The sequence below is a fragment of the Idiotropiscis lumnitzeri genome, chromosome 7 (genome assembly GCF_059441095.1).
Source record: "Idiotropiscis lumnitzeri isolate Australia: NSW breed Sydney's pygmy pipehorse chromosome 7, RoL_Ilum_1.0, whole genome shotgun sequence".
In the NCBI taxonomy this organism is placed as follows: domain Eukaryota; kingdom Metazoa; phylum Chordata; class Actinopteri; order Syngnathiformes; family Syngnathidae; genus Idiotropiscis; species Idiotropiscis lumnitzeri.
The window spans coordinates 15,130,289-15,607,873 of record NC_142397.1 but is presented as its reverse complement, the minus strand read 5'-3'; the positions used below and the strand labels follow the sequence as shown (position 1 = coordinate 15,607,873).

The 477,585-nt window shown below is 39.9% G+C and overlaps 16 protein-coding genes across 45 annotated transcripts in view; 8 read left to right on the top strand and 8 right to left on the bottom strand.

Annotated features, from left to right (window-relative positions):
• The first annotated feature begins 2,302 nt into the window (after positions 1–2,302).
• mecom (MDS1 and EVI1 complex locus) lies at positions 2,303–137,512 on the top strand. Of its 8 annotated transcripts, none has more exons than XM_088301155.1 (18): positions 2,303–2,427; positions 45,710–46,071; positions 111,891–112,025; positions 119,360–119,465; positions 119,573–119,686; positions 119,811–119,922; positions 120,351–120,498; positions 120,634–120,787; positions 123,721–125,116; positions 125,558–125,645; positions 126,578–126,604; positions 129,905–130,071; positions 130,217–130,294; positions 131,634–131,803; positions 132,981–133,125; positions 134,623–134,868; positions 134,950–135,136; positions 135,715–137,512. In XM_088301155.1, the coding sequence occupies exons 1-18, from the start codon at positions 2,391–2,393 to the stop codon at positions 135,847–135,849; spliced, it is 3,807 nt and encodes a 1,268-aa protein (XP_088157281.1). In that variant the 5' UTR covers positions 2,303–2,390; the 3' UTR covers positions 135,850–137,512. The 8 variants fall into 8 exon arrangements, with proteins under 8 accessions (XP_088157281.1, XP_088157280.1, XP_088157277.1 ...); XM_088301154.1 differs by having other exon boundaries at positions 125,555–125,645; XM_088301151.1 differs by having other exon boundaries at positions 120,634–120,811; positions 125,555–125,645.
• Positions 137,513–144,039: 6,527 nt separating this feature from the next.
• On the bottom strand, positions 144,040–187,704 carry egfem1 (EGF-like and EMI domain containing 1). Its single transcript, XM_088300302.1, has 28 exons — positions 187,451–187,704; positions 185,233–185,367; positions 185,022–185,131; positions 184,756–184,860; positions 178,067–178,189; positions 175,844–175,966; positions 175,072–175,197; positions 174,830–174,952; positions 173,506–173,628; positions 173,143–173,280; positions 172,943–173,065; positions 171,184–171,306; positions 170,604–170,855; positions 170,399–170,527; positions 168,612–168,740; positions 168,339–168,467; positions 161,749–161,883; positions 161,284–161,418; positions 160,326–160,457; positions 153,209–153,340; positions 152,913–153,041; positions 152,371–152,496; positions 150,833–150,961; positions 150,392–150,520; positions 150,149–150,277; positions 144,602–144,727; positions 144,343–144,471; positions 144,040–144,119 (listed from the first exon to the last, which is right to left on the bottom strand). Exons 1-28 carry the CDS (start codon positions 187,531–187,533, stop codon positions 144,040–144,042), a joined length of 3,585 nt encoding a protein of 1,194 aa, XP_088156428.1. The 5' UTR covers positions 187,534–187,704.
• On the top strand, positions 164,637–168,128 carry LOC148333728 (EH domain-containing protein 2-like). 2 transcript variants are annotated; one of them, XM_088300304.1, is made up of 6 exons: positions 164,637–164,972; positions 165,051–165,227; positions 165,695–165,792; positions 166,159–166,571; positions 166,665–166,829; positions 167,513–168,128. In XM_088300304.1, the coding sequence occupies exons 1-6, from the start codon at positions 164,752–164,754 to the stop codon at positions 168,068–168,070; spliced, it is 1,632 nt and encodes a 543-aa protein (XP_088156430.1). In that variant the 5' UTR covers positions 164,637–164,751; the 3' UTR covers positions 168,071–168,128. The 2 variants fall into 2 exon arrangements, with proteins under 2 accessions (XP_088156430.1, XP_088156429.1); XM_088300303.1 differs by having other exon boundaries at positions 166,159–166,829.
• A 1,028-nt stretch (positions 187,705–188,732) lies between the features above and the next one.
• Positions 188,733–194,064, top strand: mffa (mitochondrial fission factor a). Of its 4 annotated transcripts, none has more exons than XM_088301420.1 (8): positions 188,733–188,946; positions 189,623–189,766; positions 190,697–190,869; positions 190,992–191,083; positions 191,830–191,994; positions 193,075–193,131; positions 193,319–193,403; positions 193,530–194,064. In XM_088301420.1, the coding sequence occupies exons 2-8, from the start codon at positions 189,649–189,651 to the stop codon at positions 193,659–193,661; spliced, it is 822 nt and encodes a 273-aa protein (XP_088157546.1). In that variant the 5' UTR covers positions 188,733–188,946; positions 189,623–189,648; the 3' UTR covers positions 193,662–194,064. The 4 variants fall into 4 exon arrangements, with proteins under 4 accessions (XP_088157546.1, XP_088157544.1, XP_088157545.1 ...); XM_088301418.1 differs by having other exon boundaries at positions 189,549–189,766; XM_088301419.1 differs by having other exon boundaries at positions 188,733–188,957; positions 189,549–189,766.
• A 1,367-nt stretch (positions 194,065–195,431) lies between these two features.
• LOC148333725 (dynein axonemal assembly factor 1-like) lies at positions 195,432–198,354 on the bottom strand. The gene is made up of 2 exons (XM_088301497.1): positions 197,203–198,354; positions 195,432–196,157 (listed from the first exon to the last, which is right to left on the bottom strand). Exons 1-2 carry the CDS (start codon positions 198,122–198,124, stop codon positions 195,457–195,459), a joined length of 1,623 nt encoding a protein of 540 aa, XP_088157623.1. The 5' UTR covers positions 198,125–198,354; the 3' UTR covers positions 195,432–195,456.
• Positions 198,256–200,353, top strand: mrpl44 (mitochondrial ribosomal protein L44). Its single transcript, XM_088301498.1, has 4 exons — positions 198,256–198,505; positions 199,303–199,771; positions 199,898–200,076; positions 200,154–200,353. Exons 1-4 carry the CDS (start codon positions 198,330–198,332, stop codon positions 200,326–200,328), a joined length of 999 nt encoding a protein of 332 aa, XP_088157624.1. The 5' UTR covers positions 198,256–198,329; the 3' UTR covers positions 200,329–200,353.
• Positions 200,354–202,048: 1,695 nt separating this feature from the next.
• agfg1a (ArfGAP with FG repeats 1a) lies at positions 202,049–219,255 on the top strand. 9 transcript variants are annotated; one of them, XM_088301172.1, is made up of 14 exons: positions 202,049–202,376; positions 207,426–207,519; positions 210,099–210,214; positions 210,565–210,730; positions 211,025–211,181; positions 211,492–211,608; positions 212,492–212,551; positions 213,391–213,606; positions 213,960–214,131; positions 214,212–214,291; positions 215,417–215,569; positions 217,417–217,569; positions 217,693–217,787; positions 218,477–219,255. In XM_088301172.1, exons 1-14 carry the CDS (start codon positions 202,210–202,212, stop codon positions 218,534–218,536), a joined length of 1,806 nt encoding a protein of 601 aa, XP_088157298.1. In that variant the 5' UTR covers positions 202,049–202,209; the 3' UTR covers positions 218,537–219,255. The 9 variants fall into 9 exon arrangements, with proteins under 9 accessions (XP_088157298.1, XP_088157299.1, XP_088157296.1 ...); XM_088301173.1 differs by having other exon boundaries at positions 211,489–211,608; positions 215,417–215,561; positions 217,418–217,569; XM_088301170.1 differs by having other exon boundaries at positions 211,489–211,608.
• A 1,940-nt stretch (positions 219,256–221,195) lies between these two features.
• On the bottom strand, positions 221,196–224,634 carry slc19a3b (solute carrier family 19 member 3b). Its single transcript, XM_088301198.1, has 8 exons — positions 224,394–224,634; positions 224,137–224,316; positions 223,753–223,918; positions 223,246–223,561; positions 222,939–223,090; positions 221,855–222,047; positions 221,638–221,779; positions 221,196–221,432 (listed from the first exon to the last, which is right to left on the bottom strand). The coding sequence occupies exons 1-8, from the start codon at positions 224,619–224,621 to the stop codon at positions 221,274–221,276; spliced, it is 1,536 nt and encodes a 511-aa protein (XP_088157324.1). The 5' UTR covers positions 224,622–224,634; the 3' UTR covers positions 221,196–221,273.
• An 801-nt stretch (positions 224,635–225,435) lies between these two features.
• Positions 225,436–233,733, top strand: daw1 (dynein assembly factor with WDR repeat domains 1). Of its 2 annotated transcripts, none has more exons than XM_088300549.1 (13): positions 225,436–225,520; positions 225,655–225,727; positions 226,175–226,319; positions 226,994–227,052; positions 227,127–227,249; positions 227,359–227,458; positions 227,724–227,831; positions 228,166–228,272; positions 228,351–228,453; positions 229,543–229,657; positions 230,202–230,278; positions 232,254–232,416; positions 232,582–233,733. In XM_088300549.1, the coding sequence occupies exons 1-13, from the start codon at positions 225,481–225,483 to the stop codon at positions 232,614–232,616; spliced, it is 1,248 nt and encodes a 415-aa protein (XP_088156675.1). In that variant the 5' UTR covers positions 225,436–225,480; the 3' UTR covers positions 232,617–233,733. The 2 variants fall into 2 exon arrangements, with proteins under 2 accessions (XP_088156675.1, XP_088156674.1); XM_088300548.1 differs by having other exon boundaries at positions 226,172–226,319.
• Positions 233,241–322,528, bottom strand: sphkap (SPHK1 interactor, AKAP domain containing). Of its 5 annotated transcripts, none has more exons than XM_088300542.1 (13): positions 322,409–322,528; positions 283,686–283,751; positions 263,255–263,357; positions 261,241–261,351; positions 244,503–244,562; positions 244,075–244,215; positions 243,360–243,615; positions 239,179–242,512; positions 236,683–236,844; positions 235,922–236,005; positions 234,959–235,008; positions 234,293–234,480; positions 233,241–234,217 (listed from the first exon to the last, which is right to left on the bottom strand). In XM_088300542.1, exons 2-13 carry the CDS (start codon positions 283,727–283,729, stop codon positions 234,071–234,073), a joined length of 4,680 nt encoding a protein of 1,559 aa, XP_088156668.1. In that variant the 5' UTR covers positions 283,730–283,751; positions 322,409–322,528; the 3' UTR covers positions 233,241–234,070. The 5 variants fall into 5 exon arrangements, with proteins under 5 accessions (XP_088156668.1, XP_088156670.1, XP_088156671.1 ...); XM_088300544.1 differs by having other exon boundaries at positions 243,360–243,612; XM_088300545.1 differs by lacking the exons at positions 283,686–283,751; positions 322,409–322,528 and adding an exon at positions 265,449–265,750.
• A 20,853-nt stretch (positions 322,529–343,381) lies between these two features.
• Positions 343,382–363,907, bottom strand: pid1 (phosphotyrosine interaction domain containing 1). Its single transcript, XM_088301542.1, has 3 exons — positions 363,741–363,907; positions 355,206–355,352; positions 343,382–345,735 (listed from the first exon to the last, which is right to left on the bottom strand). The coding sequence occupies exons 1-3, from the start codon at positions 363,768–363,770 to the stop codon at positions 345,235–345,237; spliced, it is 678 nt and encodes a 225-aa protein (XP_088157668.1). The 5' UTR covers positions 363,771–363,907; the 3' UTR covers positions 343,382–345,234.
• Positions 363,908–365,903: 1,996 nt separating this feature from the next.
• On the bottom strand, positions 365,904–396,441 carry dner (delta/notch-like EGF repeat containing). The gene is made up of 13 exons (XM_088300915.1): positions 395,978–396,441; positions 378,986–379,324; positions 378,804–378,898; positions 377,245–377,408; positions 374,737–374,885; positions 374,222–374,375; positions 373,598–373,711; positions 370,249–370,482; positions 369,029–369,151; positions 368,841–368,954; positions 367,647–367,778; positions 367,307–367,553; positions 365,904–366,941 (listed from the first exon to the last, which is right to left on the bottom strand). The coding sequence occupies exons 1-13, from the start codon at positions 396,257–396,259 to the stop codon at positions 366,830–366,832; spliced, it is 2,259 nt and encodes a 752-aa protein (XP_088157041.1). The 5' UTR covers positions 396,260–396,441; the 3' UTR covers positions 365,904–366,829.
• Positions 396,442–397,674: 1,233 nt separating this feature from the next.
• On the bottom strand, positions 397,675–430,246 carry trip12 (thyroid hormone receptor interactor 12). Of its 2 annotated transcripts, XM_088301119.1 has the most exons (42): positions 430,093–430,246; positions 427,498–427,644; positions 424,555–424,680; positions 423,646–424,424; positions 418,076–418,181; positions 416,181–416,317; positions 415,955–416,038; positions 415,749–415,844; positions 415,509–415,660; positions 415,354–415,389; positions 415,185–415,280; positions 415,010–415,102; positions 414,767–414,928; positions 413,237–413,305; positions 412,967–413,132; positions 412,307–412,424; positions 411,811–411,967; positions 411,511–411,664; positions 411,104–411,332; positions 410,846–410,964; positions 409,336–409,543; positions 408,003–408,103; positions 407,635–407,809; positions 407,395–407,536; positions 407,124–407,315; positions 406,891–407,042; positions 406,655–406,812; positions 406,454–406,527; positions 406,152–406,351; positions 404,616–404,743; positions 404,315–404,466; positions 403,408–403,550; positions 403,170–403,326; positions 402,920–403,018; positions 402,391–402,505; positions 402,102–402,256; positions 400,344–400,508; positions 400,009–400,173; positions 399,625–399,738; positions 399,459–399,553; positions 399,254–399,357; positions 397,675–399,132 (listed from the first exon to the last, which is right to left on the bottom strand). In XM_088301119.1, the coding sequence occupies exons 2-42, from the start codon at positions 427,593–427,595 to the stop codon at positions 398,936–398,938; spliced, it is 6,168 nt and encodes a 2,055-aa protein (XP_088157245.1). In that variant the 5' UTR covers positions 427,596–427,644; positions 430,093–430,246; the 3' UTR covers positions 397,675–398,935. The 2 variants fall into 2 exon arrangements, with proteins under 2 accessions (XP_088157245.1, XP_088157246.1); XM_088301120.1 differs by lacking the exon at positions 424,555–424,680.
• A 625-nt stretch (positions 430,247–430,871) lies between these two features.
• zbtb38 (zinc finger and BTB domain containing 38) lies at positions 430,872–444,642 on the top strand. 5 transcript variants are annotated; one of them, XM_088301113.1, is made up of 3 exons: positions 430,872–431,027; positions 431,545–431,808; positions 440,441–444,642. In XM_088301113.1, the coding sequence occupies exon 3, from the start codon at positions 440,474–440,476 to the stop codon at positions 444,020–444,022; it is 3,549 nt and encodes a 1,182-aa protein (XP_088157239.1). In that variant the 5' UTR covers positions 430,872–431,027; positions 431,545–431,808; positions 440,441–440,473; the 3' UTR covers positions 444,023–444,642. The 5 variants fall into 5 exon arrangements, with proteins under 5 accessions (XP_088157239.1, XP_088157240.1, XP_088157241.1 ...); XM_088301114.1 differs by having other exon boundaries at positions 430,874–431,027; positions 431,447–431,808; XM_088301115.1 differs by lacking the exons at positions 430,872–431,027; positions 431,545–431,808 and adding an exon at positions 435,652–435,839.
• A 974-nt stretch (positions 444,643–445,616) lies between these two features.
• On the top strand, positions 445,617–470,886 carry rasa2 (RAS p21 protein activator 2). The gene is made up of 24 exons (XM_088301118.1): positions 445,617–445,893; positions 449,409–449,532; positions 452,067–452,170; positions 452,242–452,336; positions 453,706–453,782; positions 455,435–455,518; positions 457,287–457,359; positions 457,454–457,530; positions 458,277–458,378; positions 460,756–460,909; positions 461,813–461,961; positions 462,117–462,231; positions 462,377–462,451; positions 463,976–464,099; positions 464,383–464,489; positions 464,592–464,675; positions 464,942–465,019; positions 465,106–465,179; positions 465,423–465,529; positions 466,254–466,336; positions 466,480–466,688; positions 466,915–467,018; positions 468,613–468,793; positions 468,865–470,886. Exons 1-24 carry the CDS (start codon positions 445,836–445,838, stop codon positions 468,893–468,895), a joined length of 2,469 nt encoding a protein of 822 aa, XP_088157244.1. The 5' UTR covers positions 445,617–445,835; the 3' UTR covers positions 468,896–470,886.
• A 1,874-nt stretch (positions 470,887–472,760) lies between these two features.
• The window catches only part of LOC148333714 (transmembrane protein 255B), a 4,846-nt gene continuing 21 nt past the window's right edge, over positions 472,761–477,585 (bottom strand). The window contains exons 1-9 of the mRNA XM_088301123.1: positions 477,471–477,585; positions 477,113–477,252; positions 476,680–476,742; positions 476,153–476,242; positions 475,496–475,576; positions 474,474–474,559; positions 474,205–474,364; positions 473,532–473,636; positions 472,761–473,163 (exon numbers count right to left, since the gene is read on the bottom strand). The exon at positions 477,471–477,585 is cut by the window's right edge and continues 21 nt beyond it. Coding sequence (XP_088157249.1) covers positions 473,044–473,163; positions 473,532–473,636; positions 474,205–474,364; positions 474,474–474,559; positions 475,496–475,576; positions 476,153–476,242; positions 476,680–476,742; positions 477,113–477,250 — 843 coding nt within the window. The 5' untranslated portion in view covers positions 477,251–477,252; positions 477,471–477,585 and the 3' untranslated portion in view covers positions 472,761–473,043. The remainder of the gene's footprint in view (positions 473,164–473,531; positions 473,637–474,204; positions 474,365–474,473; positions 474,560–475,495; positions 475,577–476,152; positions 476,243–476,679; positions 476,743–477,112; positions 477,253–477,470) is intronic.

Genomic DNA, 477,585 nt, shown 5'->3' with positions numbered 1-477,585 from the left:
AGGACCCAGTGAAAAGTAAAATGTTTTTTGCCCTTTACTTGCTAACCTTCAGTATTAATGTCCTGAATTTAAAAATGTTGATCATAGATTTGTGACAGCAGAAAAACATGGTGACAACAGTGTAAAACCACTGCTTTAATGGATATTGAATTGTTGCAATATACAGTAGCTTGCATATTACATTCATCTCCAGGCAGTCAAGCTCAAACATTACACAAAACACACACTAGAGGGCAGTAGAATCTAAAGCATGTCGGCGACTGCCTTTTATACAGCTCAACGATCTACAAGATTAAATATGATTGCACATTTAAAAACTTCCATGCAGCCTCTGTAAGGGCAAGGGCCCCCTCTGTTGTTTTACACTGTAATTACAAATTATCTGCTGCATCATAATATGCCAATATGTAAACCAAAATGTTATCGAAACTGCACTTTCTCACTTAGTTTTTGCATGACGCAAACAACTGGACTTCCTTGATTGACAAGTTTTTTCTCAAATGGGTCGGTCGATATATGAATAAATACGTAGATTTTTTTTTAGTTTATTAAGCAGTCTAGACGCCTTAAGCATTATATTTTCACCATTGAATTGCTTCTCCGTAAAATTGTTCTTGGGAGACGTTATTGTCCAAATCTGCCAAACTAAAGTATGTTAATTTCTCCTCAGTATTATTACGCTTCGTGACTTCAGACACACGATTCTAATTAAATTAATACATTTTAAAAGGAGTGGGGATTTTCAGTTGGCCAAATGTATGTCTACACATTCCGTATGAAGCATTCTAAAAAAAATACGACGAGGACAGCCATGATGACGCTAATTCGTTTATTCGCGGAGACAAAATTCCTGTTTAGATCCTGTTTAAGAAAAAAAAGGCAACGCGTGGATGGTATTTCAATTATAGAAATCGTTTATTAAATGGTTACTAAAATGTGCCAATAACCAATTCCCCAACATAAATGGATATTATTATTATTATTATCGTTATTATTATTATTATTATCATTAATAATAATAATAATAATTATTATTACTATTGTTATTATTATTATTATTATTATTATTATTTTGCGGTCCACAATCCAATTAATTCAATACACTATTTAGGATCTTTGGAGTGGAAACAGTTTGCCCTTGAACTCAAATCTTGCGCGCGTACATGCACGCGCCCTGTCGGGGAACCGTGGCAGCCTACAGTGAGCTTTACAGTGTCAATAAATGACATTTAGAATTTGTTTTTGTTCGGACCAAGTGTCGTTAAAATATATATATATATATATATTATTTTGACAAAAGTGAGCTGGTAAAGGCCTTTAGGGTGTTTTGCTTTGTCAGTACTTGTGGTTTGTTGTGCTTGACTACACTTCGTCAACACCAAATGAATATACACGCGGGTCAGAAACAATTGCGTGATTATTTGGAGGGTCATTCAAATAAATTGTCACTTATCTTTTACTGTTCGGTATAGACAAAAAAATGGGCCATGATTTTGTTTTTAATACATCATACAAATCTTGTCATTATGTGATTTCCAGTCGTTCATTTTTATTTGATTGAGTCGTTCTCTTCTCGAGTGAACTCAAGTGAAACCATTCTTCATAAATTACCTAAAGATAAAGCGTTACACTAGTGCAAACAGACCGTCTCGAATTGGGATTAATGATGGCCACTTTACAATATAATTCCCAGCCCAAAAAGGCGCTCTTTGGGAGGCCAATTCTCCCGTTCGCTATTATTGTACAATTAAATGTGTGCAACCTTTAATAACCATACCATGCATTGTAATTTCAACGAAGAGTGATTAATGTGACTTTTGAAAGGGTCAGCCCCCCTCAGGAGAGAGATTTTATAATGAATGATCGGCGCTGTGCTGTAAAAAAAATCGTTGTCTTAATTTATAACTGCACAAATGAACAACTTTCATCACGCTGAATGCCATTGTATAGAGTTGTCCATTCTTTTCTGATATTGTATCCCATTTTGATGAAAAGTGATCAATTCAGAACAATTCAGAACTGCCCGTTGCGTTAAATAAACCTCAAAACAAGCATCACCGTGGCTTTTTCTAGTGTCTGCAAAGCGCCTGCTCCGCGTGGCAGGTTGGGAAAAAAGTGACACAATCCACTATGTGTATCTTGACCACGTCAGGTTCATCTCCAGAGCGATCAATCGCGCAAAACTTTGTCTGGCACGTGCAGCGGACAGACCTTGGAGGCTTGTGCGCATGTGCGAAGGTGTCCGGATTGACAATGCTGGAGAGATAGCGCGTCTGGGATTGAGAAACCTAGAGGAAAAAAAGCGTTGAAGAGAGGGGAAAAACGGGAAAAAGGGAGAAAAGGGGATCCGAGAAAAAATCCAAACAAACCCACGCCGAGAGACTGGCACCATGAGGTCCAAAGGCAGGGCACGGAAACTGGCCACAAGTAGGTGCAACATCCCTTTTTTCTACTTTTAAAACATATCATCAGATCTGATCACGTTTCGCTGTTATCAATACCTTGAGATTTAATTTCTTCCCGAGAGACATAGTTCGGACATAAAGTAAATCATCAGAAATTGAGGTATCGCGAAAAAAAATACAAAATCCAGTGGTCTCATATTGGAACGCTGTCACGCGGAAAGTCCGGAGTAAAAAAGTTGAGCGAGAAGCGATGGTGGAACTTTGCAAGTCCTGGACGTGCACGCTGCATGTAGTGGGCGCTCTCGTGTAACCCACTGGAGGTGGAAAAATCCCCCGTGCGTGGGCAGATTCATTGGACGCACACTGGTGCACATGCAGTGCTGCTTCGGGCTGCAGGGCACTTCGCAAGACTTGAGAGGTGCGTGGAGAGTAACAGGCAGAAATAAGCAAGAAAGAAGATTTTTTTTGCATTGTTATTTTTTTCTGGCGGAGTTTGTTTTTAGTACTGTAGAAATGGTAAATGGTCTTGTAACAACTCTGGGTCTTGTTGTGATCATGCATGTAAAAGTTTCGAGGTATTAGCCCTGAGTAGTGTTAAATTGCATGACGCGAATGGGTTGTTTAATGCCATTAGTTGCACGGATCCGGAGTCGTTTACTTTTGTCCTCGTCGAACCGGACTCGTGCAGAATGCGCGTTTTAAATACATTGTGTGGAATGACAATAATTCGATACACCCCAATTGTTGATTTGATTAAATAGAATTGGCCGGTGATTTGATATGTTGTGTTACGATTGAAAGTGATTTTTATGCATTGCGTTGCTTCAATAAATGATTATTGATCTTTTCGCCCAACTGTTAAAATATATTTATTATAATATACTTACGTTATTTGTTGTCAAACATGATAACTTTTTAAGTATACAATTTCAATTTACATTTGACTACATTCTCCGGTCTACAACATTTGTATATGTATAATTTGAAAATTTATATCGTGACATTCCGGAAAAGGGATTGGGTTCATATAATAAAAGTGTAAAGTATGTGTTTGTACTTGTGTATTTGTTTCTCCTAAAAGCATACAAAAAAAATACAAAATACATTTGCAAATAAAAATACAAAGTAAATTTGCATAATATGTGTCCAAAACGAATGTTGACATTGAAGATAAAGAAATGAGTAAAGCGAAATCATTTATAATGCAACGAAGAGAACAATAAATCTAAGAGTTATCTTTTAAAAGAAACACACAATAGTTTATTAATGCACCTCCAGAGAATCCTCAAAATAAGACACTAAATTCCTTTTGCAGCATCCCTCGATGATATGTTTAATATCAGACATTTTCCCAATATTGTGCAAGAATAATAGATAAACTCACAGAGAGTATACGTCAGAAATAAATTGCTCAATAGATTCACCCACGAACTCTGTTGGCAAACGCCTGCTTGGATTTAAGAGCGTCTAATTTATGACATTTACATTCTCTGGAATCACAATTGGAGAACGTTGTGCATCCCCAGAGGAGCGGGCCCGCAGTGGCCCCTAAAGCCAGGTCTGCGCAATGTCAACAGTGAATATTTAAATTCCCAGACCCCTCATAGGGGCGCTGCTGGTAAATGCGTTCAGTGTGCGTTAAAACGGCCATGTACGGTTGTGTGTTTAACGGAGGAGGTGGTAAACGTAAGAGAGATTGATGGAGGCTGACTGATGAGTGCGCGCGTCCAGATGGAATGCGGTGCGCCACAAAAACGCGCCTTTGGTTTCCAATTAAATATAGCCAAAATCTGCAGGCCGCACCCCGCAGTGCCTTGTGGGCTTGGGGAGATGGAGAATGTAGTTTGGTGGCGATGCTTTTTAAAGTCCACTTCCCATATAGTGCCAACAGATCCCGACAAATACACTGCATTTTAATTAACTCGTTTTTTGGATAATGGCGCATGTTTTGTCAACAGTGAATGGCAACAAGTCGCAGCTCCTATTTGATTCAATTACATGAAATCCGTTTGAACACGGGCACATCTTCAGGAATGTGGGCATTTGATCAGACGCGCACGTTAAACAGTGGTAATTTTTTGCAGTGTTTGATACTCAGAGAAAGGTCCGTCTGTCAATGCGTCTGAACTGCGCGTCCCACAAGCGCGCGCGTCGTCCCGCTCGTGTTGTGCAATGGGCCGTGCATCTCCCTCATTAAAATGGTTAATAGATAGGCCCATTTAAAAGGTGAGGGGGGAGCGGCTCTGCGCCACGGAAGTGAAATAGAGACCTCATTTAACAGGCCTCGCTGTCTAAAAGCGGCGCTGTGTGCACGTTGCGTGCGCGTGCGCGCAAGCTCTGTCTGGTGCCAAAGGTTCAAATGCTTTTTGTTCTCTGCTTCAGTATAGCGGGTCAACAATCATTGGCTACAATATGTTAGATTAGTGACTTTAAATTTGACATTAAGCAAGTTATTACTCATTCAGTGAATGACTTTCCTTCTTACCACATCCATGTTTCAAATACAATGGTACATTGAATTACAAGTAATTGTTCGGCGACCAAGCTTGAAACTCAATTTACTTTTATCTCAAATCAACTGTCTCCACTGGAATTAAATGAATTGCCATTGATCTTTTTTTAAGAAAATAATAATATGGAAACATAATTAAGCAATAAAAGGGAATGTTGAGAAATGCATAAGTGGAAAGGCAAACGCATCATTCTGAGTTCATGTGTTAATTTTAAGGGGCGTGGCGGCAGAATTTGGAGTCATTCGGGTTGGCCTTTTACTATGCATTATTTCGCTGTGAGCATCTGCTCCTTCCAAGTGCTTTCATTTTTTTTCTGTGTTTGACACTTTGCATAGTTAAATAAATGGCCGCATGTGCAACAGCGACTGTTGTTCTCCCCCCCCACATAACTCCAGCTGCAGTATATGCTACTGTAACACATATTAAGAACATCATGAAAAAACCCTCCCTGACAGTCATGTACTGTAACGTTATAAAGAAAGTATGTATTGCATTTATTGTATTTTATCTGCTTATGTGTCATTTGTCATCAATCCAGTCTGTCTGAGTCCGGGTTTCATTCTCCCCCTTTCAGAAACGGAATATCTGATGTTAATGAGTCATTTCAGTGTATCAACAGGGAAGGAAAGAGGTCAGGGATTTGTTTACAATGGTGTCCCGTTTGAATGGAAGTCCTTGTCCTAGTCAACTCTAAGGGTGCCTTTTGGCCCTCTTAAAGCCTTTCTCTCAGGCGAGAAGGCAAGTGCCCGAAGTTATGTCACTGTGCACTACATCTATCAGAAATATACATTAGTCTGTATGTTCAAGTGGTGTGTTTTTGTTGTTGATTGGGGTGGCGGGGGGGTGTTATGTTTCAACATCCCAGACAAGGCAGTGTGGGAACACCAAGGGATGGATGGTGGGAGGGGTGTTATGCAGCGACAGGTCAAGCCTGGGAACCACTCTGTGTTTATCATTGGGAAATTGTACCAGCATAGAACAATGAGTGAGAGTTACTCCTTCTAAATAAAAAAAAAAGTCGATTATGCTTTTGTGTGCCTCCTAAAGGTCGCAGAGTTAAAGATAGAGAGTCCATACAAAAGCTTGCAGTCTGTCTGCACTCCCAGTCTAGCCCAATACGGTGCCAAGGCTGAAGTCATTATCAGCAGTAAAGATAAGTTTACAGTGCAGTCATCAAACACTTGACGCACAACCATTTTCTCATCACAAATTGCTCTGAGACAACCGGCATTTTTGCTGATTTGAAATGTTCCCCTGACATCTGTTTGAGGAGTTATAATTTCAAAAGTCTGCTGATGTTGCAGTCTGCCGAGTTCATTGATGAGGTAGTGTGAAGTTAGCACTTCTTGACTTTTTGAAACATTTTATACATAAATCGATTGAGGAAGATGGTAAGGACAGCGTCCAACATGACAGGCGAAGGAAGTAGAAACATAAAGATGACTTTGACATTTTCCTGGGTTTATAAAGGCTCAAGATACATGTATAATTAACATTTGCTGATAATCGTCCCATAAATCTGCACTTTATCTCTTGACAATACGGTCCACATACTATGGAAATTGTGAATAAATGATAATGTTGACATAGTATAGGAATTGTAGGGATGGGATACATTTCTTGAATTCTCATTTCGAAACTTGTATTTAAAAAGTGATGGGATAATCGGTTTAAATGTTTTTACCTCCTGTGTCTATGTCAATGTTGCAGTACAATACAAAAGGCGTTACCAATTCATCATCGTGGAGGTCAGCATGAGTGACTCTCACTGTCTTTCTTTAAATTGTGAAGTTGGGACAGTCCAAGTACAAACCAATAACATAGCTGCTTCTTAATGAAAAATGATTAATAAAGTAATTAGTAATGCTCATCCTCTGAATGGCCTGTATGCGTAGAAAGTGGAACCTTAGCTTACAAATTTAATATATTCCGTTACTATGTTTACTCATTACTGAAATGAACTAAAATCCTATTAATCCATTTCATCCCTCATAAAAACACATTTACTGTTGTTGCATCTTTTAAAAAAAGAAAATGATAAAATAGCATTCTAAAATATGAATACAAAACGTAATGCAAGAGAATGTGAAGAAATAAATTGGTTTCATGAAGTCTAATTAAATCAAAAGTCACACACACGCTCTAGTATTCTTGTGTTGGTGTGTGTCTTTAAAGGGACAGACTTTGTGGGTGACATCAAATATTATGACTGACTTACAATGTGGTTAGTTCAGTATTTGCGTGACATGCTCCATGTGAGTGTTTTCATTTTATATTTTGAAAGTGCATCATTCAGTGTTTCTCTTCCTTTTTTTTTTTATTTCACTTGATGTAGCTGAAGCTCACTCAAAATTAATATTTTGGCACGCAAAACGAACAATTGCAAGTGACACCCCATAACTCGGAAAAATGTAGAAGTTGAGGCACTTCTAAATCAGTATAGCAATCTATATGGAATCAGATCTTTTTGGTCAATGACCTTATTGAAACTCTTGCAATTAAAAAAATATATAATTATAAAATGTCTCTGCACCCAGGAATGAACAGTTCTCGTCTGAACATATCGTTTTTCGGTCTTTCTCAGTGGTGGCACAAATGCACGCTCCATTAGTGTCTGTCAATCAGCTGCCCTCGTTTTCAATCCAACTATGTCGCATCACCTTGACAATATTAACTTGCTCATTTTAATTTCAGTGTTGTCTTGAGATATGTTGTGTGTGTGTTTTACTTTGCAGTTAGTTTGATCAAGCTGAGCGTGTTGGCCATGCCAGGCAAAAGAAAGTGCTGTAATTTGTGGAAAGTTAGACATTTGAAAAAAAAACTCGGCATTTGCTTAATGAAAATAATTGCAATAGTCTGCGCCAACTTCCTACCCACATTAGAAAATATGGCAAAATCTTTGTTTTTGTGGCAAGTTAGAACACTTTCTTTTTATGATGGTGGAGTGTTGTTTAAGAATGTGATTTGCTCAGAGCTTGCATGGCATACTGACAATTGCTGCATTTAACCTTTTTAGGATATCCAAGTTGCTCTTGAGATCAGTTTATATAATCTTTCCTGCATCGCAATTTATCTTAATCTACCTAACTCAAAGCGGTAAAAAGACATAGTTCATTATGACCCAGATCAAACTGGCATTCTCCAGAGAAGCGCAGCTATCTATTTATTTATTTATTTATTCATCCTCTCCCCTCGTGTATTAAACTCTTAAGTATTACCTCTAGACTGTACTCCGACCCCACCTTGTGTATTTCACATTTGCGTATACCGCCTTCGTTCGACGTACTGCTTTGTTTGTTGAATTAAGTAGCACGTGTTTGCCTGCAGACCTTGCCAAGCATTTCATTCCTTTCATTGAGAGTTGACAGAAAGAATGGGCCCTTTCCTCATTATTCACTGGAAAGGGAACATTCCCATAAACAGGAATTATCCAACAATTGCTTTACCAACATGGTGATAACAGCATGTTCCAGTGCTGCTTGGGGATCTCCCTGCGTAGATCTTCTTGGCCTGAAGCCTAAAATAAGTAAGCGAGTGAGTAAGTGACTGAAAAGTGGGAGTGGGAGATAGTTGGCTTCCATTAAGAGGGACCAAATTGGGCATCAAGATGTGCTGTCACATTAGTAGCTGACGGCAGTGAGTACATCCATGTGTGCGTGATTACTGTACACCTCTCAGTTGCGACATGTGCAATCTACTCACAAAACTCATTAAGAAGTGACCCCTCACCCCTACAAGACAGGAGCGATGAGGGGAGGAGATTTGATCAAAGCTTGAGCCTTCCTGTTGACATCTGGACTCTAGACTGCAGTCTATGCATGCACCTGATGGGATGTGATACTAATACAGTCATGGCGGGAGTGGGAAATGTTGTTTTCTGGGGTTGTTTATTTACTCAGTTGCAGATGGGTGAAGAAGTCTATCTCTGGGAGGCCTTTACTTGGACAAACACATTTTTGGAATAATATTAAACAATACTACCTGTAGATTACAGTATATAAACAATTTGACTATGGAGATATGAGGGACGGTGAATGTGTGTCAGTAAGGGCTGCTGTTTTTGATAGCAACAGAACTATGGGCTGAGCAGTGGTCAATTTTAAGGTGACATATTATGAAAAAAAGACTTTTAAAGTGTATGTTTACAAAGAAACGGTTGTCTGGAGTATCTGCCATCAAGTGTGAAGTTAAAAAATGTGTTTGGTATGCACCATAGATATGCGTCTGAATGGTGTAGGCTTAGATGTGCCCTGTTCCATGGTTTAGGCTCCAGCTCACTTGTGACCCTGAACAAAAAGTTCTTTAGGAAATGTGATGGATGACGCCATGAGTTTAAATGCTTTTAATTGTCTCTCTTTTTTTTTTTTTTTCAAATACACTTTGAGTTCCTCGTCCACAAGTAGAAGCCACTTACCTCGTTCAACCTCCTCTCTCTGTCCCCTGTCGTCATGGAAAAACAATCTGTTCTTGCCATAGGCCCACATGCACATGTTGTTGGTTGAACTGTCTCTCACTTGCATGAGACCCGGCTAATATCTAAAAGATAAGAAATCGGAAGTGCAACTGTTACTATATTTCATGATCCTTGGAGTATTTTGAAACAAGCACGTCCAAAATCAGCATGCACACTGTTTTACATGGCAAAAAAATGCGCTCTTTAATGGCCATGTGTGAAAAATAATATCTTTGAACTATTCCTGTTTTTCATGATGTGTCTATTTGAGGGAGGTGTTGATTTGTTCTGCTGACATTGGTGTATGGCACTATTTGTGGAAATATGGTAGCAGAAGTACAAAAAATTAATTTTCGGATTAAAGCCCCCCCCCCCCCCCCCCCCCCCCCCCAAAAAAGAAAACACACAAAAAAACGTTGTTTTGCAGGGCCACACTTACTTGCTCCATTGTCCAACAGCAGAAACAGAAAATATGTCCCTGGGCTAGTCAAGCTGGCTGTGGAGATGCCAAATTTGCTAGAATAGGCTTTGGCCTCTCTCAATCCAATTAGCAGCTCTTTAGCCAATCAGCTGCTTTCCATCGTCTTGATTTAGTTATAAAAGTAATTTAGATGTCAACATCCAAGTGAGATCTTATATTAGTCTATTAACAAAAGTAACAGGTGCTCATCGTCTCACAGTAAATTATTTTTAGGTGAGGACAAAATCAAAATGGTGATCTGACTTTCAAAGCTGTGGAGCACCGTTCTGATCACGTTCATGTCAAACTTGTATTTTGAAAATGGATTAGTAATTTGCTTTTTAAAAGCGGATTTTCAAAACTATTTTTTTTTCCATTTACTTTTCAGAGGACTGTTTTAAAAGAAAATGTCAAAAGTATTTTCAAATTAACGTAAGCGGTTCCCAAATTGAATGTTTCTGAAAAGAGAGTTTAAAAAAGGAACTTAACTTAACTTTAAGAACGTTTTAAAGTTTTAAAGTTGTTATTTGAAAAGCCTGGAAACCCTTGGAAAGTCCTGGAAAAGTCTTGAAAAATAATTTCAAGAAAAGAGTGAGAACTCTGTAAATATCTGACTGCTAAAGTATGCAGAGGCCTCATATTTTGCGACGGTTTGAACTCTTGAAGTGCTGTCTGACTTTCGAAGCATGTTGTTACTGAAATTTTTAAAACGACTTCAGCAGCAATCCACCTAAGTGGGTCCACTTCATGTCTCAGTTGGAATTTGAGAACACTCCACACAATCCAATATTGGGGGTTCAGTGACGGAAAAGATGCAGACTTTTGATACCATCGAGAGTTTGTTCTCAAAACATACAGCTCTACATCGGCCTACCACTCTTTGGCAGCTGTCTGTTGGGATTTCAATTGAAGTGGTATGGATAGCTGAAGAAGGGTAGAATTACTGCAATCCGTTGATTGTCAAAAGTAAACATCAGTCAATCACCATCTGTGAAAATATGTGTCTGCATTAGGCCAATTCCGAAACCGAGCTTGTATTCGGTGTTCATCAACAACCAACAAACAAATACCAAGAAGAAAGAAATCAGTTAAAAAGTAGAAGTCCCCTAATTTAGGCCTTGAGGTCACGATCCTCTTTGTTGATTATGCTTGTCAATCGGCAGTAACTGTTTACTGTTCATCCTGAAACAAAGCTTGTAATTGTCATTTTCCCACTGGGGGTTCATGCACTCGTTTTGTTCATCACACCGTGCCTCCCACAAATCCCTGGGTTTAAAAAAAGAAGACCCAAGTTCTTGTCCTCATGGGGTCCCCTTTGATGATGTACAGTAGGTGTAGGTCTGTGCTCATGCACAAGTGTTATTGGTCAACCAAGGTCACAGCAGAGGAAAGAATGTGGCTGAAGAAAGGAATGTAAGACTGATTAGCGCTTCTTACCTGTAAGTGAACTGGACGTGCCGGCATGTGATGAGACCGAGGAAACAAGGGAACAATAGGACAGTAGAGATTCCTTTCCACACTGCATTCCAGCGATCCTGCAGCCAGGGCCCCCCACTCAGAGCTTTGATGAACCCTTCTCACAGCTTCCTGGGATTGTCGCTCCTCCACAAACACAAAAACATAAAGCGGCTGGTGAGCAGGGCCCTCCTCAGGATGTCCTGTTTTGATTAGACTTAGCATCCTAAAAGCACCATAGAAATATTATTCTAACAAGGAGAGAAGCGTAGCGGTGACACATCCACTTCTTTCCACTCAGTGACCCGAGGGGTCAGATGCACTACATGAGCCAGAAATCAAAGAGGTGCTCCTCACCCAGTGATCTGAGCGAGGAAATTGCGAGGAAAACAAGGCGATAAAATGATAGCGAGAGCTTTCAGGTCCTGTCAACAGGTGGAAGTTTGTCGGGCCAAGAATTTCTAAATACAGTGCCTATTAACGACTGACTCATGTTGTCACAGTTGAGTCTCAAATATGTTCCCCATTAATATATTTTTAGCATAATTAGATATTTGAACTGTTACAAATTGTCAAATCTAACCCAAATTGGGTCATCAAGGGACCGACCTATAACTTGCGTTATTTTTGCCCCAACTGTTTTTAGAATGTGGCATCTCCTACAGGTTTCTGAAATGTGTTCCATCCATCTATCCATCCGTATTATTTTGTATTATCATTTTTCTCACCATCATAAGGGTTAATTTGTGTGGTTGGAGCAAATAACACATCCAATGGCGAGTATATTGCACGTTAGATCTAATGGTAATTCAATAGACCACTTGATTAGGTACACCTACACAAATTAGAGAAAATGATGTCTTTGATAAGAAAATTATGTCTTTGAAAAGATGCTCAGTTTTCTAATGGACAGGATTTGTAATTTATCATTATTATGGTGGATGTACTTAACTGCGCTCCATCCTAATCTGATGTGTTTCTATATGTTATTTACCTCATTCAGCTACACACGAGCAGCGGGTAAAATTTTTGAAACATGAATAAAGTATATGTTGAGACCAGTTCGGACTTGCTGTGTCCTCTTTCAGCAGTCAACTACATCTTTGCTGTCCCCTGTGGAATCAGGATGCAGTGAAGCATTGCAGCACAGTTTGTTGTTTTGGTGGAGCCTGAGGGTTTTAGTTTGACAGGAGGGCACCACTTTGTTCACCTCAGTATCCAGAAGGAACCCCTCGGGGCTGAGGCCGCGACGTCTTTGTCAGGGCTGTGGCAGGACCAGGGCAATGGTGGGGGCCCTCACTGCTCACTGGGTCAGTGGACAAGCTAATCGATTTTATCTCCGTTTCACACATGCCGCCAAACCCCTAGTGGTCTGATATTCACATGTTCAGAGGATTATGCTCCCTTCATCTCCTCTCTATCTCCTTTTCTCTTCTCTGCTGCTCTTTCTCTCCCACCACATTTCTTGTATTTTTCATCTATCATTCCTGCATGCTGCTTTGTCTGAATCTCTTTCACCAAACTCCCCCAAGCGCTTTTTCACCCCCTTCGGAGGGAAAACTTTAAATTTAGTCTCGACATTGGTCTCTACATTGGCACTCCCCATGAGGGAGCCGACGCGAGCAAGTGGAGCGACTGTTGTTTTCTTGACCATTGCTCAAGATGAGGCGTTGGAACAAGGGAATGAAAGCTTTGGGAAAGGTCTGGAAACTTCACATTCGTCAGTGTAAGGAGATACTGCGCTGACAGTTAGCAGACAGGCAGCCAAGTACAACACAGGATGGCCATGTCGTTCTACTGCACTCTGTCCAACAGACAGACACAGTGAGACCAGACCAAACAGCCCTCTCATCTCATTTTAGAACATGTTAGCGTTTAAGCCTGTCTTCCAAACAGAGCGTAAGTGACGGATTATGGTTTACGGTAAGAACTAATTCAGCTGTCAGTGTTGAGGACGGGGAAACACGTACTGAATAAAAAACTTGAATTACAGCCCATAGAGCCCAGATCTCCACCAAGGCCATCCAATCCTAAAATGTCTTGTTGCTGTTTGATGATGAAATCATTTGGTTTCTGTCAAAAAGATTCCCCTTCAATCTTGCAGCTGTACATAATACACATTACAAAACTCTGTCATATCCAGCAGGCTTGGCCACAAAGCATGTGGATTGTACCTGGAAAAATAGAAATGGAGGAATACAGGCAGGGGTGCATATAAGAGGTCCATAGGTGCATTTGTGCGGAAAAAAACTGAATCAAGCATGCCAGATCTAAAGAAGAATGACAAGTGCAATTTGGCAAATTAGACACACAGTTCCATCCATCCAATCACAGTTCATAGACAGTACTCAGAGTTATGTTCTGTAAATGTTTGCTGCAGAGCAATAATACACCCCTCACTGTCATCAGTACCAATCTCCAGAGGGCAGGCGTGAAGGGATCACAAATTAGCTACTGTTAGCAGAAGACTTGATGAACAAAATTGAAGCGGCACACCAGAAGATGCAAACCACTTACTAGCAAGAAGAAGAAAAAGGCTTGGCTAGAATTTGCTAATAAGAACAGAGATGATCCCCACTGATCCCCTTAAAATTGTGGACAAGTAAGACAACTATTACCCTTCACCAAAGTGATTGAAAGTCTTGATTGTAGAAACAAAAGATCACCTTTGAAACACATGGCTTCAGCTTGAATAACTTCTTCTGGGATAGTTTCACTAAGGTTCACTGATAATTTAACACATGATGGCAGTAGCAAAAGGAAGTCAGATATCAGCAGAAATGTCTGCCAAATAACAAAACTAGTTGCAAGAAAATATCTGAAAACAAACCTCCAAAACATTAAATTGATTCGTCAGGGGAAGAGGTGGAATGTTTTAGACTTGCAAAAAACAATCTCCAGACTTCAAATCTATAGAGCATGGTTGCACATGCAGTTTGAACCTGCTCAAGAGGAGACTGATGATCAGTGATCCCGCAAAACCGACTTTTTGAATCGATCAAATTTCCAACAAAATAACATATGTGTTCTTCATGTTAGTCTTTATTAATTCATTAATTGATTTTTAAGCTATTTGTGTTCATTTATGTTTTTAAATCTAACCGGAAGTAGTGCTTGTGCTCAGGTGTGGTGTTTTGTTAAAATTAATACCGAAATAATATCTTAATCATGCAAGAAATACCTTGGGGGAAAAAACTCAATTGTTGTTCTCATGTCTCATAGCTGTCTTTTGACCCCAACCATCTTCAAACCCAAATGTTTTTTTTCTGCAGCAATTATTACATTAATTTTGGAGGGAGTTTATTAATGTTTTCTGTTATTTGACTAATTCGATAAATTACAGATTATGGTGAGCCCTTGAAGCCCTTCTTCACCTTTACATTTATTCATTTTATTTCATGTAATATTTCACATTTTAACTGTACGTCTACTTTTTCCTCTTCTCTGTTCTTTCCCTTTTGCTCAGTGCACCCAATCCCTGACCAGAGCCCATCAATCAGTGACTCTGGCCAAAATGTATGCATACCTTCAGAGGTAGTAATACATATAGAAAAGATTTATCTACACCCATAAACACATGGCCAACACATGCAATATGTAGCCATATTTTAAAGGAATTTTGGATTTCACATTTGCAATATAATATAATCATATACAGTATATAATTTAGGCACTCTTATCTGAGTTGAGCATGAATGCGGCACATCATTTTACGTTGAGGAATACATTTGCCTATCACTAAGATGTCACCCGTAAAGTACTTCTTTGTACACTTGACTTTTACAGCTTGGTAAAAATAAAAATTTAAGATATAAATTGTTACATTGGAGTCCTATAATTAGCTCTATGAACTAGTTCTATTTGCGAAAGTGGGGAATTTGCCTTGGCACCATGAGGTGGGGCATTACAGGTATGGACTTTCTTTCTACCCAACCATTAATCGCTGACATGTGACAGTTCAATCTAAAAGGGGTCGGGCGGTGCAGCCAGCTGGTTAGCATGGCAGATCATTCTCTGGCTTGGAAGCAGCCAGTCGCAGCAAAAATCAGTGACAAAAGATGCATAGGGCCGAAGGCAAAGTATATAGGAGAATCCGAGGGTTGGCAAAGCTCGATGGTTAGAAAATCAGGGGAACTCAGGATGCAAAGTGAGCCGGGGAAAGGTATGGTATCATTGACAGGAAGGCCGTTCACAGACTTAATGTCAGTTATTAACCTGTGGCATAAGCGTATTTTTGTCTTCCATAAAGAAAAAATAAAATATATATTTAAAATATATATTAAATATATAGCAAGTGATTTGACAGTTACATAGGCAGAGTTTTTTGATGCACTTTATCGCTTTAGTGAATTAACAAGTCGTTGGACATTGTTTCTTTTATGTGACGGTGTCTTAATTTATCCTCATTGGTCCGTTTCCATGAGTCACAGCATTCCACACTATGTCCAAATATGTTCACTCAAAAATAATCAAACAGAGAATGTGACGTGCTCAAGGTCAAAAATTGATAAGCAATCCTTCTGTGTACACACACCTGATCCACTAATGAGAACGTTCTACCGAAATACACATTTGACCAAATACAGAGGTGACGTGCAACAACTTTGTGACATGCAGTCAAATACATGAAACGGCCCTTGAAAACGGTAAAGTTGCTTTTTCACAAATTCATACATACTTCACAAATAATGCCATGTATTTTGCTGTCTGCTATTGTCTGAATGCAAAATGGTTGCCACATTCTAGCACTCACAGATCCCTCTGTTGTATTGCAAAAAACATAATAGCAAAGACATAATGAGCTTCCCACCAGTGGCATTAATGGTAAAGACAACTTGAGAGACATAGAAGGACTATTTGTGAAAGAACCCCAAAAATAAACTCGATGCATTTGTGGTAGTTTCATGGAAATGGTATGGGAGAAATGTCCTCTTATATCAAAACGGTAACAGATTTTACAAAATTATAAGTATGAAAAATATCCCTCTACAACAACTTTTTTTATTGGACACAATTAGTAAATTTCAAATGATTATAACTGCCCAACGCTCAATTGTTGTACTCATATAATTGCTGTACTCATCATATCAGTAAACTCAAGTGATTTTCAAAATTCAGTCTGCTATGTCTTCAATATAGAAATGACACATAATTACTGACCCAATACAAAAAAAAAACCCTAAAAAGTCACTTAATGGATGAATAGGAGGACTATTGAATTCTTAGACACTTTTTGAATTTCATGTCGTAGGGATGGTAATACTTGTAAAAAAGAACAAACACAATCAAAGAATATATGAAAAACAGCAGAGATCTCCTGATACCTTCTGTGGTACTACTGGGATGGCTGCCCTTGTAGAAGTTGTCCAGTGGTATTTATCCAACCCCGAGAAGGAAAACAATCTTCCTTGAACGGCAATGATTCAATACGTTTTCAAACATTAATCATATTTCAGTGAATGTTATTTTCACCTTCCCACTGATGGTTTTCCTCTGAGCCTTTTTGCAAATGTTGATGAAAGAACAAATTGACATGGTGGGTGACAGTCTTTGGCCCGAGCCGTGGTAAAATAACAGAGAGGTCTCTCTTTTCTCCCGAGAGGCCAAGAATAGCAGAAATAGTCGTTTATCCTGTGCTATCTCTCACAGATTCAGATGAACACAAATACATACCTCCCAAAAAGACAGGCACACATACTTTTGCAGGCTAACTCATCTTGAAGGCCACTGAGTGATGATGAGTCATTATGGAAGGGATGCCCTTTGACACCATCTTGTCTGTACGCATCATTCTCTGGCAGAATAACAGTCCCCAAAGTCAAGTCTCTGTCTTTTTGCATGTCTGTCAGGCAGTCAGGTTGTTGGTTTATCTTTTTCTCAGCCCTCATCACATTCACACACCACTTCATCACAGTCACCCCAGTCTCTGTTTGTTTTAATAACAAGAAACAAGGGAAATATATCCTTTTCTCATTGCCAAATGTTTCACTCGAGTGTTTTTTTTTTTGTGCAATAGGGATTCTCTGGTGAACAAAAATTTCATTGGAACATTAACTTAGAGTTGTAGGTTTGTCGAAGAACATGACTAGTGAACATGGTAGTCATGAGCCTGAGTGAACAAAGATCACATGTGAGGTTTCACAAGGGTCCTTTCTTGGACCACTTTAATTTTATATCCACATGCTGACCCTTGCTCAGATTATGGAGCATCACAATATCTCTTACCATACTTATGCAGATTGGTGCGCAACTTTACATTTCAGCATCATCACATGACAATAGTCCCTAACTATCATTAAGTAAATGTCATCATCAAATCAATGAGTGGGTGAACCAGAAAACTGTCCACCTCAATACCGAAAAGACAGAAGTGATTGTTTTGGACCCCAAAAGGAAAAGTCCACGATCATCTTAACTCTATGTCATTAAAAAGTCCAACTCAAACCACTCTTAGTGTAATTATTCATTCAGACCAGAATTTTATCAACCATTTAAAAGCCATTATAAAATCTGCCCATTATCAGCTGAAAATCATACCTTGAATAAATGGTTTTCTGTCTCGACTAGACACAGAAAAACTTGTTCATGCACTTGTTTTTAGTAAACTAGATTACTAAAATTGTGTCTTTACATTTATTAATAATAATAATAATAAAAAAAAAAACAATCAGGCATCTACAGCTGATTCAAAAATCTGCCGCCAGAGTCCTTGTATAAAAAAACAAAAAAAACAAAACAAACAAACAACAAAAAACAAAAACTTTGGATGTATCCTCATCAAATCATACATTATCAATTCTACTTGTTTGATTGACATGAATGAATGTCCCCCACTCGGTCCTGGGGCAACAGCAACAGGAATTCGGAAAGATCTACACAGTATTTTAGTCAAAAAGACATAATTTCATTTTGATTATTTCATACCATTGCTCTGGAGAGAAAAGAAGTAAAAGATAGAAAAACAACACCATCTGCTGGATTTGGTGAAGCTTTGTCCTCTTGTCTCCAATTCAGTCACCACTGGCTGTATGTACTGTGTTGTGTGTATTCATTCACTCCAAGCACACCCTTCTGTGTTTGGTTTGGCATGTGGCACAACTTGAATTGCCTGTAATAAAATGTTGCATTCATGTGACCCCCTCCCTACTCACCTATTATTTTTATTTGTGAATGTGCAAAATTTTTACGATCCCCAAATGCACTGTGGATCAGAGCAGAAAACATAATCAGAGGAGTCACTTTAAATTTCTGCACACGGTCTTCGCTTCTTCAGAGCTGCTCTATTGAAGCACAACTGGCGGTAATATAATTGTTGTTTTTCTAGCGTTTGATCCTCGTCTTAACAAATGGAATTTGTTTGGCCTGATTTGATCATTTGATCCAGCATCGTTTTGTTCAGGCAGGGACATATACAATGAGGTAAAATGTTTTGTGTCAGAGCGAGAGGAAACTCTATTAGAGGTGTCTTGGACTGCAGGTCCTGCCGTCTCTGATGAAATGCTTCTTGGGAGTTAATGCAATTCTGATTTTGCTTTGCCTGGAGACTTGTTACCTCTGGGGTTTTAAAGCTGGCTCAGCAAAGCAGAAAAACTAAGTCTGGATCTAAACCATATAATTACAATAGTGAAAACTTTGAAGGGCATTTACTGATTTGACATCATAATCTCCCTAGGGATGCCATAGAAAGATGCTTTGTAATTTTGTTAATGTTCTTATGGAATAAATATTTCTGTTTGGACGATGTATCCAACTGTTAGACCACTGCTGCTGAACTTTCCTAATTTTAGTCACATACATTGTAGCCGCCGGCACGGTGGACGACTGGTTAGCACGTCCGCCACAGTTCAGACGTGAAGGGTTCGATTCTGGGCTGCTGCGTGGATTTGCATGTTCTCCCCGTGCCTGCATGGTTTTTTTTCCGGGTACTGCAGTTCCCTCCCAAATTCCAAAAACATGCATGGTAGATAGATATTTTGCAACTTTAGCAGTGACAATTGTAAAGACACATTAGCGCTCCCCAAACTCACTTCAAGGAAGGGAGACTTCATCCTCGCAGACTAGAGAAAATGCTTAGAAGGTGATAAATTTGAGTGCAATAAACTACATAAAACCAGGAATCAGGGATTTGAAAAAAAAATAAAATAAAAGCTTGTATACAAGCTGCAAAATGGCAAATGACATTTCCAATAGCCACTAAGACAGATTGCGTTGAAAATCCAGAAACTCCAAGTTTTATTATGCGTCAACCAAGGAACATTCTCGAACTCATCCAATCCACCGTAAAAGCCCGCTTGGACCGAGTGACCTCCGAGGAACTGGTTCCATGAACAACACGCGGGTCACCAAGTAAATTGAGTTCAACCTCCCTAATGTTCTGATGAAAGAATGGCTTCGGTATGCCGCAGAAAATTGCAGTATTTGAGCTCAAAACAGCTGCTTTGACAGTCTTCTCCATTTCCTCAAGAGCCAGGAAACTATCTATGAACAGTTGGACCAGCTGAGTGAAGTCCCACCCGAACCAAGGAAAGCCTGCACCAAAACATTAAAACCAAGGAAGCAGCTATAGTTTGTGGTATGTTGCCTCTGGAGACAGCAAACATGAAAGAAAACAATACTTTTGCAGAAAGTTCCACACACAAAGGCTCTCAGAAAAGAATGATGCTGTGGTTATGGCTAGGGGCATTCAAAAGATGCCTGAAGGTTCACTGTGGCGGCAGCCATTGAAAAACTGAGCTCCACTGCTCAGAGTCTGAGGTGCAAAGACCCACGGGCAGGAAATCAAATCTACCTATGACGAAAGAAGTGTAAAGTAAGCACAGTAGGAGGAGGCAAACGTAGGAGCCACGGCGAATCCAAAGAAGAATTTATCCTTACAATCGCGGTCCATGGTGTTGGATGTATGGAGGTCAATGTAACCACCAAAAGGTCCCTTCTGAACATCAGGGCACTCACTTCGAGAAGCACCTGTAAGTCACTCCTGTTGGTCTGCTGAGGCCTCGACAACATTGCAGCTTGTAACGAACATGTCACAGCTAAGCAACTCCAGACGTTCTTCCCCTCAATCAACTGCCAGGAAAAATACACCTCTTCATGAGCTAGTAGGAAGGTCAACTATCTAGCCAAAAGATGCCCACCGTGGGAGACCTCGTGCTGTGACACGGACCGCTCGGGAAGACCTTTACACAATTTCTGTCCACATGCTCCAAAAACATTTTGCAAGATGCTTGAAGATTGCGGCTGTAAAGTGCAAAAAGCTCACCTATGCCTTAAATGGAAGGACTTGACTCAGGAAGAAAGCCGTCAGACGTATGCTGGTGCTGTTCAAAGCAACAAGATCCCCCAATGGCATGCGGGTTATCCATGGCACGAAGATCATTCCACTTTGAGCCATTACAGATAGCTGCAATCAGAAAACGAGAAATAAAACAACATGAGATGCATCCAACATATGGAAAAATACTTTATAAATACAATTTATAATACCGGCAAAACTTTGATATGAATAATCATTGTGACATATTGCAACAGGATATTAAAGTTTGATGGTCAACCATTTTTCCAAACAATACTACACAATACAATACAAATTTATTAATATGGTGCATTTCACAACAGCTAGACCTGTAACAAATTGCTTTCCATATGGTGTAATATAAATTGTCAGAACACAAATTAAAACACATAAACACACTGGCATCTAACGATTACCCCTGCATCGGATTATATACTTTTCATTTGAGATCTCTTTTTTGATAAATATTACTGGGTTTGTTTAAAGAAAAAAAGCAAACACCACAATTGTGCTTGGATTTGTACCATAGGGAAAACAAATCTATCCCAGCCAAAGAAGTGACCCATTACAGCCTCTTGGGGGTTCTGAGACACAAGGTCATGCTAGCTGTCACATCGTCAGCTAGCCCAGAGCCCCGGCAGATCAAATACAGGTATGATTTATGTCCGCTGTCACAGCCAGATCACAGTTGGTCCTCCTACATTGAAACTGTTGGCAAAACCAATGGCAGTGGCAATTTGTCTCCTTACATGTGTAGGAGGTATGGGTCAAAGGGCACTGAAATGAAAATGACCAGACCTGACTTAATTGTTGTATCTATTGGTAGTTTGAGACAGAATGTCTGTCTGAAGGTCTATCTGTCTATTTGTCCATCTGTCTGACTTCTGGCCTGGCGCCGTGTTGTGTGTCATTGGGTCGAGACCCTCTGGCTGCACACAGCCATTATGGGCACTGATCTGATCCAGCAGGACCGCAGGGTTCACGGAGGGGATCTCTCAAGGCCAGATAGTATCATTATCACAACACACAGCCTGGGGCAACCTCGTCAGCTGCCCTTCGTTACATCCCATTGGCTAAAACTAATGTCAGTTCATTGTATTTCTGTATTTTATTTTTTGTATTTTTTTATGGAAATAAATGCTAAAACGCAATTGCATGACTTTGCGAGCAATTCCCTCGACAGACAGGCACATCTGACAAGGTTAAGCCAGTAAACGGTGTTGAGAAAAGCTTCCTGGGTGTGATTACATTTATCATGTATAATTAGGAAGTTCTGTTCTGTCTACACATGATGACCCTTGACCTTGAGTGTGACACTTTTAAGCTGGTATTGCCAGACACTCATATATGATGTCCAGGTCATGGTACCCCAAAAAGATTGGTTTCCGCTCTTTCATTGGAAGTTAGGTCAGATAGAAAAAAGTACACTATTTTGTGGATATGAGAGTTAAAAGTGCAACATTACAATAATACAAGACCGACTGGCGTAATTCCCAATACAATGGCGCTAAATTCATGTCCTTATTCATTCACATGCAATTATTCTAACATTTTGAAATTATTTCCCTTTCTGCCTCTAATCATTCTCTACTTCTCCATATTACTCTGTCATTTTTTTTCTTTCTCTTTCATTTTGCTCTTACGCGTTTTGTGTTATAATTCCCACCTATTATTTCTGTCCCGAGCCCTCATTAGTCATGTCGCTGCCAGCCGCCAGCTGCAGACACACAAGCTCATATACACAACCACACATCTTCCTGCACATGCACAGGTATGGAAGTCATCAAGACAAGGTCAGAGGTCTGTCTCATTACCCAACTCCAGCGAAAACTTTTGGTGTGTTTTATGCAGTGCGATCAGACATGGGGGGAGGGAAACAAGGAAAAGAAGGTAAAGCTAAAAGGGAGCGTCTGAAGAAGTAGCGAGTGGTATTGATACTGATGCTCATTGCACACTTTTCTTTCTCAAGCATGCTTTCTTTCTGTCTTTCTCTATGTGTCATTGAATCATAAAATAAACACACAAAGTCAAAAGACTCCACACACTTGATATGATGCTGATCTGTGACTAAATGCAAACCAGGAGTACATGAGTATGTTCAAGTTCAGCTTGGAGGGGTCAGTGGTGTGTATGTGTGTATACGTGTGTAGGCAAGAAGTCAGCTGGGAGCAGTCAGGGGGACACTGGTGATGTAGACTGACGGGGGACATAAACACTCAGTAGAATAGTGAAGGGCCCCATTGTCTCCGTAACTGCCACGTCACTCATTCTCTGTAATGAAATGATCTGTTTCTGTATGTTTGTCTAATTGGCCAATCAGTCTCCAGGCTGGGAGCAGCCTGTCATATGTCTGTCTTACTCCTTAAATGTATGCATTTCCCTCCACATGTATTTATCTTTTAACTTTTTTTGGGCACTCAGTATCCAAAACGCACACCAGGTGATTTTTAACTTTGCTTTTCACAGTCATTTTTATTTAAGTGTTTTGTTGTGTGTGCGGGGGTGTGTTTGTGTGTGTGTGAGAGATAATAAAAGAAGTAAAGCTAAACTATCATTAGCAGAACTGATATATGTTCTTTAATTGTCACTATAGAGTTGAGTTGATGATTTAACTTTTTATAAAATTGTGGGACTAATGCAGGAGTATTTGTTACACCTGAACAATACTGTATGATTATATTGTATTATGGTCTGTGTCACACGATCAATTTAAAATGGGATTAGTTTAACATGTTAATCATTATTGTTAGGTTATTGTATGGAGAGGCAGTTAATTTAATATAACCTTTTAATAGCTGTTTTTTTCAGCTTGCAGTTTGTATTTAAAATACTTGAAGTTTTTTTTAAATTATTTTTAAAGCTTGTCCTCTTCCTGTCAGCTATTTTAGAAACTAATTCATTTGATCTGAAGCAGAGAGCTTAGATTGAATTTTTTTCAACACCGAATATTGGAAACTCTTCTCCATGTGATATTCTGCAGTTCTACGCCATTGCAAATTCTCTGCCTAATAATAATCGCACAACTTAATGATAAACCCTCTGACAGTGTCAATGAAAATATATTATCAGTACATTTTTTTTAATGACACAGCTTGCTCATCGGCTCATAATGTGTAAGAAAGGAGACCAAAGTCAGATAGTAGCAGCCAATCATACAGTTAACAATTGTGGTGTTGCAGAACAAACAATGGATTTATTAGCTTGAGAGCTGTGACTGAGCTCCAGAAGGAGGTAAAGGTGTGTGGAGGATATGGGGGTGGAGGTGTCGGGGACAGTGATGAGGTGTGCGAGATGAAATGGAGGGAAGTTGGAGACGGAGGGAAGCATGAAAAGGGTGAGGTGCTGAGGACATGCTAGATGTGCTTTTCGGGATTTGTGTCTACTTTATGTTTGCGTTCAGGCTCAAATGTCTGCCCATTTATTTTTACACCTGTACTTGCATCTGCGTGTGTATCTGCTGTCTCATTGAGAATTGAATAGAAGTGTTTTTCTTCTTTTCTTTTTTTTTTCAAGAATATCAGATAAGATTTCAGATTAATATTTTCAAGAGATCAAATGAGAGACAATTTCCATTACAGAAACATTTTATGCAAAAAACACAGTCGCAGAGAGAGTTGCAGTTACTAACGCGTGTCCACAAATAGTGACAAATTACATAATGATGTTGTTTTTTATTTTTTTTTGTGATTGACAGTTCAATCAAACATTTAAGAAGCCTTAAGGCCATGCTACTTGAAGGACATGTTTCTTTAAATTGGCCTCCTTTTCACATACGCAATCACGCACGCGCACACACACACACACACAGGCACACGCATAGCTGAGGTTTGGATGTTTCTACAATAGTGAGGCAAACAAACCAGCCTTAAGTGTGAAACGATTCTAAAATAATATATCCACAGTTCTCTTGGCAAATTGGAACACTTTCGCCCCTGCTTTCATAATTTGTTAGTGCTGATAATGAAAATATACTTGCGTACTTGCTCCCTTCATTCATAAAAAAATGTCTACAATCTGATGTACTCATGAGTAAAAAGTGTAATAACAATAGAAATAATCATTCTTAGCCTAATTAAGTGTTATGAATATGCCGAGCTTATAGCAGTGCATTTTATATTGTTATATTGTTATTACAACGGTCACAGGGAGGCGCAAATGCAATTTTTGGAGCTGAAAAGCTTTGGAAAACCCTGCTCAAGACAAATAAATCTTTTTTTTTTCAAACATATATAAATCATTATGTCAACAAAACATCTTCAGCGTCACAGTGGCTGCGTTGTATCATAAAATCAAAACAAATCAAATTGTTTGGATATCTGCGCTGACTGCCTAACTTTTTCCTCCCGGTTGGCTAGGCCTTCGCGTTTGTATAAATACATCATAGAAAGCCACACAATACTCGAGGAGGGATAGATGTCAGTGGTCAGTGTAGATAAGAATGACAAAGCTCTGCACTAAGCCACATCACCAGCAGGCTTCTCACCTGCCTGTCCATCACACGGGTGCACTCAACCATCACTGAGCGATTGTATGTGCCCATGCATGTGTGTGGGTGTGTGTGTGTGTGTGTGCGCATGCGTGTGATTGATGCTTTTTGCCTTGCGCCAACTATACGCCCACATAACCCCCTTCTTGTCGCACCTCAGTCGGGACTGTCACGGAAACATGAGGCCTTTGGAGATAGCAGCCGCTGTCCTGGCCAGCCCTCGGCTTGCACTGTCTCTTTTTCTCCTGCTTGAGCCAGTCACTTACTGCTGTGGGAAAAGCAGAGGAGATGAGGCCTTAAAAACAGATCATTGTCCGCCTCCTAGATTAAAGCCAGAGAATGTGAGCATTGTCCAGTGAATGGCTAAACCTTCCTGCTGTCACTCAAATGCTGCTCTGAGCGCTACTTCATGTCTAAGAGGCTTATCTGCAGTGAAAGGCCCCTAGCTGCTCTGGGGAGAGAGGACGTAATGAAGCGTGTTTTTTTTCTCTCTCTCTGTAGGGAGAAACCTGCTGCTGAGTTGGGTCGTAAAACCGGGGAGGGCGGTGGGGGTCTCAAGGGGTGGATGCGGCCAGTGGGACAGCTGCTGTAGCCCTCCGCCACCACTCCCTTTTAGTCCAACTGCTCCTTCTAACTGCCCTTCTCGAAGGAATTGTCATTCGTCTATAGTCCCACATGAGAGCCAGCGCACCACACGGGCTTGAGCACGGTGCCATTCTGATGGGGGTGGTCGGGTGGGCGCCGGGGGCAACGGGACATTGAGTCGGGTATCCAGGGACATGCCTGTTGTACGTGAGGGGATGATCAGGAGGCCGCCGATGTGCTCCTTGCTTTGTGCTGCGTTGATTGAGAAGGGGAAAGTTTAAGTGGCGCTCTTATTGAGAGCTGAGCGATGGCCATGCTGGGAGTGTTTGCAGAGCTCCGAGGCCTCGCTGCCGTTTGGTGCTTATTGTAGACGCGTATGTAATTACCAACACCAAGAGCTGTTGTTTTGATTGATGTTTGATGGTCAGCAGGATTATGCAAACACTACTTTTGCATACGTGGGTATAAGAATAATGCCCATTCATTGTGATCCACTTCCTAATTTTTGTCAGAGCGCACACTGCCGATGAGAGATACCTCCACTCACCAGACACTAATAATGAACGATTTCTGGTTTGGAGAACCTACATCATGATTCCTATGATAGGCAAATTGCAAGCGTTCTGTCTCTCAATATGACCTTTGACCTGGGCATATTGTGCGCATGGGCCCATTTCTGTGAAGTGTGTCGAGAGGTTGAGCGGGCTGGAGAGCCTCCGACTCGACCTGATGAATTGTCTGCTGGAGGGTGATCGGGATGCTAAGTGATACAGCCCAGCTGTGACGGGTGTCTCAGTGGTCCATTTACAGTTCCAAGCGCATGCTGGGAGATGGTACATTCCAACAAGATGAAGGGATCCTTCCCTGGTGCCAGCATGTTCTTGGTTTTGTCAAAATATGAAGGTCAAATTGTAGGAACATTTCTTTTTTTGCAGATCCAAATGTTGAGTGTTGGAGTGTCCCGTAGAGTGTTGCCATTATTTATGGCCTCGTAGTACAGACACAGACAGATGCAAAGCCAGAGATGATTCCATTTGAAAGAACACGTATTATGCCTGTACTTGTATTTCTATTGAATATATTGAGTAACGCGTCTCACTTTTTGTCCACCTAGATGGGATGGATATCATGTTGAGAGTTAGGATGTTGAATAGAAAATGATTGATGGGCACAAGAACTACATTTGAGTGGTTCACATCAAACAATGTGTCTACAAACCAAGAATGATAGGTGTCACATTGTGCAAGAGTGGAGTGGAAGGTTCTTTTTCAGTAAACATTTAAAAGAGTGGAGAAGTGAACAAAAGCATTAAGAAGGAGCTGTTTTGTTGCCCCCTTTTTAACCTAAATAGGCGGTCTGTCCGACCAAGGCCTTGGCTTCAAAGTATTATCCCACACATGCAATTACCATTTCTATCAACTGGGCAGAAAGATTATGCTTTTGGGTGTTCTTCTGCATTTCTTCCAGTGGCTTCACTTGCTGAATGTGGCACGTTTTGTGTCTCCCACCCCCTATTGAATTTTAAAGTTCTCTATTCTCCGAGCGAGCTGAGGAAAGTCCTACACGAGGCCTGAATAGACACTAAATCTTTCAAGGTTAGGACTTAACCTTCTCCCACTCTAATTCGTCTTCAAACTTTAGTGCGAAACCAATCAATATCACATGATTGGTAAACAATGTGCAGTGTCTGATAGGCAGGTATCAAGGGTCCTCAATGGGATTGCAAATGCTTTATGTATCCCCACTCGCTTTTGCTTGAAAGCGCTGTCACAAAAAGTGAAATTACCATTCAGTTGGAATGATGCCATTCATCTTTGTCAGAGCGCCAAGCGCAGCACGCAAGTCGCTCCCCTCAAATTAATTCCTTGTTTTGCATCAGCTGAATTTGCCCAAATCCAGGAGGATGGCTCCCTCTGCAACCCGCCTTCATTCTTTAATGTAGCAATTCCAGCTGATTTCACAATGCGAGAGGCGCCCGAAGCTTGATTTGCCTAATTTACAAAGGAAATAAATATGAAAATGATTTGTGAAAATTAGATAAATACTGCTGCGAGATCAAAGCTGCTCTGCATGTTTTTTTTTTTTTTGTTTGTTTTTTCAAAACAGGGGGAATCACAATAAACCAATTCGCATGCAGATTCTTGACAGTCCAGAGAGATGTTGTTGATTTGTTGTTTTATGTTACAGATGCAATGCAAACATAGTCCCAGAGGTGGTTTCCTGTTTATTTGAAAGAAATGCAGAACAAATGTTTGAGCGTTTGATTTGTAAGGCAACATGACTAATAGCATACGAAGCAAAGTCACTTTCATTAAGATAGTAAACTTAACACTTTCACTGACTTTTAATCAACCTTTTTGACGTGCAAGCTCTGCACATCAAAGTCAGGATGGTTCCCAACTGAAGACATTTGACAATTAGGGAATGGAATTCTCATCTGCAAGAACGGAAACTGAAGCCGGCCGGAGTTGCAACGTAACCATTTGTTCTATCTTTGCCTTTCTTCCACTAAAACCACTGCTACCCACTGAGTATGCACAACTGAGGCCTGTTGGGGCAGTCAGATGCTTACTGGTGATTATTTGGTTGTTTTCTCTTTCTCTAACTCATAGAGATGTTGCCCCAGTGTTGTTTCTTAAAGCAGAGACAGCAATGATGAGATTTTAAAGAGCGGGTGGCCTCCTCCTTTGCTGTCCTCCCACTGTCAAACTAATTCTAAAAATGGTTGCATGGCTTTATGGTTAAGCTGACCGACCATTGATTTGTGATGTTTTTGTTTACGGAGCACGGCTTAGTTTCTTCATCTTATCTGTCAGGAGATGGACAGTGTGTTCGACAGAGTTTATTTAGCTCTTTGCTTTTTCTGTCACAGAATATAGTGGTGTGCATTTTGCAGAAAGGCCCTGAGATCAACGGCCTTCATTTTTTTCTTCACCACTGCCAATGTGTAGACAAGGCCTCTGTGCCCAGCTCTGTATTTGAGTTGGTCAAACGCAGTCGAAAAAGCTTTTGCTGAGGGAGGATAAGGATGGGAGCTCCTGGAGATAAGTGGGTCATTCCTGAGAGACATGTCTTCACCTCAGACACCTGCACCTCTCCACAGATCCCTCCTCAAGGATCACTTTGTCCCAGGGTTGCTCCATTGTCAACTGAAGGGCCCTCCAGACTTTGCTCTGAATACCTCTCTGTGCTGCGCCAAGAGGACAGCCCTAGAAAGAGACAAAACAGCAGATTCCTAACCACCGGCCCCTTGGCATTCCCCTTCCTTTAGGAGGTAAAGAGTGAAACTTCAGCCTGATTCACTCCTCCACTTTAGAGTTCCACAAAACAAGGGGATGAGGAGGAGACGCTGAGGGGTTCAGAGGGGTGGTCTTATAGAATCGTGATTAGCAGGGAGCAGAGAGGTGTGCCGTCTCTGCTCAATTCTTCCTCCACTGTGGTCTCTTTGGTATGGCCTGCATGAGTTTTACAGGAAAACGTGGTTTGGCTGCAGCCGTTATACTTGTGTTTCTTGCTCCCTCTTCTGACTTTCTTTGGAGGAGTAATGATGAAGACAATTGCACCTTGTAAAATCTGACTGATGAACGCAAAAGCAGATGAACTGTATGTTGTATATGTCAGATGCATCTCACAAAAAATATTAATGTAGTGTTGTATTTGTTTTACTAATATTTGCAAATCTATTTTTACGCGTGCATGTCAGTAAAATGTTCGTTAAAATTGCCTTTAAGTTTTAAATATTGACTGGTGACTGTTAATTGTCATTGTTCAAGGTGAAATGTACTTTTCAAAATCGGAGGTGCATGTTCATCTTTCAGCAGATTGTGTCTGACCTGAGAGGTCCCGGTGTATGTGTTGCAAATTCACGGTGCAAGTTCCCATTCCAAGTCCTGGTGTGGCGAGTCTGAAGTCGTACTGTTGTGGAGGACTTGGAAGCGATTAGGGAGAAATATCCGCGTCTCCCTGTAATGTCAGTAATAGGCAACAGCACATCAAAGTCCTAGCCTGTCAAAATGATCCGGATCAAACTAGCCCCCATCTGGAAGCCATAAGTGACTTTTCACTCATTTAAACACTCTTAAAACACACTGAACAGGCATGGAGCTCCTGTCTCTGCTCACCACTCCCTGCAACACACATCAGCACCCTCTGTTCGATGCTTGAGCGTTTTTGTGTTTATGTGTGCAAGACTCTTTTAGTCCAAACATAATCTGTTTCTGTGTCCGTTTTGTATCAAAATGTAATATATGTTTCACATCTTTGGCAGGGTGAAAACTTCTTTATTATTTATACCTTCAGGCAATTTTTTCAATCTTTTACCATAGTCCAAATTGACAAATCATTCTTTTCGAATGGTTGTTGTCTGCCACGGTTTTGATTGCCATACCCCTTGTGTCGCTTGAATAACCAATTTTGGTCAACTATGTAAAAGTGTGGAGGGCTAAATAATATTTCTATTTTGAAAAATTCCTCATTTGTGAAGATCTTGCATTATTCAGATGAGCAACACGGCCGTGTATGCCCATTGCGCGAAGTCGTCAAACGGCCTATTTAGCTGAGCTTCTGCTTGTCTCAGAATCTGCCTGATTGTAATGTTTTGTTCATGACAATGCCCACCACCTGAACTTGGGAGTCGAAACAATGGAGTGACCTGGTGAAAGTACTCGCCTCGACCGAAATTAAAATCTCTGGGATCATGTTGCTTGCGCTATTCATGCACAAGTGCCCAATGATTTGCGAAAACTACTTGCTGAGGAATTGCGTGCCATCCCCACTGCTGTGTGTTCCTGGTGACCATCAGAAGGAGGTGCCAATTGCGTGTGACTTACACCAAATCACACAGACAGCAATTGGAAATTAAGTCATTTTCGCACCAGTGTGTGTAGCTACCAAACTCTACTTGTTAACCTCTTGTTGGAAGCAAATTGCGTTTGTAAATGGACCAGTCGATTTATCTAGTACAGCATTTGAATTATAGAACAACTTCAAGATACGACATGCCATTATTTATGTCTTGTCAAATATCTAAATATTCATTTATATAAAATTCATTGTGAGTTCTGAGGCAATAATCTATTGTATTTCCCTCTTTCCTGTGAGATTACCAGGCATTGACTGCAGTCAATGCAAATATTTGGAAGTGTTTGGCAGTGCGATATGCTACATTACTGTTTGGTTACCTTTGTCCATTCTGCTATTTTATATGGCGTTGTGTTTGTGTGTTAGGAATGTGAATAGTCTTCTTACATTTCGCATGATAAAAGTTTGCTTGGTTGATGGCATTTTGTGGTAAAATGCCAGTGATTTAATAGTAATAATTATAGCAGGCATGTCAGTAGGCATGCCAGGCCCCTGCTGCGCCCGAACAGGGAGCCGCCCCTCTCGTCATATCTCCTCCAGACGGCGAGACAGAGGGGCTTCCTGCTCCACAACCATTATGGAGCTGATGCTGCAGATTTCTGACATTATAGCACATGACAGTATGTCAAACATTTCATTTATTTTGCCTGAACTATCAGTGTCAAAGCCTTTCAAAACTAAATCACTCTCAAAAGGATAGAAGTGGCACATTGTGAATACAATACTGTTTATTTTTGGATTGTTTTTTTTCGATTGATTAAATACATTCACAATAACTTGTATGTTAGCAGCAGACTTGTAAAACAGATAGCAATTAAATTAACTAAGTAATGTGCAGTAAATGTTTCAAACAATATTAAAAGGAAACCAAAGAATAAATAGTTGCTGTCTTGCAGCCCCAAAATATTGTTTGACCCTCTAAAAATATATTCTCTCCCCCATTATCATTCTCAAAAACATGACACACACCCGTCAAGATCGACCCCAAGTTGCTGTAACAGAACCAGCATCAGAGTATCAAAAATGAGCTTGCATTAAGCCTCCATAACTAGTTGTAAGGAACAAAATGTGTTTTTAAGGGTTGCGGTAGTGAGCGACCACTCAGTTGTGTGTTTCCCATGACTGCAGCTCGGGTGTCATGATGATGGATGGGCAAGTTTGGTGGGGGCTGCCTCTTGCTCTCCTCCTCTGGGATGTCCCAGCGACTGACAGGCACATTGATGATGCTCTGCCCGCTGGCACAAGTGCAGACAACCCCAGAAAGGGCCCACTTTGCTCTCTGCACCTCGGTGCAGTGAGTAGAGGTTCTGTGACCAAAAAGCAGCCCTGTTGCATAAGCTTGTGTGTGTCACACATAGGCTTTTTTCCCCTTCCCTGTCTTTCTGACTCACACAATCACAGTGCACCCCTGGAATTTGGAAGAGTGGGAAAAAAAGCCCTCTCAGACCTCTCAAGCTAAATCAATAGATCAGCTCAGGCTGGTGTTGTAAAACAACTCGACATAATATGTGTAACTATACTGAAAATGTGCCCTTGTGGTAATAGCACATTTCCCCTTTATGTGGTGATGCTGTAATCACAATTGTAGTGCATCGGTGCGTGCAAGCATTGTTATATAATAATAGAATAAAATAATGAAATAAGATAATGTAAGATATTGTACAGCACTGCAAATCACATTTTTGAAACTACTTAGTTAAAACCGCAGATTAACAATTGTTAATATTCATATTTATCAGTACATCTAATATAACAAAAGCCACAAATTAAAATGAAATATTACAGTTGTTAAAACAGACTTCACTTGCAGTCCGGCGGCGGGTGTAGGACAGACAGTGGCCCACCTCACACAGTGTGTGAGTGACCATGACCTGAGAGACACTGTCCAACGTGTTTGTAAACAGGATGTCTTTAACATTGGGAAAATGTCCATGTTAACAATGACTTTTGTCAGTGTGTGCAGTGGGTGGAGGGCAGAGAGGGAGCGAGAGTGAGAGAGGTGTTTTTTTTTGGAGGTGGGGTGATAACATTTCAAATAAAACACTTAGTCCCACTGATAAATCAGCAGCCTCACAGTTTTCTCAGAACTGCCCTTGTACTTTTGTGCCTAAATAACATCCAGGTTAACTTTGTCACATCAGATAAGCGCTGGCTAATGTGATGAAAATTATGGCTTGGCATGGCAACAGTCCTAATACAGCGGTGGATTGTGTGAAGCTGTTCTAAGTGCATTCAACTGTCAGCTCTTATTGTGGTGTCAGTTCTGCCTTCTAATTAGTGTCCTCAGCAGGCAGGAAGTGGGCCTGGGCTGGACTAATCTGTCAGTGAGGCCAGTCCATCCTTGCCCCAGCGACTGTTTCCTTAGATAAACCCAGCGCGCTTTATCTAAGAGAGTCGCGACGCACAGGGGGTCTGGGAAGCCCCTGGCAATTTTGTTATTACTTGTTGGATCTACGTTTTACACACCGAACGAAGCTGTTTTGAAAATATGTCCAAGAAGCATGAACGGGCGCTCGGCTCCCGGTTATCAGATCACCGTGGTGACAGGTGTTGATTGAGCATAAGAGGGAGGAAGCATTGCGAAGGACACTTCCTGGCAGACAGTTTTATCAGTAAGGGAGCGGAGGGGTCAGAGTGAGGTTGGATGAGGTTATCACACCCTGGTAGTCAAGTACTGTATGGTGCCCTGAGACATGACAACATTGACTTGCTGACCAAGGTAAATGTCTCTTTCATATAAACACACCGTATGAGTTATAGAGACGTGGCTGGACTTCTAAAATACTGAAGGATTTATTTTCCCCCTCTGATTAAAATTGATTGAGCAAGCACTCATAATTACTTTGTCCGGAAAAGACTTTCAGGACACCTTGCCATTATACCTATAAAAACTGAAATTTGAGTTACTTACTTTCCCCTTAGCAGTGTTGCTAATATTCACAGAAAAATCTGATCCAACCTCAAATAGTCTTGTTTCTTCCCACAGTCCAAAACATTTGTGGGTGTCATTGAAGACTCAAAATCGCAAAAAGTTGCAAATGTGAGTGTGTTTGTTGTCTAGACTGTAGCCCGCTGCTCTCAGCCCAAGTCAGATGCTAGAGGCTTACCTATGACCCCTGTGGCAATAGAAGCAGTACAGAATTACAGGTACTCATCTGGATAGTTCTACTGTTTAGTTTTCAAATTATTTTTGTTGGCTCATGGACACAATACAGGAAAGCGAAAAAAGTGAAACAGGAAGAAAGTGATGGGGACGTTTCAACTTCACTCATTTCTGTCCTTCCCTCGTTCCCTTCCTTTCTTCACCCCCAGCAGAGTCCAATTCCTCCACTTGAGCGCTCAGGGCTAACAGCGGGCTGATTAGTCGCACACCCCCAGCCGCGCTTCGCAGAGGACTCTGCAGCGGGACGACATCAAATGCACCTCGCTCCGTCCACCCCAAATAAAACCTGACTGGTCCTAATGGACACGTTTTAATCTCCCTGGGTTATTTGAAGATTTATCCAGTCTGCCTCTGGCCCCAGCAGAAACAAATTCCTCTCGCTTTGTTGATTAAACCGTTCCCTCTCCACCGTTGCTTATCATCCAACAACGAGCCTCTCTTTTTAATTAAAAGTGAGGAACCACAAGTGTGCAATTAACAGCTGGTAATTATAGAGTTTTTCAGAAGTGCAACACTCCACCTTCATTTCAATTATATAATGGACAAGTGGCGTTTTGATCTCCAAATGAGTGAACTCTTGTAGTATTTGTTTAGTGGCAGATTTGGAGGGTTAATTGTGGCCTATGTTGGCCCCCTTTGCCGATGATTGATGTAAGAGCAGAGCGAGGGATATGAAAAAGTGAAACACTCCATCAGAAAATGCAAATGACACCTTCATGTTAATGAGCAGGCGATGGCCCGACCTGGCTAGTTATAGTGTTTCATGTGCGGAAAAAAATAAGCATCCACTCTGCTGCAAACTGATTAGTGCATTTGAATATGAAAGTTTAATTAAGTGCGTCTAATACAGTTTGTTTTGGAGAATGACACAAAACAGCTAATTGTTTGATACTTAATTTGGATGGCTTTTGATCGCTAATGAAGCAAGAGTGAATTTACCACGCAAGTGTAGAGGCACCGAGCGCTATCCCAAAGGAGGCAGAAGCCGTGGACTTCATTTAAATCCTTTTACTGATAACTGATGAAAATGGATTCAATGAGCAATGCCGCCTTTGAGTGAATCAAGCGGAACACTTGTTCAGTTTTAATTACAATTGATTTGCATCTAAGTACATGGCATTTGCTTGAAAACTTGGAACTTTCTTTTCCTCAACCCAGTCCATCAATATGTGGAAAAGAGGAGCTCTATTGATTTTTGCTAGCATGAGTGCCAAATGGCGTTTATTAATTGCCTGCCATGCTTTAATGTCTGCGGGGGGTTCTATTGTTCCCTGTATTTTACTGATGGATAGTCAATGTATCAAATGGTTTGGAAGTACTTTAGTCGTGTGCCAGGCGACAACATTGTTTAGGCACTGTCAAAGAAAAAAAAAAGTTATAAATGATTTAATTTTCGACCGGATGTAGAGACTATACAATTGAAATATGTTATCTCTTCTACGTCAGTTCTGTCACTTCACGTTAATACTAATTTATTTCTTATGCAATATACGGACACCCATGCCAGTATTTATGGAGTGTTTTTTTTTGTGTTTTTTTAATGTATATATGAAAATATATAAAAACGAAATACATTAACAAAATGAAGGCACTAACACTTTGGGCAGATTTTGCCAAAATAAAGACAAAGTCAACCCTTGCAAGCAATTTATATATAAAAAAAGTTAATTATATTACACAATATATATTATGATTTATCAATTTTATTAAAGGAATAGTAAGATTTTATTCAATGACTAAAAAATGCTATGGTAATTTTCTTGTCGGAAAAAAACATTCAAGCATTTAAACGATCTACAATCTGAATCTTTACTATACTTAAAATAATAATCAGAGAAGGAGAAAAAATAGCTTTGTTTGGAATCCTCTTACACTACAATATTCACTTTGGAAATGTGAAGGATTCAAATCCCTTTCCCCTGCTGTCCGAAACACAGAACACACACTACAAGACCGTGCATCTCCTTGAATCCCCGCCTCCGTCGCACGGATGCTCAACGAGGGGCTTCAGATCTCACATGTGCTCTGCGTCTAATCTGGCTTGCTGTTACTGTCATGTTCCTCTTCTTCCATCATTGTCCCTTTGCATTCCCACCCCAATCTCACTCCCGTTTGGCAGCTGCCACTCTCAATATATTTTAACTCCCACCTCACACGCGCGCACTCACGCAAACACACACACGCATACACTCCTATCATCCTTTCGCTCTCTAGTTAGAGCGCATGCTAAAAACAGAACCCTGCCTTCCACTAGCTCAAAGTAAAAATTAGGTTTGTCTTATAAAGTTACTATACTGTCAGAAATTATTGAATTGAATGAAATTAGAGATAAAGTTTATAAACATGTTTACAGGGGTTAATCCAATGGCAGGTGCTTGTACAGTCAGTCAATGCTGAGTTCAGACACTCATGCTGAGCTAATACATTACACAGGCAGACAACAATTACCCTAAAAGGGCACAATTTTACAGTATTGTCTAGTTGAATCAATTCCTAAATAGAGGGAAATTAACTTCCATAACAAATAAAATAAACAGCTTCAGTGCTCTGAGGGGTTCTTTGTTGCACTCAGTGTACGAACCTTCAACAATCATTAAACTAACATCCTTTGCGGGACCCTTCTATGAATGCTCAGGTCCACATGTTGCTCTGTGGTTTGGAAAGTATCTGCCGCTTTGGGTATTATTGTAGGTAACAAGTTCTGTTACAAAGTTCAAGTGGAATTGGTCTGATGATGCGGTCACCTTAGACAAGAAGCAAGCAGACCCTCGAGTGGAAAAGCAAGTCTCAGACAAATTCTATTCACATCCACAAATATTAAATCAAGAATGTCGGGTTGGTACTCGGTGGACAGCTTGCCTTGAAAATAGCCCTCCTTTTCCACGTTTGTCTTTACCATACACAGATCCCATTTTTGATAGAATTCAGCGTTTTGGTTTGTTTTTTAAACAGCATCAGACCTGCTGCGTTGAATTGTATCACACATTTCATCTAAGTCTGCATAAACTCGAGCTTCGTGATGCAAGTTGGAGGTTTGTGGTTACTTGTGGTTTATTGTGCATGTTAAACAATACTGCCATCGCTAACCACTGACCTTCCATTGCACTGCGATGTCAGAAGTATGGCTAGAGTCATTTCTGTCTTTTAATGTATATATATATATATATTTTTTTTTTTTCAGGATGTGTGAACATGTAAAAATAAATGGACAATATATAATTGAAATAGCACCTCTGTGACGAGACAGACAAGTTGCCCAAAAAGATGCAAAATATAGTCTCGTATTTTAAAGATGGATAACCTTAGCACCCTGTCTTAAAATGTGCAATAAATATGCCATATTTGGTAACAGAATGTGTATGGCTTTGTTGTTCTTGACTCTTCGTATGTATAGCTGTATGCATGCGTGTCGGGGTGTGGGTGGGGGTGTGTGTGTGATGAGTCTGAGTTTGTCAGATGCCTCAGTTTGGACTTTAAGGCCATTTGTCATTGGTGGGATTCATTACATGTGTCCTTAACCTCCCACAGCTGGGCAGCGTGATCAGCACTGACCTCCTGTGACAGCCACAGCACCTTCATTATGTCTCAGCAGCCACCCTGTCACTACAGGGACTCTCTAACTGTCTGGGTGACACCCTTGGGTGGGACTCCAATCTCTCATCTGGAAGCCTGCCTGTCTCCACGCCTGTCACTGTATGCGTTTGTGTGGCTGTCTTATGTTTGTGTGTTTCCATTGGCATTACTCGTTTATTTTTTCCCGTTTTTATCTTAATCTTCAAACCATTTGCCGTTGAATCAAAACTTCAATTACAACACTTTCCCGCCTTACGCAATATGGTACGCAAGGATTTTTTTTTTTTTGTTAAACTGTGGCACCATTCCGTAGATTTTCCATTAACGATAAATGCAGGCAAAATATCTTTTTCTGAATTGATGGAATTATTTCTTGATCAGGAAATATTTCAGTATTCATTCATATTCCTTATAATTACATTTGCTTTCCCAATGGTATCATTTGAGATAACACACACTGTTATGTTATTACTACCCCTCCCCTTATTTTCTAATCAGCAATTATTCAATTATGTCCCATTAGTTGGTGGGGTGTTGCCAGCGTTGCCGCCCCGGGCATTTAGCCCCTGCTCTCAGTCAGGGGTGGACCCCGAGGGCCCCGTGCAACGCCTGTGATTAGTGTTGCTTCTGCAGAGAGGTGACAGAACCCCTCTTCAAATATTTTGTCTTCATTTTACAGCTTTGAGATGCAATTATGGAGCAGCAGTTCATTACGGCAGCACGCAGCACTTCATGTTTTATGCATGCTGCCTCATTTAGGCCTTTATTAACGAGCACGCTCTGACCAGGCTGCCTGCAACGACACCGCAGGCTGCACCTCGGCCGCGGCTGCTCGTGTGTTTGGAGGTGTGCCGCGCTGGTGAGATGAATGAATAAGAAGAATGAGTGGAAAATAGAGAAATGAGGTTGAGGTTAAATGGAAAATAAAATCTAAACAAAAAGTGTGATTTCGAGAATGAGGCAGCGTGTGGGTGGTCAGTGAAGTGGTCACTTCACCCACTCTGCCCTCTTCAACCAAGCAGCCAGCCCATAATGTGGCTCCATAGTGGAACAGTGTGGCTGGTTGTTAAAGGAGTAGATTGTCGGAGTAGGGCCAGGCGGGGTGACTAACTGCATCTCCCTCAGCAGAAGAAACTCCATCTGCATCCAACATTGAGACAGATGAGGCCAATTTGGCTCCTTAAATTTCTAGGTTGTGATGGATGTGGAGTGGCTGCACACAGAAAAAGGTTTGTGGAAGCGTGCATGAGGAAAGAGGGAGACAGGTGAGAACGATGGGGGCATTCGGCTCGAATAAGAGAACAATAAAAGAAGGGAAAACGGTGACGGGTTTCCACTTTAATTTGTGTTATTCTTAAAAATAAACTTTTGTAGCGGAAGCTTGTTGACATTTACGTACATTTCTGATGGTGGTGCAAATTAAGCGATATGCTTTCTGTTTGCAGATTACCACTGAGTCAAATCCAAATCAATTGTGCCATACAGCCAGAAATTTGTGTTGCCAACGATTGTCTTGGATGGAAAAGTTCTGGAGGGCACGCTGCCAAGGTTATAATTTGCTTTGCTGAGTGCCTACTCTCGCGTTCAATATGGGGACAAGACTTGTTGGGCACTTATAGAACATAAAGTGTGTTTGATCTGCTTCATTTGTCCATGTCAAAGACCGAAATATATACACAGCCTGGCTGTATCATTCATAGTGCCCTCCTGGCAAACCGAGATTCAAGTTTCATTTGTCTCATATTCATATGTTGTGTTTGTAACGGTATTTGATCTCAATGTGAATCACTCCTGATGCAGTTCCTCATAGATTCAATGTCATTCAAAGGAATGTAAAATGCTCATATGCATCAGCCCAAATATCGGAACCTAAATGCTTTAATTAACAACTTTTTTGTGTGCGAACAAAACAAACATTGTGGTTGAGCGTACATTCCGAGTTCATTTTGCATTTGCAGACATTTTCCCCAGCTCGAGCATAACCTACAGAACAGGCTTCCCATCTGTACCACACAGCCGCCTCCTCCCCTTTGATAAGATCTCCCATCCTCAGGCCTACATAAATATTTTATCAGGTATAATGGAAATTGTCAAATCAGTCTAATTGCGTAATGTATTATGAAGGCATCAAAGGTAAACAAAGCACATATGCTATCATTTCTTTTAACGACTGAGCCTGGCTGGGGAGGGCTGAGGCTGGTGGTTTGGTACCCAGGGGGGCCTTCTGAGGGGCGAAAGGGGGGGCTGTCAGTAACCACTCTAAATATATGTCCCTTTCTGCTCTGCCTGGACCTGCCTCACTCACATTTCATCGAAGGAATCAATTTCTCAAATGTGCACAACTGTGAGCCATAATTATATTAGGGCTTCATGGCACCCAGCCATGGCATGGAAGTGATAGAGGGTGGGAGTGAAGTAAGGAGGGGGTAAGTGTAGGGGATCAATGCTGTTTTGTATTTGTAACGTAACATTAGGATGGATGCAAACTTTACTGATTAATGTAAATTGTATTTCATTGTAAATGTGGTCACAGACCATTGTGAGAAAATATCTCATTTACTGCACATCCCAAAATATTCAGAATCAGAATCATTGTAATAGATATCTTGAACCAAACCGATACCCACCACTTGAACCCTTCTCCAGATGTGACATGTGAGAGAAGTTTAAGAATAAATGTGTCACTTCCTTGCGCTTCTGTTTTCAGCTCTCTCAATCTGTCATCATCCGTGTCCTGGTCCCTGTGTTTGATTTGAAAAGTCTTTTGTCCATACACCACTTAATGAATGTCATTCATTCAACAAATGAAACATAGTTGGCGCATTGTTTTTCTGTTTGCTTTCCACGGGACAGACTTGAGTTAGTGTCCAACTGGGCTCTTAATTCATTAAAACAACCAAAGAGATCGTTTGGGTAAATGCCTCACTTTGGAGGCTTCTATGCTTGAAGGAAGTAAATGAAGAACTCAGGGAGAGAGACATCCAGGGCTTCTGCTCTTTACATTGCGGTTATTGATTGTGGCTCAAGGGTGGAAACTGTGTACTGCATTTCCATCTGCGTTTTTATCAAGATCCCATTTGTTTGCATTTCATTAAAAATAAATGCACTTTGTTAGTCTTTCATATTGATTATCTCAGTGGCTTAGTCACTCTGTAGCACTGAAATTAAATTCACATCATTCTTTACTGCAAACACACATTCTGTCCCTCTCTCTCCTCTGATGCATCTTCTCCTCCACTGCTAGTCCAAACATACGTCTTTATCAAGTGACTGTTGTCAGACATTAGATAATTAATAGGCCATTTGTCAGGCCTGTGAGAAACATGTTAAAATCCCCCCGAACAGCTCCCCAGATAAATCCCGCCGTGGACACAGGCGCCTTTGTTGTGTCAGCTTGCCATCGGAGCAGCAGATTTACTATTAAAGGACGCTCATTATTAATCACAACTAATGCTAATTAATTAGGTGTCAATGCGTGCACAGAGGGACCCGCTCTGAGTTTCAGTCTGTTGTGAGACGTTAATTGCTTACTGGGCCCTTAATGAAGTGTTTTCCATTTGGAGTAGTAGTTGACCGTTTCCGAGGCTGAACACACAAACAGGCGATGCTCATCAATTGAGACTGTGGCATGCACTTGTTACTCTGACTGTGTGTGTGCATCTGTGCATGTATTTGATGGCTGTTGAAATGCACGCAGTGCTGGTGGTTGCACTGTTTCTTGAATTGTTTCAAGAACCAGCATCAGGAATGACATTTTCTCATTTAATTAATTTGGAAACAAATGTATGGAGGAAATGTTGCGAAGTAATGATTGCTAAATAAAGCTGTTCTCTTCAACCTGTGCATGTGGTTTCCTCTTGGTCACCCCAATGGACCTGCAAACCTAAACACTGTCCAACATGGCCCCATTAAGCACAAAGAGAGTGTTAATTAGGAAGCTTATTGCCTCTCCTGAGGGCAAGCAGGCTCAAAACATTGTCCCTCTACCCTGCTGAGGGAATGGGGGCACAAAGTGATCCACTGTAATTAACAGTGCTTCGTAAATGAACAGCAGCCCCTTTCTGATAGCGGCTCGCTGGAATTGTTGTTATTTTGTTTGGGATTTGGCCACCATGAGTTGTTTCTCGGAGAGGTGGACCCTGTTCCTGAGGTTATCCACATTATTCATATCTACAGCTCATTTAAATGATAGTATTTTCAATTTTGCCAAATCTTGACTTAGTTGGGCTCAAAATCGGTCTTGTTGTACTTTGGTGAACTTTTGTCACAAATTGGCTAACCTTAAATCTGTCTTGAAGAAATCATATGCATTTGTTTCACAGTTAAAAATAGGTCCTTGGCGTGTTAATAACATGACATTAACCAAGTATCAAGGCTTTTTTTTTTTTTTACACCCTGCCAGCCAGCTCTAGCCATAATCCTGGCTCACATAGTGCGTGGCCAATGACGAGTCCACCTTTCTTTAGAAGGATAACCAGTGGGCTGGATCACCAGTGCGTTCCAGACGGTGTTTAGCCGTCTCCCCTTCTGCCTCGCTTCTGCTTCCAGAGGAAAACAAGCTTGCGGCCAAGAGAATGATTGCGCTTTTGCGGCTCTGCCTGCCTACCTTTTGGCTTCGACCTAGTGTTCTAGCCACTGCTTAAAAGTAATTCCTTCACTCTGGAACTTTGTCCAGCCTTGCTGACAAGCCAATGGCTGAGAAAATATCTGCACGGTGGTTATTTTTATAATTTGCCCCCCAGTTTTGTAGAAGTGCAGAACGGTTCGCTCACAGAAACAATTTCAAAATAGATATTACTCATAATTTTTTTTAGATAAATCTCAGGCCCCAGCCAATCTCCAGTGCTTGCCTGATTTTAAGTCCACCTCTGCCCTAGATATAAATGAACAGTCAAAGAAATGATGAAGAGTGCTGGTTCAAAATTATTAGACGGATGGACGGAAAATTGTGTTTGATCACTTTTGCAAGAGGCACACCTTCCCTCTTCTTTTTATCTGTTTCACAGGTAACAAATGATATCTACAAATGAACATGAAGATCTATCCTCATAGGTCAAGGAGTTCATACCCATATTTCATGCTCTTAGACCCCATCAGTCAATGATCGGGCCTGCTTTCTCTCCTTAGATGGGATGTGTGAATTAGGTTCTTACTAAGCGGATGAGGAATGTTATATCTCCTGTCACAAGAGTAATAATGATTTTAAACTGTGCCCCCCAAAAAATCCATGGTAAAATAAATAAATATATAATTAATAAATAAATAAAAATATCTTAGATTTACCAGTGCTGAAAAATAAACTCTTTCAATGCATTACTGCTCATTACCAATTTGCTGTTAAAAAAAAAATATACAATATTTAAACAGATAGTTACAATTCCATGATGAAAGCAACTTACAGGTATGCAACATAAATGGCTATAAGAGAGAATGCAATAGGCTGGGCCAAAAGAACGGTGCCGAAGACAGTGTTTCACAGGTAGGTTGTTTTGCTCTGTAAACATGTGTATCCATTTGTCCCGTGGGTACGTCCCGTCGGCAGCGGCTGGGTCACACCTCCATTAGGGGCTTTGTCACAGTGATTAATAGCTCTTTCTATCATCTTTAATTCACTCCCTGATGATGGCGGTCCTGCTCGCGGCTCGGATAATCATGTGATCTATGAGCGTGCCTAACACCTTGTGGCAGAGGTAAAAATCATTTCACCCATGCAGATAGCAGGCCTGTAACTAACCGTATTCCTTCTTAATAAAAATGTTGGAATTTGGCATCACAATATTAGGTCAAAAATTACGATACGAAGGTAGCTTTTTTTTAATCCTTTGCTGGACAAATATTCAAATACTGGGACTTGCATCTTTTATCATAAGTACTGTAAATTAGTGAGATTCTATCATTGTGCATTCGTTGTACTTATTTTCAGTCTTAAAAGTCCATTAGCGTGAGGAGAAAAATGACATTTTGTAATAGTCCAGATTTAATTTTAATAATTTTTTTTGTTTTGTTTATTATCCTACAGTCAGTTTTTGGATGCAGTGAGTAGATGCTGGCTTGTATTGAGTGCTGGTTTGCAGCTTCTCTACTTAGAATTGTGGTTTTGATGAAAAGCTGTCAGTCAGTGCAGTCATCAACAAAAATGAGAGAGAGAGAGAGAGAGAGACACACACACACACCCACACCCACGCACACCCCCATATATACTGATGTGATCAGAGTATTCACCACCCTATGTGTCTAAGTTCTTGCCTCATCAATCACCTGCGCACGGAACCCCAACTTTTAAAACCGTCAGCCTGAAGTATTTGCTTGCAGCTAATGTTTACCTAACATATACACGCATAGATGTTTATGAGTCAAAATGCTCTTGTTGAGTCCAGTGGGCCGAGGAAATTTCTGGTCTAAATCAAATCTAAACTTTGAGACCAGGTTTGGAGGGGAAATGTCAAGGGAGGGATACAGTTACCTATAAAAGCTCTTTTCCCTCTACCATATGGTGAGCTTCACATCCAGGACTATAACCTTGTTACACACAGTGTGCTGAAAATCATTAGGCCGGCTTCTTGAGGCCCATCGGGTTTCATGCAGGAGCCAGCACCGCAATCTTTAACGGGCTTTCTTTTTCAAACAAGCTTGGCTCACATTAAATGCATTGAGCTCAATCGTTTGACAGATATTTTGGTTTAGTCTTGCTTCGCTTAACCATTTCCTAAACATGCTGTACACAAGTTTGCAGCGGAGATGTGTCTATGTCAGCGTATGATTTATTAAAAGTGAGAGATTTTGTTCAGGAATCCAGTTGGGCTTTGGCTGTTGAGGTCAAAACCACTTGTGGCAGATCACGGTGATCTTTGCAGTCATTCAGAAGAACAGTTGCTTCATGCTCGGTGAACAAGTAATGCATTTGTATCTGTGCGCGGATTAAAGGTTCCTTGGCTTACCACACAGTGAGGCAGTGTCACATCAGCAGTCATTCAGGAATGTTCCTGAGCCCAGAGATGGGTTGCTCAGCCTCATTAGCAGAGCCCCTTCACTCCGCAGCCTGTCAGCCCGCGTTAGCCACAGCTCACCACAGACGCACGCCAGGGAGTGACAGCTTCCTGTGGATCATTTCCGTATTTGAGTGTCTCCTCCTTCCACTACGAGATACATTGTTCAACAGAAATCATCAAATCTTATTTCCGGCGATTCTTGATTATTTAATATTTGTCTGTGTTTTATTTCTTTTTCATTTCTTCCCGAAAATTTCCAATTAAACTGGATTTCCAATTGTATGTATCAGCTATGTTTTGTCAGGATATATTGACAAAAATCTGTTCGTAATCTGTCAGGAAATGATCAATTTAAGTACTTAATTAGGGGTTGAAAAGACACCACAGGACCTCTGGTATTTATTTAATCTTTCCAAGACAATAATGTACTATATAAAAAAGGAACGATATTTTTCCGATTTCTGCCTTTGAGTCGACAAAGCAATTTCCATAGCTGTGCGCCTGAACAAGTTTTGTATGTTCGAATTTAACAGCCTGACCTCAACCATACAGCAAATTACATATGCTTCACAACAGATATAATGTGCCTTGCCCTGTTATCCATCCAATTTCTGATTTTGATTCTGTGAACTCTGCCTGGCAATAATTTACCAGTCAATGTATGAAGTGACTACAGAAAATTATCAAAACAATTCTACTGAGCTATTGTTTCTGTGCTTGTCACCAATGATTTTTTCTATTCTCCTTGAGACTTTGGTAAAATACCAGACCCAACTTGAATTAGTATTTCAAATTCACTTTATATGAAGGACAGAAAACCAACAACAGAATATACTTTTCAATACTGTATTATTAATACCTTCAAATGAAAGAAACAAGAGCACAATAAAAATGTAATGCAGACACATGTCATGCTGAAGAAGCCCCGTGTAAGTTCACAGGTAATTAACCCCTGTACGCTTCCTTCTGTTTTCACTGCATGACAAAGATCAAGTTCAGGAAAAGGAAATATAAAACAGTCAGAGCAGTACAATGCTGAGTTACTTCTGCTCACTCGCCCTGGTATCACCCCATCTCAATGCCATAAACACTTGATCCTGTTTCTTGCATTCCATGCGCAGTATTGGTTTTGAAATTGCCAACTTAAGCTATTTCACATCTCAGTATAATATTTAAGTCTTGGTTGATCTTTGGAACATATACGTACTAATGCAGTCTAGGTGAATTAGGAGAAAGAAAGAAAAAACATTTACATGAAGACATCGGTGCTTCCGTTATACTTCAGTTCATCAGTGAAACTCACTTTACATACAACAGCTTTGTTAAATTTCTTGTTCTCCTGCAGAGTCTTTTTAATGTGGCACTTTGTTGTATTGAATAAATTACTAATGTGACACTTTGATTTTTGCTGCTCACTGCCCTCACACCAATTATTTTATTATTTATTCATTTATTTTGTTCTTTCACTTGCGTAGATGACGGCGATGACACGTCTGCTTGTCAACCTTGTGACATCTTGGATGACACTTACGGATCCGATGGTGATCCTGCACGGTCCTCAGGTCTAGCGGAGGACCCGACGTCCCCGTCGCTGTCTGAAGATGAAGTGTCACCTCATAGACCGACATCCTTACAACAACAACAACAGCAAAATCAACAAATATTTTCACCCCAAGAAAACCTGGCCATTCCCGTGGACTTTGAATTACAACAGTCAGCTGTTCTAAATGGTGCTCTGGGCATCTGGAGTCGCAGGAGCCTTTACGTCGGGGAAAGCTTTGGACCATACCTTGGCGAGCGAACGCTTACTCTCAAAGACGCCACTCAAGGCTGGCAGGTAGGAAAGGAAGTCAATCTAAATGAAGAGAGAGTTGATATGTTGGCTGTGAAGTATCAGTCATCGAGCAAATTTTCTTGGAGTGACATTTCTCTCATGGTTCACAGATATTGTAGATTTCAGTGCACTTTGACAGCTAGGATTGCTTCATCTTTGTTTGATGCAGCCAAAGTAATATCGTTTTTCACAATAGATCCTGTGCAAATGCATTGACATCAGTTGTCTTCTTATTTCCCCAACATTTCATCCTGTTGACCACAAGATGGTTATTTCTGTTTCACACCCATTGAATATATTGCTCTTAACTCAATTCAAATGAAATGCCATAAATCCTTGTTAGGGACCCAGTGAGGCCATTGGCAAATCACGTATTGGTCAGACGGCAGAGAAAATCGAAGACAGGGTCACAGGACAAGGTCAAAGGTTAGATGTGGTGTGTCCATGTCAGACCGGTTTGGTTTTATGGAAATGGAGGAAGGGTATAAGCTTCACCTTCTCTTCCGGGATGCATCTTCTCATTTGGAAATTAGGCACACCACACACACACACACTCACGCTTGTGGGGCAACACGCTGACTTGTAAGGGCAATAGCCTCACTGTTCTGAGGTTGCGGGTTCAAAGCCAAATGAGGGCATGTGTTTATTTATATATACTGTATATATTTATAAGACGCATGTGGCCAAGGATGACACTGTCGCTGAGGCTTTTCACAGCGTTTTGTTCCCATGAGCGGGAACCGAATGCACATCCATTCAACAGCCGCTATAAGCCACAAATCACGGCAAGTCACTTGGCACACTAATGGTCAAGCTTAAATGGCCCTCTTGCCCTTTTATCGGAAATGAACATTTGTTAATTTTCTCTGTCATCTTTTATGAAGACATCACATCCACGCTCACCCAAACAAAATGACGACAGAGTCAATTGTAAGAAAGAGCAAAGCAAAGCACAAAGTAAAGAGCGGTACAGGCAGATGTCTCCGGCAACAGAAGTGCAATAAAGTCTAGCAGGTGCGGAGTGAATCGCTGCTGCTGGCGAGGCTGCTCGGCTGGCCTTCTGGCTGATCTAAGAGGAGATTTGAATCATTCAATTTTAAAAGTAATCAGTAGTTATTTTGATAATCGATGAATCATTTAAAGATGTTTAATTTAAAATAAAGTAAGTAAGTGAATCTCAGATTTTTGCCATCCTCCTTAAAAACATCCATCCATCCATCCATCTTCTGTACCGCTTCTCCTCACTAGGGTCGCGGGGGTGCTGGAGCCTATCCCAGCTATCTTCGGGCAGTAGGCGGGGGACACTCTGAACTGGTTGCCCTTCAGTTTTGCCAATTCCAAGCTTGAATAAAACAACACAGAAAAACAGCATGTCTCTTTCTCTCTACTAATATCGCTATTATCATTTCAACAATGCTGCCTCAATTTTTATTTTTCTCTGGGAAAGAGAAATAAATCTTGAATTCTTATCCAGCAGCAATTTATGAGGTACTTCAATAATAATAAGCATTAAAAAAGCAGAGACGCTGGGACCATATGTATGTGAAAGAGATGGGATTGTGGGGGGTGGGGTGGGCTGGCCGTTCGAGGGAAAGATGGGATCCCGGTGAGGCAGCACTGTATCACAATGTTTAATTACCATCTTGACAGCGAGCCATAAGTCTTTCCATTAAGTAAATAAGTTGTAAAGAATTTATGATGAAATGCACATTATTCAGAATGGATATTCAGTGATGACATCCCGGCATTAAATATGGTAAATGCTATTAAGGCCTCCTGAACCTCCACCCTCCCTTCTCATGCCCATCCCTTGCCCATTGCCAGGCCCCCTCCCGCCTGCAGACCGTCAATATGCCAATAAGCCCCTTTGGAAGGTCTGTGAAAACAAAATTGATTTGGCAAATGTGAGTTAAGACAGAGATGTTTGCTTTCATCATCAAATCCAGCATGGTGAGGTGATGTCACCGACCGGGGAACGATAAAGTGGCGCTCCCATCTGGAGCGCTTGATGAAGAGCCCCGAGCGGCTGTAGCTGGTCTTGACAGATCGAGGGAAGTTTGTCACCTGAGAGGCCAGAGCTCCTCAACACCATCACCATAAATTTATGAGATTTATTCATAAAGGGGAAGTGTGAGTTATGGGGTCCATGATGCTTTATGAATACAGGAATAGTGACTTATGGGAAAGATAGCCTCAGTAAATAAAATGCATAGAGGCAGCACTGAGGGGTCCATTAGGCTGAGGCGTTCACCACCACTGTGGTAGACATGGCTGGACTTTAGACGCAAGACCAATATGTGTGTGGGCATGATTGTGCAAGGGGTCCTCAGTTTACGGCAATGTAACCCAAATTTGTAGTCACACAGTAGTACAATTATAATTACTCAAACTTTTAGTGTGAAAAACACTTCCCGGCCATCAATATAAACTAATGAAAAGAACAATGTATTTATTTCTTTTTTTTATTGGGGGGGGTGTTCGCCCACTCGTCAAAATTTGATTTAGTGTTATAGTTTGATTTGTTGAATTTATGTCTTGTGGCTCAAAATAACACTGGCAAAAGACTTTGTGATAGACATATTAATGAAAATGTTTGCCATTTACGTTCTTTCAACATCATTCTAAGAGATCCTGGTTATCCGTTGCATAATCTAAAAGAGGATTTCACTAAATTACAAATACAGTACATCTCTTTTATTAAATATCTAATTTAGTATGAAATATAAATGAATATCTCATTTTGCAATGCATTAATCTTTTTCTATTTCCCATACAATTTCCAGTCAAAGGATACTTCACTGAATTGTCTTGACTTTAAGTGAATACAAACCCATTGGATTTGAAAGTTCTGCACTTATGCTTTTGTATGAATTTGGAGATGAACAAATATTGTTCTGCCATATTATGACGATGTGGTCTGCATGTCAATGTATTTATTTTCCATAGCTTTTTGGACACAATGCCAATGCCAGGATGCCCATGAGTCCATATTGTTGTCCCTCTCTGTCATCTGGCACATTGAAATTCAAACTCCCTTTGTGTCAGTTCGCATCAACAATAAGAAAGGGAGCTGGGGTCTGAGTGAGAGTTATCCTGCACTCAATGAGTCTTTGGCTTCAACCAAAAACCTGTTGCCCCAAGGGATTTCTGGGTCCTGGGCTTAAAAAGATGGGTGCCTCCTGCAGTTGGAGGCATGGGCGGAGCACGCTTGGGTTGCGGGAAGGGATGGGAAGGTAGGCATAGGCGGGACAGGCCTTCTTAAGGCTTTTGTGTTTCTCTTGAGTTAGAGGCGGAGGCGATAGTTTTGGTGGTGAGGAGGTGGTGAAGGAGATTAGCAGTGATAGAAAATGGGAATAGAGGATTAGGTGGCTGGGCCAGGCCTTTCTTGGCTCTGGCTGGTCTCCTGAACCTCCTGGTCCTGAGGGGATGGAGGCAGGAGAGGCAAATGCCTGCTCACACGTCCTTCAAACTGCTGTCAACTCAAGTACTTTACAGTTTGTTTGTTTGTTTTTAATAATGTGTTAATTGGATCGTTCCTGTACTTTGTTTTGCTTCCAATCCTTTTTTCTCACAAACAGCAGGTTAGTGACTGGTCAATGGTGCAGTCTCAAAATGAGTATCAAACTTTACAATACATTACTTATCTGTACTTGTTGATGAAGATGTAATCACTCTTAGAATATTGTTTTTTAGCTGTTCTGTTTGTTCACATTCTTTTTCAAGCTTCATATGTTAAAGTCACCAGTCTGCTCTTTGATTTGCGTGTGTCTCCCCGCAGGATCATATGTGTCTTAGACAGAGTGTGGGAGTGTGGACTTGAGGGTGTTTCAAGAGGGCATTTTTTTGTGCATGGATAAGCCGCTGTCCTGAATGAATGCAGATGTCTCTGGCCGTCTGTATGTCTGTCCCATGTGCACTGACAGCCTGTCACCTCACTCTGTCACAAGGAGAAAGAGCCACTCTCATGCCTTGCTAAAAGCCCCTTAATCCCCGAAGCCCTGGCCACATCCCATCCACTGTCAGAGAAGAAGTTCCTACCCACAGCAGCGTTTAGAAGGCGTAGGCGCTATAGGGATGAACCTCTCTGTCACTCATGCACCTCTCAGTAAAACCACATTTTCACGTTTTCTCATGAAATCAACTCACATGTATTTATTTATATTTTTTTTTAACTGAAGCAACATTGGCACATTTGGGATCCTGTTTGGGTTTTGCCAACGCAAAAGTTCAAATAGCGAGTAAAGTCGTGTCAAGCTGAATAGGAACCATGCAGGCACAAAAGACATGATTTTAACGTGAAGCACATTTCTCAAATCATGATTGTAAATATCGTAATTGAGATAGTAATACCGATCATTTTTATGATGTTTTTCTTCTCAGGATATGACAAAATACTGTATATATTTCATTCAAGTATTGTCCATCCAATTCCAACAGTAAGCATGATCATGATTGGTGGTTTAAGTGTATCAATGCAACATCTTAATCAGGCTACTTTTCCTTTTTCTTTTTTTTTTTTTTTTTATATAGGACTAGCCGTAATCTTGTTTGAGTTGAGCTATCCAAAGCCTGTAACTTGTTGATGCTGAGCGTTCAACCTCTCTTCAACCATGTGGGTCTTCTTTTGTCTCACTGGGTGTCTGTGAGCGATGAGCTACTCGTTCAGTGCAGCAAGAGCTTGATTGTCTTGGAGTGATGTCCATTGAAAACCCCAAAGACAAAACAAGCTGAGGGTTCATCGTCCTGCCTCTCAGTTAATTTAGTAATCCCTTTCTTTCTGTTAATCTGTTGTTTGTTGGTGCTGGTGGAGGCCAGTGTGTGTCTAGCAGTGGGGGTTACTGACGTTCTAATCTCATGTGAAAAGAGCAAAGACATTTTCTCAAAGAAAAAGCACAAGTGTTGACTGCTAGTGCGGGTAACTACCATTGCACATGTCTCAAAACTTGTCCAAAGTTGTCATTTAACAGTTTTAAGGACAAATAACTGTGATCATTTGCTGATTTCGCCGATATCCTAAACGGACTACCCGAGTCCTTCATCATCTCCCCCTCATGTCCTCCTCCTTCCTCTCTCTCAGTTTGAGTTCGCAGCAGGGAGGGGAAGCTAGGTTAACTAACTGAACAAAGTCAGAGAGAATTGCAGAAGGACAAAGGCGGGCGTGAGTGGGAGCCCTGGCATTCGGAATGTGTAGCCAGCCGCACAAAGCCAGGTGAAGGAGGCCCTCATCAGGCGTTCATCGGAGCAGGGCAAAGGTCATAGGACATAGCAGATTTTAAGTGAATGGAAGAGCATATTTGACTGGAGAGGGGCGTATGGAATGAAAGAGATGAAGAAGGAGCAGTGATTGAATAAATCAGAGGGGGGCATTGTTAGTCTCAGTTAATCTGACCTGCCTTGATGAAGACAAAGGTCCTGCTGATGCTTTCGAGTGGGAGTCACAACACATGCATACAACATTGTGAACTCAATGGGGGGGCCGATCAGGTTGGGGAGACATTCAAGAAAGGTTCAATAACATTATGTCAAGTGTCTAGACAGAAACAAATCACCCTGTCTCATATTTTCGACTCCCCAATTAGTTGCATGAGAGATACAAAAATAGTTGGAACCGCTGTCCGTATGATGCGTTATTCTACACTGAGAAATTATTGCTATCTTTTTAAAGCCACAATATTTGATTTCATCTCTGGAATTGGATATTATGGTGTGAAAATGGTGCTGATATTGTGGCTGGTGTGAAATGAAACTTTATTCAGGTTTATTCAATCAAGGTCACCAGCACTTTCCATTGATGTGAATCATAAATCTTTGTCATTGAAATATAATATGAAAGGAACTTTACGATTATTCACAAATGGGAACAAATACAGTTATTACGACAGATTAAATACACTATTTATAATTTTCATATCAACTCAACTTTTCACATCCGTGTGTTTCGATGTCGTCATTTACAAAATTGAAAATGTTCACATACATATGACTTTATTTTACATAAAAATACTTCATGTATTCACAAATTATGCAACATTGTTGCAACAGGTGCACTGCCACAAGTGTCCCAAGTGTCAAGCTGTTGCAAAGCCATTGCAACTTTCCTCATGTTGAGTGCAAATAGTCAAAATATTTTCTTAATTACATGTACTAACATGGTCATCGGTTGAAACAAAATAGAGGGGACCCCGAAAAAGCTTACAGAAAACTGAAGTGATGAATTCCGTGTGCTGGGCCGATAGATACCTTATCTATGGCGAGTGTGATCAAGTAAGAAACTCTGTCCTGGCTTTGGTGCCCTCACTTGATGCTAGTGCTTAACTACCACTCAGATCACATTACCAAGCAAGTAAATTGAAATACCAGTTAAGGCTAATAATCATGTATGCAAATACTGCTGTACCAAATCACTTTCTTTAATAACACTGAGTTTCATCAAATCTTTACAGAGCAAAACATAGATGAGATCCCGGTACACAAATAATTTATGTACTGAATTTTATCTATTGAGCAGTTTGGGGAATGAATGAATGAGTTTATTTACTTAACTGCAGAGAGTATCTGGTGTCCATTTCAGAGGAGGCATTGATTTGTACAAATGCTCTTGTATGGGATAACACTGATGTTTATTGGTTGATGGAGAATTGCTACTTCTCTTTTAGTGCATATTCATAACTTGGGGAATATGATTTAAAAATAGTCTTTTACAGTAATGGGAAGTTAGTCACTATTTGTCTTTCTTGATTAGATGAATCATTTACTCTACTGCTATGTATGAGAACAGGGTAATTCATAAAAGGTTTTGAGAGAGAGGCCAGACTTTTGGAGTAATATATTACAACTAGAAAGCCTCATCAATCATCCGAAAGAGTTCCTTCTAACATGTACTGTATGATACATATGCTGCATGTCAGATTTCATTTGTGTTCTGCTAGGGAACATTTTTTGTTTACACTCACATCGACTCCAGGAAAGTTTATTCTAACTATATTAGCCGCTTTTACAATGAATGCTTTCCATATCCACCACTATTGTAATGTAAATTTGAGCAAGAATAAAAGGGAATGTGTAACAAAAATTGGATTAGACATTCAGAATGCTGTTTTTTCCGTCGCTAGGGAATTGACCTTTACATATTTCACTCACAGATAAATGCAATTCACTCAACCCTAGATTTTGCTGAAAAGATGGGCTTCCTCCCATCGGGGATGGTGGGGGGGATGCTTGGGATGAGTTAAAACAAGCCCATGCATAGTGACTGAGGGTAGCCTGTGATGAGATAGGATTGGTTCGAGTTGGACAACCAGACAGGGAGGGAACCAGAGTGATAGATGATGTAGAATAGAAACAAAGATAGATTGATAGAGTAAAAGAAGAGAGAAAATCAAAGTGTGGCGGAATCTCCAAAGAAAGTGAGAAAAGTATCCAATGTCTGGTCTTGTGTGTGCTAAGGGAGACTCATTTCCCTCTGGAGTGTTGAACCTGAAGTCTGTAATAGGATTTTCCTGAATGTAGCAGGTAGACTGTGAGAGATCTTTGCTAATGGGTGCTCACAGATAAGGGTTAATGCAGACCAAAGGCTCCTCTTCTGCACAGGGCGCAATGGGAGTCTATCACTCCTTCCTCGTTTGCCCGCTATGTCAACACTGATCCGTCACAAAGGATTTCTCCCTGCAGAACTCAAATACCGCTTCTGACATCTCCAACAAACTAATTGTTATCTTCATTCCTGGTAAACCCTCCAATTATGTTATGACATACATTGTAACATATTTTGGACAGCCTCTGATCAGTTGTACTTTCCACCCAGTTTTCCTCTTTGGTCTTGAGTGATACTGGGCCCAGGTTCAACCCCCTACTAGGACACACAGCCATAAATCATTTTGCTGGCTCAAGTCTCCACTTCATGAGCAGCATCAGAGTCTTTTTTGATATTCAAAAGTCTTCTCTTTATTGTAGATTCTGACTAATATAACTGATTTTACGAAGAGTAAGGTAAAGAGTGTCAGGTCTTGTATTGTATCTTGTATTACCAAAACAATTTTGACTATCTGCCATGCATTAAAAAATAAATAAATAAAAGGATACTTGTTATGATCAGCAAGTTTCCACTTTCCACTGTAAATTAATTTGCCCCTTGAGGCAAGTGTTTTGTTAGTCTGTAATAAAATGCCTATAAGAAAACTAATGTTTTTATAGGTTCCGAGATGGGGTAGGTGGTGATTGTCTTGTGGCTAACAAAGTGGACTTACGTATCTGGCAGAAGGTTAAGTCCTGGTCAGTACCCCATTCAAAATGGCGGTGAAGATTTCATCTCGTCCAAACCAACTGGGATAAGATCCAGCTTTCCTTCACCCTTGAATGAAGAAAATGCAAGTATGGATGGATGGTTCCTGGATAGAATTTTTGGGGCCTTCCTCTCGGGGAGCCTTGCTAGTAGTACTCAATTAGAATTGACCTTGGTCCTACTGCTAATTTCAGTTTGTAGTTGCTCTTGAATTCTGATTCTCTACTCCAAAGGAGAGTCCTTCACGATATAAGATACTGCCCCTACAAAAGTCCTTTATTGCAAATGCTGAAGTGATGCTTCTCCGCTTTGCTCCCACATTCCAAAAACAGGCATGCTAGGTTGATTGAACGCTCTAAATTGTCCCTAGGTGTGATTGTGAACACGGAGGGTGGTTCGTCTTTGTGTGCCCTGCGATTGGCTGACGATCAGTTCAGAGTGCATCCCACCTACTGCTTGAAGACAGCTGGGATAGGCTCCAGCCCCCCCGCGACCCTTTTGAGGAGAAGCGGATCGAATAATGGATGGATAAAGTGATGCAACTGTCAACTAAGTATGAGGGTTAATTCATTGAATGTAGTGTCCAATCCTGTAGTTTGTATATGTAAAATGTTGTATAGTATCTGCAAATCCCTATGATATGCATCAGCTCTCTGTCAACACAATAGTGCAACTTGGTGATTTCACCACTGTTACCATGAAGACCCTCACCAAAGGCGGCCTCCCTTCACTGTTTCACATTCCACATTTCCACCAGTCTCCATCGTCCTTGTGTGTTTGGATGGCCCCGCCATTCTGTCAGAGTGTGAGGGAATGCTGTTTTTCTTACAGGCCAGATCAAGACAAGAGATGGGCCTCAGGAGGCTTGAGGATGTGAAGCTTTTGACATGTCTCGTAAATCTGGGGTGTCCCATCTCCAATGCCCGATCAGTGCACAGCAATGAGGCGTGAGGATGAACATTCCTCAGGATGTTCTCACAGACAAACCTCAGGATATTTTCTTGGACATTTTTTTGCAAATCTTTTCTGACTTGCGATCTGTTTACTTTCTACTTAAATCAACTTCGATCAGCTAAGCTCCCAAATTCCAATTGTCCTTTGAGATTTGTTTCTGAAAGGTGTCTAAACAACATTCACTGTTATCAGTTAATCACTGGACATGGACTAAGGCCCCAAGAGATGTCTACAGACTTACTGTAAATGTGAGGGATGAACAGTTGAACAAGCACCCAGAACGTTGGATGGTTTGAAGTAGAAACAATCTCTGTGACAATTATTCACACGTTTGCCAGCTCTACAATCCTGACCCTTAAAGTGTTCCCAAGCGTGTGGTTACTTTACTCAACATGCAGCCTACTATATGTGTACAGTTTATCCGATTCAGGATCACAAGGAAGCTGAAGGGTGTGCTAAATGACAAAAGACAAGAGGTGGGGTGTACCCTGAACTGATCAATGTTTGCATCTAACTGGTTTTGTATAATTATTTTAAAAAGTATTTTTCTGGTACAACTTAGTTTAGCTTGCCTCAGAAGAATGAGGAGTGCAATTCATTTTTCATGTATCTTTTTGAGCCAATACCCCTATTTAGGTTGGTAGATGCTCATGGGCTCTGCGTAAAAACAGGTGCGACGTAATTTTTATACAAGAGTAGTTTTTTACATGCGCCAATGTCATGCATTCACCCTCGCGAGTCTAGATCTGCTTCTGCAATGTCATGCTGCGTGGGCGAAGACCAACCTGATTTTAATACAAATGAGGGGCGTCTCTTCAATTGGCTACGAGTTGGCAACTTCCCTTACCAGAATGGTGTAAAAACCTCTTCATATCGATTTCTACTAGTGCAAAGTCAGCTCATACTTGCGCTGGGCACTAAAAATAAGAAATTAACTATAAATAGAATGGCAACAAGTAGCTGTTCATTAACTCAAATTTTGGTGAAGAACAAAAATATTCCAAGTGACAGATAAACCAGTGGCACAAACAAGAAAACATTGTGGTCCGATTGTGTCCTTCTTCCTTTCATCCAGTGAGCTGCGTAAGCAACGTTAGCTAGATTTTTCACTGAAATGGAAATGCAACCTGTCACTTTACGCAGCCTCCAACCGCTAGGTCTGCCCAATTCGTCATCACGCACAGACAGCCCTGCAAATAGGCCTGCCACTCTCACTGTCATCTGAGTAACGGATGTCCCGTTACCACTGGGTGGGGCCAGGCTCCACAAAGGTCCACTTTCACCCGACCTGCCCTAAACCATTTTTCCCCAGTGTCTTCTCAAGACTCCCTCCCTCTGATGATCTTCTGCACAGGTGCGTTCATAGATTTATTGGGACACTTATTCTGTTTGCATATGCCATGCATGCTACTTGTCCTCTAAACACAAACACACACATATATGCCCGCACCATGCATCAATCCCTAATCAAGACTCAAAAGCAGTTTTACAATAGGAGCAGTCCCAGTCCTGGGGTGAAATAAATTGTGTCCTGGATTGGTAACCTAACAGCCATCATAAATAATGTAGACCTATTTGAAGGCGAAGATGGGGTATTAGACGCTATTTACACTGCAGGAGCTGAGCTATCGATCAGGGGATGTCCCATAGATAAAAATGTGATGATGTCATGGTTATTTATAGGCTTTCTTGATGGTAAGGCCACGGAGGAGGTTTCAGGGTGACAGAACCATTTGAGGAGGGGCTGCATTTTGGCACCAATCAAAATTATCAGAGAAGCTCAGGATCTGGGCGAGATTCAACAGTTAAACAAGAACATTCAGTCTGAAACAGAAACTCTTGTGATCTTGACACAGAATAAAGACAGTGTGTACAACCAAGGCTATGATCTTTGCATCTGAACACACATTAAACATGCATACCAGTACACACCTAAGGATGCATAATACCTCTGGTGTGATTAGGGCCTATAAAGTGTTGTGAGACAGAATCGCTAAGAGGCGAAACAGTACATCTCTGTCTCTCTGCTCTATAAAACATTGGTGCTCCACTGGTACGCTATCAAGTGAGCCAAAGGCCATATTCAATAGGAGTCGGAGACAGAATTACCATTCAGGGAAGACTTGCCTGGCCAACATAAATACAAATGAGCTTCCAGTGTGTCAAAAGAGTAGTGAGAGCTATGAGGTTTAGAGTCTAGGATAATAACTATCTATAATATATAATAAGTTGGAATAAGTAATACAATTCAATTAAATTGAAATAACAACCGTGTTTCTCAGCATTAGGGACAGACAATTAGTGGAGTGATTTGATAAAGTGGTTTTGAAAAGCTAAAAACTGCACCATACTGGGTAGCGAACGACCGTAGTTATTTGCACATCCACCCCACAGTTTTAAGGGTGGGGATTTTGAATCCTAGTTTAGGTCGTCTTGTGGGAAGTTTGCATGTTCAACTCATGCTTGCATGGGTTTTCTATATTTACTCCACCTTTTTCACACATTCTCAAAATAGTTTTCTGTGTTTAATAGAAGTCTCTAAATTCTCTGCTGTGAGGTAGACTGCTGGGACCGGAAAAAATAACAAACCGAGCTCCAAAAGGGGGCGTGCCAATTTGTTGTAAATCTCATCACAGAAAAAAAACAACTGAATTCAATACTGAGATTGATGTCATTTTTACACAGCAAACCAATTATATGTGCCAATGTTAAGTTCATCCAAGTGTCGCTTTGACACGCAACAGCGTTTGAATGGCAAAGGCTTGAAAAAAACAAGTGGATTTTATTTCACTGTTATTGATTCCACACTAAATATTCAAGGATGTGCCCACATCATGGTTGCTACGTGGGCACTCAACTCAGGAAAAATGGCTGACAGTAACAATGTGCCAGCTTCCTGTGCAAAGCTAACACTTGACATAATCTGCTAACTTTACAGGAGTTGAGGAATAAACTGATTAATTTTGGAGGAACTTTAAGCATTTTGGTACTTGTGCTCCATTCATGGAGGATGGCATTGTCAATGTAAGCAATCACATGCGCTAAATTCTTTCATATTCATATTCAACATCCATATGATCGTGAGGTTGCTGATCATCAGAGGAAAAGAAAGGAAGAACATTTTTCTTCTCGCCTCACTGACGTGGCTGCTTCATCGTGCTGACCACACTCTCCCTCACCCTGAATTTCAAAGAAAGACGTCACAATGAAGAGACATGGCAGCGCCTCGGTTTATAATCGAGGAAAGCGGTTTTCCATATGAAATTAAGGAGAACCGTGACCCAATTGGAATATTAATGAGAAAACCGGCGCATTCAAAATTAGACATTTCTGACCAATGAAAAAAGCTTGTTCCCGTTGCACGCACACGGTGACGCTGGCACACACATTATATTTCTGCACTCATTCTTTCATTTCCAGCCCAGTTTAACAAATAGAACACCAAAGCATTCCCACTTCCTATATAGTTTCAGTCGAGCAACGCACTCAGTTTTTCTACCTTAATTTAAATCATATATTGACACACATGCACTAACACTCACCATTGACGAAACGCTTCAGACAACATGCCAACCGCTACATTCAAGAAGTCCAAAATTGTGCGTAGTGTAAGAGACCCTTAAATGAGACTCATTTGTGTGTTTCAGAGGTCAGGTGAGTATAAATGTTTGTGTTTCATCCATCCATCCATCTTCTGTACCGCTTCTCCTCGGTCGCGGGGGGTGCTGGAGCCTATCCCAGCTATCTTCGGGCAGTAGGCGGGGGACATCCTGAACTGGTTGCCAGCCAATTGCAGGGCACACAGAGACAAACGACCATCCGCACTCACACTCATACCTAGGGACAATTTAGAGTGTTAAATTGGCTTGCCATGCATGTTTTTGGAATGTGGGAGGAAACCCACGCAAGCACGGGGAGAACATGCAAACTCCACACAGGATGGCTGGAGCCGGGATCGAATAATTACGGTTAAAATAACCTAAAAGTAACAAACCAGGGCTGATTTTATTTATTTCACAAATCTCTATTCCATATGTTCTATTTTGATATAAAAGTAGTTTGAATGTTTTTTTTTTTTACATACATGATGTAATGTGTCACGATCACAAGTGTGATACTGCTTTGGCTGCTGTATGCATGTCTGATAAAGCTTACTGTGGTACAAGTTAGGTGGTCCAAGGCTCAGGAAGTTTGTATGAATGCACAGAAGCATGGAAAATTAGAGGGAACATTACTTGCAAACCCAATAAAACGACATCAAAGATTATGCAACAAAAATGAAACATGAGACCTTTACTAATTACACCACAAAATAACACATTAAAGAGGTACTAATAATAGCCAAAGGTGATAATTGTAATTAAAGCAAAGCATGCTGGGAAACACCTCCTTCTACCACTTCCCAATTTTTGTAATGGTGCAATATAAAGTAAAATCTACGCAAATCCCTTCATAACGCAATGCAACAGATGCCTTAATTAACAATAGACGATCTGCAGACTTTCTGTGGCTCAAGCTACAAGTGACTCAACTCTTTATCATCCTTTCGCAACTCTCGTGAGCTCACTTATCGACAAACAACAATACCCACAATTACCTCAACCTTCTTGGTATGCAGTTTCTAATCATTTACCAATACGAGCCATATCTATGTGAGCAGCTGTTCTCTGTGTTGAATATTTACAAGACATCACAAAAGAGTCTTAATAATGAACACCTGCGGTCCAGCCTGAGTATCCAAGAAAAGACTGAAGCATCCAGCTCTGACAAAATGTCACAAGAACAAAGAAATTTGGGATATTAATTACTTGAACTTTTCCTTTTTTTCTTTTTAGAGTTTGGGTTTTTTATATGCACAGCAAAAATATCATAATATTTTTTTATATTTTAGAGTAGGGTTGGGTGATATTTCGGTGATACAGTTTCCTGAAGACCTAATAAGTTGTTAAATATAATTTTTTGAAAGCACAACCAAATTTACAGTTGTATTTTCAACTCAATACTGTAACTAAACTTAAATAATAGTAGGCTATAATGTTTCTTGTGACAACACGGGGAATTACATTCTGTTAGTCATGTGACAGCCCATAACACCACAGAAGACAAGCGGCGTGTTTGGACTTTCACTCTGACTTCTGTGCACTACTCTGATGAGACTGGATGTGTTCGGAGCAGCGAAGTTTGCTCCGTTCCCGTTCAGTCATCCCTCGTCGAGCACCTCGCACGCTTACTGGCACTACCACTTTGAATAATCAAACGACAGGTTTGAGCAACGCTTTGAGTTTCCGAACGATCGCAGTGAACCAGCGAACGTGCCCAAGATGGCCGTCGCGCATCCCGTTGCATTGACCCCCCCCCCCCCTCAAAAAAATGCATCACGAAAAATATCACTCAGCTGAAAAGGCTGCGTACAAAATGAAATAAAGATTGAAGGAATATAATTGACACCAAACTTTCATTTTAAATTTACAATTTAATATTCTATTTACACTCCTTTGTGTCGTAAAGCGCTGCTGCATTATACCTTCCTACATTCTTGTTGTCATATGAGGCAAATTCACTGATGAGTTCGAACCGGGGTCGCATTGTGAGAGATGGCTGCATTTATTGAATGTTGAATATTGTTCAAATTAAACACAACTTAAAATGCTCTTAATTGCTTCTTCACACAGCCCCTCTCCTGCTCGCTCATTGGAGCGCCCATGCAAGAGAGAGAGAGAGAGATGAGAGAAAGAGAGAGGGAGAGAGAGTACACTAAAAGATTGCATTATGCTCCAATTGCAAATATTTAAGATCTATGAACGCGGTACTTAAGTGGTAAAACGAAAAACCTCTTACGGCCTTGCTTAATCTGTCCTTTTTACAAAACTTCTCGTCCTTCGTCCTCCTCCCCAAAATGTTCGTTCCGTCCCAGGGACGAAATGCCCAGCTCTGGAAATCAGTGTACATAGTTTAGAGATCTAAACTTATTTTTTTTTAGTTTTGCAGTCACGTGATACAGAGACCCAATTAAGCACTCATTTTAATTGCGTTTTTCACATAAAAGGCTTAAAAAGGACAGACAATACATAAAAACAATTATTTGCTTTAAAAATGGCTCCAGGGAGTTCGTGTTTCAACTACAGAAGGAGTGGCTCCCAAAGTGCGTTGAAGTGTAGAGGGAAACGGGAGTTAATGTTGGCCACACGCCACTGTGTTGTTTTGTCACTAGGCCCTGAGCAACAAACATTATTGTGAATATTAGTTCAGAAATGTTGGCAGCTATCCAGACACCCGCGTTCCTGCGCAGGGGGGAGGCTGGTTGAATACAAACAACACGTACCCACATACCAACACTGCCGCCATTAGCTTCCATCCCCCATCATCACGACTCACTTAAAGACTAAAAAGGTTCCAAAACAACGAGATGTGTGGAGCCCAAAAGTCCTGCCCAGCCCTGATAACAAGTCGCAGCTTTTATAAATAAGCGTGCACATATGGATGTTTGATGTTCTCCCCCGCTTATCTCTGGTAACTTCAAATTCTCAGAGTTTCTCCTGTGAGATCAAGTTCACTTGCTAATCTGCTTGCTTTTTTTTTTTTTAATGAATTATTATTATTGAGGGGGAAAAAAACGTTCTGCTCACTAAAAAGCTCACAGCTGTGTTCCTGCACCAGTGGTGTTTCCGGCGGCCTTCTTTTATGCTGCTAATGAGAAAGTGGATGTGAGGCCATGAAAAGTCAACTAAACTCTGCAGGACTTGTTTAGCTTTGAAACACTCAAATTGTTACCTTATTGTCAATAATTAGTTCGCAGGGTTATGCAATTAGTAGTTCTGAATAAACTTGAGTCTCATATTTAATTGCATTTTGCTCTTACAGTTGACTTTCACTGGAAATGGGGCGGCCAAGTAAAAACTGAAGGGTGTGGCAAATCACCTGTGATTGGCTGGCTGGCATTACACAATGTATTGCATTGAGGAAGTGACAATTTCCCATTCACATTTTGGTGCACATAACTGCCAGCTATGGGACAGGAGTGGGTCACTACCAGCAAACTGGACAGACTGTTGTAGGATCAGTTGTAGGACCAAATCATGCATGCTCATTTTCTCATTGTTATCCTCATGACCATTGAGTTGATACTGCCAAAATGTATGCAAGCATGCGTGTCACAGCTTTTAAAAGCTTGGAAACATATGTTTCCTTATTTGTTCTTGGACAAGTACAAACAGTAATCTAGGAGTCCAATATTTAGTTCGGTGGAGTATATTAGTGTTGTAATGACGAGTGTTTCTGGATGATACTACTCACCTGTGCTTCTGCAAATTGGCACAAGGTCAAACTAACTGTGATAGACACGGAAAACATGGATAGGGCACCTCTCTTCCAGGGAGGAGGAGGAAGAGGAGGAGGCGAGTGTAGTGCCTATTCAAGAGGAACGAGGAAACACAATGCAAACGGGTCATTGCTGGGTCAATAAAGTCCATGAACTCTCAGCTTTGAGATGCAAGTGTCTGTTTTGCAGAGCTTTTGCGCTTCTTGGCCTACTCAGGACAAAGATTGAGGTAAATCAAAAGGATGGAAGGAAACCAAAAATTTAGCTGGCTTCTTCCCATGCGTTCATTTAATTTTGTGAGGCTCACTGCTTGATATCTAGGGATTGTTTTGATATGCTGTGATACACAATCGTAAGAAGCCTTACTTAATTGAATAATTTAGTTGATATTTCAGCTCATGGACATCTGCCAGCATTTATGAAATGTCACAGTGTCAATGTCACACAAATTATTTGATTGCACTTTGTTGTGTCCATTGCAATTCTTAAATACCTATCGGCTGTAGAATTAATTGTATCAACAGAGATGCATTTGTGCTTACATTTGAGATATCCGTTTAAGTTGCATACACACAACTAATAAACATGTGTGCGCGTGCGTAACTGCGTCACGCGTCCATTCATGTGTGTACCTACAGAGAGTGTTTTTGGAGTGAAGATGTTCAAAGTTTTGCTAAGATCTCTATGACAAAGCCATCACAAAGGTCAAGTATCTATAAGTATGTCTTTGACCTTTCACCCATGACCCCTTGGCCAGCCAACACAACAAAGGGCTGGGTGAAAGGTTACTATGGTAACACAACTAGTGGGTCAGTGAACGGACAGATGGCATATAGATAGTGCAGTGATTGCGTGGCACATTTAAACGTGATCTAGTGTGAACGCCCACATCTCACGCCTACATACACCTGCTCTTCAGTCTGATTCACTTTAAAAGCTAGCATTTACTTCACAATATCGAAATAATACAACTCAATGATTAAATTCTGTGTGGCAGAAAATAATGGGGAAATAAATATATTGTTGAGCCAATCTAAAAGCATGTCAGCTTTTAATATGATGAATAAACACTAAAGTTTATTTTTGGTTGCACTTGATCATGTCTTTGCAGATGATATATGTTTCTATTCAACCTGCATTGTCCCCCCGCCCCCCCAAAAAAAAAAATAATTCCATGCTTAGTGGATACGCTTAATGTCATGTTTGTTTTTGTACGGTTTATTTACAATTACAATAGCAATTTGGTGGTAGGCTTCAGTCGCGAGAGTTCAAATGCAGAATTAATTAATGAGTTAAAAACATTTATTTAGGGGTTCATTTCAATCATATAATTTAACAATTTCAGTCCCGTATGTGTATAGTTGAACGTACATTTTCAATTTCATCAACAACACTTGACATTGTTAGGCGTTTGCTTCACAATAGTCCTCTAAAGCCAAAGCACAAGCCCAATGAGGATGAGTTGCTGCGCTCTCGGGACTCTGTCCCAGCTTGCCTTGCCGGACGAGGCGGGAAGCCTCGGGTTTTGTCTCTCATACCCCCCTCTTTGTTAGAAGCCCCCCTATAATAAATCTGGATCTAGTAAATAGCCCATGAATAAAAGGAGATTTTATCCTCTGTGGCACATGGAAGATTTAGCGGGAAGAGCCGGCGTCGCCTCTTTTTCTGAACAACTACAAAGTGGTCACTCAGCGAGCCTTAAGAGGCATAAAAAGCCAGCGGTAGTTCATTAAATATCCGGAATGAAGATGGGGCTGCTGTGGTGGTGATTTAGAGTAGTCAGGTGCATATATCGCGGCCGTGCTCGGCCCCACCTCTCATCCTCTGTTTGTCCCAGCAAGGAAATAACTGAGCATGCTGTGCTATTTATCGTCTGTATAGTTGGAGGAGAGGACACTGGGCGGGAAGAAAGGAGTTAAGGGTGAAGTATGGCTTTTTTTTTTTTTTTTGCAACTCATGTTTCTCTTAGTTGGACATAAATCAATAAAAGCTCAGTAGTAAGATCCTTGAGTGGATCTGGAAATAGCGTTACAAAAAGCCATACTTGTTTAACTATTTCACTTGTGACATTAGCTCTTGTCAGGTAGTTTCACCTCCCGCACATTTCTGTAAATCAGGAGAGCTGACGTCTCCGCATCAACGTCTGCAGTTCCATTTTCAACTTTAAAGGCATATTTCTTTCGTCGGGTGGATTTTCATTTGGATGACATCTGACTACACATGTTACACTTTACATTTTATGTGTCCTTGGTGAGTAGGATTGCCATCAGATGAATTCCCAAACCAAATGCAACTTGAACCGTCCCGCTATAAATTATCACCATTTTAATGTTATGTCACTCTACATGTTCACACGTGCACGCAAATCGTTTCCTCTAGTGCTTGGCTTTGCTTTGATCTTGCAGCATGTAATTTTTTACAAGTCTGAGTTTCTCACCTGTGTGACATTTACGGCTAAGCCACTAAAGAGAACATTCAATATTTGATTCCACATTCGGAAGTCATGGATTGTGCAACTGTTCAAACATTCGCAAAGTACAAGGGAAGGCAACCCAAAATACTCTTGTGGATCTTTGTGATCCTCGACACAAAGGAGTTTGATAATGCTGTCAAAAAATGAGTAATGTTTCCTTGTGTCTGCAAAAACTGAGAAGAACATATTTTCAATTTATTTTCTTTGTTTTCAAATTTACTTTACAAATTTATTTTTGTTTTTAAATTTTCTTTTCTTAGGTGATTATTTTTTTTAGGACACCAGTTCCCTTCAAATCAGAATTTTCTCTGTTTACCAGCAGTTTCTGGATACTGTGACAGTAAATTATTATGTACATTATTATATATTATATTGTTCATTATTTGCGCAGGGTGGAATTTGACAAACTCATGAAATTCTACTTCAATTATATCATGAAAATAGAATATACACACCTGTGTGTAATAACTTCCTGTTAAAGACATCCTTCGTTTTACAAAGAATAGCTTTACCTTTTAATATTTGATCAATGATCATTCCAAGATTTTTTTTTTTTTTTTTATTACACACAATTGGTTTCAAGCATTTCCATTCTCCATAGAAGGACGAGACTGTAGACGATGGCCAGAGGTGATGTAATCTAAGTGTTTGAAAGGAAGGCCATATTTTAGCCACGCAATGACGTTCTGTTGTCAGTTAATTGAGGTTTGAGCCTCCGTTTCCCAACCTTGTCAACAGGAAGACGAGGAAGTAAACACAAAAAAGATTTACGTTGGGCTACTAAATAGCGTCAGTGAACTATAGTTGAATCAATAGATCATTTCAGCACGAACCTCTGCCATGTGCAAACCAATCTGTTCACTGGTGGTGCAAATAATGTCAGCTGCATTTTTAAATAACACCGCAAATGTCGTCATTTCTTCTTCAACTCATGCCACATCCATCAACAACTTTCATATTGCTTTGAGTCTCGTTGTCTGGATCCATAACATTCTGTACTGTATTCAACAATTGCTGCACTATAAGAAATGGTTGGGATGTTGCTGATGTCCACAGTTAATATTTTCAGTGAAGGGCAGCATAAGGGTACGTAAATGCCACTTGACACTGAAGTACAATTGGAGGACTCCCCAAATGGAATCAGTTAGCATAGTATTAATCATATTCAGGAGTGTCAAGTTTCTTTCTGGTTTTGCAGCAACAGTAACTCTTCACATTTGGACATTCATTTCCCTCTCCTCTCTTTTCCCTTCAGCCACCTCTCATGTGTCAGAATGAGGATAGAGGGCCTGATCATTGGAAGCTGATGTCCTAATAGAGAAGTAATGAGAATAGATCTGCTGGCTGCCGGGCCGTCCTCGCGCCCCGCCAGCCCGCTGTGTTCAACCACTTATGAAAGACATGAGGGGCAGAGCGTACGATGTGCTCCAGCTCTTAGCGCAAAGATAATATTCACTCTTTAATCCACCTCTCCTTGACAAATGGCTGTCATTAATCAGAAGCCTCGTGCGTATGTGTGCACGGACAGAGGTGAATACTGAGCGTGAGCCTCATTCCGTATGTGGAGAGGGGGAAGAAAACGCACAAACCACTTACAATTTTTATAGATTAGAATCATCTTGAGAATGTGGCTGGAGAAGTGTTGGGAAAAAAATAAATGTGAAAAATAACAGAGACACGGGGACAGTTGCTAGCGCTCTCAGTGGATGTCTTGGCAGTTATTGAGAAGGCCGGAGGAGGGCTTTTGTGTGAATGAATGTATCTTAGCTACGTCCAACTTTATCATGTGGGTAAGTCATTAATCATTACGTTGACAGCATAGACAAAGACCAAAAAACAGACACTTGGCTACTAAGAATACATACACACACAAACACACGGTCATGTGCCGTAGTCTTCGACCTCCGTTGAATATGTTGTTTTAGCGATGCCGTAATGACTCCATACAACTAGAATGTCACTTGGAGGAGCGCAGACCTCCACCAAGTCTACACCTTCAACGTAAGAGAAAATAAATTAAAAAAAATTATTCTTACTCAGCAGGCTGATATTTTTGATGATTATTATAAAACATTCTGTAGCTGCCCCTTTATCCGGGGCATTACCGAACGCTCCTCTTATTAAATAAATAAATAAATAAAATAAAAAACAGGATTATTTCTGTGTGTGTATGAAATTCTTTTATCTGGTTGCTCCCTATTATGTAGAGTCAAAGTGACTGCAATACAAAATGACTATTAATTATTACGATTAAAAGAAGAAAAAAAAAAAATTAAAGTTTACATTAACCTGCAAGTGTCAAGGATATATATTTTTTTTATTTTTCAGTGTAGTAAGTTTTAATTTCGTTTGGACTATTTTTGTTTTTTAATTCAGTTAGGTTTAATTAATTAGTTTAGTGATTAATTTTAATTTTTTTATCAACTATTTGGAGTAGCTAGATGAAATGTTGATAAGAAAATTGCAATAAAGTATAGTACTTACATTTCTCAAACAACTGTTGAACCTTCCTTCTTCTCCACAGCGGTACAGCAATAACAAAATGAATACATTTCAAATGAACCCCGAAGGCTCATGTAAGATATGAAAACAAAGGACACTTTCACAAAAAATAAAGTTGGAGGTTACTGGATATAGGGGAAGTCAATTTTATAAATGTAAAAAGTTAGTATTCGTTTTTATAAAAGTATTTACACCTTTGTTTGGTTTTGTTCACAGAAATGTTTTTTCGATTTTAGTTCTAGTTATTTAGTTAGTTATGGCTAATTATAATAACTTTGTTCCATGTGTATCTGTTTCTCTGAAACTGCACTATTATGACTCATACCTAAATGGGCTCACAACAGCAATAGCCAGGACTAGCAGCAAAAGTTCATTGATATAGAGTTACAAGAACCATGTAGCCTGTTACTAAATCAACTTTTTGAAATAGAGGTCTCTGTTTTTTTTTTTTTTTTTTGATAAATGAATTAGAAGCCAGGGGATGATGACCGATAGAAAACGGGTATCCTACACGGAGGCTCCCCTTTGACTTGGGTCTTGGGCCGGCCCCTTCCCATTGGCTTCAGTTGGACTTCTGGTCTTAGCCTTCTTTTCCACTGGCCTGCCAAATCACCACCACATCACTGCATGTCTCAGCCGTGCCTTGCCAAGCAAGCACACACGCCAATTGGTCAACCAAATTCAGGCATAATCAGACAGACATGCAGCCTTGACAGTGAGCAGAGAACCCTCACTGGCTATTTCTAGACCTGTTAGTCATATGTTTGGCTTCTTCGTTATCGCCGTTCATTCACACGCATCTACAGCAACACACGTCACTGTTGTCATATTGAATTCTCTCCCTCTGAGCACACTTACAACACATATAATCTCTTGTTCTAAATTTGCCAAAGAACTCTATTTTTCTTTTATTTAAAACACAATCTAAAACAAACAAATGCAAAATATCCTTGAGTCTGACTTACAACATTTGTCCTAATTGTTGCCTTTTAAGGTTAAACATCCAAAGACTTTAAGATCATGACATCAGCTCGTACGTCACCAGGTAGTTTAACTGTGAGATCACCATCTGCCCCAAGAGATCAAACCCAAGCTGTGTTTTGCCCACCATTGAGCAGTCAGTTGCTACTGTCCGTCACAGGAAGAACTGTCAACCTGTTCTCTGTCAAGATGCACATAGAGGAAGCAATTCAGGAAAAAAATAAGTAAAAGAAGCTGTGTTTAATTACCATGCACAATCTCTTTCTTATTCTTAAATATATTATGTAGTCTTATTCATATTGGAGCGAAATCCGGTGGGAGACATTGGCCGACGTTGTGTTTGTTCATTTTATTTTCGATAAGAACTAAAGGAATTACAAATTCCATTTCATCATAATAGCCAGACATAATGTTTTAAGTGATATGAAGAATTTTAAAAATAAATCTATGTTCTGTTATTTTCTTTCATTTTTATGTTAACTTGATAACCATGACAACAATTTAGCCGTATTATGATGAGCCAGGAGATATTTATATTGCTTTCTGACATACATTTGTAGTTTATTACATGTTTGTCATTTCCATCACGGGTGCCCTTTTGCGGCAGCAACACTAAAACACAAATTGTCAACGGAAAATCATGAGACAAGATTACTTTACATCAGGTGTATCAAGAAAGCTCGCAGGAAGCAACGTCCAGGCAGTTTGTCCCTTTGAAATTATTCAACGTTATTTTAGTTATCATGTTAAAAATAATCAATAAAGCAAGTACATATTGGTGATCTAGTTATTTTGGAAAAACCGCATCAAACTATCCCAACATTTTCTATTAGAGTGATAAGGGCAAATAGTTGAGTATTTTTTTTTCAAGATTTTGGGGTGGTCTGTGGCCTTTTTTCCCTCTTCTGTCCATGCACTTGATGGCATTTTATTCACATCTCCACATTCTGAACCAAAACAACAGTAATTTGTTATAATCTACCACCCATTTTTTTTTAACAAGCATTGCGGGCTGCGTCTAATATCATTTCTCGTACATGCTGCCAGCCTCTAAAAAATGTACGCCCCTGCTATAGATGATCATTGAACTGAAGTGGTCTCATCCATCTATTGTGGTAAAACCTCCAACTTGGACGTTACTTTTTCCCCTGAGAAAACATTGGTATATATATATATATATATATATATTCTCTCTCTTACACCTCTATTGAGAGTACAACTAATAGCCACTGTCCTGAGAAGATTGTACCACCGCCACATATGAGAGCATTTAACAAGGCTACAACTGCAGTGTTTAATAGTTCTGGTGATGATAAATGTGGGCTGTGTGATGGTTTGCTCGTTAAAGTCCCTGCAATAAGGGCAGATTTCATGGCTGTGATCGCAGCTTCTTACGACCACGCCAATACGGAGCTTCAGCTTGCTTCTTCATCCAAAGACTCTGTTTCTTTGTTTATGTCGACCGGCTCACTGGTCCTGCAGCAAATGAACAGAAATAGCACACATGGACACATTTGTTTTGATTGCTTCCCACAATATGAGCCTTGCTCAAACAGTTTCCATGTTAAATAGTAGTTTTTATGTACCATGCATTCTCAATTTTCTTTATGACCCATGATTTATCCTACCAAAATAATAGATTTAATCTATTGCATACATTTGGATGAATAGATCATAAAAGCCTACTTAACTAACTACGACTTACTAATATTAACTTGGAAAATTTAGACAATATAAGTCGTCTATGTGGACTTTCCACGCTCAGGCCAACGAACCACATACCTCCTTTCAAGTTTGGCGTTGACCGACAGTTGGAGCGAGCCAATGACAATCATCTGATGGAGGAAATGAAACCAAAATCCAATTCTGGGTCATAAGTGAATGAGTCACAGTCACTTTGCCACCCAACTCTACAAATATAGCATATGTAGCATATATAAGGTTTATTGTGTTTTACAAATTTCCTATGAACAGTGTCAGTAGATGAAATCCAGAAGTTTGTGTTAAAATGTACAAGCCATGTTCACGTCATTGCTACATTCAAAAAGAACAAGCTTCACTTTTATATATCCTTTGTATGGCCTTACTTTACACATAATTATCACCCACATCCTATTTCTGTTGTAACGTCTGTGCCCCTTGACTGACTGTGATGCAATGCAAAATGGGGTGACTCAAAAACGATACAGGCTGGTGCAGTTCACATCGCTTGGAGGACATACATTATAACACCCAATGTGAGTGAATGGCCAACTGTTTTTACAACAGTCCGGTCCAAGTCAGGTTTGGAAGCATCCCGCCCATTGCAGCGGGGCGTTAGGACAATAGTTATTTAATGAGTCAAGCCACACATACATGGATAAATTGGTACGGAACAACACACAAGTTGATGTAGTTAATACCCAGATACACAAACACTTCTGTTTTTGTAAAAAAAAAAATTTTTCCTGACTTTGGTTGTGATGATGATTGTCAGTCAGTTCAAATGAAAAAAAAAAATCCACTTTCCACATTGTTTTGAATGGATATTTGGCTCTTCTATAAAAATAAATAAATACATTTAAAAAAAAGGATAATGTTGTACTGGACCTAATCGTTATAGAGATGGTAAGAAATATTGTCCTAAATATTAGTCCTCATAAGCTTTGTTTGTCTTTGAATCAAATTTCCATTTTAGGTGGCACTTCTTTGCTCTGTGATGTGTCACATTTTAGAGGAAGAACCAGGTTTAGCCATGCGGGCCTCTGAAGTGGCACCTCTAATGTGGACTTTTTCCTTGTGCGGGGGTGTACATTGCTGCACATGCCTTGTTTATAATTTAAGATTTCTCAGCAGCTAAATTGCTCTCTTGCTTAATAGTCGTCGATATGTCGCTTGTAAAATGTGTCTGGGACGAGTTGGAGGCTAGTTGGCTTGTTAGGTGCTTGGAATGTCTGAGACAGGTGGTAGAGGGCCAAGGTCCATCTGGATCTGATCACAGAACAGTAGTTTCAGCGTGTTGCTTTATTCTTGCATATGGAGTCGCACTAGCGCATGTCAAACTCCTGACCTGCGGCCCAGATGTGGCCGAGATGTGGCCATTTGACAAAGAGTGTGAAATCGCTCATTCAGTAAACTTGGGTGATTAAGGGTCAATTCTATGGTTTTCATTGTAATTCAGGTTGCCAGATTCATAGAGAGCCATTGCCACTAAAAGCAGCCGTAATTCAACTGTACTGTATATCAATGGTCCCCAGCAATCGGGCCGAGTGACCCAGCTTGACCCAGACCGCACAAAAGAAAAAAAAAAGCATAGTCTATTGCTGGTTGATTTATTAGCCAAGGCTGAAAAATATTTTAATTTGACAAATGATTCTCTCCGTTACCTGCATCTATGGCTGTCTCGTGACATGTCTCGGCCGCATGATGCTCATATAAAATCCACAAGCTACCGAAATGAATAAAATGAATGTAAAGGCATATTTGGAAAGTTTCTTTGCTATGGGGAAAACCATGCACTAGTGTTGGGTCATTTTTGAACATTTCGTTCAAAAAGTACAAATCTTTTCAGCGAACGTGAAATGGATCACTTCCTCAAGTGATTAGTTTTTTTTCTCAGTTCATTTCAACTCAGGACTGCGCATTTCGCCAATCATTGCGAATACGGCCAGAGTCAGATGGACGAGGGATTTTACTGAACATACGAATCAATGATGTCATTTCCCATTCGCGAACGATTCAGTGAGTTATGTGCTGCCACTTCCCGTTCACGAACAATTCGGTGAGGGAATGTGATGTCATTTCCCATTCATGAACGATTCGGTGAGAGAACGTCATTTAATTTCCCGTTCGCAAACGATTCAGTGATTAAAAAAAAAAAAAAATATATATATATATATATATATATATATAAATATATCTCATCAATTAGAATACAGCTAGCGCGTATGAAGTCAAACAATGGTGCCCCTTTAGATTTGTATTCCACACTGAATCTTGATTTCTTTTCAAAAGATGAGACTGGTTTGGGACTTTGGTGCCTTGCTTTGGAGCCCTTCTAATCATACTGGTCTCTTCACATCATACTGGACTCCTTACAATCAGCTTGTTCCGCAGCAGTGAAGACCCTCATTTACTTGTGAAGTCTTTGTGGGCTGTTACCTCTGCTGCCTTGGCTTGGATGATACCTGTTTGGTTTGATTGCTTTTGACCTAACCCTTACAATTATTATAGAATATTCCTTCATTCACTCTAAGATCAAATTCAATGTTGGCAGCAGATGAGAGAGAAGGCGGGTAGAGGATGGCACAGAGTCTAAGGCTCTAAGCCCTGCTCCACCCAGCCTGGTTGTTTAATTGGTCAATTGGCGTGGCAATTACCTTTTCAATTTTTGTATGCCAAGATGACACACATAGGCAGTCTTCATCACGGAAGTCGCTCTACAACCACACGGTAAGTCTTTGTTGCTCTTTTTCTACTTTTGCTTTTCTCATTTGCTTCCCATCCTCTGTTTTGTATTGCCTTGGTTGGGAGCTAGCTTAAGATTTACATAACATATCAGTCACAATTCCATGTACTGTACATTCACTATCGAACTGTGCACGCTAAAACCGGCAGACATTCAAACAGCGTTTCCCTCTTACCATCCACTCCCTAAACAGTTGACTCAAATGCCATTGTGACACTTTGCAAATGTTTGCCAATTATGCACATCCCTATGCAACATTGTTGCCGTACCAGTCATTGTAGATTCAGCTCTTGACATACTTGTACAACAGTTGTTGATCAATATTGTACAGTACTAGACACTTTATAGCGCTCAAAGACTTTCTGCATCTTTGGGCATCAAAGGTTGCATTTCAATTCCTGCTGTTACAACTGGTCACTTTAAACGGTGCAAAGATTATTTGCATCGTCTGCACACACGTCATTGGATTGTAATCACCACAACACTGGTCACTTTATCTTTGCTTGATGACTCTCTGCATTGCTGAACAGCTGGTGGAGTCTCATACTACCACACACAAATTCCTTGTTTATTTTACACCCTAAGATGATTCTGATTCAATGTTTGAAATCAATTTAACATTCATGAGATTAAATCATCAATTCTTGCAATTATTTTGGTAAACTGTCTTGCTTTGAACGAAATGTAAAAAATGTGACTGCCAGTAACATTGACTTTCTTCCACACATTCACTTCATCAAGAGAGAAGTAACAAACTAAAAGCCTGCATAGACTTTCAATCAAGCTCAGTGAGTGTTTATATTTAGAAGTTTTAATGAGTGTAGTGTCATTTCTCGTCACCTCTAAAACATTTTGGCAAGATTGGTACAGTTAATTACTTTGTGTCTGCCTGGACACGCAGGCTGACTTGTTTGCTCGATTAGGGAATGCAGTTTGAATAGGATTATGCATAATTAGTTGACTCTTGGTTACCATCCAATCTATTATTTTTTTATTTCTCGCATTGACAGATATTTCGACTTCAAAGAAGCAATTTGAGCGGTGGTCTTTAAAAGCAACTCCTAATGCAGACTTAAATAAGATGCCCATGACTCTTTTCACCTCATCGCTGGAGCAACGATATGCACACGCCTGTACATATTTTTGTAGTGACAACCACATGGGAAAATTCTTATAAGTGATCAAAAAAAAAAAGCACAACTGTTTTGAGTAGATGTTCTTTTTTGGAAACTAAACTCAGTTTTTATTTTGCACGCAATTGCATTGCTCCCAAATTCAAATGTGTTTTGGCAACATATTTAGATGCGATGATAAGGAATTTTGTGTTTAGGACTCAATTTTACACTTCAAAGTATCGCAATTTGGAAATGGGTCACGGCAACAACAAGAGAGAGGGGAAAAAAAACATGGAATCAGACAGCCACAGATCAGGCCTCCTCAAAATGTTTATGAAAATCAGATGTGAATCAGAAACTTGTCAATCCGATTGCATTAGAAATGGATAGATACACAACATTATCACATGAAGCCAATCAAATATGTAAACAAAGTACCCATGAGGAATTTAAAAAAACAAAAAAACAGTCAATGATAATTCCAGGAATAGAATTGACCATAGAGTGTCATACATTAGATCGTACATTAGAGGTACATATGACACATGCAAGTGTCGATGGCTGCCAGTGGTGTAATTCCGATCTTAGGCGAGCTTCTTCTTCTTCTTAGGCTACTTTCATGTTGTAGTTACCTGACGTGGTACTTGTATAGTTGTTTCCCTGAATATTGAGAGTACCTGTGCGTGTGAGGTTATTTAAAGGTGTCATCCCATACTCCTTTTAATTTATTTGATGTTTTTTTTTTTTTTTGCAAAACAATTTGGGTTGGAAGTGTCCAGGATTCCTTTTTACAAGCTATTCTAGATGGTCAAAAATACTTGTCAGAAAAGACGGCACGATGGCTCATCAATATTCAACATTTCAATAAGCTTTGCTCTAATTGGTATATTTCTGTTCCATCCTCTATCCATCTTTTTTCTATTTCCAGTGTTACAGTTTGATCCTTCAATGTCCACTCTTATTATCACTGTGAAGCAGAAGTAACCAAGTGTTGTATTGTTTGCCCATTAATAGGAAAAGTGAGCCGGGATTAGACCATTGTGAGACAAGTTTAAATCTGACCGGATAGAAATTGTTAGGTACTTCGAGCTCCGTCACTGATGGCGTAGTGGTACACTCGCCTGAGTTGTGTGCGGGCCGTGTGGGTTCAGGTCTCTCTCAGTGACAGTGTCTATGTCTGCCCTCTGAGTGGCTGGCGACCAGTTCAGGGTGCAGTGCGCCTTTCGCCCGTAGTCAGCTGGGATATGCTCCAGCACTCTCCCTCGACCTTGTTCAGGATAAGCGGGGTGGATAATGACATGACATGACACTTCTAGCTCCAATTGCTACATTGACTGTTCACGGTAACAAAGCTTGCTTGGTTAGTGTGACAGTTTGGCGTATACCAATAGCTGATAAAATATAAACCAAACTTCATGTCAGTTGTGAATATAAATGAGAAGACAGAAAAGTGATAGATTAGACATTATAAAGACTGGTAGACTAGTAATCCTACCATTAAGAAATTGATTGGGGTTTAAGCATAGAAATGTCTAGGTTGACCTCCAAGTAGAAATAGGTTGTTAGATGCGAAAGTGATGGAAGTGTGGGCAGTGCATGTAAAAATAAACAAAATGATGAATTTACGTGGTACTTGTTGACATAATTCCCCCATTGAAAAAAGAGTTCCAGGGTGCGCTCAGGGCGCAGTTGTTTTGTGTGCCGTGCTTCCGTTTTACTTCCTCTTCTTTGACGTGAGGTGCAGTAATGTTTTTTGTGACATGTGTCTCATTTCTTTGGCACCAAACCAGCTCTATTTTAGGAACATATTATTTGCACGCAGCATAAGAGCTGCATGGGGCATTATTTTATTATGTATTGAACATCATACGCAAAGCATAAATGTATTATAAATGGCCAGTATTTGTCATGGGAATTGCCGGTGTAAAAATAATTTCAGGCACTGAGCATGATTGTTTTTCTTAAACTACGTAATGGCTTGCTCGAAATTCGGTGTTGACTCGACTTATTTTTTTCACAGCAGCTTGAGACTTTAAGGTTATGATTTGAGACATGCTTGTGACTTGTGCATATGCAACTCACTCCTGCTGTAGCGGAAATGCTCACTTTTGCTTACTGTGTCAAACCAGCCTAAACTGACTAATTCAAGACAAGTTGAGTCAGGTACAGGACACTGTCGAAGAGGCTAATATGACAAGCCCCGTGCCACACTACAAAGTGACCAGTCAAGCGACCGGCACTGTGCCTGTGCCCTTGTTCGTTTTGTCAAGTGCATGTTAATGTATTAATGAAATGCAGAGGAGCGGGTGGGGGCATCCATATAAACGGCTAATTAAAATAATGAGGAAGGAAAAATCACGTAGCGTTGTGTCACTATTGATTAATTCATTCATAAAAAACGAGCAGGCACAGCAGGGGGCAGGCCCCTGACAGTCGCCCTGCTTCACAGTCTTCTTCCCAGAATTATTCAGAAGAAAAGGAGGCTGGCGGGAATCACAGGAGAACAGACGAGTACATGGGAGAGAATTAAACTGTCAGTAAAATGCTTTATTCACGTCCCCAGTGAGGTCAGGAAAACAATGTATTGTATGCATAAACTTTAGATTACAGGCTGCACCGATTAAATCGTTATGAAATGTAGGGGATAATTGTGTCGCAGTCGTGAATTTTGTTTTGTGCGGATAATGCGTGAGTGCTGAAAGACAATTTCAAATTTTCCCTTCTTATTATTATGACTACAAGCTCTCACAAAATGTGAAATGCTGGGTAAAGTTGAGCCCTCGACAAAATGCACAATGTCATTTTTTTGGTTTGAAAATGTACGATATTTTTTTTCATCTAATTTGCACATTTGCTTTGTACACAAATGCTGTGTGACGTGAAGTTATTTAACATTCAAGCTTTTCCACCACTGCCGTCTCCTAAGGTGACTTTCAGCGTTTGTGTCTCTGTGTTTTTGTCAGGTCATTTGTATTTGTCGTCGCTCTTCGAGACAGATTAGATTCCGATTGCTCTCTAAACCTTGTGCCCCCTGCGTCATTTTGGAAACAGACTTCTTTGTCCACTGCTCCAACATATGAATGGCCAAGCTGGTTCTCTGCCTTTGTTCATTCACCTGTCTGTGATTGAAGTATTTTTGTCTCTAATAATTACAGTTTGTCTGCAAGATGGTTCTGCCATGATAGCTACCTTCTTGTTTATAAAGTTGTCATACAAAATGCGAACCAATCTTTGGTTTGAACGCTCGAACTCAAATGGACACCGGTATAGCTTTTTGCACCATTCCTGCGCTACTTTTTCACATTCACTCTCTGCATGTCTCACTGAATCTTTTTCAATGTGTCGGTCTGTGCGCAGGCAGCAGCGGGGCAGCTTGACTGCAGACTGAAATTCTCTGCTCCCTGCAGAATCAAGGCCCATCAATCATGTTAACATGTTAATTACTGGGATTAATTTTATTCATCAGAAATAACAATAAGGATCCCATTACAGCGACTGGCCTGAGGCCGTGAGAGTGTGCGTGCGTCTGCGTGTGTGTGTGTGCTTTTGCATTTGTGTACTTTTGCATGTGTGTGTGTTTGTGTTCACGTGAGTGCGGATGAGTGTGTTTGCTTAGTGTATGTTCCCAAATAAACTGGGGAAGTTCTTTCTTTCAACTTGCCCACCAACCAACTCCATTTAATGGAGAAGTGTAAGAAAGAATACCAAATGTCCTGTTATAAATCTATAAATGTCACTCATTTCCTTAAGAGAAGTAAACAATATTACTAATACACACGCCCATAAAACAAAACAAAAAAAATCATAAGGAAATGCAAATACAGCACAGCCCCAATCATTTAATTGACCTCTTTGGTGCATTATCTGTCCACATACAACTAAATTTACACTCCACTGCTCACTTTCAGAGTGAGAAAACAATTATCAAATAATAAGTGGTGTTCAGGTTACTCCAACTGACGTCCAATGATAGGTTTCACATTGCATGAATAGCACAGTCACGGCCCATATTACTCCCCATTTGAAGATTTAGGTGTGTACTTCCAGTCACTTGTTCTACGTGTTTAGAAGGGATGGTGAAGTTATTGAATATTGAGATGAATTTACACGTAATACCAGACTGTTTGACCTCTGTGGGTGAGGGTGTGGTTGCGTGCGGTGGTGATGGTGGGCGGAAGGGCCTATCAAGTTAATCTACTGCACGTGGTTGCTAGTGTACCTCATTCAAACAAATTCTTGATCAAAGTTTCTAAATGCACTTAAATTGGATGAATTTTTGCGGGTTATTTAGGGTTTCATCACTGTGAGAGGGCAAGTGCCACTGACTCAAAAAAAAAAAAAAAACACAAAGCTTGGGAGGGAAACAGGAGCTGGGAATCTGATCTACTTGTCTTTATCTTGCCTAGTAAAACAACAGCACTCCATAGCAATTCATTCTACTGTGGACATGCACACGTGTTTCTTGCTGTGTGTGTGCTGTGTGTGCACCCATGTTTCATCCATTGAAGTAGACATATCCTCCAGGACTGGAAAGTGAAGCCGGCACATAGAAAACAGAGTATCCGTTCCGTTTAATATCCTTCAGGGGGACCGCATCAATGACCAATTACTTCTGCCAACATTTTTAGAGATGTAACAATGTTCCCTTGTAATCCACAAGCACGTACTATGCATATTTTCAGATAAAGTTTGCCTTTGTGTAACTGCAGTACATGACCATGTAAGATCCATTCAGCGGACCATTTCTTTATTATTATTATTATTATTATTGTTGTTGTTGTTGTTGTTATTATTATTATTTGTTTATTTTTTTACCGCTTATCTTTGTGAGGGTCACGGATGTGCTGGAGCAATACCAGCTGAGAGAAGCAGGGTACACCTTGTTGCCAGCCAAACCATAGGGCACACATGTATATAAACATAAACAAACAGCTATTCACACTCAAATTTACATGAAGATGCATGTTTTTTTTTTTAATGCGGAAAGAAAGTGGAGTGCCACAGAACATACTCAAAAGCACTGGGAGAACATAGACACAGAAAGGCCGGAGACTGGATTTGAATCCCCAAACTCAGAATTGAGAGCAAATCGGGCACCATCTGTGTCACAGAGAACATGAAAATTAAAAACAAAAAACCAACACACAAAAAAAAAAAACGAGCTGCTGTGTGTTTTGCAATGTGACCTTTTCATTTCATGTTCTCAGCTCATAAAGATGAAAAACGACCAAGCGACCTTTCTCCAGTGTTCAGTAATTTTAAACGACACTTTAATGATTTGCCTGTTCACTTTTATTGTCACTTTGTATTTCATACATTTTTTCCACAAGATCAAAGTAAGATCCTTATTGATGTCACTATGTGATCATTGCATGGCTTGAATTCATCGTGACATTCAGGAACCAGTCTAGAGTAATTAATACTAATCTTATAATGATATCTTACGTAAGAAAATGTGTTGAATGAATCAAAGGTCAACACTTGTGCTCTTCCGAAGCGCCACTGTCTGTTTCAAATGGTTGCTGTTCTTATTTTGATTTGAACAACTAAGTAGGCCATTTGGAAGTTTTGTTGAAATGTTTTCAATTAGAACACTGACAGGGACTTTCATTTGTTTTCTCCAATATGTTTATAGGCATGAAAGTACCGGATGTCAGCGGTTCCGGTTGTAACCCGTTTGACTTCCTTGCTTATGTATTTTGAGAGTACTATACTCACTTGTGTGCGACAAAGAGATATGTGCGAGGCCGTTTTGATTGTTTCACCACCTGTGCCCGCCATGTCCACAGATTAGTGCCTCACACACCGACACTCAAATCAAACGCGGCTCGGGTTCCTCAACTGTCTTTTGTGTCAAGCGTGTTAAGCGATTTTTAAAGTGGCCCTATCCAGTTTCTCCTACTGGGTGAGCAGGCAAACTTCCACTACCCTCTAACTTTCTCTCAGATTCCCATTGCTCATCAGAGGCCCCCCTCCTCTTATTGGATCTTGAAATAAACTGCACTGTACATTAATCTTGTTCTCATCTAGTGTCTGCCGATACCTCAGTATAATGCAAAGCTAATATCTCACTCGCCACTCCGCATTTAAGTGGCATCCTATTTGCATAGTGGAGATCAGGAATGGGCAAGGTTGGTGCCCGAGAGAGTGCATAGATGGATACTTGCCAGACAAACTCCCTCCTTGCGCCCATCCCTTACTCCCTCAGAATGTTGATGAGTGTACCCACTCTAAAAGCTCACAAATTCTGCTCCCTATGACAATGGTTAGGTCAGCCTAGATAAAGCATGTCCATTAGAGGCAATCGAGCTGGGGCGCAGTGACAGACTGGAGGGCAGTATGGGGCGAGTGGGAGGACTTAAACAAATAAAGGTGGCCATAACTCTGCCTGCCTCCCTTGCATGTATTTTCCCTTTGAGTCTGATAAGTGTCTTGGAATCAAATTGGTTTTAATTAGCAGCTCCTAACATTAAGAGACTAATTAGCATATCACACGTCCGATGTGTGGCTAAAGATGGCGCAGCTCCCATTCAGTCCATTTATTCAAAAGATAGATGCACCCGTGTGAAGTATGCTACATTTGGTTATCGCTGTGGCCTCATTAACGCACACCTCGGTAACAGTCCTGTTCGGATCCTTTCTCCCCATCGTTCGGTTCCTTGGATGCCCTCACCCTCTCTGCTCATGGTTAGCCTGTGGTTATGTGGTGTTGGAAGCTGATGACTGGCAGTTGGTGGCTGTTCTGCAGGGATTTTGGAGGAATTCATCTGTGACCATGTGGTTGTAATTTGGCCCACTGGCAAAGGCTGTCCTGCTGCGGTGGCATTACAGAATAATGCTCCTTTTAAGAGGACAAGTGGATTCTCACGAACATCGGCTCAAATCATTCTAAAACATATTAATGAGGAGTGCACCTATCAGTCACATGACTGACACATCAATGAGGGGCAACCATTTACTTAAATATTGTTTTGGGACTGTGGTAGGAATTGAGATTACCTGGAGAAAATTATCAGCTCAGTAAGAACTTTTAAACAGAAAGCTATCCACTCAGGCCTTGTGGTTGCTGCCTCATACACACATCTTAATCTAGTAATTAAGCAGTCTGGGGTTTGACAAGGCCTCTTCCACATTTATACTTTTTCTATAGAGCTTGTCCTTCTTAGGTTTGAAAACTGGAGCCTATCCCAACTGACTCGAGGTAATAGACATGACAGAGCACACCCTAGACTGGTCTCTAAATAATTACTATAACAACTCGTGCAATTTCAAGTCTTGGATGAACAATCAATTTAAGTAACTGGAAAAAACACATGTAAGCACAGGTAGAGCAAGCAAACGCCAGCTATAACGCCTAACTAGTACCACTTTGCATTGACTGAACGCCTGAAACATGCACACGGTCCCAAAAGGTCAGTCAGAAACTCCACAGAAGTTAACAAAAAATATTCTACTAATGTTTGAACTGTGAGACCCACAACTTGTGCCTCCTTGTTTATGGGGCTGTTGGCGTGTCGTGATAGAATTTCCCCTTTTCTTCCTGTGGTTGCGTTTTCATTGAACGAGCTGAGAGGTCGGCGACCTCGCCTTGACAAAAGCTTTGACCTCATCCTCAGACGGCAGACCAGGGGTATTGACACATGTATCAGGAGGTGTCAATACTTTAAAGAGAAAGAGTACAGTTTAGACATAAAAGTGCATGCACTTTTTTTAAGTAAATAGATTTGCACCAGTTTATCTTACACCACTGCGCACTTATACAAAAACAAGTACTGCTGCGAGACAAATACATTTATTGTGATTTAAATTGAGCATGTGAGTGCAGGGAGAGATCAATAGAGGTATATGGGATGGCGGGACATGTCAATGCTGTAAGGACTCGTTGTGAGTAATGAGTTGAATTGCAAAGAGAGAGGGTGAGGAGTGGGTTTTGCACTGTGTTTCTTGCAACCCGCTCTGTTTTTTTTTTTTTTTTACCCATCAACCATCAGCATTTAACCTTCCCAAACACTCCTTTTGCCACAAACACCATTTCCTTCTTTCTGTCTCTAATTTTCCTCGTTGTGTCATCTTCTTCTTCATCCTTTCCCCCTACTCACCATCCTCAGATCACTCCCATCATTGTGTGCTCATGTTTAATATTCTAAAGTTGGCTCAGTCAATGGCACACTGCAGCCAATACAGGCTGATGAGCCATAAATCCGACCGTGTTGACCGGTTACCTCATCGAGGTCAGCAAGAGACAGAGGAGGAAATTGTGTCTTTGTATTGTGTGTCCGTGAGGACTAAGCTCATAGTGAGAACAGTCCAACCCTTGATAATGTAGACAACGCTGATAACGCGCACGTTAAGTCTGTCAAGCGCTTAGTTTAAAAATTAAGCCATAACTAAAAACAAGGGCGGTGACCTGAGTTTTTTTATGGGTCAACGATTCAAGCCATGTTTGAATAGGAAACACTTGATGAAACGCGGTTAGTTTTTTACTAATCTCACAGGAACGTGTGTGTTGAGTTACTGACAATGGAATGATAATACAATCATGAAGAGAAATAAGTGTGAGAATTTTAACTTTGTACATTTTTGGGGTTATGTGCATATTTTTTAATTCAAAATGACAAACCTGTGATGGGATCTTGTCCACTCAAAACATGTTTTAGATGTTCTTTTTTTTAAGATGATGATGACGGGGTTATTTATAATAAACACCTGCAAAAATGAGTAGTGTCCAACTTCCATGAGGGCCGATGATCCAATAAAAACATTGATTGGGCCAATGTAGGAGTTTGAGCAACCAGTGTAAAAAAAAAAAAAAAAACATTGTTCCTTCCACAGTAAATCGTGCTTAGTTTCTGTTTATTATCAGGTTATACTCTGTTGATGAACTGTAAAATTTAGAATTATTTAGAAGGTGCTGGATTTGCTTTGGTGTGCCCAGAGAACATGTTGAAGCAGTTCCCAATGCATGACAGTCAAGCAATGTGACCTAATGTTCGGATAAATATTGATATCGATATGACTTTGCCAATCCTTTCGAAACTAGATTAAATCGAATACACGACAAGTCTTCAAACTAAAACTTTTTTTTAAATTTTTTTTTATTTGATGCCTGCAACATGTTCCAAATTCTGGGACAGGGGCAAGTTTACCACTTTGTTACAGCACCTTTTGTTTTAACAACACTCAATAAGTGTTTATAATATGAATAGTAATGCATTAGATTTATATAGCGCTTTTCTGAACACTCAAAGACGCTTTACAATGAATACATTATTCATGGGATCACACATTCACGCTTTTGGGAACTAAGGAGGCCAATTCTTGAAGCTTTGTAGGTAGAATTATTTCCCATGATGTACGTCAGTTGCTCAACAGTACAGCGTTGCCAATGTTGTATTTTGCACCTCTTAACGTGCCACGCATTTTAAATGGGAGACTGGTCTGGACTGCTGGCAGGCCAGTCTAGTATTCACTCTTTCACTACAAAGCCGCACTGTTGTAACACTTGTGTAGAATACCTACACGCAGAATGTGGCTTGGCATTGTCTTGCTGAAATCATCAGGGACGAGCTTGATGGCAACATATGTAGCTCCAAAACCTGTATGTACCTTTCAGCATAAATGGTACCTTCACAGTTAGGCAAGTAACAGCCCCCATCCCATCACAAGTTGGCTTCTGAATTTTGCACTGAGATCGATTCAAATTGTCCTTTTTCTCTTTGGGCCAGACGACACGATGGCCATGATTCCCAAAAAGTCATTTCAACTGTGGATTTATCAGACCACAGAACACTTTTCCACTTTGTGGCAGACCATCCCACATGGGCTCGGGCCCAAAAGAGAAGCCAGTGGCATGGCTGGTTGTAGTTGATACTGTATAGGGATTGCGCTTTGCATGGTAAGGTTTTTACTTGCAATATGCACAGTAGATGCGGCGACAAACTGTGTGAACTGACAATGGTTTTCTGAAGTGTTCCTGAATCCACGTTAATGTTCTTTTACACTATGTAGCCCTTTATTTGTGCCGTATCACCTCAGGGATTGACGGCAACTCAATGTTGGTTTCGGTTTACATTTTTCCAATTTACTAGAAATCTTTTGATGATATTGTGTGCCGATGATGATGAAACGCCTAAATTTTATACACACCCCATCCTTTCAAGCAGACAACTGAGCCTCTTGAGGATGCTATTTTTAGAATTTTTTTTTCACAATTTTCACTCACCTGTGGAATGTTCCAAACAGGTGTTGTTATTTTTTTTTCTTTCCCATCGTTATGTGGATGAAAGACAAAACAAATGTCTCGAGCATTTTTTGGTATCGATGACTCGTTTCAGCCCTATTTTAAACCCCAAACTGTCACAGGAGTATTTAGTCAGCCGTCTAGATCACGCACATGCCTAGTGAGGCACACATGAATTAAATTTGATTAAAAAGGAGGCCAAAATGCAATCAGAACTACCAGTAACTAGTTGGAACCTTGTGGTAACGCGACAAATTCTCGGTGATTACAGGGTTGCAACAGGCTCTCAGGTTGGAAGCATGTCAGCACTGTGAGCGCATGCTGTTCCACTCAGCACAGTTAAGTCCCACTTCACCCGTCGTGTCTCCACGTCTGTTTCTTTTTCAAATTGCATTAATATTAACACATGATAATGAAGGCACGGACACAGACAGAGGCCTTTTCTCTCACTCTCTCACACTGAGCCTTCCCCTCTGCACGTCTCTGTAACGCTCTTCCTGTGACAATCTAAACCAGATGCCACGGGTCACAGAGTTAAGGAAGAGGGTGATGGTGGTAGTGATGTGTGTGCGCCGGTGGACGTCAGTGTCCAGTTGTGTGTGTGTGTGGCTGTGCTTATGTGATTTGGACGGGATCAAAAGTCAGGACAGGAGGGGAAAGGAGGGAGGGGAGGAGCGGCGGGGAAGTGCCAAGCTAGAAGTCAATCGTTGGAGGCTGGGGGCGGAGGGGTTGTGGTGGATTGCAGGGGCACGGGTCATTAATTTGCTGTCCTTTGTTTTGTCAGTTTGTTTTCATGATGGTCGGCCTGAAAGTAAAAGCAGTCAGGCTGAAAATTGTCTGCCTGCTCTGCAGCGTGCATGCTCTCCCCTCCGGGCAGACGGAGCCACCCCTGGGATGAGGGGTGATGCTGAGACCAGAGAGGAGCTGAGCAGGGCTGGGGTGAAAAAGGGATGGTGAGAGTCGGGGGCAATCAGGGGTTGACCCCACTTTCCTTGCATACCATCCACTTCGGTCAAGATTGATCACAGATTACAGATAACAGAACCCTCTTTTTTGAACTGCATCCCACATCTCTCCGCTTCACTTCTCTCTTAGGAGTGATAAGACCTCACCTCGCCAATTAATATCAGGAAACGAGTGCATGTCGTAAAACTAATCAATGCACACTCATGAACAGGTCAAGGAAGGTGTTCACTCATTCACTCTAGGCTCAAGCTTTGAAATGCTCAACATCTGGGCCTCCAAAGTTTAGTCACAGGATAACGTCATTGAAAAAATCATTAAGAATTTTCCGTTAGAATGGAAAAAAAAAAGATTTTCCAAATACTTATAGCTGTATCTGATTCTTTTTGTCGAGTCCAGTCATGGGAACCAAGGTCTCCTTGCAGCATTTCTGTGCACCAGGAAATGTACATTTTAGAAGCTCTTTGTAAAATTCCGACCATATCAACACAAATTCAACAAACGTAATTCAGCAGACTTGAGTGTTGTCGCACAAGGTTTGTCAGAAAAACTGTCCAATGGGCTTGCGTCTTTTTGCTTTTCACTAGACAACGTTGTTTGAATGCTGCGTGGACCATAATTGTCAAATAAGTGAAACAGTACGTAAAGATAAATGGTGAAGTAAATTGAGCAGCATTATCTTAAAGATGGAATTGTAGACAGTTCTTGCATTGGCCATCATTTTTTTGTTGAAGGCAATGCGTGTGTTCGTGGATGGAGCTGTGAATATGTTTGTAAAGAATGTTGAAGATTTTTTTTGGAGTCTCTCGGCTACAGACAATGCGCTTGTGGGCCTGTTGAGGAGAGATGGATATTAATTGAGATGGATATGTTGCCGAGGAGATTTAACATTAACTCCATTTTGTACAGTTTTGACATCATCATAACTATTCAGAAGGGCGTCTAAAAAAAGACCTGCATGTTTTGCTACTCGCTCTCCAAAAAATACCATCAACCCCCTTTCTCCTCACATTCATGTGTGCATGCAATGGTGCTGTAATTTCATTCTGTCTGAGTTCTGAGAGGCTCATTGCATCCGAATGAATGTGAGTCGACTGAAGTTTCACAACATGTAATTAGGGACTAAGTAGCACGGTTAGCATTGGCCGGCCTTGCATGGGCCCCTCCTGCCCAGTCCCGCCGCAATTATCTATCTCCTGCCATTTCAAATCACTTTTTAATGACATTTCATTTTTTTTCTCCTCCTCCTTCTCCTTTTCTCATTTGCAGTGCTTCCCCTCCTTTCTTTCTCCCCTTCAATGAGGCACCCTGCTCCAGCCGCATCGTGTCATTGACATCACTCCCGCCATCGTCAAAAAAAGAATGAATGATCTGAAAGCCTCTTTATGGAGACATTTAGCTTAATTGTAGTTTTTGCTCTTATAAATGGTTAATTGAAATGCCAGAGGGTAGCCTGGTTCAAAAGTCAATAAAAAAGCTCCTCAGAATAGAAGTTTATAGGCGTTGTCTTGTACATAATTAAACCCTTCAGGCAGTTTAGAAAAGAAAATCTGTAAAATGAATGATTATGCAAAAGCTGCCCGCTGAGAGCAACGATCTACGGATAGTGAAACTGAGAGAGTGCAAGCCTGTAAGACAGCTTGGCTTCCCAATCTTATTGGTCCGCCCAGTGGCGCGTAGATGCTTTCACTTTGTCTGACAACCGCATAGCTTGACACGGATCCAGTGAGGAAGAAGAAAGAATGAAAAGGCTTATTGACTTCTCAAACCATTTTAGAAGTTGTTGGTTGTTTTGTTTTTAAAGTAAAGTTGAGGTTTTATTGATCAATGCCATCTTTTATCATTAAACGCACCCATATATTAAGAATGCTATCGTATTTGTCATACCTTACCTCAATATTGTCTGAAGTCCTCATCTTGGGCTTGCTATGAGAGTTGGCATGGAAGTCAAACCCAAAGTCTTCCCGCACAAAGAACAATGAATTTTAAATTAGGCCAGTTCCTGAAATGGTTACATGATGCAATTTTTCCCAACCAATCAACAAAAAAAGAAAAAGAAAAAAATGATTATTTAAGAAACATTTCTGATCAAATAATATTATAACACCAATAATGATTATAACGTAGTCATAAAATTGAATTACGAAACTAAAAGAACTAAAGTAGACTGCAACACTTCACGAACACCTTGCAAACGTTTTCAGTGAGTGCCCTATTAAGAGCTACTTAGTTGAAATTGTGAGCACTTACATAAGCAGTGGAGCGAGAATGGTTTCAGATTACCCCAACACACACATGCAAACCCACACACATGCACACACTCTTAACTTATATTTGTGTGGTTAGAGCCGATTTTAGGAAACAAGAGAACATGTTAAAGGTGCTGTTGGACTTACGCAGGGAAGGTCGTGATGATCACAATCACGAGGGTGCTGTTCAAGTGTGTGCCATTTCATTCAATATGGATCATAAGATCTTGTGAAATGTCTCTATTAATCACATGTGAGCACAATACATCCCCTCGTTTTGCGGCTTTAGTGTCTCGCCAGTTTTTCCAAAATATTCACAAATAAATAAGAAATAAAAAAAAAAAAACACGCTCTACATACCCACGGGCACTTATACAAGACGTGTGATTCGTTCCTGGTGAGATCGACCGATGAGAATATGAGTTGATTCATCCCGCGAGCTGATTGGCTGCGCATCATCACAGCCTAAGCCAGCATCTTCCCTTGTTGTATCTCGTCAGTCTCAGCCACGTTAATAAACGAACGGCACTTTTGAACTTTCTGTTCTTCAACTTGATATTTTGTCTTCATTTTGCAGTTTTAAATTCAAATTTAAAATAATTAAAAAAGGCAACCTCTACTTTTTATAGATTTTGCTACTGTTGCTCATGGCAATCATAATAATGTGCATTTTTTCACAGGTAATTTTTAGTAATTTAAATATCGGTGCGAGGGCGTCTGCGTGTGTGTTCCCTTAACACATCTGTTTGCGTGTGTGAAGTTATAGGTTCCGACTGCGCCGGCCCTACTTCTCCTGACTGATGATAAATGACAGCGCCAAGAGCAGATAACCCTCCAGGAGTTTTTTGCTCTGGAGAACAGCGGTGGTGAACATTCTAAAACTCCCTAGTGACTTGACACACACTGCAGCCTCTGTCCTGTTTGTTTTCTCTGCCTGGATCTCGCTCCTGCTCTCGTCCTCGCTTTCTTACATCCCTGCAATTGCTACCTCGCCCCCTCTCTCCTCTTACTCTTTTTCCTCTGGCCAGTGATAGAGGAAGGGCCCAGAGCAACCTCCTCGCTGTGGGCAGCACACCATTCCTGGCGCCAGGCTGTCGCGCGAGCCCCCCTCGAAAGAAATTTTGGGGAGTGTGATTTTACTGCTATGCTCTTCTGCCAATGGCTTATACAGAGGGGAAGAAAAGCAACACACAATTTAGGTTCACTTTGGAGATTTGGAGATAGGTGAAAGTAGTATAGGAGTGGGCGGGGCTATCACCAGCACAGAGTTGCAGCTGTAGACCAACAACAAGACCATGAATTCCTTCTTATACCAAACTGATTAAATACATCTTGTGCAAAATCTGTTGATGCTGATGTGTGTGTGTGTGTGAGTGTCTGACTATGAGTGTGTTTGGAGGGGTGGGGGTGGAGTGGAGCGTGGGGGGTCTTGAAGACCAGGTCATGAAGGAGCTGTGGAGATGATGGGGGAGAAGGTGGGGTGTGGTGCTTTTACAGTCGAGTAGCAGCAGGCTCTGTTTAATATGAAGTAAAGAACAGATCCAACTGCGTCATTAACTCTCAATTACAGCCGTGAGGCTAGCAGGATAGACTGAACTGTGAGCAATCAGTTTGTGTGTGATGGTGTGTGTGTCCTTTATGATGGGAAAGAAATAGCCATGCTCAGTGCTAAATTGATGCCAATAAGATGCAGTTATATATAAAGCATGTTGGCAGCATGTTGACTTGGGTTCGATTTGTGCACAAGGGTTGCCATTTTAGAAGGTGTGTACTGGGAGTGGCTTGTCTTACCAAACTAAAGGACTTTTGTTTTTCCTCCCACGCCTGTAACTGTGTGTCAACAGAGTGTTTGTGCATTGTTGTCATCCGTGACATCACAATATTTGGTTTCATTTCAGTCGCTAACTAGCTAGCTGATGAGAAAAAAGGAAGATGCGAGTTGGGAACTGGCGGGCATGAGGACCAAGCTTATAAAAATAATAAATATGATATGAAAGTATAGAATTAATTCAGTGCATTTCACACCTAGGCCTTCAGCGAAGCCCTATAGTCCAACTTCAATAAATATCCATCATAATACCAGAATTTATGACACCACGGCTGGAAAAATAGGATACAGACACACACACTTACGCACGACTGAGTGTTGGACCACCTCGGCTCACGAGAGACTTCTCTTGAAAGGTTCGTCTTGAAAATGGCCTTGTTAGTATAACTGCAATCAAATCCACACTTTTCCCTCATTTGGCCATTGTGGTTTAAAAAAAGCAAGAATATTTTTGATTTTCGAACAGTCATAGGTTAACTCATTTACTACCATTAACGGCAAAAAACGTCAAAGATCTTTTTTTTTTTTTTCAAAGATTTTTTTTTTTTTTACTGGTGGTAGTGAACAAGCCCTGCCCACTCACAAGTGTTTATCAAATCACAGGACATGTTCACACACTCAACGTGATGCCTGCAAGAAGGCTCACTGTAACCTACTTGTGATCTGATTGGCCGTCTATCAACTGTAAGAACCAGTTGACTCACACAGCACCGAAGAGAGATAAGAACGTGCCTCTGGTATTTTGAAAACTGCCTGACAACACAAGCAAGCTGACGCACTCTACTCCCAGGGTCATTCGCTCGTTCATTCGTAACATTTTTTTTTTGACTCAATTGTAGTCTATTGTTGTGACCTAGATCGGATCACATTTCATGCCAGATTTCTTTTTTTTTTTGCAGCAACCCACGTACAGTACAGTACTTGACTTGAAGTTGATAATTAAAAATACATTTACCTAACTGAAATAATCCATTCCATATCATGCCATTGCCAGTGCAGTGTCAGTCTGCTCCATGCCCACTGATGTTTTGTGTGTTATTCTGTTTGTACCATTGAAAAAAACTGCTGAATGTGCACCACTATTTTTTTTCAATTTATTTGAGCAGTGGAGTAAGCGCACTTTGAGGTCAAATTTTTGTCAAACAAAGCAAAAAAAATCAACTAAGTGACAGCAAAAGTAGAGTACAAAACTTGAAGTCAAGGTACCACTGTAATTCAAAATTATTCTTAAACTTGTGTTGGATTTTTTTCGATGAACTTTTGCTCCATGGGATGCCACAATGACAGTCTTGTTGGTTTGCTTTGAGGACGTGGACATTTATATTGGCTCACAGTCAGTATTTTGAGTTAGTTACTTGGTGTTCTTCCTGGCATCGGAAACAGAGGTTGGGCCTGAGCACCCTGCTGCATGCCAGGCGGAATGCTTTTGAATCTCTTGATGGTAGCTTAGCTTGGCATAACTCAATTTCCAGGAACAGTGACAGTAATATTAGCCATACTCATCAGGAGCAACAGTGACGATGATCTTAACAAATAAATGCATACTGTATTTGTTCATGGCTAGTCAAATTCATGAACATAATGTAATTTTTTTTTTCAAAGGAGATTAAATGTGTGCCACTCAAACCCAGCGACCTCATGTAGAGCAGCCCATTATAAGTTGGTGACAATGGACGCTGTCTCTGTACAACGACCAAAGTATTCAGTATCTCATGTTTTCTTATTTTCTCACTGTCCTTTAGAGCTTCCCTCTATTCTAGTGCTCGCCTGTGTCTCCCTCTCATCCTCCCACTGTGTTTGTGTGAAGAAGCTTGTTCCCCTGCTGCGATAGAGTGCATGGATGCCAACCTGAAAGACCCGAGAGACAGCGCTTTTTGAACCCCTCTTGTCCCCCTGGTTTGATGCAGTGCATCTCTCTGTTGTGGGTTGTCTTTGTCAGGCACAATGGGAGGTCCATTACTGCAAACCAATCCAATGACAATCTTTGCATACCGCCCTTTCACTGTCCTTAAAACTCATTCTTAGTTCTGCAAACTTTTTGTGTGAGAGGTGAACTAGGACATTGGAAATATACATATATTTATTATATATATATATTTAATCGTGTGAATATTTTTTTTTAAATTATCTTGTGTTAACGCTTTCATTTTGACAGCCCTAATATAAACTCCATGCTCCATGATTTACAGCCAGCCTGAGACTTCAATGAGTTACACCTCTTAGGTAGTTGCGCAAAAATGTGAAGGTTATGCATGGTAGGTGAATCAGAATTCTGGATGGGAAAATGCACATAGGCGAAAGGTGCACAAGCCAGGCATATATAAGAAAAACTTTGGCCCAAATGGGTGAATATGGCACTTAGTGCGCTGAATTGTTTTAATTGAGGACAAAGTGGCTACAAGTACAACTCATGATGGATATCATGGTTAATGAATAAATGTCTTTCAATAATAGTTCACTTAAAGATGAACTCTGGTGTAAGTGATAGCTCCATGTTTTACATTAACATGATTATTTTGACAGCTCTGTCTCTTTATTACTTACCATTTCATAGCATTTGTAGGTTTTCCCCTGGGTGACCACTGACAAGCTTTTACGGTAACAAGTTTGAGAAACTGAAAGGATGTGTATGTGTGAAAGAGACAGAGAGAACACCCAGATATCCATGCCCTCCTTGTGTGAATACATTAATTCATTTACCACTTCGTGGCTGCCAAACTCAAATATTTACTTCTGTAGATATTTAATATTTATGATGTCGAAAGCAAATATTGGCTTGAGGGTTGAGTGACACGGAGAGGTCAAACTCTGGGCTTGGCCAAAGGTGGCAAAAGAGAATGTTAGCGTGTGTATGTGTGTGCGCACTCCCTGAGAGAGCCAATCCACATCATAGAGGTGGCACACACTGTTCTATTGGCTCAGAAACACACATGCAAATATGACACAGTTTAGCAAATAATTTACATGAATTTGTCAATTATACGTTCATGAGCTTAAGTCTCAACTTTGTCTACTAGAAAGGACAGCTGTGTTGATGAAGGGGTGTTCAAGTGTGCGTTGGGATGAATGTAGATGGATTTGCCCTTTGCCTCCATGCGTGTGTGCGTCGATCCAGGATTGTATACACACTAATCTACATCATTGCGAGTAGGTACGTGCTTTGGAATAAACATTCAGAGAAGCTGATCCATTGAGAGGGGGGACAGTTTTACGGGCTGGATCAGCTCAGATAAGATCTTGTTTCCTTCGGACAGAGCTCCCTCACCACCGATTCCGGCTCAAGAGCTCCATGACTAAATGGGGCATACCTAATCTCTTGTGAACTGACACCCAATAGAAGCGTCGCTAAATTGTAATATCAAGTTTGCCTGACAAGATCTACTTTCAGATAAGGTTGCATGCAGCTTTTGTGAGAAATCTGCAGTTTGCACTGACAACTTTGGGAGTGTTGGATAAGATGCCAATAAGAATGACCTGAATTAACCGAGGTGTTTCATAAAAAACAGCGCACAAATGTATAAAGGATGGTGAATTGGCATCCACAAGTAGATCCACACATTCCATTCAAGTGACTACCTTGTCAACTTAGTCATTCCAAACACAAAGCAATCTGCTTTTTCTTATCGCTCCCCATTTCTCCCTTTTATCATTTCTACCTTATGATCCATCTTTCTTTTTGCCTTTCTTTCTTTGACCTTTGAAAAGTGATTGTGCAGGTGTGTGCAACGCATACAAGCCAAAGATCTATTTGCACCCTTTCGGATATGAGCGGAAGAAGAAAACACCTTTAGTCGCAGAGTGATAAAATGTCTTTCAGTGGATAACTTGCAAAGGATGAAAGAACATCCTGTGGCAATATTTGAAAGTTATCCACCTTCAGTTCACACCAATAAGAAGTGACAACGTACATTGACATTTGCATAGAAATTAAGATATTGAGTTAAAACTTTTTTTTTTATCTGAAGTGGTGAACAGATTTTGACTGCTTTTGGATAACACCGCTGACTGCATGTCATTTTCAAATGTCAATTTGGTCAATTAGATCTGCATTGATGGTGACACCACCCATTGGAGAAATATCAAAGTAATTGAGAACCAAACAAACGAGTCAAGCTGGGACTCCAATGACTCGTCATATTGAAGTCATCTTTAGCTTGTTGCAGGTGAGTTATTAAATAAAGAATGGAGTGACGGATCAATGGATGGGCAGACAGATGGATGGTTGGTGACGGCTGATAAGATAGAGACGCTATTCCTGTAGATTGAGCAAACATTTTCTAAATGTAATTTTTTAAATAAAAATGTATTAAAAAATGTAAACTTCACTTTAAATAATCTCAGATTGATCCATTGGACCAACTGTATTTTTTTCATTCATAGAGTTTATATATACTACGTTTTTCACGCCTTTTTTTCTTGTAGTCAACCATTGGTTGAGATTAGTTTTAACCAACCTTTAAGGACTACATGAGCATTTTCTGCTTCTAAAAACAAACAAACAAAAAGGGACTGACTTCCTTGCCTGTAAAACTTGAATGAGCACAATTTATACAATCCAGATATGTTTCCATGTATTACACTGTGTAATGAACTTGATATTAAACCGAGTATTCTTTAGTAATCTTTAGCTCAAAAAGTTGTGTGCCTCTGCTCATTTTGGATGAGAACATAGGATTTCCATACCCCGAAGCGCAATAAAGGCACGAGACTCCAAATGATGAAGACTGACAACATGCATTATCTGAACGTGTCAATTGCCTTTTGTAAAAGTAAACGTGGGCCCATTTTGTGATAATTAGTCAACAAAAATTTGTGTTGTCAAGGCAAAAAGGCCAAGGCCATGTTCATTGTAGTGGGGTGAAATTAAGTGCCTGTGTGGGTGAGTGAGTGAGTGGACTGGGGCAGCTGGTAACACTCCCTCTCTTCTTTTGTTGACTCAAATCATTTGATGCCATTGAAACAAAGCAAGAATGAATGAATGCGAGAGCAGAGGTGATTGCTAGTGTGAAGGTGCAGAGCAGCGTGATGCAATGTGAGATAGCAGCTGTGTAAGGGCTCTGTGTGGGTGTGTACTTGCGTGAGCCTGTGTGTGCAAAGAAATGACTAAATTCCCCTTAATCACATCAGCTCGCCAGCCTTTTATAAATCTCCTTCTTTCAAAAGCTCTCACTCATCCCGAACCCGCGTGCCCATCAACATCCGTCCGTCCGTCATTTTCTCTTTGCCAGAAAGTGCAGTAGTAGGAGGTGGTGATGCTTGAGACATGAGGAGGAGGAGTAGAAGATGTTTTGAAGTGGTTGACAGTTCCACACCTGTGATTGTAAGACTGTTTGTAACCTTATCTTTTCTGCTTTATGCGTAGCCCTTTTCTTTGTCACTGGATATGAACAGATTGAGTATTATGTTAAGGCAGAGGCCATGGGGATTGTGGGGAAGGAAGTTAGCAATCCCAAACTCTGCACAGCAGTAGCCTGAGACAGCAGATGAGGAGTGAGTCCATGAGCAAGAGTGCTTCCTTCTCACGGTCAGTGCTAATGAAGTGTGTGCACCTTTTGTTTGACAGGCCCCTCATACCAGGCCAAGTGCTCTTAGAGATACAATAGTATGCTCGTGCACCTCTTCTCACAATATGTGTATGGTTAAGAACACAAACTAACTCAGTATTTTACATACAATACCATTCTGGTACATCATCCAGCCATTCAGTTTCTATAGCGCTCTTCCTGTTCACGGTCGCCGAAGTCAATGGTATGCGAGGCTCTGGATTGGTTGCCAGTCAACATAAAGCACATGCTCTATAGAAACACAACCAGTCACACTGTAACTGAGTGTAAACTGAACCAAAGCGCTTCCTTGGAAGTCATGCCAGTGTACGACTACACTATCAGTCTCCGTGTGATGCATATGAAAAAAAAATCTAATTAGAATTTTAATTAGTTTCCCAGTGTCTTGTATGTTTTTGCCAGAATAGCCCAAAATATCAAAGATGATGTACGTATTTTTTCTGTTCTAATCTTGCCCTAATAGAGCTTTCTAGGGGCCTGCAATCTTATATAAATAAGCCAGCCGTTGTCCCACCACGTATACACCTTGACCAAAATTCCAGCTTCAGCTCGAATGTAAACAAGTGGACTGGGTCTCGTTGGACCAGTGTGATGCAAATTCCCACTTTTCCGCGTAATTTGCGCACTTGCACTGTATACGGCTCCTTATTCTACTTGTGTAGGCAGAGCACTGAGTGTGGAGAAAAGATCAGAACCCAAAGAAAATCAAAGCATTTTTGTGGCGCATGGATGCATAGACAAACACCTTCACACCTCCCATCCCAACCCTGCCAACACTTTCACAAAGCAATTAAGTGCCCTTCATCTGGTTATTTAAAACTAAAATGTGAACCCTGAAAACTCAATGCGGCTCTCAGCTTGCCTTGTATGAAGCTACTACTGCATAATTTAACCATATCCCACTTGCTTTTTGGACAATCAAAAAGTACACAACGGAAATTAACAAAAATCTTTTGGGGATGAGAAAAGATGGAGTGCTTAGCATTAGCTCACCTCCCAGTCCTCCTTGGAAGTGTTTTTGTGTTTTCTTTCATACTTACAAGTCATATGACATGACAGTTCTAAAAGTGAACTTATCAATAAACTAACACTAAATGAATCAATGAATTAATTGTATTTTTAAAAATGTTTGACTCCCATGACTGATATATTATAAAGCATCTCCTTAATTTAATAATGGAAACTATTTAAAATCCTTATACAATCAAAGATGAACAGCCTCTTGGAATGGATTCTATTCTACTTTTGAGATATTTTTTTGCCCTTGGACCTTGTAATTAAGATACCTATTTATATTTAAACCAATAATTGGCTGAAAATGTAGTAACCACAAATAAACTCCACTCATGAGCCTGACTGCAGTCGTTTATGCCTGTTTATTGTGGTTGGTCATTGGAACACCGCATTTGGTGCGGACACATCAGATGCACGCGAACTACAACTTTACATTCATGCATTCGATATAGCAATATGGAAAACAGTAATCTTCCCTTACACTCAGTACAATACTCTGCAAGCAGGCAGTCGACTGCAGCGTTGAAGAATTCAAATTACGCTCACACGTGTGCTGATTGGCTGACATAGTTCTCTGGGTTAAAAGTACATTTTACCCATTTCTAGTTGGGAACTCTTATTTACCGTTATCAAGTGTTGTAGTGTAGGTATAATCCATAAATAAAATGTCATAATTTATCTTCCATCTCAAAAAATCAGGTACATTTTACATGGTATTCATGGATTATATTTACTTCTCCCCAATTCGCTTTTTACCGCACATATATGAACATTTTCCACGAGGTGTGGAGTAACAAGTGGTAGCCCCTGCAAAAGATGTTCACAGTTTACTCAAATCAATGTTCTAGTGACTTTTGTGTACATAGGAGCATTTTGCTTGCACAAAGACAACTGGATCCATGTCCACTCTCTTGTCTCATCTGAAGTGAGACTGAGAGATGTGCGTGTGTGTTTTGTCGGAAAGGTGGGGGGAATGGATTAGTCAGTGTGGGAAGATGAGAAGAGACAGATACCCCTGTTTCCATGCATCCTATTAGGAAGACTCCTGTTTCCAATTATAACTGGCTGTAATGATAACACAATGTGACCGCAGCAAGACAATGGCATGACTACTAAATCCTAGTTTAGTGCCTGAGTGGTGGTTAGGCTGAGCGCTGAGGCTCAGAAATGAACTAGAGCAGCAAAGCAGTAAATGATGAGAGAACAAGAGGGAATAGACTTTGTGGCTTTGGATACTTTTTCCAAGGACTTTCACACACTGTCATGGATGAAGACAAACAGGGTGAAGCCAAGATAACAAATGTATGGGTCCAAATTAAGTTTGATAGACAAATAACAGTAATAAATCAAGTCACCTCACTGTTTTCTTATTGCAAAGATGCATTACTTTTATTAGCATGACTGCCAAAGTCCTCATTGTGTTTCTTCATGGGGTTGGAGATGCTACTGTGAAACGTCCTGGACCACAGCTCAGCACTGCAAACTTATTTTGCTTCCACTCCACTCTCTATCAGTCTTTCTCACCCCAGTGTGACCCAAACTCGCGGACAGTGAATTGACTATGTTTTCTGGACATTTGAGGAAGGTATGACGGCTCCAAACCAAACCTCAGCCTTGCCAGGCCTGAAAAGGAAGGAGGAGCCTCCTTTTTTGAGGAAATCTTCACAGAATCTAAATAACAGGGGCGTCCTGTCTGGGGCCCACTGACAGGCCAGTGATCGATGATGAAAGTCTCAGATGCCTGCACCAACAAAGAGGGGCAAGAGACACAGAGACACTTGCAGGGTCATCCATGCCACAGTTGGAATGACAGACTGCGAGACCAAGGGATGGAACAGGGAAGAGTGAATGAGGGAGGGTTGTAGAACAACCCCCAGATGTTGATTGTTCGTCTTTTAGATTTGAATAGCAGACATGTCTTGCTGTTTTATTTTGTCTGCAGCAAGTCCAAGAATTGCCTGCATTGAGACAGCACTACATTTTAGTGATTGCAGCTCCCGCAGCTGCGGCCACAGGAATTTAGCCATGGAAAGAGGTTCCACACGTCTCCATCGCCCAGGCTATCTCCAATTCAGGTCTTCTTGTCTCTCTCCCTCTTGCTCTTGACCTGCTGCTCCTCCACGTTGAGAGGAGCCAGATGAGTTGGTTCCGGCATCTAATTAGGATGCCTCCTGGATGACTCCCGGGTGAGGTGTTCTGGCCACGTGTCACCGGGAGGACTCGTACGATGGACAGACTTGGTCTCCCGGCTGGCCTGGGAACACCTCGGCACCCTCCCATAAGAACTGGATGCAGTGCCTGTGGATAGGGAAATCTGGGTTTCTTTGCTAAAGCTTTTGCCTCCGCGAACCGATGGATGGAATGTCTCCCTGAGTGCATCAGTCCCAACAATACAGACTAAAATACAACAATATTTACCGTTTTACCTTTCTGTATTTGCCATGGTGAGGAGACATGTTTTAATTCAGCCCCGTGGGTGCTAACAAGACGAAGTATACCGCAGGCTAGTGCAAATTCTTGACTGGTCTCGAACCTGGATTGATGCAGAAATTTGCTAACAGAATGTAATCTGGTATAAAACCTTATCAAACAATTACAAGTATCCATCCTAAGAAATTCATACCCAATCAGTCGGACCTGGGTTGGCAACATCCACCATCAACAGGATTCTTTCATTTACTCGCGCCGAATCGTACTTCAACGTCCCAGCTGTATTATAAGTGACAAAGTTAAGGGATCTGGAAAGTTTGTTCCTTTGCTTGAGATGTATCATCAAGCCAGAACTCATGGGATTAATACAGAACAATAACCTTTGATTTTATTATGCAATTCTAACCCAATTTTATGAGTACAACTTGCAGATGTTATGGCTTATACAATGGCCACATCCAACTTGGCATATGCGCTGTCTGCAACCCAAAAAAACCCACAAACAACTAAGACATTTGTTCATTCAAATGTCCTACCCCTGTCCTATATGTAATAATGCCAATGATTGGCATTATAAGACTGTTTGGCCCTCCTTGCCTTCCGTACTGTGCTTGTGTCAGTCTACCCAGCGCCCTCATTTGACACTCATTCTTTGTGTACATTATTTAATGTCATCCATTATACAATGACACACACGCAAACTTGCAGATTCACTTTGAAAAATTTACAGAACTCTTGTGCGTCAACATTGACGTAGTCGTCACATCAACCTACGCACTGACCATTACTTTTATTAACTCTTTTGAAAATAAGACTGGCCATCAATCAAATCACACAGTTGTGTTTTTGCATCTCTAATGTCTTTACGATAAGGAACGTAGCGCTTATCATAAAATAAAATACGCATTTAATTTTAAAAAGGTTATGTTTATTTTTAGAGGTCCATGCCTCAAGTGGGGGGGCACAAGCATGTTGGTGGGCGGGCATCGCCTCTGATGGCCCACCCATGCTGATGGGCCTGCCTTGTCGTACCTGGTTTTGCCATTACAAAATAATGAGTATGTCTGTGTTGAGCCAAGTAGATTATCTTAAACCGCTCTCCTTACCAAATATTTAAAAGTAACATTTTCAACCAGCGGGATGAACTCAGAATTTACGTTATCATAAAGTTTTGACAGTAAATGATTAATCATTATGTACCATGAATTTCAGTGACTGTCAACTGTCTTTTTTGTCCTACTTCAATTTCTCTGAAGTACCACTTTAGAGACTTGAGCTTTAATTGTTCTCTCGAGGGTTGACCTGGGCAGCCAATAAAGACAGCTGCTTTATTCACCGTGTTCCCTGGAAAGATTTCAATCAGGCGTGCGCTTGCCAATAATCACTCATAATGTATCCAGAGACCACGACCCTCCCAGGTCATCAAAAAGGGATGTTCTGTTGCGTCGAATCTGTCTTCTGTCTTGCATCTTTTAGAGTCGCTGTGGGATTTCAGTATAAACTTTGACGACAATATGAGATCCTCAAAGCATGACTGAGAAATGTAATGCTGTAAATGGGGAAAGTCATGATTGAAACCAGGAATGAAAAAAACTCCCAGTATATGATGGCAGTGGGGGGTTGCTGGAATCTGCTTTGTACAGATGTAGTGTATGTGGAGGTTACGTTTGTGTTTTACTGTCAAGTCATTTTTTTCAGAAGTCCAGACAGAGCCAATTAATAGGCAGGAAATGAGTCAGGTCCCCGCTGCAAGTGAGGTTGATGTCTAGAGGAAATGACCGCAAATGACCAACTGAGGAAGAGAAATGACTGATCTGGGAGTGTGTGCATGCATACATGATTCTCTCCCAATATGATCTATTCCCCTCTGTAATGTGATATAGGTTCATTTAATCCTGAATAATGAAGCAGTCCGACTCAGTTTAGGTCTGAAGTGAGTCAGAAAAATAAAGTTTTCCTGTAAGACCCATCAGCTATGAATAGAATCATTTGTCTTTTTCAGCCAGCATTCACAGACTACACATTTCTTTACATGGACTCAATTTGTAGATGCATGATTTGCATAGAAAGCTCTTAATTGCATCCCACAATGGGACACAATGAATGAATGTGGAATTGTCAGACTGCTGTAGAGAACACAACTTTATATCGACAATATTCAAATTAGTATTACATTTTTTACATTAGCCGAGCTAATTACTAGAACCTGTTCTTGAACATTTTTTATTGAACAACTTATAAGTATGATTAAAAAAATTGATGCCTTGTGAGATACTTTAGTCATTGTTTTTTATTTTTCCCATTTTCTAAAATTGTGTTCTCACGTTGACATCTTACGTGTCTGCCAACTGCAAATCAGCTGCTAGGAGCTGTGGGAGGAATGCTGATCAGATGAGATACTCTATGCTTGTACACATGTGTTTCCATTTCTTTGAGTATGTTTTATTCCTAATGGTGGCCACATCATTTGGTCTGCTGCAGAAGAACAAAAAGACCCCACTCCCATGGGCAGGCTACCTTTTGCCGGGGGGGCGTAGAAGGCGAAACAACGTAGCTTGTTGGGCTCTCTTACCATCACTCCTCCACAGCGCTTTATAGGAGGGTCAATGTAGTTAACTAGTGGCAGGCGTTCCGATGGGTTGTGCAGCAACTTCAAACAGACAACATTATGGCTCTGCACGCGCACAGGATATTGCACTGTAAGGCCAGTGGACGGGGCTGCATTGCTGAGAGGAGGCTTTGTATCAAGCCCATTAGAGCCCTAAACCAATCCTAATGAAGCTGTTTCCTTTACAAACTGAACGGCTCAAGGGAAACTGAGCCTAGATTTTAATAAACCCTCCTCCAATCCCTGCTAATAGGCTGGATTATTTTTTTTTTCTTGTATTCGAGGTAGTGAGATGGCGACTAGTGGTCCCACGCAGTACCTCCCTTGGAAAAGTTAATTACGCATGATTAATGGAGCGTTTTCCTTGCAATGATATCTGTGACAGCACAAAGCTGTCGTAAGGGTTGTCAGGCCCAATTCGAGCTGAATAAGTATTTATGTGATCGCATGTGATGGGGCTCCTCTCAGCAGCACCAGCCCTCATCAATCAAGCCCTGCTGCACGCAGTAGTGGGAAATTGGTCTATCAGCGTGGCTGCCTCCCCCCCCAACCCCAAAACCGCCACCACCACCTCAGCCACCTCCCTCCCTCCCCATTCAATCAGGCCTGGGGCTACAATGCTTCTTTAGCTCTTACTTCTGACCAACGCAGAGGTCACGGGGGGAAAGTGGGAGCCAGAGCCGAACCCATCCATTACAGCTCTTGTTTCTCTCAGTGGCAGCCGGACGGCGGGATTCTATTAAGAGCTTCGTCTATTCAGCACTGAGATTACACCAGGGCCCTCTCTCTGGACACACCACATCACCAGCCCCCGAGCCTTTGCCAAACCCTATACCTAGCCTGGGGCCATAGGAACTCACCCCCTTACTACTTTTTTTTTTTTTAACAGCAGTCGTAGTGTTGTGTTTCTACAGCCATAATGAGAAAGATCTACAGAGAGCATGAGACCGAAAGACAGGCCAAGGAGCCTGGAGAGGAATGAAAGCAGACAGTTTAACCTGAACCTGATCTTGTTCGGGATGTGCACACCCTCCTGGTCTGTTTGCCTGCACAGCATTTGGCATTGAGCCTCTGTCACTCAGACACACAGCGAAAGGGAATTAACAGTCACATGCACTAAAAAAAATCATCCTCTCTAAGTGAAGATGAAATGCTGGTACAAAGTGACGGAGCTCATCTCCACTTCTATAAACACACGTCCACAAGTAACATCACAGTCACGACTCCGCTGCAATTATGCAATAAACATGTCCCAACGACACATCAAACTGTCACTACGCTGAGGTTTAAGGAGCTAGTTTGTCTCTACCATGCCAGGAAGGACTCTTCAATTACTTCATATGCAACATCACATAGGGTGTGAAAGGAGGGGAGTGCTGCCAGGGTCATGGCCCCGCTTGGACAGATGGGGGGGTCTTCCCGTCAAGGAGGAGGAGAGAGACACAGCTTCTGTCAAACAAACTGAAATTTAAGACAATTCCTTCTATCAGGATGTCCGCTTTGTGTACACACTCTCTTGAATGGTTATGAACAACCCTTCTGTTGTATAAACAAGTGCAACTGAGACATTTATCAGGGATAGCGAGGTAAGGGCGTGAAGATGGGGAAATGTTCTCCTCATCCAAGTAGACACCGCTCTCAAATCATTTTATAAGAAATATATGTGGTAAGAATTGATGCATCTAAAAAGAAAAGGGATGGGCTGGTGAATTGATTGTGGTGGTTTATACACTTTCACTTTATGAATTAGAAATATAAGATCCATCTATGCTTATGTATAGTGACAGACAGAACAACTACATTTCCGTTCTTTAGATTTGGTGAGCAGAAGGCACAATAAACCTTTGTACCCACCTGTTGCTACTCATGGAGAATAAATCACAGCTTCCTCCATGTAAACATCTTTGTGTTCAATTAAATTGGCCAGTGTTACACACTAAGTCCATTTTTCAGTTGATAGATTGGCTAGATAGGTTAAAGACAATGCAGTTGGAGTCTCATCAGGTCAAAGCTACATTCAAGTAACCTGAATTGCTAAATATGGGACTCCAAATGAAACATTTTAGAGACAGTTGGACTGAGAAACTGTCTATGACACTTCAGAGTTTTTCTGTGTTTAGACTAATATGGTTTTAGTCAGTTTCAGATGATTCCAAAGGTGCTGGACGAGATTGCGGTGGGGGTTCTTGAGTGCTTCCACACCAAACTCATGCAACCATTTATTTCTTGACATTGCTTTGTGCACTGGGGCACATTCATGTTGGAATAGAAAACGGCGTTCTCCAAAGTGTTCCCACAAAGTTGGCGGCATTGAAAATATGGTGAGACAATGTTCATTATGTCAAGATTGGAGGTTCTAGTCCAACAGCCATGCAATTTAATTGAGTGTGAAACATTCCTTTCAAGACTTTTAAGCTCTGTAGGTCAAGTGCCAAAGGTTTCAGGTACCAATGACAACTTGTGAATTTAGATGCTCAGGGTGGGTCATCAAGTGAGGATCATTCTCACAGAGCTTTGTTGCTCCGTTTGGAATTTGCAGCCTGAACACGAGTTAACAGGATCGGAATGCTTCTTCAGGGGCACCGTAATCAGCACCAACTTCCTCCGATTCAGAAATATATAAGCTTTGCTCTCAGCCTCTTTTGTTTCAGCCGAGCAGTGCTGACAGCATAGAGGAAGCTGCCAGCTGATGGTCAGAGATGATGAACAAGTATAAACACCAAATCCAGGCAGGGAGAGAAAGACGTTTAACAAACTTGGATATGACTAATGTGTCTGTGTGTTGATGTGTGCTCATGCCATCTGTGCACACACATCTCTGGTGAAACACTCCTTAGTGAGCGTTGTGTGAGGGATACTCGGTAGTTGCTGCTCTGTCGGGTCAGTCATCTCCAGCTGCACGCCCAAGACTTTTGTCTTTGTTAAATGTTGTGTGACAATGAGATTTTCCAAAGTGCCATCTAGATAAAGAAGTGCACAGAGAGCGAGAGAGGATGGGGGTGTGAGGGGGATCCGGATAAGAGCTGAGATGGTCTGGTCATAGTCCAGCGGCTGTTCATCTGTGCCTCAGCAGTCGATATATCTGCTCTCTGGTTCCACAGAACTCACATTTCATCATTTTTGTCTTCGCACACACACAAACACACATGCAACGCCACCAACTCATCATACTATACACACGCACACACAAACACACACAGCTCCATTCCATCACCACGGTTCCAGATCCTCCATCGATCCTTTCGGCTCACCGGCCCCACAGCAGACACCTGCAGGTGATTGATCCCCAAATCAGTCTCACACAATGCCAGTGCAGTAAAAACCATAACAACCCATCATAAAAGCTGATTTATCTCCAGCGGGGCCTCAGCCGCACGGTTAGAATATTAACCCAAAAGTGGATAACACCTGAATGATTGGTCTGGAATTTAATAAACCCGACAAGCACTGACGCTCAAATCTGATGGGTCTACTACTGAAATGTGTCATCTGAGATTCCATTATGTGACAAAGCATGTAGGATAGCACTGCCGTTTGGTGGAATCCTCGTACCTCTAAAATCATCAATTTTCAGGAGAGCCCAAAAATGATATGCTTGTTCATTCATTAACATTTAATCATCAAACGGAGGAAGCCAGAACATTTTGAATGAGTCAATAATTTGTAAGAATAACCACATGAGTGGCTTGACCAATAGTCTAGGCTCTTGGGAGAAAACAATAAATGAACCAAATTGTGACATATAGTGATATGAGCAATATACAACTTTGGTGGATGTGCTTGAGTGCCTTTGCGTGTAATTTTTATCGAGTACAGTATCATAAATACGCAGAATTGTGGTATGCATTGCAGATTTTTAGCAGAATTTAGGCACTGCTCCGGATATTTTTTATCTCCTGGGGCGAAAGGGGAGCTGGGCAAATAAGTTATAAATATATTTTGGAATATCCCAAAAAATGTTGGAGGGACTTAACTGGAGCTACACATATTTTTGACGGGGCTATAGCACACCCCTAGCTCTAGTGTAGCGCCACGCCTGGCAAAATTGCATTTTGGCATTAAAGAACAAGTGTGAAGAACCATATTTTGAGTCAAAAATCTATTTTAAGAATACTCACGTAAGTTTTTTTTATTTTTATCTCAAACGTCCTAGATTCAAAGGTCGACCCAAACATTTTTTATTTTTAATTTCACCAGATTGTATGAATAAAGTGTATCTAACTTCCAAATTGCGGTATAATTTTTTTGCATTTTAGTGTAATTTAGTGTAATCTAGCTAAAATATAGTAGAGTTTTTTTCATTTAAAGTCATTTCTAAAATGTTAACATAAAGAAGACATTTGAAAGAAAAATACATAATCAGAGAAAGGTAAACACATCAAATCACTTTGATGTTTTGGTCACGTGTTCTTGTAGGAAAGATTTAAAGGGAAGTGCTGCTCTTAGTGTTCGAGTGTTAGTCACGGCACGCAGCAGCGCTTCGGGTTAAATATAATTCCAGCCTAACTCAGGGCTGCTTTGATGCTACTGAAAACCAGTGAAGCCTTTAATGGGAGTCGCTCCTTGTCGCTGTTACTGTTGCTGATTTGTTGTTTTCTCATGTAATTCTGACTTTAATCATCACACTTACACACTCAGCGGCTGACCTGAGCTGCCAAGCAGATCTAGTACACTGCGGTCTCGCATTCTCGTTTTTTTTTTTTTTTTTTTTTAATAATTACATTCTTTAACACTTTCTCTGGTTACATCTTTGACCACTTACAAATTTGGAATAAAAAATACTCACCCTTTTGTAAGTTTATGGCTTTCTCTTTAGTATGAAATACGATCCGCCTTTGATTAATTAAAAAGTGCAGATTACTAAAATAAATAAAGGCCACCATTCACCTCTGCTAAAAATGAGTTTTATTCGGCTGTAGGAAACATGGATAAAGTCACAGAACATGTTTTACAATTAAAGAAAAAAAAAAAGAGTGACTAATAAAAAGTGACAAAAGATTTATCTTCAAATTCCGTTATAGCTGCACCCAACACATAACTGACAAGGAAGTGTTGTCTTACTGCCGTCACCGTGCGCAAGTCCAACATCTCAACCTGATATCCGCCAACATTAAATATTAGCCTTCCAATTGGACACGCCGCAGGAAAAGCAAATTGTCTGAGTATTCCATCTGCAGCAGGACATTAAACGTTAGACTGGAGATAAACGTAATGAATGCGTGACACTTGCTCTCGCTTGATCTGAAGTGTCGTGTTCAATTCCATCACGTGTTACCTCCACAGCATAAAAAAGCTCTTTTAAAGATGATATCTATGAGCGTTTCAGAGCCAATTTGTTCACCCTGTGGCGAACGGCGACATGCTCTAATTACCTACCCCCATCCCAACCCCCCAACCCTCCTGTCTCAACGGGGCTGAGTTGGGCTGTTTAAGTTTCCAGTCCATTCTGTACACTTCGAAGCTGTGCTCTCGTCTAATTTATGTCTGAAAAAGCAGCCCTTTGCCCTTTGTGCAGTTTTATCACACCCCATAGCCAACATACAGAGCAGCTTTGTATGCTAAGGCTCCAAGTGTCAGTGATTACGATGTAGCTTGAAGTGGATTCTGTACATCCTTGGCATCCCACCATTGCCACGCGCCGCCAGAACATTTTCAAAGATATTTGCAACTTGCTCATTGATTTGCCCATTTGAGCAAATAACCGAAGCATGTTGTATCAGAAACATATCTCTTGATTTACTTCTTGACAGAGCTTCTGTGTCCCAAAGTTCACAAACTGTTCTGACTCTAAATCTGAATACTGCAATATCTTGGAAATCAAATAATCTGCTTTAAGACACAGGTCTTGCAAAACTTATCAACCCACCTATATTGTTAGGTCTTGAATCTAAACACATGGTATGTCGCCAATTAACAATCCCTGGCAGGTGTGAAGTATTCAGAAGAACAGGGGGGGGTTGACTGCGGACCCTCTCCTCTGGGCTGTTGGCCTTTCCTCTAGAAGCAACGTGTCAAAAAAGGTATAGGAGGCCTCCACTGCAGGATTGTAAATGGGGCTGTAGCTGCAAACGTGTACCTGGTGCATCTTCATCTTCACACAAATAACTCAACTTATTCAGTTTTCCAGACTAGATACTTTCTTCAAAATAGTAGAGCAATCTTTACAGATGCTGGCTGTTTCTGTACTTCTCCAATTTTCAATCCTGAAAAAATGGGAGGAAAAAGTAAGCTATAAGGCCAGGTATTTGGGCCCACGTGAAAAAAAAAAATTGGGGGGGCCCTCCATATGATTGCTTCATATTAAAAATGCTATTTTCTGGGGCTCCTCTCAGTCATCTTTTTTTCTCACTCATAGCACCCCTGTCTATTTTTCTGTATTTTGTTTTGTCTGTGAAAGCCATTTGCTTTGTGTCACGTATTGGGTCGATTGAATATGGATGTTGTCTTTATTTAATTGACAAAAACAAATAAGTCTGACCCTTTGCCCTGGTACTAAACTGATGTTTAAATGTAATGATAAGGAAATGGACATGTTGGCCTATAGACTCTCACGCACAGCTGTCAAAGGCAAAACAAACAGTGTGAACACAAAATATCCAGGTGCTAATTCAGCAAACATGTCAGTCCTGTTTCTCCTAGGCCACAGAATTTGTCAGAAAATCATCCCTACTCGCTCTTTCTGCCGGAATGCCTGACTGACCCCCGGCAAATGAAAATAATCCACAGTAATTAGAAGTGGGCTGGTCTGGTCCTGAGAGCCCCCGGGAGGCCGGGTAAACATGGCGGAGGGGCCAGTGGAAGGGGAAGGGGGTGAGCTGACCTTGTCCACATAAAGCAGTGATTTATGAAGTGCAGGGCACAGCAGCAGGGCTTCTGTCTTCTCCTGCAGAACCAAATTACTGAGGTGGAGATTAACACACTGCTCACGACAGGCCTACTTCCAGGCCCAGCGAATTTTTGCTATTTACATTTTCCCCTTTCATTTCCTCCACTCTGTTTAAATGGTAATTGTTATGGACCGTATAGACACAGGGTCTATCTAGAGCTGCAGGATTATTCCACTGCACACTAATCTTGGGTCAAGGATTTTTAGTTTAGAGATAAAGATGATGTGTCTGTTTTAAGATTTTTGCATCTGCATCTTTTAATCCCATCTCTGGGAGGTCTTCACAATGAATGGCGGATCATTTAATGTGGATGTGCCTGCAATGTGCACTTTCTGTCCTTTTGCTCATGGTACCCTCCTATGATGGAATGTGCCACACAGGCCTCCGCAGTGTCTCCACGTGGGCCCTCAGCTGCAGTGCGGAGCTGTCTGCATGGCTGGAGTCAGTTTGCAACCCACACGGGAATCCCCCCCCTCTTCAGTCCCATTACGACTTAGAAAGAGCCGCAGCCCAGCAGCAAAAGTCTAAAACCGCTGCATCAAAAACATAAAAGAAAAACATAACATATGATCTATGAAGCTGCACCGAAGATCAATTAAAACAAAGACATTTCACCATAATGCTTGTCTGCAGTCATGTATGAATATTTTTTTTCCATGTCTAAACTCTTAAAACATACAAGAACGCCGCAAGGAAATTTCACAGTGCTCGAAAGCTTCAGCCTAAATCATGATTTGAACACTTAAGCGTTTAAAATTGGTATGACAATACTGCGCTGTATTGTTGAAAGAAATATAGCCTGGAGCTTGCATGTGTTGTGTTTGTAATATGTTGATAAACAGCATTACACAAGGGCAAAATCTTTACAGCAAAGGTGTCAAATAATTCAGATAAAGCAGATCTTTTTCATCTAAGCATATCACAATATTTTTCATTGGCTCAAATACATGCAAATTAGAGCTATGCATCGCCAATCTCTCGCAGTTTGATCACCCATCTTTCAAAACAGATTCAAGTAGCTGCACATTCAGGTGATTATACATTCAGGTCCATCCACTTGAATTTCAAGGGCAAATTGAAACATCATGATTTTGTTCAATCATGTAGGACCAAATATTGAGTTTTATAGTTTTGGGGTTTTTTTCATCACTGATTTTATTTTGTTGTTTAATGTTATGTTGTCCAACGTTTCATTCGGAGCAAGTAGAAGTTCACTTCAGTGGAGCACGCCATCTCCTGGCAGGGGAAAGTAATGCAGTAGGTACTGATATAGCGGGCTTTTGGGGTCCTGCTACACTGTTACCCTGTTTACCCGACCACAAATCTGGATTGTGCGCCTTTCCTTTTCCATACAGAATCAGAATGCTGGATCAGACGCGAAAATGCCATGAAGCCTTCTCAGATTACTTGTATTTAATAAACAATGCATCATAAAACAAATCCCTCATCCTGACAGGAAGAAAATAGAACAGCTCATTCGGCTTGAGCTTTCCCAATTTATGGCTAAATTAAAAAGGCTTCCAACAATGGACAAGTCGAGGAGAGGCAGGAAATCAATGACCGGGCGGACCGGGGTCTCTGCTGGTTCTCAGGGAGCACAAAACGATGGGAATTGGTGGCGGGGTCCTGCCTTATTTACACATGATTTTTCCTGTCCTTCCTGCACATTTGCTCCGCGATTTGCCAAAACAATGGCTATTATCTGGGATGGAAGGTCAATGTCACAGAGTTGAGGTATTATCCATCATCATCTGCTCTCATTAGCCAAGACTGCAGCTCTCCTCAGCTTTATGAGCTGCCTAATAAACTCGGCTTTCTGACAACAGTCGCCTCTCTTTATTCTTGCGCATCCGACATTTAAACGGCATGCCCCAACGTGTCTTTTGCTTCTTGCGTGGACACTTGACTCTGTAGTTGTGCTTTACGAGTAGCGTCATTCAAAATTTAGAAATAAATAAATAAAGCAAACGAAAGAAAACAAAATAATTGTTAAGTCACTATTGTCATAAAACGTCTCATGAACCGACACTGAGTGTTGTGAACAAGTTTGGAGCAGATGTGAACAATGGCTTCCTTTGAAGCTTCTGTTGGTTCATTAAAGTGTGCCGGGCCAGTTCATCCCTTTTAGAAGCCCCATCTCGACCTCTCCGTGACCCTGCTAAACCTCTCCGACCCAGGGCCCCCGTCACTTTACAATTTACTGCGGAGAAGAGTCCCTTCCGCTGGGGGGACAGTCGCTCAGAATGGGGCCGTTGAGGATGGATGTCGTTTTATGGGATCGTGCGTAAAAAAAAAAATTAAAAAAAAGAGAGGTGCTCACACCGCAAGAGAAGAGCTCTTATAACGCCACCTTTATCATATAATTGATACATCACAATAAGAGGAGGAGGTGGGTGTGTGTCTGCGTGGGGGACACCTGGGTGCGTCAGGACAGGAGGAGTGACAAGCGAGGAGCGGACGAGTCGCACACAGTGAAAAGTTGAGAGCAAGTTGATGTACCGAAGGGAATTGCAGCCGGGACGGCTCCGGGACACTGCGAACAGAAAGGAGATGCGCCAGTCAGACGGGTCCGTGAAAGCAACGCGGTGATGAGAGTAGTGGAGTTGCGAAAGCACTCGGTGTGTGGCGGACAGTGAAGTGTGCGCGCACAGGAGAGGAGTCTGTGGTGCGCTCATCCCGCGGCTCGGAGAGCCTGAAAAAACTTTTGGTTTTTTTTGTTTTTTTGGTATGAGACTGGGTTTATTTTTTAAAAATCCCGACAAAGAGCGATCTTTTGAAGCGGAGTTCCATCACTTTTGCCCACTCTAAACGCGCACTTCTTACCCCCGGTGTTTTGAACCGTACATCGACTCAAACCACGTTCAACGGTAAGAAGAAACCGACTCAAATAAAAACGTATATTTTATATACTTTTGTTCAGAGAATGCGGTAGAAAGTTCGTTGTCGCTATCGGCGCAAATTTAGTCTGACTTTTAAATTCGTTCAAGACGCGAAAACAATGCTGTAAAGAAAGACAAAAGGACTCACTCAACCTTACTGATGTATTCTTGTTTTTTTTTTTGTGTGTGTGCTTTTTTTTTATGTTAACACGTTTTTCGTGCCCTGGACCATGTTATTTAGCATCCTGCTTAGATCTAAATATTTGTAAATTATTTCAAATGATTTGTGTTTAAAGAAAGCGAGAAACTAATATAAATCAAATAAATATTAGCTTTTGAAATACGACGCCACTATATGCGTGTTTAAACCCATAAAGACAGTGTCCACAATGTATTTTGTATTATTGTTTTTATTTTTTGTTGTTGTTCGACCTATTTTTCATTGTTAATTTTTGTAATGCATTTTCCTTTTCGTGTCATGAAATTCGTATGCGTCAAAAGGCCCTCTCCTAACTGTTGTTCCTTGAATATAAATTGCTACTGCCAATTGAATTGTCCTTCGTTAAAGATGTTGCATTAATTGTAAAAAAAAAAAAAAAAGGGCCCTTTTTTATATTCTCTTGTGTGTGTGTGTGTTTAAACCAATAAAAATGAATATGTTTAGAAATTCTTAGTGGCTATAATTTTACCCAGGCTACATTCTAATTATTATTATTATTATTATTATTATTATTATTATTATTTTATTATTATTATTATTTTATGATTTTATATCTATACTTGCATACGTCCATGTTTATATCTCTGCATGTATTTAGCTAGAATGGGTTCTGATAATGGATTTATAGTGTGACCGAAGCAATAGTTTGATGTCAACAAAACAACATATTTTATTTGCCAGCGGTGACATATGCACATGTTTTTCCTTCCCTAGTTTAGAAGTTAAAAATATTTTAGAATATGTCTTTGATGTGAATATCAATTTCCAGAGTGATTCCCAACATTTGAGGCTCATTTCTCAGTGGGAGGTATGGTTGGTACACAGTAACCTGGACTGATATTGATCTGTACTTGTCTCTGTCTCCCCAGATCTTGGACGGCTCAGGCCATGTGAAATATTGTGTTGATGCCAGTAAGCCAGATATCGGGAGCTGGCTGAAGTACATCCAGTTTGCCCCCACTGCCAAGCAACACAACCTGACAGCCTGCCAGATCGATGATCAGGTATGTGGAGACACATGTAGCTTGTACAGAAGAAATACACACTGGATTTTCGGACAAGATGAGAAAAAGGGACTGGGGGGGTGGGGCTTGGTCATTTTGAATTCCCAAATGATGATGTACCCATCTCTGAATACTGCTGGGTGTGAGTGGGTAAATCGGGCACAATCGTACTCACAATTCATTTATATCATCTTTTACGTCAGTTGGAAGTAAGTCTTGTTGTATTTTTAACTCTCAGTCCTGCTTACTGTTGTTGTTGTCTTAAAAGGTGTTATTGTGATTCAAGTCAGATAGTCCCATGTGCGACTGCATGGCCCACCCTGCTCTCACTCCTCTTACACACGCACACACACAATACAATGTACTGCCGACACTCTCCGTTATCAGCATGTGTTTTCATTCGGTAATTGTATGCTGGCTTCTGCCGTGCGAGGACCACAGGGCAGGATCAGAGGCGGCCTGTCGAGATGATATTTCCCCACACTTCCCTGTCACGCTGGCGATATAAACTCTTAGATATGCCAGGAATGTCACCGTCTTTTGCTGCTCACCTGGCTGTGGCCAGAGGTGCGTGCTGCCCACATGGGGGTCTGTTCACCTCACTAATCCCACTCAGTCATTCCTTCATAGAGGGTGGTGGACAAGAGACGAAACTTTTCCTGACACGCGTGCAGAGCATTCCATGGCATGACCCGTGAAAAAAAAAAAGAATTTAAGCTCCATGTTTGTCAATGGGGAGTCACTACATACAGGAAAAAAAAGTTGTGTCTGTAAACTAAAGATGAACAGTAAGAGTGTTTAAAAAAAAATGTCATAGGTCAGCTTTTGACAGCAGTGGTTTTCACATGGTCACGCTTAAAATACAAAATCCATTTTTACAAAACTGTGTAGTGTTGGTACCGGGGCCAAGATTAGACCCTGTTGAAGTTTAGTGGTCTGGATAAAGGTGTGAACACTGAAACCATGCACCCTTCAGAATTCTAATGATCCCACCCATCTTGTCCAAGAACCGCAAGTTACCTGCTAACTGACAAACAAACAAATCTTTCCACATTTTCTTTCTTCTTTATGGATTTGTTGGTCTGTTTTCTACTGACTAACATTACTTTCATATATGGACATTTGAGAAATGCTAATGGTGTACTAAAACTTGTGCACTGTAACGTAATTTCATTCAAAGGAAAAAATGACATGTCAGGTATCATTGATATCATCGAGCCTTTAGGTGACCAACTTGAAAAGATTTTCATGAACAAATCAGCAAGTCTTTTGTCACCCATCTTCTCACTTTGCCGAGGAGGATAAGTATCCCTCAGGGTCCACCCCGTGTTCTCTTGAAAGACACACGGTGTCTGGAATCACTTGGCCTCTGTGTTTTCAAAGTGACAGGCAGACAAACAAGCAGGGAGAACCGTGTGCGAGGTGTGACTTGCTGTCAACACGGCGGTTCTGCTCTGGTGCCTGTGTAAGGCTCCGACAGGTCTCGGACATGGCTGTGATGAGGTGATTGTTAACTATTACACACTGTCACAGCGCAGTACAATGTGGCGTCTTTAAGCCTTCCGGCCAACATTGATGTTTTTGAAAACACACTGTAGCCGCTCACAATGCCTGTCTGTATGCTCAAATTGAATAGACTAAATGTGGGGTGGTCTTGCAAAGCCCCTGTCACTTTTTGCTACTGTGTGCGCTTATGAGGGCTTTTTGATTGTGCCTTTTCAGTCCCGGTTCACACATTCTGGTTTGGAGTGTGTGTGCAAAGCGTGGCCTCAGTGTGCCCATGTGTGCTGGTGCAATTGAGCATCCACGTAAGAGTGGAAATGGTTCATTCTGGACTGCAAATGGTAACTTGCACAATACCTGAGTCCAACAGGTTTTAACAACCGCAGAGAAGTGCTGAGTCTGAACTCAGCTTGAAACCGCACCGCAAACATGCACGCACGCACGCGCACACACACGCACGCGTCGTGCCACCAGATTTGAACAGAAGAGACTGAGTGGGTTCCCTCGAGTTTACACTGCTGCTAAATCTCTTTAGAGAAGTGGATTTAAACCAATCCAGTGCAATACCTTTTAACTGAGATGATTTGCCACGTGATTTATATGACGACAATGTCATACAACCTCAGCAATTTCCAGGTGTGTTGGTCATTATGGCTTACTCGCAAGCTCCAATTCCAGTGTGAAAGTAAAACTGGCCTCCATCCTCTTATTTCTGACCCAGTTCTGTTTACCATAAAACTTTATGAGCAAATCTCAGGAGGGTGAGTGTGTGAGTGAGGAAGGAATGAGTAAGGAGAGAAGGGGAAACAGGCTGTTTTGTCTCGGAGAAAGTGTTTGGATTTTTTTCCCCTTTCACACTTTTTATGTTATTCTATCATGAATCAGTTTTGTAAAAAAAAAAAAATTCAGAGGTCCGAAACACAGTTTTTCATCAACATTAGGTACACCTGCAATCTCCAGTACAAGATGAGCTGAACAAATTTATGTGTACAATTTCTGAGAGGAATTTTTACTAAATGTCTGTGATGGAATGTGCAAAACAAAAAGAGAATACATTTTCAAGAATAGTCTTTTTTTTTGGTCTAACCAAAATTGTCTGACTGAATCCATAGCACCTGTTGGTTAAACCAAGTAATGCACTCAACTTTGCATATGTGAATTACATGGACAATCAAGACAGGAAAAACCTTGAAGGGATTGACGGAACTGTTAGTTCCATAATTTTATTTTGCCCATTCATGATGCAAAGGATTATTAAATCACTGCAATGGCTACTGAATTATTGTTGCTCAGATTTTTATTTTTGATCCCTTTTTGTTAGATTCTTTATTTGAAATAATAGAATGGAATTCAACAGGCTTGAATTTGCCACTGCATTCTGAAGTTAATTAATCATTGTAACGCTGCTTCAAAGACCACTGAAAACAATGAATGTTTCCACAAAATGCAAACATTAATTCACTTTAGCAGCAAAAACAACAATTAATCAGGTTTGGAGTTTCGATTTTTTCCGACAAAATAATTGAATTGTGTGAAAAAAAAACCAAAGCTAATTTACAGGAGACGGTATATGAACGCTATAACGCTAACAGTTAATTAATATGTTAATTAATCTTTATCATTACCTTTTAATGTACTGGGCACAGTTTTAGTAGACTGCTGCCGATGCGCTCACCGTTAAAACGGGCGTAACTTTATTTTAGTGACATCGCAAGTCTTGTCCAGCATGTTTCAGGCTGTGTTGCGGCTGTCTGGGCGTGTCGGCACACGAAACAGCCGTGCCACCCACGCTCCTGCTAATTTGTTGACAGAAAGTAGTCTGCGCTCCGTTTAAGAACGGGTAATTGTCTAGTTCAGCATATTGGGAATTTGGTACATGCGTTTTGCCTCACAATCAATCAATTAATTGAATAAATTGTAGTCATTACCATCGTAAAAATATGTTAATAGCAACCCCGTCACTATTGGGTGGGTCACACATGGACGCACGACAGGGAGGTCCAAGGCGGTCGGAAAAACACGACTTTCCATCCCACATTGGCGCACAAAGCTGCAAACGCCAAATTACAATAGTAAAATCCCCAAAGAAAGAAAATCTCCACCAATGAGTACAGTTAGAACACGTTTTGCGCCCGAAACAAAAAGAGGGCCCACTGTGTGCATTTAGTGACTGCTTTGGACATTCTAACCGGTAATGCTCGCACTCTCGTGATGAACCTTAGTTTTCTGACGTATTAAACAAGGCAGTCTGTTGAAACCTTCCCCCAGCGTGAGCTTTGTCATTAAGATAATATGAGTAATTAGTTCTTAAAAAGCCCGTGCCGCTCTCCTTAGTGATCTAATGATTAAACTTCGTGGCAAATAGATTATTAGTGTAATTATCGTCATCCACCTTGCTTAAGAACATTTCACAAGATACTACAAAGACATATAAATGTCAGTGTGTACTCTCACCCTAACATGGGTTCTTTGCTTCAGCCTCTACCACACCTAAAGCCTTATGCGTTTGGCATCAAAATCAGCACCGTCTTCTTTTTTTGCCAAGCTTAGAGAAGTTAGCCCAGTTTTCCAACTTGTGCGCATTGTAGACGTGTCATAAAGTTAGGGGAATGCGATCGCTCCTTGCCAATTATTTATGATGACTGGAGCATTGATGTCTTTCTATATGTTGCCTGTGATTGACTGGCAACCAGTCCATGATATAAACCACGGAAAGCCCAAAGTCAGCTGGGATTGGCTTGCCCGCATCACTCATGACATTAATTTTCGGAACGGCTTGAATGGCCTAGTCTGAAGACGCCCTTTACTTCATCCGGTCTATTGATTCTCACTTAGTATTGAGTGGGGACATTTATGCATTTCACAATGATTGTCAGTCACTCAGCACTCTAAAATCAGTTGAGTTAAAAAATAACACAAATGTGGGTAAAAAATGGACTGATACACTACTTGGGTCAATTTAACACACTTTTCTGGGTTGTTTTTCTTGAAAACAACAAAAAAAAAATTGTGGTGCAAAACAAACCATAAAATCCAATTCTTTTGTACAAACTAATGCCTAAGGAATTGTCTTAGGAGTGCACTCCCAGCATGCTTTGTGGCACAAAGGAGTGAAAATAGCATCTAAAATGCATGTTTTGTGTCAATTGTATTTCTTCAATTTTTATTGTATTTCATTATTTGCAAGTGAAATAAAATAAAGAATGGACGCGCTTTAAAAGGACATGAGAAAAGTTCACTCTTGTTTCTCTTCAGCTCGTGTAAATCTTTCGCCTTTAAATAAAACTAAATTTTACTAAGTCTATCCCCATTTTTTATGCTTTGTGAAAGCGAAGATTCCTTAAGAAAAAACAAAACAAAAGAACGAGAGAATAAGAGAATAATATACATTAAAATGTTTTAAAACATTTGATTGCATTCCTGCTGATGAAAATGTTTTTTTTCCAACCTCCATGTGACGCAAAAAAATTTGCATTTGATATAAAGTTTCGTAATGATGATTATGTTTGTCTGAGGTATTTAATTTCAATGGTTTTGTCAAAATAACCCGCAAAATTAGGCTGTTTTGTATAGATGGACCCAATTAGTGTATCTGTCCTTTTTTGACCGAAAATGTTATTATTTGAACCCAAATGTATTTAGAATGTTGGCTGACTCCAATGCTCTTCTTCCTGGAGTCCACATCCACCAATATTCTATTCACATTGCTGTATAAAAACAGCAGCAATCACAAAACATCTCACAATATCACAAACTATCACAATACACACAAAAACAGCTGAAATACCTCGCTATATAGTACTCGAGAAAATGTAGTCACTGATATTTTCCAAATAGAATATACTGTATTAATGAGGCTGTAAACATGTTCTCTACCTTCAACCAACCAAGAGAGTCATACACTGAATTAAGATTTTTTTGATCTGGACAAAAAGTAAACAGCAAGCTGCCTTATTCCGGGAAATCTAAACTTTATACATGGCATGAGAGCACGCGTATCCGAAAGTTTTAATTAATAGCTTCCAATAGAAGACTGCAATAGCATTTCTAATCCTCAAACCTGTTCATCTGCCAGGATGGGCCAAGCTACTGAAATAATATGGAGCTATCGTTTTCACTTTGCGGGTTTGTTTGAGGTGAGGATGTGAGATGTATGATACAAATTAAAGTGCTTGAAATTCTTGTGGATCCAAAATAGACCACAGCTAGTGTTTCTTGTTGTTTCGTATAATGACGTCTCTTTATTGCATCAACCCCACCCCCACGCCCCAAAATAAATACATTTAATAATACTAATAATAAGTAGGCATTTGCAGTGTTTCCAGTTTGTTGGCCTTACTGGTCTATAGGTAGTTCTAAACCTTAACGCTTAAATGAGGAAATTGCTTGTCATTTCCACTCGGTGCATCAAGAAAAGCATTCATGTGGATTGTGACCTTTTATAACATGAAAAGCTCTGCCAAATAGCGCACCAATCAATTGAGGGAGTGACCAAGGTGTGACCCGAGATAATGGGAGACAAAATAATTTGACTAATAACTACTGGTTTCAAGGTAACCAGTTGCATAATGTGCTTGTGGTTGTGGCCTTTGATGGGGAAAGAAGCGACACGGAAAGATCAGATAAATGGTTTGCCACTATACTAGTGCGTTTCACTCAAAGCTCCTAAGATTTGAAGAGAAATATTAACACATGAGAATCAAAGTGTGTGTTGTAAATGCTTTGGGGAGTCTTTGTCACTGTGAACTCCACCACCCCAGTTATCTGATCTCTATAATACCGTGCTAATTTAAACTACTGTTAGACAACTAGCAGTGAATGCCCGAGTGTGCGTGCGTGTGTTTGTGTGTGTGGTTGTGACGTACTAGTGATTACCCTCCAGATCAAACAGTGTGTCTTCTGTTCTGCAGTGGTACTTTGCCTGTTTGTTTGCCTGTGTGAGGTTTTCGCTGTTTGTCTGTGGTAGCCTACGGGGAAGAGGTGGAGCTGTTAGGGGAATTCCTAAAGTGTGCCTATGCTTGTGCCTCTGGTGATACTTTTACTGCCACACTACCTCAATATGCAAGAATGCAGAATTACCGAGTCAGTGCAGGTTGGACAGACTAGTTGGGGTTATTATTCAAAAATGACATTCAAAGGTTGACTAGTCTCTACTCACATGTTTTATGGTTGAGGAATGGGTGAGTTGCTTGCTGCGACACTGCACTTGAAATGTGTCTGTTACTTTTATTAATTTCTACTGTTGAGAGAGACAGGTTTCCTGGTTTTAGTTAGTTATCCCAGTGTTGAGCACACTGAGAAAGGTTTTATAAATAAAATGAATCGCATCCTGTACTGTTTGAACTGAATACATTCAATAACTATGTTTTTTTTTTTATTTTTTTATTTTTATTTATTTTTATAATTATGGCCTGGTACTGAAAAAATATCCGTGACATAATCAGTAACTAGTTGCCATGGACTCCACTTTCATCACATTAGCGTTGACTTAAAAAGGTTTGAAATTGCACAGCCCCCTATAAGCCACTAAAATAACACAAATGGTAAAAGGTCAAAGGCTCACAATCGTTGTTGCTCTTTGGACTGTGTCCTATCTTGTGTGGCTTGTTAAATATATTGTGGTACCTCTAAGCCGCGAATGTCAAATACACGCCATTGTAAGACGCTGGTCCACCTCGGTTTTGCTCATTTATAAGCATTACCCAATAGGTGTGTGTGTGTGTGTGTTTGTGTCTATATTTTGTGCTAAAAAGTTGACATACTGTGAAAGAACATGCATTGTTGTAGTATTTCTTTGATCTAATGCATAGTATATAATGTATGCGTTTCAGATCTTCTACAAAGTCACTCGAGATATTTTCCCCGGTGAGGAGCTTCTACTTTTCATGAAGGCAGAAGAGTATTCATGTGATACTTCCATGGCTCCTGATATTCACGGTCTGCATCACACATTTACAGATGCACTTACATGATGTTCAACTTGCACAAAATCTTTTTTTCAACAATTTGAGTTTTGCAACAAGTTCTCCCCTCCCACTTTGCAGAGGAGCGGCAGTACCGCTGCGAAGACTGTGACCAGCACTTTGAGTCCCGCAGCCAACTGCTGGACCACCAGATGCAGCAGTGTGGGATGCCCCCCTCCTCCTTCCTTGATACAGGTTTGGATTGTTTCTTTGTGCTCTTCCTTAGGCATCCATACTTCCTTCAAGTCTATAATGTATGTATGGATGACTACTGACTTGAATGTGTATTATTTAAGCTTGAACTTGTTTTTGTGTCTAGGAGAGGACAGTGACATCAATGCCCAGGAACCTCAAGACCTGCGACCCCTCCACATGTCTCATGACTGTCACGAGTGTAAAGAGTGTGATCAGGTCTTCCCAGATATCCAAAGGTGACCTCTTTATTCATTGTGCTTTGCCATAGTGTTGTTCTTCAGTGTGAATTTATGACCTGATTCTGATTGTGTGTGGACCAATCCAGTATGAGAAATGTTAAGCAAAAGATTTGAATCAAGTTGGCTTTTCCATTACTAACAATTTATTTGGACCAAGAAATAGAATATACAACTTAGTCACAACACGGATGCAATTATTTACTTCTGGTTTCATGTTTTTGACTACTTTTACACCAGTGATGTGATTACACGAGAAGATCATTGCACCTGCCAAGCATCCAATCAGGCAGACTCACAGTGACGTATTTAACTGACATTAATCGCAAATTTGATTACAGTGCAGGCACACAGTTTTGAAGAGAATCTGCTTCCCCCCAATCACTCTTTCTCAATATTCTATTTTTTCTTATCTGTGCTCCCTGTAGCCTGGAGACTCACACTCTGTCCCACTCTGAGGAGAGAGAATACAAGTGCGACCAATGTCCCAAGGCCTTCAACTGGAAATCAAACCTGATCCGGCATCAGATGTCACATGACAGTGGCAAGCACCATGAATGTGAAAACTGCTCAAAGGTAAAGTGACGACTTTTGCGGGGAAAGTGCGATGATTAAGCACTGTTTTGCTTCGTATTCTCGGTCTACTTCTTTGTGTGTCTTCGGTTAATAGTAACACCTCCTGTGTGTCCGTGTGGTTCCTTCCCCCAGCAGGTGTTCACAGACCCTAGTAACCTGCAGAGGCACATCCGCTCGCAGCACGTCGGGGCACGGGCCCACGCCTGCTCTGACTGTGGCAAGACGTTTGCAACGTCTTCGGGCCTAAAGCAGCATAAGCACATCCACAGCAGTGTCAAGCCCTTCATGTGTAAGTCACTAAGACCCTACCTATGTAAGTCTACTCAGTACATTATAATAATAACAAGAATAACATGCTTGTGTCACTATAAAACTTGCTCTTGGGAATGTTTTATCCCTTTTTTCAGCTTGCCGCCTCCTTCAAACTTGTAAAGTTCCAAAGTAAATAGAGAGGGGAAAATTAAGAGTTGTTACATCATTTATTAGAAGTGGAGAGTTCCTTATTCTGCACTCACAGTCACGCAAATACACTGATGATTATTTAACTCGCGTGTAATTGGAGCCACTTTCACCTGGTCTAATCCAAGTGACCTAGTCTGGCGTAGCACACACACTCAAGCATGCACACACACACACGCACGTGCACGCATAATCACCCTTTTCCCCTCTTGCATACCCAGCAAGATACATTTTGACCTTTCACACTCTCCTTTCCCTAAAGCATTATGACCTTCACCCTTTGCCTCTTCTATTTCCCTGACCCGCCACATGCAAGCATGTGAAAAGACGTCTACACACCAGATTTTACTCTCCTTCTCAATCCAGGATATTAACATAGGCCTACAAACAGGAGATTCAGGCTGGGATGGCTTGCTTTCGGAAAATGTCACCAGTAATAGTTCATCCCCGCTATTAATTTTGTAATTGTTAAAATCCTACATGTACTCCAGACTTCTATCCCAAAACACTTTTATATAATTTCAAACTCATTTAAAGTATTACCTTGGAAAATGAACAGCTTCCAGAGTATTTGGATTTTGACATTTGAAATGTACGAGAAGTACTACAATGGTGCTGTGTATGTCGCGTCACAACCTAATAAAACACCAATTGCTACTTTCCATCAATTAGCCATTTCATTATGTTTTTAACTCAGTGACCCATAGTGAATCGGTTTTTAATAGATATATGCCAAACAATTCTTTAGTTCAGCACCAGTGCACCTTATGTTGAGGAACGAGCCACCGCCAGATGATCAGCTGTTAATTTCCATCACTTCCAATAGCGATCCAGATCTATCTCTGCGTGATGCTGAGAAATGTACTCCTGATTTCTCTGCACCAACCTGTACCTCTATTGGAAGGTTCCAGTATGCTGCAGATTCCTGTCAAACTAACACGCTATCAGCTGGTGGCAAAAGTTAGCGACCATTCCACTAACATGGTCTTTAAAAATGAACCCATCATTTGGGCGATATTTTATGGAATTATAGAATAAGCACAATAATGTGCAGATAGTGCAAGTAGGTACATGGGATTGAGAGTGAGATTTGAAAAGGGTGATTTGCAGGGATTTACTGCACTGAATGAACAATGTAGGACTGTGCATCTCTCCACAAGACGATTATATAGAATTCCCGATGAGGGGTGTGATATGATTCAAGGATGTAAAAATAAAATGATTTGGTTCGGTTCAATTCAACGAGATTATGATTCAATTCAGTAGGTGCGGCGGTAGATTATGTCATGTTTATTAAGATGCAACATGTAAAATCTCTCCAAAGTCCAAACTGTCAAGGTTAAATTCAAAGAAACAACAGATCCCCAACAAATTAAAAAAAAAAACAACTGGTTCATGAAGCATCTTGAAGTTTCATTTTCCCATCACTTTGATTCAAAGGGGGTGATACGATTTTTTTGTGTGTGATACGATTTAAGGATGCAAAGATTTAAAAATGTAACGATTCAGTTTGGTTCGTCAAATCAAAACCAATTTTCTGATTCAAATCAGTTTTTGTTTGTTTTTGGTATGTAATTTGCTGTTAGATCTCAGTTTCAGGAGATAAAACTTACTCGGATTCCCTCAAGGTATATTCTGAACCAAAATGACAAATGGGGCTAATTGTTGGACACCAAGGAAGCCAAAAATGCAAAAGTAGTTTTCCAAGCAAGTGTCAAAAAGATAAAATCTGCACATTGATGCTATCATCCCAGTGACGTTGCAGTGAACCTCCCATGGTGCATCTTTCCCCAAACAGATTTGCTGGTCTTTATTTCTATATAATTAATGTGAAATAAAACGCAAACTACAATCTGATACCAATATATCGTGGGTCTGCAGGATACCTGATTTTGCCATAAAATGGTGGCAAATGCAGTCAACTTCTGTTCATCACGCAACATTTTCCAACACTACAACGCAGATGTGAATTCCAGTAAAGAGTAGGGTAGTAAATATTGTTGACAAAGAAACAACAAAATACCATAGTGGGTATTGTCACTGTCCCAGGGTCAGATGACACTTGCACTTGAGTTGACTGTGGGAAGGTTACTCCGTACAGGATGACAGGGACTCGGTTTGGGGACACGGTGAGGGAGTTGAAGGGGTGATGGGAGAGACTCAGGGTAGGCAAGAGGGGTGGGGGGCAGCATAGGACGTGGGACCTGTCCTGGGAACCAGACTGCAGGATAGGATTCATTCAACTCTGCTTCCTTCACAAACTTAAAATAGAGCCATTGTACTTCATACGCCTAAGAGTGTGTGTGTTAGCGTGTGTGTGTATGCTTGTGTGTTTGTGCTTGTCAGAACGTTTGCATTCCTTTGTGTGTCCTTCTCTGTGACTTAGTTTGTCTGTGTTGATTTGTTGTATGAGAGCATGAGACTTTGTGTGTTAGTGTGTGTGTGTGTTTGTATACGGAATTGTTTATGGAATCCCCGGGACACAATGAGACTTGGGATGCCTGGGAACATGGGTTGATGTGCAGGTGATGAGTGGCAACGACCGACTCACACTGTCATCCTATTACAATACCAGGATCTGGACACACCTCACCTTCTCGGTCTGATGGAAAACCATTGTCAAAATATTGATGGGAACACCAGCATTTCACATTGCATTTCCTCTGTGTCACATGTTAAGTACGTGTAACTGTGTGATGTTATTGTCAGTACTTTGTGTCACATTCTGAATCCCTTTTTGTTTACTTCTGTGTGTCCCTGCAGGTGAGGTATGCCATAAGTCCTACACCCAATTCTCAAACCTGTGCCGTCACAAACGCATGCATGCTGACTGCAGAACGCAGATAAAGTGCAAGGACTGTGGGCAGATGTTCAGCACCACCTCCTCCTTGAACAAGCACCGACGCTTCTGTGAGGGAAAGAACCATTTCACGACAGGAGGAATGTTTGCTCAAAGTATGTCACTCCCTGGTGCCCCTGGTTTGGACAAATCAACTTTGGTGATGGGCCACAGCAGTGCTGGATTGGCTGACTATTTTGGAGCTAGCCGCCATCATGGGGGGCTTACGTTCCCTGCAGCGCCAGCCTTCCCATTCAGCTTCCCTGGTCTATTCCCTTCTGGAATCTACCACCGTCCACCACTATTTCCGGCTACTTCTTCCCCGGTTAGGCAACAAGCTCACGCTGCAATTGCTGGGCCTGGTGCAGAGTTAAGTCGGAATCCACTGTTGCCTCCTAGCCCTGGAGCTCAGGAGTCAAGAGAGCTCTTAAAGGCACTTCGGAAGGACAATAGTGATCCTGAAAGTCTGATCACAGCTTCAGAGCAACACAAGCCGAGCTCACTGTCCACAACAAAGCAACGTAACAAGCAGAGTGACCAATCTGAAAGCAGCGATCTGGAGGATGTCAGCACACCCAGTGGAAGCGATCTAGAGAGTATGTCAAGCTCTGAGCTCGAAAGCGATATGGACAGTGAGCGTGATAGGGGGGCAATGCGGCAAAATGGCAAAAGCCTCAAAAGCAAGGCTGGTGATGGAAGCCCTCAAAGTCTGAGCCTGAAAAGCAGTGGTGCTGATAGAAACTTTGCCGGACCTTCCCTTATCCCTTCCTCACTGGACGAGCACACAGCTGTCACAGGGGCTGTAAATGACTCTATTAAGGCCATTGCCTCCATAGCTGAGAAGTATTTTGGCTCGACGGGCCTTGCTGGCCTGCAGGACAAAAAAGTCGGGTCACTGCCCTATCCCTCCATGTTCCCTTTACCCTTCTTCACAACCTACTCGCCACCAGTTTATCCTGTTCCGGACAGAGATGTCAGAGCTCAAGTACTGAAGAGTGAGTCGCAATTGCAGGCAGATGATTGCAAAAAGGCTCAGAGCAAATCGTCGTCAGAGTCTCCATTTGACCTCACCACCAAACGAAAGGAGGAGAAGTCTACTCCGTTTGAACCTTCCAAACTAGAAGCCTCCAAATTTACCGGCCAGGATCAGCCTTTGGACCTGAGCCTCGGGACCAGGGGGCGTGGATGCAGTGCAAGAGAAGTCGAGAAAAAAATGAACGAGGGTCATCAAGATGAGAAGGCAGCCATGGAAACAGCAAAGCCTGACTCCTCGTTACAACATGCCAGGCCAACTCCTTTCTTCATGGATCCCATCTACAGGTATTGTTTTTCCCAGTGGTTTTGTCTTCAGACATGTTCCCCCCAAGAACCATTGTTTGATTCAGCTTTGCATTTTCATTGCACAAAATAGTACTTGTACGCATACCAATTGCCGCCTCTAACATCAGCACAAAGCTTTGAATTGTGTGATGTTACTATTCTTCCATCATGGGCCCTGAAATGCAAGTCAGATCAAGATTTATTGTGGCAAACTGAACTGAACTTAAGTGCAAGAAACTGAAAGACACTACAATCTCTAGTTGCTTAGATTTTTACTCAATAAATGTGAATGAGATGTCAAAACAAAAATTCTCACACAGCTGCCAAATAAACAGCAGCAGGCTACAGCTGGCACATGTCGCTTCTTTGTCTTTGTATTGCAACCTTCGAATTCCGTATGTATCTGTGTGTTAAGAGCTGATAGAAATCTACTATTAGCAGGGTTGAGAAGAGGAGAATGAGTGATCCGTTTGAGACGCTGAAAGACAAGTACATGCGGCCAGCTCCAGGCTTCCTTTTCCATCCTCAGGTATGTTCCGACTGTGCTATCAACATGGAGAGGGAACTGGAACATATATATTTATCGAATGGAAATGTGTCTAAGTTCATTTGTGTGTATATTTGTGAATAAAAGCAATATGTGCGTAAAGCCATTATTTATGCTATAGCTTTCTGTGGAAGACTTTCCGATGTATGTGCAGGTGTGTTTGTGTTTTGAACTCTATTCATTTAATCAGTCTCTGTTGCGGGTGAGAATGGTCTCGGAAAGTGAAAACAGCCCTTTCTCAGGCTTATGATTCCGTTCCCTCTTTTTTTGGCCATTTCAGGTCTGTTTTTTACAGGCTGTTTCATTTGCCTGATTTATGTTCTCTGTCCAGACTGTGGCAAAGGCCCAGCCTGCAACGACCACATGGCCGTCCCACATGCCTTAATGAGGTGTCCTATCAGTAGAAACACTAACAGAGTGCTTAGGCCATCTTTATGACTTTATGATGTCTGGACACACAAATCATTCCCAGAAACCCCAGACTAGTATAGGTCCAAGTCACACCAGGCAAGGGGCCCTTCTGTATACTTATGAGTGGGTTTGCGTTTAGTCACCTGACTCTCGACTCGGCCATATATCAAGGCAAACTAAGAAAAGCTGGAAGTCTATATACTTTTTTTTTTTAAACCTTTTTGTGATTCAGCTTTATAATTCCTGGCAGGGTATTTTATTGCAAAGCAATATGGGCTCATATTACTTTCTGGTGGCTATTATAATGTCTTTATTGAGCACAAGGATGTGTTAGGAACCATGAGAGCCATCTACAATTCCGCCACCATGACTACAGAGTTAGGGAGCTCATTGCTGCGTTAAAGTTTAACACATCAAATCACTTTTCTTTGATCCATATACTGTAAAGCCAAAGACATTGATTTCTGCTACTTTCTGACTTTTTTTTTCTTTTCTCCCTTCAGTTTCGTTTGCCAGATCAGAGTACTTGGGTAAGTTTTCTTTTTTTTTTTAGATTTTTAATCACAGTGATGCATCAACAGTGTAAGAGTGTCAATGTACCATTTCAGCTATCACATTGTTTTGCACCATCTTGTTACAACACTTAATTTCTCAAGAGGTGCTAATGACTCACATTTCTCTACTCCCCCACACTACTTTGAGCGAATTTGGCTTTACAACGACAAGCCGACACATTTTATTCAGAGCTACTAGTTTACCTCACATTTAGAAGAAATGTTTCCCATTGGAAATCATAATAATAATAATAATAATAATAATAATAATAATAATAAATACTACTACTACTACTAATAATAATATTAATAGGGACACAAGCCACCGCACAAATAGAATTCATTCAGCTCACTTCGCACTGTATGTGTTTTTTCTTGAATCGTCAACATTAGAGCTAAGTTGTAAATGTAGGAAAAAAAAACATTTTGGTCCACGTTGTCATACTGCTGTGAGCAGCATAGATAGAGATGCAGCTTGACCAACAGACTTCATGGTTAATTTGCATAAGAGATCAAGGGGCAGGCGACAAGGGTCAGTCCAGTGTCGGGTGCATGGGGTCAAAAATGGGTGGCTGTTGGAACTCATATCTTTGTAGAAGTTTTACAAGAGTCTTGCATGACTATCTGACCTCCTTGAAGATCCTGCGTGACGTCTGAGGCCTATTTTCAAATTCCCAATTATATAACATTTGCTGTTTTGAATTTGGAAATTGGATTGTACTTTTTTATATGATGTGTTTTTGACAATGGACATCCCTGCTGGCTAGTTTTCAAATTTACAAATTACATCTAGCATTCATATGACTGATGCAGCAGTTTACTGCCCCCCCCATCCCCACACTCCCTTTTTAATTATTTTAATTAGTTTACATTTTTGGATCTTGATTAAGTCATGGTCTGATTTAAATTCAAGGCTGAAATGGGAATTTCCAGCAGTGCTACACCCAAAGCAACCACTTTTGAACACACAGTATGTTTGTTTATGAAGATAATGAAGCGCATCTATTGTAAATGTGCATGGAAATGGGGACAGTGGATGGTGTTGTGAAGGTAGTTGTTTAGTCGGGACTATTTACATGTGTCCAAGGGTAACAGTCTCTTTGGGACACTCCCGTGGAGTGGGGCGGGGGGTCGAGGGTTGAGCTTGTTCCTCTCGCCAAACATCTGGTTGCTGATAAAGATCAACAATTGAGAATGCATCTCACTAATTAGGCCCTCGCAGCATCACTGACTTCTGAAGATAGCCAATCAACCGCTGGTCCCACTGCGACACTACAGCAACAAGCAAGTTCACAAATGCTTAAACACTGCCTTGGGGAGAATGAAAAGGGGTTTTCATGAGGTGTGCGTCTGCGTGTTCAAATGTATGTGCAAAGGGGCCTGTTATACAAAAGAGTAGAGCGTATGACCTTGGGAAAATTACCTCAGAGCACAGTCTGGTCTTTTCTTGACATTAAGTAGCTTAAACATTTCACACACACAAGGCACTGTGACATAGTCAAATAGACTTAATCAACGTAATCCATAAAACGTACACATCAATCATTGAAGCGCAATCTGTGGTTAATGGTTTTTACTTTTCATATATCCTTAGACAACAAGATTTAGATATTCCTACTCTAGACTACATAGAGAAAATGGGCCTGTATACATATTATACTGTTAATTGTTATTAATGTTTTTTTATTGATAAATTCAATACTTATTGTTGTTGTTGGCAAGATTGTAGGACAGCAAAGTATCACTAAGTTTTCACTCATTTCCGTGTACATAAAAGAGGCGATCAACAAAATAACAACAACTTAACTTAACTTATATTATGATGAATAGCAGTTGCAAACTACAATCACAATAATGGTGGGGATCAAAGTCTAACAAACTTGATAATCCACATCGGCCCACAGTGAGAATGTCGACTGCGTCTGGAACTTTACTCTCCGCCGTCACTCCTAATCAGTTGCTCCCAACACATGGCTCCATGCACTGACATCCATTAGTTCCTTTCGAGGTCTTGTCTTTCTTTCTATCTTTCTTTCTATTGTTTTTTATTTTTTTACTTTCATCATTTTTTTTCTATCTTGCCTATCATCTTGCCCTTCATCTTGCTTCCTCTCAGAACCTCTTCAACCTTTCTGCTCGCCATTTACTCCATCTTGGCGCACAGCCTACGCGCGACAGGGTCTGAAAACAGGAGATGGAATGTCAGAGTCGAAGCGGTGCTCCCGTAGAGGACCCGAATCACCACTGATTTGTTGCCTTGATGAAATAAGAACAAGCTGAAAATTCAATACGCATACAATAATGCAAATTTTTTCTGCTCCCTTGGAAAAGAGAAAAAAAGTGTGTGTGCATACGTTTAATGTGTGCGTGTGTGCGCGGGGGTGCATGTGTGTGTGTGAGGCCGGTGTGCTTGTGCATGTGAGTGGGATGGCCTGTCAGGCCCGGTGCTCTACTGGGACCACCACCCCTCTGTCTCCCCCTTCACTCCCCTTGCATCTCTGTTCCTCCCCCACTCCGCCCCTTTCAGCACAGCGATATCATTATTACCCATGTCTGGCCCTTGATCAGCAATGTCAACATCTTTCATATTGACGAATGTGCTGTCTGCTCGCATTGTGCACAGAATGGTTTACTGCCCAGCAGTGGACATGAATCACTCCACGCACAAACACAAACACACACAGACATGGATCTGACAACACACAGATACACACTTGGCACGTACAATCACACTCGCGGACAATACTCATGCCTGTAAACACACACACGCACACGCAATGCTCCCTCACATGCATTACAAATACATTCTTCTCCCTCACACACATACATCTATTTTCATACACATAGGTGGCAATTAATCAACTATGACCACCATGAAATAGTTTCTTGTCCATATATCCACATAGAGTGTAGACAAGACTGCATAATTCTTCCGAGGATATCTGATGAAAGCAACTGGTCAAATTCATTAGCAGATTGGCTACAGTCGTTAATTCTTTTCTCATGTCTTTGTCTGTATGTTTAGGTGTTGCCTGTTTAAGAGAGAGAAAGAGAAACAACTAAAAACTTCCTCAGAACATGTCAGGAATACAAATGTAGGGTGCCTGTTCAGATTCAATGCTCGGTTAGAGTTAGGTTTAGGGTGGGAGTCAGAGTTCGGGTAAAGATTAGGCTTAGTACATACATGCGCATAAAATTGCAGCAGAATGGTGTTTCCTGAGGTTTTACAATCTTCCAGGCTTCTTCCAGGCTCATCTTCCTGTTGCTTCTTTTCAGATGTCAGCTATTGAGAACATGGCCGAGAAGCTGGAAACGTTTGGCTCCTTGAAGCCAGAGTCAAGTGACCTGCTGCGCTCTGTTCCCTCCATGTTTGACTTCAGAGCTCCACCTTCAACACTTCCAGAGACACTACTTCGCAAGGGCAAGGAGCGCTATACTTGCAGGTAATGGCAGCATCTACTCCAGCATTTATTGTATAAGCACATCGTTTCATATACGAATTCTGCAATAATCAAAAACATATACCGTGTTTTGATACACATTTGAGTTCCAGAGCCTTTCTTTATTATTTTCAATTTCCTTGAATAGATATTGTGGTAAAATCTTCCCACGTTCTGCCAACTTGACACGCCACCTTAGGACTCACACAGGGGAGCAACCTTATAGGTAAGACTCTTTGTGACTTCATTTACGATAATAATTTGTGTGTGTTGCCACTCAAGCACATGGTCTGGCTGTTCACTGCTATCCTTGGTCCCAGTGCAAGTAGACTGTAACTGCAGAAAGTTTAGTAATTGTACTGCTGTACCATAATTGTTCAGATTTTTCCCAAATTTTCCAAGTTCTTGTAGATGTGAGCCACGCCAGCCCAGAACTTCATGACAGTCATTTTTGGGGATAGTCCTACAAACAAAATGCCAGTCAGAACAATATCTCTCGCCATCGTGTGAATAATTTGCTAGAATTTGCTGTCAAAACCCTTTTCATAAATGCTCCATAACGTACCATGCTGCACTGAATGTTTCTTGACAGCAAATGGACATGATATTCTTCTCCTCTGTAAGAACAGAGAGTTCATGTTTTCGCACGCTTCATACGCCTGGACTAATTGCGATACTGCTAAATAATCTTCCTCTTGAAAAATGTTGTCCCATTTCCTGGACAAACACATTTTTCAAGAGGAAAAGGAAAAAGCAAATATTGCACACATGATTCTCTGAGACATCTATCAATCTTTTTGGTGAAATGCCTCACCTGGAGAGTCCGTCGTCACCAATGTGAAAGGGTGTCATAAGTCCATATTCTTGTTTTTGCGACATATCATTGTCAAAATATTTACATTCAACCTCTCTACTACTTCATCTACAGTTGCAATGAAGCAAATCGGCGGTTCATAAAAGTACCTTTACCTCATTAATATAATGAGTATTCCCCAGCCAGAACAGAGCTTTGTAGTTACTTAGATGGAGGAATGTTGGCCCAAAGCTTGTAGGAGGCCTTTTGACCACAGGGGAGCGAGAAAGACCAGCCCGGGTCTCTACTGCCCCAGCCTGATAGCCTCCACTCCACATACTGGCATGCCATTAAAGATCACCGCTGTTTGTTGTAATTTGTTATAGTGATAACCAGGGGGGTCCTGAGGGACAGCCAATCGTGCAAGCTAATTCCAGCAGAAGAAAAGATGTAATCTTCTCGTATAATTTTGCATGAAGAAACTTGGCAAGAGCGGCTAATTTTGCTGGAGTAGAACACAATCTGTTGCGTGCTTATTGAGTGAGAGAAGAATGCAGTTTTATTGAGCTGGCTGGAAATAAGAGGCAATTCTGTTTCATCTTAAACAAGCTCCTCCATCATGTCTGGATCTTTGGGATTGCTCGGACTGTGTGTGTGTGTGTGTGTGTCCTGCATCAGAGATGCAGTTATGATTCTTGCACAACAAACCAGAAGTTCCAAAGTCGGTTGCTCTTTGTTTTGTCCTTAAAATGCCTTTTTTTCCCCTCTGCAGGTGTAAATACTGCGACCGCTCCTTCAGCATCTCCTCCAACCTGCAACGACATATTCGCAACATCCACAACAAGGAGAAACCATTTAAGTGCCACTTGTGTGATCGATGCTTTGGTCAGCAAACCAACTTGGATCGTCACCTTAAGAAGCACGAGAATGGTAACCTGTCAGGTGAGGAGCAGAGAAGCCTCATTTCTAATTCCGAATGAGAGCTTGAATGCAACTGTCCCGAAAGAGTCCTTGCACAAATAGCTCATGCTGCGAAATAATTTTAAAGGCGGCATGATATAATAGTTTACAGTAAATCTGCTATCTCGCTCAACAAGAGCACAACATCTTTCATAAAAGAGTCTATGTAATCATTAACATATCTTATGGATGTGCATGCTCAATGTATTTGACTCAGAATCTCACACAGTCAATAGCTGACATACTGAAAGACCAGAAAAAAAATAATAGGCAACAAAATGTTGACGTACATATTTTAAAAAAAGTGATACTATAGGATTGAATTAATATCTTTGTACACATTTTGGTCATTCTTCTGTAGCTTTCCGATGTTCTGTTACAAACTCATATTAACAGTTCTCTATATACATGGATGGACCAGTGTTGAGTTCTACAGCAGTGGTCTCATACTCACGGCCCGGGGGTCATTTGTGGCCCGCTGGATGATATTTTGCGGTCTTCTCGTTAAGGTCAAAGTTTAATGTTCGTGTGCGTCCAATAGTTTCGCCGTGGCGTTAACATTGTCTTTTTAAATCACTTATGAGCTATCGTAGCTCAGACTTATGACCTCTTTCAGCAAATTGTATTTACAAAGTGACACCAAGAGGAAGAAAAATATATGCTGGCCCTCATTCGTAGTCTTTTTTGAGAGCCAGCCAATTTCTGGCAAAATAGAACCCAGATTAAGTTGGTTTTTTTTTTGTTGCGCGCAGGGATTCTCCGTCATGTCTTAAATGCAAAGAGAAAGTTGTGACGCTAAAGAAATCAAACATCATTAAACAACTAGACATGCTGAGGAGTATGCTAACTACCAGGGAGATGAGAGACACGACCGGATCACCAATCTTGTTCATGTTCTCAAGAACCGTTAGTGTTCTGAATTGTTATTAATAATAAGGATTGTGAGGACTGGATTAGGAGTACTTTTTGTTTTCATACTTGAACCCTTTTTTTGTGGAATACTTGATGCTGCTCGGACACACACAGATGAACATTTTGTCCCAAGAAATAATGTGCAAGACGCTACACGTTTTTAATTTTGATCAGGCATCAACTTCCATGCAATACCAGAAAATAATGACATTACAATGAAATGTTTCTCCCTTGTTTCTTTGCACAGGCACTGCGATGTCTTCACCACAGTCGGAACAAGATGGTAGCAGCGCCATATTGGACGACAAAGAAGACGCTTACTTCAATGAAATAAGAAATTTCATCGGCAACACAGGCCAAAGCCAAACATCACCGAACCCCTCTGAAGAAGGGTAGATAGACACTTATACATTTTCTACTTTTTGCGTCAGTTTTCTTATGGAAGAAAGGGGGAAGATACAAAAACTAGTCAATAGCATTCTGTTTGTATTAGACTTGCATTTTGCTATCAATCCGGCTCGTTTTATAATTGCGTACTGTTGAGAGAGCAATCATGCATGTCAACGTTTAAGGAGATCATGGCTCTTTTGTGCATTAAATCAGGTGATGTCTCTGTGCATGCAAGTTCGTCTGTGCATTATGCAAATACATTCTTGGAGCTGCGATCAGGTCAGATTGCAGTTGTGCAATCTGCTCGGCTCTCAGAGTTTGTTTTCACGCGCCTCACGTCGGTGTGATCGCAGGCCCGATTGTACGCTCAGATAGAGATCTCGTAGACTGCTCGATGATTGGGCCTCCAAGAGCAGGAGCAGGCACAGGAGCCTCGGGAGGATGGGAAGAGAAGCCTAAAGGGGGAGCGAAGCAGTTAGCCCGCCACATCTGGAACCAACATGTCTGCCGACAGGAAGAGGGTAGAGGGGGTGGGGTCACAAGGTCGGCCTGTGTTTCCTTTCAAAATGGTGCGCTTCTGACTGCTTCTGATAGATACTTTATCCCGAGCAAATTACCACTTTAGAAAGCATAATTAGCGAATCTGTTTTCTTAATCACAGAGCTCTAGCTGGCTCTTCAGGAGTCACTATTCTGAACCGTGTGAGCTCAACATGGCATAAATGCCACCCTGTCAGGCTCAAACTTACGCTTCCCCAGTTTAAGATGACTCTAAAACGCGATAAAGTGTCAAGAACAGCTGATAATGCAAAAACGATTATACACATCTTTTATGTCTGCACACACTTAACGGTATTCCCATAAATTCCGCTATCGTATACAGTAATTATGTGATGACGTGTTACTTTCCTATCTGCACTTCTCTTTCTCATAGAGTTCTTTGTGCAGGATTTTTAAGTATCTGGCGAAAGACATCTCTGAGTGTAATTAGTGAATCAGTCCGAATGTGGTTCCAGGTGATTTAGCAAATGGTGATTTCCTGTGGCACTGAGACAGAAGGAAAAATGAAGACTCTGGCAGTTTGGATAGCTGGTTCTCTTTCCCTCCACAAGGAGAGCACAATGGACTGCTTGGCAGTGCACTCATAATTCAACTTCCAAATGGGGCTGTCAGCTAAATATTTTGCCTATTAGATGATTACTAGATAGTAGTGAAGATAAACAAGAAGGGAGGCTGAGCACTCCAGTTAAGTGCTGCAATGATGAAGTTGGTGCTGCAGGGCCCCTTTGGGCCCTGCAGCCTCAATGACAAATGAGATCTTCTGTGGTCCGTCCCAGCTGCCATGTCTTGCTTCGCGGCTTTGTCCAATAGGCCACTAGCCATTGTGTTTTTCACTTACAGAAGCAGAAACATTTTGCAAGAACATATCAAACACAAAATAAATCATATGGCATGAAAATATTTCAGTTAATAATGGCTGGATATATTCTTGGTCTGCAGTGCCAATGGCAACCCATTTGAAGAAGAAAAGACTCTACTGATGTCCAGGCATGGGTCACATGACTTGGAAGACGAGGAAGCGGACGAGCTTGCTGCCGATGAAGATGGGGAAGAGCCCAGCAATGCCCTGAATAAACCCCAAGAGGAGATGCCCCCGAGCAACGTTAGTGACGACATCATACTAGATGGAATGGACTTCAGTCGGACAAATGACTTGAGCCAGAGCTGTAAAATCTCTCCAAGGAGGTAAATCTGATACCTGAATGTTAAAAGTGTCCAATTCTAATTGAAATTGCTGACATCAAGATATATATTTTGCATATTAAGGTATAGGGATGAGGAAGAGTCAAGAGGCTTTTCCGCCTTGGATCAGATCCGTCAATTTTCAGACATCCACAAGCTTGAGGAGAGTGAGTTGAGCGATGGGGAAGGTGATGAAGATGACCAATCATTTGCCCCTGCCTCGCTGAATGACGCAGTCAAGCAGCCTCTCTTTAGGAAATCAAAGTCGCAGGTAACAACATTTTGGAAGGAGCCTCGAAATCCATGCTTATTGTAATCTATTCTGTGAGGCTAGTCAACTTCTGATTTAATCTGATTAAATCTGAATAAATTTGTGATGAAGAAATGAAGCTTCATGAAGCACTTGTGATTATTTTTCTAGATGGCACTCGTGGTTTAAAGATGCAGTGGAAATGTAATACAAGTGCTTCATGAAGCTTCATTTTCCGATCACTCGTCTAAATCACCTCTTAAAAGACAAATACTCTGCCCGGGCAGAAGGTCATGAACATTTCACAATCTGATAATATTAAAGGCAATACTCCCTAAACTCTTCTGTCTTTATGAAGCTTTACACTGTCAGAAACATCAACAAAACAATACATAATTTGCAAGTAGGCGGACTGCACAACATCAAACCAATAGCTCTTTGTAATATTTTGGTGACCTCGTTTGGCAACTGGAGTTAAAACATTTGGCGCTGCTCTCATGACGCAGTTAGCCACTGCAATCAAAACTTATCATCTCTATCTTTCAGTTTTGTGTGTTGTATGGCAATTAAATGACATCCTCATCTCTGTCCTTCCCCAGGCTTACGCCATGATGCTGTCTCTTGCTGAAAAGGACTCTCTCCACCCGGCCACCCACACGCCAGCCTCCATGTGGCACAGTCTGGCTCGGGCTGCTGCTGAATCCAGTGCCCTCCAGTCCCTCAGCCACGTATGATGACACCCGCTTTTCAACTTTTACACCCACCCCCTATACCCTGACTCATGGAATTATGGGGGCACACTTCCTCTCAATGTCTTTGGAGTGACTGCTAAGCAGAATCATGGCCCTTCTGACTGCTGAGTGGAGCGCCTTGTACACAAAGCAGGGTCTTTGCAGACTCCAGCCCAGAAAACCTCAACTTTTACAGAGAAAAATATCCCTCTGAGACCTTAAAATGGATTTCCTAGTAGGCACCTACCAGGATGATGCGATTGTGGTGGAAATAATAAATCTAAAGTAATAATAGTCATATTTATTCTCATCATTTGCACACCAAAGGCAGCTGGTGGACATGGAAGATGTGCTGATGTATCTTTGATAGACTGCATTCACTGCCCAGTTCACAAAAAGCAGGGTGACAATATGGAGTTGCTTGTGTCTCAAAGGAAAGTATGTTTAACTGTAACAAGAACACTGTCTTGAATGACATAATGTATATTCAAACTGTAATGCAATTCAAACCCCGGGGGTCCACATGTGTTGCTTGTAAAAAAATAAATTAAAAAAATGCACTTGATGTAATGAACGGTGGTAACAACTTTGGTTGAAATAATTCCGTACCTAAAAAGTTCTCACAAGAACCGATGGTAAAACTAAATCATGCCAGTTCCCAATCTGTATTCACTGTGTGTCTGCACAATCATTGCGCTGTACACAATTGTCTACCGAGCATCCTGTACTGCGTTCCATCCTGCCGTCAACGCAATCTGGAAAGGTTATAAATAGATTGTCATTTTAGTGGATGAAAAGAAAACACACATTTTTACTGAGATAAGTAGCCAGTGCTGAAGTTAAATGTTGTTCTATAAAGGGCATTTGTCTTTTTCCACACCATTGAATCCATCCTAGTCAGCCAATAATACCACTAAATAGCCTGAATGCTAGTTGTTAACTATTCATTCTTGTCTTTCATTCATTTTAGACAATCATGATTTTGTTTTAATTTTAATTTTTGTTGATGTTGTTGGTGTTCTTGGTGTTGTTGTTTGTTGTTGTATGTTGATAATTGTATTTATTTCTTGGCAAACTGTAGTTTGTTTACTGAATAGCACTGCTTCAAGCCCGGCTTATGGCAGATTCCTCTCCAGGCCTATCCCAGACTTCATTGGGGTTAATAGTTTCCATTTGAGTGCCAGATAGTATTAAACATACAACTCACTCCTTATTCTTTTGATGAAACTGGTTGATGAATAGGTTAGGTTTTTTTTTATGACAATTTAATGATTAATTTGTAAAAAATGGAATAAGAAAAAAACTGTACAAAGAAGGAAATCATTAAAAGATAAAACAACCCAGGTATCATTTGTTCATAAGCGCATGGTTGGTCTGCTAAGATTTGTGTTGAAATTTTCTACGGTTGTCTGCAAGCTTGTGTGACCTTCAGTTCATGTTAAACCCTTGTGCCAAACTAAAAAAAAAATAATAAAACACACTGCTCTTATGTATTCTCCCATTTTGAGGGACCACGTTTTTGTTTGTGTCCTTGTTTATAATCAATTTTAAAAAGTAATCAGCAAGTTGAGGTACTTTTATTTTAATGCTTTTTACAATGTAACTGTTATGCATTTCAATTCAAATAATGTGGGAGGAACAACTAAATAAAGGACTACAATGTGGATTTACATGTCTTCCGCTCTTTATTCTTCCACAGACATTTTACTCACTCATTCATTTGTAACCTCCCTCACAGCACCCCATATAACCCCCTTCCCGTGCTCTTAATTACGCCACCAACATGCTTGTCTACAAATGGGTCAGAGAACCACCTGGCACTTTCTTCTGGCACTCCCATGGCCTCCAAATGCAAATGAAAGTGATAGCCTGAGCCCTGCTTCTTTTTATTTTTTTTATTCCTGGGCATTGGCTTCCACAGAGGGGACAGAAGGCCAGAGTGGGCTTGAATGTGGCAGTGGGAGCGGAGGCAGGAATGTGTCCTCTTCATTTGTGTCTGTTTGTGGGGCATGATGGATGAGGTGGGTAGATGTGATGACCTGGCTCATCGCTCAAACGCTCAATAAGAGTCCCATCCCGTGCAGCAGGCCTCCCTGTCTCGCACCCCCTTTTCTGTCACTGCTGCCAGCCGACGTGGGCGGACATTGTGGCCGGGAGCGTTTGGAGGTCTTAGCAGCCCCATTGTCTGTAGGGCAACTCGGGAAGGGGGCTTGCAGAGTTGGGTGAATTGGGCATGACGGTGTCGATGACTGCATGGCGTTGACGTGCTACGTTTACAGTGCTCTTGTTACTTTAATGGGTGGTGAGTTTTCTTATGGCCTGTGGTCACCCTTCAGGGTTTCACGGGGCGTCCACTTCTGATGAGGTCGTGGGGGGTCAGGCATTGTTGATGAGGTCGGTGTGGGTCGTACAGCTTTGATCAGGTCAGCTGCAGTGATGGTGCAAGCCAACTTCATAATGGAGTGGCCATGACAATGGTCCTGAGTGGGACTTTGGCCCCCTGTGCTAGGGCTGACCAAATAAAGACTGTTTGATTACGTGAAATCCTCCATCATGAAGCAATGTTGTTTATATTTTCATAATATGTCTTAGCTGATTATATAGCCATCATAAAGCAAGATATAACATTTAGAAATTTAAATTTAAATCAAAATGGCTGGCTGGGGCTTCAGTATAATTATAATTGCTAAATAAAAAATAATGTATTGGCTATATATATGGCGATATATATATATATATATATATATATATATATATATGTATGAACAACGTTTTGATTGGAAATAGCTGTTTGTGTTTGACACGCACATGTACATGACTGCACAAGTTAACATTTAATATGTCTACTGCCCCCAAGTGGCCTTAAGTGACTCTAACAAGTCTTTAGTTTTTTATGGTTTAGGTGCTGATTATTTCCTTTTCAACAAATACAACAAATATATTTCATGTATGTATGCCATCATTGCATGAAGAAACCAGGCATAAAACTTTAATTTAATGTCGGCACTTAACACTACCCCCCACTGGCCACATCCCTGGTGCATGTGAAATTTGCTATGTAATTATGTAACAATTTGTTATGGAAGAAAGTGACTTTAATTTACAAAGAAAAATGTACTTGTGATCTTGTTAGTATGATAAATACAACAAATAACAATGAATACTCAGTGACATGCCTTGTTGGCTTCATTAAGTAACAACTAATGCCAGACTGGCAGGGTCATATATACTATGTGTTTTAAGTCTAAGGAAACTCATTAGTCTTGATCCTCACCATGTTATGCCTATAGAATGTTTGTGGGCACGATGTGGGCAGCCCTGTTCGAGGCTCGAAGCCACTCAGCTAATAGGGCATCTGGCACATGACCATCTCCAAATCCATCACGCAGGCCTCAGCACAGCTCCTGAACAAGCCCCATCTTTTTTTTCTCCATCCTTTTCTTCCTTTTCTATGCCGTTGGTCCAGGCAATCATCCCTGCGTGGCATGTAACTGAAACATACATCATGCCCCCAGAGGGAGGGGCCACCATAGCTGGCAGCTCTCACATTGATTGACTTGGCAAACATGCTGACTCAAATGCCGGGGAAACCTTTTCAGAGCAGGCGGTACGGATGGGCGTAGCTTGAGAGAGGAGAAAGATAGTGGATGGCACTCGTTGGCACATAAGGCAAAAGAGTATTTGTGTGATGAATATAGTAAATCTTGCATAATGCAGTGTAAAGATACATTCCAATTCTCCATCTTCTCTGCTTTTCGTCTCCCTTCAACATCCCTGTCTTTTCCTGATGGAAAGTAAATTAGTTTAAGGTAGATGTTCAAAATAAACCTATCCATTCAATCCCAAGTGACGACAGTTATTATTGTTGATGGAACCTCAGAGTAAAAACAGCTGGACAAAATTGTATGTTAGTACAAGAACGGAGCAGTTTTGTTTACTGTACAACTATTTTGGTAAAAATGTGGTTATTTATCACCTGGTCTGTTTTCTTCAGTTTCACTGTCATTTGCATTAGCATCAACTGGTCCTTCCTGGTTAGGCCCACAATTGCAGCTATAGCAGTCCTATGAGAAGATCCACCAAAAAAAAAAAAAAAAAAATCACCTGCCTGTCCTGCCATCCCTTTTGCTGTCAGCCAATCAGCTGCTTGCCTTTGTTTTCCATTCTCATCAACCCCCTTCGTGTGATTAGTCACCAATGTGTCAAATCAGATCCTGCTTGCATGTGCATTCTGGTCCTGTGTTTGTTTTTTTATTTAATTAATTTCCTCCACACAATTGTGAAGAAAAACACTGAAACGCTAATGGGGTACATTTGACGACAACATAGATATGTTGATTGTATTCTTTAAATGTATTTTTATGCACTCACAGAAATCTCATTGACAAAAATTACAAACGCCCTACATTAAAAAAAAAAACAACACAAACACATACCTAAAACAAATACTTCATAAGTAATCTTGACCAATGGTCAAAAGTTCTGGTTCAGTTAGATTATTTTTTCCCCTGTAAAGATGTATACAAAAATCAATCAGAAATACAGTCTATACATTGTTAATGTGGTGAAAACAACAACAGCAAAACAAACCAGCTGCTTTTCTTTAAAATCCAACTTTTGATGACATTCTGGGTGATGCCAAAAATGTAGTTGAAACTGTATCTTTCAAAATTATGAACAAAGGGATTTTCTGAAAAAGGTAACTCATTGGCTCCATCACATAAATCATTACATCATCACTGAGTGTGGGAGACTGTTTGATACGCATCTTTTTTTTTTAAAATACTTTCTTTTCTAGGCAACAACCAAACAAACGGTCTAGGATCAGCCTCAATCTTTTATCTTCGCCGTCAGCTCTTTCAGCTGGAGTTTAAACACGATGGCCCTTTGGGATATGTGGTTCAACGCAGAGGTTAGAAATGATCTTTGGGACGTGAGGTGAATGCTGTAAAAAGTGTCGTATGCCTAATTACAACGAAAAAGTACCCATGATCCGATCTTCCCTTTTATGGGCTATTTCATCTGTTTCCTGCCTGTTTGTTTTCTGTCTCTCCCCCCCCAAATAGGCGGACAGCTTTTGACACTAAACTATTTACAAATGGTGTCTAGCACAATGACCTTACTTGGTAGTTCAACTATAAGAAAAGTTTTGGGATAAAGTCAAGTGAAACTTTGAAGTATGCATTTGTATGCATAGCATTGTCTGAGAGCATCTCTAGCTTTGTTGTTTGACCTTGGCACAGGAATCATCTTTGATATTGTAAAACACAGTTACAATTAGTAGCATTATGGAAAAAAATGACAAAACCACAAAACAAGGGCAAATACAGGAATTGGAACAATAAAGGTGTAGTGTAAACTAGGAGTTTTGAGAAATTTCAAAATATACATCGAGGAGATTGTACTGTAATTTTGTGCAGATTACCTCACAGACTAAAAATTTCTGAACAATTTACAGGTATTGATGTCCTATACGCTTGTGAACAGTTGACGACCTTGATCACGGAACAATATAGACTAACTACAGATAAAATCTTGAGATGCTTTTGTTGCCATATCATTTTCTTGGCATTTGGCTGTATGTGAGCAGAAAATAGCATAATAGTTGACAATTTATGTGAATTGAAAGTGTCAGAATTTGGTGATGTCTCTGTGCTCCTGACTGGAGCCAGTTGCTGATGCAAAGCGTTTACGTCCTTGTACAGGAGTGCCTTAACATTTGAATTTAATCTGTTCTGTAACCAACCTCGTATAAAAAAAAAAATAAAAATAAAGTAAAATTATTTAAAAGGGTAAGACTGGTAATAAGTATATATTGCAATATATCACATTTCTGCTGTCAAAAGACAATTTATAAGAAACATGACCGCGATCCACATGATTTGCCTTCACGGGCCACCTAAGATGATTTCATGGGCCAGATCTGGCCCAAGGGCCTTGAGTTTGACACTGGGGCTTTAGGCAGTTGTTTGGCTGTTTTAAGTAAGCAAAGTGTAATTCTGATGCTTTTTTTTATTTATTTATTCAAAACTCCAAGTCGCTTTTTTGGTGATTTGTTTATTATTTGACAATCTGCTGTTGTGTGTTGAGTTGAGTTTACTGCCACTTTACAGCGCTCATCTCTAATCTGTGCTCTCAAGTCAAAGCTCACATCTCGAAAAACATATATTACAATTCTATTTACATTAATGTCAACCAATATGGAACCCATAAAAATGGAGGTACGGCATTCTGAATATCTCAAATAAAAAAAAATTAAATGGCATATTTTTGTGAAAATTCTTAAATTATTGCTCATAATCTACTTTTCAATCACATCTTGACATGCTTATTAAATTTGTGGCCCTACGGTACGGTCCAAACCATAGTACAGTAAATGCTCTTTTTAAAGCTTACTTTGGATAGCTGTGCACTATGGAGGTGTGATATAGTGATACAGTGGCCACCCAGAGTTTAAAGGATGGATGGCCATTCTGGGCCTGCTTGACTGGAAACAGGTGTGTGTCATCTGAAGATGAAGGCCTCACCGATAAACATTATTGGAGTACATCTGCAGCCTGTCACAACACAGGCTGAGCTGGAGCAGCCCCCCGTCCATCCATCACTAACACCAGAGGGAGGATGTGTGGTGATTTCCATCCGCCACTGCTGGGTTGTTCCCCCATCAGTCACCCTGGGGATGCTAAGATTCGAGCACATTGGGCCCAGGCACCTGCCTGCCTCTGCCAGACCGCGACCACCTTTAGCCAATAGCAAAGGGAATGCTCCAGTGCACTTGAAAAATGTCGTATCTCTCCTTCCTCTCACAAATCCATTGCACACAACATTGCATTCCAGTGTAGACGATTGATAGATAATTCAAAAGAGGTGTTGACAATTTTCATTTTTTTTTTTATTATTACTTGCTTCACTGATCAACATATAGCCATCAATGAGACTTTCACTCAGGACATATAATAGAAAAGGAAGGCACAAAAATGGAGTGACTACATTCTAACACAATATAGCACCACCAACATGGGAGTCACCCATGACACACAAATGTATTTTTTTGTTAAAATACGTTTTCATTTTGTAAGACAATATCAATGCTTCAGTTGGTTCAGAAAAAAATATTTACACCAGTCAATGTTTATCATTTACAATAAGCAACAATCATTACCAGCTGATAACCCAATTTACACATGAGAGTTCAAAAGCCATGCGTGCATATTTTGCCTGCAGTATTTTGACCTAGCACACGTTTCCCACAACAAGGAAGCCTCTCACGTGTTCAAAATGCCCGCAGTTTAATTCAGAAATTCAAGACAATGAAACTAAATGTATGAAGATATCCTAAATATTTCAACTGATGAGGAAGTAGCCTTTTCTTAAGTGAGGAAAATACAGTGCAATAGTGTGGTATGAACAAATATTACACAGAACATGAGTCAGCTAAATAGAATAATAATATAGTATACACATTTCCCAATACAAATAATGTATTATGTATTACGTTGTAGGTAAATTAGGCAACAAAAATATGAAACACCTCATCATGAAAAACTTGTCTTTAAACGGGCAATCAATTTCTATTTCTTCTGTTTTGCCCAAATTTGCTCATCTCTACAACATATGTGACCTACATAGAAAAACATGGTGTGTTGAATTTACTGAATTTTATTTTGTCAAGTGGTTGCACAAAATAAAATCATCTAGATCCAGATAATTCTATTGTGTGCAGCCACTTGATAAAATAAAATTGAGTAAATTTGACTCACCATTTTTTGGAGCGAAACATACTGAGTCCATAAAAACCGCATGTGCTGGAATTAATAAAGCATGCACACAGTCGTGTGGAGCCAATCACAGCTGATTGGGTGAAAGGAGGGGTCCACTCTGGACAGATGGCCAATCAATCACAGGATTTCAAAATGTATTCATTCAATTAGTTGATACTTTGATTAAGCATACATTAATCTATTCCCCTTATAATGGCGTATCAAGAAAAACAGAGTCCTTTAATTGGAACAGTTCGTGGTAATCTGAGGCCTGCTCACGGTTCAAGTTGATTGGTTGATAGTCTTGAGCTCCAGGCTCAGTGATGGAACACGACTTTGTGACAGATGAGTCACATGATTCCAGGTCGGGTTGGAGGATGACCCGTGTGAAGCTTCCAAGAGCCAGCCAAGTCCTGTGTTGTAATGTTGGCATTTATACAGTTTTACCGCCCGCTCTTCTCGTTCTCTGGGACACAGAAAAGTTCAGCTGTCCTCGTGTTTGCAGAAGCAGCGCTGAAAGAGAAATAAGAAATCAGCACAAATCGAAAATCAAAAACAAATGTTCTTTGAGGATGTAAAATGAAGACAGACTCGAGTCTGACTCCATGCTGGGTGCACATTAAAATAACTGTCAGGAAAAACAAGAAGCTATTGAAAGAGACAGGGTGAGCCAGGGAGGGATGGTGTGCGCGTGGGTCTGTGTGTGCGTGTGTACACATGTGTATGCATGTGCTACCTTCACCACAGGTGGGGCCCAACCAGGTGAGTGGGCACTGACAGCGTCCAGTCACCCCGTCACAGCGGGCCCCGTGAGAACACCGGCAAGACAGAGAGCAATCTGGGCCAAATCGCTCCCCACCACAGTCTGAGACCAACAAGACAGAGACAGAGAAAACTCAACGGTGGATGTGAAAGATGGAGGAAAGGTTGTTCTTCATTCTAGACACAGAAGAAGAACGAAGATTTTCGGAACGTCTGCTATGCAGTCAATCTACCTTGTTCACACTTCTGTCCAGTCCTTCCTGGAGAACAGAGGCAACGTCCGGTGGATGGGTCACATGAGCCACCTGAACAGTCACATGACCTTTCACATTTGATGCCAAACTTGCCGGCTTCACACCCTGAGAGGAAAAAAGGAAAGAAAAAAAAAAGCACTTTTTTTTCTTCAGAGAGCATATCCTTACCCACACGCACGCGATAGTGATGGACAAATGAAGCTTCATAAAGCCTGTGTGATGATTTTTTTTTTATTATTCTTCCAGACGGCCATGTTATAATATTACTTTAATATACACTAGCCTTTATCTTTAAACCAAGAGCAACATCTAGAGGAGTAAAAATGATCACAAGTGCTTCATGAAGCTTCATTTTCCCATTACTAATATGCAGCCGCTATTAAACTTGCCCATTCAATATTCTAATATTTGATTTGCAAAAAATCAACTCAAAAACAAAATGAAACTTTAGAGCCACAATCATGTATACTGTCATGCAAGACATCATGTCCACAGCATACCTCTGCATGTCATCACTTAGACAAGTTATGTTAAATTAAAATGACAATTTGTTTTACTATTAACAAGATTGAGTGCTTTCTGTTTGGGTGTTTTGCTTTTCGAAAATCTGTTTTAAGTTCACAATTTATATTGTTAATAAAGCTTTTATAACGACAACAGCAAATTGGAGCTCAACAAGTGTCCAATGGAGGTTCCACTGTAAATGCACCTGACAGTGTAAATATAGTAGTCATAGTAGTGGTAATAACCACAAATATATCATCATGAGTAAGAAGTTTTTTTGTTTTTTTTACTGGTGTGAGGGAGTATAATTACACATTTTTTTTACTGCAACACAAACACACAGGTAGAGCCAGCAATGTTTGTATGCTGGTTGTCCCTCCTGCTGCGACTGAAGTGGCCATTTAAACGCTCACACCGGGTGTGAGATCCTAGCAAGCAGGCAGGAGGGCACAGTGATGGAAGAGGAATGCATTAAGCGCTGGAGAAACACATGTCTGTCATCAAATAACCAGTTCGTCTGGTCTCCCACCTTCCACCAGGCCTGCCTGTCTCCCCCAAAAGAACAAGCCCACAGCCATTTTGGAACTGTTCTCTTCATGCATGCTCACATCTGTCCATGCAGTGGGAATCCCTGTGGCCATGCACTGGTAATTGCACACGTAGGTGTTTCTTCAAAGCACGCAAAAAGATTATTCAGATGAATATCTAATATTATGTTCCTAGACCTTTTCACCACGCCAAAGAATGAAGAGTTGGAAGCTGGCTTTTTATATACCAAACAAAACAACAGAATTGGCGCATTTTAAAATAAGAAATTATTATTTTTGTTTTTCTTTTTGTTAATATTACCAGTGAATCTATTATTTATTGCTTAGTACTTTTGTCTTAAACTAAATCAGATCAGTACAATTGAATGTTTAAACATGTTGATGTGATCCATCCTCCAATGTGAATTATCTATATGGCTTTTTATTTTATTTTCGAAGATATAGATCGTGACAGCAATGATTGTTGTTTTGTACACTGTACTTTACAGAATACTGTATTTTTTATTTGAGAGTTAAATTTATCATAAATTGCCACAAACAGAACCTTAATTTCACTTAAGGTCCAATGCCACCAAAATTGAATTCCCTGCACTGTTTTATGAAGAACATAGGTCAAAATGAGTCTGTGAACAACTGGCAAATATTATGGAATCACCTATCTCAGATGTTCATTTAGTTGTTTAATTTTGTAGAAAAAAATCACAGGCATGACACAAAACATTTGAATGGGAATTTCCTCCCTTTAAGAAACCCTAAATGAAATCAAGAAAAACAAATGTGGTAGTCAACAACAACAGTTACTCGTGGAGACCAAGCAGAGGGAAGAAATGATGCTATTATTCAATAAGAAGGAAAACAATTCTGGAATATTCTGAAACAACAACACCAAAAGAATACTTCAACATACCACTGGTACTTTGTTTCACCACCTTTGGCTTTTATAAAACCTTTGCAGGTTGGAGCTTTGTCATGGACCATTCTCTTCATATATTTTAATTGGATTGAGATCCGTCCGTGTCTTCTGTCAAGGAATGTTTTCACAGTTTTTGCTCTATGGTTAATTGAATTATCATGTTGAAGAATCCCCACTCACCGTTTCAATTGATGAGAAATAGTCCAAAATGTAAATATAAACTTGTGGATTTGTTGAAGATGTAATGGCAGCCATCTCCCCAGTTGTAGATGGACAAATGAAGCTTCATGAAGCACTTGAGATAAGTTGTGACTCCTCTCGATGGCACTCTTGGTTTAAAGATGCAGTAGAAATGAAATACATTTCCATTGCATGAGCCTTTATCTTTAAACCAAGAGCACCATCTAGTGCTTCACGAAGCTTCATTTTCCCATCAGTACTACCAAGTGCCTTTACTTAACATGCAACTCCATACTATCAATGTTTTTAGAAATTACGGATGGCTCGAGAAAGCTTTTTCAGGCCCGATGCCGATATGAATACTGCAGCCTCAATGATCGGCCAATATTAATCCTATATCCGATCCGATTATTTTTGTCATTACAACAATTCCGGTCACCTAAAAAAAGAAGGAAAACATACTGAACACGCGCATCTTCTGTGGCTTTATTAAAACGTAAAGCTGACATCTGCAAAATACTAAGTATAATAAATTAATTCCAGTGTATAAACAAAAAAGTTGCATTATACATCAATGCCATTGCAGATCTACAATAAATAATTTTCTCAATTATCATAAAATACATTTTTGTATGATAATTCAGTTGGGGACATATCATATAGTTTGGATCTATGGGTCGTCTCGGACTGGCTCAAATCAAAACAATCCTGTGGTGTTGTGTTTTCGCTGTGTTTTTGGTGCTTCTGTTTTTCCATACAAGGCTTGGGCGGCTCCCTCTCACTTCCTGGTTAAACCCCTTGTAGCTTCAGGCTTCTGCTCCTGCACACCTGCAGCTCATCAGGATCATCAACACCACGATTTAAGCGCGGTGCAGCCAGGAGTCTGGCGACAAAATGTTCTCGATTCTGTCGTGGTGCAAATCTGTGCTCCAAGAAATTCTCCGGTTTTGTATCTAGCCTGGTCTGTGCTAACCTATCTCCCTGGTTTTTTTTTTTGCTCTTCTCATATTTGCCCGAAGATCTCTGCCAACCATCCCGAGCACTACCTCACCGCTGCCTTCTTTCTCTGGACTCAGGAATGCCCGCCCACAGACTCAACCCTCCAGTCAAGGAGATTCGGGACCAATTTCCTCACCTCCATTCACACCAAAATAAGTCCCTTATTATCGCCATCTCTGACTCCGCTTGCTCTTGGGTCCTCTTTCCAGCTCCTGGGTTATTCGAACCATAACCCAAACCAATACCGAGCCAGTCATTTTGGCCTGGATCAGGCTCGATACCAATCCAGTGGATCAGATTGGACCATCCGTAGTCAAATATTGCATGATTTCATGTCATCATGTCATCATAAATCTCATTGGAACGGCAGCAATCTAAAGTTCCAGCATGATCACCTTGCCCAATACACAATTGCTATTCATCACGGAATATGAATTTCATTAAGTCATCCACAGTCCAAGATTGCTTTTACATAGCCCATTGTGACCTTGTTTTCGTTTAGCTTTTGTGTATGTAAATCTATTGTCTTTTGGCGTTCTCTTAAAGTTCGCTCACAGACGCTGACTCCAGTTTCCTCCCATTTGTTCCTCATTTGTTTGTTGTGCATTTTCTGACATATTGCTTTAAGTTTTCTGTTCTGATGCTTTGACTTCTTAGTTGGTCTACCTGTATGCCTGCCTCTAACAACTTTTCAATGTTGTCTGTACTTGGTCCAGAATTTTTGACAAGCCAAAATCTTTTGCAACATTGCGTGACGATTTACCTTTGTTTCAATTGACATCACTTGTTTTGGAGTTATGATTCATGTCAGTTCACTTGGTGCAATAGCTCTCCGCGTGATCACTCCTGTTTTAACTGAAGACCAAAGAACAGATCTAATCTGATGTTGGTGTTAGTTTTGGGAATGGAAATTTACAGGATGATTCAATTTTTTTGTTTTCCCTGAGAATTGAGTGAGTCCAAATCATTTTCACTCTGCTTGGTCTTAACAAGTAACTGTTACTGACATGTTTTTTTCTTGATTTCATATAGTGTTTCTTAAAGCCAGAAAGTTGCCTGTTGAAATATGTCACGTCTGCTTTTTTTCTACCAAATTAAACAACTGAATGAAAATACTCAGCGATTGGTGATTCAATCAAATTTGCCAGCGGTTGTACATATTGAATATCAATGAGTATCAATTTCAACTCTCTTATACATGCCAGACATTTAAGACCAAGTAAAACAACTTGAAAAATGGGCATTCCCAAACCACATTATCTTGCAAACCCCAAAAAAGGACATTGATTAAAAAAAAAATAAATACTTATAATAATACAATTGTGGCATAAAATCATTAATCGTTTGTCTAAGTGCTGTACTCAATACCTCCGTATGGTGCCTCTAAGGAGATTACCAAACAACAAAAATTCAGTTTTACTTTTTATCCATCAACCTATTCATTCTTTATGGAAGGTGTCCTCTTCAGGGTTGCAGGTAGACTATTTTTGGAATGTGGGAGGAAACTGGAGTACCTGAAGAAAACCCAAGCAATCACGTAGTGGATGTGCGAACTCCATATTGGAAGACCAGCCCAAGATTCAAAGCCAGAGCCCCTCAACAGATAGGCAGAAGGGTTAACCACTCGAGATTTAAGAAAAAAACAATTTCTCTGAAACACTTTTTTTTTCAATTTGTCATTCCTTAGATAATATTCTCAAGCTGCTCAGTTAAATTCTTCCCGGAGGAAACAAAAATATTGTCATTTGCATCAATCATAATAACTTTGAACAAAAGCAGTCAGTCGTTTTCATCAGAGGGGAAATTATTCTCTGGGTCTTCAGATTTTATTTTCCCAGTCCAGTAAGCAATGGTTTGTTTTTTAAATCTTCTCAGTTCCATATTGTCACAGACATTGCTTTGCCCAAATAAAATTTATATATAGATGTTTTTTTTTCATTCTTTGTTATGGATACGAGTTGTGAACTGTCAGCTCTTCATACCATTTGACTGAATTCTCAAACTCAGGATCCTCAATGTTTTTGATTGAGTTCCCATGGAGGATTCTCGGAGCGCAAAAGCAAGACCAGATTTCTTTTAGATAATAATGTGTCAACCGGTGCACTTTCAACACTCTTTCTATTTATTTATTTATTATTATTTTTCATTTATTGCACTGGAGAGGGAAAGTGCTCCAATCTCGGTGTCCACTGAGTATAATGACAACAAAGGCCATTCTGATTCTGATTCTAATTGTGTCTGTAGAATTGTCGGATTATGATTGTTTGATTTTGATCTTGGACTCATTTGGAGTCTATTTAAAAGATAGAGCATCCATTTGAAATACTGCATATGAGTCACTGAATGTTGCAATGACCCTTTGACATTCAAATAAGTACTCACGGCTTTGGCACTGAGGCCCGTAGTAGCCTGGAGGACACAAACATTGTCCTGTCACGTGATCGCAAGTCTGCCCGGCCTTACAGTCACATGTAAGGGCGCACTTTATGCCAAAATATCCATGTGGGCATCCTAGAAATGCAAGATATTATTTATTAGTTTACCTAAAATAACTTTTGCAGGGCTTAGTTGAGGAAATCTCTTTTGCAACTATGCTAATAAACAAGTAAAAGTGTGATTGCATACTATGTTGACAGGAGTGGCCGTAGTACCCAGTTGTACAGTTGCAGGTGCCAATAAAGCGGTCACATGACCCACCATTGAGGCAAGGACAGTCTTGAGAACAATTATCACCGTATTTTCCCTGTGAACATGCTACACATGGAAATGGCATTCATTCAAATATTTGTTACTTGTGATACAGTATGTAGGTACATACAGTCAACATGAACAATGAACAATCAGGGAATAATGACATGCGTTATTTACTTGGAGTAAAATCAGGAGGGATGGTGTATATACAAAGAGCCCACTTATTTTGCCGAAATAAAAAGATGTATTTCTTTCATTAGATAAGAATAATGTAAATTCTTTAGGTACATGTTAAATATCACTAATGAAATATTCAATAACATCACATATCACAAGCTTGTCCAATATCGTGCCCCAGTGTCTTTTGTAACTAACCTGTATCACAGTCTGGTCCGGTCCAGCCGAGGCCACATTTGCATTGACCGTCTTTAGGATCACATTGACCAGCATTTTGACACGTGCATGTGTGTCGGCACTGCAAGCCATAACGCCCCCTGGGACAGACTGGAGAAATATTGAAAAATTGTCAGGACATTGCTACAGCAATCGTGCGTCTATGTGGACAAACCTCTCGGCCGCCCATCTTCTCACCCTCCCAATAGTGATGGTGGTGTTATTAATAGACTTATAAGATGATAATGATTATAATCCATTAATTCAAATGAATTCTACATTGATTTAGAGGGATTGTCCCATGCTAGGGTCATATTTATGAATGAAATCCAATGACATTAACCACGCACATCTGATGAGCGCCAAATTTGTCTCCCTGAGCCGCATCAAAATACATCAAAATTTTGTTACACCATCTGCACGTAGAGTTAGACCTTCAACGGGTGATAATGTTCTACGTTTGAGTAACTTGTGCAGAAGAAATCAGAAATCGACAAAACTATAATAAAAAAAACTCCAAGGCAACACATGTTGGATACAAAATGCTTAACTTTTGGAGGACGGTTTGGCATACAGATGTGTTTTTACAATTGATTACCTCGCATGACTTGGCACTTCGCAAGAGATAAGTATTTCAAGGACTTCAGGACAAGCAACCAAAATCAGAAGACATTAGAACAATGCACTAATAATCAGTGTATAACGTAAAGCCCTTTGTGCAAGCATTCAGAGACAAACCCTTTATGTTTATTTAATCAACAGGTCATTAAAGAGAGGCAAATAGTCAAATTTGGCACTGATATAAAGAATAATCATCCTTCTCTGGACAATTTAGTTTGAGAAAACAACAAGGAAGATGTCTTTGATTTCCATGTGTATTTATTTGCTTCTTTGCCAGATCCAGTGACATGGAACACAGAAAACGAGCTACTTATAGTCTCTGTAAACATTGAACAAGAGACATTTAGGAGTTGGTGAATTCACATGTGCAAGAGGATAAAGAAGTGAGTGCTGAGTGCATCCTGGGCTGGAAAACCCCGTTTAGAATTGCTCAAATGCTGATTCACCAGATTGCCTTCTGTTTCCCAGGAAAACAGTTAGTAACCATTAGAGGCCCAACGCTCGAATGTGTTACTTAAAGTGTTTGTTTACTGAAGAGACTGATAAAATATCCAAGTTCAAGGCCCGACAAAATTACAATTACCATAGACCAGCCAACCTATGAAAAAAAAGTGCGACTTGTAGTCTGGAAAATACGGTAGACTGAAATTTTTAGTAGGCAAACTCTCAGCCTTAACACATTTATACATTACTAAAAATATTCACTTTGAAAATATAACTAATTCAATATCCCCTGAAGTATTTTTACTGACTTGTCATAGATACCACTTTTAGATTGTAAATAGAAAACAATGTTCAATCTGGCCTTTGCAAAATCTAATTAGCTCAAAATGGCAACGTGAGGATTTATCATAAAAAAAAACAAAATCTCCTTGCTTATTAATGATGCTTTTCAGTACCTTGACAGGACCGCCCCATTCTCCCAGGTGCACAAATACATATTCCATTTGTTGGGTGGCACTGACCGGCTTCTCCACAAGAACACAGTTTAGCACAGTCTTTGCCATAGTACCCACTTGGGCAGCCTACAGAGGAGAAACGAGGAAAGAGTCATATGGTAAAGTGAAAAACAGACCGACTCCCCAACATCCCCAACTCCTTTTCGTTATTCTATATTTTGGAAGCCCAGAAGGAGGAGCAATGTTAGGTCCCACAGACATAGTTAGTCCTCCATCACTTGTCCTCTTTGTCTTAATTTGAGTCATTCTGTTTACTTAGATTAGTAAGTCTGCATTGTGACAAGTCAGTATTGCTTGTCCATGTGCATAATAAGCAAGCATGTAGTGCTCAAGCATTCCTCTTCCACTCATGTAAAGACCAGGAAATGACCATACCTGATAAACTTCCCCATAGAAGAGGATAAGTCAGTATAGAAAATGGATGACAGATGTAGACAGACAGATAAAGCGAAGAAAGTTGGGCGTTAAGCTAACAAGCGTACGTGAGCTGCAGTCCGCTCCGATGAAGCCTGGAGGACAGCGGCAAGTCCCCGTCCGAAAGTCACAGCGGCCACCATTTAGACAGCTGCATCGAGACTTGCAATTTGGTCCATAAGTGCCAGAGCGACATCCTGGAGAATACGTCGAAGGATAAATTTCAAGTCAGGCGTGATCTATGTGGTGACTGAAAGGCCATAGGTTAATTTTCCCAATGCAAGGCCATATAGAGCTAAGGAAACATTGAGCATTGCATTTCAATATTCAAGCAGAAATAAAGCGGTCTTAAAAGTGTACTCACGCAACTCACAACTTGTCCCATAGTAACCAGGTAAACAAGTACAAATCCCCGTAACGGGATGGCACTGCTCATGGTTTCCTGCGCACTGGCATAGTTGACTGCAGTTTCTCCCAAACATACCAGCTGGACAAGCTAACATAATATAAAAGAAATCTATCACCATTTCGCAAAAAGCCAAGACAAAATTTATTGCTATATAAGAATAAAATAAACAGTGGGCATAAAAAGAATATACATCCCTTTGCAAATTTTAATAGATCCAAAGGGGCTCATTTTTACTTCCTCATTCATAAGACTTTCTCCCCCCCTCCAAATCAGATGTACAGATTACAGATCACATTAATGATTTGAAGTTTTGGAATAACAGACATTGGTCTCATATTTTTAGACCACCAAATGTTGCATTTGAGCAGGGGTGTGTAGACTTTTGATCCATTATGCAATATGTATTCATTGTAGTGATGGGAAAATGAAGCACATGATATTTGTGTACTCCTCTAGTTCTTTTGGTTTAAAGACAAAGGCTAGTGCAATGGATATATATTACATTTCCACTGCACCTTTAAACCAAGAGTGTCATAAAGAGGAGTCAAACAGGAGCACAAATGCTTCATGAAGCGTCATTTGTCCATCACTAGTATTCAGTAGTCAAACAACGAGTTAAAAAGGAATAAATGGAATATTATTGAAAATAATCCACACGTTGTGTGCAGCTTTAAAGTCTTGCAGACTGAGCTGCAGCAAGAGTCACATCCTTGTTGTATCTTATAACATAAAAATTACATCCTGAGTGTATTCATGTAACATTGAGTCATTTAAAAAGTTCAAAAGCAAAAGAGGACTTTTGAATATTACATGGTGTGTGGTAACCAAGTATCTCCATCGCGCGTCACTGTACTGTGTGAACATAGAAGATTTTCAATATTCCAGTTAAAAAAACTCAATCAAGGTTCTCTGGCGGCCAAACCCAGATGGGGAACACTTGGTACCATTTTCTTCACACACCCTTTCTACACGCTTACATTTGTGCTTAGAACAAGAATGAATGCAATCCTCCGACCATCAGTCATAGTGCATGAATCTGTGAACCGAACATGTTTACGGGTGAGATCGCCGCACTCAGTCAAGCAGCAGCAGGCAGCGTGGGGAACAGATAAGAAAGGACTCCAGACTAAAGAGGCAATTACGGAGCTGTCATTATGCATGTCTGCCTTCCAAAAGCCCTTATCCGCTGCTGAGGAGACAAAAACAATGCCTTGTGTTTTACTTGGCAACTGGTGTGTAACATTTATCAGATGTCTGGGGAGTGTGTGAGGAGAGGAAAGGAGCTGAGGTGGTGTTGGGGGTGGGCTGGCACGTAAATGGTAGGGACCACATGATGAAATATTACATAAAATAGTGAAACTGTGAGCGTTTTCTGCTGATGTTGGCAAGGGATACATCAAATATTTCCCAGGATTATAATCTAAAAACATTTTCAATGGTATTACAATAATGATACTATGCATACTTGTGCATGCACAAAGGCGGTGTGGAGAGTATCGGGAACTATCGAGGAATCAAGTTGATTAGCCACACATACGCACCATTGAGGATGGAAGGTGTTCTCTTAGTGTCCATCCATAGGAGCCAACTTTAAATCATCGACAAGTGGAAATGTTCCTATCTGCTTGCAATTGCTTTTAAATGTACTTTGCGCCAATTTCCTGCATTGTCATGTGCACCGTGACGATGAATCTAAAGGGAATGAAGAGAGCCGCATCGATTGGCCGGGAGTCGGCTGCATTTCTACCACGGCACAAGTGCCTTCTTCTACCTGTCCTTGTCCAGCCGAATATCAAAAGGAAGCAAACGTCATCCGTGCACATAATTAGAGTGCGCTCTGAGCTCAACTTGTGCTGGGCACAAAAATAGGACTTTTTACAATTTGGGGAACTTTTGGGGCTGAGGAAAAGTCATGAATATTTAACTTGGAGTCTCGTAACGATCCCTACAGGTTAAATTAATGCAGATTGTACCTCAAGGAAACGACTTCTACTGTGACCTAATTTTAAAAAGTATGGTAGAAGCATTAGTTTTGCGGACCGCTCCTCATTTAAAGCTGACTAGAGCATTTTTCTTCAAATTATTTTTGGCATTAACTCATTCATTACCAGCCAAGATAAAAAAAATATATTTTTGACGGATTTATCCGTCAATGGCAGCCTATGAGTTAAGCTACCATCCATCCATTATCCAAGCCGCTTATCCTCACAAGGGTCGCGGGGGACATTCAGCTTATTTTGTTCAAATACATTTGCCTTGTCATTCTTACTTTTCTCACGGTCGAGCCGTGTGATCCCTATCTTATAACGACAAGACACACCTGTCTGGCACTGGCATCGATTGGCACAAGAAAAAGGCAAGGTGTTCATTTACACATCCAATTGCACGTCAGTTTACTAAAATGCAAATATCAATGTATCTATATTTATTTTGAATTTCCTCAGTGTTTTTCACAATTACGTTTGTCACTTCACAAACGCTCCTCTCCAGTCGCACTCACATAGTGGCAACTTCATCTATGGACACTGTCACATTTCTTCACACAGGCCTCACTAAATATTCCATTGGTATAAGCTTCAAGAAAAAGGCACACGCATTGGCAATTAAAATGCAAAAGCACTTTTTGCAATTTTCCCTTTATAATTACTTCTGTGCCTAACTTGCTCCGACAAAAACACGTTTACAAGGAAGCACAGACAGAATCGAGATGAGAGAGACAATTCTGACTGATGATGCTTAAGTAGTGAAGGGAAAATGAAAAACCATTAAAACAAAAAAGGACCAATAAAAACAATCATGACACATTTCACATGTTGTTCACTGTACTTTTTCAAAACAAACATTGATTAAATAATATTTGCTCCTGGGCGTGTTGGCTCATTTCAGTAAACCTATCATATCTCCAAAAGGTTATTGCTAATGTCTCATTCTAGGGATAATTGTATTTAAAGAGAGCATGTTCAGCAGTGAGGACCTCCCTTACACCCCATTTTAATGATGTGGCTTACATTACCCAGAATGCTATGAGGTCCTGCCCAGCCTGCGATGCATTGGTAGGCTGCTGTGATGTGGTGGCAGCGGGCACCATTCCTGCACTCACACACATCTGGCCACAGTCAGGACCGTAAAAGCTGTCCGGGCACACTGTGGGTCGATTTTAAACATCAAAACGCCTAGAAATGGCAGCTTAACCGAAAATAAAGGCCTTTTTTTTTTATTTGTCAATCCCCTTGTCTCATTAGGCTCTTCTGCTACTTGTATTCAATGTCTTAACACCAAATGAAAATGGCAAAATCAAATGGCAGTGTTAATTTATAGAGCATTTGCGTTCACTAAGTGAGTTCATGTCGCACACGTGTGGTGAATCTGGGGCACATCAAAGTCAGCAGCAGCTCGGAGGCCATTCCCTGTTTGGGGTAAGAGACACCATAATTTGAGCACCTGCTGAGTCCGCAGGCCCCACCAACGCACAACTAAACAGAACCAGGTTAGGGCGCCCACTCACACCTAGATAACAGTCTGATGCTTGGTGGAAGCGTCTGTTTCTCATTGGCAAACCAAGAGACAGCGATTGTTCAAGATTGTAGTTGGTTGACACAACAATAATGGGTAAAATGTGTGTGTGGAAGCATTACCATTTCCATTGAGATTTTATTATTGTACTTTGACGTGACAGTGTATATTCACAGCAGTACTATTACTATTATTTTTAATATTGTTATTATTATTATTATTATTTGTATTATTACTGTATTAGTATTTTAGTTATTATTGTTTTTCTACTTATGAATACTTTTGTTCACTTGGATGGCAAAAGGTACAACCATTGTATGTATCCATCTAATGCCATTAATACAACAGAATAAGTTCCCTGCAAATACATCAGCTTTGTTTTTTACTATAGAACCCTAAATTTCAGTTAGTGCATTTTGGACTGAACTGTTTTTTGGTGGGTTACCATGATTTTTTTTTTTTTTTTTTTTTTTTTTTACGCAAAATAAGGCTTTTATCATTTACATAGACGAAGATTGTCATAATTCATATAAATTATAGATAGAGGAATGATTATGTTGATAATAACTCTCTAATGATAATTAGACTTGGATTGAATCAAAATGGTTGAACCAATTTGTTTTGATGGTTTTCAAAACCCATCTGATAAAGATGAATAGATTGATGGATGGAGAGAGAGAGAGAGAGACAGAGATAGATAGATAGATAGATAGATAGATAGATAGATAGATAGATAGATAGATAGATAGATAGATAGATAGATAGATAGATATACAAGCACACACACACACACGCACGCACACGCCCACGCCCACACACAGGGTAAAATCAAGCCTGAGGAGGTTTTGTAAATAATCTCAACCAATTATCTCAGCAATGAGCAGTTCTTCAATGGACGACCTCTTCTATCCATAAGGGAAGCAGTGGACCATGTAACCAAAGGAAGCCACAAATTGGGGTGCACCAGAAATGTGGAGTTTTGGTGGTTTCATATATTCCGGGTGTTTCTCTTGGTTTTTACATCATTTCCTCCTTCCTCTGATGCTGTCCACTCCTACTTTAAACCCGCAGCCACAATGTGAGTGAAGTACACATCCTTTCAGGCATGCCCTTGACTGCGTTCCCACGCTGACACCATGATGTCTTGGCGTGCATCTGCAGTGGTTCAGCTGTGATGTCGTTAAAGCTGGCCCACTGAGGATGCTGTCACCATAAATGAGCTCTTCTGCAACGCTATTGCAAAAGTACTTGTTATTGTCTGGTGTTTACTGTTACTGAAGTTTATGGTACCATGGCTATGTGCCTGACTTTTTGTCAGATGCAGTCTTTTCCGAAGAGTCTGTTCTCACGAGAATTTGGTTCAAAAGGTAAAGTGATATTTAATTATATATAATAATAAGATCCAATTTTGTGCCGTGACTTAAAAATGCTTTGTTGTCATTACTGGTTTAGGTTAAAATAACGATTCCTAATCCAAATTGGCTCAAAATTATGGTCTAAAATATTTTTTTTTCCTTTCAATTGATGTAGTATTTGAAAAGGTTTTGCTCTATTGAGGCTTAAAAATAGAAATCTAAAATTGAGCCCTTAACTTAGTTGTAGAAGTTGCTACATAAGATATAAAAAAATTATGATACTTAAGTTCCCCTTCAACAAGGCACCACAATCCCCTTAACATGCTTAAACAAACATTTTCAAATGCAGGATACATTACCACCGGGAAAGACTCAAACCTATAGCATCCATTGATGTAAAGTATGGAACTTATGTGAATGTGGTCTGGTTTATGGTTTATTTCGACCAAGAGAGGGTGACTAGTTTTCATAATAACCACAGAAGCCCGTGCAGAGTCTGCTGTTACTTGTTAGTTTTGAACCATCCCACTTCCTCTCTCAAAGTTTATAGGTAGGTACAGAAGAACTGGTCCACAACGACTACCGCACACACTGTGTCATCACTGAAAGACTCCATCTCTGGGCTAAATGAGCTCTTTAAGACGGGAGGATTATTTCCAGATCCCTGCTTGTGTAAGAAAGAGTGCTGTCAGCCAATAAAGCAGGTCCACAGGACCACACAGTCGGAAAGAGGAGACCACAATAGAATGGATAAAGGGAGAACAGAATAGAACTTTCCGGTGTCTTTTAGAGACATTTTAAGACAACAATGTCAACGAGCCAACGTGACAGTTGAACAATAGTTCTATTTGCTGCAAACACAAACGACTTTGAATTGGGCATCAAAGTTGCAAAAGCAAGCAACAGTTCGGATCTCTGTCAGTGAAACAGTCTGTTTCCAATGAAAAAAATATGCCTGAAATGTTAAGCAGTCCCTGGATGCCATAAAGGCTCCGTGAAACAATGTTTCTGCCATAGTAACACACTTTCTAAGTCATATACTCTGCCATGAATCTCATTATTGAATCATGTGTGTGAACTAAAATATCCCACTGAAACGGAAAGCCATATCTTTCTATTTTGACTCCAGGAAAGAAAATACCCAATGAGATCTGGTCCGTCTAACAGTACACAGGCCTTTTTCGGATTTCTTCCAAAGGAAGAGGCCCGGCAGACTGAGAAACTGAACACCTCAGCTTGAGGGGGAAAGGGCCTACAGAAAACAGAACCTCGACAGACTGATGGGCCTATTCCCACAGTAAGGTCAAATCAGTAATGTGAATCATTAGAATGTTATGACTAGGGACAAGAGTTTCTGCTCTTGCAGCGCATGGACATGATTTCAAGAGCAATATCCATTGCTGCGGTGCAATGAAGCTTTGGCCCTCATGGCATAATTACAGTAAATCTTGGTCAGAAGGCCAATTGTTTGATTAATGATTAATCAACTTGCCTGATTTCCCTGTGGAATGGATGACTAGATAAAATAAAAGAAACAGGGTGAATAATAATGCACAGTTTAAGAAACAATACATGACAGAATTTGTGGCGTATTGAAATGGTTTTGCCACTGACATTAGTGGACGTTATGCTTGTTTTGTTTTTCTATTCCATTTGAGTCGTGAAGCCAGAAAACTAAGCCTGCAGCGACCTCTGCTGGAATAAAATAAATATTACTGTTCACGCTACTGCCTTTACCTCTAATAATAATAAAAAAAAGTATATCACTCTACTCTATGTACAGTATTTATTCGTGCATGTCGCCAGGGATTTAGGTCACCGGGTTGAAATGAACGCATAAATGTAATGCAATATTAGTATAATTACTCCCTGCCCAACACAAACACACGCACACACACAGTGTCCATGTATCCAGGGGTAACAGGTGCAAGCTGATATGGTTATAAAAGTTTTTTTACACTGATTGCACATCCTTGCACAAAGATTCACACATTCCTTAAATAGCTGAAAATGTACAGTATGCAAAGTACCCTAATACACACACATATATATGGTAATTAATGACAGAAAACTAGTGAATGAACCTTAAAGAAAAGCTGTTATGACACAAGACGAACACATGGTGGCAGCAGATGCCGCCTAAACCTCACACTATACTGTAGTGATCAGTACGTGTAACTTCTCTTACAATAAAAGGAACTTACTTTCTTCACATTGGTGTCCTGTATAGCCAGGCTCACATATACAAAGACCAGTGAGAGGGTCGCAGCCCAGAGAGCTGTTTTGGCACTGGCATTTATTGATGCATCCTTGACCCCACGAACCAGATTCACATGCTGCAGAAGTAAAAAAAAATAAAAAAAATAAAAACAATACTACGTTTAGGGGTTTTAGTATGTCGATAATGGGCCTATTCCAGCTGACAACGGGCGAAAGGCGGACTACACCCTGAACAGGTTGCCAACCAGTAACAGGGCAAGTTTGGATAATGGATAGTTTCAATTCTTGAAATTGTGCCGTTAAAGAAAAAATAATAAAATACAAGCGCTCATATTAGCTACAACAGCTAGTTTACAAGAATATGAATCCATAATTTTGGGTGACACAAAATTAGTTTGTGCAAATGATCCTACTGTTGTGCTGGTTAAAGAATAACTTTGCTCCGAAATCTTATTCAGCAGTACAGAGACAAGAGACATACATATGTTCATAGAGTGCAACATTTGAAAATAACACAGAGTGCTGACCTTTATAAAAAGATGTATTCTACTGGTCGAACACAATATGGAAATAACACAGGCCAGACTTGAATTCCCCAAAATAAATACAGTTAACACATCAAAAGACCCTTTATACTCTTTCCTATTCAATCACTTTTCAAAGCCACTCATTTTTAAAGGTACTTTGACATACTTAATGGAGCACATATTTATACAAGCATTTAGGTATGCAAACATTAGCTACACTTGTGGACGCATGCTTAAGCAAAATGCGCTTTCTTCCGGAGTTTAAGTACTGTCACAGTCATACAGTGCTCCTTGATAATGAATTAAAATGTGCTGTATCTGTAAGCCTGCATTAAGACAAAGATCATATTTTTATTTGACAACTGTGACATTTTATTTGCATTTACGAGAACCATGACTACGTTTGTTGTCTCACCAAGGTGGCATCTCTCCCCATGAAGGCCTGCAGGACATTGCTGGCTGCACTCCCCAGTCTTGGGGTCACACAACCCTCCACTTGGGCAGTCACAAGGCTGCTCACAACCTGCGCCAAAGAAGCCCGGCTCACATTCTACAGTGGGACACAAACAAATGAAGAGGAGAACGGTTGCAGTTACTTCAAATGCCATTTGGGAGCAGTATACCGTATATCTCAGTAATAAGCGTTATTTCGCTTTCAACTGCTCCAGCTACTGAAGCTCGACTGCTAAAAATAAAGTGGATCATTGTGACACTTCACAATTGAAAAAGTGATAAAGTAATGTGTCGGGATTCACGCTGTTGACCTGCCAAAGTTAACCATGTGGACCGAATGAAGCATGCCTCCAGCATAGACGATATTGCTGCTGTGGCCTAACAAAATAATTATATTGAGAAGGGTTTTCCTGTGAAGGGATTATACCTTTCTCACATTGCAAGCCGTGGTATGCAGGCTTACAGATACAGCTCCCCATTTTGGGGTCACAGCCAGTGGAATGCTCTCGAACACAGTCACATTCCTGTGAACAGCCAGGGCCGTGCGTCCATCTGGGACAAGCTGAGGAGCAGAAGACGAGGAAATGTCAAATGTTGGTTCGGAGGGTTTCATGCATCGCAGATCTTCTCATAGTGGTGTTTCCCAACACCATTGTAATTATTATTTTATTGCATAATTTTATTTTTGCTCTTGGGTTGTTTACATGGTTCTTCATGCTGACCTTGAATATGACAAGAAACGTAACTGATTCTAAGCATAGGTTGTACATTTTCTTACAAGTTTAGAACCATTTGAGGTCCAATATTTGCCTGCATCCAGTGAAAAATCTGCCAATGTATACATTCCATTCTGGACACGTGCTTGTGTATCCTTCTTTTTGAGTTCATTGTGATCTAAGGAATAAATTACCCCACCCTCACACAAAACTAACATCGTAGTGATCCCAACGCAGTTTGTAATGTAACAGACTACAAATACCTCCTTACTCTATTTTACAATTTTCACATATCCAGTCTTTACTTCGTTATTCATATTTATACTTTCAATATTCCATTTGCAAAACAAAATCATACTTTTACACTGATACATTTTCCAAAACAATTTTCTGTTATTCGTTACTACAATATAAAATCCAAAGAAATTGTTAGTTTTTACGTTAATGGTGGTTCAGGAGTGTTGGGGGGTCGGAGGGGAGTCTGTTTTGTTGTGGTTAATCTCAGGATAGATCTGAGGTGTTGGTCAGTTAACTTGGATCTGCAATGTTCTTGACGCTGAATGTCTGCTCACATACATTGGTCGATCCAAATAACGGCAGCATCTTCTGTGCCGTCCTCCGGAGGTTGGAAAAGGTGGCTTCGCTAAGTTAAGCATAAAAGTCATTCTGTTTGAGAGACTTTATCGTCTTCTTTGCGGCAGTCAGACTGAAAATCCATCAGTTCCAATTGGAGCTCCTGTCGTGCTGCTTCGCGGTCTTGTGACAGTGGGCAGTACACAAGCTGAAGTGAATCTAAATTTTTTTTCATAATCAGAAAACCCGGCAGAATTCTCTGTGCTGGTTGTCCAGTGATTTGCAGCATTTCTTTGTGTTGCCTCTTTCTGAATGACTAGTCTGGAAAATTGATCAAAAGATTCGTTTGACATTTTTAAATAGAATAAAATAAGCTTGGATTTGAAGGATTTCACGTTTGTGCACAAAATGATCTTTCCCCTCTAGGTTCACGTTCAGCTCGTTTATGTGTGAATATATGCCCATAGCAAACACAAAGTCGCACAGCCAGTTCGCATCACTCAGTTTTGGAAATTCTTCAGAGTTTCCTATTAACCCCAAAAACGAGCTGATCTCCTCTTTTGACCTTCCACACTTGTTGAAACATTTCCCCCAAACGTAACCAGAGGACACGAGAATGGTAAAGTAGGACCTGGTGATCCACATTGGTTTCGGCCAAGAACGTAATGAACTGACTATGATTTAAGTCCCCGTGCTCGTATAAAGTTGACAGGTTTTACAACTGGATCCACAACATGATTTAGTTGCAATAAAGACTTGTAGAGACTCCTGATAAATGCTGCAGTGAAGGAAAATAATATCCTGCTCATCTTATTGTTCTTTAACGTCACCCTGGATCTTTTTCAGGAGTCCGACGTATTCTCCAGTTAAAATTGACAACCCATCCGTGGTCTAGTTTCATTCTCTCGATGTGGACACCTGTTTATATAAGTCCTATCAACGCGTCTTGCCTTCAGCAACATCATGCTAAAAAATTCCTCAGTTATCTCATAACTGTCGTTTATCTCTCTGTAAAAAATTGGTCGCTGAGAAGAGTCTTTGATGTCATTACTTTCACCCAGTGGTAGAGAATAAAAGTCACTGTCCCACATGATAATTTTTTTTTTTTTCAAAGTTGCCTTTGCTCTTTGAAAACACGAGACCCGCTGTCTATATCACGTGTTCTTTCAAATATTTTCCCTCAAGGAAAGGCTTGCAAGCCTTTGCAAATTTAAACGCCAGAAAAATCATGCCTTGGTACTCGATCGACTCTTGCATTGCGTTTTGTAGGTGAAAACAATTCTGTAAAATAGACGGCAACCTCTGTGCAGTCACCGCCCATTCTTGCGATGGCTGCTTGCTAACAGAGTTTGCATGTACGGCAAAGATGATGCAAAGTATAATTTGAAAACGAAAACAGCCTGGCGTATCAGTCATACAGCCACTAATAAACGAAGAATACGTCACAGCAAATAAAGGAATTTGATTGATTTTAAGACAATACTTTTTTTCCAGAAAATTACTTTTTAGACTTTCGTACAGCAAAAGGCAAAGACTTTTACACCAGTAATATTGTAAAAGATGAATTTAATATTTACCAGTGATTTTTTTTTTCTGTTGAGAAATGTGTACTCGCACTCAAGTATTGCTTTCAAGACCGGGCCCAAAGTCAGATCTCGGCAATAAATTACAATAGCTCAGTCGCTGAGTTTTTCACTAAAAATCGTTGTATTACTCATTTCTACTAGGTTTTAATTGCACATTTGAATTAAGACAAGGGTGATTTTCTGTAGATATTGATTAAAATATGTAGCGATAAAAGAAAGATACAAGTTTAAAAGAATGTTAAATATGCATTGAAACATCCATAATCCTTCTTAGGATTGATAAATTTTCACGCAATCTGCCAAGACTGTCCCAATGCAGCAGCAAAAAGTCGACTCCACCCTTGTCCTGCTTGACAGAGGCTTTGTGTGAGGTGCAGCTGCAGGCTCTGGTTACACCCTCTCCACCCTCCAAATGTCGCGCTGCAGGATGGAGCAGGCAGCTGTGGGAATCTGACAAGATTTCTCAAGCACATTCTTCCATCATTCTGTTTCGAGCTTGTAGAGTGAGCCACTTTCACACTGAACAAAAAACTCTGGAGGAAGAAGTCTTTCAAAATGTCGAATCAGAGGCTTACCGGAGATCCTAAAACACTCGGGGGTGTCAACTTGGTGACAGAGGAGCTAAGGAATCTTTACTACAAAAGACTGCTGCCGATAGAGAAGCACTATTCCTTCCATCACTACCACTCTCCGAGCTACGAGGATGCGGACTTTGACAACAAACCGATGGTGCTGGTGATGGGTCAGTACTCAACAGGAAAGACAACTTTTATCAGGTAACACTCCTGATGCAGTTAAACAGTATCCAGCTGATTACACCGGAAAGCACATCACAGTGCGTTTTCTGTTTTCAGATATCTAATCGAACAAGATTTTCTGGGTGGCAGAGTGGGGCCGGAGCCAACCACAGATTGTTTCACAGCCCTGATGTACGGAGAGGTTGAGGGAATCATTCCGGGGAATGCCCTCACCATGGATCCTCAAAAACCATTTCGCAACCTTGACCCTTTTGGGAATACATTTCTAAACAGGTGATGGGAAGCAAGAGAGGAGGAGGGAGGGCGATAGGATTTGTGTTTATAAAATGGACATTTAACTGTGTAAACAATAAATACTGCCAAGGGCAGTAGTGTGGTTATGGTGTAAATGCTGAATGAGAGGCCAAGCACTCATATCAATGAGATTCTTCAGAAAAACCCTAAATATTTGAACAGCCAAATTGCACTGTTTCTTTATGGACCGCGCCAAAACATGTCACATCGATATGATTTTTTTTCCCTGCAAAGATCCAAGTCCATATCATTGTAAACAAAACAAATCGGAACAAACAATGATTCTGCATATTCGCTTGGTATCTGAGGATTGATGTAATACACAGTAATTGACTGTAATTAACTGTTTGGAATTTTCACTTTGCAGCAGAATCTCTGAGCTTTCATATGCACTTTGAAGAAAAGTGCATTTCAAGTGGTAAAAATGTGTAATCATTTATATGCAGATTTCAGTGTGTGCAGATGCCCAATCAGGTCCTTGAGAGTATCAGTATCATCGATACGCCGGGTATCTTAACTGCAGCGAGGAAAAAACTGAGCAGAGGTGAGTTAAGATATTGGTTTCTGTGCCAATGAATGCCTCTCACATTACATAGCCAGTTTATATCAAAAGTATAGTAAAAGCAGATGGGGCAAAACAGGAATTTGAATGATGCAATACTTAAAAAATAATTTGATTCATGACCACAGCAGATGAAAATAATTTGACAGAGTTGGGAGACGATTAGCAGAAAGTACCAAAGCAGCCCCTGCTCTACTTTCTTGACAGATTCATCTGTGGGTGTAACTGAAATAGCTTGCAAACAAGGGCCTCTGGGATATGTTACATACTTCTCATTGTTCCTTGAGGCACAAGGGCAGACCCCATTAACATTGACGTTAATCAAAACCCTATGTTCCTTCTCTTAAGGCTATGACTTCCCAGCAGTGCTGCGCTGGTTTGCTGAGCGTGTGGATCGGATCATCTTGCTGTTCGACGCACACAAACTAGAGTTTTCGGATGAGCTCACTCGAGCTTTTGGGGCTCTCTTTGGCTTCGAGGACAAGTTACGTGTGGTTCTGAACAAGGCTGATAGGGTAGACTCGCAGCAGCTCATGAGAGTATATGGCGCCCTCATGTGGTCACTGGGGAAAGTGTTTAGAACCCCTGAAATTTTGCGAGTTTACATTGGATCCTTTTGGTCAGAGCCGAGGCAGATGTGTGACCACTACCAGCTGATAGACTTGGAGGAGGAGGATCTACTGGCCGACATAAGAAACCTCCCACACAATGCTGCTGTGAGAAAACTCAATGACTTGGTGAAGAGAGCACGACTCGTGAGGGTAAAATATCTGACAGCGAATACATTTAATGATTGTCATTCGGATTTGCTATTGTTGTACAATTATTTGATATTTTCTTTGTCGCTCACTCAGGCTCATGCACACATCATTGGCTATCTACAGCAGGAGATGCCGAATATTTTTTGCAAAGAGAGCAAGAAGCACAATCTGATCTACCAGCTTCCAGTCATTTTCACCAAGATTCAGCAGCAACACAGAGTTCCAGCGGGAGATTTTCCCGACTGCACCAAGATGCAGGTCACACTGAAATGTTCCATAAGTAGAGCTTAACAGAGACCAATCACTTTTGGAATGGCTATGATCCCAAAGATAATGTCCCATTCATGACCTTGACATAAGCTTAAACCTAACCCAAAGCCGGTCAGCTATGCAATGCATTTGGAATATTTGCTGCTCAACAAAAAGTTTGCCAATTACAATTGAAAGTAGACTCAGCCTTAATATCAATCACCCTTACTTACTATGCAAGCAAAACAGGCACAATTACAAACTTGCTTACTCCGACAATTAATTTATTTTAAACTAAATGCTCTCACAATCAAATCTCGTATGCTTCCACTCTGTACTTATCATTCTATCTATACGGGTATTGTTAATAGCAGTATTTTGAGTATTTTTTTTGTAATACTGGATGCTTGGTGAAATCCCTACTCCATAAGTGCATGCAAGATATGATCCATTTATTATTATTATTATTATTATTATTATTATTATTATTATTATTATTATTATTATTATCATTATTATTATTGTTGTTGTTATTATTATTATTAATATTATAATAATAATAATAATTATTATTATTATTATTATTATTATTATTATTATTCAAGGACCATACAACACCATATCGGCTTCACCAATTGCTATTTATTCCCTAAATGTGATCTGACTCAACCTTTACAATTTTGCTTTTTCAGGAGCAACTTCTGAGTCAAAACTTCTCAAAATTCAAGAAACTGAAGCCGAGTCTGATGGCTTCCCTAGACAAACTCCTGAACACTGACATTGCTAAACTTGTTCCCTTACTTAAGCAACAACAATTTATAAATAAATCCCTTCCTGGAGTTCTGGACGGTGAGTTCCTGGGAACGTTCCGACGTGAGCATTACAAGAGGCATCCTTTCAAGGAAGTCAATGATGGCGACAACAGTGAGCGAGATTCCATTGAGTGGATAGTGGAGAGACACAAACCAAAGTACGATGAGATCTTCTACAACCTCAGCCCAAATGAAGGCAAACTTAGTGGAGCCAAAGTCAAAGAATGGATGACAACAACACTTCTACCAAATTCTGTGCTTGCTCATATCTGGAGACTTTCAGACGTCGATGCAGATGGGATGTTGGACAATGAGGAGTTTGCGCTGGCTGTCCATCTAATTGAAGGAAAACTGGAGGGCCATTGGCTCCCACGAGAATTGCCCTCTCACCTGCTACCTCCTTCAAAACGAATAAATATGACTGATGAAGGGACCTAAATAACGCAGGCAGTAAGGAGCTATATAGAAGTACATTATTTGTATGTATTGTAGAAAAAAAACCACAAACGGACGGTAATAGTTTTCTTCACTTTGGACAATACTCAGAATCCTGAATGCATTTTATGCGACAAAGTTGTATTATTTTTAATTTCACAATTAAAAGATGACTTCAATAGTATTGTAATATTTGATTGCTTCCTGTGAGCTTTAAAAAACCTTTAAAAAGGCAGCACTAAAAGTTGGCACTATAAAATTAAGTACTCACGCAGATGGCAGTGTCGACCATATAATCCTGGCGAACACAGGCAAGCTCCATATAAATGATGGCAGTGTCCATTGTTGGGACAGTTGCACTTTCTCATGCAATTATGGCCGAAGTAACCCCTTGGACAACCTGCAAATATGAATGATAGCAAAGAACTTTGGGATAACCAGGGGCTAACATTTTAATGAGGATACAGTAAAAGTGAATTTTATGTGAGGGGAAAAATGTTTTGGTTTAGTGCAGATGTGTGTGAATTTGTGTGCAAATACAAACCATCCTCGCAAAGTAGACCTTGTACCCCCAGGGGGCACAAGCAATTCCCAGACACAGGATCACATGTGCCTCCATTCTTACACTGGCACAGACTGTTACAAGTTGGCCCATAAGTGCCCTGTGGACAAGCTGGAAAATAAAGTGGATCTTGAGAAAAATACATTGACAATATTGAGTAACGTAAAGATACAGCTAAATGATAAACAACCTCATGTGTAAGGAGTAAAATACTGAATCATTTACAAATTCACAGAGGTGTTATTGTTTTACTCATTGTTGGCTTGTTTTAGTCAGTGATATCACGCAAAAACTACACAACTAATTTCCACAGAGGAAGTGGCACATGTGCAAAAAAAGAAACCAAAATAAAAGTGAGGATTGGATAGATATGCGAATGAGGATTTTATTTTATTTTTTTGGGACCAATTACTTCATGGCCGACTAAAATTGAAGAGCACTTTCAGCAAATTTACTTCTCAGGGCTTCCTTCAATAATAGAGAACTGCCACCATTCAGGCAACAGATCTGTCTGTGTCATTACGTGAACAGAGAAGTGGTGCAAGCGACAAGGAATACCACATTCAATATTGGTAAAAGTCAAGAATATAGATGCAAATTGATTTACATGTTCAGTCACCACATCTTTGTTGCTGCTATTCATGGTATCCAGAAACCAAAGTGGCACCACCCCTCCGTTGACTTTATGTTTGAGCCAGGAAGCACAAATAAGGCACCTTTGTTAACAGCTTGGCCTTTGACGAAGTCTATGCTCTCGTAAGTACCATCTTTGCTATCTTTTAGTGTATTCAGATCACATTTACTTATCTAGGTGCACTCCAGTGCGCATGAAGTGTTCAGTGGCGGTGCCTCCAAGCAGCACCAGGCACTTTCAGAGTGTGTATTCCGTACAAAATGTGACATTCTAATGGCCTAATCCCACATGAGAACCAGCATGACTTAAGTTCAGACCAGAGACAGCCATTAATCACAGGAGCGCATGGGAAGAGTCGACCCTAGCTTTTAAACCCGGCAATGAACATCTTTGGATTCCAGCCAGCCGTGGGCCACGGCCTTGGAAGGTAGCTCACAGATTGATTCCCCTGGTGCTTTTTTGTTCAGGAGTCCATAAACAACCATACAACCTACGCAAAAGAGCCAACAGGTTTTGATATATGACCCTGGATCGATGCGCGCAGTAGGCTATCTCACTCTAAAACTGGACCACACTTCTATAGGTAGCTCAAATAGAACTAACAGATGGATTATCCCAAGAGGTGGGAAGGATGACGATTTTGTGTGAGTGTGTGCGTGAGTGTGTGTGTGTGCATGTACGTGTACATATCCATGGCCAAAAATAACTAGTTAAAGAATAAACGATAGTTAGTCTGGCAACATACGGCATATTCTTTCCCTGCTGTTGCTCTGTGTGAACTCCCCAAACCTATCTCCTTCTCTTAATCACAAAAGTGCCACTGTCAGACTAATTTAATTAATAAAAAAGTAAACTTTTAACCATATTGACATTCCATAGAGGAAAACATGTACATGGTTGTGACTTTATGAATGTGAATTGGCATTCACAGTTTTATGTTATCTCGTAAGAAATTGTTTTAAAAAACATGTTTATGCTTCTGTAGCGCACTTAAAACCCTCCAAAGCAACAAATGAAAACCAATGTCTGTAAAGCGTTTTGGAAACTAAAGAGAGTGGTGCCAATGGTATGTGATGCAAAAAGCAGATGTGACAGGCACTCTCCATACCGAAATATAATAAACTGTTGAACTTACTCTCATTGCAGATAACGCCAGCCCATCCAGGTGAACATTCACAGCGCTCTTTATTTTCACCACAGTGTCCATTTACACAGTCTTCACATCGCCAACTGCAGTCTTCCCCAAAAGAGTTATCCAGACACACTGACAAAAAAGGAATTTTTTGTTTCTATTTTCAGAAAAGTGAAACACAATTGGTGGATAGTTGATTATGCCGTACCAATTTGGCTGTCCAATCTAAATTCTTCTTGACGTTTTATGAAGCTTTCAAACTCTTCATCAGAGTCACCAGCTTCATTATCGTCATCATCATCATCATCACTGCCATACCGGGAATGCAATGCGGCTGTGTAATGGAGAAGCTGGGGAACGTTCCGAAAGAACAGCTCTGGAAACCTCGAGACTTCCAGCTGCTCTTCATCTTCTTCTTCTTCCTCCTCCTCATCTTCCTCCAACTCTCGACCATACAAAGCTGACAAAGACGCCACAATGACCATGTTAGTAATGTAATATAAATTGTCATTAAATATTCTCTTCAAATGTTATTTTTGTATGACTCACTAGAATTCCATGTGGATTGAATTTCTGGGTATTTACTTTTATGGTCATAATCTCACATTGTTTGCTTTTGTTATTTTAAAGGGAATCTAATCAAGTAGGTCGAAACAATCTCACACCCTTCCTGAGTTAAAGCGGGAGATAGTTGGGCTACATATAGAAGTAGGAATCAAAGAATTCATGGAAAATTGTATTTTAAAATGTATTTTTTGGGGGGGGAGAATTAGGTCAAGGTTACTGACAGATGCAGGTGTGCTGATCTTGATCCAAGCGGAAACCCTTTCGGCAAAAACATTCATATGTTCCCAGGGTGTTGACACAGTCATGGTCGCAGCCTGAAGTCTCTGCCAGACACTCGTTGATGTCTTTTAGGATAAAGGAAAAATAAAATTAGAAAAACATCAAGAGAGAGATTGGACAAAACATTTCATCAACATAAAAATGTGATAACAAATAATGGATACGCCACAGCACATAATTCAACTAATTAATTAATCAATCAGGGGTTTGACTATAACCCTTACTTCTCCTTCAATCTGGAAAATTCAATTTAAGATTTTTTTATAGCAAGTCTGTGTCCATACAGCTGTGAATAGATGACCTTAGTGTGTGTGTGTCTGGGTGTGTAGGTGCGTGTGTGTTTGGATGGACTGGAATAAAAAAACTCTTGAATCTTCTGTACGAATGGATAAGATTTTCCAGACACGTTAAAATATCTCATTGAAATTATTCCCAAAACTGATATTATGGCTTTAAAGTACCAACTTCAGGTTTTCTCCAAGTTTCTGTATGAAATGATGAGGTAGCTTCATGAAGTTCATAAACAGGGATGCATATAAGTGGTGCACGGGTGCTCATGTGCGCTGAACATTTTAAATTCTGTACCAGATTCAAGTCTTTCACATCAAATTTGCATACCAAGTGCTTTTCTTATTTTGGAACAGAGAGGTGGATGGCGCTAGAGGTGCAAAATCTTGGCCTGAGTGGAAAAGGTGTGCTTGTTTTGCAACAAGCTGCTACCGTCCCACACACAAACACAAATGTTTCCAACGTCATCTTTTCTTCATGAGCTGCACCAAAGACAAGACATCATAGACTACAGTGTGTTAACGTGAATCTGTGTCATAGCTATATCCAGCAATTTGAAGCTGATGCTTTTAAAGGTGGAAATGTTTATGATTTCATAGCCTCAATTTTGCTGCATCTGCACAATCGCATGTGACAATAGCAGCTTTCTATTCTATTTTATTCACTATTGATCCCCATGAACAAAGTTGAGTTGAGCGTGTCAAAAGGAGTCATGCAAGTCTATGTTTACACAGATCTGCATGCACTGTGAAATAGCGAATGACTCACTAAAAACCATCGCGACCATGACGACAAAACTGTCTCAAATCTTAAGTAGCTTTTGACAGTAGCAAATATTTTATGATCCGTTTGCTACAAGTATGCCCCAACCAGAAATCTTTTGCAGATCACTTTTTATTTTGCTTGCTCTATTTAATTAGCTGCTGTATGTCAATATCTAAAGAACACTTCAGAAGGGTATGGCTATTGGCTACAAATATTAATAACACACTCATTTATAGCAATAGTAATAATAATCAATCCTAGACTTGCCATTGGCAGTGAGTTGGTCGGGAAAAAAATAGCACCACTCAACAACTGCTGATGCTCCTTTGAGAATCACAAAAAAACGACGACCATGTGTGTTTGTAAAATGTATTTTGGGCTGAGAGAGTGCTATTGTTTTTTTTTTAACAAATTCCAAGTAATATCATGGTTGGAATCGTGCCTTGTACACTTAATTACTTAAATGCACAAATGCCTTTATACAATAGTTTACTTCTTGGCAAACAGTATTTTCTGTCATTTGTCACGGGATCTGGAATAGCTTCTGTTACTTGATGTTTTGGGATTTGCGCGCAGACTCACAGGGCCACAACACAAAAAAAAACATCACAAAGACTAGATAACCCGCCAATAATCTAAAACTCTTACCGTCGCAGCCGCAGCCATCTGGGTTTTGTGTGTGGCCGGATGTGCAGCTGCATTCGTAGCCCCCTGGATAGTTTCTGCAGAAGTGGCTGCAGCACGATTCCCCATTGACACACTCATCACTGTCTGAGGTAGGTACGCAGCAGCACATCGTAAGAGTCCGCATAAAGCAGACGGTACATGAGGCTAAAAGACGTTCTTACCTACACAGGTCTTCCTGTCCTGGTCGAGCTGGTAGCCATGATGGCAGGAGCAAAGGGGCCCGTTGGTGGTGTGCTCACACTGATGGGAACAGCCTCCATTATTCTTCTCACAGCTGTTAACAATCTCCATCTCAATGCCTGCAGTGTACAAGCGAGTATGACCACAGAAAAGACACATCTTAGGCAAATGAGGACAAATGAGTTTGGTTTGGAATACAAGTAACGGAGTCATGCAGTGCATACGGAATGTCCTTCACCAATGAAAATTTGTGCTCAATGCAACGTCCACTGTCGAACTAATGTGTCAGTTCTGTTTCTGCTATAATACGTCTCTAGTGGAGAAAAGATATTATCTTCACTCACGGTAGCACCGTTTTCCATCTGCACCAAGCTCAAAGCCCGGAAGACACACACATTGAAAGGAGCCCAGCATGTTGACGCATCCATGGGAGCACTTATCATGACCTGAATTGCACTCATCGATGTCTGTTGAAGACAGGACATGCACGGAAGACCTTGCTGGGTTATTTTAAATACTTGGAATGTGACACAAATGACAGAAAACAAGACTCACAGAAGAATGGAAGATCCTTGACAAAGACATCTTGAATTATTTATCAGTGTCATGGACACAAGAATGCATTGGTAGGTCAGACTGTGATTCATGGTCATGTGCATTTCATTTTGCATGAAATAAAATGTATCTATCTTGGCAGGACTTGAATAAACTTTGTTGAATACATTTTATTAGAGATGTCCATTTATATACGCAGGCACATAGAACATGATTGCAAATTAAACAATAACGGCAAACACAGAAAATACTATTGCATTTTTTTAAGCCACTTTTTGTAGCTAAAAAGAGATTAAACCAAGCATATATACCCTAATTCTTCGTTCGCCAGCAACAACACCTGCACAAATTACTGAGCGAACTTAACATTCCAGTACGGTGGAACACAATCTCTTCTGAGACGTTGGTCGACTCGGAATTTGATCAAATATTGAAAAGAATTTTACAACGGGAAGTAAAGGTGAATTACTTCATCCATTTCAGGGCCAATACTTCTATTCACTGTATTTAAAAGTATTTACTTCTTAACTGTCATAGATGCTTGAAAATAAGTTAACTGCTGTAAAATGCAAACATTAAAACAAGAAACTGTGTAGCCTACTCACATTTATTGTCACAACCATAGCTAACGTCGGCTTGTTTGCAGCGCTTAAATTAGTTAAGTAATGCACATCTAAGATTGCTAGCACTGCTATATAGTTAAAATTGGAGAGCATTCGCAGTGAGTTATCACAACTATGCACTTTCATAATTGCATGCCATGTATAAGCTAAATTAAATAATAACACTTGTTGGCATATTTTTTTAGAACACCGTTCTAGTTGTTGCAACGGTGTTGCGAGCAAGAGGTGATTTTCAGACACTTTTTCGGACAAGTTATATCTATACTCTAGTTCCATTTTAGGATTACAGTTAGTGATGAATCTTTATTTATATGAATGTTCACCGTCAGATGTCCCAAGTATTCAAGTTCTGCTTTTACAAATATAACAATGATCAATGTTTGAGATCTTTGTAACAGACAGACTCCCAAGACCAAGTGAAACAGTTCACTGGATTTGCAGATGTTCTGTACCTTATGTGAAGGGCAGTGTACAGTATCTGATTCCTCACCTTCACAGCCCTTGCCATCTTCAGCCAAAGTAAAACCAGGTCGACAGCTGCAGTGAACACGGCCATCCACTGAGACACACAGCTGTGTGCAGCCTCCATTCCTCTCCTCGCAGGGGTCCCTCACTGCCACACAAAATCACGGCGGATGTGACTCACACATGCACATTCTATCATGGGTGGCTTGTTGATTTACTGACTGTTTTTTCAAGGGCTGCTGGGGGAAATTAAGAATGAAGACTTACATTCACAGTGTCTCCCATCTGTCTTGAGCTTGTAGTTCTTTCGGCAGTCACATTTGTAGTGATTGTTACCCATGTCTAGACATTTGTGCTCACAACCACCATTCAGCACCAAGCAAGAGTTTACAGCTTAAATGTAAAAGAGATACGAGCATATATTAGAACTAAGAAATTAATTTAAAAGAAAACATTTGATGACAAAAAAGAATTGCAACGCCCTTGAGCAAGGCACAGTCACAAGTCCCATTTAAAATGGTGCAGCACTGTTTATGTGCCTCTCTCACTCTAAATCTCTCCTTGCATGACTGCATGTGTGTGATCTGGCTTTTCATATGGTGTGTCACACGGAATATTCAGAAGAGTGTGAGGTAAATATTCCCTTCAATGATTATCATGAGAATAATAAATTTAATCGAAATAAAATAGCATTTTGTTTTAAGGCAGAAAGTACTGTAAGTCAGGTACTCCTGGCAGTCCTAGTGACATTACAATATTTCCAGCCAATGACTGAGAACCAAATAAGAAATATTCCCCCTGTGCCTGATAATTTATAGGAAGAAAATATTTTAACACTGATGGCTTTAGCAGGCACAGACCTCAAACTCTTGGGCAAACAGAACAGAAAAATGGAGAGAGAATCTGACTACATTGATAACTTGGTTCATGTTAGTATTGTTTTATTATTATTGTTTTATTTCATATTATGCTCTTTGTCTATGCCTGGACCTTGAGATAGCAATAACACAATTCATATGAAAAGTATGAAACTTCTTACCAATGCAGGTCCGGCCATCAGTATGCATGCGGAATCCTTCACTGCACTCACAATAATAGGAGCCTGGTGTGTTGATGCACGTCTGCTGGCATCCTCCATTGAGCTCCCCACATTCATTGACATCTGAACACATAAATATGTAGAATAATGATGCTAATAATAACAGTTGTAACTGTTTTGACTCCTGTATTCTGACAAAAACACCAAGAACTCTGTCAGCAAACAAGATTTCAACGCTTAGTTACACATTCAAATGTATCATGGTTTTAGAAGTGATGTCGTGTCATACACAGGAGACATTTCTGCAGGAGTGTGTGAGACTCATGGACCTTCATGATGGCTTTCAGATTTTGATAAATCGAATCATTACGTTGTTGTCGGGCTGCCCTATGTTTGTGTGATCTTTTTTTTTGTGCTTCTTTATGGAGCTGAAGCAAATAGCGTGTACATTTCCCATGTCTTTGGACAGGATTTGACATATATTATAAAGCAAAACAGATGTTGGAGAAAAGAGAAACTCTTACTTTCAGTTCAAACATCTTAAGATGGATATGACAAAGCACGGCTCAAAGTCCCCTTAGGACAAACACAAATTTTAGACAACGTTTTCTCTCGACCGGACACGGGTCGCCGGGACCCCTCTCTGGAGCTGGGGCTCGGCAGTGGTCGCCTGGTTGCCGGGTCAGTACCCGTGCGGCCCAGCCATACAAAAGGACAATGTGGGTCCAACCTTCTCTCACCATCTCTGGGACGGCACAGAGGGCTCGGGTTTACATGCACACTACGGCACAATTTTAACAGTCCCTGTGGAGGAAAGTTGACTCGGTTAATAGACATATGGATCTCCTCTTGTGAGAGCATGAATGAGAGACAAATGATTGTCTTATTTTCAGTAAGTAGTGAGGTAAGGTCTGTGTGGCAATGGCTCATGGGTCAGAAGTGTGAAAGGTTGAGGGACACAAGGCCCAAATGGAATCCTGGAGAGTAGTTTGGCTTTTAGTTGCTGAGCATGCATCAACTGTCACAAAAAAAGAGGAACAACAGTTTGTTATTTTGATTGAGGATGGAAGGGAAGGAACTAATAACATCAGCCAATAAATGATAATAGCAGCAGATGAACCATCTATTTTGTGTACAAATATTTGGCTTGAGTCATTTCTTAGGATCCAGCAAGCAATGATTTCTTCCAATCTCCAAAACAATGGTCCGAGAATGTATTCAGCCCTTCTTCTAAAATAAGCTCTCCATCTCTTCCAAATAAAGTTGACCACACATATACTATACGTAGATCACATAAATAGCAATAAAAAAGGAACTTCACATAAGGTGGGGCTACTTCTGTCTGTCTTCTCTAGTGGTCGGCTGTGATGATTTAAATTATTACTAACTGACAATATCCTGTCACAAAGGTTAAAAGGCCGAGGGTACTTGTTCACACCTGGAACGCTGAGAAACAAATGGGCCTCACTGGACATTTTTTTCCTGCCAGACTAAGAAAGTCAACTGTTTAGTTGACAGGTTTAGAGAGCATTCGCTGACTGTGTTTTTCATCCAGCATTTTACGGCCTGCAGTGTAGACAGATCATCTGCAGCAGGTCAATCAAAGCTAAAGTTATGCACAGTCATAAATAGAAACAATAATATCTCATGCAACAGAACAAAAACCACTGTAGTTAGTTGCTGTGGAGCATCCAATGGTGTACAAAGTTGGCCATTTCTCATATGATCAATACACATAAATTCACAGCTGCTCCCCCTGCCCTACTGGCTGTGTAAATTTGAACAAAAGACATCTGTATGCACATGTGTAGTTCAAGAATGGGGGTGATTGATTGTACAGATGATAAAGTGCAGGAATGCCCACTGACAGATTGTTGGCAGTGGTGAAATAATGGCACAATGTTCACGCAAATAAGAAACAAACAAAGGTGCAGCTATACTAGGTCATAAAATGCATAAATGCATTCACGTGAGTACAGTTGTATCTACTACGTCTTTCATGTGCCACGACAAAATGTTGATGTAGACTGCAAATACTAAATTATGCATGAATATTGATTTATCCTCCACATCATGAACAATTGGAAGAACTACTAACTAACCACTAGAACGAAAGCAATAAAGTAACAATGTGTTAATTATTCTGAATGAGCAGATAAGCAGATGTTAAATATGAAATGAGTTTTTTGAAAACTGGTTGTACCCTAATTTTGTTCTTCTTACCTTGACATAATTTGCCATCAGGCCCCAACTCACTGCCCTCAGCACACTTGCAGTAGAAGCTGCCAATAGTATTGCAACAGTGTCCTTCACAGCCACCATTGTCCACCTCACATTCATTTATATCTGAAACAAAAACAAAATAATTTGGTTCATTCCATAAGACAATGTGTAACTATCGGAAAAAAATATATGTTGCTTTTATAGTTAAATGAGAATTTGCAAACAACTCAATGTGAATCATGTTCAAAAGTGATAGGAAAAGTCTTAAAAACATGTTTTGTAGTACTTACTATTATAATTTCAGACATAATAAATTCAATGTTATCTTACAAGAAAAACATTTTTTTCATTCTATCATTCAATCATTCTAATATTTTCAGAAATTGGTGTGATCATAAATAAAGATTTCAACATACATTTTGGTGACTATGAATGGCAGTTTTTGCACATTAGGCATGTCTAGTTTCTTATATTGGGCCTTTAGCATGTCGTGTTGTGTCACTGTACTCAGGTGGAAATTAAGTATGGAAACTTTAAAAGGGCACAGGACAGACAGGCACACAGGACGATTATTTTAAAAATAAGGACAGAGAGATGATGACGGAAGGATGCCCAGGTCGCAGTCAGAGAACAGAGAATGCATTGGTAAAAAATGATAAAGTGTCCATCTACGCAAATTGCAGGATAAGATCAACTCAAATAATACCCTACTCCTAAAAGATTACGTTTATGAATGCAGCACATAATTAACAGAGTAGAGCACATTTGTTGATCATAAATAACCTATTTAATTGCATTTTTCCACCGCTAAAAAGACAATGCCTCAAAATCATTGCCTGGTAGGTCTGTTTCTGTGTATCACCAAATGCATGACAACAGAGCTCAGGTATTTATCACTGTATTAATGACATAAATCTGATCACATGTGGATTTGTAATGAACTTCTTCCTTCTTGTATGTCTTGTATATTTTTTTTTCCGTTTTATTGACTGAATCCATTACTTTCGTGAAGAAAATGCAGCCCGGGGCAGATGTATGCAATTTACACTATCTGCAGGTGTTCCGCTTTTCCGTGTATATTTTTTTTTCTGTAGGAATAATGCCACCCACACCAAATAATTTGGATACGGAAGGAAATGCATTTTGGGCAGATTGGGCCTATCGGTTCATAATAATATCATAGGAAACAGAAAACTACACCACACAGAACATATTAGTTGTTGTCCAAACCAAAGAGAGGAGACCGAGAGCAGCAACAAAGTGCTGCGCTACGCCTGACAGAAGACTACGGGCATTTATACTGCAGCGTTCAAAGACAATGCAACTGCGTAAACAGACGTTAGCATTCTAGTCATGTATCCCTGAAGATGGCAAAAGCCCTTATGACACCGGCCATCTTAATGAGGGTGTTTGCCGCTTTTTCACAGCTCACCATCCTGTGTGCAACGCCAATGCCAGTGCAGTGCAGGAGGGTTGAAATCGCCCCCTGATTTGCCAATTTCTGATGCGTATTTGAGGTAGTCCCAGATTTAACTTTCCACATTTGTGAAGCTGCAATGGCAGACATAGTCCCGTTGAATCCAGTTCTATCTGAAAAGTCAAGGTAAAAAAAATGTCCCAGGAAGGCAGTGTGAAAGGGACTAGAGACACACTAAAAGTGAGGGAACAGCAGCCTAGTTTGGGGGTTCCATCCTTTAGTTAAGGAGAAGTCAAGACGTAAATCAGAACCTAGGGATTCAAACCTGAGACCCTTCCCCAAAGCATGTCTTTAAAGCTCGAGCTCTAAGATCAGTTATCACTTTCTTTGTAAACAAATTAAGTGTGTTCCAGACTCAAGTTGTGGAGCTGCTTTATGAATAGGGATGATAACAGTTTCCCATCCGGTAACACGGACAACAGACAGCTGGTAAAATGCTCTTATGTTCTCTACAGACAAACTGATTCCAGATCCCTGTGTATATCATTACTTACTGGCATAATGTGTTCTCTGCACTCCACTTGAGAATTTCTCAAAGGATCTCCACTCTTCCTCCACCAAAAACAACCTCAAGTATTCAGGCAGCGGATAACTCTATATGCCATTAGCCAAGTGACATTTCTCAACATGTATATCAGCAGGTCTCTGTGGTGTCTTTTTTTCTCATCATTGCGAAGAAACATGGAAAGGATTGATCTCACAGCTCAGTAGAGGTGGGGAATTTTACTTAAAAAAGAAACTTATTTGAAACTAATATACAAACATACTCATCAGACTCAAGCAAATCAACGCTTTCTTCCAACATGTAAACGACTGTCGATGAGCCCATCGCATGCGACATTCAAACGGAATGGGAAGTCGGCTGAGTTCCCTCCCACAAAAGCACAAAACACCCTTTTAAAAATGTGCAACGCTGCACAGGCTTGCACGGGTCTGTGAAAATATCAAAACTTAGTCTAATTTGCCCCTGCATAGATTTACACCGTAGCTTGAGGCATACTTGCACTGGGCATGAAAATAGAACCCTGATTGTGTAACTTCATGTTGGGGACAGACTAAATTTGAGAACACAGCATGCTGATTAAGAAACAAAACTACTTGGGAAGTGTCATTTCTGTTAAAAAGGCAAATCGCCTTCTTGACTGGCTTCTTTTACTAGCAACATCATGCATACACAATATAAAACATTAGCATACATATTGCATATACAAAGGCATGGCTGAGGAAAATATAGGTGTAGCTGCAGCAAGGTTGGATTCTTTGCAGTCCTAAGCTTTCCAATCAATAAACCTTGTATCTATTACACCAAAGTCTGCAATGCATTCTCCTTGGAGGAGCTTTAAAGATGATTATTAGCAGATAATTGCGTGAATGTTTCTTTAAATACCAGAGAAGTAAACTTTCAATGAAAATTACTCCATTAACTTTGTTATTTAGCCTGCGACTAAGAAGTGTCAGACAATAAGTCAGTGAAAATCTTTATAAAAAGCCACGATGATTAAGATCATGCATCTCCACTTCAAAAAGTTTATTAAGCTGCCAAAGTTGTGGTTAGAAGTTTTGAAGACAGACAAAAGAGTCTTGCCCTGATCAAAACCATGTGCCCGCGGTCACTTTACATAGGAGAAGTGTCCAAAAGTCTGAATGACAATGAGAGGAGACAATAATCTATTCTGAAAGATAATTGGAACAGAAACATATATATATACATACATACATATATATATATATACATACATACATATATATATATATATATATATATATATATATATATATATATATATATATATATATATATATATATATATATGAGCTGCATAAATATATATTTTTCTTTTATTTGTGCAACATGGGACTTGGCGATATGGTTTGAAAAAGGGCATCCTTGGCATTTTCATCTCAAATTGTCTTGCAAACCAGATAAAAGGATTATCAAAGATTATGAAAAAAAATAAATAAATGTGGCATGGGAACATTAACAAAATAAATTTACATTGACTATTTATCTCCATCTATTCTGTTTGTATTATGGCTCAAAATGTACTTTTATCTCATCGCATAAGAAATCACATAAAAGATAAAATAATAATTATTCCGAAACTAGTAGACTTAGTAAGGTTCAGATCTGAAGCAGTCAGACTGAAAAAAGTACATCATACAATAGGGTAGAATTTATTTTACATCATGTTACCAACAAAACTGAATTCAGTTTTCAGCAAGTTATCAGTTTAAATTCTGTTGTGTATTGTTCTTGTTTTTACTTGCTCACATTGTTCACAGAAGACGAGAACAGGTTTGCATGTACTGTACATACACCCTGCATATAAATAGCAGGTGTGTTTGATTTAGCAGCATTGTGAATCAATCCTGTTCAAACATGAACTTTGCAATTGGGGTGAGAGGTGAGTCGATGGGCAACAGCCTAACTATTTCTTACTGTAACAAATTCTCTTCTCATCGTCACACATCCAAGATAAAAATCTAACTTTCAGTTGTGATTGTGTGCAATATTCTGTAACGACAACCAACCAAACCACCACCAGTGTGATGCCAGTCCAGACATGACAGACAAAAACTAAAGTGAGTAATTGGAAGCATCAGTATAGTCCAACCTTGAGCTATTGCAACTTTATCAACACTGCTCACCTAAACTGAGTTCTCAAAACATCCATCCATTCGATTTCGATGGCATCTGTCCTCACTCAGGTAGCGGATAAGGTGGAGCCGATGCTTGCTGACTTTTGGCAAGACCTGAAATTGCTGCCTGACAATTGCAGAATCTGGATGATAAAATCAATAGGCCTATAGTTCAGTGTTGCTACATTTAATAATCTGGATTGTGTCTTGGCTAATGTTGAGGTTCCCTTGAGCAAGGGTCTGTTCCCAGCCCCTATCTCCAGAGGAGCTACACTCTTTGAATGGCCCTTTAACTCTGACATTTCTTTTAGCATCCCTGCAGGTGAGAGATCTGTTTTTGTTTTGTTTTATTGTGTTTGCTGTTACATAATCTATCTATTTAAGTATATTTTGCAAAGGATAACACAAAATGACTTGCGTTTGAACATCTATCATGAATACCTCGAAGTATCTTACTTCGTCGAGGTATACTCTAGATTTTTGCTTGTGGTTTTAATTCAACAATTATGCCAAAAGTAGGCCCACATTCAACATGGAATGCTAACATGCACACACCGGAGATTTTCTTTGCTTTTTGTTTTTGCATAGTTAATTACTGATTATGTACAAGAAACAGTTTGTTTGAACCGGTAAAATGTACACTGCATAAATAAACAGTCATGCTCTGTTTTCTAACTCAAAGGGCGATATAACCCAAGGGGCGTGAATTTATGTCACATTGTTCCTCAGAGCCCCAATGAGTTTTTCATGTAAGCTGAATGTTATTTGTTAACATTGTGAAGGAAGCAAAAATTTCATTTCATTTCAAGCAGAGGTCTTCAATCCTGTTCCTTGAGGTCCGCTGTGCTGCCTCTTTTTCATCTCTCCCTGCTGCTAACACGTCTCATTTAAATGATCAGATAATCGGCAAGTTCTGCAGAAGTTGGACAGCAATTTAGATCAAAGTTTTTAGAATTTTTCTTTCAAATCGGAGGTTGACCATCGTTGATCTAAGGATTTCCAATATATCTGAGATTGTTCAAACTTGGGTTTAAGAGACTAGTAAAACAGAGGTAAAGGTCAATCCAGTTGAAACCCTGGGAGACTTATCGGACTAGCAATGGCTATGCTCCATGTAAACCCACAAAGAAGTCGAAAAAACATGACAAATATTTCACCCACTGACCCCTCATAGAGATTGTAACACTTTTCCGCCGAAGGCATCAAGGGGAAAATACATTTTCATTGTGAAAGTTTCTCCCTAAAAAAAACAAAAAAACAAAATATCTATTCAGTTTTTTTATAATCTCATATAATAATACACACATGCATATTAAGGATACAATGGACATAAAATCCCATGTTGACCATACACTAACTAATACACACCAAACTTTAAGTGGTATTAAAAAGTTTTGCCTATAACTCTATAGTATTTCTTTGCAACAAGGTGGGCATTGGATAAATTGCCCAGTGTAAATGAATTATGGAGAAGAGACCATAACTCTTTCCACAGAAGTGAATGAAACAGAAACATTTTATCGCTAAAGAAACCCAAAAAGGAGCTGAAACCTTAGAATGTGTGAAAGACACACTTATAGAACTCCTGATCTAATGTGTCACTCCAAAGTGCGAAAAGCAAATAGCTTGGGTCAAAACACTCACAGCAGACAGCTGCCTCTACAACACGTGCTTGTGACATGTCGTCAAGATTTCTTCCATTTGAAAACAGAGGTGAAAGTGAAAGGATGGCAAAGGCCTTGTGGTGTGTATATTTGTGTGTGTGTGTCGGGGTGTGCGTGTGAGTGTGTGGTGGCGAGCAATCCAATATCCTCTGGTCACTTTCAGTATTCCCAACAGTATCTGTGTTATGGGACAAAAGTATTGTACAGTATATTTTTGTTTCTCAGTGTGAGGGTGGGGGTGGAGTGCAATGCGTAACTATATGGCATTTGGTGGTCCCAAGCAAGCTAAGCACGGTTGTTTTTTTTTTTTATGACAACAAGACTCAGCAGAACTAGAACCTTCAAAGCCCACCAACCTCTCGAGAATTTGTACCACCTTTAACAACCAAGAGACCCCACAGAGCAACCCCCTAATCAAAAGTGCAGATTCAAAGGAAAAACACTGAACGTGGCAGTTTCGCATAACATTGTCCTGTTGAGAAGCTCGCAGACTGTCTAAGCCAGGGGTGGGCAACCTTTTTGATTGGTGGGCCACAATGGGTTCTAAAATTTGACAAAGGGGCTGGACCAGGAGCAGATGGATGGAGTGTTTTGGTGACCTCACCTCATTGGAGAAAAAAAAAATACATTTAATTTTAAATGAAAATGAACAAAAGCATTGCAACAAAATATCTATGTTTGACACACCACGGTATTTAGAAAATAAAATATTAATAAGGTTTATTCATTAATTTTTTTTCAAGTTTGGGGGGCCGGATTAAAACGTTTAACGGGCCCCGGGCCGTACTTTGCCCACACCTGGTCTAAGCTACGCTGCAAAAATGATGGAAAATTCCGATGATGAAGAGGTGTAATGTGATGTACACTCAGTAACACTGATATTTACAACAACACGAATCAAAACTTACCATACTGGCATCTTGTCCCTTTAAAGCCCTTTGGACAATGACATATATGATCACCGCTCTCTGCACATCGACCTCCATTAAAGCACATATTGGCTCGGCATACTCCTAAAGGTGTGACATGTAATATGTGACATTTTCATAATTTGTTTGTTGTTTATTTAGAGTACAGAATGTATCCTTAACTGGTGCAATTATATGCTGTATGATTCGTATTTAGGGGGCACTGCGAAAACTTTGTATACTGATATTAAAATGCTAATACCCACTATGTAGACAGCCTGGTTCATCATCTCTTTGAGTCCAACCAGGGCAGCACCTAAAAACTGGATGAAAATCTGTCTTGTATACTTGTCTGTACGTCGTGTAGTATGTTGTCCTGTGGAGAGCAAAAATAGTTGTGGTTACCGGATGAAAATGGCAACATTTCACCATGAAGATGATGACATATTCAGTGTTGGAGAAAGTAGTGACTCTCACCTCCTTTCATAACCGATACACCAACTGTGGCCTGTGCAGCCCTGCCTCCATACCTTCACCATGCGTGTAAAAGCCTGAACACAAGGCTGAGGGCCCCCCAAAAGAGACATCTCCTGGTCGGCGCAAACATTGGGCCTGAAATGCAGACAAAGCTGAACAGATATGTTGCTGTTGCCATTTGAATTTGTTTCACAAAAGAGAACAGATTAGCCATGACCTTCCACATGCTCAGTCTCATGAACATCTTAAACTAGGCACACGTACCGATTTTTAGCCTTGTGAGAGATCCCACAAATGATAATCGCAAGTTTCCTGACCCATGAGAAGCCACATGATGTCACAGAGCAAAGGAGAAGAATGAGTACCATACAGTTTGGGACTGTAAACACTCCGGAGTTGCACCAATCAAAAAATGCATATGAAGAAGAGAAAATACTGATAAAAGTCACAGTGGAGTATGAGACATAATTTTGGGTGGAAATGTATTTTCCGAAAACCAACACCAAGAACAGGAGAACTTGGGTTTGCACCCAAAATCTCAGAATCCTGTGTCGCATTGCGGTCAAAGAAAGAGTCTTGGTCAGTTAGGGCACGTTTTGGTGATGTAAATAGTAAATTCTTTTCCTGTCGGCAGCAGCATGCTAAAGACAGAGGTGGCAATGCGCCCAATGTACAAAGTATTTGCCAACGGCCAAAAGAAATTAAGAAGAAATGGTAGAAGAAGAAGTAGTCATGGCAACTAATGTGTGACGTATCGCTAGTTTCGCAAAATGCGACAAAAATGATTTACTATTTACAGGACCACTTTTCAGTAGTTAGAAGTAGATGTTTCACATCCAACTGGAACTCCTTTGCTACCATTCAACACAATTGGGGAACTGAGATTTAGGGTGCCAATCAGAGCTCTAAATTTTAATATTTACAAGTCGCAGGACCAGCCAAACTATGAAAAAAGAGTGATTAATAATCCGAAAATTCGGTAGTAATTACAATAAATTTTAGTTTATCTGGTCACTACATTGTGGTTGCAAACTTTTTTCTATGTGCGAATGACTTGGAGGACATGTTGTCGAAACACTGAACACAACCATTTGCGCCTCGATTTATGTTCAGTAAGTGTAAGCTTCGGGTCATTTCCTAAAGTGGCAGGCATTCTATTCCACATCACTATCACTGAATCTGTGCTTAAGCCAAATTTGTTGTTTACCCCACACCTAAAGATTTGCGATTGTAAACAGTGAACAGGTTTGGCATTTATGATTGTCTGCCTGTTTATTTTTCTAGCACAAAGTGTTCTGTCATTATACTACAATGCTGACTCATTTTGTATTGTGGCAAATTACTTTTGAGACATGTACATGAACACTCTAATCGATTACTTGCTCCTCTATTTGTTTCTGGCCACGGCCAGTGCTCTAGGAGGCTTGCTAAATTGACCAGCGTCTCACACACACACGCACACGTACACTCACGCACACGCAATAATCCCAGTTTAATCACAACATTCTGCAAAACTCAATGCACAAGTACATATCGATAAACTAGTAACTCTTAAAATACATTTAAATTGTGCAAACAATAAGTTTACATTGTTTATGACATACATACGCAATTGCAAATGTGCACATTCAGACTGTATAGCACAATGATTTGAATTGCCATTGGTAGGACACATCAGTCCAAGTGATTAGACGTTGTCAAGTATCCTTAACGAAGCAGGGTCCACCTCTACCAACCATCTGGCTCCAATTCAAAAGAGCCTGAAGGTAATTAGAGGAAGTGTTCAGCTTTTCTTGTCATTAAAAGTTTCGTTTAACCTTGCACAAAACACTATTTATTTTAATAGATGCCTGTTGGCGAGACATACTTTAAAAATCACTTATTTTGGAAGGCACAAAAAAAGACAGCAAAACATACCGTGCATTTGCAAGTGCGGACTCTAGTGGTCATCGGGCCAATTAAAACAGTTGAATTTTCGATCGGTCATCAAGAAGCTTCAGTCTATATACGATGCACGCACACGCGCACGCGCACACACACACGTATTTATATATCTATATATATATATATATATATATATATATATATATATATATATACTTCTGTGTGTGTGTTTTAAAATTTCTAATAAAATTACTCATTTATTTAACTATAGTTTTCATTTAACACGTAGATCAGCTAAGAGATATAGAACATTCACTTTTGAAACAATACTTACATTCCGAGCTGCAATTCCAAAGATGACCCGGCGCAAAAGGTGCTGAATGATAGCAGACACAAAGTGAAAATGTCTGTCGACATATCTAATTAATTGTGCCAAAGATCCCTAATCTAACAATACTTTTCGGCCCTTATAATCATTAGGTTGCCGCGAAGCCTCTGGGTCCATCAAATGAAGAACGCGTTGTCATCAAAATAATCCGTCTTGAGACAAGGTTCTAAAAGTTGGTCCTCCGTCATGTGGTCCCGACGTGAGCTCGCGTTTACTGTGAGAGAGGATGAAGGTCCGCGTCTCATGTCAACAGGTTTACGCGTTAGCGCACCACCCACAGTCTGAGTGGCTTTCGTACCATAAACCCATGCTATAGCACTGACCTGGAAATCTGGAGTTTAACACCAAGTGGGCGATTGCAGTCCTTGATTGCTTGCTAGATAGATAGCTAGATAGATAGATAGCTAGATAGATAGATAGATAGATAGATAGATAGATAGATAGATAGATAGATAGATAGATAGATAGATAGATAGATAGATAGATAGATAGATAGATAGATAGATAGATAGATAGATAGATAGATAGATAGATAGATAGATAGATAGATAGATAGATGGATCGATCTAAATATTATATATTAAATATTAATATTAGAATACCGCGGAAAAGGGATTCGACAATTTGTTAATTAACATCTCAATGCAGAAATTCCATGAATACATGAGAATGAGTCATAAAATACAGTGCATTGATATGTTTCTGTGCAATAATTGTTACAGCTGAATGTCCCAAATTCACCATATGAAAGAATACGAAACATTTTACATGACATCAATTACTTTTAATATATGTTGGAATTGGCCGGTTTTACTTTTTAAATTTACTGAAATAACTAAAGTTTTTCTACCATATTCAGATTTATTCCGATGCACCTCGAGATGTATAAATGTAAGCGCACAAATATACCAAATAATCCAATTTAGACATGTTTAGTTTGATGACATTATGTGACTATTCAAAACGTTTTGTTTCAACAGATATTATTACATCGTAGGCTAAAGCGTATTTTTCCACAAATGTTACAAACCTATTCAGTCAGTCACTTTGTTACTGTTTTAGTATTTGTCATTCTAATAAATGATGTAATACAATATTAATTGATATTGTTCAAAGTGATCTCGTAATATCGTGCAAGTGTTCCTAATGTTGTGGAAAATTAGGTTTACACGTTCAACTTTATTCGTAAAAACGTTTCTGCTTTCGATTTGAGCGGTCGTCTGCTTGACGTCACTTCCCGTGGTGACAAGGACTTTCCTGTCCTACTGAGCATGTAGGAGAATGAGAAAAGTTCCTCTTCGACATCTCCCGCGATTTAGATTTTTTAACAGTTTTATTTTACTCACACACGTTTGGGATAAATGTGAATGTTCTTTTGCGACTCCGGATATTTATTAGAAGACATTTTGAGAGAATAGCCCCCTGCACCAAATGAGCAAAGGGTGAGAAACAGGTTTGAACTCTCCGCTTCAATGTCGCTACTGCTAGCTGATTACTTAGCGTCATAAACGCATTTATATAAAGTTTTTTTTCCCCGAATGTCAAATATTAGAAACCATAGCTAAACGAGGGCACATCACTATAATCCAATTGTGTTTTATGTAAATATTTGGGAATGGCCGTGTCAACAGGTTTTAGGATGACCGCTATGTAGCAACAAATGCTAATGATAAGAAACATGACTTGTTCGAAATAGCCTTGTTTAGATACGCTGCGAATTAAATTGCCATTATTGTCATTGTTGTAATTGGCTTGATCTCATTAACGAACATTTTCCCTTGCCATTCATATGTAACTGTAATAGTTGAAACTAGTTTGTCCTTTGTGGCCCTGCACTGTTCTGAAATAATCAGCTGATACTCACACTCCGTTTATAGTCGGTTTTTAATCATGTGATTTGTTTTTACATTATAAATGTCTTCCAATGACATGAATTGACTTTCGGGGTGTGAATATTGTATTGTTGCAGTGAGTCAGTTACTATTTCAAATGAGAGTATTGACAAATGATGTGAGTCAAAAGTTTGCTTAATATTCCTGCACAGCCAAATGAACGGCGCAACGTTCCCCTCTCCCATTGCCGAGATGGCAGAAATCAACCGCATTCACTATGATCTAGAGTACACCGAGGGGATCAGCCAGAGGATGCGCATACCTGAAATGCTTAAAGTGGCTCCACAAGACCAGGACGACTCCGGTCTTGGCTCGCATCAGCTGCCTCACAGTGTTATAATGCAGGTCCCAGAAAGAATTGTTGTCTCAGGTCTGTATAGTTGTTTGTATCCTCGATATAACATCCTGGTATTCCTCTTAATTTGTGGCATTGTAGTTGTGGTATAGCTGTTGACATTTACCAGCTGCAACATAATGAAAAAATTCTTCATTTGAAGAGTTTGTGATGGAGCGTTGCCTTTGGAATGTATTTGATAGTTTAATTCACTGTTCATAAAATAATATAAGACTGCAATGAGCCGCCAAGTTTAAAATTCATTTGAGAGGTGCAACAATTAAACGACAAATAATCAATCAAATTAATCCGTAGTTACCAGCTGTGTTTCCTCCCACACTTTAGCACTGCATAGTTGAACCAGCATTAGCGGTACGCACAGTTTTACGCAGATGATCGTCACCAGAAAAGATTCACATGACAGTTGGAGGAGGCTTGTTGGAAAAACTTAATATTACTATTTTTAAAATAAACTTTTAATAAAGATAATGATGGGTACAGTGAATGACTATTTTGCACGTCAGCCTCATTCGATTGTGGGCTCCGGCCTTCCTGTGTGAAGTTGGCATGTTTTCTCCCACATTCCAAAAACATGCATGGTAGGTTGTTTGAACTCTCTAAATTGCCCCTAAGTGTGATAGTGAGCATGGATGGTTGTTTGTCTTTGTGTGCCCTGTAATTGGCTGGAAGCCAGTTCAGGCTGCACCCTGCCTACTGCCCAAAGACAGCTGGGATAGGCTCTAGCACCACTGCGACCCTTGCCAGGAGAAGCAGATCGGCTAATGGAATAATAAAAATAATTATTAAGTTTGTTAGCTGGAATGAAAGTACAAACTCTGGGAGTTGAAAAGTGCTTGTTGCAGTTCTGGTATTTTAAAAACACAGGTTTGAGTTTTAGAGATTACGATTTCGATATTTGTATTCTTACAGGCTTAAATGACGTATAATAATTTCTTTTTGCTTCAGGAGACAATGATGACAACCAGTTTTCAAGACCAAGAGACCTGGATTTAATCCAGTCAACCCCATTAGAAGCCTTGTCCCTGAAGACCCCACCGAGAGTGCTCACACTCAGTGAGCGACCTCTTGACTTCCTGGAGGAGGAGCAACATCGAGCAGCTCCAGAAAGTGAGGCCGTGGTAAGTGAAAGTGCAATCAATTCTGTTCCATTACAGAATGGGACAATCAATAAATAAAAAATACAACTCAGAATTACGGTAAGTCTTAATTACTCATTGTTATTTGGCATTATTTATTTTAGCTGCGGCCCCAAGGGCGATCAAGACGAGAGCGCTCAGCGAGTGAAAATGCAGCTCTCCGTCATAGCAGTCAACTGATGCACAACGATTCAGCGTGAGTATATATTCAGCCATTGGTACTACACCCTTCTTGCATGCTGCATCTTTTTCCTGCTTATTTCTACTTTCATCTCTCCCCCTTTTTTATTGCCGTAGACACATTGTCTTTATTGCCACATTACAATCATTTTTGAGGTGGGGTGGTCAATAAACTATGAAAACTCGTTTCATCTATTATTTAATTTGGGTTAATAGGGAAATAAACTCAATTTGTCAAATGATTTGAGCTCCTCAGCACCTAAAAAATAAAAATTAAATGAGTACACAGTTTTGCTACATAACTAATCCCTTTTTTCCTAGCTCATATGATTAAATGTTTCTAACATAGTTACATGTTTTTCTTGGCTTCTGCTTTGTATTTGCCATGTTAACACCTACTTGGCCATTTACTATAAACATTTCCATTTCTTTTACCATGGTCACAGCATTCCTAAAAAGTGTGTGTGCATGTGAGAGCTTGTAATTAAAATGCAATTAATTTGCCCGGTTGGTTCAGGTTTCCAAATTTGCATGCCATCCTCCTGGCTGTTTTTGTTTGGTGCTTTGGATGTCATACGATCTCTTCCCAAGATATTCACTAGTGTAGTTTTTCTTAACACTGCTACAGAACTAATACATTGGACGATAGTTCCTTTTCCTCATTTGTCTCCCCTCTCCTTCCCTGTTCCCCTTTCTCTTCCTGTTTCCTTTTCTATATTATTCTCCCTAAATTGGCTGCTCTAAATGCTTGCCTCCAAGCAGTGCAACAGCCTCCCCCCCAGCCACTCTTCACCCCCCTCTCCCTTCCTCCGTGGCTGAAGAAGAACACAGCCTGTACAGCGCTAGTGGCGTTTTATCTTTCCTCCAGTGCACTACACGTCGGGCCTACCAGCAGGTCCTTGAGGTCTTGGATGAAAACCCTCGCAGGTGACCTCCCAATTGCCACAATCTCTCATTTGGCCAGTCAGGAGAGCTTCACACAGCTAGATGGCGGTTTTTTCTCGCAGTCAAGCCCCCTCAATATCACAGTTTTCTGTCAGAGAGATTGGATAGCATTTCTTTGTGTATATAAATCTAGAAGTCATTTTAGCATTTCAGGTGGAAAAAAGTCATATGATGTAACAGTTTCCGCTGATGTTTTATAAGCTACTGGGACGCCATCTGACTGAAAAATAACCTCTACCATTAACGATATATTAACGTGCCATAATGTTCAGCATCACCTCGGTTTTGAGTTTTAACACAGTTATCAGTGTTTGCATGCCATCTTAACACAAATGGGGAAGTGGTGTGTCCATATTAGTACATTTTCAAAGAACACAATTCATATAAACTGTTGTACTCTGGTTTTGCAAACTATCAATCATCATAATTTTTTCCTAATCTTGGAGACAACAGTTAAGAATATAACTTACCTGGGTAATGTTGACCACCAATATTATGCACTGTACATTACAGTATATTAATAACCCAATCATAATTTAAGTGAACCTAGCAGGTACAAAACTGTTATCCCTTTTTTTCTGTATCCATTTTTTAACTTCATGATATCTTAATTTGTTAATTACACATGAACTGTGCCCCAGAATTCCCTTTATTTACTGTCTGGGCTTTTCGTCCACATATAAATGATATTTTAGGGAACAAAAAAAAAAATGTAAATTTTTTTTTCTAAATAAGATTCGTGAGTGTACATGCGAAAAATACTTTTATTCACAACAATAAAATGCGTCCAAATTATATAAATTACCTAGCTAATCTTTACTAGACTAGCTTAGCAAAAGCAAAGTCTTACCAAATGAGGTAAGTGGTTTGACAGAACGACAGACTTCATGAGGGACCAGTTTGAAAATCGTTTAAGAAATGTGTCATTTAATTCGATTGCTGAGCCTTTGGGTTAGGGAAGGGCGTCCTCATTTTTGCATGCTTTTGGAACAGTGCTTTGTGCAAGTACTAGCTCTTATTTATCCCTTTTTCCCCCAAACCTGTATTTCCTCACCCCTGTAGAAAACCATCACTGCGAGGGGGGTCAGCTTCAAGCTCCAACCCCCTGCATGATTCCAGGTAACATCACGTAGCACTCAGTTTTCATTTTGTTCCTCTCCTTTTAACCCATCCTTTCCTACCTATTCCTCTCATTTGATGCACGATTTGTCTTGGAAAAAAACACCAATTTAAATTACATGGACTCTTTTACGTGAAGTATATTAAACACGTTTTAATAGAAGCTATTGTGCAACTGTCGTTTAAGGCTTGCGTTATCAACATATGAAGGCTCTCTGGATGGGGGATCTGATGACATGACCGTTGTAGATGCAGCAACGCTTCGACGACAGGTTGATTTTTTTTTTTTTTTTTTTTTTTTCCAATATCATCTTAGTATTTAATGGTTAAGACAGCTGATCTAAAAAAAAAAACAAAAAACCTTGTTTTATTCTTTTTTTTTTTTTTTTAATTTGTAGCTTATCAAGTTAAATCGACGGCTCCAGCTTCTGGAAGAGGAGAATAAGGAGCGAGCAAAACGGGAGATGATCCTGTACTCTGTCACTGTTGCATTCTGGCTCGTCAACACATGGGTGTGGTTAAGACGTTAAAGTACATCGTTATTGCTGGCACCCCTGCAAAACAAGGCAACATAATATCTCTGTGCTGTGTGTGACATGTTAAACTTGCTGCCATTTGAGCAAGACCGTAGCCTATTGCACGACGCACTCATGTTATCTTTGCTTTATTTAATATACAGGATTGTACTTTTTTTTTTTTTTTTTTTTTTTTACTTTTCTGTTTTGTTAGCTTTCTGTTTGGACATATTTTGTTTTTAAATACAAATGTTGAGCAATGCTAAGCATGACTTGTAAATATGTGTCAATTTAGAAAGGAGTTATTCTATATTTTGTTTCTGAATATAAATGTTGTGCAATGCTAGGTGTGACTTGTAAATATGTAATGCTTTAGGACGGAGTATTTCAATAATAAAGTACAGCTCTGTTTACCAAAGGAAGAAAATAGAGTCGTGATACAAAGTTGGGGTGTGTGTGCGTGTGTATGTATATATGTACATATATGTATATATATATATATATATATATATCCATCCATTTCCCATACCGCGTCTCCTCATTAGGGGCGCGGGGGTTGCTGGAGCCTATCCCAGCTATCTTCGGGCAGTTGGCGGGGGACACCCTGAATTGGTTGCCAACCAATTGCAGGACACACGGAGACGAACAACCATCCGCACTCACACTTATACCTAGGGGCAATTTCAATCGACCTGCCATGCATGTTTTTGGAATGTGGGAGGAAACCCACACAGGCACGGGGAGAACATGCAAACTCCACACAGGATGGCCGGAGCCGGGCTTGAACCCACGACCGATGCTGTCTCTCACTGTGAGGCCATCATGCTAACCAGTCGGCCACCGTGCCGCGTATATATATATTTATATATATATATATTAAGGCTGTCAAAATTAAAGCATTAACTCAGGTGATTAATCCAAAAAAATATAACTTAAATATTTTAACTCAGTTTGATTTACTTAAAAAATAATTTGCATACTTTGCAAATAGTGTGCCATATTAGCTGTCTTTAGCACGTCTCAGAACAAAACACTGTTTAACTTACCACTTGGCCTTGCAAACCAACACTGCTGGAGTGTGGCGCTTATGGACGGTTTTGGGAATTGTTTTGAAAATAAATGTCTGTAAAGATGTCTCCATTTAGATCGTATTCAAGAATCCAAGAAAGCTATTAGAACAGTCTTTGAATTAAATATACTTTGTATTTGGTGATTTTGCATCAATTCCAAGATATTATACAAGTAACTATGTTATAACCTTCGCAAAAAATAGTAGTTGAAAAATGTGATTAATCATGGAATTTTTTGTGATTAATTAGTTTAAAAAAATTAATCACTTGACAGCACTAATATATATATATATATAAACATGTATATATACACACGTGTATGTATGTCTAGGAGTGGCACGGTGGACGACTGGTCAATCTTGCTTTTCTGTGTCATAATAGAATACAAAATACACTCACAAATGTGGGCCATTAATTTTGAATACGTTTGTCAATGCACCACGTTTTTTCTTCTCAAGTTAATGTAGCAAAAATGAGTCCAGGTCACAGCAATGACAGTGTAGCAAAGCGAAGGGAGCTTGAAACATGTCTCAGTTTAAAAGGATGCTTTCTCTAGTTGGCAACAAAGAGTTTGCTAATGAAGAGCAGGCCAAAATACCTGTTGAGAGGTGCAGAAGTATCCTTGAAAGTTCAGAAAATATTTCATGCACAATTGTTTCAAAATATGATTTATTGATTTATTAAAGTAATTATGTTGAACCACAATTAGAATCAAATTATGTCCTCAATCAGAGACCACCTTAATTTTGAAGCTCCTCAATCAGGCAGTGTGGTTTAAAGGATACTTGGCTTGTTTTGAATTTTGCGTCTAGTTCAGGAGCATCCCTATCTTCTGGATATATTAATGATGAATCGGGAGCTTTGTTTGCCTTGCACACATTTGAACACAATGGATCATTCGTTCTAAAAGAGATGACTTTCCTAACTGATTCATCCTCACTGAAATCCCCTGTAATTACTTCTATTCTTGGTCTCAACATCGTATTGGAAGTCAGTTCTGATATATTTTCTGGCTCCACATCTTCCAGGTCGGGCAGATCATCAATATGTAGTGGAGCAGTTAGTGGAATGGTTTCCAACTGCTTGTCATCCACCAGTTCGGTCACAAGTGGCCCAGGACTATGTGATGATGCACGGGAAGTCACTCTTACCAAAGGAAGGGGTTGATGTGTAATGTTCAATTCTCGCCTTGCATCATTGCTTAGATCCACACTCTCTGCTTCCTCCCTATTATCTTCCTCCGGTGTTTCCTTATGTAATTCCTCATCATATTCCTTTGCTTCAAAATATTGGTTTGGATGCTTTTCGTAGGTCAGCTGTTTTGATTTGTTTTGTACAAACTCCTCATGGGCATCCAAAGTGTCCTGAACAAATGTTTGCATTTTCTCTCCAGGTGGTCCCTCACAAGAAGCTTCTGGATTGATTAAAGTCTCGGTTTCACCTGGAATTGACAAGTTTATTAAAACGCAAGGAATTTTTCATCAGTCGTTGGCGTCATTCAAGTACGAGCATACAGTACATTTAAGATGCACACAAATGTACTCAATTACAAGGGGGTCACTGAACAACATAAATTGTGCAATAGGACAGCAACTCACATGCTAAGTCATCAGGAGTCACCTGACCCTAGTTTTAGTTAAGTGCTGTCACCTGGGAGGTAAGCAGGTGTCTTGATAAATGTGATGTCACTTACACATTCAGAAAGATGGCATATTGACAAAAAGATTACAGATTAGAATCAGAGTATACTTAAATAGTAATTGATAATTACTTATAAGAGTAATAATCATGTTTTTTTTTGTTGTTGATTTGTAAGCTTGAGCGGGACAGTGATGACAATTTCAAGCATTTTTTTTGTTTTTTAATCATCAATCTAAGTCACAGGTGTCAAACTCAAGGCCTCATTTTATGTGGCCCATGAAGGGCAAATCAAAGTGCGTCAACTTCCTATTTCTAGCACATTTTCTTCACTTTTAACTACGTTGAGTTATGAGGTGTTGCATTTATTTTTATTACCAATCCTCCCCTTTTACCATAAATTGAAGAATTGTTGAGCAAAAATTACTGACTGGCTTCTGATTTCAAAACTGGCTTTCCATCAATTTGTTGTGTGTGTGTGATAAGGTAAGGTGATCATCCATTTTTATTGGTTAAAAGTCATAACGGCCCTCTGAGGGAAACCAACCAATGTTGCCCGTCCACAAAAATGAGTTTGACACCCCTGATCTTCACAGTGACAAATAATAAAAAATCTAGAGAAAAGAGTTCTAATTTGACAAAGATGTATCTTGTAAACTTATATTTTCATACATAAACTATTCTGTACAGGTGAATTATGACATTAGTAGAAGGATTTTGCTCGAGATCTGATTTTTAGAAAAAGGTTGTCTAAGCGTTGGCATGTAAAAATATCTGAAGCCATACAAGCTTTTGTTGCACTAGATGAAAAATGTGCAAATCGACAGATGAGTATTAAAACTACCAACCTCTCTCAATGTCCACTTTCATGTGTTGTTTCTCCTGGGCTTTCTTTCGAATCATTGCCAAAGCATCCAAGCCATCCAGAATTTTTCTCCTTTCCCGTGTGTTCCATTGCTCTCTTTGCTTGCGTTCCTCTTCAATTCCACCAAGTGCCCAAGCCTCTGCACACGCCCTGTCTTTGGGGAAAACAGGCCTGTCGTCGAGGAAGGTAAGCTGCTTGAGGCGGACAATCAGTGTCTTTCTGTAGTTGGGGATCTTATTCACAACTTTATTTCCCATCAAGCTAAGGACTCGTAGTTCAGGCATGGCTTCAAGCACAGCAAGAATACCAGGATCAGTTAATAGGTTGTGAGACAGATCCAGCACACTGATGGATAAACACTGACTCAAGTGCTCTATGTCCCCAATTCCCACCAATTTGTTATGGGCAATCTGCAGAGTAGTCAGCTGAGGAAGGCAAGAAATGTTCTCAATGGTCTGTATGTAGTTATTGGAGACATTCAGGGTGCTCAGGCTTCTAAGATGCTCAAGATTTTCCAGCTTGCGGATAAGGTTCTGCTGCAGAAACAGACAGCGAAGGTCAACTTGTGCATTCAAGTTGTCAATCTGTTGTAGCCCATTGCTTTCTAGCCAAAGACATTTAAGTCCTGTGTACTCCTCCAAATTTTCAATGCTGGTGAAACCTTTAAAATGTAGATACAATGTATCATTAAGGCATGGTGTTGAGTAGAGCTTATACTTCTTACAATGGTCTTTTAAAAATGTCTTGGTCATCCGCGGCCCGGCCTGTTTTCCATGTTCTTTCTTTTCTCCACGACCATCCTGTATTGTGGCAACTTGAGCAGATGTTTCGCCGTCCTCAAGTTTCATTTGATCGGCTGTCGACGGTCCATCATGTTTTGTTTCACCAACCTCAGCAAGCAACATTGTGCAAAAGGTGTCTGCGCTTTGTATTCGATTGCAGGGGTCCAAAACAAATCCGTAGCCCACCGAAGTTCATTCAATCAGCAAACCACTCGCTGTGTTGGTTTGATGTTTTTGTTCCCATGGTAACGCGCTGACAACCCGCCATTGTCACTTGTTTCCAATCGGACAAGTTTAGCTGACGTACATCTCTGTCAAAGTAATAAGCATGGCGTCAAGGGTTATTCTTAATCGAGGAGCGTTGACGTTTGGTACATATTGCCAACATTTGAATTGGAATGTCACAGTCACGCAGGTTCGGGGGATGAAGCGATGGATGAGGTCCTACACACTCCTTATGGAAATAAAGCTCAAGCTTGAAGGTCCTCCACTTCCAAAACCAAGGTGAGGCTAACGTCGGCGAAAGCAAAATCGTTCCAAATCACCGCAAGGGCCATTAATGATTTTGATTAATGCGTTTTTGCGTATTTATTTAACGCGTAATGCTAGTAATGCGCAAACATTTCTATTGCAGTATACTCTAATTATCACGTGGTCTTGTGTGGACCGTTAGCATACAATCTGGTCTCCTTGTAGTCCAGGTAGTAAGTCAACAATCGTTATTCAGCAATGATGCCGATTCATAACAAAGTACAATTTCTGTACTGAAATTCTTGAAATGAGGTCCAATACATCCACGCGATATTTTGAGAGTCAATGCAAAAGCTATATGAATGAGCGAGTGTATTCGTATTTTTTGAGTAGCACATTTATTGTTGTGAATGTTGTTTGCACTTGGCAGCATTGTGCAGCTGCCCCGCTTCATACTAAAGAGATGTTGGCGAGAATACCCTCGAGATAAATGGAGTAAATTGTTATACATACCGCTTAGCATCATGTATTTTACAACTATGCCATTTAAATGTCTAACAATAACAGGAGCAATTAAAATTAACATTAAATTTACCCTACACGTTTGTATACAGCTGTTTGAGCTCATATTGGGTCACTTAATACTTGTGCTACAAGTGTACTTAATTTGGATGTTTAGTGTAAATGTGACCCATATTTTATGTTTATTTATTTGTTTATTTCATTTTCTTCATTTAAACTTCAATTCAATAACACCAAAAATGTTATTTCATAGTTTATATTTTTCAAAGTACAACACTCTAATCAGATACACATCTGATTTCTTTCAGATCTCAAAAGCTAAATTGGGATTACCATGCTGAGGTTCAGGCTTTTAGCACCCGCCTCCATGAGCACTTTTCCCTGGAACAACTGAAAACAGCATTCATAAATCCCTGTTACCTGCAGGCAGAGCTGGAAAAAAGACAAGAACTGGGCATGGATTCTGAAGCCACAGCTCTTGCGCTGAATGATAATATTGAGTTGAGTGCAAAGGGAGATGCCTTCACAAAGGTTTTCCTTACAGATTGGTGCAGGGCTAGCTTTCCGAGCCTGCCAACCCAAGGGGTGGAAAGTGTTGTGAGACACCTCACTAGTGTATCCCTAGTGAGTAATGTAGCTCGAAATCTTGGCGTTGAGGATCTAACCATGAGTTCACAATTCCCTGTCCCGGACAATGTGCTTTATTCTACATTCATGGCAGTAATTGGAGCACTACATGACAGTGGTGGAAAGGAGCGCACAGGATATTTCCTCAGGGTGAGAGTTGATCAATCAGTTTAAATAATGTAGTTTGAGATTTTTGTTCAGCTCTGTTGTCTGTTTAGAAACAATGTGTTGAATATAATTCTCTTGTCATGGGTTTCTGCATCTTCTCAACCTCAGGATTTCCTAGTTTCCCAGCTAATAGGAAAAGACCTGTTTGATATGTGGATAGTGATCAATCCTATGGGCCTTCTCGTGGAGGAACTAAGTAAGAGGAATGCTCCCCTACCTGAGCCGCGCCTCATCAGGTCTGCTGGGTCCAGCACTGTTCTGCCACTCTATTTTGTTGGTTTATACAGGTATGTCTATTTCTATTAACATATATTTTATCTGATTTGTGTTTTTATTTATTGTTTCCTCTGTTTTATGCATTCAGTGATAAGAAACTCTTGGCCCAGGGTCCAGGTGAGACACTTATTGCAGCGGAGGAGGAGGCAGCTTGTGTGGCCCTGCGGAAACTCTATGGCTACACTGAGGACCGGAGACCCTTCGACTTTAGCCCACAAACACAACATGAGCATCCTTTACTTCAAACAGTCAGCAGCAATTAATAAAACAAAAACTTTGTTTCCTGCATGTTGCTGGAGAACATTTTTCCTACGTCATCAGAATAATGTACTTATTTTTGTCATTGTTTTGTGGTCTTGAAATGTCTATCTAAACAAGAACATATGGAAAGTTCCAAGTTTTGTATTCACTTTAAGAATATCCATCCAGCCATCCATTATCTCTACCGCTTCTCCTCACAAGGGTCACGGGCGTGCTGGAGCCTTTCCCAGCTGTCTCCAGGCAGTAGGCGGGGTACACCTTTAAGTAATGTTCAGGGCACACAAAGACAAACAACCACTCCCACTCACAGTCATACCTCGGGACAATTCAGTGTCCAATTAACCTATCATACATGTCTTCCTGATGTGGAAGGAAACCCACTCAGCCCCGGGTAGAACAGGCAATACCGGTAGTACCGGTGACAGAATCGAACCCTGCACCTTTGTACTGAGAGGCCGTAATGCTAACCAGTTGTCACTGTGTTGCTGCATTAAGAATATGTGCATGAAAATCTGCTGCTTGCCCTGGGTGACTTGTAGAAAAATGCTACAAAACTGCGCTATCTTTCTATTGAATATCCAGTGTAAAAATATTGTACAATTGCAATTACAGTCAGTTATTTGTTCAGTTTAGAATAACAAAATTTAAAAAACAAAACTGGTGTGATCTGTGTATATTCTAAGTGATTGTTAACACTATGAAAACTTTGTGTTGATGATGCACAAAGTATGCAATCAGTACTTAAATTTTCTTGTGTGACATGATTTAATGCTCACGTTAACCATGCAACTTATTTGAGATGAACTTTTGGGCATGCAGGTGTTGGCTGGCACTAGAATTAACATACTTCAATCCCCATACATTGCATTAAATTGAATTTATTTTAGTTCCTCCTTATTAAACCAATCATGGCTATTCAGGTTGAAATGTTCAAAATGAATAAATAATCACCATGGTAATTATGCACGTGGCAGTTTTATTTAATGGGTGGACAGAAAATGGGTAAAAAGTATAAAAAGTACTATTTTAAAAAAGTAGCTTTCTCTAATGCTGCTTCTGTCCGCCAGATGGCACTATTTGTTCAAGATCGTGAAAAATCGGGAGACGAGTGCATGCCATTTAGGATTACATTTATTTTACATTCTCAATTTTACTTCAACAAGTCAACGTATTTAAGTACTGATTTGTTAACAATAGTAAATTAATCCCACTGTAACCCAAATAGTTGGGCATAATTCTTTTTTAAAATAGATGTCGTCAACGAATGCGGAAGTGTATGGAGTGTACTGTCTTGTCCAGACTATATACAGATTACTGATTTGGCTCCTCATGCTGCGTTCGCAGCCCTCTGACTTTTTAAAATACTCTGCGCTCTGTTCCATGAGACAACCCCAAAGAAGGGAATACATTGTTTTGTCATTTAAATTATATAAAACATCATGTGAAGGCTATGGATGAATAATTCAAATTATTCAAATTTGGGGTGAAATGCGCTATATAAATGAAGTTTTATTGTATTGTATTTCAATCTCAACATTTCAAAATGTATAGTGACCAACGTGTAAAAAAGAATGCAAATACTGTTGACGGCTCGAATCTTGATAACGAGTTTTGCGAGCAAATATGTAGTGGCTGTAAGCACCCCATCGGATACCTGCACTAAACCATTGCAGTAGCTTTCCAACTTCCCAGTATACATTAAATGCACCATCAAACCTCATAGAGGAGTCGCCAGGCCGCCTCTGTCAACGGAGCCACCCACCTTTACCCCCCTGTCTGCCTGCTACACGGGTTGGCAACCTTTATAAAGCACACTCACCTCTGTGTCCGCACATCAGGTTCACGCATCTTTTTTAATCGACTCGCCCTGTGTTGACAAAATCATGGCGGCGAGTGCGAAACGAAAGCAAGAGGAGAAACACCTGAAGATGCTGAGGGAAATGACGAGTTTGCCTGCTAACAGAAAGTGCTTTGACTGTGACCAGCGCGGCCCGACCTACGCCAACATGACGGTGGGCTCCTTCGTGTGTACCTCCTGCTCCGGCATCCTGTGAGTTACCAAGCCGCTTGACCACACAGTGGCATGGCCATGTCGTGCCCACCACGTCGCGCAATGTTCCATTTAACCCTACATATGGTTGTCACGAGCGGCTAGCCTACTAGCTACTAGCTATCGACGGCTCCCTGAGCATCGTTAGTGTTGCTGAGAGTTTAAAAATGCACTTGTTGACATTCCAGTGTCAATGTTGATCTGACTGACAGTCGTGCTGTTTGACTTTAGCTTCTCGTGGCAGAAGGGTGAATCAAGTGGCATTTATGTCTACACACTCGGCTCCTGCTGCCAGTTGCTTGTCAAATCTAGCAAGTGAACTTGCCAAATGTAGTGGTCATGTTCGTATGATACAGCGTTGATCTCACCGATCACCTCTTTTTGGATATGTATATATTCGAGCGTGTTTGAGTTAAAATCTTGACCGTGCAGTTATGTAATCACGCATCTGTAGTCTGGGATTTAGGATTAGTGAAGCGACGGACATTGATAGCGCTTGTCAAGATTTGTTGTTTGTGGCTCTTAACTATTGTGGTCACGCCTAACAGAAGTGTAGCAATTTGTCTTGGTGAAATGGGACTCGTCATCACGGTGCAATACTGTAAGGATTGTGTCACCTAGGGTTTGTTTTTACAGTGACAAAATGTTTTCCATTCATTCAGCTCATGGATGGGGGGGGGAGTATAATATGTAAAGGTTTATTTTAATCTAACATAATTCTCTTTCTCATTTTGTAGAATAAAAAATAGTTGAAGGCGTCGATCTCACACCGGAAATTCAGCTATGGCAATAAGAAAATTAAATAATAAACACAGCTATTCTTCTGTTTACCCCAAAAAAGAAAATGACAACCTAAAACAAGCCAGTGACATTGAAACACCCCTGCAGCAACTCCTGTCTGTTTACCACTACACAGGAACGTGCCAAATGGGACCCTTGGCATTCACCATGGGCATCTGCAGCATCACAACACCCATCTACCTCACCCCGACCTCAATGTCAGTAATTTTCAGCGGCATCAAAAACAGCCGTTGACCTCAGGCATCAATTACACTAAGCAAACAAATCAAATTTACTCATTTTAATCCAAACAACATCAACTAAATCAATGCAACAAAATTAGCATCTTTCTTGATCATGTCATTGCATCACAAATGTCATCTTTCAAGTGGGATAAAATTAAAGTAAAATGTAAACTCAGCTCAGTCATCTCCCTCCACATCACATTTTGAGTTTATAATGACGAAATAATGAAGCATATATATATATATATATGATTTTATATCAACATAAAAAAGGCCCAGGTTGGATTTGGGGAAAAAAATGGATTTGTACTGTTCATACTGCACGAAAAAATTAGATGTGTGTTGCATACGAGCAAAAAAAAATAATAATTTGAGATGCAGTGTGAATAGAGACTTTGTTTTGAATTAGGGCTGAATGAATACTGAAAATAATGTAATTGGTACTTGCAATTTTTTCCACCTTCACCCTCTCTTCCAATTGCAATTACATTCACCTGTATTTTTCCAACTTTATTACAGCAAGCAATACCAGACCTATTATGCGTTATAGGATAGTAAAATGAAGAATTAATTAATATGAACGACAGTTTATCTACAACAATTACAGGAAATATTTTGACGTACAGTTTGGTACGGGTTTCCCATGATAACGCAATTGTGTCTCGCAGGTTTGGCGTAAACGTTAAGTAGATAGTGTACTGTAAAACTATAATGCAGATTACCACAATAATGCAAACAGATCTGTGGCTTTACCGCTTCCTTCTTATCACATGAACCATGATATGCAAACATGGTCTCCTCTTCTTAATCACTCAACTTATCATATAGGTCGATAAATAAAACATGCACGTATAAAAATTAAAGCTCATCGATCTCCAGCCAGTAACATCACGCATGCTAATGTGCAGAAATGTACCTTTAGTGGTTACCTGTTCGAGACCTAACCAGTGTTAGGAAAGTTCATTTGAAAGGGTTAAAATAAAGGTTTCCTCATGGAAACCATTTGGAAAGAAATTAACATAAATTGGAGGAAAATAAATTAACCTATTATCATGCAACTCAATAAGTTGTACATCTGTCTGTCTTTCCTGTTCTGTTTATTCACACAGTCACTTGCTTGCACACATCCTTCCTGGTTCATGGAAATCACTTTGATTCCATCTGACAATTATGTGCATCTCTTAATTTCCCACCATATTTGTTCGTTCCTGGTAAAACATCACTTCTTTAATATTTATTTTTTGTAATGCATTTGTGTGTGGTTGCTAAAATACTTTCTACTCAAATCAGCTGGAGCTTAAAAAAATGCTTTGGCTCTCTGTTGATGAAAAATGCTAAAAACCCAAGATGGGTACTTAACCCTATTTTGTCGGGCCGTCCTCCGTCCGCGACCTGGGCACCCCTGTCATCTTCCCTCCATCCTAATTCATAAAATAATCGGCCTGCGTCTCCATCCATCCTCGTCCTTTTAAAGCGCTTCCTTCCTTACATTTTACCAGTCCACCCCCCCCCGAAAAAGAAAAAAGAAACTAACAAAACATCCGTGCATGATAAGAGGCTAATAGCAGAGGTTTCATAATTCCTATTCCCAACATTATTTAAAATTCATTAGCTGGCTAATTTCCCATTCACGTCCACACATACACACACGCACACCCCCACACACAGATAGATGGACTATTAAAGCTGAGTAACAATATATGTAAGGGAATTCAGTGATCATTTTGAATTGCAACATCTTAATTTGATTGTCAGAAGTCATGCACACACTGTCCATTGATTGTGTGAAGCCTGATCTGATTGTCACTCTCAGAGCCGAAATAGCTTTTTGTGTTGTAACCATCACGTGATGTGCATGTGCAACAGGAAGCGGTAGAGATATCTTGTTTTCGCGCTGAGACTTGCAAAGAAGTTGGCATTGTGCATGCTCCAACTTGATCTTTTGTCTGCCGTCTTAACATACACTGTAACTCGGAGTAGATAGAGAAGCATAACTCACTTCACTTCCTCTGCAACATAGTCATCAAATGCTGGTTTAATTGGTCTTGTATTGCTATTGATATTAAGAAGTTGAAACAAGTTCTGTTTTTGATCATTGTTTGCATGTTAAGCCTTATTACAAGGGCACCACTCCTTTCCTCATTTGTTCACCCCAATAATTTTTGTTTCTCAGTGGGTGGAGCTGGAAACCATTATGTAAACACATTCCTTATGAAGGTGGAGGCTTTTCCCCTTGAGGACTCGCCTTAGCTTTTTCGGGAGATTTGTACTTGGCAGGAAGTAACACCACTTGACATACCTATTACCATTGGATGGGCGTTAGAATTACATACACGTGTCATGTCATCTTGCAAATCTGTTTTGCCAATCGTCAAACTATCATTTTTCACATGTCAAAAATTGGGAACAAGCAAACATCTCATAATAATGTGCAGCTAATTTTGTGCTTGATAATCAATAGTTTAGAGAACAATATTGAACGGCTATGTAATTGAATGATTTGTCATGGTGCATTCAACAGGAATGTAAGCGATGATATAAATTCTCTTTTGTGTGAATTATCTAGGTTTTCTCACCCTGTAGTACTGACAATATGCAAATTAGCTGCAGTAGCAACAAAGTCATTTTATTGTGCCGTTTATGATTCTGCCGCGCAAAAGTAAATTTGACTTTTCAAACAACAATGCTATATAAATGTATACAAGATTAATAAAATGTTTCAGAATGTTGACATTTTTGCATTCAACTTGCTCAAATTGTTTTCACACAGCCAGTGAGCATAACATGTTATCGGTGATTGTAAGTTAAGCTGCATCCATGCAGACCTCTCTTATGGCATTACTTGGAGACTTCATTATTCTGATTAATAAGACTTATTATAGACACAAGGGTTCAGGACATTCTCCAAACTAATTCAAAATGATATCTAGAAAAATATTAATTGGGGGGGAAAAGTGTTCTTTATTTCATATTTACAAAGGGCATTTTGTCCAATGCCCATCCCATCTTTAGGCCAACAGTTAAATGGCTTCACTCTTATTTGTCATTTTGATAAATTAGGTTGTATGTTTAGTCTCAAAATGTTGTAAATATTTCTGATGTTAAATATTAGCAGACAAGCATAACTTGAATCCACCGATTAATCGTCCTGCTGAAAAAATCGGTCAATTATAGCGCTTTAATGCCGGTCAAAATCAAACGGCCGACGTTTTTACCTTTTATATACTGTAACCAATTGCAGCAGTTGTACACAAAGTAACACTGGTTTTATTATTTATTCCGCATAAATCAATACCATAACCTTGTTTATGTAACAGTATAATATAAATGTAATAAATATGGCACACATTCAACTTTTGGTAACACAAACACATGACAAGTACTAACATCATTATAACTTAATTCTATGCAAATATAATACAAATATATATATTTTTAAATTAATCTGTCGATTAATCGGTAACCTGTGTTTTTGTCTGCCAAAAGTCAGTATCAGCCTTAAAAAAAACATATTGATCGGTCCCGTTACGTAGTGGTGAAAGCAAACCGTGAATGATAACAATAGTAAATAATTGATCAGTCTCTTCTAGTATTTCACCAATTTACAATCTGACTCCGCTTTGTCCAAAGCATTGTCTGATATTTTGACAGCGTATTAGTGTGGTTTTCACTCCCCTGAGAATTGTCTGGCTTGCCACTGAAAAGTTAGAAGAGGCGCAGTTGGCATCTGCATTACTGCAAATATGCTGACCTGAAACGTCAGACTTGAGCAAGAATCTTCTGAACATGGCTTCACAGTATAGGTCTTGGTATTCAGTAAGATCAATATTTAAAGGTATGTATATAGGCACAGAACACTGCCTTCAAGCATTATTACAATTTCAAAACCATGTTGGTCTTCAATACTCATCTTCCTCCTAGTATTTTTTTTTGTTAGTGTGTAGAGCTACAGTATGAATCATCTTCAAGAACTTGTGCGCAGTATTTCACTAAAACTGATGCCGGTTATTTTTTTATTCCACAGACGAGGACTGAATCCACCCAACAGAGTCAAGTCTATCTCCATGACGACCTTCACAATACAGGAAATAGAATTTCTACAGAAAAACGGCAATGAGGTAGCTTTGGCTCTGGAAGTAAAAAAACAAAAAAGTTGTTATGCCTGCATTGTGAAAGTCAAATTAAGGGATGCCATGCACACTTGTTTTTTGCATACAGTTCAGAGTTCTGGGAGAGAACTCCTTTCTCTACATTATACATTGTATCATACTTTTTCCATCAAAAAAGAAATTTAGTAATTCATTTTTAATTTAATTTCCCTCACATCTTTCAAGAACGGCACATTATTGCAAATTGGCAGTGCACAAAATTGCTCAAACCGATTGTTGCATGAGGAGGTCTTAAGCCCTTTTCACACTGCACTTAGCAGCGTGCTGTCGACAAACTCATTCGTTGTGTATGTATTAACGTTCGGTGTTTCAGTGCCCTAAGCTTTGAGCCATGAGTGATGACACATAGTTATGTGATTAAGTAAACAATGCTCCCTGCTCAATCTGAAATGCACCTTGAAGCGAGCTTTGTGGAACTCTCGATAAAACGCTCCAAGTTCTCGCCATGCCATTAGTAAAGGACACTTCCATTCTGCTTTCTGCTTGCTTGTCCCCCCCTTCTTAAAATGATAAAAGCCACAGCATTCTTTTGCAGCAATGAAAGATGCATCGTTTGGCGGCATGAGCTACGTCTCTGTATTTACTTCCTGGCAAATTTCTACGTTAGCACTTATTTGGGTATGCTGGCATTGTGGCGTCATCGACCGTCCACGCTGCTGCATATTCCGTTCTCACTGAGAAGGTGCACTGTGAAATTGGCTTTAAAGTAATAAATTATGAATAAGGGAGAAAAAAACCCCCAAAAATGTCAAATATTGTCGTTTTAAAAAAAGCAATGGAGCAACACACAAAAATCACACAAACGTGCTATATAGTATCTGACAAATATAATTTATAAATTAAAATGTACAAGAAAAGTTGTTTTATTTAATATACAACTAAGCCACAAGTCTGAGCACAAGCCACACCGTGTAACATGAAACGAGTCTTTTACTCATTAACCTACAGCAAGCATTCATTCATTCGCGGCTACAAGGGGACTGAATAACAGGCTGTCAGTGCAATGCTGTGTCAGTGTGCCACTGGTGTACGTCAATCTTATGTATTTGTCATGGTGATGGTGTTTACTCATGTTGAAAATAAAAGTGCAAATTGGAAAGTGTGGTCACATTGGTAGCAGGGTAAAATGGGCCAACGCAGAATGAATGTCATTGTTACAAAGTTGAGACTGAGTCATATAATTCACACAAGTTTTCCCCTCAGCGTTAGGGACAGATTTAACCTCATAACCAGTGACCAGCTTCTTGTTCCTTTCTAATATGCAGCAGTTTTGGGGGTATTTGAATGTTAATTCCACAATTTGAAGCTTGGCATTCAACCCGTACACTGTTCCATGCCATTTTACGTTTTTGAACGACCATCCCTAACAAGCAACAATTTATTTTTATTTGTTTCACTCTTGCAATCCGATGGAGCGCATTTCTAAAAGTAACTTAACTGTGCGGTTTCATTTAATCTTTTGAATCTTTTATCCTCACTCATTTTCAGATTACCGATATACCGGACAGACCGAACTACGTCATTTATTCAGCCATTTCTGGAACAGGGACTATAAAATACAGCATTGCCACTTGGGAGGTGGCATCTATTTAAAGCGCTAGCGAAGCAGCAGACTCAAGGTTAAAGCAGAGTCATAAATCCTCCAGAGCTGTTTTATAAATACTACAGCATTCAAGTGGCCTTCTGTCTGTCCAGAGTGACGCTTGGCATAGATTGCAGTGGTGTGTCCATGTGCACTCATGTGAGCGCACCAAAATATGATACAGCAGAAGTGTTTGTTTGTGTGATATTGTATGTGAAGCATGATGTGAGTTGCAGTAAAACACAAATTTTGAAGGCTTCAACTTATAATATATGAATCTGGCTTTACAGGAATGGTAAATGATTCCAAGCTAAGGGCATGGTTAAATCCTACTCAACTAATTGGGCAAGTACGTATGTTTTTGTGCGTCAAGCCCAAAGCAAAACCGAGAGCTCTGCTATGCACTGCTGGTCCGATTGTGAGTGCAGATTTCCTCGCCATGCTACCTTGCTGGGCCGCTAGGGGGTAGCTGCACATTTAACCCCCAATCTAAAAACACAACTGCAAAGCACACACCGGCCCCCACAATGACATGCCGATCTGTGTTTGTGGCGCATGCAGCGGAGACACTGCAGAACATAAATTCTCTCTCCGAGCAACCACGTAGGTGACACTTACCATCTGTGCATACAATGAAACTCAATGCAGCTCTGCTTACCTTTTCGCCAATACTCCTGCTGTTGCTTCAAAGTTCCTTTGGATCTTTGCAGTTTGTTGTACAAGTCATATGCACAAAATCTGTGTGGGGGAAGTTACGTGACAGTGGGGGTGTAAATTTGGGGTGGATTCTCTCACAATTTATTTTAGAAATGGGCCGGAAATATTCACTTGATTGGTTCATTTCAATATTTATGGCTCTACGCGCCCCCATCAGACTCCGTCGATCTGTATACAAGCAATTATAAAGTAACTAGAATTAATTGGTTATCTGTTGTGTATGTTTCAGGTGTGTAGACAGATCTGGCTAGGCCTTCATGATGGGAAGAACTCATCAGCGCCAGATTTCAGAGAACCTCAGAAAGTCAAGGAGTTTCTTCAAGAAAAATATGAGAAGAAGAGATGGTAAGACACTTCTTGCGGGTTAAATACTTGCATAAGAAGAGATCCATGTGAGAGTTAGACCTGAATTAGGTTTAGGTGACTGGAAGATTAGTGGCAGAAGTTGCGGATTCTATTCCCAGCCAGTGCGCCAATACAGTCACAGTAGGTCCAAAGCGCAGTTTAAATAATGGGCGAGTGCGTCAGGAAGGGCAATCGCAGTAAAAACTGTGCCAAGCAAAACATGCAATTTGATTCACTGTGGTGACCTCTGATGACACAAGCTGAAAGTGGCAACAATCACGACTTTTTTGCATGAATATTTCTTTTGTGTTTATCTTACTAGTTGGTTTGTTGTGTGCTTTGTTTCACAGGTATGTCCCTCCTGAGCAGGCCAAGGTAGTGGCATCTGTCCATGCGTCTATCTCTGGCTCCTCAAACAGCAGCACAAGCAGCACTCCAGAAGTTAGACCTCTTAAATCCCTCCTCGGGGACTCTGCGCTGACCCTCCATCTCAGCAAGAATACCCCACCTAATCAGGTTTGATTCCTAAAGTACACAAGCTGAATTTGTAACTGTCAGAGGTATAAATTAACCTGGAGATCGTGCAATTAAAAAATAAAATAAATATATATATATATATATTATTTATTTATTTTTTGGGGGTGATCTTATCATTCCACCTGATAGAGTCAAACTCTTTGAAAACACTCTAAAAATGTTCTACACAACATAATTGGCACATTTTAAAATAATACCTAGTGTTGGATTTCATTGGATGCAGGTTTAGTGCAACAGACACCAATTTACAATTCCACCTCTTGTCTCCGCCAGTCTCCAGTGATCAGCCGTGGGCAAACCCATCAACAGCATGACAAGAAGTTTGACCTCCTCAGTGACCTGGGTGGCGACATCTTTGCTGCCCCACCAAAAATGAGCGCAGGCGCCAGCTCAAGTTTTGCAAACTTTGCACATTTCAACAGCCACACAAGTAAGGGATAGCATTTGTAACTTCAGTGAAACTGGATTGATGTAGCAGGAATGCCTTTCCAGGAACAATGGACATGAGTGAAATGCTATCATTCTATATATACATATTTAATTCTCGTCATTTAATGCTGCTCTGCATTAAAGATCACATGGCATCCAATCCCTGATTATGTCACATTTCTCCCCATTAATCCTAGGTTGTTTATTTTTTCATTCTCATCCATGTTCTGTATTATGTTAAATGTTATTCTCCTCTCATTGTCTTTGTTGGTCTGTCTGTGTGAACATCATCGTGACCCCTCCTTCAGCAGCACAGAATGCCAACACAAATGCGGACTTTGCTAATTTTGATGCATTTGCGAGCACTCCTGGACCTGTGTGCGGTTTCCCTTCAGCACCCCAAGCCCCATTCCCAGCCGCAAGCACAGGTAGAGCAAGTTGCCTTTACTGGACACATGCCCAACTGCATAATGCCTTTTGTAAATTAATTGAATATAATTCCGTTCATCGCACGACTAATGCAGTAAGTGTGTACAGTATTCAAAATATTTTATAGCCTTTCTGATGACTTTGAGATTAGAGTGCGCTCTAAGAATGCAGGTCTTAAAATATATGCTTAATCTAGTAAACAATTCTGCTTTGACATTCTGAGGATAACAGGGTTTGAATGGCGTTGGCGTGTTCTCCCCCTGCTTGCGTGGGCTTTCTCTTGGCACTATGGCTTTCTCCCACATTCAAAAACATAAATGTTAGGTTAATTGGAAACTCTAAATTTTGCATTAGTGTGAATGTCAGTAGAGTCGAACCCCATATTTTCTCGTGTTAGCATATTTGCAGATTTTCAATCAAAGCCCTCAAACACCCTCGACAAGTTTGAAAATAAATAAATAAATACAAAGATAATATTTGGGGGGAATATTTTTTTTTTTTTTAGGAATGTTTGCACCATCAAAACCCCAACCCGCTTAAAGTTAACTAGGATAGGCTCAAGCTCACTCAGACCCAAATGTGGACAAGTTTAAGAGTATGAATGGATAAAGGAGTTAAATATTAACATTCAGTGGTAAGGATAACAGTTGTAAGATTTCCAATATAGGACTGTGCAGATGTCCTCTGTTATTACTACATTCATCATCGCTTGCCCACCCATTATGTTTTAATCACCCCCCTCTCACTCTATTTGCTTTGACCTCTGAATTTTGTTTGTCTGTGCTTCTGTTTCACTGTTTCCCCACCTTGGTCATTGCCCCATTACTCAATTTCCTCATTCCCTTTTTGATTTCTGTCAATTGCTGCTTTTGGGGCCGCCAGCATTCACTGTCCTCTCATTCAACGAGCTCGCAACTGCTCTACCTCCCCGGGTTGCATTCAGTAAGTCTCGCACTGTGTTTGGTCTCTTTCATTTTTGCAGTGTATCGTCTACTGTTCTTGTGTGATTGCAAGAAAACGTATATGAACCCTTTGGAATTACCTGCATATCCGCATAAATTGGTCAGGAAATATGACCTCATCATAGAGATCACGTCAAAAGACAGTCTTTAAATTAATTCCACACACAAAAAAAAAAAAAATAAGCGACAGAAGCTGCACAAATAGTTAACTTTGTAAGATTGTAATCAATTTGCTGACAAGAAGGATGAAATCACTTCACCGTTGGTGTCTTTTGAATGATACCTTGCAACAACTTGATGCCATCGCCCAGTGTTGCCTAACTGAGCGCTTGGAACAACCTCGCATTAATATTTTATAATGTGTAAAAATTGATGATAAAAATTTGTTTTATCGTCATACCCGTGGTAAGATTGGTATTGAATAGCATTTACATTTCCTTAGAAAATTATGGAATTGGAGTGACTAGCTTCAATCTCTGTATGTAATTTTAAAGGACATCTCACAATTTCGCCGGTGGGAAAGTGGTAGTAAACTGGCACAGGAGGATAGATGAGATTACTTTTGCCAATTTTAGTCTTGTTCTTACCTCTTGATTGATTTGCAGTATGGCGCCCAACCCAGGTGTAATGCAAGTATTAGAAGAGGTGGTCTTCTGCACATCCGTAACTGAGTGCAGTGGATGCCATTTATAAAATACTGTCCAGTCGAGCCTGACTCCTCCCCAATGTAACCAGTCATCTTTTCGCTTTTTTATGTTGTCACTGAGCACCAAAAATCCACGTCCCCTTATGACTCTACAATCTCTCTCTTTCATACAGGTAGTGCTTCAGGGGGACTAGCAAATGCCACTTTTGCAAATTTTGACAACTTCCCCAAATCATGTAGTGCTGACTTTGGATCCTTCAGTTCGTCCTCCCAGAGTAATTCCACAGGAGCAGTCAGGGACACGGTACAGAGTACTAGTGTCCTCGCTGATAAATACGCAGCCTTCGCTGACCTGGATAACGTGTTTAGCTCTGGCAAAACAGAGCAAGGTAAACCTTTCCTGCCTAGCCTGTTTCATCGAGCTCAGTTGTTTGGATTAGCGATTGTTGTTTGTAGGAACAAGGTGCATATGTCACAACTAAAATAAATTTGGTGGCGAGTCAGGGTTGATAATAATTCCAAACCATAACAAACCTCGTGCATTGGTTTTATTAGCGCCTCTATTTCGTTCGGCAATTCCTAATGTTTGCTCTTTTATTCTGCTCTATTTTTACTAGATTAAAAGGGCAGGTATTTACAGACCTTTTTTTTTGCCTTGGGAATGGAAAGAAATTTCTTTGGTTGGTTGGAATTGGTCTGGCTAAACTGAGCCCTATTTTTGTGTTTGTGTGTTCCCTTCCAGGGAGCGCTTTTCCTTCTGGGGTGAGTTCAGTTTCTGCAGTGTCTCATAACCAACCGGCACCGGGAACAGGAGGGGACCGCTATGCTGCTTTAGTTGAACTTGATACAGTTTTTGGCCCCCCAGCGCCCTCCTCTGGTGTTTACCAAAACAACAACAGCAAAAGCACACAGGGGTGCGACACCACGATGCTTCTCAGTGAACATTTTGGCAATTTTTTTACAGCAATCATATTTGGTATGTTTTCTTGGCCAGGGTTTCATTTCGCTCCGAGACTGGAGTAGCCACAACCCAAGCACAGCAAGTCCTTCCTGGTATGCCTCAAACCTTTGGCGGTGAGTAAATCAATGGTCAATTTAATTTATTTTTTTCAGTTTGTTTGTACATCACAATTCAAACTTTTGAAACCTCAGTGACCTCATTGTTGAAATCCTTTGAACGGGATTCAGAAGAGTTAACAAAAGATATACAGACTGCAAGTCTGCATTAATGATCATATCTACTCCTTACCTTGGTTCTATATATAAAATGTTGTGTTGCACTTTATACACATCTTGATTTAGCTCCAAGAATTAGAGTTTGAAAATTGTGGCAGGGTTGCAAAGGCATAGCTTACCGTATTTTCCGGGCCATCGGGGGCACTTTAAAGTCCCAAATCTTCCCCAAAACAAACGAGGCGCCTTGTAAAGCGACGCGCCCATTATATGGACTGAGATTCACTCTCGACAACAACCCTTTTACTCATTGGGCTGTTCGGAGTGCATGTTAGCACACCCTGCTGGTCAAAGTCTGAGTCATCTATGCTTCTAATTGACCGTGACTTATACATTATGTGACTATGGTGTTTGGGTGATGGTGTAGGAGAAAGCTGGACAAAAGGGCAGCTGTCCACAATGTTGTAGTCTGTCTTATCATTTATGTTATTGCGAGCAAGAAACGTCCCAGGTTTAGACAACAGACTGCAAAAAGCCCAAAGCACAACAGCACATCTCTCTAAACAGCCATATGATTGGCTGAGTCTGAGTGGCTCCCAAGAAGCCATTGCAGTAATTGGCTTTTGGTTTTGATTTGAAACCGTGACTCTAAGGAGTGTGGTGACCAGTGAAGTCCCTCCCCTGACGTATTGCCATGACACCTCTTATTGGTTAGAGTCAGTGCTATTGGCAGTGATTCCTAATAGTCTCAGGACGTCTGTCGTTGATTTGGGGTTATACCTCTGATAGCGATCCTTTAAGGGATTGAGTCCGGGTGAGCTGGCATCAGCTAGCGCGAGCTAAGCTAGCTAGCGCCTTGTAGTGCGGCGCGCCTAGTATATGCATTAAATCCGGAAATAGCACCCTCAACTGGTGTTGCGCCCTTTGATGCAGTGCGTCTTATGGCCGTAAACATACGGTATGTATTTTCTGTTTATGTTTCTGTTGCAATATTGATGACCGTATCCTAACGATACTTCTCCTTAGCTGCCCAGCCAAATAATCCCTTTGCAGCTGGTGGTGTCGCAACCGTACCGACCAACCCGTTCCAGAACAACAGCAGAACAACCACTGTGGGAGCGTCAACAGCAGCAGCAGCGGCAGCGGCAGCAGCAGCAGCAGCAGCAGCAGCAGCAGCAGGTTAGTCACCTTGTCCAGCAGAAGTGAAAAATTTATTAAGTTAAATTATGTTCGCTCAGTTTCATGGTACGCAATTTCCAATAATGTAGGCTCTGAGTTTAGAGTGTACACACTTGCCCTACACATTAAGGTAAAAGATATTCACCTTTTCCTCATTGATCGTGCAATTAATGTAGATAATTGTTGATGAGGGCATTCATTTTCATTGCTTCCAGCCAATCATTTGAAGCACACGGAATTAAATTTGCATTCTGGTAAGTGACTGGAAGTCACTTAAGGTGGAACAATGGGTTGCAAAAGTATTCATACCCATGAACAACACTCACTTTCTCCGCACAGAACAAGTGTGTCTCACCTGTTTGCATGAAAGGAAATGGCACAAACACAACCATTCATCACAGTTTTTGTTCATAAGTTTTTGTTCATTTACTTATAATGGGTTGCATATATCTGTGTTTCATTGTTGCAAAAGTATTCACACCGTTGCACCAGTTATTTTGACTGAAAAAAATGATTGCACAACATGAAGTATTGCATCACAGTGTCATAAGCCTGCATTTAATCGCCTGTGACTCGTATAGGCTTGATTACTCACTATAAATTGTGCCGAATAATCAACTTTCCACAATCATCCCATGCTTCTTAGCAGAGAACAACCATGATGCCCAAATAGCAGTCAGAAGACCTCAGAAAGAAAGTTTGAGAGAAGCATAGAAATGGACAAAGTTATACAGCCAACACAGGTTCATCAATGTGCCAAAATGTACTGTTGCATCACTGGTCCAGAAGTGGAAGCACCAACGCTCGCTTGCAGTATGCTACCACACATCTGAAAGACACTCCTGCAATATGGGAAAGATTAATCTGGTCTGATAAAATGAAAACTGATTTGGCACAAAACCAACACGGCCCATACCATCCCTACCGTGAAACATGGAGGTGGGAAAATAATGATATGGGGGCTGTTGCTCTTCATCCTTTCCTGGTGAGCTTGTCCTTGTACAAGAGACTATGGCTAGTACGAAATACATTGACTTCCTGGAGAAAAACCTCTTAAAGCCTGAACCTTGGAAGCTGTTAGTGCTAACAAAGGAGCTGCAACCAAATACAATGACTTGTGTGAATAGATTTGCAACAATTAGATACTGACTTATGCAATTTATCGATAGCAAAGAACACTTATGAACAAAAGCAGTGATGGATTGTTGTTTGTACCGTTTCCTTTCATGCAAACAGGTTTCCTTTGGTCTGTGCCGAAAAATTGGGTGTTGGTCATGGCTATGAATATTTTTGCAACCCACTGTATCTCACTGAGCGGCAACGACTTGCAAGTGCCGCCAATGTTGTTGTTTTCTTGTCAGGGTTTGTTCAAGGTTGCAAAGAAGTTCGCCCAGACATTCGCAAAGTTATAACGGCCCGCAAGCAGTTTCTCATGTCGCCATTGAATTTTGTTCCTTGAATGTTTAAAATTTATTTGCGGCAAGAAAAACCTTTTGCAACCGTTAAAACTGTTTGCGAGTGTCTGAAGAATATTTTTGCAACCTTTAACGAATCCTAAAGAAAAACGAACATATGCTACTTGTGTAAACACTCCCAAATTTCCTGATTAAGAGTGATGGTCACAGTAAGGAGCAATGTTCCCTCTAATCGCACACGATGACACTGGCATGCACCACACACACATCACATTTCAACATTCATACCTTCATTTCCACCCCAGTTTAATCTACAAACAGGACTCCACACCATGCCCACTTCCCTCGCAGTTACAGTACCGCAACCGAGGGTGCACTCTCAGTTGTACTCCTGTACTTTACTTTGATGGTATTTAACCTGCTGTGTTTCAGCCTCATTTGGCACTGCTTCCATGAGTATGCCTGCTGGTTTTGGCAACACTGCAGCCTACAACCTCCCTACAAGCTTTAGCGGAACCTTTCAGCAGCCTTTTCCTGGCCAGTTGCCCTATTCGCAACCTACGGCGTATCCCCAACAACTCAATGGTGTGTGTGTGTAGATAATTATGCTTCAAGAGCCACTAAAGCTAAAGAATGATGATGCATGAAGGTTACATTTAGTTCTGAAGAAGAATGTGGATCCAACAACTGTAATATGTACTTATGCAGGTGGAGGCTTTCCAGTCTTTGGACAAGCTAAGCCAGTAGGGACTCCTTTTGGGCAGACCATGGCTGGACCAGTGGTCTCCAACAACCCTTTTCTGGTAAGTAAAACAAATCAGTGTTACAGAATTTTTGGTGTAAATACGAGTTACAATTATTCACATACACGTGTAATAATAGAACTTGAACATCATAAGACTCAGCATCATCTCAACGCATCAAGATAATTGTGATGTGACTTAGCATGAAAGAAAATGCAAATCAGCCAATCAATAGCTCATGCTCATATCTAATCCCAGGCCTCTCAATAGTGCTTGAAATTCTTGAAAATCCGTTGTCATTATAATATGATGTTCTCAATGATGAATGGTGTCGGTTTAAAGAGGGCTTGGAGCATGGTATTAAATATTCAACACGAATTACATCAACCCCGTGAAAGATTTGTTCGAATAACTTGAGTTTCCTATCACAAACGATATTTTCTGTTATACTGTACTACAAAATATTCTAGGCACTTGTGTTGCATTAGTACAAATTTTTTATTTAAATATTTGTAATTCACCTGACTTTAACCATGTCTAATTGTGCCAATTTTGCAAACTGCTCTTCAAAGTACTTCAAATGTTTTTATCTGACCTTTATAATATACAATACACCTTTATTTAGTGCATGAACGCTGTAATTCCTAATTTGGGGACACCACATACAGTCACTTTTTGGAGTGGTTGTTGTTGTTGTTGTTGTTGTCAACCTCCTAATCAATAGTTATTAATTTGTGTGTCTGTTCTAGGGTGTGGGTCCAACACCACATTATCCAACAGGAGGCTCTTCAACGAATCCCTTCTTATAGCATTCCATCATATCAGCTCCTCTTCTGGGTCGACTGATGGCACTTGCACTTATTTCACTGTTTTGTTTCACAGGTAACTTTAAAACGCAACGTATGTATAGATTTGTATTGCAGGTTGACAAAATGGACCATTCTGAGGTGTGACAGTCATGACACTGTGTATGGTGACAAAATAATGTGATGGTGAGTGCAGAGAGAGCCATTCAAACTGGCTGAAGAGTATGAGTTTGCAAGGGTCGTCAAACTTTACGCTAAAATTCTGTGACTATTGTTTCCTTCAGCAAATCCACTCTTTGCGCATATCAGTATTTGTACACAAGGTTTGTTATGACAGAACTATTTCTTGGAAAAGCCAATGGAGACTGCCATCGACAGTGTTCATTTGTTCAGAATACTTTTCGGTGAACCGGACAAATATCGCATGTACTCTTGGCAATAAGTGGAGAGAGATAATGCTGCAATGGGCTCTGTCAGGCCACGTCCACACGACAGGCCTGGCTCACAATGTCGGCCAGATCTATGGCGGAATGGCATATGAACAGACAACCCCTTACATCGGGTATAAAAACAATTTTAAGTTAATTTGTATATATAAAGTATAAATATATATTAAAATTAGTTTTAAGAATTGACCAAATCATTGATTTATATTGCTGTTTGAAAATATTTGTGCTGTTTATATGAATATATATATATATCTATAAAAAGTTCATTTCTAATGCTGTTTCAGTGAGTCATTTTTATTTATGTATTTTTTAGTTCACAATAACCTGATTTCATATCCATGGAAAGAATTTAATGTGCACCAATGGGCACCTTATTCTATTTTGCCGGTCCCTCCACGAGCTGCTGCACCCCCTCATCGTCATCGGCCCTCCTTAACCAGTCCATCCCCCGCCCCTCAAAAAAAAGAAAAAAAATTCTGTACATAACAAGAGGCTAACGGCAGAGGTTTTTATAATTAAAAAAAAAAAAACTCACTAGCTGGCTAATTTCCTCTTCATAGCCACTTACCTTAATTTCCGGTACTGGTTTCTAATCCTGTTAGAAACTAAAATTGTATTTTAATATGTTGACCACCAAATATTAAAAGCACCTCTCAGTGTAATGTGCTACTGTTCTACACCACAACAAACTATAACTACAGGAAAAATTGTTGCTAACAGTGTCAACCCAATCTAGGCATTTCCATATCCCCACTATAGTAAATCCTGACGTTCTCAGAAGCTTGCACGTTTCCCATATTTTATATGGTGAGCGTTAGTCAGTATCTATATTTAACCTGCACACACTGGAATACTTTTTCATACACAGTTGGTTAAAGGTCACCGTTTATCGGCAATGAAGGAGACATTAATTAGAAGTTAATAAATTATGTGTGGAATGAATGAGTGACTGTGCAGAAAATGGCGGCATCGGCTTTATTTTATTATTTTTAGTCTCAACAGCAGGCATTTTATTACTCCATAAAAGAATTAGGCTTCTTGAAGGACATGCAGTGCAAGATAAAAAAAGTGCAACTCAAATTACATGAAATTGATGGTCCAAAGACCCAGTTGGAACCCAGTAAATTTTCATCTGGATAAAGATAAAAAATAAAATAAAATAGTATTTCACTGTTTGAGTCACTGATTGTTTTGTGGTGCACTCACCTGACTTGGGCAGAGGTGGTGTTTCAGTTTCAGTTCCAGTTCTTGACACCACGAACATTTTATGAGCAATTGATCTTTAGCTATGCTAGAGCAAATGATCAGATTTAGGATTCAGAAACAGCAAACGCGGACCAATTACAAGTGTTTTTTATATTTTAGTGTGCAAACCAGTGAGCACAAATTCTTTGCGTAGAGATTGTTTTTGTTTTCCAACCTCGCAACAAATATCAATACAACTTTATTTATATAGCGCATTTCACAACAGCTGGAGCTGTAATATAGTGTATGAAAATGCTTGTAATTTTTTGTTGGAAAGAGCTGTGGATGATAAGAATATCAGGATCACACATACCCCTTAAAGTTAACATTGCTGCTCCATTTCTCATATTACACTGGTCAACGATTTTGTACTATACCAGTACGCTATAGGAAATGTGTTAAATAGGAATACTGTCCCTTCTTCATCGTGCTTGAGATGCATGGGGACATGGCGCATTTCCTGGCTGACTACACCCAAGACTGGTCGCCAGGCCACCGCCGATCATTGATAGGGTGATTGGGAGTTTGTGTGCGCTCACATTCACCTCATCAGTAAGTGGGAAGCGAATCCCTCAACCTGTACCGAAGTGAGGTGGGCTTGAAGCTTCAAATTTGCTTCATGAATCAGGTATTGTGCTGTTTTTTTTTCCCGCTAGATCACACTGTTGGTTTAAAGAAAGAGGTTTTCGAAAGTGAAAGTCTGTGTTTTCAGCCCCATGTTGAAAAAGGACAGTGCCATCTAGAGGGTTCAACTATTTCATGAAGCGTCTTGAAGCTTCACCGCCAAAATAAAAAAATGTCATTGTCATCCCCATTTCAAAGAAATACAAATAATTGAGGCCTTAACTGTCCTTGCAACTGCTATTGTGGTTTTCAATTCAAATTTTTCCTATTATTCAAAAAAAGCTTTTCGTGTTTAGCTGTTAAACGTATGTACTGTATGCAGAAAACACACCACTGTCAAAATATTCAAAACACATAACACTTTAATAATGATTTACTCATTCAAGTACTACTATTACAATATCACAACTCATTGACCTTGATCAGAAAGGTTCATCTTGGATCACCTCCACAGTGTTCGTCCGCTCCTTCTGCATGTCATCTGGTGGCTCTGGAGTACTTCGCTTTGTATAAGCAGTGTAGGTCCCTCGAACCAGAAACAGCACGGCGATGACAACATGGTAGATCCCATAAATGATGAACTAGAGAGAGAGAACTATTTTTCACAACACAAACTCCATTTTTGGCTCTGTAGGCAGTGGTAAATGATAGCCACTAGGTGACACTGTGTTTCCATCAGTTGCTTTCATTCTTGCACTTTACAATTCCATTTGAATACAGAACATACATGCCTTATTATTTGAAATGCATAAGTCTGCTTCTATTTCATTAGCTGCCCAAGCATACCTGTGTCACAATGTCCAGTCCTAATGTGGCTCCATCAACAACAATAAGTGTCAGAATGGTCTGCAAGGAGAGGGCCATAAATGTGTTGATCCCGAATGTCAGGGCGTAGCACTCCATGGACAGATTGGCGGCAATCTGAAATCTGAATTCCACTGTGGCTGTTATGTTTCATTAAAGCTTTTTCAAGAACTATGCTGCGTGTCTGCCGTGAACTTACGTTGTGATGGTGATGAGCAGCATGTAGCATGATTTAAATATGGCGTAGCCAACATAGCAAGCCCAGATATTGCTGGTGAGTACTATCAGGAACACAGCACCTGCCCCAATGGCTGAAAACAAACCTAATGCCAGCTCTCCCCACACTGACCAATTCACCTTGATGTAACCCACTGAGAACGCTGCTGCAGCACCTGCCCCCCAAGAAATGTTAACATGAATAGTGTGTCAGCACATGGTATACTGTATATGCACAGTAAGTACATATGTCTAACATGCTTACATATATATGTGTGTATATAACTATTTAATAATTAGCTATTAACAATAAAGTCATCACTCTAAGCCTGCATGAATGCTGAGGGTAATTAAAAAAAAAAAAAAAAAAAGCAGCACATGTTACTAACAGTGTACATGTGTCATCGCCAGAACATTGAAGGCCCTGGCCAGATTACATGCACTTGGTAACATGGAAGCTGAAAGCTGAATGGACAAAGAAAATCCATCAAACACATTACTGTAAGTGAATTATCTATGAAATGGGAATAGTCAATTGAAATGAAATGAATACTTTGTCATTTAAGTTGCAAAAGTAGGTTAGTGCTTGTGATCGTATTTAGTGCCAGCCAGGACACCTTGCCGGCCCTCACTGCATACTACCATGTATGACAAACAATTTTGGCGTTGGCGCTTATGTAAACAAAGTCGAACTGAAGTTAATTAGTAAAAGGCGTCATTGATTTTTTTTTTCCCCAGTTCCGTACGGCACTCTCCAACCTTTTCTGTGCTGCAGGCATTTTTCTTGTAGAGCTGTATTTTGATGAACCGGTATTGAAACAAACAAAACTGATTAAAAATACAATTCAACATTATATTAGAATGTAGTTGTAATCAGCCCTCCAGTTGTTCCTTGTCAAAGCGCTGGCAATACTGCTCCTGGTTTTGATTTATGATGCGTACATTCCTGAAATAAGCCTACCAACTGTCTATTTGCAATCTAATAATGACGTGGCTCAGGGCAGTATATTTGCAAGAAGTGTATACACGCACGCACACACGCACACGCATTATAAAAAAAGACTTACCAACAAGAGAGCATGTGGCTTCTACGCCACCATTGTAAACAGATGATGTGGCAGATGGCTCAATATGGTTCCACATTAGTTGGATGTAATTAAGTATTTGTGTATATCCAGCTGTGGCCAGAGCCCACCACAGGGACCAATAGATCAAATGCCTGCGCGTGGATCATTAGGACAAGAAATTATGATTATTGATAATAATTAGTACCAAGTCACTGTAAACATTGTTCAAACAATGTGGAATGTGTTAAATGGCACACATGGGTGTATGTAAAATACATATCAATGGATAAAGAACAGAAGAAAATGCCTTGACGAGTAGGACTCCCTGAAGCTTTGCCAAAGTAAATGACCTGCACTGAACACATTTTTCCTGCTGCACCAGCCAGCGTTGTCCTCACGCTTCATCTTCCCTTTCCCGGAGCTAGCGTCCTCCTCATCCGATGCCGTTTCATCAGGTCTGTCCGTTTTCCCGGGCACCTCCTGCTGGGACTGTCCGCCCAAAGCTGCTGTTTTTCTCCCTTTGAAGAACATGCTCCTCTGGGGCATTGGCAACCAGAAGGAGATGAGAAAAGCCAAGCTTACAATGCCCAGAGTGATGGCATGGATGTAAAAGTAGTTCAACCCTGTTGATTAGAATTCATACTTTCATATTAGCTACTCACATTGCCAAATAATTCAAGACTTTCTTTCATAATTCCCTTTGCAGTGAATTTCTCTTTTATATCCTGAAAATACACATCCAAGTTTTTTGAACTGCATTAAATGAATCTAAATCCTTTTTAGTAGTTCTCTATCACAAGATTTGAAACACCACCTGCCAATGAGACGAGAGTTTGGCCCAGGCCGGCACCAATTGTGTATCCAAAAAGCATGGCGCTGCGAAGGTAACCAGTGGCTCTCTGGTAATTCTCAAGGGGAATCACACTGTATATGTAGGAGAAGTAGGCCACCTCTGTAGCAGTCACGACAGCATAATGAATCTGGAAAGGAAAATGGCTGAAGTTTAACCGGTCATATCTGTAATCCATCGTCTTCAAAGTATTCGTGAACAGAAGTTGGATTCATGGACCGATGTTAGCCGTCCCTCCAGCCCCCTTCAGCCCTGGGCATTTATTCTCAGATGCCTGCCCGGTTGCACAATCTCTGATTATGGGACATCATTTTGCGTAAAATATATTTCATTATACTTTGTGCAAACCTCAAGGAAGACCATGGCAAGCAGTCCTGGGACAAAGCAGAGCAGAACATAGTTGGAAACCAAAAATAGCCCCTGGACCACAATGAGTGGCTTATATCTCAGAGAGTCTGTCAGAAGGAAAACAGGGAAAAGGAAGGCCAGATAGGAATATGTCCATATGGGAAATAGGTAGTTGGTCACCTAGGAGGAAACAATGTGCAAACATGATTGCCAATGTAGTGACACACACTGCTGGCTGGTGGATGAGATCAACTTACCACTTCTTCAGAGATGTTCTTATAAGGTCCAATTAAGTATGGCGTGAGGAAAGGCTCTGCAATTCTGCAGTTAGCAAAAAACCCATAGAGTGACAAGACTGCAGTAGGGAAAGCCCAGTTTGAGGACTTCAGCTTGACCCAGCAGCCCATCGTTTCCCCCCAATAGAATCTCTCTGTCATCTCGTTCCTGAGGTTCCTAATGTACCACTTTTTTCTTAAACATGTCATAAAATAATAATGTGTCCCCGGTTAGTCACCAACACGAGCTGGCGTAATCTAATGAGTGCACGTGTCACGCTTTATGAGTTTAGACTTTCACCTGTTAGGAAACAGAATGACATCTGTGTAGACTTTAATACCAGTTCTCCAATGAAGGCAAACAGCATAACGTTTCTTTTTTATTAGATTTTTAATCACCCGCATGATTTTATTTTTTAGCTTTATTGAACCTTTTAACAGCCAATATAACAATCACAAATTCAATACAAAAATTAAATCATCATTCATTGAAGTTTACATTCATCAGATTTCCTGATATTATAGATACATTGTGATAATGTTATTAAATAAAATAGTCTCAACAATATACAACTCAGTAAAACAGTGATTGGATATTTGTAACTCGGGCTTTAAAGGAAAAAGGCATTCAAATTTTTTAAATTAATTTAATAGAGTTAAAAACATGTTTCAATTCTAACAGGAAAGGCACAAATCTGTGAGGGGATTTGGAAAATTTGTGTTTGTGAAAGCAACATTTTGCATAAAGAATGACGAAATTAATTACATATGCAAAATTGTTATCACTTTGTTGACTATAATAGCAAACAACGTCCTTCAGATAAAGAATATATAGGGAGTATCACATGGTTTAGAAATGAAGCATTAAATCAGACCAAAATTACTTTGTGGTCACACAGTCAAAGAATAAATGAGACATTGTTTCAGTGTCGTGGCCACAGAAAGAGCAAATATTCACGCACGTGATTTTTAACTTCGTAGTCCCGACTGAGCATGCGCCATTGGCCACATGCAGGTTGTTACCATAGCAACGGTTTGTTGACCGTGGACGTGGGCTTGCTTATGCAAAATGAGACTCAAGAGGTTTCTTCTCAGATATTATCCACCAGGTAACACAAATTATTATTCTTCAAAGTGATTTGTGGCTCTCGTCCTGGTAACTGCGCCTGTAATGGAAGAAAAGAATATCTAAGTGTAGATAAGCTAGCATGCAGTCTAACGACTTATTTTTTTCTACCATCAGGCATAATCCTGGAGTATGACAAAGCAGGGCTTTTGAGGACCAAATCAATTGACCTTTTGGATTTGACATTAGAGTACGTGCTTTGTTCATTACATATACAGTAGCCCATGCTATAGCTATTTGTTATGTATTCGCTACGTGTGTAAAAAAATGGTAATGGTGGTACTGATAACTCATTCTATTAAAGGAAACGCGAAAAATATAGACTCTGGAATGTACAAAAGTAAAATTTGTACCTTGGATGCTACCTGTTCTGATAAATTGGCATGACCGGAAAAAAAACAGAACTTTTCAAACCAAATAGTTTTCATTTTTATCACCTTGCATATATAGTGCTCACACTGAATTAGAAGGAACAAAAAATCACAAATTATCAAAACAATGTTCTCTTAGCTTTGCTTAGTGAATAGATGGAGAGGTTTTGAATGTCAGAAGTTGGTCCTTTGATAATGGTGATGATTATGAATGAATTTTCCATTCTACTTGTCATCCAATTGTTATTCTTGTATTTTTTAAGCAGAACCAACCCAGATGAATTATTGAAAGAAATCATGCAATCAGAGCCTCTGATTACAGAATCTCGATCTGAACAAGTTAAAAACCTCATCGTTCGACTCCAACAGAAACAGAGCCAAGAGGACCACAATAGTTTCTCTTTTTCCAAGGTTAGTCCATCTACACGTTCGCCTGTCTTGTCTGTTGCCCTTCCCCACTTCCCTCCCGCTTTTCTGTCCGAACAAAAGACTTGCCTTCACAGGATAATTTATGTGCATACCTCTCCCATAACCCAGACCCAATTTTATTATTCAAGAGATTCACAGGTTTGGATTGATTACTAAATCAACTTGTGCTGTGCTTATATATTCTTGCTTAATTAAGACTGAGTGTCAACGTCAAATATTTTTATTCGGCTGTGCCCTCATGCAAGTCGTGTATTGTATGTATATATTGTTTTATATCCTCCCATCATAAAAAAAAGGTTCTTTCTCAATGAAATTGTACCAGTGACAGTTCACTTATTTCAATTCAACAGGTATGTGTTCACTTTCTGTCTATAGACGGGTCAAAGCATCATCTGCCTGTCTGATGAGTCTGAATAGTGACATTTAGCAAGTAACTGCTTCTTGTACACGCTAGGGAGCAGCAGGCTCACACCAAGGAGACTAACAGTAATTTGAAACTTGGATAAGGCAGTGAAACTGTTTGGTTGAAGTTATTAGAAATCCCTGTCCATGTCTAAGATTTGCATTCATATGATGTGCATATCCCACATATGACACAAGTGAAAGAAAAGTAATTTATAGTCATCATATGCACTTTTATGTGTTTTTTTTTCCAGGAGCTGAAGGCACATATACTGCCTCTGACTAATGTTGCATTTGACAAATCAGGGTCAAGGTGATGTGCAAAATTCTGCCGCCTCATGAAAATCTCCTGTTTTTGTTGCTATCATCATCTTGTTCACTCTGCAGGTTTCTAACTGGGAGCTACGACAGAACATGTCATATTTGGGACACTGCCTCAGGCACTGAGCTGCACGCACTGGAGGGTCACCGAAATGTGGTGTATGCCATCGCATTCAACAACCCCTTCGGGTGCTAAGCTTTTCTAGCAAAGTGATGCAGTATATGCGAGTCGTTATTATTGCCAGCTCTTCTAATAAGTTTCCACATTTGTGTGCAATTCTGTCTTGATGCAATTTAGAGACAAGATTGCCACTGGTTCTTTTGACAAGACCTGTAAACTGTGGTGCGCTGAGACGGGCAAATGCTTCCACACGTTTCGAGGCCATATGGCTGAAATAGTGAGTATTAGGTTCTGTTTTAAATCAAAATTGTTAGCTGTAATCGTTTGATATACTGAGGCTATATCGCAGAAACGGTATGTCTCACACTTACCTTGAACTTGCATTTAATGAGAGCAAAGACAAGTAACACACACTGTTGCACCTCAACTGATGCTGTCAGTTTGATCAGATCTAACTCATTGTCGCTGTGAAGACGAGCGGATCTGATTATTATTTCCGCTAGCATCCTACCGTATGTGTGAGAAAAATGTGTTTTGTGTAGGTGTGTCTGGCATTCAACCCTCAAAGTACACTCGTGGCCACTGGCAGCATGGATGCCACCGCCAAGCTGTGGGAAGTGGCGACTGGGTGGGAGGTGGCCACTCTCACTGTGAGTCATCTTTTCTTTTCCTCTCGCACACCTTGTGTGAGGCTTTCAAGTGCTGCGACACAATACTCCTGTGTCATTGTTAAATTGAACCCTGTTACCCCTGCAAGTAGACTCTCTCAACCTCATACTCCCACTTATGATCTGTTCGATGCAAAGCACAAAAACCTTCTTTAAGGACTGTTGAAACATGAATGTGCTGGCCTGACTCACCATGAGAATAATCAACCATAGGGACAGCAGTCAATTAAGATGTTACTATAGATGTATTTACTGCCAGCAACATAATCAACTTTTATTGGTTGTTAACGTGTATTGCAAATATCTGTGCTTGAAGGGTCATACCGCAGAGGTCCTGTCCTTGTGCTTTAACTCAGTCGGAAGTCAGCTTGTGACTGGCTCCTTTGACCACACCGTTATTATTTGGGACGTTGCTTCAGGAAGGTCAGATACCCACTGTAATGCACCATCGTGTGCAAGAGTGCACCGCTGACCCATGACTGTGTCCTCCTGTATTCTAAGGCGTGTCTACACATTGATCGGCCACCAGGCAGAGATCAGCAATGTGCAGTTTAACTGGGATTGCTCACTTATAGTCACAGGCTCCATGGATAAAACAGGCAAGGTGAGAACATGGATATTCTGTTATTTACTGATTATGTAACAATGTAAGAACATCAAGGGATCTTGCACCAGGGCTTAAAATGGCTTTTCGTTTCAGTTTGTGAGTCAAAATTCTCATTTTGTGTTTCATTAAAAGACACTGAATAGCAACCCTGGGAACCACAGAATTTTATGTAGAGACTGTCCCAAAAAGCTTGGCAGCGCTCTTAGGTCTCCTGTGCGTGTGCTACTTATGCCATAGTAGCTAGCTAGCAACATGCTTCGGCTAGTAATACGTGATGATAATACATTGCAGATTTTTTTCCTACCACTAATGAAAGTTAGACTTTTGACCGACAAAATTGTTAGCAAGATCAGACAACTTCCCCTTTCACATCCAAAAAATAAAAATCGCCTTAGAAGGCTGATTTTGGCGGTTTGTATAATACATGAGTATGCATTATATCCTACACTGTAAAAATGGGGAGTGATATTTACTTGTAAAACACTTTATAGTAATAGTAAATTTGAAAAAGAGAGCACTTTATTTCATACTCAAGGAAACTCACAACCTCCTTGGGTGACGGCCAGTCTACACCTCAGCCATGCCACTCCTCCTGTGTGTTAGTATATTGCTGGTATTTGTTGGAATCCTCATGCCTCTAAAGAAACATTTTTGGTCTCTTTTTGGAGACACCAGCAATATATAATCACATACAGTCATAGCAGCATCGCTCAGGTGTAGAGTGGCTGTCTCCCAAACTGGAGGTTGTGGGTTCAATCCTCAGCTGCTTTGAGTTGTCTTGTGTATAGAATGTGCTGTGTAAAAAAAAAAAAAAAAAGGTCAGGAAAAAAATGCCTTCCCTTGATTGCCTTTTTTAATTAATTAGTAATATGTACTGAAAACATCTTGTAAAATGTACCTTGCAATTCAGAATGAAAAAAACTTTCCGAGGTTTTTTCCAAGTAAATATTCCTCATTTTTTACAGTGTACATGAGAAATTACAGTAATGATATAGAGGCACTTTTACAATTACTATTTATGCCTTCATGTTACTGTTTAACAGTGATTTAAATGGGTATATTTTGTGTTGCAATTCTGTTTCTCAGATTTGGGATGCAGGCAATGGCAATTGTGTAGCCACCCTCGTTGGACACAAAGAGGAGGTGCTTGATGTTTGTTTTGATTTACGGGGACAACTCATTGCTACAGCCTCTGCTGATGGTGAGACCCTTCGGTGTGTGTTTTAGTAATTAGCATACATTAATGATATGTATTTAGAGTCATGAAAAAAATATTGCACTTCAATTCAATTCTTATGAGGTTGATTTTTGTTGTCATTTTCCAAGCACATACCTTAATTTTGTTGTACCTGACTTTTAAAATGTACAAGATACTGAAGAAACTAGAGTTTTAGTGGCTTCTGCTCTAATAAACGTAGTGTCCCAAATAATTGTTAGCTTTATCATTTACGTGAACAAATAAATGACGCACCTCAAATTGATTCTTATTTTTTTTCATTACAGGAAAAAAAAAAAGAAAGAATCTTAAAAAAATCGATTTCCATTTTATTCTTTTTTTTTCATTACAGGAAAAAAAAGAAAGAATCTTAAAAAATCGATTTCCATTTTATTACCTCTAATAGAGACTCACGTCATACTGGTTATAATTAAGTCTGTAAAGGCTTTTTTTGTGCAAACTTTTTTTTCATCTACTCACCAATCTCATTGCATGCACACTAGCAAATGTTGATCCTCCTTCTTTTCAGGCACAGCAAGAGTGTTCAGTGCAACCACACATCAGTGTCTGACAACATTGGAAGGCCATGAGGGAGAGATCTCCAAGGTATGAGTCGTGCTGTTGACTGGCACAGAAGAGTTTTTTTTCCCTTTCTGGTCTTGTATGCTTATAGTTCACTAAAAAAAAAAAAACACAGACAAGTGGGCCCATGGACTCAGAGCCCTTCGTTTTTTTTTTTTGCTCAAATCATAAAACTTGCCACAAGGAGGCGCTCAGTCAAAACTGAAAAGACAGGAGAGAAATCTCGGCCTGTTTTGTGGAACACAAAACTGCATTTTATGTATCCTTGTCTTGTTTCAGTGTGATATCAAAATTGATTTGATGAAATGAAACCTTTGTTGGTGATAAATATGCCCAAAAAAATTAAAAAAAATCTGGTAGGGGGCAATTACTTTTTCTCAGCACTGTATATAAGTGTGTAAAACGATTAAATTAAATTGCGTGAAACTCAATAATATCTCATGTCACATACGTGAACTCACACATTAGTGTTTGCTTTGTTTTAGTTTCTTTTTTTCAAATTTAAAACAAATTACAGTTTCTTGCGAAAACGGGAGGTGATATCGACAAAATGAATAATTCACTGCTGGTTCGAGCTAGAAACATTACGAGCCTCATAAAATATGGAAAAAAAAACGCACACTCAGTATTGAATTCTTGTGTTTGGGACTCAAAGAGTAATTCTTAACAGGATCACAGCTTTGAGCGCTTGCAATTGTGTAACATTATGCCTCAATCTCTAGCTGCACCGCTCCTGGAATGTTCTCTAAATAGACATTTATTTGTAAACACTGATGTTGAAGTGCGAGGACAAAGAGGCCTGGTTTCAGGCTGTTGTGTGCTCATTGTGTCCAGTCGAGGAGCTTAGCAAGTCTGTATAAATCAGCATATAGTTTTCTTATTTTCAATTGTCCCTTGTGATGCTTCTGCAGAAAATACTTGAGGTTAGACTCTTAACCTCGTCCTTACCCTCACATCATGCAGAGAAAAGGTCAAATGCCTTTCTAGTGGTTGCTGTTTTTAAACACAAGGGAATGAATGCACGGGAGTGGTTTTGTGAGAAGGTCCCTCTGTTTATCTCTCAGTTATAAATAGACTGGGGGGGGGGATCAATCCAGAGGATTATGACTCTTATCTCGCTTTAACAGGACACCTTTCCTACCTTCCACTGACTTTTCCCATTTTTATTTGACCTAGTCTGTTTTTCTTTTTTTTACGTGTCCTTTTGTTTTTTTTTAATATATAGCAATAATTGATGTCAATCACGTTGTAGAGTAAGATGTTCATATATATATATATATATATATATATATATATATATATATATATATATATATTCCTCCCACATTCCAAAAACATGCATGGCACGTTGATTGGACGCTCTAAATTGCCCCTAGGTATGAGTCTGAGTACGGATGGTTGTTCGTCTATGTATGCCCTCCGATTGGCTGGCAACTAGTTCAGGGTGTACCCCACCTACTGCCCGAGGATAGCTGGGATAGGCTACAGCACCCCCGCAACCCTTGTGAGGACAAGCGGTACAGATCATGGATGGATGGATATCTATAAAGTCTCCAATTACTTTTATTTTGCATTAATTCCCTTCTTCTCCCTCTGGCCTTTTTAGTCACAATGCATTTGTTTCCATTTCCTGTCTAGGTTTGCTCCTTGGTGCTTTGTTTATGTCTCTAATAAAACCAAACTTTATTTTCATGGGTATCTAGAGCAGCGCTATTTAATCATCCCTTTCGTCTTGTCCCCTCTGTGTACGAATAAAACCATTCCGAGAACGATACCCCAGTGTCTAACACAATAGTCTTCAAGCGTGATTTTCAAATTGCTCTCTTTCAAGAAATAGTGCCATTGCATTCTTTATCCGAGTAGTTAAAGGAAAATTCCTCCCATGGGCTAATGTAAGTGTTCATTACTGTTGACCTCCTTTTGTCATTTTAACTACATCTACTTGTATCTTTTATTTGGTATAGACTGAGTGACTGAATGACTTGGCCCTTCTTGTTAGATCTGCTTCAGTCCTCAGGGCAGCAGGCTTCTGACTGCCAGTTCAGACAAAACAGCTCGCTTGTGGGATGTCCAGTCCGGAGTCTGCCTTCAGGTCCTACAGGGCCACAGTGACGAGATCTTCTCCTGCGCCTTCAACTACGAAGGGGATACCATTATCACAGGTACAGCACACCCTCAAATGTCCTACATTCGCCAAGCATGCACATGTCTGATAACGACTGTTGCCTTGAGCGGCGAATCAAGCGTCCTTGCTAGCTCGTCACAAATTGTTAATTGCACATGTCCCAGCTGTGCAGCCACCTGCTCGTGTTTGTGTTCTACTGCAGGCAGCAAGGATAACACGTGCCGGATCTGGTGCTGACCCTTTTGCGGAAGCCAGTAGACGTCCACGTCACAACACTCCGATCGGTGTTGCGCATAAATGCTGCCGTAGACAGCGTTGAGGATAACATGCCTTGTCGACAATATCTGCGTGACATTGAAATGTTAAGGCAAATGATTGCCACTCCTTTTCAGTTTTGTGATCATGCCTAATAAGATGAAATTTAAAGACAGTGAGACTTTACCTCAGTGAGGAGAAAAAACTCCACCTTCCCAAGGTACTGGTGATGCATAAGAGGGAAAATATGATGAAGACATGAAAACTGGAAATTTTGCGAGCGGGGAGAGGGGTTTACTTATTATGGTCCAGGTTGCTAAGTGCAGCACTGTCTGACTAAAGCAACAATAAGTTGACATCATTAATTCAAAGAAAGCCGAACACACACGCCACAAAGTCTGTTGTGTTTAAAGAGTAACATGTTAACATGAAGAGACTTGCCTCACGGTCACATGCAGAAATTTCCCTCAGCATGTTCGTGAGCACAGGTCATCAAGGAAGTAGGTCATTTGCTGGTTAAGTTTTACTGTGCACGGGTTGGCTCATTTACACTTTTGACAGCTAAGTCTTGCGTTGTCATGTGTCTTTTGTCACGATAATTCTTAGATTTGCTTCACATCACAGGAATTTTTTATTGATGTCAAAAGATAAATACATTCACTTATATAATGACACTTGACAGCTGAGTTGTGTGCTTCCGTTAACACAAGAGTACCACAAAAGAAGTGAAACAAACACACCAATTTCACTTACAAAATTCAACATTACGAACCTTACTTGGTCTTCCTGACCAATAAATGCTCAAGAGTCCACTACTCCAAGGTACTGCAGGTCCAAACAGTCAATATATACAAGACAACAATCTAAGATCTGTTCTCAAGTAACACATATTAGATCCCAACACAAAGCTTTGGGATCACAACTAGGACGTTTTGTTGGCATTTTCTTCCATTTAAATGAATGCGTAACGTGATCGTATGTAAACAGCCATGTCTTTCAAACCAGTGAAGAGTCTACATGAACAGCAGGAAATGTGCACCTGATATTCCTATCATGTATTGGTACTTTTTTGGGAATAAATAAATGAATCTACACATTATTTAGTTGTGAGAATCTGTAAATATATTATAAATCATTGTGACTATCAAGATACTGTGGAGCAGTTAAAACCTGCTAACTATAATCTCTTAATGGCTTGTTCACTCCCAATAGGAATGTCCCACCGTGTTCCTTTGGGGTGTATGTGAGAAGTGACGGACAGAAAACAAAACCTCCATGGACATAGTGACAGCAGTGAGGGGAGGAGCATTTGTCAAGCTGGCTGATCACTTTGTGCTCTCAGCTTCGAAAGCGGACACACTTGGTGAGCAGACGAGCGTCAGCGTGAGGAAGTGAGCATGCAAACTTGAATGCAGACATGAGGGAACAAATCCATTTCACAAGATCTTTAAGAGCCAGTCAAACAGGCTAGACAGAGACATGTCCTCACTCTCCTCATGAAGTTTACAGAAATGGACCACGGCACTGAACAAATCTGCAATCCGCCATGATTTCTGGGACATCAGATGGACCACCTTCTGAAACTGAGAGAAAATATGCACCAAAGTCAAATGTACAATAACAAACAGTTGTTTTAGAAGACAAGCGTGATTACTGACCTTGGCAACCCTTTTTTCTTTGGACTTCTTGAAGTAGAGAGCTGGAAGGCCCAGCTCGGAAGCAGCAATCCACTGCAGAGCCACTGTCACTTCCGAGTCCATGCAGTCCGCTTCCAGGTCACAGTTCACCACAAGGAGCTCCCTGACATGACCACCGCCATCACCTGCTGTCCTGGCTGAGCCGCTCTCTGAAATGTCAGTCATAAATTAGTCACCATAATTCCCTAGTGCTGGGGTGTCAAACTCATTTTTGTGGACGGGCCACCGTTTTGAAATTAGAAGCCAGTATGTAATTGTTTGTTCAACAATTTTTCCATTTATTTTAAAAGGCTTGGTAATAATTATATGGCAATATCATATATATCAATGTCGATAAAAGTGAAGAAAATGTGCTGGAAACAGGAAGTTGATGCACATGATTTGTCCTTCTCGGCCACATAAAATGAGGTCGTGAGCCAGATCTGGCCCCCGGGCCTTGAGTTTGACACCTGTGCCCTAGTGGGATCCTCGCAATACACGCCATGATTTTAAAATAATATTTACAGTAGGTTTCATATTCACAAAATGAGTTAAAAGAAATACACAGTCAATGAATTGGAGGGTTTAATCACAGAAAGCACACAACACACGTCCAAAAGATGTTTTCAACACTGAGTTCATACTCACCGAAGTAACTGTCTTTGGTTGATAATGGGTCACCTTTCTCTGACCCTGCACTGGGAACACAAAAGAAACCAGGAGTCAAAGTCAAAGTAGTTCTCCAGTAAAATATAATCAATAGCAGCAAATTTTCTTACAACAGAAGTTGTGTAGACAAAGCTGCATTAATGAACTCGCTCTCCCACGCTCACTGAAATTTAGGAGGTGTGCCCCTGCTAAACTGGAAGGTTCTACGTGAGTGCTGTAAATAGCGTTAGCACCAGGAGCGTATGCATAGACTGACAGAAGAGTTACACGGTCTCACCGGCTAGTCCCAAAATGAGTATGTGTGCAAATGTTTTTGCGCATGGAAAAGCCCTCAAAAGGGTGATTTATTTGGCCTCAGACACAATATCAAAAGAGCTTTTCAAGTGGGCCAACCTATGACTAGTTTAATGACAGCCATTGCTTTTCAAAACCATGATTTTGACGTCAACCTTCTCGCAGGACTGATGAACAATAATAGCAATATTGCAACTTTCCGTATAGCTCATAGTGAGAGCTTTTGTTTTATTTATTTATTTATTTTTATTCTACCGGCGCAAAGTCTGGAAAAATTCCAAATGAGAGAAAACTCCCCCCATGCGAACAGAGCCCGGAACAAAAATAGGGCCCTGTGTCACTATCTGCATTCATTGTTTGTTGTGTCCTGACAATGCACTAGTCATGTTTAATCATTATAAGTTTAAAATCATGACAAAGAGTCAAGGATCATTGTGTACTTATTAGAGGATACACATCCTTAACTAAATGAGTTTGACAAAATGTTTTTGTTTATTCAGTACTTTTTCCCAATTGCACTGAGGTACTTATTTATTCATTATTATGATTGAGTTGAGCTGCCTGTTTACCACATTTCACACCAACACATTACATAAGAGGCATCAAAATGTTTACTAATTAGTATCAGAGTGAAAATGTGGCACTTACCTTCTTTCTATGCTATGTGATGGCACATCAGAGAAAGTCTCGAGATCGGCCATGCCTACACTTGAACCGCTGCTGGTCCCGTTCCTGTAAACCATGACGGAAAAAAAAGGACTTACATCTTAATTCTGCCTAACCACCGACGAGAATACGCTGTTGGTCAAATCATACTGCCAATTAGCTGGAAATTTCCATGCATACAGCAGTTGCAGCAGAATCTAACACTCATGGTTGGAGAGCTGGTCATCATGGCAAGCCTGTCTGAAAATGAGATTTGGAGATAGTTGGTATGGAATTGATGGGCGAGCCGGGCGAGTAACCATGTCATCGTGTCACATGGTTTGGGGATGAAGTGTTAAAATGAAACTGCTTGATGGAGAAGTTGGACAGAGCAGCGTGTGGTATGACGGTGGGTTCGCTCCACAACTTAGTGACTATCACAAGAAATATTTCTCACGGAACACAGAAAGCCAGGGACGATCAGTGATTGGCCATCAAGCAAGAGGCTTTTGGTTTGGGAAGTCATACGTTCGCCAATGACGAAAGCTAAGCACTGTTAAAGGTGGGTCACGCTTTGTACAGGCTTTGTGGTGCTTGCTGTCTGAGCAAGCTGGCATGAAATCAGCAGCAGCATAAAGCAGGGAGGTAAATTTAGGATTGGCACAAGGGAGCGCAGGAGTCAGCAGCAATGGGCCAATGACAGTGCGGTGAGAGTGGGAGCAGCAGCCTGTATTAGCATTTACCGGGAAACAGCACTTACTGACCCCTCACTCAGCTGGATAAAACTACTGGTCTCATCGGGGGGGTCATCCTCCGTGTTTATGTGGGACCAGCTTCCCATGCTCTCTTCACTGCTAGCGCTCATTGAACGCTTGTCCCTCTTCACTACTTTCGCCGCAACCACAGCTGACCTGTCCCTTTCACTGCTGGGAGAGCAAAATTGATCATGGATTAAAGTAGCTTCCTGTCCTGAAGTCTTCTCAGTGTGCAGTACACAAAAAGGTAACTAATTCATCAGCATATTTAACGCCTCAACAAACTTCAGTCCTCAAAGAGTATGGCTGTTATTTTCAGAGCTTTCTAGCAAACCGATCAAATGAAGTCATAATCAAATATTAAGGGCTGTCAACCTTGACAATACGGGAGAGAAATATCATGTTGTGGTCTCTGAGTGACTGTGTGCCATGTTAGGGACAGAGACTGACGAGTCACACAAACAGGAGCATGACTCCACCGTCATTCATTATTCAGCACATTAATTTGAGGATTAGCATTACATTAAAACATCAAAATATCTCAACCAATGTCAGAGGTAAAATTGAGGTAGTTTGCGAGGCCCAACTGAAAACAGTGAAAAATAAACATTAACAGGTTAGTTTCTGTTTCATCTAATGTGACTGTGAAACCAAATTCCTGTTCCCTCAACAAAATAAGGACTTTGGCCCATGCACTACTGCTCTATAAACTCTTGTGGAAATTGGTTATTGCATTTGTAGTTCGCGCAAGCTTGTGGAAAATAATTTTCAGACAAGTATTAGGTTGTAATTTCCCACACTGTTTGCGGACGTGATGTCATGCACGTTCTCGTCATGTTCGCAACAAGTCCCGACCGAATTTGAGCAGTGGAGAGTAATGAGATCTGAAAAGTGACGCAAAAATGGCTTTCATTCTACTCTAAAGATAAGAAGTGATGGGAAACTCAAAATACTACAGAGTGCCTTTTTTTTAGTTTTGTCGCCGGCCACCATGTACTTACGAACCTCTCAGACGGCATTTATGTGTAACCATATAAATGTCATAGCATTACATATGGAAAACAGTATAACTAGTTTTAAATCAGTAAGTCTACGATAACAGTTCAACTATTGTTACTAAAACGTACCAATTATTATTCATTACATGTGACAGGTTGAAATATGGTACAGATATTAGCAAGAATCATGCAAGCTGATGTACATGATTTGCTTTTGCAGGCCACAAAAATACCTGTGTTTTAAACCATCAAAGAATTGTTGCTTTAGCATAAGTATAGCCGTAACTCATACAAAAACAACATTCAACAGTACTCAGATGTATACATTGTCCTTGCTCTGTGAAGTTAGCTTTAGTTTTCTGTCAACTTATTCTTGGACTCATCAACTTTACCTGCGTCACGTTACTTTGCATTGTCGGGTTCATGTGTGCACACCAGAAGGGGCGGCAAAGGTTTTGTAATATGTTTATCCATTTATACATGCAACTTATAAAGCAGGTCACTCAAGTCGAAATGGGCACTCTAAAAAGATCACTCAAGAACAAAACTATTGGTGGCCTGACACTTTTCACAGTACAAAAATGTTTTTTTTTCTGACGCTAACTACATTCATTAGCGCCTCTTTTCAGGTTCATTTGAGATTGAGATGCATAGTACAGTGACATCCTTCATTAACTGCAAAACATTAAAATGCTGTTAAAACATCTGTCTATACCCCATTACATCTTCGGGAAGCAATTCAGAAACACGAGATTTTTTTTTTATTGCAACTTTAGCTGTCCTTGACTTACAAAAGATGAAAGGAGTTACATTGTTTTATTACTAGAGCTCGGACTTACACCCAAATTCCTGATCCATTACTCGTGTTGACTGTTATGAATGACTTTCAAATGTGATTGAGTCATTACACTTTTCCAAAACAAAATAAGTCATAGTCTAACAAATGTACACTTTTCCATGCCAAAATTCAATTCCAGTTCGCAACACCACAATTCAGATGCGAATTCGAAATCTACTCAACGTAGTGGGGATTCCCTTATTTTAGCATGTTTAACGGGATCAGACATCTGGGGATGATGGGATGGGCCATTTGTCGCTCAAAAACGGTCTTTTTGGACTTGCATTTTCAATTTTGTCAATTTGTTTTGGAGAAATCATTAAATAATTATTATATAGTAATCACGGTTCGCCCACTTCAGCACAAATATAGCCTTTCCATGGCTGACTTAATAAGACAGAATAAGAAAATGAGGGAATGAGCATCTTCCATGCATCTTCTCGATTGCCAGATTTGCTTTCTTTAATAAGTCCCCAAGATATGAACACAATGTGTTCCAAGGAGCTTTTTGTAAGCTTAATCGTTAATAGGTCATTCTATGATAAATTTCAATCAATGAGTATTAGCTGGACTTAGTTTTTTTTCCAAGTCCTCCACCAGGGGACTAGATTTCATCACAGTCTTTTATAATGTGTTTTTTTTTTTATGCTAAAGGTTTCATCTTAGTACCTGTTGCCGCTGGCTGTAATCCTCTCAGTACGCTTGGTACCTGGCATCTCTGGTGGTAGTTCCGGATGTCCATCTCTCCTTTCATGGGTATCCCCCTCAATGTGGATCACTGGCACATCCCTGGGGGCCCTCAAGCGGGGTGCACTGTTATCACCTCCCCCTGATATAAACCCAGTTTGTTCTTGACTTGACCTCCCCCGACTACTACAGTTTAAATGGGATTGTTTGAACCCCCTCCTTCTCTCACCAACAGGCATGTGCATTTGTGAGTGTGGCCCATTTGTGCACCCAGCAACCTCTTGCTGATTGCCGGCAGATGATTTGCCGATATCTACAATGTCAGCTGCCAGCCGGTTGGCAAATTGCTGCACATGTGGCTGGGAGTCTCCCGCAGCCTCCAAGTCAATACTGTCCTCTGGATTAGCAATGATCTTGTTCTTCCGCATCAAAGACTCAATAGAACTGGACCAGGTATCATGGATCAGCATATCAGTGATCTGGTCAGTCTTGCCTCTTTGATAGAGACACGAGTCTGACTTGCACAGTCCTGTTGCTGCCACTGAGTTAGTTGGGTAGATATTCAGTGTATCTCCATTCACATTTCGGGCAAACCCATCAAAAGAATTGGCTTTAATGGGTGAGTTGACGGTCAGTCTTGAATCTGAGGAGCGCCTGTCGGGGACTGATGATTGTCGTATGCAAAAGGGGGTCCTGGGCGATGGCGGGAACAAGCTGTTGCGCCACTCTTTAGACTTGGCAATGCCGTGCTCTTTGTTTTCCTTATCCATGTCCCGGAGCATAAACCTGTAGAACTCCTCAGTGATGCTCTCAGTGCTGGACTGTTTGGACAGGCAGGATGTAGTCCTGACGTTTAGGTGACCATTTTTCTTGGATGCAGCCTGTTGCACAGCTGCAGCCAGAATGCTGCTGGCATTTTTCCCTGCATAGTAGTCCAGAAGAAGGTCAAAGCCTCTGCCCTCAGTCTCCATCTGGTTGACCATGAACCGTGAAAATTCATCTGTGATGCTCTCACAACTTGACTGCTTGGAAATAGAGCTACCGCGACTCAGGTTCTGGCCTAAGCGACTACCAGGGCCGAGGGTATTTGGTGTACCCAAGGGGTCTGCATCTTCCTCTGGAATGCTTTCATAACTAGAGGCCTTCCCACGGCTCCACCGCTCACACTGCAATCTGCTACGTGGCTGGCCTGGTTTGGAAGTGTCCACCACATTAAGCTCAGGGCAGTTCATGATCCTGGCTGTGACTTCTGAGGCAAAAAGAGCAAATGGGTCCTGTGATTCATCAGGGTTGACCGACTCATCTACCACACGGTTCACCAGACGCTCCATCAACTCTGGTTGCTCCTCTGTTTTCTTTTTAATCTCACTGAGGCGGGGTGCTCGATGTTTCTTTGAGGTGACATTATTGCTTTGACCCTCTTTCCTTCTGAATACTGTTCGGCAAGCAGGGATAAAGAAAGCATCTGGGCCCTCTGTAGAAGTCCCTTTCAGGGCACAAAACCAGGGCTGCTTTCCCGTTGAATTTTCAAGACATATGGCAGCCAGTTCTGTGGCCATAGAAACCACCGTAGCAGCCAAATCATCAGCATAGCAAGTAATGGGTGTCCTGCTCTCTGAGTCCATTCTCCAAGAGAAGAGTGAACTGCAAGAGTTGACTGAAGACTGTGGGGTAAGAGAAGACTGTCTGCTGTCATTTCCTGTCACAAATCGGCCACGCCTCTCTGTGCAATGAACTGGGATTTCACTCAAGGGGACTCTGACAGCAGTTGTGTCCTGGTGGCCAGACCAGTCTTTTGAATGTACAGAAGACTTTGGCTGACTTTGTGCATAACATGAGGGCTGTGGTTGCTCTTTGCTGTAAGCTGAATAGGGAGATGCATTGACATCACTTTCTTCAAGCACATTTGAGTCAATTCCAGGAACCATGGCAAGTCTATCTGTGCTTTGACGCATTCCACTATGTTTGTCAGTGTTAGTAGGTTGCCTATAACTCGCTAAAGCCTGTAATTGACTTAATGGATCATAGCTTTCCTTTGTGGGAGCATGCTGCTTACACCAAGTATCAAGATCCTGTGTCTCAAATGCCCCTTTATCACTTCTTGAAATGTGACTAATCTTTTTTTGGGCCTGGCAGAGAATCTCAAACAGCAAATTGTTTAGACTGTCCTGCAGAAGAACCTGGAGGCTTAGTGCATCTTTCCCAGTCCCCTCCAGTTCTTTTTTCTTTTTGGCATTTTCTAAAGCATGCTTAAAAAGACTGTCGGCCACCTCATCGATTAATTCACTCACCTCTTTTTCTTCAGTGTACGATTTTTTTGGGCAAGTAATGCCATCAACTATCTTGTTATGTGTGGACTCCAAGAGGTTAGCTACACTCCGGAAGCCGTGCGGATGGGTCAGCACCTCAGATGCTTCCCGATGAAGGACTTCAGCAATGTTTGCACGGAATGTTTCAACACTGGTACCTTCTGCAACACTACAATGTAGTGTGAAGGCTGCAGATGTTTGGGCAGCAGATATTAAACCATGTGATGTTGTGTAGACTGCACTTATATCTGTGTCACTCTTGCCACCCTCCCCTGATGTCTCTGTTAGATCCAATGCTGCAACAGCACCAGCAACCTGAGCCATACCACACAAGGCTGAGGAGAAGGAGTAGTCACCTTTCTCCTCAGGTTTTTCGAGTTCCTCTTCTGTGTCTTCTTCTGAAGTTGAATCCTGGGTCAGATGGCCCGCTAGCTGTGGGGAAGTTATGGTGCCAATAACATTGGCAGCACAGACCAAAGCCACCTCTACAGGTTTAGATGGAAGTCCTCCATTGTGGTGAGGAATGTGAGCTTTCTTTTCTGGCATGTCAACGTCTTTGGTGGTGATATCCTGGTCACACACATTTGACACCTGGGTCTCTGGCCACTCTGCAGTTCCCTCTGCATTGTCAGGGCTTTGGACTATGACAATTTTTGGGAGTTCAAAGGAGCAGGTGTGCTGTTGGGAAGGCTGTTTTCTTTGTGCAAGTGCAGTGTTGGACTGACAATGAGAGTGTGACATACTGACTGCAGCCCCAGAGATAAAGGAGGTTTCATCTTGAGAAAGGCGTATGAAGGCATCCTGCAGTACTGACTCTGCCAGATTGGTGGCGTAGTGACCAGCTGATTCCTTTGTGTCTCGGCTCACCCGCTGATGTGCTTCCCTTTTCATTTCTGCATCCTCCCTGCTCTGATGATGAGCCAGCTGTCCCCTCTGACCTGTGACACTAGCATTGTGTTTCTGTGCAACCTCTACCAAGCCCTCTGCCTGTTCACCAACCTCTGCCTCTATAGAGAGAAAGAGAGAGAGTGATAGATTAGGGAAAGGCCGACATATGCCCAACATGTTAGATTAAATGAGGTATGATTTTAACATGTTCATAAGCATTATTCTGGTTGAAGATCACATTAGTGTAGAATTGTAAACATTTTGGTCAGTACCTAATAATTAGTTTACAAATTGTTACTGCCCACAAATTTTATTTACACCTTAAAGACCTCGCACATAACACAAATATTGTTGTGGAATCTTGTTTTAAAATATCAAGTAAGATAAGGAAATATTTTGGTTTTGTCTTGTTTGCAGACAACAAGTCTGAGGTGCTGACATTTCCTTTGTGTATATAGAGTCAGGTGTCCACATGAAAACTGACATGATTTTGGAATATGATACAATAGAAGAATGCAGTCAATTGAAATAATAATAATAATATTAATATTATTATTATTAATAATAATAATATCTTACCTATATGCTGTCATGTCAATAAGGAAGTTATTTTATTTATGTAAGTGGACGATGTCATTGAAATAAAACAAAAACAAATCCACACCAGCAGATACGGATAATTTGTCTCACAGTACAGAGGATCTCGGCTCAAATCTTGGCTGTGGAATTTGTACGTTCATAGGGTTGAATGTGAATGGTTGTTTGTCTATTTGTCCCAACTAGTCTAGACCACTCCGGGGTGTAGCCTGCATCTCACCAAAAGTCAACTAGAATAGGCTCCAATTACCCACAATGATGACAAGTGGTAAAGAAAATGGATGGATGGAAGGCAAACTCACATTAATGGGGTTAAAAAGAATGAAAACAGAAAGCATATTTGAAATGACTTATTCAGCCAAAATGTACCATTTCTGAAACCGTCATCCTCACTGTCATCTCCCATGTGTTCTGAAGCCGTCAGGAAATCTTCCTCGATGGATGAAACTGAACGATTGGTATCATCATCAACGCGTTGTCTTATTTGCCCTTGATGAAGCTGTCTTTCTTTTCCCCACTGGAAACCTGCAAGGAACCTGTTGATCTCAAAGATGATGCTGCTTGGTTGGATGAAGCGTCTCTGTCCAGAATGATGAAGAAGGCACACACCCGTACTTCTCTGCTGCTGTTGAGGACCAGAAGAAAATAAATAAAATATACTGTATCATTTTAAAGTTTTTTATTTTTTTTTTGCAGACAAATGTTTTTTTTCTGTCTTTTTAAAATTTTTTTTACCAACAGCAGATTGGTGTGAGGAGCCTTCAAAATAAGGCTCCCCGTCCTGATCAAAGCTGCATTTTAGACACGTCACACCAGGAAGCACTGACAGCTCTGGCAAAGACTGAAGTGACAGCTGAAGCTGTCAACAAGGTAAGATAGTTGGTGCTTTACTGGAAAAATAGATGGAAAAATAAAAAAAACAAACCTATCTAAAATATGACAATACACTGTCTGCCACTACGGTAATTGGTCAAGAGTAGTGAATGTACAATTGTAAAATTTCACTGACAGAATGTTTCAAGATTCAATTCTCTCTGTTCTCAAAATCAATCACTTGTAAGATCACAGAAACACCCAAAGTCACCTGAGAATGAGCTGTTGGGCATGTTTGGCAAGTGTCGGATCCCTCAAGGCCATTGAGGAAGAGGATTTCATTTTCTTTGGGCTGGTGAGCAGTTAATAATTCAACGAGCTTGGGCAGGTCTGGAGACACCAGTGCCAGTTTCTGTGGAGACAAGCATGCAACATGGGTACTCAGTATTACCATTGCATTGGCTCTTAATTAGTAACCCCCGGGATGACAGCAGAACACTGATTGCTTGCTACGCCCACCGGGATTAGGTACCAAATATACACATCATACAAACAAATCGACCATGATCATGACCTTACATCCGTAGCAACCATGCGAGTGTTATGTGTATCTAACGTGGGATTTAAACTACTTTTATTTAAGTATAACTACATATGAGTATAAGTACGAGAGTAGGAAAAGAAAACATTTTTACTCACCTTAATGTTTCCATCATCTCGACAATCTGTTTTTTGAGGGTCAAGATTCACAAAACACATCTGGAAAGGAGACAAGATAAGAAATATTTATTTGTTTACATTGTTTGCTCATGCATATGCCAGCATTTGTCCATTCATCAGATTCCAAGTGTCACATTGAACTTCCTCTATTACAGGATGCTGGAGTCTGTTAAGATCATGTTGATCTTAAGGCACAGCAAAAGACTTGGGACCTCGTATTTTCTGGTATCTTATGAACAAACTGGACTGTTTATTAACACAAGGTACACACAGCCCAGCTTGTCCATACTAACATGTTAGGTGGGACATACCACACAATTATTCAGCAACATTTACTCAAGTAACATTTTTAGGGTAAAGTGTACCTGCCAGAGTAGTTTCGATGCAACATCACCTTTTAGTTTGACAAGATGTACTTGATATGTTAAGAAGAAATTGTAGTTTTACGCAATAACATTGAGCTGCATTCCGTTTGCCACTTTTAAGGTGATCTATATTAATTTATTGCATGTCTGATTGATTTTATTTGATTTTTTTTTTGGTGGGAGGGGTGATTGGAAGGGCGGCAAACAGTACTGTGTGACATCAGAGCCATTGGCAAAAAGAGCTCATTTGAGTGAACCTGGTTTGTTAAAAATAGATCTGTAGGAACGGTAACTGTGTGTGGCTGTCAGCATCCCAGTGCACCATTTCACTAATTAATTTGCCGTTGTAAACAAGACGGATGCCTTTTACCAGTCTAAATGGGGCATGTGCCCTTAGAAACCATGACTATGCATGGTCTCACAAAAAAAAAAAAAAAATGCTTCTCAGCCATGTAATGTGTTGACTAGGGAACTTGTGAAAATAATTGACAAGACATTCTTTAGAATATGTTATTGTATTTGATGCATGAGGACAAGTGACAAGTAAGAAATGTTGCTTGTGGTGATTGTTTCAGTTAAAAAAATTATATTGACAATGATTGAATGGATAGTTTTCTCTGTAATTTTGGGTGTTTAATTATCTTTATGGTCCTAAAATTGTAACTTATTACAGGAGTAGGCAACTAAAAGAGGATTACAAAATATAATGAGTATCTCTTATACTACTGTGTTGCTGCCAAAATGTAATATATTACTGCTACTTTGTAACGGGTCACCCCCAACACTGATTGACCTACAAACAAGAATACATTAAACAAAAAAATTATTGTCACATTTTGCTGTTAAGTCAAGATAGAATCGACCTACCTGAGAACCAAAACAAAAAAGACACAATCCTGTCATCATACGCCATCCTTTGTAACAAGCCCCTTCCACCGTCCTCTAAGACCCCTTTTACATAGCCTAGCTTTTTTCCGTCTTATTTTGGCCTTGTGTAGTAGTGCCTGAACTGAAACTGAGGCAGGATGGAGCTTTGGTCAAAGGGAATGCTGGAATCATAGGACAGTGGTGTCAAGTTTGACACGTACCAATTATATCAAAGGACCTACTGCAGGGGTGGGCAAACGTTTTGATTGGTGGCCACAATGGGTTTGAAAATTTGACAGAGGGGCCGGACCAGGAGCAGATGGATGGAATGTTTTGGTAACCTCACCACATCGGAGAAAAAAAATACATTTAATTTTAAATGAAAGTGAACAAAAGCTTAACAACAATATATATGTCTTTGAAAAACCTCAGTATTTAGAAAATAAAACATTAACAAGGTTTATTCACTTAATTTTTTTCAAGTTTGGCGGGCCGGATTAAAACGTTTAACGGGCCGCATGTGGCCCCCGAGCCGTAGTTTGCCCACCCCTGACCTACTCTATTAACAATTGGTGCTATATGGAAATGATTTTATAAGCCACAACAGATGCTGGCACAAATATCATCAACACATCTATCTGATTGTAGGCTGCCAAGTTAATGCCACCCCTTACGCGACTGCCAGTTTTTTGTCACAGAACATACAGGATTATACTTTTTTGCAAAGTGATTTAAGTAAAAAAAAAAAGACCAACTGTCATGGCTGACAAAGGGGCTGTAAGGCATTGCTCCCTTCATTCATTTCCTTCTCTCCCTTTCTGTCACATTTGCTACATCTTTTATTTCCTATCTCACCCACCTTTGTCTCTAGCTGCATCCTTAATGCTCTATGATGGAGTCCTCACGTCAGCGTGGGGAGCCTGGGACTGTTCACAAGGCTGCGGTTTCAATCTCCAGCTCACAGCCACTGATCTAAGTTGGCATAGTCAAGTACCTGCATGGCTAAATGGATGATGCAGAGCTCCAGTTGCAGTGGAGGAGGAATTGGATGGGAGGGGGCTCCCACTTGAGCTTGTATGCGCAACATGAATCAATTGGGAGAGAGGGGAGAGTGTCATTTTTGTGTCGCAGTCACGACATTTCTATATATGTCTAACATCGAAGTGCTGCCATTCGAGTCAAACTTGCAGAGAAGTGACTCATGGAGTCTTTCCAATGCAAAACACGCACAGGTGGAACTCTGCTGTCTCTCGTTTACTTCAACCATCACCTGCACCACCTGCTGCAACCTCGTCCTCTTCGTTAAATGTACCAAAAATAGACATATAGTTTCAAATAATTGCGGCTTGACACATCACCAGTTTTGAGAAGATTTGCGTTCAACTTTTCACAATGCGATATTTCCTGCCTCACAGCTGGGATGCTTAAATGCATTTCAAAAATGTTTTCACTCAAATTAAGCGGTGCTAGACTGAACAAGAAAGTCAAATATGTTATTTGACTCATGTGGCCTTTTCATTTTTTTAACAGAGTGAAATTGATGTGAAGAATATAGAGGACGATCATTTGAATCAGGAGTGTTGGAAGAGGCAGTTTCAGAAGCTGATAAAAATAGCAACAACTAAAAACAGCCCAAAAATAACTGAATTGATCAGCAAATCAATTGATCACCTTGCTCTATATAAAGAGTTTTTTTTTGTTTCCTTACACGTTGCTAGTGCTAAGAAACACATTCAGTCTACGTTACGAATCATCCATCATTTCTCTCTCTCTCTCTCTCTCTCTCTATATATATATATATATATATATATATATATATATATATATACGTTCCCTCATTAGGGTCGATGGTGAGTTAGAGTTTATCCCAATTGAGTTTTGGGGAATTCTGGAGGATAGTTCCAACTTTGTACAATTTTTCCAGTTATCGATTAACTTAATATGAATGTTTTGGAATGTGGGAGTAGGTAGATTACACATAGAAAACCCAGACAAGCTTGAGAAGAACATACAAATTCCACACAGGAAGTCCAGAGCCTTGATTCGAACCCTGGTATTGTACGGGTGGACAAAATTGTTGGTACCCCTTTGTGAAAGGAAGATAAACTCAAAGGTGACAGGAATTGCTTGAAGCTTTCAAATCAAATTCTTAATAAAAACGTAAAGAAAATGAACCAATGAAAACCAGACATTTTTAAATTGTGGTTCAGAAATATTTTTAAAAACAAACTCATGAAACATCCCTGGACAAAAATGACGCTACACTTAATATTCTGTTGTACAATTGGCAAGCAGCAATTTTGTTAACTTTCAATGAGACATCTGCACCTATTGTGGTCCACTCTTTATCAGGTTTTTCACGATGACATTTTTGCAGCTCCTTCCACAGATATCCAATGAAATTTATGCCAAGGCTCATCGAAGGCCACTTCAGAATAATCTAGTAGCCATTCTCTGTGTTTTGGATCAATATCCTGCAAACCCCACGACCAAGATTTCTGACACTGGGCAGCATATTTCTTTCAAGAATCCCTTGACAATCTTGAGATTTCATTGTGCCCAAGCCTTCAACACTCTCTGTGCCAGATGCATCAAAGCAGCACCAGAACATAATACAGCCTACTCCGTGTTTCGCACTGTGTTTTACTTTTTATGCTTCATTTTAACATCTGTGAACATAGAGCTGATGTGCCTTGACAAAAAGTTGCAGTTTTGTCTGTCCGTCTCATTGGATATTCCCCCAGAAGCTTTGTGGGTTGTCAGCATGCCGTTTGGCAAATTCCAGTCTCTCTGTTTTTATGATTTATTTTCAACAGTGTGGTCCTCCTTGTTCATCTCCCATGAAGTCCACTTTGGCTCTAACAGCAGCGGATTATGCGATCTAACAATGATGTACCTTGACCTTGGAGTTCCCCTTCAATTTCTTTGGAGATTGTTCTGGGTTCTTTTGTTACCATTCCTAATATCTGCCTCTTCATTTTGTCATCAAATCTCTTCCTGCGGCCACGTTAAGAGAGACTGACTACGGTACTGAGGATGTTACATTTCAGAATATGTGAAACTTCAGTCACGGGAACATCAAGCTGCTTGGAAATGCCCTTATAGCCTTTACCTTTAACGTACTTTAGAACTTTGTTTCTAATCCCCATTTGGAAAATTCTCTCCTTCGCTTCCCCTGGTGCACAGCACAGCGACTACTTATCACACTTTAAATAGGCCAACTGACTTATTTCAAGTTTGAAAACACCTGTGATGCTAATTAGTGGCCATACCGTCGTTGAACATGTCCCAGTAGTCAAAAATATTTCCTCAGGGTACCTTCACTGTTGTCCAGGCCTGTTAAACACGTTTTTTGTTTTTTTTAAATAATTCGTCTGAACCACAGTACAAAAGCAATCTGATTTTCACAGTTCACAATTCATGTTATTAATTTTTTTTTTTTAATTAACAGCGGGGTACCGATAATTTTGCCCACATGTGTTAATCTAACAGAAGAAAAAAAAAAACCCTGAGGTTAAAAGGTCAAACTGCAAGACGTTTTGCCAGCACTTGAGTTTGATTTGATTTGAAAGCTTTACGGATGTTGCATGCAACCATCGCTCCTGAAGCTGTTATATTAATGCATAATGTATGTGCAAGCAGCAGCAGCAGACATTAGGAGCCTCTGTTGGCACATGTAGTAATTGTAAGAGACGTTTGTGCGCAGCACAAAAAGGAGTATTGTTTAGAGGGAAAGAACAGATGGTGACTAGTGTAAAAAAATTGAGTTATGCTGTAAGGTGGAAGGCAAAATGTTTTGAACAATCTTGCAGTTGCAAATCAATGCCAGCGTTCTCTCTAAGAACTAAAACAAACACTCAAAAAGAAAGGTCACCACTTGTCTCCTTTGTTTTAGGATTCCTCCTCGAACTGCGAGGGCCGGATTTTAGTGCCGTAAAATGTTACGCACCTTTTTCAAATGATCTCACCTGCTCACTCTATGTGCAATATTTGCCTGCCACTCTACCCCTTAGTCTCTTACCACAATACATTTAAAGCAGCTATATTTCGGGAAATATTTACATAGTTCTGCTTTAATATGAACACATTATTCTGCCTGTCATAACCCCATCACCTCAGTGGAAAAGAATGGCGGTGAATAATTCATGATTGACTTTGTGGGGAAGGAGTGAGGGTATATTTGACCTCATCAAACACTGAGGGCCCAAGGCAGTTGATAAGAGGAGTCAAGGGAGACGCTCTGATTCTATCAGTTTGACACCAGACGTACCAGACAAGAACAAGGATATTTTTGTCAGACTGTCTCTAATTTAAGAAGTCACCATGTTGTTGTGTATGCAGTTGCCGTGGATGGAAGTAGTCCACTAGTAAAGTGAAATACTTCTTCTGTATGACATAAAACCGTTGGATGATGGTTGATTGTAAATTACAAAGTTTAAGTTCGCAAATGTGTGGGATATTACCCCCTGCATCAGCTCATAAACAGTTACACTAAGGTTGGGCAACAAATCAACAAAAATATGGATCGCCATAGACACGTGATCAAAATCAAAAGAAGCCACATTCAATCACATTTTCAAGTTAGACATGACTTGTTAAAAAAAGATGAACCGCACCAGTGGTTAACCATCCCGATTCCCAACTATTGTGACCAGAACTTGGGTTGAACAATTTTCAAACATAATCTAAATGCGTTTACTTTACTTTAATTGACACTAGCAATGAATTAATCTGTACTACGCTAAACAATATCAGATTTATTACACACATTTCGGTTTTGTAGGTTAGCCTTACGCTACAATAAAAGCAACTGAAACATGAATTAATATGAAAGGGAGTTTCGACTTCAAGTAAAGTTATTAACTAACCAAACACTTTGACTTGCCACTTTTTAATTGTTCTCTAGGGCAGTTCTCAAAAGTCTACCAAATACGTGTGGAATAAACATCCATCCATCCATCTTCTGTACTGCTTCTCCTCACTAGGCCCGCGGGGGGTGCTGGAGCCTATCCCAGCTATCTTCGGGCAGTAGGCTGGGGAAACCCTGAACTGGTTGCCAGCCAATCGCAGGGCACACAGAGACGAACAACCATCTACACTCACACTTATACCTAGGTGCAATTTAGAGTGTTCAATCAGCCTGCCATGTATGTTTTTGGAATGTGGGAGAAAACCGGAGTACCCGGAGGAAACCCATGCAAGCGCGGGGAGAAACTGCAAAATCCACACAGGATGGCCGGAGCCGGGATCAAACCCACGCCCGATGCTGTCTCTCACTGTGAGGCCAACGTGCTAACCAGTCGGCCACAGTGCCGCATTGGAATAAACAAAATAAGTAATTCATAAACTTGATTACAAGAATAATGTTCATACATCCGTGGCTTTATCACAAACTTTTCATGTGGACTGCAATTCTTAAGCACTGAATTTATCGAGACACTAAACAAATAAACAAAGGTTTGCGTGACGGAAGGACCTCTCAGTCTATCACTGAAAAACATTTAGCACATCATTTACCATTTTAATCAAAGTGGTTTGTTCATCGGTTGGCCTATGACCTTTGACTTATTTTTTTATTTCATTTTATTTACAGATTGACGATTGATGAACTGGCAGAGTGGAAGCGGTGAAGTTTACTGACGGAAGTGATCACGAAACCACAATTAAAATAACATGACAAACTCATGACTGACTGACCTCTGATAAATGACGAACCGGCAACATTTGGTATAGTGCAAATGCATGCATGCAAATAAACATACATTACAACATACACTACAGCTTGTACTACCACAACAAAAGGAGACCTGAAAAGTAAAATTATGGGTCGGAAACCTTGGGACAATTTACAATAGAAACGTGAAAAAAACCCCGCAACTTACTAAATTGAATGGGAAGCCATTTGGGCCAATACTCAAGTAATTGAGCCTTCAATAAGCCTGAATGCTGCACAGAATTTTACATGACGCATGTGTGCACCGTATGTGTGTCAGACCACAGCAGCTGAGGAAAACACAGACTGCTTCTTATTGTCCTGGCATATTTACACATAAATCCCATTTTGCGTAAAATCTTATTCGCATACACAGTGACCAGCTGCCAGTTTCCTTTCATCACATGCCCACAAATAAAGCTTATGTTCTCATACGACAATTTATGCACTGACTTGGTCAATATACAAAAGCATTAGGAACCATTTCAGTCTCATTTGACAATCAAAGATTTGGCGTGCTTTCTGTGTGTCTCTCTCTCTCTCTTTCTCTCTCTCTGTCTCTCTCTCACTCTCTCTCTCTCTCTGTCATCTATCCTCCCACACACAGCTGCTGCTCTTCTTTCTGTCTTGCTTTTGCTTTTACTGTGACTCCTGTTTAGTTTCACATTGACTGCTGTATTTACTGTGGATTTGTAATTTGCATGCTCTTCTTTTGCCAGCTCAAATATAAACCTATAAACAAGTACTGCAGGTATTGGCAGTTTGTGCAAACAATTAGAGAAGAGGAGAGCACAACGTCTGACTTTAGTTTTTTATTTTTATTTTTTAGACATACTTATTTTTGGGCTCCAACAGTCACAGCCAATTTTCTTTGCTTCCTTCGTCTTCCTGCATTTACGAGCTACATTCTTAGCGTCCTAGATTTGAAAATCTGAGTTAAAATGTCATTCTCGATCAATGTGAAGATCGACAGTTTATTTTTTTAAAAAACAATCAAAAATACATAAAGTGTCTTTCCAGGTGATCATTAGTGCACATCATGTTTTAACAATGTACAAATATTTTTTACATGTCAAAGAGCCACCATTGCATATTTTTAATTTATTATTGTATTGATTATTCCAATCAATTAATCAAATAATAGGATAAAATGTTATTTAGCATTTTAGTCTACTCCAAAAAGTATTTACATGTTTGAAATTAGCGTTGTAAGCGACAGAAAATATACAATGCATGCGTCACAAGAAAGCCAGTGGCATGTGTGTGCCCTTGTTCTTTTTTATGTAAATTTCAGGAAATGTTGTTTGAGATTTGTAGCGTGCAGCTCTGTACTTGATTAATACATAAATTCCTAAGCCTTGGACGAGCGGTTCGATGGCTTGTCCGGTTGAGCGATCACAGCATGAACTTGTGCAATCTGTTTGCTGAGTCACAACTGCCAACACACAAACAGCGGTGGATACACACGTACAGGACATAGAGTATACAGCACAATAAAGCATTTGAATAGAACAACGGTAAAAGTGATGATTACTGATTACTTTATTTAGTGATAACTATGTTGTGCATCTTGGGTAAAAGATACAATGTTTTTTGAAAGCCGATCGTTGGATGATAATCAAAATTTGCATGTGCGACGCATGGTCTGAGGAGGTTGTGACTATGTTTGCAGAGTACGCTCATATTGCGGTACGAACATTATTAGTAAGAATCACAGATTAGCTTGTTAAAAGCGCGTAAACAGAATTTCAGCACACATTCGGGTTTGTTAGTAAATGAGACACAGTGCGTAGCACCTCAAAGTCACTTGCAATTATTGTCAGTAATTTGCTATGCTTAAGAAAAATACAACATCGATAAGCTTTTAATCTCCCAGCTCTCCCATATATGCATAACACATGCATAATTAGGCCCATTAAACCATTAGATGAGTGTTGGAGTATCTTCAGTGCAATAATATTCATTGTCACTGAAGGATTGTGCTTCTAGAGGCTTGATAACTTTGAATTCCTTTGAAGATACCAATTCTCAAATCGTCCATATGAATGTCCAACTAGGTCCATGCACTTTTTCCAGAGAAAAAAATATAATTATTACACAACGGCAAAGGAAAGTGCTTGCAGCAGGTTATGCACAGACCGAGAGTGGTGGGTGTAAACTGGGGTTTAGGTGTTAGAAATGCTCTGTTTTCACATTTGAAGATGTGCTAAAACGTTTCCTCATGCAGTTGTCAAAATGTTTTCCATTTTATATGTAATCATGATTTTTTTCCAAATGGAAAATGCATTTATTTGTGCTTGATTATTATCATGATGATAAGATTCATTCAGTGGTGTAATTGCACTCTATCATGCTAAACAGCCTTGGGCAAACAACGGCCCGTGGGCCACATGCGGCCCGTTAGACGTTTTAATTCGGCCCGCCGAACTTGAACAAAATTAAATGAATAAACCTTGTTAATGTTTTATTTTCTAAATATAGTGGTTTTTCAAAGACATATATTGTAGTCATGCTTTTGTTCACTTTCATTTAAAATTAAATGTATTTTTTTTCTCCAATGAGGTGAGGTTACCAAAACACTCCATCCCTCTGCTCCTGGTCCGGCCCCTCTGTCAAATTTTAGAACCCATTGTGGCCCACCAATCAAAAAGGTTGCCCACCCTGGACTAAGAGGTATGACGTGGCAACAGAAACTTGACCTTGGTAAGATGCAGCAAACTCTAGTTGTAGATCACTGACAAGAAAACAGTTGAACGTTTAGGGTCTAATTTCCTAAAATTCCAAATAGCAATCTAGGACTGAATGAATTATTGTCTTGTGACCGAAATTGCAATCTCAGATAACGCGATTCCAAAGCTGCGTATTTTTTTTATTTATTTATTTATTTTTAAGGACTCTTGTTCCCCACGCTCGAGAAGCAGGTCACACTAACCAGAGCCGTACTAATTTAAAATAAGCGGCGCGCTGTCGCCTGTAGTTCCGGTAGTAATTTATTTTGCTGCAGCTTGAATGCCTGGTGCCAAGCTATCTTGCGCTGCAACAGTACAGACTCGATTTGTACTTTATGCAGGGTGGTGCACAGCAGCAATGAGCTAGGTGATGCGGATCATCTCCTCCGTGGTGATAAATAAACTACCCCATTAGCAAGTAGTGTTTTTGCCGAGGAAGCAAATGAGGAGTCGCTAAGCGTAATAATTGCTAAAGTGAAATACAGTCGGGAAATACCCAAAATAAATGCTTAGGTGTACAGTTGACTATTAACAGAAGTTTGACTAGAACTGCATCGGGGCAGAGAGCCAGCTGCAATGAACAGAAATGTTGTATTTCAATCAATCGTATCAAGACATAAAATAAGATGACGGCTACATTAGCAATTTAGCAGACGCCCTAAGACCAGAACATGTAAACAGCTGATGTTATCATGATAAACTTGATGTCAAACTTCATTTCAATAATTATAATCTCATCAATAATACTTGCACGAGTTTGCAAAACAGAGTGCTGAGTTTTGAGATCTACACAAAATAATTTTGCATTGCTAAGGGACATCTCCTGATCATTTTATTTGTGGTAGTTCAATTTTTTTTTACACTATCACTGTATTACATGCTGGTTTGCTCCCGCCTTTCAAAGCAAATAAGACACATTGTCAACCAATGTAATTTGTCTCAAGTATATTGTGTGTCTGTGTATGTGCTAAACTCGTTATATTATACTTTTATTATATTCCTCCCAGAATGTGCAAAATGAAAAAAAAAACATTTGAGAGATGCAATCATACGTCTGGTTTCACATTTGTTTGGGTGAGTTGCCCATTTTGCAAGTGCAAACATAGTAAATCAGCCACTTTATATTCGAATGAGTTCAAATTATTTTTTTGTTTCTGTACAGGAAATGTTTTTGTATTGTAACAGTTCTACAAGTGTTAAAATAAATTAGCCAAAGGGTTTTAATATAGACAATGTATCATTTAATGTCTGCATTGTGAAATTTGTGGTGATGTTAATTGTTTTTTTTTGTAAAGGACTTAATTGAAGGCAAACTATGGGCTGATATTGGTGCCACAATAAACAGAATCTGAATATTATCAATTTGAATGTGAATTGCTTGACTTGAATATTTGAATTGAAAACTGAATTATTGAATTACATAAATTGTATATTTATTATTTAATTTGAATCTGAATGTTTCCATTTACAATTTATGTAATTCAATAATCCAGTTTTCATTTCAAATATTCAAGTTAAGCAATTCACATTCAAATCGATAATATTCAGATTCAGTTCCTAGTGGCACAAATATCAGCCCATAGCAAACTTTCATTGAAGATAAGAAATTCTAATTTATAGCAGCACAAAGGTAACAATTACCATGATAGTAACCTGTTCCATAGAACCGCTTTTTTCATTCAATAAAGGGAGTGAGTGTGTTTTGTAGCAGCAAATGAAACTAGGGTATGCTCTTGTTTTCATCTCATGGCAGAGATGTGATTCATCATTTCATTGCGTGTGAGGAATTCTGTGGACTGAATTATTGTTGTTTAATTAGGTCGTGAACAATTTAGGAAACTGCCTCAACTATCAGGATGCGACTGATTTAGTCATAACTAATATTTAGTCGAAAAAACAACAACTCACTTGAGACCTTGATGAATACAAGTGGTATCGAAAATGGACGGATCTCAAACGTTTCATCAAGGAACCTGTTTTTCACCTAATCTTACTAGACTGGCCTGTTTCGTAACAAAAGCGCAGTGATTTAATCGGGTCATAACCCGGCTTATTCTGTACAACTGTGCTTAGCACGAGGACAGACGTTAAGAGTGAGGTTACAGGCAAAGATGAGCATGTTTAAAATAACAAAGTTTATCTTCCTGTCGTAAGTCAACGCTGCAGCTGTGGCTGATGGCATATTTATTCTGCTCTCTGGGCAGGGAGAGGATACGTCACAATGTGGAGACATGCTTGAATGTAATGACAAATGGATTGTTCTCCTCTGGCTTCCAAGCAGGAGGCCAATGGATGTGAGTAATGGATTGTTAGGATAGAAAATTCAGCCAACAGCAAGAATTTCATAAACAAGGAAGTCCAAAATGCACTTTTTGTTTGGTGGCTAACCAAATGCCATAACCTAATCATTGGAATCATAATTTAGATGAGTTGCAATTACAGGAGTTATTAAGTTCGCTTTCTATCTACCAAAGACTAAAATATACCACTGTCAAAATTCTTATGATGTTGAGATGAGATTCAGTGCAGTAAAACATGAGTGACTGATTAAAGGTGACAACCTCCTGTGGTCAGCAGTGGGTGAGGGAAAAGCAGAGGATGGGATTGCTTTCATATTTTATTAAGATCATATATATATATATGTGTTTTAGGAATGTGGGAGGAAACCAGAGTACCTGGAGGAAACCCACACAGGCACGGGGAGAACTCCACATAAGAAAGCTGATCCCACGACCGCTGCAAAGTTTGGCCATCCTGCTAACCAGTCGGCCACCTACCTTATCTATGGCATATAGTGGCACACATCTCGGGCTGTACCCCGCCTACTGCCCAACGACAGCTGGGATAGGCTCCAGCATGCCTGCGACTCTCGTGAGGGGAAGCGGATTGGATAACGGATGGATGGATGTTTGCCATGAGGTTTTTTGTCACTAAACATTACTCTGCTTAATATAAGATCAACTTTTACATGATGCACATAGACTAAGACAGTCATTATGAATCCAACTGGAGAAGCCTCAGAGGCAAAAAAGAAAAAGCCCCTTTGGCAGAGCGTGCCACACTGCAATATGATTGGCTGCTGTGTTGCTGGAAGATATGATGAATCATGACGTGCCTCTATAAACGTGCGTAGCCATCTTGGCATAGCGCTGGTGAGGAGAAAAAAAAGGATGTGCGAAGGGACAAAATGGAAAACAGACGAACCGAACCAAAACCTGAGTTGGGTTGAGAGTGTTCACTTCGGTTTAAGTTATTGAAATACATTTTAGAAGATACAGTATTGTAGGACCCCCCCCAAACAAAATCCCAAACAGACTTTTTGAAATGCTTACAAATGTCTTTTATAGAAAAGCTGAAATAACACAAGAACACACACTGACTTTCATAAATTGGCGGCTCGTATTCACACTATTCTGCATCTGAATACTAAAGGTTTCAATCACATGTAATAGTGTTTGATTCAAACATTCAAACAGTAATTAAAGAAAATGCAATCACAGTGCAAGCACCTTTCCAAAACGAATCAAAGCAATTGAGCCAATGATAGCCTTGATCCATTATAAACAGCAATCTATGGAACCTTAGCAATGTTGTGTCACTACAAAAGAAAACAGTCTAATGTATTTCAGTAATCAGACCGTGGTTGAGGTACCAAAGTCAACATTCATTTCACAATCTAACTTTTACAATCTCTTTGTTTTTTTCCCCACTGCTGTCTTTTTTTCAGTTTGCGAGCGAAAAGATATCGTCTCAGATTGATGATATCGCATCAATTGCACGCCCCGTTTGACTGATTGACCTTGTAATGTGTGGAAAGCCCAACAGAGAATTAAGTCAGAGGAGCAATTTGTCACTTCAAATTCTGAGAGTGATACTGGGGGAGGATGGGTTGCATCTGTTTATGTTCGCATGAAAAGGAACAAATGACCATAGACTAAATTAAGCACAATGAAAAAAGCACTACATAGTCGAATTGAAGGTGGCATATGAAGCACCTTTTTCGCTGACATTGGTGTCCGTCTCGTTTTGCATTGAATGACCTGACATAAGTTGCCCTTTTGATAATTGCTTGCTTAACACACAATTGCCCTTCACGTAAGTCGTAGGGTCCTATTTTCAGGCCCAGTGTAATTCAAGCGCAAAAGGCAATCTAACTATGCACATGAGCGCAGTTTTCTTTCTTTGGATATTTTGGGAGATGGGTGCAGGCAGAGGCGGCATGGGGATTGACTGGCTACCACGTCCGCCACACAGTACACAGGCACAGGGTTCGATTCTGGCTCAGGCCTTCCTGTGTGGAGTTTGCACGTTCTCTCTGTGCCTGGGTTTTCCTCCCACATTCCAAAAACATGAATGGGGTGTTAATTGAACACTTTAAATTGGCCCTATCTGTGAGTGTGGCGTGAGGGTTGTCTGTCTTTGTGTGGCCTGCGATTGGCTGGCAACCAGTCCAGGGTGTACGCCGCTTACTGCCCGAAGACAGCTGGGATAGGCTCCAAGCACACCTAAGACCCTTGTGAGGAAAAGCAGCAAAAATAATGGATGGATGGATGGATGGCTGTGTGGGTGCAGGTAGAAAGGGGTGTTTGCGCCGTTGTGGGAGGGAACACAATTTTTGCTCAGAGAGCCGTACGGTCAACATGGCGTGCACTGTGGATGCAGGAAAGTACATTGAAAAGAAACTGCAAGAATATCACCACCTGAGGTTTATGTAAAGTTTGTCGCCGAGGATGGGCACTTGGAGACCACATCCCACCACCTATCGTGCAACTTTGTGTGACCACCCCCACTCCTAGTTGGGCCGTGCGGTCATGGGGGTGCAATGGATCGATTTCCATAATGATTCAGAGTAATTAGTAAACACTGTTGTCATATTCATGAATGAAATGCAACGGCATCCACCACACGTCCGCAAAGATCTGTCTGCCTGCGCCTCAATCATAATCACAAAAATCATACTATACAACCTGCGTCACAACTTAGGCCTGCCTTTAGCGAGTCAAGAATGTAGTCGACTTTTGGTCACCAGATTGTTAGAGGCGTACAATAGAATGTGCTGAACCGTAGCAAGGTCTACCAATTATACAAACACACTGAGCTAGATTTTCCCAGGCAGGAAAATGACGATGTGCCCGTTTTAACAACAACTGCATTCTACATTTTGTAACCAAATTGTAATGTGCGCCAGAAGGGCACCAGCAAGGTGCAACACGGTCACAAACACAATAAATTAGACTTGCGCCTGCCAACCTAAATAAGGCCCATAGAGTGCAATGCCCCTGAGTTAGTACGAGTGGCAATTCATGTAAAGCTTTCTCATGAGACTTCAGCTCAGTGAGCATCCAAAGGATGAACTTCTCAAGTCTTATTTTTCTTTGTGATGCTCCTCGGACTAAAAATAGAATTCAAAGCGACATACTAAAATCGCAATGCGATCAATCCAGATAAGAACTTCGGCCTTATTTTTGAGAAAAGGAGGAGAGAATGAGATTTTGGGGCCAAAGGTGAGCAACTTGATTGCATTTCGAGGAGATGAAATGCAGTCTTATTATCTGGGTACCGCTGATGTGTGGGTCTTTTTTATTAAGACTATGTTTCACATCATGTTATGAGAGACAGCGGCCTTTCTCTCTCAACAGCTAGTTAAACTTTAACCTCCCACAAAAGGGAATGAAATTGAGTCTTAAATAAAAAGGACTTAAATAAGACACAATGATGAGACATCTTTTTTGGGTCGATGCATCTTATGAAACCATATGAACCGCAGATAATTTGTCGCTATTAAGTTTTGCAACTCAGTTATATTCCTTTATTTTGTTTTGTTATGCTTGTATTCTTTTTCATTTCGTTTCTTTGTGGAATTATCTACTTTTTATGTCATTCTAAATCCTACATTGTGTTGGCATCCGTGTTGATGGCAAAGTAACAATTGTCCCTGCTCTGGTCTCGCAGTACATGAAGTTCATCTTTTTTGTCCATGTAGGTCAAACCAATTGTTTTATTTATTTATTTCTTTATTTTATAAACTCATCGCCTTGACAGCGCAACCATCGGCTTCTTCAAAAACTGCTCATAAACATTCACTATTCTGAAGAAATACAGCTAATTACGACTTTTTACATTTAGCTGGCTAAATCTTGCCTGGATGAAAGCAGTCAATATGAAATATATGGTTTCTTCGTAGAGATGTGGTATGTGGGTGAGGATGTAAAAACAAACTGCTCAGAATGACCTGTTCTGAAAATGATAAACTACGATTAAATCACCAAGCGAGGATCAGAGCTAAACTACATCTTCTGTCTTTCTGTTTTCTTATCACTTCAGACGAGAGGCGTGGTAGCACCTGGCTGCCATCCAATCGCAGGACATACAAAACCACATGACCATTTTCAATCAAACTCACACCTGTGGACAAGTTAGTCTGCAATAAACCTTACATGGTTTATGGCACTCTGGCGCACCTGGAGCAAACTCACAAAAGCGCAGTGAAAACCGCCAATTTCAGAAGAGTGAGGCCAGTCTGTTAACCACTCGTCCACCGTGCTGCTATTACAATTCTCATCCCATTCATTTGGAAGGAAAAAAAAGTCCAAATCAATAATCTCAAAGAAAACTGAATAAAATTAACCATCCTAACAGGCTGACATGACCATCCATAATATATATTTACAGGATATGAATTTGATGAATTCCAGTTAAAGTTCAGTAACAGCCCATATGAGTGGCCAATGGCATGGATTCCACTGCTCGACGTAAATTGAGACATTTTTAGACCCAAGGCATCACATGAATCATTTGGGAACAAAAGACAGGCATGCCGACAGTGGGCATCAAAAATATGTTTTTTACTGTTATCTAACATGTGCTGGGCCAATGGCGTTGTTCTGAAGCATCAAATCTTAGTTTCCGCAGTGTGAGTTCAAACTGTTGCCCCGCTGTCGTTTCAGGCTTCCAGAATTTGAGGAATCTATACTTGAAGTGACAAGGTTCATCTACGTTGCCAAAGGGTGCGCATGTTTCATCATCCACAGTCTGCTACTCACCATGGTGCAGCTGCCCTCCGTGTTGTCGTCCAGCAGGCCCAGTCTGCACAGAGCTTTGTCATTCCTCAGCCAATAGTCGGACGAGTCCAACACACTGTTACTGCACAGAACCTGCAACACAATGAATCACCTCTGAGGTACAACACGCATGTGCACACGTATGTGTGGAATCACCCATTTATTTTCAAGTTTTCCCTTAAGGTTAATGCGATCTTTTGACCTTTCGAAAGGGCCTTTCTTTCTAAAGACACGTTCATGAAACCTTGATAAAAGTTGCCTTTTTTTAAGATATCACTCGCCTTCGCACTGAACTACTGCTTGCTAAAGAGAGTTCACACAGGTTATGTTGACATGGGTAAACTGTCTTTAATCTGATCAGAGTTTGGATTAAAGTGATGGTTGGATGCACTGTTTTCATGGACAACTGGAACTATTGAATCGCTTAGGACTTCGAGCGGAACAAATTACTTTGACATGCAGATTGACCAAATATACCGGAAATAGTAATAGTAGTAGCCATAGTGATTTCCGTGTCAACAAAACATCACTCAGTCTATTTCTACTTTAAACGCGAGCGATATTTCGCAACCTTTTCCCATTTGCGCAGTTATGTTGATTTAACTTCCTAATGGAGTTGCAATGTATCCTCCAACCATGTATTTTGCTTGCTCTGCTTCTACTAACTTCCGGGACTAACAGAAAATGCATATATTGATGTCACCAACGTGTAAAGACTGTTTGTTCCGAAAATTCGGAATAAGTGTTTTCATGCGCACCATTAGTCTTGTTTGGAATAAAATCTTGACCGGAAGGGGCTTGATCTGGTCAGAATTTCCAAATGGGCTGTATACATGAAACATTTTTATTCTAATTCGTCTTTTAATCCAAATAAAGGTGTCCATGTAATTGTAGCCACTGCAAAGAACCAAATAGGGACACCCTTTGTTTAGAACAGGGCGCACCAACCTTTTCATAACCGAGAGCTACTTCTTGATACTGACTAATGTGAAGGGCTACCCGTTGGATACACAATTCTGAAAGAACACATCGCCTTTGTGCCCGCTAGCATTTCTCCACAAACAATATGACATTGTCATGTGCCATATTGACCTTTAAACTTTAGATTTTTTTTTTTTTTAATTTCTGCGACGTGATAATTTGTTCACATTTTTGAAGTGCACGTGTGTAGCCACATGTATAATACAACACTTATGAGGCAATTTTTGGGAGGACTGGTTTTGATTTTTTTGGTTCACAAATGTTTTTTTTTACTGTGAGATATGTTCCATTGTTGAAAGAACAATTCGCCAAAAAATAAGCAAAACTGAAATAATACTGTACAGTTCTGGGTACATGGCCCACTAAGTCATATTTTTTTTCCATTTACAAAGGTCCCTGCAAATATTCTGTACACCTGGCTTGTTCACACTGTGTCTTTTTTAGTGCCATACCATGTCCCCTCATGATTGCAATGCACCCTCAGGAGTAAACCATCTGTGCAGAATCTTTGCCAAGTAATGGTATCATAGCCTAGGCTCAATGAATGCAATCGCACATTAAAAGCATGATCAGAACCTGCCGCCCAATAATGAGACAGACATCACCTGGTATCTTTCCAGAACTTTCAAGTGGAAAGCAGTTAAGATGGAGTTGCAGGCAAATTTGCACAGTGAGTGTGAGGGTAACTGCATACAAATGTACAGAGTAAGGCACGACTCAACTCACACACACTTTCAAAGGAAATTCAATTAGGCGTTCACCCCAGTCCAATGATCTGCTCTAGTTCTCCTCCTTTCTCGTGGAACAGAGAGACGATAAATCTATTGAGTTGACCTGAAGGCTTGGCAGTTGTGCCTGCTGCGCTACTCCCAAAGGAAGAAATGGAAAGGTGCCCCCAAAAGGACTGGCACAAAACTGTTATACACATTTCAAGAACGCATGCAGCAGATAAATATAAGGCCCCACTTAGATGAGGCGAGATTATTTTCCTCCATGACACTTTTTTTTTTCTTACCTTCTTACAAGCACTGATGGTGGAGGCCACTGTGCTCTCTGTGCTGCTTCCCTCTACCTCCACAGACTCAGAGTCTTCAAACATGGCAGATGATTGGAAGTTACTAAAAGACAAAATAAAAGGACAAAAGGTCTTTGTCAGAGAAAATGATTGTCAGATTTTAACACCATGCTTTTGAAATGTCTCGGATCACAAGGACAGATTTAGTCTGTCGCTGACTTGAGTAGAAAACTGCCTTGTGTTCAAACTCACCCTTCACAAGCCGGGAAATATAAATTGGAGTTATATACAGTACTTGAATAATACCTTTAACCTTTTAAACACGTGAGTGATGATAAATCACTTCAAATCTGACTGATGATTGCAGGTGGAAAACTGGTGTATAGTTGACAAAACTATATTTTCAATTTAATCAGCGCTGATGATTCAAGAATGGAAAGTTTTAGCTGTTCTGAGACCTTGAAACAGGTACCCGGCCCACGCTTAGCCCCAAGCTTAAAAAGCAAGTACCAGGAACTGAAAACAAAACATTCCATTGTACTTTCACTTGTGTCGGCTGCACTTCATCACCAAGGCCCCCCCCCAAAGTTAATTTGCCAGTTAGAGTTATTGTCCTGGGTTTTGCTGTTTTCCCTGCATTAGACAAACAGCTGAAAATCGAAGCACCACTGTGGCTGCCACACTCCTACAGTAGGAAATGTCAAATCTCATGAAAAGCATATTTTGGGAAACAGCTAGTGAACAGAAGATTTACTTGTGTAAATTCACATTTGACGAGTGGGCAGGCACTCCAGAGACTCAGCTATTTGTATATAACCAATTAAAAAGTCAATTCTCCATCATTCTGTATATCCCATAACATTGGCTTTATGCTCATTTTGCTAGACTACAATTTTGACTCTGATAACTCATGTGGGAGGGAAAAGCGAAACATTCAGTTAGGAATACGTTATCTGTCAAATGGCAGCAACAGAACAACCAAAGCTTGTTTGGCACTCACATGGATCAATTTCACTATGAAATAAAATAGGAGATCCGATACAAAAGAGAGCAGCGGTCTTTCTGTACCTCACATATTTCCAAGCTAATGATGAGCTTTTCCCTTTAAAAGCCTGAGGATCACCAACCACCTTTTTGATCTTAATGAACATTGCCGGAGTAAACAATGGTGTCAGGGGAAACGTGAGTAAGCTGGAAATGGAGGGACAAGACAATGTATGGGATATAAGTGGATCTGATGCTCTATTAAGTGCTTTTAAATGTGCCTAATTTTGCCCGGATTGGTGCTAGGAATCTATAACTCTGCCAAAGACACACTGACTTGTCTGCCATTGATATTATACAAAGAGGAAAATATTGCAGCGACAGTTGGTGTTGTTTCCTTTCTTTCAAAACTGTTTTCACAGAATAATATCCTTACCTCTGTCTGACTTACTGCTCCTGACTTCCAAATCAAGTGGTACACTCTGTCCCAAGAAGCCAACAGAGAGTGTGTGTCCATTTCCGATTTTCCCATGAGGCAGTTTACATTGAGTCCTACGGATTTTGCGTGGTAACAAGTGGGCTAATGTGATGTAAATAGCTTAAACACTTAGTCCCAGTTATCCTTTGACAATTACATTTCACTTGTTTTATTAATGAATGGAACATTTTTGTTTTAATTCAGGAGTTTATTCATTTAATGTGGAGAAGACAATTATTTCAAGGTCAGTCCTTGTGCTTAGTGTAAAAATACACAAAACACAGGAAGACGACAACTTATTGAGACTGCTGATATTTTATTTCTAGAACTGAACCAGCCACTGCTGCATATTTTGTCCTTTGAGCCTTTCAAATTGACAAAACAAGCAGTGTTCTATGAAGGCACAAGCCTTTTTTTTCTCACAGAGACGGAAAATAACGTTAAGGAATCTAAAGATTAAAGAAAGACCACTTCATCCATCAGACCAGCTCTATAACATCTTGTTGGGTGCCCCAGTGATGCTGGCGTTGAACACTTTGCATCATCAACACGCACAGAATGTGGTTTAAAAGACTTCACCCCAGTTTACATGCCAATTAGGCATCCATCGCGTCTTTAATTTGAATACCACCATTAATGCGACAAAATCTTGCACCGTGGAATTCATGTCAGTTAATTATCTGCATTTTTTTTTTGCATGTTTTTAGCACACAAGAAAAACATCTATATTACCTAGGTGTTTTCAGAAGGCACTTTGCGTCTGTCATCGTGTCCAAATGGGCAAAGCGTCCTCCACTGGTGACAATGTTTCCTCCGTGAGATTGACCAAAATGCAAAACGCAGAGCGCCAAAGCGTGACGGTGCCCGGGTCACTCTCCGGTCCACATGCGCGTCCCCGAGCGTCCAAGAAGTGAAAGTGTGAATCTCCTACCGCCTCGTACGAGACCGAGCCCGGCGGTGTCAGCTGCATTAGTGATGTTATACCAGCACGCCAAGTGCACGCGAGCAAGCCACACGCGCGCCCTCGGGCACGCGTCTCGGCTCCAGGAGTGCGCGCGCACCTTGACGCACACGAGTTGAAAACTCGAACCACGTAATGGATGACCTTTAAATGAGTCCATTGTCGATTGAAGGCTAACGTACCATTATGCGTTTGATGAGTCACTTTGAAGGAATCGCACCAATACATGCATTCATTATGCAGAGGACATGTACTATCAGTGTTTTGAATTAACTAACTTACGTTTTTCTGCCCTGTGCGTTACTGGCGCTTCAAACAATTAAATTAAACAAAAGGAAAACGCACAATATATTTGGTTAGCTTGCTTTTAATTCATTCTAAAAAAAAAGCTGTGCCTTAGACGGCCAGCGTTAATTTCATTTGACATTTTTCATTCTCTACACATTAAATATCCCATTAAACATAAATTCCAAACACAACTGAGTTTGAACTCTTGTCTTGTATTGTGACCTGATAAACGTATAAAACAGTTAAAACAGGGAGAGCGACATGAATGAATGTGAACCAGGAAGCATTAAGGATGATGACACAACATATTCAGAAATGCAAGATAGTCCCATCCACAGCCTTATTTATGTTTCTATATTGTCAGAGGAGGCCGAAATGCAAGGGCGAAAGCGCTTTAAAAGGATGAAGTCAGAGGGTGATGGAGGGGGATTATTTTTATGAATAAGGACTAAAATGTGAAGATGGAAGGGTGCCCAGGTCGCTGACGGAGGACACGGGATGGACCGGGAAAATATGGTGAAGTGCCCAAGTGAGTATTGTGCATAATTGCTGTTAAAAATCCAATTGTACTTTGGGCTTCAATATTTAGATACATAGTCTGTACTTTTTTTTTTTTTTACTTTTTTTTAAAGGTGATTAATTAGTAATTCCACTTTTACCAAAGTTTTTTCCACACAAGTTTTTGTACTTCTATTTAAGTATAATGTGTATTTTTGGCAGGACTGAAGGTTTGGGATTTAAATCTCCACTCCTCTGTTGAGTTTGCATGTTTTCACCCATTTTTACTGGGTTTTCTCTGATTGCTCAAGCTTCCTCCCATTTCCCAAAAACATGCATGTCAGATTCAGATGTGAATGTTATTTGCTTGCATATGCCCTGCGATTGGTTGGCGAGAAGGCCATGCCTCTCACCCAGTCAGGTAATTAGGACAAGTGAATGAGGGATGGTTTATTACTGCCTCTGTCAATGAATATGTAAATATCCCAAAAATCATAGAAATCCATCCAGGTTCAAATTAGATGCCTGTCATAATCATGTGAAGTTGTAAGTGAGGCTAGACAAAGTAATATCAAACTTTTCTACAGTGTCTCTGGTTTGGCGCAATCTCCCTCCTTGGTCCATTAGGGAGGCAAGTAAAAAAATAAAAGAGAGTGGAAACTGCAGTGACCTTCAGTTCTCAATTTGTGTGACAGAAATAAAAAGAGAAAGAGATGATTATTTAGAATAAGAGGGTAGCGACAACAGGGGTTTGTGTGAGTGTGTGTGCATCCACGTGCGTTGAATGTGGATGAGGTAGGATGGATTGATTTGTCACGCAGTCAATGAGTCGACTTTACTACAATGGAAGTTTAGTGGTTGAAGTCGACTAATCCCCAGTTATGTGATTTTGGTATCTCAACCTTCAATCAGCCAATTCAAGGAGGACACTTGTCCGTCTACTGCCCGTCTCAGAACTATAACATTCTGTGAAGCACAGAAATGTCGGGCCAAAGAAGGCTATCTAGTCTTCATTTGACAGCGTGGGTCGGGGAGGACAAAACAAGATGAGGGTGAATGCGAACAGCGGTATGCCTTGATAGCTGCGGCTCGTCCGATCTGCGCTAGCATTGAAATATTCATACCAGCTTGACCATGAGACTCATGGCGAAGAACAATGGCAGTGGCAATAGGTGAATTCCATATTTGCAGCCAAAATTGTATGTTAAAAAATGCAGAAATCATTTCACAAAACGCAGCAAGATCACCCCACATGTCACTTTAGGACACTGTGTCGTAACACTTGATTGTTGCAATAAGTTTGCAGCAAAATGAGACAGGTACACTGGTCATTTGCAAAATATGAAAGTATTTCCCAAATACAATAAATACAAGCAGTGAAATGGAGAAATGTTTATTTTATTTAATTTTTCATGGTATGCTGTGAGTCGCAAGAGGAGAGCGACTGTCCCGCTGAAGAGAAATATGCGCAGTGATCTCCCTAACAACCACAAAAGAGGAACAACGAAATGGTGAATTGTGTTTCTAATTTTTTAACATTCTATCTATCAAAATATGCCTTAATGTGAAAAAGTTGGGGCACAATGGGATGTGCTAAAAAAATAATCAGTTATAAATTGAGTTTGATTCTATTTTCATCACATTATCACCAAGTTAAAAAAAACAAAAACTTTAGTTGCTCAACCTCCAGTGTGGGAGAAAGTACGTATACAGGCATGAGGAGGCGTGGTTAAGTGCAGTGTCAACATGCACATTGACTGTGCTGAAAGGCATTTTTTTAAAGAAATAATATGGATGGATGACAGGTTATGTATATCCTGATATGACTTCCAAAAGGGTGAATGTATAATGGCACTTATGAAAGACGTGAATGAGAGTTCCACTGACAGGTGTGAAGTGCTAATCTTTCTGTCCACACTAGTAGCAGTAGGTGCCCTTGTTTCTGGCAAAAAGCTTGGCATGGTGCTTTTGTTTTAAGCACTCGAGTTGGAATCAAAACAGCAAAAGATCTGAAGGCTCCAAACTGAAGAAAACTTCAAGAGTTGCATAGCAACAATGACTCTTTTCGAACGATATTCCCAAACAGAAGATAAGCAAATAAGTAATGGCAAAATAATGCGATGCTAATTGCTTTTTTTAGGGGCGATTATTATATGTACATATGAAGACAAACACGCATTTCCTCCCTTTATCTTTTTGCTTCTTAATCTTGTTCCTCCTCTCGTCACCCTCTTTTTTGCACTCTACGCTTCTTAATCCAAAGGCTTTTCAGAGGCAAGAACTAATCCATTGCACACTTTACTGAAATAAAAGATAGAAGGACAATTATAGTGGAGATGAAAGGCCAGAACATCTGAGGGAGCTCTGCGGTTTAAAAAAAGAAACAAAACAAGGGAGAATCAGCAGCAAAGTAGAACTCATAGTCAAACGTCTTGTCACTGTCAGACTAGTTTTAAATTACTGTATGCAAATAAGAAAACACATCATGAGAAAGCAGAAAATTCAGACAGACGAAAGGATGCAGTCACGATCCTGAGTGGCTGTGTCCTGACAAAGATATTTATAGAACATCAAAAGAGCAAAGGGTGTGATGTGCTTGCAGGCCTGTGAATTCTCTGGAATGGTCAATAAATAAATAAAAAGCTGGTTTGATTGAGTTCATATGCGCCATCTGCAGTTTATATTTTGAGAAATCGTCTCTCGCAGTTATTAAAGTAACATGTTAAATAAACACTTAAATGATCTCACTTGTGTATACAATTTGTTGTCGAAGGCAAACATTTATTTGTGACCATTTCTTTTTATAGACACAAAGTGCAATAAAATAAAAGGCAGATTAAACCCAATTTCTTTGTCAGGTAATTATCAAACATGATAGAAGAATAAAATCGTGACCTCTAATTGTTTATTTTCAGATGCCATGTTTCCTTATGACAAACCTGAAGGCAAACACATCTTCAGAGATGTCTATATGCATGCAGATCTATGCAGCCAAGACCGAGGTGCTCTCCTGGGGGAGGTGCACTACATCATCTTAGATGACACAGCCCTGGAGGAGGTCAAAAGCTTCCGTTATTTTTGGGTCGAGAAAACTGAGTTCGACAACCGAGTCTGTCATGCTCACGCCTTAAAAACTGTCCCACAATTTCGCTCAGGACGAAAAGTAGGATCTATGAAGTGATTGTGAGGATTATGCTACTCTACAGTTGTGAAACCCCGCCAATGAGGGTGCAAGGAGTGGCAGCTCATCAGTAAAAGGCGCTAGGACGCCACCCTCCTGTTCAGTTGAGTCATATTGACAGGGACAAAAATGTAATAATAAATGCGAAATATTAAAAAAAAAAACTTTCAAAATATACCTAAAACTGTTTTTGTATGAGCTGTCTAAATCGTATATAGTTATTGATTAATAAAATGATTCTCATGAAAATTGATCGATCCTCATGCTTTTACCTGTTGGGCACTGAATTCCATCACTAAAGCCAAATGGGTAATCATTAAAGCCAACATAATTTTCTGTCTGAACATGCCACTTCCTGAATGGCCACCACATCTATGGAGCATATATATATATATATATATATATCCTGTGTGGAGTTTGCATGTTCTCCCCGTGCTTGCGTGGGTTTCCTCCGGGTACTCCGGTTTCCTCCCACATTCCAAAAACATGCATGGCAGGCTGATTGAACACTCTAAATTGCCCCTAGGTATGAGTGTGAGCGCGGATGGTTGTTCGTCTCTGTGTGCCCTGCAATTGGCTGGCAACCAGTTCAGGGTGTCCCCCGCCTACTGCCCGAAGATAGCTGGGATAGGCTCCAGCACCCCCGCGACCCTAGTGAGGAGAAGCGGTACAGAAGATGGATGGATTGATGGATATATATACATACATATGTTTGGCGCCACTGCTGGGTAATGGAAAAAAACACACCAAAATGATTGCTTAAAATGTGCAATACAATGAAGTTTCATTGTCACAGGGTGATGCCGCACCATTGCCACAGTAACTACATTAATGTCTAACACACATTGCCTAACACACAGTGACATATGCAAATGCCAGTCAGTGTTGATGTTATATTGACTAACATGTGTAACCTCCATCGATTAAATTGAACACTGACTAAAAAGTCAGACAATCACGGCGCAGGCAGTTTTGAAAAGAAGAGTCCAGGGACAGGGATTTAATTATTTAAATAGCTTTTCTATTTCAAAACAGAGGGCCTACTCTCCCGTATTTTTTATTTGAAAGATATCTCGATGGTTTTAGTCTTTAAGCGATTTGAGTTTTTAAATGGTGGCAGAGACCTATGTCTTTATGTCATAAGATGTTAGAGAGATGATGGTAGATGTGGGTGTCTGCATCAACTCCGTTTGGCTTAGCTGTGTAAATTTGTGAGGACATAAGAGTGGGTTGAGAGCAGGTTAAGGCCTTATTTTGCACTTGAATGATGAAGTCAATAAACAGCCAAAAGAGGACACAGTCAATAACAGATGGCACTCCTGCAAGCCATCCATACAGCGAACTTTCTGTGAAGGCTCTCCAGCTTTCAGTTTCAACTGATTGCTTCTGGTCACTGAAGAGACAGAGCGAGAGAGAAAATACTGTATGTGAGTTTCCTGCTTTGTGTTCTTAACCTCCTTCCTGATTCAGATTCTTTTTTTGACACCGTTTGTTTTTGCCCGGTCCCTGACCCAGTCATTATTAAAGCTCTTGTCAGTTATTGTCACATTTTTCTGTTGATGATCCCTTAGTGAACACCCCCAAATCACTTCTCTTCAGACCCTTACGTGGGCATTTACCTCCACGGGGTGGCCAATGTCGGCGCCTAAGTAAATGTTCTGGTTCCTCCTGCAATCCCACCTTTTCCAAATGGCAACTTCACTCCCTGCCTTTCTTGTCACTTCGTTCACGGTGTACTTCTTGACGTGGTCCCGTTCCTTCTTGTGTACCTTTCTCAGTACCTGTACTCCCGGCCCCTCATGTGCTTCCCAACCTCTATGGTGGCAGAGTCCCGTGCCGGTGTCGGTACTATATGCGGTCGGGTTGCTAGATGTGTTCAGGGTCATTCGGTAGCCTGCGCGCCCAAACACATCTAGCAAACCGACCACATATAGTGCCAACCCCAGCACCTCTGCAGCAGCAGGCCCCCCATCCCAGCTACTCTGCACCACCAGAATCCATCCCCGCTCCTGCAGGCAAGCCCTGCGGCCTCTCTCCGACCTTGCAACAGTGGCGCAAGGCCTGCATCTGTCTTCTGACTCTGCTACGTGCAAGCCCCGCGGCCACCCTTCAACTCTGCTCTGGCGGCGCAAGCCCTGTGGCCGCCATCTGACTCTGTTCTGGTGAGGCAAGTCCTGCCGCTGCCTTCCGTCTCTGCAACGGCAGTGCAAGACCTGTCACCGCTCTCGATCTCTGCTCTTGCAACATCAGCATATTGGCAATACATAAAGCTTTCTTTAAGTGAGAACGTCGGCTTTCTTCCATGTCTTCTGGCTTAGTATTTTCATAGACTTTTACTTTTCAACTTCCATATCATTTCATTTCTGCTTCTGGATCCAAATTCCGCTCCTCAAGCACAATAACCTATATACCACAAAGTGAAATTTGTTATTTGTTGAATAAGCTCTGTCTTTTGAAAGCCCTCCCAACTCCAATCAAACCTCCACTGCTGGGGCATAACTGAAGTTCCTGCATTATTCCAGTGCCCTGGTTAGGTGACGTTTGATCACACCCTTAGCTGCTACCCAAAAACACCGTGAGACGATTGCTATCATTGGCACTTTGGCCAGGTTCTGAAGACAGTTGGCTGACTCCATCTGTTCAGCCATCGTCAAAGCCAAGAAACAGTAGAAACCAGCCAAGCATTTCCTTTTTATCAAGGCAGAAGAGAGGGCCAAGGCACAACAAAGAAGCCGGTGATGACTGGCCTCTTAGACCTGGACTGATGGTTGATTTGGGGGAGCAGCTCCAATTCCGAGAGACCATCACAAAACATCCTTGAGACCTGACATGATTCTGTCAAAAGGAACAAGACGAGTAGTCATGCTGGATATCCCTAATTCAGATGATAGAGCCGACTGAATGGAACGGAGCTGAGTATGTCCAGTTGGTGGGGCACTGCCATTGCAGGGTGGAAGACTTGGTGCCTGCCTATTAAAGTTGCTCTACAAAGTCAACCATCTCTTGGGAATTAGAGTTGCCCCCAAAAGCCAGCAGAAAAAATTCTCAAGATAGTGATGGACAAATTAAGATTAATGAAGCACCAGTGATAATTCGTGGCTCTAGATGCCATTCTTGGTTTATAAATGCAGTGGAAATATAATTCATTTGTATTGCACTGGCCCTTGGTTTTAAACCAAGAATACCATCTTGAGGAGTAAAAAAATATCACAAGTGCTTCACGAAGCTTCATTTTCCCATCAATAGCTCAAACTGGCTGTGACTGAGGAGGAGTGCACTGTAGAGCGATGTTACTCAAACAATTCAGAGCCTGGTTAAAATGATCAAGAAAACTACCAATGATTACATCAAGGGTTACATCAGTTATGATGTGTCTGAGTCAAACACAAAATGTATCAAATAATGTCTTCAACAGTTATATGTCTCGGTCAATAATTCATTAAAAAAAGAAATTCTCTGAACAGTCAAAGTGAACTTATAGCATTTCATAGAAGAGCTCTTCAACTCATTGGTCAAACAGAAGGATTTTCACACGATCAAATCAAAATCTTTGAAACACATGCATGGACATGACTGAATAGCGGGCATCTGTGATTATAAAGCTCCATATTTATCAGCAGACAGTCAATTCTTGGAAGCAATTAGAGCTAATGGTCTTGTTACTCAGCGCAATCACAACCCCCGCTCACCTCAGTTATTCTCGATTTATTTTTGTTTAACATTTCCATCAAGCTCTCTCCCCACCTGTGCGTTCAGCATAATGAAAGTTTATGATTACGGGATGTGATCATTATAAGTGTATGCAAAGGTTAATGGTGGTCAGAGTGATTGGTTGTTTTCTCAGTATCATCACTGATTAGCTCAATGGTGGCTTTGTTTTCCACGCGGATTTGTTTGGAAATTAAGAGAGACACCAAATATGAATGGGTTGCAAGATCTTTCTCATACAGTATGATTACGTAAACGAATATTCCATATGACGTGTGTGGAAGAAGAGCATAGCGCTCTTGTATATACAGAAGGTGGTGGGGTTCAGTGTTTGGGACATATTGTGATTGAGTTGACTGCTGAGAGGAAACCAGCAGGTTTGGCCCGGAAGCAGCCAACGTCTTTCTATAAGCCAAGTCGGTTTCTGTGAAGCTTGTCTTACAGCAGACGGCAGATGACTCAGGTTGAATAGAAAGACAACTTTAACATAAGAAATGAATGAAAATTTGGCATTCAGATGGCAACGAATAGGCTGCACCCCATCTTATATGGGTTGAGTTCTAAGCCTTGATGTTTATTTTGTATCATTTTTACATCACTTTTATATCACTGTTCCCGTTTACCTGGCCTAATGTTTGTGTTTTTGTTATCATGAGTATTTCGGAGGTTCATAGAAACAGAGAGTTCACACTCAACTGTAAAAACTCCAAAGGTTTTAGCTAGCTGAGCAGTAGAGAGATTGTTTTTTTACCTTGAAAAAAAAAAAAAAATAGTAACAATTATGACAATACTAAAACCAAGGAATAAATAATAGGTTGGAATTTTTGTAGTTAGTATTGGTGTTATGAGAAATACAGTATTTTTTCATGTAACTCTTACATAAAGGTTTTTGAAGCAAGTTTGATGTCAGCCCTGATTGGGAACAGCATACAGTACTTAAATTGAAGTAATGCAATGCAGCGGTGACGAGACCAGGGTTAATCCTGCCTTCTGCCCCGAAATCACCCTCATGAGGAGAAGCTATATACAGAAGGGATGAATAGATGCAATGTAATTCCTTGATATTCTTCACACAATGCAAAATGTTCCTTTGTCCACCTTCTTGACCTTCATCATAATGCTGAATGTATGAACAACGGTGTGTCTGAGCCACGTTATATCACCAACCTCTTATAATAAAGCTGCTTGTTCACCCGGGGGCACAATGGACACCAGCCATTGGCTGTATGACTCTAGATAAAACGGAACCGGTGCCAACATAAGTTGAGGACTTAATTAACCTTCACAATGAACATGAAGAGCAAATGGACCAGGTGCTTTTACTCACAGCTCAATTACCAGGTCCTACAGGGAAGAGACTCAGTGAAAAGGTTGAGGCCAGGCCTCATTTATGTAGTATGTATAAGAACAGCTCTAAGGATTATTGTAAAACAGAGATCTCTTTTAAAGGTTAAATATCCCCATTTTTTACGTTAATTAATGGCGGTAAATTGAAACATGTGTAATTAGGTTATAGTGACAATGATGGAGGAGATAGTAATTGTACCACCTCTCAGTGAATTAAGAAATGATCATCAGAGGTTCCGAGAGAGGTTCAGTGATCCACAGATTTTGTGACAATGTGGTGGAATCGACTCATTTGCTTAACGATATCACTGACGGATTGTAATGTGAAAATTTAAAAACGAGTTTGCTTCCTGACTATTGTTGAAGCACCAGTGAGCAAGATACTATTTCCATCGTCATAGCTCAAGAAGTGGGGCATAGTTTGTGTGTCAGTTCCACCTCTGACCTCTCTACAGTGTAATATTCTTGCATTACACTGAGGATATTAACAACTCACACTTTTATGTACACTATATATATATAATAATAACAATGATTATTATTATTATTACTATGAATATAATCATAATTTCTTAATTATGTTAGGTCAGCATAGAAGGCCTGGAAAGTCTTGACCGCCCACCACTGTGCCAAAGCCAGATTACGATGATTATTATTATTATTGTTTATTGGGTCTTTTTGCATTGCTCAGGTGGTCAGAATAAGGGGCCCGTTGAAAATAACATTTTAAGCTGCACTACTTCAATGCCGCAAATTGAAATGAGTATTTCTTAAGACCCCTGTCAGTCAGAATCATCTTCACTTTACGCCCCCTTAAAATTCTACTAGCAAAAGTTGTGGCAGGTCTGTGCATACACAGTGCTGTTTAGTGCATTGTTTAGAGAGGGAAAAGGACAATGCAGCCTTGAAGCCAGAAGGTAATTAAGGCCGATAAATAAATAAACAGATGAATAACTGCAGTCACAATGACGGTAATTGCAAAATACAGACCTTGATGGAAATGATCCCTTACTCAATCAAATTAACTTCCTATCTACTATCTTAATGTGCATTGCTAGTTTAATATCCAAGTTTAATGTTACAGCTTCTCTACACTCACAACAATGTCCCAAGCGGTCATGAATGAGTGATGACTGACTGGTCTGGCATTGGCAAGGATTTCCACAGTTTAAACATTCATGATGAAATGGAAAAGCCATGAATAGCGCGTGGCGGCTGTAAACACTCTGATAAATACTTGCTCTGCACAGAGCTAAATTTAGCGCAGCCTCATAACCTGTCCCATAAGCCTGGTTTATCAGTGTCATTCATTAAAATCTGAGACAGGCTGAACATTACAGCAGCAGGAAAAAGGAGCCTTTTCTGGCGGCTCAGGAAGCGTGAAACCACCTGGTGAGTGTGGGAATGATACAGATGAATAAACCCTGAGTTTGAAAATTTTAATCTCTGGGAAACATCTGTCCTTTGAGATGGAGAGAGCGCAACATAAGTGAGCGTTGCTGACTCATTCACTCCCTCGTCACACATACAGGCTCTTTTCTCATCACCTTTTGTTTTTGCACAGTTCACCATTTTTTTTCATCTATCCCCATCTGAGAATGTGCATTTGTGTTCATTCAAGTGATAGCTGGGTATACAAAATTCCTCATCCCGGTCAGAGAGCAATGCAATAGGACAATAACAGATTTGCCTGGAATTTTAAAACACAGCTGTGAGTGGGAGGTCTACTTTTCAACAATTTCATGCCCACATAATTTCACAGGATTGCAATCTTTAGAAGAAAATGAAACAAGCAGACCCGTTAACTAATTTTGAAACAACTGTTTGGTCTATTCTTTTCATTTTTTTCTAAATCAAAAATATCTATGAATGGGAAATTTATCATAACTCAGACTATCTATCCATCCATTATCTGAGCTACTTTTCCACACGTGGGTCGCGGGGTGTGCTGGAGCCTATCCCAGGTATCTTTGGGCAGTAGGCTGTTGGACTGTTTGCCAGCCAATCGCAAGGCACTCAAAGACGAACAACCGTACACACTCACAATCACACCTTTTTAGAACGTGGGAGGAAACCGTAGTACCCGGAGAAAACCTACACATGCACGGGGAGAACATGCAAACTCCTCACAGGAAGGGTGGAATCGAACCCCCCACCTCTGTACTGTGAGGCCATCACGCCCACCGTGCCTCTTAATTCAGACTAATTTACTACTAATTTCACATGGTGATAAACGATGCGACAAATGATGCACATGAACAACACAGAAAACACCAGCAGCAAAAAACATCTCTCTAAAAAAAAACTAAAAAACTAATTAACACCATAAATTATACCAAGACCAAAGTGTAAAAAAATCCAACTTTGAACCTTTCATGCAAATTGGATGATCTGACATGAATAACTATGACACAAATTACACCGTAAGTGGCATTAGCATCCTGTGCTGACAGCGTTATGGAACTAAATCAAACTCCCAATGTAAAATAAGAAGTATGACAATGTGATTTACATAAAATTATTTCTGTTTATAAGCAGACTGAGACTCTTGTATCTGGCAGGCTGTGAGTAATTACTGCCAAGCACATGTGAAGGAGAACACATTTCATCATCAGTGTGTGAGCATGTAAGTGTGCGTGTGTGTGTCTGTTCAACAAATGGCACGTGTGTGTCACATTTGTATGCAAGAATCTTTTCATAGTTTGAATTAAGAGAATGGAAAAAAGAATTTCGTCACTAAGTGTCCAAAACACAAAATGTCCAAAAGCAAAACTGCCTCTGTTGTCCTTTCCTGTCCTGTAACATTGAAGCAATAAATGAAATACATTCTCAATTCTAGATTGTTTTAGGTTACAAAACATGTAAACACAATGCAACAGGAGTTCTTGAGGAATTTGTTGGAAAATTTTCAATTAAGGTTTCATTTTAACAGAGCTTCATAGTGATTTGCCAGCAAAAAAATTGCACTCTCTAACCTTGGATCCAATAGCACTCTGGGTCCACCAGTGCCATTTTTGAGACCATTTGAACCCTTTAAGCTGTGGGGTGTCAAACTCATTTTTGTTGCTTGCCACAGAGTAGTTCCGGTTTGCCTCCGAGGGCCATTAGGACTGTGTTACAGCATGTAAATGTTAGATTGCCATTATATTGTGACAAAAATGCAACTCATTTTGAAGTCAGAAGTCAAGGATAATTATTTTTCATTTTACTGTAAAAAAGTTGGTTGGTGATAAAACATGCTTGCAGTATGTCAACATTATTGACGTACGTGATTTTCTTTGACAGGCCACATAAAATGATGCGGCGAGCTGGAACTGGACCCCAGGCCTTGAGTTCGTTTCAGTGACACTTTTGGTACTAAATTCAAGCTCCACAAAGACTGTGAAATGCCTCTGTCTCTTCTCCTGAGTACCATTGACTTTCTTACTCACCACTTGAATGCTACGGTTAACAAGACATTAAGCACATTTATTACCAGGAAGTGTATGTTCTCTGAAAAATTATTTCAGCGAGGATCAGCAAACGGTTTGGCAAGAATCATCTAATGAACTAAGCACCATCATTCACGTCAAGACTTCTGACCTGACATGGCACTATTGACCTTGTGGTTAATGAGGTGATTTGGCTCATGTCTCACCCGTTTGGGATGGCAGATTGCCCGTCTGATCCTGGTTGTGTTTTATTGTGTCAGTGGTGACCTCCAGAAGTTGACAGAAAACAAATAGTGAAATGATAAAATTATTTTCACTCAGACAGATTGAGAAGTTTAAAACATTTCCTTTCTTATTTTAATTAATGATTTCAATATTTTTGTTCCCCCAAAGGAAATTATATCATCATTAATTGAAAAATGTATGCATGCTATTACTTTGGGGCTGCAATAAATCTGCTCTGTTTAATCCTACAGAACATATTTCTGAGCTGCATTGTCACTTGACGTTGATAATGGCTTCATATTACAGGACCGAATGTTCTGTGAGCCACCGTGTCGGCAGAGATACTCAGACAGATGGCTGAGGAAAAAACACTCTGGCGCCCTGTCTCCTTCCATACACACACAGCGGTATATGCGTAATACCTCTGAGGGTTACAAGCATGCCACATCTGCTCAAGTGTGGAGGTCCATGTCCAGCGGACAATTGATCAAGTGCACTTACACAAATTGTTAAGATCAAAGAAAAAGCCAAATGAAATTAATTAACTTATATCATACTATATCAACTTATAGCAATAGAAATAATAATAATAATAATAATAATAATAATAATAATAATTAACTACCACTGAAAGATCATAATCAAATGTATTAAATTACTTAATTAGGGCATAATTAAGTAATTGAGGAAGCTCAACATAGAGTTATTTGAAAACAGTATTATAATTGAGATTTAAAGGTTACAAAAAAATCACACATTTAAAAAAGAAGACTTTAAAGGTATTGTTACATGCGATATAATGGGCATAATATTATTGTTATTGAAATTTTATTAGTATTGTCCAATGCCTTCTAGTCATGAGAGAACTGTTACCCACCTCTTGGCGGGATTGGTTGAGACAGCTGTGTGCCAGAAATCATGGTGAAGTCTTATCTTTTTGTGTTTAATGCTCTGTGATGAGCCCAGTCCAAAACTGTAAGCTATTGCATGTCACAGTGTAGTAAGTGAACAAGCTGTGAAATGAGAATACTTTCAACATCCCACTGATCTGGCAAGAGCACAGTATCACCACTTGGATGAAGACACGCGAGGACACACACAGACACGCATGTACACACACACACACACACAAGCTCACGCACACGAACTCATCCACTTTACAGTGTGTTTCTTATCTGTTACTCCAAATAGTTCCCTTGACCCTGGGGGTAAAATCAGAGGTGTAATATTGGCACAAAACCCAGAACAGACCATCTTTCACTTCCCACAATCAGATAGCATAGCCAAAATGTATTTCATTGGTTCTTCTACTAAGAAATACAAATACCAATAATTATATGTAATAATAATAATAATAATAATAATATCAATCAATGCTATTACTTCTAGAAAAAAAAGGTAGTGAGTGTAGCGCGGTCATTTGTTTGACAAGTATGGAAACAGAATATTTCTGTTTGAAAATTAACAGTGAAGGACAAAATAATCTGTTTGTAAGTGCAATATATTATGTAAGTATGAGAGGGCCAGCCCTTGAGATGGAAGTGAAAAAAAAAGACTCAGGTGGGCTTGTGTAAACATAAGTGGTGGCGTCGACCCACATACAGTGTAAACCACAAAAAAATCATTAACTGATCATCCATCCATCCATTATCTGCCGATTATCCGGGGTCGGGTGGTGGAGGCAACAGCTTAAGCAGAGAAACCCAGTCTTCCCTCTAACAACCCCTGTCTCTCGTTTCTCTGGTTCTTTTGAACTATAACTTTCTTGAAACTGTACTGCAAAAGTCCCTGGGAAATTGTCAAATGTGTTGTAGTGTTTGCAGATTTTGATCTGTATACAGTGAAAGCAAGAAGCGAAAAATCATTGGTGATTCGCCTGCTGCTTTAAGTCTCCTGCGCACTCCAATTGGTCGACTTATAGAAATATACTCGAAAATGATTGATAATGTTGATCGGTTGTATTATGAATGCAATATCGGACGTACCTGTTGCCCAAATTCTATCTGTCCAAAATGACGGAACAAGCACATTTTCAGTGTCAATTTTTCACAATGCCCTTCACTCGTTTTCATCTTCATGAATTTGAATGCTCCACTGAATCTAATCAGAACATCTGCACCACGCTGTGTACTGTATATTTTGCAAGGAAATGTCAAGGTTGTTGCCATTTAAGTGATGTGTGTGCATGGTATGAACTCAACCTTAATTTGAATAAAGATGGGTGATGTGTGTTGGCTCGCTGCTGCAGAAATGATGCATTCCATGTAAAGTCCAGAGATGACTCCCACCACGTCATGCATGAATGGCATTTTTTTATTTATTTATTTATATTTTTTGGACAGGTGAAAAGTAAGGACAGAAGTGTTTTAAAAGGACGAGGACAGACAAGAAAGAACGACGATTATTTTGGGAATACGACTGGACGATGATGGACGGGTGTCCAGATCATAGATGGACCGGAAAAATTTATTAAAATGCCCATCTCTGGTAATGTTCAAGTATATATACACAAATGTATTTAGACCCGTGGCCATTACACCAACAAAAACGTGAAAATAAGCGACAACATTCAGCACAACAGTTCTATGAGTTCATCACATTAGAACAAAAAAGGGTCCAAAAAGTCTTGGTATGTTGAAGAATTAAGATTCAAAAGGAACTAATGCGTGTCGTCAGCCAGACCCGTCGTCACAGGTAGGCCATAAGGGGTCGGCCTTGTGCGCCAAGATGTTAGTGGCACCCCCATTTGAGGCACAGATTTCTATAAATAACTTTTTTTTTTTTTTAGTTCTTATTTAATTTTCTCATAATAGCTTTTTTGTGTTGTGAAATATGAATATTGAGGTTCTTATCATTAAGAAATTTAAAATGCAAAGAAAGAGTGATGAGATTTTTATTTGCCTGATGGCTGGTCTTATCTGTGACACCCAATCACGGCCTGACTGAAATTAATATTCCGTATGCAGGTGTATCGCACAAATACGTCAATGTTTGCGTGTGAATGTTCTGCACAGTGTGGCATTGTGGAATGTGGGAAGACACATTTGTAAAATATGTCTTTATAAAGGACACTGAGGTAGACTGGCACTTGGGTCAGCAGTCTAAAACCCAACGTAATCCAAAAAATAATAATAACCTTACGTTGCTTATATGTCAGAGAACTGCAATTACTCGTCACCAATATGTAATCTACTTTTGCTCATATCAACCTCAGGAGCTATATTTTGTATTTTATGGAATTAAGCGTTTCTCTCGTTGAGTGACATGAGCTTTCTAATGAGCGCCTCTATGGAGAGGAAACTAGTCATAAACCAGCGATAAAATTGGTAATATTGGAGCGATCGTTCTAATATTTTCAGACTGATGTGTGCATAAGTAAAGATGTCAGCATAAATTTTGGTTTCTATTGGTCACAATATTTGGACATTAGGCGACATTTAGTTTCCTACATAATGTGTTTAGACTAGTCACAGTACTACAAATGAGGAGAGACATGAAATCAGAAATGAAAAAAAAAAAGAAATTACAATCGATTTACTATTCCTTTTTACGTTTTTAATTTCTGCAGCACACACACAGCACGATCAATGGGAAATATCCGCATATATTGGACGCCATATTGGATGTCCATTGTATTTTTCATAAAATTGGCAAATAGCATTCATAAAATTGAGTTAGAATGACATAATCAAAAGCAATGATTCGGTATTAAACCAGTGAGATCTTGCTTGATACATCACCAAGGAGCATAAGAATGAGGCATCTTCACAATTAGCTTTACTTTGCCACATTCAACACAGCTGCGCCGTCTACGTCCTCAAGATGGCGTCTATGTCAATGTGTTGTAAATGTAAAATCAAATTTGCCAGCGAATGTCGTAAAGGGCGTCATTCATGTTCTGTTGGCTGGGAGCGGCAGTGCTACACGAATATATCCAAATATATGGTGCAAAGTACTGTCTGTACGATTTTGATAATAATTCATAACAATGACTCCTTGCCCCTTCACTCTGACATCTCTTCTTTCATGCCGGCGTGTGTGATGTAGATCCAATAAAGAAAAATATAGCGGATGGATTAATATTCCTTTGAGAACATCTGTATAAGCGGGGTTGTATAAGCAGAAACTTCCCCCAAACAATTGTGCCATAAATATGGCAACTTTACTTGAATATTTAATAAATAAGATCGCTGGCATTTGATCTGAGAAGGCAAACCAACGACATGTAAATACACAATCACCTGCCAACAGCTGCTTCCCCACCACACTCCCTGCTCTAATATGAGATTAGAACATGCAATCAACCCTCCCGTCGCACCATATGTCCACTTCACTTTACTGCCGGAGTGTGGGCTTGTCGCACCTGTTCAGTAGGCCGCACTGTTGATAAATTGAATCAGTTGCAAGATTAGAAGTATTCTGAGAGGGATGGTCACCCCAAGCAGTCAGCCATTCATTAGTACTTTATTAGCATCTCTCGGTCTGAGCTATCCCATGCAAAATTCATGTACCTGTCCCTCACTCTCGCACCCCAAAGAACGCCGGCAAGGCCCCGATGATTGCAATGAATATGCGTTGTAATCACTCCGACAATAGAGAGGTGTGAAAAGGAGTGAAACCAATGTGTGTGTATTTTTTATTCATTTTTTCTTAATTATGAAAAAAAAAACAAGAATGTAAGAAGAGATCAGGCAGTCAGAAAAAAATTAATAAAAAAAACACAAGTGAGTGCAAGTGAAAGTATTATTGACAGAATTCTTTCACAAACATTGAAAGGAGCTCTTTGACTCACCTGATTTAAAACTACCCATAAAAAGATTTACAGGGGAAGTCAACCCAAAATATTATTTGCAATAAAATGAACAATTACGGCTCACATGTTGTTTGAGGCTGAGCCATGTTCTGTTGTGAGCTGAGCCCTGGCCAACTGTGATGTCATTTTCAGTTGACAGCAAGCCACTCAATGGCCGTCCCCTCAGACAGAAATGGGTGGATTTTACTGCTTAACTCATATTCCGAAAATGCAATATTAATCAGAATGCGGCGTTTAGACTAGTGGGCCTAGATATAGAACATATTCTTGAAAGACATTTTTCGGGTAGACTTCCCCTTTAACTGTACAGTCAATGTTCCAAGAAACATTTTTAATATGATTTATATAATCAGAGCTATCAATTCTAAATGATGACAAGTGAAGTGATACAGTCTTTGATACATCACAATGTTTGACATTCAGGGACAACAAAATCATATGACTCATGAACTGAGAATGTGCAACCTTCATGGGATGGATGGTGAGCCACAATAAGAAAACCAAGAATTTCACTTACAGTTCAGTGAAGATGCGTAGCGCGGAAAACACGGAGGACAGCATAGTGTTTTTCCACAGAATTGGCCTGAAAGACATTTACATTGATTGGTTGTTGAATTGCAGATTCACTTAATTCCGATATTTCTTTGTCTTCCTGCTAACGCAATTCACAGAATTATGGAGTAGAAAAGTCTCAATTGTGCCCGAGAGTCAAAAAGCCAAAAATGCAAGAGATCTCCTGTACTAGATTTTCAATTAACAATGTTTGTACCGAGGTCATCAACAAGAAGTCCATGTCCTCGCAATATTATTTTCTTATTTTGAAAAAACATATGCCGTTGCCCTCATCTCATGAACAACATTACAGCAAATGTTATTTCTGGGAATGCGTCCATTTTTGTTGTGATGCTATGTTTTCAGTATGCCGCAGTAATGTTAGAAAACCACTGACCGTTGATATAGGCCAAATTAATGTTGACATGAAATTAAAAAGTCGCAGTGGTGCTGCATAATTTTCTTCATGGGAGTCAAACGCCAGTCCTCGAGGGCTCCGTCTCTCCTGGCTGCAACACACCCAATCCAAATGAGTAGGATACTTATCAGGCTTCTTCAGAGCTTGCTGATGAGCTGATCATTTGAATCAGGTGGGTTGCAGAGAGAGATTGAAAGCATGCAGGAAAGCAGCCCCACAGGACTGGATCTTGACACGCCTGATGTACAGCATTTACCTGATTGTATTACCAAATAAGTCATCCAAACCTTAGATTAGTAATAGCCAAATCTTCTGAGGTAAATTCATTTACTCTTTTAAACACCGCTTTTTAAAGTACCCCCAAATCCATAATTAAAAAAAATTGAAGCAATGAGTCTGTATGTAGTATGATTAGTATCTACTGTCTTTTTCACCATGATCTTCTCTGTGTGTCAGAGCTCACTGCCATCGTGTTCCATTTCCCCTAAACACAATAGTTAATTCCTCTAATCGCACAGAATATTCATGACAAAGTAAAAAACATTTGAGTGTTAATATCCTCAAAGCAAATATCCTTTTGTATGGTTCATTATGCATTTAACAGCCTGGGACCGAGCTACCCAGTCTTCATCAGCATAATGTATTGTGTTTTACTCACCGCACTAAGAAAACATAAATGTGTGAAAAAGATTTAAACTCAAAACAGATGCAACCCAAATTGCTGACCAAATTAGGCTCACTATTCATACTAGATTTTTCTTTATTATTATTATTTGTGGCTTTTTTCAGAAAGATGCCAAGCCACATTCTCCACAACATCATGGCTTTATAGTGAAAGAGTGTGAGTATTCGACTGGCCGTCCAGCAGTCCAGGCCTGTCTCAAATTGAAAATATGCTGTGCTATGTAGTACAAAATATGACAATTTCAGACATCACTCTTATGCTTGTTCATGTTGCATATCCACAAATCCTGAAGAAACAAAGACAAAAATATGATGAACTATGGTTGATCACAAGACAGAGCACCTTCGTCAACCCCCAAACACCGCCGGCAATACAAATACAGCGGATATAAAAACTCTTGCTTCAGACAACACATTTGCATAACAACAAAGCAAACGTCAATGTTATACAAGGTTAATGAAGCACTTCGCTATGTGAAGCCTACAATATCGACACATGTTTATTCACGTCACCCGTTTTCACAATTGACAGCTGTGACAGTCCCAAGCGTGTCTCTGGTGTTTGGCTGAAATGGAGTCACAAGACATCTGGACTGGCAAAGAGAGAAAGAACACAAATGATAATAAGTGTTCTTTAACACATGCATAACATCGGGTGGGGGCTGTCGGATGTTTGTGTTGCTAGGGTTACAAATAAGGAGAATATTGTTAAAAAGCATTTACCAATATCATATTCATCGATGGGAATGTTTTAATTGGCTGGTTTACGTACAATGCAATGAATATTGGGAGGGAGGACTCACAGAAATCAACAGAAATTAATTTTATTGATCGCTTGAATAATTTTACAATCGAAATTTACTGCTCTTTCGTTTCAATATTATTAAAGAACTTTTATTCATTTTTCACCCACACACATTGAGGCGGCAGTGGCTCATGAGGTCGAATGGGCCATCCAAAAACTGAAGGGTTGGCTGTTCAAATCCCGCTCTGTCCGACAAACGTGTCATCGTGTCCTTTACCAGGACACTTCACCCCACCGTGCCTCCAGTGTCACTCACACTGGTGTACGGTTGGGTGTGACTGTTTGGTGGTGGTCGGAAGGGCCATAGACACATACTGCCAGCCACGCTTCCTTCAGCCTTCCCCCGGGCAGCTGTGGCTACAAAATGTATTTTACCACCAACAAAGTGTGAATGTATGAGAGCATGAATTATGTATCCACTCTGAAGCGTCCTTGAGTGTCTAAAAAGCGCTATATAAAATTGATGCATTATTATCTCTAGTATGGGCAGGGGATTTACGCCATTTACGTCAAGCATACAACATGCATCATGGCTGTGAAGAAGAGGAGATTTTTAAGACGAAGCAATGCGTTAGTTTGTGTGGGAACACCTCGGATTTTGCGAGAAAGGAGATGGTCATGACAAGACAGTTGTCGTATAAAGCCTTAGCAAATGCTAAGTGAGATATAGCGGAAAAAACGACAATTTGTAGACGCAGCTTGACCGTTGCAGCGTGCACAAAATAGTGGTTCAGCCTTGTTTATTTAAAAACATGATCATAAATCTCCTTGCACTCAAAAGTTATTGCGTATAAACATTTTGCACACTAATTAGTTTGTATTGTAGCAAGTATTTAGTTAATGCTGTATCAACATCATTTTATGACAACTAAAATGCAAAGTGAGTGGGCTCTGTCAGAAGAATGAGTTTGGCTACCAGTGAGCAGAGACAGTAAATGAAGATGAAAAACAAGTATTAAGTGGGAAAAGACCACAAAATCAACAGAATATTTCCAAAACCACAGTTGAAACCAGTTCACAGTCAACAACAACCCAAGAATACTGCAAATCGCTTCCAAGCAAAAATGGGCCCTATCCCAACCCGAGAGCTCATGGCTTAGCTCCTACACGGGTGTCCTTTGGTTTATGGGTTAATTCGACTAATGTTCAAAAGCGCAAATGTCCAGTGAGAAGGTTTGAATGGCGGCAGCGCTACCAGAACATGGGATCAGTTTAAAAAGTGGACTGACAAATTGTGTCCTTGGTCTCCTGTCCTTTATTCATAGCTCACAATCCTTAGGATTGAGTCCCAAACCACAGTACCAGGCCAGGTAGTAATTTTTGGAAATGTGCACATAAACAGGTCTCCAGACCCCCGCCCCCCAAATAAACCCCGATCTGGTTCTGCAGCTGTCGCTCCTTGGCTTCTCTCCCACACAACGGAAGAAAGTGAAGCTAAGGCAGTTTATACAGTGCCGAGCTGACTGGTGATTGGATAATTAAAATGATGTGTTAAAGTGTGTTCGTGCACTGGTGAAAAGGTGTGTTCGTGTGTGTGTGCGTGCGTTGGGGGGGCTGTCATTGGGGCAAAAATTAGAATTTATCACCCTGACTACAGTGTGCACATTTTTGTACACAAATTGCATGGAAATGTAACAGAGCATGCATGGTGATGTTTTTTAAAAAAGAATATGTAAGCCTTAATTTAATGTGAAAATATATGAGATTAATGCTTTTTTGTTCCACAAAACATCATTTTGAATATTGTTCAGATATATGAATCACTTCACAAAAGAATTTGTTTCGATGTTTTTAATCCTTAAAAAGAATAAGCGTATTCTGATAATAAAGTGAGTTTGTGTATAAAAACAGTACCAGCTTGTTTTGGTGCAGTTTGTTTAGGCTAGACTATTAAGAGATGAAATCTTGTTCTGATATCGATGTTGTTTTTTTGCATTTCGGAATCAGTAACGCTGAGTTGGTTTTAAAATAAAATCCAATGTAACGGCTTTTAATTGCATCTATTTAAAGTTACCTTTAACGATTATAGATTCATTTACAAAAAAAAGCCCTGCATGTCATTTTTGTGCTAGTTAGACAAAATAAAATTGGTTCCTCAGCTCATTACATGCCGAAAAGATCCTTCTCAAACTAAATCTCATTTGACCTCTGAATTGATGACACCAAAGAGGGGAATTAGAAGATGAAAACTGTGAGTTTATTGCCTATGTTAACTGCAAGTAACTGACAATAAATTGCTTGCCATGATGGAGCTCCCTGCTCTACTAACAGCCAGCTCAACAGTTCAGTCGAGATTAAGTTTGATCACCCTCATCTCGCCTTTATCCTCGTCTCACTTTGCCTGCCTCCCATTTTCATATCTATTCTCTGCCATGTGTTGTTGCCATTGTTTATTGTTGTTATTATCGTTTATTTCAACAGCTAACTTTGTCTCTCACTTTCATGAGACAGGACCACCACCTCAAAACAGGGTAAATTGGAGTTAAAAAAATGTTGCTATTTAAAATTTAAAAATTCTTTAACTTTGCTACACATACTGTACACGGTTTTCATTTGACGACAACAGGAACAGGATTGAATGCTGGTGCGGCGATACCTTATGTGTATCAAAAACGTTCACCATACAGGCAAATGACACAGTAAAGTACAATATGAGCAAAGTTTGACACTTGAAAAAGCAACAATGTGACAAAAGAAGAAGGGATAAGGAAATAGATGGATGAAGGAAAGGTGGTGAGGCGGTGATGGACGCACTGACATTTACTACCCATTAACATGGTCCACAGAGTGTGTTCTCTCTATGCCCATAGGCACCACTGCTTCTGGCTTTTTTTAAGCACTGGAGCGGAATATAGGCCTGCTGTGACTAGGCACATATTTATTTACAGAGGAACCTTAGGTAACACATACAAGCATTTCAAGAATTTGAAGCACTGCCTGGGGCAAGTTTTTGATCTCTCGGCCAAATCAGGGATGACAGCACATGCTTGAATGGCTGTAAGGTCAGATAAAATGTGAGCAGCAATGCAATCTTTGTATGTACATGCGCCTTCCTGTGATAGGCATAAGGAGATTAAAAATGTCCAAGTTAAGTAAAGATTGGAGTGGAAGATTACATGGATTTGGAGTCAATACGTGGATGTGTTGCTCCAGCGGTCCAGCATAAAAGGCCACGATTCACGGTCATTTATATGCCTAAAGCATCTTGAAATCAACCAAACTTCAAATACAAATAAACAGACGTCCAATTGCCGTATGCATCTCGTGAACGTAGTACATCTCATTTGCAAGTAGCATGCGTTCCTGTTTCCATATATGCCGTTTATTTATCCTCCTGTATTTATATTCCTGTTTATTGATTTAATCTTTTCAATTAGTTAACATGCTTAGCTCTATTCGGTGATTATGAAACACATGGAACATATTTACAATGTAATTTCATCCTGACAGTTACTTGATGGATCTGTTTTAGTTATCAAAAGGAAAAGTTTGTGTTCAGATTCCTGACACAAGTGGAAGAAAAATGGATGAAAAATGATGATTCCAAACTCAATTTTGCATTTTTTGTTGCTGCTATTTACATATCACATTACTCCTTGCCACTCAACATTAAGTTCACTTGTAGGACGAGAGACCTTTTTAATACTGTACATTGGTATATTGTATATTAGTTAGCGTGATGAGAAAAAAAAGAACAGTTTGGTGGAGGTCCAAGTCAATGTGGCTCCCTGGACAAGATTCTTCTATGGCACCCCTCCCTCTCTGTTGGTGATTTTTGTACACTTAATAAAAAATAATAATAATGATAATAATAATAATAATTGTTTTATGATAAACAAAACTGATAAATATTGTCTCTTATGCTCTTTAGTTTTTTTTATGAGCATATTAGATTGGATACTTGAGTGTCATGCTGATTGTTAATTTACTGCATCCAACTAGGATTAAAACCCTGACATATAAAGAGAAAAGAGAAATAGCATTAGAGCATTAATAGCAGGAAAAAAATGTTTACCAAGCTGTCAGACGAACATGCTATTAACAAATGCTAAATATGTACATTTGGCAAACATAAAGTACACTCAGTAAAATACTGTTAAACTACAAATTGTGTTTTCACATTTGAGTGCCGGAGAGCAGATATGAGAGAGGGAAGTTTGCGGCGTTGTGGGAGGAATCACAGCCGACTTCAGTCATTGTCAATCAAAGCAGCTCCTGTCATTTTCTTTAAATGCGCTTCGTAGTCACTCACTAGAGTCTTGAATTGGCCACTTGGAGACTGCCCTCATCCCAATCGTGACTGTGTTCAATGACTTAATTTCTATAATGATTCAGAAGGTTTGATGGCTGCTGTTCACATCTATGAATGAAATACTTCTGACATTGACCACACTTTTGTGTGGAGCTTGTTATCTATTTGTCTGCGCCCCAATCAAATACACCAAACTCACGTTAGCCTCGCTGTCTTTTCTGCAGTGGCACTTAGTCATGGTCTGAGCAGGTATAACCTTTGATTATCTCTCTGCCACCAAATAGTCACACTGTCATCTCCAATGACTCTCCGTATCTGTACCGGCAAGACTAACTTGATGGGGGCTGGTCTGCCAAATTGACGAACACATGCAGGCGATCATTTGGCCCGACGGGAGATGCATTGTCTATGGAAATAGACCGTACCCGAGTCTATGAGTCTGTTCAACATTATACACAACATACTGTAAATTAAGCATGAAATTACAAAATGCTTTACCTGTTGTACAGCACATATGATTTTGCTTTTAATCCACTATGTATAAATTAAAAATGTCAATGCAGTAGTTGCCGTGTACCACACTTTCGCAGATGCTTTCATTTGGTGAACTTGACGTATATTTCACATTCCAGTAGTCATCAGCCTCCTTCCCCACTCACTTCAGTGCCCTGACAAGCATGTCTCTTGCCTCCACCTCCCCGCTGTGAATGATCTACATATTTGATAACCTAGTGTGTGATTGCGTTCACATGCCAAGCTTGCTTGTCTGATCCACTGAATGTACTGCAGTGGAAAAGCAACTTCTCTCTCTCTCTTTCTCTCCATATATATGTATATATATATATATATATATATATATATATATATATATATATATATGTGTATATATGTATATATATCTGCATATATATATAATTTATTTATTTATTTATTTTCTGGGTAAGCGTTCTCCCACATGTTCGCATGTTCGTCTGCGTGTGTTCGGAGGACACAGCCTACGTTTCATGCAATTTGATTTATTGCGATTGAGGTGATTATATGGAGCATTTGCACCCGATTTGGTCATTCGGATTAATTTGAACTGGAATACATGTCTCCATCTTAACCCTCGTTATGACAGGCAGAAGAATGAAATGCAATAGCATTTCATTTTCAATTTAGACGACAGAATGTACATAGTGCAAATCATACGTCACATTTTTGTTTCTTGGTATGCCAAATACATGCTTGTAATGTCAGGGAGAGAATGATTTGACCATGATGTGGATTTCCTATAGTCTCTTTTGTACATGAGTCTTGCAGCTGCCACGATGAAAACGTGGTTATTCACCAACAACACGAGCGTATTTTGGCTTGTATCTTACGCTGTCATACTGGCATTTGCTCCCGTGTATTTGGAACAACAACACAATCATAGATCATTTGCTAGCACAGTGACTCACACACGGCGGCTCATATTTGCTTCTTTGTCTGCTATTCTCTGTCGCACTGCTATCTTATCTCATCTCCCACTTGTGTTTCACTCCCAGCCCACTCAGCCAGCAGGGAGGAGGCACAGACGCTGCTGAGCTAATGCTCCTGCTGGCTCTGTGTTACTCGCGTTTTTTCTTGACTGCAAACGGCCAACATGTGACAGCAACTCTGTCACAACGTGCAATGTCTGGAGAAGGTGACACTTGGTAATTATTAAGTTATTCAAGATGGTACTGAGGCTGACCATTAGTTTTTATTACAAGATGTCCCGGCCCAACTTTTACGAGATGTGTCAGAAAAAAATATTCAAACTACAAGTTCTCTCCTTCAGTGAGGGCCAGATGATCAACCAGCACTTCCACAAAGAGATCTTGTTGCATAAGCTTTGATCAGTGAAGAGGCAAGAATTGTGGCGGGAAAAATGAGCAGCAATTCCACGTTTATATCGCCATTCACATTCCAATCGATTGAATCACAGTTGAACACATTCTTGTCTTCCTTCAAGAACATTTGCAAGGCCTGCAGTTTTGTCTTATCTGCTTTTTTTCTTGTTCTCAATCATGACCGTTGTGGTACATGGTGGGGAAAAGTGCTACATTCTTACATTTTATTATTTCAACGTATGCAAAGACATACCAAAAGGTTAATTATTGGACCCAACGGTAGTAACTACAATATTTGTACCTTTTCCAAGAGCTCTTTGTGTCCTCTCTGTAGAATGTAGATACGAAGAGCTTCAAAATGAAAAAAAAATCAATAGACTCTATTAATTTGGTTGAACACACACACATATGCACAGGACGAGCCCAAGAATTATTTGAACAGAATGTCATGTTTGTCGGGGATTAACAAAATTGATATTTATAGTTTTAGAAAATAACTTTTGATTACAAATATTTACAAAATTCTCTTGAAATACACTGTTTTCTATATGGTGCTCTGCTCCTCTGCTAGGGGAAACCACAACAATAACAAGCCATCGTACCTGGAAATGCAATCGTGCACTCTCTGTAATAGCAAAATGGTTTTCTACAGGCAAAAGAAACATGATTGTAGGTACCTTCCAGTGAAAGGATGAAATATCTACAGTATTCACAGAAATAACTTGCAAATGGTGCGACTGGAATATGCCAAAATACTGACACACCACAAAGCTTTTGAGGGAATCTTCTCCGGAGAGATGTTTACAAACACAGAAATGCAACGACAAAGAAAATAAGATTGTTCCTTTAGTAGAATATGGAGGAGGCTTGGTTATGTTCTGGGTGTGCTCTGCTGCACCCGCCAACAGGGTGTCATGAATCTGTGCAAGGTCCAATGAAATATCAGGACTATTGATTCATTTTGGAACTAACACTGTGCTGCCCAGTGTCAGAAAGCTTGGTCTCAGCCACAGGTCATAGGTCCTCTGACAAGATAAAGACCCAAAACACACAGCTAAAAATACCCAACAATGTCTACTTGAGCTACAAAAATTGGACTACGAGCCTGGATATACATCCTATTAAACTTCTTTAGAAGGAGCTGCAATATGCAGACAGGAGAAGGTACTCTTGACACTTGAGACATAGGAATGGGCTGAGATAATTTGTATACTACGTATTATTATTCATTATTTTATTTTGTGCTACTTTTAAGTTATTTCAGTGACCATTGTGGGTTTTTCTCTCTTCAACAAAGTGCATTACCAATTTTGTCTCTGCATATACATCGAAGCTCATGTCTCTACTTGCACCATTTTCCCAATTACATGATGTGAAAAGTCCCCTCGTGTCATGGGTTGGGTTTTTTGTGGTAAAAAGTTGGACCCAAGTGCAGGGAAGAAGATGAAAAAGCCAAAACAAGGTATGTGGAATTATCAAAAAATACTAAATTAACAAAAGCCCCAGAAAGAAGAACAGGTGGACACAGAAACCCAATGACACAAAAAAAACCTTAAAAAAAAGGACAAAGGAAAAATGTTCCAATAATTATTTTTCTCTTAGTTGCCCCAATTTGGGAATTTTTTGAATAACAAGCCATTGTTTTGTTGATTTCTTTTGATCGTCATTACACTGTTTGACTTCCAAGCCATCTTCAGCTCTGTTGCTGCTCGAGTGAAGAGCAAAAAAAACAAAAGACAAGGAAGCATCACAATTCCTGACACATTTCAAGGTGTTCATTGAATGGGACAAAAAGTCAAACGCGTAAATACAAACAGAACAATTGCAAGACGTTGCAGTCAGGTAATTGGACCAACCCGACTTCAGCTTTTGATGTCATTTGTCCATGCCCACCGACGGTTCAACATTACATTTGTAACTTTTGATTTGTCCCAACATACAGTCATCAGATCTCAAAAGCGGATATTTTTATCTTTTGTACATTATAATTTTATATCTTCTTATACAACACACTCCTGTTTTAATTGATTAAAAATATAAAAGAAACTGTGGTGTGTTTTTGTGTGTCTGCAACAAATTAATGGTATTTCAATTCATTTCAACAGGGAAAATGCATATATGAGTCAAGTGAGTAACGAGTTTGCTCACAGCGCAAATTAGGTCAAGGTAAGTGAAGGTACCACTGTATTTTTAAGTTAATTAACAGTTAATTTTCAGTTGAATTCAGACAGTGTGTGTGTGAACGTGTGTGTGCTTGTGCATCACAAATACTCACTTGAAATGGTGCACACATACAATCAAGTACTTGTTTATTTGGAATGGAATGTGTGTATAGATGGATTGGTGGGTGAGTGTCTCTGTACCTGATGTGGCCTGTCAGGTGTGACTGCGGTGCCCAGCGGGAGATGGTTTGGGGTGACTCAGATGGTGCGTGTGCGTACACAGAAATAACCAAAGGACCTCCATCAGATACACTAATACATCCTCTAGCCTTTTAGTCATTGTGCATGGAGAAAATACAAATGCACTTGACACTTGGCGAGACAAGTGTGGTGTAATGATACTGTGGTGTGGGATTGTATGAGTGCTGCAAGCAGGCATGGGTCTATTTAGCACAACCTGATGATGTATTATACTGCCAGTTGTGGTCACGAGGCTCAAAACAGCTGAGGTCTGTGAGTCAGACTGAGAGAAGCGTTCGATTGATAGTCTTTCCTCTGCTGCAGAACACATTTTGTGCTCAACAGCACACGAGTTTGTAACTTCTGATCCTGTTAAGTAGAATTGGAATGAATGGGGAAAAATACCAGGTGAGGTCTAAAGGGATACTTTGGAATTGTTTGTGTCACTGCATTTTTAATGGAGCTTTTGATTTGGTATCGGTATCTTGCTGTGAGTGTGGTGGCGTAGCGTTACAGTGTGTAGCAAAACAACAATTAAGGTCCGTGCTGTTCCTTAAAACTACTACATTCATCCATCCATCGATTCTCTGTCCTGCTCGTTCTCATTTCGGGTCTTGGGCATGCTGGAGTCTATCCCAGCGAAATCTGGGTGAAAGCAAGGCAGGCTACAAACTGGACTGGTCGCCAAAGCACATAACATAAGTCAATTGTGATCATTTTTAAAAAATATTTGACATTTTTTACATCTGTAATTTTTGGACGGTATACATTTTTTTTATCCTGCGACTTGGAGATTTTAAAATTAGAGCTCGGACTCACCCCTAAAATTTGCATTCCCTAATCATGCTGTTGGCTGCAAATGAGTTCAGGTTATATTTAGAAGGGGAACTTTTGAATCTAACCTGAACTCATTTGCTGCTGGAGAAGATTTTCATTTCGGTTTAAAAATGGTTTAGATTAACTAGAATCCCACATCGCATTGTGGACAAAAGTAGAATCCTGATAGATTTTTGTGTCTTTATGTGCTGTAATAAGTAAATCCTTGTTGTGGCGCATGCCGCACGCTAAACTAGCAAAAAGTCACACACTAGTTGCCATGACTACTGCTTCTTCTTCATCGTGTTCTATTTCTTGTTCTACAAATATCTTTTTGAGGTGTGCAAATAATTATTGTGCCTTACCACAAGCACCAAAAGGTGCAATAACTGACCAGGATTCGCTCTTTATCCACAATCCCATGTGGGATTCTAGACAATTTAAGCCATTTTAATGTAAAAAGCAAACTTTTTTGGGAGTTCGAAGCAGAAGTATCGAATACAATCGGAATCTCAGTCGCTGCCGTCAACATGATAAGGGAACAGGGGATCAAGCTCTACTGTTCTAGGGCTCATTTTTTTGTGAAATAAATTGCGAACACAGTGATTCATAATATATATATATATATATATATATATACATATATATATACATACATACATATATATATATATAGGCGGCACGGTGGCCGACTGGTTAGCACGATGGCCTCATAATGAGAGACAGCATCGGGCGTGGGTTCGATCCTGGCCTCCGGCCATCCTGTGTGGAGTTTGCATGTTCTCCCCGTGCTTGTGTGGGTTTCCTCCGGGTACTCCGGTTTCCTCCCACATTCCAAAAACATTGTAGGCCGATTGAACACTCTAAATTGCCCCTACGTATGAGTGTGAGCGCGTCTGGTTGTTTGTCTTTATGTGCCCTGCAATTGGCTGGCAACCAGTTCAGGGTGTCCCCCGCCTACTGCCCGAAGATAGCTGGGATAGGCTCCAGCACCCCCCGCGACCCTAGTGAGGAGAAGCGGTATAGATGATGGATGGATATATAAAAATATATATATATATTTATATTGTTTTCTTCTTCATTATGTATTTTTGACTGTTAAAATACAAGAACCCTTTGTAAATAAAGGGGCAGTCATGATGGTGTTTTTTTGGAAAAGATTAGGTTGGCAACCCCAACGACCAGGTGGGGTTTAGCATTCTTTTACACTTCAGAGCAGCCACCAGAAGCTTGAGTCAGTCAAACATGCATTTGACTTTCATGTTTTTCCATAATTTAATCAGTTATAGCTGTTCAGTTGCTTCAGCATGGGTTCTCTTTGGCTGCTTTCAGTAAACCAAAACTACGTGTCCTGATTACAAAATAAGCCTCCTCACTTGTCATCATACATTCTTTACCCTCCCCTCCATATGTTTGTTTGAGGTTCCTTTAATGGTTACATGCATTATTTACTCTTCATGGCTATTTTTAGAATTATGTCCATTGAGCACCTAAATGAGGCCAGCAGGAACCAGAAAGAATTTGACCGCTTTCATGATTCTGTGTGCACGTGTGTTCACAGCATGAAGTTTCGAGAATAAATGAACACATGGATGGATGTGCTTATCCACCACCGACAGATCAAATAAAGTTGGTTAGGGAGATCACACACGTGAAGTAGGCACTTAAAGAGCGTCACCCCGATTGTATATGCCGTGTGACATCCCTCCTCCCCCTCCATTCCCACTCAACACACTGCTCTCCAAAACTACACCGACACCAGTGGAGTGATCATAATAAAAACAGAGGTGGGTGCATCAGTAAATTTTTGCCAGTTTGTCATTTGCCAGCGGCCGGGCCCGTGTTTGACATTGTCAGTCTGTCATTATTTCAAGGCGACCAAATCTGTCACCATCAGTCTGTCACTCCATCATCATTATTTTAATCATGCATCTGTCATCGCTAAATTATATCAATCGTCAACGAAACGGGAGTCTATAAGTGACGGCCTGAGAACGTCTGTCGGTATTGACTAGGATAATGACAATTCCGGTGACAGACGGAAACTCGCTTCTGTCTGTGCTTTATTTGTCAGCTTCTTGAAGTTAACCGTCATGTTTCCAACAAAACGGGCTGCAAAAACACCCTCCAGTGAATACGAATAATAAGGCTTGAATTCTTCAATGATTCAAAGAGTTTGATGGACGCTCTGGTCATATCGATGAATGAAATACAGTGACATTGACCACAACATTCCGCCGAGCTCAGCGTTGTCTGCCTGCCCGAAATGCATTGCTTGATGAATTGAAACAACTGTGACCTTTTGAAGTAATATACATTTCTGATATTGACTGTATACTGTCTATGACTTTCATCTCTTAGCAGATGTGCACCTTCTATCTGCATCATTTAACATTTAAACATTGAGTAGTAAGTGGGCCTTAGATGAGGTAAAAAGCTGAGGTACTTGAATTTAAGTATGCCGTTTTCAAATCAATTAACCAGAGAGTTTAGTGTTGTTTGCCAACATTCTGCTGCACATTTCAATTCTCGTGAGTTTTAATGAGGTGAGTATGAAGATGATAAAATCATGATGCATTAAATTGGCTCAGTGCTGTAATAGAGGAAGTGTCCAGTGAGAAACGTGGGTTTATCGAGGGTAATAATTGATGCGGGAGACTTTAAGGGAAGAAGGAAACAAGCACAATCATTATAATTTTACGAAAGCTCAAGCCAATCCATACTAATGTGTGATGTCCTGTTGGGGAGACAAGGAGGCAAAGAGGGCTTATTCAGTGGAGGCAAAAAAGGTTTTTGAATTAGGCTGAGCGTAATGTAGAAAAGTAGTGTCTATCAGGCAAAAAAAAGGATATTTATCACACTATCCTCTACGTCAGTATTATACAAATAGTTGTGTATTTATTTATAAGCCGAATAAATCCTTTATTAGATTTTCCTGTGATGAAATAATAATATGATGAATCTGACAAGCTCGACATCCATTTAGTAGAGGCGGGCAATAACAGGCAATGTCCAACTGCCTCTTCTTCATGTACTGACAAACTCCTTGTTGAGGCTCATCCTTCATTCGGAATCATTTTCACATCACCCACAGAAAAAGCAAATCACACGCCCGCGTTAATCCTTTAATGCTGCTGAATTTGAGAGCTTATTTGGATCGTTGTCAATAAGATATTAAAAGATTCAGTTTTGTCAAAAGGCTGGACCAATAGCATGGATCCATGATGATTGAATGAATTTGAATGAGTTCATCTGATTGATGCTTCCTGAAATGATGAAATGAGCTTTCATGACGGTATGTAAGCCAAGATCAAGTATCATGTGACAACATGCTTAAGTGCTATTTGACCATAGTTATGTTTGTTGTTTACTTTTCTCCTTGAATTGAGTTACATTGAATTGAATTACATTTTATGTCCATAGGAGTGTTGCTTTAAAAGAATCTACCGTATTTTGGTATTCATTGTAGTGATGGGAGATACCGATTTTTTTTTTTTTTTGGATGAATTTATTTCGAACAAACAAAACGAAACAAAGCATCAATGCAAGCGACAAAGAGTCATTAGAAATGAAATACCCAGTGAGATATACACATTCAAAAAGGAGTTGGAAGAAGTAATAACCTGTCAGGTTGGACCCATGTAATCTCTTTTTCATGAGCAATATATCAAATATTTGTCAATTCCATATGGTATTTCTATATCATATATCAATTTGCTTGTATTTAGTTTTCTGATTTTGTTCACTCCTTGTTAGTTTGTTTTTCCTGTCAGTTGCAGTTGTCATGGTGACTTTAGGCTGATTGTTTATGTTAAATTTGTATGTTTCTTTTTGTTTTGTTAATTTATTTTTTCTTATTCCGTAGAGGTATTTATTTTTTTTTTTAAATTAAATCGTTTTTAATTTCCTCGGGCAGAGGCGACAGGTGCCTCAAGGCCCACGCAAAGAGAGTTTTTTTTCGCAGAAATTTCTCATTGGGCTGGCCAGGGTGACACAACACCTTGCTGGGGAGTGGCCATATATGTGTATTCACAACATTTGCATTCTTGAAACTGAGAAGTCCTTATTTATCATGCCATCCACAGTCAGGGTACAGTACAATCATAATTCAATACACTGCAAACATTGATATAATGTGCTATTAGTATTGCAAAAATGGAATTGGCCACTGGCGAAAAGCTCAGACTGGTCTAATCATTGACACAGGTTTACCATGGACAAAGTTTTTTTAGAGAGATTGTTACAAACTGTAGCTGAGGAATAGTGATAATCCTTATTGGATTCTCCGAAGTCATATCAAACAAGACAGACAAATCAAACTGGACATACAGGATACTGTATAATGATGCTAAATATTGATTTGTGTCCTTTAAGAACGCGGACGAAATAGGCATTTTATCTGTAACTTTAAAATACCTCAAAGTCCAACAAAACAGGAATATTTCAGGCGTGATTTGATGAAAATATACTAATTGGTGTGACTCTACCAATGGTTAAACTGTACAATGTCATTTACACTCATTTACTGACCAGAATATTTTGTCTGACCGGCCCTTCAACTTCTACAGCTCACATCACATCGTCAGTATAAGAAAATACTGTAATAAATCGCTTACATTCAGCGTGTCAGATTAAAGCATTAAACACGCTGCTATATTTTGAAGCAGGTTGCAGTAATGTGTTTTTCAAAGCATGCACCTGTGCTTCAGTGCTGGTGCTCTAATTTGATCAAGTGTAAGATTTTCACTGAGAGTCTACTCGCTTTGAGCTTTTGATTTGCCATTTCATCAATTTTGTCCCCCCTGCCAAAATCCATTAGACAGTCTCGGCCTCTTTCATGGTTGTCCCCAAAGACAGAAGACACTGAAAGGCATCACGCAACACCAATAGGTACACCAAACATGATGTATGAAAGTGATGCAGCACAGCCCAGAGCAAACAGGAACGCAGGCATGTGACGACTCAATTCTTGAACCACCATGGTCACTTGGAGGCCACTGACTTGGCAACGTTGCCCTTCTTTCGGATGCAAAATTCAGTTGATTAATGAAACGGTGCATCAAGTCGACAGATAGGTCAGGTGGGCCATTTATGGTGTCATTAAAATCCCACGTACTTAATTCAGTACCTATTTGAGCGGTGATTTTCAACTGGTTATTACGGACCCGAAAGTGAGTCTGTTGTGGTTAGATACTAACAGCCACGTGGCACCATAAGACATGTTCAGTTAACACTTAGTTTTCATTTACTTGTTATTTACAATATTTATGGCCAGCAAGTGTTTTCCATTACAATTTTTATTGTAATTATGATTTTACTACAGTCAACTCTTGCAAACGTATGGTTTAGTGATACACTACTGTGCTTTCCGACTTGAATACAAATTGTGGTTAGGTCACCGCCGTAGGAGCAGAAGTCATGAACCGCGGACCCCTGTACAATGAAATATAGATCATGACCTTCCAGGTCAAACTTGCCTTTCATCTGGAAAAATTACAATATTTTGACATAAGGTGTCTGAACGGTTATTGTGTGGGGTGTCACGGTTCATTTATCCTTTCTTGCTCTGCCTCTGGAACATATCCATTTCCCACACACAATATATCAAGGAAGGGTCGGCAAGTGTAAGTGCTTCATGATCTTGCCAGTTGCCACATGGCCAGCAGCATTTAAATTTCCTCTCACATAACAAATCACATAAGTGTTCATTATAATTTAGACTCCTAAAACTTTAATGACAGCACATTTCAGGTTCCTTCATTTCCTAAAAAATAAGATCAGTGCAAAGAAATAACTGAAATTTTGTTGTTGTTTTTTTTTCGTAATTGTGTATTTAATATTACAATATTCATACATGCAAGTGTCATGTTCATCCTTGGTTCGATAAGATACAATGAATGGGAGTTGGAACATGACAGAATGTGTAGATCAATTTTCAAAGGCTATTTTTGGACAGTAGATTCTCTTGTTAACTCCTATAAAACTGTGAGATTAGAAAATGTGGGTCAACAGTTGAGAACAATGGTCAATGCTGAAAGCCTTTTTCTAGAAAGCCCGTACTGAATGTTTTGAAAATCTTTCTTGGCGGAAGAATATAATGACAATCGACTTAATGAGGTACCTTTTCAGAGTAATGAGCTGAGATTCCCGCAGCATTAATCAGATGCTAGTTTAATTGCCCAGTCAACCTAACGAGATGGGCAATAGAACAATGACTATAACAAAGACAAATTGGAGTGTCAAGCATTATCCTCAATGACAAGGTTAGAGCAATACGGCGAAAGGTACTCATCTCTCCTTGGAGTAGGGCAGAGGTATTCAATTGACGTCCACGACGAAAATTTCTTCCAATTAAAAGGTCCGAACCAAAGTCCAACTTCCCTTAATGCCTAGCCTATGTTCACTTTTTTATATAGTTTCAATATTTAGTAAGTTTCAACAGAGCGCACTTATATACTAAATATTTAGCAATGTTCCCATTAAACACCTTTGCCAGTCAAACAAATATAAGGCGTGTATTTCACATTCAAGAAAATGTGGCTCCAGGAATTTAAGGGTGCCACTTCCAAAAAAAACTGTAAAATATCTCCTGCAGAAATGTATCAAGTGCTAAGCATTGAGTTAACACTCCTTCACAACTTCCCCATCACTTGAACGTTTTTTTTTATGTTTCCCCAAAATCCATGATACTTTTACTGAATATTCGTTTGCATGCCGCTGGGATGTAAACGAAAATGTAAAAATCTGTTGTACTGCACTCGAAGTTCGATGTTTTTGCATGCGCTCACCTCAAACGTCAGCGGATAATTGTGCACAAAAGTGCGGTGCTTTGTTTCGTAGTGGCGCTTCGCAATGTTGCGACGGTTTCGGAGCATATGATGCACACTGGTTTTGAATTGGCTGTAGCCAGAACGAAACTAAATTTCCATTCATTTAAAACAAGACGCATCGACCTCGCTAACTTTTTATAAAGGCATACTGTCAGCAGCACTCTCTTCCGGTCTGCTGCGCAATTGGCAGTGGATCGTAAACAAAAGATTTGATTGGCTCAAATCAGTGACGCCTTTTCCGTATTTACTAGAATTGCAGCGCCAACATTTGCGAATGCGCCCTGAAAAAAAATCATCATAGATTGGCCATGGGTCCGGTCCGAATCATCCCGCGGCCGTCCGCCATTTGGTGATGCCTGGAGTAGGGTTTCTTATTTGAAGCCATCTTTTTCTTTACTATGCAAACATGAACTACTGTTTACATATTAGCACTGCAGGCAATTGACTCACGTTTGACTGCTTATTGGTGTGTGCTTGCTGCAGAAAATGCTATTTTCCATATTTCTTGTTAATTCATAGTCTTGTCTTTCTCTTTGCACAATATGAAACAATGTACATAACTCTGGCCTAAAATGGCAGTTCATGTCTTTAGCAGGCTAAAAATAAGAATGTAACAAATTTGAAAATTTTCATATACAGTCAATGAAAAAATAACGGCAGGACTTCTTGAGAGGAAGCAAAGGGGACAGTTTAGAGCTGGCTGAGGCAAATAATTGCATTACTGGACAAAGCATTTCCACTTTACTGCAGAAATATCTTTCTTTGTTTTTAACTTCTTTTTTTTAACAAATGTGGCAAAAATATTGCATTGAGCTAATAACTAGCGCAGTAAAATGGATCAATGCATGCAATCTTTTGACATTTGTAGGTTTAAAAATTCTATTAGCCCAGGAAGGCTCACAACTTGCATTTGTGAAGACAGATTAACAGGGGCCCGATGTTCAAAATGTCAGTACCACAGTCCCCACACATGCTTCCATGGTGTTGTGGCACTTTGGTTTGCGCGCCACATTTCCACACAGTTTGACTCGCACACATTTGTCAGTCTTTTTAAGTCACTGTTCTTATAGCCGTTAGACAGTCCCCCTGTCAGCCACTATTCACAGACCTGTGCTCCTCAACAGGAAAGTGGTAGAAAATGGATGGATCAATGATTATTAGTTGGACATCCATGATTGGTGAGCTACAATTGCAATAAAAGTCAAAAGTAGATGCTCACTCGCATTAAATTGACTTAACTAGTATGTGTATATCTGTGTGTGTGTTGACCAAATCAATACATCAATGCCAATGGCCTGGCTATTGTGGATGAACCAGAATTTTCTTCTGCTAAATCCCCCAAATTACTGAAGTGATTGTTTTTGGCCCCAAAATTGAAAGGACCAAGATCAGCGCTCATCTTGACTCTGTCATTGAAAGCTACAAATCAAGCCAGGAATCTTGGTGTGATTAATGCTGACCTAAATTTTAATCCCCACTTGAGTCATTTTTAAACGCGCCTATTACCACCTGAAAAACATAGCTCAAATTAAGGGTTGTCTGTCCCAACCATCCATCCATCAATTTTCTGAACCGCTGCTCTTCACAAGGGCCGGACACAGAAAACGTGTTCATGCATGGACTCTTTACAGGTATTAATAATAAATAAATAAATAATTTTAAAAAAGAAAAATTCAAACCTGCAAATGCGTCTGAAAGACAAAAGAAAATGCTGCAATCCAAGTACTTTTAAACACCAGGAAACTGCAACACATCACACCTGTCCTTAAATCACTACAATGGCTTCCTGTGAGTGAAGGAATTAATTTTAAAATCTTACTGTTCGTCTAAAAATCTCTAAATGGTCATTGACCCAAATACTAACAAGATGTATTAGTACCCTACGAAGCATCCAAACCCCACTAGTCGTCTGGGACAGGTCTCCTGTGTGTCCCCAGAAACCAGAACCAAGCAGTGAAGCAGCATTAGGTTACTATGCTCCTCACATGTGGAACAAACTTGCGAATACCTGAGCTCTGCTCATAGCGTCAGTCCATTTAAATCAGATGTGAAAACATTGTCAACTACAGCATTCTCATTTTCTAATTTAAATCCCAATTCGCGCTGATCTTTTAATTGATCTAGACTGATATTTGGTCTTGCTATACAAATAAACTTGCCTCGTCTTAATATTGTCTTCTTGTTTTCTGAAAACGTAACTATACAATTATGCTAGTAGGCTAACAATTTCATGGTTAGAATCATGGCACCATCGCTTTCCATGCCTCTTCTATACCGCAGTGAGTGAAGGCTGAGGAGTGCTCGTCCAAAACATATTTTAGCATTACCCACAAATCAATAGGCTTCTGTCTCCTGTTGAGAGGTGACTGTGCTATGTATTATTGTTCCCTCAGGATATTTATGTTTAAAATAGCTGCACATTCAAGATCTGGGTCAAAAGAACTCATGTCCTGTTCTGTAAGAACTGTACGGGGAGGGCTGCTATATCTCGTTGATTGTATCTGTTTTGATGTTCTCGTGCAATTCACCCAGAATATGTGTGTGTGAGATGTTCATTTGTATGGCAGTAAATCATGTCAGCCATCTTTATGCCTGAATGCAGCCAAATAGCCTCAGCTATATTTTTATCCCGCCTGCATTATGCACGTTATATGTATCGTGCATGTGTTCTCAGGGCTGTACATGTATGATGCCACATCCAGGATCGTAATCTGCATTGAGTGAGCAACTTTGGCAGGACTGTGCACAATATTATTTTTCTGCTCAAGGTAAAATCTATTTGGTCTTTTCAAATACAATATAATTAAATGACATAATCAGGGTTGGCACAAATGACATGTTAGATGAAAGAAGGACTTTGTGGGCGTTTGGTAGCAAAGCAGAGACGTGAAAATGAGACTATGCAAGTATCAGATACATGACAGTAGCATTACTGTTCAAGAGGAAATTTATATGTCATGCATTTTAACACTTTTGACATTTTAGAAATGTGACTATTTCGTTTCACTCTCAGTCGGGTAAGCTTGTTCATTCACTTGCTCTCTCTTTCTGCTGTAATTTCAAACTCGTCGGTACAAGTATTTGCAGGAAAGGTCATGCTAATGGAAAATCACCTTTCCTTTGAAATAATTCACCATTCTGTCATGCTAATAGCACAGATAGAATGACATGATTATTCACCATAATGTTGTTTGAAAAAAAAGAAGGGGTTATTTAAGAAGGTGGGTTGTCTGAGACGATAAGAAATTAGCCCCTCTAAAGTACATTGTTTTCTTTAAAACACCGTAAAATCTTGGCCTGTACTCTAACATTTACAAGCAGAATATCAATAATAATGACAATGCAATAAAACATTATTTTATGAAAATCATGCGCCAACAGAGGACGGCTGGTTAGCACAATAGCCCCAGAGTGCGGAGGTGTAGGGTTCGAATCAGGCTCCGACCTTCCAGTGTGGAGTTTGCATGTTCTACCCGTGCCTGCGTGGGTTTTCTCCGGGTACTCCGGTTTCCTCCCACATTCCAAAGACATGCATGGTCGGCTGATTGAACAGTCTAAATTGTCCCTAGCTATGAGTGTGAGCGTGGATTTTTCTTTTGTCTTTGTGTGCCCTGCGATTGGCTCGTCTACAACCCGAATACAGCCGGCATTGGCTCCGCGTCCTCCGTGAGGATAAGCGGCTTAGATAATGGATGTATGATGCACCTTGACTCAGAAACATCCTTCCATTTTCTATACTGCTTGTCCTCAGGGTCATTCATGATCCCACATGACTTTGGGCAGGAGACGAGATACACCCTGGACTGATCAACAGCTAATCAAAAACAATTTGTATTACATGAAAAAAAATAATAATAATTAGCCACTAATGTGATCTTGCATTACCTTCTCAGTTTTCACATTAACCAACTAGATTAGAGTTGTTTAGTAGAAGAGAATTGTAAAGATTATACAGTTTGTCTCACAAATGCCAATTACGCTTTACGACTACCACAGGAGTAGTCAAATGCACGCTGTGTTGGTGCTAATAAAGTAAAGCCTCCCTGCTCAATTGAGGTGACGGTGGGTCAGGTTGACTCATGCTTGTGGTGTGCAAAACATGTATCAAAAACATCTGACTCTAATGGAAAAAAAGAAATTAAAATGGTCCCCATTCTGTGTCATGGCTGACTCATCAACTGTGGGAGCTTGAAGCTGTGGTGCAGAAACTGTTGGCGAGATCTCAATGAGCATTGAGGAACCTGGGATGTGTTACAAATGGTGTGGTCACACTCATTGTCTGATCTATAAAACATACTCTCCTCTGTCATAGTCGGTGGTCTTCATGGGATTGTGAGGGCAAAGGGAAACGTTACAGGAGGAATGTTTGCAAAACTAAATGCATTTGGTACAATCAAGGGACAGTCAGAGGATAACTTGCTTAGTGTGTGTGTTTCTGAATTTTGGTCCACATCAAAGAAACAAAGGCATCACTTTGTGCATGAAAGTCAAAGGACTAGAGGCTCACAATTGCTTTGAGTGTTGATTTAGCAAAACTGCACAACCAATTTCCATTTTGTCATGGTGCGGCATACAAGCCCCTTTTTTGAAAATATATAGAGCCTTAAATCAAAAAGTAGCCCATCATATTGTATCGTAAGACACAATTTTAATGGATTCATCATCTTGTGTGTCGTTTTACGCTGTCTGGGGCTTTATGTCTCTGACAAACAGGTCCTAGGTGAGGAACCAGATAAAGCATGGCTCATAAACGCCTATGATGAATAAAATTATTGGACCTCAATCTCCCTTGCCGCAATGTCACTGGCCCATCTCTGACCTGGCCAAGAGGTAAGGCTCAATGGCGAGTACCTAGTTGCCAGACCTACAGCCATGTACTGGATCAGGCACAGTCCGAAGAGGTAACCAATCCATAAGATCGCCACTTTTTGAGCATGCCAAGGGGCTCAGGTGCATATTGAACTGAAGGGCGGCTGAACTTGGCGACCTTGGCGGTCTGATCCTCACCTACAGCAAGGTATGTGGAATATAGGTGACATTTCGCTGGCTTGGAAGCAGTCTGAGTTGATCTGCGAGATCAAAAGGTTCTCAGTTCTCAAGACCCATTTTGTGCTCTAGACCAGACCAGACTTTCTGAGAGAGATTGAACTGTTCTACTACCGAGTTGTCCCAAGTGGGAGACAGAAAGTAGATGTGGGCATAATTATTGCCTGACGGGTCAGTGCCTGTAAGTTGGGGTTCATTCTAGTTGGCGAGTGCGTAGCCTCAATCCACCTTCAGGTATAGGGTGGGCCCTGAGTGCTCTTTGTGCCTTAGCATCAAAAATCAGCTCCAAGAACCCACCATTATTCGAGTCCGTGTAAGGAGAGTCCTCCCACGGATACCCGCTGGTTCTACCGAAGAGCTTCAGTTCTTGCGTTGGGAATGACAGTAAGACCTGGAAAGGCGTATATTCAGAGGAACGTCCAGAGTGCGGAATTGTGACTGTACTTCTGTGCTCGTCACAGCTTGCCCAAAATCAACCCCATTTTTAAACAGAAAGGCCTCAACACAGCAATCAGACGTCGGCCATCGTAAAGTTGGTACACACCCTCTGTTTGGTGTTAAATGAGCACTGGTGGAAAGATTTTGAAAATTTAAGTTATTTCTCTTCAAATTAATTGTGTGTTCTTTGGTCATTTTCCAGTCCGACATGCTGACTTCTAGGCCAATGTGACAGTTGCTCATTACAGCCATTAGTGAACTTGGGCCATTAAGTTCCTGGTTGCTGTTCTGGCACCAAAAGTCATCACATTTAAATGCGCAAAAACAGAAATAATTATTCAAATTATATTCTCCAGAAAAAAAACAACAATGGACTTGGCACTACTTCTTCGAACATGGTCTGGTCAGACCTGTTTATGTACTTAAGAAAGGCTGAAAGACTGACAGAACTTGACAGATGTAAAGGGAGGTGATGACACCAGAGCATCTTTCTACTTTGTCCCTTGTGGGAGAAACTTCCCACAACTTCCCCCGTCCCCGCAAGCTGCTCAAGACAGAGCTCGAAGCCAATTACAGTTAATGGCAAAATGAGGCATATGCTAAGATTACAGTCTTGTTCCTTCTCTCCCACACATGCCACCCCAGAGGCAGAAGCAGAAGTAGAAATGGATTCATCTAAATGCCATGTGGATATGGTTTACCTGCACAGCATTTCTTATGTGATACTATTTCCATTCCAGGAAAAAAAAAAAAAAGAGAAAAAAAGCAATAGGTTATCTAATGTCAGTTGGGATTGATTCCAGCACCCCCCGTTCCTTCACAGAATATGCAGTATAATAGATAAAGCAAAAAATAAAAAATAAACCATTACAATTGTAGAACAAACATAGAATCACTTTTTGCATTTTCTTTATTGAAACAAATTAATTCATGTGGAACGTGTCCCCAGATAAAATCCATTAACTGTATGCAGCTTTTATTTATTTATATTTATTTTTTGTTTCAAGTATGAATCAATTAGTGCAATTAAATGATGACAGGGTCTCATAAAACCACCGATTAACCCAGCTCAAACAATTCCTCCCCATCATATACAGTCTGCAAATTAATGATGTTACACAATCACAACAACCAACAAAACATGGAGTCACCGATACATTGTCACATTATTAGTTCCGGTGTTTTTGCTCATTAGACATCAGACAATAACAAATGAACCTGTGTGCTTCATTAATAGATTTAATTTCACGAGACAGACTGAAATTAAAATGGTGTCCGGTAGTTTTACGTGCTCATGAAGTCCATACAGTCACAATATCTCTCTCTCTCTCTCTCTCTCTCTCTTTGTCTGTCACTATGAGTCTTGGGGTGTTCAGTGTTCAACATTAATCAGGAAGAAGACTAGCATCTGCAATTGCATTTGGTCTGCAAAGGGACTGGAACTGTGGCCAAGCCCAAGTCCTTCCATGTGACCTGCTTCTCCACAACACATTCAAAAGTTGATTTATGAAACACTTCGTCACCAATCAAGGACCACCCTCTTGTTGTAATATAGTAAATGACTTTACATGTCAAGTGCTAAGATGAGATATAGTACTACACACTTTCTGGTTAATGTGCCTGTCAGAAATAAAGTAGCCGTCAGTAGTTGGATGAAATATAACATACTGTATATCGAGGCCGTAAATTGTGACCTTGTGTGGTACTGTTGAAAATTTCCGGAAATGTGTGTTTCGAATCCATCGAGCTAAAATGGCAGAATTGTGGCTGGTATAAAAAATGTATAAACTATTAGCATCCTCAAAGGAGATGGAGGTCAAGCACTGATGGGTGTGGTTTAACTGGCAGTGTGCACAGTTTTTCCTGCACCATGAAGAGTAAAAAAAAAATAAACAACCATTAAATAAAGTTCTTTCCGGTTATATATGTTTTAATTTGACTATCTTTCAAAATCCCAAAATATTAAGCATTTCACAGTCAAATTTCCTGTTAATTTTTTTTTCTTTTGGTGAGACGCAAAGTGGGTCAGCCAAGCCTTAATTCAGATTGTGCAGCGCCTCACAAACTCAGTTGAGGAGGCTTGTAATTGGCAAGTGCCTGTTTCTGGCTCTCTTCACATCATCCAAGATAATGTTGTCTGACTCTTTTAATGTGCAATCTAATTTTACATAATCAGATTATTTAATTTCGGTGTATTTGGTTTTGCACCACACATTAGAAATCAACAAATAAAAAAGCGCTGGTAAGGCAGACACTGAAGGAGCAGTACAAGTTCATGCAGATGCCATTCTTCCACATAGATGTAAGGGAAATAAATACTTAAATTAATTTAAAGTTCAATTACGGGAGACGTGGTACAACCGGGCTGTCACTGGAACAGAGAAGCATGTTCAGACTGCTGCAGGAAACGCACAGGTCTGTGAGCTTGCACTGTGGTGAGTCACATTCCTTGCACTATCTGGGATAATAATTAATAGGCATATTCTCACGGGTGCTTAAATCACAAAAGGCGTGCTGCAGCATACTTTTTTGGGCTGCGCAGATTCTCCCATTGACTTAAGTGTGCCAATTATGCAACTTTGTTCATTCACAGTACAAAATCGTTCTGTACATGCAGTACAAATTTTTTTCAGCACAGAAAACTGTGGCTTATTGCCTGGTGCGGCCTGTATATATATATATATATATATATATATATATATATATACACACATTTGCTAACTGGCAAAACTAGCAAAAAAACACTTTCCATTTTGTTCCATCTAGGCTAAACTTAATAAAGTATAAAACTGATTAGGGGACCAAGTCAGCCAAGTATTTGCATACAGAGTGAGAGGAAGAATGCACTCTGGCACACGCTCGCTGTTTCCCCGACTGAAGAATGACCCGCAGGACACAGGAGGAGTCCATTCCATCAACAGTGGAAGGTGAGGGGCCCGCCGATCACGTGTCGTGGCTGTGACTGGGACAGGTTTCATTTTAGGTCGCTTTAGGGAAAGGTAATCACATTTCAGATTGAAAGAATGACATTTTAGGGTAAAATTCGACCCCAACCCTTTGTTACAATGAAATGTTGAAATGCAAGTTCAGACATTTTTGTGGTGATGGCCGTGTGATGGTGAAACAAATTCATATGAGGAAAGGGCCAGTTTGCCATAGACGAAGGAGGCAGCTATAGTTAGAGGGCTTCTGTCCAACTATGCACAGCATGGGCTGTGAAATAAGCAATTTGTAGGGTATCTTTAAAATGCCCTCTGCCTTTGAGGAGGTTGATCAATTTTGAAGTAAGAGTGGGAAAGACAACGTGATACACCAGTCGACAATCATTTATTGTATCTACTGTCCCACATATGCAATCCTCATGGGGATAATAAGTACTGGTCAAGAGCTGCCCCTGCTGCTTGTACATTAGCACAATACGTACCCATTTTAGAAATACATTTTCAAAAATACATGATGGCAAACTAGAAGATTTCCATCTTAATATTGAAATATGGCCTCCTGCCAACTAGAAGAGAAGATGTCCTCGCCACAGGCCATTTCATGACCATGTACCGGATCTGTAGGGAGATAGCCCCATTACTTGCCAAGTGGGGAAATCGCCAAAGACGGAATTTTAAAGTGTGGTGAGTCACTCAAGGAACGGTTGTTGTTTTCTCAATTCCTGAGTGGGAAGGCAAAACAACTGGGAGCCAGAAAAGACCATTTTGACCTTTCAGCATATTTCGTTTTACAGTTTTCTCCCGAGCACTCACACAACCCCAGGCTCCCGTTCACAGACAAGTCGGAATAAGGGGCAATAAAGTTTGTTTGTTGATTGACTGTTGTTGCAGGCCGTAATTGTTTTCTGCTGCTGCATGCAGACACGGTTGGGAAACATAAAAGTGGAAAGCTTTAAATCAGACAGACCAATCTACACAATTCAAATGGATCCAATTTGAGAGTCAAGAAATTGGCTCAAGAAACAAGAGGAGTCCAAACGGATAATTTGCACTGGATTTAAAATGAGTCTGTCATTTGATGCGCTCAAGCGACGAAACAATGTTCGTTCCAGACTACTGATTAGCTGCCATTAATCAGGTTCTGTGACCAATCATAGAGTATGGTAAAGGATAGCATTTGCCAAATTTTCTCTTTCTCATTTCATGCTGAATTTGATGGGTTTTTTTGTTTTTTTTTAATAATGTTGTTCAGGTGCATGAAAATTAATCTGTTAAACCACTTTACAAGCACTTTTCATAAGGCTGCAGCAATTTTATGTGTATTCAAGTGATTCAAAAATGTAAGTAATTTTATTATCATACCAACACACATTTTCACATAATATGGCACGAAATCAGTGACCTTTATTTAAAACTTTTGATGCATTTGCAAAATATCGTATGTATTTGCAACTGTCTTTTGCCTTGATTTAAAATTAAGTCTGGTTCTATTTGGACTTAGTCAACAATTCAATTTTCTGAATAAACCTGCCGGGAATAAAAGGTTTGTTTTTCACCAAAAAGATGGCAATAGTTAGAACCTCGGGAGGAGTGGGAAGTAAAAGTGCACTCCCTTGTCGGTACAACTGATGATTCACTTTGACATTTGAGCTCAGCTTCTCACAAAGCAGAGGCATGACATTGGGCGACAACAGTAGTCACATTTACCATCTGTCATCCATACGTTTTCTGTACCATTTCACCTTTTCGGTCACCACAAACCTGGAGTTTGCCATTTCTATTTCCACTTTTATTGAAGCCAAATAGCGATGGTAGAAAGTGTCTGTGAATTATTTATTTTTTTCTTTGTTATTATTGATGCTTGACTCAACAAAGGTGCTCGGCGGAGTTTTTGTTCCAGTGAGTTTTGAATGACTATAAAAGGCTTTCGTAAGATGGTGGGAGAGCAAAAATATTCATCACTGTTAAATTAAGTTACTGAGAGTTACAACTGAGTGGACATGAATAGTGGTATGAATGATTTTTGTGAAACACAAAATGTTGGACGTGTGAACCATGAAAATGTTTAATAAAAAGAAAATTGAAAAAAAAATATTGTGGCTGTGCCCAACAGTTAACTAGAAAATACATTATTTTGATCCTAAAAACACAAATTGAACGGTCTTGTCTCATGAAAAGATATTGGAAAATCAAGAAAGCCAGTGCAGGTACTGTAATAAGGAAAACAGGTTTTTGAAAATGATTTTGACATTCCTACATGTGCTTTCAAACTAAGATTTTAGATTTCCATGGTGATTTGTACACACCTGACAAAGTTAATTGCAAACAATCTCATGCAACAAGTGGAGCTTACTCGGTAGCGCCCTGGCTGCAAAAAAAAAATAAAAATATGACGGATGCCAGTGGTATTATCGTGAATCGAAGGAAAGATTGAGCCATAATTCATAGAGACTGAATACTCCCTCGAGGGAAAATCAGGTATTCATACCATTTTTTTTTTTAATTTTCCGTGCTGCCGTGTCATTTTTTTCCCTTTAACTGATGGCAAATCGACCACTCCCCCAGTTTTCTTTTTTTTTTCTAAACACAAGACTTTCTCCATCCAAATGTAATTCAGATTGAGTTATGGTTGGAGGGCATTTGAAATTAATTCCTCAAAGGCTCTGCTTAGAAAATGAAATTGCCTTGGCTCTGGTCTTTTTCCCACCTTGCATAGTGTAGTTCCACAGTGCATATTAATAAGCCGCAACGTGCAGTGGAGCAGTGAGCTGGAGGATTCATGCAGGAATACACAACTAATCATCCATCCAACTTCCATTCATTCTCTAATTAGGCAAGCCATATTTACTGTTAAGGTTTTTATTTTTTCTTCGCACCTACATTTTTTTTTTTTTTTTAGATCAATTCCATCCATATGGCAGTAGACGCAAATTGTCTACTGCAGTTTTGCAAGAATAAATAATATTTAAGCCATGAAATAGTGCACAGTATGTGTGGCAATGCACAGTGTTCCCTCCCAAAAATCTACCCGTCAAAGATTTACATTACATAATTTCTTAGTCTATTGTCTTGAGGATGAAGAAGAGCTTTATTGTCAGGACATAGAGTACGTCACTAAAAACGGAATATTTCTTCCCTCCGGTAGTCAGAAACCTCTCAACGAGCCAAGTAAAAAGAAAGACCAGATGAAAGAAAAATGGGTTGTGGCACAAGACAATCCTAACCCTCCCCAGAAGACTTCTACCCCCCCAAAAAAGCAATTTGATGTCAGCCTAGAGGCCACGACCTTTCCTCATGCAATATATTTGGAAGCAGTCAGTCACAAGAAGATGGAGCTCACTCCATCAAGGCAGATTAAAAATCCAATTCTAGGTAAAGACTTTAAAATAAGGTTATTTAGTGTTTCACAAAATAGAAATAAGATGATTCGTCTCCACTTTTGAGGACCTCGCTTGTCTTTCTCATAACATTTCATAACAAAGTCAGCGAAAAGCTGTTTGCGATAAAAGACTGCAGACGAACAGTCTGAATAACAACCACTATTTAATGATGACCAGTTTATTTATGACAGTTTTGTTGTTCCAGAAACTTCAGACATAAAAACACTTAACCTAGTCCGCTCATGACTGCACAGTCCCCAGTCACTTTACACACCAGTTATGCAATAAAGATATGCAGTAAAATCTTTTACATCAAGTAGAATCTTAAAAAAAAATACTTAGCTCTCCGAGTATTTCCTACCTATCATGAGCAACGTAAAATGCAATAATGTAGCATCTTATTTTATTGTAAATGACTGTAGGATAAGCAAGAGGGAAAAGCTACTTCGATAATGATGCAGACGCATTCTCCACTTTGGAAGGAAATCGGAGATGACAGAGGTGGGGTAAGGTTCATGTATATCGACCTTCAGAAGCCAATCACTGACATAGGAGTATTCAGGGGGCTGATGTAGTCACCGTATTCCTAGCCCCACTGAGCCTTTCCATGAACTATGGGGGTGGCTTCTTCTGTTTAAGAGAAACGTAACGATCCCACTTCCTCCATCACATGAAGTGGCCAGTGACAACGTAGAGAGTCGCATGTTATGCTATTTTCTGAACTCTGTTGCTTCAAATAGTGCCACAATGGGCAATTTCAAATACTCTGAGCCATATAATTAACTGTACACAGTGGAATTATTCTAAAATTGATTGTGTTCTGTAAAAGGAGGATGGACACATTCTTATTTAAATTAAAGCAGACCAGAAGCTGACAATTTTGGGGGAATTCCATGAGATTTTAGTGAGATGGGAGTCAACTTTACTTTTAATCACAGGATTGGGATGGTACTGGATTAAAAGATCGAGGGAACAGAAAGGAGCGCACATGTCTACAAGGAAGAGGTGGCAATAAACTGCTTTGTTTTTCTTTCTCTATGTGTGAGAGAATCATTCTGTCCAGGAGCATAACTGGATAGGGAGCCATTTTTATCGGATAGGATTATTATTATTTTATTATTATTATTATTATTATTATTATTTTACTTTGGTCCAGGACAGAACGCTGCAATTTTTTTTCTCATGTGAGTAGGATGTGTGTCACCCTCTAAAGCAGATGTGCAAACCAGCCAAGACCTTCATCTTATATCACCGCCACTCCATGGCAACCACCAGAGGTGAGTGCACTCTCAGTCTGATGAAATGGTCCATCAGATCATATTCATTCTTTTGCCTGACTAATAATAATTCTGTAAATCAGAGGTCGAGGTATGTTCCACCGTGCGATATTGTTGGCAGAGAAATCATACGGAAAAGTGATATACAAATAAGATTCAATTGCATGTACATGCGCACAAAGAATACATCCCCTTAATGATGACCCAGATCAATGATTTTTTAAATATATGAAACTGAATTAAATGTGAGTCATTCGAATTCTTTTCATGACAGTATCATTTAAATCACCAATTCACGCTGCCTCCCAAAGGGCGAGGTCACAAGTTGTTTTGTAACTCACAGTGTTGGCATGAAAGCAGAATGCACAACTTCCTGCCCCTGATTTATACATATATACTGAAATCTATTTTAATTAAGCGTGAAGTGAAATAAATCAATGCATGACAATGATATAATTCAAATCAGTATTTATGAACTATGGACAAAAGTCAGGTTCTTTTCCAAGAAACAAGGCTATCCATCAGCTCTGATCCAAAACAAAAAAAAAGAAAATCATTCATGCTTGGCGCCAAGTGGATCTTTTTAAGGAAGGTTCGACTTTCCAACACTTTTATCACTGCACGCCCCTCTGTGCGTCAGGAAACAAAGAAGAGATTAAGGAAGAAGGTAATCTGCTTCCTGGTGATGAGCCAAGGGATCCAGGGGCTCCTCGGCTGGCTATGATAAGGCCACAGTCATCCCAAAAACACCCACTGATGGCGTCCATGCAGGCTCCAACGCCGACTTCTTTTGGAAATACATTTGTCTTCATACTAAGAGAGCATGCCGACTCCCAAAATTAGAATTTCCTCAGAAACCATCCCTTCGGCGGTATTGCACACACAGACACATTCTTTAAGCGCAGAAAGAAATGAATGGTGAAAAGACAAATAGAGAGAAATGAGGTTTGGAAACCAATTACCAAAACAACACTCCATTTACTCTAATGTTCCGTGATCATATCCCTTGGAGACAACTTTATAGAAATGTTTTTTTGCTGCAGATTTTTGGTTGGTGTGCACTGTTTCAGGGTGCGGTGGGGGTTGAACTGTTTCATTTCGGCTTCTGTTTTCCTGCTCTACGATGGATGAATTTAAAGGTTAGTTGTTGTGTAAATTATAATCTTAACATTTGTGCACATGTGACACGTTAAATAGATGTGCAAAGCCATTCGCAAGATATTAGTGGTGCCTTGAGATAATAATTAAATTTGTTCTTTGACCACATTCGTCGCTCTAAACCAGGCGTGGGCAAACTATGGCCCGGGGGCCACATGCGGCCCGATAAATGTTTTAATCCGGCCCGCCGAACTTGAAAAAAATAAAATGAATAAACCTTGATGATGTTTTATTTTCTAAATATTGTGTTTTGTCAAAGACAGATATTTTGTAATGCTTTGGTTCATTTTCATTTAAAATTAAATGCATGTTTTGACTCTGATGAGGTGAGGTGACCAAAATGCTCCATCGATCTGCTCCTGATCCGGCCCCTCTGTCAAATTTTAGAAACCATTGTGGCCCCACAATCAAAAAGTTTGCCCACCCCTGCTCTAAACCTTAGCGCTCTTTTCCTTTGAAATTAATGGAATAAGCTTTTATCTGTTTAAGCTTCTAGAGAAAAAAACTGACAAAATGTTTTTATCGGGAAAAATAGCACTCTATAATATTGCATCTCATTTAAAAAATACAGTGATGACAATTAAACATTTATAATCACACTTTCTTCATCAATAAACATTTTGCTGCTCATTGTTATGTGCATGCCTTGCAGTATAAGACAGACATACACAGACACACACAGCTCCTCTCTAGGATTCTCAGTACAGCAGTAACATAAGTCATTCGTTGCCGAGGATGACAAATTTCTGTCTTTATGTGTTTCTGTTTGTGTTAAAGCATTCATTGTTTAAAGGGCAACAGCAACTTCACAAGAATGATAATTGTTAGTCCATGTGCCTATTGAGTTTCTCATTGTGTACTAACGTAAAGGCAGGTCTGCCTGTCTGATTGTTTGACTGTCACCTTTAGTCGAAAGGAGCAATAAACATCTTGGAGACGAGTTCCAAGCTTTTTGCTTGTTGTTTTCTAGCTCTACTGTATGTCCATATCGGCAAACCAGCAAATTGATTTAATTTGAAAGTAAATTACCTGAGTAAATCGGGCACAGAAGAAACGGGTCGGGTTTCTGACAGTGAAAAAGGATTCAATTAGAGGAATTCTAAGGTGTGTTGCAGACATTTTCAAAAGCATGGAGGAAAATCTCCTCAGAGGTGGCAGCATCAATGCCAACTTGATCTGGGCCTCTCTAACAGGATTACGAGTGGGACATCTCTCCTCCCAGCTTCTCTATTCCTCCTGATTTCTCACACACTACAGACTCGCCTCCTTGTTCACCTGTCTTATCACACACTTTCCTTTCCCTTCATCATCCATTTAAAACCCGCACCCCCTCCCCTGCGCACCTTAACACTTGGCACATTATCACTCTTGTCTACACGGTTCTTAGCACCTCCTGAGAGTAGATAAGGTGTCATAAAAAAGACCTGAAGCAAACAGGCTGGAGGTGGGCGGTGGTAGACACCCCTTGCAGACGCAAGCAGACACAAAAATTTGGGGATTTTATGTTGCTGCACAGACTTTATAGACCGCTTACCCATGATGGGATACACAGTAGTATATTGTAAGATGACGTGACTTTCTTGCAAACATTAAGTGTATTTCTAATGATACAAATTGTTCCTACACCCTAAATACGGATTGTTTAAATTTAACCAAAAAATTGGTTATATTTGACCAGTAATTGGTAGTTATGTGTCCAACAAATCCATTGGTTAAAACAACCAATCTATGAATGTAATAGGGCCAATTGATACAGATTGGTCAATATAACAATTTAAAGATTTTGGTTGATCTGCTCCTCAGAAGAAAAAAAAAAAGCCAATCTCAGAGTACACATGTACAACGAGCCATCCACACCTACAGGGACAATTTAGAGTGTTCATTTAACCCACCATGCATGTTTATGGAATGTGGGCAGAAACCGGGGTACCCTCAGAAAACCCACACAGGTAGAAGGAGAATATGCAAAGCCCACACAGGAAGACCGGAGGCCAGCTTTGAACCCACAACCTCTGCATTGTGAGGCGGAAGTGCCAACCATTTGTTCACTGTGCCACCCAGAGATGAACGATCTTTAACAAACTTGCGTTACAACCAAGGTTACACCCCCAGTGCAATCTATTTTCCTCATCTCAACACACAATACAATACAATAACAAAACTACAATGTGTACATATAGAAAACACTGATCGGATAACATAGATCTGTGTTTCTAAATCCAAACTGCCAACATAATTTTTTATTTCATTGCTGCACACGGATCCAAATGTAGTTAAATCTTGCGCTTCATCACTAAATCTCTTCTATGGGTCAATCACGCTATAAAGTTCCTTTTACGTCTTCATCAGAATAACTCAGTCATCAGGAAAATAATGATGAAACTCTGCGTTTTTATGATAAGTGGCTAAACATTTGCACACATACAAGTAGGTATGCACGATATTGGAAAAATATGCAACATGGATGTTGAGTACAACAATACCAATATTATTGAGATGTTTAACACCAACACATCTAATGAAATTACATTTGTATTATGTAATGAAAGACGTACTTTTTTCATGTGGCAAAATAAAGAAGCTCCCCTTGATAATGTGAGCTCATTGGATGGCAATGCACATTTATGTTTGCATCTGACTGGTCAAAATCAGACAAAAGCACAGAAATCCAAAGGGAACTTATTGCATGTATTATGTATATCAATATGTAGAATGCATGGGCTAATCTCATGATATTGATATTTTTTAGATAAATTGTTCCAGGATAATAACAAATCTTTAAAAATGTGCACTTCATTTTATATTTCATACGTTCTTAAGTTTTTTTATGAAACTCATATGACATGTGTCGTCTACTTCACAAGGAAGACTGTCACATGTCAATCTCCAGAACCTCCAGGAATGAATTATTATTGTATTGTAAAGTGTAAAACCAGTGGCTTCACTAGGCTATAATTGCCCTCCAGTGGACAGACTGAAATACACGTTTTATTGACATGCATCACTCACATACTGCTGAGTACTGTTTTGAGTGTCAGATCAATGTTCACTTAAGTGGCCATGGCACCTCAGAATTCAGCCTGGACCAACCTGAGATGTTGAAGAGATGCCAAAGTCAATGAACTGAAGTACAGTATCTCAAAATCATGTTTGTCTGTTTGGACAGCAGCACTATTGAGATTAACAATCATCAAACCTTAAAATCGATACAAGATGAAGTCTGGCCCTGGGTATCCGCTGATATAAGCCAATTGCATTTGTTTAAAAAAAAATCAATAGCTGTCAGAAAGATGTGTGAGCGATAAATTTGCGTTTACAGGTGGTCCCTCGGCTTTGAGAGAAACGAGCTTGTGTCAACACCGTCTGGTCAACATTCAAAAACAAACTTGAATACCTGTACATTATTATGTTTCATTCTGAGCTGCCAAACCATTATGACTCTTCATTCATTTTCTTTTGCACTTGTTCCGTTAAAGGCCACAGAGAGTTAATGCCTGTGCCAGATGACTGGTCACCGGTCAAAAAAAGAAAGAAAGAAGAAAGAATAAAGTGGCTGGAATCAAACTAAGACCACTTTCTCTTTATCCTTTTGGAAATTGTAATTCTTGGTATTTGTTTGCCATGTTCTTAGACAGGAAATTAGAGCCTGAGCATATTGTGTATTTTCTAGGTAATAATATGATAACTTATGCACACGTGTTTTTTCATGACCAATCGTCACAAATCTTGATGGAATTTTTATTTACAAACTGGTAAGAACAAAAGCGACCCATGGCCTCATTAATTCCGTGGATGTACGAAGGGAGGCTGGAACTTTTTTCCACGTTAAATCAAACATTTGATCTCCTTTTGTTGACTATATGTATACACTCGTGCGTACGTAGTTATGAGAGGATCACTGAGCAATTGTAACAGAGAGACACACACACACACTCACAAAAAAAAAATCCCGGTTCTTAGATTACGAGTTACACAAGCATTGAAAGCAGGGAGCATATTCTGGTCGGAGAGTGGACTTTGATGACATAGATGCCATTGTTGCCTAGGCTATTAATAACCAAGCTCTGGATGGCGAATACAATAGTTTATTGGCCTGTCGGGTAATTTTTCTCTTCTCTGTAATTATGCTCACGTAGCAACTCGCTCAATGCTGTCGGTGGAGATTGGCGCGACAACAAGTAATTGAGGGAGTGGATGGGAAAAAGACAAAGAGAAAAAGGTGGCCTTTGTATTATGATGCATTCCCTGGTTTTGTATGCGTCAATGTATTGTTTGAAGTTTATAATTGCTCAGATATTGCATACATTGGCAATTTTTAATACTTAAAAGATGAGTTACATCGTTTTCCTCCCCCAGGCATGTGACGTGCAATCCAACCGAAAAACTGAAAAAAAATATTTATTTATTGTTGACATTGTAGCTTCAGAGCTATCCTACTATTTACTTTATGCCAAAATGACTGCCATGATAAAGATAAATATAACAACAAAGGCACTGTATGTTGTCTCTTGTCCTGAAAATCAATATAAATACACTGATTATCTGTTTCTGAAGCCATGAGGAAAAAGTAAGGATCTCAAAAGCGTAGACAGGGAGAATTGCCCAATGAAGATTTATTGCAGAACAATCTAAATTCGATAAATCTTCCTTCATCAATAAAAATACTATTTTAGGACATTTCCAATCTCTTCAGCGCCAGCTCAGACAATCAAAGTCGGGAACGTTGTACAGTACTTACTATGTTATACACACTTGCAGCACAAGCAGTGTATCTCCTCAAGAGAAGAACCACGCCACCTACTGATCATTGGATTGTTTGTCTATCATGGAACATTTGTGAAAAGTAAAATGTTCCGATGTATTTAAAATCATCTCTTTGACCCAAACATTAATAAAATGAATAATATATAACATACTTTGTGCACCCAATGGTAGATTTATTCTTGATAATAAAAGTCTATTACACGGCATCACGCTCCCTCCAGCAATCTCTCTCTGACTCGTTGACATTAACCGGCCTACGTGACCCAAACCTGAAGTAATCATTCAGAAAACTTCATCAAGATTTAACAGAAAACCAAAACAATGAAGGGTTATTTGCAAATAAATACGCATACATAAAAAAATGGACCCAAAAGAAAATTGCCGACTTCTGTTGTCATTGGCAACCTATTGAAGGTAACACGCGCGTCTGCGAATCTGCAAACTCATGAAGCGTAAGAGTGTTGATAGTTAACTGTAATTTAAATCCATTTGAAACATAAAGCATGAAGTCGACATTTGTGATCATAGTGATAATTCAGACACACATTTGTGACACGCGTCAATGACGTTACATTATGTCATCCTAAGCGCATCACCATCAAATAACGTTATTAAAATATAGCTATTTTGAAACAAAACTTTAAAAGAAGGAATTGGAAAGCCCTCTACTTCAGGTCAAGGGAATGTCATTCGTCATTCACCCGCATCTGTCAGTTAAGGATGGATGGACCTTCCTTCAGTACTAACGGAATGTCCAGCTCTGGAAATAACTCACTGTAGGTCATATAAATGGCACACATTGAAAAAAGACCCAGTTAGATACAAATACAAACAGAAATAAACCAACAAAACAAAGTGGGCAGAAAAAGAAGAGGGAATATTGCCTCTTGTGGGGCAGTAGAAATCCGGCAAAACACCTGACTAATCCAGTTATCTTCCTTATAATTCCACTTTATGCTCCAAAGTTTCAGCATCCATCCATTATAAAACTGTTCGCGAGATCTGCTTTCAACACATTGAACAGGCAAGGACCCCAGAAACAAAGTCCTTAATGAGTGTAAAATACATTGATACACTCACAATAAGCTGCGGCAAGCATGACATGTTAAAGGAAAATTACCCAATAAATCCTCAAAATTTAAACCGTTGTATGGATGGCGATCTCAGAAATATGCCTAAAATGCGAATAAAAATATGGTCCGAAAAGCAAACAATGTTCTTAAAACGAAATGAAATGAGATGAAAAAATGACAGTAACCCATCATTAGCCGATCTCCCGTCTTACTCATCCCTGAAAACAAGGATGGCCAACTGAGTATTTTTTGAACTGTTAACCTCGCACTTTGTGTTGAGGCTCACTTTACCAAGTAATCATGATCATTAAACTAAAGAGCCAGGAACTCTGTTCCACATTGTACTACAGCCATGAAACTACAAAGTGCTCTTGCAAAATATCGACACTCGCCCAATATTTTAGTGGGCACACCTGCACATCAGCAGCGTTGACATTGTGTGGAAAAACAGAAACGAAACCATTACAGACACCGCTTAGCATGAAGCAGATTTAAAAATCTTTACGCTATAAGAGAGCAACATTAAAAGAACTCCAAAGGCACTCACCAACTATCATGAGGCGCAAGACCATTTCCTTTGTGGAGAGTCACGTTTAGACTGCTTCACCTCTGTAAATTGTTCCAGGTCTTGCTCACTTACTGCTTCGATTGCATTTCATGGTGTGTCTGTGTACGTTTGTGTGTATGTCTTGGTGTCTCTAATCCCTGCTGAGTAGAGCGGGTGCTAAGCAGCAAGAGCTCACTAGAGAGTAAGTCACATTCAACTATGATGTTTTGTGTGTCACACGATTGTTTTCTTGGAGAATGGCGGTGGTCATTTTTAGGCCAAGTTGGACCACAAGGACCTTTTATTTATTTATTTATTTATTTTAGTATCTTTTGTAGAATGTTTAGCGCATGTGTCTTCTTTGTCATCATGGGTTGCCACTGGTGCCGTATTTATTGCTCCAATGTGTATTTACGTTGTTCCTTGACTACATGAACAATATAAATATCGAAGGACATTCCCTCAACATCGTCGATCACAATAAGTAGCTCCGTACAATGTATGTGTTCTCTTGGACATTTTGGCAATAAAATACTAGGATTAGTTTTTGTCCTACTGTGGAAAGCTATTTTGTCATTTTCAACTGCTAAAGAAGGCATTTTTGTAGGCATCAGAAAAAGGCCATTTCTTGAGGTCTAGTCTTTGCAAATTGGTTTCTCTACAGTGACTCAATAATAAGCAGATTACGAGGATGTATGGTGAGCTCTTAACAGGACTAACGCACGGGCCAAAGGAGCTTTTAGTTTCCAACCAACTGACAGACGCAGAAGAGCTGGCAGTTCCTGTCAATGTTTATTACAATACTGTTGATCATAGAAATTATTATTATTATAATTATTATTATTAATAATAATCATAATCACAATAATAATTTTTATTATAATGATTTATGTTATTGTCGATGAATTCAACAAGACAAGCAAAGTTAGAATGTTAGGGCCATTTCAATTTTATAATAACAAATATTAATAATAGGGCTGTCAAAATTAAAGCATTAACTCAAGATTAATTTTGATTTATTTTTTTTTTAACTTAGTTAACTCAGTTTTATTAAAAAATAATTAGCATACTTTGCAAAGCCAAATTCAAATACTCTACCGTATTAGCTGTACATCTTTAGCACATCATTTAAGAACAAAACACCGTGCTCAAGTTCCCTCTGGGCCTTGCAAAACCAACACTGCTGGAGTGTGGTGCTTGTGGGCACAACTAAATGGACTGTAGAAATTTTGACAATGCTTGTAAAGATGACTCCATTTAGATCGTATTCAAGGTTCAAAGAAAACATTAGAACAGTCTATAAAATCAAAATACACTTAATAATTGGTGATTCTACATTAAATACAAGATATTATTCAAGTAAATATCAGCTACAAGCTTCAGAAAATATAGTAGTTGAAATATGTGATTAATCACAATTAGTTACAGATTTTTGGGGAGATTAATTAGTTAAAAAATATAATTGCTTGAAAGCACTAATTCATAATAATAATAATAATATTGTGAATTTTTATTTAATTACACTAATATTAATGAATGAAGTGTTTTCTCATACTTATTTTATCCATATACAAGTTGTGGATTGACAAAAAGCGAATCTTATAAGCAGATCTCTATTTGTGTTGAATGTAACTGACTGTGGGAACGTTTGGGGTGAGGCTGAGTGGTTGAAGGTTAATCGCATCCACACATATTGCTTATGACCTCAAGCTACTGGCAACTGTAACATATGCTAGGAGCAGCTGCGTTTTGTGAGCATCAAAGATCCACAGCTGCTGCTCAACATGCTCTTGTCCTCTGGAAGAATTAAATAATACAATCAGAATCTAACTATTGTCTGCTTGTTTTGTTGTTGACGTGCATAAGAACTAATTGTAGCTAAATGAAGGACTCAGAATGCATGATGACAGGCTTGAACTGGAAGAATGCGGCATTTTAAAAACAAAAAATTGCTGTTTTCATGGCATGACAAAAAAAATAGGTGAAACAAGTTTTGGGATGTTTTGATGCTTTCGGCCAGTTGAAATGTTCAAGCTGCATCTATAGCGCTACAGGTATGCTGTCATTTGTATTTCCTGGTCCACCATAATTGCCACTTCGATTCTTCCTTCTCTCTCATTTTCTTCAAAGTATTCTTTCCATCTATCGGGCACCATACTGGCACCTGGTGATGCCTTTCCAAGTGTTCTCACAAAATCTCCCTGTAAAGTGGCCTTTGAGAATGAAAACAAATAGCTTTGACGATCTGCATGACTGACACATCTGTCATGTATCTTTCAAGGGCTGCACTACCTGGAACTCATATTCGGAACGCATTGTTTTGTTCAATCTAATCTGTGTCCGTTTAGACTTTGTCTAACAAAAAAAGTCCATTAAGATGCTTCGATAGTAAACCGATCCATTATTAGTGGTGCCATTAAAATTTAAAGATGTGCTTTTCCTCTCTCTTCAAATACGCATCATTGGTCATTCTTGGCGAAAAAGATACACGATAAAACCAATCACTCCTTAAATCCCAAATCTCCCACTTCATCTGCTGTGCTCCCGCCCGTGTTAATGAAACCATTATGCATTTGTCTTCATTTGCCTCGGGGAGAAAAACAATGAATTACGGAGCTAACTTTCAGAATATATATGTGACATTATGTCCACATCCAGAATTTAAGCACGGTAATGCCTCATTTCATTCCATCTAAAAATAACAAAGATTTTTATGGGAATGTTTTTGGAAAATATGCAGATTAGTATTAGCCAGTAGTAACATCTGAGTAGAGACTCGGTTTGCCAGCTGCCACTTGTGTGTGCTGAAGTTGCCCTGCCAAGAAGCATCACAGCCTAAGTGTTCACAAACTGGACCTCAGCTGGAGGCAACAACTTTTTTTTTCAGCGCCAAATATTCCAACTCCTCAAATATTGGATGGATTCTACTTCCTATTTCTAAAGTTTGATGTAAAAAAATTGAATAAAAAGACAGATTTCTATTCTATTTCTAACTCATACAAAGCACGTATGACTTGAAAGCATTTCACAGTCTTAAATAAAATAAGATTTTTTTGTCGTGTTATTTCACTTATTTGCTTTTGCTCGAAAACATCACATCATAATTGCAGCCTATAGAGAGTGTTGCTACAAACTACGATGAATTGCAAAACACTTAAAGGCTAAACATGTCGTATTTTGCTCTTTTATCAGAATGAGTTACCGTGTCAGATTTGGGGAAGAATACAATAGTACAAAATGACAAGCAATTGCAATTAATTAGTAACAAAGTTAATTGGCAATGTTAATTAATCACCACTGCCTACGACCTCGAATGGTTGCGAGCTCAATCACCACAAGGTCACTTTTTATAGTTCGATGTTACAACCTGCTTATCGGCAGTCCGACTTTTTTATTCATTTATTTTTATTTTTTTTTTATTGCGGCTTGTAAAGCTTGCATCATCACGTCTGCTCGTCTCTCTGCCCGCTGCTGCTGTCTTCACTGGTTCAACCCCCTGCGCTTGCCGGTTTGCTGTCACAAGCATAGAAGTGACAGCAGTTTCTCCAGTGAACATAACTGTGATTTTGTAGCGTCTCAGATGTCATTCTTCAACGTTGCACAACTTCCGCATCATCACCTTTCTGTTTAAAAATCGTTATCGGTGTGCTTTCTCTTCATTTTTCTACTATCACTTTGATAACCGTGATGTTCCTTCAGAAGGTGTCATAACATATTGATGTCCTTCTCATGGTGTGCATTCCATGCATAAATGGGAAAGTCCACTTTTCATCTTGCTACTAAACACTGGTATGGACCTCTATCCCCTCGTGTACATCTTTTAGCCGTTATGCTGAACACAAATGCAACAAGCTGCCAACAGAAAAAGAAGTCAGTCCCAAGTGTAAATGCGTTTAAATCCAGGTTAAAATTTTTGCTTTTTTCTCAATCCTTTGATTAAGGTCCTCCAAATTATTTTAAATCAAAATTTTCAATCATTCTATTTTCAATCACTTTTACTTCTTTACTTTTAAATATTTATTTTAATTTTCTATTCATTTATTTAAATGTTGTGTCATGCATTTTAGTAATTTTAGTAAGTCAGTTTTTTTTCTGCTTTATTTTGGAATGTTAACTGTTTTTTTTTTTTATTGGTTTTGGATGTGTCGTCTTGAGTGCAGCAAATTCAGTTGACTTGTGCATGAAATGTGCTTTCTAAATAAAAATGCCTTGCCTTTCCTTCTCTTAATAAGCTGAGATTCTTTTCTTAGAACTGTTCCATATTCAGTGTCTGAGATGTATTATGCTTTTATTTCAACGAATGCTAATTGGAAAATATTTGCATTGTCATATTTGGTTTGTAACTCTTCGTACAGCTGATAATAAACTTTGCATTTGGTAAAGCTACATTTATACTTTGTTCCCGGCAGCCATGGAACTCCTGTTAACACTAAATATAGTGTGGCAAGAGATTGCGTCCATGTTTTTCTTCCTTTTTTATTTTAGTCTTGCTAAATATTCCAATGGCCCGTCAAAGTACAGTGAGAGACCTTGTGGGGAAGTTGCTGAGTCCTGGAGGCTGTACAGTTCAGTCCATGATCTGCCACACATGCCAGTATGATAAAAAGTGATGCTGCACGACTGTAGTGCACATTTATGGCCCCATCGGATTTGAAAGAAGCACCCCTGCTTGGCCCGACCGGCTCCAGAGTCAGAATAAGCACAGGAAACTGCTGCTCTGTAGATATTATTAGTAGATAAGATTAGGATTTTACAAACATTATTCTTTATCTTGCTCCAAAAAATGCTAACGACCGTTATTCACATACACACTGCATTCATTGCGTTACAATCCGGTAAGCCACATCAGGCAATGTAAGGTAAATTAAACACGACTTAGCTTTTGAAAACTTGTAAGTAGCAAGTGTGGGCACTTTTCTACGTTTTTAGCTGACAGCACGGGCTGTCACATGTCAGTGATGTGTACTTTATTTTCAGAGTAGGTCATGCTTTATGGTAACAGGACTGTGTGAAAACCTAGGGACAAGACAAAAGTGTGAATTTAAACCCGTTTTTTTCCTCAAGAAAATAAAACATAGCAGGAATAAGGAATAACCCAAATGTGTTTATAACATTTCAAACAAAATTAAATGATCGTATTTCATGTACAAATCTAATTTTAGGAAGTGGGGACAGGCAACAAATGATATTATTTTCACTGTTCACTGTATTTAAATTGATCTTTAAATTGTATCTAGGCTACTAAATATTACAACAAAATCAATTCGGTGGAATGGGCAACACATGAAATCAAGCACATGTATTGGAATATGCCAAGGCCACTTTTTTTTTTTTCCAGACTCTGCTCAACTGCGGTTTTGAATGCATTGGGGAATATTCCTCGCTGAGCTGAATGAGTAAAAGATATATGGATGTCCTCACATCCTGGAAAAAAGTTCAAATGTTTCTTTGAAAGAGGTCAGGATTAGGCCAAGGATGCAAGTGGAGGACTGGAGTGTTATTACCACTTGCCTGAGCATTTCTGGTTCAACCAGGCTGAAAGTGTACAGCGGGGCTCCACACTTTATGTGCCTTGGTACCTTTCGTGATCGTGTATAGTCAAACTTCCAATGACATTTGGAAGGAATCAGCTTGGAAGAAGGTTGATAAGTAGTTTAATTGTGTTTTGATGCACTGTGGTTACTTTGTATCTGATTACAATAATAAAATTACCCGGCATCTTTTTTGTTTTAATCTGCTTAGGCACATGAAACTCAGTTTAATATAATCACGAAATAATCTCTTCAATCAAATGATTTATGATTGTTACATGACATGCTCGTCTTTTGAATTGTTTTTCGAAATTTGAGTCTTGCAAACAAATCAGTGACTTCTGCCAATTATGATTAGGATTAATTTTAATGCATTAGGAAGATCACTGAGGAGGGAGATGTCATTTGGTTTCTGGCATACTGTGTCCAAATGTGTTTATCTGCAGCAACAGCAACATCAACCTCATTATAAATGACATTACTTCAATCATCGATGTCAATGTATTTATGTAACCTTTATTTGTCCAGGTAAGGCAATTGAAAAGCAGATTGTCAGTTGCAATGCAGACCTGGCAGAAGTCAAAACAAAATACAAATCTACCAAATTGGGACATTGTGTAAAAAAAAAAAAAACACCTTTCAGTTTTAACATTCATTTTGTTGTAAATAAATATTAATGTAGGTTGAAGATGATCATTTTCTGTATTTATTTGTTTTGCACAATGCCCCAACTTCAGTGGAATTGGGGGTTTGTAAGTTGGAATTGTTCTGTGCCATAAAGGCATTCACAATACTGTATGACAAGAGAAAAAAATGGAAACGTTTTAGTTCAGCATGTGAAACAGATTAGGGGTTGTCCTAGTCACATGGTATTTACACCATTATGTACACAATTATACAAATTCATGTACAGTATGTTATATAAATGCATTCAAGTCATGATGAAATTAAGAAGAGAGGAGAACACATATTTTATGAGTGTATGCATACCAGACCAATAATTTAATGCTTAGTTACAAATACAAATACAAAATTACAGCATACGCTAATTTGATTGACGAGAAATGCATAGTCATTAACGGCCTCATTATATTCCACATGGCCACAATCTAGTTCCTAACAGTCGGGTCATGTCCACACAAAAACTGAGACGATCTTTTTTTTTTTTTTTTTTTCTCCGTGACCACTGCTGCACTGCTGTAGTATGCATGCTAGATAAAACTCTAAGTGGCACTGTAATGCAGTGTGTAATGCAGCATTTCATACATTATTCAACAAAAACTGTCTAATGTAAAATTCAAGGAAGTGAGTGGCAACAAATCTGGTGACTTTTTCTAGCGTTATGGGAGACTTCTGGGGAACTCACCACCGGCCAATTTAACCGATGGAAAGCTTGAATGTGGAGAGGAAAAAAAGGATCTGCCCATGATCCTAAACCCGCAAGCTCATCTGAGAGTAAGTGATGTCATAGCTTAGCCTTTTATGGCTACTTCTGGGACATCCTTCAACATGAAGCAAGCCCCTGATCTGAAATACAGAGGAGAAACAACTAAAGAGTTTGTCAGCGCAAGAGGTGCAAGGGTTTAGACTGACCAAGTCAACCTTGAGACTTAAACCCTAAAGAGCATGTATTTTGCCGACTACAGAGAGTGAACACCTGAAACAAGTAATTAAAAGAGGCTGTGGTGAAAGATGTTTATTAGGAATGGAAAAGTTAAGTATTGTCAATGGGTCACAGGCTGGATGCAGCTTTTGCAAACAAATGATATGCAATTAAATATTCAGTCTTTACTCTATTGTCGATCTTTACACACCTAAATATTGTTGGAGTTCAGTTACAAATAATGTTATATTCTAAGTTGAGTGTCAAATATAGATGGCAATGTCTGAAAATAAAAGCTGAAATGTCTTATGTGAGACTTTTGACGTCAAAATGTTTTCAATCTTTGGCCAAAAATTGTCGTTGGCAAATGCATAGTTTGATTCACCTCCAATATCGGAAATTTGCACAATGCAGAGACTCATTTTACAGTATTCTTTAACGTCTCACAGTTTTATTTCTATGTTTGCATAGTTCATGAATACACATACCAAAAAGGTTTCTGAGTCACTATATATAAAACTGAGTCCTTGCTTGGAGATTTGAACTGACTCAACAATTGTATGTAATGTTTGGCAATAGACTCCGGATTTGAACCACCCGATCATAACAACGTGCCTCAGAGACACGTCTTAACTTTTCGAAATATTTGCTTGTGGGTCTTTCTGCATATCTCTTTCTGCCATGCTTAGCTATCTTTCCTTCAAAGCCAGCAGCTATGTATGATTTCTCGTCACTCTATCAGAGAGGATGAGCGCGGGATCACCATGATGCTCTCAAGACTGGAGGCAAAGGAGGAACTTTAAAATTTTGACTTTCTCAAAGTTAAATGACTTTGCTCAAGTGAATTTGAAAGTGTGTTTGTAACAGGAACTTATTTTTTTTCCTCCCCTCTCAAATCTACCAGACATGATGCCTGTGAAGCTCGCCATCTCCCGTTGAAGCTCATCAATGACCAGCCAGTCGACAACAAACGTGGGGTTACCAGAGCAAAAGTCACGATAGTTTAAGAGGCACTTCTCGTTGGCATCGTAGAAGAGGATCATGAAAATGTCTGCGTTAATTTCCTCACCACACCGGGCTTATCCTCCCATTTGACAGCCTAGTGGAGGTACAAGACAATGTGTCCGTCTGTCTCATGCGTCCATCTTTCTCAACGGTTTGACTGCAGTCTATTGATCTGCAAAGACTGCATCTGTAACATAATAATAATAACGAAGAAGCATAATGAGTGAATTGAATTGTAAGAATTAATGGACAAGACAGCAATTGTATGAGAGCCATTTGGTCGGCCTTTTAATGTGGAGTCAAAATATTTTGCTCAAACTCTTCTGTACAGGGTGACTGCAGTCACCTATCTTAGTCATCCTGCTTTTCTTTTTGATGATTTGAGATCATAGGAAATCTCAACAACACACACCACTGTTTTCATACTCTTCTCAATCCGGGGATGTTGCCTCATTTCTCACCCAGACCTTGAGGAGTATGCAACAAATCTGTTTCTTGTTAAGATCTGAGGTGTTCGGTCCATCAATGATGTACTTCTTAGCAAAGCCTCGACTGAGCTACTCCGAGGCTTTGATGAAATCTGGGAGCAACCTGTGGAAAACTGTGGCATGCGGAAACAGCTGAGAGGGGATACTGCAAGAGTTCCTCAAGGTTTATGGGCATAACCCGAGAAAAAAAAACAAAAAAAAAAAACAGCCATGAATTAAGAGTAAAATGAGAAAGACAGAAATACAACAGATGTTTAAAGAGTGTACATTATTCTTGGAAAATAGATTAAGTTGAATAATTGCCAACCTCCCCCTCTGCAGATGTAAGTTTCAGCTTTTTATCTGTCAGATTTGGAAAATAGACGTGAAAACAAAGGGTGGAATTTAAAAAGAAAAAAATAAGCAGAGGGCTGCATGCATGCACCTTTAATTCCATGTAGACTATATGCTTGATTAATTTCAAATGAACTCAGTGTTGTCTAGTGAGTGGGTATAAAAAGAGGACATTTACCAAAAATGAAGGAGTCCATATTACAGCACTTCTTGACTCCAGATGGTCGCTGAGACAAATAGGAGCAGGTTGTCTCATAAATTTGTTGAGCAATGTACGAGTGCGTGAGATGAATGGCTCTCAAAGAAAACTAAAGATGTCAGAAATTCTATTTAAGGATTACGCCTACATCTGGTTCACACTGCATCACTTCATCACTTCAGCCTCGTGTCTTAGCACACATGCATTTAATTTTTATTCAACCCTTTTGACTAATTCAAGTTTTGTTTGTTTTCTTTTTTTCTTTTTTTTAGTTTTGTTTTTTTACTTTGGTACCAACCCACAATTGAAAACGGTTTCTTAACTAATTTACTAAATAAAATAAGGTTCTGCTTTATCATAAGTCTTTTTGCGTGGCTGCATAATTAGTAATGTTTTATGAAATAAAAGGAATTTTCTTATGCAGTACTTGTGACACCTTTACGAAGGCAACATTGAGCGCCTTTGTTGACCTCACTTTAAATGGTATCAAACTGTCAGTTGAATCCTCACAGATTTGCAAAATAAATAAATAAAAATCCCATTAATTTCCACAAAGGACAAACACAGTTAAAATCTTTCTTTACAATTCCACTAAAACGAGAAAAATTGCACGATTCAAACGAATTACACCACACAAGAAATTAGACCAGCACTCCAACTAAGACATACAGTACATTTAGCTGTAGGTCACATACAGTGCCACATATGAGTATCATTATTGGTTTGAAATGGACTCGAGGATGCTCAAAGCAGCACATTATAAAGCGAAGTATCAAAAAAATAAGGATTGCCTTTGAGATGGTTGATTTGTGGTCGTCTGTATAAATTAAGATATCCACGGGTGACATTATTATTATTCATGAGAAAAAGTCCATTTGTTTGAAGCACTACTACATCTACTTTTCCTTTCTTGTCTGTTCCTTCTTGCCTTATTTATTTATGTGATGAGCGAACAGCGGCATGTAGGAAGAATCCAAGGACAAAGTCACATTAAGACTACAACTGCATCACATGCAGAACCTCCAACTTTAGGCCACAAAAGGTCATTTATTGAATGATGAGAAATTATACCCTTGAAAATGATGTGATCACACGTAGCTTCCTGTCTTTGTTTGTCTGTCAGTAGAAGCGCATGCAAACTTAGGTTGTGTTAGTTGACTAAAAGCATGAAACTGGACTACCATGATGCTTGGACTAAAAACCGCTACTTACCCCATCTCAAAGGAAGGAAACTAAAAGAAAGATGTGGCTTATTTGCAGATTTTCTCAACGTCTAATCAATTTTTAGCTCCTGTTTACCTCACAAAAATCCACAAGTTTTTTTCAGTGAGCTCCATGTTGACGTGTTAATTGTTTATAATGAAATGCCCACACAGTGAAGCATTCAAATCAATATTCAGTTCTGTTGTGTTCATGCAGGTCATGCTGAGCATGCATGATATTATTTTAATTTTAATATTTTATTGTGGCACAAGCAGTATTTTTCCGATAAGTGCAACGTGTTGGTTTCCATGTGTTTTTATTTTTTTCTATTTCTTGCCCTCCCTGAATGTACAGTGCTAAGTTGGGCAGATGGCAAACAATTCTCTAAGTGAGAGGCAGTGTTCTTGCTTCAAGCCGTTTGTCATAAATATTTACTCAAAGTACTTTCACTACAGTATCACTGTCATTGTTAGCCCACATAAGTTTGCTGGCGTAATGCAAATGTACAATAGGAAACACCTGAGACAGGCTAGCGGGAATTGATATCACTATTTAAATCACTTGAGCCTTCGAACAACTGTAATTGTGCATAAACACTGCAACAACACGGAAAAATGCAGAATTCAACAATACTTAGAGGCAGCGTCACTTTTTGGATTTTTTTTTTCACAAATTGATAGTATTGATGAGTCCCCACGTGGCTCTGTGATATTAACAATATAGAAAAGAATCCAAAGTACCAAAATGGTTTGCTCTCTTTGATAAAGCAATGTTCATGACTGAAAAACCATGCCAGGATTTTTTGTTTGTTTCTTGAAATGATATTCTCACTGCAGTATCGTATAAAGTAGAACTGCTGTGTAAACAATGAATCTTGCACCCCAAACCAGAGTTATTAAAAATTAAGCAAACAGAATCTATTAAATCTAGGGAGCAAGCAACTCAATGAAAAACAATACAGAGGATCAAACGAAAATCAACGAGAAAAAGTCAATGGGAAATAACAACTATCAAATACAAAAACTAAACTGACAGAGGTGGACGGAGCAACAGCGGAAATACGACGGCAAGAGCAGAAATTAATACATATCGAAATGATGCAACAATAGAGAGCTAGAGGGCAGATATCAGGGAAATACCATGGCGTGAACATGAATAAACCGTAAATTCAGATAAATTAAAGAAACCCAATACACTGAACGACTCAGGTAACAACGACTGAATAACAAGGGAGACAACAGCGGTACGTAATAATGTAATCGGACATCTTCCTCTTGCTTCAGCTGTCCATGTGATTTTAATTATTTGCAGGTGGAGCTTAATGGAGGAAGTTCCAACCACCAAAGTGCCCAAAGAAAACAATGATGGAAGAACATGCAAGATAGACAGAAATATACGTATAGTGACAGTCCAATTCTTTTTGACATAATCATTGATCAATGCCAACGGTTGGTTCCACTACTCCCCCTAAGGTGTGGGGGCAGCACTGTAAATGTTATATTGGTGGCTTATCTACTGTGTTCAAAAGACAGAAATCTCCCATTGTTGTTCAGGATACACTCGCAGGAAATCAATCGATGAACTGTAATTGGCTAAATTGTGTCTGCCTCAGCTAAGATAAGCCTATTTTTCACTGCGTGGTACCGACTGGACGCAAGAAAGCTAAACTCACGATTGACGCTCAAGTACATTAGCAAAGCCTGCTATTGTTAGAAATTAATTTCAGTAGCTGGTCAGCCACGATTGAAAGCGTGGTGAGCCAATATTGTATGGTTGACATACAGAAGTACTGGGTACTGATTAGTTAAGCAAATTTGTCATTATAATGTTATTATCACTTGAAAAGATACACAGCTAGAAGTATGGAAAATACACACACACACGATATTGTTAGCTTCTCTTGCTGTGCCTTAGCTCTGGATGCAGCATTAATGCTCACTGTATATGTATATACTACATTACAATGATGGCCGAACGTTGATAATATCAAATTCATTGGTGAAAAAAAAGATCAGGGCCAGCTGACTTTTTATTCACCAGAGAGAAGCATTTCCAGATGCTGATGGGACTTGGAGTTTGGCGCCAAACAATAGTTATTGTAATAATGGGCTGTGAAGTATACATTTTCTTGGGATTTGATTTCCCAATCTCTCCCTCTCTCTCTCTCTCTCTCTCTCTCTCTCTCTCTCTCTCTCTCTCTCTCTCTCTCTCTCTCCCTCTCTCTCTCTCTCTTCCTCTCTCTCTCTCTCTCTCTCTCTCTCTCTCTCTCTCTCTCTATATATATATATATATATATATATATATATATATATATATATATGCTCTCAACAAGCCTCTCAGGAAACTGCACTAGGCTGGGCGGAGACATGTTGATAGGCATGTCTGAATAACAGAGAGGGGGATGGTCCAGAAGTATGTAAACACATTTGGAAAGACACACACAAAATACACACAAACGTCCTTGAATAAAGGACAAAGACAACTGACAGGGGCGCTCATTACGGACCAGCAGACCCTCCTTCCTGGTGACAGCTCACATGACCAACTAGGAGAGGTTGTCTTTAAAAAGGAATAATTGAATGGATAAATAAATAAATAAATAGATAAAAGGGTTTAGGAATTTCAATGGTAAGCTTACAATACATAGATCATGTGGTTTGTCATCAGGCTTCTACTTACCTAAATGTCAAAGGTGTATAATTTTCTTTAACATGATCATTTTGGAAAGCAGGGAGTGCAAATTGATGCAATTGACTTTATAAGATTGGAATAAAACTATTACGACATCTGTCAATCAATCAGGGACTGCATGAGACGCTTCTGTCTGGAAATTTGTTCACACATGCGCGGAATGTAACACTTCACTAACATTCTATTAGAGGGAACCATACATACCTTAGAAATATCAGAAATGCATCCAGACGCTACATTTTGATGATTCAGTAGGATGCATACAATATAACATTGGCGCCAGGCGGAATCCAAAACCATCATGCTGCTGCAGAAAAAAAAGGCATTTGTCAAGCCATTAACATGACATCATGAAAGCGAGCAAGCCATTTTCAACACTTGATCTTGGTCAATAATTTGTAAAAATAACCAGACCCACGCGGGACTGACCATTAGCATCGATTTGTGAAATACTGCATACAACAACATAGGAGGTATCCCCAAGGAACAGCGAATAGAAATACACATGGAGGCGCGGTCGCTATCTTCATTCAAGATCACTTATGAAAACGAGAATGAATAAAATGTCAAATTAGATGAAGTATGTGATTATGCAAACAAAATGTATGTCCTAGGAGACCTCAACATACCTACAAATTGGTCCTCGACAGACACCTCTTTATCACAGATGTATTTGGTTTAAAACAAATAGTTACCAAGCCAACTGGAGTGTGGTTAAAAGGGCTGGCTGTACAACCTCAACCTCATAGAACACATTTTTATTCAATTAGCTTAGCTGAGTTATTACTATACCAGTGGGTTATGGTGATCATAATTAAGTACAAAAGTCAAGAGAAAGATCTCAGAAAACAGAAGCCAAAATCATTTTTGGAAAGGTCATGTGAACATTTCAAAGAAAACCATTTTTTAGGATGTTTCTTGTGACAGTGTGTGTGTGAGCAAAACCATCCAGTTGATGCTGTAGAAAACTCAAACACATTATGTAATTAAGACAGTAATTCATAAACATGCAGCTGTGGAGAAAAAAAAAAATTCTAACGACTGTTGGAAATTTTCGATGTCTTGATGATGAATTAAAGGTGGGAAATAAAGCAAAGACAATGTTGATTAGCACTAACATGAATCAGATTAGCAAGGTTATCGCAAGTTAAGAAATTATGTAACCATGTTGAATATGAAGGGAAAGTTATATGAACTATGTCAACAGAATTAATAACATACTGTAAACCATGACTGCAAGAAAAATTATTTAAATAATATAATGTGCAGAACATCTAAATCTACTCCAGGCAGAACCGGGAGCATTTTGGGATATTACTAATTCCTCCATGAATCAATTTTCTATAGTGCTTATCCTCACATGGATTGTGGGTGAGCCAGAGCCTTTGTTAGCTGACTTTGGGCGAAAGGCGGATTATACACTCCAGTCTGGTTGCACATCTAGACAAGCAACCATTCACACTCATATTCACACCAACAGACAATTTAGAGTCGTCAATTAACCTGACATGCATATTTTTGGTACATGTGAGGAAGCCAGAGTACCTGGAGAAAACTTAGTGCTAATCATTTAGTAGTTATTTCCGAGACAAAGAGGATAATTTGAGAAATGAGACGAGCCCAACAAATAAGACACAATCATATGCCCTGAGAAGTTATGTGTCACAAGTAGTGTAGATAATATAGATCGGAAAGTACAAGTGGCAAATTTGATTGACTCCAATAGCAAACCAATAAGCTCAATGGGTAAAATCATGGACAGAATTGCTATCAATAGAATGCATGATTATTTTTCATTCTAGATTTCAGTGCAGACATGCAAGGTAGAGTGATTCGATACTCTAACTTGTCCCTCGGTCTGAGTGTGAGCATGGATGGTTGTTTATCTTTGTGTGCCCTGTGATTGGCTGGCAACCAGTTCTGGGTGTACGCCACCTACTGCCCGAAGACAGCTGGGATAATGGATGGATGGATGGATGAACTTAGGGGTGTCATGAATCAGGAACTGCAGACAGTAATGGTACTTTTCCATTAGAGGTTCCGGAACGGCCTGGCCCCGCTATGCCCCGGCCTCGCTTGGCCAGGCCTGGCCTCCGTTGCTTCTCCATTCCAACAGGCACTAATCAATTGGGGTGCCATCAACTGAACTGTGTAAGCCTCCACTGCACACTTAATGTGTATGGGTTCGGCCGTAAGAGTTCACAAATGGGGAATATCAGTCACTTGTTTTGCCTTAATTCGAAATATGAATATTGCAGTTACATGATGTGACGATGTTGCAAATTATAGCCCATCAAATGCACAGAAGTTTTAATTTACACAGCTGAAAAATCCGTTTCTGGGTTTAGGGCATAAAGACACAGCCAGCTGCCATCCATAAAGTCATCAAAATTCAATCGATACATTACACATACAATATATTGTTTTACAACAATACATAACCATTTTCACAATTTCATATGCACCATTGGATGAAATACTAAAGCTAAAATATTTTGGCAAGTCGGTCCATTCAAATGAATGATGAGCAAGCTTGTTGCATGGACTCGTTTCAGGCCTATTATTGTGTTTGTGGAATAAGAATGAAGCATCAAGATCCACATTTTTTCATCCATCTCAACCAAGCCAAGCTCAACAGAAAGTAGCAAAATGGCTGCTCCTCGAGATGGATAAAAACAGGTTGATTTTTTATTTTAAATTAAAATTCCACAAACTACAAACTTCCACTACGGTGCAAAGATAACAATAGTGGATGTGGACCCAGGAAGAATGGTGAAAGCTAATGAAGATCCAAATAAATGTGAAATGATAAATTACTGAGGCACAGCCACTGACCGAAACAAAAATGTTTACAAGAAATTGCATATTTGGACTGGATTAATCCTCCTTTCCTGTACAACAGACAAAGTATGACACCTCTTTGCTATATGTTCTATCTGTGTGTTTATATATACACATCTTATCACTGGTGATAGCAGGACAGTTTTTATTGTACTCTTATCTTTTCCTATTTATATTTCCCAGTGGTTCTGAGCCACACATGACCACCCTATGTGAGACGTCACGATAGCGCGGTGCTGTGAAGTCTGGCTGTGAAGTTTTGATGATTTCATTTCCAATAACATGCCAGAGGCCATATGATTAAAATCAGATAGCTCACTGCTTAGAGATGCTATGGCTGATGTCTTCCCCGTCCTCCTTTTATGACACCACAGTAGTCACAAGTCATGTCAAAGAGCAAAAGTGTGATGATAACCTTAGAGCTAAAAATTGAACCAACTGAGACATAGGAAAGTGTTTGGCTTCCCAGTACGATACAAGTTATGCAGTTACAGAAATGTGAATTACAACCATCCATCCAACTTGTAGACTGCTCATCCTCGATCCTTACTATGGTCTCAGCTAACTAGAGCCTATCCCAGTTTACTTGGGGCAAGAAGCAGGGCGCACACTAGAGTGCTCATCGGTTCGTCAGAGCACGTGGACAGTCATTCACCTTCACATTTACACCTTTGAACAATTTACATTGCTCATTTAACCTGAGGACCATGTTTTGGGATATATATATATATATTTTTTGTTTGTTTGTTTGTTTGTTTGTTTTTTGGTTTTTTTTGGGGGGGGGGGGTTATTTATTCATTTATTTATTATATATCATCATTTTGGGGGGAGCAATTTGAACAGCTTTTAAAGTCAACTATGTCACAGAATGGACTGTTTTGACTTTGGAAATTCCCATGCCTTTGCCATATTGCGGTCTGCCATGATCATGATGTTGGCGTTTGGCACTGAGTGACCTCATCTCTGCGCTTTGGCAAAGACTTTGGCATATGCAGATTCATGCAGATGTGCAGACGTGCAAGAATTCATTTACACTCTTCAGTGACACTTTTGCATCCCTCATATTTCAAATTGAGTCGAGGTTGACAACCTTTCACATCACACTTTAGTAATGGCAAGATGGTGATGCATTGGGATGTGGATGCGGGATCCAATTTGCTGTGCTGTGATGACACCAAGTGGACACATTTATTCTCACTGTGCAGTTGAAGCCTTGTGTTGAAGCTTTTTTTTTACACTGTATTTTTGAAAGAAAGGCTGTTGTTTCACAGGAGTTTAGACAGGAGAGACTTATGTGACCATGTGTTTATTTTTTTGGACCAACCAGCCGGACGTGGCAATGGTGGATAACCCAAACGTGTTATAAACATCTGGACACAAGATGTTCCACCAGATGAGCTGTGACTTCACTCTTTTTTCGTTTTTTTTTTCCTTTCTCTAACCACACAGAGCTCATTCATTTTTACAGGCCCTCTGTTATACTCTAATGTGCATAAAAGTGACCTTTTTATTCTGACCAACAACTTTTCCTTTTTGCAATCCATTATGTTTGTTCCAAACACCAATGTCGGAAATTGTGTGAAATGTTCAGTGTGCTCTATGTCAAACACGAATTGAATGTTTTTCTCATAACATGAATATCACTCACTGAGCAAGTAAGACCGATAGTGAGTCATGAGTGTAGTCTGCTTTTTAATCACCGAGGAATAAGGGGTATAGAAAATTGGTGGATCGATTGGAAGTTTCACAATTTAGTGTTATCAGTTAACCTAAAGGGCATGTTTTTGGACATAGTGCAAGAAAAAACACATATAAAATAATGTAGGACATTAGTTTTAGTTTAGTACAAAAAGGCACTTATTTCTATAATTTAGAACTACTGTACATCAAAATAGTAGTGAATCTTTTCCAGTACACTGGAAAGCCAAAACAATGGATGGGTCGTTCCATAATTTTAGGTCAATTCTGGAAAATGGACCATTTATTTATTGTTATACGTTGAAGAAATAACATAGTGGTTTGTACATTTTTTAAAAATTTAAACAAATAAATCAAACAATCATATTTAATCATTAATTAATCATTTTTTATGCAAGAATACATGCTAGCTGTACTAGCTGCAAGGCTAACTGGCCAAGACAGAATAAACTTAATATATGTAGATTGTCTTTTTCTGATGATATTACTGAGTTGGTGCATTTTTGAAAGCAAGCCGTATTATAATGCTTGCCTCCTTGCTATGCAGCCTGCCTGAAATGGAAATTAAAAAAAAAAAATACGCACCAAAAGGGGGCAGTACATTTGTGGTCTTAATCAACAGAAAAAAATCACTACTGATTATTTTAAGGGGGTGCATTTTAGTGCTAAAATATTTTTTACGTCCAGACCTATTATATATATATATGTGTTCATCCCAATCAAGCGTCCCTTTAATCCTGTGATAGTTGAACTGATTTTATCACAGATTGCCTACACAGGATGTGTGAGTGGAGAGCTGCGTCTGATCACAGGAAATACTTTACGTGTCTGAATGCAAGAAGCCAAGGCTGTCTTTCTCTGGGGTAAATATTAACAAAGATTTTTTTCCTAAATTTTATGACCTCCAACATGTTTCAGTATTGTGAGTTCATATGCTCTGTGCCAGTTCTTTTGAAGAAGAAAAATGCTGTTGTAGTTCAATAAGTCTGTTTTCTGTTTCAGGACTGACTGAAAGCAAAAGAATCCGTTTGATCCTCAGTCCGCTTTACACATGTTACACACATACCATGTTCCTTCACCACTCATTGAGCAACATTTGTGGCGTAGTCTAAATCTGGGAAAGTGAGTGCTAGACAGTCAACAACACTGCGCTCATCTGCATCTCTGGACCTTAAAGCACTTAGGCCCTTAACCGGGAGGAAGGCAGGATCTTCTGGGACCGTGCATGGAGGGAGAGCATCCAGCTGGAGCAGTAACAGAGTTATATTGTGAGCAGACTGACGCCTCAGTGGAGAGGCAGATACACAGGCGTCGTCGGGGTGGCCTCTTTCTGGGGCCCCCCCTGTGCTGAAGCTGGAAATGGGTCAGCAAGACAGAGGGGCACAGTGGAGGCCAATCATACAGTGTAAAGAGGAATCTAAACAGGAAGTTGTGTACGGTGAGCTGGAAGTGACTGGGACACAAGGCTTTGTTTACCAGGGGTTATAAAACCTCTGGTATTGTGCTCAAATTATCGACTGTGATTGATGCAACTTTTATTTGGTTTTCACAGAACAACGTTGCAACTGTTTTGTTAGGTGAATTGATCTTTGTGACGCATTCAATCGTGCGTATGGTCTTTTTATTTTAGTTGCCCAAATGAGCAAATAATAAACACCAGATACTTTTAGATATTTAATGAAATTCCAATCAAAAAAGCTGATGTGTCTCTGCCTTAGTGCAATAATTATACTACATATGAGTCAATTACTATACGGAATTTGTGTTATTATTATGGTTGTAATTTAGAGTAGCATGAAACTTCACAGCGGCACAGTGACCGAGTGGTTATCAGGATGGCTTCACAGCGCAGAGGTCTTGGGTTCAATTCCGGCTCCGGCCTTCCTGTGTGGGGTTGTGCATGTTCTCCCCGTACCTACGTGGGTTTTCTCCAGGTACTCTGCTTTCCTCCCACATTCTAAAGACGTGCAAGGTAGGTTGATTGAACACTCTAGTTGCTGCTAGGTATGAGTGTGAGAAAGGATGGTTGTCCGTCTATGTATGCCCGGCAATTGGCTGGCAACCTGTTCAGGGTGTGCCCCGCCTACTCTGACCGAAGATCGCTGGAATAGGCTCCAACACGCCCGTGACCCTCGTGAGGAAAAGCTGAACAGATAATGGATGGATGGATAAAACTTCACACTGTATTGTTAAAGTGACAGGGTCAATCAAAACGAAACATTGCTACCTCTGTAAAGGTGGAACATTTTTTGCATTTAATCTCATTATATGATAAACCCAAAAACGCTTGTGAATATCTGCAATTACTAAAGAGTTCAAACGAAAAAAAAGTATAATAGAGGAGAGTTTACTCATGTTCCCAGAAGGGGGCAGTGTTTTTCTTCTATGAACATGATCACACCAGCATCCATTTTGCCTCCAATTCTCAACTGCTGCTGCTTTTAAACTGTAAAATGATGGCCAGCCGTAAGGGCAGTGAGCAGCTTGTTATTTAGTTATTGATGTGGCCGCTTTGAAAGACAAACAGAGGGCTGTCACACGCTGGCAGAAGATGGCAGGAATCACAACAACAACACAATAAAATGATCGAATGGAAGGAATGAGTAACAGCCTCATTGCATTGACTAAATGGACAGACTTCACCCGATAACATGCTGGGAAAAACCCACATGAGGTTATGAGCTAGTCGGTGCATTGACACCTCCTAAAGATTCATGATGGTTGTCACGACATGCTCAAATCTGGATACTTTTGAACTTGATAATGACAAACTTTACTCCAGCACATCCGGTAGCATTTAACCACTGACGTATGATTTCTTCTGTACCGTGAAGCCAAAAGGTATATGGGTATTGAGGTTTTTTTGTACACTAACACAATGGATTTGAAATATACTTTAGCTTTAACTGAACCGCATTCACCAAAAATATGTGCCATTTATGGAATTGCATCCATTTTATGTAGAGTAGATCCGTCAATATTTGCGTAAATGGAGGCAAAAGAGGCCATCGTTAGGCTGAAAGAACAGCACAAATCAGTAATTGAGATAGTCAAATTAACAGTGTAGCACATTGTTTAAAAATAAAGAAAGCACTGGTAATGCTTCGCTTGGTAAAGAAAACTGCCATATGAAGTCAGGAAATCAACTTAATGCAAAGAAATTGCAAGTAAATTGAATCAGATCTTGTGATAATGCAACATGTCTGTGCAAGACCCAGATCAGAGACTTGATGTCGTACATTTAACTTGGCAGAATATTGGCTTGCTCTAAAAGGGTAGATAATTTGTTGTTGTCTTCCTCCATATCATACAAAAGAGATGATGACGAAGGTCAGACAAATGTGTGGTCTGGGGGGGAAGCAGAACACGTCACACAACTGGTCTTTGTAAATGCTTTATATGCAACTGTTTCTTGATCTTTGCAGACACTGTATAGAAAACACTTGTAACATTTGTCAAACATTTAAAGGAAGTCGGAGCTTTCAAACAGACAACTATTCTAGAATTCTCACCCTTGAACATGCATACATCTCTTCCAACCGTTCAAACTCATCTAACACTGACAAACACACACACACACACAAACCACTTTTCTCAGGCTCTCCACTTACGATTCACAGTAGGATTTTATAACACTGTTTCTTTATCGTATGATATTTCTCAGCTTTGTTTTATTTAAAATATTTATCAACATTTATGTTGCAATATTTGGAAAGAGATACATACATTTTATTTACATAGGCTTATTAAGTGGGAGTCCAATGCAATGTGCATGTACATACATTATGTAGAATTCGATGTATGGCTGTGTGTGTGCAGTTAGCATTGATTCACCCAACTGCTTGTAAGAGCCTCGTTTGAGCCAGGTCTGGTTTCCAGGCCACTTGCGTGCATGTCTGTTATCATTCTGTTGGAATCCATGGTGGGAGGATCAAATCCACTGATCTCCTGTTCAATACAGTCCCAACAGAGTATCAGAGAGCTCTGATGATTCCCTGTACTGCAGATGGGTAGCTTGAAACAGGCTTGTCTTTTGTCGCTCCCTTCAAAATATTGTGACGGCATAAAGAAGTTGTCGGGGACCGAGGTGACTGCAGATGGTGAGAAGAAGCATTCATAGTCTTTTGGACTTTTCAAACATTCGGAGGCCAAGAGATCTGAATCGCAATCTTCTGAAGGCTGGCTGGTTCATGGCCACACTCATAGAGGGCCACAATTGGTCATAGTACCTTGCTTGCTTGACTGCCCATTGAAAGTCCACACCTCAGTCTTTTCACGCAGTCTCCTTTCACCTCTACTCCTGTGTCTGCATCTTTTTCTACTTTACACAGGCTACAAGCACTTGTGTTGTGTACACAATCGTCTCTAACCACAAAGATAAAACAAAAAAAGTGACCACACTCGTTCAGCCAGACATACTAATCAGGTCCTAGACAAGACCGATGTCGATGAAATTGAGGCACATAATCTGACAGGCAATGTTAAGCCTGAATTTGGTATGTTTGACAAAAAATCAGACAAGAATGATTAACATGTCACAAAAATGTTCCAGCTATCAGCACGGTCAGAACATGGGAAACATCTACAAACTGTATGTTTCTATAGATGTTCTACATGTGCTGACATACCTAAGTACCATATGAGTAAATACCGGTAGTTTGGGAAAGTTGAAGAGGGTACCATGAAGATGATATGGTGATATTACAGAGTACCCTTGTTTGCTTTTACTAAAGATGAAAGCATAGTAGCCATGACGCAAGCACAAAATCAATGCGCTCCAACAGTCTTATGAACTCTGGATTGGGACCCAAACTCGTCGGAGGCCTTTTACTGCGGGGTCCATACATTGTTGTATTGGGCTTTCTTGAGACAGAGTCTGAAGATCAGTCATTGTAGTTTGTGGTTCCATTGATAGAAAAGTTTGAATAACCACAGATTGGAGTCTCTGCTGAGTGCAGGATGACCCTCGTGGAGAATGGGAATTTTAATATATGGCCAATATCTTAAGAGTGACTTCACCTAGACCCAAAAGGGGCTTTTTTTTTTTTATTTTTTTTTTATTAGACCTTGAATCTTTAAAGTATTATTATAGCAGTTGGGTTGATTCTTAGTGGCTGCTAATGGTCAGAGTGAAAGTAAAAGGGGAGAATGAGAGAGAGCAGCTAATCTGTCCATCCTTCCCTTCACCCCTTGTTTTGTAAGAATGGGGATCAGGAGTTTCGATCAGCGTCACTTCAACCATCGTCTGGGGTTGAGTCTTCTGGAGTGGAAGAATCCTCGGCAAACTCATCTGAAGAGCCACTCTTGTGGATGCGGCCATCGCAGCGCATGCTATGGAAAGTCTTGCGGAAAGCCTCCATCATGGAGTGCGCTAGCTTCTTGGCCTCCAGCTTGCTTTCGCATTCCACGGCGTGACAGTCCATCTGGAAGGTCAAGTCGTCGTTGATCTCGCGGTAGATCCAGGCAAATACGTTGGGCCGGACACTGTGATCGGCTGTGCAATATGCGATCCGCGCTACCTGGTAGGTGTCCATGGTTACTGAGGCCTCACTGTGCCCGTCCAGGTGGTGGAGACGTACCTGGAAAGGCCGTATCTCCAGTAGAGAGTTGCCAGGGGGGCATGTGCCCTGCTGCTGAGCGAGAGCACGATGCTCCACCAGACTGACCACCGCTGACTCTGTGCAGCCAGACAAGAAGTTGGTCCCAGAAATAGTCACCTTCCCCAGGTAGGTCACCTGCAGGAAACAAAATTAAATAGCATTACTGGGATGAATCATTTCCAACGAGACAAGAGATTTGGCATTTTTTACACCAGATATAACTCGCATAGACAATTTGGGTGGCTTGAAACACAACAAACGTGCTGCAAGTAACCACAAACCGTTTGGAATGTTGAAAACATAAATAGGTGACGGGACATAAGCGGTTGTATTTTGTTAAACTGGTGCCCGTGCGCGCGGCGTAAAAATGGGCGGAACTTCTATTCACCCAGGCGAACAGTTAGACTCCGTTTTGTGCTAGACTTGTGCCCGGAACATAAAAGGGCCCGTGGAGTCAATCAACTTACTTAACTTAAAATACAAAAATATGTTTTTTGGATGGTGGTTAAAAAACAGTCATCATTGGTAACAGTGCAGACACATTGAAGGCTGTCTGTGCTTGTGCGCAAAGAGAAAAGGTCTTTTGTTCAAAAGTGGCTGAAACAGCCTCCACAGAACAACATGAAAAACAACACAGCATACCAGGACCGCAACAGACCTAGCAGATTGAGATGGATAATTTGTGAAGTTCTTCACACAGTTCTTGATGGGAACTCAGCCAGTCTGAGAACAGCCCAACAATAATGGCTCACGTTGCCCTTTTGCTACACTACTCTTTATGGCTTTATAAAAATACACAGAGGAGGAGCTGTTGACGAGCCAAATACTCAAATAGTTTTCACTCCCGTCTGTGTTTATGGTGGAACTGGGGGATACATTTCTCACAATATTTTATTGCATTTAAATCATTGCTGTAGATGATGTGAGGATATTAAGAGGACGTACTGGAATGCAATTTTTCTGTTTTATACTTTGAAATTTAATGCCTATTGAATGGACATCTTTTTTTCGCTCTTCAACAACAATAACAAAAATATATTCCATGTTTGGTACCACCTTGGAAACGATATGGTACATTTCCAGAGACTATCTGAATGAAAAAATAAAAAAAAAAAAATAAAAATAAAAATAAAAATAATGTCCATGTTAAGGAAACAATTCTTCTGTAAGTCAGACTGACAACATATGCCGCATGACAGAAAACAGACAGCCGTGTCTGGTTTTTTTCGTAACATACTTTTCTGCTTTTAAAGGTTATGTTTAGTCTGCCACTGCCAGGACAAACCCTTGTTCTTCCACCATGACTTCAAATGAATGGGATCTTTCAAAAAATATATCCGCAAATCACTGGGTGTGTGGTTCTGACAGCCAATGAACAAGGGAAAACCAAACAAAAATCTGAGGAAGTATGAAAATTAATGATGACAGTAATATGTATCACAGCCCCACCACCCAGGTAAAAACAGTTCAGACCACAGGTGGCAAACCACCGGGCTGCGGCCCAGTCCAAAGTGGCCCGTGGACCAATACCGGGCCGTAGCGAGCAGCACAGATGAGAGGAAAAAAAAAACTTGCAGAGCTTATGGTTTATTTTTTGTTTGAGGCTAAAAAATATCTTCTTTTGAAAAGTGACAGGCCTCTCTCCGGTGCAACAGTCTATAATGGACTAGTGACACGTGGTGCAATGGATCATCTTTGACCTGTGATCCGTACAGATCAAGCACCATGGTTTCGGGCCGTGGAATGGCCGTTAAAATAAAAGACAACATGATAAGTCCGCAATCACTGTAATAGCAGCAGAAGTTGAAACCCCACATGGATCACGTGAGCCACACCTATGGGAGCATTTTGGCAATTTAAGGTGAAACGAATCTTCAAATTAATGATAATGGATTTTTTTTCCGTCTCTTGACCGTCATTTCAGACATGTCAAGGAAGCTGCAAACATACTCAATGAACACGCCGCCTCCTCAATAACTAACTTTAAAATAAAGCTTAACAAATAATACATTGAGTCATTGATGCCAATGAAATAACTAGACTTAGGTTTTCGACCTTTCGGCTTGCTTTATCGCAGTTTTAATTGACATTACACTATTGCCGCCAACATCAACACAACGCAGTCCCGAAAACAAATTCAGTCGCTCAGGACGCTGACAAACTGCTAGTTCAATTACGCCGTCATTTTATGACATGACACAAGTGTCCGGCGTTAGTGGCTACTACTGGCTAGCAGTTAGCTGTTAGTATTGGCCAAGTGCCAGCTCGCTCCGCCCCCCCCCAATACCAGTTGATGGTCCGCAAAAGTTATAAACTTGTATGAACCGGTCGGTAGTGGAAATAAGGTTGGTGACCACTGCTTTACAGTTGCTTAACATCATATCATACTTTTCCACTACTACGCTACTTCCCAGGTAATTATCATCAGCATCATCATCAACTCTACCGATTACCCGAAGTCGGGTTGCAGCAGCTTAAGCAGGGAATCCCAGAACTCCCTAACCACTTGGTCCAGCTCTTCCTGTGAAATCTCAAAGCGTTCCCAAGCCAGACGGGAGACATCATCTCTCCAGCGTGTCGTGGGTTGTTCTCCCAGTGGGACATGCTCGGAACACCTCACCAGGGAGGCATCCCGGCGGCTTCATAGGCAGATGCCCGGGCCACCTCATCTGGCTCTTTTCAATATGGAGGAGCAATGGCTTGACACTGAGCCCCTCCGGGAAGACCGAGCTTCTCACCCGATCTAAACTCATTTTGGCTCCTTGTATCGGGATCATATTTGTTCGGTCACTATCCACAGCTGGTGACCATAGATGAGGTTAGGAACATAGATGGACGGTTAAATTGCAAACCCCACAAAGGAAGGCAGGAGCCAGGATCGAACCCACAACCTAAAGTTCTGAAGCACTGAAGATTACAGAGGGATCTGTGGATTTAAGGTAGCTGGCCATCAGTTTGTGTTTGCATGATTTGAAAGTTGTACAGCGAATGTGAAAACTCAGGTAGAAAGTCTTACAATTAGTGAAAGAAAATATTGGGCTTTCAAAGCCCCTAGAAAAATCATACTCTACAGCTTTGATGACCAAGACATGATGACATCTAAAGATCAAGTGAGCCAACAAAAATATCAGACTTTCAACGTTGACTTAACAGCATTCATGCTGAGGTATTGACGGTGGAAATTTTCCAGCAGAGCAGAGTTTTACAATGTCAGTGGGATTCGTGCAAAGAAAATATATTTGGCAAATTGTAAAGTGGTACCATGCACGGCATGTCAACACAATGGTTTTGTGGCTATTGTGTGCAATATTTGAGTGCGTATATAAGGAATTTACAAAAAAAAAAACAAAGGATTCAGAATTGAAAATGTCTTCTAGAGGCGTTTGTGTGAGTCAAACCACAAAGTTGCTGAACTGCAGCTTTCATGACAAGTTATGGCTAAAATTGATACGCTAAATCCATCACCAACCAGCACAAATCTGCAGTCCTCCAAGTGATTGAAAGCCAGGCAGGCAACATTAAATCATCTCAGAGAGCTACAAAGTCCTCCCCTTTGTTTCAGCTTTCCATGTGTTTCTCCTCTGTTGCCTCTTCTTCTTCTAACTTTTCCCACTCTCTCTTTTATTGGTTTCTTTTTTGTTTCTCTCTTCCTTCCCTTAATTTATCTTCACATCCCCTCAAATCTTTTGCATTCCCTCATTCAGCTAATTGATAACATTTTCCAACAGTCAGACTTTAAGTTCAAATATTCATCCCATGTGATTGCAAGACAGCATAAATACATACGGAGTGAGGGAAGGAGGCCTACAGCGTTGCAAAATGGAAGAGAAATGGAGCATATTCTGGAAACCAAACAAATGTCACTTTGCCATCTCAAACAAAAGACACAATGACAGAGGAATATAAATATATATATATATATATATATATATATATATATATATATATATATATAATATAACACATTAGAAAACTGAAATGTTTGGGGTTGAAATGAATCCACAAGTAAAACCCTACTACTACTATTTTTTCTTGCCTCGGGTACCTAAATTTATTTTTTATTTTTTTATGTTTACAATGTCAAGAAGTAGACAAGCTAACCACAGCAATAATTGTTTAGGTTTGTACCATTGTAACAGCAGACTTGACTTGTCATGTCTCTGTTTGGAACTGTTTGTGTCACAAATCCTTGCTACAGGCTTCAACAACACGATGACGTCCTGAAATAGTGTTAAATCGCCAATTAAGGGCGATAAAAATGATTGAATTACACTGACAATGTATTTGTACGATACCTATTGCCAACGATTAATGATATATTGGCATAGCATATTCTTCACGTTGATGTCATATTATATCCTAGTGTTGTATTTTTGGGTGAGAGTTTTTATTCAATCAGAATTCAGCTAGCTCGTGTTGCCAGGCAGATATAATACCAGTGCACGCACCATTCTTCCGAGGCCTTCAGATACAATCATGCGGGCATCTGTTCTGTCAAAGTCAATAAGCTTTCAGAGTTGATAGACAGTTGTGATAGCCAATCAGATCACAAGTTGGTTCCAGTGAGCCTTCTCACTGGCCTTACGCTGAAGGTGATGAACGCATTTTGTGAATGGATACTCACCCGTAAGTGGGCAGTACTATGCGGAATCAACACCCGAAAGTCGTAACTGGCGACTGTTCGAAAATCTCAAATATATTGTTTCTTTTTTAAACCACAATGGGATTTGATTGCAGATACAGTTGCGAGGGCATTTTCAAGACGGACCTTTCAAGTGAAGCTAGGTCATCTAAAACTCACTCAGTACTGTGTAAGTGTGTTTCTGTATATTATTTGTCCAGCCGTGGTGTCATAAATTATGCTATTATGAGGGGGATTTATTCAAGTAGGACTAAGTAGGACTCAAGGCCGACATGTGAAATGCATGGCCCGCCACTGCATTTCAGTAGGAAATCCAAATACTAAAATAGTCGATAGCTAGCTGCAGCCCTAGAAATACTATACTATTTCTATCTAGCAGACATAGCACATATCTTTTGAGACCATGGGAAATCTGAGAAGAAATAAATGTTTTTTTTAGCAACATTGAACAAAGGCCATAAAGGCAAACTCAGATGCCGGGAGGGAAGGGCAATGAGTGAAGGTTGTTATTTCGAAATGGGAAGTGAAAATAATGAGTAAATGCAAAGTACGACACAAGAAAGCAACGGATACTCAGAGGGAGACAAAGCAAACATCCGCAGTCCTGTGAGCTGGCTGGTCGAAGGACAGACAGGAACATTTTGGCCTCTTCGCTTAAACGCTTTGTGGGTGTCTGCTGATATGTGTGCATGGGAAGTGCAGCACTGGGGCACAGCTGTTTCAGTTATCAATGGAGAAGGATCAGAGAAACTGATTTAGTTGAAGTATGGGAAGAAAAGAGGAGATATCTGACCCTGAAGAGAGGCTTGGGAAACTGGCAAGGGAGAGAAAAAGGGAGGAAAGACGGCGATGTGAAAAGAGAAGATCGACATTTTGTGGATACCATATATAGGACCCGGTCTGGGAACATGGTATGATACAAAGGATGCACAGTGGTCAGAGAAGAAGCAACTATTCTGTGTCAAGTCAGAGCATTTGATATTTTATCACTGTTTTGTCATTTTCTATGTGCCTTTCAAAAGGCAATGGCAACATATTGAAAGTCTTAAAACACAAATGTATTGGTTGACGTCCGAACAGCTGATTATTTCACACATGCAATATGGTTTGGGTAAAATAAAGCCACAATATGTTTTCCACTTACTGAATTAAAAGAGGAAAATCACATTTCCCATTGTCCAAAAGTGGCATAGAGGGGACATTTAGTGTAATGTTTCATAAGCAAAAGAAAAATTGACAATGGAAATGTAAAAAAACATTTGAAATGTTGATTTTCTTTTTCTGACAACATCCAGCATCATAAAAAAAGAGGTCAATAAAAACGCAGAAAACAGCTACGGTAGCCGTACATGAAGACTTGCGATGACATACCCGCAGACGAGACCAAATTGATATGTGCATACTGTTTAAACAAACTGAACTATTAACTGACCATCGTAACAGAAAATTGGCATTGCCAGTGGTCGTTAAGGTCAGAACACAAATGTTGCACTGTCAGAGACTGGGGCTCTCTTGACATTTTCCTTCAGAAGGCCCCCGTGTCTGGATCCCCCTACATGACTGGGAATCCACGGCTTGGGAATGCAGCGTTCCTGAGGAGGTTGTTAACATTCCTCAAAACTTATTGAATCAGCACAGCACAGCTGGCTCCACTTGCCAAGGCATGCAAAGATGGATAAGCGATGTGTGTGCGTGTGTGTGTGTGTGCATGCACACGTTGGAGTGGAGTTTATGTGTAAAGAGCAAAACTTAGAGTGTTTTGGTTTGGGTCAAATCAGTAGTCGCTCAGTCTAAATGAAAGAAGCTTTTATATGTGCATCTTACATACTGTACAACCAGCTATAGCAAAGGGAATCACTATTTATTCCGGTAATAGTACACTCCATAATGTCTTTACTTTCGAAAGATGTTCTGGTTTAACCCACAAATTTGTATGTATAGGTTGTCTGTAAGCTGATTAATAACAAAGAACAGACATTTTAAAATTAACTGCAGTAATGCAAAAAAATTGTGTGCTGTATCTACTACTTATAATCATGTGAATACAGATACATTTTTAAGTAGGTGTATAGTTTAATATTCCCTTTATTAGTCCCCCAAATGGGGAAATTTGAGATTCGAACCCAGGCCTCCTGGGGAGACTGGGTCCTGAACGCGGCGCCTTAGACCACTCGGCCATCCTGGCTGCCAAGAATTTATAGAATAAATACAAAAAAAATTCAGTGTGTCCTCGATGGAGGCAGGCCTATACTGTCTTTATCTGTTGCTTACATTGCCTCCTGTTTACAGCGTTCACATTTGTGGCAAATATTTTGTCACAGAATATGACAGAAATGTCGGGAAAAGGGCTTTATTGCTATTGTTATATCTGCAAGATATTGGCAGTTGTAGTTATAGCACCCTCAATAAATACGGTAGTTAAATAATATGGTAGTAAAATCAAGCGCCAAGCTGGTTGACAGGCGAATGATGACGTGTCTTTTTAAGTGATGGCAATGGCATTATTTTCACCTCCGAATGTCACGCTTGTAGAGTGATATTGTCAGTCAGTGGTAGACTGCCACGCGTAAATGTGTACACCCGCATGCACGTGCAGGCGCGCAACTTCAGGTTTTATTGAAATAAAATGTAAACATATCCAGAACGTAGCTCAACACATTCATAATACAAACTGAAAAACACATTCAGAACAAAAGCTGGGAAAATTTTGAGCAAATTCGGCAATTTGTGTTTCATTGATGGGCTGTTGGCAAAGCGTAGTGGTAAACCCGATTTCCATCAAGCAGCCCAGTGTGGTTTAGTTTGTCTTGTAATTTGGTTCACTGACAAAGAGGTTAAAATTACCAAAATAACTAGGTGTCTTTTTGCCAATCTTCCATTGACAATGGGGTGTTGGATTTAAAGGGTGCATGTGGAAAAAAAAACAAAAAAACAAAACAAAATATGCTTTGCTGTTAGACGACATGCTTTGGTTATTTAAGAGCAAAACATTTTTTGGTTTGTTTTGGCATACAATAAAAAGTCATTACAGAATAATAGATATCCATTATTGGACTTTGTTTACTGTGTGTTGCTCCTTTGTTGAATTAATTATTTTGTGTTTGGCTGTTTGATGTCACACTATTTCCATCTACATGTGGTCTACACATGGTGCAAACACAAACCAGATCAGGATTTAACATTCTGAAGAAGGAACTAAACCAAACTCTCTCATGGAAGAACTGAGCCTTTGACGATTTTCCTTGACACAGTGACATAGACACACTTGTTCAAAGAAATGGAAAGGCTTTTATCATGTGAACAAATGACACAATGATATGAAAACAGAACAAGTTGTTTTGAAAAATTAAATTCTCTACTGACAAATGTACAAAACCCACAGAGAAAAACTGGAAGACTCAAAGTCAAGGATTCCAAATCATACTGGTGCAAATTAAATTTAATCTCTGGTAGTAATTCTGCCGTTGCTGCAGAGTGAAAACTAGCACAGTGTCTCAACATATGTGAAGTGGACTGCTTTAACAGCACCAAACCAGGCAAGAAACTGAGAGGTGGCCTTTCATCCATGCTAGCTGTTAGCTTTGGCACTATGTCGGCAGTCCTCAGCCAGGCTGTCTGTTTGCAAACTGAGACTGTGGGCTCGAAGGGAACTAAGTGGAGGAGGGGATGACGGAAGCATAAGAGAGAATATAAAACACTGTGAGGATAATAAATGGTGTCATATTGTACTGTTGCATATAAAGTCAGCAGGGTGGACGGCGGAGAGAGCAAAGCCGCTATTGTTCAGTTGTCTCTCATTACAGCATTGAGGGGAAAATGTCTGGAAGTGGAGACACTGGCAGATGGGCAGACAGACAGGTAGTGAGTCAGACAGGATGTTACACCTGCCAGCAGATGGAGGCAGTGAAGAGGACCAGTTCACATTTTAGGAGGTTTCGCTAACAGATGGGAGAGATTACTTTTATGTGGCCGGTGCTCTGCTAAATAGTGGTAGTGGTATCCATGGCAATGTGGCTTGGCATGCTCTACAATGCTGGAAAGAGCAGTGAGCTCAGAGGCTACAAGTGGATGTTGGGATTCACACCAGGAAGAGAGAGCTATCAAGGCCAGCTATGTTCGGCCTTCACCTAGGTGACATATCAATATTTATCTACTTTTGTGGCAATGAGAGCCAACTATATGATGCAACATGTCCACTACCATGACTTTGCATCAACAGTTGGAAGTGCTGAGCCATAAAACAACTGCTAATTAAAAACATTCTTTAAATTTGTCACATTGCGTCACTTAATAACACTGATTTTGAGCATTAAAAAAAAATTATAGACATATCTGGTCCAATAAAATGGGAGTTTGGATGCAGCGAGCTGAACGGATGAAGAATAATGAATGCCTTTCATGTCTCAAGTACTTTGTTTGTCCAATCATGTTTTGGATTAAAAAAGGGATCAAATTACTTTGTCAAGTAAAAACAATGCGAGAACAGTTTCCACTGTGCATTTTCACAAGGTTTTAAAAAATTCCATTTCTGGTTTGAAGTAATATTTTTACACAGACTGAGCATTGAAACTCCAAAAGACAGTCTGTGTGCACGTATGAGGGAGCGTGAGTCACGCATGTGTGTGCCAATCAAGGGCTTTTTGGCTGACTTTCACTCCATGTCCACATTTGAATTTAAGGATGTTTTATCCTGTTGCTTGAACTCTCGTCTATTTTGGCCTCTAAATTACTGTTGAGTCAGAGTCACATGTGCGCGACATTTCGTCCACACTGCAAGACTGAACATTAAATCATCTTAATTATCAGACTGTACTAGCCAGGTAGGAAAAGCACATTGTGGAAATGAATAGAACGTTTGTGCCCAGAAGAAAAGTTGGATTATGATTGCAGTAATACTATTATAGAATTAGTTTTTAAGGGGAAAGACAGGATTTGGGGATTATAAGGTTTCATGTGATTTTACCTTGTATCCAGCATGGGTTTTGTTCTTGGTAAGTGGTGTGGTGGAGCAAAGTTCAATGGCCTCGGGCTCATGGAAGATCACCGTGGGCAACGGCTCCTTTCTCAGCGTCAGCACATTCAACTTGGTCTTCAGCATGCTCTGAAAGTGCTAAGGAGAAAGAGGAGAAAGGTTTGGTTATTTACGAATGTTTAGTCTGCATCAGACAAGTGTTTACCCCGCAACTCAACGCCAAACATAACTTCCATAACACAGTTGAGCTTATTCATGGTTATGTGGGCTAAAATCTTGAAATTGAAATATTCACAGACAGGAATCCAGAGCCCAAATTATCTGATCGAAAACAAACTTTTTGTTTTCTCTGGTGATAAGGCCAACGGGAAAATGGTTGCGACAACAGACCTAAAAAGGATGGATAGTGAAATTGGTACACTTTAATTTATACCGTTAACCCTCGTTGACATTGTGGGGGGTTTTTTTGCACTCATACTCAATGCTGGTGTATTCAAAATGTTAGCCAAACTCTAGAACTTCTTACTTCTGCCAACAAAACAGAGGTCAAGGCACACCCTGAAATGAATTATGTGCCGGTTCCTGGTGTCCACTGTACTACATTAGCAGGGGGAGGCTTTTGCACCAGAAAGTGGAACATGAAGTACAGATAAAAGGAGCATTGCCTACACCATGAAAACACAACAGACAAGATGGCATTTTCTTCGTATTACAATAAACAGAAGATGGGAAATCTGCGAAGACTAATCAAAGATATAGATATAAAGATGACTGACTAACAAATTGTTTGTTCATATTTTACTTGAAATGTTTCTGTATTGGGTGGCATGAAGGATGACTGGTTAGCACGTCCGCCTCACACTGCAGAGGTGCAGGGTTCGGTTCCAGCTCCAGCCTTCCTGTGTGGAGTTTGCATGTTCTCCCCTTGCCTGCATGGGCTTTCTCCGGGTACTCCGGTTTCCTCCCACATTCCAAAAATGTGCATGGTAGGTTCGTTAAACACGCAAAATTGTCTCTGAGGTATGATTGTGAGTGCGGATGGTAGTTTGTCTTTGTGTGCCCTACGATTGGCTGGCAACCAGTTCAGGGTCTACCCCGCCTCCTGCCCGAAGATATCTGGGATAGGCTCCAGCACGCCCGAGACCCCCGTGAGGAGAAGTAGATCAGATAATGGATGGATGGGTGGATGGTTTCTGTATTCTTATTCTTTACTATTCCTCTCTAAAATCTGTCTAACCAAAAATGAATCCATTCTATGAACTGCTTTTGAGCTGCAGTGTCGAGCTGGTTCGGAGAGGTCCCGCGCCAAGTCAACTGTCTGCCAATGGAAGGCATATCAATAAGAGTATTTGGCAGTAGTTCATAAGGTGTGGCATGCATATGAAGGCTTTGGCAAATCTGTACCAAAAGAATGATCACTTACTCCTTGAGGTGTAACTTGACAATGACTGGAGCATGAGATAACACTCCTGGTGTGAGATCGAATGTCTTTCAATGTCTATGACAAATGATGAACTGACAAATTTTTAGAAACTGCCCGTTTCTGGTTACAACACCAACCTTGTGATCATCTATAAATATTTGTATTCATCTGCTGCACTAGGAATTGCTTTTAGCACTTTTAGCACCCCATAACAAATATAATATCCAGCAACCGCTACTGGAGCCATAGCCACAATCATTGTGCAAGGACTTTTTTGAGAAAAGAAAACAAAAAAGGATGTGATATAAAGCAAGAAAAAATACGTGCAAGGAGCAGATGGAGAAAAAAGTTGACAAGAGTTGTGAAAGTAAAGCCACATGTGTATAAACGCTTGCTGACCTCCGCGTCAGCACTTTACAGCTTCCTGACAGCGGCTCACATTCCTGCGGTCGGGCTGGGCACCGAGTGAAGGGAGGAGATCTTGCCCACCCCTTACCTGGAGCAAAAGGCATGAGTGGAGGGCCACTGAATTTTATCCATAAGATTTTACCATCTTTAATTGTATGCGTCATATCCCCAAAGTCCTCTCATCAAGTGATGACATTTCATTGATTCTATTTTGGATTTAGACTTGGACACAGTGGCAGACTCCAACGTCAGACAAGTGCTGGTCTGGTTGCGAGACAAGGGTCTTGTCCGCATGCCACAATACACAATGGTTGGCTTCACAAGGAAACCTCAGCCAAGATTAGAAAATACAAAAGCTCTGTTTCAAGACTTACATTTCAGCAACTAATTTGTGTAATCTGAATTAGTTTCAGGTGCCTAATCCACACTGATGAAAGCGTCAGGGGGAAACAAAAATGTCATGCCTAAACTAACTTACTCAACACTATATCCCCGAGAAATATACGGGGAGGAGCTTACAAAATCTTTCACAAGTCTGGAAGTGGAGTATACTGGTGGCCAAAACTCTCTGGTCCTACATCCGCTCATGATTTTATAAGTTGGCTGTTGTGCATTTCGGAAATGTACCCAACTTTCACAAGTCCCATTCAGCGGAACTAGTCCATTCAACGGGAAAGTGAGTCGGAATACAATTGTGAAGTTATCCAAACTGTGTATGATTATCGATTTGAGAAAGATTTATCAGTCAAACCATTCAACCATCATCCATGGTTGTTTGTAATGAATTTATTATTATTTTGCTTTATTAATTTATAATTTTACTAAAAAACAAAATCATGTAGATAAACTAAAATGACCGAGGATAAAAAGGCAAACAGTGCACATAAGAAATTCACTTATACTCTATTCCAATTTTCCAATGTTTTTTCTTTTCTTTAGAGATGAAGTCAAGTCCAAATTGTTCTTTGCAATGACCGCCTCTGTAAATACAGTATTCAAATTTATATTGTGTTGGTGATGGCACATATAACAATTTTTGACTTGACTTCCACTTTAAAATTGTACCACAGAATCACAATGAATTGAAAAGAGTGAGCCCATTTGAATAAACAATATAAAATAGTATGTATTATGTATTTAAATGGTTTTGGCATTTCTCAAATTTGGCCATCAAACATTGCTAAATGATTTAGCACATCAAATATCATGTAAACGATAACTGCTGCCTGGAATATAAATGTTAATTTTGGCTTTGAAGTGCCATATAATGTGTACTTTCAAACAATTCAGTGATTCATATTTTATCACTAATGAGAGGCCTGTATTGTTTTAGTACTTATCCTCTAAGCTGCTAATAGGTTACACACCACGCTATTTGGCTAATAATATATTTTTTTTTTCATAAAGTACCAAATCTTTTTGTGGTGTTTTTTTTCTGACGTGAAATCCAAGAGACAACAATACAAGTATTGTTTAAAAAATGTATAATGTAGTACTACATACAAATAAAGAAAATTGTTTGCCTAAAATGCATGCACTGAAAGAGGGAACAGGCATGCAGTCTTTGGAGAGTGTCTAGTTCGGCCTCCTGCAGTGATGACTTTAACAGGTAACAGATGGTAAGTTTATCTTTTATCCCCCGAAGGAACGGTTCAGGAAAGAGTTTTGCAGGTCATTCTCAAGGTATGGAAGAGTAGTTGTGTAACCCACCTTGACCAAAAATTACTCAATATGCAGTCATCACTGTGACAGTTTTACTGATAATCTAATCTGTTCCTCTGTATATTTAGATGTCCAATTCCTGATCTTAGCACAGTTTACAAGGGGAAAATATCTCAGAAACTGGGAGGTCAACTGTATCCTTATAGTGGCATTACCCGGGGCCGGTCATGTTGTCATGGAAAAATTCTAAGTAGAATAAAAGTAACCACATCTCAGCCAGAGCGTGACTTATTAACAAAGCAAATCTTTGGGGCAAACTAAAATCCCACCAAACCTTCTGAACTACCCCAGAGCAGACCAGAAGCAGAAACACACATTTCTTATATTAACTGTGACTATTACTGCAACGAGGAAGTGAAGACAGTGCTGCAAAGCGACGTACCTATAGCCGACCTTAAAATTACATTTTATGCAGAGCGCCTTTTCATTTGTTACTGTGACAAAACCACGATAATATCAAGGCACTTATAATATTGCAATATTCTAATATTCTGACATCCCTAGCAAACACACAATTTAGTGCCTGCTATTTGGGATCTTAGTAAATTAGACCCTACATTTAAGAGGAAAAAAGTTAACTACACCAGTAAACATTTCCTGTCTCGTCAATTCCATAATAGGGCGACACAGCGATGGCGTGATCCAATTTGGAGGCATACGATAGTATTGTATTGTACTACACACCAGTGAGTAGCATCACTCACAAGAAGAGTACACTCATTTGAAGCATGCATGTTCTTCCTGTGCTTGTATGGATTTGCTTTCAAAACTATGCGTGTTGGGGTCATTGAAGACTCTAAATTTCCTTTGGTGTGAATGTAAAGGTGAATTTTTGTTTCTCTACATGTGCTCTACGGCTAGCTGGTGATCAGACCAGGATGTACCCCACCTGTTGCACGACATAAGGTGGGATAGGCTCCAGCACACCTGTTCCTCTATTGAGAATAAGTGGGAGGCTGCAGATGACGGATGCATGGATGGATGGATGACTGAATCCGACGTCATGCTTACTGTGGTCTAGTGAGTAGCACAACAAAAATGGTGCCAAAAAGTGGTACAGAACAGACTGCTTATTTTACGACCGTTCAGCAATGAGACTGCAATAAGACATAAAAACGACAGAACCATCTTGCACTGATGAAGTTTCATCCTTCCACTTTTGTTCTCTTTGCAAATTTGATGTTGTGCCACACATTATTGAAGACGCAGTCTGAAGCTCTGACCAAAATCTTTAACTGAAGTTTCTTCTGATTAATCATCATGTGGAGAAAATTAGAGATGGATTACTGGCAATGACAGATACTTTGCCAGTGGCCCAATGTGAAAATGTGTTTTTATTTATAGGGAAACTGCAGCTGCATGTGTATAGTTGAGTCCCGATTTATTATTGTTTCAAATCGCTTTCATCAAAACTACAACATCCACAATTGAAATAAAGACAAAGAGGCGACGACTTTTTAGCACGACGGCCTCACAGTACAGAGGGGCAGGGTTTGATTCCGACTCCAGCCGTCCTGTACGGAGTTTGCATGTTCTCCCCGTGCCTGCGTGGGTTTTCTCCGGGTGCTCCGGTTTCCTCCCACATTGCCAAAACATGCATGTTAGGTGAATGGAATATTCAAAATTGTCCCTAGGTGTGATTGTGAGTGCGGATGGTTGTTGGTCTATGTGTCCCACACGCCCGCAACCCTCGTGACGATGAGCGTCTCAGATAATGGATTGATAAAGACACAAAGATAGACACAAACGCAAACACAGGTAACAATAGGAACCAGTCATGTATTTCTGACATGTCAGGTCCACATGTTTTCTTCAGCAAAATCCTGTTTGTTAAGTGCCACACATAGCTGAGTGTCAAAATGTGGAAACCAAGGCTAAAGAAAGAGCTGCTGACACAGGAAAGGACATACTTGCTCACCACAAGGATTTTCAAAAAAGAACATTGTCTGTGTGTTTCTATGTGATTGTCTGAGTGTGCACTTGTGCCAAAACCAGTATAGCCAGGGTTAGCAGGAGGATGATGAAGATTTTTTTGAAAAGACAGAAAGAGAACTGGGGGAAACATTAGATTAATATAAACATACTGAATTACATTTTTGCTGTAACAGCTTTCTGTCTGTTCCCACAAATCCTTGCCACAACCTGTATCTCCTCACCCCCAGCTCCCGCCATCTAGCTCTTCTTCCTGCCTAAACATGAGACTCTTAGGCAGCAAGACATCAGGTGTTGCCATGGCAACAGAGAATCCATCATGCCATCGCCGCTGAAAAGAGAAAACACTCAAAACAGTTGATACGATAAAATCGAGACCAACCAGCTGTTTGCTGGCTCTGCAGAAATCTCCATCAACCCTGACTCAACTGACGTGAAGGATATCAACCTCAAGAGGGCTGTTGCTATGGTTACACAGCAGGCGAGAGCTTGGTACTTCACTTTTTATAATGCAGTCTTAATGGTTCTTGCCTTCCTTCGATGCTATTAATTAGACATATAACGTTGTATTTATCACTGCCACTATTGTATAGACACGTTTTAGACAGGCCGTCACAATGAATGAATCTACAGAACCATAGTTCCTAAAATAGTGCAGAGGAACATTTGAAAAGCCCTTTTCAAAAATGCTATGAACCCATTTGGACTATCCTGGGCAAAATAACATTTATTTACTGAGACCTGCAACTTTCCTAAATGTTAATTTCATCTTGTTAAAACAAACATTAGTTCAGTCTGACAGTATTCCACAGCTGTCATAGCCCACAATGTGGTTGATTTTAAAAATGTGTTTGTGTTTTCTCATAAGAAATCCAGTAATTCTTTTGTTGTTGTTTTTCATGTTGACTTAAGAACATACAGAGGTTGCTTGCCAAACCACTGGATCAAAACACATTGCATAATGAGTATAGTCAAGTCACGATCATTTTATTGACTGCTCACGCTTGTTTCTACAAACTCATTTGCTGCGCGCATTGACTGGGTAAAAGAGAACAGAGCGGGACAATACCCCGACATGCTAAGGTGTGGTGTGGCGGTGTGGCCTTATTTTAATTAGACGTGCCAGGCAATTAATTGGAGCAAAAAAATGTTGTGAGATGGGAAGCCCGCTTTAACATAGGTCTCCTTTTCACTTTCAAATTTTCTGTGAGTCATATAGGTAAAAATAAAAAGAGATTTCATTCCATGACCACATTTAAATCAAATCATCTTTCACCAATTAAAATAAACAAAAATATCATTAATCCTTTCCAAACCAACACTGTGCACCTTGGTCACCAAGAGACAGTATAATACAGACAGAGAGACACACATGGAGAAGAATTTCACAACCGATTCAATGAGTTGCAGTGATATTATTCATTTTTTTTGCAGATGATAAGGAATATATACCTGTGACTATATTTATATTGTTTGTATGTATTGCTGAACCGTTTGTGTTCAAAGATAGTAGTAGTAAAAAGTTTAAAACAATGCGCCTATCGATTATATTTGTTATTCTGTCTATGGCATTTTGCATCGTGTGTTAGCATTAAGATAGCATACATTCGAAGTGATGTGGTTGTTTTAAATCCGCAACGAATAATTCGCTTAGTTTTGTGTTTAGTTTCACAGTAAACTTCAACTGGCTGCGTCAATAAACAGCTTTAAGCCTCTTTTATAAATAACCGCTCACTTGTTGTGAAGTGAGTTCATTCAGCTTGATGCCACCCTCTGTAGCATTTGTATATCTAATTTTTGCTCACTAGTCAAAATTTTATATGATCAGTCACAGCGCCACACAGTGCTCAACAAAAGTAATGCACGCACACATTTAACCTCTATTTGGCGTCTACAATAACTACAATTTTCTTTTACTCAAACATATACCATTAAATGGCAAAAACTGCTAATGTATTTTTTGCGGAAGTCTCTTTTTTTCAAAGTTGTAGTATTACTAGTATTTAAAATAGATGCAGTGTCTCAAAAAAGTTCATTTCATCTAAACATGGCCCACCACAACAATATGGCTACAAGTGAAGTTATAGAACTTTATCCATTGGATGATCTTAAGAGAATGCGGTTGCTAGGCGACGTATCTCTCGCTGGTTGTGTAACCACTTGGAGCGCCTATATTCATAAATTGAAACGGATGAGAGTTGATGTACGTAATGATGTAATTTACAGCGGCCATGGAGTGCAGCTCACCCTGGAATAAAAAATAATATTAAAATAAAATAAAACAGCGGAACTCTTAATAATTCGTCATTCTGTCTTGTTGACGTCTGGGCAGAAGAGAGGATTGTGCAAGTTCACTTGGCAGCCATGCAGTCCACAGGCAGCCGCACATCTGGAGAGCATTATGTCTGCAGGAGACTTGAAGAAAGCCCCCCGCTTATCAAACTGCGTGTCATTAACGAGCATTTTGACATTTCCATACAGGCACCTCGCTGCCATTTCGCACAGGAAGAAAAAACAAACAAACAAACATCCTGGCGTTTGGAAGGTGGATTTGAAGGCCGGTGTTTGCACACTTGAGGTTCACGTTCATTTGGAAAAAAATAAATAAAAGCTTTGGGGACCGATGTCACTATTTTTGGCGTTAGTGAAACGCTTGTATTCCAGGGGGGTGGGGGTGAGGGGGTCTGTATAACACATTCACTGTGGGTTGTGGGTAAAATGTGCGCACACTTGGCGTACTGTGAAGAGCTGCACATGAACGTATCACCAAAAACAACGCGGTGAGTGGGAAAATGAGAATTTGATCATTGTGTACTAATTTTAAAGGATGGCTGTCGATTCTCATTCGTACGGTGAGTCATTCAATCACAATCTGTAGCAAGTCAAAGTGCAGCAAGTCTCCTATGCAGGAAGAAACCAGCGCACACATACACATACTCCCACATCACGGTTAGAGTCAGTCTACGTAAAAAGACAGCACAATCCTGATTTTTACGGCTCCTAGTCGACAGTAAACGCAATCGCCGGCTGTCGTCTCCTACCTGCAGTCGCTCCGACGCTGGTTGCCACATATTAGCAGTGTGAAAGGGTCTCCGTCCAGACGACAGCTTGTACTCTGGTCGTAGTCCGGTTCACATCTGTTCGCTGTTGCGGTTCGCCTCTCTGCCCTCCTTCAGCCTGGACCAGTCCGCGAATAACGCTGTGTTGCTCCGCCTGGTGACAGTTACTTTCTTCACCAGGAGGTGGCGGCCGCCGCTCGTATGTCGCGTTTCCTCGAGTGCTGCGTTCACGGAAAAACTCAAATTAAAAGATACTCTCCTCAGATAAGGGGGGTTATAGTCAGTCAGAAAACGTATTGATTACGCGTCTGATATATACAACCGCTATGCAAGTTCATTATAGAAGCTCCTTTTTGGGTTCCGATTATTGTGAAGTGTATCAGTTTGATACACACTTCTAAAATAACAAATTTGCTCAATTTACTGTACACATTACTATTAATTAATGATATTCATTTATGTGAAGACCCTGATCACGTTAAAGATTTTTCACAATAATTAGGAAATATATGCATATCTTATTCAACACTTTTTCTATGAATCTCTGTCAGAGTTTACATTTTCTTCCATATGTCCCATAGAAAATAATGTTTTTCAAACATATCTGTATTTGTTCTTCAATGCTGAGTGAGAGTACTTTTGCATGCCAAATACTTAGGTTAAGTAGACTGATAAACTTGCTGTGGTCTAATTTTCTTAAATGTCTTTATTTATATTTATTGTACTCAATACAGTCCGCCAAGGGAACATTTCATCTTACACTCTGCTCTGTATACTCTATTTTGTTTTTCACATCACATAGATTACCAGCCGAAACAAACACAGGCATGTAAGAGACGTATGAGTGCACAAACAGTGCTTTAACAATTTGGGTTGTGGGTTGGTGTCGGATTCTTGCTTATGGGCACTTTGACAGTGCTCTGGAAGAAGACTCATATCCCTCCAAAAACAAGTTGCTATTTTATATTCATCCAGAAAGGTGCTTAAACTGTAACCTTCCAACTCCCAAGCAGATGAGTAACTGCCTCCACAAAAATGTGTTCGGGTACCAGTAGAAAAATCCGGACTGCCTGGTTGAAAGCCAGGCACGGTGCCAGGATGTTTTTCTCTCATGGTGCTAAAAAGGGGCTTGACTGTTACATGGGGGTGGGGGGCTGAGAAAAGAATTAATCAATCTATTTTAAAATATCAAATAAAAAGCTCTGGGTTCTTAAGTGGGCTAGAGTGCTACCACTTATTTCCAATTGTATTAATTGTTGCTACTGCGACTGGCTGGCAACCAGTTCAGGGTGTATCCCGCCTACTGCCCGAAGACAGCTGGGACAGACTCCAGCACGCCTGTGACCCTCGTGAAGATAAGCGGCTTCGATAATGGATGGATGGATAATTGTTGCTGTTTCCAAAGCCTTTATAGCCATTTTGACAAACTGACATAATCTGGCTAAATTGCACTAAAGTTAGTGGTCAGGAGAGCAATATATTTACTCGCGTGGCTGATTTGTTGGTTGAAAAGAGAGAAAATATTGGACTAAAGGACTTTTTACAAGAAGAGATCACACCACATCTCTTGGGTTTGTTTGCATTTTCTGCTGATTAAACCAACACAAATTAGTTTGCAAAAATGAACAAAAATAATGCTGCTCATAAATGTTCAGCATTTCTACATGTTTTGGATACAGCAAATGGCACGTCAAAAATCAGGACCACAGACGGTTTTTGAATCGTCTTAAAATGTCCAAGGCCATTGACAGGGCCTCTGACTCAGATAATAAGCAAAGTTCAAACCGGCCAATAACATGCTGCAGTGTCGTGTGGAAACATAATAGTTTGTAGGTGTCTTGTGTGACGTGTGTGAAGCCGCAGTCTGTGTTGAGAGCTGTTTACAGAGGGAACATCTGGATCAAGCCTGAGGTCGCTGAGGCTGTTCACATTACCAACACTCCATAAAAGGTCTTTCCCACAGCCGACTGTTGAGTCTGGTGTGTATGACCTTGTTATGCAGCAACATTCACATTCACATTGACCAGTAAGTAGCTTTCTCCTCACATCTACAAAATTAAATGACACAGTTTCAATTGCAAAATGCTACATTGAATGTAAAAACTTGCTTTTGTTTGAGTGTGTCAAGTGACTCAAGACATCAGGTTTGACGGACATGGTTCACTTTAATCTTAACATTATTTAACATAGGGAATATAAGTCATAAGTGTTTAATGCACATCTATGGGTCATTTCAGCAGAAGAAACCATACTGTGCCATCAGTACGTGTTGTAAGTGTTCTATAACAGAAACAGGTACAGTACACTGAATATACTGTGCAGTTACAATCATACCAACCGTCTACGCTACAGTTCACTAACGTACACACAGCAGGATGGCAGGATCGAAGTAGTCTAGCAAATGCACATTCTTGACAATTAATACGCCAGTGAGAAACTTGCACATAAAGAACAAAGACAATAGATATTACTAAAAGAAACAAAAATCTCCCTTAAAACTGTAATATTCTCACACATGTATGCATTTTTCTAACAACCACAAAAGAATATTTGGCACCATCTTTACAGAGTAATACATCGGCGGGGGAGAATAGCAACCAATGAAAGGACCTCAAAATGTTACAGAGATGGACAGTAAATCTAACCATGCATGAAAGTAAGGCAACCTACTGCAAAATTGAATTTTAATATAAAAATATTCAGCATGTGCAGTGATATCTGTTTCCTGCAACAACCTTGCTAACTGTTGTCAGGTGTGTGGCGCAGCTGAGTTGCAGGCCCTGACAGCGGACTGACAGAAAGAGAATAGTCGTGTGCAGCCGTGATTATTTTCTAGTCGAGGTTACTTGTACTGTCGGTCCTCATTAGTATACTGTGCCAGTGCTGCTCTTATGCTACAGTAAAGCCTTAGCGTGAACATTGACAGGAAAATAGATCAAATTCCAGAATTGTTCTTTTTAAACTCTATATGATATAATTTGGGATGTTTTTTTCCCCTCACATTTTACATTCAGACTGACGTTTCTTATTTAATAAGCCTGTGTGTACATGAAAATGGGCGCAACACTGTTTTACAAATCCTTTGTTTTAATGAGGGTAACCAAAGGTTTGTCATCCGGACTGTAGTCTTCATAGCTGATCGGAGTGGCGTCATACATGGCCGGCCGAGACTTCTTGCCAAATCTGCAAGAAACACAAATAAAAAACAATATTGCATCGTCAGAGACAGTGTTGTCGTGGAGAACATCCACTGCACACGAAAGGATGTGTAACCTTACATCTCCGAAAAGTGATGTGGGATTAGTCTTATTGTGCGCATGTATGTATGACTTTCAAATGATTTTTTTTTTTTTTGCAATTACATCTGAGGGTGGACTGTGTTGGACATTACTGGTTTCAATGTTATTTACCACTGATTGCAAAAGCAACTTGGAGATGTAATGCTTCAATTCCAGTTCCAAGATATATGGAGCTTTAAAGCCTTTTGTCACGCAGAATGACACGCTTTTACATTTCAATCCCTTGTTGACTAAAGTGCAATGACTGGCCTGGCATGGCGAATGGAGGCGATGGCATTGCTGAACTCGCTGTCGATGCTGCGGCAGTTGTAAAACTCCTGGTAGGCGTGGCGCGAGGAGCCCTGGTACTCGATGCGGCTAATGCGACAGATGCCCACGATGAGGATGATGAGCATGAGGACAAAGGCCACACACAACGCTCCGATGATGATGTAAAGCGAGTGGCGGGGCATGTTAGTCAGAGTTTCCTCCGAGTGTGGCGGCTTCCATTGCAGGTCTATAACACACACAGGCACACATTTAAGTTGCGTCTGATTTTTTTTTTGGTTATGTAATACCCTGAACAGGTATTTTTGACAAACTGACTTACGGATCTCACAGCCAGGCCCCACCCACCCAGGGTGACAGTGACAGGTGTAGCCATGTAATTGGTCGATACAAGTGCCCCCGTGATGACATGGGTTGCTCTCACATTCGTTGATGTCGACCTCACATCGCTCTCCTAAATGGATTGACAGGAAAGTTGTGGTGATAACATTTCTATTATTTGATTTTGCATTCGGTAATTGTTTCTTTTAAGTCATCACATAACCAGGGTAGACACATACAGACAATTGGGCTAAACTGCAGAATTCCTCTTTTTTTTTGAGGGGGGGGGGTAGCAATAAAGACTTTACTGGATGCTTAGGAACATCAATATGTTTTGATTTTAAACCCATTATCTGTATTGACTGTTTTTAATCAGCCCTATGGCAGTGACATCTTCCCTTGAGTTTGAAAATCATTGCGCCTCGGAAGTAATTAAAAAAAAAAACACACATTTTATCCATTCATCAACATTTGGCTTCAGTAGTTTTCAAACAATTTTAGGCACAAATATTTTGAGCATTTAAGCTGTTGTATGTTGCTTAGGCCATAAATTGTGTGTATTAACTTGCTGCTGTGGATATTTTTTAAAAATTACTCCTCCCTTTCTGAACTTGAGTGCGCTTTTTGGAAAATTCTTCTCATTCAGCCAGATAATAATTTTTTATGATATGTGAAGGAAAAAAATTAATTGTGGCCACAACATTCATAAAATGTTCACAAGATGATCATTTATTGGCACAAAATAGTAATTTGTAGTAATTTGTAAATAGTTAGAACATGCACATAAAATGTAAATTTGGGCATTTAACAGCATTCCCCATGAACTTCTGCATAAGCGAAATGGAGCACACTTGAAATTGCAATAGAACAACACATCCTCTAAACATACCTGTTTATAGATGCGGTATGCCAGCAACTAGTTAAGTACTACTACTCACTCATGTACCAATTACCCAACTGTGAAGGGAAGATAATAATAAATTGTATTTTGTGCCAAAATTCTATCTACTTTGTGGCCGCAAATTAGTATTTCATGGTCACAAATTCGCATTTTAGGCACGCGCTTTATTCACTCTATATTATGACAATGCTTTTTTTTTTAAATTTTTTTTTATTACCTCAAATCACATCTGGGGCGCCGCACATAGGGGTGAACAGTTGCTTGCAAACATTATCTACCAGTAGAAGAACTCACCCGTGTATCCAGGTGGGCAAGTACAGGAAGCATTCAGTCCTGCACTCTTGCAGTGACCTCCATTGAGACAGCGCATTTTCAAACACGGGTCCTTGTGAATTTCACAGTGTCTGCCTTCACAAATACGCAAATAAAGACTTAGTGAGGTGCAATTAATGGAATAAAATCAATAAAATGTAATGGCATACCTTCAAACTGCGAAGTGCAGACACACTCGTAGGCATTGATGAGGTCCCGGCAGGTGGCATAGTTCTGGCAGGGCGCGGACAGACACTCATTGTATTCCTCCTCACAGTACAAGCCATGGTAGCCTTAGCAGGACACACAATACAAAATAATAGCTATCATCTCTATTTCAGGGTTTCAAGTGATTAAAATACCATGAACTATTGCCAAAAAGTCAGCGGAATATTGTCCACTATGAAACGATACACAAATAATTATTGTCATCTTCAAAGGCGGTACTTCAACTTTGTGACACTTTTCAAGTCTCACGGTCCGAATGTTGTGGAAAGGTCGAAATAATATGTTTCAATCCATTTCCAGTTAGTGTACACGGCCCCAGGAGGTTTTGTGCAAAACCTCCCCAGTTGATGACGTATTCTGAGGGAAGGGGGTGAATTATTGAGGAGCCCAGTTAGGGCCTCTTGAGTCGTTTCAGTGAAATGCCAGTGAAATGCCAATTGCCTTTTTAAGGCTTTCTACTTTCAATGGAGAATCTTGGGGAATGCAAGTCTACTTGATAGATTACAGGAAGCTGGAGGACGGCTCCTTCTTCATATCAGGTCCCCATTCGCTTTCTCTCAAACACAACACAATTCACTTACCGCGTACTAAAGATGTGTGTGCGTGTGCACGTGTTGCTCAGCTTGTGTTTCACAGTAATGTCTAGCATGCTAATTTTGAATCTCCAATTTTGCCAATTGTACTGGGCGATTATTTGATTTCATAGCCACAATTCTGCTCAACTAGCAAAGAGTCCGATCCAAAGAATTACCAGACAAACACACACACACACATACACACACGTCTTTTGTGAGGCTGTTTCACCCTGGCAACCAGACAACTGAGGGTGACAGAGAAATGAGGTGAGGTAAATGGCTGGATTGAAAATAGAATGAAGGTCAAAAGAACGAGAAGCTGAAATACAAAGGACTAGCTTGAAGAATTGGAACTACTGCACATACAATGGAAGTGTTTTTTTTTTTTTGTTGCTAGATTTATTTATTATTTATTGAAGGGCAAAAACATACTATATATATATATATATATATATATATATATATATCACCAACTCTGCACACCTCAAGTGGCGTGGTGACTCAAATTTCACATGACTTAACTCGAGTTGTCAAAAAGGTACGACAACAGTCAAACCAATACATGTGACATAGCGAATGCATCTCACCTGGGACACAAAGACACCTGTAACTGTTGCCCGCGCTGCGACACACTCCGTGGGCACAAGGGTTCAAAGCACAGAAATCCACCAGCTGGGCACAGGTGGGGCCGGTGAAACCTGACGTGCAGCTACAGCCAAAGCCCAGAAGGCTGGGACCCTGAGGGAAGCAGCTTCCATTGTTGTGGCAAGGTCGAGAAGCACACGGATCCACCTTCAGCTCACATGTGGCCCCCTGATATCCTGCATGAAAGGTTTTAAGGATATGGAAGGGATAAGAAATGAGACAAAGGCCAAAATGTTTTTTTTTCTTGAAAAAAGTAATTATGCATCAGTGACTTGACTTCCCCTTTAATGTACCTGATCTTGACACATAATGTGCAGTTAATATTAAGACATCAGATCAAATTCCATCTCAGTCATCAACTGAATGGCAAACAATTAGAATGAGGACTGGTCAGTGCGGGACACGACGAATGTTTTTCTATCTCAGACAGTGCACTATTCCTTGCTCCAACGAGCAATGTGATACAACGTGTGCGCTGAGATTTATGGTGAAGAACACAGTAAATGCCAACACTGGCATCGCTGAAGTGCAGACTTCATTGCGCTAATGAAGCGCTCCCTCTTTTATGCATCTATTGATCTGTAAAGCCTGCATTTCCCTGCATGTGGAGGATATTTATCGTCGACCAAAACAAGGGCAAGAAAAAATTGCAGCATTCAAACAAAGTGCCCTATTTTCGGTCAATCATCATGAACCCCATCCTTCTGCTTTTTCGCTGCTCATCACCTTCAAAAAACCCTTTGTTTTTGCTTTCTTTTCTCACAGCCTTCACACACACTTACTGATGCTCTTAAATAAAGTGCTTTACTCCCTTGCGTTCTGCTTTTTGCCTTCTTTTTTCCAAGTGAGCTATTTCCTCACAGCCAATAAGTTAATTCTATGTATGCAGGTTGCACATCATCTGAAAAAGCCTAGCCTACGCAGAACATTGTGTGACTACTGCTGCTGGCAATCGAATCGGCCTACATTAAAGGAAGTTAACAGTTTAAATATAGCTGGCCCGTTCTGTCCCCCGCCCTGCTGGTTCTGACTGGAGGCATCATCATCATAGCGACACACATTTTGTCCTCTGGCTTTGCGTACGTGTGGCAGAAGGAAGGTAGAGCAGGTAAAAAGATTACATGAAAATTTAAGCAAGCTTGAAAAACAGTAACAATAAGATAAAACACCGTCAAACAGAGCACACGCAGTATTGATTGGATGCAAATTGATTATGAATCTGATCAAAATCAACTTTACTCAAGCTTTTAAGCTTAGCTTGTCAGAGTAATAAACGCTGCATCCAGAAGAGCTTCAAATGATGAGCAGCAGCTTGAGAAAACTAGAAAAATATTCAGCTTGAAGTCAAATGTGAGGGGGAGAACGGAACATGCTAGAAACTAGCATTCCTTGTTTTTACACAATATTCTGTCAAAAGCATTCGTCCACTCTGCACCGACTGGGAAAAATAGAGTTTTGTTTAAATCAAAGTAGAACACGGTCCCGTGTCGAAAATGGCCCCCTCCAAAAAATCAGACATCATTCCCTACATTCTTTTTACTTTCCTGCTTGTTATCTCTTTAAGCTGCAAGCTTTGCTGCATCATCCAATTCTTGACGCTGTCCCTGCAGCATGAAGGAACAAGACTTCGAGTACTTGCTATTACTTTGTGTACTTAGAACTTTGTGTTGAATAAAAAAGCCCAAAAGTCACAGTGAGTAAGCACTTTTGTGGTAAACTGAGATCTCATCATGATTTCCGTTTATGATTTACTTTCGTGACATTTTTGTTTGTTTTAATTGTCTGGCAATCACTTCAGGGTGTACCCTGCTTCTGAAGTCAGCACACCTGCAACCCGCGTGAGGATAAGAGGTACAGAGAATGGATGGAGGGACCAAATGTTCTTAATTAAATTGAAAAAAATAAACTAATTGTAATTTGAACCATGTAATCGAACTTTAATTAAGCAAAATAAAGAACTGAGGATGTGTGCGTTAGAGTATGTCTTCTTTCCATGTAAGATGTATTTTCTTTGCAGGAAAGAGGTGCTGCTTTGTTTCTCAGAGCAGCAACATGAATTAATCATTCCTTTTCGTTCTGACTTTTTTTCCCATTAGCTCGGGTTGGTGGTGAAGGGCAATAATACAATACAATACAAGTTGACTTCTATAGCAAATTCACAACAGAAGGGCAATTAAGCCTTCATTTTCGGACTCAAAGCACTCATGATTGTAATGAACCAGTTTTAAATGGTCAAGCCCGCTGTCATCTCATGTCTTGTTGCGTATTTGAATGCTTGCATCTCATTCTTGAGTCGAGCTTTAATCACATCACAGTGTGTTCTTGAGAACTGCTGTTTCGGCAAAAGTTATGCGGTCACAGATTTCCTCAGAGTCTGATGCAGGTCGTTAAGGGTATGAAACCTAATTAGAATGGAGGAAGGAGGTTTATATTAGGTATCTCAATGTCACAGATATGCAGCACATAAAAGCTGGAAAATAAGGAACTGATTTCACAATTTTTTTCATTTAAAAAAATAAAGATTTTCTGGTGAAGAGTAAAATTCAATGAACACAGTGTCACTATCACAAATAGGATAAGTGTTAGCTTTCTAATACTAGGGGGGCACTTTTGAGAGTTAAACGGATTTGGCAGTCAGAAATGCATAAAAAAAAGTAGAAGTGGCATTATAAGGAAAATGAACAGAAATCATGCAATGTAAACAAAAAGAAATCATAAAATTTGCAAATAAACAATGTTTACTTACTTAATTTTCGAACGTATTGGTAAAATGTTGGCCAAATGCTAAAACAATAGCTTTTTTTTTGCGCATTGCCAAGTCAATACCCGTGGCATTATGGAAAAAAATACAAAGTTTTTAGCATTTAGCATGTTTGAACATGCATGTAAATACGTTTGAGCGTATTTGGCAGTCAAGAATCAAAAAACGTTTACTTTGTCATAAATATTTTATGCCTTGTGGCAAGATGCTGCCTCTCACAGGTCAGTCTTGGTACTACAACAGAAATGATTATTAGTGAGGTTCTGTGTTGCTTACATGCCATAGCAGTAAGCACACATTATTTTTTTTACTCATGTGTGGGGTGACTCACGTCTTGTGACTTACATAACGTTTCAAAACAAAAACATACATTTCCGCACACAATACTGCAGGATGGCCGAGTTGGCTGCCAGGATGGCCGAGTGGTCTAAGGCGCCGCGTTCAGGACCCAGTCTCCCCAGGAGGCCTGGGTTCGAATCTCGAATTTCCCCATTGTGGGACTAATAAAGGCATTATTATTATTAGCTTACCTTCAGGACAGAAGCATCGAGGCCCGGCCAGGCTGCTGGAGCAGGTGGCTCCATTCTCACAGGGCTGAGAGAGGCAGTGGTTCACCAGCAATTGGCAGCGTTCGCCTTCATAACCTAATTGACACACAGTCAGCTCTATAATGCACTGAAAGCATTGAACTGGTATTATAATTATAAATAATTATAGTTAGCACAGCCAGTCAGTTTACAAGACTTACTAATAGCTAATTTGCTTGCAGGGTGTGTTATTGAAATTGGTGTATTTGCATGACACGATGGTTTCTAATATTGTCATTAAAGTCTAAATGGGTGATGATAACTGGCGGCCCCATTTTTTAAAAATCACTTTTACAATAATTTCTTTTGGGGGGGGGATATAATCGACATATTTTCCCGACTGCAGTTGACCCTAGCATACTCATGGTTAGGCTGATTATTGATTTCTTCTTAATGCATTTTAATTTCCGTCAATTGTATGCAAATATTCTGTGGAATGGTCTTGGTTTGGGTACATTTTCATACAATACGAGTATCTTTTCTGACCGTAGACTCATTTCTTGCTATAGAAGACATCAGCCTAAAATGCGCACACACAGACACACACACAAACACACGTGCACATACCTGGCTGACAGGTACACGTGAAGTTGTGTCCTGCACTACCCTGCCTAACATCAGTGCAGGTTGCATTGTTGCGACAAGGTCGGTGGTGACAGGCATCAAATTCCTCACAGAAGATTCCTGTGTAGCTCTCATCACACTCACAAAAGAAGGTGCTCTGCGAATATAATACATTTAATGATTTTAATGATTTTTTTTTTTTTATTTAAAACTGTTCCCAAGTGTCTTGATAACATGTCTGTGGCATAGTTTTACCGTAAAGATCAACAACTACTACCATATTCTTACAGCATAGTTTTTGGACACTGTGAAATCGGCTGGTTTTAGGAGAGAATTTGTCTTATGCGGTGTATGACAAAATCTTTCGGAAATCAGTCAGGAACAGAAAAGAAAAAACACAGTGGGGAACTTTTTTTTAGAAGAAAGATTTTTCAGTCTGGCGCATAAACCCGATAATGTATAATAAAATTGAAAAACAATCTACTGTAAATCAAAATGTTATATTTTCCATGTCTAACCTCCGACGGCTGTGTGACGCATTTGCCTTTGCCCGAGCACTGGGGGTCACTGAAGCTGCTGCCCGGCTCCACACAACTACTCGCTTTCACTGTCAGATTGAGACGCAGGGTGACCTCTGGTGCTGTGGGGGTATCCACCTGGATCACACCTGCCGAGGGGAAATACACTTACACCGTGCATTGGATTTGTTTGAGCATGTTTCAGAAAAAGGTGACTAATACCAAGGTGACTCGTATACTTCGTTTTTTCAGAACGTGGCACTGAGTGAGAGACGTTTGGACTCTCATGATCTATAGATCAAAACTCCTGCATTATGGAGTTGCCTCTGTATGAACCAAAATAGAGTGTGTGTCTTATCTATCTCAAAGCATTTAAATTGAGGCCTTATCTTACAGAATCTTAAAGCACAAGTGACAGCTACTCGGGCACTTGGATAAAAATAGCCCCTTAGTGCACATCAATGGCCTTTCAATAGCCAATCAGCTGTGAGAACGCCAATGATGGAATGCATGCGATGCAAGCTCCAACCAATCAGCGCTTGCTTACATTCCTTCTCCATTTAATGATTGCCAAACCAGATGAGCGTGTTGAATGTGTAGTCACAGCAAATCATTCAAATAGACAAACTGAAATGACGTGGTACAGAAATGCATTGTCATTGCACATCCGTCTTTGCTGAATAAGTACATATTTTTCCACTCAACATGTCTGTGTGTGAGTCATACATCAAGGACACACATTTCAATTAATATTAAAGCATTAATTTGGTCATATGCAAATCCATCCAGCCGACGCCGTGCGCCTGCATTTTTGTCAACTCAAATCAGATAATCATTTTTATCCTCTAACTTGACCTTCAATCTTCCCCTGCCTATTAATTCCACCTCTCCCCTGTGTATTTAAATCCCGATATGTTGTCTCACCAAGTATCTGTCAAGCCAAACCAATGCTGTGCTGTCACAATTATCAACATATGAAGGTCAGCAGACAGGCTGCCTTGTGGAAAAATTAGTTTTTAGAGCACTAAGAGGTCCTGCAGTTCAGTTCTCTACCAATTATACGCAAAGGTCCACATAAAAATTTGGTGTGCCCACCAGAGATTTGTTTAATGCTATTTTTTTTTCTTAACCCACTTACCTCGTTGATTTACTTAAAGCGGTAGAGCACGTCTCATCAATGTTTGGTCCATGGACCAAATGCTGCCCATCCACAGTCACTTAGTAGACCTTGCGGCCTTTATGAAGTCAAAATAAAACTTTAAGTATGAGTTTCTTTTATCTTGATGTGTAAGTGGTACTCACATTAGCAACATTCTTATTTCTCACACAGAAAAGAGGAGAGGGAAATCTGCCCTGGTAAGGATTTGGGAGTCCCAACAAAGAGGGGCTGATATGAGTTTGAAGTTTGTCATCATAATGTCAGCACACTTAAAAATATGGCCTAAATATGGATTTGTTAATGTTGATTAGATACAGATGGAACGTTAACTTTAGTATTAGCGCTGTCATGCAATTACATTTTTAACTAATTAATCGCAAAAAACTTTTGATTAATTGCGATTAATCACATTTTTCAAGTACTCATTTTTATGTATTATTTATTATGTTTAGTTATTTGTCACAAAATTCATCTGGTCTTCTTTATGTTAGTTGATTTTTTTTCATTTTTTCAGGCAAACGGAGTTTCTTTTTTACCTCTACCTGTAGAGATAAAAAAAAAAAAAAAGTCTTCATCTTCATTTCATCATGCGTGTCTTGGCCATCTCTTGCGGTTGTTTATGGGTTAATTTTTCCATTTGTCTTTTTGTCCAATCAGATTTCAGCTTCATTTTGTTGAGGTTAGCATGCTGGTGTGGTTTTAGTTTTAGGTTTTTGTTTCTCACATGTTTCCTTTAAAAAATGATTTGCCCACCCCAGACTTACAGTACACGACTGCGCAATCAGACGATTTGGCTCAATTTTCGAAGACAGCAATACGGCAGTCCAGACATGCTTTATGTAAATCCAAATCTTGATGGACTGTTGATGCCGCTGCGCAGCAAGTTCGAGACAACCACGAAGTCCACCCACTCCGCAGCAGCCCCGTAATCATCCATCATCGCCACCCCAATTGCGCCGTTTGCATACGTATTCACAGCTGAACTCAACTGAACTGAGAAAGGAAAGAATCAGTTTATAAAGTGACACCATTCAGTATGGTCACTCAAAAGATTTGTTTGTTTGAACAAGCCCTTAGCGAATGACACAACACTGCTTGAGCTCTGCTCCCCCTGACCCATTCCCCAAAAAGTCAATGCAGAATGCTCGGTAAGCAAATGCGCAATGACAAACGTGAATCTAGTCCATATGTTCCATTTTCAGTGTGCTTGCGCACCTCCGCACCTCTTATGAGTCTCCCTGATTATAGGACTCACAGCTATGAAAAACAATTTGGGTTGCCACTAAAGGGAGAGGGTGCAAACTTCATCACCTCGTGACTTCATAATAAATATAGATATAAGCTTTTACCGAGAAAGTAGTTTTGTCCCAGAGGCAACGCATGGTCGGGGAGTACCAGGCCATTGGAGGCCTGCAGGAACCACATTTTGGACCCATTTATAAAAGAAGAACGCAGGAAGCCTTCTTCATTCACACGCCACAGCACTGGGACTCCACCAGCATTCACCACCAACCTGTTGGAGCGGGAAAATATTTGTGAGAGATTTAGAAAAGGAAATAATGCAGGTTTGTACTGTCGAGCATGATGAATGAATGTACTGTACCTATATACCACAAAAAAATAATAATAATGTATAACATTTTATTGTATACTGGATTTCTTCAAGTGACAAAGAGTGCATGCTGATTCTCATGAGTTAAATGTGTGACTCAACGAGCGATAGATGCTCTTGTTTTTAGTTTTTGGTTTCAGAGGGAAAACAGATTTATGGTGCCATTGTCAGGTTGCTTACATTTGTTCGGAACAGATCTTGACACCTGAACTGACATCTTGTCACTACTAATGTGTGATATGAACTGGCACAATCACAATGACTTGGCATTGCCTTTATGATACATGATCTTGAAAGGCTATGAGGTCCAAAACCTGCACCATCCAAAAAACTGGAAATAACGTGGAGCGACTAAACTGTACTGTAAATAAGTCAGAATCTAAATGAAAAACTTCAGTGAGGAGTTTCGCTCTTATCATCACCCTAAAAATAATAAGATAATTTGAATTGCACTGCACTGCGATTGTACAACACCAAAGCAGTCTTAGTAGATTAGCTCTCACGTCACAGCTCCCTGTCTCCGACCATGAACTGAGTCACCATCTGTAATTAGGGGCAACATCAAGGACATCTCCTCATCTCCTTGACTCTTCTGCATAATTTATTGACTTTACTCACAGGAACGTAACGCTTTTTACGAGCATGCATACTGAAAAGATGGAATACTCTGGAATGAGTAAGTACAAGGACAAGCCAAAAAGCTAAAATGTCAAAAATATTTACTTGAAAAATCTTCACTCAAACATTCTAAGTAAATTTTACAAGAACAGTTTTTGAGTACATTGATTAAATTTAAAAAAGGATTCCAAGGTTGAACCCACGTTTTTCATACACAAAGGAGCTCAATGCGGTAGATGATCAAACCCATAACCACAAGGTTGGGAGACGGCCACACTACACCTGAGCCATGCCACTACTATGGTCTGTTGGTATATTATTGGAATCCTACCTTCATAGCGATGTCGTTTTTGGCCTCCGTTTGGATATACCAGCAATATAGTCAACCCAAGTTGCCGAGCCAAAACTCAGGTGTAAAGCTGCCATCTCCAAATCTGGAGGTTCATTCCTCAATCACATTGAGTAACCTTTTGTAATAAATGAGCTATGTGAAAAAGAAAAAGCTAACTTCCCTTGAGTGGCTTTTTTTTTTTTTAAATTTAGTAAACTAGTGAAATTGACTGAAAAACTCTTTTTGTAAATTTTGCTTAGAATGTCTCAATGAAAAAACTATACTAGATTTTTTTCAATTAAACATCACTCCCCATTTTTTATAGTGTACATTAAGGGAACTCTTACTTCACAGCCGTTTCCTCTGGCACCTCCAGAGCTAATGTCAGTGTTGCTGTTAGCTCACAAAGCTCCGGACTCACACAGTGCAGACCCTCAGTCACCTAAATCACAAACACCACATAATGTTGTGTTTATAGACCCTAAAGTTCACCGTAACAAGTTGCAATTGCGCATAAAAGTTGTCTCACCCTGTCTGCCTCCCACGGCACCATCAGAAGCCGCTGCCCACTTTTGGGTTGCCATGGCGGCAGGGTGGGGATTTCTGATGTTGTGCTGGGGGTCACGCTGGTTGGGTGTGGTGGCTGAGTGGCGGCTGAAGTTGCGGAGGTGACAGGAGTGGCCAGTTCAGGAGCTGATGGGGAAACATCTTCCCATTCGGCCACAGCCAGAACGATTTGATCGCACCTCGCCCCCTCGTAGCCTTCACTACATTCACAAGTGTAAGTCGGCTCCTCCTCTTCTTCTCCATGGTGCAGGCTGCAGTTTCCATGGAGACAAGGACTGCTGGAACACGGGTCTGTGAAGAACTGAAATAAGAGGGAATAAATAGACAGAAGGACAATTGTTGGTAAGAGGCAGAACAAAAACCATCTTCAGCTTTGTCACTTTGCCTACTAAGCTGTGCGTTTGGTCAGTTTTTCCAGTAAAAGTTTGAATTGCATTATTGTAGCCTGACTGCAAAAGTGGTCGCTAAATATAGCAAAGAACAAGAATGTTCGTGGTCCAGTCTGTCACACATCATTATCCTCACCGAGGTTATCAAGCCACTTTTTTTTTTCTTTGTCCTTCCTGTTCAGCTGCTTGAACATACGGAATAGTGGATCTGTATGCCTTTTTATGATGAAACTGTGCACCGCAGGAGATTAATATACTCCCACTGTTGTTGTTAGTATTGTGTTAGAAATTTATTTCAAATGCACTTAGACAGAACAAGGTTTCACATGGGACATAAAACAAAACAGGGGGAAAAAAACTCAGAAAGCTACTTATTACATTCGACTGAAATTTATCTTGTACACACTCTGATCAGATTTTTTTTTTTACGACTTTCACCTCAGCGCACTGTCATGTATACTTCCCGTGGCATGCATAATTTACTTCAAGCGCTACACTAATTTGAATAAAAGTGAATAAACCAATCTCACTAAACTTGAAGTCTGAACAGCATAAGGATAAAGAAAACAGATGAATGGATAAATAAATCACAAATAAACTTATGCGTACCTACACGTACACAAACACAGAGAGCAGTGATATGGTTGCCTCCTGTCAGCCATCATGCTTGGTCCCTTCATCAATATTTAAGCACATTTTGAAGGAAAATATTCTTGTGTGGATGTTGAAGGTGAAAGAGGACAAAGCGGTGCTTACAAAGCTGCCTGACAGCATGGTGCCCGTGCGTCTTTGGCTTAAAGCTGCAGTCTCATGTTTGTTGGTGGTTGTTTTCTTTTGTTTTTTTTAAAGATTTATGTGAAATAACTTCTGAAGCTCGGTGATTTAAATACAAAACCGATTTAATACCGCCATGAGAGAAAAGAAGTGTCTTCCTGAGATGAGGATGAATGAGTCCCCTGGCAACTGTTCTGAAGATCATTTTAAAATATGTATTACATTTTTTTAAGTGAGTGCATGGTGTTGATTAAAAAAAAACACATATATATATATATATATATATATATATATATATATAATCTAAAATACAAACAGTGCTGAGTTTCAAAATGAATACAAAATAAATACAAGGAAAATACAGGCTTCTATTGTAGTCTATTCTATTCCCAAACACACTTCAAATACAATTCGACTGAGGTTTTTCTTCCACCTCTAAGGGCACAGTATTGATAAAGCTATAATGAGAGCGTGTAGATTTTACAAGAACAGCAACACTCATACCTAGGGGCAATTCAGAGTGTCCAATCAACCTGCCATGCATGTTTTTTGGAATGTGGGAGAAAACTGGAGTACGCGGAGGAAACCCACATAGGTACGGGAAGAACATGCATTCTCCACACAGAGAGGCCGGAGCCGGAATCAAACTCTGCACCTCTGTGCCATGAGGACATCGTGCTAACCAGTCGGCCACTGTTAACATTATAAAAATGTTTTTTGATTAATTTTATTACTTCAAGTCATTGATCGTTTGGTATGGAAACAGTAACTTCAAGAAACTACAATATCAACTACCAAAATGGTAATTTAGTGATGTTTTTATTTTGCTACGGCTGTTTGCATTGGTGCTTGTGTATGACTTAATGATTACTGCTCATTACTCTCTGACTCCAGTTTATCGTATGCGTGTGTGTGCGTGTGTCTTTTTTCATTACTATTTTCATTATTCTTCAACTCACACTCTCAGGGCGTCAAGACATCTGCTGTTTCTCAGTGCAGTGCTTCACTTCAGCACTTTCACATCCATTCACAGAATTAGCGTGACTCACTTGAGCTGCAGGTGATTAAACTGCAGGGGTATTGTGTAATGACCTCATCATTCAACTAATTGGATAGAAATTAGTTGGAAGGGAATTGATGATTTAAAATTAAACTACATCAAATTAAAAAAATGGCCTCTCATGGATCACCAAACAAATATTTTAAAAAGACATTTAGGACCAGTATTAAATTTGGACAAAGAGTTTTTATGATTTTCTCCTGACACACCACCCGAACGGATTTCAAAAGGAAACAATCAAGATGTGATTGAAGTGTGACTATCATCTTTAATTTCAGAGGTTTCAGAAAAACATTTAAAAGCTTTTACGTTTTAGAATTAGAGCCATTTTATGCAGATTATTCTGTGAAGCCTTCAGCCACCTAAAATTTCCTATACCTTCACTTGAAATGAGAGCAAGCTGGATTGGTTTGAAATTAGGTCACTGGCCTGGTCACTGAAGAATATTTAATAGGGTTGACTTCAAAAAGCCTTAAGTTAATTTTCACGAAGAGAACTAAAGTGGACAAAGGCAAATTGATATGGTAGGTGAACAAGAAAGACATTGCCATACCTTTGTCAACATTTAAAATCAACATATGCTTTCATCACTGTACTGTAAATATAGAAGGTTCGCGACAAGGTTCAATTCATAAACATTAAACCCAATTTTAGATTGGTCCCAAAACATTTAAAAATGCTTCCAGTATTCTGGATTCAGATTCTTTAGACAGACCAGATAATGTAAATTGCATCAGAATGATGAGGAGAGAAAAGTATGCGGAAGGAAAGGAAGTGCTCATAATCCAAAGCATGCCACATCAAACATGTTATGGAAATGGTTTGTGTAGCTGTTCATTCCACTGTCTCATTAGATGAGTTCAAATGAATTGTAATGTGCATTGAGCTACACTATTATACCATATAAGAAGCTAGAAAAACTTCCCTAAAGTCAGAGTCCATGGGCTCCTCATATTCAAAAAACAAAAGTAATCCTGGCCCAAGTGCTGTTGGACTTCAAGTAACTGAAAGTAGGTAAATTTGTCTTTGTAAAGAGAACAGGAATCAATAGAGGCAGCGATCACCTCCCAAGGTGACGAGTGCATATGTTGAAGCTGAGCGAGGCTCATAAAATCTTTCTGCAGGTTGCCTTTAACTGTTCGACACTTTCATTTTTCCAACCAAGTTACCATAGTTACAGACCAAGTGGGAACAATTAGCCCACAGCACAACAGGCACTGTGTTGTTATCCCGCCCTCACCCCATCTGCTCCCGGCAATATTTGCCAGAGTGCCATCATGCTGTGAAAAGAGATTCATACGCTATACAACAGTTTCCTTTTGTCATATGGGATTACAACTATGCCTCACTCTCTCAAAGTGTCAACAGGCAGCAGCCATGACACCTGATAATGAAAAAAATAAATTCACAAGTTATTCTGCCCTCAATAGACCAATAGAGAAAATAACAATAAAATCAAATGTGTATTCCATTTTTTAATATGTAGAGTTATACATTTTAAAATGAAACATGTATGACTAATATGCTAAAAGAACATATGAAATCCATATACATTCACCAGCAACGACTTTCCGTCTGTCTTTACAAAGCTAGTCAATAAAAGATGATCCAATGCGCAATATCATTCAAGGACGGGTTATTTTAAAATGGAAGGATTTGGTTTCATTCAGTGGGATTACATTTCGATTCAATGTGGTATGGCTCAGTTTGAGAGGATATGATGCAATGGGTTTTCTTGTTTCAATAAGAATGAACTTGTCAGTAGGTTGCTGTAAATGTGGCATTTTCTTCCAAAGATATATTTCGCCAATAAAAGATGATACAACTGATACATATCCCAATATAAAGTGGAACCATTCAGTTCGATTCAGTGTACTCAAATCTTTTACAGAAAAAATGATTTTCTGATTCAAATAATGTTTTTGTTTGTTTGTTCGGTATCAAGTGTCAAATTGTACACCGAAAAAGTAATCGCTTGAACAAGGTAATTATAATTATGCTGTAAATTACATTACATTTCAGTCAGGGACGTATTTGTTAGATTATGTTAATTAAACTTTCATACGACCGGCAGTAATTTGCATCTGAAATGCTCAAGGCATAATGAGTTTGCTGAAACCAAATATTTTATTCATAATAGTGCCAAAATCGTTCTAAAAAATAATCCTTCTACGTTATCAATTGCACTCTTAAGAGGTTTAATGGCTGTATATGAAATGCTGAAAACAAAGTGAACGAAAGCAAACATACATGGAAGCATCTTTTCCACATTGCTAATCAAGTCAAACATGACCCGCTACTCGCAAACAACACTGGAAGTTTTGTTTGCCTTTCATCAAATCAATTGAATATTGTGTTGTTTAATTCAAATTATTGCTTTGAAAAAATTCTGATCTGATTAGTGTGGCTACCTTAGCTTGTGATGTGCGGTTGTTCGAAAGACGACAGTACGTCAGATACGGCAATAATTGAGAAGGACTAGGAGTGCGTCTTGCGGTCTTGAGATGTCCTATTTTGTTTAGCTCACTTTGGATATCTGTTGTTTTAAAAAAACATGCTTATTGTCAAGCACTGATTTTATGTCTTTGTATTTCAAACCAAGTTCAAAGTAAAATTCATTCCAATTTGAGTTGTGCCGAATCCAAATTTCTGGTGGCATGTATTTCAGACCATATTTAAGTGACATTAGTCTTTGTTGACGAGGGAAGTGTGAAGTGAACTACAAAGAAAATTCATTCGGCTTCATTTTTTTCCATCAGTATTCTGAGGTAGGGGAACGTATTGTTTTGAAGGTTTTTAATATCCTGACAGTATATAAGGGCCACATTCATATTAAAATGATTTATTGCATCTGTCAGTTAGAAAGCCGCCCAGCAATAAATGCCTTGTGTTGCAGTGCCATCCCTTTTGTTGACACACACTCTAGTAGTTCATCACTCAATTTACCCCACTTCTACCTCAGTCATGAGTTGGTGATTGCCATCAGCTCCACATTGTGGCTGAATGCACATTATTCGAAGTGTCGGGCATTATAATGCATTGCTAGCTACCCATACAATGAAAACCAAACAACTCATGAATAAAAATGAGTGATTTTGGTTATTGTTGTGTAACTCAAGCATATTAAAACAAAGTACATGTTGCTCTACTCACCCTTGAGTGAAGTGGACCATTTCCACTACAATAGCCCAGAAACTACTAAAACTAAACTAATAGTGATAGGGGTTTCCGCAACACAGACATCCCATTAACGTGAAAAAAAAAAAATTTAAATGACAAACTTGGAGAACTTTTGCCGGACAGTGGCAAGTATTTGCCTTACTTTCGTATTGTTCATCTATCTGTCCATTATCTGTTCCGCTGCTCCTCACGAGGGTCGCCAGGGTGCTGGAACCTATCCCAGCTGTCTTCGGGCAGTAGGCGGGGTACAACCTGAACTAGTTGCCAGCCAATCGCAGGGCACACAATAACGAATAGCCATCCGCTCTCACACTCACACCTTGGGATAATTTAGAGCAGGGGTGTCAAAATCCAGTCCAGGAGAGTCGCTTTCCCACCAGATTCCAATGATCAGCGCATTAGCAAGCTCTGAAGAAGCCTGATAAGTATCCTGCTCATATGAATCAGGTGTGTTGCAGCCGGGAAAGATGGAAAACATGCAGAAAGCGGCCCTCCAGGACTGGAGTTTGACACCCCTCATTTAGAATGTTCAATCAACCAACATGCAAGTTTTTGTAATGTGGGAGGAAACCAGAGGAAACCCACACAGGTACGGGGAGAACATGCAAAATGCAAACACAGGAAGGCCGGAGCAGGAATTGATCCCACAGCATCTGCACTGAGAAGGCATCGCGCTAACCAGTCAGCCACTGTGTAATTTCTGGCTTCATTTTGATTTCATCTTTGCCATCACTGGTACCCTTCTGTGGTGGGATTGTACTAAAAGGCGAAAGAAAAACACACTTGATAAGTGAGAGAACTGTTGGCAGCTAAAATGACTGCCATGCAGAAATGATTCCAATAATAAATACACAGTCATCCTTTTTTAAAGTGATCCTCCTTAATCTGCTCTCATCTGCTTTGTTGTGGTACCTTAAAGTGACAGAGTGCAACGCTTATGTAAAAGAGAAAAGAGTGTTTTTGTCTTCAAGCCTTTAATGTCTGTTTCTATTTAAAGTCTATTTCTGCACATCAAAGCTTCCATTAGCTCACAAACTCCTTTGCCTCCTAGCCAAGTGGCTTCAAGGAGCAGCTCCTCTTTTCAAAATGTACTTCCAAGGAGCTCACATAAACATTGCAGAGTACCTTGATAGGTTTCATTCTTGCCTCAAAGCGTGAATAAATGATAATGAGGCAGCACTGGAGCGATAAGAAAAACGAACATGCTTGAGAAGTCGTCTCTCGTCTTCTCAACTTTGCGTCATGTTTTCATGTCTTTGGATGTGTCATTCATAATTTAGCTCATAGCCGGAGGACGCTTTAAAGTCCTCCAGCGAGGTGCCAGTGCTGTCGTCGAACAAACTGGCAAGAAACGGGTGTGATTGCCGGCCCCTCACAAGACAACTAACACACTGTTTGTCAAATGCTCAACTTGACATGGAGACATTGATGGGACATAATGAGAAGGGGAGGAGGGAAGCGAGGAGAATGCTAAGTGATAGGAGAGTGATTTAAGAGTAAAGGTATTGCAAGCTTCTATTTATAAGTACAAGGCTTTGAAGCTGATGACCACTGTCACACCTGCAGGGATTTGGACACATGTGTTATATTTATATAACACATGGCAACTAAGAATGTTCTGTTTGAACATGATCTTGAAGTGGGTGAAGGTAATTACGATGGTGCTACGCAGCTTTGTCATATTATAGTGACAGCTCATCTGTCCAAATGACGCATCGACGTATTCTGGAGAGCAATGGAGAGCGCAACACACCTTCACTAAGTGCTACAAAAACAAACGTGAAATACAAGATTTACTCTCGTCATACTGCATTAACATCCGGCTATACAATTTCTAATTCAGATGATTTATGGGCAAAAGGCGTGTGGCGTCCTGGATTCGTCTCCAGCAAGGTCAAGTACTGACCTTCATTTACAACTGAAATTCTAATACAACAAGATTGAATTCATTTAATCCATCAGTCATTTCTCTTAATTCCTTCATTCCATTTCTTTTTATCGAGTTTCTTTGAGAACATGTGCAAAGTGAGTACAAATTCAAGGCCAGATGTGGCCCACACTGTATGGGTGGAAGTACATTTAATAATCAGCATCTCTAATAAGTATGGTGTACTATATTTTATAGTGTTCTATATTTTATTGAGCTGTATTGTTTTAGTCCTGTTACGTTCACATTTACGACGATTAGTCGCAATAGAAAAAGTATTTTGGTGCAAAATGAAAGCGCTTTCTTGTCATTTTCACACGTTTGCTTTCAGGCGTGCATTTGGATCAGAAACAATTCTTCACTGGCAAAAAGCGACTCTTAAGCTGCTCCTGCTGCCACTTTGAGTTCCTCTCAGACACCTACTGAGGGAGTGAACCATCCTGTTCAACCTTTTTCAGATGAAACGTGTTAAGTCTCATCTCTTCTTTTTGTAGCTTCTTGTGAATTGGTCAGGCAACGACAGGGAGGCCACTCTGCACAAGCAGCAAAAATTGAAGGCAAACTGGATCATAAAAAGAAACAGACAAGCCAGAATGCTCGACCATTTCCTGCTTGGCGTTACGTACTCCCCACCTGTTGATCTTTTGGCTCCGAGCTCGTCGTCACTCTGTTGCCATGGAGATCTTGGAAGGGGAACAGAGACACGGAGCTCCAAATTGGGCCTCACATTGTGAGAGTGCACCAGGCATGTACTGTGACTCTCATCCAACAGTTTTCTGTCTGAAGAGGTGCAAAATGTTGAATTAAAGGTCAACCCAGAGTTTAATTGTGTTTGTGTCGCCGAGAGACTCTTAACCAAGCTTACGTAACTTGTGCCCAGGATGAGTAAGCACAGGTGTTTGTGAGTTTGGTGCACTATTAAAATTCTTCTCAGTCACTTTGGTACATTTCCCAGATCAGATTTGAAATTTGCAAAACAGTTAATGCAATTTGTAAAACAATTCATACACATTATGGTCCCCCTTCAAAAGTCAGTTTTCTTCTCCAAATGTTAAGTACCTCTCAAAAGAAAGTATGTGTGCAACGGAACATGTCAATGCCAAACAACTAGTCTTTGCGTCATGCACGGACCGATAAGTCCTTCAAATTGCATAGTCATGTTGTCAATCTATTAGTAGAGGGATGTTCTGATGTAAACTGAAAAAAAAGTTTTGATGGCAACTTCAGTCATCTAAATTGAAATGTATTCCTTTGTGTATGTGAAAGATTGATTGTAAGTGACTCTGCAAGATTCATATTGAACTATTCACTGGCTGAAACCTTCTGTTCCACAATTTGTTAAATATAATATTTTTCCACAGATCCATACTATTGATCAGTCAATTATTAATAGTATTATTATTATTATTATTATTATTATTATTATTATTATTATTTGTAAAAATTATTGATCAATCTAAAATGTTGAAAATTATTTGCTTTCTTTGATGAGTGACTTTTTGAGTTCTCCAGAAAGTAATATTTTGGTGGTATAAGTTTTTCACCCGATGCCGGTGTTTTATTGTTTATACAGCAATTTGTTGTCTTATTGAGATACAGAAAGGAAAATACATTACAGAATAGCACAAAGAAAAATAAACAAGTTTAAAAAAGTCAGGATGTAAACATGGATAATCTTCTGAGGGAAAAATGTCCAGTGCTGGCAACTCTGTTGGAATTACAGTGCAGAATTGTTAATTCCTTTGGGCCACAAATTCTCATCATAATTATCTTCACTTGGTATGAGCTATTTCAGAAAGCGGGTTGATCAATGGTAGCTTCACACGTGTCCCTTCAGTGGAAAAAAATCCAAGATACACCTGTGAAAAAAAGTCTGATAGAAATGTATAGAAACATGCTTGACATATGACAGCCATTTTGTAGATGATTTACACGATGAATTAATGCCAAAATCTTGTGGGGTGTGAGATCATTTAACAGAGACACTTTCTAATAAATTTCAATCAATATGACATACGCAATTGATAATGTCAAACACAACAGAGAATTGGACATAATCATTTACATGGCTGTGCCAAAGCATTTGCAACTTGTTCAAAGAAATGAGAGTGATTTTCTTTTATGTGCAAAAGGGGGACAATGATGTGAAAATTGCTTTGAGAAATTCTATTTGGCTTAGAAGCAATTGAGAAAAACTATAAAACAAATTAAATGAGAAAAACATCCAACAATTTACTGTCAGTACTTAACAAGACCCAACTGAGGACAAGAATTCTAGAAGATGGATGGATGGACGAGAACAGAGATGTTGACCTTTAACGTCACAGGTGCTTTCTGACACATTTTATTGGGATATTGTTCCTTTGTGCTCATCTACTGTCTTTTAATTCTCACTAATGTTGCTTTTTTAATACAACACCCTACAGGATCGCCACACTTTTTGCTAAGTATATTTCCAATCCCCAACAGACTTCTTCCCACGTAGGCGCAGATGTTAATACGAGCTAATCGTCATGTCTGCAGCGGCGCCCGAGGCTGAAGACAACTCGTCGCTCAGCTCTTTCCTGGCGCTTCTCTGTTGGTCCTAAAGGGATTTGACGGATTTAGCTGACATTTGTTGTCTGCAGCAAAGAGATATCGGGGACACGTAGCAGTATGCCAACATGCCATAGTGTGCTGGCTTGTCTCCCAGTTGACTTCATGAAAGTAATACATTGTAAGATTGACTTAACAGACAAACTGTGCTGCCTTCACAATGATTGGGGCAGATAAAACAGAAACGTCTTGATGAATAAATAGAACCACTCCACCACTCCATGGTGAAAAATTGATTTTGGGGCCCTTCGATATTGCTCCAAATTATTGCCCAAAATATGGATTATTGATTAGTCATAAACTTACTACAGATTAAGACTAAATTTAGTGGAATAACAAATATCATCTAGGCCTACTAAAAGTAAATAAATAATCTAATTGGTATATTTTGCATTAACTCTAAGTGTGTAATCTGATTTATTTCTTTATTTTTAAACGAAAGCAGTACAGTGTGTACGTATGTAACTATAAATAATTATGTAACTGAACAGAGATACCTCAAACAAGGTGATCCAAAACAACTGATGGAAAAACAAATGTAAAGTTGAATAATTTGGTGTAATGCGTCTATGTAAAAATTAACGTTTTGCTGATCTTAATTTACTAGCTAAAGCCAATGTATTTGTCGTTGCTTTGCTGTTGTGTACTATCTCATGATTTACTTGTATCGCATGCACTGATTTGCATTTACCAGCTAACAGCCAATCAATTGTCACCGACGGCTGTGTTTTGCATAGTGCGATTGGCCAATTTAGCAAATCATATGTAAAAAGCACAGAAACTAAAAGATCTTAATTCTTCACAATTCCAAATGGTGTATTTGACTTAGTTGTGTTCCTGCTTGCATTATGAATGTGTTGGCCAAGGTTCTGAATAGGTGCACATTTTAATTAATTAAATCATGACTTGGATGATAATAACTTCTCAGTCATGTTGTTGGCTTGCTGTGGTGTGAAAGTAAAGATTCTGCTTGACATTGACATTTGACATTAGAAATTACTTTTCTTTCTTAAAGTCAGATTCTTTTAGAGTTTACGAAACAGTTGATAATTTCTTGTCTAAACATATTAAAAAAATAAAAGAATTGTTGCACACTATCAAGAAATCTAAACATACTGCATCCATGTGAAATTGGAGGGAAAGGTATCCCAAATTTTCCTTATGCCTCCCAGCAGGCTCTGTGTTTAAACATTAATAATGCCCTGGCTTCAGCAACTAATGAAACTGAATTTCCTGGAATGGGAACAGAAAAACAACAACAAGGAAACACGAAAACAGATGCACAGAAATCCTTATTTGTGCATGATCCCTGCTAGATTAGATGTACCATTTTTAATTTAATATTAAGAACAGAAACCAACCCTTTATTTTCAGGGACACGGGCATAAATAATTTGATGTGAGATGTCATAATATATATATATATATATATGGGTGACTAGTTAGCACGATGGCCTTACAGTGAGAGACAGTATCGGTCGTGGGTTCGATCCCGTTCTCCCCGTGCCTGCGTGGGTTTCCTCCGGGTACTCCGGTTTCCTCCCACATTCCAAAAACATGCATGGCATCTAAATTGCCCCTAGGTATGAGTGTGAGCGTGGATGGTTGTTCGTCTCTGTGTGCCCTGACAATTGGCTGGTAACCAGTTCAGGGTGTCCTACGCCTACTGCCCAAAGATAGCTGGGATAGGCTCCAGCACCCTCCGCGACCCTAGTGAGGAGAAGCGGTGCAGAAAATGGATGGATGGATATGTGTGTGTGTATTTATACACACACACACATTCCAACCATCAAACCAACTCCTACTCGTGGACTTCTTATAGATGAAAAGGGTAGCTGATGTCTGAAATGTAAATGATTATCCACAAGTTGGCTCCTCTATAAATCTAACTCATACAGAAGTGCAACTGGAAATAGCAGTGAGACCTCAAAGCGAAAAAAATTCTTGCTCGATCAAAGGTACTGCCTATAAATAACAAGTATCCCATTTATCGCATCACCTCTGGCTGATTAAAAAAAAAAAACTTGAAGAGACATCTACAGTAAACAAGTACGGCAGAGTGATGCACAGTATTTTGTATTTTTTGTATTCTAGAGTCTTTCTCCACTCACTAACAAGCAAAGAGTTTCACAGGACTATTAGCTTCACTTAATGGGACCCAGCTTGATGTACTACCACTCACACACACACACACACCCCTACACACTCGCATACACACTTTCCTTACCAACAGCGCACTACCAGCCTAGACTGACCAAGAGGGAACCCCTACTTCTGGTCATTTTAATGAAACAAAAAATTACCAGAAGATTTTCTTTTAAGGTCTCTAACCAAAATTTTGCTTAAAATGTGACTATTTTTTTTTTTTAATAAATTGCCAGGAGGGGACCTGGATCCTCGAGTGAGGTCTACATGCCGAACGGGACCAGCTTCCAGTACTCATTCATACTGCTGATGAGTGCTTGTTTACCACAATGATTTGCTTTGTTTCTATCAAGAATGGCTGATTTTACCTAAACGCGATAATTATTTAATAATTTATCTGTGGGACAAATATTTGTAAAATAATGTAATATTTTGTATTATTAGATTATATTATTACACTATTATAATAAATTTGGAAACAATTGCTAATACCGGGAGATGGTCACTTACTGTATGTCAATTAGGCCTAATCCGGTGACAATTTTAGTCACTAATGCAATGATAAGATTGTTGAAATAGAAAACACGTACAATTGAATCGTTTGATAAGCAATAAAGTGTTCAAAAACTTCTCAAAATGACCTGGCTCCTCTTCCAACTCCAAAGTTCTGTGTAACTTTGAGGTATATTTTCTGTTGAATTCCAAATTGTTCAACCTCTGGGTTATTCAACTTGTACCCGCTTGCCAGATGGAATTGCTGAGTTATCTTTTCATTTTGTTTCTTTTCTCCTTCCTTTGGCACGCTTCTCATCCTCCCTCATTAAAACGTCCATCAAGCAGAGGAAGAGAGGAGGCAAAGCACCACGGAGCTCTTCCAATCAGGTCATTCAGCAAATCTCAATTGACTGCTGTTCCAGTTTCCATGGTGAAGGAATAAGCGGAGGGATAGAAAGAGAGAAGAGGGGGAGGCAAAAATCAATGATTCCCCTTGAGCTCAACTTGAGGTCTTGTTGTGTTGGCCATGGGCTCAAGAGCAATAAAAGCCAGAGGGATTTTGTTGCACCATGTTACCGCAGCGGACAACTGCTTTTTAAGATTAAGTACAAGCGTTCTCAATGCAGCTGTACTTCATTGCTTTCAATTTTCAATTAACAATAAAAAAATCCAAATGAAAAAAAAGTGAATTGTTCTTTTGTCATTTGTATTTTAACATGATGTAGAAAGCTAAACAAAAATTCAGATTTTTACTTCACGCTTGTTAAAATCTGTATCAAAAGTACACATCCTGATTTCGCAAATTTGTTCTTACCAACCCCCATTTTAAATTAAACAATAGTTGCACCTGAACTACTTTTCAAATGTTGGAGTTATTGTGTTAGCATTCCATACAACTTGTGATTTACAAAGATTTACTAGAATAACTTATCTGCTTTTACTTGACCGAACCAGCTTTCAAAAACCAATCCCTCTCATGTGATCATGTGACTGTGGCTTATTACTTGTTGGTTTTTAAACAAAAAAACATCATCAAATAATCATGTGGCCTGTGTGTCATCATTCACGCCGCTTATCCTGTACAGGGTCGCGGGAGGGTGCTGGAACCTACATTAACATTAAAACACGTCGCGTGGAAGGTCCAAGTGGTCATCAAAAAAGGAGGCAGTGATTTTATCCCTAAGAAGTATATTTAATATTTCTATTTAGCCATTGTAACATTTTGAATAATTTGAACATTGACACTGTGCTTAAAAAGAGGAAAATAAAAATATACATAACATAAATAATGATTCTTTTCAGACGTATTGCAGGTAAAAGCTAAATAATAAATAATTATTTAGGTTTGAAAATAAACATTTGTAAATGATTAAATGCAGATCTATTTCCCTTAAAATTCAAATCAACTGAAATGTAGTTAACAACTGTGCTGTACTTGATTGAATAAAAAAGTTAAAGCCACAAAATGACACAAAGTTTGAACATTTACTTAGCACTAGTGGTAATCCACATACCATTGGTACTGCTACTATTTTTTTGTCTGGAAAATTGCAAACGTTTACTTCTTTTGATTACAAACCAAATAGCAAAATAGTCACTTTTTCTTTTTTTTACTTAGGATCGGCAATTGAAAATGGAAAGCGTGGCTGATTCACGAATGGTTCTGCATTCGATATTAATTTCTATGGTTTGCTTTGTGGAGAAAAGCGGGCCACAGAGGTACCAAACCAAACTGCAGCTGCTGCTTCTATTCTGAGAAATGAAACCAGGACGACGAGGGAAGATGCTGGTCATTGGATTGCTTGTTAAATTCACCATTTTGCAGGCATGTTTCAGTACAGACAAGCATGTAGACACCTTTTACTAAATAGATAAATAAATGAAAAAAGAGGCTGCGTGCATGAGATCAAGGAAACCCGAGGGGGCTTATGGCTGCCACCTGTTGGTGAGTCAGCTAAAGTTCACCCATTCACCTTGCAGCATCCCTCTTGTCACGCTGCAGCAGACTCATTTATCCTCTGTGCTGCTAGTGGGTGCTCTCTTTAACCTCGGCATGACTCATAGACGCGACCGACTACTGTATTGAGCTCACTGCAGCCGTGGTCCGTTCACAGTGAGCTCAAGTGGACAGCAGCAATTCAGAAGAAGAGCAAGCGTATTTAGACAGCTCAGTGACAACAATGGGTTTTAACAATTGTGTCAGATCATTCAAGTGGTAAGGACACTCCAATGGCATGGGGTCCACGCTTGGCCAGTGCCCCCATTCACACTTTTTTTGAGTGACATTTGGACAATTTCAGGAGTAGTCCTTTGCTTGCCCTACGTTAACTGGGATTAGACTCAAATTCCCTGGCACCTTGAACAGGAATAGATGGAAAACTCTTTTTTTTAACTGATGGGGAACACAATGCCAACGTCAAATGTCATATCTCCAAATTTCCTTTGAATGCATTTAATTGAGACAATTGATGAAAATAGTTGAATAACTGAACTGAGGGGGGGGGGGACAGTAATAGTGTCTAGAGAAGGGAGGGGGGCACAATTTTTCATCAGTGCTACTTTGGGGGAGATATAGGGCCACATATTTCCTAACCAGATGCATGACAACATGTCCTTATAAAAATGGACAATTTAAGTTTTTTAATGAACCAATGTACATCACATGTTCAATGCACGTATAAAAAAAAATCAATACCATGCACGGACAACACAAAACTGTTGAATTGCAAACTAACATTAGGTGGGAGAACTAATTTTGTGCATTTTCTTCACAAATAACTCACTCAAATTTGTCCTGCATGTCATTCCAAATTCCCAAATTATTAGGACTACTCACGCTGTAGTATAGGGCAATAAAAGTCCCATTGCAAGCGCAACTAAGCAATGTCTGCCATCTAGTGGTGAGTGGTGATATTACAACTACATACATTATTTATATATATATATATATATATATATATATATATATATATATATATATATATATATATATATATATATAAATATATATATATATATATATATATATATATATATATATATATATATGTCCTACATGTTGGAAAATTGTTACTCAAATTGTTGCTCAAACTATCATTTGTGGCTTAATGTCTTTTAAAAACATGTGCACAGTGATGCAATGCAATCTGTTGTCTACACACACGCACACACACAAACAAGTGGTGTGAGCTTGTGCGCGAGCGCTCTTCCCTCCTGTTGCCACAGCAACGCAGCCCTTGCCTCCAAGTCTCTGTAATGGCACATGCTCTCACTATAAAAAGCTATCCCTTCTACAGTACGCATGCAAATGTTGCTTTTGTTCATCACAAATTAAGGCACACGCATCCCCACATCACAATAACAATATTTCATTCAAAATAGTACACTTACGCTAGAGACAAGCCATAAAGAAATAGGGCATTTGTCATACTGTAAGTCATATTGTTAATATTGTATATCAACCAGACATCTTTAAGGAGGCTATACTTCACAGTTGTCAAACACAAGGCACAGGGGCCTGATCAGGCATACTGTCTATTCAAGTTTTCTCATGATTGGATTTTTCTTTTCATTTGGGCAGAAAATCAGGAGCAAAATTAAAAAATAAAAAAAAATCCATCCCCCACCCCACCAAAACCCGTCTTCATAAAAATTAAGCAGTTGTAATACTAAATATTTCCTTGTCACTATTTTCCATAATTTCTAAATTTCCAATTCAATTTCATGAAACAACAACGTTAATGCAGGGCCAACTGCGTATCGGTCAGGGATGTCAAAATAATTTTTTTTGTGGGCCACATTGTTGTTATCCTTTCTCTCAAAGGGCCGTTAGGACTTTCAAACCATATAAATGTTCAATAGCTCCTAATATTATATGTACAGTACACAACTCGTTTTGAAATCAGATGTCAAGAATAATAGTTTGTTCAACTATTGGTCATTTTGATAACGTAATCAATCCAACAATGTAATCTATTTGCATTATTAATTATTACTGAGGACAATTTGCAATTTGGGTCCGGATTTTAGCAGACAACGTGGAAGTTGACACATTTGCTAATTGCGGGCCACATAATATTTTGTGGTGGGCCAGCTCTGACTTCTAGGCCTTGAGTTTGACACTTGTGGTATACGTAATATTATAATTTAATTATGTTTAGGATTTATCTGATTCCTCACAATCATAATGGCCCTCTGAGGGAAAACTGCAATGTGGCCAATGATGAAAAATTTTTTGACACCGCTGCTGATTACTTTTAACCTCTGGGGAGCAAGACAAGATTCCTCAATGAGGAATGCAGGACATATCTCTTTTGTCTGACTATACCAAAAACATCAGCCTTCTTCACAGTTTCTTTTCTCTAAAAATGAAGACAAGTTAGGGACTGACCTCGCAGTTAGGTCCTGTGAAGCCCTGTCCGCATGTGCAGTTGTACTCCCAGGTGTCCTCTGGCCTGCTCGGAGACGGGAGGGCCAGGCAGGACCCCCCGTTGAGACAGGGTCGACCTTCGCAAGGGTTCGGCCGAAGTGCGGCCCGGGTCGGCGTGGGCTCGGCTGGGGCCGGGGTGTCCGGGGCCAGAAGGAACGTGGAGGGGACAGCGCCGATGCCGCAGTTGAGGAGTGAGGGGAGAAGGAAGAGGAGGGACAGGAGCGGTGTGAAGCTCAAGCTCATCCTGATGCTGTACCTGTCTGCTCTGCAGAGCGTGTGTGAGAAGGCTCGCTGCCAGAAATGAGGAGCCTCTGCTGTGCTCAGGCAGGCAACGCTGAAAGCCGGCTGACTGGGACGGTTGGGATGCAGGAGGGGAACAGAAGGAGCGAAAGAGAGAGTGGGCGCTCTGCTCTGCACTGTGTGAGGCAGTGACGACACGCGCACAAACACTTACACCCCGCCCGCCCTCATACACACTCCCTCTCTTGGCAGAGTCACAGTGATGCTTTCAACTCTCATTAGGTGTAGCCTCTGATTGGAGGCAGCCTTCCAAAGAGGCTCAGGCGAGAAAATGAGATGACAGTCTAACTTCGAGGACGATGACGCACGACAGAATTAAAGGAGTTGATTGAATCAGTCTGAAGATTTTTAGCAGAAACAATAAAACCAATTCCGTGAATCTATTGACTTAAATAACGGTTCGTTTTTAAAAGAAGTCTGGATTTCATGAGCCTTGTCACGTGCATTGTGAAAGGGGATGTCAAGTCAAACATTTTCTTGAAAATAATTTGTTCTTGGCAGCCCCTCCAGTCTAAACACGGCATTGTGATTAATATCGTGTTTGTGAAATATGTGTTAAGCAGCAGAATCCAACCGTTTGCAGTCGACAATGGCCAATCCCAAAATGTCATTGAAGTGTACATTCAGTAGAAGCGCTTGTCGTGTTCGAGAGCACAATCACATTGGGACAATGCGTGTTGTGTCATCGGCTTACGCCACTGCGTCATCAAACATGGCAGAACCACTTGTTTTGGCTATTTTGCGTGAGGGGGTCAACTCCAAAAATTCTTTACAAGAACGTTTTATACAGACCCACTAGTCGCAACATGGCATTCTGATCAATATTGCGCTCGCGAAATATGAAATACAACAGTTTTTTATCCATCTCAGGGGCGGCCATTAAGACACTCGCTGTTGATTGAAAATGACATCAGTTGCTTATCACACAGGTAACAACCAATCACTGCTCACAGTTGCACTCTCATACAGGTTGATTCGCCAAAAGTAGAAAAGAACTGATCATTAAATGAAAATATTTTGTCTCCTGAACATATACATTTAATGCTTATGCATTGGCTTCTTTATACATTATATTAATATGAAAATGAAGGTAAAATGTAATGTTGCCTTAAAAATTGAAAACAAATCAAAATAATAAACGTGCCCTAACATTTACCATTAGCTCTTTTAAATTAGTCACCTTTAAACTTTATAACATTTAAATAATTATTAGGAACAAAAAAAATTCGACCCACTATAAAAGTTCTACTTTTGTACGTTTTTTTTCCATGGGCCACCTAAGCGTTAATTACATTTTGAGTGAGATTGAGAAACACTTTTTAGGGCTTGTGCAGGAAAACAAGAAGCAATACCAAACATGAGTCAAACAGTTACTTTATTTATGTTCAGGTAAAAACATGAACCTGATGCAGTAAATTATTGCAGATCTTAGAAACCAGCACATGAACGATTGGGCTAGGAAAGCAGAGAGTGGCGCCTTCCCCTGGCCACGGACTGCAGGTGCACACCAGTTTTTTTTTCCAAGCCAGCAGTGCAAGAAAAAAAAAATACTACAGCAAAAAAAAAAAGAAGACCATATAGAAAATGAAAATAAGAAAAGAAAAGCAGACATTCTCACCTCAAACAGAGTGTGAAACTGCATATAAATTTAACTCCATAAATGAACTTGAAATGCTATCTGGCCATGAAAAAATAAAACGAGACCAGTCAATACTTTGTGCCCGGCTACATTGTGTTGAGGGTTGCTCGAGATAACCCTATAAATCTGATAGGGCCCAACGGAAAGACGCCAACGCTAGCAAAATAAGAGCAAAACATCTGAACCAGATCAACACAACGGTAACAACTTTTCTTCTGAGCTGAAGCTTTACAATAGTGGAGGCCAGAACACAATCCAACTTAGGAAAGGAGAGGAAAATGGTAATATGCGTTCATCACTACCCACATTCAACCAATTGTAATTTAAGCGAGGACAATTGGGAGGGAAAGCTAACCAAGAGTGAACACACTCACACAAAAATGGGTAGGAAGGGTGGCAACAAAATAAGAGAATGCAGACGGATAAATGGAGGAAGATGACAAGAACAAGGAGCTATTCTATCAAATGTATAGAATGAGCAAAGTCTGCAAATTTGTCTGTACAAATGATCTTTGGAGCTAAAGTAAACCTAGCTTGCTTGATGGACCCTCCCCACCCTCCCCTCGCACCCAAATTGTCCACTTTGGAGCGGAGACATCCCTTTTTTTTATTTTAATTCTTTTTTTTTTTTTTTTTTTTTTTAAATATCACACAGCAATGCAATTTAAAATATCACCCAGATGTTTTCATCATTTTTAACATTACTCAACTACTGATATAGGTTTAACTCTCTTTTTATGTTTTAACATCTGAGTCATGGAACACCTTTCTATTTTTTTTTTATTCTTTTAAACATTTTTTGAGAGTCGGGGCAGCAAATATATATTTAAAGTTTTTTTTTGCAAGCTGCTTCTCTAAACAAGAAGGCTGTACATGAAGCCTTAATGTATGTGATTACAAAAAAAACCCCAAAAAAACTTAGAAGTGAAGTCATGATTTCAGTCGCTGAAGAAGGCATCTGAATGTGAGATGTGGAGAGATCAGGAAAGATGGAACGACTGTTGGCCCTCGCGAGCTGCCGTCAACAGTTTCTCTCGCATAATCTCAATGCTGGAGTAGTCAGGCAGCTTCAGGTAGTTGACACAAGTCATAACTGAAGGTAGGAACTCATCTGGGTTCTCCGTCGACTCGAATGTCTTCCTCACAATCGTCAGAGGGGGGTTCAGGCTGCGGAAACCTGAGCGGCACAGTGCGGTCTCCTGAGTGGCGCTGACATAGTTCAGACATGCTCTGCATTTTTTGGACCCGAAGGCCCAAGGCGAATGAGTATGTGGGTGAATCTGTGTTCACTGACTCACCTCCAACAGGCAGTCTGGGACTTCCCGTGACAAACTGCAGAAAGAGTCTCTGCTGCTCAGCATCAAAGCTGCTCAACACTTCAAACAGGAAGCGCACTGCCCGGCTGTAGAGGTAAAAAATCAAGTCGTAAATTCACCAAACAATATCGCATGCTCTGAATGAAATAAATGGCAAAATTAATGAAGTGAAAAAATGCTAGTCCACCTGTCATGCGTGTAGCCGTGATCGGGCCGACAGCACTCCATCAGCGTCTTGACGTCCCACGTCTCCGATTTACTGCCGCACAGCAACTGGTCAAGCTACAGAGATACGAGCACAGTTAAATGAGACGGCAAGGTCGCCGGGATAGGGGAGGGGGTTTTTGGTTTACCTCTTCTGGATAGAAATACTGCAAGTGATGGAGTGGGAAGACTGACTCAAAACCTTCCCGAAAAGACTCAAACTGTCTTGACACTCCTTCATTGAGAGTCCAGTACACCACCAACTAGCAGAGACAAAATGTCAGCTTTTTTTGGTCACCAAGGAGACAAAATGCATCCCAGAAACAACCCCTCAAACAAAACAAAAGCATTTTCATAGCACTCCGCAGACCCCGGGCAAGTAACACCCTGTGGGTGATTATGCAGGAATGGGATGACTGAGAAATCATCTTTTTCTTCAAGTATCAAGTATTTCTCGCTGTTCCCAAACGAGCCACACTTATTTTTCTTGTTTTTATTCACTAAAAAAGACAAAGAAGAAAGTGATTCCATACCCTGAGATATTCCTCAAGGTTATAGATCGTGACAGGCACATCTTTTCCTCCCTTTTTCAGCTCAATGTTGGGGAACCCTGGGAGTGTGAAATCCAAACCCAGGTCCTCCACAGAGCAGCCGTTCATATTCAAGCTCTCCAGTGCCTGCTGTAATGTCTCCCTCGTCTACACAGGTAAAACATGAAGAGGTTTCTCGTTTATGAACATAGGATCAATGGCTTATCAAAATGCACATGGAAATGGACATCGAGACTCTCAAATGCCAAAGCTTTGTCATGGAAGATTCAACATATCGAACGTATTATTCTTCAAAACAGAAAAATAAGAAAGTCCACCTGTGAACGATCATGTTCAAGCCTCTTCTTCTGGCGAATAATATCCTCCAAGTGCAGGATGGATTTTGCAACATCAGGATCAATGTTGACCAGGTCATGAGAGTTTACTGACATCTCATGCCGCAGCATCCACTTATAAAATGGCAGCCCAAGCGGAAGGTCCAGCTGGTAATACAAGAATTAATTGATTTGAGCAACAGGTTTCATTCTACGACATTTGAAGTGACATGCTTGAACCCTTGCACACTGTTCGTCTTTCATGCAGACATAATGCTCCAAGTCCATGAAATTCCTCAATAATTGTCTATGTATTAAATGATGAGATCAGAGATCTTTTCAAAAAATTATCGATATCCTATTTAATTACTTTATAACAAGATGATTTAGCACAATATTACAGTATTAAAAGTACCTCGATATCGTCATTGTCTTGTCTCAGTATAAAAAGACGCAGTTGTTTAAAATGTAATTTTTGGTTCAGATATAGGCACGTCGTTTCACAGGGCTGCTAAAGTGCTCTCTTCACTTCCTTTTGACAGTATAAAGGCACCTGATTGGCCATGTAACCGCATCACAAGTTCCAACAAGAGTGCATACATTTTGTTCGGCAAACCATCGCAGCATGGTTGAGCGGAGATGTGTTGTGCTTTTTGCGCTATTTAACCATCAATGGCTTTGTACGTAATTCATGGCAATAAATTGGCACAGGAACAGATAAACTGAATTCCCATTCATTTCAATGGGGAGTGTCAGCTCAAGACACACTACCCCCTAATGACTAGTGTTAACGCTTGTCTGAAATAACTTCAGTGAGACGTCTATTACAGCCATATACCAGTCTCCCACATTGATCTGAAGAAAGCTTGCCCCACTCCTTGATGCAAAATTCCTTCAGTTGTGAGCTGATTGGGGGTTTTCTTGCATGCACAGGCAGTTTCAAGTCAATGCTGGAGCATCTCAATGGGATTAAGAATCAAGCTCTGACTGGGCCGTTCTCGAACTCTCATTGTCATGTTGCAATGTCGAGCTTGAGCTTTCATTTATTTATTTATTTTTTTACAGATAGTTTCACTTGTTCTTCAAGCACCCTTTTAAAAAGTAGAATTCATGGTGGATTATGTGGCAAAGCATAGCAAACCATGAAACTCCCATCTATGTCTTCATTTTTAGTTACAGTGTATTACTTGGATCCCTCAGTGCTGTTCAAATAATATTACATATCCAAAGGAAAAATACATGTATACATACACGCACATGCGAAACTAAAACCAATATTCGTAGAGACAGACCAATTATGACCCCAGTAACAGTGTATACAAAGTATTTACTAAACACCTGCTTTATGTGGTGCCCATACAAAGCACAGAAATGTTTAGTTTAATTTTTGTGTATTTTAGGTACATTTTGAAATAGTCAGCGCATTTCAATGGACAAGTGAGACATTTAGGGGATTATTGCTCCAAAATAAAAAATGTCTGACAGTGCATCTGGAAAGTATTCACAATGTTTCACTTTTTCCTCATTTTGTTATATCCCCTCAACTAAAAACTGAATTATTTTTCTTCCGAAAGAATTCTACACACAACACCCCCATAACAACGTGAAAGAGTTTGTATTTATTAATTTATTCAAAAAAATAAGACATTTCATGAGGTTATGAAATAAAATGTGAAAAAGGTGAAGCGCTGTGAATTCAACACAAACTGTTTGTAAGAGGTAAAAGGGGTCAGAGAAAACCCAAAACAACTAATTTCTCACCAGTCTGAAGTCCATGATGGCTTTGGCCATTAGCTTCCCCAAGAAGCGGAACTTCATTTTGATTTTGGCTATGTGTGCTGGTTTGGTCGTCCTGCCAAATGGAACCGCAAAGAGGCCCCTAGTACTGAACATGTACTTCGTTCCTTCTTGGCTTCCTATTCCAACAAACATGGAAAAGGAGTGAGGGGAAAAAAATAAAAATCAACTGAATATTGTTCATTACCTGGCGACATGCGATGGCAATTTTACTTGTCTTAATGCATTACAGAAAATAAGTATAAGATGGTACCTTTAGGATTTGTCAGAGTCACCTCTTCACCCCTCCACAAGCCGAGGTCAGCCCGCTGGAGCTCTTGAGAAACTAGAGCGTAGAACTCCAGAGTCGGACCAAGACCTGTACCCACCTAGAAGAGAAGGACAGTTACTATTCATATTCACTACTCTTTTAATAATGAAATACAAAAGTAGTTACTGTTGGGCGGTGGGTAAAATGATTGCAAAAGGCACAGGGTGCCTTCTGTTCTGTTCTTTTGCGCAAAAATATTTCATTAGTAGAAGAAGAACTCAGTTACTGCAGCATGTCATGTTTTTCCATTTGATTATTTTGCATTTCTGCGCTACAAGTTCTTTTATTCGAAATAATTACTGTACTAAGAACAACATTAGCGCAGGTGAGTGACTACAGAGGATTCGCACGCATAAATTAAGTTCACCTTATACCCGTAACTGAACAGAGCACGCATCGTAAATGGAAATCTTCTTGTATATAAACATTAATTGACTTAAAAGTTAACTGTAGCATCATAAAGTTCAAGTACCTCGTTCTCATACTGAATTTCCAACATTGCACGCGAGCTACCCAGGTCCTGCATCACAGACTCCGCCTGTTTGAGCAGTTCATCACGGTTTATCGTCCTCTGAAAGAGGAGGACACAAAATGACAAGTAAAGTTTACATGGAGCAGAATGTGAAAAAATAGTAACGCAGCACACAAAAAAATTCATTTTTTTTTAAGGCAAAATGTGAGGTTTACAAGATGTTAGGTAAAATATGTTAACAATTAAACACCTTTTTCCTGTCAAGACGTGGTGCAACTCTACTGTCCTGAGAATCTGATTGGTTAATCTCAGGGTTTGTGTCCAGTAAGCGTTGCATGGCTCTGTCACGATCAAAAGCAGTCACGTAGAACAACATCTGCCGTGTATCGAACGGGAAGAAGAAAGGGCTGCAGAGAGAATGCAACATGAGAAAATGGTCCAAAACCAATTTGCAACTTGTAAGACATGGCGAACGGGGGGACATTTACCAAGTCTTTCCGAGCTCTATGAGCCAAGTTGGGATGTTGCCTGTCATAATAACAAGGGGATCTTGGAGCTGACGGTTGGCTTTGGCTGTCAGCTTACTGTTAATGAACTCACTAGTGGGGATGATTTCCTTACACACAGCATTCTGCAAAAACAACAATTATATTAAAGCATGTCAAAATATAGTTTGTCAGTGAATACCAAGTCACCATTTGAAGGGCTCTTACGTAAAAATCAACTTTTTCATGTGTGTATACAGCCTCTGGAGGACCGGCCTACCCAGTAAGCAAGAAATTCCAACAACATTCGGCCTCACAATTTCGAAAACATGGAGCTGATTACATGACAGCCCCCAAATCATTTATCTTAGCCAATGACAAGCTCAGCTCAGCCGACCAAAGAACCACTGCTGATGCATTGCCCAAAAGACTATGTCAAAGCCAAACGTTAAGTAGCACTGCAGGGTTCGCACGTATGAGCATTTGTTTACACTGGCTGTCCCCGGCACGAGCATCCAATTATGTTATGATAATGTTCAGCGACGTTGCGTTTGGCGCTGCGATGAGTCACACTGCTACACTAATGAACAAGTGTATATCGGTGGTTTGGTGGTGATGAAATGCTGCATCTGTGATGGATATTGCAATGGAATCTCTTTGGTCTCTCACTTCAAGTGTGCTTGTGCAATATGGTTAAATTTGGTGGAAGTGGTTTCACGAGAGGTGAGAGATGCATTAAGTGTTGTTGACTTGATTGCTTTGTGAAGAAGTGGAATGGTGTTTGTGTTTGGCCATGTGCCCAAGAATCACATAGCGGTTGCCGTGGCATCCTCAAGGCAACATGCTTTCATTCATCGTTAATGCTAAATGCACTCGCCGAGAAGACATCTCATAATTCCAGGGGACTCACATCATACAAGTAGAACCAATATCTACTGATTGAGTGCAGGACCCTCAGCAGCAGGTTGACGTCCAAAGAGGGGTCATCAAAGGTTATGCTCTCTGGAGGCTCTGAAATGAGGTATGTCTCTAAGGGATTGATGACACTGGGACATACACCATCTGGAAATAATAGATAACGTCACCGTTATATTTACATGTTAACGCACGAAATGTTTGCCCTAGTAAAACTAAGGCATAGTTCAAGTGCAGTTTAATCTTTGACAGACAGAGGCAAATGCTGTGCAATGTAAAGTATTAGAGATCCTCACCATGCCACAGCTCATCCTGCTTCTTGGCATTGCGAGGGGAGGTTTTTGTGGGTGCAGTCTGGGCTCTGCCCCTCTTGCCCCCCACAGTGTCTTTGCTGCCGTCCTCATCCTCTCTAACAGGCTTATACCTGAGAGTGGGATTAAATCACATGTTCAATTTTAAACTCCATCTGAGGCCACATAAAGAGAAAGTGGAGGAAGCTAGAACCACTAAACTAAGCAATTATGTTACTATTTGATACTTTGATATGGGTGTTGTTGACTATTGCGATAGATATCGCTATATTTAACATGTAACTCAAGAAATAACATTTTTATCATCTAATGAAATAATTTTTTTCAAGGTGGAAAAAGAAGCAGGCTAAATATATTATCTAATCAAGTTATTTATTGTTAGTAATGCCGCTAGACCCCTATTGGATGAGGATGCACTTCTAAGGTTGCTAATTGATCAAGGTCAGAAAAAAGCATGCAATTCCATATAAATCTGTTGGACGTCTACAATTTTTTTCAGTGCTCTTGCTTAACAGCGCACCGCTTATACACGCCTCTATATACAACACAGGTGTTAAACACAAGGTCCGGGAGCCAGATCTGGCCCGCCACATCATTTTATGTGCCATATGAAAACAGATCAAGTGTCCACGTCCACGATCCTTCCTAAAATCTGCACCCAAAAATAATAATGTAACCTTTATTTTGTTGCCCAATTTTACACTTACTTCAAAAACAGTTGGACCTTTTGACTTTAAAACAAAATTTTAAAATCCATAAATTTGTCAAGTATACAGTACGATGAGACGGTTTACCATTTAATTGGTTTCACTGTCATAACAGCCCTGCGAGGGAATCTGTAACTACGTGGTCTGTGACAAAAATGAAACTGACACTCCTGGTTTATATCAATGCTTAGAGTGCACCCTTATTGTGTTGCTCCCAACATTATACATTTGCGTGCCAATTCAATATGGGAGGTATAAAGAGTTTCTTTATACGAGTATTTCATGCATATTCTCACGCTAGACATTAGTTTGTTTAAACCAATTGAGACGAATTAGTTACAATTTAGTGCATAATTTGTTGCGCTTTTATTTACTCATATGTATTAGATTAGTGTGCTATACTCTATGTTGCCTTATTTTTACATTTGTGTAACTATATCTTGTAATAAGAATGCCATTTTTCTTTTGGGTGGGTGTATTTTAATTAATCTTTCATTCATTTCATTTTTTTACTATTATGAACAGGTCACAAAAACAGTATTTATTAGAATCAGGAGATATGAACTATTTAGATACATGATACACATAATAGATTGTTCAGCTAAATCCCCCAGCTCTAATTTCCAACTGCATAGTCTTGTGCTTAATAATTGAACCTGTATTATGTTACAATTCAATTCATTTTGCATATCATTTCCTAATAATGTGTTTTCACTTTTATATTGCATTATATTAATTCAAAATTCTTGAATAAATCAGAATGAAGCTCAATATACAAAAATACTCATACAGTCTAATCATTGAGAAAAGTTACCATATTGTGTGCGTTTTGGTCCAGATGCCTGCTCGCCCAAGTGGGTTTGCTTCATCATCTGTGGACTCCCTTTCTTCTTCTGCCTGAAGGCTATACTGTCTCACAGCCTGGTAAACGGTCATGTTGTATGGCAACAAGTGGTCACCAATGTAGAACTGTAGTCTATGACGTACACTGCCTGAATTCAGGAACTGCGCAGCCTACATAACCAAAAGGATTATATTCATGTCACCACCAAAATGTATTTGTAAATGGTTCAGAAAAAAAAGGCATGCACATTTTGCATTGAGTATGTCACATACCAGTGACTCATCTATTTCATCGTCCGAACCATCATCATCACTATCTTCATCCTCTTCTCTGATTCGCCCATACCCTGTACACAAGAGTGTGACCAGTAGTTGGTTACAGCTCAATTACACAACAGAGGAAACTTGAGAGAATATATAAAACTGCTGCTGGTCTGGTCATCAGCAACAGTAGGGGGAAAGATTGTCACTCACCTCTGACAACAAGGTATCGCTCAATGGCTTGTACCAGGGCCAGAGGGTCTATCTTCACGGGGCCTCCTTTCCACTGTTTAACATTAGTGCAGTCTGGATGCCGCTGCAACTGACACTTGAGCTGATGTGTGTTGAAGAACTTAAGTGCCTGTGAGCCTCTAGATAAGCATATTCACATCATTACACAAAATAAATTAATTTAAAGTTATATAAAATGAATAGTTCACTCAACTGACCTGCTCCCATTGCCATTCCCACTGGGGAAATCATGCACTTTGACAGGAAACTGCTCCATTTGACTCAGACAGCTGTTCATTTTGTGAACCAGTGCCAGGAAAGGCCCATTTTCTGTTGGGTCCAGACAACTTACAGGCTCTGTTCCTGGAACCTGCAAATTACAATGCAGAAGGACACAGGGTTTAAAAAAAAAAACAAGAAACATCTTGTTTCCTAAATATACTTTACTTACCGGGCAGCCGATAAAGACATGGAGGAACCGTTTGAGTCGCAAGTCTCGACTAAGCAAGTCTCTGTCTGTCTGAGATGTTAGGTAAAGCAGGAGCTGCTTCACCAGCCCACTGTGTTGGATCTCAAAAGACGACACATCAGATTCTGACACAATACTGGAGATCTCCGAAAGACACTCCAAACCACCATCCACCTATGAAACATAAAACATAAAGCATCAGACATTCATTGCCTGTCGCGAGATAACGTATGTGAGAAACTGCATCTTGTACCTGCAGGTTGAGCTGCTCGGTGGCTGTGCAAAGCCTCTGAAGTACATTCAGTGCAGGATTGCTACCATCTACTTTTTCAGAGTTGAAGTACCGCTCTACAAACTTGTTGGCCTGTTCTTTGATCCAGGCCTTGATTTTATCTCTGCCAAAACACAGAAATCAGTTAATTAATGAAAAATATTAGCACAAACACATTCAAACTCATGATTCCACATTACATCAAATATTTTTGGATCATACCTATTATTTGAAATTGAGTCCTTGGGAGGTGTCCTTGCCAGCCCACTCACCCCAGCTGTACGTGAGGGCTCGGAGTTCGCATTATTGGTTTGGGCACCCAGTTTACCCCAGGTTTTAGGATTAAGACTGGCCAAGAAGGATGATTTGGGTGACTGAGTACTTGTGGGGCTTTTAGCTGTTGAGAAATCAAATATTTCAAGTTAAGAACATGCACAAATGCTCAGAATTTGTCTGAATCACAAACATTCTATTATTTTTGACAAATGCTCCAGCCTGTGTGGTGCATGCACTGCAATACTAACGAGATGATTGCATAGACTCATACTCAAGAGTAGGTAGACAGAGTAGTACGTGTTAGCCAAACTTACCCTGATTGTCTACTTTATCATCATCTCTTGGTGGCGAGTATTTGGGCCTTCTGGGCCCCCTCTTCGGTAATCGTTTTCTCTTCAGGACATCACTTAACCTCCTGAGTATAGACAATAGGTGCACGACAAATGGTTATTACCAAATTTGACGGATGAAAAAAAAAGTATTTTTTGTTCTGCAAGATTGACTGACACGTTTGAAGAAAAAGTCAAATGTTTCTAAAGCTAGCCATTTATGTTGATCAATGTCTTTAAAGGGGGTGGGGTGGGTATGGAAAATAGTCTTCAACTGCTTATGAAGAATTAAGATGATACTTGAACTTAAGATGGGCAAAGATCTGCCACTTTCAAGCAATGACCGGCCGAGGCTATTTGAAATCCTGTCAAACCCAAAAGGTTAGCAGGGCTGACGTGAGTTTTGTTGGATGCATAGACTAGCATGAGGAGACAGGGTGATATGTGTAACCATGATAGCTGTTGATGAGGGTGGTGGGATGTGGCCCCTGCCAACACTCACAAGCAGTAGATACAAAATAGCGACACAGCCCTGTTCAAATGTCAGTTTCTAGGTGATATAAAAAAGAACATGGGGCAATAATAGATCACTTCACAAATTGGCCCACCATTAATGTGACTTACAGTAAGAACTATTCAACGCAAGAGGAGAATAAAGTGAGTCTTTGATAAATAAACAAGTGGAACCCATCATCCAAATTTCTCGTCTAGTCTAGTCTAGTGGACATTAACAACCAGACTTGGAATTTTGACATTTTCGTTTTTGGGAAATCCCGTCACGTTGCTATTGATAACTATCACGTAAAGATGCATGATTATCATAAAATAATAATAATAATAATAATAAATAAAAAATAATGCATAACATCCATTTTTAAAACTCGTTTGGCTTTTGGCCCAATTTGAGACAGTTTTCTGGTGTACTATATATATATATATATATATATGTTAGTATCATCAATTTGTATATTTACTTACTGCTTTCACTGTCCGTTATTGAAATGTTGCAATTTTATGTTATATTCTGTGTAAAAGTGTTGTGAAATGCGCTACACAAAGTTGTACTGTATTATATATTGGTTCAATCCTATCGGATGACGATGCACATTTAAGGTTGCTGATTGGTCAAAGTCAGATAAAAGCATTAAATTCCATGTAAATGTATTGCATGTCTTAAAAAAATTTGCACTGCTCTTGCTTAACAGTTGTGTTTACAACACAGGTGTCAAACTCAAGGCCAGGGGGCCAGATTTGGCCCACCACAAATCTACTGATCATTTAAAAATACATATGGCAAGAAACATCACACCCTACTCACCCTTGTGGACTGAGGTCCAGTGAGTCATCCATGCTGTGCTGGAAGCTAGGAGACCCCAAGTCAGGAGTAGCGTTATTGGTGGTCGTAGTGGATGTAGTGCTGATAGTGGTAGTACACAGACTGGTACTACTACTGGGGCAAGCCTTGGGGGGACTAGTAACTAGAAAGCACTCAGACTCCGCCAAGTTTTTAACCTGATGCATTACACCTGTAAAGCACAAAAGCAGGCCTTGACAATCTATTTACCCATGCAATATGAATGAGCATAGCAGAATATGTATAAAAAGAGTCACTTTAAGTTGGAAGGTTTGGGAAAACTTCACAGTCTCTTAAAAAATTAATTTGGTAAATCATGTTACTTTCTCATGGGCTTGCATTTAGCGACTGAAATTATACGCATTGTGTTTCCTGTGGATAACGATCTATGAAGCCCAAGTCTTTGGTTGTCTTCATTTTACAATACTCCATTCAACCTTTTCTACCACTTTTCCTACATGGTCCCATAATACTGCAGCCAAAATTGACTGATTCTGCTTGAAAGACTAAACCATTTAACTACTACACTGGATGTGTCTTAAGTCAATGTTAGGACACCATATCCACACTATGGGTCACTGAGCGGCGAGCCAACATCACTATCGAGTCCCGAGGGGGACAGCTTTGCATTCCCACGCAAACATCATTGTGTTATGTTGCAAATGTCTAGATGTGTCATTCATAAAGATAAGTTTATCACAACAGTGGCACCCACCATTTAAGTGGATCAGTGGGAGACTGTTGCTAGTTAACTTTTGCCACATATAAATGAGTACATTGACGACAAAGAAATGGACTCTTTTATTACTGGGCCCCTTATCCTAAGGAAACAATGTAAAATAATTCTACTCATGTCTGTTTCTCACCAGCACTTTTTACCCGTGTCACTAACAGAACAACATTTGCTGGAATGTGTTTTATATGGTGAAATAATTTCATCTTGCTACTCGCTTTGGTTTCATCAGCCTGTAAACAAACTGTGCTGCAGTGTTAGTTGCTCACTGTCTGACACTGCAAACCCACACCAATTCCAAATGACTGAGAGAATGGTGCCTTCTTTAATTAACTTTGCCACCAGCTCTTGATCAGTGTTAACAGTGGCAAAACATCGCTTCAGCAACAAAAAAGTTTAATAATGCTAATTTTAAAAAGGGCAAATTCAATAGTCACACAAGCACGAAGAAATGAAAAAAATACCCCAACTGTTTCAAATTTTAGGGGCAACGTGATCATTTTGGGGCAGTCTGGAGCCCTGCGTAGAAAAACAATATTTGCGTGAGAATGATTCTGAGTAAATGTAAAGTATTTATTTCTTTCATGTTACCTTCGGGGCTCTGCAATTAACTACTACACTAACCATTACTTTTATTTCAAAGATCTAGAGGTAGGGCATTTTCTAAAACTGTCAAAAGACTTTAGCTGCATTAAAACATTGTGCACAATGGCATAACATATAGAACTCTAAGACAATTACCTTCTCTCCTGAAATAGACACTGAAGACATCAGGCAGCTTCTGCATGAGGATCTCAGCCATTTGTAGAGAACCCACTACAATCTTCAGGTCTTGGCTAGATAGCATTGAGGCAATGTGACTGAGGGGAATAAAAACAAAAAACGCAAGTCAAGTGTCTGACAAAAAAAACAAAACTAAATAACTTTAATAAATGTGGTCCTTTTTATGACACCTTGGAAATTGGGTGTATTCATACCAGCAGCCAGGACAATATTTACCTGGACACTGCATGGTTCCTCAGCACATCCTTCAGCAGCTCTGCGTCAGCAAAGTAAATGATCCTGAGGATGGCTCTAAGGCACTTGTGTCTAACTGCAGGTCCAGCAGATGAGCTGTACACTTCATACAATACTCCAAATAGAGTTTTGATAAAACATTTAGCCAGCTCGGGATCTTCCTTCATTAGCTGGGCTCGTGCATCTTCTCGTCTAACTTCCTGGTGGCTCCCTGGAGAAAAGTGCAACACCATTTTATCAAGAGTTCAATCAAAGTTAGTCATTTCAGTCTGATGTTCACACAACTCAAACGGACTACTTCTTAACATAACTGAAATAAATGCTCAAGTCTTTTAGATCAAATACAGCACATTGTCCGTTTTGGTTTAGAATCTTAGTTGAGATGATACCGGAGTTTGGATTTGCAAGTGGATTTGGCTTCCTCTGGATACCACGTGCTGTTCCGGTGTCTTCGTTAATCTGCTGCATAGAGTTAAAGTCAATTGTGTACACACGACCCAGCGTTGACAAGCTGATCTCATCTTCCCCATTCTGGTGGGCTGTCTGTAGGAAAAGAATCACAAAACACAGCCATATTTAGAAATGTATTCAAATGTGGGATTTTATCATGATTCGTCAAACTATGAATTTACTAGGGTTCCATAATAAAACTTTCAACACTTCCCAATATGCTTATAGTAGATCAATACCTCAATAATGCGGCTGTCAATGCGATTGTAAGGGTGCCACAGCCCTCGATCATCCCTCCATTGCCAAATCACTCCTTCTGTCATTTGGGCGCTGCCCTTCTTCAGCATTACATCAACCGCAAAGATGCCCTCTCGAGGAAGGCAGGGCATCAGCTCACTAGATGGGGAATACAGCAGCAGGGAGAATAAATAGATACACTGCCATTATATGGCAGATTTAAAAAAAAAAAACTTGCACCTGCAGCCATTCATACAACAGAACAAGTCATAAATTCCTGCGAGTATTTTATTTCAGTGCATCACTAAAGATGCCCAGATTTCTCACAAGTTCACCTGTGAGTTTTTCATGAAGAATTTTCTGCTTAATGGTGTGGTGTGAGAGGTTTCTAAAGTAAAAATCAGTGCAATATTCTTCAGAAACAGGAATAATGGTACCAGTGAATGTCTGGGAAAAAGAATTGAAAATATGTTATGGTACGGAGAAAATCGGTGCTACCATATGAGAGAGGTCAGTTCGTAGAGCTCTTGAGGGCTCCGTGGTACAAGTTCAATCTGTTCCTGGCAGCTGCCATTTGATGCCCCGCACAAGAGGAAGCGCAGTGTTTCTGCTATGTCTGTTGAAAAGGTTTAAAAAAATAAATAAAATTAGACATTTGTGGTTATCAGACAACTCATACCAATGCAATTTTTTATACTTTATAAAATGATGCAAGGTCTTGCCAGGTATTAGAGCGTGCTCATTATGTTTGCGTTTTATTTTCCATTCATTAAATGGCTGAATAGTGCATCAGCATTTGACTCTCCTTTCGCACTTGCAATGTAATTAAGTATACTGTGAATCTCTATAACAAATGATTTATTAAAAAAAAAGTGTGATTAAGTGCAGGGTGAAACAATGCACCATAATAAATGCTATATAACTGAGCTGTGCAAAATCTGAAAATCTATTCCTGATCATCCTGATGGAAGGAAAAACTAGCAGAGATGTTGTGGCTGTGTGCATGTGTCAAATATGCACTTTTGGGGAAAACTGCTGTGCTGATAATATGTATGCAAAAACGTACAGTACAAGAACCCTTGCTCTGTTGAGCAATGTGAATGGACAGAATGCTATATGAACCATTGGGTTAAGAGTGTTAAGGGCACAGGAACTCACTTTGTTTCATGAGCTGAACTGCCAAGCAGGGGCAGTTGGAACACATGAGGGAAAACATGCGCACAACCATGATGAACATCCCAGAGCTAAGTATAGGTGGTGTCACTACCAGCAGCTGCTGAATGTTGGTCAAAAGGTCTCGCGATGCAACTTCTTGCAGCAAGTTCTGTTGATTCAAACATAAACATTGGCTTTGAATACAATTGGTTAGAGAAACATGGCAGTCAAGAATAAGTCTAAAAAATAAACCATATTAAGTATTGAACAAACCTCCTCATGTTGAAAATTGTCCACCAGTCTAGCAAAACAGAGGCAAGTGCTCTCAACAGACTTTTTGTCCTACAGGGCAGGTTAAAAAAAAAGGGCAAATTAGAAAATCTAAAACGTTTCACACCCACGTGCATTCTTGTCATATTTTCAAATGAATTAAAGCGTTCATGGATTAAAAACAAGTGCCATGAATGTGTGTAATTTTTATCAGTGACTTTGCAAAGCAGTTCATATTACAGGACCACATTTTTCTGACTATAAGTCACTCTTGAAGTTATACCCACCTCTCCCCACCACCACCGGAGTAGCTTCCGCATTTCGCCAGTCCCTAACGAGTTCCTCATTCACTCCAAACTTTCTCTCTGCAGCTTGATTACAGTTTTTAGATGTAAATTTCACTACTTACAGCTTCTAGTGTGCAGAATATGAGTCTCTTTGGGGGGTCATTTCTGTGAAGTCTTTGTAAAGAGTAGGAGATATTATTGGATAAGTCTAGAGTGCCCTGTCGTGGCTGTCTGAGAAATTACATAATTTTTTCCCGTATAAGTCGACTTAATATTCTGGAAAATTAGGGTAAGCTGTTTTAAGACAAACCTTAAAGACTAACATTTTATATGCAAATGTTTCGTCGTCCGGTGACGAGCGAGCTGTGCTAGGGCGAGGCTGCGATTATGCGCAGCCAATCAGGTCACGGGATAAAGCCACTCGTGCTCTCATCGGTCAATATTATGGCCGGGAACCAATCATGTGCCTTGTTTGAGTGCCCGTGAGTATGTGTAAGCCTCCGAGTCAATTAGTCTTTTCAAAGCAACATATCTTTCCGCAATATGGCCGTATTTTTTTCTTTGTTTGATGACTATGTTGGAAAAATCTGCGAAAAGGGGCGGGGATTAGGGATTACTATGACTGTACATGAATATAGTGGTGTCAAGCAATAAAAGATTTTAACTAAGCGTCAAAACTCTCCGCAATTAATTGCGATTAGTCACATTTTTCAATTACTACTATTGGGTGCTATTTACTTGAATACAATCTTGGAATTAATGTAAAAATCACCAAATATGAGGTATATTTTAATTCCAAGACTGTTCTAATAGCTTCCTTTGATCCTTGAATACAATCTAAACTGAGTCATCTTATTCCCCCCCGCCCTCAAAACATATACAGTACATTTAGTTCTGCCCACAAACACCACACACAAGCAGTGTTGGTTTGCAAAGCCAAGTGGTAACTTGGGTAGGGTGATTGGTTCTGAGATAATGTGCTAAGATATGTACAGCCAATATGGTACATTATTTAAATTGGGCTTTGTACCGTACGCAAAATATTTTTTAAGTAAATAAAACAAATTCAAAATATTTAACTGCGTTACATTTTTTTAAATTAATCTCCAGAATTAACGCTTTTATTTTGACAGTCCTAAGGGTCCGTGCATTGTATAGATTATGTTTTGAAGGGCTATTGGCATGCAAGTTTAGTTATTGGGAAACCTGTTGACAGACATGTATTATGAGATGGGGAATAAAGTACCTGATGTGCAAGTCTCTGAGTCAACAGAGGTAGGGAATCAGCAACAAAGTGGAACTCATCAGGTGTTATGCTCTGGCAGCAGTTAGCTGCTATGGCCAAGGCATTCCTCTGTGCATTGATGCTGAAGAATTCTAAGTAGAGTAGGCAGTCAGCAAGCCCACCCTGTAAAGAATGACATGATCATGTAGGGTAGTTTGTAGGTAGTGGTGAACACAGACAAGATAGCTTATTTTACACACTTACAGCTTGCAAAATTGCTTTGCTGTGTCGCCTTGACAGCATTTCCAAGGCAGTCAGGGCCTGCTCAGCTACGTCAATAAACTGGATCACCTGAAGCTGCATACATGACATTCCTTATCAGTGTACATATAAAAAGGTCACCCTTACCTCTTGCAAGATTGTTAGCTCTGTGTCTCACCTTTTCCAGGAAGACAGGAATAGCATCAACCACCACAGCTGAGGACCGGGGTAGGGCCTCCATCATATAAGTGAGTGCACGGGAGGCATGATTCATCTGGGGGCATAGATAATTACATTAAAAAAAAAAAAACACTGAAAATATTATCATCAAGTTACAGCATACTTACAATGTCAAAGTTATGCTCCATTTGCAACAGTGTAATCTGTAAAAGGAAGTTGAACAAGTACAAGTATTTGGTAAAATTGGTAGTAATACATGCCTTATGTGAAAAGCCTGCTACATTGTGCAGAAGAGTCACGAGACAAACTGAATAAAACTGACCAAAGCAGGCACAACACTCTTGACAGGGAATCCACCAAGTGTTTCTTCATTGCCCATTACCAACAGCTGGCACATCTCAATGGCAGCTTGGAGCTGCTGAGACTCGTCACCAGTGGCCTGCAGGCCTTGTAGTAACTGCTGAGCCTTGGAGCCTGGACAAAAAAAATAGTCACAATTTTTAAAATAATTCTTCAGTGCTTACTAAAGTAACAGATGCACAGATAAAAAGGTACTACTTACTGGCACCACTGCCGATAGTCCTGTGAAACAGCTGTGACATGCGGGGTCCCAGGGGGCCAAATAGATGTGGGGGGAGACCCCTGGCCTCCAGTAAAGCTATAAAAAGAACACAAAGAGGCAGGTACAGCCAATGCGCATGCATAGGCATCATGACTATATGAAAATATGTGATAAATAAATGTTGAGGATATGTAGATCTGAGGTACCTTGAAGCCTTCCCATTTCTGAGTCATCAGATTCACTCTCTCCAGAGGTGGTCATGCCGACTGCTCCAGTAACTGAACTCGAAGCTGGAATGGTACATCACATTTATTTAATTATTGAGGAAATCAAATAAGTTAACACGACGCTTAGTTTAGTTAGTCCCTTTACTAAATGTAGAAGTTTAGTTTCTCGACCCAATAACTGTTAATCAAATGGTCAAGTAGATACCTGAGGCGCCCTGCGATGCCTCATCAGTGCGAGCAGCCGACGAGTTCGCCCCATCCTGGTTGTTGTCAGAGTCAGCCATTTTCTCCTGTCGGCGAGCGTCAGCTGCCCCACGCTTGCCCAGGCCTGAGCCCCGCCGACTGCACAGAAGCAGAATCAATATTAGCGCAACAAAAATAATTCAACATGTCTGCTATCGTCAAAGTCAAAACAGACAGGATTTTCTCTTTAATGAGGAATGCTATAGTTTGATCATTTTTGCTCAGGGTTTTTTATGGTTGTAGTTTAAATAATGGATTACTTATAAGGTCATGCAGTCTGTCGGGCCAAACCCTGTAACCAAATTTTATTCATTCTACTAATGACAACAAACTTGCTCAAATTTCCCTCAGAGTTCAACAGTACCTAGAGCAGGTGTGGGCAAAGTACGGCCCGGGGGCCACATGCGGCCCGCAAAACGTTTTAATTCGGCCCGCCGAATTTGAAAAAAATTAAATGAATAAACCTTGTTTATGTTTTATTTTCTAAATACTGTGGTTTTTCAAAGACATATATATTGTTGTAATGCTTTTGTTCACTTTCATTTAAAATTAAATGTTTTTTTTTTCTTCAATGAGGTGTGGTTACCAAAACACTCCATCTATCTGGTCCTGGTCCGGCCCATTTGTAAAATTTTAGAACCCATTGTGGCCCCCCTATCAAAAATGTTGCCCACCCCTACCCCTGTCCTAGAGGATATTAACATCGCCGTGCTGGAACAACCTCTCGACTTGCCCAAGCTGGCTGTGTGTCCCCCCCCCCTCTTTACCAATCCAAATGAAGTGGACCCGCTTTCAAGATGTGAATGACATCAGCAAGCCATGGTGGCAGATGTGCAAAGGTTCCAAGGAAGAATCTTTCCATTAGTGCATGAATGCAGAGCACATAAGGCTGAGAAAATGCATTAGACCGAAGGGGAAAACGTACCGGCAGCTTAGATTTAAACTATTTTCGTGTCACCAGTTCAGGAGCTTTTATTGTCAAGAGACTTTTGTGTTTACAAAACAAGGGGGGGGGGGAAGGGGGAGGGGTATTTTCTCATTATGTAAGACCTTTTGTCTCAGTATGCAATTACAATACCTTCAATTCCGGCCTATGGAACTATTTGATAAATAGTGTGTGTAAGAGTCTATGCTATTCAAAATAAAATAATACGTTAGACACATCTAAGTCCTCAATGCTGTAAGAGACCAACTTAATTAATTGCACTAACAATGACAATACTGTAACAATTACACCATCTCGGGCAAAAAAACCCCAAAGAAACCATGAAATAGACCTAACAGCCAAGGTGACTGTAATCACAGCAAAGCATGCAATTTAACGACTTGTCCGCCATCCTCTGACGCGATGTTAAGTGCTGATGACGAACTACAAATCCCTTAATGAAGCCAACAACTGCATTACCAAACAATAAGTCAACCCGTGATTAATTTGGAATAAGAGTAATCAATGGTTTACATTTTTATCGAAAACAGTTTTTCTTGACATTTTCAATTATGATGCAGCGTGATCATATTTAAAATAGAATTTTTATTTTTTTTTTTTTGCAGCGCAACCCATTTTAAGTGTTAATTGATTTATGTTGGAATAATAATGTCTTCTGTGTTCTATGTCAAAAAGAAAAGTTTTAGCCCGTTCAATTGCTACAATATGCTCTGTTTTTGCCCTGTGCACAATTGTGTTTGACACCCCAGAGCAACACTAAATGTATAAATAGAGAATCATGGCAGCAATAGGACATAAATGCCATTAATTCATGTCCATTGGATAAAATATGACCAAGAGAAGAATCTTCTCAATTTACTCCAGTCTAATTCAAGATGCAGGCATATATATATATATGTATATATATATACCTGGTGCTGGCACAGGAGCCCGTGGTCTTCTGGCGTGTGCTCCGCCGAAAGCTGGGGAGCTCTGCTGGAGGAGACTCGCTGCGCTTTTTAGTGGATTCTCTCAAACCTTAGGGGAACAAAGGTGAAATTTAAAAAGCTGGTGAAACACAGTGGAAGTATGCAGGGATTTGAAGACTTGCGCTAAAACCTTAGCGCAAGGGTAATACAACTTCTAAATGTATTTTCACAGGTTAAAAGTCTCTTTCACAGCCTGTACCACTGGCTCGGCAGGGTAGCGATATTAATAGCACCAGTGGCACTATGACAGGGCACCCCTTCATTGCTACATGGTAGAAGGCATACCTAAGAGTCATTATTCATTTCTTCAAGATGATTACACACCAGATTATAATAGCAAATCCTAAGAAATCAGACCATTCCTTTGTGTCCTTTGCAAGGGACAAAACTAAAATATTACATCAAAATGAAATTACTGAAAACAAAATGCCTCCCAGAACTAGGCCCAACACGGAGATTTGTGCTGGTTTACTTACCATTAATGCTGTGAATACAGTACAGTGGTAAGATATCGGATGATGAGAGATGAACAAACTGGGAGAGGTGCAGTTCTTCTAAACAGAGTGGTGTGTCTCTGCCTGCCTACAAACATAACTGAGTCAAGTGATAGGCTGATAATCAAGCCAAATTAGGAGGAGTCTCCCTTTATGGGCCCAAAGCCAAAGACACGGAGGCCCCTTACTAAGAACAGTGTGACCCAACAATCATGTTCACAGGTACTATTCACTTCAATGGCAACATTTTTATGGGGCTGGGGGGGAAGAGAGATAAGCATGTCTGATTGTCGCTGGGCCAGACTGCTGAGAATTTTGAAATAACCTCAAAATATAGTAAATCTTTCAATTACAATAGTCTATTCCTTCAAGTAATAAATTTAAAGTTTGTGTCCAAGTACAGGAAAGGTCAAATGTTAGCATGAGAGGGAGTCAAAGGGTAACAGTCAAGTATTTACAGTACAAATTTTGTGCAGGAATGAATGCAACGCCAAGTGCACTTTGAACCGGCAAATTTCAAGATGCGTGCGTGTGTTGGTCTTAAAAAGTAGATAACAGGCTGATGTTATAAGAGGAAAATCTTCACACCAATGTGTTCACACTTTTTTTTTATGAATTCCCTTCCAATATGCTCTGGTCAAGACTTGATAAGCTTGAAAGGAAAAGGTGAAATATGTATTCTTATTACTACTACTACAACGACTATACTTCTATGCAATCATCTTGACTTTCACATCTAATTCTATACAAGGCAGCGAAAGACCCACCACCATTATAATGTTCAACTATTACCTGATGCGTCCTTAATAGGGCAATCAAAGAAACTTCAGCTAGGTCTAATAAAAATATAAATAAATAAAAACAAACAAAAAAACCTCCTGATTCAGGTGTGTGCTTTAACAATTAGGCTATATGCACTAATCAGAGGCATGCATGGCCCATGATCCAAAGGTCCTTGGAGTTTCCATTTGTTCTGGGTGTTAAAACAAAGTGGGCCTCAATCTTTTTTCTGCTATGTACCGGTACATACAAATCCATTATATTCACCACGATGGTAAAAATTATGCTTTAATGAAGTCACTATGTCGATGCTTAAATGTGCAACCGAAACCAAAGACCAAATAGAAAGAGGTATAAATATACGAGCAACATAAAAACTGGGGTATTTTATAAATAAAACTGTGCCTTCACGTTGATTGTTCTATGTATGCGCCAACATAACAAGGCATCACAGAACAGACTAAGGGCATAAGAAAATCTATAAAGCTCACCATAACACTAAATCAACAGCCTCGTGCTGTGAAAAACATTTTCTTTCTTGGTCACAAGTTCTTCTCATGGGTCATCACTGGGCCTTATCCCCATTGCAAGAAACTTTGCAAATGTTTTTTTACTCATTTTGTTACCTTGTGGGTTAAATAATGTTACGTGAGACAATTAGCATCTCGACATGGGTCAAGAGTATGCATGTCAAAAATCAAGAGTATTTTTGATGGATGCAATTCAGAGAATCCGGTCACTTTTCAATATAACATTTTCAGCCTCGAATAATAAACTGGAAGTGCAGCAAGTTTTTTATCCTTTCATCTGTACGACCCATCGCAACCCGCTCCAAAGCGGCCTGTGGCCTGGTGGTTGGGGACCTCTGTTCTAACCATCACATGCATTTACGATTAGAACATTCCAACGGCATTTAAAGAACGGAGAAAAAAAAAATGTTCAAAAGGCAGATCGGCTTCCATTTCAAATGTTGGGTGAATGTTTCAATGAGTTGAAAAAAAATTGACAAGCCTCTAAAGTCAATTTCTTGTGTTATGATGAACACGCGATCAGATATTTGGCTAAACTATCTTCGTTTCCTTTTCATCTGTTCCCAGTCTTACTCTAGTGTCGCATGTTACACACCACTTCGTATGGCAGGGGTGCACACACTTTTTCAGCAAGCGAGCTACTTAGAAAATGACCAAGTCCAAGTGATTTACCAACTTTCTGTATTTAATCAGGTACAATATATACTGGTGCAGGCGGCAGAGTGGACGACTGGTTAGCACGATGGCCTCACAGAGTAGAGATTGTGGGTTTGATTCCGGCTCCGGCCTTCCTATATGGAGTTTGCATGTTCTCCCCGTGCCAGCGTGGATTTCCTCCGGGTACTCCGGTTTCCTCCCACATTCCAAAAACATGCATGGCAGGTTGATTGAACACTCTAAATTGCCCCAAGGTGCGAGTGTGAGCGCGAATGGTTGTTCCCACTTAGTGTGACCTGCAACTGGCTGGCAAACAGTTCAGGGTGTCCTCCGCCTACTGCCTGAGTAAAGCTGGGATAGGCTCCAGCACCACACACGACCCTGGTGAGGAGAAGCGGTACGATGGATAGATATACTGGTGCACCTTGGGTAACTGCATGAGCCCACATTGTACAATACAATTGGTGTATATTTTCTGTCCTCACTTTACTCTAACTGATGACTTGCGCTGAATGGAATGAAACAGGGATGGAGCACAGACACGAGTGGTAAACCTTGCACACGTTTCCCAAAGAACATCAGTCATATCGGAACGGTACCTAGACTTAATGTCAATGGCCCAAAAATTGCCAGCCGGCCAGCAAGCAGCCTGGACGGACCGACCGGTGCAACGCATCAATCAGGTGGAGGTCCAAGTCGCCACCACCACCACCACCACGCCAAGCACCAGCTGCGACACATCCCATTAGAGGGCATACAGCCTTGCGCCGTATTGTGTTCGGCTCTCCAGTGCGGGGAAACCCGGGAACGTGTGCCCAAGCGCATCGCCTGCCCCTCTCTACAGCAAGTCTGAGACACCCTGCCATGGCATCTTATCTAAAGCCAACAGTCTCAAACTTGGCTTTTAAATTGGACCAGCAAATCAGTGCTGTTGTTCGATCAAGCTTCTTTCATCTTAGGCAGCTGGCTAAAGTGAAGCCCTTTCTTTCTCAGCAGCACTTAGAAACAGTAATCCATGCCTTCGTTACATCTCGGCTAGATTATTGAAATGCACTATATTTTGGGGTCGGCCAGTCCTCTCTCAAGCGTCTCCAAATGGTCCAACTTGCTGCTGCTGCTGCTCACCTAATTGGAGCTCGGAAGAGGGAGCATAACCCCAATCTTGGCCTCTCTTCATTGACTCCCTATTATATGTCGATCAAGTAGCAGATTTCACAATGAATGATTGGAGGCAGGGAGTCTACCTATTTTTTTAAACTCATTCACTGCCATTGACAGGCTGCTATATCAATATTTGTTTCGTTGGTGGTGTGCAAAACAAAAGATATGCAGTGTGCAGGTTGAATTTCCCTTTGAGCCATTTTAACGTGGAGGCAAAGTTCATTTGAAGCATTAAATATTTCAATGACAACCACATAACTGTGAGGCATAGCCCCAGACCATCCAAGTTATAAACTTTAAAAACATTTCTCCCAAGTTTGATCTGGGGCTTTGTCTGATGTGAACACCTCACACGTCATATCGCAGCACAAGGGGCCTCAAGCTTCATGCAACGTGCACATGCACACGAGACTTAGGTGCTAAGATCACACTCCAAGATAAATTATTCACTCTGCAAAGTACCAAACATTCTTACATTCACATGCAGTTTGGAACAGCGGAGCTCTCAAAATACTTTTACAAGATCTTCCAAACGCTACCTGAAGGTATTGAAAACATTGTTGGGTTTAGAATTGTTAAGATTTATACAAAGTTTCTGTAGAAGCTGCCCAGTCAGCCCACACAGAATAACGACATTGAAAATAGAATGCATGTGGGAGCCGAACATAAAACCTCATGGGTCATATTGAGAATTGTTGCATATGGATTGTACAATGACCATATAACCATGGATCACAAAAGATCATATTTGCCAACAATGTTTCCTTGTGTTATGGTGAGTGTCAAAACTCTGTTACACAAGCATGACAGTTCTGTTAAAAAAAAAATTAAAATAGAGCCAGCCATGTATACATGGTATACATTCAGGAAAGATATCCAAGCATTATGGAGGACATCAAGTTGGACTGAACCTTAAAATTAGACTTGTGCTGCCACAATTAGTCACGACGACGATCAAAATTGTGAATCAATGGGACCTAAATAAAATGCCCCTCCCAAACCGCCCAATATTGAATGACTTAGCCTTAGCAATGTGGTTAGCCACCAAATACGACGCGCTCAAGGCACTTACATTTGTTGACGAATCAGTTTTGAAGGCTTTACTGACTCATTGGTGAGCCGCTTGCCGTATAATGTGCAGAGTGGTCTTTGTTCATGCATGGTAATTACCTGTCGCTGTAAATCCATATTTTGGGTATATATATATATATATATATATATAGTACGCTGTACAACCGGGTTTAATACGTCTCAACATTAAGTCCAGCCACAAATTTAGCCACTATATAAGTAAGCAACTCGGCAAACAAGGCATCCAAGCTTTATTAGAATTAGGGCCCATACATGCCTTTATCTAACTTGAGTAGCGGTATGCACTCCACTTAGTGTAATTCAAAGTCTGTGAACTGTTAAAACTAAACTGTACCCTGCATTATCAAAATATTTTAAAATAATATTTTTGTGGAATTTGCACAACATACCATGTTTCTTTTTTCATCTTGCACGCACGACATTATACTTACCATGTTCCTTTTATCATCTGGCACACAATTAAAACACGTTTTTTTTTTCCAAATGTCAATACTGGAACTAAACTAAAATTGTCTTTGAAAAAACTAAATCTAATAAAAACAAGTATTTTTTTGCCTTTCATTTGTGCTGCCTTAAAGAATTCAAGCTGCAAGATAATGACGGATATATAAAACAGCTGCTTGCCTGTGTGATATGTCGCGATTTGCGTATGATCCGATTAGTCGACTAAAGGCGACGACTGTTGGCTATTAGTCAAACAGCAAAGTCATCATTTGTGGCAGTCCTAAATTACAGACAGGAAGTTGCAACAGCAAATCAGTTCTGTATTATCATTAGTATTTCAATAACGGTAACTCACGTGCTAGTTTAGCTTGTAATCCAGACGGTCCTGGTTTGGATGTCTCAGTTTTGGACGATCCGGTAAGAGACAGTTTGGGTTTTGGCAGGTTGACTTTTGGGTTAAAGCGTGTTGCCCACTCAAACTTTGAAGAGCCGGACTTGGCTTGCTCCTTGTCACGCGTACTTCGGCGAGGAGAGGGGCTTGAGGCAGAGCGAGAGCGGCGTGCCTTTGTCTGGTCTTTGCCCTGTTTGCCTCGGGCACCTGGCGTGGTAGCACTGTTTGTGCCTGTCGTGGAAGAGGAGGAGGAGGTTGAGGCAGAAGAGGAGGAGTCCGTCACGTTGCTGCACCCAGCTTTGGCTGAGGCGGCTGATTTTGACGCCAGCTTGGTGGGTTTAACAGTTCTACCCTCGGTACGATTGGGGAGGGACACGGTGGTGCTACTTAGACCAGGGTGAGAATCCGCTTTCTTCCGTTTCTGGACAGGTGAGGCCCCAGCGGCCCCACTTTTCTTACTTTGTCCTCTACCTGATGATGCAGGAGCTTCTGCAGCAAGTGCCCGCTTCTTAGCTTGGCCTTTCCTGGTATCTGAGGTATTATCTCTGGGTAATGACAGGGATTTGGACTTTTTTGATGGTGTCAGTCCTAAGGTGCTAATTTGGTCCGGAGCTTCACTTCGCTTAAGTCCTCGGGTGCCGTCGCTCTTGGACTGGTGGCTTTGTCGCTCTTGTTCAGATGTGCCTGCAGCCTCCGGGTCGTCTTGCAGTACAAAAGATGCCGCGGAAAGAGCAAGTCCGCTTCTGTGAAGTTGGAATAAAAACAATCTGTGATCTAAGAAACTAGGTGTTCACAAATATTGTGATACAAAATGTACATCATATGTGAAAAACAAACTCGAGCAATTAAGTACCAAGTAGAGAGGATGGGTACCTTTTTGAGCCGTGCCCTCTGGTCTGGCCAGTGGCTGAGCTGCTTGTGGCTTTGGAAGCCTTAGATATAGGCCTTCTACTTTCAGGTGGGGAATTTGCTTTTTGTTTGACCTGCTCTGACTGCAACCTGTAAGGTTGGAAATTCAAGAGCAAGGAACAGTGTGGGTTTTTGTACTTAAGCCACATAGAACATCATATTTAATCCAAACAAATGATTTTTTTGCCAACTGCCTATGAGCCTAAGAAACACGGAAAACTTAAAAGTACAGGTATATCGGTCATACACGTGATCTGACATGTTGAGTGGAACCTCTAATGATGAACACAATCTGCTGTGGCAAGCTGGTCAACCAGAATTTCTGTTTTTCAGATGTTCATATTTTAAAATCAATGAACCAATTGAAACAAATTGCAGAGTCAAATTGTCACAATAATCAAGCCTTCAAAAATCTGCAGTAAAATTTTAACATTCTGAAAGTGAAACCGAGCTACTACTGGGATACTGATCAATGCAAAGGGCTACCAGTTTGACACCGACTTTTTTTTATATCTTTATTCCGGTTATCATCAATAAGAAACCACAATTATGCTATTTCTATAAATATCACATTTTCAAATGATCACTTATACAACATTTTCCATCACCGGTGATCCTTGGTGACCCGACTGTCATTCAACCTTAAATATGTTTAATGTGATGGTAGAGCAGAGCGAAGATGCAAGGTATGTAGGTAATTTGGAAATGAGACCATCATCATTCTTCCGCAGTGGTGTTACAACAAATGCCAAACATGACCGTTCTGTTGACGCCACTCTTATGATCTGTGAAACCACGCTCCACTTGATCACCATTGGCTGTAATGTTACATCAGCCTTTACTATTGGATTGTTGACAGAAATTAAGAAAAGGAAGAATTTTTCTGTGAAAATCATATGAGAGTGGCACTATGCAGGTCAGGATTGCAGGAACGAATCTAAACTTGTTTTTATTCACTGAACACTAGCAGTGGCGATGTCGTAAATTATAACCACTCAAAATGCACACAAGTCTTTACACAGGCTAAAAATATTTCCAGGTTTAATGCGAGTGAGACACAGCCGCCTGCCACAGCTAATACAAAAGGGATGTAACAATTTCCAAACATCACAATACGATACCGTGATAATAGCCTCGCGATACGATATTTTGCACAAGTGTGTGATGGAGAAAGAGCTCATTATGCTGTATAAAATAACAATACTGTAAAAACACAAGAACAATAACAACAAAAAAATTATATAGAATAAAAAAAAAAGCACAATATTGTAAAGAATTCGCGAGTCATTTTATTGTCATGTGTCCCAATAGGCTTAGCGACGCAGGTATTGTGGTCTAATAATAGGACTTTTTTTTTCTATTTAAAAATGTGTTTTCTTCATTTATCTATGCCAGACGCATATTAACAGACAGCAATATCAAATGCTATCCCACTACATGAAAGAAGGTACATAATTAACCTATCAAATTTTGTTGAGTGTGAGATTTTTTTTCCATTATGAAATCTGTGCCTTGACTCAATAAAGGTTGACAAACACTGGTCTATGTAATTCACAATGCTATGTTCCGCTAAAGCGGGGGAAAATGAATGTTTTTTTTTTTTTTACAAAGATTTGGTGCTTTTAATATCGCGTAATTTTAATAATTTCATCCCGCCAATACAGTACACGTTAGTGGTGCTCTGATCGATCCATTATCGATCGTGAGGGGACAATTTCCATGGAAAAGTATGTGATCGGCATTACAGTGATCAATGTCTCATTGCCAATCAATTCGAATGTCTCATTCAAGGCATCTCCCCCTCCGTAGATTTTCTCCTCTATATTACAAAAAAAAATCTGACACACCTTAACAGTAAATATGTTTGTCTCTCTGTATTCTTCCTGGCAGCATACGGATTATTTTTGTATAATACAAATAAGTTATTTGCTAACATTTGCTTTTACTTAGAAAAACAAAAGTTAAAATTTTTCCAGACTTTTTAACATGCTTCAGACCGAACCAGTAATTGAATCATAACATGTTTGTACATTTTCTGCATTGTCAATTTGAAAGAACGTCCTGTTTTTGTATAGTACATAATGAAAATTGGGATAGACTGCATGTACTTTCAATCTTTCTCCATTTTTCATCTTTATTCCAGCCCACATCTTTCTGTAGCTACCCACATCTTCCGTGACTGACAATGTTTTTTTATGGCTTACGTACATTTTTTTTATTAAGTCTATTTTATTGTATGGGGAGTGTCAAAACATGATCCAGGCTCGCACAGTTCACATCGCAAGGAGTCTGTCTATAAATGAAATCACCCAATGTGCGGGGGTGAATTGCCAACTGACATTTTTTGTGCTGGACGGGTCCTAGTTGGATTCGGAAACATCGTATCGTGTGAGGCAGCCCTAAGTCAACGGCAAAAGGACACAGAATGGCAGTAAACATTTTTTGAATTTTTTTTTTTTGGGGCGGGGGGTGTCTTCTGTTGTTGTTTTTGTTTTGTTTTTTAACCACGACAGTTTTCAATGCAAATGACCCATGTTTAATTTTGTGCAGTGATAGAATATATGTCTGTTTTGAATTTGGGAAAAACGTCCGATTACAAAGGATTTTGGTGAATGCACGTAAGAAACTGCAGGCTTTTGTACCGCCAAAAGGGTTAAGAAGCACTGCATTAGATGCACGCTGAGCTCAAGTCTAACGAGATCCTGCTCAAACGCCATGTTTGTGGGCGAATTGTGTGGCTCATTTTCCAGAAACTTGTGGTTGAAATAAATATCATGACCTCAGGGAGATTCAACTTTAGAGGTTCCATTTCAGATACTGGGAAAAAACTTCAATTCAAGTTACATACTAATTAAATGAGAACCTACTTAACAAAAAGTATAATGCCTTATTCATAATGAAACTGACCTTGCTGCGACAGTGTGGTCTTGTGGCTGGGCCGCAGCAGTGTTCCTCTGTGAACGGCGCAGTGACCCCCCTGGATTGGAATTAGGCCGGTTGGACATTGGCACCTCTCTCCTGAAGGGACATACCCTTTCTAGACACTACCATTCACTGCAATCAGAGAGAATTGGAGATAACACATAAGAATACTTATGTTACTGTGATACGACTACGATAGATTATACATCGACATTCTGCAAGTATTTGAGAAATCACTATCACTTGACTGTAATTACAACTTGATTTAAATGTAATCAGTGAACAAACAGGGCATTCATTACGGGATTATTTAACTGATTTGGTTATATGTTAGCACAGGCTAATGATGCTATGTTTCATGTTGTTTTTTTTTATTTAATCTTAAAATTTAAATTAATTACTAGATTACTCATGGATTACTCTGATTACTAATGTGGTGAAGAATTTTACATAAATGACTTCCATTTATTAATGAATAGGTGCTTGTTGATCATATGCATGTCATTTACAGGGAATAAATCAGTAGTAAAGTTGATTGCAATTTTATGTAAAACCATTAAATAAATGGACAATATGACATCTGCTTCTTCAAATTAATTTTAAAATTTATGTGGTTAGTATTGTAAGAGGATCAATCAAATCTATAGCTTCTCAAGTGTTTCATGTTTTCAATACAGACGATATTTTCAACTGATACAAAACCACATCTCAAAACAACAAAAGCAATTTCAGACAAAAAGGAAACGCCGAGTTTCAAAGGAAAAAAAATCATGAAATAAGTGGTCAACAAAATACGCCACAGTTAGTAAGCTCACAGGGCCATTTTAGGCCCTCACTGACAGTGCATCCTGGTCTTTGTTTATTCGTCCATTCGGGTGGACCACGCTCACCTTTTCCGATAAGTTCCAATGTTGTCGGCAACACGAAACAAACCCGAGTTAACTCTGATGCGCCAGTAACAAAACACAACGGAGTCCATATGTTGAAGTCATAATAGAGGTCTGAATTTCTGACGTAGTTCTCTACAGTCACCGACTAGCATGTTAAGCTAGTACCTTAAAATTAACACAGAATTTCCCCTCTTTTGTACGCAGTATACGCGTTAAGAATCCCACGACCGAAACTGGTCAACGATGATAGAGTGGCTATAATTAGGACACGATATTAGTAAACGAATACACGACACTCAATCGGCTAAAGTATAACAGCTAATGGAGCAATGGTTTGGTTAAATGCGTAGTTGGCGTACCGGTGTGTCAACCTTTCACGCAGAAGTGCTCGACTCGTTTCTCTCTTTTCATTTTTTTGCCCGCACAATTTACCTCATCCGCGCCATTAAATGTTATTTTTGGGTATTGTCGAGATAGGGCCCTTTTGACGGGATACACATTCGGTCGCTAAACAATCCGGTTAGCGTCACATATCGAACACGGTAGCATCGACTGCGATTAATGACACACAGCTAGCGAGCAAGCTACTATCAAACAAGCGCCCGCTAACTTGTTATACAGACTGCCGTGACAATTTGGGTTTGTTTGCTCCGGCTAAAAACGACAACAGTCCCAGGACTCTCACGCAAGATTAGTTTACATGACGCGCTGTTGTACGCGATGATTAAACCAACCAGACAAAACAGTCGAATTAATAAGAAATCAGTTACCAGGCACATCCAGCATCTCTTCCGCGAGTGTCGATGTGTACGTAGAACTCGCAAGTATGGCTAACTAAAGTTAGCAAGCTAAGGATCACTAATGTTTTCCGAGCTGATAGAAGGCCAATGTCCTACTCTCAGTGACGCCAACTCGCGTTTGTCTTTAATGTTTCAGAGGCAGACAAGTTGACCGAACACGCGACATCTGACATTTAAAACCGTGAAAATTGTTGTCCTGTGCCAACACATTATTCAAGCACTTTAGCACTGACGACCAGGTTGTTAACGCATTATTCAAAAGCTAACGCTAGCTTAGCCAGATACGATGGCAAACGCTTCCAATTTGTTTACTTACAAACAGTAGGCTGACATAATGGCTTGCCGTAGCGCCGTTATGGTTTTCCGTCAGCTGCTCAGTCCAAAATAAAATACTGACCTTATCATCGAATTGGGTTTAACAGGAGACACTCGTCTGCGGTGGTTAACGCTGAACGCTGGTAAACTAAACAAGAGGGTTGCAGCTACCAGCTAACACTGGCATTGAAGCTAATTTATATTAGCATGCCTTGTTGTCGCGAGCTTGTTTTTTTTTGTCAGCAAGACGAGATGTGAGTCTCTTAACTACGGATTCATTGCACCAATCAAACGATATACATTAGGCTGCAACTGAGTCGCATCGAACTAAGTGTACAGTCTCGTTTTCTAGGTGGTAGCCACCAGCACGTTCACGTAAGCTAGCGAAACGAAATGGCCTCTGATACCTTTTAGACACAAAAAAACAGGAAAGCACAGACGGGTTTCGAGACCTTAAACAAAGAGTGGATAATTATTTCCTCTTATCAATTTCGACTGTGGATATTTTCGACAGGTCTTAAGACTGTTGACTCAAGTGTCACTGAAAACCGATACATTTGTCTTCATGGTGTTACCTATTTCTTCCAGTGTTGTAGTTGTAACAGACAGTGCACCAGCTCCCCTATTTTCTCTCTCGGTTCCTCTCAAGCCCTTGCTGCTAGTTTCACATCAGCTGAGAGACCGACAACAGTGCTATACATCCGCCCGATTCATCCGCGCAGGGACTAGATTCGTCTGATGTTAGCTTCCGGTTTTAGTCGCATTAGAACGCCGTTACTGAATTAGCCACCTTCCTTTTTTAACTTCAGACAAAAAAACAACTTGGTACCTATCCGATGGCGTCAGCGGGATGCACACGATATACCTCAATTTCACATATTTCCCCACACATAATGGAATGAGTTTTACTCTTGGAAAAAAAACAACTTTTTACACAGTACCTACATATTTTGTCAAGAACAGCAAAATTGCCTTTAAAGAACATCCTGTCTTGAATTGTGTAGTGGTACAGAGGTAATTCTTCTAGTTATTTTATTTGAGAGTGAATGAGTTTAATATTATAGCAAATCAAATTGTCATCCGGCGTTTTTTCATTCGTCACAAATGCTGAAATGCGATACATGGAGGACCTAAGACTACAAATAAAACCTTTAAAAGAGTGTGACTCCATAACAAGGTCAATGGTCAATTGTCGCACTTGCTTCCTGTTTATGTCTGTCAGAAAAGAGTTCTTACGACCTCTGCTGGAAGCAATTGGCATTGCGGTCTCAGCTTGTTCTTCTCCCGATCAGCCAGCAGAGGACGCAACACGGCAAAGAAAAGTACCGTCCTGTCAATGGCGAGAGGAGGCGAGTAGGCGGGCGATCCAGTAAGTAACGTGTGCAAAACAAGTGCTGTCATTTTGTTTCCCATTTCAGGCCTACAGACTTCAACACATTTCAGACACATCAGAAAACGTCATACATCACCTGAAACCCGCGCAGGCAAGGATCATTACCATAAGACACAGGTAGGCCTGTTTGATATTTTTTCTTTGTTTCTACCAGAGTCTCCTATTCCCAATTGAACAGATCGTACAGAAAAAAACGCCTGGAAATCTAAACAACTATATATGATTAGGTTGGGCATGTGCTCCTTTTGTAACTTCCATTGTGTAGTTACACGTAATGACCAAGATGATGTCATTTTACTGTGTAGAGTATGTCTAAATATACAGGACATGCATGTTAAGTGTCAAGTTCAGCTAGCTAGCTTGCTATGTTTAATGATCTGCAATGACATGACCACCCAGAATTTGATTGGAAGATATTGGTCTAATATTAGACTCTAAACCCCGCATATCTGCCTCCCCACCGTTGACAAAAAAATATTCATTACATAATAATAAAGGATCTATCTGGATGTCATTCCACTTCCTGACTACTACAGAACTAGGCCTCAATCTGATGAAGAATGGTGGCCTCATTTATGTGTTTGCTGGAATGGCATCGTGAAGTGCCGCTTGTTTTTTTCCCCCTCATCCCCAGCTTCAGCTTGCCTTTGTGGGTCAGTGATGCAACGAGAGTGACGCAGCAGTGGCTGCAGCTCTCCCAAGGCAACTAACTATACATGGCAATGCAAGAATCATGGATCCGGTGCCAGCAACCTGTTCCACAGAAAGCTACTACACAACAGTGAGGAAATAAGATGATAAACACTTGATCCAGAGCAAAGTCAGAACAAGACTCAAGTGGTCTCAAACTCAACAAGGATTTCCAAGGCTGCACAATCAAGAACCTCTGCACCTTTGGGTAAGCAACTCAGAAAGTGTGCTTGTTGTGGTGACATGGGAAGAGCTCAGGGATGTGTGTACATAGTTTGAATGGTTTGTCCGTTAAGATTAGGCCCAGCCTTAACAGTTTTTTTTAAACATGACGTGCTGCAGAGAGTTGACTTTTATTATTAGTTAAATACACACCATAAATTATTTGTGTTGGAAAAATTCAATTAGAGAGACAAAAATATTTCAAATGGTTTCAATTGTATCACATATTAAGTCTGCTCTGCTTGTACTAGCATTTCTGACATGTTTTTAAGTGATAATTAGATTTGAGTCCAAAACTTGACTTGACTACTGTAAACGCTCAAATGTATTTTCTTCAAAAAACTCAATTTTGTATCTATTCAGAGGTAGACTTGCAGTTGTATGTTTTGGCCCATTGTCCTGCTGCAGAACAACCCAAGTGAGCTTGACCTTGAAGCCATGAACTGATGGCAGGATATTGGCTTGCAGGATTTTCTGGTAGACAGCGGCATTCATTGTTAATCATTGCAAAAGCACAGCAGTTTTATCACCACCATGGTTAATTGTTGGCATGATTTTTATTTTTTTATTTTTTTGGTCGTACACCTTTTAAAAAAACTCTTATCTCAAATCCGAATCCACACCCCTCTTTTCGGCCAGAGGGTTTTTATTTTTTTCCCTCATTGCATATCACATTATACACAGCCATAGTTAATATGGCCTAAACATGTTTTTACTATCAGACATTTTGGATGTTGTTCTTTCTCTGGATCGTTGTATGTTATCTTATATTTATCAATATTGGTTGCTATAAAATGTTAGTACACTATTGTGACCATGGATCGGCACTATACCCTATTTTACCGGTCCGTCCGTGACCTGGGCACCCTACCGTCATCATCCCTCCGTCCATATTCATAAAATAATTGTCCTGCGTCCTTTTAAAGCGCTTCTGACCTTGCAGTCTGTCCCTCACCTATGAAAAAAAAAAACCCCTCAGTGCATGACGAGAGGACAACGGCATAGTTTTCATAATTCATAAACATTACTTAAAGCTGATCAGCTTTTCTATTCATGTCCATTTACCGGAATTTCCGTACAACAAAACATCCATTATCCGTACCGCTTCTCCTCATGAGGGTCGCAGTTGTGCTCGATTCTATCCCAGCTGTTTTTGGGCAGTAGGCGGGTACACCCTGAACTAGTTGCCAGCCAGTTGCGCAATGAAATTCAATTAAAGATCAATTTCACAATTGGTTTGTTTACAACAATTTATATTGTTCTACTACTGTAGTTGTCATATTTTCCGGACTATTCCCCACGCTTTGAACTTTTAATGTAACGCGGTTTATTTCAGAATTTTTACTGACAACCTTCAAGCCAGCAATAGATTTACGCACTGTCTTGCCACATTTGACAAATGAAACTACTGCACACGTCCCAGTGGACCAATGAAATTGTCCCGAATCAGCCCCATGATGAATATTCATCAGTCATTTCAGATTGTAGTGTGCACGCGAGCTGCCTAAATGCTGAAATCCTTGTGCTTTGCGGCATGCGGCCATGTAAGAGCAAATAATGAGGCTAGAGTATTCTTGTTATTATTGAGTTGAGTTTAAAGCGACCCCCGTCTCACTGTTTGTTTGGCGACCGACTCCCACCATCGCTGGCAACAGATGACAGGCGCTGACGGCTAGCCATGTAAGACGGCATTTCTGATAATGGAGCAGCATTCCCTGTGTCTCCCAAACGACTTTCCAAAGGCTGCAATGCTACGGATATATGTGCACTGTTTCCTGATGAAGCTCATTGGTGAATTGTCACAACCAGAGTGACTGAAAGGTTCTGGGATGCCATTGTATAACTAGCTGCGTACAACATTGTTTGGTGGGAAAAATAGTGTCGACCAGTGTTTAAAGCGTCACTACGAAACTTACAGTTTTTGTTGATTATGGCGGCTAACTTTATTGCATGTTTGTGGCCCTGGTGAGGATAAGTTTTTCCAAAAATAGATGGATGGATAGCAAACTCTACTGTCATAATTAATACTTGTTGGAATACAAACGGCTACGGCTCGTTGAAGCTTGTTGCCTCGTGCCAGAAAAAGCGATATAGACACCCTCAGGCCATGACAAAGGTACCATTCAACTTGTCGTATGTAACTTGTTGTTTTATGTCAAAAGGGGCAAACGGGATTTTAAACAACAGTTCAGTCCACAATGTCAAAGTGGAAGTGGTGCAGATTAATACTCCACTGCACACAGAGATCACCACATCACAACTGGTGGGAACATTCTGGATACATTCTCAGGTACATTTTGATTTGTCAGGAACATTTGTGCCTCAGTCAAACAACAATTGTGCAACCTGAGTGACATATCATACTAAAAATACGTCATCTATTTAATATTAATATACTTCAATCTTGGAGGCCCCTTACATATGTGCTACCCATGAGTAATCAATTTACGGTTCAGGCTATTTTATGTAGGACTGTAGATGTAATCTATTTTCTCTCCGGACACTTATTAATTTGCTGTTCATAGTTGGTTATACTCTGCTTTAATGAGCAGTTACATCTGGACAAGGGGAGGGGCTCCTCCTTCTCCACCGAAGTTTCAATATATCTAGTCAATCTTGGTGGCCGGTGGTGGTGCTAAAACATTAGCTAATGCTAAATGCTGTCTTGGTAGACAGTTCAACAGCTGTAAACTCACCAGATACGCCAAATTGTAAGTTAACAGAGGACACAAACTGTTCGACCCTTTCGCCTCAGAAAGGAGGGTATTGTCCATTCGGACCAAAATCTCCCACCACATGAACAGCTTCTTCCCCTCAGTTATCAGACTCTCCAACACTAAATTAACCAGTATCACTTAAAATTTCATACCTACAGGAGATGTCTATCAGCTATATGTGAAACACAAAATGCGACATTACCAAACCCGGAAAACGTGATTGTTGACTTTCTGTGTTTGCCGCAATAACGCGTTGATGACATGATTGTTTGAATGGCTGGTGTCTTCGAACAAACGTTAAATACCGTACATATATAATTTATTCAATCAATTATGATATGATACATGTAAACATGCGCAAAGCCTAAACGTCAGCTATTTTCATCTTTGGTCGCTCCATGGTGGCAATCTGGTGTTTAAAAAAAAAAAAAGACATTGTAGATAAGGGCCGTCAAACTCTTTTTTTTTTTTTTTGTCACTGGCCACATTGGAGGGCTATTATGAATGTGATCCCAAATAAATGTGTGATCACCTCATGTTACATATACATAACAAATTGATGAATAACTACTTTTTAAATAATTTAAAAGGGTCTCTAAAATGCTTGCAAAAAAAACTCAATGTTTAAAGGCAAAGACGATTTGTACTTTGGGTATTTTAGCAAGAAAAAATTAAGTCTATGTAAATACTTTGCCTCTAATTTGCTCCACAAACAGTGATGTGGTGAGACGAAGCTGGCCCCCGAGTCTTGAGTTCTACACCTGTGTTGTAGATGCTTTTGCTCGTTTTGCTGAATGCAGAAGTAGGTTGCGCATATTGTGGATTGCACATTGCATATTGCCCATTGTTTGTCTCCCTAAATTTTATTTTTATCATTACCATTTATGTTTCATATTGTACCATTGGACCTAAAAATTACTAGTTGAAGAATGTACCTTTCACTAACAATGTAATAAAAAATCAGATCAAATTCTGATTTTGATTCACTACCATTGACAGTGAGCTACATTATATATAAAATAGTATCAAACTGGGAGGACTAGCAGTGAATGAATTAATCCACCGTGCATGATATCTCGTCATTTCCAGAACATTTTCGACCTCCAACGGAACAGATTGGAACTGCTCGAAACAAAATACAGCCAAACAAGAACATTTTGCATCTCTGTGCACAAAAAGAGGTCCGTGATTGCACACAGTGCAAATTCCCCCCATACAGAACGCGCTGCGGTGGGCCCAGAACGAGGACAGGCTTCCCCGTCTGGCCAAGTTGTGCAAATGTTACATGGCTGTTCCAGTGGTAAGCTCCCGAGCAAGTTGTTTTTGTGTTTTGTTTTTCTTCCTTCCATGGCTGGAAATGCCATCAAGCAACAGCGGTTAACCATTCACCCTGCTGCCGTTGAGACTTTTGTGTTCTAACCTGTATTACCATTTTCTGCGAATATTGGGTGTATGAGCTGTTCATTGTTCATGAACATAGATTATTTCATAACATTTCCTCTTCTTGGGATTTTTAGATTTATAGTCTTCTGTAGTAAGACCATGCCTTGACTTAGTTCACATTTGTGTTGACTGAGAAATAGTCATACAACCCAGACTAACTAGTGGTGGTAAAAGGTCAAATAGAACAATGTGAGGACAGTTACATATTTGACTAAATTTAAATGCTTGAAAAACAGGTTTGCATCCATTAATCTTGCCGCTTGCCTCATGGAACTTCACCTTAGCTGTAACTTCATGCAATTTGGTGCAGATTCCAGTGTACATTACCATTTTGGCTTTATGTGGCTCTCCTTTGCTTAGCTTAAAGACCTAGTGCGAAGTAAGTTCAGAAAATGCCAAATTAAATCTTTTTTTGTTGCAAGTAAAGTGGTGACACATAATACAAATAAAAAAGTATGAAAAAAATATTTTTTTATTTGGTATATTTGACAAAATAATTATTTTCCCTAAGTGAGATTCTGTCAGCGACAAATCCAGGAATGTGACATAATTTAAGACAACTTTGGCAGAGCTCAACATAAAAAGCTTAATAAGCCAGTCAAAAATTGACTCACAAAGTGAAATCTCAAACATATCCAAGGGGATCCAGGTATTTGAAGAGTTGGAGGAAGCGGACCTTGTTGGATTTATGTTCGTTGGACAATACATGTACGAGCCAGACGCTCAAGAGACCTAAAATATTGCGCGGCTGTCAAATCAGCCTCCGGTAGGACCATTCACACAGGCAGGACATTTTGGCAGAACACTGGACATGGAGTGGAGACTAGACTCATCGAGACTAGAAGAATAAGATGTGTAGGCTGGGGTTATTAGCTTTGCGTTATTGTTTTAAATTTGATGCTCTGTCGTGCTGTATTTGACGCACACTCAATTTATTCTACTAGCACTGAGACCAAACGTTATAGTGAGTTGGTTTCCTATGTTATCATCGGTAAGGTATTTTAGGTATATATACACACTTGCTGTTCAACTCTCTACTTAACACCCTCCCACTTGTTCTCCTCAGTTACTTCACACACACACTCCTCATTCAGCGCATGCGCACTACACATGCATACATCGCAGCCGTCAGTCACACACAAGCTGTCACAATACATGCAATATACCGCACGTTTTTCAAAATGGATTGTAATCACACATAGCTTTTTGCAAACCCTTTATCACAAGCAAAACGGTTGAGAAAACCGAGCTCTTTGAAGTGCTTGAGGCAAAGAACACTCGTCGACACTGGCTTGACATTCCCTCCGTTTGCCAGAATGAAATCGGTCCATTTAAGTGCTCTATTTTTTTTGTGTTGGCCACTCAAAGATATTTTTCCTCGAATACAAACAATGCATCTCCACACAGTGCCGAGGCATTTCGGCGAATAACGCAACAACGTCAGTTGAGCAGCTCACTGGACAATCAAACAATGCATTACAATGGCGACCGGCAACTCGACATTCTACAAATGACGTAATTCCTGAAGAATGCCGGAGATTGCCAAACAAAATCATTTTCGATGTTAGGGCGTTGCTTTGGGTGTAACTATGAATCTAGGACGTTTGTGTTAAAAAAACTAATGTGAGTATTCTTAAAATAGATTTACAACTCAAAATATGGTTGGTCAAGTTTACGTCACACTTGGTCTTTGAGGCAGTCAATTTTTCACAAATAATATGGCAGGAAACAAGAAAATCACATTTCACTGAGCAGATCAGTCCGAATGAGACACACTGACTGCAATAATGGAGGAGAGCAACGGTCTTATTTTCTTTCTGGCATGTGGCTGTTTGGCTACTTAAAAGAGACAAATTTCACTGGCGCGTAGATGAAGGACAACAAGAAACGGGCCACTGCAATAAATTGTAAACGGTAGAATATAATACTGTAGCTTCCAAAGAAAGATCTTGCAAGTTAGGTTAGATTCCCATATATTAAAATGACCTGGCAATGACAAATCTGTTTAACCATTGAGCAAGCAGGAGTGGTTAACACCAAATGGTATTGGCACATTTCGAACCTCAGATAGATTAGGAATAATACTTTGTCGCACCTGTGCACTCCATCATAAAATGAGTACTAGTTACCATACAGTGGAAAAAGCACAAACTGATGCAGTGGCAGCTCCGCTGGTTAATGTAATGTGCGTCCTGTGTTTGGTTAGCTGTATTTAGGATGTGTACATCAGTCATTTCTGAACTGTGAGATTGGGTGATCAGTCTATAAGTTTTACACGAGCCAGTTTATTTTTATGAACAGTTGATAGGAAAAGGTCAGTTTTGGCTCTTAGCCATCTTGAGGAGATGGAACACAGTGTCATGTGACAACTCCCTCCCATACCGAGTTGTGGAAATAAAAGCCCCGTTTTCATCCTCAGAGGCTCTGAGTGCCATGGTGGGTTCAGCTTCAGCCCCTCCCCCCATCGTCTGCAGTGCTGACGCATCTGCTGCTTGTGCATCAATCAACAGCCTCTATGTCGGTATATATCGCGCCAGTTTCAGAACAGTTTTACCCCAAGCATTGAATTGCCATGCTCTTTGAAACTGTGAGTGAAAAGATTTAGAGCCGTCTTTGCTTGCAGTGATAGAAATTAGGACTACTGTTGCCGCCATCTTCTCTCCGGTTCTGCATTACCAACACTGCCTCTGTATAAGCACAGGCGAAGAAGGGCTTGTGTGTAACATACTGTTGCACTGGGTGAGACTGTGCATGAAATAACCATGTGCGTTATTATTTTTGCTTAGCATTGGATTGCAGCTGAATAGCTGGTGTGATGCTGTGGGGTGTTAATGAGGAATTTATATATAGCAGAGGACTTCTGCTACCAGTGGTGTATTTCCTCTGGCTCTTGTATCGGGCACAGAGGTTGTGTGATGTAGCGTCGCTCAGTTTTTGACAACCCTTTGCCATGCTTGATAAAAGTTGCAGTTTCCTTTAAAGAACGTGCCAGATGCTAGCAGAAAGGCGAGACCATCTAACAGTATTGCTACGCGCTGTGGAAGGACAGGAGAGGGACAGCCAGAGAAGAGAAAATCAGGGCAGATCCACTTTTGGACTTGGGCTGCACGGATGGAGGCGAAGGACAAGGAAGCTAGAGTCATCATCACACAGAAAGGGAGAGGAGCAAAGATGCTTCAAGAGACTCTGTTTTTACAGCCTTGCTGTTCACTGAATATAAAAATAAGAGCCGTTAAACATTTTGTTCTTGTAAAGTGGGATTGAGAGTATACAGAAGTTTTCATAATTTTTGCTAAGGTATGTTTTGCATGATTAATCTCAATTTACATTTGTTGTTGAAGCTCACGTTAGGTGTGTGGCATTTGCTTAGTCTGTGTTTTTGTCTGTTCTGATTGAAAAGACAGTATAAAGACATTTCTAAATTTGGAGTGGAGCAGATTTTAATTAAGCGAGGAATGGCATCCTTAATGTCAAGGTGAAACTTGAGAGCGCACAAAAGCTATTACACCCATAGCACATCACATGCTGTGATCAGGAATAATTCAGTTTGGTAGAATGTCCGCTGCAGATAAAGTAAAAGATCCAGGCAGAGAGAAAGATTACATCGTTTACTAGGCTACTGTTGAATTTAGTGCTCTCAAAACACAAACTGTTTATGGGAAGAATTGACAACAATAAATCATAGCGTTGCTTGCAAACCAGCTTCATCCCAATACATACTGTGCAATAGTAGGTTGCCATAACAACAGAGGCCTGTTAGAGAAAGTGGACAAGGAGGCTTGTTGTATTCTCAACAAAACGAGTGTTTAAAAAAATGGTGGCCATATTGTATTTCTTGTACTACTTGAAATATTACAATATGTTACATGGTTTACTCATAGTCCTGAAGTTGAAACAAAATGTAATACATGTGAATGTGATAATGATGATGATGATGATGATGTTTGTACAAAAGAAAGCAATCCATGTAAAACATGCAAAATGATTCAGTAGGAGTCAGACCAGTGTCACTGGCGACATAGTAACAACTTCATGCATTGAATCCTCTTTCAAAGTGACAGTGAAGGAACAGTGACTTCCTTCCTTCCTTCCTTTATAATCAGTTGCACAAATTTTAACAATGAAAACTAATTGTAAAGAACAAGATGAGTGGGTTTTTTTTTTAATGAGATCACAGTCATTTTTAATTTGTTGGTTAGCTCTGATGTTTTGGAATTATTTATATATGAAAACAAATAGCTTATTAGAAATAGTGTATGTGATAGTGTATGGCCATTAGAAAGACTCAGTGACTTACATAAGAATGTTGACCTGCTGGCACGGATGCTTATCTGTCCGGACATTACTGCCATCTAGTGTTGTAATATGTGCAAAATTTTGTCAAGGGTATATTGTTGTCAAAGTTCATTTGTAACACTAATGTAAATTGTTCTTTTTTTTTTCTTTTTTTTTTTTTAGATGGCTGCGATTTGATGCTCCAGTCAGAACCTGATGGATAGTTTTCACCCTCACACTGTGCTCAGCAAGCTTAATGAGCAGCGCTCACAAGGCCTTTTCTGTGATGTGACTATTGTAGTGGAGGATGTGAAGTTTCGTGCCCACAAGAACATCCTGGCAGCTTGCAGTAGCTACTTCAAGAATGCTCTGACAAATGAGACATGGAGTTCTTGCCGTGTGCTGGAACTGATGGACCTTAAGTCTGAAGTTTTTGCCTGCGTCCTCAACTTTATCTACTCTGCAAAGGTGACATTGCCTGGTGTCGAGGAAAAGAAGGAGCTAATAGCAGCAGGGAAACGACTTGGTATTCCCTTTTTAGAGAAGCTTGCAGGGCAAGAGAAACAGGTCAAGAATCAAAACCACCCAGACCGTGTTAAATCCACAGACTGGCGCACTAAAAATACCAAGGAGGAGGCCACCAGACCTGAGGAGATTGATGGTTCTCGAGAACCACGAATCACCAATGCCTTCTCTATCACTGAGGTCTGTCCTGGGAACAACCCCTTCACCCCTCTGGAAGAGGGCAGGCAGTCACCAGATGAGGGGCAGCTCCCAGCAAGTTGCCCAAAATCCTCTTACCTTGATGGGATCAATGAAACCCACACCTTCTTAGACCACTCATATGCTGTGAACAAACTACCTGAAGAAAAAGGTCAGTCGAGTCAATGGGACGACAAGAAGGTGTCCAAGTCAGCAGCATTAGTGCAAAATCAAAGTACTTACCGGAATTCAGGCCCACTCAAAAAACGCCACAGGCTTAGAGGTGCTTTGTTTCGAAATGCATTTCCAACACATACAGAACCACACGCAGAAAAAAATAATACGTTAACCCCAATATTAGCTGAGGGAGCGACTTCAGCACAGAATGAACGAGACAAACCCGGCGATGCTGTTATTCCCTTTTCCAACAGCTATTCCCAGATAGCATCAAGTCCTTCAATGCTTCCCCCTCCATCAGAGGACAGCATCTCAATCTATGGATGTAAACGTTGTCCAGAGGTATTTAGAAGTGAATGTCTCCTTGCAATTCACTCCAAGGTACATAAAAAGTGTTCCGATAGTCATTTGTCTTGCAAGTTTTGTGACAAAGAATTTATTCATTCGAAACGGCTGCGCAACCATGAGCAAAACTGTCCAAAGGCTCTGAGGGGAAAGACTGAACAAGATTACGAAGACATAGCTATCACAGAGGGGGACCTCGATCCGGTTAGTATTCTGAGTGAGGAGAACATCAGAACACAGTTTCCTCCTATTGACCACCCGGTGACTGGCCCCCTTGTTGTTGATCAATTAGAGTCCCCAAAAAATGAAAATAAAAAAAGGTCAGGTGTCAGTCAGAGAAGATACAACTGCAGTGTATGTAAACGGGTGTATATAACACTTTCCAGTCTGAAGCGGCATGAAAATGTACATTCCTGGCAGAGGGCTTATCCCTGTCATTACTGCAATAAAGTGTTCGCATTGGCAGAGTACCGTACCAAGCATGAAATCTGGCATACAGGCGAACGCCGCTATCAGTGTATTTTTTGCCTGGAAACATTCATGACATATTATATCTTAAAAAACCATCAGAAGTCTTTTCACGGGATTGATCCCAATCTAGCCATTAAGCGAAAATCTGCCAATGGTGGACTGAAAGCCAGTGTTTATCCAATTAAGCTATACAGACTTCTGCCCATGAAATTTAGGAAGAGACGATATAAGACATACAGTCAGACATATTCAGAGGGTGATGAAACAGATTTTCAAGGACAACTTGACAACAATCCTCTTTGCCCTCAGTTTGAGGGAAATAGTGTGAGCGGCTGCTCCGATGGTGGTTCATTGCCTTTAACTTTCATGGCAACAACAAAGATGGTTTCTCCTGTCATGCCCCGCATCAGCTTTGACAAGCACTGTAAAACAGATATTGACCAAAGTTTGCGCCACAATTATCACCAGAGAGCAACAGGAAAAGATGCTGAGCATAGTTCACCTTTCATTAACTTTGACTGTCCAGTCCCTAAATCGGACCCAGCGAATTGCGCTGTGGATAATGAAGGTAGCCCTCTTGATCTAATAAACTCACATCACATGAGTCAAAATGTAACATTCCTAAACTCACTGAACACTGTTGAAAAGCTCAGTGAGTTATCTGCTTCTGCAAAACGCGTTGAGAAAATGACAAAGGAAATGCTTCAGTCGAATACTGAGATAGTGAGTCTCGATAAAACAGCAGGCTCAAAGACCGAAACCTACATTGCCAAACCTGTGTGCCCGGGTCCATCTGCAGATGGGGACGCAATGCCATTATGCCAGATAACTGTAAAAATTGGGGATGAAGCCATCATCCGCCGCAGAATCAAAGGGTCCAAGCTCTTCCCAAGAAGGAAAAAGAGAGAAATGAGAAAACTGGGGGATGTGGCGAGCCAAAGTCAACTCCATCCAGATGACAAGTTGGCTAGCCCCAGGCTCCGCTTCAGACCAGACATTTCAGGTTTAATATCTGAGACTCACGAGGATCCCAATGATTGTGACATGGCTGATGAGCTTTGGCGTCCCTACTATTCTTACAAAGCTAAAAAGAAGAAAAAGAAGCTGAGATTCAAGCACAGGCAAGCTTTGTTTCCTGGTTATAACGAGACCGTTAGAACTGACATAGGTGCCAGTGAGACTCGACAGGACAGTTGGCAAACAGGAGACAGTATCTCAGGTGGGGTAGATGTGAAACGCAGTCTTCAAAGAAGTTGTAGCCCAAGGACAACCTACAACTGTGACATTTGCGACAGCTCTTTTATCACTGAGACAGGTTTAAGAGCACACATTATAGGTTCTCACCCATATTTCTGTCACACTTGTGGTAAACAGGGTCCCCCGGGGGAGACACCTAGTGGCAATGATTACATTTGCAACAGTTGTATGGAAAATGGCTCCTGCTTTGATAATTCAACCTGGAGCACCAACCCAGAGAAGAAGTTCCGCTGTTCCTTCTGTCCCCAGCGGTTTCTCTACCTTGCCACCAAGAGAAGCCATGAGAAAAAGCACCAGGAGACAGCTGGAGAGAGCTACACCATCCAACCATGTTTGGAATACTTCGATGAATTGAGTGTGGAAAACAAAAGAGACTGTATCAAAACAGAGGAGGATGACAATCAAGAAAGTTCTGACATGCATTGTGAGGAAGGAGGACATTTCCCCATTAAGACGCCTAAAACTGAGGATACTACGGAGTTAATACCTTTGACTCCATGCCAGGATATTGGTTACACGCACATTCAAAGTTCTTTATCACCCCCGACTGAGACACTGTTCACTTTATCGCCCTCAAAAAAACATCAAATAAAACATAAAATTAAAAAAATAATCAATCCACCACATTCTTTAGATCTAGCTTTTAAATCTCAAGCTCAAAAGAGAGATGCCAGTAGGCACAAGGACAATTTGGAGGTAAACAGCCTAAACGATCACAAACTATCAACGAAGAATGCATTGGACCTTAAAGACAACCACATTTCTGCACACAAGCCGGAGAAAAGGATGTGTAAAGACGAAACGTTTTTCTAAAGCCCTTTAACCATGGAAACCTACAGGCGGTGAGATTTAAACAAATCTAGTCACTTCTGTGAGTAGAAAATATAATAATAAAATTGTAATGTGTGTTCAGCAGATCTTAACAAAATGTTTTGAAACACTGAATATAAAGGTCTAACGTCTGCTGGAATTTGATCCAATAATCAAGAGGGGTGACTTTTTTAATGTAATTTATATAGGTTGTGAAGACCTAACACAGACTTTGTTTTATTGTGTATGCATCATTTGCAATGCAGTTCATGTGAGTTTGTTGGAGGATCCCAAAAAAAAAGCTGTTTTCCGAAAGTAAGTTGAAATTGTGTGTTTTGCTATTTTTTAAGGTGAATTAACTCAGTTGAATACATTTTAAGGTATTGCTTAAACTTTAAATGGAAAAAACAACAAACTTGGTTGGATTTCCTGGCCATTATAATTGAACGTAGTCGTTTGCACTTTATACTCTCAGACTTCTGTTACAATAATTAAAGTACAAATTGATGGAAGAGGTAATCTGTTTTGTTTTGAACGCACAGCACCGTTAAGTCCCAACATTGTGTTTGATATATTCAGTATATAAACCATATAAAATGTAAATAAAATATTCATGTACTAAACACTTACATCCTGTTGTTTGTCCGCCAAGTTAAGAGAAATGATCTCTCATTGTTTAGTAACCAACCACTGACTGTCATATATTAACTGAAAAAGAAGAAATCTTTACAAAAGTCCAGTATATAACTTTCCAAACTCGATGACTACAATTATAGTAAGGTTATTAATAACCATAGAACAGAACATTGAATGTGTTACAATGTAGCAGCAACAAAGTGTCAAATGCAGTGCTTACATGCACTTCTCTGTCCTGCCTACTGAGTACAATCTGGCTAAATCCTCAAAAATACAAGACTAGAATAACATAAAACAAGCTGTGTTGTTTGAAGAATTTACTGTAATACCGGTTACAGATGATAAAGCATTTAGACATCCAGGAAAGGTTTGTAATTTGAAAGACATGCACAACTTTGAGTGAAGTATGCAGCAAATATTCTGTTTTAAATCTTTGAAGTCTAATAATGTTGCACCTTGAAAAAAAAAATGTATACGCATCGTGAGGCTTGTATATAACTCATCCACCAGATGCCACTATTTTTCTGTCTTTCCAATATGCATTTTATATTTAATATAGAGAAGTGATTCAATTGAAATTCTTATTGTGATCTAGAATTAAAGTTCTGCTTTTGTTGTAATTTTCTTAGTGTGTTTTCTGACTTCCTGTTCCTGCTGGCTCTAACACTAATATATATGTATGTATATGTATATGAGGCATTATGATTTGAACACGCTCAATTGGTGGCTGGGAAACATCTCGTGTGACACCAGGCAACAGAACATGCTCCGTAAATCCACATAATTGCGTTTGTTCGTTAGGTCAATGTTTTAGTACTAACGAACATAGTTTCCATAGACCATCTGGATACGTCAAGTGCAAAAGTGTCGGCGAACGTGGTTGCGACTTTCGGCTTCTCCCGTCCTGGTTCATATCTTGTCTCGAATATTGTATTGACAGTCAATCGCGGCTGTTTTGCATGTAAACACGTGAAGAGAAAACCATCAACGTTGCACTGTCCCCACTTGTGAGGAAGTTCTCTTTCAAAAGGCAGCAGCTTGTGTGCATGCTGTGTTAGGGAGCCTGACGTAACGCGGCAGTGGGGCTGGTTCTCTCCCACTCTGCCTGCCTGCATTCATAAACGGATATGATAAAGCCGCGTTGAACACACCGGAGCAGCGACAACGGTCAGCTCTCACCATGGCGGAAGAGGAGGACGCGAGGATCCGGATTCTACAGAGCCTTCGTGGTAAAATATGTAAGTTTGGCCTCGGAGCTGATATATTTTTCTCTGTCGGACCGAGTGAGTGACCGCGGGGAACAAGCTAGCAGTAGCGAGAGGCAAAGCCGGAGGGGCGCGGCGTGCTATCTCCAGTCGTGGGGTGCAGAGGCAGCCTGTTCATCGGCTACTTCTGCCGGCTGCTGGTTCACGTCAATGTAGCTGCGGCTGCTAGCTGCGGATCATTTCATTCATAAACGCGTTCCCATTAAGGTGTCGGAGCCACGGCAGCTGTTCAAATAGCACATTTGAAAACGGAACTTCGCTTCCCTTTATTTGGCCTCTGCTCTTGACTTCAGGTGCTCCGCTGGGCAAATCACGTTTGGAGGCAACAGTCATGCTAGCCACCTTTTAAATTACAATTTCAGTAGCTAGCTTTAGCACTCACTACTGACAACAATTAGAGCAATCACGTTGAAAACAAACGCCTGACGTGCGGCGAGTGGAGAGTCACTCAACCGATTATTTCTGAGTCCACCCACTCAGTGTTGACTATGACTGTTGTTCGCATCCAGTCATAAAACATTAACCTGATATTTTGCTTTTCGACACCCTAGGCAGGCTATTTTAATTCGCTATAGGCTGTATGATCCGCTTGTTATAAACATCCTTTAACGTGTTTAGAGTACAGTAATTGTATGTAGAGATTGGAAAGGCTGACCTGAAAATAAACCATAGCGTCAATGTACGGTGACTGAGAAGTACTGTACAAAATGAAGTTGCATAGAGGTGTTTGTGTAAGAACATTCCGTTTAGTCTCAAAACGATGAAACACTTTTGTCATTTAACGTAATAAATTGTACATGTGTTAAAAAAAAAAACAATGTCAAGTCCTCATGAAAAGGGTACAGGAAGTGTAACGCCTCTGTCAATGAAGACAAAGGTGGAAGGTCTGTGAATACAGGATAAAAGGTTACGTCTTGCCCTTTTTCTTTATAACAGCTTTGGGGAATATGGAGAATATGATGACTATTTGGAGACCATCACAATGTAAAGAAAACATTTCATTTTTCTTTCAGACGCAATAAATAAAGTATCAAAGGACAGGAAGGGTTGAGACCTTCAGAATGAGAAATGTTAGTTTTAGTCTTAATATCTTTGCCCAATTTTGACATGAAGGCTGTTCACCTTTTATAGTATATTCATCAGGCTGGCTATACATGGTTTTACTGATGTATTTCTGCTACATCGTGTAGGATGTCTGTGCACATCTTAATCAAAGTACAGTTGTGACTTGAGATAAGAATTCTATTCGGTCTGTGACCACGTACTTACTAAAAATCTTTTATCTCAAAACATCTTTCCCCACTGAAATGAATAGAAATGCCATTACTCTGTTACAGCCCCCCCCCCAAAAAAATGTGTTGTAATGTGAATTTTTAATGAGGAAAGCACTCTATAATATTGTACTTTGTAAAAACCTGGTTGAATAGAATGTAGCTAATTGAACAGTATGTTGTGATGTTAATCATTGCGTCTCCATCTGGCGTGCATAACTTCGCCACTTGTGACTATTGTTATGTTGTCTATTGCATGTGTTGCTTCAAATATCTTAAACCTTAAAGTGTTATAACACATGGATAATGTTTATTAGTATGTCTGTGGTGTTTCCCCATATATAGCAGATTTCAAGGCAAAGTTTTGTGGTTGTTTTAAATGCATAAAGTGGAATTTTCTTTGTTTCATGTTTTCTGCTGGCAGTTGCATTAAATAGCTTAATATGTCTTTTTTGGAGGAATCTGCCAAACCGCTTGCTGTGAAGTGAGCCGAGTTAGCTTCCCCATACAGCGTTTTTTCCCTCTCCCAAGTCAAAGATAAATGTAAGATGAACAACGGCTCGTATCTTGAAAAATTTGTAAATCAGGTCACTCGTATCTGAAGTTGTGACTGTAATATAAAGAAAAGTCATGTCTGCGTGTATGGGGCATGTTCTACAGGGATTATCAAACATGATGTCCTCCTTTGATTGACTTTGTACTTTTAACTGGATAGCCACAGTTTGTTTCAAGCCTTTCTGTTAAATTTGCATTTAAATGTTTGGGAGTTTGCAAAAAATATCTTCTAAATTGAAAGTAATTTTTAATTAGAAATGTAAATTGAAGTTGTTTTGTTTTGTGATGGTCTCCCTCCAAAATATTTTCAAGTTGGTAAGTGTTTCACAACTTAAATTTATTTCAGAAATTGTTTTGGTACTTCTCAGTCGCTATATTATTGGCCTGGTGTATTTATTGTATTTGAACACCACTCTACTAGATCTTTTCAGTTTTGACAGATGCAATGTATTTTGATATTTGTCTTATCACAGTCCTGCCGTGTTATGTGGCCCTTATGTAATTAAAGAAAAAAAGTTTAGGCTCAAAAGAATAGCAGTAAAACAAGAAAGCAAGCCAGTGTCAGTTTCACTACTATGAATTATCAGCTAAGCAGAACAAAATAGAGGAACTATAATGTCATGTAACTCACTTTGCCATCTTATGAAACAGCATTCTTCCACATTGACCCATTGTTCATTTTCATCTTTTGTACACAATTCTTCAGTGGTTAATCATCTGTGATAGTATATTTCAGATCAACCATTACACTTTGTGGTAGACATTGTGAAACAAGACACTGTGCAAAAATAATGAATGACTCGAGGAATAGCTTAGTTGCTGTTTTTTTTTTGTTTGGGTTTTTTTTTTTAATTTTTTTAATTTTATTTTTTTATTTTTTTTACAAAATGATGTGTTACCTTGCAAAGCTCTCGATTTATTGGTTGATCCCTACCCTCATCTATGGTCAGGAGCTGTTGGTCATGACCGAAAGAATGAGATTCCCGATACAAGCTGCCGTAATGAGTGTCCTTTGCGGGGTTCAGGCTCTCCCTTAGAGATTGGTTGAGAAGCTCGGTCATCTGGGAGGGACTCAAGAGTCGAGCTGTTGCTCTTCCACGTTGCATGGAGGTTGAAGTGGTTTGGGCATCTGTCAGGATCCCACCTGTACGCCTCCCTGGTGAGGTGTTCCGGGCGTGTCCCACCGGCAGGATGACCCAGGACAAGGCCTGTCTCCTGGCTGGCCTGCAAATGCCTTGTGATCTCCTGGGATGAGCTAGAAGTAGTGGCGAGGGAGAGGGAAGGAAAGGAAAGTAAAGGCTGCTGTCCCCATGACCCAACCCTGGTCAAGTAGTAGCGAATGAATGGACATGTTAATGTGTTGTGATGTAGACAAGAACGCATGATATTCCAAGTTGGAATTAAGAGACCTGCCCAAAGACGTCTGGGAAAGGCTCCAACACGCCCGCGAGCCGCGACCCTCGTGAGGATGAGCGGATCAGATAATGAATGGATGGATGGTACCAATCATTCCTAAACTAACCGTGAACTATAACCATATTAGTTTGTCAACTGACTGACTAACTGGTAATTTTTCTTAATTAGGATATAAATGTAATAATTAATGGAGGAAGTTAATTTGTGGTTTAGGATGGTAAATATGTGCTTCGTAATGTGTTGCAGGTGAAGCTAAAAATCTGGGTCCAGTCTCGGGCCCAAACCGACAAAGGGATCTTTGTACCTTTTGCACCATCAGCCTGGATCAGGAGGAAGTGTTCCGAACCAAGGTGTTTGACAAAAGTGTCAGGTAAGATGGTTCAATTGTGTTTGTTGGGAGTTCAAACATTAACCTGGGCCACAGTTTTCCAAGATGCTTGCCTATTTTTTACATTATCTTCCCCCCTTAATTTGTTGTCATCTATGTGATTTGAGTGTTTAGTGATTAATAGGCCTTTTAGTTGCTCCGGAGTGTAAATCATGTTTTTGGGGGAAATTTATGTAAAAAAAACAAAAAACTGATGACACCAAGAACTTTCAGACTCGCACTCAACTCGCACCATGTCAGTTGTGTCGCAACAAAAATAATACCAATAATACTTGGGAAAAAAAGTGTACCTCTAAAGATCCATGCCCACCTGCTGCCGTTTGCCTCCTGAGACGTAACTGTACTTGACCGTAGGTAAATGTCCGAAATAGAAGCTGTCGGGGTTTTTGTGCCCATTCATGCTTTTGTCCATTCTTGCCCCTTGTAATTGGAGATACACGGCATTTTGGATTATGTGGAAGTGATCACGTGAGCTCACGTTTGACGTAAATAAATCCAAACCTTTGTACAAAACGCTTTTGTACTTTCACAGTAATGTGGATTTGCATTGTGGTGCCAATCGGTCTCAGTTTTAGACAACAGAACTGACAAGTCGAACGATATTACCACGATGGCCTCTCTGCTGGCCGGAAAAAATAACCAGCCGAGCTCCATAAGGGGGCGTGCCAATCTGTTGTAAATCTCATCGCAAAAAAAAAAAAATAATTAAATCAATCACTACAGAGTCTTTTAGGGGGACATTATTTGTCGTACTGATGTCATTTTTACATGCAAACCTATTATATAAGTGCCAATGTTAAAATCACGCAAGTGTCCCTTTAATTGTGACCAACGAGGGATTACTTCCTCTCACGTCTTGGTATTACTTGCAGCTGGAATCTGGCGCTCACCCTTGTTTAGTGTGTCTATTCAGTATTATAACGTGAATTGTTACTGAAATTTTAATGGGTCGTATTGAAGTTGATTTTCCAATGTATTGTAGGGAAAAACTGAAATCCTAACAAGGCAGCTTTATTTATATAGTGCATTTCATACACAGCGTGCTTTACATTATTAAAAAAAATCTTTTTAAAAGCATTTACAAACAAAATAATTTCGGACCTTTAAAAGCAAAGTAAGGAAATATAAAGTAGCTTTATAAAATTACTAAAAGAACACACTGTGCAAGAACAGGATTTTTGAAAAATTGGCTTTACAAATGTTTTAAAATACCTTAATCATAAATGTGTTGGGTGGTTAGGCTACTTGTTATCCACAATCATTTAACAGCCCTGTTCAGTGTATTTAAGAAAGAACTGCAGGGATGCGTCATGTCATCTTGGTTTTGAATATAAGTTGTCGTATTGAAGAAATTGTGCCACAAAGCGACATTTATAGTAATAACAAATAATAATGAGAAAAACTTTTACCATTACAATGCACATAGAGTATTTCTAAAGGGATTGTCTATAAATGTGTTGGAAAACACATCTTTCATTGCTCACCTAATGTGACATGGGTCCTCTCTAGGTGTTCCGCATCAGCTGTTTTTTTTCTCTTCTGTTTTCCGTACTGGTTAAAAGAATTTAACACTCTCTGAGGAAGTGTGTCCTCCCACGCTCACCCCTGTGTTTCTCTCTTCGCTACCTCTGCCTCTGTTGAAGCAGTTAATATTCACGCTTAAGCATCCCTCATGTGTATTTGAGTTGTTTTTCCCTCACTGTCGCTATTGCTCTTGGCTACTACTTTTGATGTCGTAAAGTGTGCAGGGAAGTACTTATGCGTTCTTTTATTTCCTTAATTACTTAGAAGCATGTCTAAAAACTTGCTGGTTGGTGCAGTAGCAGTTTGGATAATGTGTGTATAGAGCACGGAACAACATAGGCACATTTGTGGTTGGTGATGACTGAGTCATGTATTAGGGTCGAAGAGGACATTGAACCATAATAAAGTTATACTATACTTCTATAGGCGATATGACACACAAACATTTCCCCCAAAAGCCATTTTTTTTTCAACACCAAAAAATAATTCTCTGGTGTCTGCCATCCAATTTCCTAAATTATTAATGCTTTGTATTCATATTGATGTGGCCCTCAAAACCAAACATTTTGATATAAATGGAAAATCTTGTTACTCAACGTGTACATTCACCAACTTGTTGAGACTGAAATGAGCAGTGCCTTTGGTTGCAGCAAAGCACCAGCATGAATGATCAATTATTCGATTAATATGCCCATCCTTAATTGTATGTTTTGTTTGTTTGTTCCAGCTTTGTTACAACATCTGTTGTGAAAAATAAAATTGTATTGTATTGTATTTGACCAGTTAAATGAAGACCTTTGTTAAAAATGTAAAAAAAACAAAACGAAAAAGCATTACAATCCCTATTTGTGTAGCTGTTCAAGTTACAGCTAACTGTGCTATGACCTCCAACACATGACATCTTCTACTGCCCTCATTTGCACACGTTAATTTTCTTTTTGCACAAAAGCTTGAATCATGTTTGTAAATGGATTATCTGCCTTTACTTGCAGCCCTTTCTACGGTGAAGACTTCTACTTTGAGATTCCACGGCCATTTCAGTGTTTATCATTTTATGTTTATGCCAAGAGCGTTTTCCAGAGGGATTTACCAGTTGGTAAGTCACTATACGATCCTATCTTAGTTTAGTGGAATTACAGTTAAATGCATGCTTCTTTGACTTTTCAGGTAAGGTGTCAATTCGAAAAGATGACTTGTGTAAATACAAAGGGAAGGAGCACTGGTTTAGCCTTCAGCCTGTGGACCCAAACTCGGAGGTTCAGGTACGGTAAATAAATGTCTTTGATGTTGCATTTCCTCATGGATGCATAACAAAAATTCCAATTTGACTTTTTTAATTGCAAAACTTTTGGTCTTAATTTGAAATCCTTTCTTTAAAGTTAGGGGTGGTAATTGTCTTATTGTTCTTGTTTTATGTCGTGTTTTTGTGGGCCCTTGAAAATAAAATTTTAATCTCACATATTGCGGATTGACAGTAAAAGTACACCATAGCATTGTGATTATAAAGTTCCCTCCTCGGGATGCATCCAACCCGCTGCACCGCAACTACACTAGGAGGAAGTCACTCATTTGCAAACATTTCCATTAAGGTTTCATAGTCTCTGTCATTTGTTTTTCTTGTTAGTTTTGAAGAGGCCATTGTTCTAGTTTTTATGGTATATAGGCCATGCATGCGAGTTGCTGTCTCTTATGGTATATTGTATTTGTTTTTATCAAAGCAAGTGGTTCTTGTGGTCTGTACACCACCACTACTGTACTGCTGTTGGTATCATGTTGACTCAAACTGCCATTAGCCCACGCCAGACTATTCTGGGTATGAGCTGCTTCACTGATTCACTCACAGACACGCTCAACTGCAAAGGTCCATTGAAAGTGATCAAGGTGTTATTTTAATGCCTACACTTGGTTTGGATCTTCCGACATTTAAAATAAGTCCGTCCATCTATTGCTCTGATACTGAAAATAGTGTGAGGAGCAGTTTGAGACCAACTATCTTTTTGTCATATTTACTAGAAGAGGTTATGAGTGAGTGACGTAATTACCTTGTCATTTTCTTGTTTGAACATGTACAGTGTGCTTAATGATACAGGCTTTTAGTTTGACCATGCAATAAAATGACTTCACAAACGTTGCTCAGTGCTGAACTACAGGCACGGTGCATCTGTGTGGGCGTCTTGTTTGTCTCTATCTTTCACTCCTATCCTTCTCTCTCACTCTTTTTTTTTTAACTTGTTCTCTTGCTCTCTGGCACTTCCGAAAGCCTTCACCACATCCGATCTCTGTGAGTGATGACAAAATCCACAGCTGTGGTGGATCTTATCTCACACACTGTACCTTCTGTAACCTTAAATGCTGTGACATGAAACAGGAGGTAGTGCTGCGTTACAGGTCCAAACACTTGAAAGATTACCAACAGTTGTTATTAAAATAAATATACTAAAGAACAGTTTTCTACGATTAAGCAACATAATCTACTGTTTGTCGGGTCTAGTCAGCGGATGCAGGTGACATTTGAATAACTGTGTGCATTGTATTTTGTGGAGTCAAATAAAAGAATGACTTGCGTATGCTGAATCATAGCTCGGTTGATGTAACTTGTCACCAGCCACACCTTGTTCTCATGTCTAACAGGGTAAGGTTCATCTCGAGATGAGACTGAATGAAGTGATCACAGACAACGGATCAGTCGGTCAGCATTTACTTGTGCAGTGAGTATTTACACTCAGTACACAAAACATTCAACGTTCTTATGTCTTAATGTTGTTTGTGTTCCAGCAGTTTGACCTCATCACAAAATATTAATGTCCATATATAAGTGCTGAATACATTCACCCTTTGAAAATGTAACATTCAGTTTGCGAGATACTGCCAGAGCGGTATTAACTGCATCATATGATTATTGTATTGTTGTGATTGTAGTTTGTAGTGGTGTACCACTACAAACTATACCTACTGCAATTAAAGTATTGTTAAAATAATGAAATAAAAGGGGAACATTATTGATTTTGTTCCTTATTGTATTCAGTTCTTGTATCAAATTGTGTAAGTGGTCATAATATTGTTACTGGTTGGAGTGATTTAAAATCAGATTCACTAATGGTGTTGTTCTCCTCTGAATTAATGTTTTTTTTAAGGAGTCATATATTTATTCATAATAACATCAAGATCCACAATTCCTCCCTTTGCTGATTATTTTTGCACAGCATACTACTATCAACCATCTTAATTTAAACATTTAAAGACATGGTAGGCCAATCTGTTGCGAGGCAAGCACTCACTAAAGAATGAGTCAAACTTGCATGCGTGTCAGTAATGGCCAGCCAGCTCTTATTCAGGTCTTACATATTGTTTGCACTCACCCTTTTATAATCGGAGAGCAGGGTAATGAGGAGGAAGTGCTGGTGCTTGGGCAGGAAGCCTGCAAGCGCTTTGATTTTCTGTAGTTGTCATTCCGTCTCACTCAGTTTATTGGGTCTAACTGTCACCTGCTCACTGTCACCTCTTCAATGCACATGCATTGATGACTGCAGGTGTAAAATAAATACGGTTGAGCTCATAAACTGCACCCATCTGCAAGTCATGTTCTCACAAGGTGACTAATCACTGATGAACATAACAGACAGTAGTGTGGTGGATTAAAAAATTCACCAAGAAGACTTTGGGGAATATTGTCATGGCACCAAGGAACATTGTGCACAAACAACGCGGCCTTCTCTTGGGATGTCTTCTCCCCGATGGCCTCACTTAGTGGAGGGATGAATTCATTCTTACTCCCCAGTGACCCCTGCTTAGCAGCCACATCCTGTTTAGGGTTCCTACAGTGTTTGTTTGTTTTCACCTGTAACGTCTTTGAAAGAAGCCCCAATCCCTGAGCAACACAAGTCATACATAAGGACAAAGTGACGCACTTAATTGTCTACACCACCACTTTATTAATGCATGTCATTTTTAATATTCATATTCTGGGTCCGCCCATGGAATAATGGTACCTTTATAAGGACTTATTTAATGTTACTAATTTCAGTGAAATCATGTAAATCCAAATTAAACAGTGCAGTGACATAGATTCTGAATCAGAAAATTCTAATTTCATTTGACTGACTTGATTTTCTAGTTTGTGAAATCTCTTTTGCCACTCTCACATAAACGTTCATTCTTAACCTTAAAACAGGACTTTATTGTAAAGAAATGTTACTGAAGAACTACCATTTATAACAAAGTGGACAAAGCCGTAGTTCCTAGAGGTTTTTATTCTGTGACATTTAATCCTGAAAGTGTTGACAATGGCAAATATGAAATCTTTGGGGTTGCATAATCGTTGTTTACGATTGTCCTTGCATTTTCTTTGTGATATTTGCAGAATAATAGAGTGCCAGGGATTGCCGCTAATCAGTGGGCAGATCTGTGACCCGTATGCCACCGTGTCACTCGTTGGACCTGCCAGGTAACTTTTATCAAAATGTTTGTTAAAGGAGTCGTATTTAATTTTTCTCATAATTTTCAAATAATCAATGAGATGTTTTAATTACATGGCATGCTTTTGTCTACCCTAATGATACAGAATTACAGCACAACTTTCAATATCTTTTTTCGATCTTTGTTGAAATTGGCCAGTTTTTATGGGACGTGCATGTCACATGCAAATGAGTCGCAGCTAAATTCACCCTTGATGGGTGGCAGACACTTCAGAAACCAAAGTCTTTGTTCACAAGCGACTTAAGAATCAATTGTGTCCCATTCCAAATATGAAAGACCAGTAATAATATACCTATTTTCCGGACTACAAGGAGTATAAATCGAACCAGCCCGAAAATGCATAACAAGGTAAAAAAAAATATATATACATAAATTGCACTGGAGTACGAGTAGCATGTTTTGCAGATAATTTATTTTACAAAATACTGGATCAAAAACAGACATTTCCTCATTGGAATGCCAGTTATAATGTTAATAAAAGTATAAAGAACAGACTGAATAGGTGATATAGATATGCTAACACGATGAAGCTTATTTTGCTACTCAAAAATAAACATGAACAGAAAAAGTGTCCAGTGTTCATGTTAATGTTTTTGGTAGACTGCTGTCCGCGCTCTGATAGAAAGGCAGTTGCATTGCTTGAAGCGGAAGCACCAAGAAGTTGCAAGTTTCTCGTTCACTCCAAACGTTCTCTCTGCTGCTCCATTAGGGTTTTCTGCTGCACTTTTCACTACTTGCAACTTTGTAGTCTGCAGAATATGATTCTCTTGAGGAGCATTTGTGTTCGGTTGTAAGGAGTAGGACATATCGGTCTAGAGTGCCCTTTCGTGGCTGTGGCTGTGAAATTACATTTCTTTTTATGTATAAGTCGCTCCAGAGTATAAGTAGCAGGACCAGCCAACCTATGAGAAAACGTGAGATTTATAGTCCGTTCAGATGGTTGTTGGTTTAAGGCCGGTTCCCAACATGAAGACAATCGGGCAGTTTTTGTCCCGATTTGGCACCTTCCCGATCAATTACATCAAAACCCTGGCTGTCTTTTCAGATTTTTCCCTTATTTTTATTCTCATATTTAAGATGTGAGTGGATTTGGCCCAAAAATTGGGTCTAAAATTAGATTGGTTGAGAATCTTAAATATATATGTTCAATATTTGATTTATTTATTTTTACCCCAAAATTTCACCTGATGATTCTTCATGTCATTAAAGAAGTGACCTGACTGACTACCAAGGAGGTGGCGGCAAATAAAACAAAATGTTTTCTGTTTAAAAGTGGGTTCCCCATATAGCAGGAAATATTTTCTAAGGCAAGTCTTTTTTTTTGTTTGTTTTTTTTGCCGATATTGTGAGGACACTTATTACCTGTAAGGGTCTACTCGTTTTGGTGCTCGTGAGCTAACTTATGATCACACGAGAGCTCTGCCTTGGAGGATAGATCCAAGGCTGGTGGTTGAACTGAATCTTTTTGTGTGGGTGTGTGCTGAGATTATCATAGCAGACCACGCACAATGCCGCCAAAACTAAAATGACTGATTTTCTATCGGACTCTGTGGTTTCTGTTATCTGAAATTTGGATGGAGACACTACACATTTGTCAGTTTGTAACACTGTTTCATAGTCACTCTTTTCATCTCTTCTTATAGTGTAGCGGACGACGAAAAAAACAGCTCATTTTATTCTTTTCAAAAATCTGAAATAGTTTTTCCTAACATTTTTTGTTTAACTTTTCTCTTCAGGTCCGACCAAAAGAAAACGAAGGTCAAGAAGAAAACCAGTAACCCTCTTTTTGAAGAGACTTTCTTCTTTGAGGTAATTTTGGTCATTTTTAGAGCCCAGTCCTGTTACAGATATGCAATGTTTAATTTGTTGAATAAGTGTTATAAAAAGACATTTTCATCTTCAGGTCACACGGTCTAGCAGCTACTCCAAAAAATCTCATTTCCAAGTGGAGGAAGAAGACATCGAAAAGCTTGAGATCAAGTTAGTTCATTTTAATTGTATCTTTACATTTGTATGCCCTCCCAAAATAAAAGATTGCCTCTCAAGTATATTACAGAAAGCACTGAAGTACAAAAAGAGAATTGGCATCAAGCGTGTACTGTGCTGATAGAGAGCCTTGGTTTCTGGTTAAGGTTATGTGGGGCTTCAATCCCATTGGACCCATAGCACAAAGGGTAAGACTAAGCTAATTCAAAGGTAAACCTTCATGCATGGTTTTGAGGTTTGGATTTGAAGTGGACTGATGCATGGTTATATAATTGGGTTTTTGTAAACCAAGATGAAAAGCACTCTTGAAACTACCACTGAGTATTTTTAAGGCTTTGAATTTTTAGCGACGGCACAGTGTACGACTGCCTCACAGTAGGCTCAGGGTATGAATCTGGGATCCGGCCCTCCTGTGTGGAGTTTGCATGTTCTCCCCGTGCCATGTGGGTTTTCTCCAGTTTCCTCCCACATTCCAAAAACATGCTTGGTGGTAGATTGATTGGGCACTCTAATTGTCCCTAGGTCTGAATGTTTGTTCGTCTGTATGTGTCCTGTGATTGGCTGGCAACCAATTCAGGGTGTACCCCGCCTACTGCCCTTGTGAGGATAAGCAGTTCAGAAAATTAATGGACGGTTGAATTTCTAGCTTTTGACATGTTGGTTGAGTCTTTGTAGTAAACACGACATCATCTGCTTGTACTGTACTTGACATATGTATACTTGACTCTTGTCTTTTGCAGAGTTGATTTGTGGAATAATGAGAATCTGGCTCAAGATGTGTTTCTGGGGGAAACACGAGTACCTGTCAAGATCCTGCGAAATAATCACATACACAAAGCTTGGTAAGGACACTCGACAATGGTAAAGGCTGATATTTTGTTTACATTCCGCTGTTGTCAATATATACATAGTTGAGAACCTGCATGCCAGTGTCATTTGGTGACCAGACTCAATTATGTGTCCGCCGTTTTATATTGAGCTCAGCAGTAGTTTTAATAATTTATACAAACATAGCTGTGACCAAAAGGGGCAGAAAAAAATTGTCCAAAGTTGCTGTCCCACATGCTGTCTTTTGTATGGTTAATTGCAATGTTAATGCTGTTCATTTGATTTGTTTACATTTACAAGCTGCAGGTTAAAATGTAATCACCTACAGATCTGAAGAGTTAAAAAAAAAAAAAAAACCTGACATCTGCCACTGTTGCCTTGGTGATAAAGCAGCTTTAACCAAGCAGAACCAACGCCATACTACACCAGTGAATCATAAGTCTTTGGCTTGCGTGTATAAACATTATAAGATGCACGCATGATGAAGCCAAATAGTCTGCATTTCACAACTTTGAAAAACACATGAAAACCAAGGTATTCTAAATTCTTAGTCAAGACAAGCACAGTCTATGTGACCAGAGATGACCTCAGCCTTTAATTTCTTTTTTTTACGGGCTACATGAAATGCATGGTGGGGCCCAATTATTATTTTTATCATTATTACAGACAGTACTTATTTTGTTGTGCTCCTTGTGTTAAATTACGCTATAATGTACCGTTTTTGCGTGCTGCTGCTGCTTACAGATCTTAAGTGGTGCCCTTTGGAACAACTGCTGGGAAGTGTTACCGTAGGCAACATTTACAGTAAATCTGCATACATTGTAGCCCACACCTTGAATGCTGAATCGTACGTCGCAGCTGTATTGAATGTGGCAGTCAAACAATATGTGAAGATGCTTAGTTCATTTGCTCCCTGGATAATTATCATCAAGCAAGAACTCATGGGATTAAGACTGAACCATTACGTTTGAAAATAAGACTAATATGAAGGCCACATCCAATTTGAGATGATGCGCTGACGTATCACGCAAAAAGGGCCCGCAACAGAAAAAAAAATAAAAACCAACAAAAAGAGAAACTATCCTTATTTTAGATGGCATAAAAGTTTTGAGACTACTCTATTTTCTTTTCTTTATGGCACAAGCTCAGATGTGTAATGTGTCCCTCCTCATTTAATACGCACAGTATTAAATGAGGAGGGACACATTACACATGTAAGTCTCCCATCGCACAATACCACACAAAAAAAACTTTCAATCAGACTGATTTAGAAAAATGTGCTCTCATGCACTAACATTGACATATTTAAGCCTGTGCACTTATTCTCAATAAGGCCGTTGTAGATTAGACAGACCATCAAACAATATCACACCATGGTTTATTTATATTTCAATCCCTTATTGAAAAAGAATTCAACATTATAAGTTTATTTATTCACAAGCATCTTGTTGGGTGGGGACACCCCTCTATGGCCCACACATGGCAATGGGTGTGAGTGTGACCAACGAAAATTAGGGAAACTCAAAATGACTGTAGTCGCCTTTACCAATGTGAGTGCCACACACGTACACAATTTTGGTTTGGTTGAAGACGAAGATTTGTTTTAGTATTTAACTTGTTTGTGGAAACCGAACAGTCGAGCTGAATTATATAATTAGTAAGTATATTTTATTCATGTAGCACTTCTCACAAAGTGTTTCAAATGGTTAAAATGTCTAAACACAAACACTATGCAAGTAATGGAACAAAAATAATAAAGTTTTACTGAAATTGACTGACTGATTTGTACAAATGACAGACAAATGAGTAATTGCACACAGACTGGATTTTAATCACATTTCATATTACTTTTGTAGTTATTAAATAGTTATTATAGTATATTTATTATATATTTATTTAAAACTTTTATGAGCAGCTGATATCAATCATTTCATGGGTAATCCCCAATAAATAAAATTTCACTGTAATAATAATGCATTTTAACTGCTCTTGTACACAGTGTTGAACAGCTCAAGCATATGCAAGTTGAGCGCGGGAAAGGTCATTCTTACAGATTGGCAGTCAATCACAGAGTTTCTGTATCAGAACGTGTCATTTCTTGGACACAGCTTGTTTTTTGACTGTTAGATATTAATCATATTGCATAATGACTCATGAGCCATGGATGCTAATAACTTCTAAGTGTGTTCAAGCGTGATGAATCCAGTAAATCATGCAGTCTCTTTCATACCTGTTTTTCTGTACAGTAGTATTGCTGACATTTATTTTTTTTGTCTGTCTGTGCCAGACTTACCACGTTGAGACTCCTGAGCTCTCACCCCACCACACAGGCTATTTGAATTAACAATTGATGGTACACTGATTTTTACAAAGTATCCCTGGTTTTATTAGGTATCTACTTCAACCTAAAGGGAACGGAAGCAAGTCAAAATCTGATGATTTGGGATCCTTGCGGTTAAAGCTGGCCTACGTAGAAGACACAGTGCTGCCATCTGCTTGCTACATACCACTCTGCAACTTGCTGCTCAAATCTCCGGATGTGAAGGTAGGATAATGTTAAGTATAGTATATTACATATTACTAGATACTTGCATTTAAAGCCAAAAGTTCCGTTACAATGGTACTGCCAATATTACTGTCTGTAGGCTAATAAGCAAATTATTACTTTTAATTTACTTTTAGTTCTCAGTTTATTGTAATTCATCATATAGTGGAGAGAGGGGGGCAAAGTAGTTAGTCTAATAAAGTCTGTAATTGCATATGAAATTGTAATTACCATGATTAGCTGAATTACAACAATGCAACAATATAAAATACTTAAAACAGCCAAAACCTTTACATGACATGAAAAACTCTTTTTCTGAGATCTCGTCAGAGTCCTCCTGTGTTTTATTATCTGTTAATTATTAGTTTTGTTCCACAGACACACACTGTGACTCAGAAATGTCATTCCCATTCAATTGTTGTTAAACATTACTCACCACTGCCCTCAAGAGGCAGCCAGTGACATTGCCACTTGTTAGTGAGTGGCAAGTTGTAGTTTACTGACGGCATCTTGCCGTGCATTTACAAGTTGTGAATTTGTGAAGATGAAACTGAGATAACTAATGGGTTAGATTAGATGTAACCATGTAACCTCGCATCACTGGAAAAATCTGAGATTGTAATGTGTTCCTGGACTAATACATTCTATATACTCCATTACCGACTAAATGTAATATATAACTGTAAGCAGTACTGCTTTAGAAAAGTAATGTTGAAACCCCAACACTAGTAGTGCATTTGACTAATTTTGCGAAAGACTTCACTGCGATATAGATTTTGCCCTAATACAATGAATTTCACATTATTGTCTTTTCTTCACCAAGACACTCTGCCATATAGTCAAATCAGTGCATTTCCTTTATTCAACCTCTCACCTTCTTCATGTTCTCTTCCATCGTTTCAGCCCATCTCGGCATCATCAGCACATATCCTGGGGGACATTTGCAGAGAGCGATACGAAGCCGTTCTGCCCATGGTTCGACTGCTGCTGCATCATAATCGCTTTGTGCCTTTTGTCTCCGCTGTGGTAGCCTTGGAGTTGGACAACACCCAGTGAGAACTTTTACACACTTGCAGCATGATCGAGTGTATTTTTGCATTGTCTTAGGGACTTTAGAACTACAAGGGAAATTATGATTCAGTTTTTTGCAAACTGATGAACAAACGATGTGAAGCAGTCGCAACTACAATAATTCTCGTCTATACAGGGAGGCTAACACTATCTTCCGCGGCAACTCACTGGCAACGCGCTGCATTGATGACATGATGAAGATTGTGGGAAAGAATTACCTCGCTGTTACGCTGAAGCCCGTAATGGATGAGGTATAAGCAAATATAACATTGGAGGTGAAGGTGTCACTGACTAGTAATTATTAAACTGTAGTTGAAAACGGCTGTGATTTTTACAACTGTGTTTTAGTTTAACTTTTAATTTAACTCTTTCAAATAGTTCTCTTTTCTTTCATAGATCTTTGAGTCCAATAAAACGTGTGAGATTGACCCCAATAAACTAAAAGAAGGGGACAATGTGGAAGTCAACAAGGTAAATATTTACTTGCCTAACAGAGTGCGATGTTCTAGGTATTAGTTTGCCGCGAATGAGTTTCAGTGTCAAACAGCAAGCAAGACAAACAGTAAAATGAGGAAATATGGTTCCCTTCCCTGAGCCGTCATCCCTTTGTGGCGGAGGGTTTGTGTGTCCCAATAATCCAATGAGCTAAATTGTCTGGCGCTTTATGCCCCTGGCAGAGTCACCCAAGGCAAACAGATTCTAGGTGTGGGACCAGACCAAGGCCAGCTCAGAGACCACTTGTGACGAAAGCCAAAAATAAATCCACTCCCCCCCCCCCCCCCCCCTCTCTTGAAGTGAGGCTGGAAGGCAAAAAACCTTGGGTCCGAGCTTGCACCCATGAGGTCCAGCCAAGCTGAGCCCGAGAGGACAACGAGCTTCCCCCTTCTCACGTGTTCACCACCTGTAAGAAGGGCCATCTGTGTCTGGCAAAATGTGAGCTGGGCAGCTGCCGGAGACAGACACCTTGGCAGTTTGATCCCCAGCTCCAGAAGCTGGCTCTTTGGACATGGAATGTCACGTCTCTTATAGGGAATGAGCCCTTGCTGGTGTGTGAGGTTGAGAAGTTCAGGCTCGACATAGTCGAGCTCAGCAGGATGGAGCAGTCGCCTGCGTATCAGTGCAACTTTTGCAGTGATGCAAACTCCGTACAGTCAGTCGTGGTGGATAAGGAGCTGAGCCGATAGGCGTAGCTCTCAATTTACCGGTTGATCAACGTTCCTACCCTCACCTATGGTCACGAGCTGTCAATCTTAACCGAACGAACCTGGGTACAAGTGGCTGAAATGAGTTTCCATCGCAGGGTATCTGGGCTCTCCCTTAGTGATTGTGAGAAACTCCGTTGTGCAGAGGGACTCCAAATCGAGCCACTGCCCCTCTGCATCAAGAGGAGTCAGATGAGGTTGCTTGGACATCTGTTTCAGATACTTCCCTGGTGAGGTGTTTTGGGCACGTCCCACAGGGAGGAGACCTCTGGGATGACCTAGAACATGCCGGAGAGACTATGTATCCCAACTGATACTGGGAGGGACGTGTCAGCTTCCCTCCTAATGTGTTGCCCTCGCAAAGCGGAAGAAAATGAACAGATGTAAATACATGATATGAAAATCTGAATAAAATACCAGCAGAAACGTTTTGGTGCATTAACACCACCAACGATGGGATCAGTTGATGCTTCTGCAGACGTTTGTCTGATAAAGAACTGCCCTCCCGGGAAATGATTCTTTGTGGGACTTACATGGTCTTTTATCAGAAGTGGTTTTGAGTCATACTTTGATATTACCTGTTTTTTATGTGGTGGTTCTGTCAAAAAATTCAAAACTCGGTTACCATATGTTTAAATGTGTGTGTGTGTGTGTGTTGATTAAAAGATGTTACAAGTGCATTAAATTACAGTTTATTAATTACAATGACTATACTCTAAGCTTTATAACTTTTTCATTGAGTGTGACATGAATGTACTACTTACAATCATATGTTTACAAATTCTCTCTGTAGGAGAACCTACAGCTTTATGTCCAGAAAGTCTTCTCCTCGATCACTCAGTCAAATGCCAACTGCCCTCCATCAATGTGTGCTGTCTTCAGGTCACTGAGACACTTGGCCTGCAAGCGTTTTCCAGGTAAATACCCTGTCTGCTTGTCTTCAAACAGTTCTGTTGAAAGCAAGGCATGTGCATATCTCAATATTGCCAAATCAGAATCTAATTACAAAAATTACATTTTCAGTTTCACATGATGTGTCTGAAATTGCCGAACATGGTAGTTTGGTGACACTGGCTGCAATGACCAACAAGCAAGCTTAATATTTAGGTCTACGTTGTGCCAAGCCCAAGAAAAAAAATCATAATGCAATTAAGATGATCACGTTAAGTTGTTTCGGAAATTTTTGTTGTCTCCTTCCAGCTGACCCTCATGTCCAGTACTCGGCTGTGAGCAGCTTTGTGTTCTTGCGCTTCTTTGCTCTTGCTGTTTGTTCACCACACTCATACCAGCTCTGCTCACATCATCCTGTAAGTTCACAGAAACAGTGTTGTAAATGCCATTCTTATGGGTGGACATCAAATACTAAGATTTTTTTCTTTTTATTTATATTTTTTATAAACATATTCTAGGATCCTGACATCACTCGCACCCTCACACTCATCTCAAAAACCATCCAGACTCTGGGCAGCTGGGGCAGTTTGTCAAAAAAATTGGTAAGCAACATTGTAATTGTGTAATTAGAATTTGTGATAGAAGCAAACAAGTAAGGTAAAGTGTCATTTTTGGGAAGCAACTTTGAAGGTCTTCAAAGTAAAGAAAGGACTCTGTTTTAGGGCTGTTCCAGCGGCCTGAGCATAGAATAAATGAGAAAGATTCGCTCGTTTTGAATTTAAAATGGCAAAAATGCGGCATGAGAATATTACACTTTAGTACACAATATTTCATTATCTAATCACATGTTTTTATCCCCCACCTTCAGTCAAGTTTCAAAGAATCATACATGTATGATTTCTTCAAGTCATTCCAAGAAGATAAGTGCATTGAAAAAGTAAAAAAGGTATTTCTATTACTGACAACTATTTCATCATACACTGTTTCATATTAATAGTGTAAGAACTCCATTTTGTTCTCCTCTGCCTGTAGTTTCTTGATGAGATCTCTTCAAATGTCAGCAAAGAGTCTAGTGGCTTGGAAGACGCGATAGTTCTGAAGGAGGGGTGAGTGTTCTTTCTAAAGCTGTGAAGCAAGGCAGTCTTGACAGGGATTTGGGCGCGAGTTTTGGCTTCATTATGAACTGAAATAAATATATTTCAGTTGTACATTTTCAAATGTATTCTCATTGCACTTGGCAAATACGTTGATATATTCTGCGAATCTGGATGTGTAGTTGTATTCAACGAAGAAGGAAGCAGCATATGTAGGTGAATTGAAAATGAAAGGTCATGCTGGTGACTCTTTAGGGAAGTACAGAAACGGGCCCAGGGGAGAAAACGCCTTGGCAAGAAAAACTTCAAAAAGCGATGGCTTCGAGTGACAAACAGAGAGCTTTCCTACCACAAACATAAAGGTGAGAGATATATATTCTTCATCCGTACTTGAGAGGTTTAAGCTACGAGATCATGGGTTTGAAACTCGAGGGACGGCCCGCCACATTTCAATGTGTTTCTTGCTAAAATCTGGACCAAAATTGCTAAATGTCTTCAGGTTTAGGAACTGTTATCTAAGCCCTTTTTAAGATAAATTGAACAACAACAGGAGAACAAACTATTTCCTTGACCTGTGATTTCTAAACTCGTCATTCAGTAATTTTTTTGTGTGTATATAACTAGTATGAAGTATAAGTATACATTTATATAGTTTCATTTTATCGTTCCACTCCATTGAGACCCCTGACAAAATTGAGTCTAGCGTTTGTCACCTCCACATACTGAGTAGCATTTTGTCAGAGGGTTGTTCGTAGTATTACCAGCAGATGGCATCAAATTAGAATTTAATAACTGAGTCTGTGAGGTGGACTGAAATTATTTTATTATAGTATATTTTGATCAGTTGTGTTTACTTTGTTTACAAGCAATCATCATGGAGGTTGTATGTAACTTGGACTACTTTCAATAAAAGATTGAAAGAAAATGGCTCAAAACAGTGACTTGTAAAGGTTTTGGTCGAAAGGAGAGGTTTAAATCCATTTTTGACTTTCTGTAAGCAGATACACAGATATTAAAACAAATGTGAGTTTTTTTTTTAAACCACTGCTGTCATATTTTCTCCTGTCAATGAATTCTGCTTCTTAGGTAAAGAGGCCATCTGTATCATCAATGTAAAAAATATCCAGGCTGTGGAGAAACTTGATGAAAGTGCCTTTAACCGTAAAAATGTAAGCCAGTTTCCTTCTTAATTTAGAGCATTGTTATAGTCTCTTATTTGCTTAACAAGTGACTGTTCCTCAGAAAGACAAAATACATGTTTTTTTATTTTTACCAATGTGACTTTAGAATGCAACTGTTTCTGGTGTGTCAGATGTTTCAGGTACTTCATGCGGAGAAGCAGCTGTATGTGCAGGCAGGAAATTGTGTGGAAGCCTGTGAGTGGCTTGATATCCTGGGCCAGGTCAGTCGCTGTAATGAGGGCCGCTTGGCCACTTTTCATCCATCCAACTACAGCGGCGGCTCCTGGCAGTGTTGTCAAAGCCAAAGTAGCAGCTCACCAGGCTGTAAACCCTGCACCATGTGAGTCTTTCAACGAATCGACCCACTCTTGCCTATCTTTTGTTGTTTATCCCATTTAGATCAGAACAAACACCGCGGCGTGATGTTCATGACTATGTTAATCTCTGCAGTTTTTTTTTCTTTTTTCGGGCTTGTCTCTGCATGACCAATGGCCTGCTGCCACGCCCACATCTCAACTAATCTCAGTACTTCTGTTGTTTCTCAACTTTGCGCTTGACTCTTTCAGAACCATGCAGGCCAACCTGCAGCTGGACATCGACTGTGATCGAGAAACAGAAAGGATTTTCTCTCTCCTCTCTGCAAATGACACCAAGCTGCAAAACATGGAGGGTTAGTGTCTAATTTTATCAAATCAATTCAGTCAAAATTAAGTAAAATGTGGCGCCCTGCTACAACTCAGTCTTCTGTTTACTGTTCAAACTGATTTGGTTGTGGTTTTTGGGTGTGCCAGACTGCTTCCTAACAGTGCCCCACCCCCAGTTCGAGTGTCCTTTATTGGTGAAGAAGATTGTACTCATTGACACTGACTTTCTTTGCGATTTCGCTGTAGGATCTTTTGTAAGTTTTTTTTGCCAAAAGCAAACTGCTTTTTGCTGCACATTACGGTTGAAGCTATTGAGTGTGTTCTAAAGCTTTTTATTTTAAGTCAAGCAGCTCACATCAAATAAATAGCTTTACATCAGAATCAGAATGCCCTATATTGTCATTGTACTCAGTGTGCAACGAGATTAGTGGTACAAAGATAAGTGGTGACATGCCAGAGGTTAAAAAGAAACAAGTGAAGTTACACCAAAGTTGTACATAATGAACATTTCATAATTATGCAAAAAGGGTTTTTTTTTCTCCAATTTACAAGACATGGTTTTATAATTCAAAGCTGTTCTGCAGCAGTCAAAGCTGAGTAAGACTTGACGCTTTTGTGTCCCAACTTGTCTTAATTACTTGCAACCCGCACTGTCTGCATAACAGTAGTGCTGGAAGACACTTTGGTTCCATCACCTGGTGAGCATTATATTTAAGTAGTGTAATGCAACAAGTAGTGTGTTGCGATTAAAAAAAATGGCAAGAACAAGGCAACATTGGACGAGAGACAGAGCATCATAAGACTTAAAGGTGTGAGTATCTCCAAAAGACACATAAAGAAAGTCGAGGTGTAGGTAAGTTATTTCCATCATTATTTAAGGACTCAAACTGGGGCAAACTGACAGGAAGAGGTTTGGCAGACCCAAAGCCACAACAGAATCAGATGATGGGTCTGTAAGCGTCAACAGCTTGCGTGATTGGTCGCTCACATGGCAACAGCTTCAAGCATTAGTGGTGGAGTAAACAAGTCTCAGTTTTAAAAGGACGCTTCATTGACGATAACATTGGCACTTAATAGGTTTGGATGTAAAAATGACGTCCATACTGTTGTTCTGGGCTGATGAATCAAAATTGGAAATCTTCAAACAGGAATTTTGTCGGGTAATCGTAAGGATGGTTGCTCCATGTGTGACATCAATTGTCAAACATGAAGGCGGGAGCGTGATGGTCGAAGACTATTTTGCTTTTTATTTTTTTATGGGGGGGAAAAATACAAAAATGAAAACTACAAGATTGTGAGCTTTAAAGCATGGATTGGCCAGCATAGTCTGAGCTGCTTTGGGATGAACTTTTCAGATGAAAGCAAAGTGACAATTGGCACACATCTGAGAACGTCTGCAACTACTATGTTTTTCTAACCAGCCACACTGGACTCTGAACAGGATAAATAGCATCAAATAGATGGGTTGTGTTTCATTATTTTCAAACCAATCAAGCGAAGTGCACGCGCACATCTTGGAACAGCAGAATACTGTACACTGGCCTGTTCTGAGTTGCAAAGCCTCTTTAAATGGTGGCCTTTTCAAAGTGCAATACATAACATTGTATATACTCGACTTAGATGCGTGTGCCAGTTTGGCAGTATACCAGGGCCCCCAGCGGGAGCAGGAAGAATACTCCAAGTTTACCATTCAGGAACCCAAAGAGACCTTTCAGACGCTCAAACAGCTCCGAAACATCATGGTGGAGCTTCAGCAGCAGCATGAAATCCGAAATGACACCACGGCGCAGTACGGCAGTTTGTGAGTATTCGCCACTTAGCTGCTGCTCCTCTAGAAAGCCAACTCTTTTGAAACACTGTTTATTTTTTTAGGGACAACCCAATCGTGGGAAAAACCTCATAGGCGAGCCGAGCCTTTACACCAGCGAGAACTCACCAATGACACAGGGTGGATGTTCTTCGGGAGTCCCAGTGAAGGAAGCCAAAATTTGTCCCGAAGCAGAAGAAGGAGGAGCTTTGACTCCCAGTCAGCGTTGCAGCTTTGACATCCTAAAACCAGGAAGTTAACTTGTTCATTTCTCCACGCAGAACGAGATGGGCCCCCTTTTTGACGTTATCTTCATTCCGTATGTCATCCCCCCGCCTTGTAGTTCTTTTATAAAGAGCTTCTTCATAGTTCATGTCCACAGCTGTGTGAGTAGGCTGCTATTTTAATTGTATTCACTCAGTTTTAGATGAATGGCTGTGAGGATGGACCATCCTAAACACTATGATGTTTTGGCATCTTTCCACCTCTGAACATGTGTACATTTTCCAAGGTACGGAGGAAAAAGCCAATCTGCCTTTCTTTGGATGTTCTTTGGCATGACATGCTGAGGGAATAAATAATGCAAAAGCACTTTAATCTTTCTCCAAATGAGAAACTGATTACTAGATACTTGATGTATCAGCGTTCCCCATTTTGATCAGTTACATGATCCCGGTTTTGTGTTTTCAACCCTGTATCGTAACATTTATAACTGGTTGATTTTATATTTTTCTTGACCAAAGACAGTTTCATAGCATTGACTTGAAAAACAAAATTAATGTATTTTGAATACAACCATTTTAAAAGTGGAAAGAAATGTAATAGCTATATATTTGTGTAATACCTTTTAATAACATATCCTTTACTTTTTCATGACCTGTGGCAGGCAGATTGCATGGATGTGATTGTTGTTGTTGTTTTTTTTAACCCGTTTGTGGCTCATATTGGTACGAGAGCACAAGTATCTCAACACGCGATTGATTACCCATTATGAAGGAAAGCAAACTCTTTATGAACTTGACTGCAGACGATCTCTGTAATGAACACATTTCTTGAGAGCGCCAATGGAACAATCTGTTCACATCACTGCCACAACAGACAAAAATCCACAAAGGGAATGAAATGTCAAGCAAGCAAATGCCGGTATTTGAAAGCACATAATTTTTCTGAACGAATCGTGCCAGTGAGATAAGGCTCAACTTTTTGATCTCTTTTTACACCGCATTCTCCTAATGTCATTTTCTGCAGCATCAGTGATCCATTCCATCATCTTTTATGGCCTAGCTTTATTGGAATTTTTGTTGTGGTCTGTCATTTTTTCTAACATGCCTTTTATATTTAATGCAACAAAATATATTTTGTATGTCCCCTTTTTTAAATGCTATTGATGTTCTGCTGGTACAACACCTTGTCTCTCTTTCTGCAGGCAGTGTTGTTTTGCAGACTGAAAGGGAAAACCTGACTATTGAGACATTAACATTTCAATCTCAGACACTCTGTATTATTGCACAGCAACACTTCTGTGTTTTTAAGAAGGGACCGTAGTCTAGTGGCTGGTGTCCTTTACTTGTAAACATTAGTAGAACGTGAAATTGTTTTCTATTATGTTCCTGTAACTCCATATGAGGCACCATATGATTTGATTAAAATAACGTGCCTGTCACTTTCCTCTAGAGGTCAGTCTGTAGATGAAATACAGCAACTGCCGGTTTTGCCATGTTCATAGGAATATTTAAAAATTAAAAGGGAAAAAAATATGAGGTGGCAAATTAAATCCAGATGGGAGTTAAATGTCCACATCTGTTGTGTGTTTTGTGTTTGGGAGACAAAACAAGGTCCCGTTGCTTTTGTGACAGAACAAAAAAGATTTTAAAGCACATTGCTGTAATTTGAGAGAATACTGCTATTAAATATGTTGAATTCATCTGTGCTATTTGTTTGTTGGATGTAGTTCATTTCTCAAGTCTTTGCTTCTGAATGTCTCCATAAATGTTCCTATTTTATACACAAATGTTTTATTTTCTATACTTGGTCTATTTGTGTCTGTGTGTTTAAACAAATGTTCAATAAACATTCTGCCAAAGCTTCTCCTGCTTGTGGAACTTTCCCCGACGCTCATCTACAATATTATCACAGTTTGTGTGCTTCTGTGATACATTCCATTCATCTCATTTCTCATGAAGGCTACATGCGATGGTTTCATTCCATTTGAAATGAAAAGAAACTTTGGAACAAATAAGTCAGGTTAGCCTATTGTGTGGAAGTAATGCATCAATTGTGCAGAGTCAATTTAGGAATAAATCATACAGACATTAACCAACAATTGACTTATAAACCAACTGTTTTATTTTTGTGTTTTGATCATAAGAACTCATTCACTCCCTACGCGTTTCACATACTGCAAAATGTCTGAAATGTTCTCCGGAGTTCACTTGAGCACATTCAACAACTTAAACCTCAGAAGTCAAACACAATTGGTTCTATGATACTGATTAACTTCCAAGTTGTTTTGCACATTGTGGTTAATTGTTGGCATGCGCTGGTTAGTAAATTGATCCAAGTCAACACTTTGATGTGAAATTGATTTTTTTTTTCTAAAGCATGCTTTAGGAGCAGTACTGAGCCATCAGATTGTTCGCTGTCTCAGAAGAATAATTCCTATGGTTGTCATGCCTTGCAATATATGCAGACAACTGTCACAATCTAATGAGTGATGACTCAAAAATTGTTTAATTTTTTTTATCTAGGAAAAAAAACGATTTGACAAGCATTGTGCTGTTGCGCAACACACAAAGTGGCATTTTGTAAAACCATTTCAAATGACCAGAATTGGCTGGTGACCAAGGATGTACCTCGCCTTTCACCCGAAGTCAGTAATGATGCAGTGTAATTATAGTAAATTGTGCATATATGCACAGGTGTATCCAAAAATATTCCAGTGAGGTGGCCAGAGTGACACGACTCCTCATTGGACTCTTGTAACCGAGAAGTCATCCCACACTCAATGTTTCATCGAATAAAATGCCCATCTTCGGAACCCACCCCGACATACTCTTGTCTGGTTAAAAAAGCAACATTTTACTCTGCTTAATTTAATATCATTTACTTTAACATTGCTTTGTTTTTGTGTACAATTCTAAGGAACATACTGGGGCCATCTTGCCAAAACCACTGGCAGCATGAACCTGCTCAAATGGCAGGGAAACAGGGAGATTGGGAGAGCTGTTCTCCCGTCCCATCTGCATTTCTTCAACTGTCTGGAATCTAAACTGTACACATGTAGATATGATCATCAGCTTTCTCAACAAGAACCAGTCAGTTGAAGCTTTGTTCGTTTAATTTGAAGTGATTTTATTGGGCCTTATTCTCAATCGTCCGTCATTTTGGAATTAAATTTACTTAATCAAATATTTTTTTAACAAACAGTTTGTTATTCTGAATAATTTTCAGCAATTTTAAATTTGTGGAAAATTGTGTTTCTTTTTTGGGAAGTCAGTCGGGAATTAGCAGATGATCCCTTTATTGTATTTATTTTTACAGCCAATTCTATTAATAAGAATTCTCACAATGAGAGCATTTAAATCTTGTGGTCTTGTCGTTCACACTATTTCTGTCCCTCTTAGTCGAAGTCATCATCTTCCGGTTACAGAACATTACTTGTATGGTTTATTTAATTACATTGGAATTAAATACATTAATGAATTTGGATTCTGACCCTTTTTTTTCTCTGTTGCCGACGATACCATTTTGAAGTGGAAAATCGACTACACCAAACTGAGATGAGTAGCAAAGCAGGTATGATACAATGAAAATGATTCATCAGAATAAGAATCGGAATCACAATCAATTTTATTGTCATTGTCAGTGGAAGGTACAATCAAAACTAGGACTTTTTTGGTCTGATGGTACAACACGAAACATAAATGGTAATCACGATACGATGTAGGTAGACCATAAAAAAAAGAAAATAATGTGAACTAGACATCATGTGTTGATGTGAGTTTTAAATGATTCCGATTATCTCATGCCCATGACATGTCAATAATAATAAAAGAGCAAGAATAGAAGACACATGCAAAGTCAGCTGTGCAAATATTGCTGCGTATTGCATAGTTTTTATTTTGACTCTTATTGCTTTTCCACTCAACACTAACAACAAGTATATCCCTTCATCTGACCTCCCCATTTTTTTCTGCTGAGAAGTCACAGTTCAGGGAGTTTCTTTCGGTGGAGCTCATCAGGACTCACTGGACCCTGAAAGACTGCCAGCTGGATGGCGCAAAAGGAGGAGGGTAGACGTGAGGTGATGATTGTGATGATGATGCCAACTTTGCCTCCTCTGAGGGGAAAATCATGTAGCCCCCCTGGATTAGAAAAACAATTAATTTGTTTCAGTATAGACAATAAAGTAGTGTGCAAATGTCTTGATCAATTATTCGAAGTTAGTCAGTAGGTTATTGCTGAATGTCATTACAGTACTTCCTTCCTTAGTAGTGCAAATGAATTCTTCTATCCTCATTTGTATCCAAATCCTCACCAAAATCTACCGTATCCTGTTTACTGTTTGACTTTTGTAACCTTTTACACAGTACTGTTCATTCTGAAGCAACAACGATAGTCACTCACATCAAAAAACAAAAACAACAACAAACCACATAGTGTACGTGGGGGTGTTTCTGTATGTGTGTGTGTGTGTGTGTGTGTGTGTGTATGTGTTGCATCATATCCTGACTGGGTAGATGTGATGGGTTGAATTTGCGTTGGCATCCATCAGTAGCGGAGCAGTCGGAAAGTACGCTGCACTCCCATTTTGTTGTGTGTCCAGTTTGGTAATCCTCTGTTAACAATAATAATAAAAACACGGACAATAACAATGACTATTAAGAGTCATGACAGACAAAGAAAATGAGAATCCATTACATTTTTATTGATACATTTCATGATTTATCATTTAATATGGTGTTTATCTCACACACCTTTTCTGTGTGAGATGGATGTTTCCCGCTCTTACTCATCTACTGTATGCTATATTGTATAAAGTAACTGTTGTGGTTACAGCATGGATGGAGTATTTGATACTATTTTACTTGTAAAGTATTACTTTTACCAGAGTATTTTTGAACACTTATCTCTAGTTTTACCTATGTAAAGAATGAGGATTTCATTTAGTTTCACATTTAGCTGCGTACATGAGTCAAAACAGTTTTCAGAATTTTGAAGGGCAGTTCTGCACGGAAAACTACAACCGCAATAATAAACTAATTGTAAGTTTATAACGTACCTCTCTGACATTGCCAATAGATAGCAAGCTATATTATCTTTGTAGACAATTTTTTTCCCTTCGTATATACAGTGTGTGTTGGAGCAAATAATGCGGTGGTCAGTGAGTATAAAGTGTGCCTTACCAAGTTTTTGATGCTACCTAGTACAGCGGTGGTGAGTATTCCCATGAAAAAGGCCACAAAATTCATTCCCGAGAGAATCCAGATGAAAACGTACACAGTGACAACTTCCTCACAGCTGCTCACACCAACAAACTCAAAGTAGTTAGTGAGGTAATCACCACTGCAAAACAAGATGAGGGGCTGATCATGAATGCAGGGAGGCTGGTAACTGAAAACGTCAGTCGCCGATATTGCGATAAATAAACAGTAAATAGATGTCTCCGGCTTACTTCGCACAGTCGTACAGGTCGCAGCAGAAGCAGGTCCCACTTTGTACTGTCAGGTTACAAGACTCCTTCAGATTCTGGCATGACACCTGCTTATACATATATAGTTTATACATTGAGCAGCCACAACATTATGAACATTTGCACAATATAATGATATTCAGTCAAGATTTTTAGCAAGTATTCTGCCTTCAAATAGGTAAAACTAAAGTTTGGTTGTGGACCGAAACTATCAGAGAGGTTATGATGACAATGGTTTATCGATGCACATGGTTCTATGGCAATTATTTGGCTTCTATTTGCCGTGTAATACACATTTTCAGGTAATTAAAAGACCAAAATGCACTTTTCAAGAGAAACGGGCATGGAAAGCTCCATGTTAAGTACAGATTGCAGGTGGTGAGGTATAGATAGTGTTGCTACTTTACAAAATCTAAAGTACGGTACAGTCACTGTACTCAAAGGCAGACATCATCATCCTTTATGTATTTAATAATTAGATGAGTTTCCTAGTTTGTAATGTAGCTTGAAGTGTTCTATTTTCATAGACAGGCGCATGTGCGCTTGGCTTAAAAACTAGTGCATCTTGTTCAGTTTTTTTTAAACCATAGATTATTCACGTTACTGAACTGGGTTCAAATTCTTCATGTAAATTTTCATGTTTTTAATAATGCAAGTTAGCTCAAGAAGTTTGCACTATTTGCAGCATTGCTTCTTCTGAGAATGTCTTCCATATGAAAGTAAAACTAAACTGAATTCAAAATCAATCAAATTGAATTGGAAATTATCATATAACTGAATCGAATAGCCCCCAGTGAATCAAATCTAGTTTGGAAATCTGAATCGATAGCCAGCCCTCATTACAAAACGTACAACTTGACGCCAAACCTTCAGCACCCAAAATTCTCCATCACAAGCACTGACATTTTCTAAACACAAATACATTTGAACCCACTGTGGTAAATACTAGATATTTGATCAATTGTAGAAGAGTTTATATATACTCTGGACACAAATGTACTCACGGGTGTGTACACACTTTCGTAAATGGAGCTCCTGCCGCTGCTGTAATACAGGCACCGTCCTGCCTTCAGTGGACGCACATCCTAAGCATCGTTGAATATCAAGACATGCTGGGTAGAATTTTTCAACAAGTTCAATGCGAAAAAACTCTGTATATAAATACATATATTTATGTACAGGGATGTGAAAAACAAAATATTCATTTCATCAAACCTATTTTAATATCACACTGAAAAAACACAAGGATATATATATATAAAATGTAGTTTTTTCTAAAAAAAACATATAGAAACTGCATTTTATATATCCTTAGGTTGTCTCAGTGAGATATTAAAATTGGTTTATGAAATGAAACCATTTTGAGTGATATAAAAAAACACAAAAACAAAAAACAGAAATTAGCATGGGGGCAAATACTTTTTCACAGCACTGTATATTATTGTTATACACATTGTTTTTTTCTGCCTCAATAACTCTATCCCTCCCCTCTCTCGCTCTCACCATCCTCTCCCTCACGCTCCTGTGTTTCTCCATCTCGACTTCTACACTGGCTGCAATCTAGGTTACAGCACAGCCGTCAAATATTGCTTTAATTTCTACAACTACTTTATTTGATCATCCAGTGTCATCTGTTAAGATGCAAGTGCGAGGCAACTCACCACGAAGAAGGCAACACAAGCTCCGTCGATCACCAGGCACAGAAAAGAAGTGATTATCCCAAAGCTGAGGAAAACTATTGCAGTAGTCAACTGAGAGATGCAGAAATAAATAAATTAATTAATTAAAAAATAAATACATTTAAAAATATTTGTATATATAGAGAGAGAGAGATAAATAACAAAAAGCATGCTGCTGAACACTAACACAAAGCAAAAATGCACTATGCCATCATATTTTGAAATGTGGTTCCATCTGATATAATTTAGTGAGCACTTCATTTGTACACAACAACGGCATCTGGACTGGAATATTAGAGACAATTCTAGGGTTGCCATGGCAATTACAGGGTTTGTGTTCTGCTTTTTACTACAAAATATTATAGAATAAGACAGGAAGAGTCATGCCGCAAGGATCACAAATGTCTCAGTTGCGTAGATAAATACTGGCAATTGAAGTAGTTAACACCATGTACACGCACACACCTTGGAATGCGTGTGTATAATAGGGGAAGAGCATGAGAATTTACCAGCTGCTTGCGATTCTCTTCAAGGCAGAGACCCAGAAGTCCCAAGAAGGATCCCACAGTCAGCTGAAGAAAACACATTGTTATAGGCAACATCATATATATGCAACAGGAGCAGACGAACTTTCATGCTCAAATTAACACATAGACAATATTACGGATTTACAGACAATAGACAATATTCTAGAGTCTTCAATTAACCTAAAGCGTGTTTCGGAATGTGGGTCCAACCCACCACAGCACATTTTGTGGACATTACATCAAAAAAGGAAATTATCATGCATGTAGGAAGATTAATATACATAACTATCATGTGAATTATAACTCTGACGCGAGGTCACACAATGAACTCATTTACGTGAGTGCAATAAATGTAAGTAAGCATTCAGCCAGAGTTTGTCAACATCTTATCAAATCATAATTATTCAACACTTACAATGAATCCAGAGATGTAACCGCTGACGCTGAGGCTTTGTGAACGTGTGGTTGTATAGATTCCCAGGAAGATGAGAAGCACAGACAGACACAGCATGCCCAGTGTCAGCCACAGAGCTTGTCTCACCCTCAGCATCATCTCTACACAGCACAGAGGAAGACGCCATCACAAAATATTGTTTACAGACTTGCTGCATGTGCCTTTAGATTTAACTACAAAAATGTCTTTCATGTCAAGGTTGTTAATTAATTCATTGGATTTCACACTGTTTCAAAGCAAATATCATTCTAATTCTGTGGCTGAGGGAATTCAGTCCTTTTCCTCACTAAATACAGAACCGTTCGCATGTGTAGATTACCTGTTACGCAGCTCTGGGTCAATGGACCTTTGCAGTCATATTCAAATCCTCTTACTTGAAATGCAGATGTGCACAGATGCAATGCCGAGTTTGTATGAAGACAAATAGCTTGCAA

What these genes read in the sequence shown, in the direction of transcription:
- zbtb38 (XM_088301113.1), top strand. Translation starts at nt 440,474, where the DNA reads ATGGATAGTTTTCACCCTCACACTGTGCTCAGCAAGCTTAATGAGCAG.
- trip12 (XM_088301119.1), bottom strand. Translation starts at nt 427,595, where the DNA reads ATGTCCAACCGGCCTAATTCCAATCCAGGGGGGTCACTGCGCCGTTCA. An exon ending in ATTACAAGCTAAACTAGCAC is followed by an intron (nt 418,182 to 423,645) that starts GTGAGTTACCGT and finishes TGTTCCCCTAAG; the next exon opens with GTTTGAGAGAATCCACTAAA. An exon ending in TGTCTATTTCAGGAGAGAAG is followed by an intron (nt 409,544 to 410,845) that starts GTAATTGTCTTA and finishes TGTGCTTTACAG; the next exon opens with GTGTAATGCATCAGGTTAAA.
- dner (XM_088300915.1), bottom strand. Translation starts at nt 396,259, where the DNA reads ATGAGCTTGAGCTTCACACCGCTCCTGTCCCTCCTCTTCCTTCTCCCC. An exon ending in CACGTGTACCTGTCAGCCAG is followed by an intron (nt 373,712 to 374,221) that starts GTATGTGCACGT and finishes TGTGTCAATTAG; the next exon opens with GTTATGAAGGCGAACGCTGC. An exon ending in CAGGTGTCTTTGTGTCCCAG is followed by an intron (nt 369,152 to 370,248) that starts GTGAGATGCATT and finishes TGTCCTGCTAAG; the next exon opens with GCTACCATGGCTTGTACTGT.
- mrpl44 (XM_088301498.1), top strand. Translation starts at nt 198,330, where the DNA reads ATGGCGTCAAGGGTTATTCTTAATCGAGGAGCGTTGACGTTTGGTACA. An exon ending in CCTCCACTTCCAAAACCAAG is followed by an intron (nt 198,506 to 199,302) that starts GTGAGGCTAACG and finishes GATTTCTTTCAG; the next exon opens with ATCTCAAAAGCTAAATTGGG. An exon ending in GCACAGGATATTTCCTCAGG is followed by an intron (nt 199,772 to 199,897) that starts GTGAGAGTTGAT and finishes TCTCAACCTCAG; the next exon opens with GATTTCCTAGTTTCCCAGCT.
- pid1 (XM_088301542.1), bottom strand. Translation starts at nt 363,770, where the DNA reads ATGTGGCAACCAGCGTCGGAGCGACTGCAG. An exon ending in CAGCGTCGGAGCGACTGCAG is followed by an intron (nt 355,353 to 363,740) that starts GTAGGAGACGAC and finishes CTTTCTCCTTAG; the next exon opens with CACTTTCAGAGCATGCTGAA. An exon ending in AAACCCATGCTGGATACAAG is followed by an intron (nt 345,736 to 355,205) that starts GTAAAATCACAT and finishes TGTTTCCTGCAG; the next exon opens with GTGACCTACCTGGGGAAGGT.
- mecom (XM_088301149.1), top strand. Translation starts at nt 2,391, where the DNA reads ATGAGGTCCAAAGGCAGGGCACGGAAACTGGCCACAA. An exon ending in CTCCTCCTTCCTTGATACAG is followed by an intron (nt 119,687 to 119,810) that starts GTTTGGATTGTT and finishes TTTTGTGTCTAG; the next exon opens with GAGAGGACAGTGACATCAAT. An exon ending in TTCATGGATCCCATCTACAG is followed by an intron (nt 125,117 to 125,554) that starts GTATTGTTTTTC and finishes ATCTACTATTAG; the next exon opens with CAGGGTTGAGAAGAGGAGAA.
- egfem1 (XM_088300302.1), bottom strand. Translation starts at nt 187,533, where the DNA reads ATGTCGACAGACATTTTCACTTTGTGTCTGCTATCATTCAGCACCTTT. An exon ending in TTGGAATTGCAGCTCGGAAT is followed by an intron (nt 185,368 to 187,450) that starts GTAAGTATTGTT and finishes TCTGCATTTCAG; the next exon opens with GCCCAATGTTTGCGCCGACC. An exon ending in AGGTCTACTTTGCGAGGATG is followed by an intron (nt 168,468 to 168,611) that starts GTTTGTATTTGC and finishes TCATATTTGCAG; the next exon opens with GTTGTCCAAGGGGTTACTTC.
- mffa (XM_088301418.1), top strand. An exon ending in CTGATGCACAACGATTCAGC is followed by an intron (nt 191,084 to 191,829) that starts GTGAGTATATAT and finishes GCCTCCAAGCAG; the next exon opens with TGCAACAGCCTCCCCCCCAG. An exon ending in AACCCCCTGCATGATTCCAG is followed by an intron (nt 193,132 to 193,318) that starts GTAACATCACGT and finishes CTGTCGTTTAAG; the next exon opens with GCTTGCGTTATCAACATATG.
- LOC148333728 (XM_088300303.1), top strand. Translation starts at nt 164,752, where the DNA reads ATGTCGAATCAGAGGCTTACCGGAGATCCTAAAACACTCGGGGGTGTC. An exon ending in GGAAAGACAACTTTTATCAG is followed by an intron (nt 164,973 to 165,050) that starts GTAACACTCCTG and finishes TTCTGTTTTCAG; the next exon opens with ATATCTAATCGAACAAGATT. An exon ending in CCGACTGCACCAAGATGCAG is followed by an intron (nt 166,830 to 167,512) that starts GTCACACTGAAA and finishes TTGCTTTTTCAG; the next exon opens with GAGCAACTTCTGAGTCAAAA.
- rasa2 (XM_088301118.1), top strand. Translation starts at nt 445,836, where the DNA reads ATGGCGGAAGAGGAGGACGCGAGGATCCGGATTCTACAGAGCCTTCGT. An exon ending in ATCGAAAAGCTTGAGATCAA is followed by an intron (nt 457,531 to 458,276) that starts GTTAGTTCATTT and finishes TGTCTTTTGCAG; the next exon opens with AGTTGATTTGTGGAATAATG. An exon ending in TTGGAGTTGGACAACACCCA is followed by an intron (nt 461,962 to 462,116) that starts GTGAGAACTTTT and finishes TCGTCTATACAG; the next exon opens with GGAGGCTAACACTATCTTCC.
- agfg1a (XM_088301170.1), top strand. Translation starts at nt 202,210, where the DNA reads ATGGCGGCGAGTGCGAAACGAAAGCAAGAGGAGAAACACCTGAAGATG. An exon ending in ATTCCCAGCCGCAAGCACAG is followed by an intron (nt 211,609 to 212,491) that starts GTAGAGCAAGTT and finishes TGGGGCCGCCAG; the next exon opens with CATTCACTGTCCTCTCATTC. An exon ending in GTATCCCCAACAACTCAATG is followed by an intron (nt 217,570 to 217,692) that starts GTGTGTGTGTGT and finishes GTACTTATGCAG; the next exon opens with GTGGAGGCTTTCCAGTCTTT.
- LOC148333725 (XM_088301497.1), bottom strand. Translation starts at nt 198,124, where the DNA reads ATGTTGCTTGCTGAGGTTGGTGAAACAAAACATGATGGACCGTCGACA. An exon ending in GAAAGTGGACATTGAGAGAG is followed by an intron (nt 196,158 to 197,202) that starts GTTGGTAGTTTT and finishes TGTCAATTCCAG; the next exon opens with GTGAAACCGAGACTTTAATC.
- daw1 (XM_088300548.1), top strand. Translation starts at nt 225,481, where the DNA reads ATGAGACTCAAGAGGTTTCTTCTCAGATATTATCCACCAG. An exon ending in TGCTACAGCCTCTGCTGATG is followed by an intron (nt 229,658 to 230,201) that starts GTGAGACCCTTC and finishes CCTTCTTTTCAG; the next exon opens with GCACAGCAAGAGTGTTCAGT. An exon ending in AGGGGATACCATTATCACAG is followed by an intron (nt 232,417 to 232,581) that starts GTACAGCACACC and finishes GTTCTACTGCAG; the next exon opens with GCAGCAAGGATAACACGTGC.
- sphkap (XM_088300542.1), bottom strand. Translation starts at nt 283,729, where the DNA reads ATGCTGTCCTCCGTGTTTTCCGCGCTACGCATCTTCACTGAACT. An exon ending in CTACGCATCTTCACTGAACT is followed by an intron (nt 263,358 to 283,685) that starts GTAAGTGAAATT and finishes TTTGTCTTTTAG; the next exon opens with TAACTTCCAATCATCTGCCA. An exon ending in GCCCAACAGCTCATTCTCAG is followed by an intron (nt 243,616 to 244,074) that starts GTGACTTTGGGT and finishes GGTCCTCAACAG; the next exon opens with CAGCAGAGAAGTACGGGTGT.
- slc19a3b (XM_088301198.1), bottom strand. Translation starts at nt 224,621, where the DNA reads ATGACATGTTTAAGAAAAAAGTGGTACATTAGGAACCTCAGGAACGAG. An exon ending in TTGCCATGGTCTTCCTTGAG is followed by an intron (nt 223,919 to 224,136) that starts GTTTGCACAAAG and finishes TTTCCTTTCCAG; the next exon opens with ATTCATTATGCTGTCGTGAC. An exon ending in AGGGAGTCCTACTCGTCAAG is followed by an intron (nt 223,091 to 223,245) that starts GCATTTTCTTCT and finishes ATCCACGCGCAG; the next exon opens with GCATTTGATCTATTGGTCCC.